At 43.2% G+C, this 576,716-nt stretch overlaps 10 protein-coding genes and 1 pseudogene across 25 annotated transcripts; 7 read left to right on the top strand and 4 right to left on the bottom strand.

The window, feature by feature from the left end:
- The first annotated feature begins 100,886 nt into the window (after positions 1-100,886).
- Positions 100,887-103,508, top strand: LOC110530252 (frizzled-8). Its single transcript, XM_021613161.3, has one exon. The coding sequence runs from the start codon at positions 101,228-101,230 to the stop codon at positions 102,980-102,982; it is 1,755 nt and encodes a 584-aa protein (XP_021468836.1). The 5' UTR covers positions 100,887-101,227; the 3' UTR covers positions 102,983-103,508.
- Positions 103,509-110,085: 6,577 nt separating this feature from the next.
- On the bottom strand, positions 110,086-112,629 carry LOC110530251 (gap junction delta-4 protein). The gene is made up of 2 exons (XM_021613160.3): positions 112,342-112,629; positions 110,086-112,071 (listed from the first exon to the last, which is right to left on the bottom strand). Exons 1-2 carry the CDS (start codon positions 112,403-112,405, stop codon positions 110,900-110,902), a joined length of 1,236 nt encoding a protein of 411 aa, XP_021468835.1. The 5' UTR covers positions 112,406-112,629; the 3' UTR covers positions 110,086-110,899.
- Positions 112,630-113,266: 637 nt separating this feature from the next.
- On the bottom strand, positions 113,267-162,517 carry LOC110530249 (cyclin-Y). 3 transcript variants are annotated; one of them, XM_090182151.1, is made up of 11 exons: positions 162,434-162,517; positions 124,894-124,968; positions 124,151-124,171; positions 123,638-123,672; positions 123,073-123,167; positions 122,929-122,964; positions 122,762-122,819; positions 122,497-122,616; positions 120,023-120,189; positions 115,289-115,451; positions 113,267-114,988 (listed from the first exon to the last, which is right to left on the bottom strand). In XM_090182151.1, the coding sequence occupies exons 2-11, from the start codon at positions 124,958-124,960 to the stop codon at positions 114,872-114,874; spliced, it is 879 nt and encodes a 292-aa protein (XP_090038277.1). In that variant the 5' UTR covers positions 124,961-124,968; positions 162,434-162,517; the 3' UTR covers positions 113,267-114,871. The 3 variants fall into 3 exon arrangements, with proteins under 3 accessions (XP_090038277.1, XP_021468830.2, XP_021468831.2); XM_021613155.3 differs by having other exon boundaries at positions 161,839-162,501; XM_021613156.3 differs by lacking the exon at positions 124,151-124,171 and having other exon boundaries at positions 161,839-162,475.
- A 9,353-nt stretch (positions 162,518-171,870) lies between these two features.
- Positions 171,871-189,023, bottom strand: LOC110530248 (cAMP-responsive element modulator). Of its 3 annotated transcripts, XM_021613150.3 has the most exons (8): positions 188,868-189,023; positions 185,669-185,789; positions 185,267-185,398; positions 184,370-184,461; positions 182,220-182,362; positions 181,547-181,723; positions 173,311-173,473; positions 171,871-172,942 (listed from the first exon to the last, which is right to left on the bottom strand). In XM_021613150.3, the coding sequence occupies exons 2-8, from the start codon at positions 185,783-185,785 to the stop codon at positions 172,798-172,800; spliced, it is 969 nt and encodes a 322-aa protein (XP_021468825.1). In that variant the 5' UTR covers positions 185,786-185,789; positions 188,868-189,023; the 3' UTR covers positions 171,871-172,797. The 3 variants fall into 3 exon arrangements, with proteins under 3 accessions (XP_021468825.1, XP_021468826.1, XP_021468827.1); XM_021613151.3 differs by lacking the exon at positions 185,669-185,789 and having other exon boundaries at positions 188,868-189,010; XM_021613152.3 differs by lacking the exons at positions 181,547-181,723; positions 182,220-182,362; positions 184,370-184,461; ... (1 more) ...; positions 185,669-185,789; positions 188,868-189,023 and adding an exon at positions 177,621-177,897.
- Positions 189,024-206,198: 17,175 nt separating this feature from the next.
- Positions 206,199-209,688, top strand: LOC118965537 (C-type lectin galactose-binding isoform-like). Its single transcript, XM_090183058.1, has 5 exons — positions 206,199-206,292; positions 207,468-207,677; positions 208,024-208,215; positions 209,220-209,334; positions 209,454-209,688. Exons 1-5 carry the CDS (start codon positions 206,278-206,280, stop codon positions 209,543-209,545), a joined length of 624 nt encoding a protein of 207 aa, XP_090039184.1. The 5' UTR covers positions 206,199-206,277; the 3' UTR covers positions 209,546-209,688.
- Positions 209,689-213,047: 3,359 nt separating this feature from the next.
- On the top strand, positions 213,048-216,802 carry LOC118965536 (ladderlectin-like). 2 transcript variants are annotated; one of them, XM_036985822.2, is made up of 6 exons: positions 213,048-213,148; positions 214,271-214,358; positions 214,693-214,808; positions 215,122-215,313; positions 216,333-216,447; positions 216,567-216,802. In XM_036985822.2, the coding sequence occupies exons 1-6, from the start codon at positions 213,134-213,136 to the stop codon at positions 216,656-216,658; spliced, it is 618 nt and encodes a 205-aa protein (XP_036841717.1). In that variant the 5' UTR covers positions 213,048-213,133; the 3' UTR covers positions 216,659-216,802. The 2 variants fall into 2 exon arrangements, with proteins under 2 accessions (XP_036841717.1, XP_090039245.1); XM_090183119.1 differs by lacking the exon at positions 214,271-214,358 and having other exon boundaries at positions 213,104-213,148.
- A 3,348-nt stretch (positions 216,803-220,150) lies between these two features.
- LOC110530246 (ladderlectin-like) lies at positions 220,151-223,905 on the top strand. Of its 2 annotated transcripts, XM_036985821.2 has the most exons (6): positions 220,151-220,251; positions 221,374-221,461; positions 221,796-221,911; positions 222,225-222,416; positions 223,436-223,550; positions 223,670-223,905. In XM_036985821.2, exons 1-6 carry the CDS (start codon positions 220,237-220,239, stop codon positions 223,759-223,761), a joined length of 618 nt encoding a protein of 205 aa, XP_036841716.1. In that variant the 5' UTR covers positions 220,151-220,236; the 3' UTR covers positions 223,762-223,905. The 2 variants fall into 2 exon arrangements, with proteins under 2 accessions (XP_036841716.1, XP_090039244.1); XM_090183118.1 differs by lacking the exon at positions 221,374-221,461 and having other exon boundaries at positions 220,207-220,251.
- Positions 223,906-227,255: 3,350 nt separating this feature from the next.
- On the top strand, positions 227,256-231,003 carry LOC118965535 (ladderlectin-like). 2 transcript variants are annotated; one of them, XM_036985820.2, is made up of 6 exons: positions 227,256-227,361; positions 228,472-228,559; positions 228,894-229,009; positions 229,323-229,514; positions 230,534-230,648; positions 230,768-231,003. In XM_036985820.2, exons 1-6 carry the CDS (start codon positions 227,347-227,349, stop codon positions 230,857-230,859), a joined length of 618 nt encoding a protein of 205 aa, XP_036841715.1. In that variant the 5' UTR covers positions 227,256-227,346; the 3' UTR covers positions 230,860-231,003. The 2 variants fall into 2 exon arrangements, with proteins under 2 accessions (XP_036841715.1, XP_090039246.1); XM_090183120.1 differs by lacking the exon at positions 228,472-228,559 and having other exon boundaries at positions 227,317-227,361.
- Positions 231,004-234,353: 3,350 nt separating this feature from the next.
- On the top strand, positions 234,354-238,101 carry LOC110513039 (ladderlectin-like). 2 transcript variants are annotated; one of them, XM_090183121.1, is made up of 6 exons: positions 234,354-234,459; positions 235,570-235,657; positions 235,992-236,107; positions 236,421-236,612; positions 237,632-237,746; positions 237,866-238,101. In XM_090183121.1, the coding sequence occupies exons 1-6, from the start codon at positions 234,445-234,447 to the stop codon at positions 237,955-237,957; spliced, it is 618 nt and encodes a 205-aa protein (XP_090039247.1). In that variant the 5' UTR covers positions 234,354-234,444; the 3' UTR covers positions 237,958-238,101. The 2 variants fall into 2 exon arrangements, with proteins under 2 accessions (XP_090039247.1, XP_090039248.1); XM_090183122.1 differs by lacking the exon at positions 235,570-235,657 and having other exon boundaries at positions 234,415-234,459.
- Positions 238,102-245,425: 7,324 nt separating this feature from the next.
- On the top strand, positions 245,426-499,624 carry LOC110530242 (partitioning defective 3 homolog). Of its 8 annotated transcripts, none has more exons than XM_021613143.3 (26): positions 245,449-245,835; positions 299,312-299,413; positions 342,919-343,099; positions 346,000-346,199; positions 350,966-351,109; positions 377,647-377,729; positions 378,816-378,899; positions 380,198-380,323; positions 383,336-383,537; positions 383,639-383,831; positions 387,603-387,742; positions 388,013-388,129; positions 390,679-390,714; positions 398,231-398,416; positions 398,793-398,963; positions 406,296-406,455; positions 416,623-416,809; positions 419,716-419,867; positions 420,626-420,670; positions 425,370-425,600; positions 425,787-426,021; positions 429,408-429,515; positions 435,418-435,666; positions 478,711-478,831; positions 485,808-485,962; positions 496,676-499,624. In XM_021613143.3, exons 1-26 carry the CDS (start codon positions 245,716-245,718, stop codon positions 497,082-497,084), a joined length of 4,137 nt encoding a protein of 1,378 aa, XP_021468818.3. In that variant the 5' UTR covers positions 245,449-245,715; the 3' UTR covers positions 497,085-499,624. The 8 variants fall into 8 exon arrangements, with proteins under 8 accessions (XP_021468822.3, XP_090038275.1, XP_021468818.3 ...); XM_021613142.3 differs by having other exon boundaries at positions 398,228-398,416; XM_090182147.1 differs by lacking the exon at positions 420,626-420,670.
- Positions 337,193-337,841, bottom strand: LOC149982050 (E3 SUMO-protein ligase ZBED1-like; annotated as a pseudogene).
- Positions 499,625-576,716: the final 77,092 nt, after the last annotated feature.

Genomic DNA, 576,716 nt, shown 5'->3' with positions numbered 1-576,716 from the left:
CAGTAATGATAGAAGAAGCCCTTGTAAAATGCATTACTTACCTGTTGATTTGTTGAACATTCTGACCGTCTGAGATTAGGCTGGACTCTTTCACCAGCCTCTCTCAGTGATAGACCATGGTATTAGGCTGGACTCTTTCACCAGCGTCTCTGAGTGATAGACCATGGTATTAGGCTGGACTCTTTCACCAGCCTCTCTGAGTGATAGACCATGGTATTAGGCTGAACTCTTTCACCAGCCTCTCTCAGTGATAGACCATGGTATTAGGCTGTACTCTTTCACCAGCCTCTCTGAGTGATAGACCATGGTATTAGGCTGGACTCTTTCACCAGCCTCTCTCAGTGATAGACCATGGTATTAGACTGGACTCCTCTGCCTGGTCCAGCTACTCCTCTCCCTGGTCCAACTACTCCTCTCCCCTGTCAAACTTTTCCATTCCCTGGTCCAGCTATTCCTCTCCCTGGTCCAACTACTCCTCTCCCTGGTCCAGCTACTCCTCTCCCTGGTCCAACTACTCCTCTCCCTGGTCCAGCTACTCCTCTCCCTGGTCCAAATACTCCTCTCCCCTGTCAAGCTATTCCTCTCCATGGTCCAGCTACTCCTCTCCCCTGTCAAGCTACTCCTCTCAACTGTCAAACTATTCCTCTCCCTGGTCCAGCTACTCCTCTGCCTGGTCCAGCTACTCCTCTCCCCTGTCAAACTATTCCTCTCCCTTGACCAGACACTATTTTTCCTCTTTCTGCTCCTCTGTGTTGTTCTGTATACACGTTGAACAAAATCAATCCAAAGAGTCCCCTTTTTACTGTGTATGTCCATGTAATTGAAAAAACTTCAACACCTGGCTATGTCTCCGATTGAGATTGGAATCACCTGTGGTTGGTCTATTTTACACAACTTACAGTAAATCAGCTATTTCTCAATGTTTCAATGATCTGTTCATTCAAAATGCTTATCAGCTGTTTCAATATAGCTTTTGAGCTGCTGTTGTTGCAGAAGTAGAGGCTTTATACAATATTTAAGGTTTTGAACATTAGGTCTTCATTTCTGGCATGCTTGTATGTAAAGTAAATGTACGAATTTTAGAAACGTGTTAATTGACTGCATATTCTGTGAAAACAACATGAATTGTGTCAACGGTATGGTTCACAACAGACCGATGTTGTGCTAATTGTGTTTAGAGTTTTGAAAATGTGACTACAGATTGGACAAAAGGATGTTACCGATTGTAAAAAATAAAAATAAACTGTAACTGAATGTTTTCTACAGATGAAAACACAGTATGATAAGACAGTACAGTGATTTGATTTGCAATCAAATCATAATCAAATCACTCCACTAGGAAATTAAACAACTGTGGTCTAAGGTGGAAGTGGCATTCTTTAGTCAAACAGCACACACACACACACACACACACACACACACACACACACACACACACACACACACACACACACACACACACACACACACACACACACACACACACACACCCTCTTGAATGGAGCAGCTGTGCCAAGTCACAGTGCACGGTTGAGCACTATCTGCATTTCTCCCATTTCCCAATCTTAGACCTGCATTAACACAACCAGGAAGTCCATCTGTTAATAATGCACTCAGCAAATGAGAGATGTCAACTACTCGACATTCAATACGCAGGAAATGTGAACAGCTGCCATTTGCTGAACGGGGCTTTCACCACAGAGAAATGTGGGGCTCTTTCCTCACCCATCTCATGTAGTCCGGTCTGGTCTCTGGCCTGTTGGCTTAGTCTGGAGCCAGACTCACACGCCGCAGGGAAGAGTGAAAATAACCACTGGGGATTTCTTAATTTCATGATATGATTGCCATGGAATTTCTTACTGTACTATAGTGCCATTTTGCAACAGTGGTAGACATAGAAACTGAACTACAGTAAGCCTTAACAATAAGCGCACCAATATTGAAAAGGTTGCTTATCGTAAAGTGCCTTGAAAAGGATCGTATATAATTAGTAAGTAAGCTGAACTAGAACAGGCCACAGGAAAGAATCCAGCCTATGTTCTGTTTCTGCAGTTTGAAGCAGCTTAATGCACACCCCCTGGACAGAGCGCTAGTCTGTCGTAGGGCCTAGTGTATAGAATACTCATGTAAAACCCAGAAAGGCATTCAGCCCCTGCTTATTTCCTATCCCTACAGAAAGACGTGGATAGATGTTGGTTCTGTGGCAACACATCAGCAGGCCCTGTCATCAGAGAGGATGATCAACTAATCTCTTCATCTCCCTCTGTGTTTTCTCTCTAGGCCACAGCCAGGCTGCCTTGCAGAGGAGCTGGGGTTTTGGCCCAAATAGCACCCCATTCCCTATTTAGTGCATTACTTGAACAGAGCCCTACGGGTGCCATTTGGGACGCACCCTGGGAGACCTACAGTAGCTCCAGGTATGTACCAGAAACATCACTGCACGACTACGAGTCCTGGTGTCACGTTCTGACCTTTATTTCCGTTGTTTTGTATTTATTTAGTATGGTCAGGGCGTGAGTTGGGTGGGCAGTCTATGTTTGTTTTTTCTATGTTTTGGGGCATTTCTATGTTTTCGGCCTAGTATGGTTCTCAATCAGAGGCAGGTGTCATTAGTTGTCTCTGATTGAGAATCATACTTAGGTAGCCTGGGTTGCACTGTTTGTTTGTGGGTGATTGTCTATGTTAGTGGCTTGTGTCAGCACAGGTCTCATTTTGTAGCTTCACGGTCGTATTTGGTTTATTGTTTTCGTTACTCTTTTGCATAGTGTTCAGTCTTTCTTTATTAAAGATTCACCATGGACACTTACCACGCCGCATATTGGTCCTCTGATCCTTCTCGCCTCTCCTCTTCAGACGAAGAGGAGGACGATCGTGACAGAATCACCCACCAACCAAGGACCAAGCGGCGTGGTAGAAAGCAGCGACGACAGCAGCAGCAGCAGCGGCAGCAACAACAGCGGCCGGCTTCACAGGACTACACAACTTGGGAGGAGATAGACAGATGGGCCATCGACCCAGGGAGAGTGCCGGAGCCCGCCTGGGATTCGATGGAGCAGTGCAAGGAAGGTTACAGGAGAATGAGGTTGGCGAAGGCAGCACGGCAGTGCGACAGGTACGAGAGACAGCCCCAGATTTTTTTTGGGGGGGGGCACACGAGGGGTGGAGCTAAGCCAGGTAGCAGACCTGCGCTCACTCCTCGTGCTTATTATAAGCAGCAAGATACTGGGCAGGCACCGTGTTATGCGGTTAAGCGCACGGTGTCGCCAGTACGTGTCCATAGCCCGGTGCGCTATAGGACAGCCCCCCGAGAGTGTCATGCGAGTGCGGGCATCGAGCCAGGGCGTATGGTGCCTGCTCAGCGGGTCTGGTCGCCGGTACGCAGTTTTGGCCCAGGGTATCCTGCGCCGGCTCTGCGTGCTGTGTCTCCGGGGCGCTGGGAGGGTGCAGTGCGTCCTCTGCCCGCGCTCCGCTCGTACCGGGCGACTGTGGGAATGGAGCCGAAGGGAGAGGTGCGTGTAGTAAGCACTAGATCTCCCGTGCTTACCCACAGCCCGGTTCAACCTGTGCCTGCACTCTGGACGGTCCGGGCTAGAGTGGTTATCCAGCCTGGGGAAGTGGTGCCAAGGTTGCGCACCAGAGCTCCAGTGCTCCCCCACAGCCCGGTCTTTCAGGTGCCTCCTCTTAACCCCAAGCCTCCTGAAGGTCTTCCCAGCCTGGTGGTTCCTGTGGCAGCCCCACGCACCAGGCTGTCTCTCTGTCTCCTCCCTGCAGGTGGTCCCGCCTGTCCGGCGCCGCTGCCGGAGTCTCCCGCCTGTCCGGCGCCGCTGCCGGAGCCTCCCGCCTGTCCGGCGCCGCTGCCGGAGCCTCCCGCCTGTCCGGCGCCGCTGCCGGAGCCTCCCGCCTGTCCGGCGCCGCTGCCGGAGCCTCCCGCCTGTCCGGCGCCGCTGCCGGAGCCTCCCGCCTGTCCGGCGCCTCTGCCGGAGCCTCCCGCCTGTCCGGCGCCTCTGCCGGAGCCTCCCGCCTGTCCGGCGCCTCTGCCGGAGCCTCCCGCCTGTCCGGCGCCTCTGCCGGAGCCTCCCGCCTGTCCGGCGCCTCTGCCGGAGCCTCCCGCCTGTCCGGCGCCTCTGCCGGAGCCTCCCGCCTGTCCGGCGCCTCTGCCGGAGCCTCCCGCCTGTCCGGCGCCTCTGCCGGAGCCTCCCGCCTGTCCGGCGCCGCTGCCGGAGCCCCTCTGCCCAGAGCAGCTGTCTCTCTGTCCCGAGCAGCTGTCTCTCTGTCCCGAGCAGCTGTCTCTCTGTCCCGAGCAGCTGTCTCTCTGTCCCGAGCAGCTGTCTCTCTGTCCCGAGCAGCTGTCTCTCTGTCCCGAGCAGCTGTCTCTCTGTCCCGAGCAGCTGTCTCTCTGTCCCGAGCAGCTGTCCCTCTGTCCCGAGCAGCTGTCCCTCTGTCCCGAGCTGCCCCTCTGTCCAGTGGGGTCATTGAGAGGGGTGGTCATGCTGAGAAAGCCACGGAGGCGGACAATAAGGCGGACTAAGACAATGATGAGGTGGGGTCCGCGTCCCGCGCCAGAGCCGCCACCGCGGACAGACGCCCACCCAGACCCTCCCCTATAGGTCAAGGTTTTGCGGCCGGAGTCCGCACCTTTGGGGGGGGGTACTGTCACGTTCTGACCTTTATTTCCGTTGTTTTGTATTTATTTAGTATGGTCAGGGCGTGAGTTGGGTGGGCAGTCTATGTTTGTTTTTCTATGTTTTGGGGCATTTCTATGTTTTCGGCCTAGTATGGTTCTCAATCAGAGGCAGGTGTCATTAGTTGTCTCTGATTGAGAATCATACTTAGGTAGCCTGGGTTGCACTGTTTGTTTGTGGGTGATTGTCTATGTTAGTGGCTTGTGTCAGCACAGGTCTCATTTTGTAGCTTCACGGTCGTATTTGGTTTATTGTTTTCGTTACTCTTTTGCATAGTGTTCAGTCTTTCTTTATTAAAGATTCACCATGGACACTTACCACGCCGCATATTGGTCCTCTGATCCTTCTCGCCTCTCCTCTTCAGACGAAGAGGAGGACGATCGTGACACCTGGGCTGGGCAGGCGGGACTGGGATTTCTGTGGTAAACCTCAGGAAGGAAACGCCCGGAGCTGAAGTTGTTGATAGAACACTTGTCTTAATCAGGTCTCATAGCGGGGACTGTGTTCTCCTCTGGAGAGGCTGTAGAGTCCTGCCATTCCCAACGCTGTTCCCACTGATCCCCGGGCTTCCGGAGACAAACACCCAGCGGATTCCGCATAAATCAGGCGGAGATGTTTAAGTGAGGAATCTAAACAGTGGCAGGCAAGGGCGGGATGCCGGACTTGGACCGGTCCACACCAGAGCACACAGCCCTTCGGAGGAGCACACAGGAAGGAAGGGGAAAAACCCACTGAGAGAGAAGCTAGATAGACAGTCATTCATTGGGGCTTTCAATGGGTAGTGTCATGAGGAAAACAGACGGGGAATGGAGGAGTGGAAGTGGATGTGCTCTGTTTGTTACACATGAATACATTATTCACAGAGTTCAATGATGTTTGTTGAACATTGGCAATTTCCTAGAGCAATTTTCACGTGTGTGTTTAAATGGCTTGGTAAAGAGGCTCATAGGTACATACTGTATGTCAGCAAATAATTTGGTAGTAGTTTGACCCAAAATACATGTTTAAACTCGTCTAATACACTCAATTGAATTCAATAATAATGTAGTCTCCCTTCCTCCTTACTAAAGTTTGAAGCTGCCTTTTCAATGTTTGATCAAAGTGAGAAGCATGTTTCAAGATATCTGTCTTAGCATGCTTGAGTCTCTTCCAGACTATGACATGCAGTGTGTTGAGGCAGCCATTTGTGAGCTAATGGAGTACAGACAAAACATTTCCTATGCTTGATGGCATCTGTTTGCATAACCCAGAGAGCTTTAGATGGGCGTTAAGAGCTGTTAAGGGAACAGGACGTGCTTCAGCTCAGACAAGTGTAAATGAATGAGTGTGCAGGTGCCTTAAAAGCCGCCTAAAAGCATCTAATGCAAACTATATGAAGAGGATGATTAAAGGTCAAAAAGAATGTGAAAACTGTTAACTTAACGCATACTTCAGTTGCTTCAGATATGGCATGCCTGGCATGTCTAAAAAACCAAACACGGATTATTTGGATTAACTAGTAAAATGAGTGCAAGGCAAGAGCCCTGTATAGGAAACTAGCCATTATGGAAGTGAGGCTCTAACTATCATTTAAATCTTTACATAAAGTTGTTTTGAATGTTGAATATTGTTATTTGAAAAAGAATTGCAGATACAAGAGACACAACTTGATCAATTATACATTTCCCTGCCTACTACTGGCTATCCTCTACTCGGGGGACAACAATAGTTGCTCGCCCCCCACGCTAACAGGCCGGTCTGAGAGCCTACAGACTGACCCCTATTTGTCAGGTCACACACCATCTGGGTGTGAAGCGGTCACCGGATGGGGGGCCCTCTGCTCCTTCCACTCCATCTCTGACAGCCAGCCTAGCTGCCCTCTGACCTGCTCCTCTGCAGCACGGCCCTGCCAACCACTCCTCTCCCAGCCTCTCTCCTTCCTGCTAGGGGTCACCCTTCCCTGGCCTGTCCTGACCTGCATCGCTTCGGAGCTGAATGAGCTGCAGCCGCTGACCACTGAACTGACCGCCAGTAATCATCAAGTGGTTTAGCCCGGCCAGTGTGCCAAGCGCTGTGTTGATGGATCTAGGGCCCATTGAGGCCCTGTCTGATACTCCACATGTTTGCTGTAGTACAGTAGAGTTACAGGATAGATGCTCGCTTCTCTCTAGGTCTCCACCTATGGGACAGATGACTGGTGCCTTTCAACAGTACCTGCGTTGTCAACAGTGACAGACAATTAGCTGTCTTTGTTCCGAGAACGTGGGCCCTGAGGTCTGCCCTGCCATTTCTCATGGCCCGCCTCGCTGTGGGAAGACTAGCCTGCAGCCTGGAACCGCCTCTGTGTTACAGGCTGCGGTGTCCCAGTACCACCCAGGAAGACATAGAGACAGAGCCGAACGCTCCACGCTCCCCCCATGTAGACAGGAAGAGTTTATCCGAAATAAACAAAGAGACAAAAGCTAACAAAAAATGCCACACAGTTTAGAGAATGCAAACAGGCAGCCGCATGCCATGACCTCACTCACTGGTACCCACAAAGGAAGGGAATAGCAAAATAATCAGCCATGGAATCTACCATATACATATCTGCTGCTCTCTCTATCTCTCTGATTACTGAGATCAGTCAGAGCATTGTTTTCAATCTGTTTCAATAATCAGGACCAATGAGATGTAGACAACATAAACTGGACATGAAAAGAAAACAAATCAAGATAAGGGAGGTCCACGAGATTCAAGAGATTATTTGAAAGTATTTGTATTTGACATTATCTATTTGTTTATAGCATTTTTTTTCTTCGTGGCAAGCAAACCCGAGAAAAATGCCAGGAAAATGTTTATTTCACATGTCCTTTCACAGTGGATGAGATAATGAGTGGCCAGTCTGTCTTTGTATAATTTAACTCTGTAATTTGTTACTGCACGCCTCTGGTTATGTATAACATGTAGTCTTTCAGGAGTTTAGTCTATTCCCTGAGAATGGCTTTCTGCAGCGGTTCTACTGCAGGCAGGCAGACACACTGATGGGACCGATTAGCTGATTAGGCCGTTAGGAAACCAGCAAAGGTAAACAATGGACACAATCACACTACTGATGGTTCTGTTGTCTCTCATACCTACCTATACATGTCTCACATCATGTTCTGCCCACCTCCATTGAATCCTTATGAGATTACACATTGAATTATTCTCCACACCTCTATGAAGTCAACTGTACTTGGTTGAAATGAAAGATACTAATAAGATGTTTGTGAACAGACTTATTGGCCCTGGTCAAAATTAGTGCACTATGTAGGGAATAGGGTGCCATTTGGGACATATACTAAGTCCCCAGCAAACATCTGAGTGGTGTGTGGAATGCTGTTGCAGCTGTTTACGGGTGTCCTTTTTTTTCAAAGCCGCACAAGTTCAGGATTAATCTCATAAAGAAACAATTAACAAGATCCTCTTTGTCAGGACCTAAACAGCTGAAGGCAGTGGCTGCATGGGTTGACCAGAAGTACCCTCTCAGTCAGTGTGTTGCTGTTGTTGTTGAAGCAATCATTTGGTTGCGATAGCTAGGGAACACCATTAGGGTTGGAGGTTAGAGGTTGGCTTCCGGAGTTGACAAAGTAAGATTGACATCCTGATGTATGTATACGTGAGTAGGAGAGGACATTGGAAGTAGACAATGGCAGGTGTCGTCAAGTTTTCCTCCTCTGCCGTCCAGCTGCTGTAATCTTAAACAGATAATATGCATATTATGCATGTGAAGTGAAACATTTTCTTTCTACATCACATAGTGGTCCTCTGTAGCTCAGTTGGTAGAGCATGCTGCTTGCATGCTTTGATAGGGGTTTTGATTCCTGGGACCAACCTACATAAAATGTTTTCAAGCATTATTGTAAGTTGCTTTGGATACAAGCGTTTGCTAAGTGGCATATTATATTATTGTTGAATCAGGGGTTATAGCGCTGGGTTGTAGGCTAAAACAAATGCCCCCTACTGTGGACCTCCAGGACATGAAAGCAGGGGAAGATTGGCCATCTGGCAATTCTGGCAAATGCCAGATGGGCTGGACCATTTTTTAGTTGAATGTGCTAGCTGAGTGTGCTCTGACTCTGTCATTAGTTAGACAAGATCATGGATCGTAAAAAGCACAAAAGGTGCCTATAAACATAGAAAGAGCACATTCTACATTGTTACATCACTCAAAACTTCCTATTTTTGGGGTGGCTAAAACCCTGATTTTGTCAAACAGTAAAGTGCATTATGCTCATGATTCCTGTAACGAAAGTGTCTGTCCTGTGCCTGTCACAGGAGGTTGGTGGCACATTAATTGGGGAGGATGGGCTCGTGGTAATGGTTGGATCAGAATGAGTGGATTGGTATCAAATACATCAAACACATGGTTTCCTTGTGTTTCATGCCATTCCATTTGCTCCGTTCCAGCCATTAATATGACCCTAAGCAGCCTCCACTGGTGCCTGTTTCTGTTCCCTTGCCCGGGCCTCCCCACCATGCGCTCAAGAGAAAAATCTATTCTTATCGTATTATATTTCAAAATACAATTGAAATATGTCAAAGAGAGGAAGATCTCAGCTTTCTGTATGTATTCTTTATTTCTCAACTCTCAATATTCAGCTCAAAAGCAATTATTTTACAACCAAGATATTTGATATGGCTTTGAGATGTGAAGTGGACTGCATGCGAAATGCGCACCGGCCATTGTGAGTTTTTTTAGGACATTACATTTACTGTTGGATGAATACATGGCTACTAAGAGAAACATAGATGGTGGCACTTTAATTGCGAAGGACGCTCATACTAATGGCTGTAACCGAGTCAATGGAATGGTATCAAACACATAGTTTCCAAGTGCGTGATACCATTCCATTCACTCCATTCCAGCCATCATTATGAGCCGTCCTCCCCTTACCAGCCTCCTGTGGTGGGTATTATATTTAGAGTTAGCGATCTGGTTAATATCTTTTGAGTTTCCACTTCCTCTGGTGTTGAAAATCTATTAGCATATGATATTAGTTAGTGCACATAATCTTGTATGTAACTCATCTCTATTGAAAAAAAAATTGGGGAAATTCTGGAGTCCTGTTTTGACAGTAAAATAGCAACTATACACTACCGGTCAAAAGTTTTAGAACACCTACTCACAGCCTCCAGGCTGTGTAAGGTCTATTTGACCAAAAAGGAGAGTGATGGAGTGCTGCATCAGATGACTTGGCCTCCACAATCCCCTGACCTCAAGCAAATTGAGATGGTTTGGGATGAGTTGGACCGCAGAGTGAATGAAAAGCAGCCAACAAGTGCTCAGCATATGTGGGAACTCCTTCAAGACTGTTGGAAAAGCATTCCAGGTGAAGCTGGTTGAGAGAACGCCAAGAGTGTGCAAAGCTGTCATCAAGGCAAAGGGTGGCTATTTTAAGAACCTCAAATAAAAAACATATTTTGATATGTTTAACACTTTTTGGGTTACTACATGATTCCATATCTGTTACTTCATAGTTTTGATGTCTTCACTATTATTCTACAATGTAGAAAATAGTAAAAAAATTAAGAAAAACTCTTGAATGAGTAAGTGTTCTAAAACTTTTGACCGGTAGTGTAGTCTAATTGTCATCCCAAAATTCATAACAAACACTGGATTAGGTTCAATCATGCATTCATGCTTGGACGTGTTAGATTAAACAATTGATTTATTGAGCTGGCGGTGCACGCGGTGATGTGGGCTGGTGTGGATAAAAATGCCAGGGCCGAATTTTTGTCCCAGTCCGCCGCTGCGAGGAAAAGCTCTGAACATTATCTTAAGCCCTGGTCATTTTCCTTTCCAGTTTTCTATACAGTGACGCACTCACGGAGCATTCCCTGGATGGCAGCAGGTCCTGATAATGTGAAGGCCATACTGATATCTGGAACATTGGGCTGTACGTAACCAGAGAGTCCTACCAATAGGTTGAGCCTGCGTCCCAAATGCCACCATTTTCCCTGTTAAGTGCACCAAGCCCATAGGGCTATGGGGAAAATAAGTGCACAATACAGGGAATAGGATGCCATTTGGGATGCACCCAAACAAATCCTGCCTCCCACAAACTGCTTATTAAGTACAAGTACCTTAGTGAAACCTAACTTCCGCCACTACAGTATGTTTGGAGTGTTTTTGGACGTCATTGAAACACGTTGAAGAATTGTGGAACAGTAGTTTATTCTTAGTGCTCTTAGGAGGCCCTTTTTAGGATACTGATGATATTAATTGAATTAGGGTTTTGAAGCATTTACCATTAACTGCCTACATAGGCTAGTATGACCCAAGGATCACTTACCCCGGCTGTTCTTTGGGGCTCAGATGGTAATTTGTCCATTCAGCAAACATGACCATGGCATAGATTTACACATTATATAGTTCATTCTTCTACCTTCCAAAAAGTTTACTATGGTACCACTAGCGTACATCTACAGTGGATGGGCATGTTTTCTCCTTCCAAAATTATTATGTGTATTGTTACAATAACTCAATCATTACACTGAGAGAGTAAATTCTCAAAATGTATGTCCATGTAGATGAACAATCGAGTTTTCGCATCCGATCATGTAACTCATCTTGAGCAGACTCCTAACATATTCCTGCACAAAGATTTGTCATTAGTGTTTTCTTTGATGCTATCATGTAGTTTGCCACAGATGAGGTAATCAACCCCCTAGGGCTGCACATAATGAAGTGTTTTGAAATAATATAACACTACTATTTAGCAAGATCACAACTTACAGGAGCTTATTTACTCTAAAGTAACTCATCTGACCTCTGCTTTAACTGTCTTGGAGAGCCTGTTGAAACTGTACCTGGTTTGCCCGTTTATTTATATTTTTTTGCTGGGGTGGTTGAAAGATGGCACTCTCTGAGGTCAGTGTGGACTCAGGCCAGACAGACCGGAGATTTACCTCTGTCCCTTTGGCTGGAACCAGACTTTTTTGCGCAAAAGTAAAAGCAATTAGAAAGGACTTGTATTTGTTTTTGCAACAACATTCCAGGTTGACAAGCGCTCCCTCACTGAAAATGTGATCGCCATGTGTGTTTCTCAGGGTTCCTGAATTTTCACAATCCCTTGTAACATTTGTCTTTTTCTACAGACACCTTTCACACATATGTTCAATTTTCTTCCTTCACTCAAACATTTGTAAAAAAGCTAATACACGATTGCAACTCCCTTTCCTGTCAACTCGTAAACTAGTGAGATAAAGCTCTAATTCAGAATCTTCTACACACACACACACACACACACACACACACACACACACACACACACACACACACACACACACACACACACACACACACACACACACACACACACACTCCAGTGAGACATGTTCCCTTTTAGATGTACATTTTGTAGTTTAAAATAACCCCTAATGAATGGATCAGCAGCAGGCTGGCCTGAAGCAGGTTTCCTGGAGGCAGCTCTTGGTTCTGCTACGTTTTTATAACTCTCCTTTTGCTTCCCAAATAGCATCCTATTCCCTAGATAGTGCACTACTTTTTGACCAGAGCACATAGTGCACTATATACGGAATAGGGTGCCATTTGGGACGTAGAACAGCCTCTGTCCCCTGGTTCACTTCCACATTCTCTGCATGCTAACATGTTCCGGTATGGGAAGTAAATCTAGGAAATAAAACTATGACTTTTCAACTCATATTTGTATTGGAGGTTCAAGGGGATAGTTCAGTGTCTGGCAAAGTACCATATAACAAAATATATGATCCCAGCTGCAGTGCCACAGTGTCAACCTTTCCCTTAGGAAGATCTCTGCTGGTCTACCATTCCTCGACCTAACAGCTGATGCCATTTAGAAATTAAACCATACCTCTTACAGTCATTTTAGTCATTAGTACAAACAGCTGGTGAAAACTGAAGTAATCGTTTGTGTGGGCCAATCAGGAAAGCATTGGGATGAACTCGTCATAACCAAAACAAAGCATAATCATTTGGATAACTGTGCTTGTCCCACCAAGAAAAATGTCAAAGTAAATATGTGGAGTTTCCCTTTGCATTATGTCAATCAGTCTGTTTGACAGACAGCTTTCTGGCTCTGAGCCTACCTGCCACTCAAATATTTATCTTAGAAAAACCACGCACCACCCCCCACCACCCCACACCCCGCCCTTAAACCAACACTTTCAATCCAACAATGACGTCCATTAGTGAGGCCTTCATCAGGAGCCCCAGAGGACCTGAGTGTGTCTAGCCTAAGTCCCCCTCACAGTGAGCCTCCATGTTCCTCCAGGCCCCAGGTATGCCGCAGCCACTCCATGTTAGATTGTTAAGGAGTTCAGAGAAAGGCTTGTAGTAGGGCTTATGCTGTCTTCTCTCTCATCCTGCTCTCTACTGCTCCTTTGTGTGGAGGGCAGTTGGGGAGGGAGAGGAGGGGTGTGGGGAGTGCTGTTGGGGAAGGAGAGGAGGGGGAGTGGAGGGGTGTGTGGAGTGCTGTTGGGGAGGGAGAGGGGCAGCTTTTAGCCACTTCACCTCAGCACAGAGTACAATCAACAAAAGGCTTTCACTACAGCTCTCAAGCTTCTACTCAAATGACGGGGAAACCCCTGGGTAAACACAGGGTGCAGCTGTTTAACTGGAACCTAGCAATCTACCAACATCTAGGCCTACATTTCCATGTAAATCCTATTGTTATGCAATTTGTTATCGAAGCTTGACATTTCATAGTCACAATGTCTGGAGAATATTCGATTGTGTATGTGTGCAAGCGTGCATGCATGTGATATGCATGTGTGTGTGTGTGCAAGCGTGCATGCATGTGATATGCATGTGTGTGTTTGCAGCGTGCGTGCATGTGTTCATCTGGCGTGTGTGTTCTTTATTATCATCCCGATCCTGTTGCAGCTCATTAACAGATGTTTCTACTGGATGGATCCTGAGGAAGAGCTTTAGCTGGAAAACATCCATTTGACAATCCTCAGGAAGACTGATGTGGTAATTAGTATCTAATCCAAGGCCTGGATTCAGTTGATTTAGAATGGCATTTCCCCTGAATGTGACATTGAGCTATGCATGTGCTCATCATCAAATGAATTAGAGTAATATTGAGACAATGGGTATTCAATGGACACCTTGCAGTAGTTTAATTGGATTGTTGGCATTAATTAACATTTGATCCAATATATATTTCAATGGGGTTCTACGTTTGGGAGGTAATCCCATGACAATGAACCAGGGCCCTGGTCAAAAGGGACCTCTTGCATACCAGACAACTGTGAGACAAGCAGTGAGTGGACAGCCTTTACTATGAGAGCTGGTGGTAAACTCAATAGGCCTAAATGAATAAACGATCATACATATGAATGGAACATACATGCTAATCACCCAGGAGAATTCTAATTGGTCCACTTCTCCTGGAGGAGTGAGGTGTGAGGGGTTGGTTACTCTGAAGTTAATTTCAATAGAGCCAGGTCTGATCCAGCACAAAGAGGTGTATGTGATTGTGCTCTAAGGAGATCTCTACAGAGAACAGCCAGGCTATAGGACTCCTCACAATGGGTTAACACTGAATGATCCAAGGTGCATCCCATACGGCACCCTATTCCCTATATCAGGGGTAGGCAACCCTGTTCCTGGAGTGCCACAGGCACTCCATGTTTTTGGTTTAACTGAACTGAAAGACCGGGTGTGTTCAATATAGGTAATCGCTGAACTGATCAATTAGCTCAGTTGGTCAGGTGTGGTGCCTAGTTGGAACAGAATTACCTGCGGCACTCCAGTAACAGGGTTGCCTACCTCTGGCCTATATAGTGCACTTTTGACCAGAACCCAGGGTTTGGTGGTTTTATAAGGCTTGAAGATACTTGACATAAGCTTTACACTTTATATAAAATAATTGTATATTTAGTGTATAATCATGAGCATCACATGTAATACTGACCTGGGTTCAAATACTATTTGAAGTATTTCAATTACTTCCACATACTATTAAAAGTAGTATTTTTTTATTTGAAAAAACAAGTAGTTAATTATTGGAATTTAATTGGAAATACATTTGAAAACTATTGGTATGTATTTGAAAATACTCAAACACAAACACTAGGCTATTTGAAAATAGTTTAAAATAGCCTGTTATTCATAGGACTTTCAAATAGAAGTTGTTGATTCATTCACAATATTTGAAAATACTCAAATACACCGAATTTAAGAATTTATACTGCAAATACTTAAATACGCATGTATTTTAACACAGGTCTGTTTTTTTTAAATCAGAGATCAAATTCAAGTTATACCTGGAACAGACAAAAACCTACAGTATGAAGATTAGTAACCATATTCATAACCACAGTATATATTCTTATCCATTCAGCTGAAACAAAGAATGTCTTCAAACAGTAGTCCAATTTCCATCTGGAACAAAAGCTAACTACACTGAGAGTCAAGGTTAAATGAGCAAAGCCAGGTCTGCATCCCAAATGGCACCCTATTACCTATATAATGCACTACTTTGGACCAGAGTCCTATGGACTAGAGCACTACCATTTGGGACACTACCCAGACCTTTCTCCCAGTTCTCCCATTGTTGCTCTGTTCTTAGAAGCTCTGCTACTCTGATTTCCTGAACAGTGGAGAGAAAAGGTTTCAGTCTTCACTGCCTGTGTGGTGCAGGTGTCCCTAAGATTCTGTTTCATGCTCACCATCTGCTGTGGGACTTTACTTCTATGGAAGATACTTTACTACTGTGGGACTTTACTTCTGTGTATGATACTTTACTGCTGTGGGACTTTAGTCTGTGGTAGATACTTTACTGCTGTGGAAGATGCTTTACTTCTGTGGAAGATACTTTACTGCTGTGGAAGATACTTTACGGCTGTGGGACTTTAGTCTGTGGTAGATACTTTACTGCTGTGGAAGATGCTTTACTTCTGTGGATGATACTTTACTGCTGTGGAAGATACTTTACGGCTGTGGGACTTTAATTCTGTGGAAGATACTTTACTGTTGTGGGACTTTACTTCTGTGGAAGATACTTTACTACTATGGGACTTCTGTGGAAGAAACTTTATTGCTGTGAGACTTGACTTCTGCCTCTGTGGAATATGCTTTACTGCTGTGGGACTTTACTTCTGTGGAATCAAATCAAATCAAATCACATGTAATTATATAACCCTTCGTACATCAGCTGATATCTCAAAGTGCTGTACAGAAACCCAGCCTAAAACCCAAAACAGCAAGCAATGCAGGTGTAGAAGAACGGAAGATATTTTACTGCTGTGGAAGATACTTTACTACTGTGGTACTTTACTTCTGTGTATGATACTTTACTGCTGTGGGACTTTACTGCTGTGGGACTTTACTGTTCTGTAAGATACTTTACTGCTGTGGAAGATACTTTACTGCTGTGGAAGATACTTTACTGCTGCGGAAGATACTTTACTGCTGTGGAAGATACTTTACTTCTGTGGAAGATTCAATATTTGGAAAGCAGTCTTTCTTTCTCTCAACTTTTCATTGTTGGACTTGTGTTTCCCCTCTTTTCTTTGGCCTGTGTGGTAGACCTACATAAGAAGGAAAACAACCTTGAAAATATACTGTCACGTTACATAAAATGCACTGTGTCAGTATCTCTTTGTTTGACACATATTTTTTGTAACTTATTGCAATATCCTAATGATCAACCAAAATGTAGACTACAACCAAACTTTGACTTCGTTTGAGTCACTCAAGATACCACTTGTAGCTGAAGTCTTAAAACTGTTCTTATAGGTGAGGAATTCAATGTATTCAGTCAGATACGTATCTGTTGAATGTCTAACAAAGAACCCCCAGGGGAGTAGCTGCTAAACAAACTCCTTCAATTCTGACATGGGTTGCATGACCTATAGGCCCAGTTAAAAAGTAGTGCACTATATAGGGAATAGGATGCCATTTGGGATGTCTCCATGTACAGGTATGTTCTGCTCCCTTCAGAATACAAAGCTGCCACAGATATCACATCAATGAACATTGACATTCCTTTCTACAGTATTCTTAAATAAATAGACTGCATAGCAAAGTAATGCATGCAAATGTATTTTACACATGCAAAACACACACATGCATGCACGCATACACACATTGGCACACACACACACACACACACACACACACACACACACACACACACACACACACACACACACACACACACACACACACACACTCTCTCTAACCTTAACCCCAGAAACCCTAAACCTAACCCTTAAGCTTAAAATAGCATTTGAACATATTCAGGACCTGAAAAAAGTCCTGACTTTTCAAAAAAGTAATGTACCTTTTCAGGACATTCGGGTGAAATGTTAGGACACTGGGGTCCTGATAATGTAGGAAAAGAAGTACACACGCACACGCACACACACATTCTGCCTTAGCACATGAGGGAGTGAGTGCAGGTGTTGCCCTGATATACTGAGTTATAATGCATTCTGAAGGGCAGGCTGGTAACAAGGCCCCGTGAGTCAACTGGCTGCATGAATTACCTTCAGCAGCAAAACAACCATTCAGTTCTGAGACATAACCTTGTGTGCATCCCAAATGGCACCCTATTCCCAATATAGTGCCTCACTGCTAGAGAACGAGTTGAACATATCAAAAACATCAGCATAAAATACGCTCCGTGACGTTTTTTTAATATTACTTATACAAAAGTGTTCACAAAAACATGGCAAACACTCTACACTCTCAGGACACTGATACACTAAACCCTGAATGATCATTTGGCTGTCATACTGTTCACTGCACTGTAATGTTCACTAGCTGTGATAGTTGGCTCTCTCCTTCACTCTCTATTATACTTTAATGTAACTGTGTATCACATGCTCAAATTCTCACACTGAGGCCATGTTTTCAGTCTTGGTTTGGCTCCAAGTGGCTCATCGTTGGCTTGTCTAGGACCTTATGTGTTCAGTTAAGTCTGTGAAAGCCCCATTCATTCCAATGGGATACCCATAGTGCGCAATTTATTTTCAGACAATAATAGGGAAAATATATATATTTTATGGAAAAGCCCTTTCCAATAGTCACAGGCACACTCAAACAAGCCCACAGTACTAAAAACCTGAGGTAATGTGGCCATAAAATATCATAGGCTGTTTACATTGGATGTGTAAAGTGCACAGATATTGTGCGTTTTATAAATTAGCCATGGCTGTTTTTAAATTAACAGGCTGCAACTGTTCTCATCAACAGCTTGTTCCACGGGTCTAGTGTAGCGTTGACATTTATTGGAGTGGGGGGGGGAGGGGGGGGGGGGGAACAGATATATTGAGTTTTCTCTGTAGCCTTGAAACAACCTCAGGCTGTCTGACTGCAGTAGGTCCAGCTAATTACTGTTGCCATGTCTTAGGCTACAACTGTCTACTTGTGTTGCTGACTGCACCAACTGACTGACAACATGCCTACAGTGCAGCTGTGTTTACTAATGCCCTGAGGTGCTTTATTTAGTAACGTTGCAGTTTGTTTTGGTGCAAGGGACAAGACTTTGCTTATTATACATAGTGTCAGTCAATGTACATCTTATTTTTTACTTTATTTAACTAGGCGAGAGAGTTTAGAACAAATTCTTATTTTCAATGGTGGCCTAGGAACAGTGGGTTAAACTGCCTTGTTCAGGGGCAGAACAACAGATTTTTACCTTGTCAGCTCGGGGATTAAATCTTGCAACCTTTCGGTTACTAGTCCAAAGCTTTAACCACTAGGCCACCTGCCGCCCCATTTGGCATTCTGAACATTTGGCATACTGACTTTTTTTTTACACTAGTAAGGGCTAGCTATAGGAGCTATTGGGGTATTTCTCTCCAATTACTGGACATAACTGTAAAACGATTAGATTTACAACTCAACGTTCTGAGATTGTAAGATTTTTTTATCGCATGTTGTTTCCTCTAGTTGTGTAAGACCTCTACCTTTCCATTTGTCATTGAATCTGATGGAAGGATAAGGACAGTTTTATAGTGAGAGGGCCGAGTGCAATACTTGGAATAGAGCCAGACGGGTCAATAAGAATATGATTTTTTTTATTTTGATGAATAGGTTATTCACACATGGGGACATCCGTCCTCTTCACCGAAGCATTGTGTCACTGTATACTATTATGATATAGAGCACTGCATTTACATTTTATCTCCCCTTTCTATTTGACTGAGATTGGTGCAAAGTTCAGCTATTCCTCTGTGCTCTGGGGTTGCCCTGCCCATGACAGAATGAATGAATCCAGAGGTAAATTCATGGAGACAGACAGATTCCCTGGAGACCAATAAACCTTGAACCACCAGCACCATTGATCTGCAACATCAGACAGGATCTCCTAGCATGAGAATGTATCTACTTAATCAATATGTACCATCAACTAGCAAATAGTGCTTTAAGTGATATAATTGAATGCACAAATCAATCAATACAAGTCAATTCATCAAATGAAGGAGATTAAACCATATAGAGGGGTAGAACCAGACAACTATCAGGACCTTAATGTATGTATGTATCCATAGCGACCTACATGTATGTGGCAATAACATTTTTATCCTGGCTATGGTCTGTTTCCCAAATGGCACACTATTTTCTATGTAGTGCACTTCTTTTAACCAAGTCCCAAAAGTAGTGCACTAAATGGGGAATAGGGTGCCATTTGGACACAACCAAAGCCCATGTGTTGGCAATATGGCAGTCTTGTTCCATGAGAGCCAGCGGGGAGGGCTGGACGTCTCCAGGCACTTGTAGCCTCCTATCTGGTCGGTGATTGATGGTGACTGGTGATGAGAGCTCTAACCACAGGATGCTGCTAAGTTGCCTTAGTGAGCCTCAGCCTAGTGCGTCAGCTTAGTGCTACATTCAATTGCACCACCCACTTCCTGTATGGCTGTGTCCCAAATGGCAAGCTATTTCTTATGTACAATAGTGCACTATTTCTGACCCTATATAGTGCATTACTCTTGACTGGAGCCCTATGTAATTTGGTCAAAGGTAATGCACTATATAGGGAATAGTGTGTAATTTTGGACACGGACTTGGTCATTGCCTTGCCAATCAAACCAGGAATCATTAGGGGAATTAGGGGGACTATTTCTCAGGGCAGGAATGTTAGTGCTTTGGCTCCAGGTTATTTGTTTAGGTCTCTGGTGAACAGGCTCCTTTATTTTCCTGCATAGATGTCCAAATGGATTTTTTTTCTGTGTTGACATCATGATATGTACAGCATGCTGGAAACACATAAGCTCGCTCTGAAGCTACTTTAAGCAACGCACCATTGTCTTCTCCAGCGTTTTCCAATATATGAATACTGCAGAAATGTGTCCCCTACTAAAAAGTTAGTATACATTGACCCATAACAGTTTGAGTTGACTTTCTACAAGGACACAAATAAGTTAGTATAGCACAAATTCCTCGCCTGTGGTGAAATATACACCACGTTCAAATATCTTTATTTCACGCACACATCAATGGATGCCACCCAAATCTTACAGGCATGGAAAGTACGGACATTAATAAACACTATAAACTCTCAACCAACTAACCCGCACTCTCTTTAGACAAACACAGACATAGAACCCATAGAAGCTGGGATGTGTAGCCTAGCCACAGAGTTATCAAAGAGTGATAGGCCAGTCATTCATTTTCATGAAGCTATTATAATTTTTTACTGTGATATTTCCCACTTTGTGTTCCAGGGTTCCAGCAAGCCTCGGCCCCGGTGCTGTGGTGTCATGAATATCCAGCTGTCAGCCGATTGTTATGTTAAAGCCTTGGCCTGTCAGGATAGGCTGACAAGGCTGGGGTCCCAGACCACCTCAGCCTGATTCATGACTGGTCAGGGAGATTAGAGTGGCCAGGGAGACTGGTTTGGCTGGAGCTGGAGGAGAAAGACTTGGCTGAGGAGAGAGGTTGGGGGGAAGGTCTAAAGGCTGGCTGCTGCCTGCAATCCAAACACTGAGGAAACGGAACAGAGGAAACCAGGCAGAGAGAGAAAGAAAGAGTAAGAGAGAGAGACCCCAAGCTCTTAGAGTTACCTCTATTTAGGAGCCTAAGAAAATGATTTACAACACTGATGTTGACTTCTTTATGGCAGGAATTACACACAAAAAATCTTTGCATATTGCCCCCAGCTGAAAATCTCCCCTCTCTCTGTAACTCTCTGTGGACCCAATTTTATACATAATATTTCTGCCCCAAAGTAACCCATAATGGGGATACTGTATGCTGGCTTCAATGTGCCATTATCTTATTATTATCTACAATTCCTCTTTAAATATAGCTGTGACACAGAGTACTCCATGTTTCAGGTTTCTGGCAGCAGACATCAGAAACCCAGTTACCACCTTTACACTACTAGAAACAATTTCCTCTGTTGCCCAACCGATGAAAATGTGTAAGTGAAAAACAGAAAGTAATTGAATCTCTGTGCTCTTGTTAAAATTGCAGCTGTCGATGGGGAGGCTGCGAAGAAGTGAGTGTGAATTCTTGTGTCATGGTGCAAGTGGGGAGCTTGTCACACATGCCAGCTATCAGCACTCTACTGTACTGTATGTGTGCCACCCAAATGGCACCCTAACCCTATGATAGTGGACTACTTTTGACCAAGGCCCATAGGGCTCTGGTCAAAAGGAGTGCACTACAAAGACAATAGGGTGGCATTTGGGACGCAGTTAAGCCTGTAGTGAATGGCTGTATGTATGAACTAACGGCTCAGCAGCAAACCTGCAGGGCCAAATTACACACAGACAGAGAGGGGCTTGTGCATTACATCACCAGTTTATTAGGACCAGTCATGGGTCTCCGGTGACACCAACATGCAGCATTTGTTAAAGGGGAGATCTGGAAGGGGACTTTAAAATGAATGATGTATAGTCATTGATTCTTAAAGAATATAACTTATAAATGCAGCATGTCCTTGCATCCATAGCTCTGTCTGTGGCTTTGTCTTTGCTTGAATCACAGGTTGCCCATTAAATGCTAAGGCTGAAAGGAGAGAAACTCATACCTGGGTCTTCTACCCCTGCAGGGTCATATTTTATATTTATAGATATATTGTATCAATCATATTTTGCATATTAATTGATTAAATTAAAGACCTGCAAATCCGTCTGTCATGCACACACAGAGGGTATAGAAAAATCCAAAGTGCAATGCTCTTGCCAAGACCTTAACTTCCTTGGCCCAGTCATCCACAGTGCCAGTTGGTCTGTTCTGTGGTCGAAATACCCAGGAGCCTGACCCGGACTACTGTATGTATGTGTTCTAAATGGCACCCTATTCCCTACATAGCGCATTACTTTTGACCAGGGCCCATAGGGCTTTGCTCAAAAGTAGTGCACTATATAGTATAGGGAATAGTGTACCATTTGAGACGCCATCTCTGACATGATTCAGTCAATGTGTATGGAGTCGTCAAAGTCAGCCTCCTCACAGCAGACAGTCTGCTCCCAGGGAGGAGCACCAGCAGTTCAGCAGATAAATCACTCCCTCAGCATCTACAGCATCAACAGCTACTACAAAGCCTAGACATTACAGGTCACTCACAGACGCACACACTCACACATGCAAACACACACACACACACGCACACAGAACACACACAATGCATGTGTGCATGTACGCACACACACAAGCACACACACTACAAAGCTTCTACATTTCAGCTCAGTGACTCCAGGAGGAGCCAGGGGGCACTGTAAGTGCACAGACTCCGTGATTGTTATCATTACTATAACTATGTATGACTGTAGTTGCATCCCAAATGGAACCCTATTCCCTACTGAATGTAGTGCACTACTTTGACCTTGGCCCTTTAGAATGTGGGCACTATGTAGGGAATAGAGTGCCATTTGGGATGCAATGTATGACTGCCTCTGGCACACACCTTGGAAAAGCATTTCAGTGAATGAAAAAGCCTAGCACGATGTAGAGAGAGAGAGAGCGAGAGGATAGGAATAGTTATGACTGCCAAAGGCCAAGGCCAAATGTCAGTGGATAAGCTGAACAGGAATAACCCAATATAGGAAACGTCACGTCCCTGTTGTAGCCAATCAGCAGAAGAGTGTATGATTAATCCTGGCATATCAAACAAATCATTGGGTTAGAGATGACAAATCATTGGGTTAGAAAAGCATTTAGTGACGTGTTTACAGTTCATGTTGAGAACGTCTTAGAATATGTCTCATACCATCATATGGGGTGCCAAACAAAAAATGACAGTGCGGTGTATGGTTAACACACATACAGTAGATCACAGCAATACCTTTTTGCATTGCATGATTTCGTTTTCATTCTCTTCTTAAACTTTTTAGAATTGGCAGCACAACCAAGCTAAGGATCGCCGATGGTGGTCCGACATGACAACTCTCCGTCAATAATGCCTTTAGCATACAGCAGCGCCGAAACCAAAACATCCTGCATATACCTGCAGTGCATTCATACACAAACAACTGGAGCCGGGCTCACCGGGAGAGTTTACCCATTCAGTCAGTAGGGGGTCTGAACAAGACAATGATGGATAGCTCTGTTTTATAATCATTCTGTGGTTGTGATTTTACATTCCCTGCTGTGTTGATGTTGGACAGGGCCTGCACACTTTGGAGACCACAGCAGAGTCAGCACAGAGTCTTCACGGTCTCCCAGTCACTGGCATTGTGGCTTCCTCTCACGATCTGCTGTGTTACAGAAGGTAGGTCAGTATCTGTGTGTGTGTGCATGTGTGTGTGTGCGCGCGTGCGTGTGTGCGTATGTGTGTGTGGGCGCATGTGTGTGTGCGTGCGTGCGTGTTTGTGAGCGTGTGTGTGTGTGTGTGTGTGTGTGTGTGTGTGTGTGTGTGTGTGCGCGCGTGCGTGTTTGTGTGCGTGTGTATACTTCCTGAGTATTTACACAGCTTCCACTTCCTCAGTAAACACAGTGACATATGCTTACTGGTTCCAGGCTACAGTACAAATCAAATTGGATCATCACAACGACTGTCCTCATACCATCATCCACTCTACAGTTGCATAAGTACCAATGAGGATGATCTCATCCTCTCAAACATCATTCATCACAGCTACCTCACAATGCCTCCTGAACCATAATCCACTGCTACTTCTCAACCTGTTCATTTCACTGTCTCAGTGCTGGAAACAGAGTAAATGTCCCTCAGCCTGATGGAGGATGAAGCATTGACAACCTACTCTTGTCTCCCTCTTGAACACGACTCATCCTCTTCCCTAAAGACTCACAGTGCTTTAAGAGAGATTTACAGTCGCTGTCTGATGACATCTTTATGCTGTGCAGAGAATCGACTGATAGCCACAGCCATGTGCATTTCCTATATGGAGGATGTCAGGGGAAACACACAGATGGGAGTGAGCCAGGGACAACTTTTTTTGTGTCTGTGTTTGTGTGTGTGTGTTTGTGTGTGTGTGTGCGCGCACAGTGCTTGTGTGTGTGATTGCAGGTATGAGCCAGCCTGCAGCCTGGGACCACATCATCATGTGTATGCGTTGCTTATGGGGGAGTGGCGTGACCTTTGTGCCCGCAGTGTGTGTTGTCAGTGAGGAGGGAAGGGGGGTCCGACCCCCGGGTGGGAGGCCAGGAAGTCAGGGAGGTCCACTTGGCCATGAAATGAAAAAGCAAATGCAATTTGATCCAAGGAAAATAAACACAGAGAAACGCGTTGACTCCATGCGAACTAACAGTCCTAGCTGGTGATTATTGAATTGTGTTGATTGTTTCCTGGCTCCCTGACCTTAGCCTTAGACTTCCCAACGACCCAGAGCCCCCCATCTAGTGCCCTAGAAAAGGGGATAGAATTAGAGCTTGCACAGGATCATTTTTTCAGAATCTACATATAGACCCAGCGCCAGAACAAATCAGTTAGAAGGGCCTTTGATTTCCATAGGCGGGCCCATTCTTTCACCGGGACCTCCTACGTGTGCACGTGCTTGTGCACATTATTATTTTTTTTTTTTCAATTTAAAGTTTTATTAAGTTTTCTTGTTTTTCAATCAACCAACAAAACACATTCCACATTCACAGATGTGACAGGCTTAAAAAAAATATATAATAATAATAATACTTTTGAAAAAATAAAAATAAAATTAAAATGAATGATAAAGTCAAATAAAAGCATTTATTTTTCTTAATCTATATATTTTTCTTGGTGCATATATATATATATATATACATACATACATACATACATACATACATACATACATACGCACATATACATACACACACACACATACGCACACGTACTCAAAAACTAAATTAAAATAAAAACACACACAAAAAAAAAACATAACACTTGCAGCAGCACTATCAAGGTTCTTATCAGCTATTTCAAGCATTCGCTGAGACGACGGGCCAATAATTCGTTTTTAGGTTTTACAGTACCTTACACAACATGTATCTGCGCATTTCCCTAGTCACCTCGTTCACTCTGCCCAGTTTGAAATATAGTTGAATAGTGGAGACCAGAGTCTATCAAACTTGGGCTGTCTCTTGTGGAGGTCATAAGTGAGCTTTTCAAGAGGAAGAAAGTCAACAATCTGGTCAATCCACATTTTAAATTACCAATGTATGGAACTCGTCATTTGATAGCATGGAGGTGTTGAATTTCCAGCTCTTTGACCTCGGGATGTTTTTGCAGAGTTCAAAGCGGAGGTGGACAAAGGCGTGATCTGAAAGTGCTATGGGTCCGATTGTACAAGTGGCTGAATTTATGAAACTCTTTGGGATAAAAATGTAATCTATACGGGAGTAGGTGTTATGGACATTAGAGTAGTATGTATAGTCCATAGATGAGCTATTATTCTCTCTCCAGATATCTTTCAGTCCCATCTCTTTAGTAAGAGAGTTCAACATCTTTGCAGATCTAGGATTTGTGGTGGGGACTTGAGATGATTTGTCTAGGGTTGGGTTAAGGGTACAATTAAAATCTCCGGCCACCACGCCAAAGGAGACACAATGCTCATTGAACAGGGTTATAATTTTTGACATGAAGGCAGGAGTATCTGTGTTAGGGGCGTATATGTTTAATATAGTAATTGGTTGACCATATAGTGACCCAGTTATCAAAATAAATCTCCCCTCCGGATCAGATATGTTTTTGTCAATTATGAATGGAACATTTTTATGGATAAGTATGGCTGTGCCTCTACTGTTTGATTTGAAAGATGAGAAATACACCTGTCCCACCCAAGCTCTGCGGAGTTTGGCATGTTCAGCATCACAGAGTCTCTTGTAATAGCGCAATGTCTGCTTTTTCCTTTTTTAGAGCACATAGTATCTTTTTTCGTTTTATTGCATGCCCTAGACCATGGCAGTTCCATGTCAATAGATTTAAGGTACTAGTCATCGTCATCGAGCAGTAATCGAACTTTAGTGCAAGTCATCGCTGGGTAAAAGTGGATAGTAATTACAGCTGCGTTCACATAAAAGGAAAAAAAATAGTGTACATAAAATAATAATCTCTGAACACCCCAGCCGAGTTCCCAAACAACTCAACACATCCCGTTGGATCTATTACCCCCGCTCAGTCTCAATTCTGTGTTCCGAATAAAACAAAAACCGGGAACAGTTAGCAACGCACAACGTCTCCCTCTCCCCACCAAAGAAATGCCTCATCCTCTCCACCCCGCATTGAGTAAATAACACAGTTGCCCTCGTCCAGACCACAGTAAAAGAGGGGAGAAAAATAAAATCAATAGCCCAGCCTACATATGCCTCCCCAAGGGACATAGGGAACCCCAGGTAATAATAGCAACAACAAAAAAACAGGGAAATAAAAGTAGGCTGAAACATTAGTAGGCCTAGGTTAGGCTATACAGCCCATCCCTCTCAGTTAAAGCACAATAAATATAAATTGGACGGCTATAATGACATTTAGGGGGTGGATCTCTGGATTTCGGCTATACAGTGCCTTGCGAAAGTATTCGGCCCCCTTGAACTTTGCGACCTTTTGCCACATTTCAGGCTTCAAACATAAAGATATAAAACTGTATTTTTTTGTGAATAATCAACAACAAGTGGGACACAATCATGAAGTGGAACGACATTTATTGGATATTTCAAACTTTTTTAACAAATCAAAAACTGAAAAATTGGGCGTGCAAAATTATTCAGCCCCCTACAGTTAATACTTTGTAGCGCCACCTTTTGCTGCGATTACAGCTGTAAGTCGCTTGGGGTATGTCTCTATCAGTTTTGCACATCGAGAGACTGACATTTTTTCCCATTCCTCCTTGCAAAACAGCTCGAGCTCAGTGAGGTTGGATGGAGAGCATTTGTGAACAGCAGTTTTCAGTTCTTTCCACAGATTCTCGATTGGATTCAGGTCTGGACTTTGACTTGGCCATTCTAACACCTGGATATGTTTATTTTTGAACCATTCCATTGTAGATTTTGCTTTATGTTTTGGATCATTGTCTTGTTGGAAGACAAATCTCCGTCCCAGTCTCAGGTCTTAGGCAGACTCCATCAGGTTTTCTTCCAGAATGGTCTTGTATTTGGCTCCATCCATCTTCCCATCAATTTTAACCATCTTCCCTGTCCCTGCTGAAGAAAAGCAGGCCCAAACCATGATGCTGCCACCACCATGTTTGACAGTGGGGATGGTGTGTTCAGCTGTGTTGCTTTTACGCCAAACATAACGTTTTGCATTGTTGCCAAAAAGTTCAATTTTGGTTTCATTTGACCAGAGCACCTTCTTCCACATATTTGGTGTGTCTCCCAGGTGGCTTGTGGCAAACTTTAAACAACACTTTTTATGGATATCTTTAAGAAATGGCTTTCTTCTTGCCACTCTTCCATAAAGGCCAGATTTGTGCAATATATGACTGATTGTTGTCCTATGGACAGAGTCTCCCACCTCAGCTGTAGATCTCTGCAGTTCATCCAGAGTGATCATGGGCCTCTTGGCTACATCTCTGATCAGTCTTCTCCTTGTATGAGCTGAAAGTTTAGAGGGACGGCCAGGTCTTGGTAGATTTGCAGTGGTCTGATACTCCTTCCATTTCAATATTATCGCTTGCACAGTGCTCCTTGGGATGTTTAAAGCTTGGGAAATCTTTTTGTATCCAAATCCGGCTTTAAACTTCTTCACAACAGTATCTCGGACCTGCCTGGTGTGTTCCTTGTTCTTCATGATGCTCTCTGTGCTTTTAACGGACCTCTGAGACTATCACAGTGCAGGTGCATGTACACGGAGACTTGATTACACACAGGTGGATTGTATTTATCATCATTAGTCATTTAGGTCAACATTGGATCATTCAGAGATCCTCACTGAACTTCTGGAGAGAGTTTGCTGCACTGAAAGTAAAGGGGCTGAATAATTTTGCACGCCCAATTTTTCAGTTTTTGATTTGTTAAAAAAGTTTGAAATATCCAATAAATGTCGTTCCACTTCATGATTGTGTCCCACTTGTTGTTGATTCTTCACAAAAAAATACAGTTTTATATCTTTATGTTTGAAGCCTGAAATGTGGCAAAAAGTCGCAAAGTTCAAGGGGGCCGAATACTTTCGCAAGGCACTGTATGTCGTCTTACCTCCTTTAGTAATGGCATTAATCGCATTTAGTCATTGGTCTGTTTCTCATTGGCCAGGATTGTCTTTCAAAAAACGTTTTGCCTCTTCGGGAGTTTTGAAGTGTCGCAGGGCTCCTTGGTGAAGAATCCTGAGCTCGTTTGGGTATTTGAATCCCCTGAAGATGCCTCGGTCAATGGAGTATTTCTTCACTTCGTCAAATTCTAGGAAATTTCGGCGGATTCCAGCTGACAGGTCCTGGTGTAAAGCGAGTTTGGCGTTTCCCACTGTGATGGTGTTGTTTTTCGCCGCCTGTAAGACTCGTTCCTTGTCGGTGAATCTCAGGAAACGTATGGTGATTGGGCGCGGTGGTTGTCTGGCTGCTGGTGGGGGCCTCAGTGCTCGGTGAGCTCTCTCGAGTTCTATGGGCCTGTCGGTGGGCAGGTGGAGCCACTCGGGAAGTTTGTCTTGCAGGTAGCGGATCAGTGGCATGTTTCCCTCTTCTTTTTCGCCCAGATTGAATAGAACACAATTCTTCCTTCGCCCCCTGTTTTCCAGGTCCTCTGTTTTCTCTTCCAGATGCTCGATTTTCTTTTTAGCATATGCTATTGTTTCCATGGCATCTGTCAATAAGTTTTCCATGCATAGGACTCGCCCCTCTGCCTCGTCCAGGCGCCCCGCGTTTATGGTTATCTTGTTGTTGATGTCAGGCAAAGCGTTTTCCAGGATTGTCACCTTGCCCCCTATTGCACTGAGCTGAGAGTTAATGGCATCTAATTTGGTGTTTAGTTCTGTACGTTGGGATCTCAACTCAGAAAGGATGTCTTCGACAGAGTGCGAGGTTGGCATTCGTTGTGCCTCGTGGGGGAGCGGGTTCTCTTGCTCCTGGCTAATGGCGCTAGTTTTTTCTGAAGCTAGCTTCTTCTTGGAGGCTTTTTCCGTCGCTAATACTCGAGTCCGGGTAAAAATGTCGCCTTTTGTAGCCGCCATGACTTTTTATTACTAAAGCTAAATGAGTGTGAACTTGGAGTGGAGGTAAGATTAGGAATTGGAAACTACTTGTGCGGAGCTCTTAGTTCATGCGGCCATCTCGTTCAAGGGTCACGTGATCCCCCTGTGCACATTTTTTTTTAAATGGGTCTAATATTAAAGACCTTAGGCAGCTGGTGAGTTTCAAGTTTGGGGAAGCTTACAACTTATCCTACCATTTCTACCTATCTGCGTGCCAGTTATGATTCATTTTATATGCACATTTTCACCAGTTTTGTTTCAATAATAACATTTTTATTTCTCAAAATCCTTGTAACATGGTTAATCTTAAAAAATCTGTCGCTAACGAACTTGCAATATCGTATCAACTAGCCTATTCCGGGCCCTCAGAGTTTCCTGTGCCAGTGAGCTCGGGACAGAAAACTGTTTTTTATGACGTTTCCACTGGATATATAGGATCATCAGATCATTATATTTTGCTCTTTCACACTGAGGCTTGGTGATTATCGAGGCCGGGAATGTTGGAAAGTTTTTTCCAATACTGAAGAACTATCATTCGCAATGGATGTACATTTTTTTTTGAATAACTGACTTTGTTCAAACTTTTTCAGGATTGTTGGGTTCCCTGCAGGACGGTTGAGCTAACGTAGGCTAATGTGATTAGCATGAGGTTGTAAGTAAACAAAAACATTTCCCAGGACATAGACATATCTGATATTGGCAGAAATCTTACATTCTTGTTAATCTAACTGCACTGTCCAATTTACAGTAGCTATTACAGTGAAAGAATAGCATGCTATTGTTTGAGGAGAGTGCACAGTTTTGAACATGAAAAGTTATTAATAAACAAATTAGGCACATTTGGGCCGTCTTGATACAAAATGTTGAACAGAAATGCAATGGTTCTTTGGATCAGTCTAAAACTTTGTGCATACACTGCTGCCATCTAGTGGCCAATATCTAAATTGCACCTGGGCTGGAATAATACATTATGGCCTTTCTCTTGCATTTCAAAGATGATGGTACAAAAACAATTTTAAAAAACAGTAGTTTTTTTCTTTGCATGATCTTTTACCAGATCGAATGTGTTATATTCTCCTACATTCCTTTCCCATTTCCACAAAGTTCAAAGTGTTTCCTTTAAAATGGTACCAAGAAAATATCCTTGCTTCAGGGCCTGAGCTACAGGCAGTTAGATTTGGGTATGTCATTTTAGGCGAAAATTGAAAAAAAGGGTCCGATCCTTAAGAGGTGTTTGAAGAAAAAATGTGTGGTATACGTGGTGACTTAAGACAATCAGAAATAAGATATTGCCAAATGGGCACTTTCCTACATATGCATGCATTCTGGAGAGAGACACACCATATCTTCACCACACACCCCTCCCCTTCTTCTTGTCTCAACATTTTAAATGACACTCAAGACACATTATCCTCACACATATTTTAGAAGCTTTTCACTGAAATCCGCAACTCAATCAGCTAGACCTATTACCACGTGCGCTACCCAAATTCCGGCTTCCCAAAAACACATTTTTTTTAAAGAAGCTAATGATCCTCTGTGGCTAAATCATGCTCCCTGGTTAAGTATTTTGAATGATTTTATTTGTATTTTATTTTTGTCAAAACATCCATTTACTTCAGGGCAATCTAGCATCCTAACAGTGCACAGTGCACCCGCCAACTTTAGTTTCCCATTCACAAGAGGCTGAAACGAGAGATCTGTACATAATGACAAGATGTCTCTGTCCAAACAATGAGTCTTTGTCCCAAAGGTGAGAAGGCAGGTGAAAAGCTTAAGTCTGCATATTATTCCCATAGAAACACATTGGGCATATACCGAACAGATTTCGGTGAGAGTGATCCCTTTCGCTTCGCCTCATCTTCTCTGCTGAAACTATATCACCGGAGAAAGCATTCGAGAAAGCAAAACAGCACCCCTCTACATGTAGCTGACACTGTCTGGCCAGACATCCATCAGACATATTTCTTTATTTAACAAGGCAAGTCAGTTAAGAACAAATTCTTATTCACAATGACGGCCTAGGGACAGCGGGTTAACTGCCTTGTTCAGGGGTAGGAAAACAGATTTTTTTCCCTTGTCAGCTCAGGAATTTGATCTAGCAACTTTTAGGTTACTGGCCCAACGCTCTAACCACTAGGTTACCTGCCGCCCCTCGTCTAAACATGGTCTAAACATACTGACACAGAGGGATGCTTTAACTGAGATTGATGCGTCTTTCTATTTGCCCGCATCTCGGTCAAATAAATGATAAATCTTTCAGTATTTTATTTGGACGGGCAAGGAGGAAGGTAGGACGGGCCGGGCCCCTAAGGCCCTCCCGTAACGCCGGCCCTGTCTACGTACACTATAAAAAATAAAAGGTTCCTGGAGTATCCTTTAGGGGTTCTTCAAATTGAAAACTGTGGGGGAACCCCTATTATGTGGTGTTTTTTTGGCCTACAGGGAAATCCCCTCCAAACTCCTTACAAAACCTTTCCATTTCAAGTCGACAATTGCAGAGCTATGGCTGCTGCTTCCAGCCCAAGGAAGTCCAGTGCTCTCAGGAGATATCCTCCATCCTTTAACGCAGGGAAAGACAAACATATACATTGTGGTCTAGTATGGCTGTATAACCATAGGGGTCTGGTCAAAAGTAGTGTATTTTAAGGTGCAATTTGAGACAAACACTAATGTTAACTCGCTAACTCCTCAAACCACGTGCGCTGTATAGGGCTCAGAGAAGGCAGACACGGTGTGCGTTCTGCATTCCAAATTACACTCTATTCCCTACATTCAGTAGTGCACTATATAGTGAAAAGCGTGCCATTTGGGTTGCAACCAAGAACTGTAACAAAAATGCAACAAATCATTTTTTTTTGTGGGGGTGTCTCCAGTGAGTCTGCGAGCCAACCGGTCTGGAAAAGGTTACGTTTGCCTGTTGTAGCCTGGATTTGAATGGTAAGCGGGGCCAATATAAGCAACAGGCTTTTCCTCAGAGAGCTTTGGAGCAAATTGGTCCTCAGGAGGAGGTAGTTGACTTTCTGTCGTTCTGAGACCACACCAGCCCTACCATCTGCTCCGTGGAGGGTTACCGTGCCAACAGAGGCCACGGCCAATAAACTACAGTATCTCTAAAAAATATCCCCACACGAAATTGACTGATTTCCTGTGTAAGCTCACAGTTCATTATGATGTTTTAAACCTGCAAAGCTGCCAGGCTGCATTCAACATGGTTTCCCCTCTCAGCTATACAGAATAGCACAATGAAGGTATGTGGATTTGAATATAGACTTCATATTCTCTGGCTGTGTTTGAGGTTACAACTTCACTCATGCCTATCCGCTTTCATGAAAGCAGCCCAAGAACAGTGACTTTCAATCCCTTCAGAACAGCCACCACATTTATTTGAATGAAAATCGACAAACCAATTATCAAAATGGGTAATTAACACAAATTGGATGGGCAGTGTACACAGTACACTTACAGAGTTCTATTTGCACTGTAACTAACCATATATATAATATGAGGTCATTGGAGAGCAAAATATGTTAAAATGTGAGAGTGAACACTTAAGCATGTAATCTTTGCACAGAGGGATAGGGAGACTAGCAACCAGTGTGCTAACAGGAAATGTCAACAATAATGCGAAAGGCTCTTGGCCGAACAAGGATGGCCGTCTTATCTCCTTCGTCTAAGCTACTTGATCCTCAATGCTACCCGAGAGGATGACACAGAGAAATGATGACGTCCATTACAGCTGTATTAAACCAAGTATGTGCCCCTTGATGAGTTTTTGCAAGTTTTGTATCGTTGGAGGAGTCAACATAATTGTCGAAGCGTTGTAAAACAGTGATGGAATATGGCAATAAAAACTGAACTGAAAAGCAAATCAAGTAGAGCCAGAGGGACAAACGTCCATGGCTATCAGCCTGAATCCTTCCAGTCCACATCTTTTGTTCATTCCAGCAGGGATCTGATACTTGCACTCCATTCCGATGGAGCCTTATTGCACGTGTTACAGGAATATTTATTCCCAATGTATTCCCAGTGTATTCCCACTCCAAACATAAGCAGGGAGCTGGTCTCTCTCTCTCTCTCTCTCTCTCCCTCTCTGTCTGTTTGTCTGTCTCTTGGTTCAGAGTGTGGGTTGGTTTTCCCAGTCCACCAGATGGCTTCAAAAGAGCAGGGGCCCGCAGGGATACCTGGTATGTGTCCCAATTGGCACCCTATTCCCTATATAGTGCACTACTGGGCTCTGGTCAAAAGTAGGGCACTATATGTAGGGAATAGGGTGCCATTTGGGACGCAACCCAGGTATCCCTGCGGGCCCCAGCCCAGGTATCCCTGCAGGCCCCAGGGAGTCCATACCAAGAGGCTGGGAGGGACGGAAAGAATCTAACAAAAGATACATACATTACTCAGATTCCAGCTTAATGTGTAGTGGCTCGAACGCTCCTCTCACACAAGAAGACTCACACAAAGTCCCAGTGTTTTCACAGATCTCATTGCTTTAGTAAGATAAGAGAAAATACCAGCTAGCTTCACATGAGAGAACATTTCATGGGAAACATGTCACCTTTACATTGAAGATGTGGATCAGGTGGAGCTTAAAAGCAGGGGAGGGCAGGCAAGGCTGTCCCCACAAGGATGAGAGAAGAGAAGTGCTCTTGAACTGTGCAGTACGCAACCTATACTTTTGAAGTGGAGCCGTATCACAATCTATTGAACATTGATTTTTATATATACTTCCATGGTTAGTATCACCATTCCAGCTAGACACCCACGTTGGTGTTTTCTTAGGCCTCTCCATGGGGTTTAACCAACGGCCTCAATACAGACACAAAATGAAACAGACAACTTAATCAACAATAATAGTGATAAAATGAGACACAAATCAACAACCTTAGCTAATTGTTTCCGTAGGTTTTCCACTAAGACACAGAACAGAAACGTCAAACTCTCAATTGGCTCATTGAGAAACTGTTCAGGGAGAAAATGGTACCTTCTTAATAATAGTTTAGTCAACCCGTCACAATCCACAAATCTAATGTATTTGTCTGTCCAAGACAAGTTGGCATGTTCATTTTCAATGCTTTCAGGGCTTATTGGGCTTTTCATTTTAACGCAGCTGTGCAGAATGAATTTACTATCAGGTTTAATAGTTGTGACAGTTCATCCTGCAGTCTGCCGGGGTCCTTGAAGTACGGAAAGGATTTCCTGCTGCTTTGCTTTTCGAAACGCACGCACACGCACACACAAATAGACACACACACATTCTCTGCTCTGCTCCTCTCTACTTGTCTCTATCCCAGCACGTCTGGGAACTGATTTTACTCTCACTGTCAAAAACTTCTGTCAGCTCTCATAGGAACGGTATTGTGGGACTTTTTTTTCAGACTTACGTACGGACTGGCTGTTCTAGAACCTAGAGGGCTGTGAAATCTACTGTCATTAATAGCTGTGTGTGTGTGTGTGTGTGTGTGTGTGTATGTGTGTGTTTTATTGGTTTTACTATCCTTGTGGGGACCAGAAGTCCTCAAAAGGATAGTAAAACAAGGAAAATTCTGACAATATGGGACATTTCACCACAAGGATATTTCGGAAAATCTATTTTAGGCTTAGGAGTTAGGTTTAGGGTTAGGGTTAGGGTTACAATTAGATTTAGGGTTAGAATTAGGGTTAGGTGTTAGGGATTAGGTTTAGGGTTAAGAGTTAGGGTTTATTTTTAGGGTTAGGGGTTTGGGGTTAAGGTTAGGGCTATGGTTAGGTTAAGGGTTAGGTTTAAGGTTAGGGGTTAGGGAAAATAGAATTTTGAATGGGAATCAATTGTTTGGTCCCCACTAGGATAGTAAAACAAACGTGTGTGTGTACCCCATGGTGTCTATCTCAGCCAAACAGTTCACTGAGCCCTAGTTGGGACACAAAGACCCAATAGACACATGTCCATCAACTATACAAATTGTAATTTTCACCTACTTAGACCCAACTGCAAATGTTTTCCTCATTTAGCAAAAGGCAAAGGAATGACAGGCTCGTTATGAGATCGTGGATGAGAACAGTGTCCTTAGCTGATCGCTACAAATTTAAACGAAATTAGATTCAATGCTAAAAACAGAACGAAACTCTTCCACTCAGAATATGAGCCCATTCCATACTCTCACATCCATCTCAGAGGCATCCAAACATAAAGGCCACAGGAGAAGACAGTGACGACACTGGCTTTAGGCTCACAAAGGCCTGAGCAGGCAGCCTCTATTCACTTGGCTCTATATAAAACCACCATGCGGCTCCCACTGCCCTTAAAAACAACTTAAGGACTGGCCTGAGTGGGAACAAGACAAACCATTCACACACTCAGAGAACCCCAACGCCACTCACAATGTCAAGGCTAGGCAATAAAATGCTTGATGTTTAAAGCCTTAACACAGGGCTTTAAGGGTCTATAATTTATGGCCAGCTCAAAAGGCATCTCTCATGTATTGCTACTCACATAGGGCATAACGCTTTTATCCACAAGTCTTTAGAGATAACTTGTCGTCCTTTCATGGCTATACTTTTTGTTCTTTAAAATGATAAATAAAGGCAACGAAGCACGTAGAGAAAAGTAACATGACATTCGTAATGGTGTTGGAAGACGAGTGAAAATAACATGTAGGCTAAGCTGTGTCACTAACATTTCACTCTACTGCAAGAGTAGTTAACTTCATGTTAAATTGCATAACATTGTCCTTCTGCAAAAGAGCATCTACAGATTCTGAAGTGATGTAATTTCCAGTGTTGTTTTTTCAGGATAGTTTAAAGAGTGGTTAAGGAGTTGGTCAGGAAGGAAGAAACAGACTGGCACCGAGACTGGCTACACAAATGTTTGTCTGAGTCAAGAAGTTGAAAAGTGGGGCATTTTCTCTTGTCTGCCTGCCTTCTCCGACATTTTGAAAGCAGAATGTTTCCAATGTCTACTAACTTGCTGTTGTTGGCTCTCCTTCCCTTCCCGCTCTGAGCTGATTCAGTCCAACATCTGCTATTGGAATTAGAAAGAGAGAAATAAAAGTATGTGGACAGCGTGTTGTCGACCATCTCATTCCAAAATGAAGGGCAATTCATCCCAAAGGTGTTCGATGGGGTTGAGGAGTGGCTTGACTGGCTCTGCGGAGGCCAGTCAAGTTCTTACACACCAATCTCGACAAACCATTTCTGTATGGACCTCGCTTTGTGCACAGGGGCATTGTGATGCTGAAACAGGAAAGGGCCTTCCCCAAACTGTTGCCACAAAGTTGGAAGCACAGAATCGTCTAGAATGTCATTGTATTCTGTAGCATTAAGATTTCCCTTCACCTTCACCGGGCCTAGCCCAAACCATTTTAAAACAGCCCCTCCTCTTCCAATCTTTACAGTTGGCATTCTCCTGGCATCAGCCAAACCCAGATTCTATCGTCAGACTGCCAGAGGGTGAAGCGTGATTCATCACTCCAGAGAACACGATTCCCCTGCTCCAGAGTCCAATGGCGGCGAGCTTTACACCACTCCAGCCGACTCTTGGCATTGCATATGGTGATCTTAGGCTTGTGTGCAGCTGCTAGGTTATGGAAACCCATTTCATGAAGTTCCCAACAAACATTGCTGACGTTTCTTCCAGAGGCAGTTTGGAACTTGGTAGTGAGTGTTGCAACCGAGGGCAGACAATTTTTACCTGCTTCAGCACTCTGCGGTCCCGTTATGTGAGCTTGAGTGGTCTACCACATCACGGCTGAGCCGTTGTTGCTCTTAGAGTTTCCACTTCAAAATGACAGCACTTACAGTTTATCGGGGCAGCTCTAGCAGGGCAGACATTTGATGAACTGACTTGTTGGAAAGGTGGCATCCTATGACGATGCCACGTTGAAAGTCACTGAGCTCTCCAGTAAGGCCATTCAAGTGCCAATGTTTGTCTATGGAGATTGCATGGCGGTGTGCTCAATTTTATACAACTGTCAGGAACGGGTGTGCCTGAAATAGCCGAATCCACTAATTTGAGGGTGTGTCGACATACTTTTCTATATACAGTGGGGCAAAAAAGTATTTAGTCAGCCACCAATTGTGCAAGTTCTCCCACTTAAAAAGATGAGAGAGGCCTGTAATTTTCATCATAGGTACACAACAACTATGACAGACAAAATGATATGTTTTTTTCCAGAGAATCACATTGTAGGATTTTTAATTAATTTATTTGCAAATTAAGGTGGAAAATAAGTATTTGGTCACCTACAAACAAGCAAGATTTCTGGCTCTCACAGACCTGTAATCTGTCTTCTTTAAGAGGCTCCTCTGTCCTCCACTCGTTACCTGTATTAATGGCACCTGTTTGAACTTGTTATCAGTATAAAAGACACCTATCCACAACCTCAAACAGTCACACTCCAAACTCCACTATGGCCAAGACCAAAGAGCTGTCAAAGGACACCAGAAACAAAATTGTAGACCTGCACCAGGCTGGGAAGACTGAATCTGCAATAGGTAAAAGCAGCTTGGATTGAAGAAATCAACAGTGGGAGCAATTATTAGGAAATGGAAGACATACAAGACCACTGATAATCTCCCTTGATCTGGGGCTCCATGCAAGATCTCATCCCGTGGGGTCAAAATGATCACAAGAACGGTGAGCAAAAATCCCAGAACCACACGGGGGGACCTAGTGAATGACCTGCAGAGAGCTGGGACCAAAGTAACAAAGCCTACCGTCAGTAACACACTACGCCGCCAGTGACTCAAATCCTGCAGTGCCAGACGTGTCCCCCTGCTTAAGCCAGTACATGTCCAGGCCCGTCTGAAGTTTGCTAGAGAGCATTTGGATGATCCAGAAGAAGATTGGGAGAATGTCATATGGTCAGATGAAACCAAAATATCACTTTTTGGTAAAAACTCAACTCGTCGTGTTTGGAGGACAAAGAATGCTGAGTTGCATCCAAAGAACACCATACCTACTGTGAAGCATGGGGGTGGAAACATCATGCTTTGGGGCTGTTTTTCTGCAAAGGGACCAGGACGACTGATCCGTGTAAAGGAAAGAATGAATGGGGCCATGTATCGTGAGATTTTGATTGAAAACCTCCTTCCATCAGCAAGGGCATTGAAGATGAAACGTGGCTGGGTCTTTCAGCATGACAATGATCCCAAACACACCGCCCGGGCAACGAAGGAGTGGCTTCGTAAGAAGCATTTCAAGGTCCTGGAGTGGCCTAGCCAGTCTCCAGATCTCAACCCCATAGAAAATCTTTGGAGGGAGTTGAAAGTCCGTGTTGCCCAGCAACAGCCCCTAAACATCACTGCTCTAGAGGAGATCTGCATGGAGGAATTGGCCAAAATACCATCAACAGTGTGTGAAAACCTTGTGAAGACTTACAGAAAACGTTTGACCTCTGTCATTGCCAACAAAGGGTATATAACAAAGTATTGAGACAAACTTTTGTTATTGACCAAATACTTATTTTCCACCATAATTTGCAAATAAATTCATAAAAAATCCTACAATGTGATTTTCTGGATTTTTTTTCTCATTTTGTCTGCCATAGTTGAAGTGTACCTATGATGAAAATTACAGGCCTCTCTCATCTTTTTAAGTGGGAGAACTTGCACAATTGGTGGCTGACTAAATACTTTTTTGCGCCACTGTATAGTGTAAGTAATGTTAGGAAGCATCTATCTGTCATCCTAACCCTGGATCATGGCTGTCTTTGAAATGGCACCCTATTCCCTTTTAGTGCACTACATTTTTACCAGGGCCCATAGAGCTCTAGTCATGTAGGGAATACAGTGCCATAATTTTAGATCCTTCAAATACGTAGGGTTCTGTGGATGTAAATTGACCAATGGGAAGCAACAAAATCCCATCCAACGTTATTCAATGCATTCAAGAAAAGAAAAAAACATAAGTACGAATAACATTAATTGACAGAAAATCCCTACGAAATCCTGCTTAGAAATGCACTAGAAACGGCAACGCTTTTCGGTTGCTTTTTGGGTTGGCAACAAAATGTTACAAAATAAACATGTAACCAAGTGCCAGAATACACCTTTATTTAAACCCTGTCAAAGCAGTCCCCTGTAGGCCCTCTTCCTGACCCTAGCCCCTCCTCAGTGTGTAATGGAACAATGGCCCGATGTGTCTCTCTGTTATGAGGAGCAAGCCTGGGAGAGTGCTGCATAGCCTCCACCACCGCTGCTAGGATCCAGTCCATGGGGCGAGGGGGCTGAAGGGTGCATCCCAAATGGCACTCTATTCTCTATATAGTGCACTACTTAAGCTCTATGGCTCTGGTCAACAGTAGTACACTATATAGGGAATAGGGTGCCATTTGAGACGGAACCGGGATGTGTGGGAACGCAGCCTCAGCCCGCCAGTCGACTTGTGAAAGGCCACTGCGCCGCCTAATTTGCAATTTAGATTCAGATCAGGCTTTTTGAGGGAGTCAATGGCCGCGAATCAGGGCTGCTGATGGTAAATGTCATTCCCATTTTGATTCTTGACCCCCTTCCTAACTCTGCCGGCCCCCTGAAAACTCCCCTGCTATTGTCTCTCCAAGGCGCTACCCGCTCTCTGTTTCACTCCTTCTTTTGGTACATTTCCCACATTATCCAACCAAGAGAACCCAGGCTATGTCCCAAATGGCACCCTATTCCCTATGTAGTGAACATATTTCTACCAGGGCACATGGGTCTCTGGTCAAAGTAGTGCACTATGTAGTTAATAGGGTGCCATTTGGGACACCGTTTCAGAGTTCAGGGGCCTTTTCAGTTCAGGAGCAGTAATTGTCATTCACATTCAGCAGGTTGAAATATGTCAAGATAAGAAAGAGAGAAAAGGACCATTGGACATTCCAACCTCTGTTATGAAAAGTGGGCTATGTTAACTATCGCGGTCATTATCATTACACTCTAATTTGTCTGTAAGCCATTTAGTGAGCACTGCTAAATAAATAGATAGGTAACAAAGCGGGAGCAGGGCTGTGCTGATATTGCTGGTGGTGCTGGAAGAGAAACAATGGGTCTTTCACACCACATGTCTACTGAAACTGGGAAAATGGGAAAGAGAAAATCCCACTATTTCTCCTCTGCATTCCATGCTTTCTCTCTCTCTCTTTCTCTCTCTCTCACACACACACACACACATACACTCACACATTACACATGCTCTACATCAATAAACTCAGCTTTGAGTTATAAAAAAATGTGTGATATGAGTTAGCTCCCGACAAACATCAATGAAGTTAAAAAAACATTCTGAAACTGAAAACATTGCACGTTATTGCACAAACAAGCGAACGTTGTGATTTATACAACAACAAAAAATATCCCAATATCACAAGGCTCTGATTCTAAAGCCTACAGCTTTCTCACAATGTGCGAGTTATATTCAGAGAAGTTGTGCAGTCTAGTTTGAGAAGGAGAGACAGTACTAGTTAGAAGCCCAACCTGCAGACCTGATTCTCACGACTGCTCCTCGTCCATAAAAGACAGGCTGGGAAAACAAAGAGAAGAGATAGAGGGGCTTCACAGAAAGCTGCAGGCATGGTGGCCACATTATCTAGAACCCCTTTTTCAGCATGAAGCAGCAAGCTTGGCAAACCAATTCAAATCAAAGTGTATTGGTCGGATTCACAGATTCTGAGACGTTATCACAGGTGCAGCGAAATGCTTGTGTTTCTAGCTCCAACTCGGCAGTAATTTCTAACGGTACAAAACAATACACACAAATCCCTGAAATAAAAATACAGGAATTAAGAAATATCAGAACGAGCTATGTCAGAATCCAGAATATTAATATATAGATAATCGTGTGTATAGACTGTATGGACATTATTTATTATATATTATATATTATTATTATTATATGATATATTATTATTATTATATAAATAAAACTGTGAAGGACCTTGGCGTTACTCTGGACCCTGATCTCTCTTTTGACGAACATATCAAGACTGTTTCAAGGACAGCTTTTTTCCATCTACGTAACATTGCAAAAATCAGAAACGTTCTTTCCAAAAATGATGCAGAAAAATTAATCCATGCTTTTGTCACTTCTAGGTTAGACTACTGCAATGCTCTACTTTCCGGCTACCCGGATAAAGCACTAAATAAACTTCAGTTTGTGCTAAATACAGCTGCTAGAATCCTGACTAGAACCCAAAAATTTGATCATATTACTCCAGTGCTAGCTTCCCTACACTGGCTACCTGTCAAGGCAAGGGCTGATTTCAAGGTTTTACTGCTAACCTACAAAGCATTACATGGGCTACACCTATCTCTCTGATTTGGTCCTGCCGTACATACCTACACGTACGCTACGGTCACAAGACGCAGGCCTCCTAATTGTCCCTAGAATTTCTAAGCAAACAGCTGGAGGCAGGGCTTTCTCCTATAGAGCTCCATTTTTATGGAACGGTCTGCCTACCCATGTAAGAGACGCAAACTCGGTCTCAACCTTTAAGTCTTTACTGAAGACTCATCTCTTCAGTGGGTCATATGATTGAGTGTAGTCTGGCCCAGGAGTGGGAAGGTGAACGGAAAGGCTCTGGAGCAACAAACCGCCCTTGCTGTCTCTGCCTGGCCGGTTCCCCTCTTTCCACTGGGATTCTCTGCCTCTAACCCTATTACAGGGGCTGAGTCACTGGCTTACTGGTGCTCTTTCATACCGTCCCTGGGAGGGGTGCGTCACCTGAGTGGGTTGAGTCACTGATGTGATCTTCCTGTCTGGGTTGGCGCCCCCCCTTGGGTTGTCCCGTGGCGGAGATCTTTGTGGGCTATACTCTGCCTTGTCTCAGGATGGTAAGTTGGTGGTTGAATATATCCCTCTAGTGGTGTGGGGGCTGTGCTTTGGCAAAGTGGGTGGAGTTATATCCTTCCTGTTTGGCCCTGTCAGGGGGTGTCCTCGGATGAGGCCACAGTGTCTCCTGACCCCTCCTGTCTCAGCCTCCAGTATTTATGCTGCAGTAGTTTATGTGTCGGGGGGCTAGCGTCAGTTCGTTATATCTGGAGTACTTCTCCTGTCCTATTCGGTGTCCTGTGTGAATTTAAGTGTGCTCTCTCTAATTCTCTCTTTCTCTCTTTCTTTCTCTCTCTCGGAGGACCTGAGCCCTAGGACCATGCCTCAGGATTACCTGACATGATGACTCCTTGCTGTCCTCAGTCCACCTGGCCGTGCTGCTGCTCCAGTTTCAACTGTTCTGCCTTATTATTATTGGACCATGCTGGTCATTTATGAACATTTGAACATCTTGGCCATGTTCGGTTATAATCTCCACCTGGCACAGCCAGAAGAGGACTGGCCACCCCACATACCCTGTTTCCTCTCTAGGTTTCTTCTTAGGTTTTGGCCTTTCTAGGGAGTTTTTCCTAGCCACCGTGCTTCTACACCTGCATTGCTTGCTGTTTGGGGTTTTAGGCTGGGTTTCTGTACAGCACTTTGAGATATCAGCTGATGTACGAAGGGCTATATAAATACATTTGATTTGATTTGATTTGATATTCAGTTAGCCAAGTTGTTAGAGCGTCGGACTAGTTACCGAAAGGTTTCAAGATCGAACCCCCGAGCTGACAAGGTAAAAATCTGTCGTTCTGCCCCTGAACAAGATAGTTAACCCACTGTTCCTAGGCCCTCATTGAAAATAAGAATTTGTTCTTAACTGACTTGCCTAGTTAAATAAAGGATAAATAAAATATATGAATTGAACATGTGTGTACAGAAGTAGTAATATAGGATGAGACATGACTAGAATACAGTATGTACATATGAAGTGGGTAAAACAGTGTATAAACACTATTAAAGTGACCAGTGTTTAATGACTATGTACATAGGGCAGCAGTCTCTAAGTTGCAGGGTAGAGTACTGGGTGATAGCTGGATGCCAACAGTAACTAAGGTTCAGGGCAGAGGATGGCTAGTGTTGACTGTTTAACAGTCTGATGGCCTGGAGATAGAAACTGTTTATCAGATGTTTATCTGCCTTCTACAAAGTAGCAGGGTGAACAGGCCGTGGCTCTGGTGGCTGAGGTCCTTGATGATCTTCTTGTCCTTCCTGTGACACTGGGTGCTGTAGATGTCCTGGAGGGCAGGCAGTGTGCCCCCGGTGATGCTTTGGGCTGACCGCTTCACCCTCTGGAGAGCCAGAGCTCTCTCTGCTGTCTCCTGTAGTCCACGATCAGCTCCTTAGTTTTGTTGACATTATGGGAGAGATTATTTTCCTGGCACTACTCTGCCAGGGCTCTCACATCCTCCCTGTAGGCTGTCTGGTCGTTGTTGGTAATCAGGCCCACAGTTGTTGGTAATCAGGCCTCGTCACTCAAACATGATGATTGAGTTAGAGATTGAGTTAGAGACGTGAGTGGCCGCGCAGTCATGGGTGAAGAGGGATTAGAGGAGGGGGCTGAGCACGCACCCGTGTTGGGCCCCCATGTTGAGGATCAGCATGGCAGAGGTGTTGTTGCCTACCTTCAGCACTTGGGGTCAGTCCGTCAGGAAGTCCAGGACCCAGTTGCACAGGGAGGGGTTCAGACCCAGGGCCCTGAGCTTAGTGATGAGCTTGGAAGGCAGTATGGTGTTGAATGCTGAGCTGTAGTCATTGAACAGCATTCTCACATAGGTATTTCTCCTGTGTGCAGTGCAATGGCGATTGCATTGTCCATGGATCTGTTGGGGCTGATTGCGAATTGTAGAGGTTCTAGGGTGTTGGGTTAGGTGGAGGTGATATGGTCCTTAACTAGCCTCTGAAAGCACTTCATGATGACAGAAGTAAGTGCTACGGGTCGATAATCATTTAGTTCAGGTACCTTCGCTTTCACGAGTACAGAAACAATGGTGGACATCTTGAAGCAAGTGGGAGAGTTCTTTCTCCGGGAGAGTTCTTTCTCCCTGTTCATGAGATGGACAGAGAACATCGCTGGCTAAATGGCCAGGGACAAAATATCCGGAGAGAGATTCTGTAGAAGTATGTTACAGTCCTTGATGTCTCTCTGGAAGGAGATCCTCACCCTGAGCTCGTCTACTTTATTGCCCAGGGACTAAATGTCAGCGAGTAATATAACTCGGAAGCGGTAGACGGTATGCATAGCGCCTGAGTCTGACGAGGGCCCCACTTCTTCTTCCTCTTCTCCGGCATTGGCATGTTGGTGCAGCACCCGGGATAAATAGAGCTGCCTCGGGAAGTTCAATCAAAGGATCCAGGTCAGGTAAGTCAGATTTCTGCTGTAATTTGACCGATAATCTAATATCCAAAAGTTATTTTCAGCTGTAGATAATAATACATGAAAAGTTCAAAGCAAATAATGTACAACAAAAAAATCACAAATACTGCAATGATGGCTAGGAGCTAGAAACAGGATGTCTGTCGGCACCATCTTGTCAACTAATCTGGACAACTTCAACCCCACTCGATGTAGAAGGCCAGTCCAGAGATTAGGTTTGCTTCCCAAATAGCATCCTATTCCCTTTATAGTGTGCTACTTTTGACCAGGGCGCACAGGCCATTTGGGACGCAGACTAAGGCTTTCCCTAGTGCTAGGTGGCCAACATTATCAGTTACACTACTAAGTTGTGGAAGAAATTGTCAGACTAAGAGAACAGTAGAACAAGTTAAATTGTACATCAGGTTTTCTTAATCTATGGGTCAGGACCCAAAGTGGGCCCTGGGCATGTGATAGGTGGGTTGCAAGTTATGATAATACATCTACAATTACACACTATTTCTTCTATATTTGGGTTGTTTGAGTACAATTTGGGTCAGAGGAGGACGGTACATTTCTCATTTGGGTCTCGAGCTTAAAAAAGTGTAAGAACCCCTGCTGTACATTATTAGATAACATGGCTTTTTTTCATGGTTTCTATGAATTTTAATAACTAACATGAGATAATACATTTTCCAGTGGTATAAAACTACTGGGCTTTACAGTTCACCACTCTATTCAACTGTAACAGACACCGAGGGAAGATTTATTTGCTTAGCTAGGATTTTTATATATATGAAAGGCTATATAAACAGGTTCTGTCATTGTTGTTTCAGCACAGTTTAATTTAAATGTCCTTTCTCGCCATGGAAACCAAGCTTTCCCAAGGATCCATTACAGTACATGGCCGAGTTACGTTTATTTTCATTACAAACAGTTTGGATGAATTCCTTCTGAAACCCCAGAATAAGGTCTCTATGACAGAATCTAATCAATAAAAACATGATCTAGGACCCAGCTTCTCAGTATGTATATATGATCATTTTCACATGAAAGATTTGATCACCATTACACTAACATAACTGGTGAGTTTAACCAATCTAGGGGGTTCATTAAAGAGTAAAGATAGGCCTATTGTACTGTGTTAAAAAATATTATTGTTGAAGATTTTCATATAAAACTCACAAGTCATTTTCCCATTTACTCAACTAATGAAGCATCTACAGTATAAGCACTGTCAGACCAGAGAATCCTCTTTTGGTCCCCTCTTAGAAGTGCCACGTCAAAGGTTGATGGTGGTACACATAGGTTACGTCTCAATTGGCACTCTATTCCCTATATAATGCACTTCTTTTGACCAGGTCCCATAGGACTCTGGCCAAAAGTGGTGCACTACAGTATGTAGGGAATAGCGTGCCAATTTGGACGCAATAAGCAGCACCCTGGTGAGAGCTGTGCTGTGGCTTGAAAAGCCGTCACCCCCAGGAAGGTCCTCAAAACTGTTCCAACTTTCTCTATTAAAACATTTAATTATTGGACTAGTTCATTATCATATTATTTTGAGTGTTTTCATTGTTTGAGTCATTTCAGATTTTTCCTTTGTTTATTTAAGTGACTGTCACAGGTCTTTGAAGCTGCAGAGGAATGGTAGGATACATTTTAAATATCCTTTAACACCTATAACAGCACATAAGACTTACTATGCATCCCAAATGGCACCATATTCCCTACATAGTTTACTACTTTTTACGCTAGAGTCCTATTTGGCCATAATCAAAAGTAGTGTGTTATATACAGTAAGGAATATGGTGCCATTTGGGACTCAACCCTATGTCAATCAGCAGATAGACCTGTAGCTGTCAGCATCTCTCTCTCTCTCTCTCTCTCTCTCTCTCTCTCTCTCTCTCTCTCTCTCTCTCTCTCTCTCTCTCTTCTGGATCTGCATAAGGTACAGTAACTTATTGTCTGACGGTCAACTTGTCAATGGCCATTACAGTTTTTCTCAATTGCTAAAACACTAAAACCCATTGGCTGAACAAAGTTCTCAGTTGCCTGGACTCATTTAGCTAATTATGCAGTCTGTTGTCATTACCTTAAACCATTTCACATGGTAAAACACAATTTTCAGATCTCACTTAGACTTTTCAGCATAACTCTAAACACATTCTCATTCTCAAAACACATTCTGCACTCTAATGCACATGTCATCCATACTGGTAAACACAAGTGGCAACAATCAAATACAAATAGAGAAGACATGTAATTGATTGAACACAACCACTCAAAATTGATTTAACCTGTTTCAAATGATGCGACACAACCAATATAAGTCAGTTTAGAGAGCAAACAGGTTGTTGAAGGTGGGAAGGAGAAAGTCTGAGAATGGATAGAAGAAACAATGTGAGAGGACGAGGACGAGTGCGTATGCGAGGTGGGCGAAGAGGAGGAAGAGGAGGAGGAGGGCAAGAAAGAGGAAGAGGAGGACGAAGAGGAAGAGGAAGACCAAGAGTGGAAATATCTGGTGAAATTCGAGCAACATTTAAAGACCATGTTCTTGTCCATGGACTGACAATGAGGGAAGCAGGACATAGAGTGCAACCTAATTTGAGCCAATTTTCTGTGTCCACCATAGTAAGGACATTCAGAGAAGAGAACAGGTACAGTATACTACTGTATTTTTGTAATTGCAAATTTACTGTACTACACTATATGCAGCTGTTTCAATAGACATTTGTCAAGTTAATCACTGTATGTATTGTACTGCATGAATATGTTTTGTAACTGCACAACTACTTCTTGTAGAATTGCAAGGCTGCCACATGTAGGTGGAAGGACAGCTATATTCACTCAGGACCAAGAGGCTGTTATAGTTAGCATGGTCCTTCAAGATAATGCAATACGACTCAGAGAAATCCAGGGACGAGGGATACAAGACAACACACACTTCCAGGGAATCGACAGTGTGAGCATTTCCACAATTGACCGTGTCCTCCCTCGTAACAGGATGTGAATGAAACAAGTATACAGAGTACCTTTTGAGCGCAACTCACCAAGGGTGAAAGAACTGCGAGCTCAGTATGTGCAAGTAAGTGTACATTCAGAAACATTTACTGTAATCCAGATTGTCTACAGTACTAACACATACTATGTGAATGACATTACTCTTCAGTATATACAATGTATGTGAATCAAAAGCCTAATTGTACTCTACAGTATAGCACTGTCTCTGTACGACTTACAAAATCCTACATACAGTATATTGTATTTCTACACAGACAATATTTGACTTGGAATCCTTGGACAGACCCCATGAGTTCATCTTTGTCGATGAAGCAGGCTTCAATCTAACAAAGAGGAGAAGGAGAGGCCGAAACATGATTGGACAGCGGGCCATTGTTGAAGTCCCAGGTCAACGAGGTGGCAATGTCACAATCTGTGCTGCTATCAGCAACCATGGTGTTCTACATCACCATGTTACACTCAGCACCTTCTAAGATTTATTGCCAATCTAAGAGATATTTTATTTGAGCAGCAGGTTCAAGAGCAGCAGGGTCAAGAGCTAAATGAGAATCCCATTCCCACCTATATGATAGTGTGGGACAATGTCAGTTTCCACCGAGCTGCTCAGGTAAGGGAATGGTTTAACATCAATGGGCAGTTTATGAACTTGTACAGTACCTCCCTCCATACTCGCCTTTCCTGAATCCGATTGAGGAGTTTTTCTCCTCTTGGAGATGGAAAGTGTATGATAGACAACCCTACACCAGAGTAAATCCGCTGCAAGCCATGGATTTAGCCTGTGGTGAAATAGGTGAGGAATCATGTCAGGGCTGGATACGGCACACAAGAGGCTTCTTCCCCCGTTGCCTCAGGAGAGACAATATTGCTTGTGATGTCGACGAAGTGCTCTGGCCTGACCCAGCCCAAGACAAGAAGAAGCACATTGATCACATGTTTACTCCTTAGATTTTTGTCCCTTTTAGTATTGTATACTGTAGTACAGTGCATTGTAGGCTGTACAATGGACAAATTGTATGGCCCTGAACATTGTGCTTTCCATTTATTAACAGTACTGACTGCTCAATAGATTTTGACTGGTTGCAGGTTCATATCAACAAAGAACAAGAATTACAGTATCATAGAGACAAAGGACAAGTTTGTGAGATGCAGGGTACAGTACTGTAAAAATAGGGGTACAAGGAGGAGGAAGAATAAAAAACTAAATTGCAAAAAGCAAAGCAGAGTAGTAATTTCTGATACATTTTGAGCTACTATGATAGAACATGTTTTCGTTCATCAAAAGACAATGACGGAAAAATATGAATATTTTTTTAGATTAAAAATGTACTTCTCCCTGAGAATTGTATGTTTTGAACAATGTGTTTTCTATTTTTCGGTGTATTGTTTACTGACTGCTTGAGAGTGTATATCATTTTGATCACTTTGTTTATGATTTGAGAGCAGTGTTTGATTTTGAACACAGAGGTAAAACTGTTTTGAGGCGAATGTTTCATTTTGCGAGAGGAATCAGAGGTTATGTAAATAGTGCTTGAAGATGAGGTTTTGTGTTTAATGTTTTCAGGAAATGGAGCAAGGTTTCAGAAATTGTGTTTCAGCAATTGAGAACAACTGTAAGTTAGATTTAGAGTTAAGTGATGAAAGAGATACTGTATGTGACACATTGGGTCTTTACCGAAGAGCAGTGGAGGAGCAAAGTCAAAATGCTTACACAGTAAATGCTCTACTGCATACTTTGCCTATCTAACTCTTAATGCTACTGTGTGTGCTGCGGGGGTAACTCAATTAAGACAACATATTTCTGAAATTCCATCCTTCAAAGGTAACATTCCCCCTGGGTTCTCCAGGAGGACTGGGGAATAATATGGGTAATTCAGTGACATGCATATCATTTAAACGTTGTGCATTGGGATCATGTGAGTGTTTGAATATGGGGTGGAATGAATCCAAATTGAAGTGAAAGGGGGGATGCCATATCTGTCGTGAGAGTACTAAAACCTGAAGCAGTTGTCGAGCACACTGACATAATTGCCCGTTGTGACCTCTCTAACAGGCGAATCACACTGGAGCCAGCAAGACAGTAGTAAAAAGCATCAGTCTAGTAGGACAGACTACGACAGGTCAAGAATAGCACGGGGGTAACAGCATAACCCAGCCCTGCTAGAGGACAGGACACTGTTGCATCCCAAATGGCACCTTATTCCCTATATATATTTTTGACCAGAGCCCTATGGCTCTAGTAGTGTACTAAATAAGGAATAGGATGCCATTTGGGACGCAAACACTAATACCACAAAGAGAAAGCCAATGTCATCATCCATGATGACCAATCCAACAAATGTACAAATTTCATCATAAATTGTGGAGCAGTCGACTACCAATGTTGTATAGTCAAATATTCATTCATTATCACCCCAGACCCCAAAGTGTAAAATTTGTGTTTGTTTCAGGTGCCTTGCATTCGATGGTGCAGATAGGCAACAATAGCCTTGGTGAGTGACAGCTACTCATGTGTGGCTCATTTCTAGGGCACATATTGACTATGTCTACAATCCCAAATGGCACCCTATTCCCTACGTTTGACCAATGTTAGCCACAACAAATTTACATTTGTAACATATCATACGTATTGCAAATTCGTAACATATTGTACCCATTTTAGCTACTTAGCATGTTAGATACCCCTAACCTTAACTTTAACATGACTCCTAATCCTGACCTTAACACTAACCCCTAACCCCTAACCCCCACCCCTAGTCTAGCTAACATTAGCCACCTAGCTAATGTTAGCGTTAGCCATCGAGCGACCTAGCTAAAAAATTCAAATTCGTAACACATCATACGTATTGCAAATTCATAACATATTGTACAATTTGCAATTCACAATATATCATACGAATTGTGATTTGTAACATATCATAAGAAATGGATGATGGACATTCACTAATTAATACATACAATACCAAACGTAACATATTTGAGTGTGCTGGATTTTTTTTTGTTTGTTTACTATGTTACACCTACACCCGAGTTCAGTGATATGTGTGATATGTGATATCACTGAATTTCTGTGCAAATGGACCAATAATTATATTGTATGTAGCCATGTAGCCACACCACTGTATTGTAGTCTGTAGCCATGAAGTGCTTTGAAAGGCTGGTCATGGCTCACATCAACATCAACACTCACATCATTCCAGAAACCCTAGACCCACTCCAATTTGCACACTGCCCCAAAAGATCCACAGATAATACAGTCTCTATTGCACTCCACACTGCCCTTTCCCACCTGGACAAAAGGAACACCTATGTGAGAATGCTATTCATTGACTACAGCTTCAGAGTTCAACACCATAGTGCCCTCAAAGCTCATCAATAAGCTAAAGACCCTGGGACTAAACACCTCCCTCTGCAACTGGATCCTGGACTTTGTGACGGGCCGCCCCCAGGTGGTAAGGGTAGGTAACAACACAGCTGCCATGCTGATTCTCAAAACAGGGGCCCCTCAGGGGTGGGTGCTCAGCCCCCTCCTGTACTCGCTGTTCACTCATGACTGCACGACCAGGCACAACTCCAACACCATCATTCAATTTGCCGATGACACAAAAATGGTAGGCCTGATCACCGACAACAACGAGACAGCCTATAGTGAGGAGGTCAGAGACCTGGCCGTGTGGTGCCAGGACAACAACCTCTCCCTCAACATGATCAAGACAAAGGACATGATTGTGGACTACAGGAAAAGGAGGACCAGGCACGCCCCCATTCTCATCGACAGGCTGTAGTGGAATAGGTTGAGAGCTTCAAGTTCCTTGTTGTCCACATCACCAACAAACTATCATGGTCCAAACACACCATGACAGTCGTGAAGCGGACACAACAAAACCTATTCCCCTCAGGAGACTGAAAAGATTTGTCATGGGTCCTCAGATCCTCAAAAGATTCTACAGCTGTACCATGGTTGCATCACTGCCTGGTATGGCAACTGCTTGGCCTCCGACCGCAAGGCACTACAGAGGATAGTGCGAACGGCCCAGTACATCACTGGGGCCAAGCTTCCTGCCATCCAGGACCTCTATACCAGGCGGTGTCAGAGGAAGGCCCTAAAAATTGTCAAAGATTCCAGCCACCCTAGTCATAGACTGTTCTCTCTGCTACCTCACGGCACACGGTACCGGAGCGCCAAGTCTAGTTCCAAGAGGCTTCTTATTGACAGCTTCTACCCCCAAGACATAAGACTCCTGAACATCTAGTCAAATGGCTACCCAGATTACTCGTATTGCCCCCCCCTCTCCACACCACTGCCACTCTGTGTTGTCATCTATGTATAGTCACTTGAATTAACTCTACCGACATGTACATACTACCTCAACTACAATGTTGGTTAGGGGTTCGTAAGTAAGCGTTTCACTGTAAGGTGAAAGAATACCTGTTGTATTCGGTGCATGTGACTAATACAATTTGATTTGATTTGATTATCTGTATCTTAAATGAAGAGTAATGTCAGTGACACAGCACAGGTTGAGGCAGTGCCGGATGGGTCTGTAGACTGGTAGTGAGGTGCCTCTGACTACGTGTCAAATGACATCCTATTCCCTACATAGGCCACCAGGGCTAAGATGGCTCTGGTCAAAAGTAGTGCACTAAAAGGAATAGGGTGCCATTTGGCAGCGTCTGAGTCCTTAGGTACTACTGTACAGACATCTGTCTGACTCCCAAGGCAACCGGCAGAACATGGAGATATGCCAAATGAAATATCCCACTGAGCAAAGACGTCAATTCAACGTCTATTCCACCTTGCATGAAACACAAGCATGTGATATGTCAAAAGAGAGAGAGGAATAAACCGTGTAGTGCCTAGTGCCTTCCCTTCCCTTCTTCCCATCCACAACCTCAGCTGTTCATTCATTCTACATTTTGTTACACGCAAGTTCATGTATATATGTTAGTACTTACTGGATCTCCACAGTGCAAGAAATGCAAGGTTGCATCCCAAATGGCACCATATAGGCCCTGGTCAAAAATAGTGCACTGTATGGAATACAAAATGGCTGTGTGTGGGCATCAGAGTGGGGTCCTTGTCTCTCTCCCTCTCTGGTAGAAATCAATTTCCTTGTCATCTCACTGCATACTTTATACATCGACGCTTAAGCCAATACTAAGGACACACACAAACACACACAGACACAGACACAGACACAGACACAGACACAGACACAGACACACACACACACACACACACACACACACATACACACACATGGTACATCCAGTGCAATTCATAGCGAGAGGTTATACAAGATGCTATCTCGTAACCCCAAGGACAATTTTACTGCAACTCTATCTTTCCATTAGCCTCTCGATTTTTCCATTAGGGAAGATAGGAATGAAACAAGTCATAGTTCCAGCTAAATTTATGGGACAAGATCTTAACAGTCCACAACAACAGCGTAAGTCTTGCAGCACTCAGCTGTAAGCCCTGTCCAAATGTAACACCACATGGGATAAAATGGTTTGAATCACTCATGTGACCGCTCAGGGATATTTCCTTCAAATGTTGAGAGGGAAATTGGCCCCTTCATGCCCTTAGGCACAGAAGCAATAAGTCTGCAATGCATACCTCAGCTCATATCGCTATGCTCTTGATGTGTCTCCTCATTAAATGCTGTATGTCTCACCAGAGGCCATTCAAGGTATTGTGTGCGTCCCGAATGACACCCAGGGTCCGTAGGGGGATATCAAAAGAGAGTTCCAAGCGTCACTCAACAGCCAATAACAGATGGCGAGAGTTCCATAGAACACAGGGTCAAAGGTGACAGGAAGCTGAGGGCCAATCGTAATCCTCTCATAAATATACAAGGCTAATGATTGATCACTGCCTTGTCTCAATCCTAGCCTGTGTCCGAAATGGCTCCATATACATTTACATTTAGATTTTAGTCATTTACCAGACGCTCTTATCCAGAGCGACTTACAGTTAGTGCATTCATCTTAAGATAGTTACAGTTGAAGTCGGAAGTTTACATACACTTAGGTTGGAGTCATTAAAACAAATTTTTCAACCACTCCCAAATTTCTTGTTAACAAACTATAGTTTGGCAAGTCGGTTAGAACATCTACTTTGTTCATGACACAAGTCATTTTTCCAACAAGTGGTGCTGGAAGTGGTGTTGGAGGGCCAGTAGGAGGTACTCTTTCCTCTGGTCTAAAAAAATATCCCAATGCCCCAGGGTAGTGATTGGGGACACTGCCCTGTGTAGGGTGCCGTCTTTCGGATGGGACGTTAAACGGGTGTCCTGACTCTCTGAGGTCATTAAAGATCCCATGGCACTTATCGTAAGAGTAGGGGTGTTAACCCCGGTGTCCTGGCTAAATTCCCAATCTGGCCCTCAAACCATCATGGTCAGCTAATAATCCCCAGTTTACAATTGGCTCATTCATCCCCCTTCTCTCCCCTGTAACTGTAAGGTCGTTGCTGCAAATGAGAACGTGTTCTCAGTCAACTTACCTGGTAAAATAACGGATCAATAAAAATAAAAAATACAGACAGACTATTTCACTTATAATTCACTGTATCACAATTCACAATTCACCCCACCCCCTCCCCACGCTGCTGCTACTCTCTTTTATTATCTATGCAGAGCCATTTTAATAACCCTTCCTGCATGTACATAATTACCTCAATTACCTCGACACCTGTTCCCCCGCACATTGACACATTGACTCTGAACTGGTACCCCAGTATATAGCCCCACTATTGTTATTTACTGCTGCTCCTTCATTTTTTGTTTTTCTTATCTCTTACTTTGAGGTATTTTCTTAAAACTGCATTGTTGTTTAAGGTGTGTAGTAATTAAGCAATTCACCTGTTGTATTCGGCGTATGTGACAAATATAATTTGATTTAGAGTTGGCCATCTGACCAAACTGAGCAACTGGGCAAGAAGGACCTTGGTCAGGGAGACCAAAAACACAATGACCACTGGCAGAGCTACAGAGTTCCTTGGGTTAAATGGGAAAACCTGCCAGAAGGACAGTAGTCTCTATCGCACTTCCCCAATCTGGGTATTATGGGAGCGTGGCAAAACGGAAGCCACTCCTGAGAAAATGGCACATGACAGCACACCTGGAGCTTGCAAAAAGGCACGTGAAAGACTCTAAGAGCATAAGACAAAAGATTCTGTGGTCTGATGAGTCAAGTCTGGAGAAAACCAGGCACAGCTAATCAACCATCTAACACCATCCCTACTGTGAAGCATGGTGGTGTCAACATCATGCAATGGGGATGCCTTTTAGCAGCAGGGACTGGGAGACTGGTAAGGATAGAGGGAACAATGAATGGAGCCAAATACAGAGTGCAAGGAACCTTAGACTGGGGTGAAGATTTACATTCCAACAGGACAATGACCCCAAATATACAGCCAAGCAACACTGGAATGGCTTCTGAATAAAGCCCAGACTTGAATTCCATTGAAAAACTGTGGAAAAACTTGAAGATTGCTGTTCACTGTTGCTCCCGATCTAGCTTAACTGAGCTTGAGAAAATCTGCAAGGAAGAATGGGAGAAAATTCCCAACAAAGCTGATACAGACATACCCAAGATGACTCAAACCTGTAATCGCCACCAAAGATGCTTCTACAAAATATTGACTCAGGGGTGTGTAATAATATATTAGATATTTCTGTATTTCATTTTCAATACATTTGCCAACATTTCTAAACATGTTTTCACTTTGTCATGAAGGGATATTGTATGTAGGTTGGTCAGAAAATATATATTTAATGCATTTTGAATTTAGGCTGTAAAACAACAAAATGTGGAATAAGTCATGGGGTATGAATACTTTCTGAAGGCACTGTACATCAGGTTTTATTTGTTGATGGGCTGTATGTCAGCAGTACAATAGTATCCAAAGTCTATATTCACATGGGTCTGACACTGAAAGAAGCAAAAAAGCCACTGAACCTGAACTTGAAATATGGATTGGCATGTTTTTTAAAATTGGATATATCATCTCTTGACTATGACTCTCTTAGGTTACTGTTAAATATCACTACCATCTGCTTTTGGTGCCCCTCCCTGGTTCCCTCCCTCTCTAGCAATCTGCTACCTATAACTTCCAAATGATGTTCATCATATTTGTCCCCCTTTAAATCTATCTTCCTTTGACTTGTGAAGTTGAAGAAGTCAATGGAAACGTGTGTCTTCAGAATGTTTGGCAGTGCCAGCGTACAGCCACAACCCCTCCGGAGTCATCTGTCATGTCATCATGTGTGATAGGGAATACAGAGCTTAAGCAAAGCTCTTCCTGTCATCGCTGTTGCCACTGTGAGATAACTGCCGCGTGGCCAGCTGTTGCCAGCACTCAGGGTCAGTACAATGGAGTCCTGTGTTGGTTGGAGTCAAGACTATCTGCCTGGCTGTCACTCACACACACACATACACACACACACACACACACACACACAGCCGTGCTGTGCTGCCCATTCCTACTGCAGAGCTAACACCGTTTCATAACCGAATGGTGAAGGTACTGGGGAGAGGGGGTGTGTGTGTGTGTGAGGGGGGGGGGGGGCAGTCAGGGGTGTTTTTATTAGCTAGTAAAAGAGATATAAAACGCTAAATTAACTAATTTCTCAATTGCTATGGCCCAAGCAAAGAGAAGGTTTCTAGCACATGCCAAGTTAACTTTGCATGCTTATTTTCCACTCATAACCAGATGGCAATAACAGGAGTATTTTAGACCACAGCATTAAGATCATCGTGTCAGATAGTTATGAATGGATGTCAATCCGCTGACAATTCTGATCAGACCTAGCAGAACATAAAAAGCGCAGACCATGACATTTGAATGAATGGTTAATTAGCTTTTAAAAGCACCACTTAAACACATTTGTTTCTGTTAGAGTAACGGTCATCAAGTTCATATCCACCCATTTTAAAGGGATATTGGAGGCCGTAGGAGCCATTCTAAATGTAAATAAGTGGTGCTTTAAATGGCCATGTTGGTAGAGAATGAGAGATACCCTGTTGGTAACCGGGTCAAGTCCTTCATTTACCCAACTGCTAAAGTAGTGACTGCGTGTAACAAGGCAGGCTGTCGCCTTGTGCCCTTAAAGGCTTAAAAAGTATACTGAGAATCAAAATATATAAAAAATACTTAATATCTTGTGGAAAAAAAGCACAACATAAACCAATAAACCAGCTTGCCATTCCAAGGTTCTAAACTCAACCTCTCAGACATGACACACTCTAGGACATCCTAGAACACCACTGTTAAATAATTAAAGTAATTATGTACACCTGGAGAGTGACCTGCCAGGCAAAACAGATCAAATACCAATTAACACACGATTGAAACACTTAAAGGCCCATTACAGTCAAAAACGTGAAATACATGTGTTTTATATATATTCCCACATTGAGGTTGAGATAATACTGTGAAATTGTGAAAATTATGCAGCTGCCCTTTTAGCGTAAGAGCTGAAAAGGCTGCCTGAAATTTCAGACTGTTTTGGTGGGATGGAGTTTTGGCCTGCCTGGTGACTTCACCAGGCCGTACATTAGCTAATAGACCAATAAGAAAGAGAGTTCCAAACATCTTTGTCAATAACAGCTCATTTTCAGTTTTCCCCTCCCGACTCAGACCACTCCCAGACAGTCCTAGCAAAATTCTTGCTTGAAAAATTGCTCTTTGCTAAGAAGCCATTTGTATTGTAATTTAAAACAATCCCAGTAAGGTACTTAATTGTTATCCAGAAACTCTTTTATAACGAGAGAAAAATGGATGCATTGGGCCTCTAACAAAACATTTAACTGCAGGAGGTGATACTGATTGAAAGCGCTTGAATATATAAAGATTTGAATGGTGAATGAATGAAACACAACAAACACATCTTGCTCTTGAATAAATACTTGCATAAATATATTTTTCTCTAGTGAAAGAGCCTCTCCTTCGCACTGTGTCGGCGACCCAAATGGCACCCTATTCTCTATAGTGTACTACTTTTGACCCATAGAGCTCTGGTCAAAAGTAATGCACTTTATAGGAAATAGGGTGCCATTTGGATCGCCAACATCTTTTCTTTCCATTATATAGAGACCGACGAGCAGTTCTAATTCTGAATGACTACTAGAGACTACACTTGTTTTCCTCTCAGTAAAAGTACATTAAAATAACATTTTTTTAAAATGTAGCCAACGAGAGAACTTGACAAAATCAGAGGGGATGTGAAATGGCAAAGACGAGAGAAGATGGGCTGCTGTGCTATGCTATCTTACTGCTCCTCTCTGTTCCTCTCTTCATTTCCCTATGTAGTGTTAATTCTGCAGGCGCAGTCAGGGGAGAGATGAGCTACTGCGGTGGCACAGCGGCACCCTGGTGCGATGACAAGTTCTGTGGGCCACCCTTTCATCGGGGGGTCCCTGCACCCCGCGGCTCCTGACAGCTCACCCACGGCTCTAGCACGGCTTGGCGCTGACACACACACATATGCGTATGCATGTGCACACCAGACACACACACATGTACACACACACACACACACACACACACACACACACACACACACACACACACACACACACACACACACACACACACACACACACACTGCAGCGGCAGCCTGACAGGAACAAGCTGATGTCTGTGTCAAAGCCATCTCCCTCTCTTCCCTCTCCTCCCTCTCTTTCCTCTCCTCTCTCTCTTCCCTCTCCTCCCCTTCTGCCCATCACTGTGCCTAATGGAGTCCTGCCAAGAGAGAGACAGAGAGAAAGGTAGAAAGGGAGCGAGAAAGAGAGAGAGAGCGAGTGTGTGAGAGAGAGAGATGGGGGTGAGGATTAGAGAGAAATAGAAATAGAATTAGATAGAGAGATGGAGAGAGAGAGAATGTGAGAAAACAAGAAAATGAGAGAGAGAGAGAGAGAGAGAGAGAGAGAGAATGAGTTGAAGATGGAAATATAGAGAGAAATATAAATGGAAGGTGATAATTAAAGAAATGGTGTAGGTTTTCCATACTCCTGATGATGGGAGCACATTTCCAGACACATGAAACTATAAACCCACTCATCACCAGCTAACACATGTCATGCCCTGGGACAGGAGAGATGGAGGAATGTTTTTTAAATGTATTTCCTGGGTACGTATTTGAATAAGGATATTCAGCATCTGCATCCCAAATTACAGCATGTTCCCTATATTGTGCACTACCATAGGGCTCTGATCAAAAGTAGTGCACTATGTAGGGAATATGGTACCATTTGGGATGAAAACCGGGGTAAGAGATTGGGGATTTCACGCTTGGCTAAACTAAACCCTTTTAAAGATGTTGTAGCTACTTTTTTAGAAAGCCCTAGTTCCCAATGCAGAACAAAGGTAATTTCTCCCTTTAAACAGCCCTGATCCAGCCCGGCCACCGCCTCATTAGCTGGTAAATCCCTGAGGACCCTTGGGGGGCTTCCTCTGAGAAGGAGGGCCCTTTAAGAAAACACACAGCTGATGTGCTAGTGGGCTACATCCCAAATGGCACCCTATTCCCTGTGTTGTGTAGTAATTTTGACAAAAGTAATGCACTACAAAGGGAATAGGTTGTTATTAGAGACTCAGACAGAGTGATGAGGGGCCATAGTGATGTGGAGTCCCAGGGCAGGGTGGGCGGGGTGAGGGGCTTCCAGTTTCAGCCGTCCACCTCGGTTGATGAGGGGCCTTAGTGAGGGGCCTATGCAGGCTTGTGGTCATAGAAGATGGGTGAGGCAAACACTGAGTAAACACCCTCCTCCCATCCCCTGTGTGTGTGTGTGTGTGTGTGTGTGTGTGTGTGTGTGTGTGTGTGTGTGTGTGTGTGTGTGTGTGTGTGTGTGTGTGTGTGTGTGTGTGTGTGTGTGTGTGTGAGTGTGTGTGTGTGTGTGTGTGTGTGTGTGTGTGTGCGTGTGTGTGCCAATTCTGGTTAAGACTGGGGTGGAAGGTTAAGCCACAGAGAGGAATGCCAATTAACATTGACTTGATGCGTTCACACAGACCTGCTTTGGGTTGGGTGGACTTGAACCTGGAGATGTAATCCATGGAAGAGCAGTCTTCTTGCAGGTTTTCACCAGACTGAAACATGTCATTTCCTATTGGCGCAAGAGACTGGTTTTGAGAAAAGCCTTAGAGCGAAATCATCTGCATTAAACAGTCTTAATTATATCCCCTCGTCCTGTTGTTCTTATAGTACGTAGCCCTACAGGATATATTAACTGTGTAGCACTGGCTTTCATTATTTTACACTTCCAGTACCCTTAAAGTCTGATTCGTATAACTGTAATGAAGACTACTAATTCTCAGCTCTATCTGTCACCCCACCAGCTGACTGTCTGTCTGTCTGTCTATCTGCCTTTACACAATATCTTATTTAAGTTGGCTTCATCTGCATAGAATAGAGAGCGGAGAGGAAAGGGGATTGGGAAACTGAGACGTCTGGATTAGTGCAGTGTGATGTATGCAGATTGTCTCCGGGGGGGGGGTCCTGGCCCCAATGTGTAATCTCCCCTGTCTGACAAACAACGTGAAAACGTACCTCAGCCCTCCATCCTTCTTAATCAGCAATTGGACAATTAATCCCCAATTTGCTGCTGCTCCCCCTGGATTAGGCTTCACCCTTAGCCAACAGGGCCTTTCAATGCAAATGGTGCTTAAACAGATGTGATTTGAAGACTCAGGTGAGGCTGCTTTTAAGTTATTGCAAAGGTGCAAAACACACACACACACACCACTAGAGGTTGGTGGCACCTTAATTTGGGGAGGACGGACTCGTGGCAATGGCTGGATCAGAATAGGTGGAATGGTATCAAATACATCAAACACATATTTTCCATGTGTTCGGTGCCATTCCATTCGCTCCGTTCCAGCCATTATTAAAACAAATAAAATCAAATTGTTTTACAAGCTCTTAACCAACAATGCAGTTTTAAGAAAAATAAGTGTTCAGTAAAAAATAGATAAGTAAAAAATGTAAATGAAAATAACAAATAACTATAAAGCAGCAGTAAAATAACAATAGCGAGGCTCTATACAGGGGGTACCGGTTAGTCAAGATAATTGAGGTAATGTGTACATGTAGGTAGAGTTATTAAAGTGACTATGCATAGATAATAACAGAGAGTAGCAGCAGCGTAAAAGGGGGGGGGGGGGGGGGGGGGGGGGGACAATGCAAATATTCTGGGTAGCCATTTGATTAGCTGTTCAGGAGTCTTATGGCTTCGGGGTAGAAGCTGTTAAGAAGCCTTTTGGACCTAGACTTGGTGCTCCAGTACTGCTTGCCGTGCGGTAACAGAGAGAACAGTCTATGACTAGGGTGGCTGGAGTCTTTAACAATTTGTAGGTCCTTCCTCTGACACCGTCTGGTATAGAGATCCTGGATGGCAGGAAGCTTGGCCCCAGTGATGTACTGGGCTGTACGCATTCCCCTCTGTAGTGCCTTGGAGGCTGAGCAGTTGCCATACCAGGTGGTGATGCAACCAGTCAGGATGATCTCAATGGTGCAGCTGTAGCAATTTTGAGGATCTTTGAGGATCTGTTGTGTCCGCTTCAAGACTGTCTTGATGTGCTTGGACCATGTTAGTTGATTGGTGATGTGGACACCAAGGAACTTGAAGCTCTCAACCTGCTCCGCTACAGCCCCGTCGATTAGAATGGGGACGTGCTCGGCCCTCTTTTTCCTGTAGTCCACGATCATCTACTTTGTCTTGATCACATTGAGGGAGAGGTTGCTGTCCTTGCACCACACGGTCAGGTCTCTGACCTCCTCACTATAGGCTGTCTCATTGTCGTTGGTGGTCAGGCCTACCACTGTTGTGTCATCGGCAAACTTAATGATGGTGTTGGTCTTGTGCCTGGCCATGCAGTCATGAGTGAACAGGGAGTACAGGAGGTGGCTGAGCACTCACCCCTGAGGTGCCCCTGTGTTGAAGATCAGTGTGGCAGATGTGTTATTACCTACCCTCACCACCTGGGGGCGGCCCATAAGGAAGTCCAGGATCCAGTTGCAGAGGGAGGTGTTTAGTCCCAGGGTCCTTAGCTTATTGATGAGCTTTGAGGTGCACTATGGTGTTGAACTCTGAGCTGTAGTCAATGAATAGCATTCTCACATAGGTGTTCCTTTTGTCCAGGTGGGAAAGGGCAGTGTGGAGTGCAATAGAGACTGCATCATCTGTGGATCTGTTGGGGCGATATGCAAATTGGAGTGGGTCTAGGGTTTCTGGGATGATGGTGTTGATGTGCGCCATGACCAGCCTTTCAAAGCACTTCATGGCTACAGACTACAATACAGTGGTGTGGCTACATGGCTACAATAGAATATAATATCACTGACTAAGCTGAACTCGGGTGTAGGTGTAACATAGTAAAGGGCACTATGGTGTTGAACGCTGAGCTGTAGTCAATGAACAGCATTCTCATGTAGGTGTTCCTTTTTTATATTATGAGCCGTCCTCCCCTCAGCAGCCGCCACTGGCACACACACAACCCACCACGTTGCCACATAATTGATTTGGTTACATCAGACCTGTTTTAGGGGGGGAAATAGGCAGTATTATCTGTATTTTGCTAATGGGAAAACTAGGGCATGCAGAGGTCAACCTGTGGATCATCATGCAAGAACACAGTTTGTGACATGTTGTACAAAAACTAATGAGTAGCTATCAATTTAATCAACACTAATGCTTTTCACTAATACATCTGCACAACAGACTTGAGGAAACACTATACAACACCTACAAATTTTCTCTGAAACACCCGCTTGTTTGGCAGCAACGTAATTCTTCAGAAAATGATGACATTTAAACTACACTATCCCTTTGAAGGCACTATACACTAAACCAACACAGTTATAGCCTTGAGAATAAAATCTAATTCAATGTTTTGGCCATAACTTCAAAGACTCCTTCAATCCCAAAGCAAACCCTAAATACAAGGTTAAATCACACAGAAAATAAACAAATCAAGAGTGAGATGAGCTAATAATGTATATTTTGCCGATGCTTTATACAGTAGAGAGTTGTTTTGCAGCATCTGCACCTTTAGCCAAAAGAAATGCACCATGGGACGTGCTGAGCAGAACCAAAGGTGGTCCATGAAGAATAAATCCCTCAGACGTATGTTTGTCGTTGTCCCAAATGGCACCCTATTCCCCTTGTAGTGCACTACTTTTGACCATTCCCATTGTCTGTCAGTCCCTGAACACTGAGGTACTGAGGAACTTCACACAGGTAGGAAAGAAGACTTGCTGATGGACCTGCTCTGGTGGTTTGTACAGATGGGGATGGGATATTTCATTATTATCTCAGTTTGGAGGGTTGGGGGATTATCTCTCTCTTTTCTCTCCCTTTCTCCTCTTGCTGCCTCTTCCCCTCTGTCTTCTTCCCTTATCATTTCCTTCCCATTTCTCTCCCCACTCCCTCTCCTCTCTCTCCCTCTCCTTCCCTCCACTCCCTACTTCCTACATCCCAATCTCTCCCTCTCCTTCCCTCCACTCCTTACCTCCTACATCCAAATCTCTCCCTCCCCTTCCTTTGTCCCTCCTTCATCCTACTCCCCTACTCCCCTCACTCCCACCTCCCTGTCTTCACCCCTCCCCCTCCCCTTCCCTCTCCTTCCCTCATCATCCTCTCTCCTCCCCCTGAGAGGCTGTGCCTCTGCTTTGTGCTGCTGTTCAGGATCAGTGGGAGCCTGCCTCAGTCTGAGAGTTTGCCTGGTGGCTGGAGATGTTATTGGTTTTCCCTGACCTTTTAAGACGTCCTGGCTTCACTCCATCTGACACCCTATACCCTACATAGTGCACTCCATTTGACCAGGTCCTATAGTGGTCTGGTCAAACCTAGTGCACTATGTAGGGAATAGGGTGCCTTTTGGGACAGAGATATCCTCTCAGCAGCTCGGCCTTGGCTAAGTAAAACCCTGAAAAGACTCTTCTCTCAGCATCTCCTCACACACTGTAATTGCATTGAGACTATAACGAGAGTCCTTAACCTCGCATCTTATTAATTAATGCTGTTAAAAAACAATGCAGTTAGGTCTACTATATGACTGGCTGACTGGCTGCTGTTATGGCTGTCTATCAACTGGGCTAGCTAACCAAATATCCAACAACAGTGGGTGGCCAGCGCTCGGTTTTGATACGGACTGAAGCAAGTTGCATTAGCCAGTAGGAATTATTTGAGCAATGTACAGACTTTGTGGCTTATGCTCTCACATAAAGTGTTTCCCATTGATGAATGTGACCAAAGACTATTCAGGTTAGTTGTATTTCTGTAGCCTACTTGTCCCAGGCTGGGCTAGGCGCTGAGCTGGAGAGAGAGCCTGTGGGTGGGTATTAGCAGTTAGCTACGGAAACCACTAATCTCCTGTCTGCTGTTAGCAGCTCTGCTCTGCGGTGCAGACCTGAGTTCAAATACTATTTGAAATAATTTCAAATACTTTAGCTGGGCTTTATTGAGCTTGCCTGGAGCGCTGAACCAATAGAAGAGTCACAAACTGCAAACCATCCAACCCGCCCATCTGGCTCTCCAGGCAGGCTAAAGCAGATGCTAAGAGCATTTGAAAGATGTCAAATAGTATTTGAACCCAGGGCTGCTGCAGTGATGATGTTGCACACACGCAAACACTATGGATGGAAACCATGTTGGATCCTGCCTCAGGTGCTTCAACAGACCCAATGACCCTGGTCACATGACCCCGCCCGTCCACGGAGCAGAGGACCACACAGTGTGCTCCCTCTCTCTCAGGCAGCTGAACTAGAAAACGGAAAGTTCTGGCAGCGACGCTCTTTTCTCTAAACACAAGGAACATATCCTCCGGTCCAAAGAAAACTGCCTCTGAGTAACTTACATAGAAATTCCCCCACCGTATGCATTACTTCTGCATGCAGCAGAGCATTTCGGTTTCAGAAAAGTGCTGTAGAAGATCTATGTGTTATCATTATTAACAAAAAGTTGTGTCGTTTCGGTTTCATTCAGCTGCCTTCTAGACAATGTACACTACATGTATTCCATGTTGACAAATTTAGTAGGAGCACATCTCAACAGCAGCTGGTTGTTCACATATTAGGAAAGCTATGCTTTCACTTAACACTGTTTGTTTTGGTGGTCTGTGGCGCAGACACTGCCTTGACCACATGATAATTCCAACAGGAAAGTAGATAGCCGCCCTATGTAACATAAATTCTACTCATAACCATTAGTGCAAAGTGGATGAGATAGGAATTAATTGGGAAAGCTTTGAACTCCTGTAACTGTACAGACAGTCAACCTCAACATTTTAGCCTACTGTTGAAGTTATAATGCATATTTTCAGTTAAAGAAGCAATCTGGGATTCAAACAACAACAAAGGGTACACCCCTCCACTTTTCTGGGTAAACAGCTGAGTGATAGGGCTGCATAAACGTAACCACTCAAATTTACTGTTGAAGCTATTATACGGAATATTTTCCCCTTAAAAACACAAGTAAAATATTATGTTGAAGATGGAAAGTGGTGCTAAGGTTCCACAGGTCTCCAGGTAATACTGCTATGACAGATTTATATTCCACAGATATCAGGCCAGGGAAAGGAAAGGTGCACACCATGTGCTCTCTAGCTAGCCCAGGACATCAAGAGGTTTGTAAGGAACATCACCCATAACATTAATATCTTTCTGTTTTCAAAGAACATAAAAGGACAGTCTTAAAGTTACAATGGAAGATTTTTCCGGAACATTCAAATTGAACTGCTCTTTGTTGGGGAATATTGTGCATTTGGACTGGTAAACTACCAAGAGATAAAAACAGAAGTCAGTGCGCTCTCTTTATGACCACAACTGTAAACACTAACATGACGTCTATTACTAGAATACAAAAAAAAACTAAACCACACATAGAGTACTACAGTGTGTGCGTGTGTGTGTGTGTAACTTCCCACACGCATACAGTAGCGAAATTCCCCAAAACTAACCCAGACCCCAGACAAACAAATCTAGTGCCAACCTAACTAGTCTCTAACAGCAAGGATAATCAGAGGGATGTGTCATCATAATAAGATTCTCGTCTGGAGCCTAGTAAAAAGGTGTTATTAAAAACCATTCGGTCTTCATTTGCACCGTTTCATTTCACCTCCCAATCTGACACTTACAAAGCTGAATAACAGTTATTCCGTGATTAATATAGTATTATGACAAATACGTTTTGTGCGTCCAAAACGGAACCCTATTCCATATCTAGTGCACTACTTTTGACCAGGGCCCATAGTGCCCATAGTGCAAAATATAGGGCATAGGCTGCCATTTGAGACGCAACCACTTTGCTTTGGAGTTATTTAAAACGGTAAAATACACAGCCAGCTCACCTGTGTTTAGTCAGGAATTCATCCTCTGCTTTGTTTTCCCTCATGCTGGCATCTTGGCAGCAGTACCACAACAGACAGACAGACAGACAGACAGACAGACAGACAGACAGACAGACAGACAGACAGACAGACAGACAAACTGCTGCCTAGCTACAGTATAGCAGAATGTCCACTAGGATGGACCGGGATCTGCCCAGACATCTATCTAGACTATGTACTCAACTGGCACCCTATTCCATATATAGTGCACTGCTTTTGACCAGGGAGCATAGGCCTCTGGTCAAAATAAATGCAATATATAGGGGAAAGGGGAAAGTAGTGCACTATATAGGAAGTAGGGGACCACCAGAGGAAACACTGCATAGGCAAGATGTAATAGATGAGTGATGCAAGATATGTAAACATTATTAAAGTGGCATTATTAAAGTGAATAGGGATCCATTTATTAAAATGGCCAATGATTTCAAGTCTGTATGTGGCTGCTGTCTGCATCTAACACTTTCCAACAGCTCAGGAAAGTTAAGTATACGTTGTTTTTCCTGGGACTAGTTTCCAGCCTGGGAAAATGTACAATGGCTGGGATTTTTTGAATAAATATTTGTTATTATTATTTTTTTTAACCTTTATTTAATTAGGCAAGTCAGTTAAGAACAAATTCTTATTTACAATGATGGCCTACCCCTGCCAAACCCTAACCCGGACGATGCTGGGCCAATTGTGGGATCAGTAGCAGGGCAAGCCGAGCCTCAGCCCTGAGGGACCACATTACATGGTGTTCTGGCTAGTATATAAGAAGCTAAGCATTAAATTGAAGCAATTTCCCTTTTAGAGTTAACTACCCCTGCTTGAACCAAATAATCCATTGTTGATCTATGGGGGTGTGTCCCGATGCTGGTGGCCGTGCAGCCGGCAGGTTTATCTAAATATATCTCCTGCACAAGGCATTGAATGCACCCCAAATGGAACCCTATTCCCTATGTAGTGAACAAAAGCAGTGCACTATATAGGGAATAGTGTGCCATTTGGGATGCATACATTTATTTGTGTGGAGTGGAGCCCACTGTTTACAGACTGGATACAGATGGTGGCATCATGCCCTGAGGTGAGCTGGTTACACACACTTCACTCTCCACTGACAACAACTAAGACCATGTGGCTGCTGCCGGTAGATACCAGATGAATGGTTGTACTAGTCATGGCACGCTCCTGACAACTCTGAGGGAGGTCTATCTGTCTGCTTGTGTCTGCTTATGTCTGCTTATGTCTGCATCCAAGGAGAATGTGTGTTTTTGTATCTATGTTTGTCTCAAGGCATAACCTACTGTAGACGTGTTATGGAACCATTGGCAAGGACAAGGGAAAGGAAACCTGAAACTGAAGTACTGTTAAAGCACATATGGTAAGTCTGTATCGAATGCCTCTTTCTCTAAACAGTAGAGTGAGTCAGCCAGCATGTCAACGTAGGTCACACTAAAAAATAATATACTTCCAGGGACTGTCCAGTCAAGGACTGCATGGGTTATTGGGTTACTCCTCGGCAGACTAACGTGCAATATCCTCTGAGTCTGTGTCTGTGTCCAAAATGACATCCTATTCACTACATAGTGCTTTATCCTTTGACCAGCACTGGTGCACTATATAGGGAATAGGTTGCCATTTGGGACATAACCTGTCTATTTCATTTTCATTTCCCTGTTCACCAGCAGTGTGGTTGTGTGATTAGGGAGAGGAGGTAGGCATGTAGCCAAGGGTTACCAGTTCACTCACTCACTCACAGACAGACAGACAGACAGACAGACAGACAGACAGACAGACAGACAGACAGACAGACAGACAGACAGACAGACAGACAGACAGACAGACAGACAGACAGACAGACAGACAGACAGACAGACAGACAGACAGACAGACAGACAGACAGACAGACAGACAGACTGGAATACAGCTGCTGTGCAAAAAGGTAGGTAAGTAAAGTGCCAAAGTAGCTTCACTGAGGATGTGACTCAAATGGCACACTATTCCCTATTTGGCTCTGGTCAAAGGTAGTGCACTATAGGGAATAGGGTGCCATTTGAGACATTACACAAGTATTTATCCAGGGATTATTGGAGGCTGTTGAATTCAATGAAACATTGCTTTGGCAGTAAACTTATTTTACATGCAGGCAGGTGCTGCATGCACCTGGATTTTCCTAATGGCAGTGTGTTAGTAGTGTGACTCTCGTTTGGGTTTTAAGAAATCCACATAAAATGATGTGAAGATTACCTGGTTAGCTTTCATTTTTGGTGTTTTGGTTTTTACCTTGGATACTCTGTCAACGTCATTAGGCCAGCGATGGATGGAGAGCCGCATGCGGCCAGGGAAAACAGTGTGAACTTCAGCAACACTGTTTAGTTGGACACACTGGGACACAGCTTGGAATGTGATCAGGGCCTACAAACTAAGCACCAGACCAACAGTTTTATATGTAGCTTTCTTATGGACTAGAGTTGTACAATTCCGGTAACCTTCCCAAAATTCCCAGGTTTTCCAGAAATCTAAGTTGGAAGATTCCTGGAATCAGGAGGGAATTTAGCAGAAAAGATGGGAATCCTTTAAGCGGGATTTCTGAAATACCTGAGAATTTGGGGGGAAAAAAACAGAAAGTTGCAATCCTATTATGGACTGATACCCTGACAAATGCCTTCACACTACACTACATTCATTATCAATTGAGAGGGTGACTGAAGAAAATAACTGTGACAAAGATTAGAATACTATACAGGACTAACCTCATCCATTCAAATGAAACTCTTTTTGTGATTCACTCAAATAGGACACACCAACTTGGTAGCATGGCAACTGAAAAAAAGAAAAGATTGAGGGGGAGATGGACTTGAGGAACAGAGCCGAGATCATAGAAGACTTCACCTGAACCTTATCTCCAGCAGTTCTCAGTTAACTCTCATCCCTTCTCTCTATTCAGATGCTTTTACAGTGACGCTCTGTGAAAGCAGTCTTTGAAGCCACGGTCTGCAGCATCTGAATGGAGAAAAACAAAACCCCAAGTGTACTGAGCCCCCAAAGACCAACTTGAATGAAATTCTTCCCCTGACTTCTCTGCCCAGCCACACAGTGAGAAATGTCACATTTTCTGTCAGTTTGCACTAATGGATAAGACAATATTTGCCAGAGGGATGGGGTGGTGTGGTGAACTGAGGCATGGAAAGGGAGTTGAGAATCAATTTGCATTAAGGCATTGTGGATCTCTTTTTTTACCAAATACATGGTTTATATTCCATTCATCAGATTGGCAGGCTAGATGGGAAGACTTTCTGTTTTGACATTTACATTTGAGTAATTTAGCAGAGGCTCTTACTCAGAGCGACAGTTTTTATGAGTCATTTCCTTTCTTAAATCACTGTAAAATAAGTATATTTCCTACTCGGTCACTTAGGCTCAATCAGACAGAGAAAACTAGAGCTATCTGAAGAAAGTATCAGCGCCAAGCAGATGCACTCTGATGTTTTATACAGTGTTGTTTACCTTTGGAATTGTGTATATCTACCGGCTACTGATAGTATGCCGCATGGCGTACTGTGTGGCCTTACTCCATTATATAAAAAAGGTCTCTCAAACTAGGACCCTTCACATCTGCCATGTCAAGTCCTATTTTTGTTACTTACCAAAATATTTAAACATTTTTCTACTTTCTCAAAAAGCCTCGGGCTAAAATTCCTCTTGTTCATAATTAGATGTAGCTGCAGTATTGTATAAGTAGTGTGACCTGTGTGAGTGAGAGCAATGCTCAGCTGCTTTCATACAAAGAGCTTTGGGTGAAAAGGGATCACATCATGTTTGTGGAAGCCATCCTAATACAGAGTGACAGATGTGTAATAAACATAAAATCTAATGCAGACCCGACTTTCTTTACACAATGTCCTTTTCTTAAGTTAGGTTTTACAGATTCATAATGACACAGCTAATTATCCGTGCAAATTCATCTTGGGTGCTGAATATAAACACAGGCATGTGGATGGATTGTTGCCATAGAAATCACTTAAAATGCAAACGGTATCTGTCATGACTGAATTATTGACTTTTGTATGCCTAGTCAATGCCTCACATTAATTAAGCATGAAAGCTGCAGATTAGGATATTAAAATGAATAGAAGCTGTTGCTAGCTGAGAATATGTTCATGTTCACTTTCTAAGTCACTTCATCCCTACCTACTGTATATGTACAGTGCATTCGGGAAGTATTCAGACCCCTTTACTTTTTCCACATTTTATTACATTACAGCCTTATTCTAAAATATATTTTTAATTTTTTATTCTCATCAATCTGCACACAATACTCCATAATGAGAAAGCAAAAACAGTTTTTTGACATTTTTGCAAATGTATTACAAATAAAAAATAAAAATGTCACATTTACATAAGTATTCAGACTATTTACTCAGTACTTTGTTGAAGCACCTTTGGCAGCGATTACAGCCTCGAGTCTTCGTGGGTATGACGCTACAAGCTTGGCACACCTGTATTTGGGGAGTTTCTCCCATTCTTCCCTGCATATCCTCTCAACCTCTGTCAGGTTGGATGGGGAGCGTTGCTGCACAGCTATTTTCAGGTCTCTCCAGAGATTGGGTTCAAGTCCAGGCTCTGGCTGGGTCACTCAAGGACATTCAGAGACTTGTCCCAAAGCCATTCCTGCATTGTCTTGGCTGTGTGCTTATGGTTGTTGTCTTGTTGGAAGGTGAACCTTTGCCCCAGTCTGGTGTCCTGAGGGCTCTGGAGCAGGTTTCCATCAAGGTTCTCTCTGTAATTTGCTCCGTTCATCTTTCCATCGAACACATTTCTCAAGGCGTCAGCTGCTATTTTTTTACATGGATAAAAAATGAGTCATATTCAGTATGTACCTGCTTAAAATGGAATACAGGAAGCATGTTTCTTCATGTGTGGATATGTATGCTATGGGCATTCTTCAATAATCTGTGTGGTTGTGTTGTGTTGTGTGTGTGTGTGTGTGTGTGTGTGTGGTTGTGTGTGTGGTTGTGTGTGTGTGTGTGTGTGTGTGTGTGTGTGTGTGTGTGTGTGTGTGTGTGTGTGTGTGTGGTTGTCCATTACAGTACCTACATCTATCCCATCTGTTTTACAACTGTATTCTACATCCAGTCAGTAGCTCAACTCAACTCCTCACGTAATAGTTTATCACCGGAAAATTCATAAATAAATAATTTTGCAGCTGAGCTCAAGTTCCCATTTGAAAAGAGCAACCAGCCAGCCATATATTCAAAGAGCTGAGACGAGAACATTTCTGGAAAAATGTGTCAAACCTGAGCCTTGCAATGATGGAAAACACATTCACTCACAGGGGGAAAAAAAACATTTTTTTTTAAATCAAAGTAGCTACGTCCCTGTTGCGTATCCACTCTCTTCAGTGGGAGCCTGATATAATTTCACTGTAATTGTGTTACGTTCCAGAATCTTCCAGAATATAAACTTGACTGAATGGAATGTTCTCTCTGCTTCTCTATGTTCCGAGGCCACCCAGGGGTGTCTATATGTTTCAATCCTCTGTATGTTTTTGTGTTGCCCTGTATATTTTTCCTATAGATTCTGGACCGTGAGAAGTGAAACATCATACTCATCTGCCATTTTCACAGAACAGTAACTGTCCAGTATCTCATGGGCTGAAGACCCAGATGCTATGGTTTTACTATATGTTTTAAGAGATTATTCCTACTGTGTTGGCTTTTCGTTTGTCTCTCACTGTATACCATGATAACTATCACTGTATAAAATGGAGAGCTACATTCTAGTCACTCTGGCTGTCAACTCAAGAGAAGATGATGCCTTTAATGGGACATGTAACAAAAGACAAAGACCACGTGGCATTCAATGCAACAGTCACAGAGACAGAGAACGACAGAAGCCTAGTATGTATTTAATCCATATTTGCATTTCGTTGGATGGTGTTTACTGTGTGTACATTTGGGATCAAATAAAACATTTGGGATAAAACTTGAAATTTGAAACACACTTCACATTTCACTCCTTTAATTCTGTAATGATTTGTTTGACTCTATAATTGAGGAGGTCTTTAGATGGTCTAGTCTGGGTGACTCCCTGCAGCATGATCATAGTGTGCGTCCCAAATTGCATCCTATTCCCTATATAGTGCACTAATTTGGACCCTGGGCCCTGGTCAAAAGTAGTGCACTATGTAAGGAATAGGGTGCTATTTGGCAGGCCTACATAATCACCCAGAACAGAGACCTGGGATGTGAGTCACTCCAATTAACATTCCAACCTAAAGAGCAAGTATCTGTTCTCTGAAGAACAACCATGTAACCTGCACAACCTCTCTCATTGTCATTGTAATAATTTTCTGGTTTTTAGACAGAATCAAGTCTTTCATTTGGAATGTCTTTATATGTATAGTATATGATTGGAGCATCCTGGTCCATTTATGGCCATCCTGGTCCATTTTATGGGCATCCTGGTCCATTTTATGGCCATCCTGGTCCATTTATGGCCATCCTGGTCCATTTTATGGCCATTTTATGGCCATCCTGGTCCATTTATGGCCATCCTGGTCAATTCTATGGCCATCCTGGTCCATTTTAGTGAGGTTACACACGTTACAATGACTAGTACTTGTGTTTCTGTCATGGGAGAAAGAGCTAGTGAGAGGAGGACACAGGACTATGTGGACCAAATCTTGGAGGACTGATAAACATCATTACCTGCATTTTCCCCTGATACCAAACATTTATTCAAAGTGATATGACATGGTGTCAAAACTGATTTCACCCTGGTCTATCAGACAAGCCTGCCAAATAACCAACCAGCACCTTTTCCGCTGACTCCGGATATCAAGCCACTGTCAAACTGCCCATTCCCCTCACCTCTCTTCTTGTGCGGGAGATTGAGCCAGAGAAACCAGTCACATAGTACTAAAGTGCATCCAAAATGACACCCTATTCCATAGATTGTGCACTACTTTTGACCGGAGACCTATGGGCCCTGGACAAAAGTAGTGCACTATCAAAGGGAATAGGGTGCCATTTGGGATGCAACCCTAGAGCCCTTTTCTGAGGGAAACAGGTCCACTCCCCTTCCCTCGCTCCCCTGGGGCTTTAGCCTGGGGCCATATTGACTCCTGCCTGGCTGCCTTGCTTTATCGCTGAAGGCGATATCCAGTCCGGCCTGTGTGGTGCCTCATGCCTGGGCCTGCCTGCACCAAGAAAGACAGACCGACAGATACACAGAGACACAGCCTGACATCTGATTGGACGTGCACAGGCCAGATAGTCAGACTACATGCCCTGGAGGGAACTGGCAGGCCATACCACTCACCACACCTCACTAGCACTCTACTCCTGAACTGAATACTGATTCATGTATACTGTAATAGGGATGATATTAGAAAGTACACATGTTCTATCCATTTTGGTCACCAAAATATGTTTCAACCACTACTTGGTTGGTTGGTACTAGTTGTTGTTTATGTTTGTTAGTTAGCAGGGGCTGCTATACATATTTTGATTCAACAGCATATCAGGACATATTTTGACTGCACATAAATGGAACATTTCTGCTATTCTTCCAGCTGTTGAAAGACACGTCACATTTACCAGAGTTGTGTTTAAAAGGCACCAAACAGAAGAAGACAGACTGAAACAGGGCGGGTCTACCTGAATGTGTCTAATTAAGAAACACATGTTTTTGTATTCCATTGCAAAACATTTTGTTACGGTTTGCAGTAATAAATAAGAGTACTACATTCACTTCTGTGTTGGTTGGAGTTGCAGCTGCTTTAGAGTGAGTGGGTGGTGGGAGGGGAGGGGGGAGGGAGGGAACGGGAGATCTGGTCTGGCTACTGACAGAGACGATGTCTGCTAAACATGCTGCTCCATGCTAAGTCCTTTGTCTGACAGGGTGGGAAGCTCCAACAAATAGCTGTTGCCAGCATGATTCATCTCTTGATCATGATGTGGAATCCGTCCTCATTTGCATTATTATTGAATGCTGAAATGCAAACAGACAGCCCACAGCACGTGAGTCAAACAGAGGCGTCATCTTAACGTAACGTGACAGTGCTTCTGACTGCCATGTTAAGAGGAAAGGTGTGATCTGGAGATATTTCTGTGTCACGTAAAGTCACAGATGAAGTGAAGAAATGTAAAGACAGATTGAAACTAAGTTGATAAGTGGTGATCTATGGTGGCCCTAAGGGGGAAAAAAGTGTTTGTCTTTTCTTTACCAGGCCTATAATGTACTTGAATACAGCTGTTAAGAGGATTTTTTTTGGACCTTCCTAAAGTGTGTCTGTTCGTTGAGGGTTTTGGAAGAACAGTATTCAGTGTGACTGAGAAGCTTGATAGAGAAAATGTGTCTGAGTGTCTGATTACATTAGGGCCAATTAACAAGACAATGGAGAGGGATTGTAAGGAATTAAATCAGGCTATTTGTCAGCTCGCATCTGTTAATGATTTGTGCAAATTAGCTCCCAAACTCTAATTATCACCCACAATTAGTGGGAGGAAATGTTATTAAGTGTGTTTAGAGTGCTGACAAAAACAATTAGCTGCTGAATTATCCTCCAATGCCACCCAAAGACCTGGCTTGTGTTCCAAATGGCACCCTATTCCCTAGGTAGTGCACTACTTTTGACTAGGGTCCTCTGGGTTCCGGTCAAAAGTAGCACACTGTATATGGAATAGGTTTCCGTTTTTTTTCCCCCAGGGCTCTGGTCAAAAGTAGAGCACTACAGTTAAACACCTGTGGTTTAAATTGAGAGGGCAGTCCATAAGGATCTGGAAATATGAACGGAGGAATGGTCAGGAACCCTCCGCATGTGTTCTCCAATCTCATAAAACATTTTAGAAAAAGGCTCAGTGTCGTTATTCTAATACTACGTTGTATTACTTGTTAAACAAAGATTCTTTCTCTGAGCAATTGTATTAGTATAAAATAATACAATTTCAATCATTTTAGGCCTGACTGTTTAGAAAGAATAGGATGTAATTTCGGAGGCAGCCTTGGAGCAGACTCCTTACTAACCCTGCAATACACAGTCAACCTTTACGCCAAAGTCAGTGTAGCAATACAGATTCAACTAGTCTTCTTTTCAGTTGAATGACACAGGAGAGGTAAAGCAAGAGATGTCATGTAATCTCTAATAGGCTACATCATGCAATTCTGTTCAAATCAATTCATGTTTAAGAGGCGAAAACAACATACGGTAATGAGAGACACTTTGCTGAAATCATCATCAGTATACAGTATCCATGCACATAACTCAATTCCACGTTAACCTAACCTCTCAACTTTATGTCTGCCCGATGACAGTGGACCAAAGAAATAGTCAATGGCTCTCAGATAAGCGATCCCTTCATCAACGTCACAAGACTACCGTCAAGGCCTCTGCTCCTTGAGAGGGTCTTGGCTCTGCTCTCAGTATAAACCACTGAGGAGAGCTGGGTAGAAACATCTGTGACATGGAAATGAAATGAAAGGAGATGGATGTAAACAACCTTTCCCTGCTGATGACTGCAGATCAAAATCTTCTCCAAAATAGCAATGTGGGAAAACACACATGAAAGAGATGGTTAGAGAGGGGGATAGAAAAACGGGTCTCAGTTCACTTATCTTCCCTTTAGTTGCTCTGGTGCATCATAGCAATATTTCTCCAATTCGCTAAATAAATGTTTTTTAAAAATGCCCTAAATAGCTAATATCAACCCACACTGAATGTTGATGCTTCAACAATGACAGAATAAACAACTAGCTCTCTTTAAATGAAATAGTGGAGGGTAAAAGCCTAACTAAAACGAGACTAGATGATCACCCTGTCGATAGACAGACATACATACTATATAACCTAGACAGATATCTCAATACAGTCAATTCGATTTTATTTATTTACAAATGTGGTTAATTGTGTGGATTAAGATGCTACTGTACAACAAGCATATATTTTCCCCACAAAATGTTTATATATTCACCATCATATTTGAGTATTCATAAGTTCCGGCCACAGGCACTACACGAACTTAAACCTTTGTTACATGCATATATTTAAAGGCATTTGCATAATCCACTTCATAATCCATAGCAGCCCTTTCCCCATACAAAGATAAGGAGGGGTGGACACAGTTTCCACATGGGAATGCAATGGAGATAAAACTACACTTTCTGCTCATATTATGTGATTAAAGAGGATTTTTTTTAAGTTTCATGTTGCAGGGTATTTCCCTTTTAGGTTTGATGTACGGAATATCCCTGTTTGTATTTCTGTTCATTATGTACATGGGGTGTGAAGGTTATGTGAAGGCTACATCACTAGAAGGCATGTTGATCAAAACAGTAATTTAGCTGTTGAGATAAAATAGACAGAGGATGTTACAATGAATGAATATGCTTCTACAACAACAAATGAGCAGTAACTGACGGACTGAAAGAACCTACTGTGTGACGCATTACGTATTAACCAGCTACTAAGGAGGGGGTCCGTGGCTTTGTTAAAGCCACATTCAAGAGACATGGTGGTGGACGGAAATGGCAGGAAGTTTGACTAAGGCAGTGAAAAGCTCTTTAAATCCACATCTCTCCATCCAATGGCCCTTAAATGGAGGCACCCACCACCCGCCCCAACCGTGTCTCTATACACATTCCTTGTGTTTTTGGACAATGGCAACACTTCCCTTTTGGCCTAATGGGCAGGAAGCCCCAGCCTCTGTGGCCTGATTAAGTTGGCCCATTCAGGGCTCAGCCTTTCTAATTGCTGTAGTCTTGTGTGGCTCTTCTTCCACTACTGTAAGAATGAATGAGACATAATTACGCACCCTACGAGTCCCGGGCCTCAGCCAATCCCTGAGTACCTACCCCCCATGAATAGCAGAGAGTGGAGGGAGAGAGCGGAGGGGAGGAGGATAGGAGGGAAGAGAGGAGGGGAGAGAAGGAGAGAGAAGGGGAGAGGAGTGGACATAGGAGGAAAGAGGAGGGGAGGGGGAGAGGAGGAGAGAGCGGAGGGGGTGGGATGGAGGAGGGGAGAGGGGAGAGGAGGAGAGAGAAGGGAAGGAGATGGGAGGGGGAGAGGAGGAGAGAGAAGAGAGGATGGGATGGGATGGAGGAGGGGAGAGATGAGGGGAGACGTTGAGTGATGTGTATTCTGAGAGGGAAAGAAAGGCTGAGGTATACAGAATGTTAAAGGGACCTTTGAGACCGGCCCGTAGTCTGACTCAAGAGGGAAACGTTCCTGTGTTCTCCAGGCATGAGCACAGTGTGGGAAGCAAGCTATGTCGGTTCTGAGGAGGTGTTGGAGCTATGAGCAATAATGAAGGGAAAGTCTCTCAGAGTACATTCCAATGGCACCCTTATTCCCTAATTAGTGCACTACTTTTGACCAGGCCCATAGAGATATGATCAAAAGTAGTGCCCTAGGGAATAGAGTGCCATTTGGGACACACTCTCACATCTTTACACAGGAGCTCTGACTAGGACAACTCACAAAATTGTTCCCCTGGCTGGAATAGTAATGGCATTATTCTCTTTCCTTCAGGACTGGTGATTTTGAACAGTTCTCATGTGAAATATACATAGCTCTTCCTCTGTCTGGTGGCAGACAGACTTCTCCTGAGAATGACACCTGCCATTGTTAGACTTTCTGTCTATCAATTCATAGGCAAAATGTCTCTGCTTGCAAACCTATCCAGTCTCACATGCGTTCTTCATCTATGTGAACAGCAAACCAAAATAATATATAGTAAGTTCTTTAGGGGAAATGATGACAAAATATTCTAGTCTATGATGGGTATCAATATCAAATCAATCCAGATTCTCTACTGTCCTTTACCTCATCATTAATTACCACAGGATATAGCTAGCTAGTAGATTACAATTATTTTAGAATGACTAGAAACTTCTAATGATAACTCCAAAGCCTGAGGTGAAGAGCTGAAGATTTTCAGGATTTTTGTTTTATAGATTGGCTCTTGAGTAGAGTATAGTAATTTATTATTCTCTATGCTAATCCCAAGACATTCAGGAAAGTAATTTCAGTCTTCTGGCTGTTATTTTATCTCAAACCCTCTCAGTCACTTCTCTTGCCTTTGGCAGATCGCAACAGTGAACGAGACAACGATCTCAGTGAAATTTCAGTCTGTCTGCAGCTCTCTCAAAAACACACTGCTCTCCCACTCTCTTTCTCACACACGCACGCACGCACACACGCACGCACGCACGCACGCACGCACGCACGCACGCACGCACGCACGCACGCACGCACGCACGCACGCACACACACACACACACACACACACACACACACACACACACACACACACACACACACACACACACACACACACACACACACACACACACACACACACACACACACACACACACACACACTAGGTTGTATCCCAAATTGCACCCTATTCTTTATATATGGAATAGGTTGCCATTTGAGATGTAGTGTCTGGCCCTATGTTCTTTTAGTGTGTGCTGCCTCTCAACTCCTGACTGAACCCCCTTTGTTTCCCCCGTGACCCTATTTAGCACAGGTTGCAGCCTGCAGCCATTCCACTTTGGATTTGGACCCTATCGTGTATCATACTGCTAAGTAGACCAGGCCTGGGCCTCACTCCATTAAGCCAGCCAGGATGGCCAGTCAGTGCTGTTAGTCTGTCCAGTCCTCCCCATACCTGTCCAAAGGGAAGGGAACACTGCCCTGTACTACCTCTCTCTCCAACCAAGGTGCATGAATTGAGGAGCAAACTGAAGTGAAGAGGAAATTCAGCAACTCTTAGAGGGCAGTGGAAGTTAAATTTAACAGCTTCTTTATTGTTAAAAGATTTAAACGATAAAGAAGCAGTTTTATCCACTGTTCTCCAAGAGTTGCTGAATTTCCACTCTGCATACCTGTCATCTTATTACTGCCTGCCTGCCTGCCTGCCTGCCTGCCTGCCTGCCTGCCAGCCTGCCTGCCTGCCTGCCTGCCTGCCTGCCTGCCTGCCTGCCTGCCTGCAGCAAATGGCTCTCTGCCTGCCTGCCTGGCCTGCCTGCCTGCCTGCCTGCCTGCCTGCCTGCCTGCCTGCCTGCCTGCAGCAAATGGCTCTCTGCCTGCCTGCCTGGCCTGCCTGCCTGCCTGCCTGCCTGCCTGCCTGCCTGCCTGCCTGCCTGCAGCAAATGGCTCTCTGCCTGCCTGCCTGCCTGCCTGCCTGCAGCAAATGGCTCTCTGTGTCTCTCTTTCCAAGTGTAGGACCGTCAACACAGCAATCTATTCACACTGGTTCCTCCTAGTTATGTTGTTTGAGTAGTACTATTGCTTTACTATAGTTGTGTGTCTCGTTGCATTTACATGGAGGACAAAGTGTTATTCGTCACATGGTCTCTCCTGTGTTATTGGCAACTACAGTATGATACAACAGCAGTGCAGTAAATATGGCCATAGAACATCATGTATTTTCTGTGTGAAATGATTACCGTTCTATGCTGCATGATGCTGTAATCATTAACTAACATAAAAACATAATCTGGCGTTCAAGTCTATGAATAACGTAATCTGTCACTTTCCCTGGCTGACAATGATGTCCCATTTAAAAATGTGTAAACTTTTACAGTTCTGTTGTTGCTTGCTGCAAACCAGGGCTGCATCCCAAATGGCACCATATTCCCTACATACTGTAGTGCACTACTTTTGACCAGAGCCTCTAAGTCCTGGTCAAAAGTAGTGCACTAAATAGAGAATAGGTTGCCATTTGGGACGCAGGCCCAGTTGGTGATAAATAGGGTCGATTTATATTATGACGCACTTGCATCAAAATCCAGCCACTCCATTGGACAGATAAAGATTTATTGCAGTGTCTAGAATTTTTATTCAAGTATTCTTAATGGTTTAATTAGCATGTATTTCATATCTTTATATTCTTGATGAAGTGTTGCAAAGCTTGAAGAGCTCGACAGGTCAATCTCTATAACAAAGCGCATTGTACAAAACCTCCCTCAAAGACGATGGTGTGAATGTGTATTTGCTTGTATGTGTGTACACACTGCATACATTATGCAGTATGCAAGCAAATATATTTGCATGTGTCAGACTGTTGGAGATGCCTATGTAGTAAATCACAAATTATCTCAGCAGTAGCATGCGTGTGACACTCAGGAGTGTGACCACAGACAGTCATGTGGAGGACTTTTATGGGTGTGCCTTACAGATAGACCCAGAGGGTCCACTCTGTGGCTGAAAAACATGGTCGATAAGAACGGAGAACGGAGTAGATGTAACGGAATTTGTCTTCCTCTGACGAGGAGTATGACAAATCGGACCAATGTGCAGCGTGGTAAGTGTTCGTCATTCTTAATGAAAAGTCACTGAACACAAAAATACAAATGAACAAAGTGAAAGACAGCAACGAAAAACAAAACAGTTCTGTATGGTGAAAACACAGAAAACAATCACCCACAACTAAAATGGGGAAAACAGGCTACCTAAGTATGATTCTCAATCAGAGACAACGAACGACACCTGCCTCTGATTGAGAACCATACCAGGCCAAACACATAAATACTACATAGAAAAAAGAACATAGACTACCCACCCCAACTCACGCCCTGACCAAACTAACACAAAGACATAATAAAGGAACTAAGGTCAGAACGTGACAGTAGAGTTCTTACTGCTAGCTCTACTACTACAACTATGCCCGGGGACTACAGAAAGTAGCTATTAGCTATTGCCAAATTAACTTAATACCTCAAATTAAATTATTCAGCATTTTGACATGTCCCTATGTGACCTATAGGAAGAGTTTAACCGGCTTAACCCTAAAATGTAGTTTTCACCACCATTGTCAAGGCCTAGTCATATTGTTGCTTGACAAAGTCATTTCTGAAGATTATTCTTTGTTTCATGTGATTAGTGAATCATGGACATCTGTCCCTCATTTTAAGATCAACCGTGTGACATGAACTGAACTTTCATTTTATTATGGTGAAACTATTTGTTTAGGAAAAATGTACATTGAACATCTAATTGTCAAATCCTAGTGTAAAAGCAGGTGAGCTGATTCTACTCTCTTTGGCTATTTTCTTGTGTTTTGTGGGTTGAGCATAACGGGGCTGACCAAGATGGCACCGACAGACATGGTCACCCTGTTTCTAGCTCCTTGACAACTTTGCAGTATTTAGCTTTTTTTGTCATTTCGTACATTATTTGCTCAAAACAATTCTAGTGGTATTATCTGATACAGACAAAAATAACTTTTAGGCATTAGATTGGCGTTCACTCACCAGAAATTCAACTTCCCTGATCTGGACCCATTGTTTGGTCTTCCCGAGGCAGACCTATTCATCCTCGGTGCTACACCAAAACATTGATGCCGTCTAGTCAGGTGGCGAGCAAACCAGCCACAGCTCCCAAGTATATTACTAGCTAACGTTCAATCCCTGGACATTAAAGTAGACGAGCCCAGGGCGAGGATATCCTTTAAGAGAGAGATAAGGGACTGTAACTCTGTTTTACGGAATCATAGCTCTCTTCATATATATTGTCCCTGTCCATACAGCCAGCGGGGTTCTTCATTCATCGCATGGACAGGAAGAAAGAACTCTCCAGGAAAAACAAAGGTGGAAGGGGCTCATGATTAACAACTCATTGTGTGATTGTGGAACTCAAGTCCTTTTGTTCTCCTGATCTGGAATACCTCACCATCAAATGCCCACCACATCCCTTCCCGAGAGAATTTTCTTTGGTTTTTGTCACTGCCATGTATATTCTCCCCCAAGACGACACCACGATGGCTCATCGGGAAGTGCATAGAGGATGTTGTTCCTACTGTGATGATCCAAACCAAAAAACACATTTAACCATGGCAAGGTGACTGGGAACATGGACTTTTACAAACAGACCAGCTATGACCTCCGTAACGCAATCAAAGAGGAAAAACAACACTACAGAGACAAAGTGGAGTTACAGTTGAATTGCTCAAAGAGGCATGTGGTAGGGACTTCACCCACTTTATATCTATATACTTCATCCTATAAAACAAATAATCTACACACCTATTCTATTCACATAATATCCATACTGTCTACTTCTCCTTGTTTTTTTTGTGAATACTTTCTGAATGCACTGCATAATATATATATATATATTTCATGATGCTGTAATCATTAACTAACATAAAAACATAATCTGACATTCAAGTCTATGAATAACGTCATCTGTCACTTTCCCTGGCTGACAATGATGTCCCATTTAAAAATGTGTAAACATTTACCGTTCTGTTGTTGCTTCCTGCAAATCAAGCCTACATCCCAAATAGCACCATATTCCCTACATACAGAGTCCTATGAGTCCTGGTCAAAAGTTGTGCACTAAATAGGGAATAGAGTGCCAATTGGGATGCAACCCCAGTAGTTCATGAGATATTGGGGTGATTTATCATATGATGCACTCCATTGGACAGATAAAGATTTATTGCAGTGTCTGGAATTTTTATTAAAGAATGTCTGCGTGGTTTTATTAGCATGTATTTCATATCTTTATATCCTTGATGCAAGAGCTCGACAGGTCAATCTCTACAACAAAGTGCATTGTACAAAACCTCCCTGAAAGACCATGTGTTTGCATGTGTTTGTACAGTATGCCAGCTAATATATTAGCATGTGTCGGACTGCAGGAGATGCATATGTTGTAAAAGATGGAGGCACGTATCACACTTTCTCAGCTGCACACTCAGGTGTGTGGTCACAGACAGCCATGTGCACAACATTTATTATGGGTGTACCTTCCAGACACAGACCCAAAAGTATGGACACGGTCAGCATGGGGGAGACAATGAGTGCAAAGTTGAGTTCTTACTACTGCCTGGCTCAAAGGTCCTATCAATGTCATCAACAAAGATTACGTCCACTTCAAGACAACATGGTGGTGTTATTAAGCCCTCCAATTAAAATGCGCACAAGGACAAAGACATTTTGGGAATGGTTGAATATTTGGGTGTTACAAAAAGTGTGAGTGACAGTAAAAAAAAACTAAGATGATATCTCATAAAATATCACATGCAGGTAGTAATTGTATAGTTACCGTCCTGTACAGTAGGTTTCAACCACAGGCAGTCCAAGTCATTAGGTGTTTCTGTCAGAGGCCTGAAAAGGTATAACTACCTACATATCTCTCTCTCTCTTTTTCTACTCTCTCTTTTCTCCTCTCTCTCTCTCTCTCTCTCTCTCTCTGCTGGAGCTAAATCACTTGCAGGAGATAACATCACAGAAGGAAATTCCGTCGGTGTTGCCAAACTGCTCAGTTTTCTCCCTGGGGCTGACAACAATGTGTGTCGTTCATAAGCACCTCTACTTCTGCTCTCCCCTCCCTGTGGGCATCGCAAATGGCACCCTACATCCAGTGGAGGCTGCTGAGGGGAGGACGGCTCATAATAACGTCTGGAACGGAGCAAATGGAATGGCAACAAACACGTGAAAACCTTGTGTATAATGTATTTGATACCATTCCACCTACTGTAGGGCTCTGGTCAAAAGTAGTGCACTGTATAGGGAATAGGGTACCATCTCAGACCCAGCCACGGACACTAAAGGAAACTCATCTGCTTTTAGTCCAATTACTTTTATAAAAACAACCCAAAGAGTCAGAGGTCTGTGCATTTAAGACCCATTACAGTTGAATATACATTGTACATTTGTCGGAACATATGATTTATATATAAGATAAATGGATTTCCTCCATCTTCACCGTTGTGCATTATCCTGTGTACGTTCATTATGTCCTTCATTGTTCTATGTTCTGGGATCAGGTCTTATCTGGTCTGTGGTTTGTTGTTTAGATGGGTTCTGTTGTTTTATTTATCCATATATGATGTCCATTTGGTCCAGGTCTTTACAAAGGGTTCCGGTTTCAAGCAGATTGTAGCTGGTATTCTTTTATGTTGTTGGTTGTATTGGTCCAGTCCAGGATGGTTGGTATTTGAGGTGATAGCCAGTGTCTTGTTACTGCTTTCTTACTTGCGGCTAATGTGATGTTGTATGGCATTTTTTTTCTTCGTATTGTTTCATTTCATTTTCAAACTATTCGTTGATATACAGTAGTTTCATGGACATCGCATATGCTGCTAAACATATGTGGAACCAGCCATAACATCAACATGACCAGATGGATTCTCTCTCATTCACAAAGGGCAACAAGCCTCTATATCACTTTAAGAGTGCCTGTCAAACATATATCCCTGAACAGTAAACACCACTTTGCTTCCTTATGTCAAGGCTAAATATAGCACCCACTGAAGAGTAACAGAAACAAAATATCCATGGTAACTAAACACAGCATACAGACAGGGCTTCTCGGATTAGTAGGTAGCAGTCTGGACTCAGACTGGACTGTGTATCTTTGCTATATAATAGTTGCTTGAACTGTACATAGAATTGTCTCTAAAATAAGCGTGAACACGGACTCTGACCTTTGGACCCTTGCGTTGGGAGCAGCCTCCTCATACCTTATCTCAATGCCTGTATTGTCTAAAGAAGTCTAAAGCCATCTCCCTCTCTCTTGGTTATCCTTTGGCTACACTATCTCATTAATGCAGGGTCTGGCAACTGCACCCCTTATTGACACTTTAACATGAACAACGTGATAGTAAAGCACATTCTGGGGTGAGCAGTGGTGGAAAAAGTCATCAAAAGTCAAACTTTGAGTAAAGGTAAAGAAACCTTCATGTAAAATTACTCAAGTAAAGTACTACTTGTGTAAAAGTCTAAAATATTTGGTTTTAAATATCAAAAGTAAATGGAATAGCTAAAATGTTTTTTAAAAAGTAAAAGTATTTCAAATTCCTGATATTGTGCAAATCAGACAGCACAATTATTATATATATATATATTTTAAATGTACAGATAGCCAGGGGCACACTACAACACTCTGACATTAATTTACAAACAAAGCCAGATCAGAGGCAGTAGGGATGAACAAGGATGTTCTCTTGATTAGTGTGTGAATTGGACCATTTTCCTGTCAAAAAGTACTTTTGGGTGTCAGGGCAAATGTTTGGAGTAAAAAAGTATGTTATTTTTCTTTATGAATGTTGTGAAGTAAAAGTAGAAGTTGTCAAAAAATATAAATTGTAAAGTAAAGTACAGATACCCCAAAGAAACACTTAAGTAGTACTTTAAAGTATTTTTACTTAAGTACTTACACCACTGGGGATGAGATAGCCTTAATGACTGAGCTAATGAGTGCTCTCTCTCTCTCAGCTATAGCCTCAGCCATGCTATCTCAGGCTGGCTAAGCAGGTGTGCATAACAATACATTTTCCAGTTTATACTCAAGACTATTTCATGATAGGCAGTGATAACCCCCTCTCCCTCTCTTTCTCTCTCTCCCCCAGACCTGTCTATCTCCTCCATAACTCATTCTCGTCTGGGGAGGTGGTTCTGGAGCTCTCAGTTTAATGTGAAGCTATCAGTGAAGCAGTCAGTAGTTGCGTCCTAAATAACGCCCTATTCCCATATTGTGCACTACTTTTGATCAGAGCCCCATAAGGCTCTGTCACAGCAATGCACTATAGAGGGAATAGGGTGCCATTTGGGACTTAACCAGTGTGTCAGGATTATTTATCCTGTGGACCAAGGGGCTTAGCCCACAGCCGGGGTTGTCCGGTGCCGTCTGGCCTGGATGGCTTGTCACGGCCGTGTGAAATGTGTCAAGCGGGTGCACCCCATAGGTCCCTGCACCGTGTACATGCTGAAGTAGGGCTGCTGTTAGACTGCTGTTGGAGACACTGACATGGGCAAACATAGCAGGGCATTGCTGAAGGTTAAGCTGGTCGGTCAACGCAATGGTGATTGTTTGTGTGTGAACATGTGTGAGTGTGTGTGTGTGAGCGTATGTGTGTGAGCGTGTGTGTTCCAAGATGGGTGAAATGAGGAAACATGACTATTTAAAAGTACAATAAAATAATATTGCCCATAGATTTACATGCTTCTTATTCTAAAGGGTCAGACACACCGAGAAATCTGACTGCCAGTACTTAGCACCTCTTCTTAGAGTGTTGGCAATTAACTTTTTATTGTTCACACAGAACCGTTTTACCTGCGATTTGCATCATTTAAATCCTCCAGGCCACAAGGTGGCAGTAGCTTGTTTGACCTGTGCCTGCTGCAGCTAATGTAAGCTAACTAGCAAGCTGCGAAAATGTTGTTTCTAGCTAGATAGAATTTGAAGTAAGCCCTTGTTGATACTAACCAGATGGCCACAACTAGATCACTAACTTAAACTAGTAGCATTATAAATAAATGACAATGAATAGCGTAGCTAGCAACATTATAATTAAATATAATTATAGTAATGTTATAATTCAATCATAATCTTTTTTAATGAAGTAGCTGCCTGTTAGCTTCCAAGAGTCGGTGAAGCAGCTAGCTAGATGTCTTTTGCAGCTTTATTGTTTAAGTTAGAAAAATTCTGATGAAAAGGGGGTGGATTACACTGGGAAAAGTGCCCTCTTTTTTCCTTTTTGTTCTCATGTCCGTCGGCTCCCCCACATGGAGGCTCGTGCTCTCTGACTGGCTCAAAGTCAAAATTTTGGGCCACTGACGAGCATTGCGATTCCACAAGTAGAAACAGTAGGTTTTCTAGGTATCAGGTCGGTGCGCTGCACCATTAGTGCGTGTTACATGTGATCTGATAACCATCTGCATTAGTTTTCCAACCCTGCTGCATGGAAACCAGGGGTTGCACCCCAAATGACACCCTATTCCCAATACATTACACTACTTTAGGCTCTGGTCAAAAGTAGTACACTACACTACATCAAATTAGTGGATTCGGCTATTTCACCCTATTTTCAATATGGCACCATCATAGGATGCCACCTTTCCAACCGGTCAGTTTGTCAAATTCCTGCCCTGCTAGAGCTGCTCCGGTCAACTGTAAGTGCTGTTATTGTGAAGCGGAAACGTCTAGGAGCAACAATGTTCAGCCGCAAAGTGCTAGGCCACATAAGCTCACAGAACGGGCCCGCTGAGTGCTGAAGCTGTTTTTCTTGGTTCGAGTGAAGGGAACTCTTAAAGCTACAATATACAGTGACATTCTAGATGATTCTGTGCTTCCAACTTAGTGGCAACAGTTTGGGGAAGGCCCTTTCCTGTTCCAGCATGACAATGCCCCAAAGCGAGGTCCATACAGAAATGGTTAGTTGAGATCGGTGTGGAAGAACTTGACTGCACAGAGCCCTGACCTCAACCCCATTGAACACCTTTGGGATTAATATTGAACGCCGACTGCGAGCGAGGCCTAATCGCCCAATATCAGTACCCGACCACAATAACCTCATGGCTAGAAGCAAGTCCCTGCAACAATGTTCCAACATCTAGTGGAAAGCCTTCCCAGAAGAGTGGAGGCTGTTATAGCGGGGGACCAACTCCATATTAATGCCCATGATTTTGCAATGAGATGTTTGACAAGCAGGTGTTCACATACTTTTGGCCATGTAGCATGTATAAGGAATAGGGTTTCATTTGGGATGCAGACCAGAGGTAGAAGGGTCAACAGGTTCACTAGTGGTAAACCAAAGTCTGGCGTGTACACAGAGGGCACAATGCCAACTCCACACTCCCCTAAGAGGATGAGGACAAGGCTCTTTGAGTACTAAAGTGATGGGATGCTACAGATCTCAGAAGGTTTGTGTGACCACTGCGCTCAGAACAGGTGCGTCGACCAAAATGCAATAGAATTCCAAAATTGTGTAGCTGATCCGCACTCAAAGGAGATTCAAGCTAAATGTTTAGTATTTGTTTTATTCGGGTGTAGGTAGATAGATAAACATTTCACATTAATTAAACACTAAAAAGAAACCTTGAATCTCATTTTTGATTGTGGACCAGCAACCTGGGGCGGCAGGTGGCCTAGTGGTTAGAGCGTTGGACTAATAATCAGAAGGTTGCAAGCTTGAATCCCCGAGCTGAAAAGGTACAAATCTATTGTTCTGCCCCTGAACAAGGCAGTTAAACCCACTGTTCCTAGGCTGTCTTTGAAAATAAGAATTTGTTTTTAACTGACTCGTCTAGTTAAAACATTTTTTTAAATATACACAATCTTGTGACGCTACAGAGCTGCTCTTCAAACATAAAACAAAATGGCATCTGGAGTATAAAGGTCTAAGTATTTTTCAATTGCAGTATTTACTAGTAACTAGATATGTCAGACATCCGCTTTAATACTTGAAATAAATCTGATGGGGAACATTATCTCCGAGGTCACTACTGTTAAATCAGGACAAGATATAGCGGAGGACAGAAGCCCTCTATTACGGAACTGCTAGTCTCGCTTGGCCACCCTTCCAAATCTCGTCTCGTTAACCTAACTATTGGACTATTGGACAATTTCAAACAGAACGTGACAAGTCTGGACTTTCCAAGGCTTTTATTTTTATTTTTTATTGAACCTATGTAACTAGGCAAGTCAGTTAAGAACAAATTCTCATTTACAATGACAGCCTACCAAAAGGCCTCCTGCGGGAACGGGAGCCTGGAATTAAATAAAATAATTAAATACAATATAAATATAGGGCAAAACACACATCACAACAAGAGAGACCTAAGACAACAACATAGCAAGGCAGCAACACATGACAACTCATGGTAGCAAAAAAACATGGTACAAACATTTTTGGGCACAGTCAACAGCACAAAGGTCAAGAAGTTTAGAGACAACAATACATGACACAAAACAGCCACAACTGTCAGTAAGAGTGTCCATGATTGAGTCTTTGAATGAAGACATTGAGATAAAACTGTCCAGTTTGAGTGTTTGTTGCAGCTCTTTCTAGTCGCGAGCTGCAGCGAACTGAAAAGAGGAGCTTTGGGGACTACTGAAATGCAAACATCTATAGACATTGTGTGACATAACTTTATTACTTTCCGAACATTTTTAATTCCATTCCAAGGTGGTTGAAGTGTGGTATTTCTGCCATGCAGGTAAAGGGGAAAAACATCTTCACGGTACATTACAACATTTCCTCCTTTTCCACAGGGGCTTTGCCTAATTACTCAGAGAAATTATCTCTGTGAGCAGTCTGACTGCCTCCCAAATGTCACCCTATTCCCAATATAGTACACTTACTTTGACCAGGGTCTGGCCAAAAGCAGTGCACTATATAGTGAAATAGGGTGCCATTTGGGACTCATCGACTGATTAGCCTCGCCCCGGCGTTCCCTCAGATGAGAGGTTAGTAAGTGCGCTAGCTAGTTTCCAGCTTGTCATTACGGTTCTAATTAATCTGTGTTTGTGTGAAGCCGATACGGCCCTGTTTCCCTTACTGAGGATGTAATAGCAGCAGAAGAAAGGACACAATTATAAAAATGCCATGAATCTTTTCAGTTGTTCCCTTTAAAATAGCCCCATCCTTCAGGGACTGATGACGTGAAGAGAACAAGTTGCAAGTTAGAAGGGAAAACATAGCACCATAGATGTGGGGCTCACATGGTACTAAATTAACTACGAATATAGAAACGTATAAAATATGTATTTTGCAGAATCATGAATGTATGAAGATGATTTTGACAGCTTCAACTCTGTTCTAAAAAAACTCAACCTCTTGAGTTACCTTAGCTTTCTTGAGAACAGGAACAAAGGTTCCCCTCTTGAAAAATGTGGGAACATGGGATTGATTGAATATGTCCGCAAACACACCAGCCAGCTGGTCTGCGCATGCTCTGAGGACACGGCTAGGGATGCCGTCTGGGCCGGCAGCCTTGAGAGGATTAACACGTTCAAATGTTTTACTCACGTTGGCTGCGGTGAAGAAGAGGTTTTGGTAGCGGTGGCACTGTATTGTCCTCAAAGCGAGCAAAGAAGTAGTTTAGTTTGTCTGGGAGCAAGACGTTGGTGTCCGCGATGGGGCTGGTTTTCTTTTTGTAATCCGTGATGGATTGTAGACCCTGCCACATACCCAACATAGCCTGGAGGTGTGTTGGGTCCTGTTGAAAAAAATAAATGACAGTCCCACTAAGCACAAACCAGATGGGATGGGGTATCACTGAAGAATTCTGTAGTAGCCATGCTGGTGCCTTGAATTCTAAATAAAATCACCAACAGTGTTACTATCAAAGCACCCCCACACCACCACACCTCCACCTCCATGCTTCACGGTGGGAAACAAACATGAGGAGATCATCCGTTCACCTACTCCGTGTCTCACAAAGACACCCCCGGTTGGAACCAAAAATCTCTAATTTGTACTCATCAGACCAAAGGACAGATTTACACCGGTCTAATGTCCATTGCTCGGGGCTCTTGACCCAAGCAAGTCTCTTCTTCTTATTGATGTCCTTTAGTAATGTTTTCTTTGCAGCAATTCAACCATTAAGGCCTGATTCACGCAGTCTCCTCTGAACAGTTGATGTTGAGATGTGTCTGTTACTTGAACTCGGTGAAGCATTTCTTTGGGCTGCAATTTCTGAGACTGGTAACTCTAATGAACTTATCCTCTGCAGCAGAGGTAATTCTGGGTCTTCCTTTCCTGTGGCGGTCCATATGAGAGCCAGTTTCATCATAGTGCTTGATGATTTTTGCAACTGCACTAGAAGAAACTTTCAAAGTTCTTGAAACTTTATGTCTTAAAGTAGTTATGGACTGTTGTTTCTCTTTGCTTATTTGAGCGGTTCTTGCCATAATATGGACTTGGTATTTTACCAAATAGAGCTATTTTCTGTATATCACCCCTACCTTGTCACAATACAACTGATTGACTCAAATGATTGGCACGCCTGTTAATTGAAATGCATTCCAGGTGACTACATCGTGAAGCTGGTTGAGAGAATTCCAAGAGTGTGCAAAGCTGTAATCAAGGCAAAGGATGGCTACTTTGAAGAATATAAAATACTTTGAAATATATAAAATATATCTTGATTTGTTTCACACTTTTTAGGTTACTACCTGATTCCATATGTGTTATTTCATAGTTTATGTTTTCACTATTATTCTACAATGTAGAAAACAGTAAAAAATAAAGAAAAACCCTCCAAGCTTTTGACTGGTACTGTATCTGTTACATTGTGTTTATCATTATTTTCTTCATTGTTGTACTTATCACCAAGGTGTTTGTGTGTGTGAGAGGTGTGGGGAATGTGGGGAGGGGTTGGGGGCAGACACACCTGAAACTGTTTAGCAGCAAATCTCTGGTTAAACAAAACAGACAGGGGAGTCTGCTACAACTACAGACTGGGGAGTGAATCACACTGGGAGAGTGTTGGTGCTGGGGGTGTAAGGTGTAAGGTGAAGTTAACCCTAGACGCTGATCTTGGGTCAGTTTTCCATTTTCCCCACTAATGGTTAGGTTTTGGGGGAAGGAAAGCTGATCCTAGATCGGTACCTAGGGAGAATTCACCCTGAAGCGTGGTGGGCAGTACTGACAGATATAGCTAGGCTATATTTGTATATTGAATATTCATAGGATGCTTAGAACTCAGCAACAGGACCATATTCCTTCAGAGACTAAAGGTGGCATCCTAAAGACTGTCTTCAAACTCTAAAGTAAACATCATTTGGAGAGAGAGGGGGCCCAATCTCTTTCCTGGAGTCATAAATGAGACCTAATTACCCTCAGCCCCATCTCCTAATACACATACAGTATATACGGTTTCAAATCAAATAAATTATTCCTTTTTACCTTGGGACTAAAATGACATGTTCATTTACTTTTCAGACATTCTGAAACCTGATTTAGTTAAACAAATAGGTCTGTATGCCCAGTTGAAATATCCAGAGAAAAGGCCAGACTGACTGCTAAAGAAATCAATCATAAGTTGTTAATGAGGGCGCCGGAGGGTAAGGCTTAACCAACCATGCTATTTTGATAGTTTTTTTTCCGCTTTGTTTGTAACTTGTTTTGTACATCATGTTGCTGCAACCATCTCTTATGACCGAAAAGAGCTTCTGGACATCAGAACTGGGATTATTCACCTCAAACTGGACAAGGAGTTCGTCTTCAATGAGTCGGATGCGAGGGATATACTGCAGACACCCGACCATGCCCCAATCCCGTGATTCGCTGGAGAAGGAAACTGAGATTTCAAGGCAAAAGATCAGGATGCCTTGTGAGGATCAGGCGACGAGTGGCTAATCTTCCCTTGCCTTCCATTCTGCTAGCTAACATTCAATCACTGGAAAATAAATGGGACGAACTGAAAGCACACATATCCTACAGCTGGCGGGTTATACACTCTATCGGCAAGACAGAACAGCAGCCTCTGGTAAGACACGGGGCGGGGGCCTATGCATTTATGTAAACAACAGCTGGTGCATGATATCTAAGGAAGCCTCAACGTTTTGCTTGCCTGAGGTAGAGTATCTCATGAAAAGCTGTAGACCACACTATCTACCAAGAGAGGTTTCATCTGTATTTTTCGTACCTGTCTACATACCACCACAGAGCGAGGTTGGCACTCAAACTGCACTCAATTCCACCATAAGCAAAGAGGGAAACACTCATCCAGAGGCGACGCTCCTAGTGGCCGGTGACTTTAATGCAGGGAAACTTAAATCAGTTTTACCGAATTTCTATCAGCATGTTAAATGTGCAACCAGAATAAAAAAAAAATCGAGACCACCTTTACTCCACACACAGAGACGCGTATAAAGCTCTCCCTCGCCCTCTATTTGGCAAATCTGACCATAGCTCTATCCTCCTGATTCCTACTTACAAGCAAATATTTAAGCAGGAAGCATCAGTGATTCGGTATATAAAAAGGTGGTCAGATGAAGCAGATGCTAAACTACAGGACTGTTTTGCTATCACAGACTGGAATATGTTTCGGGATTCTTCCAATGGCATTGAGGAGTACACCACATCAATCACTGGCTTCATCAATAAGTGCATCGAGGACGTCGTCCACACAGTGACTGTACGTACATACCCCAACCAGAAGCCATGGATTACAGGTAACATTCGCACTAAGCTAAAGGGTAGAGATACCCGCTTTCAAGGAGTGGGACTCTAACCCGGAAGCTTATAAGAAATCCCGCTATGCCCTCCAACGAACCATCAAACAGGCAAAACGTCAATACAGGACTAAGATTGAATCATACTACACTTGAAAGCTATTACAGACTACAAAGGAAAGCACAGCCGAGAGCTGCCCAGTGACACAAGCCTACCAGATGAGGTAAATAACTTCTACGCTCGCTTCGAGGCAAGTAACACTGAAACATGCATCAGCTGTCCCGGATGACTGTGTGATCACGCTCTCCTCAGCCGACGTGAGAAAGACCTTTAAACAGGCCAATATTCACATGGCCGCTGGGCCAGACGGATTACCAGGACGTGTACTCCGAGCATGCGCTGACCAACTGGCAAGTGTCTTCACTGACATTTTCAACCTCTCTCTGTCTGAGTCTGTAATACCATCATGTTTCAAGCAGACCACCATAGTCCCTGTGCCCAAGAACACTAAGGTTGCCTGCCTAAATGACTACTGACCCGTAGCACTCACATCTGAAGCCATGAAACAATTTGAAAGGCTGGTCATGGCTCACATCAACACCATCATCCCAGAAACCCTAGACCCACTCCAATTTGCATACCGCACCAACAGATGATGCAATCTCTATTGCACTCCACACTGCGCTTTCCCACCTGGACAAAAGGAACACCTATGTGAGAATGCCATTCATTGACTACAGCTCAGCGTTCAACACCATAGTGCCCTCACTAAGCTAAGGACCCTGAGAGTAAACAACTCCCTCTGCAACTGGATCCTAGACTTCCTGACGGCCTGCCCACAGGTGGTAACAACACATCCTCCAAATATGATCCTCAACACGGGGGCCCCTCAGGGGTGCGTGCTCAGTCCCCTCCTGTACAACTCATGACTGCACGGCAAGGCACAACTCCAACACCTTCATTAAGTTTGCCGATGACACAACAGTGGTAGGCCTGATCACCGACAACGATGAGATAGCCTATAGGGAGGAGGTCAGAGACCTGACTGCGTGGTGCAACGACAACAACCTCTCCCTCAACGTGATCAAGACAAAGGACATGATTGTGGACTACAGGAAATGGCACGCCATTTCAGGCACGCCACCATTCTCATTGACGAGGCTGTAGTGGAGCAGGTTGAGAGCTTCAAGTTCCTTGGCGTCCACATCACTAACAAACTAACATGGTCCAAGCACACAAAGACAGTCGTGAAGAGGGAGTGAAAAAACCTATTCCACCTCAGGAAACTGAAAGGATTTGGCAGGGGTCTTCAGATCCTCAAAAGGTTTAACCGCTGCACCATCGAGAGCATCCTGATGGGTTGCATCACTGCCTGGTATGGCAACTGCTCGGCCTCCAGAGGGTGGTGCATACAGTTCAGTACATCACTGGGGCCAAGCTTCCTGCCATCCATGACCTCTATACTAGGCAGTGTCAGAGGAAGGCCCCAAAAATTGTCAAAGACTCCCGCCACCCTAGTCATAGACTGTTCTCTCTGCTACCGCACGGCAAGCAGTACTGGAGCACCAAGTCTAGGTCCAAGAGGCCTCTAAACAGATTCTACCCCCAAGCCATAAGACTCTTGAACAGCTAATCAAATGGCTACCCAGACTATTTGCACCTCCCCACACTGCTGCTACTCTCTGTCATTATCTATGCATAGCCACTTTAATAACCCTACCTGCATGTACATAATTACCTCAATTACCTCGACACCTGTTCCCCCGCACATTGACACATTGACTCTGAACTGGTACCCCTGTGTATAGCCCCACTATTTTTATTTACTGCTGCTCTTTAAGTATTTGTTGTTCTAATCTCTTACTTTTTGAAAAAAAAATGTATTAGGTATTTTCTTTAAACTGCATTGTTGGTTAAGGGCTTATAAGTAAGCATTTCACTGTAAGGTCATATACAATTGATTTGTATTTATAAATCTTTCGTAACATAACAATCGTAAACAAGTATCGTTCTTTTAAGTTGTTGAAATGGTTCACAATATGTTTCAAATAACTGTGTTGTTGACTTTAATGATAAACTCAATAAGCTCAGAAAGAAACTGAAAATCGACCATCACTTAGACGAAGCAGAACCACTCAATTCTGCCGTTAATACCTATCATTTGACTGATTCAATTGGGGTCAACTTTGCCACAAGGGAATTACATGGCTGCCATGTTTCATGTGGTGGGAGCGTAGAGAAAAGACATGAGAGTTGGTCCTCAGCAATGAGTCTTTACAAATCTACACGTGTGTCTCAAATGAGTCTCTCTCTCCCTCGCTCTTTCTCCTTCCCCTCTCTCACTTTCTCTCTCTCTAGTTCTTTCTTTCTGTGTGTCTCTCCCTCTCTCTCTCCCGCTTTCTCCCCCGCTCTCCCCCTGGCATCATGAACTGTGAGAGCCCTGGGAGCATAACGAGAGAGAAGGGGGGGGGGGGGGGGGGGGGGCGGGGGGTAGGTCCCACTCTGGCCAGAGAATGTAGGCCTAGAAATGTAGTTTTAAACAGATGCAGTAATTCCATTTCCACCCTTTTAAATTTGGAAAGCAGGGGGCCCATACGTAATCCAACACCTGCTATCACAGTTACACACAGGGGGCGTTTCAACAGTTGGTTGCTGGACTGCTGCTCTATCTGTCTGTTAATCAATACGGGTCCCTATAGATTCTGATAGACACACCCTATTTCCAGGGCCCGCAGTGCACTGTTATAGGGAATAGGGTGCCATTTGAGACGCACACACAATCAGGGTAACTGATGCGGCTCCTCATCTGCTGGTCTCCATTATATTGGCCTATGACCCTGAGACTGGACACCTGTTCTTTTCTGCAACTTTCACCTGCAGTTCAAAGCTTGTGTGCATCCTAAATGGCACCCTCTTTCCTGTATAGTGCACTACTTTTGAATAAGGCACGTAAGGCTCTGGTTAAAATTAGTGCACTATGTAGGGAATAGAGTGCCACTTGGGCACAAACCCCTCTGATGGGGGGAGGGGAAGCACTCACGGAAATCTATTTAAAATGTCAATGCAGTAGACACAGGCTGGCTTTGGAAGCACGGCTCTGCCAGATTTGCTCGAAACAAAATGCAAGACAGACCACTTAAGCAGTATACCTCAATATTTGTAATTATGTGCATGTCACACTGAAAAAAAACATCCACAGATCTAGTTGTTTCAATTAATTGATATTAAATAACTGGTTCCAAGCCTTTTTTTTGTTTACTCAACTTTTCAGTCTAAGTATTACCTGAACTTGACATTTTTAGTTGGCTCAAACTTAGCTCCAACATGAGAAAACATAGGCAAAATTCAGCCAACTTAAAAATGTTCTCATATGTTCATTCAACTAGAAATTATTATTTTGGCATCTTACGTATAAAAAAAGGCTGTGGAACTATTTGAGACTTGGTTTATTGAGTTTTTTCCTGAAATTGCAGTAACAGCCTGAAACTGTCGCAGTCGCTGCATGGCTGCACTGAGCAACGTACAACTATGGAAGCTCATCCACACCACCAAAAACATGTCAACTGTAGATCATACAAATGGGATAGTTTAAAAAAAAAAATTTAACATTGTGTGGGGATTTGAGTTGTGGGGGGAAAAATAGTTTTCCCGGAGACCAGAGTTTTCCCTTATCTCGTAGTAGGCTAACCTAACTAACTCAGGACCCTATCAAATCAAATTTTATTTGTCACATGGTTAGCAGATGTTAATGCGAGTGTAGCGAAATGCTTGTGCTTCTAGTTCCGACAATGCAGTAATAACCAACAAGTAATCTAGCTAACAATTCCAAAACTACTACCTTATACACAGTGTAAGGGGATAAAGAATATGTACATAAGGATATATGAATGAGTGATGGTACAGAGCGGCATAGGCAAGATACAGTAGATGGTATTGAGTGCAGTATATACATATGAGATGAGTATGTAAACAAAGTGGCATAGTTAAAGTGGCTAGTGATACATGTATTACATAAAGATGCAGTAGATGATATAGAGTACAGTATATACATATACATATGAGATGAATGATGTAGGGTATGTAACTCAGGACCCTAGTTGTAGCATATGAGATAGTAATAAATCAGCTGTAAAAAGTGGTTTTATATGGGCTGTGATGGGACCAGATAATTTTTCTAATCAGGTCATAATTTTGGCCCTAGGGAGGATGAAAACATTAAAACCCTTTACACAGACAAAGAGACAACAACTGCGATTGGACAAAAACGAACAGGACTGTGTAGGCCCTTCAAACTCAACTCTGGACCTCGAAGCCAGTTCCACTGCATTTTTTTCATTGTTACCCTCTAAGCAGGGACTGATTTAGATCTGGGACACCAGGTGTGTGCAATTAATTATCAGGTAGAACAGAAAACCAGCAGGCTCTGGACCTCGTAGGGTAAGCGTTGAATACCCCTGGTGTAGGCCTTTGCATCTGTCATTAAAAATATACTCAAGTAGTGTGTCAATACTAGTGTGTGTCAATCATTTTGGATTTAAAAGGCCTAGGTAGCCTTACCACCTGAGGTGTAAATATAAATTAAATTTACTCACATTCCCATTTCCTCAGAACACAAATAAATGGGCCTATTTTCGGCTATAAATACGTAACTTAGGATATTAAAACCTGACCAGGCCCAGATGGGACAGAGCGCAATGGCTTCTGAAGACTACCTGCAGCTGTGGTTGTTATCAGTAGGCTACAATTGATCAGACTGAAGCACTGACTAATTCTGCAGTTTAACAAACCATGAAGCATTTTATTGAATTTTTGGGGTGGTGGGTATGGGCTTCTATATACAGTGCCTTCAGAAATTACTCATACCTCTTGACTTATTCCACATTTTGTTGTTTTGTTACAGCCTGAATTCAAAGTGGATTAAACAAAACAAATTGTCTGCCCCATCTACACACAATACCCCATAAAGACAAAATTAAAACATGTTTTTAGAAATGTTTGCTAATTTATTTCAAATGAAATACATAAATATCTAATTTACATAAGTATTCACACCACTGAGTTAATACTTTGTAGAAGCATCTTTGGCAACGATTACAGCTTTGAGTCGTCTTGGGTATGTCCGTATAAGCTTTGCTCATTTAGATTTGGGGATTTTCTCCCATTCTTCCTTGCAGATTTTCTCAAGCTCTGTTAAGTTAGATGGGGAGTGGTGGTGAACAGCAATCTTCAAGTCTTTCCACAGACTTTCAATGAGATTCAAGTCTGGACTTTGGCTGGGCCACTCAAGGGCTTTCACATTCTTGTTCTGAAGCCATTCCAGCATTGCTTTGGCTGTATGCTTCGGGTCATTGTCCTTTTGGATCGTAAATCTTCACCCCCAGTCTAAGGTCATTTGCACTCTGAAGATGGTTCTCAGTAAGGATTTGCCTGTATTTGGCTTCATTCATTGTTATCTCTATCCTTACCAGTCTCCCAGTCTCTGCCGCTGAAAAGCATCCCCATAGCATGATGCTGCCACCACCATGCTTCACGGTAGGGATGGTGTTAAATAGGTAATGAGCTATGCCTGGTTTTCTCCAGACATAGAGCTTTGCATTCAGGCCAAAGAGTAAAATGTGTGTCTCATCAGACCACAGAATATTTTGCCTTATACTCTCATAGTCTTTCATGTGGCTTTTTGCAATCCGCAGGCATGCTGTCATGTGCCTTTTTCTCAGGTGTGGCTTCCCTTTGGCCACTCTCCCATTAAGTCTAGATTGGTGAAGTGCTGTAGAGACTGTTGTCCTTCTGGCAGGTTCTCCCATCTCAGCCAAGGAACTCTGTAGTTCTGTCAGAGTGGTCATTGGGTTCTTGGTCTCCTGCCTGATCATGGTCCTTCTTGCCCGGTTGCTCAGTTTGGTCGAATGGCCAGCTCTAGACAGAGTCTGGGTAGTTCCATATTTGTTTACTTTCCCAATGATGGAGACAACTGTGTTCTTCAAAACTTTCATCACTCTAGCAATTGTGTTATACCCTTCCCTCGATATATCACAATTTAATCTCAGAGATCTATGGACAGTTCCTTGGACTTCAGGGAATAGTTTCTGCTCTGACATGCACTGTCAACTGTTATATAGACAGGTGTGTTTCTTTATAAATCATGTCCAAACAATTGAATAGGCCACAGGTGGACTCCAATCAAGTTGTAGTGAAATCTCAAGGATGATCAAAGGAAATTCAGTGCACCTGAACTCGATTTGGAGTGTCTTAGCAAAGGGGTGTGAATACTTCTGCATTTTATTTTCAACAAATGTGCAAAAATGTCTAAAAACATGTTAACACTGTCATTATGGGATATTGTGTGTATATTGGTGAGAAAATATATATTTCATCTGTTTTGAATTCAGGCTATAACACAAGAAAATGTGGAATATGTTAAAGGGTATTAATGCTTTCTGATGGCACTGTAAAACCACACTTATTGGTGAATTCCCTTATACCCACGTTTTCAGTCACAATTTGCTTTTACCACATGTAATGATTTGCATGATATTGATCAAAATGAAGCCTGGTTTGTTGTAATGTAATTTAGGCCTACTGTATTTTATATTCTATTCTATGGAGAGGGTTAATCATTCATTACCTGATGATGACATGCTGCTACAGCAACTCTGTGCTTGTGTCTTGAAGCTAAAATGTAATGAGTGTTGCCTACAGACGAGAAAATAAACCCTTTAATTGTCAGCACATACTGTACATGCTTGTAAATTGTTGCATTACTCAAGAGTGTTATTTGGTTTGGTTGTATTATTCAATAGTGTAATAATGTTTTAGAAGAAAAGTTTCTGTCATTGTTGAATAGTTTGTGCTTACTGACTTGTGGCTACTGTGATATTTACGGTCAATTCTCTCTCTCTTTCTTTCTCTCTCTCTCTCGTAGGACCTGAGTCCTAGGACCATGCCTCAGGACTACCTGGCACGATGACTCCTTGTTGTCCCCAGTCCACCTGGCCGTGCTGCTGCTCCAGTTTCAACTGTTCTGCCTGCGGCTATTGAACCCTGTTCACTGTGATTACTATTATTTGACCATGCTGGTAATTTATGAACATTTGAACATCTTGGCCATGTTCTGTTATAATCTCCACCAGGCACAGCCAGAAAAGGACTTCATAGCCTGGTTCCTTCCTAGGTTTTGGCCTTTCTAGGGAGTTTTTCCTAGCCACCGTGCTTCTACACCTGCATTGCTTGCTATTTGGGGTTTTAGGCTGGGTTTCTGTACAGCACTTTGATATATCTACTGATGTAAGAAGGGCTATATAAATACATTTGAACATTTGATTTGAATTTGGGCTGTGGACCAAGAATGTCGCATTGTCAACCTCAACGAAAGGTAAGGCAAGGGTGTAGTGTGAATTAAAAAGTAAAATTATCTTTTGCCACCCCACTCAGCAGAATCTCCTTCATATCTCGTAGTGGGAATAGGGCCTTAGACTATTGACACACATCCTCAGCGTGTTTGTTAGCCATTGGCAGACATTTCACTAATCACCTCCTCAGCATGGGGCTTATCCAAGCCCTAAATCAAACAACGGCACCTCAATTAAGACAAACACATTTTTCTTTAGTTTAGGACAACCCCCTGGGGTCTCCTAACTATCTCACATTAACCCCCAGGGTCTCCACCCTCCCCTAAAGTTTGAATATTTATCTTGGGTCTATGCCTACTACAGTGTTAATAAAGGTTTACAATGAACGTGTTCCTTTAAAATCAGATAAACCTTCCAATCACAGATAAACCGGTCTTTCTTAAATAATTGTATCCATGATTGACTGAAATGTAAATATCATGTTGAACATGAAAATGCATACACTGTAGTCTAATAAGGCCTAACGTTACCCAAGGAGTGCAATGCAACGAATCAAATGGGAACAATGTTCTCGGAAGCGTGTTAGTTAATTTAGCCACAATTGAATGTAAAAGTCCAATTCAATTCACTCAATAAACTCCTCCCCCTCGTTTAATAACTCGTTATGCATCGCTTTGTACGGGGGAGGAAGAATAAACCAAGACCAAGCAATTAAAACTATTCTATAAAAGGGGAAAACGTAAACAAACACCTTTGAAAAACACTTGATTGACTTCCCTAGTTCCCCGCCCTGTCGCTCTGTGATTAGACGCTCCGATAGGGGGAGTGACTTCGCTGCGCCTCCCTCCAGATATATTCCATTAAATGCGTTCGCCAAGAACTGTTAACATGCAGAGCGAGCGATTAACGGTGGTGCCAAATGGAGATATCGGTGCGTAAATTATATTCTGTCAGTCAACAGTCCACAGCAGACGGAGAAGAGTGGTAGTTTTTTTTACAAAATAACGTAAACAGAGAATAAACGATGTGATGTGTGGATTCCCTAACATTATACCAGCCAGAAGACACCCGAAGGCTTGCTTATCTTCAAAAACACCGTCTGCGCCAAGGATGAGTTTACCCGCATCTCTGGAATAATCGGACTCTACAGCCTACTTGCAAGCGCAAGTTCGCTGGCACTTTGAAGCAGACGAATTCAACAGTGAATGAGGATGGAGTGCCAGCTGCTGGGGTGGTGCATGCTTTTTGCACTCGTTCTACACAGGTCGAGCTGCGCCGCGGCGAAGGAGCTACAATGCCAGGAGATATCCGTGCCTCTATGCAAAGGAATCGGCTACAACTACACCTACATGCCCAACCAGTTCAATCACGACACACAGGACGAGGCAGGGCTGGAGGTGCACCAGTTTTGGCCCCTGGTGGAAATCAAGTGTTCTCCGGACCTTAAGTTCTTTCTCTGTAGCATGTACACTCCTATTTGCCTGGAGGACTACAAGAAGCCCCTGCCGCCGTGTCGGAGTGTCTGCGAGAGAGCCAAGGCAGGCTGCGCGCCTCTGATGAGGCAGTACGGATTCCCATGGCCAGACCGAATGAGATGCGATGTATTACCAGTGCAGGGTAACCAAGATACATTGTGCATGGACTATAACAGAAGCGAGACAACGACTGTTTCTCCAGTTGTTGCAAAGCCCACAAACCGCCCCGTTAAACCAATAAACCCACGAAAGAAGAATGGACACGGGCGTTCGAATGTTCCTAGTAAACACAAACCTCAGAGTTCTCCTTGCGAACCCCGGTGTCACTGCCGCGCGCCCATGGTTCAAGTCAACAGTGACAGTCATCCTCTATATAACAGAGTTAAAACGGGACAGACTCTGAACTGTGCCATGCCCTGCCACAATCCTTACTTCTCCCAAGACGAAAGGACATTTACTGCATTTTGGATAGGACTATGGTCCGTGTTATGTTTTATCTCCACTTTTGCAACAGTGGCAACTTTCTTAATCGACATGGAGCGGTTCAAATATCCGGAGAGACCCATTATTTTCCTCTCTGCTTGTTACATGTTTGTCTCCGTCGGTTACATTGTCAGACTAATTGCTGGACATGAACAAGTGGCTTGTAACATGGAGCATGATACCGAACACATCCACTACGAGACCACCGGCCCTGCGCTTTGTACCATTGTATTTCTACTCATCTACTTCTTCGGCATGGCAAGTTCTATTTGGTGGGTTATTCTGTCCCTTACTTGGTTTCTGGCTGCGGGGATGAAGTGGGGGAATGAGGCCATAGCCAGTTACTCCCAGTATTTTCATTTAGCTGCCTGGCTGATACCCAGCATGAAATCAATAGCTGTGTTGGCGTTGAGTTCAGTGGACGGGGACCCGGTGGCTGGAATATGCTACGTTGGCAATCAGAACTTGGATAACCTCAGGGGCTTTGTTTTGGCGCCGTTGGTTATCTATCTGTTCATTGGGACTATGTTTCTCCTGGCTGGATTTGTGTCACTGTTCCGGATCCGGAGTGTTATAAAGCAAGGAGGGACGAAAACAGACAAGTTGGAGAGACTGATGATCAGAATAGGTATTTTTACAGTGCTTTACACTGTCCCAGCCACGATTATAGTAGCCTGTTACTTCTATGAGCAGCACAACAGACAGACTTGGGAAATAACCAATAACTGTTCCTGCTTGTCGGAGCATGAAATGCAAAAGCCAGACTACGCTGTGTTCATGCTCAAATATTTCATGTGCCTTTTGGTTGGCATCACGTCCGGCGCGTGGGTCTGGTCGGGGAAAACTTTAGAATCCTGGAGGAAATTTTGCACCCGCTGCTGTTGGGCCAGCAAGACCACGAGCGGGTCAATGTACAGTGACGTTAGCACGGGACTGACGTGGAGGTCTGGCACTGCGAGCTCTGTCTCTTGTCCCAAACAGATGCCATTGTCTCGGGTTTGAAAAGGAAGAATAGACATCTAATTATGTTGGGATTGTCCATCAGCGTGTTCAAATTAACACATTAACGAGCACGTAATGATTTCTCTTCTTACTCAATGAGACCCGCAGCCAGTTTAGAACCATGTAAATATAATGAGATGTGATTCTATGCTTACTGTTGAGGACCAGTTCAATGACATACACAATACAGTGATATTTTTCGATAGGCGGAAATTCAAGGTTATATCTACTGTTCTATTCCTTATTACAAATAACCATATTGTCTTAAACACACCATTTATTAATTCGAAAGAGAGACTTGGCGTTGTCTCATTTTAACCTGTAAAATTTGCTTAGCAAAGATGGTTTGAAGTATGCTGTCTCATACGGGTTTTGTTGGTGTTTAATGTATTTATATAATTATTCATGTAAAAACATTGTACATTTGTATATAAAATGTAGGCCTATACGAGATTGTAAATGTGTATAATTAACTTTGATAGAAGATCTTTATTTTGAGAATAAAACCATTTTTATAAAATGTTTACCTGTGCGTCTTGGTAGTCATTCTGTGCCAAAGCTGTAGGCTACATTTAGCAAATTTGCTTTTGTTGTCTTCCTGCCATGAGAATAGATTTTTGGATACGTTAGAAAGCCTATTCTTATATTGTCAAACAATTATAATTCATAGAAACGTATCCCTACTTGTGTATGGATATTGGGTTCCTTTTGGGTAGCATTGGTGAAAACAGTACACTTTTACGTATTGGAGATGCGACCACGGGAAGGATTCGGAATAACATTGAAATGGCAATGAAAGCCTTTACAGGTGGTCTGTTTGAGTAATCCTCTCTCGACGGAACCCCTCTGTGCGACAATTATGTTACAAGTCTTGCGTCTTCTGCCCCCAATTAATACTGACGACCCAATGAAACGTCAAATACTGCCTAGGTCTCGCTTGAATAAAGTGTAGGCAGGCTATCAGACTCTGCATGGACGTGGCACTGACCTCATATGAATATGAAATTATAAAGATTCTACTACTATTCTTATTGAAGTTTGTGTGGAGCAGAGTTCAGAATACCCACTGGTGTGCATAATTGGTTGGGTGCCCCATCTTACTGTCAAGATGCCCTAGGCCTGATAATTAAGATGTCAGACAGTGATGGAGTGGGACAGTAGAACTGAGTCCCAAAGGGCAACCTATTCCCTAGAGTGCACTACTTTTGACCAGAGCCATATGATTCCTGGTCAAAGTAGTGCACTATATGGGGAATAGGGTGCTATTTGGGACGCACGTCAAACAAACACGCTAGGCCCACTAGGCCGACCCTCTGCCTTCCCCGTTAGAAGGTAATTACGTCCCAGTGTGTGGTCGGTTTACTCTGAAAGCGTTTAAACAGCTTGCTTATCTTCTTAACAAGCATAGAGACACCCCTGCTTGTGGCGAAAACACTCGTTTAAGAGCGAGACCTGGGTGTAAAGAATCTCAAACCTTATAAAATGAAGCCCGTGTTTACTTTTACGCAGAGGGGCATGTTTGTGTTGATCCAATATCCATATATATAATAATAAAAAATAAAAAAATTTTTTGCAAATACATACCACTGTTTTTGTTAATTTGTACATTCAGGGGATGTAGTGTTCATCACAAAAAATGTACTTATCTATTCTTAAATACTGTCCAACCAAACAGGGATTTTACAGCATGATGTTATTGGGACCCAGTGGTCATGCCTCTCATTCTATTTGAAAAACTGCATCCTGACTTTAGTTCAAGTTGTATCTGCATCTTCATTAAGCCAAGGCAGCTTCATGAGAGCAGGAGCAACGCTTCAGGTAGGCTACTGCAGTTCAATAATATCATACCGCCACCTTGTGGAAAAATAATTAAATTAAAATTGTATTTGTCTCGTGCGCCAAACACAACAGGTGTAGTATGTTTACTTACAACCCCTAACCAACAATGCAGTTCAAAAAATAGAGTTCTGAAAATATTTACAAAATAAACTAAAGTAAATAAAACTATTAAAAAAGTAACAATAAAATAACTATAACAAGGCTATCTACAGGGGGGTACCGGTACTGAGTCAATGTGCGGGGGTACAGGTTAGTCGAGTCCGGGTAGCTATTTAATTAATTGTTCAGCACTCTTATGGCTTGGGGGTTAAAGCTGTTAAGGAGACTTTTGGACCTAGAATTGGCTCTCCAGTCCCGCTTGCGGTGTGGTAGCAGAGAGAAGAGTCAATGACTTGGGTGACTGGAGTCTTTGAATTTTTTTTGTGGCCCTTCCTGTGTTACAAGCTTTTTGGGGGACCTTCCTCTGTGTTGCAAGCTTTCAACAAGCACTCAATAAATGTTAATGTTAAGAAATAACATGTTTTTCCCAATGCCAATTATAAGTGAATTGATATTCCAATAAAATGTTAAACAGTTGGTAGGCCTATAGCCTATTCAGAACAATATAATGTATGGTTGACAAACATGTGGCCACAACTAGGATTCAGCTCAGAGACAAAGTTAGAGGTTAGTAGGGTGCCATCGTCCCAAATGGCACCCTATTATACTGCAGCCCCCAGTAAAAATCAACAGAGGAAATGAGGTCATGGAGGTCACACCGGATCCACCTCCTGCCAAGATAAACAGGAGGCCGTCCATAGAAGGCGACCCAAATGGCACCCTATTCCCTATAGTTCACTACTTTTGACCAGAGCCCAAATGGCCTTGGTCAAAAGTAGAGCAAAATGTAGTGAATAAGGTGCCATTTAGGACGAAAACATGGTATCCCATTTAACCCCCCCATCCCCCTGAACTGGTAAAGCACATTGAATGGTGTCTTTGTCTACTGATTCAATTGGTTTTCTGTCATTGATTGAGATACATCTGTTTTAAATTGAATACAGAAGTAAGATGACGCCCACAGTTAAACACGCAGCGGCGGAAAATCCAAACGTATACAGAGCATTGTATATACAGTAGATTTGCCCATATCGATACAATTCCATAAGGATGCTGTAACAAAAACATTAAAGCAAGTGTTTTATTCAGTTCTCACGTATTCATTAGCCAGCTGGTCACCCTGTGTTGTTTTGTAATCAACCAGCAGAAAAGCAGGCTCTCTAACTCCTTCCCCACTATATTTTCAAACAGAGTCGTAACATCATTCATGCTGCCTCTGCTCTGATAAAGTGTTACTAGCTCAATGTACAATTCCTCAATACAGTCTCCACTTATTTCCCTTACACAACAGTCATATTCACTAGGCCCTAAACGGAAGAAAACGTACTGAAACATGGAGGGACCACCTGACTTTGTCCTTTACGAATCGCTTGTTTTCATTTTCTTTTGGAAAAGGGTTTGCCATGTTTTGACATGTTGTGCACTAATGACTACTACCCAGTAGGCTTGCCGGGAATGGTTCATTGTATGTAGTGATGTTTTTTTCATGTACATTTAGTCTGACAACATCAAAGGAATGAGGAATGGATTTTTTTCTGTCACCAAGGGCAACAAGCATATAATCCTACTGATCTGTCTAAAGGTGAAAAGTAAGTTCGGCAATATTTTTTATAGATTTTTGATGTTCTATTATGTTAATGTCTATCACCAGTTGCATTTACCCATGAGATCGGAGTGGTCTAGGTACAGCATGTAGGGCCATTGATGGGTTGCAGCATTTTCACATTAGGAATTCTTCCAAAATGGCACCCTGTTCCATGTATAGTGCACTTTTGACCAAGGCCCATAGTGGACTATATGAAATAGGGTTCCATTTGGGATGCAAATGAACAGTGGATCAATCAGGGGAATAGGAGCCAATGACTGGAAGGAGCTGATTTGGTATTTTCACTGTTCTCCCTTCCCCTGGACACTGAACATTATGTTTGCAAAACAAATTCATAGAAAATTGAATGATTTAACATATTGTAAGAATAATGTTATAATTTACTATTTAACTAAGGAAAAGTATGTACATGTACACATATAGAAATGTCCATAGATTTCGCCTTGCTCATCTCTGGCATGGTGGTTCTTCTTTTCATCTGCACTTTCATACATCTACCAGAGGAGGTCAATATGGCTTACACTTACTTATTCCGACATTATTAGACCCGCAGTTATTTAAATGGATTTCCAACATGGCTGTAACTATTACCTGTGAGGACACCGAGTTCCGTATATATGTATATATATATATATATATATATATATATATATATATATATATTGTACACCTATTGTACAAATTGGATGCAGTCTATCACAGTGCCATCCGTTTTGTCACCAAAGCCCCATATACTACCCACCACTGCAACCAGGTCATCTATAAGTCTTTGCTAGGTAAAGGTAAAGCCCTGCCTTATCTCAGCTCCATGGTCACTATAGCAGCACCCACCCGTAGCACGCGCTCCAGCAGGTATATTTCACTGGTCACCCCCAAAGCCAATTCCTACTTCGGCCGCCTTTCCATCCAGTTCTCTGCTGCCAATGACTGGAACGAACTGTAAAGATCACTGAAGCTGGAGACCCATATCTCCCTCACTAGCTTTATAAGAACCAGCTGTCAGAGCAGCTCACAGATCACTGCACCTGTATATAGCTCATCTGTAAATAGCCCATCCAACTACCTCATCCCCATACTGTTATTTATTTTGCTCCTTTTCACCCCAGTATCTCTACTTGCAAACTCATCTTCTGCACATCTTTCACTCCAGTGTTTAATTGTTATATTTATAATTATTTCACCACTATGGCCTATTTATTGCCTTACCTCCCTTATCCTACCTCATTTGTACACATCGTATATAGACTTTTTCTATTGTATTATTGACTCTGTTTGTTTATTCCATGTGTAACTCTTGTTTGTGTCGCACTGCTTTGCTTTATCTTGGCCAGGTCGCAGTTGTAAATGAGAACTTGCTCTCAACTAGCCTACCTGGTTAAATAAATGTGAAATAAAATAAATAAAAACAATAAAATCAATTACGGTTCAACATCTAAATATTGCTCCCAGCGTTGATAACTCAGAATGCTTATATTCTTGATCTGACTGATTCATAATGGCGCCTGCCTTTGTTCATTATGTTCGCCTTCTCCACCGGATTTACCTTTTTGTGCAACAAATTCCCTCTCTCTCAAACGGTGGTAACTCCGCACTCTCGAGGCCCTGAGATATGAAACAAACTACCCCAGCTCACAGTCAGATCAATAGGTAACTACTGCTGACAGTGTATTTGGGAGATGCCGGACAAAAAGCTACTTAAAAAATATAGATACACTATATACAAAAGTATATGGACACCCCTTCAAATGAGTGAATTTGGCTATTTCAGCCACACCAGTTGCATAAAATCGAGCACACAGCCATGGCCTTACTAAAAAGCTCAGTGACTTTCAAAGTGGCACCGCCACCTTTCCAACAAGTCAGTTTGTCAGATTCAAATTTTTGCCCTGCTAGAGCTGCTCTCATCAACTGTAAAAGCTGTTACTGTGAAGTGGGAACTTCTAGGCGCAACAACGGCTCAGCCACAAAGTGGTAGGCCACACAAAAGTGCTAGGCCACACAAGCTCACAGAAGGGGACTGCCGAGTGGCCGAGCAGCCGCACACAAGCCTAAGATCACCATGCGTAATGTCACTCGGCTGCAGTGGTGCAAAGTTCGCCGCCATTGGATTCTGAAGCAATGGTAATGCATATTTCTAGAGTGATGAATCACGCTCACCATCTGGCAGTCCCACAGATGAATTCCAGCTACCTGCCCCAATGCATAACGCCAACTGTAATTTTTGATGGAGGAGGAATAACGGTCTGGGGCTGTTGTTCATGGTTCGGGCTAGGCCCCTTAGTTCCAGTAAAGGGAAATCTTAACGCTACAGCACACAATGGCATTCTAGAAGATTCTGTGCTTTCAACTTTGTGGCAGCAGTTTGGGGAAGGCCCTTCCCTGTTCCAGCATGACAACGCCCCAGTGCACAAAGCGAGGTCCATACAGAAATGGTTTGTCGAGATCGGTGTGGAAGAACTTGACTGGCGTGCACAGAGCCCTGACCTCAACTACATTGAGCACCTTTGGGATGAATTGGAACGCCGACTGCGAGCCAGGCCTAATCGCCCAACATCAGTGCCCGACCTCACTTATGCTCGTGGCTGAATAGAAGCAAGTCCACGCAGCAATGTTCCAAAATCTAGTGGAAAGCTTTCCCAGAAGAGGCTGTTATATCAGCAAAGGGGGGAACCAACTCCATATTAATGCCCATGATTTTGAATGACATTTTCGATGAGCAGGTGTCCACATACTTTTGGGCATGTAGTGCATGTCAGTCAGTCAAGTGGCTAGCTGCTGGCAGAGACTTATATTGCATTGATGTTGAAGGGCTTTGGTAGGTCTATTACTTAGCTTCTTACTTCATCCTTCTAGCTGGTTAACGCTAAACAGAGTACCTCAGCAGGAGCAAAAAACAGCTCATAATAACTTTGCTTTACAGAGAGTTAGCCAATGAGACAGTGAGACAGTGGCGTGGCGCTCAATGGTGAGACTGACGCAGGCTGCAATGCATGGTGGGAGAAGTAGAGACAGTGGTTCGTACAATAGTTCCCAAACTTGGGGTCAGGGCCCCATGTGTGGTCTCCTGAGAAAATATGGACTAATCTTATCAAAGTTAGTACCTTAAAAAAAACAAGATATGTTTCAAAATGAACATCTCCACATGGCCTATCCTCCCAATAGGCCTACATTAAAATGCAAACAATACAGTTCAACAAATGTAATACATGTTTGTTTTGTCGCTGATGCGACGTGTCAGTGTGAATCGTTTCCTCATATTTCCTCCCTTTCAGGGGTATAATATTACAATTGTATAGCTAATAGGCTAGGTGCCTGTAGATCGCCTGATGTGAATGAACCTACATCAGCCCAAGTGATAATGGCCGGGATCATTTTTACTTGTTTTTGCTATTCTCCAAATAGCATTTAAAAAACAACATTTAATTCCAAACCTCCCTAAAACTCACCCTGGTTACAGCCCTGATTTCAAAGGTAATAATTATGGCAGTCCCATGTGTACTAAAATGTTTAATATAGTCTGTACATTCACTTAAAAAACAGAACACATAAATCCCTATGGTAGTTGAAATGATTTATTTAAAAAAAGAAAATAAAAAAAAAGTAGAATAAAAAACAATCAAGATCGTTTGAAATCCTACACTACTGCTATACTGGATGAAGGCTTTGGACAGGATTCAATCCAAAGTGCATTGCAGAGAAGCGCATTGTTCTTGACTTTTAATTTAAGGTAATCTACAATTGAGCTGTCATCCACGGTATTTACTGTGAACTTGATCTCCGCAAAGGTCGGGAACATCGTTGACAGTACAGTGCAGTTCACTGTAACACACCTTGGATTGAGTCTCTGCCCTTGTGTATTTGTCTAGGAGTCAGGTGCTCTTCCATTCACCTCAAACCTAAGTCTTCCATCACTGGCCTCCTTTAAGGCCATTGACCTCTCCCGAGGTCTCTTTTGGGTCTACGGTTTCCTTGGATGCCACAGCAGAGTAATGTTCCTTTGTGACCCTCAGTTCTCCAAGTGACGTTGGCTTCGGTGGGGCCGGAGCATGTCAGTCTTGTCTGACTGTTGTTGGTGAAGCCAATGAAAAAACATTTGAGCTGAACAACAGCTGTGTGCTGCCACCATTGTCCTTGAAGGTCAACTGGCATTGTTTGAGTCACTCATTCTAATTCTGTAAGCCAACACAAACAGCTCTATTGACAGAATGTGGTCACGAAGTATAAAGTCAGCAAAATGTAATGTATAGCCCATTATTACATTCAGGGGGAAAATTCATTCAAGTGTAAGTAGAGGAAATCATCAACAATGTTTAACTAAAAAGAAACAAGAATTGCATAGAATTACGTACATTTAAACAATTAAAATACAAACTTTATTGCGCATCTGACGAGGAAGAAGAACCACTGGAGGAGCTTGAGGTGCCCCTTACCCCCACTTCCTGCAGGATGACTTCCTCCTGGAGTCTATCACGGGACTCTGCACTATCATAATGCTGCTCCAGGAGTGTTGAGTCTACCACGTTGTAGCAGCCATGCCTCCGGCCACTGTTCATTGGCGAGGGGGTAGACTGGCGTGAGACTACCACTGGGTTTCTCTCTAACCCCCGGGAGAGGGGGACTGGAGATGAATGGGAGATGTGGTTTGGATGAACAAAGCGACCGTTCAATGGCGGCGGAGGCTCCATCCTTGCAGCTCTCCGTGGTGGCCTTCTCCCCTGCAGGGGTGGGGCAGCCACCCTTACCTGGGTCTCATTGTTTATTCTCACTCGTCCGTGTGAAAGGTCACTGTTTGGGATACACCTCGAGGTCGGTTTGTCAATGTGACTTTGTCCTCTCTTTAGGACAGTTTTGAGAGCGTTCTGGGCGTACAGGACTTCAATATCTTCCCCAACTCCTTCATTCATGAACAGTCCGCCTTCCTTCAGCTCCTCCTCTCTCCTCCCCTGTGTCACCATGCGCTGCACGGAGCACATCAAGTCCACCAGACTCAGTAGCAGAGACACGAAGGCAGCCCCCAGCATGAAGTTGAGCATGATGGTCTTCTCTGTGGGGCTGGATATGTAGCACTCCACCATGGACGTACAGGGGGACTCATAGCACTGGAAGCGCCTCGGGACAGAGAAGCCATAGAGGTAGTACTGTCCGGTACTGAACGCTACCTCCAGTAAGATACGTAGTAGCAGGTCCAGGAGGTAGGCCCTTAGAAAGTTAGGCGTCCCTTTTGGTAGGGAATGTTGATGGGTACACAGAGCCCCTGCCGGACTTCTGCTGCCGGGGAAATAGTTCCCTCCGATACGAAGAGCTGACGATACTTTGTGGACGATATACAAAATGAACATCATGTGAGGGAGACAGAGCATGATCAGTTGGAACAGCCAGAAGCGGAAGAGGGAGAGGGGAGCAAAGCCGTCGAAGCAGACGTTGGTGCAGCCCGGCTGGATGGTGTTGCACACAAAGTGCTCCTGCTCGTCCCGGAAGAGGGGATAGCCAGAGAACAGGAGGATGAGTAGTCTCAGGACCACCATTAAGATCAACCACGTCTTCCCTGCATATAGAGCCAATCAATTAAATATTCACTTACACACACACTATTTTAACGTTAGACACCATTATTGAAAACAAAGCTATTTGCTAGTAACATTAACTACCAAAAGAAGACCATCACGCTCTCCCCTAAACATTTTGTTGGGGAGGAAAACCTGTGAATCTAAATAAGCACATTTAATGGTCTGACTGCACTCAAAAATATGTTGCATAAAGGCCCGAGAAACATCAACTATCCCATACATATACCATGCACATTATGTTTACCTACCCAGGAAAGTGACGTTGTGATTGAAAGTAATAAAGAGCATTTCCATTAGGCGCGTCTTCTCCATGGTGTAAACAAGCAGTTCATCCCACGGTCTGTATACCTTCCTCCAATCCAGGTTACTCAGCGAGGGTCTATTTCAGTCTGATCAATCCAATTCACTTCGATTCAATTCAGTCCAATTCAAATCCAACGGTCTCATTGAGTCGTAGACAAGTGGCTCCAGCGTAAGTTCCCTAGCTGTTCCCCAGTGTGTGTGTGTGTGTGTGTGTGTGTGTGTGTGTCCACTATAGATCTCTCTCAAGTGTTATAAACAGCTTAGTGACAAGACACCAGGGACCTCTGCGCTATTATTATCATCATGCCAAAATCATGTTACCATCAAAGCATTGCTAGGATATTTCAACAAATTACACTGAGCTCGGACAACTGGTTGGGTCTACATGAACTCAGAGTAGCATAGTGACTATAATGGTACTCAGATTGAAGGTTACCAGGTTAAAGATTATAGAACAATAATGAGAACGTAGCTCTGTCCCCAAATGGTGATGGTCTTAGCCATGAGCCTCAATATCCATGAACCTCCTGACCGTGAACGTCAAGTTTCGTGCGTAAATAGCCGAGTGATTAATGACAATGGTGGTGCTTCCCAAATGGCACCCCCATTCCCTGTACAGTGCACTACTGTTGACCAGAGCCTATGGTCCCTGGTCAAAAGTAGTGCACTATATAGGGATTAGGGTGCCATTTGGGACACAAGCCTGCTACTCCATGCTGGATATGTAACAGTATAGCTTCTGTCCCTCTACTAGCACACAGCTAACTAGCTAGCATTTCCATTGGCTACGGATACACTGGTAATAGGATGATTAGCATACACAGGCTTTAACAAGTTCTCCACATGTAAAAATAAATGAATACAACCAGATTGGAAATAAGTGTTTTTAAACACTAATGTGTTTTTAAACACTAATGTGTTATCCTCTGAGATTTATTTGTAGCCTGTTTAACTGTACAAAAAAAAAAAAAACACAAAATAAGAAAACAAGGGAATTTTCTTTTAGTATAAACATGGATCAACACCTCAATATAAATATTTAACAATTAAGTTAATGATCTCATCATCACTTTAATACTTGTTTAAACACTGTAGAAAGTTGATTAGCAAAATAATTCAATTCTAGTGCTTCAGTTGTCAGGGGTCTTCTTGACAAATGACAAAACACAACAAAAAAAAGTTGATCATCATGAATTTAACAATAATATTTGAATAAAAAATAATTGCTTAAAAGACAAAATCAATCTGTATAAAGTTTGAAGGAGCCATGTTATATATAAGTTGGCTCAGGGTTCAGGTTTTTGTTCTTAAAAAAAACATTGTAGCTTAAAACATCCAGAGTTCTGAGACAGAAAACACAAGTCATGCTCATGCTATGACAACCCATTTCTATCCTTTCATTGGTTGCTTTCTTGTCAACATAACCTACTTTGAATCCTGTGGATGACACATTCACAGTAGCTAAAAATCACTCACATATCTCCAAAAGCTTTCAATTAGGATTTTAGCTGCAGATTTGAATACAACATTCTAGGTATTGGGAGGCACAGTAACTGTACACTAGTGGAAAGGTATTAATTATGGCCAATGTTTGAACATTAACAAAATAATTATGTTCATTAAGAACTAAATGATTCTGGAATGTGTATGTAGATCAAGTAGAAACGCCTGCACAGCTAGAAGGCTATTTTATCTGATCAAATATTGTACCTGGGTTTGGTTGGCTGTAGCACTTAGTAGTAAAAACAACTATGAATACAAAATAAATAAAAACCTGTTCACCAAAAGCCACAGAACCGTCTTTAAAGGCAACCATCTGTCCTGTCATGCCAGGTTGGATAGTCCAGACCCATGGTCGTATTCATCAGTGGACACTGTAGCAAAGCCTTTTGCAACGGCAACGAAAACACACGTTTCTTATTGGACAATTTCAGGTCGTCCCTCCTCGTTTCAGTCCCTTTTCGTTTGGCATGATCCAGGGTAAGAGGTCAAATGACATTGACATTTTGTTTTCTGACCACTTCTATCTTGGTTTTCTGCTTCAATGCATAAAGCTCATGTTGCCGCGGTGATCATCTGGCTACTTCTGTCATAGCGGGAAGCTATGATGTCATGAGCTCTCCAAACAGTCAAATCTTTATGTTATATCACAAAGAAGCTTTCTTTTTCTTAACAGTTAGTGAAGTACCAGTCCTGTAGAGAGTTCTTCCTTCTGTGTTACAGGAGCAGCGGCACTGCAAAGGCATCTATCTGTGAAGTTAGGGGAGCAGAATTCCGATAACTTTCCCCAAATTCTCAGGTTTTCCAGAAATCCAGATCGGAGGATTCTAGATTTCCTGCTGATTCCGGGAATCTTCCAAGCAGGATTTCTAGAAAATCTGGGATTTTTCGGAAAGTTACTAGAATTTTGCTAGGTAAAAGCCACACCATGCTGGCCTGAGGCCCAGTCTCAGGTCTGGTCTATGTTCCTGGTTGTTAGGAGAGGATGGCAGGGACCCATCGCACTCCGACCAGGTTGTCCACGCTCGCAGAGCGCTTCTTGCCAGCTCTCCTGGCATCCTTGTACTTGTCGTCACACAACCTCGAGATGGCCTGCAGGAACAAAAAAATAACATGAATCGCTAAACAAACTCAGATGTATCACTTGAACTGAATTGTTATTGACCTCCTGGCATGGACTACATCGTCAGGTCCAAGTGTTAAACCATTGCTATTAAGAGGACCAGCTGCCATCAATTCATCTATCAAATGTATTTCTAAAGCCATTTTCTCAAAACCAGTTGTCAGAAAGTGCCCTACTATAAAATCCCTTTGTGACAGCTGCTGATGTAAAAAGGGCTTTAGAAATAAATGTGATCATTGATAAAACAGTGAAATTGAGTGGTGGCTCACCTCTAGTCGCTGGGCTTTGTCCTGGCTCAGGGGCTCCAAAGGGAAGCTCAGGTTGTTGGTCTCTGACAGTGAGCGCAGGTCAAAGTAGTACTTGGCATAAACACTAGACGGAACGTTGATGTTGAACTGAAGAAGCTCCAGAAACTGACGCTCCAGCTCGTTCCTGTTCAGAAAAAAAGTGCGAAAATATGTTTATTTTCACAACAATTGGTAGCACTGTTACGTAGACAGCTCACTGTTCTAGAGATCAAAACCAACATATTAGGGGCATGTATCCAAAACATTGGTGTAAAAACATAAATGTACAGTACCGGTGAAAAGTTTTAGAACAACTACTCATTGTATTATGTGTTAACCAAAAAAAAGCGATGACAACTTTGCACACTCTTGGCATTCTCTCAACCACCTTAATCTGGAATGCTTTTCCAACAGTCTAGAAGGAGTTCCCACAAATGCTGAGCACTTGTTGCCTGCTTTTCCTTCACTCTGCAGTCCAACTCATCCCAAACTATCTCAATTTGGTTGTGGTCGGGGGATTGTGGAGGCCAGGTCATCTGATGCAGCACTCCATCACTCTCCTTGGTCAAATAGCTCTTACACAGCCTGGATGTTTGTTGGGGCATTGTCTTGTTGAAAAACAAAATGGTAGTCCCACTAAGCACAAACCAGATGGGATGGTGTATCACTGCAGAATGCTGTGGTAGCCATACTGGTTAAGTGTACATTGAATTCAAAATAAATCACAGAGGGTCACCAGCAAAAGCACCCCCACTCCATAACACATCCTCCTCCATGCTTTACAGTGGGAAATACACATGCAGAGATCATCCGTTCACCCACACCGCGTCTCACAAAGACACAGCGGTTGGAACCAAAGGACACATTTACACCCGTATAATGTCCATCACTCGTGTTTCTTGGCCCAAGCAAGAAACTCTTCTTCTTCTTGGTGTCCTTCAGTAGTGATTTCTTTGCAGCAATTCCATAATGAAGGCCTGATTCACACAGCCTCCTCTGAACAGTCGATGCAACTTTTACTTTAATTCTATGAAGCATTTCTTTGGGCTGCAATTTCTGAGACTGGTAACACAAATTAACTTATCTTCTGCAGCAGAGGTAATTCTGGGTATTCCTTTCCTGTGGCGGTCCTCGTGAGAGCCAGTTTCATCATAGCGCTTGATGATTTTTGCAACTCCACTTGAAGAAACTTTCAAAATGTTCCTTATTGACTGACCTTCATATCTTAAAGTAACGGACTGTCATTTCTCTTTGGTTATTTGAGCCGTTCTTGCCATAATATAGACTTAGTCTTTTACCAAATATGGCCATCTTCTGTATACCACCCACCCCTACCTTGTACCAACTCATTAAGGAGGAAATAAATGTCACATTAACTTTTAAGAAGCCACACCTGTTAATTTAAATGCATTCCAGGGGACTACCTCATGAAGCTGGTTGAGAGAAAGCCGAAGAGTGTGCATAGCTGTCAAGGCAAAAGGCTGGTTACTACAGTCTTAGCCAAATGTTTTGAGAATGAGACAAAGTCTGCTGCCTCAGTTTGTTTGATGGAAATTTGCATATACTCCAGAATGTTATGAAGAGTGATCAGATGAACTGCAATTAATTGCAAAGTCCCTCTTTGCCATGCAAATGAACTGAATCCCCCAAAATCATTTCCACTGCATTTCAGCCCTGCCACAAAAGGACCAGCTGACATCATGTCAGTGATTCTCTTGTTAACACAGGTGTGAGTGTAGACGAGGACAAGGCTGGAGATCTCGGTCATGCTGATTGAGTTCGAATAACAGACTGGAAGCTTCAAAAGGGTGGTGCTTGGAATCATTGTTCTTCCTCTGTCAACCATCGTTACCTGCAAGGAAACACGTGCCGTCATCATTGCCTTACACAAAAGGGCTTCACAGGCAAGGATATTGCTGCCAGTAAGATTGCACCTAAATCAACCATTTATCGGATCATCAAGAACTTCAAGGAGAGCGGTTAAATTGTTGTGAAGAAGGCTTCAGGGCGCCCAAGAAAGTCCAGCAAGCGCCAGGACCATCTCCTAAAGTTGATTCAGCTGCGGGATTGGGGCACCACCAGTACAGAGCTTGCTCAGGAATAGCAGCTGGCAGGTGTGAGTGCATCTGCACTCACAGTGAGGCGAAGACTTTTGGAGGAAGGCCTGGTTTCAAGAAGGGCAGCAAAGAAGCTGCCTTAGAACACAGCCATGAATAAAGAATGGTACCAACACATCCTCCGAGAGCATCTTTTCCCAACCATCCAGGAACTATTTGGTGACGAACAATGCCTTTTCCAGCATGATGGAGCACCTTGCCATAAGGCAAAAGTGAGAAGTGGCTCGGGGAACAAAACATCGATATTTTGGGTCCATGGCAAGGAAACTCCCCAGACATTAATCCCATTGAGAATTTGTGGTCAATCCTCAAGAGGCGGGTGGACAAACAAAACCCCACAAATTCTGACAAACCCCAAGCTTTGATTATGCAAGAATGGGCTGCCATCAGTCAGGATGTGGCCCAGAAGTTAACCTGTTAGATCTCTAGGGGCGCTATTTCATTTTTGGATAAAAAACGTTCCCGTTTTAAGCGCGATATTTTGTCACGAAAAGATGCTCGACTATGCATATTCTTGAGTTTTGGAAAGAAAACACTCTGAAGTTTCAGAATCTGCAAAGATGTTGTCTGTAAGTGCCCCAGAACTCATTCTACAGGTGAAAACAAGATGATGCATCAACCAGGAAATTAGCAGAATTTCTGAAGCTCTGTTTTCCATTGTCTCCTTATATGGCTGTGATTGCGCAAGGAATGAGCCTACACTTTCTGTCGTTCGCCCAAGGTCTTAGCAGCATTGTGACGTATTTGTAGGCATATCATTGGAAGATTGACCATAAGAGACTACATTTTCCAAGTGTCCGCCTGGTGTCCTGCGTGGAATTCGGTGCGCAATTGCCAGCTGCTTGTACTTTTCCATTTGATATAGGGGAGAAACCATGTGTCCAAGAACGATATATCAATGAAGAGATATGTGAAAAACACCTTGATGATTGATTCTAAACAACGTTTGCCATGTTTTCAGTCGATATTATGGAGTTAATTTGGAAAAAAGTCCGCGTTTTGAGGACTGAATTTTCGTTTTTTTTTGGTAGCCAAATGTGATGTATAAAATGGAGCTATTTCTAATACACAAAGAATCTTTTTGGAAAAACTGAGCATCTGCTATCTAACTGAGAGTATCCTCATTGAAAACATCAGAAGTTCTTCAAAGGTAAATTATTTTATTTGAAGGCTTTTATGTTTTTGTTTAAATGTTGCGTGCTGGATGCTAACGCTAATGCTAACGCTAAATGCTAACGCTAAATGCTAACGCTAAATGCTAACGCTAAATGCTAACGCTAGCTAGCTACTTTTACACAAATGATTGTTTTCCTATGGTTGAGAAGCATATTTTGAAAATCTGAGATGACAATGTTGTTTACAAAAGGCTAAGCTTGAGAGATGGCATATTTATTTCATTTCATTTGCGATTTTCATGAATAGTTAACGTTGTGTTATGCTAATGAGCTTGCTGATAGATTTACACAATCCTGGATACAGGGTTTTTTTCATAGCTAAACGTGACGCAGAAAACGGAGCGATTTGTCCTAAACAAATAATCTTTCAGGAAAAACTGAACATTTGCTATCTGAGAGTCTCCTCATTGAAAACATCTGAAGTTCTTCAAAGGTAAATGATTTTATTTGAATGCTTTTCTGTTTTTTTGTGTAAATGTTGCCAGCTGAATGCTAATGCTAAATGCTACGTTAGCCATCAATACTGTTACACAAATGCTTGTTTTGCAATGGTTGAGAAGCATATTTTGAAAATCTGAGATGACAGTGTTGTTAACAAAAGGCTAAGCTTGAGAGCTAGCATATTTATTTCATTTCATTTGCGATTTTCATGAATAGTTAACGTTGCGTTATGGTAATGAGCTTGAGTCTGTATTCACGATCCCGGATCCGGGATGGGGAGATCAGAAAGGTTAATTGACAGAATGCCAGGGCGGATTGCAGAGGTATTGAAAAAGGAGGGTCAACACTGCAAATATTGACTCTTTGCATCAACTTCATGTAATTGTCAATAAAAGCCTTTGACACTTGTGAAATGCTTGTAATTATACTTCAGTATTCCATAGTAACATCTGACAAAAATCTAAAGACACTGAAGCAGCAAACTTTGTGGAAATTAGTATGTGTCATTCTCAAAACTTTTGGCCACGACTGTACATGATTCCATGTGTTATTTCATAGTTTTGATGGTCTTCACTATTATTCTACAATGTAGAAAATAGTAAAACAAATTATGAAAAACCCTTGAATGAGTAGGTGTTCTAAAAGTTTTGACCACGACTGTACATGATTCCATGTGTTATTTCATAAAAACCCTTGAATGAGTAGGTGTTCTAAAACTTTTGACTTGAGCATTTACTCAGAAAAAGTGTGAACTTTAAAATGCAAGCAGCAAAACAGGTCAGCTACAATTAGCCGGCAGAAGAGAAGAGTCCCTGTTGAAAATAACATCCTGAAAATAAAATGTATCATGTTCCCATTCCAGTCATGGACATACACTCTAGACATGTGACAAACATGTGAGACAATGAAGTATATAATCACACACACAAATGTCTGAGGATCTGACAGTAGTCCATGTTCCATTTATTGATTGATTAACTCACATGTCCTCCACGGTGATGTCTTTGAGGATCTGGCAGTAGTCTACGTTCCACACAGCCTGATCGTCCCAGACTTTAGATGCCAGCAGGATGGCTCCCAGCAACATACGCTTCCAGTTCCCTGGGCCAATGTCTATGTCTGCATATGTCAGCAGCCTCTCAACGTATACCTAAAAAACACAATGGGAAAATGAATACTAAAGTCATGAGGTAATTGAGACCACTACCTTTGTGATATTGGTTGTATCCCAAATGGCACCCTATTCCCTAAATAGTATGTTAATCTCCTGATAACGCACACACAGAGCCATGTTCAAAACCTGACCCGTATCTCAAGCTTGAATCATACAGTGACCTCTCCTCAACCCCACTGATCCTCATCCGAGGCACACAACATACCCCCATCCCTACTCCCTCTCTCACAGCTTCCTTCAGCCCCCAGGGAGCTTTCAGGATGATCTCATGAGACAAGCCAAGGACGTGTGTAAATTTTAGACAAGGCCACAACATTGGTGCATCGAAATGTCACGTGGTGTGTGGAAAATGCATTTCTCTGATCCTAATATTAGCCCTTCTCTGCTCTGGCAGCAGACCGACTGTGTATTCCACAGGCAGTAGAGTAGTTTCTCTGGTCTGGCTGCAGACCGACTGTGTATTCCACAGGCAGTAGAGTAGTTTCTCTGGTCTGGCTGCAGACCGACTGTGTATTCCACAGGCAGTAGAGTAGTTTCTCTGGTCTGGCTACAGACCGACTGTGTATTCCACCGGCAGTAGAGTAGTTTCTCTGGTCTGGCTACAGACCGACTGTGTATTCCACAGGCAGTAGAGTAGTTTCTCTGGTCTGGCTGCAGACCGACTGTGTATTCCACAGGCAGTAGAGTAGTTTCTCTGGTCTGGCTGCAGACTGACTGTGTATTCCACAGGCAGTAGAGTAGTTTCTCTGGTCTGGCTACAGACCGACTGTGTATTCCACAGGCAGTAGGGTAGTTTCTCTGGTCTGGCTGCAGACTGACTGTGTATTCCACAGGCAGTAGAGTAGTTTCTCTGGTCTGGCTACAGACCGACTGTGTATTCCACAGGCAGTAGGGTAGTTTCTCTGGTCTGGCTGCAGACCAACTGTGTATTCCACAGGCAGTAGAGTAGTTTCTCTGCTCTGGCTACAGACCGACTGTGTATTCCACAGGCAGTAGAGTATTAGCCGCAGGCCTTGTACTGCACATTGATGACTCAGTGGCTTACTGGCTTTGGCCGCTGGCGGTTGGCCTAGTTTTCCTCCACTGCTGCTCTTGACAGTCTCTGAATCTGCCTGCCAGCAGCCTACAGACACAGGTTAGTTAGGAGGCTTCTTCTGACAACCTATTCCCTATATTGACCCATGGGCCCTGGTCAAAAGTAGTGCACTAAATAGGGTGCATTTTGGGATGCACACACAGGCTAGTTAGGCAGCCTCTGGCAGACTGACTCACATGGTGATCAGCCTGAGACTGGAATACTCCAAGCCTGTGTCTGACCGGGGATAGACATACTGAGACAGTGACCAACAGGACACCAGATGATCAAACATGGCGCTAAAGGGGATAAAATAACTTGGTGGAGAGGACTTCTGTCTGCCCAGTCTGAGAAGGTATCTGATGAGCAGTGGTGTAAAGTACTTAAGTAAAAAATATTTTAAAGTACTACTTAAGTTGTTTTTTGGGGGGGGGGGTGTCTGTACATTACTTTTCACTCTATACATTTTCCTTGACAATCAAAAGTACTCATTACATTTTGAATGCTTAGCAGTACAGGAAAATAGTCAAATTCATGCACTTATCAAGAGAACACGTGGTCACCCCTAATGCCTCTGGTCTGGCAGACTCAGTAAACAAACGCATCTTTTGTAAATAATGTCTGAGTGCTGGTGTGCCCCTGGCCATCTGAAAATAAAGAAATCAATAAAATTGTGCCATATGCTTTGCTAAATAATTGGAATTTTACATGTTTTATACTTATTTTTTATTTTTCTCTCCAATTTCATGGCATCGAATTGGTAGTTACGGTCTCGTCTCACCGCTGCAACTCCTGTAAGGACTCGTGAGAGGCGCATGTCGAGAACCGTGCGTCCTCCGAAACACAACCCAACCAAGTTTGCTTAATTGACACAATGCCCACTTAACCCGGAAGCCAGCCGCACCAATGTGTCTGAGGAAACACCGTACACCTGGCAACCGTTTCAGCGCGCAGTGCGCCCCGGCCCGCCACAGGAGTCACTAGTGCGCGACGGGACAAGGACATCCCTGTCGGCCAAACCCTCCCCTAACCAGGGACGACGCTGGGCCAATTGTGCACCGCCCCACGGGTCTCCCGGTCACGGCCAGCTGCAACAGAGCCTGGACTCGAACCCAGAATCTCTAATGGCACTGCGATTAGTGCACTATATCGGTTATAGGGTGCCATTTGGGACACAAACAAGGGAGTCAACCATCCCCCTCCTTTACCAGTGTAACAATGGCACATTCTGCAGTGAGCTGAGCAGCGCTGAACAGCGTCCGGACGAAGCGGTAGATCTGCTTCTGCTCTGGGTTGTGTTTGTCATAGTCAGACGGCACTTCTGATTTCTGTGGGAGTAGAAGAACGTGAAGGCTTTATGAACAGAGTATAAATACAGAGTATAAAAACTACATTTTATAGAGTCATACACGCATGCGCGCAGAAACACAGTGGGTCAATATGAACACCTGCACGGATTGCTTCAGCTATTACCGAGAGAGGGTGAAGCTTCTCGTCAAAAATGTCTTGCTGCATTCCTCCAGCTGTGTCCCTGAAACAGGCCATTCAAGAAAGGTAAAATGTTTTACTGAACTGTTACACTAGCTAGACAAACTCTCCATTCAAGGCATTGCTTGCTCAAAGTGATAGGGTATTCTTACCTGTTCTTTATATGGTAATATATTGCAAGGGATACACTGTAGAGAAGGAAAAACAGGTCGTGGTTGAGGCATTTGTCATAACAAGGACTTTCTGTACTGTCCCATTGGTCACCTCATGAAAATGTAACTGGGACATATACTCACCATTTGATGGTGAATTTAAGGTTGGGCTGACTGACAGTGTTGTCATCTAGGAAGATGGTGGAACAGGAGCTGTGTTTTCGTCTCCTTGATCCATGCTACGATAATGAAATAGAATTACAAATACACATATGGCTACAAATATAAAAGCTGACTGTTAGAGGGCATATTGATACATGAAGTAAGGTTTCTACAGTAGGCTACTTCGTCAAACGGAGCACGCGATGGACATGCATGACAAATGAAGACATGAAATGCATTAATGTATCGGCTAGCTAAGGACTGTTAATCTTTTACAATAATGCAGAGATTCCTTCACTCCTAACACGTTACCATGAATGATGCAAGCCGGCACTTATTAATTTAACAGGATGTCACATGAGTTGCAACTGAATGGGTCCATGATGTTGTACATTACCTTTGACTCGTCAATGTGTGTTAACTTGTAAAACAACACAAGGAATTATCATGGGAAATTCATCCAATTATGAATCAGCTACAAAGGACTAACTTTCCAACATCATGAAATAATATAGACGCCTATATTTAATAAGCATTTAATACTCACATGATTGATGAAGAGGCTCTTTCTTTTTTCACGCACTTAACAGAGATAAAAAGAGAAAGAGCGAGAAAGGCTTTGATCCTTGGTTATCAGCATTGCCCTAGAAATTACGCAAGGCAATAGAAAAAAAAAAAAGCATCATGGTAGATTTGCCAGCATGATCAGCAAGACATGCTGCACTGAAACAGCAAGGCTTCTATGGATCCTACCTGGAATATTTGCGACAAACTGGTACCGAGAGAAGCATTTCAAAGTGTGCACAAAGAGGACAACGCGGTTATTATCACATTATCAGAGCTGGTCAAATCATAAAAGGCAAGTTCTAACTTCCACATACGCATTAATGTCAAGTTACATTTTGACCTAACTATTAAAGTAAAGCATTCACTTAAGTGGAAGCTAGGATTCACCCCTAATGCTGGTTAGACACTGAGAACATGATAGACAGACTCCACTCTGCAGCTAGGGGGAAGCAGAAGCTCTCCGTGACAGATAGTAGCCTAAGCTTATACTCACCATTCTTGCTAGGCAACTCCACTGAAAGAGAACCAAAATCCATCTACTTCATTTACCTGTCCAACTCAAAAACACACAACTATCATTGGCGCTCACTTTAACACATGGGTATGTATCAAATGTCACCTTTTCTTTGATGCAGCTTCTGGACAATGGTGTATCTTAACCTGCTCTGCTGCCAGTACTGTCTTGTTACAGTATAACACAACTAAGCATGACTCAAAAGTTCTTCAGATCAGTCATAAGCAGGGGTTGTTCCTAGAAAAATGCTCATATTTATCAGAGAAAAAAAAAACACAGTAATAGTGTGATAGTATGAGAATCCAGAGGCTGCTGGTACTGCTAGTGAAACACCCCAAGGCAAGGCATATATTACCACAGAGATCAAAGCTGACTGTGTTCAATGGAAGCTGTGTGATCTGGGATTGTAATAGCATATTTTGTAATGTATTGTGTTAGAGGTTATGCTGTACTGCAGTTTGTATCAAGCGTCTCAGAGTAGGTGTGCTGATCTAGGATCAGGTCCCCCGTCCATGTAATTTGATTCATTATGATCAAAAAAGCAAAACAGATCCCTACACCGAGATGCTTTATGAATACGGGGCCAGGAGTTTTCACTAATACACCTGGGTTTATTTCTTGATCAGGTCACATGATCAGAAAAAACATTGGTCCATGTTAAATGCACCTGTTGAGTGATTCCAAAGAGTGTGAGATTCATTGATTTATTGAGACCAACTCACCATCCGGCTGAGATTTACTGAGGAATATAGTGCTGGCCCGAGGATGGTCAGAGGGGTTGTACTCCATGTTCAACTCTGTGAAAATAAAATCACTGTCAGTTACTGGGATGTCATTGTAAGTAATATCAACTATGGTATAAGTCCCAAATGGCACCCAATTCCCTTCATAGTGCACTGCACTTCAGGATCCTGGTCAAAAGGAGTGCAATAAATACATCTAATTAAAATGTATTTGTAAACAACAGGTGTAGACTAACAATGAAATGCTTACTTATGGGTAATTTTCCAACAATGCAGAGTTAAAATAAAGTGACATGAGGAGCAACTACACAGTGAATAACAAATAACAAGCGAGCTAGCTAGCTAGCTTTTTATTACATTTTTTAAAGACCAGCACTGTAGGTGCACGAGACAACTTTACCAGCACTTTACATAGCATACGTATCAATTAATCGTTGTGACATATGAAATACGTGGGAGTGTAATCAATGTGTAATAACTAAGCAAAAAATGAAGGAACGTGTTAAATTATGTGACGTGCAATCATATTCAGGTCCTGATTGGTCAACGAGCTTATTTGACGTGTACCTTTTTTGACACGCAAAGACCCAAACGGCTACCCGTTTGTTGAGAATGAAACACCTGAACAAATGAACAATGAAACAGCACAGCAAGTAAGTGAAAGAAATAGGTTTTGATTATGATAATGGGGACATACGTAAATGGCAACAAAATAACTTTTTGGTCAGTGTGGTGTGTCTGTGTGTGTGTGTAACCTTCATTTAACTAGGTAAGTCAGTTAGGCCGTCAACTACCCCGGCAAAACCAGGACAACGCTGGGCCAATTGTGCGCCGCCCTACGGGACCTCAATCATGGCCGGATGTGACACAGCCTGGATTTGAACCAGGTACTGCAGTAATGCCTCTAACACTGAGATGCAGTGTCTTAGACCACTGCGCCACTCAGGAGCCCAGACAAACACATGTAACTAACTGACAACTGACCCCCAAAATGTAGGGGTGAGATGACATTTCAAAAAGGTTACATTTATACCCTACGTTTTTCTCTCATCCATGCATTGGCCTCATTCAGCCACAAGGACAGACCATAAACATGCCCGATTCAATATCAGGGTCAACCCAAGCCAAGCTGTACTGGCCTGACCTGATTATACATCCACGATAGTTCCTGAAAGCATGCTGGAAAAGACAATGTGAAAAGAAAATATCCAAGCCAGCACAGTACGGTTCGGCTCTATAGACAGGAGGCCATATGTGTTGTACACACAGTGTAAAGGCAGAGGGCAGCAGCGCACATGCTAGTGCTGAAAAGTGGCAGTGATTAAAATGCTAATTCATAGATTTCCTAGAAAACACAGGGGACAGTCACACAAGCAGCCTTAACAGTGAAGGACCACAGGTTGCAGCCTGTCCTACATAGTGCTCTGGACAAAGTAATGCACTGTGTTTGTTGCATGCTGTTCTCCCTAGTCCTCGCATCCATTTGTGTTTCTTTCCCTCAGAGACATTGGAGCATGATTCATGCTTTGTGAATCAGAGCAAATCTACATCACAGCCTAGGGATATGAGCTACGGATTGGCGTGCACATGTGTACATGTACATCAAATAGATTGTTACGCTCATATGCTATACATATGCTATGGTATCAAATCAAAAGTTTATTGGTCACGTACACAGATCTGTAGAGGTTATTGCAGGTGCATCAAAATACTGCAAAGTTGTCTAGGAGATACATTGCCCTGACTGAGAAAAAGGATTGTAATTTAAAAGATATTGGTAGCTACCATTCACTTGGACTCTGCATCGTAAAGAAAGAAAGAAGTCTTCAGGATAAAGTGTGCAATGTGTCAAAAATACACATTTTATACCATTGAACATGGACTCAGGTCCTCACAGAGTCACCATTGCAGAGGCAAAAACACCTCAACACACCTGCTGAACCAGGAAAAGGGGACTTTGTGCTCAAACAACTGGACCTAAGATGCTACCTTAAATAATAGAATCCAATCAAACCACAAAGTTAAGCCAACTGCATACTCAAGAGTGGGAAAAGTCCCTCAAAGATGCTTACATTTCTTTTTGGTCGAGATTTTATTTTGTGGAAGGTACTACACTGCGTAAAGACCCCCCCCCCCAAACTTTGTTCTATCAATGAATAAGATATGAGGATTCCAAAGAAATGGCCAAAAGCTATGCACAGACACCAAGCCATTTCCACACCAACAATGAGAATATAGTATCAGTTCTCTATGTCAAACAAGTAGTATGGAGCTACGGCTCAGAGTATTGTTTCTTCATCTGATGTCATCTATTCCTTGTGAATTGTACCCTGTTCAGAGATAGTAGCCACTGAATTTGTTAAGGTTTTGTAACATCATACATCATGAAAGTGTTAGGTTCTGACCACTGCTGTTCCTGCTATTAGGTGAAAAAAGTATGAAGACACCCCCATCACCCAAATGTTAACCTTTTCACATGTGATTTCCAAATATCGCTAACGGTCACCCTAGTGGGAGCTTGAAACATTTTTTAATTTTTTGTTGTTGTTTTTTTTTTTACACAGGACAGTTAACCAGTGCTGCCCTCAAACCAAGGTACACAGCCTATAGATAATTAGCAGGCAATGTTTCAACTTAAAATAATGATGGACTGTCGTTTCTCTTTGCTCATTTGAGCTTTTCTTGGCATAATATGGACTTGGTCTTTTACCAAATAGTGCCATCTTCTGTATACCACCTCCTTGTCACAACCTTGTCACAATAGGACAGATTGGCTCAAACAAATAAAGAATAAGGAAAGAAATTCCACTAATTAAAAATGGCACATCTGTTAAATACAATGCATTCCAGGTAACTACCTCGTGAAGCTGGTTGAGAATGCCAAAAGTGTGCAAAGCTGTCATCAAGGCAAAGGGTGGCTACTTTGAAGAATCTCAAGTCTAAAATATATTTTGATTTGTTTAACACTTTTTTGGTTACTACATGATTCAATGTGTTATTTCATAGTTTTGATGTCACTATTCTACAATGTAGAAAATAGTGAAAATAAAGAAAATCCCTGGAATGAGTAGGTGTGTCCAAACTTGACTGGTACTGTATGTGAGTGCCAATCAAAGTAAGTGCCTTATTTTCTGTATATCGTGTTGTCATTTCTACTGTAGCATACTGTATTTGTACAGTTGAAAGTTTACATACACCTTAGCCAAATAGATTAAACTCAGTTTTTCACAATTCCTGACATTTAATCCAAGGACAAATTCACTGTTTTAAGTCAGTTAGGATCACAACTTTATTTTAAGAATGTGAAATGTCAGCATAATAGTAGAGAGAATAATTTAGTTCAGCTTTTATTTATTTCATCACATTCCCAGTGGGTCAGAAGTTTACATACACTCAATTAGTATTTGGTAGCATTGCCTTTAAATTATTTAACTTGGGTCAACTGTTTTGGGTAGCCTTCCACAAACTTCCCACAATAAGTTGGGTGAATTTTGGCCCATTCCTCCTGACAGAGCTGGTGTAACTGAGTCATGTTTGTAGGCTTCCTTGCCCGCACACACTTTTTCAGTTCTGCCCACAAATGTTCTTTGGGATTGAGGTCAGGGCTTTGTGGTGGCTATTCCAATACCTTGACTTTGTTGTCCTTAAGCCATTTTGCCACAACTTTGGAAGTATGCTTGGGGTCATTATCCATTTGGAAGACCCATTTGCGACCAAGCTTTAACTTCCTGACTGATGTCTTGAGATGTTGCTTCAATAGATTTCAACTGTATGCATGCATGTGTAGCATAATGCATTTAAAAATGTTTTAAATCACGTTTCAAGTACTGGTGACAAATCATGCATTTCGATTCTTGCATAGATTGTAATGGACACAATATGCATGTAAAATACTTTTTTGAAGGTTGTACTGATTATGATGAGCTAATGCTAAGCTATTTGATAAGCTATTTGCCAGCTATGTGTGGCAGCATGTTTGTTGACATCATACAATGCATTCTGGGTGTCACGTAAACATCTGTCTGACTGACCAAGATTTTAGAAAAAAAATGTGAAGGGATGATTCATACATTTTTAGTACATTTCCCCAAAGTGAATGATGGTAGACAACACACCCTCTTCAACATGCGTACTGAAAACAGACCAAACTCATTTGTCTCTTCTTATCTTTGGTTGACCCCAAAAAATATTGAATAAATGGTGGCATGAACACACTACTTACTGTCGGATTACTTTAGATTTTTAGAAAGTGTTTTACTCAATTATTTTGATCGATGGTGAGCTCACCCGTGATGAATTGTAAATAGTCACTGCTAATAGCTAATTCATATTATGGTTTCGGTCAGCCGAGAGTCAGCTAAATATGACCGCTTATGTTACGTCAATCTTTTCTCAGTTAGCGCTAGGACTAAAGTAGCCTACATTTTCCGTTTGTCATAACATTTGAACAGAATCAAAATAATTAATACACCCCTGATCATACGCAATCCCAGTTCACTTTCACAGCAGCCACATACAAACAGCATGATCAGTCTGATCGTTGTAAAATGTCTTCTCGCATCTAAGCGCTCTCCCCCTCTCCCTTTGCACGTGGACTTTAGTGCCCAACACATCAGCTGTCTGTGACCAGGCAAACAAAATAAAAAATTATTTGCCAAGCCTTCACGTCATAACCGCTAACGGCTACACAGCCTACATTGTTGTTCACATATTAAACATCATAGTCAACGTGTTAGTAAACCCACTACAATCATGCAGTGTAGCAGCTGTTACACCAGCAGGCCCAGGTGGCAATAAATTAAACACAACCAAAAGTTTACCTTGATTTGGAAGAGTTCCAGTGTTCGATAGCCAGCAAGCTAACATAGCATCCCTCTCTGTTTCAGCAGGGTGTTTGAGTAGGCTAAAAACTAGCTAGCTGCATTCGCTAGCTAAGTGAAAGTGGGGGAAAAAAAGAAATAAATCTAGCTCTTTCGCATCACCTTAATTTAAGAAATGTATTTGTTTAAAACTATTCAACCATTGTCTCTCGCTCTCTGAGTAAACTTCTAACCATATGTTATGCACTGCAGTGCTAGCTTGCTGTAGCTTATGCTTTTAGTACTAGATTCATTCTGATCGGTTGGAGGACATCCTCCAGAAGTTGTCATAATTACTGTGCAAGTCTATGGAATGGGGTAAGAACTAAGGTTGAATGGCAAGATCCCAGTTACCAAGATTTATCACACAATATCATTCCCTTTTCCCAGGATAAATAACTGCGAGAAACCAATAACATACAATAAATTATTTTTATGAACAGCATGGCTTGAAATGGAATTTAAAATTATATGCAATGCCTAAATCTGGCTTTTCTACGGCCTCTGCATGATGAATCAACGCTCAGGGTGGGGACAGACATCCCATCTCAGTATGGACCACAGTTCACAATGCATGTAGACCTATCATCTCATCATGGTAACTTTTTGTCTTGTGACAGGTAGGCCTACATTTGCTGCAGCATAGCCTATGCTATAAAGACCGAATGCGTGTCTCATTTACCCATCTCCATCTGGCTTTCTGGGGACACTTTTTTTTTTACTGTTGTAAAGATTACAAAAATGTAATTGCAGCTGCAGAGTTTTAAAAACAGCCCATCACTCATGAATATTGTTGCTTTAAATTATTATTTTTAAATCAGTGGACGTGGGAGCACTATCAACTCCACTCAAAAATTGTATACAAAATAGATAATCCTGTTCGAGATATATCCTAGCCTACCTCTTTCAGGTAATACATTCAATGCAGTAATAGCCTCATTCAGAATTTTATAAAATGCCAGGGAGGCCCTCTAACTCCTACTGTGTCCCAAACAGCACCCTATTCCCTTTACCAAATGGAATAGCATGCAATTTGGTGTGCACACAGCCCTACTGAATCACTTCCTCTTGTAGGCAGACCCAGACCTAGCCAGTAGATTACAGAGCAATACATAACAGAACAGCCACTCATTCATCTCAACGGTCTCATTTATTCATAGCTTTTTCTAATCATGTTTGAATACGGCAAAGAGCTGGTGGGATGGATGGAGAGACCTGGGGGTGCCGTTGATGAGGACGATGAAGGCGTTTGTCAGCAGCAGAGGGATTTGACCTGGCAGAAACCCAGACAGAGAGCATGCGGGGCTGGCTATAGGCCAACTGACCAGGAGGGATGGGCCAGAGCTGAGAACCAAATGAACCAAATTCAAACCAAATGACTGAGACAAAGACTAGGGCTCAAGGAGCTGATGCAAATCTTCAGGTGTCAGGCAAAGTTACTTGACCATCTCAGGCCTCATTCCATGTTATTGTGGGTGAGAAGCAACTTCTGGCTGGAAACCAACCTGGGCCAACTAAAAAAATGGACTGACAGTGTAGATTAGTCTTGCGTAAAACACAGCCATTTCGTAGATTTCGAACACTTATGCAACATAAACCCAGATTGTCTGAAATGGCATTCTATTCAATGTACAGTGCACTACTTTTGACCAGGGCCAATAGGGCTAAGGTCAACAATAGTACACCAAATAGGGAACAGGGTCTCATTTCAGACACAGCCTCAGTATCACACTGCGGGAGGATTCCACAAATTCAGAAATTAGGACCAGGGGGTTTTTAGAGGGTGAGGTCACTTGAACACAATTAGCCTTTCGTGGGGGGTCAGGCATTCCACAACAAATACACTGCAGTTCTGAAGCATGGACAAGGTACCAACAGAGGTCTATTTTCTGTACAGCAAAGCTGTTAATACACAATCAATTTGCCTAGATACTGTAAGATTCTATACGTAATCAATGAACGATCATTCACGCCTAATTTCCCCCTACCAAATATGAACTCACTTTGCAGTACAGTGGGTTCCATCCCAAATGGAAGTAGTGCACTACTTTTAACCAGTGCCCTAGGTGCCATTTGGGACACATAGCAATGTAGATTAATTGGCATCATCCCTGACAGCATGCAGACAGGAAGGATATGAGAGCGCAGCCTTTTAATCCATGCTTGCAGGGATGCCCTGCCCACTTGTCCTGCAGGAGGAACTACCACAGAGCACACTACCAGAGGGAGGGGGGAAATTCCACAGGAACAGAACGATGCGGAGACTCAGATTTGTGTATGTCAAACAAAAACCAATGATTACAAAGTTAAAACAAACCGTACAACTATGCACAAGGACAACGTTGAACAATTTCCACATTTAATAATTTGATTTTTATAGCGCTTTCTAATTAACTTAAGGCACACCTGTTAATTGAAATGCATTCCAGGTTACTACCTCATGATGCTGGTTGAGAGAATGCCAAGAGTGAGCAAAGTGGTCATCAAGGAGAAGGAAAAAAAGCAGGTACAACTATTTTGCTAAAATAATTACATTTTATGGTTGTGGAAGAGAGATATATATATATATATATATATATATATATATATATTCAGGTTATGTATAGTTTACCAAGCTCAGAATTCATTAGTTAATTGTTGACTGTTTTAAATGCAGTGGATTTGACCTTTAACTGTACAACAAAGCTTATTTAGAGAAAACATTGAATATCTAGTATCATTAGACATTTTTCATTTGATTATTATTATTTTTATTATTTTTAGATTAGTTTTAGGCCATATCACCCAGCCCTACCACTAACAAAGACACAACACATAACATAACCAGAACCAGAGTACAGAAACCTCCATAGCAATATCCTTGTAAGGCTGTCAAACTGCTATCTGCCAAGACTACCTTCAATCCAGTCCACATCGCTCTGCCACTTCAGATCCATTTGCAAATGACCGGTTGTTAAATAATAGTCTGGCAAAGGACCAGAAACACAGCCCTGAATATGAAACGTCCCAGTGATGTATGAGGCAGTCAGTGAATCACACCCACACCAAATCACCTTATAGTGCATTTAATATGTCCAGTATGTTCTCACAATCCAGACATTTTCTGCGCACACACACACACACACACACCTATTCCCTATATGGTATACTGCTTTTAACCAGGGCCCATTTGGCTTATGCCCATAAGATTCTGGTCAAAAGTAGTGTTCTTTATAAGGAATAGTGACATTTGGGACACACTTGCAGGCTGTAGACAAGACTGGACTTTTCTGGTGCCAGGTAGAACATGATATTTGGATTCCTGCATGCATGCCTGTGAGTGAGTGTTCAATGTAAGGACCAATGAGAAAGATGTATACACACACAATGACTGACAGGGGGTGCTGTTTTGAAGCCACCACGCCTCTATCTTGGAAACTGTAGAAAAGGCATTTATTAACATCTACAGTTTTTCCCCACAAAAAGGGCTTTATTGGAAAGAAATACTCCTCAGTTTCATCAGCTGTCTGGGTGGATTATCTCAAACGATCCCGCAGGTGAAGAAACCGGATGTGGCGGTCTTGGGCTGGCGTGGTTACACGTGGTCTGTGGTTGTGAGGCCGGCTGGACGTACTGCAAATTCTCTAAAATGAAAATTCTGATTTTTGTTGGCCCCTACCCCATCAAAGCTGCCCATTCCAGTATTAAATCACACTTAAACATATGTGAGCTAAACATAAATATGTAAATCTTTAAAGTATAATTTAAAAAAAAGTTGTTACTGTCCCCACTACAACAACAAAAATGTAATGCATGTAAATTTTGTCCTTGAAATATTTAATTGAAATAGTGTATTCCATTCATTCCAATGGAGGACCGCTTCTTCTGAGCAGTGCCAATCGAGTGGTGAGAAGGAGCGCCATGGACCCTTCGTGTCCGGTAGTCATTTATTGTAGTCATTGTGCTCTTTAGAGTTTTTTTCAAGTTGAGTCAATTAACTCATGATATTCCTGGATTACTCATTATATTAATAAAGTCCCATTTAACAAATACAAGTCAGTTTGAAAACGCTTAAGGGTACAAAACAGTACATATCTGGCTGTGTTGGCATAATCACTACATATCCAAATCAATTATTGACTGTACAAAATAAAACAGTGCCACAATCACAATTTTTTTCACAAAAGTAGTGCACTGGGCCTTTACAACCCATATTAGTGGATCGATACAGCTGTCTGCAGCGCAGGGGGAAAATATTTGACCCAAAAAAATGTTGTACTAAGTGCCAGGGCGAACCACTAAAAGCATCATTCATTTCTTTAATTGCTTTCATGGTGAAATACAGTGAGTGTACAAAACATTAAGGACACCAGCTCTTTCCATGACATAAACCGACCAGGTGAATCCAGGTAAAAGCTACGATCCCTTATTGAGGTCACTTGTTAAATACACTTCAAATCAAATCAGAGTAGATGAAGGGGAGGAGACCGGTTAAAGAAGGATTGTTAAGCCTTGAGAAATGGATTGTCTACGTGTGCCATTCAGAGGCTGAATGAGCAAGACAAAATATTGAATGCCTATGAACAGGGTATGGTAGTAGGTGCCAGGCTTGTGTCAAGAACTGCAACACTGATGGGTTTTTCACGCTCAACAGTTTCCCGTGTGTATCAAGAATGGTCCACCACCAAAAGGACATCCACCACAACTCACTTGTGTGTTGGATTTTTCTTTTAAATTGGCCCTGATAGTGTTAACAAATTAGCCCATGTTAATCCTTAAAACAAGTATTGTGACATATTGAAATGGGTTGGCTTGAACAGTATGTTTCAACTGGTTTCAGTAATCCGTTTTCTTTCTGTGCAATATCTAGGATAAACATGGGAGAGGTGGGCTTGAAAGGAAAGTGCTTTAAGTGAGTCATTTACCCGGTGTTCTCTTTGATGTTCCAAGCATTCATAAAAACACATGTACAGTGACCACAAGCTTACAGCTTACTGTAAACCTGGTTTGTTTACAGGGATTTTTCGGTCATTGAGATCCCTGGGCGGGCCGCCTAAGCATTTATTCTGGTTGCATTCCATCGCCTGCCGTTGTGCCCTTGATCAAGGCACTTGACCCCATACAAAGTAGATTAACTGCACTGTTAAGCTCCTGTGTGTGGTCAATCCTCCATCTGCAGAGCTGCTGGGTGTGCAGGCTTTTGATGCAACCTGGAAACACACCCAAGCTTGCTTATCAAGGTCCTGTTGAGCAGCTGATGTTTAGGGTACAATGTGGTGTATTAGAACAGAGCTCAGACAAAAGCCTGCACACCTAGTAACTCTCCTGGAGGATGGTTGACCACCCTTGATATAAAATATTGCAACATTACAACCAAATAGGCCTACTTTTATGTCTTTATACAATTATTCCCTCATGCAATGAATCAGGGATAAAATGGATATGGTAGGCTATTTCAAAGCAAGGTAGCTAACGAAGACATGTTTATCTCTTATCTTAAGGCTAAAATGGTAATGTTTCAGGGGAGGTCTAGGCACAGCATGGAAGTCATTTGTTCATTTGTCAATTCTTCGAATATTTTTAACGTTGGTCGAATTACATGGCTAGCCTAGTGTTTAAAGAGCGAATGCCTTTAAAAAGCAGCGAATCCCTTTGACAAATGGCCTAGGTGGCATCGATATTAGTCAAAACCCATTATTCTAGTGTCAAAATTGAATACAAAGTACAGCACCAAACACCATAGTTCAATGTAAAATTGCGCAACTAAAAACTTCCTCTGCAAAAACGTCAAAACTCAAGAAATCTGTAATTAGTTATCTTAGATTTGTTCTGAGGATTTTGAGAAAGTGAAATAGACACTGTAGACACGGAAGCCTAATGGTGACAAACATCATTAACCAAATGCAGAATCAGTCAGGAAACACTTCAAGACTGAAATCAAATGTTTATCTTATGAGCAACAGAAAAACATGTGCCAACCGGTGCTTTCAGGGGCTTTTTAATAGAGGGGAATCCCAGCTTTCCAATAATGGTGTCAGTGGACAGTGCCGGTGGAAAGGCGACAGCGAGTCAACACCATTAATGCCTAGAGCTAATTTAACTAGAGAGGTAGTATGGCTATATAGTTAGCCTATAAAATAATTATAGACTAACTGCTGCTGAAATGTCCCCCTACCCTCAGGCAACACCACTGGCACACACGCAGATAAATGCACATACAGAGAGGCCTAATTCTGATCATGGTTGATAGACATTTTTAAGTGATTGATAATATATTTAAAAAGGAAAACAATATCAAAATTCCATGCTTTTTCCAGGATTTTCATGACCGTAAGAACCCTCATTTGACAACGTCAGGCTGGCGCACTCTCAATCTGCACACAACGGATTCACAGACTAGTGAAAAATCCCACTCTCCATTGCTAGTCAATGCAGATCCCACCTTCATTCCTCTTTGATCAATCTTTTTACACTGTGTGTAAATACAGGACAGTGATAGACCACTGTTTTTTTAGAGGAGCTGGTACGCAATTTCCCAAAAATTGTAGGTGCCAGTACAGCGCTCAGGACAGCTCTGGCCCAAGTCAAGCACTGCCTGTAGGTCCAACAATGAACATTTAAAAGAGAAAAAAAGTTATAAAAATTGCTCAAACCTTAGGGGGCAAAATAAAATCAACAAGGGCCAAATTCGTTCCGCAAGCCACCAGTTGCGAAACCCTGTTATAGAACATGTATTTGAGACTGAACTTCAGCACACTTATCAGAAGTCAACTGTAAAATGGAATAGTGCCAAAGCCAGCACTGCTGATACTGAATATCTAGCTCAGCAGGTAAACTTTAGCAATTAGTGTCCCAATTGGCACACTATTCCTTCATTTTCAAAAGTAGTGCACTCAGGCCCATAGTGCTCTGGTCAAAAGTCTGCGGTCAAAAGTAGTGCACTGTGGAGGAAATAGGGTACCATTTGAGGATGCAGCCTGTGCCAGAGGAGATGGCTATTGGCTAGCAGCCTGTAGTGCTGTTTTCTGATCAGCTTCATGAATTGACAATAGGGCTCTTAAAAACACACACACACACACACACACACACAGAGAGACCGACAGACAGAGAGCACATAAATCACAGTCACATGGTTGTTCGGAAACCCTGGAGGCCTGTGGGTGACTGGGCAGGCAGGAGGGAGGGGTCTAAGGAGGATGGTCACAGTAGCAAACTTATTTTTCACCAGCTCTTGTCTGTTGACATATGGAATTGGCCATTTTGATTTTACGTATCTTCGGACTTAACAATAGGGATCGAATGGATTTAATGAGTCATTACAGCAACACATTTTGATTTGAGCCATTGCCAAAACAAATGTTGTCAGTGTGATAATATTGCCATTAAGATAAATGGGAGGTTGATAGAGCAGTCAATTGTAAAATAAATAGCTGCCGTTTAATGCATGTAAAGCTTTAACATCTGATCTGCAACATGTCTTAAGTGTGAGGCAATGATAGAAAATCCCTCAAGAAATAACACATTTGCTTCCACTGCCCTCTGTGAACTGTTCCCTTTCAAATCACATTACAAGGGAAGTCCTAAGAATGGTATAGTATGGTGATGTCAGCATGAGTATTTAGTTACTGCCATTATTGTGTGTGGATCTCATTATATATTTCTGACTCTTACTTGATGTAAACTACTTTGCACATTAATGCATCTTTGTGTCAACTGTCAACAGAATCACACTTTATAAACTCCCAACCCAAAGCAAGACACAAATGTCAGATAAGAGAAATAACAAAAACAGCTACCACTCCCAAACTCCCGTCTGTAGCATCCATCCTGTCACTTAGCAAACACCCCCTGCGCCCCAAATGGCACCCTATATAGTGCACTACTTTTAAACAGGGCCCATAGGACTTTGGTCAAAAGTAGTGCTCTATATAAGGGTAGGGTACCATTTGGGATGTAGACCCCATCATCCAATCCCCTAGTACCATTTCAACAGACACACCATTGTTGGACTACAAATGCTGACTGTAAGAGTGTGGTGGATGGGTCCAGTTAAAGCCCTGAGCTACTGAGCTCTGTCTGGTAAAGAAAGGGCCCCAAATGGCACCCCATTCAATATAGTGCACTGTATAGGGAATAGGGTGCCTTTGGGACACAAACGGCTCAGCTGTGGCATAATTTGAGGAATCCTCTGTCCACAAGAATACAGCAGAAACACCATGAGCTCAACAAATCAACAAGAGGTGAGACAACTTGAGCTGACGGGGCTGGACTGAGGCCAAAGCAACCTCAGTCAGTCTGATATCGGACAGGGGAGCCCAAGGCGTCAGAGATTCACACACAAGCGCACATAATAAAATGTCAGAGGGGGAACACCAGTGTGTGTTCTCAGGCAAAGCCACGGTGCATATGAAGAGGCATTAATTCCTAGCCACCACATTAAATTCTCACATGGTATATTCTGTGTTCCAAAATTGCAAAGCCCTCATCCACTTGAGTGCCTGTGTATATCAAGACAAAGTAAATGAAAACATCTGTACTATAGACCAGACCTAGCCACATCATATTTAGCTTATGTTGATTGACAACTAAAATATACCAAATACGATTTAGTCCACTGTATTAGACTAAGCAGAGGTGATTTGATGATGTTGAAGTTGAAAGAGCGCAGGCAGCTCCTATTCTCTTTCTACCTGCTCTCCGTGGTTCAAAATTAAGTTGTTTAGTAGTCCGAAAATGCCAGAAACATTAACTTGCTTGACCATGCTGTAGGTCATGTAACGGTGTGTTACATGCAGTATGCTTTGGCAACTTCACCAGACAAGAGGTTGCTCTCTGGTATTGTGATGAAACAAGTGGGGTTGAATTTAATCTGCCACTGTCTTCTTATGGTCTCTGCCTTTAGGTCTATATATCACGGTGGCAAGGCATATGAACTAGCAGGTTATAGAGTAGGGGTATTCAACTCTTACCCTACGAGGTCTGGAGCCTGCTGGTTTTCTGTTCTACCTGATCATTGCACCAACCTGGTGTGGCAGGTCTAAATCAATCCCTGCCGAGAGGAGGAACAATGAAACAAAGCAGTAGAACTGGCTTTGAGGTTCAGAGTGGAGTTTGTGGGTTATCGATCAAATACTATTATCACAACAAAAAGGTTCTCATTAGGGTTGCACATTTTGGGGAATATTCGGGAGGTGGAAACTTTCCGTGGGAAATAACGAGAATATATGGGAATTCATATTAATACAATTTAAATGTAATAGTATTTTGCATTGGACATATTTACCATATGGAGAAAAACAACCCTTTTACCTTATCATAAGTAGACAATTGCATATGATTAAATCCCCCCCAATAGAAAAAAACTAAACTATTTAGTTACGAATTGAACTTTAATTAAATGAGTTGACTCTTCACATGGGATGATTTCACTGAACAAAAGGGAATATTGAATAATCCCCAATGATCCATCGCATCTCCCAAAAATGTTTTCAACATACATCTGTAAAATGATAGTCTAGAAACTAAAGCTTTGGTTGTCTTCCTCTCAGGCTTCCATGTCTTCTCCCTGGAGCTAATCAATGTCAACCCCTTGTACGTCAGACTGAGGCCTCATCTTCATTGTCACTTTCCAACCTTGTTGAGGATGGCTCATGGTCAGGCTCAAAAAGCCTCATATTTGCCCGGATGGCCACCAATTTCTCAACCGTTGTATTGGTCAGCCTGTTGCGTGCTTTGGTGTGTGTGTTCCCAAACAAGGACCAGTTGCACTCTGAGGCGACTGATGTTTCTGGGATTTATAGAGGATGATCCTCCGGGGAAAGAGCCTCAGATCTACAAAGTCCCTTCCATCAGGTGGCTGATGAAATATGTTGGCATGACTGCCATATTGCATCTCCATCCTAAAGCCTTTGCTTGGAAGTGTACTTCGCCAGACTGCCAAGAACCTTGCCTTCATCCAGGTCAAGGTGGCGAGACACAGTAGTGATGACACTATAGGCCTTGTTGATCTCTGCACCAGACAGGATGCTCTTGCCAGCATACTTGGGGTCCAACATGTACGCTGCGGTGTGTATGGGCTTCAGGCAGAAGTCTTCATGCTTTTTGATGCATTTCAGAACAGCAGTTTACTCTGCTTGGAACAACAGTGAAGTGGGCAGGGCAGTTTGGATTTCTTCTCTTACATCTGCAAACAGAGTCTGAACAGGCTGCTTACCACTCTCTCCCAAAATACATAATCCAGGAGGATCCTCTTGATGGGGCTGTCCATAACGACAGACTGATATGGCCATTTCTTGGAGAGACTCCTTCTCCTCCAGGAGACTGTGAAACATGATGACAACACCACTCCAATGGGTGTTGCTGGGCAGCTTCAATGTGGTGCTCTTATTTTTCTCACTTTGCTTGGTGAGGTAGATTGCTGCTAAAACTTGATGACCCTTCACATACCTAACCATTTCCTTGTCTCTTCTGTAGAGTGTATCCATTGTTTTCAGTGCCATGATGTCCTTGAGGAACAGATTCAATAAATGAGCAGCACAGCCAATGGTGTGATGTGAGTGTAGGACTACTCCACTTTAGACCAAACTGCCTTCATGTTCGCAGTATTGTCTGTCACCAGTGCAAATACCTTCTGTGGTCCAAGGTCATTGATGACTGCCTTCAGCTCATCTGCAATGTAGAGACCGTAGTGTCTGTTGTCCCTTCTGTCTGTGCTCTTGTAGAATACTGGTTGAGGGGTGGAGATGTAGTTAATTATTCCTTGCCCACGAACATTCAGAGATGATTGCAATACAGTCTGCTTTGCTTGACCTTCACTTGAACTCTGTTGAACTCTGCATCCAGCAAATTAGTAGATAAAGCATGTCTGGTTGGAGGGGTGTATGCTGGGCAAAGAACATTCAGAAATATTTTCCAATACACATTTGCCTGTGAGCATCAGAGGTGAACCAGTTGCATACACAGCTCAAGCAAGCCATTCATCATAATTTCTCTGACTACGTTCCTCCATTGAGTCAAGAATAAACTTCTGATTCCAGGAGGACCATGAGCTGTTGCTACCAATAAGGTGGCTGGTTCATCCTTTTAACCTCGGATAGAAGTAGAGGGACTTTTGTCAGAGGTTGGTTGTTGTGCGCACTGAGGGACTTTTATGCACTGGTCAGATGATTCTGCATCTTTGCTGCATTCTTCACATATGATTTGGCACAGTATTTGCAAATGTACACAGATTTTGCTTCTACATTAGCTGCAGTGAAATGTCTCCACACATTCAATAGTGCCCGTGGCATTTTCCTGTAAAGATGAGAAAAAAAAATGAGTAAAAAAAACAAAAAAAACAATTCCATGTACAGATAAATAGTTACGCAGTTAGATGAAACTCCTCCTCTGTAAGATAAATGTTTTAAAATGAAACATGTATGGAAACGTGAATTAACACTCAGTAGGCTCAAGCAAGCTAAAATCCACATGTCCACATCCAACTAGCAGAAATTAACAAGTTAGATATGATTTAAAAACACACACTTTGCTGTTGGCTACTATTTACTAGTTAACAAAAAAAATCATGCATGTCATAAAATATATTCACCCCACCCAGTATTGTAATCAAAACTTACCAGAAAGCATGTAGTTCTTGGCTCAGACAGTGTAGTAGTTTGGGCTCAATAGCAGCTCATTAGTGTGCAAGATCTTGAGAATCAGCTGTACATGTGACTGAAGAGTGCATTGCACATGTGATGGAAGAATGCACTGTGCATGCAGAGGGTTGCAATTCCATTGAATTGGGGATAGTTTAACCGAAATATGCCACAAGCCTAAAATTGCCTTATTTGTATCCCACAAGAAAGTTTCCCTGTTCTAAGCTAAATTTTCTGGTGAATTTAAGCAAAATCTCCCAAATTCCAGGGCTTAACTTCCCTTGTAACATTTTCGGGAAGAATTCCAGAAAGTTTCTGACCCTTTGCAACCCTAGTTATAATATGGCATTTTTTCCCCTGGCCTGGCTTCCGAAGCATAGAGCAAATGGCACAGTTCTCAGCAATCTTGTATCTATTCCATCTCAAGCAAACCCCATGGCTATAGCATATACAGGGTTACCTACTGATCATGGCATATTTGTGTTAGACTCCATCGGATCTGAAATCCTGCAGCTGTGGCCTTGGAATGATTCATGTCAAATGTCACAAGTTTCATTTTGCAAAGTCAACATAACTTTTGAATTGTGCATCTGAGTGGTGGAAATCCAGCTAAATTCTGGAAAGTGATCAAATCTTGGCTGTACACCAACCTATGTTGATCTTGCAAAAATATGATAAAAATCACTGGCAAACTCTCAGCTAAGAACTTTAACTTCAAATTATACCAGTCTGGTTTATGAACTGGACATAGCATCATTTCAGCAGCTACACTAGTCTTAAATTATATCTTAAATTGCTTCAAATCACAGAAAACACTGTGCTGACATATTTACAGACCTATCCAAGGCCTCGGATACTGTCGACCATCCCCTAAGGTTGTCTGAAATGGGACTCGACCAGGCATCTTGCAAGTGGTTTCGGAACTACAGTATCTGTCCGACTGGACACAATGTGTGCTTTCTGATGGTGTCAAGTTACCGCGATCTTTCTAAAGGTGTCCCACAGGGGTCAATTTTGGGGCCTGTCCTCTTTACATAAATAATATTGTTCTATCTGCAAAAAGCTGTAGCAGTCAAATAAAGATGACACAGTGTACAGTATGTACGCCATTGCCCCTATAGCTGACCAGGCTATTTTGTCACCTTGCAGAAAGTCCTTGTTGATTTCAAATTGGTACTTAATGCTGGAAAAAGTCAATGTATACGGTTTTCTAATTCTCAAAAAAATATTTCAGCTGGCTTACACATTTCTGCATTGGATGGTTCTTTCATCGAGCAGGTTTCCACCTATACATATCTGGACTTTGGATTGGACAGTATTTAAAATAACAACATACAGATGAGCTAGTTAAGCTGATATTTAAAGTAGGCTTATTTTATAGAAATAGATCATGCCTCTCCCTAAACAGCAGGATGCAGATTGTACAGTCAACTTTACTGCCAGTTCTTGACTCTGGTGACAATTTATCAGAATGCGGCAGCCACTATTCTTAAACCTTTTGATGAAGTGTACCATAGCACCCTTCACTTTATCGCAGGTGACCGTTTTAATACAACACTGTATCCTGTATCAAAAGGTTGGCTTGTCCTCTTTAAAGTCCCGTAGATCACTTCATTAACCCTTTGTTACTGTACACCCTTTCTACTACACAAGCTTCTGATCTACCTAGGATCTATCTAGGATTGTGTCGAGGCACAGATCTGGGGAAGGGTACGAAAAAAAGCATTGAAGGTTCCCAAGAACACAATGGCCTCCATCATTCTTAAATGGAAGAAGTTTGGAACCACCAAGACTCTTCCTAGAGCTAGCCAACCAGCCAAACCGAGCAATCGGGGGAGAAGGGCTTTGGTCAGGAAGGTGACCAAGAACCCGGGGATCACTCTGAAAGATGGTTGTCCTTCTGGAAGGTTCTCCCATCTCTGCAGCACTCCACCAATATTGTAGAGATGTTTTTCAGCGGCAGGGACTGGGAGAGTAGTCAGGATTGAGGGAAAGACGAACAGAGAAAAGTACAGCGAGATCCTTGATGAAGTCCTGAGCGCTCTGAAGCAGGTTATCAGTCTGGGGTGAAGGTTCATATTCCAACAGGACAACAACCCTAAGCACACAGCCAAGACAACGCAGGAGTGTCTTCGGGACAAGTCTCCGAATGTCCTTGAGTGGCCCAGCCAGAGCCCGGACTTGAACCCGATAGAACATCTCTGGAGAGACATGGAAATAGCTGTGCAGCAACGCTCCCTGTCCAACCGGACAGGGGCTGAGAGGATCTGCAGAGAAAACTCTAAGAAACTCAAATACAGGTGTGCCAAGTTTGTAGCATCATGCCCAAAAAGACTGCCAATAGGTGCTTTAACAAAGTACTGGAGTAAAGGGTCTGAATACTTATATAAATGTGTTTTTTTTTGTTTTTGTTTTGTCATTATGGGGTATTGTGTGTAGATTGATGAGGGAAACAAACTATTTAATACATTTTAGAATAAGGCTGTAACATAACAAAATGTGGAAAAAGTCAAGGGGTCTGAACACTTTCCCGAATGCACTGTAAGTAACTGATTGCTTCAGAGTTGCCCTGAGAAGACCATTTCAATGAATAAAGATTCCAAGAATCTTACCCAACATCACACAGGTATGTCAACTCAGATTTGTATAATAGCACTTGACTACAAATCAATGAGCAGTGAAAATCAGTAAATTATTTCCTCCGAGCACATTATTTAAGACCAATGAGACTGATGCTTCTAAAAAGGGGTTATTAAAGTGATGAGATGCTCAAAGATGGGAGTAAATAACACATTAGTCAATTACTCAATCACACACCTCTAGTATGCTTAAGGCTTAATCTGCTTGAAATGATTCCTTAGCAGTAAAGGGAGAGACCATAACAGTGGGAATTTAACAGCTCTCCATTCCACAAAATTTCATCATTTATTATTTTTAGACAGCTCTCCTCAATGGGTAAGGACTAGAGGTTGACCGATTATGATTTTCCAACACCGATACCAATTATTGGAGGACCAAAAAAAGCCAATACCAATAAAATACATGCCCATTTAAGTCCAACTCGCATTTAAGTACAACTCGGGTTATTAAAATAACAACACGGAATGAACACTTATTTTAACTTAACACATAAATAAAATATATTTTGTCTCAAATAAATAATGAAACATGTTAAATTTGGTTTAAATAATGCAAAAACACAGTGATGGAGAAGAAAGTAAAAGTGCAGTATGTAAAAAAAAAAAAAAGCTAACTTAAGTTCCTTGCTCAGAACATATGAAAGCTGGTGGTTCAATATTCCCAGTTAAGACGTTTTAGGTTGTAGTTATTATAGGAATTATGACGCCTCGACTATTTCTCTCTATACCATTTGTATTTCATATACCTTTGACTATTGGATGTTCTTATAGGCACTTTAGTATTGCCAGCCTAATCTCGGGAGTTGATAGGCTTGACGCAGTAAAGTTTGAATGAATGCTTACAAGCCTGCTGCTGCCTACCACCGCTCAGTCAGACTGCTCCATCAAATCATAGACTTAATTATAATAAAAACACACAAATACAAGCCGTAGGTCATTAATATGGTAAAATACGGAAACTATCATTACGAAAACAAAACGTTCATTCTTTCAGTGAAATACGGACCGTTCTGTATTTTATTGAACGGGTGGCAACCCTAAGTCTCTAAATATTGCCGTTACATTGAAGGTTGTGCAATGTTACATCATAATTATGTAAAATTAATTACAGTCTTTGTTAGGAAGAAATGGTCTTCACACCAACGAGCCATGCGGCCCAAACTGTTGCATATACAGCCCAAACTGTTGCATATACCCTGACTCTGCTTGCACTGAACGCAAGAGAAGTGACAATTTCCCTAGTTAATTTTGCCTGCTAACATTAATTTCTTGTAACTAAATATGCAGGTTTAAAAAAATATACTTGTGTATGGATTTTAAGAAAGGCATGGATGTTTATGGTTAGGTACATTCGTGCAACGATTGTGCTTTTGTTAAATCACCCTTTTGGCGAAGTAGGCTGTGATTCGATGATAAATTAACAGGCACAGCATTGATTATATGCAACGCAGGTCAAGCTAGTTGTGTAGTTAATGAGTGATTATGTGAAGATTGAGTGTTTTTATAAGATAAGTGTAATGCTAGTTAGCAACTTACCATGGCTCCTTGCTGCACTCACGTAACAGGTAGTCAGCCTGCCACTTAGTTTCCTCGTGGAATGCAATGTAATCGGCCATAGTTGGCGTCCAAAAAGGCTGATTTTTCAAGTTAACATCGGCCCTAATTAAAAAAAATCGGCCATGCCGATTAATCGGTCGACCTCTAGTAAGGACTAACTAATTCCAGGTATTTCAATGAGAGAGGATTGGTTTATAAAAAAGGTTTTACAAAAGGTCCCCCCCCCCTCATCAAAACCACAGTTTTGTTTGAGCTTTCACATATTTTCCCAAAACCACAGGAGGACATGTGACCTTCAAAGACCTGTGTTTATTGGTTATTATTATGCATCCTACTGGTGTGGCTCATGGAGAATGAAAAGGATGATGGGGACAATCTAACCAGCCAGAGGATCTATTTGTACATGCTGTTTATAATTCGGTTTATTATGCCAGGATGCTTTGAGCAGCTGAGGAGCAGCTGATGAAAGGGGACCGGGGGGGGGGTCATTGTGTGGAGTGAATGGAACTGAAGACTGAAGCGATGGTTGTAGGGGTGAGGACGGGAGGATAATATTAGAGTAGAGGTGAAGGAGCACCATAGGGGATAAACGTGCCCATTTAAGTCCAACTCGCATTTAAGTACAACTTGGGGTATTAAAAGGAAATATGACAGCGTCTGAGCTTATTTCAACCTCTCTCATTTGCATAATTACAGACGAGACCAGTGTATGCAGACAGAAGAGAAATAGTTTAAAGTGGTGGAAAAGAACAGAGTGTCATACAGTTGAAGGAACAGGGGGTTTTCAGACTACCTTAACAGCTTCACATCAGTCTAAATTTAAACTTCTCATTAGGCCTGACACACACATAGCTTGTGATGTGGTCTGAGCCAAGGTAGACACATCACAAGACATTTGCCTCAAGGCATGAGCAGTAAGCACCATCTTATATCTGATAATTAAACTGTATTTGAGATGGGCAGTGATGTACAGTGCCTTCAGAAAAGTACTCACACCCCTTGACTTTGTCCACATTTGTTGTGTTACAGCCCAGACTTAAAATGGATTAAATTGAGTCACTGTGGCACTGGCCTACACACACAAAATTACAAGTTAATACAAAATTAAAAGCTTAAATGTCTTGAATCAATAAGTATTCAACCCCTTAGTAATGGCAAGCCTAAATAAGTTCAGGAGTAAACATTTGCTTAACAAGTCTCATAATAAGTTGCATGGAGTCACTGTGCGCAATAGCAGTGTTTAACAGGATTTGTGAATGACTACCTCATTGCTGTACCCCACACATAATTAATTACCTGTAAGGTCCTTCAGTCGAGCACTGAATTTCAAAACAGATTCAACCACAAAGACCAGGGAGGTTTTCCAATGCCTTAAAGGGCACCTATTGGTAGATGGGTAATTGAATATTGCTATGAGCATGGTGAAGTTATTAATTACACTTTGGATGGTTCATCAATACACCCAGACTACAATGATACAAGGTGTCCTACCTAACTCAGTTGCCGGTGACGAAGGAAACTGCTCAGAAAATTCACTATGAGGCCAACGGCGACATAAAAAAAAGAATAATAAAGAGTTTAATGGCTGTGATAGAAGAAAACTGAAGATGACCTAACACTGTACTGACTCCACAATACTAACTTAAATGGCAGAGTGAAAATTAGGAAGCCGGTACAAAATAAAAATATTCCAAAACATGCATACTGTTTGCAACAAGGGACTAAAGTAAATTAGCAAAACATGTGCAAAGAAATTAACTTTGACCTGAATACAAAGTGTTATGTTTGGGGCAAATCCAACAACACATCACCGAGTACCACTCTCCATATTCTCAAGCATGGTGGTGACGGCATCGTGTTATTGGTATGCTTGTCTTCGGCCAAGGACTAGAGAGTTTTTCCTTCTATAAAGATAGCTCTATTCAGTTTAAGCGCAGAAACCCTAGAGGAAAACCTGGTTCAGCCTGCTTTCCCACAGACACTGGGAGAAAAATTCCCCTTTCAGCAGCACAATCACCTAAAACACAAGGCCTAATATACACTGGAGTTGCTTACCAAGATGACATCATTTCTGAGTGGCCTAGAGACATTCATTTTTTGACATAAATCTGCTTGAAAATCTATGGCATGACTTGAAAATGGCTGTATAGCAATCCTCAACAACCAACTTGAGAGTGCTTGAAGAATATTAAACATTTTGTGCAAATGTTGTACAATCCTGGTATGCAAAGCTCTTAGAGACTTACCCAGAAAGAGTAATAGCTGTAATTACTGCCAAAGGTGACTAACATGTGAATACTTATGTAAATGAGATATTTCATTTAAGAAATTTGCAACACACGTGGGGTATTGTGTCTGTTTACACTGAACGAAAAATATAAAACGCAACATAGAAAATGTTGGTCCCATGTTTCGTGAGCTGAAAGATTCCAGAAATGTTCCATACACACAAAAAGCTTCTCTCAAATATTGTGCACAAATTAGTTTACTACCCAGTTAGCTAGCATTTCTCCTTTGCCAAGGTATTCCATTCACCTGACAGAAGCTGAATAAACATCACAATTACACAGGTGCACCTTGTGCTGGGGACAAAAAAGGACATCAAAATGTGTCATTGTGTTACAACACAATGCCAAAGATGTCTCAAGTTGAGGGTGTGCAATTGGAATGCTGACTGCAGGAATGTCCACCAGAGCTGTTGCCAGACAATTTAATGTCTACCATAAGCCACCTCCAACATCGTATAAGATAATTTGGCAGTACGTCCAATCAGCCTCACAACCGCAGACCACATGTAACCACACCAGTCCAGGACCTCCACATCCAGCTTCTTCCCCTGCAGGATTGTCTCAGACCAGCCACCTGGACAGCTGATGAAACTGTCAGAAACCGTCTCAGGGAAGCTCATCTGTGTGCTGATCATCCTCACCAGGGTCTTGACCTGACTGCAGTTCGGCGTCGTAACTGACTTCAGTGGGCAAAGGCTCACCTTCGATGGCCACTGGCATGCTGGAGAAGTGTGCTCTTCACGGCTGACTCCTGGTTTCAACTGCACTATCCTCGGTAACAACTTAAAATCCAAGATGGCAGCATGTCAAGTCGTTTGTCTGTGACTAGTACATTTTAACCTACTAATAACCTATTTATTTATGGTTGCGTAACTTCGTTGTTGTGTAGTGCAAACTATTTTATTTTTGCAAGTGTAAAGACCACAGATCCTCCTCAACTCGGCACTTCATTACTTGAAGTTTACCAAAGTAACCCTCTCTCTGGCTGGCCTGAGTTCCTCCTTCGTCTGCGGAGTGTCTTGTCCAAGCTGCTCCTTTTTGCTCTTCGCCTGGCTGGCCTGAGTTTCTCCTTCGTCTGTGGAGTGTCTTGTCCAAGCTGCTCCTGTTCGCCTGGCTGTCAGTGGCAGCTCAACAATCTCAACGTTCTCTCTATCGGCCTCAACACCCAATCTACTCACAAGCGCAAACACTCACATTCAGACTCATACATACACGCTGTCTCTCTCTCCCCCCTTACCTTTGTTGGCCTCTAATTTTTTTTATTATTTTTGTCAGAGAAAATGACAGTTTTCGTGGTATTGCTTTGTGCACTGACTTTACTGAACTCTGGAGAAAACGAACATTGCCGCTGGGTGAATACATCTGACAATGTGCTCTCCATTCCATTGGACATTTTGTCTGCAGGAACTCGCTCTTTTCCACTCGGTCCACTCATCCAAGTGCGGATGTATTTGTGGCATGATGTGAACAGTACGAATGTGTCACTACCAAAGTCTAACGGTTTTAAATGACTGTTTTGCATTGTCTGGAAACTCACTTGTAGAATTCACTTGCAGTAGGTCTCTTAAAAAAGAGAAGCCGTGCAAGGTTATTAAACAGAGGTGCTTAGTTATTATTTTGTTGATATCAGGTAACGTGCAACCTAACCCTGGCCCTGATATGCAATGTCTCCAAACCCCCTCTGATTTTAAATCAAGATGTGGTTTTGGTAGTTTTCATTTAAATGTACGCAGCCTGTTGTCAAAAATTGATGGGGTTAGGATTTGGGCTAAATCAACAGATGCTGATGTAATTGTGTTTTCTAAAACCTGGCTCAGCAAGTCTGTTTTTGATAAGGATATTTGTATAAGTGGTTACACTGTTTATTGCACTGATCGGGTTAAGAAAGGTGGGGGTGTGGCTATATATGTAAAAACTAAATTCCCTGTAAGTGTGGCAAAGTCTGAAACTATTTGTAAACAGTTGGAATTTCTTGCTTTGAATATTGAGGTTTCAAAGGGCCTCTCCATAACTGTGATTGGCTGTTACAGACCCCCCTCTGCTCTCGGTGATGCATTTTAAACTTCTTTACAGCAAAATGATCTTGATTGGTGATCTCAACTGGTGTTGGTTAAAGCCGGTGTCTGATGATTTACAAATGTTTTGTAATTCTATTAAACTCACCCACTCGCCAAAATCTTAAATGCCCAGATAAATCTACCCTGATTGATTTGATATTGACAAATGTTCCACATAAATATTCTGCGGTTGGTGTTTTTTGTAAGGATTCAAGTGACCATTGTGCTGTTGTTGCTGTTAGAAATACTAAGGTTCCAAAGACAAACCCATGTTTTATTCGTAAGAGAAATTTGAAGTGTTTTAATGAGCAGGCTTTCTTTCATGATTTGTTTTATTTTGACTGGAGTAAGATTGAGCTTATCCCTGATGTGGAAACTGCCTGGAAATTCTTTCATGATGGTTTTTCCCAAATAGTAAACAAACATGCTCCATTCCGCAGGTTCAGGGTTAAAGGGCGGGATAATCCATGGTTTTCTGAGCTGTCTTGTATTATTCACGACCGTAATCTAGCCTGGGCTAAAGCAAGGAAATCATGTTCTGATGCTGATTGGCTTATTTTTAGGCAGTTACGAAACAAGTGTTCTTTTCTTCTCAGGAAGACCAAGTCTGAATATTTTATGTCTGTTACCACTGATAACCTGAATGACCCTAGAACGTTTTGGAAGGCTATTAAGTCTATGTCTGGTAACAGTAATGTTAATGAATTACAGTCATGTGTTTTTAAGGACTCTGTTGCTATATATGATAACTGAAATGCTGAATTGTTTCAATGAACACTTTGTATCATCTGGTAGGCTGTTTGATTCAGTGTCCTCGGTCTCTGTTCCACCCTGTGTGGATGAACCAGTGAGCGCTGGTCAAACTTTTATCCATTCTCAGTGCAGGTGGTACATAAAGCCCTGCAATCCTTAGATCAGAGAAAGCCTGCAGGTCCTAATCTTTTGGATCCCTGCTTTTTAAATCTGGCAGCTGATTTCATAGCTGAACCACTTGTATCTCTGTTCAATCTAGCCCTGGAATGTAATGAAATTCCAAAGATCTGGAAATCAGCATTTGTCCTACCACTTTTAAAAGGGGGAGAGCCAACTATTTTAAATATAGGCCAATTATAGGCCAATCTCAAAGCTGGTCACCCCTGGTGAAAACTTGAAACTCTTGTAAGTGAACAGCTAAAATAGTTTTTATTTACTAACTCTATTTTATCAATGTACCAATCGGGCTTCAGGAAGAAGCATAGCACAATTACAGCAGTCAAGAAGGTTTTAAATGATATATCACTGAAGCCATTGACAAAAAAACAGCACTCTCACTTTTTATCGATCTCTCTAAGGCTTTTGATACAGTTGATCATGCTATACTAAGGCAGACATTGTCAAGTGTAGGTCTTTCGAAGCATGCAGTTGCATGGTTTGCTAACCATCTGTCTGATAGAACTCAGTGCACTCAATTTGATGGGCTTATGTCTGTCTTTAATGGTGTGCCCCAAGGCTCTGTACTTGGTACTCTCTTATTCACTATTTTTTATAAATGATTAAAGACAAAAATGTCAAAAATGCACAACTTTATTTTTATGCTGATGTGTTATTTACTGTTGTGCCTCGTCTCTTACAAAACCTTTCCAGAACATGCAAACTGCTTTTTATACTGTTCAACATACCTTGTGTCAATTGAAGCTTATCATGAATACTGACAAAACTAAACTAATGGGGTTTTCTAATGTAAAAAATAGACCTGTGAACCTTTCACCTATTACTACCGGTCAGGGCAAGGAGATTGAAGTTGTAACCTCATAAATATCTTGGAATTTTAATTGATGACGGACTCTTTTAAATTGCATATTCAACAACTTACAAAAAAAATTGTAGCTGAAATTGGGATTTTATTTTTTATATAAGGCCGGTTTTCTTTTGAAGCCCTAAGGAGGCTAGTATCAGCTACATTTATGCCTTTAATAGACTATGGGGATCCTTTATATATGAATGCTTCCGCTCAGTGTTTGAGATCAATTGACACCCTTTACCATGGCACTTTGAGATTTATTTTAAACTGCAAAACCCTTACGCACCACTGCACTTTGTATACCAGGGTTGGCTGGCCTTCTCTAGTCACTGGTAGGCTCCGTCACTGGTATGCTTTTATTTACAAAGCCATTTTGGGTTTACTACCTTTTTATTTGTGCATTTTTATTGTTCAGAAATGTGGTGGTTACCCTCTTCGTTCACTGGACTTTATCCTGCTAACTGTTCCAAATGTCCGAACTGAATTTGGTAAAAGGGCATATGTACTCTGCGCCATCGTCTTGGAACACCTTACAAAATACTTTTTAAACTGGGAGAACTTGTCCCGATTGGTGTTTTTAAATCACTGATGGATAGAGGCTGATTCCCTGACCTGTTAATGTTTTTAAATTTGCTGTTTTATACTCTTGTGAATTCAATGGTTTTTACTAGATTACTTGTAGTTTTTCATGTTGTCTGTGTCATTTTTTTGTAATGACTTGGTGCTGCCCATCTTGGCCAGGGCGCTCTTGAAAAAGAGATTTTAATCTCAATGAGCCCTTCCTGGTTAAATAAAGGTTAAATAAAGAAAAATAAACTGGGCAGATTGTGTGTATGGCGTTGAGTGGTTGAGCGGTTTGCTGATGTCAAAGTTGTGAACAGAGTGCCCCATGGTGGCAGAGTGGTTATGGTATGGGCAGGCATAAGCTGCGGACAATGAACACAATTGCATTTTTAATCGATTGCAATTTGAATGCAAAGAGATACCATGACGAGATCCTGAGGCCTATTGTCCTGCCATTAATCCGCCGCCATCACCTCATGTTTCAGAATGATAATGTAGAGGCCCCATGTCGCAAGGATCTGTACACAATTCCTGGAAGCTAAATGTCTCAGTTCTTCTATGGCCTGGATACTCACCAATTGAATGTTTGGGATGCACTGGATCGTCGTGTACAAAAGCGTGTTCCAGTTCCCGCCAATATCCAGCAATTTCTGGATTGGTTCTCTGATCCATGGCGCTACTTTAAAAACATTTTTTTCAAGGTATCTGTATTCCAAGTCATGTCAAATCTATAGATTAGGGCCTAATTCATTCATTTCAGTTGACTGATTTCCTTATATGAACTGTAACTCAGTCAAATGATTGTATGTTGTGTTTATATTTTTGTCCAGTGTAATTAGTTTAATTCAGGCTGTAACACAACAAAATGTGGAATAAGTCAAATGGGTATGAATTATTTCTGAAGACACTAAAATCGGTGCGCCAACCGGAGAACAGACCGTTGAGGAGAACGTTATTTCTAATTATTGCTGCATCTTACTTCCAATTGACTACTGCATGTACAATGAACATGCTACTCACATGGGGGAGAAGAATATGGCAAGGAACTCGTGCAGATTCATAACCTCTTCTTTAGAGCGACAGTTTCTGACCATATAATCAATGCAGTGTTCCTTCTGCCCCAAATAATTAGTGCCATGAATGGGATCTAGCCACTGCAGTCACGAATACAAAAAGGGGTGGACTTGAGCTATGGATCGCCCACAAAAGGCTACAGAAGTTATTTTCCCCATTCAAGATGATATTCCTCAACCTAATTTACATCCACGTAATGAGCACCCAGCATGTTTGGTCAGTGAGTCTCAGAGAGGATAGACTCCCTGCATCCATAAACCGAAATAAGAACATCAGTGGATGCTGCCTTGCACCCTGGTCTGCAGAATGAACTAAGGTAAGATTCAGGAACACAGTACGCTTTGTGTGAGACCTCTCCCGCCCTCTCAAATTTTAACTACAGAAAGACATTTCATTTAGTCAAGGATGTTTCCTGGAATATAGGACAGACTTTTTGGTATTCAACACTTGGTATTCTTCTTTACTCAGGTAATGAGGAGACATGTACTGCGATTATCACGATGTCATATGTATTGCGATTTGATGTTCCAAATATATTGCTCACCATGCCTGCTGCAGAGGAACAAGATTTTGATCAGTAAAAAGCTGAAAACAAAATTGGCTCCCTATTAAAATATGCGATACGCAGAAATCGCTCCACCATTTCCTGTTGTTTTCTAAAGGCTTGACTAATTTCTGGTTGTGACAAAACAAGAAATGTATTGTGTAGTGAATTATTGTACCATATAGATAACCAATGACATTGCATTTTCAGCTGGTGTACAAAACCAAAAGTAAAATTAGGCACCAACTTAATGGGATGCATAGAAATAGTGCACAGAGAACATATCTACAGCTTCTTAGAAATGTTAGATATGTCATTCTATGTGAATTTGGTTGGTTGCCCAAAAAAGTTACATTTTGCAGCTTTAAAAAGGAGAACAAGCTGTGAAGGAAAAATACTGGAGTTTTGGTGCAGGTACAGTGCCTTCAAAAAAGTATTCATACCCCTCGTGTTACAGCCTGAATTCAAAATGGATTAAACATGTCTCACCCACCGGTGCCGTTTTTAAGTTGATGTACACTGAACAAAAAATGTAAAACGCAACTATGTCAAAGATTTTACTGAGTCCTTAAAAGGAAATAAGTAAATTGAAATAAAATTCAATAGGCACTACTCTATGGATTTCACATTACTGGGTATGCAGATATGCATCGGTTGGTCACAGATAGGGGGGTGGATCAGAAGACCAGTCAGTATCTGGAATGACCAACATTTGCCTCGTGCATTATGCTGAAACATGAAGTGATTGCAGTGGATGAAAGTCACGACAATGGGCCTCAGGATCTCGTCACAGTATCTCTGTGCATTCAAAATGGACACCAATAAATAGCAATTGTGTTCATTGTGTGTAGCTTATACATGCCATAACCCAACCATGGGGCACTCTGTTCAGAAAACCACCTGCCCACACGATGTCATGCATGATGTCTGCAAACTGCCCGGTACAGCTGAAACCAGGATTCAACCGTGAAGGGCAAACTTCTCCAGCGTCCCAGTGCCATCGAAGGTGTGCATTTGCCCACTGAAGTAGATTATGACACCGAACTGAAGTCACGTCAAGACCCTGGTAAGGACGATGAGCACACAGATAAGCTTCCCTGAGATGGTTTCTGACAGTTTGTGCAGAAATTCTTTGTTGTGCAATCCCAGTTTCATCAGCTGTCCAGGTGGCTGGTCTCAGATGATCCAACAGTAAAAAAACAAAATGGAGGTCCTGGGCTGGCGTGGTTACACTTGGTCTGCGGTTGAGGCCGTTTGGACGTACTGCCAAATTCTCTAAACTGACATTGGAGGTGGCTTATGGTAGAGAAATTAAGATTCAATTTTCCAGCAACAGCTCTGGTGGACTTCCCTGCAGTCAGCATGCCAATTGCACACTCCCTCAAAACATGACATGTGTGGCATTGTGTTGTGACAAAACTGCACATTTTAGAGTGGCCTTTTGTGGTCCCCAGCACAAGGTTCACCCATTAAATGATCATGCTGTTTAAATCTGCTTCTTGATACGTCTCACCTGTCAGGTGGATGGATTATCTTGACAAAAGGAGAAATGTTCACTAATAGGGGATGTAAACACGTGTGCACAATATTTTAGAGAAATAAGCTGTGTGTATGGAACATTTCTGGGATCTTCTATTTTAGCTCATGACACATGGGACCAACACTTTACATGTTGCGTTTATATTTGTCCGGTCCTCATCTATTAATGTTCTTTAATATGTCATGTTTCATGTTGTGTGGACCACAGGAAGAGTAGCTGATGCTTTCCCAAAAGCTAAATGGGGATCCTAATAAAATACCCAAATTACACACAATAGCACATAATGACAAAGTCAAAACATGTTTAGGAATTTATTGAAAATGAAATACACCCTGAATCAAAACATGTTATAATCACTGCTGTGAGTGATTAACAGCTTTGCACACCTGGAATGGACAATATTTGCCCATTATTCTTTTCAGATTTCATCAAGCTCTGGCAAATTGGTTGTTGATCATTGCTAGACAAACATTTAAGTCTTGCCATAGAGATTCAAGCAGATTTAACTAAAAACTAACTAGGCCACTCAGGAACATTCACTGTTATCTTGGTAAGCAACTCCAGTGTAGATTTGGCCTTGTGGTTTAGGTCATTGTTCTGCTGAAAGGTGAATTAATCTCCCAGTGTCAGTTGGAAAGCAGGTGTTCCTCTAGGATTTTTTTCTATGCTTAGCTCCATTCAGTTTCTTTTTCAATCCTGAAAAACTCCACAGTCCTTAAAAGATTACAAGCATACCCATAACATGATGCAGCCACCACTACGCTTAAGAATTTGTCCCAAACTTAACACAGTGTTCAGGACAGAAGGTGAATTGCTTTGCCACATTTTTTGCAGTATTATTTCAGTGCCTTGTTGCAAACAGGATGTGTGTTCTGGAATATATTGTTTACAGGCTTCATTTTCACACTGTCAAATTAGGTTAGTATTGTGGAGTAACTACAATGTACTCGATCCATCCTCAGTTCTCTTATCAAAGTCATTAAACTAACAGATTTAAAGTCACCATTAGTATAAAAATAAACAAAATTCCACTTTGACATTATAGAGTATTGTGTGTAGGCCAGTGACAAAAAAAAAACTATTTTAATGTAGGCTGTAAAACATGTGGAAAAAGTCAGAACTAATATCCCGATATGCAACTATCGGTCCCCCCCACCGTATCACTACTGTAAAGGGAATAAGGTGCCATTTGGGTCTCAAACCTGTGAGAGGCAGAGCCACATAGGAGCCATCTCTGCCCAAAGTAAGCCTTGCTCTAAATTTCTTCAAAAGCAGCCTGCCTGGCATGTCCAACCTGAAGTCGACTGAGTATCAGCCAAGGGGCGGCAGGTAGCCTGGCTGGGTAGGTGCGTTCGGTCAGCAACCGTCAGGTCGCTGGATCTAATCCCCATGCTGGCAAGGTAAAAATCTGTCGTTCTGCCCCTGAGCAAGGCAGTTAACCCACTGTTCCCTGAGCGCCGAAGACGTGGATGTTGATTAAGGCAGCCCCCCGCACTTCTCTGATTCATAGCGGCCGGGTTAAAATGTGGAAGACATTTCAGATCAATGCACTCAGTTGTACAACTGTCTAGGTATCTCCCTTTCCCCAAGACATCAGTTCATACAGGGCAAGCATGAGACTTGATGTTATGCCATGATGATCTCTGCTTAAGAACACAAGATGGAGAATAATGTTAGGACAGGGCCACAAAGCCCTAAATGGATTGTGAAATAACATAACTCAGGCTGGCTGGGTCAGACTCAAGGCTTCTCAAACAGAACTAGATCCCACTTTAAATAAACTGCAACTTTCAATGCTTAGTGAAGCCTTCTAAACAATGTATACTGCTTATATAGATGGTTCTAAAGTTGTAGTTTGTTTATGTGATTCAGAACTATTTTGACAAGAGTATCGTAATGGTGATAGACGTATAGTTCTCATAAGAGTCAACATAGAGGCATCAGTTTCTCTCTCTCAGCAGTGATTTGTCATTACCTATCTACCTCTTCAGGCCTGCTGCTGTGGTAGGACAGCGACAGACAAGAAGTTTAACATTCAGCAGCCCATCTTCATACTGTCTGACCTCACATCCTCTGTCCCAAATGGATCCATATTCCATTCATAGTGCACTACTTTTGACCAGGGCCTTACGGCTGGCATTTGAACAACACCCAACTCATCCACCTACACGCTCCTTTCCAATCACACTATGAGCAGTCCCCAGTACTCTCACTCTTCTTTAACCTCCCTCCCTATACATACAGTACCAGTCAAAAGTTTGAACATACCTACTCATTCAAGGGTTTTTCTTTATTTTGACTATTTTCTACATTGTAAAATAGTGAAGAGGTCAAAACTACGAAATAACATGTATGGAATCATGTAAGCAAAAAAGTGTTAAACAAATCAGAATATATTTGAAATTCGTCAAGGTAGCCACCCTTTGCCTTGATGACAGCTTTGCACACTCTTGGCATTCTCTCAACCACCTTCATGAGGTAGTTACCTGGAATGCATTTCAATTAACAGGTGTGCCTTGCTAAAAAGTTAATTTGTGGAATTTCTTTCCATCTTAATGTGTTTGAGCCAATCAGTTGTGCTGTGACACGGTAGGGGTGGTATACAGAAGATGGCCCTATTTGGTAAAAGACCAAGTCCATATTATGGCAAGAACAGCTTAAATAAGCAAAGAGAAATGACAGTCAATCATTACTTTAAGACATGAAGGTCAGTCAAAGTGGACAATCTCAATAACTTTGATAGTTTCTTCAAGTGCAGTCGCAAAAACCCATCAAGCGCTATGATGAAACTGGCTCTCCTGAGGACCGCCACAGGAAAGGAAGACCCAGACCCTGCTGCAGAGGATAAGCTCATTAGAGTTACCAGCCTCAGAAATTGCAGCCCAAATAAACACGTCACAGAGCTCAAGTAAGATTTCTCAACATCAACTGTTCAGAAGAGACAGTGAATCAGGCCTTCATGTAGAATTGCTATAAAGAAGACACTACTAAAAGGACACCAATAAGAAGAGACTTGCTTGGGCCAAGAAACACGAGCAATGGACAGACTGGTGGAAATCTGTCCTTTGGTCTGATGAGTCCAAATTTGAGATTTTTGGTTCCAACCGCTGTGTCTTTGTGAGACGCAGAGTAGGTGAACATATGATCTCCGCGCGTGTGGTTTCCACCGTGAAGCATGGAGGAGGTGGTGTAATGGTGCTTCGCTGGTGACACTGTCGGTAATGCATTTAGAATTCAAGGCAGAGTTAAGCAGCATGGCTACCACAGCATTCTACAGCGATACACCAACCCATCTGGTGGGACTATCATTTGTTTTTCAACAGGACAATGACCCAACATACCTCCAGGCTGTGTAAGAGTTATTTGACCTAGAAGGAGAGTGATGGATGGAGTGCTGCGTCAGATGACCTGGCCTCCACAATCAACAAACCACAACCCAAAAGAGATGGTTTGGGATGAGTTGGACTGCAGAGTGAAGGAAAAGCAGTCAACAAGTGCTCCGCAAATGGGGGAACTCCTTCAAGACTGTTGGGAAAGCATTCCAGGTGAAGCTGGTAGAGAGAATGCCAAGAGGGTGCAAAGCTGTCAAGGCAAAGGGTGTCTACTTTGAAGAATCTCCAATATATTTGTTTTTTTTTTAAAACACGTTTTATGCTTACATGATTCCATGTGTTATTTCATAGTTGAGGACTTCCCTATTATTCTATAATATAGAAAACAGTAAAAAAAAATAAAGAAAAACCCCAAACCTTGACTGGTACTGTACTTGTAGGAGAGATGCGCCAGTCTTCCAGTTAAATGTCAAATGCAGAGGGGTTATTGGTAGAGGTCGACCAATTAATCGGAATGGCCAATTCATTAGGGCCGATTTCAAGTTTTCATAACAATCAGTAATCTGTATTTTTGGACAGATTATGGTCGATTACATTGCACTCCACGAGGAGACTGCGTAGCTTGTCCTGCGTTGCATATAATCGATGCGGAGCCTGTTAATTTCGCATTCGCGAAAAAAAGCACTGTCGTTGCACCAATGTGTACCTAACCATAAACATCAATGCCTTTCTTAAAATCAATACACAAGTATATTTTTTAAAACCTGCATATTTAGTTAATATTGCCTGCTAACATACATTTATTTTAACCCTTGCGTTCTGTGCAAGCAGAGTCAGGGTATATGCGGCAGTTTTGGCCGCCTGGCTCATTGCGAACTGTGTGAAGACCATTTCTTCCTAACAAAGACCGTAATTAATTTGCCAGAACTGTACATAATTATGACATAACATTGATGGTTGTGCAATTTAACAGCAATATTTAGACTTAGGGATGCCACCCATGAGATAAAATACGGAACGGTTCCTATTTCACTGAAAGAATGAATGTTTTGTTTTTGAAATGATAATTTCCAGATTTGACCATATTAAAATGGCCTAAGGCTCATATTTCTGTGTGTTTATTATAATTAAGTTTATGATTTGATAGAGCAGTCTGCCTACCACTGCTCAGTCAGCAGCAGGCTCGTAAGCATTCATTCAAACAGCACTTTCCTGTATTTGCCAGCAGCTCTTTGCCGTGCTTCAAGCATTGCGCTGTTTATGACATCAAGCCTATCAACTCCTGAGATTAGGCTGGCAATACTAAAGTGCCTATTAGAACATCCAATAGTCAAAGGTATATGGAATACAAATGTTATAGAGAGAAATAGTCCTATAATAACTACAACCTAAAACTTATTACCTGGGAATATTGAAAACTCATGTTAAAAGGAACCACCAGCTTTCATGTGTTCTGAGCAAGGAACTTAAACCTTAGCTTTTTTTACATGGCACATATTGCACTTTTACCTTCTTCTCCAACACTTTGTTTTTGCATTATTTAAACCAAATTGAACATTTAATTATTTATTTGAGACTAAATTGATTTTATTGATGTATTATATTAAGTTAAAATAAGTGTTCATTCAGTATTGTTGTAATTGTCATTATTACAAATATATATAAATAAAAAAATAATCTGCATTTTTTTTAGTCCTCCAATAATCGATATCGGTGTTGAAAAATCATAAATCGGTCGACCTCTAGTTATTGGTAATGTTTCCAGAGACATGCAAGGCTGCCTGAGAAAAACATGCTGGGCATATTAAACCCACACTACCTGATTATGTTGTCCCATTCCAGCACTCAGAAGTAACTTGAAGAGGAGAGCCAAGGTAGAATGAGACACTGAGCCTGTATTGGACAGACAGTCACGGCCTCTATCCACCACTGTAGGTTCTAGTGGCTTGGACATACCCAGTGTTTGAATTAGGCTGGTACACACTGGTACCTGCACCTGAAATTTTCTACTGCTTTAGAACCAGCAACTCATAGAATATTGGCTTTAAAATATTGTGGAATAATGTCACCTAAATATATACAGTACCGGGCAACCAAAATGAGTACCAGACCCTTTTTCAGTCAACGGACATATCCACAAGAAATACTGATGAGAAATGGGGAAAACACCAAAAGTGGTTGATGTAAAATGTACAGAGTTTGCCAATCATGGATATTCAGACATGCATGTTGCAAAGCAGACCACTCAATATCAGAGAGTTGCATCTCTACATGAGACATTCAGCTTGAATAGGCTATACCCATTTAGTAGACACTTTGAATGGATCAATTGTAATGCATGTTAGCATGTGTGGCAGAGTGCTATACCATGTCACCATTGGTGTCTTTCATGCTGAAATTGAAAACAAAGAGAAGCACAAAGGCGTCTTTCTTTATGAAGAGGATGCGGTCTGCTCTGTTGCACCATGGTGGCGTCCCAAATGGCACCCTATTCCTTATTTATTGCACTACTTTTGACCAGGACCAATAAGGCTCTGGTTAAAAGCAGTGATCTTTATTGGGAATAGGGTGCTATTTGGGACACAATCCCATATTTCAACATGTCACATGGGACTAAGAGGCAGACTGGATTGCCATGTTGCCTAACCCCATGTACAGTAATAACAGCACACATTCAGATAAACAGTCATATTAGAAGCATTATAAGTCAATAACACAGATCCACTGCCAGGGAGGGAGGACAGAAACCCTAGCTAAGTGGAATATGCTTAATAATGATTTCTGCATGGCATTTGGATAGAGTCTCAAAGGAAATAAACAATACTTAATAAATCCAATGTCGGCCTATAATTGTTAAAAGCAAATTAAGCAATGTTGCCAATAAATGTTACCGCTATAGGCTACTTGGCAAACCAATGCAATAAAATTCAGTGTGAACTTCAAAATGGTTAAGTCGTGTTATTTATCAAAACACCGCTATAGGCTACTTGGCAGCACACAGGCACATTTAACTTTAGGCTAATATTATTATACATTAGGCTATTATTAAGATATGGGCTGCCCAAAATACTTCACCGTCGACATTCTCTCGGTCGCTGATATGCTGCAGGTTGCAGCCCGTATCCTCCCTACTCAACTCCGGCTCCGGGTTGTGCGACTCCAGCCTCGAATGGGCATTTCTCCGGAGCTTCGGGCTCGAAGACACACAGCAAGAGCTCGTGCTTCCCATCTTTCCAATATTGCTCTCTTCGAAGAATGATATTAGTCGGTTCAAATTGATACTGAAGAGGGGAGGAGGATCAGAGCACCAAGAGTGAAACCGCCACTGCGACCAGCACGTAAATGCACTGTCATTGATAAATCCTCGCACAGTCAACGAGATAATGACTAGACTCAGCAGAGAAAAATGACAGATTTTACACTGTAAACCGTTGCAGCCAGCCTTCCTCTTAGTTTCCACAGTCTGCCAAACTCACGCATTAACCACGCTATTGACTGTTATTTAAATCAGACGTGCCAGGGGTATAATCATTAGTCCAAACAGTTGCAAAACGATTTGCAACAGAATCGGCATAATAAACACCTTGCCAGGGCCGTATTCATTACACCAATTCTGTTGCAAAACGTTTCTTAAACGGAAGCAAACGAAATTAAATGGGGAGTTAGCTACCTGAATCTGTCCGATAGAAACTTTAGTTTTTCTCTGTGTGCTTCCGTTTGGTTGTAAAAACGGTAAACGGTTTCCGTAATGAATACGCCCCTTGACGTCCGAGAAGTCGTCGTTTTAACAGAGGGGAAGAAGTGAACCGAGAGGTTTTACTATTCTCAAAATCTGTCCACGAAAATAAGCGTTTTTGAATCGAGGTCAATGAATAAGAATTGTTGTATCGAGGTCAATGAGGGAGTGTAGCAATTGGCAAACAAAACATTTGAATTGCTAATTTGCTACTTGAGATTTATTTGATCTAATCTAATTTTCATAATGGTTAGGTTTTCACGAATGCACTGATGTAAGTGGACGCACGTGACATTTCGACAACTTTGAAAATATTGGAGTTGTGCTGGATTTTATAGAGAAAAAGGTCTCATCATGGCTAAAACCTGTTGTAGCATGGATATTGCCATTGAGGGCTTCCACCAAGTAGTCAACTGGGTATGGTTTCCTATAAATTGGGAGCAGGGTTGGGTAAGTTACTTACTTTCTAAATGTAATCCATTACAGTTGCTAGTTACATGTCCAACATTGTAATCAGTAATGTAACTTTTTGACTAGCCAAACTCAGTAACATAATCTGATTACATTCAGTTACTTTTAGATTACTGTCCCCTTAAAAGGCATTAGAAGAAGACAAAAATGAATGTTACCAATTGAATGACATCAACTGCAGGAGTAATCCATGTTAAAGTTTACATAGCTGGCCATATATGGATGTTAACTTTTACTTTATGGGTTGGTTATGAAGGCTTCTTCTAACCCATTGCTTTCTACTACGTATAATAATATGATTAAATTATATCTTTACATTAAAAACCAAAGTTTATCAGAATTCCAGTCATTCCAATAAATGTAATACCCCTTAATCTTCAAGAATAGGACTTGTAAATATGGAAGTATAGATTAGCCAAATCAAATGTTATTGGTCATATACACGTTTAGCAGATGTTATTGGGGGTGTAACGAAATGCTTGTGCTTCTAACTCCGACAGTGCAGTAAAATCTAACAATTTCACAACACATACCCAATACACCCAAAGTAAAGGAATGATGAATTAAGAATATATAAATGTATGGACGAGCAATGTCAGAGCGGCATAGACTAAGATAAAATAGTATAGAATACAGTATATACATGAGATGAGTAATGCAAGCTATGTAAACATTATTAAAATGAATAGTGTTCCATTTATTAAAGTGTCCAGTGATTTCAAGTCTATGTATATAGGCAGCAGCCTCTATGTGCCAGTGATGGCTATTTAACAGTCTGTTGGCCTTGAGATAGAAGCTGTTTTTCAGTCTCTCAGTCCCAGCTTTGATACACCTGTACTGACCTCGCCTTCAAGATGATAGCGGGGTGAACAGGCAGTGGCTCGGGTGGTTGTTGTCCTTGATTATCTTTTTGGCCTTCCTGTGACATCGGAGGCTGTAGGTGTCGTGGAGGGCAGGTAGTTTGCCCCCGGTGATGCGTTGGGCAGACGGCACCACCATCTGGAGAGCCCTGCAGTTGCGGGCAGAGCAGTTGCCGTACCAGGCGGTGATAATGCCAAGCCAAATTTCTTCAGCCTCCTAAGGTTGAAGAGGCACTATTGCGCCTTCTTCATCACTCTGTCTGTGTGGGTGGACCATTTCAGTTTGTCAGTGTTGTGTACGCTGAGGAACTTGAAGAAATGCCACAAGCATTTCGCTACACTCGCATTAACATCTGCTAACCATGTGTATGTGACAAATACATTTGATTTGATTTGATTTGGAGGCGTGCTTGGCCACACAGTCATGGGTGAACAGGGAGTACAGGAGGGGGCTGAGCACGCACCCTTGTGGGGCCCCAGTGTTGAGGATCAGCTGAGTGGAGGTGTTGTTTTACCTGAACATGATTTTGTTGTCATGGAGGACTGATTGGGCTCATTAATTTGAGTTAAAAAATAAATGCTGCGCTCAAGGAAGGGCATGCTTTGAGCACTACTGAAAAATAAATGCCATATGCTGTATTTTCTATAGGCCTATTGTTTACATTTTTGTTGGTGACACTTTGATATCTTGATAATATGCATCTGTTTAAAGGGCAAATCTACAGATGAAACAATAACAAAACGGTTGCCCTGCCTCTGTTTTGGTAAAAAAGAAAAGCTGAGGGATGGGCCTTGAGAAATGTTTCCACTCAGATTAATCGGCAGAGCTAAGGATGCAAGCACTGACCATCCATGACATAAAACATATTGTTTTAACCATGGTATGAGGCTATACAGTGTTTGTTTACATTTCCAATGTTTACAAACATTGGAGTAAAACAAGCTTATATTGTGGGTTCTCGTGGAGTGCTACAGTTGAACTAACCTCATGAAGCATTCATAAGTTATATTCTTCAAGAATCAATATATTATATATAAGTCCAGAAATGAATGTATAAACTACAGATTAAAAGGGGCAATCGGTAGTTTTATTTAATTTGAAAAGTGTGCAAGTTTGAGCATGTGTCCATTAGGCCTATTAGTTTTTTATATTTTTTATTAATCAGATAGAGCAATAAAAGCCCCACTTCCATAGCCTTGGAGCCGAACTATGCAGCTGTTGCAAGGGTGCATTTTCACTGGCTGTCCACTGGTTTCAAAAACAATGATTGATAGGCAGCTTAAATGTCTTGAATTCAACCATTATTGGGTTCAAAAACACATTTAGATTTGTGCACAGCCATCCACAACAACCACAAGCCGTAAGGCGCAAAAAACTAAATGAGAGAGCAGCAGTGCGATTCACATCCATGTGCTATGTAGATATCAATGATAAGTGCTATCCGTATCGCCGTAGACTACACCATACACTGCTGTCGTCCTTACCTCCAGGCGTTTATTCCAGTTGGATAATCTTTGAATGCCGACAGTAGTCGCACCATTTAATGATATATGTTGGACTGTAGCCTACAAAAGCCTAGTTCTGCTCTTTTCCCGCGATCCATCAAACACATTTGGTCTGTCATCATAGTGGTCTCTGACTTGTGGTCAGACTCGCTCAGGCGGAACAAACTTAAATTGACGTCTTTTTTCAATGCTGATTTGAATGTCATTAAGAAAACAGAGAACTGTCAAATATTTATCGTAAACATCCTTTCTGATTTTTGCTGGTAACATAACGGATTACATAAAATACAAAGATGAGTCCTATATCGATCACTAGGGCCTGTTATTCACACACATATCTGCCCTCTCATTGACTACAATGGTCCCACCTGATCTCGCCTCCTCCTGCCTGCATTCCATCTTTGAGAGCATGTATTTTCATTGTTACAATGGTCACTTGACCATCTTGTCAATATAATAAACAATCTTTGTTTTTATCAGTTATAACAAAAATGTAAATTACGCTCTACTATGGCAAATATGATGGCACATAAAATGGGTGCTCCTGCTGTCACAATGACAGAGGCAACACAGTTGTAGCTTGAAAAGGTTCCAGATCAAGTTAGTGGTTACAAATTAGCTCAGCGCAAGACAGCGAGAGTGTGTGTGTACAGTGGTGTAATGAGTTCAGACAGGCAGTTATCAAGATCAATGTGACATGGCTAGACATGGCTTTGCCTGTGCAATGGGCTCTAGAGAGAGCAAGAGACTGTGCCGAATGGGATCTGTCATACTGTAAGCCACAAAACACACACCTATGGTGCTTTTCCATCTAGACTTACCCCAACACCAGGGTGTCACCAGTGTTTCATGTTAATGTACGCTAGTGTTATTGTGTTTCCATCAGGAGTGTAACACTAAAGACTTGTGGCGAGCAAAATCAACAACCTTTGTATCAGTCAAGACTGTTGCTTTGTGAGGTGTTAAAGTTCACAGTTAGCCATTGTTATGTAAAGGCTAGCGTAAAAGTACCCAGCGCCCTGGCAAGTCAGGGCAGGTCTGCCGGAGCCATGGCACAGTGAGACACGGGTAGATGGAAACAGAAAATCCTTAGCCTTTTGGGTAAACGCTGGGGTAAATCCTTAGTGGAAATAAACCTCTAGCCTACTGTAAGAGGCCTGCTGCCAGGCTGGAGGCCTATGACATGACATTATCTGTTAATGCCAGACAGACTTACGGACAGGACAGACAGGCAGACGGACAGGACAGACATGTTCACGCCATTCCAAACAAAGACATGTCTAAGACATGTCAAATTCTCACAAAAGGTTTACAGATTCCTGGGGTTAATTGACAGATCAGATTTGCCTTTACATCAGATATACTTTAGAACACGACAGCAGTAGCAGGAGTATGGAGACCAAACTCGAAGCCAACACCCATGAGGACTCTCTCTCTCCCCTCCTCTACCACACCTGCTGTCTCATCCTCTGCATGCTCGGCTATGAAGAGCCAACTGACATTTACTCCAGAGGTGCTAACCCATTGCAGCCTCTACAACCACTGTGAGTATTATTATTATTTGACCCTGCTGTTTTATTTAATAAGGAAAATCAGTTAAGAACAAAACTTATTCACAATGACGGCCTACCCCAGCTAAACCAAAACCCGGACGACGCTGGGACGTCCTATGGGACTCCAAATCACGGCCGGTTGTGATACAGCCTGGAATCGAACCAGGGTCTGTAGTGAAGCCTCTAGCACTGAGTTGCAGTGCCTTAGACCGCTGCGACACCTGGGAGCCCATGGCACCTCTCTGGGTTTCTTCATAGGTTCCTGCATTTCTAGTGAGTTTTACCAAGCCACCGTGCTTCTACATCTGCATTGCTTGCTGTTTTCGGCTTGGTTTCTGTGTAAGCACTTTGTGACATCTGCGGATGTAAAAAGTACTTTATACATGTTTAGTTTTCTAAATGTAGTAATACCCTCTGTCCACAAGATGTCAGTGTTGAACTATTCGCGAAGGGAGAGGCTTCAGGATTAGACCAGTGTATTACTTCATTACCGATTGCGCCTTGTCCTGAGGTGGAAATTTCCACTTCGACCAAACAGGATGAACTTCAGGAGATGTTGCAATGCTGCTAATAAAATATTAAATATACACCCACCTCCAGTTGTTCAACTTCTAAGTTTTGATAGGTCCTATCTGACGGGTGCAATCTTCATGTACTAAGCATTTTAGGCACTCCTAAATGTACAGTAGCAGTAAAATCATTTGCCATATAACGTGAAACCCTCATCTATGCGTTGGACATACACTCTGAGAGAAGCGAACACGTAGGAGATGTTCACAGATTGGCTTTACAAAAACACAACAGTAAGGGAAAACACCATTGTTTCAAAGGTTTCATTCCAAGTCCTCTGTTTACAGTACCAACCCATCCACTTTGCAGTGTCCTGAAACAGAGAGAGAATGGTGTACTGCACTCTTTCAGAGAAATGCAAAATACTTTAATAAGAGAAATGAGAAATTCAAGGATTAAAAGTAACAAATGAAACTTGAGGGCAGTTTGTAGAGCAGAAACCAGTTATTAATAAACAGCGTTGCTGCTCTATAAAAGCACTACACCGTTATTGTCATTTAGATCATATACGGTAGAGACAGTGAAATAATTCTATAAGTGACTGATATTCCTTGGGATGTCAAGGGTAGTAAATCCTTCTCTTATATGGAGTCCTGCTGATTATAGATCACAATCTGATGCCTGGGCTATCATAATGAATTTGTCTCAGCATGACTCTCTGTCCAAATAAAGTTTAAATAAAAAATGTAATGTTGGAACATGAGGTTTTTAGGTTATTTGCTCTAGGCAACGTTTAAGTTTTGTGTAACAGCCTTCTGTTTTCTGTTGAGTAGTCTGTTGTACAATGCTGTGATGACAGAGTTAAGGTATTTAAAGGTAAATTAATTAAATTAGATGTGGGTTAGTATTTATATTCATTATTGTGCTCGTTTTTTCTGCAACCTAGACTCAGGATAGACATAACATAGTACATGTATATATGTCTCCCTCCATTTGGTATGATATGTTACTTTTCGTGTGGTTTGTGGATGTCCACCACCCATTGCATATGATACGTTACAAATTGCAATTTGTACAATATGTTATGAATTTGCAATACATATAAAATAAATGTCCCTTTTTCAGGACCCTGTCTTTCAAAGATAATTTGTACAAATCCAAATAACTTCAACAGATCTTCATTGTAAAGGGTTTAAACACTGTTTCCCATGCTTGTTCAATGAACCAGACAATCAATGAACACGCACCAGTGGAACGGTCATTAAGACACTAACAGCTTACAGATGGTAGTCAATTAAATGTCACAGTTATGAAAACTTAGGACACTAAAAGAGGCCTTTCTACTGACTGAAAAACACCAAAAGAAAGATGCCCAGGGTCCCTGCTCATCTGCGTGAACGTGCCTTAGACATGCTTCAAGGAGGCATGAGGACTGCAGATGTGGCCAGAGCAATGAATTGTGATGTCCATACCGAGAGACGCCTAAGACAGCGCGGACAGCTGATTGTCCTCGCAGTGGCAGACCACGTGTAACAACACCTGCACAAGATCGGTACATCCGAACATCACACCTGCGGGACAGGTACAGGATGGCAACAACTGACTGAGTTACAGGAACGCACAATCCCTCCCTCAGTGCTCAGACTGTCCGGAATAGGCCGAGAGAGGCTGGTCTGAGGGCTTGTTGTAAGGCAGACTCCTCACCGGCAACAACGTTACCTATGGGCACAAACCCATTGTCACTGGACCAGACAAGACTGGCAAAAAGTGCTCTTCACTGACCAGTTGCGGTTTGTCTCATCAGGGGTGATGGTCAGATTCACGTTTATCGTCAAAGGAATGAGAGTTACACCGAGGCCTGTACTCTGGAGCGGGATCGATTTGGAGGTGGAGGGTCCATCATGGTCTGGGGCGGTGTGTCACAGCATCATCGGACTGAGCTTGTTGTCATTGCAGGCAATCTCAACACTGTGCGTTTCAGTGAAGACCTTCTCCCGCATGTGGTACCCTTCCTGCAGGCTCATCCTGACATGACCCTCCAGCCTGACAATGCCACCAGCCATACTGCTCGTTCTGTGCGTTATTTCCTGCAGGACAGGAACATCAGTGTTCTGCCATGGCCAGCGAAGAGCCCGGATTTCAATCCCATTGAGCACATCTGGGACCTGTTGAATCGGAGGGTGAGGGCTAGGGCCATCCCCCCCAGAAATGTCCAGGAACTTGCAGCTGCCTTGGTGGAAGAATGGGGTAACATCTCACAGCAAAAACGGGCAAATCTGGTGCAGTCCATGAGGAGGAGATGCACTGCAGTACTTAATGCAGCTGGTGGCGACACCAAGATACTGACTGTTACCTTTGATTTTGACCCCCCCCCCCCCCCTTTGTTCAAGGACACATTATTCAATTTGTTAGTCACATGTTTGTGGAACTTGTTCAGTTTGTCTCAGTTGTTGAAGCTTATGTTCATACAAATATTTACACATTAAGTTTGCTGAAAATAAATGCAGTTGACAGTGAGAGGACATTTGTTTTTTTGCCGAGTTTAATTTTGGTCATGTAGTGTATGATAATAATTTGAGTCTCCAATTTACATTTACTATGTTACGTCTTTGAGACCAGGCTGATTTCAGTGGTAAGCCCAAAGACATTGTTTTGAACAGACTTCAGTCTATATAGTGTATAGTTTTCTGACTATGAATCTTACAAACATTTTCACTGCAAATTCCATTTCTGGTATGAACTTTTGGAAATTTTATTAGAAATAGTTGTTTTTTAAAACAATTTACAAACATAGCAGGGATCAATGCGCGCTGTACAACTGGTTAAGAGCTAAACTGTTTGACATGCTCTTCAAATCTATCCAACAACATTTACTGAGATCAATTTTCTTTTTCATCTGATTCGACACCTCACCTGAAATGTATAACCACTGGCATGACAACATACAAAGGACATATACATGTAAACGGAAAGAAAGGTTACCACAAAATTCAAAGCAAGCGGGAGGGTGCAAAATCACGCAAGCAGAACTGGTGTGAGAAAAGAAAATGAAGCGGCTTCATCAGTCAAGTCTGTACTCTCATGGACATTCATTAGCAATATCCTTTAAACAGAGCAGTCATGAACTCTATGCATGTCCCAAATGGCACACTATTCCTTATTTAGTGCACTACTTTTGACCAGGGCCCATAAGACTCACAGTGCTCTATAAAGGGAATAAGGGGCCATTTGGGACACATCCAACCTGTTATTAGAAAGTAATTCACATACATTTTTTTTTTTTACAAAGACAGTCAAAATACCCAAGCATTAGTTCATCAGTACTTTCCGTGGTTGTATTTATTATTTTTTTTAGTTGTTTTTGTTTACATGTGTACAGTATACTGGCACAGCACAGTAATGTTCCAAGACAGACAAAGTGGAGAACGATTGGTGAACCATTCAGTAAACGGAAAATGTAGCCGTTTTGAAAGAGTAGCATAGCAGTAGTCATTTCAACATGGTCTTGGTGAGATAAGATTCCTCAGATGGCTATAAATATATAATTATTTAATTTAAATTCCTCTGAGGGGCATGTCATGTTTATTTTTTTAATTGAACTGTGCCATTTGAAAAGAGCACATCAAGTAAAAGGCATAAAAGGCATTCAATCTTTGCGCGCGTTAACGAGCAACTGCGTAGCCGGGCGCTAAAATAGAACGTGGTTCTATTTGTGATGCTCAACGCGCTGCACTGCAAGTCCTGCCTCTCAAATCTCCTCATTGGATTTTAGGAGCATATACCTATGTGGGTGATTGAAAGATGAACTGAGGTCCACACTCCGGTCGGTTGTAGTAATGGTGTAATGTTGGTTTCCAACCTCCATATGAAGTCTCAAGAAGAAAAAAAGAAGCCTGAAGGAAGGAGGAGAGATGAGGAGAAACAAATTTGGTAGAGGACCTTTCAGGTAAAGAGGACATTCAGCATTTCAGGTAAAATATCAACCCAATGTTTATATCCCAGAACAAATAAGCTAGCAACAGAAAGTTAGCTAGCTAAATTGCCATAAAATGTTTAATGCTTTTTGACCGCACAAGCGCGGTTTGGTCAGCATGTTAGATACATCCTCGACACTGGGTCTTACACATTAATTCAAGTAACACATTAAAAGGCCCAGTGCGGTCAAAAACGAGATTTGCCTATGTTTTAAAATAATTTCAAAACTATGAGGTTGGAATAATGCTGTGAAATTGTCATTTTCTAAATGACAATAATGCCCTTTTAGTGGAAGAGCTGTTTGAAAAAACCATCTGAAATTTCAGCCTGTTTTTGTGGGATGGTGTTTTGGTCTTCCTGGTGGTAAATTAGTTAATGGACCTGTAAGAAACCTCTCTTCCAAACCTCTCTGCCAATAACAGCTCAGACCACTCCCAGACAGCCCAAGCTAATTTCTTGCTTGAGAAATAGCTCTTTGCTAAGAAGCAAATGTTGGTTTATTTTTGACCACTTTAATTGAAAACAATCACAGTAAGGTACTTTATTGTAGCCCAGGAATTAGTTGCTATGGAGATAAAAACGGTTGCATTGGACCTTTAAGTCATAAACATTTTTGAATGGACTCAAATGGCCAAATACAGCATTCCAAAACTTCCAATGATGTAGAAAGTGTATTTACTCGTCACACTTCGTCCTGAAAGAAGAGGTTAATCTCATTTCACAAAGGAATGTTGACAACAGCCAAGATGAGAATAGAAATATAGTAATATAAGAACAACTCTAGCTAGCAATGAAAAGTAAAGATGGGTAGGTTTAGCCTGGTCCTAGATCTATTGGTGCTCTTGCCAACTTGATTGGTTTCATTGTCAAGCCAAACATGACAATAAGTAACAAGGAGTTGGCATGATAGCATAAACAGACTGGCACTTAGGCTAAGGTAGGTTGGCTTGCTGGTGAGTCTGCTTGCACAAACTTGCTGGCTGATAATGAGGCTCTAACGCAGGTCTTTAGCTTTTGCTTCTCCACTGTGGTGAGTCAGTGGTGGTGAGCGTTGTGCCTTCAGGAAGCACATGTACTTCCTTTTTCCTCTGCAGGCTGGCTTCTCATTGGTTGCCTCACTGAAAATAGCAAAAGCAAAACGCGGCTGGGCGACACTTGTGTATTCACTTGCAAGCGCATGAGTGAGGACAGACAGGGGCCTTGGGCCAGAGCAAGACTTGACTTGTGCCCGGAGAGCACAAGCCTATGGCCGCCTGACAACCTCTGATGCAGTATCAAAGTGACTGGGCCTGAAAAAGCGGAGTAGACAGTGAAAGTAGTTTTTGTTCCAGTCTTTTAGATCAGTCAGTCTGTAAACGGAACTATATGAGCCATTTTAGTAGGATCTCTCTCTCCTGGCACAAGGCTGAGTACAGCTACTGAGCTACTCGTTCTTGTGGCAGTAAATGTCCTTTAATGCTCGGAGTTCCTCGATGAGGGTCTTGTTTTGGTTTTCCAGCACGCCCACACGGTTCTCCAAACACCGGACATACTCTTTCTTTTTCCTCCGGCACTCCCGTGCAGCCTCCCTAGAGAAGACAGGGGAAAAGAGATGGTCAGTGGGAGAAATTCCAGCACTCAGCCCCAATCAAAAGTGAACAAATACACCTCAAACGATTCACATAACATCCACTCAACCTTTATTGCTAACCAATTATCAAAAGGGTGCTTTAAAAATCTACAGGAAAGGGAGGAAACCGAAAGATGAGTATGAATGATTTTGAAATCTATTCCTCTTTCTCAGTTGTTAGCCAAATTCAGAGAAATTCAAGTAAAATGTGTGTCTGTGTCCCAAAAGGCACCCTACTCTCTTTTGTGTACTACTTTTGATCAGGGCCTCTGGTCAAATGTAAAGGGAATAGGGTGCCATTTGGGACGCCAACTGCGTCCGTCTCACCTGTTCTTCATGAGGCGGACCTCCCTCTTGCGTGTGACCTCCTCAGTGTGCACCGGGGGGCTGTGCATGGACAGGGAGCCTGGGGACGCAGCCATCACCAGGCCCTGGGGTAGGCCCGAAGTGGGCGAACGCAGCTGGTACGCTGGCATATCTCCAGTGGCAGCTAGAAAACACAGACAGAACGTTTTGATAGTAATTCACTTGCACAGAGAGACAGACAGGACATCGGAATACAAATTCTCACTTGTAATGACCACCTGTACTTAGCTTGCTGGGTGAAAATCAAGTACTGTATTTTTTAACTCAATCCTTCAAATCACAAAGATTACTCATCTATCTATTTACAGGATAAGCAACTGTAAATTAGACGAACACAAAATACAAATAAAGTAGATGGGAATCCTTTTAACGGCAAAAAAAACAACTGACCACTCTTTCTATTAAAATGACCAGACAATCCAGGATTCCAACAGACACAAATTAACTAAGCAAAACAAACCTAATTTAAAATGGTCATTTTTCTACAGACAGATTTAAGATCACAGCACAGCTGCCAAATTAGGGAGTAGTTCTGAGTAGTTCTGTCAAATCTGTATTGGGAGAGTGTGAGAATTCATCTCAAATGGCACCCTATTCCCTCTGGGCCCTGGTCAAAAGTAGTGCACTATAAAGGGAATATGGTGCCATTTGGGATGCATTCAGAGCGTGATCCATGAGGAGAGCCAGGAACCCTCACCTTTGACCCCTCTGTAAAAAGATTAACCAATGGCCTGTGACTTAACACCAACAACCAGGATTGAGAGACAATCACCTTGCCCAACACAGTAGGCCTAACTCAATTAAAAACCATTTCACTGATTGGTTGTCATAAGCTGCTTGTTCAGAGGTTTTTTATGTAACCAGTGTTCTTGTCTTTGTCAGATTATCAACGTGCACATTGCCATTAAAGAATAGAGAGGATATTGGCTTTATAGGCGATGGTGGGGGGGATTAATTACTACAATTATGTGAATACAATTGTCATTATCTGGTTACTGGGTGGATAACTGCCATCAAAAGTGAAAGAAGAGACAGCCTCACTGATAGCAGCCTACATTATTTGGTGATGATTAATTTAAAAACTATTTCAAAGTACAAAGAAATCCAAGAGTTGCCAAGGGGTAGTCTAGTGGTAGTGCTGCCGCCCCTGAACCAAATATGCCCTGGAATGAGTAGGTGTCTCTTGACTGGTACTGTACTTTTGACACATTTTTTTAAATACATACAAAATACATATATATTTTAAATCTGAGGATGACACATAAAAGCGTAAAATACACTTATTTCCAATGTGCTCCTTGGTGTAGAAATTGAGATTCTCATCCGATCGCTGGTATTTTGATAAATACCATTCTAATCTCTTCTAATAGTAACTGCAACGTAACTACAGGAGAGAAAAAACTAAAGATGTTTGTCACAAACTATCATCATGCTTACAGTGCCTTCAGAAAGTATTCACAACCCTTGACTTTTTCCACATTTTGTGTTACAACCCAATTTAAAATTGATTAAATTTAGATTTTGTGTCACTGGCCTACACATAATACCCCATAATGTCAAAGTGTAATTATGTTTTCATATTTACAAATGCATCGCAGTGCTTGAGGTGTCACCACAGACCCGGGTTTGATCCCAGGCTGTGCCACAGCCTGCTGTGACTGGGAGACCCATGAGGCGGTGCACAATTGGCCCAGTGTTGTCTGGGTAAAGGGAATGTTTGGCCGGCCAAGATTTCCTTGTCCCATCGCGCTCTAGCGACTCCCTGTAGCGGGCCGGGCACCTGCAAGCTGACTTCGGTCGGTGTTTCCTCCGAGTTAAGCAAGCAGTGTTTCAAGAAGCAGTGTGGCTTGGCAGGGTCGTGTTTCGGAGGACGCATGGCTTGGAGGACAACCTTTGCTCCTCCCAAGTCCGTAGGGGTTGCAGCGAAGGGACAAGACTAACTACCAATTGGGTATCACGAAATTGGGGAGAAAAAGGGCAAGATTTTTTTTTAAATAATTTTTTTAAACTAAAAGCTGAAATTATCTTGAGTCAATAAGTATTCAACCCCTTTGTTATGGCAAAACGAAATAAGTTCAGGCGTAAAAATGTTCTTAACAAGTCACATAAGTTGCATGGACTCACTCTGTGTACAATAATAGTGTTTAACATGATATTTGAATGACTACCCCATCTCTGTACTCCACATACAGATATTTGTAAGGTCCCTCAGTCGAGCAGTGAATTTCAAACAGATTCAACCACAAAGACCAGGGAGGTTTTTCCAATGCCTCGCAAAGAACGGCATCTATTGGGAGATGGGTAAAAATAGCAAAAAGCAGACATCGAATATCCCTTTGAGCATGGTGAAGTTATTAATTACACTTTGGATGGTGTACCAATACACCCAGTCACTACAAAGAGACAGGTGTCCTTTCTAATTCAGTTGCAGGAGAGGAAGGAAACCACTCAGGGATTTCAGCATGAGGCCTATGGTGACTTTAAAACAGTTACACAGTTTAATGGCTGATATGTGAAAACTGAGGATGGATTAACAACATTCTAGTTACTCCACAATACTAACCTAAATGACAGAGTGAAGAATGAAAAGAAGGAAACCTGTACAGAATAAAAATATTCCAAAACAATAATCCTGTTTGCAAGGCACTAAAGTAAAACTGCAAAAAATGTGGCAAAGAAATGAACTTTGACCTGAATAAAGTGTTATGTTTGGGGCAGATCCAACACAACACACACAGAGTACCACTCTTCATATTTTCAAGCATGGAGGTGGCTGCATCATGTTATGGGTGTTGTCATAGATTAGGGATTTTTGGAGGATAAAGAGACACAGAATAGAGCTAAGCACAGGAAAAATCCTAGAGGAAAACCTTGTTCAGTTTGCTTTCCAACAGACACTGGGAGACAAATTAACCTTTCAGCAGGACAATAACCTAAAACAATGGAGATGTTTACCAAGACTACATTGAATGTTCCTGATATGCCTAATTACAGTTTTAAATTTGGATTATCATCTGCAAAAAAATCAACAAACAACTTGACAGAGCTTGAAGAATTGTTTAAAGAATAAGGTGATTCTAACATGTACTAACTTAGGCGTGTGAATACTTATGTAAATGAGACATTTCAGTATTTCATTTTCAATACATTTGTAAAAATGTCTAAAAACATATTTTCACTTTGTCATTGGATATTGTGTGTAGATTGGTAAGATTTTTTTTTTAATCAATTTTGAATTCAGGCTGTATAACAACGTGGAATAAATCAAGGGGTATGAATACTTTCTGAAGGAACCTATATGGCAAGAACAAACCACTTATACAAAACAACTATGCTTTCACAAAACAAAATTGGTAACATTTATGACTTGATAAAAGCCCAAATGCTACCACTGCACTAGTGTTTTAACGCATAAGTGAGCAAGCATCAGCCTGCAGATGTGAGGGGCTACACCAGGCTGAGCTCTTCTCTCTCTGTCGTCATCTGAGTGGATTACTAAAACTGGCATCGCCTACGCTGTGCTCACTGCTCTCAGAGGGCTCTGTTCTGTCTGTAGCCTAATCACAGCATGACTCCCTGCTGACGTCAATCTGGGTCTCACTCGACACATTTTCATTTCCCTGCCCAGATCTGCTTCCAGGAAACCGGATTGACGTCAACACACATCCACCACCCCTCACCCTCGCTGATCCAGAGAAGCATTCTGTTTGAGCATTTCAGGGGGCAGGCAGACCGGTACCGGCGGATTGAGCAAGCAAACCAAACACTTACCGCCTTGTTCGGTCAACAGTTATGTCTAGCTTTTCACTACAGGAATGTTGAATGGTAATTATACAGTCCTCTTGCAAGGTGTTCAAGTCTCAGAAAGAACTGTGGGCAATGTGCCTCTGGGGTAGCTAGCTATTAACCCTCAGTCAGTGCAGTTTGCTATTGGTTTCCTCTGTTCCCTTAAAAACACTCAGTATCTTGAGAAAATACTCTGAAGACTCCAAGCAAACCTTTGGTAGACTACATACACGTTTTTATCAATGCTTAAAAGTTCTGTAAAGACATTTAACCAACCCAACTTTAAATTCATTCCTCCCAAAAACAAAATGTATCAAAATGATGTATTTAGCCGTCGAAATATAGACAATGCAGATAGATTGATATCTGAATTGTACAACAACGCAGCTATACATTTTCAATTACTGCCAGCATGCAACATTTCATTTTCTATGAAAGTCTGAGAAACACTTAGAAAGGAAAACTTAAAAACGACAGTTCCATACCTGATTCAGTCTCATCTCCAGTAACAGCCATATATTCTACTCTAGCACAGGCTCCACAGAACCAGACACTTTCTCTGTCTTTATTAGACTGTGTCTTTCTATCTGCCTGTGTGTGTCTCGCTCTGCCTGCTCTCTACATGGAGGGGTCACCCATCAACTTTGCACAAAATTACAATTAGGGACATTGACATCACAATGACATCACCGGCCCTGCTGAAGTCAATAAGACATTCTGCCTCTAGGCCCCTCCCCCTGCTCTTCTCCTGGATCAAATGCTAAAGTGGAGCAACACAATGCAGCGAGGCAGGGGGGAGGGAGGGAAAGACGCAGGGAGGGCTAGCTGGATATTTTTAGACCCTATGACGCAACTAGGCAACGGAGATCAAACAGGAGGTTAGTGTGCCCAAATAACAGCAGTCGTAGTACTAATGTGAGCACTGGGGATTGGCTTTTACTACTTGTTAGGATTATATGATTTAAGGTTTTTCATCTGTTTCTCTGGAAAATAAGTCCAGCTGTAAAGAAGTACCATTGAAATACAGGGAAACTGACATTTAAGGGAAACCATTACAATGCTCTATCTAAACTAAATGCTCTATGAACTATCTAAAACCATTACTATACACTACCATTCAAAAGTTTGGAGTCACTTAGAAATGTCCTTGTTTTTGAAAGAAAAGCACATTTTTCATCCATTAATATAATATCAAATTGATCAGAAATACAGTGCAGACATTGTTAATGTTGTAAATGACTATTGTAGCTGGAAACGGCTGATTTTTTATGTTATATCTACATAGGCGTACAGAGGCCTATTTTCAGCAACCATCACTCCTGTGTTCCAATGGCACATTGTGTTAGCTAATCCAAGTTTATCATTTTAAAAAGGCTAATTGATCATTAGAAAACCCTTTTGCAATTATGTTAGCACAGCTGAAAACTGTTGTGCTAATTAAAGAAGCAATAAAACTGTCCTTTTTAGACTAACGGGGTATATAGAGCATCAGCATTTGTGGGTTTGATTACAGGCTCAAAATGGCCAGAAACAAATAACTTTCTTCTGAAACTCGTCAGTCTATTCTTGTTCTGAGAAATGAAGGCTATTCCATGCGAGAAATTGCCAAGACACTGAAGATCTCGTACAACGCTGTGTACTACTCCCTTCACAGAACAGCGCAAAATGTATCTAACCAGAATAAAAAGAGGAATGGGAGGCCCTGGTGCACAACTGAGCAAGAGGACAAGTACATTAGAGTATCTAGTTTGAGAAACAGACGCCTGACAAGTTCTCAACTGGCAGCTTCATTAAATAGTACCCGCAGTGTCAAAAGTGAAGAGGCGACTCCGGGATGCTGGCCTTTTAAATGGACAGAAATGTTAGCTTTTCTTTCAAGAACAAGGACATTTCTAAGTGACCCCAAACTTTTGATCAGTAGTGTATACTCTATTGTTAAATCATGACACTGGTTGCATAGTACTGTAAGTAACATTACAGGGTCAACCAACCATGCTTGACATTTCTTTGAGAAAAACTAGTCATGCTCCAGCCACTTAGAGAGCCTTCTTCTGTTCTTCTGCTAAATGAATGCAAACCCATGACTTAATGAATCACACTATTTCAATGTAGTCTAATGAAATAACTAGAAAGCCTAAGGACAGAAAGACCAGATGGTTATAAAGTTCAGACTGCGTCCAAAATGTGAACCCTATTACCCATGGGTCCTGGTCAAAAGTATTGCATTATATAGGGCAGTGTTCCCAAACTGGGGGCCATCAGGCCGAATTTGGCTTTCAGGTGATTTTATTTGGCCACCTAAGTTCTGAGCATTTTTTTGTTTAATTGATATTTTAATAAAAAAACATTTAGTTGCTAGACATAAAAGACTGAAAACACCAGCAAAGCAAATGGGCTAGTCAGTCCGAGTCACGGAAGGGCTAGTCGGTCCGAGTCACGGATGGGCTAGTCGGTCCGAGTCACGGGTGGGCTAGTCGGTCCGAGTCACGGGTAGGCTAGTCGGTCCGAGTCACGGGTGGGCTAGTCGGTCCGAGTCACGGGTGGGCTAGTCGGTCCTTGTCACGGATGGGCTAGTCGGTCCTTGTCACGGATGGGCTAGTCGGTCCTTGTCACGGATGGGCTAGTCGGTCCTTGTCACGGATGGGCTAGTCGGTCCTTGTCACGGATGGGCTATTGCAGCAGACGACCACACACCGGGTTCCACTCCTATTAGCTAAAAACAAGAAGAAGCGGCTCCAGTGGGCACGTGATCACCAACACTGGACAATAAAATAAAAACATCCTGATTTAGGGAACAGCATGCCATTTGGGACATAAAGAGTTTGGAGTTCATGTAGCCCTTTACACTCATACCCGTCCGTGTTCAGGTTGAAAAAGGCAAATTTGGGCACTGATTAGTAACCAAATTGAAACGCAGTGGCTGTACAGTAACAAACTATGTATGACATCAGAGCTCAGGCTCTGTGCTTCACAGTGCTGTATGGGTTTTGACTGACAAGCCATTCTGAACTTGAGCACCGCACACAACAAGAAGTTGCCCCCATCCCTCCTGCTAATGGGGCAACTTTTGCAGATTTTGGGTTGTCTGAGTGAGGGAAATCCTGTAAATGAAAAGGGCTCTATGTATTTTGGAGACATATAGGATTAGTATAAATACCACTGATGTCATACAAGCAGGCCAAACACTGTGATTCCAAATGTGCATTTCACATTTCCATATCATAAAACTCATGTCATGTTTTTATTTTACCTTTATTTAACTAGAAAAGTCAGTTAAGAACAAATTATTATTTTCAATGACGGCCTAGGAACAGTGGGTTAACTGCCTGTTCAGGGGCAGGACAACAGATTTGTACCTTGTCAGCTCGGGGATTTGAACTTGCAACCTTTCGGTTACTAGCAACACTCTAACCACTAGGCTACCCTAGTGGTTAGAGGGCTATCCTGTCGCCCACTAGGGTACCCTAGTGGTTAGAGGGCTATCCTGTCGCCCACTAGGCTACCCTAGTGGTTAGAGGGCTATCCTTTCACCCACTAGGCTACCCTGATCACTATGTTTGATGTACAGTTACAAGATGACATGGCGTCAAACCCTGGGTTGTTCTGAACAGAATGAGCCTGTTTGCCTGTTGTGAAGAGAATTCACTGCGGAACACCTGAAGGCACTCATGACTCCTTTCTATGCACACCAAAATAACGATCCGTTTCTCTGAATTGCCTTGTAAAAGCCTAACACTAAGATTTATTTGATCATTTAGATAGCCATGTTGGCAATAGAACAATTTTAAATAATTCCTACCTGACCCAGATTGTGTTTTTGGATTGAGTAAACAACGACAGTAATTGTGTGATAGTGGGGATGCAGGGTTGTGTTCTAAACAAAAACACTACAAGTGTGCTTGCTCTAGTCCTTCAACGGCACAGCTAAAAGAGCTCCAAAAAGTACCTTAGTGTTGAAGACTTCTTTGAGTCATAAAAGTGCATTGAAATTACTTAGGAACTGTGTACTTTGGAGAGATGTGTGTCCACTTGGAGACACCAGTTAGTCCTCTCACTCAAACCCTTATCTTGCACCTACCCCACATGTTCCAGGAATATTCTTATCATGTTACTGAATGTATCCACAGTATTTTCAGATTTCGTTATCAACAAATATGGTGAAAAGTACAGTAAACGTAAAATGCACATAAAATCAACATTGTAGTGTTTGGATTCAGTCTTGTGTCAGGTGAACTGTTGTGTCCTCAACTTTGGTCTCATAATTTTCCCATAATCTCCAAATTGTTCCCTTTCAATTGCGACCATGCGTATGTATATGCTTTTCATATTTCCTCTGTAAGAAACAGTTTAATTTAGACGTATCCACATAAGACAATTCCCACGAGTGTAAAGGGTTCAGTTCAGTTCTTACCTTGTATCACCATCTGGCCACCTTGCACAGAGAATAACTGCTGTCCAGAGTCCCCTGCCTGGGCTGCGTACTGCAGGATCTGGGTACCAGAGTTGGACATGGCCAGCGACTGTACACCCTGGAGGCCCTCACTGCCTGGGCTGGCTATCTGGATGGCTCCCCCCTGGGTGATGGCAACTGAGGAGGGACACGCGTTTTTAGAAGGGTTACTCAGAGGTATATGTGGATGTTAGTGTGAATCTAAAGAAGGTACCAAAACATGAATAATCAATGTGCAGAAGTAAAAGGGTGTGGGAGTTTATTTTGTCAACGAGGGACAAAAGTCGCATGCAGTTCTGCATTTTTGACCACTGCGACAAATAGCTCATTACTGTTATCAGCCGTTTCTAAGCAGCACCTTTCGATCTATTAGATTAGATGTTTTCTTCAAATATAAAAAAGTACTGTACTTTATGGATGGTAAGGTTGGGTGACTGGCTTATTGATGCATGAATTTAGCCTCCACAATGAATCCTTAGTTTAAGATCTCTTACACAATAACACAAAGTGGATATAGAACTTAATGTCACAATAGTGAGTGCACGTCAACATTTACACCATAGTTGCGTACCAACTATGGCAACCTATTCCTTGTATAGTGCACCACTTTTGACCAGAGCCTAATGAAACTCACTGTATTGGCCACAGCTGGTCTGATAGATTGAAGTTGGAACTTGAACTGAAGAGACACTGGAGGGTGGAACCTCATCTTCAGGGTTCTCCTCCTCAATTCTTGGAATTGAGGAGGAATCCGTTGATAGTTCATTGAGGATTTTTCTGAAGGAAAGAGGAAAGCACGTAATAAACTACTCTGCTTGGATTGCTTTGAAATGTCAATGGTTATACAGTGCCTTTGGAAAGTATTCAGACCCCTAGACTTTCTCCACATTTTGTTACATTACAGCCTTATTCTAAAATTGATTCCCTTAATAAAAATCCTCAGCAATATACACACAATACCCCATAATGAAAGTGAAAACACGCCTTTAGAAATGTTTGCAAAAGTATTCAAAATAAAAACAGAAATACCTTATTTACATAACCCTTTGCTATTGAGCTCAGGTGCATCCTGTTTCCATTGATCATCCTTGAGATATTTCTACAACTTGGAGTCCACCTGTGGCTCCCGAATGGCGCAGCGGTCTAAGGCACTGCATCTAAGTTCAAGAGGAGTCACTACAGTCCCTGGTTTGAATCCAGGATGTGATTGGGAGTCCCATAGTGCGGTGCGCGTTTGGCCGGGGTAGGCCATCATTGTAAATAAGAGTTTGTTCTTAACTGACTAGTTAAAAAAAAAAAAAAAATTGTTTGGACATGATTAAGAAAGGCACACATCTGTCTATATAAGGTCCCACAGTTGACAGTGCATGTCAGAGCAAAAACCAAGCTCAGAGACAGGATTGTGTTGAGGCTGGGGAAGGGTACCAAAACATGTCTGCAGCATTGAAGGTCCCCAAGAACACAGTGGCCTCCAACAAGTTTGGAACCACCAAGACTGGCTGCCCGGCCAAACTGAGCAATCGGGGGAGGCCTTGGTCAGGGATGTGTCCAAGAATCTGATGGTCACTCTGACAGCGCTCTAGAGTTCCTTTGTGGAGACGGGAGAACCTTTCCAGAAGGACAACAATCTCTGCAGCACTCTACCAATCAGGCCTATATGGTAGAGTGGCCAGACGGAAGCCACTCCTCACTAAAAGGCACATGACAGACTGCTTGGAGTTTGCCAAACGGCACCTAAAGTCTCTCAGACCATGAGATTCTCTGGTCTGATTAAACCAAAATTCAACACTTTGGCATGAATGCCGAGTGTCACGTCTGGAGGAAACCTAGCACCATCCACACGGTGAAGAATGGTGCATCACACTGTGGGGATTTCTTTCATTGGCATGGACTGGGAGACTAGTCAGGATCGAGGCAAAGATGAACGGAGCAAAGTACAGAGAGATCCTGCTCCAGAGCGCTCAGGACTTCAAAATGGGGCGAAGGTTCACCTTCCAACAGGAAGCACACAGCCAAGACAACGCAGCCAAGACAACGCAGGAGTGGCTTCCTTGAGTGGCCCAGCCAGAGCCTAGACTTGAACCCAATCAAACATCTCTGGAGAGACCTGAAAATAGCTGTGCAGCGATGCTCCTCATCCAACCTGACAGAGGGGAATGGGAGAAACCCCAAATACAGGTGTACCAAGCATGTATCATCATAGTGAAACTCAGACTCTAGGCTGTAATTGCTGCCAAAGGTGCTTCATCAAAGTACTGAGTAAAGGTTCTGAATACTTATTTAAATGTAATATTATATTTTTTCAAATTTGTTAAAATATGTTTTTACTTTGTCATTATGGGGTATTGTGAGTAGATTGAGGATATTTTGTGTTTTTAATCAATTTTATAATAAGGCTGTAACATATCAAAATGTGGAAAAGGTCAAGCGGTCTGAATACTTTCCGATTGAACTGTATATCAAAATGTTGTCATTTAGCAGATGCTCTTATTGCTCCTGGAGGTCGCTCTGGATTAGGGTTAAGTGCCTTGTTGAAGAGCACAGACATTTTTTTACCTAGTCGGATCGGGTATTCAAACCAGTGACCTTTTGGCCCAACACTCCTAACCGCTACACTACGTGCTGCCCCAAATATATAAACTTACACCCTGTTCCATTTATAGTGCCCTACTTTTAACCAGGGCCCATAGATATCTGGTCAAAAGTAATACGCTATATAGGGAATAAGGTGTCCTTTGGGACACATACAATTTTTATATTTGCAATGTTTTCATGTCTGCCTACCGATAAGATGGGCGTCTTGAGAGAATCTCTCTTCTTTTCTGTGTGTCTGTGACTGCCGACTCCCCACCTTCAAGCCCAGCTATAGAGGTGATCTGGAGCAAAAAAAAGTAATGCATAGACACTGTGTAGGGCCACCTCCCTCCATTTTAAAATACCTTACTGAATACTGAAACATAAGTCTTTCCAAAACAGTATAAATCTCAGGTTGTGTCCCAAATAACACCCTATTGCCCTATTCACATGGCTCTAGTCAAAGGTAGTGCACTATAGGGAATAGAGTGCCATTTGTGACTCATTCTTTGTTGGGGAGTGTGATTTAGAGAAAAAAAAGGAAAATGAGCGTGACGTGCTGATTTGTCGAATGCAAGCAGACAGCGTGTTTTCTAAGAGACTGCCAGACACAATACAACATCCGGTGCATGAAGGTCAAACTGATTAGCTTAAATGACAGATTCCATTTCTCAGACAAGGCCAATTAAGAGAAATTGCTGCATTAGAGCCAGAACACCCACACCTGTAGATGTGAAGTTACCCTTTGTTACATCCTTGGCATCACTGATACACAACATCAGAAACTACTAGCCTGGCCCCAGATATGTCTGTGCTCTTCCTAACTCCATTGCTGTCATTATCAACGACATGACAAAGAGTGACAAGAATTTGGCATGATGGGACAGACTGGCACTCAGGTTAACAAACTACAGCTACAAGTCCCTAAAACCATTCTGGAATTGTTCTATGGGGAAAAAAACGAACTACTGAATTACTGTATTGAGCCAAGACGAGTGACCCTTGAGGCTGCATCCCCAATGACAAAAGTAGTGAACTATAGGGAAGGAGATGCAAGTTGGGACCCAACCTGAGGGTATAAGGAAGGGATGGAGCTCTAGTAGCTACCTGTACAGTCTGCATCTGTGGTGACTGGATGACAGAGGCCTGAGGAGCCTGGATAACAGCCTGGACCTGAACTGTCTGCTCAACAGGTAACTGCACCACTGTCATGCCAGCGGAGTCTCCTGTTCCGGAAACCTGGAGAAAAACAAGAGACGTTCAATTGTTTTACTACCTATTAACAATATTTGAGAAAAGGATGCTCCAGCATCAGTGTTTCTAAATTAGCTTGTTTGTGCCATCATGCCAACTCCTTGTCATTTATTGTTGTGTTTGGCTTGACAATGAGAAATGGAGTTAGCAAGAGCACCAACATAACTGGGACCAGGCTTTAGACCCTGATGCATCTCTGAATATAAGAGTGATGAGTGATAATGGCCACAACACACACTACACAAAAGGTGCTACCTGAGTAAGTACAGCAGTTGGTGAGTTGGATTCGCTCTGACTTGGTTCTTCATCAGACAGAGAGTAATCAACACTTCCATCCTGCTGTGATGACGCAACCGCTGTGTCCATGGTCATCGGACTGGATATGTCAGGAAATTGAGCACAATTGAAGGGGAAGTTCACAATTTTTTCATGTATCCTTATTTTCACTCTTCCTGTAGCTTGTAGTTGATTAATTTATATTTTTTATGTTTTGTATCATTACAAAGGAAATTGGTTGTCACATTTTTCTGAGTGATCACTTGGAATTGACTATAAAGCATATTAAGAAAACACTCCACACCAACTCATATTACATCAAAATCTCATTCTAAATTGTGTCTGCACTCAATAAAAAATTCCACTGTGCCATGAATCCATATTTCAATGAAAAAGATCTATTAAACTACAACAAAAATGTGTAGGGTATTACTGAGCAATTAACCAAAATGTTGGTTATTTTTTTGTTTTTAAACAACTAATTGAGCAACGTAGGTTCAATTACTTAAATTCCATTTAAAAAAAAATCTGTGCTCTCGGTGCAGTTTCTTTAGAGATAATCAGATCAAGCCTGAACTGTGCGATGTAGTACAGAGTTGCAGTTTCCAACAGACCAATATTCTAAATAGTTGAGCGCAGAAAACGTGGTAATTAACTACAATGACCATAATCCATTGTTCGCCCACCTACTTGTCCAGTCTGTGGAGCAGACAGGGAGAGAGAATGTGCGATCAAGAGGGATAGAAATAAGTTGCTTCGCGAGGTATCTTTACCTTAAAAATACATGATCTAAGTGATTGATAGTTGGTATTCAGCAGTCATAAAAGTATGCCTCATTTACTTTGAAGAACTACTAAAACGGTGATTTTGTCAAACATCATAGGCAGCAGCTCTATAGAGATGATGACTTGGAATGAAATAAAACAAATGTGATATACACAACTGAAACATTTTATTAAAGTAAAGTGATTAAAATGGTTAATAAGTGATCAGCAGTAATGGACAGTCACTACAAAGGTCGTTGGATCGAATCCCCGAGCTGACAAGGTAAAAATCTGTCGTTCTGCCTCTTAGCAACTCAGTTACCCCCTGTTCCCCGGGCGCCAAAGAAGTGGATGTTGATGAAGGCAGCCCCCCGCGCCTCTCTGATTCAGAGAGATCGGGTTAAATACGGAAGACACATTTCAGTTGTACAACTGACTAGGTATCCCCCTTTCCCATCATGGGACTTTTATTAATTAGTTTTATTCAGCATTCAATCCACATAAAAATAAATAAATAAATAAAAACCAAAAAAAAGCACTAATCACTTTTCACTTGCGCAGTGACATTAAGAATGGAATTCTGTAATGAGTTGGTTTGGAACATTGCCAAAACATGTAGCACCCACCTGGGTGATGCCATGGCTGCTGAAAAGTGCACAAAAAGCCACCCTAATAGATGATTATATAAGAACAAATGATGCTCCCTTTGGGAAATGCAAGTCTAAGACTATTTCAATATTATATCATTAGATTAAAGCAATTCATGTTGTCATTTGTACAGAACAACTGCCTGATTACTCAAAAACTGTGCTGGTTGATTGGCTTGCCATCAAAATCAAATCAAATTTTATTGGTCACATACACATGGTTAGCAGATGTTAATGCGAGTGTAGCAAAATGCTTGTGCTTCTAGTTCCGACCATGCAGTAATATCTAACAAGTAATCTAACAATTTCACAACAACTACCTTATACACACAAGTGTAAAGGAATGCATAAGAATATGTAACAGAACTGTTAGCACATTTGTTTTATTTAACTAGGCAAATCAGTTAAGAACAAATTTGTATTTACAATGACGGCCTACCCCGGTCAAAACCTAACCCAGACGACGCTGGGTCAATTGCGCACCGCCCTATGGGACTCCCAATCACAGCCAGTTGTGATACAGCCTGGATTTGAACAAGGGTCTGTAGTGACGCCTCTTGCACTGAGATGCAGTACATTAGATCGCTACGCCACTTGGGAGGCCATTAGTTAAAGTATTGTGTTAGGGTCCTCCTGTGCTGTAAACATATTGATTAAACTGGGATACACACTTTAAAGAAACACAAGGAATGCCTAGTGTCTTTGCATGTTGGAGAACAAATGCAATCAATTCGAGGGCTTTTGATTAAGTTACAAGTGGCCTACTGTCACTACAGAACAAACCCCTTCAGTGACAATGCATTACATGAAACACATAAACGTTTGATTTAATTCAAATTAATATATTCAATTAAACATTGTGTTAAACGTGATTGTTGCGTTTGCTTGGTTCATGTTTTCCATTTTTTATGGTGCTTTCAGGTCAACTGGGACCTCCGGGGGGAAAAACGAGTTCTAAAACATGAAGTCGGTGATCTTCAGGTCGGAGCGCTATAAAGAAACCAGGGTTTCTGAGTTGGAATTCCGAGTTGGATAACCGTTCCAAAAGATTTTCCCCAGTCAGAGCTGTGCCCCCCGGAAAAACTCCCATGTAGCAAAGACAGCCGCATGCCTGTCTGAATACAAAAGGGGAGGGTCCAGAGTTTCGAAGCTGTCACTCTGAAATTGTTCATTTGTAGCGAGCTAGCTTATAACATCTGTAGCCATATTCAGCACCTAAACCAGATATACTTTGGGTACATTTATTAACAGGGTATTTTTTTTTCGTAAGCTGGCTTTACTAACGTTACCTTTCCAAAAAATTGAACGCGAAGTAGCGTAATTTATGCAGCTGAAGACAAACGCTCAAGAGAAACTGCGATGTAACACCGAAAAGCATGAAATGTGGATAGCAAACGTTATTTCTCACGTAACTAACGTTAGCTAGTAGCAGACAGCTTATAGTTTTTCTTAAAGTAATACGGACGCTGGCTGGCAAGCCAATTCACTCTGTCTATGCCAGTTTAACGTTAGTTAGCAAGCGAGCAAACTGTTCCATTCGTGTCAATGCATAAAGTAGTTCAGCTGGCTAACACACAGGAAGGAGATTGTCCACGTAACCAGAGCTAGCAACTAGCTTTAGCTAACATTGTCATTAGCCTGTAGATTCAACTGACAAATTGGAAGTTTGTCCATGCGTCATTGTAAACGGTGATCTTTCTGTTTTGTTGGCTCTACTTTTTTTCTTCAGAACGAGTCCCACGACTAGTCTACCGTGTAATAACTTACCAAAGTTTTACGTAGTCAGACTCGTCACTAATTATGGTAGGAGTGGATGGCTCGACCCTCTGCCCACGTATTCCCCACGTCAGTCTTGATGATGCAGTGCTAAAATGTCGACCAAGCGCTCGTCCTCTCCAACTGAACACCACAGGGGAAAAAACTACACATGGGAGGAGCTTTACACATTACTGTAGATTGAGGACAACAAATATAATTTCTCTACAATTGTATGACTCTAGACAGCAATGTACTGCACGACTCGTAAAAACATGTTATAATTAACTTATATTTAACCTTTTTGATACCGTATATCAAAATCAATAGGTTACTGACAAAGTGAAAAATACGTTTAAAGAGTAGACCAAGCATTCTGTAATTATCTCATCCATCCCATATGCACAGTAACGTTACACACTAAATAGTTTGACATGTATATTTTGTTCATATTTTGGAGGCCTAACCTGTTACGTACAGTATTTAGATATTACCCAAATGTGCCATCTAGTGGTTGTAAAGGAGAAGAAAACACTGCATTGGAAATGTAAGTTACTATTTATATAGCGAATTGGTAATGGCGTATTTTTACAGGCACTGACTCCGCCATTCGTTGGACAAAGCCTATGGGGGAAATTAATGGCGTTTTTGTAGGGTATTTGGATAAACGCCGAAAATAAGGTTTGAGAACACAGGCTTATGTTTCGTATTATGAGATAATCGCCTAACGTCACTTTTTGTGAATTTTGAAGAATTGAATGTGTAACCTTTAATTAACTAGGCAAGCCAGTTAAGAACACATTCGTATTTACAATGGACGGCCAAGCCCGGACGACACTGGGCCAATTGTGGGACTCCCAATCACGGCCGATTGTGAAACAGCCTGGACACGAACTAGGGTGTCTGTTGTGACGCCACAATAGACAATGGACCTGACCGACAGCTCAGAACTTCTGCTCTTTTCTGTCCATAAAAAAACATGGATTGCTGGAAGAGGCAAGCAATGAAGGAAGGAGGGAGTGGTGGAGTAAGGCATCCCCCAAGGCTATGTGCCCTAAGGTTTTCATCAGAACTGGTGTAGATTAGTCTCACCTTTTTCTTTTCCCGACATAAGTTTGTTGTGTAAAAATAAATATATATACATATAGCTCACAACTGTGCGGGGGGAGAGGGGTGGGGACGCTAAAGATGCAGTGCCTTATATACCGCTGCGCTACTCGGGAGTCCAAAAACCACATACAGGATTCATAAGGATCATGTTAACTGACTGCTATTATCTTATAGAACAAAACTTATTTCCAGGGTTTTAGGACTACACGCTGGCAAGCTCTATGGCAATATTTTACAGAAAACTAAATAGAACGTTTGGATACATCTGAATTTGACCTCCAAAGTAGGTCCACAGTTCATTGACTAACAGCTATTATTTACCTGACTGGCTCTGGATTGAACTGTTGCTCTCATTCACTCAAGGCTACTAATGTATTGACAGTCAATACAATGGGCTAGATTGAACTAGACTATTCACGTTTTCATTGGTAGCACTGGTGCTCCCAACTTTTAAAAGTTTGCACCACCAAACAGAATAGGAGCACCAGAAAAAGTGATTAGCCTTTAATGAATGCTACCTTAGTTTGAAAACACCTCTCCAGCCTCTTTCCTTTCTTCCAGTGCCAACTTAAACCATATGGGTAAGGTACCAGTTTCAGTCGTGTAGCCAGAAATGTGTTGGTGGGTGGGCTTGCAGACATTTGGGTGGATGGACACTAAACAAAAATATAAACGCAACAATTTCAAAGATTTTACTGGGTAACAGTTCATATAATGAAATTAGGCTCTAAATCTATGGATTTCATATGACTGAGAATACAGATACCTTTTTTAAAAAGTAGCGGCGTCAATCAGAAAAACAGTCAGTATCTGGTGTGACCACCATTTTCCACATGCAGCGCAACACATTTCCTTCACAGAGAGTTGATCAGGCTTTTAATTGTGGCCTGTGGAATGTTGTCCCACTCCTCTTCAATGGCTGTGCGAAGTTGCTGGATATTGGCGGGAACTGGAACACGCTGTTGTACACGTCTTTCCAGAGCATCCCGAACATGCTCAATGAGAGGTACATGCAGCGCTTGACTTGGACTGAAATAGGTGGCTGTACTCATTTAGGGTGCTATTAATGTTTATACTAAGGTGTAGGAGCTCCACAATACTTTTGAGCTAATATTCTACAAGAGGAACAAGAGCTCAAGCAGTAGAACATTTAAGGTGCCGCGTCTCAGATCCAGTGAGCTACTCCCCAAGACAATGTTACCCTTCCAATGAGCTTATCATATAAACTACAATGCGAAAAGTACGGTTTACTTCACTTTTAATCATGTCAGCACAAGTAACAGCCGTTTACAGTCTTTGTTTAGTTTTTCATTCTTACTTTTCCCAATTCACTTAAACTATATTTCTTTATTTCCCATGGGCTTCACCAGAGTACCCCCTAGTGGCTGGAATACAACTGTATTAAGCCCCTTGCAACAAGCACTGGTGACATGTCTTGTTGTATGCAAGCCATTGAAGAACTCAGACATTTTCAGCTTCCAAGAATTGTGTACAGATCCTTGCAACATTGGGCCGTACATTATCATGCCGAAACATGAGGTGATGGCGGCAGATGAATGGCATGACAATTTTTATTATTTTTTTATTTCACCTTTATATAACCAGATAGGCTAATTGAGAAACAAGTTCTCATTTGCAACTGCGACCTGGCCAAGATAAAGCAAAGCAGTTTCACACATACAACACAGTTACACATGGAATAAACAAACATACAGCATGCGCAAATGAGGTAGGATAGGGGAGGTAAGGCAATACATAGGCCATGGTGGCAAAGTAATTACAATATAGCAATTAAACACTGGAATGGTAGAGTGTGCAGAAGATGAATGTGCAAATTGAGATACTAGGGTGCAAAGGAGCAAGATAAATAAATACAGTATGGGGATGAGGTAGATTGGATGGGCTATGTGCAGTGATCTGTGAGCTGCTCTGACGGCTGGTGCTTAAAGCTTGTGAGGGAGGTAAGAGGCGGCCAAAGGAAGAATTGACTTTGGGGGTGACCAGTGAGATATACCTGTTGGAGCATGTGCTGTGGGTGGGTGCTGCAATGGTGACCAGTGAGCTGAGATAAAGCGGGGCTTTACCTAGCAGAGACTTGTAGATGACCTGGAGCCAGTGGGTTTGGCGACGAATATGAAGTGAGGGCCAGCCAACGAGAGCGTACAGGTCGCAGTAGTGGGTAGTATATGGGGCTTCGGTGACAAAATGGATGGCACTGTGATAGACTGCATCCAATTTGTTGAGTAGAGTGTTGGAGGCGATTTTGTAAATGACACCGCCGAAGTCGAGGATCGGTAGGATGGTCAGTTTTACGAGGGTATGTTTGGCAGCGTGAGTGAAGGATGCTTTGTTACAAAATAGGAAGCCGATTCTAGATTTAATTTTGGATTGGAGATGTTTAATATGAGTCTGTAAGGAGAGTTTACAGTCTAATCAGACACCTAGGTTTTTGTAGTTGTCCACATATTCTAAGTCAGAACCGTCTAGAGGAGAGGTCGACCGATTATGATTTTTCAACGCCGATACCGATTATTGGATGGCCAAAAAGCCGATAGCGATTAATCGGCCGATTTTAAAAATACATTTGAAAAAAAATTATTTGTAATAATGACAATTACAACAATACTGAATTAACACTTATTTTAACTTAATATAATACATCAATAAAATCAATTTAGCCTCAAGTAGATAATGAAACATGTTCAATTTGGTTTAAATAATGCAAAAACAAAGTGTTGGAGAAGAACGTAAAAGTGCAATATGTGCTATGTAAGAAAGCTAACGTTTCAGTTCCTTGCTCAGAACATGAGAACATATGAAAGCTGGTGGTTCCTTTTAACATGAATCTTCAATATTCCCAGGTAAGAAGTTTTAGGTTGTAGTTATTATAGGACTATTTCCCTCTATACCATTTGTATTTCATTAACTTTTGACTATTGAATGTTCTTATAGGCACTTTAGTATTGCCAGTGTAACAGTATAGCTTCCGTCCCTCTCCTCGCTCCTCCCTGGGCTCGAACCAGCAACACAACGACAACAGCCACCACAGCGAAGCAGCGTTACCCACGCAGAGCAAGGGAAACAACCACCCCAAAGCTCAGAGCGAGTGAAGTTTGAAACGCTATTAGTGCCGCTAACTAGCCAGCCATCTCACTTCGGTTACACCAGCCTCATCTTGGGAGTTGATAGGTTTGAAGTCATAAACAGAGCAATGCTTGACGCACAAGGAAGAGCTGCTGGCAAAACGCACGAAAGTGCTGTTTGAATGAATGTTTACTCGCCTGCTTCTGCCTACCACCGCTCAGTCAGATACTTAGATACTTGTATGCTTGTATGCACAGTCAGATTATATGCAACACAGGACACGCTAGATAACATCTATTAATATCATCAACCATGTGTAGTTAACTAGTGATTATGATTGATTGTTTTTTACAAGATAAGTTTAATGCTAGCTAGCAACTTACCTTGGCTTACTGTATTTGCATAACACTCCTTGTGGAGTGCAATGAGAGAGAGAGAGAGGCAGGTCGTTACTGCGTTGGACTAGTTAACTGTAAGGTTGCAAGTTTGGATCACCCGAGCTGGCAAGGTGAAAATCTGTCTTTCTGCCCCTGAACGAGGCAGTTAACCCACCGTTCCTAGGCCGTCATTGAAAATAAGAATGTGCTGTAAACTGACTTGCCTAGTTAAATAAAGATTAAATAAAGGTGTAAAAAAAATAAAAAATACTTGAAATCGGCCCTAATTAATCGGCCATTCCGATTAATCGGTCGACCTCTAGTCCAGAGTAGTGATGCTGGACGGGCGGGCAGGTGCGGTCAGCGATCGGTTGAAGAGCATGCATTTAGTTTTACTTGCATTTAAGAGCAGTTGGATGCCACGGAAGGAGAGTTGTATAGCGTTGGAGCTCGCCTGGAGGTTAGTTAACACAGTGTCCAAAGAAGGGCCAGAGGTATACAGAATGGTGTCGTCTGAATAGAGGTGGATAAAAGACTCACCAGCAGCAAGAGCAACATCATTGATGTATACAGAGAAAAGAGTCGGCCCTAGAATTGAACCCTGTGGCACCCCTATAGAGACTGCCAGAGATCCGGAATGCAGGCTCTCCGATTTGACACACTGAACTCTATCAGAGAAGTAGTTGGTGAACCAGGCGAGGCAATCATTTGAGAAACCAAGGCTGTTGAGTCTGCTAATAAGAATGTTGTGATTGACAGAGCCGAAAGCCTTAGCCAGGTCGATGATACGGCTGCACAGTAATGTCTCTAATCGATGGCGGTTATGATATCGTTTAGGACATTGAGTGTGGCAGGGGTGCACCCAATGGTCGGTAATCTGTTTGTTAACTTGGCTTTCGAAGACCTTAGAAAGGCAGTGTAGAATAGATATAGGTCTGTAGCAGTTTAGGACTAGAGTGTCTCCCCTTTGAAGAGGGGGATGACCTCGGCAACCTTCCAATCTATGGGAATCCCAGACGATACGAATGAGAGGTTGAACAGGCTAGTAATCGGGGTTGCAACAATTTCGGAAGATAATTTTAGAAATTGAGGGTCCAGATTGTCTAGCCCAAATGATTTGTAGGGGTCCAGATTTTGCATCTCTTTCAGAACATCAGCTATCTGGATTTGGGTGAAGGAGAAGTGGGGGAGGCTTGGGCGAGTTGCTGTAGGGGGTGGAGGGCTGTTGATCAGGGTAGGGATAGCCAGGTGGAAAGTATGGCTAGCCGTAGAAAAATGCTTCTTGAAATTCTCAATCATAATGGATTCATTGGTGGTGACAGTGTTTCCTAGCCTCAGTGCAGTGGGCAGCTGGGAGGAGGTGCTCTTATTCTCCATGGACTTTACAGTGTCCCAGAACCTTTTTAAGTTTGTGCTACAGGATGCAAATTTCTGCTTGAAAAAGCTAGCCTTAGCTTTCCTAACTTAACTGCCTGTGTATAATTGTTCCTAACTTCCCTGAAAAGTTGCATATCAAGGGGGCTGTTCGATGCTAATGCAGAACACCACAGGATGTTTTTGTGCTGGTCAAGGGCAGTCAGGTCTGGAGAGAACCAAGGGCTATATCTGTTCCTGGTTCAATTTTTTTTTAATGGGGCATGCTTATTTAAGATGGTGAGGAAGGCACTTTTAAAGAATAACCAGGCATGAGGTCAATATCCTTCCAGGATACCCGGGCCAGGTCGATTAGAAAGGCCTGCTTGCTGAAGTGTTTTAGGGAGTGTTTGACAGTGATGAGGGGTGGTCGTTTGACCGCAGACCCATTACGGATGCAGGCAATGATCACTGAGATCTTGGTTGAAAACAGCAGAGGTGTATTTGGAGGGCAAGTTGGTTAGGATGATATCTATGAGGGTGCCCGTGTTTACAGATTTGAGGTTGTACCTGGTGGGTTCATTGATCATTTGTGTGAGATTGAGGGCATCAAGCTTAGATTGTAGGATTGCCGGGGTGTTAAGCATGTCACAGTTTAGGTCACCTAGCAGAACAATCTCCAAAGATAGATGGGGGCAATCAATTCACATATGGTGTCCAGGGCACAACTGGGGGCAGAGGGTGGTCTATAGCAAGCGACAACGGTGAGAGACTGGTTTCTGGAAAGGTGGATTTTTAAAAGTGGAAGCTTGAATTGTTTGGGTACAGACCTGGCTAGTAAGACAGAACTCTGCAGGCTATCTCTGCAGTAGATTGAAACATCGGCCCCTTTGGCAGTTCTATCTTGTCAATAATGTTATAGTTAGGGATGGAAATTTCAAGGTTTTTGGTGGTCTTCCTAAACCAGGATTCACACACGGCTAGGACATCCGTTGGCAAGTGTGCTAAAGTAGTGAACAGGAGGCTTCTAATGTTAACATGTATGAAAGCAAGGCTTTTACGTTTACAGAAATCAAGAAATGAGAGCACCTGGGGAGTAGGGGTGGAGCTAGGCACTGCAGGACCTGGATTAACCTCTACATCACTAGAGGAACAGAGGAGGAGTAGGATAAGTGTACGGCTAAAGGCTATCAGGACTGGTCGTCTAGTGCGTTCAGAGCAGAGAGTAAAAGGAGCAGGTTTCTGGGCGTAATAGAATAGATTCAAGGCATAATGTACAGACCGAGGTATGGTAGGATGTGAAAACATTGGAGGTAAACCTAGGCATTGAGTAACGATGAGAGATATATAGTCTCTAGAGAGGTTTAAACCAGGTGATGTCACCGCATATGTGGGAGGTGGAACTAAATGGTAGGTTAAGGCATATTGAGCAGGGCTAGAGGCTCTACAGTGAAATAAGACAATAATCACTAGCCAGGACAGTAATGGACAAGGCATATTGATATTAGGGAGAGGCATGCGTAGCCGGGTGATCAATAGGGGTCCAGTGAGTGGTTGGGCTGGCTGGAGACAGTGATTCAGACAGCTAGCAGGCCAGGGCTATCAAGCTATCAGAAGGGCCTTAGAGGGACGTCTCGACGGAGGAAAGTCTGTTTTAGCCTCCGTGTGCGGTGACGTTGATAGACCCTTCGTGATGGATTAGTAGGGTTCCGAGTAGCAGAGGGGTCCAAGTCCAATTGGAAAAATGGGTATAGTGGCCCAAGAAATTGGCCGATGGATCTATACAGCTAACAGTCCAATATGCTCTAGACAGATAGCGGGCAGCGGCTAGGGCGCAGCGGCTAGCAGCTAGCTCCAGGCTAATTGGTGCTTGCTCCGGGACCAACGTTAGCCAGTAGTCACTCAGAGGGCAGATAGCTCGCTGCGATGATCCAGGGGAAAATGTCCAGAGCTTGCAGTAGGAATCCGGGGATATGGAGAGAAAATAGGTCCGGTATGCTCTGGTTTTAGTCGCGTTGAACAAACTGGCGAGAGTTTTCAGAGCTAATGTTTAGCTGATGACCGCTAGCAGTGGTTAGCTGACTACTAGCTAGTAGCTAGTGAGCTGGCTAGCTTCTGTTGGGGGATTCCGGATTCGAGGTTACAAAAATACTTTAAAACAGATCCGCACCACATTGGGTAAGGCGGGTTGCAGGAGAGTGTTTTGAATTCGAGATTTTGAAAAATATATAAAAAAGGTAAATACCCACTCGCCCACACAAACGCCATACACGCTGTCTGCCATCTGCCCGGTACAGTTGAAACCAAGATTATTCCGTGAAGAGCACACTTCTCCAGTGTGCCAGCGGCTATCGAAGGTGAGCATTTGGCCACTGAAGTCGGTTACGATGCCGAACTACAGTCAGGTCAAGACCCTGGTAAGGACGACGAGCATGCAGATGAGCTTCCCTGAGACGGTTTCAGACAGTTTGTACTGAAATTCTGCGTTTGTACAAACACACAGTTTCATCAGCTCTCCGGTGGCTGGGCTCCGACGATCCCACAGGTGATGAAGACGGATGTGGAGGTCCTGGGCTGGGGTGGTTACACGTGGTCTGCGGTAGTGAGGCCACCCGGCTTTACATTAACATTCAATTCTCTGGCAACAGCTCTGGTGGACATTCCTGCAGTCAGCATGCCAATTGCACGCTCCCTCAAAACTTGAGACATCTGTGGCATTGTATTGTGTGACAAAACTGCACATTTTAGAGAGTGGCCTTTTATTGTCAACAGCACAAGCTGCACCTGTGTAATGATCATGCTGTTTAATCAGCTTATTGATATACCACACCGGTCCGGTGGATGGATTTTCTTGGCAAAGGAGAAACGCTCATAAACGGAGATGTAAAGAAATGTGTGCAAAAATTTGAGAAATAAACTTGGGTTTATAGAAAATGGGATATTTTATTTCAGGTCATGAAACATGCAATGCTTTTACATTTATATTTTTGTTCAGCAGTTATACTGCATCTAAAGTCAATCTAATGACATCACAATGATGGCAAAGGTTTTCTTACTAATTATTTGTTTCCTTCTGAAATGTCATCATGTTTCCAAGCCACTATAATCCACTTTAGACTATCTTCATTAGTTTCAATTGGAATTAAGTACAACGTTTAATCGGGCACCAGTGCTCAAGAGAATCTTCATAAACAATGTGGCGCAACATGCAACCCATGTTTTTTTTTTATAACAAATTATATCAATTTTTAAAATGGAAACCTGGGAAGAATTCATGCTGAAGGTGCTGCAGCATCACCTGAAAAATCTGAATATTTGTTTTTTTTGTATTCAGTGTGTCAAAAGTTAGAACACACCTCATTCCATGTTTTTTTTTTTTTTTTTACTATATTGTAGAATAATAGTGAAGACATCAAAACTATGAAATAACACATATGGAATAATCTAGTTACCAAAAAAGTGTTCCCATCTTTGCCTTGACAGCTTTGCACACTCTTGGAATTCTCTCAACAAGCTTCATAAGGTAGTCATCTGGGATGAATTTCAATTAACAGGTGTGCCTTGTCCAAAAATTGATTGGTGGAATTTCTTTCCTTCTTAATGTGTTTAAAGGCGATCAGTTGTGTTGTGACAAGGTAGGGGAGGTATACAGAAGGTAACCCTATTTGGTGAAAGACCAAGTACATATTATGGCAAGAACAGCTCAAATAAGCCAAGAGAAATAACAGTCGATCATTACTTTTAAGACATGAAGGTCAGTCAATGCAGACAATTAATAACTATGAACGTTTCTTCAAGTGCAGTCGCAAAAGCCATCAAGCGCTACGATGAAACTGTCTCTCATGAGGACTGCCACAGGAAAGGAAGACTGAGAATTTCATCTGCTGCAAAGGATAAGTTCATTAGAGTTTGCCACCCAAATAAGTGCTTCACAGAGTTCAAATAACAGACATCTCAACATCAACTGTTCAGAGGAGACTTTGTGAATCAGGCCTTCATGTCAAGTTGCTGCAAAGAAACCACTACTAAAGGACACCAATTAGAAGAGACTTGCTTGGGGCAAGAAACAATAGCAATGGACATTAGACCGGTGAAAATCTGTCCTTTGGTCTGATGAGTCCAAATTTTAGATTTTTGGTTCCAACCGCCATGTCTTTGTCATACCCATTGTGAATCACTAACCCAAGCGGCAGATCAGACAGTGAGGAGACAGACAGAATGTTCTGGTGCTCACCTTTCTTAGAGGGTTTTATTTACAATATTAACAGGTGCAGGACTAATTAGCCTATAAACTATGTACAGAAAACAGGGCATTGACAAAGATTTAAATAAATCAGTATAGACTGTTCGGGCAGCTACTCTTTGCCAAAACTCTACTCTAGCCAACCTGTTACCTGCCCAGCCTACACTTTGGTTATTCCTGTCAACCAATACATGTTCCTCGATGACTCGTAGACTAATTTACCTCATGCGTAATGCACACCAGCACGGCGGGAACAGACAGCGCGGCGCTTCAGACAAACACAGAGAAAGATTAAATCATATGATTATACTCAACCAATACTTTTATTTCGTTATTCTAATCATATATATATATTCACATTGCTAGAGCATGTATGTTTAAATGGGCAGATTTATACACGGTAGATACATTGTTTTAGTAACTAGTGTGCAACAAACACTCGACTTTGGCGCCTTATGTCAAAGTATTGTTGGCAAATGGAATGCGCTACTCAATCCAACATCCGCTTTTTGGTTTCAGGATTCTTGATTTTACTTTGAAGAGATACAATAAAAATTCTTAATTCAAACAATCGTTTGTTTCAGTGTCATTGTCTACAAGTCATGGACATTCGCTCAATGACACGCAGAGTAGGTGAACGGTCTCCGCATGTGTGGTTCCCACCGTGAAGCATGGAGGGGTGTTGGGGTGGGGGTGCTTTGCTGGTGACACTGATTTATTTAGAATCCAAGGCACACTTAACGAGCATGGCTACCACAGCATTCTGCAGCGATACACCATTCAATCCGATGGGACTATCATTTGTTTTTCAACAGGACAATGACCCAACGCACTTCAATGCTGTGTAAGGTCTATTTGATCAAAAAGGAGAGTGATGGAGTGCTGCATCAGATGACCTGGCTTCCACAATCCCCCGACCTCAACCCAATTGACTTGGTTTTGGATGAGTTGGACCACAGAGTGAAGGAAAAGCAGCCAACAAGTACTCAATATATGTGGGAACTCCTTCAAGATGATTGGAAAAGCATTTGTTAGTGTTCAAATACTGGAGAGTTGAGACCAAATCACGGACGCTGGACAGAGTGGATTTCAGTTGTAACAAAAGACAGTTTTAATGAGTCAGAGATATCTTGTCCCGCAGTTTTACGTGCACGGACCTAGTTCACATAACTCGGCAAGGAGCCAGGTGAAAAAGAGGCCTATACAATGGTTACATACATTTTTATACATAGAATAAAGTAGGTGGAGTCTTGTCGTTTCGGTCTTCTTGACTGGTCGGAGGGTTGGAGGCGGGCCTTGCTCTAGCCAGAGCGGGCCCCATTGGTGCACAGCAAAAGTTCTTTGCTCTTGGGACCGGCCAGTTAGAGGGAGATGAGATGTGTGTTTATATAAGGAAGAGGGGGTCAGTCTTATGGCTGGGTGTATGTGTTCTTACGACGGAATGTCTTTGTTTATATGAGCTATGTGTATGAATATTTATATAACAAATCCCAGATGAAGCTGGTACTTATTCCATATTGGTCTGGCCATGTTTGAAGTTTGTATGGAGTTTAAATCTGGAATCCTGGTGACCCATCCGTTTGCGACATATAACAAATAAGTTACTCCTATTTTTTGTTTGTTTTAACCATGCTGCGTGACGCAATTCATCGTTCGAGCCAATGAAAACGGCTGGAACGATGAATCATGTGGAAAGAGCTATCCCTCCGTGTGCTCCATAAGAACCTGTTTAATCCTTCAAACTGTCAATTGAAACCAAAAATGCTACTCTGGTGTCAGCATCCTAACTGCAAATGTTTCATGTTATAGTGAATTACTTTGAAGGTGTTTGTTTATGTAAAATATGTTTGACTTGTAATACATACATGTTGTGTAATTGTTGTGTAATTATTGTGGCTTGTTGTCAAAACGGATGTACTTATTTAATCTCATGAATCGTTATTAAACATCAATGATATTACCATAATTGATTCACTTTGTTTCTTGAAGATGCAGTCTGGGTGTCTGTTCAGTGGGCATTTGAACATTATTGATCCATTGTTTCTTGAAGAATAGAATTCTCTTAGGACCCAAAAAGTTGCCTTACTCCACAAACATTAACGTAAACGAACAGTCTGTGTATATAGCTTTAAAATAAATGGAAAACTTTCATGTGGATGTCAGAGCGCTGTCTGTGAATATCAGTGTTACATTTCCCTACCCCATCCGTTCCCTGTGGGGCAGTCGTTTGGTTTTTAGAATCTCAGAATGTAGCTTTGTGTTTATTAGAGCCAACTGTATTAGACTGGTTTCAACTGTTCTGCCTGCAGCTATGGAACCTGTTCATCGGACGTGCTGTTTTCGACTCTCTCTCGACCTCGATGCTCGGCTATGAAAAGCCAACTGACGTTGGTCAAATAATATAATAATAATGAATAATATATAATAAATAATGCTGGTCAAATAATAACAGCTTGAACGATCTGGCCTTAATGGCCATGTAGTCTAATCTCCACCCGGCACAGCCAGAAGAGAACTGGCCACCCCTCATGTACTCTCTAGGTTCCTGCCTTTCTAGGGAGTTTTTTTCCTAGCCAATCATGCTTCAACATCTGCATTGCTTGCTGTTTGGGGTTCTAGGCTGGGTTTCTGTATAAGCACTTTGTGAAATCTTCTGATGTAAAAAGGGTTTTAGAAATGCATTCCATATGGAATCCCATGATGCTCAGTGTGACGTGTTTACTCCCTCCGTGCACAGCTAGCTAGTATAATTTCATCACCATGATCATGGTATTGAACTGAAGGCCATCACTTTACCAAGTGGGTGTAGGCAATACCCATAAGGATCAGTAAGGGAAGGAAGAGTACATGCTTAACTCAATTCCCTAATGTAAACCATTAAAGATGCTAGGAACCGAAAATTGATTTGAGTTTTGTATCATACCCATCAAGGACGAGACTGGCGAGGCCACCTCCAAGACAATGGTGGACATCTTCAACACCCACGGTCATCCTTGAGTGACTGAGGTCATGAACGCTGGAATGGTTATTTTGTTTTGTTTTTTTCACAATTTCTTTGTTTTTCCATGGTAAATATTTCAATATGTTACATTGTCAATGGATATCGCTTTCCTACCCCCTGCTCCGGGTTTGGTGAATGGACCAACCAGACCCTCAAGACTACCTTGGGCAAGTCCCGTGATTGGTACCAGGAAGGATGGGAGAACAACCTGAAGGTAAGTCTCTTTGCACACAACAGCAGCATCCAGGCCTCCACCGAGTACAGACGAGAGCCGCAGCTGTTGACTGAGGTAAACAATGTAGTTGTTTTTGCACACACTGTAGTCTTTCAAATTTTTGTATAACGTACTTTCTTATCACTGAAACTCCACCTGATGTGTTCGAACCAGATCAGAATGCCTTGGAGGACCACCTTCCTAGGAAATATAATTGTATTTATTCCTGTTCTCAATCAAGGTGAGACTGGACAAGGCGCAGGAGGAGAGCTACAGGAACAGAATCGAGAAGGGGACCAAGTGCTACGACATCTGGGCAAATGACTTGGTTTGGAAGAAGGACGAAAGGAAGGCGAGACCTGGGGAAAACCTCGCTGCCCTTTCGCTCCTAGCTGTGGTCACCATCCGTTAAAGTGAATATTTAAAATCTCAACAATTTGCATACAAAACAACCTGAAACTACTTTTAGTTTCCCTAACGCTGATACCTTCCAAAAGTGTTGAAGTACATATCTCCCATTTCTAACACTGCACCAATCCATGACATTTTCTCTGTTTGCTTGTTTATGTGTCTGTCTCCTACCCTGTTCCCTTTAACTCTGCTCCTGTTCTCAAGAGAACAGCAGTGCCTGGACTTTGCAGTCCCCCTTCCGAGACTGGCTGCCTGTTGAGAACAAGGGACAGGCAGAACCTCCCACCCACACAGCAACCACCTCCTCTATATTCCACAAACCAGAATTCAGTATTTTAGTCTATGATTGCCATGTGAGTGTACAGAAAATCAGAGGAAAAAAATTCATGACACAACTGTACCAAAAACGATTCAAGTTTATGTATGAAAATATATTGACAGGTTGGGTTTCACAAGGTGTTCATTATTGGAAGCTGCAAGGTATCCTTTGATGGCATTTATTTGTTCCAGGTTATTCATTGTTGTATCCTTGGACCTACACTAGATTATATACATATATATATATTCAACCACAAGGGTGTATTAATGAGAGAGGGGGGGGGGGGGGGGGGGGTGAATCATAATAGAGGACTACTGAAAGGATATTATTTCAGTGTAGATGAGGGCAGGTTAAAAGAAAAACATGACAGCCAGACAAGCCAGTGACTGAATCAAAAGGATTTACATCTGAATGGAGTGGACATCAGCTTACTTTGTGATCTGTAAGGTAAGTAACTTTAATGTGTCAAGCAGAATACACGTTTTCTTTTCCATTTCCCGAAACGTAGCAACGTTTAAGACATGGATTTCATGTTGTAATGTTGACGAGGTACCCCAAAAAGTAGTTTGAATGTACGTTTCCATGTTACAAGCTAAACCAAGCTTGTTTAAACAGAGAAATTGTTGCAGAAATCAGCCTTGTTTGCATAGCGACGAAGAAAAGAACACAATGTAGGCTGTGATCTCAAATTCTAATCGATATAGCAATGAACGCTAATACTTGTTCGAATCCCATTGTGACACAGGGAGACAGTATTTGGCATGACAGGGCCCCATTGAATGTATTAGTCTCTCACTCATATAGCAAAATGTGTACAATTACTGGAATTTGGCTTTAAAACCGCAAAAATTTCTCTACACCTTATGGCAAAATGATAACACAATATGGCAGTCCCCGCACCACAATGTTCATTCTGTTGGGCATGCACAAATAGGTTGTTGATTGCGCTCACAGAAAAGTGTGTAACTTTCCCTTAATCAGATTCTAGTTTCCAAATTCATTTAGTGCAACGATTTCATTAATGTATCAGTTTTGATCAGAGTATTCCACAAGACGAGCCAAGCTGATTCAAATTGTTCAGCACCGCATGATGTTTCACAGTTCAGCACCAGGATGTGGATAGTACACATGACATCATTGCCATTACCTCACGCTTGGTTTTGCAGGGGTCCTCCAATGTGCAAAGAAAACAACCCAAATGAATTTCCCAAAAGGAATCTGGTACATATGTTTGTGTGAAGTAACTATTTGTTCATTCATTCTCAAAGGGTATATGGTAACAAGGCTTGTTGATGCTCACATACACATGCTCTGCTAAGACCCGCTCAAGCCAGTGTCAAAAAGCCTCAACTTTTTTCCAAAAGCAAATTCCATCATCTCATACATGCCAATCAGCCAATAGGCTTTTAGCAATTATTGTTGGGGTTCTTATAATGGGGTAGACTCTGGCAAAGAGAGAGAGAGGCACTATCGATGCTACTGGTCGATGTTTGAAAAGAATACAGGAGCAGGGTAGGAATGAGCTTAACAAAAATGGCTATTCCTGCAGGTGATATCCAGTCAAAAGTTTGGACACACCTACTCATTCCAGGGTTTTTCTTTATTCTCTACTATTTTCTACATTGTAGAATAATGACGACATCAAAACTATGACATAACACATATGGAATCATGTAGTAACCAGAAAAGTGTTAAACAAATCAAAATCTATGTTATATTTGAGATTCTTCAAAGTAGCCACCCTTTGCCTTGATGACAGCTTTGCACACTCTTGGCATTCTCTTATCCAGATTCATGAGGTTGTGTTGTGGCAAGGTAGGGGTGGTATAAAGTAGATAGCCCTGTTTGGTAAAAGACCAAGTCCATTTATTTGACAAGAACAGCTCAAATAAGCAAAGAGAAATGACAGTCCATCATTGCTTTAAGACATGAAGGTCAGTCAATGCGGAACATTTCAAGAACTTTGAAAGTTTCTTCAATTGCAGTCGCAAAAACCATCAAGCGCTATGATGAAACTGGCTCTCCCGAGGACCGCCACAGGAAAGGAAGACCCAGAGTTACCTCTGCTGCAGAGGATAAGTTCATTAGAGTTACCAGCCTCAGAAATTGCAGCCCAAATAAATGCTTCACAGAGTTGAAGTAACAGACACATCTCAACATCAACTGTTCAGAGGAGACTGCGTGAATCAGGCCTTCATGTCAAACTGCTGCAAAGAAACCACTCCTAAAGGACACCGATAAGAACAAGAGACTTGCTTGGGCCAAGAAACACGAGCAATGGACATTAGACCGGTGGAAATCTGTCCTTTGGTCTGATTAGTGTGTCTTTGTGAGATGCAGAGTAGGTGAACGAATGATCTCCGCATGTGTGGTTCCCACCGTGAAGCATGGAGTAGGAGGTGTGATGGTGCTTTGCTGGTAACACTGTCTGTGTTTTATTTAGAATTCAAGGCACGCTTAACCAGCATGGCTACCACAGCATTCTGCAGCGATACACCATCCCATCTGGTTTGCGCTTAGTGGGACTATCATTTGTTTTTCAACAGGACAACGACCCAACATACCTCCAGGCTGTTTGACCAATAAGGTAGAGTGATGTAGTGTTGCATCAGACCGCCCTGGCCTCCACAATCACCCAACCTCAACCCAATTGAGATGGTTTGGGATGAGTTGGACCGCAGAGTTAAGGAAAAGCAGCAAACAAGTGCTCAACATATGTGGGAATTCCTTTAAGAATGTTGGAAAAGCATACCAGGTGAAGCTGGTTGAGAGAAGGGTGTACAAAGCTGTCATCAAGTTTAAAGGTGGCTACTTTGAAGAATCTAACATACATTTGGTTTCGTGTAACACTTTTTTTGGTTACCTCATGATTCCATATGTGTTATTTCACAGTTTTGAGGTCTTCACTATTATTCTACAAAGAAAATAGTAAAAATAAAGAAAAAGCCTTGAATGAGTAGGTGTGTCCAAACTTTTGACTGGTACTGTATATATGTATATATGTTAACTTTTTATAGATTTGTTACATTTTCACAATAGAGCGCCTGTAGCACAGGCAAAGATATTTTTCCAGCACCCCAATTGAAAATAACATTCATTAAAAGTACCCTGCACCAACAAACTTCTTCCCGTGGCTATACGTTTTGGTTTCTGCCCTAACACAACACAGCTGATTCAAATGATAAAAGCTTGATGATTAGTTGATTATTTGACCGGTTAAAGGATGAGAGAGGGAGGGGTCTGACTGGATGGGTCCTTAAAAAAGGAGAGCAGGAAGCAGTAGAACTCAACTCACAAACAGAGCGCTGACATGACCAGACTACAGGTGAGAGTTCAACATAGTCATCTAGTACTGTATCTGCTTTCATCCCAAATGGTAATTTATGACCAGTACCCATCGGGCATATGTGACCCTATTCAAATGTAGTGCGTTACATAGGACAGGGGTCTCCAACAGGTCATAGTAGTTTGCCAAACAATTCAGATTTTTAAAATATATTTTTTTCACGTGTCAAACAACTGTCAAACAAATCTCAAGTATCAGACACTGCAAGTTACTAAATCAACGCGACTTGACGTTATCCCACCTCTGGTTAGTCAACTATTGGCTTAAAACGTCACATTTAAAACCATATCTGCCAATTAATTTCCAGCAATATTGCCCTGTCTGTCGCTCACTCCCTGTGTAGCCAGTTGATGCCTAGTGGGTTGCCAGATTCTTTCACGACTAAGTATTAACTGCAAGGTATACTTGTCAAAAGTATAGAAATTGTATCTATTGTTATTTGCAAACCTTGCCATGAAATGAGCAGCAATTGGCAATACAGAACCATCGCTAGACTGGCACATTCGACCACGCATTGCTTTCTCATGTGTTACTTTTCTTCCAGACATAAAATAAATGGTATTCTGATGTGATTTAAGCACTGCCATGGACTCAGAACATTACATTTTGTTCTCCATTACCAATTGTAATTGAGTGGCAAACCAGGAAATTGAACTGAGAGCATTTATGAAAATGGCTGTAATTTGGGGTTTAAAATCACAGCTTTTTTTATAGGGCCCCTTTAGTAGTTTATTACCCATTTTACTGTGTCTTTTGCCAGAACGGTACACTGAAGAGTTGTAGGGCAGAGAAGAATGAGCCTATTTGAAAGAAGTTGCTTGCGACGTGTGTATTAAAAAAAGGTAGCTCATGCCAGGCAAGTTGAGTCTCCTGCTCTAGAAAAATGTACTTTACCAGCCAATTTAATTTGCAAAAAGGTGACTTACTAGGTGTGCCATGCATCGGGGTTAGTTAGCTAGGGTGCTGTTTTGGGGAGAACCCAAGAGCATAGACTTCTCCTTATTCCCGTGTGCCAGGCTAATCTACTCTGTGGTGGAAGAGATGATTCCTGGTATTCCTTAGCCCTTCATTAGTTGAATGTGTTAAGTGGACTTGCTGGGGTACTTGAGGAGAGGTTGGGGAAACACTGATGGCTTATCTCGTGTGTCTCTCAGGAGACTATCACCATGGCGACGTTGACCCTTCTACTGCTTCTCAGCGCTGCCTTTACACTGGGTGACAGAATGACTTTGAACATAGCAAGTAAGAGTCAGCCTCACACTTTAAATCACGAGTGTCAAACTCATTCCACGGAGTCTCTTGCATCTGCAGTTGGCTTACCTTTCAATGAAGACCTAGACAACCAGGTGAGGGGAGTTCCTTACTAATTAGTGACCTAAATTGATCGATCGAGGGAGGAGCGAAAACCTGTAGACGCTCTGTGGAATGAGTTTGTGCTTTACATCATTGATTGTGTATGTTTTGTTGTAGTGTGGCATGACTGATCTCCAAATGTTATTTTTGACGCAAGGGTAATTGCAATTTTCTATAGGCTTTTCAATATTGTGTGGAGTTGGGCCCTCTTGTATATTAGAACCCTCAAGGCATGGGTTAAGACTGAGATGAACTAATTCCTATATTTGAGAGTCCAGAAGACACATTCTCAGACTGGACAACTGACTAATACTTCCATTATGACATGTCTTTGTCTCTGTGTACTGCTTGCTCTAGCGCCACTGTCAGTTACTTGGAGAAAAACTGAAGCCTGTGTACAACACTGTAAAGTACCTTGGCGCAAACCTGGCATCTGTGCACAGCTATGAAGAGTTCCAATTTCTACAGGCGGTGGTGTTGGTCGCGACTGGCAGTTTCCCTCTTACCTGGATTGGTGGATTTGATGCTGTTCAAGCAAAGGTGGAAAAGGTGCCTTAATACTTAAGACTAATAAAACCATCAGCTCAGAGTAGGTGTTAAGACACTGGTCAGACAACTCTGTGCCAGGAGTAATCAACTCGCCAGTTTCTCAGCTGGTAATGACCACAGTTTGAGGTACCGCAGAGGAAAGATTGACATTCGCAACTCGAGTTCTACGTGGAATTTGGATATTACCATTATATCCACACTCCCACTTTAATAACTGTAAATTGCTTTGGCACAGTAGGCATGAAGTTACTTGCCTACCTTTTAACCAAACATAATTCAAGAAAACATGGCCCGATGTCATGTCTTTAAACTGATATGTGATTTTAAGTATTTAGGCATGTGACCTATGCCTCGTGTGAAGTCATTGTCAAAAGCAAAATAAATACTGTTGGTTGTAGGTCTAGATTTGAGTTGATCATCTCGAAATATCCAGAGCAATTGCCACAGATACTCCATTGGCCTCTAACGATGTGAAGAGTCTGCAATGTCGGGCAGATTCGAGGGACAGGCACAATTCCGAGAGAAATGGTTTTCTCAGTTTCTGGCATGTCATGTGTGCTACTTGTATCAGTACTTGTAACAACCTAAGCGTTACAAAACGTATATTTGCTCAAATAAGCCATTATGTTTTTCGTTAATGAAATTCGACATCTTATTGGCGGCCATACAAAAACGAGTTGCTTGGTGACCAGGAAAAACGCTACCCGCTTGAGAAGGCAGATTTTGGGCTTAGTTACCCTTCTCGCTTCGCCTCTTCCTCTTTGCTATGGCGCAGAAACAACTTACTAGCTGTCTTTTTCTATTTTTGGGATTTCTAGAAATGTGGTTGTAGTATCAACACTTGTATATTTTTTTCACCCAACAGTTCCATTGTCAGTCTGCACGTTTTGGTAGTGGTGGCTTTTACCGTTTTGTTGGAGGAAAGACCATAAATGTTGTGCTTGCTGAACAATTTCTAAAATGCATGTAACATTTGATACTGAGATCTCACTACTTCCACACAGGACAGGCTATGGTTCTGGAGTGACGGCTCCAAATTTGATCACGAGAGCTGGGCTGAAGGGGAGCCGAATAACCGCAATGGTGCCAGAGAGCCATGTATTCAGATCAACTTTGGCGGTACATTATCATTCATCAAATTAAACTTTTTTGAGCAAGTTTAACAAATAAATGTGACCTACTTTTCTCTTTTCGTGTGTACATCGAGAGGTAATTTCTATTTCGTGTTTCCTCTTAAGCTGAAAACGGCTGGAACGATGAATCATGTGGAAAGAGCTATCCCTCCGTGTGCTCCATAAGAACCTGTTTAATCCTTCAAACTGTCAATTGAAACCAAAAATGCTACTCTGGTGTCAGCATCCTAACTGCAAATGTTTCATGTTATAGTGAATTACTTTGAAGGTATTTGTTGCTGTAAAATACGTTTGACTTGTTGTGTAACTATTGTAGCTTGTCAATAAAACTGGTGTACGTATTTAATCTCATGAGTGGTTATTAAACATTGCTTCACTTTGTTTCTTGAAGAAGCAGTCTGGGTGTCTGTTCAGTGGGCATTTCAATTATTTGATTGTTGATCCATTGTTTCTTGAAGAATAGAATTCTCTTAGGACCCAAAAAGTTGTCTTACTCCACAAACATTAACGTAAACGAACAGTGTGTGTATATAGCTTTAAAATAAGTAGAAAATGATCATGCTGTTGTCAGAGCACTCTGCGAATTTTAAGTGTTACATTTCCCTACCCCATCTGTTCCCTATCCAATTTTATTTGTCACGTACACATGGTTAGCAGATGCTAATGCGAGTGTAGAGAAATGCTTGTGCTTCTAGTTCTAACCATGCAGTAAAATCTAACAAGTTCACATATGTACATAAAACAATATATATTCAACCACAAGGGTGTATTAATGAAGGGGGGTGGGGGGGGTGAATTATAATAGAGGCCTACTGAAAGGATATTTCAGTGTAGATGAGGGCAGGTTAAAAGAAAATGACAGCCAGACAAGCCAGTGACTGAATCAAAAGGATTTACATCTGAATGGAGTGGACATCAGCTTACTTTGATCTGTAAGGTAAGTCACTTTAATGTGTCAAGCAGAATACACGTTTTCCCGAAACGTAGCAACGTTTAAGACATGGATTTCATGTAATGTTGACGAGGTACCCCAAAAAGTAGTTTGAATGTACGTTTCCATGTTACAAGCTTGTTTAAACAGAAATTGTCACAGAAATCAGCCTTGTTTGCATAGCGACGAAGAAAAGAACACAATGTAGGCTGTGATCTCAAATTCTAATCGATATAGCAATGAACGCTAATACTTGTTCGAATCCCATTGTGACACAGGGAGACAGTATTTGGCATGACAGGGCCCCATTGAATGTATTAGTCTCTCACTCATATAGCAAAATGTGTACAATTACTGGAATTTGGCTTTAAAACCGCAAAAATTTCTCTACACCTTATGGCAAAATGATAACACAATATGGCAGTCCCCGCACCACAATGTTCATTCCGTTGGGCATGCACAAATAGGTTGTTGATTGCGCTCACAGAAAAGTGTAACTTTCCCTTAATCAGATTCTAGTTTCCAAATAATTCATTTAGTGCAACGATTTCATTAATGTATCAGTTTTGATCAGAGTATTCCACAAGACGAGCCAAGCTGATTCAAATTGTTCAGCACCGCATGATGTTTCACAGTTCAGCACCAGGATGTGGATAGTACACATGACATCATTGCCATTACCTCACGCTTGGTTTTGCAGGGGTCCTCCAATGTGCAAAGAAAACAACCCAAATGAATTTCCCAAAAGGAATCTGGTACATATGTTTGTGTGAAGTAACTATTTGTTCATTCATTCTCAAAGGGTATATGGTAACAAGGCTTGTTGATGCTCACATACACATGCTCTGCTAAGACCCGCTCAAGCCAGTGTCAAAAAGCCTCAACTTTTTTCCAAAAGCAAATTCCATCATCTCATACATGCCAATCAGCCAACAGGCTTACATAGGCTTTTAGCAATTATTGTTGGGGTTCTTATAATGGGGTAGACTCTGGCAAAGAGAGAGAGAGGCACTATCGATGCTACTGGTCGATGTTTGAAAAGAATACAGGAGCAGGGTAGGAATGAGCTTAACAAAAATGGCTATTCCTGCAGGTGATATCCAGTCAAAAGTTTGGACACACCTACTCATTCCAGGGTTTTTCTTTATTCTCTACTATTTTCTACATTGTAGAATAATGACGACATCAAAACTATGACATAACACATATGGAATCATGTAGTAACCAGAAAAGTGTTAAACAAATCAAAATCTATGTTATATTTGAGATTCTTCAAAGTAGCCACCCTTTGCCTTGATGACAGCTTTGCACACTCTTGGCATTCTCTTATCCAGATTCATGAGGTTGTGTTGTGGCAAGGTAGGGGAGGTATAAAGTAGATAGCCCTGTTTGGTAAAAGACCAAGTCCATTTATTTGACAAGAACAGCTCAAATAAGCAAAGAGAAATGACAGTCCATCATTGCTTTAAGACATGAAGGTCAGTCAATGCGGAACATTTCAAGAACTTTGAAAGTTTCTTCAATTGCAGTCGCAAAAACCATCAAGCGCTATGATGAAACTGGCTCTCCCGAGGACCGCCACAGGAAAGGAAGACCCAGAGTTACCTCTGCTGCAGAGGATAAGTTCATTAGAGTTACCAGCCTCAGAAATTGCAGCCCAAATAAATGCTTCACAGAGTTGAAGTAACAGACACATCTCAACATCAACTGTTCAGAGGAGACTGCGTGAATCAGGCCTTCATGTCAAACTGCTGCAAAGAAACCACTCCTAAAGGACACCGATAAGAACAAGAGACTTGCTTGGGCCAAGAAACACGAGCAATGGACATTAGACCGGTGGAAATCTGTCCTTTGGTCTGATTAGTGTGTCTTTGTGAGATGCAGAGTAGGTGAACGAATGATCTCCGCATGTGTGGTTCCCACCGTGAAGCATGGAGTAGGAGGTGTGATGGTGCTTTGCTGGTAACACTGTCTGTGTTTTATTTAGAATTCAAGGCACGCTTAACCAGCATGGCTACCACAGCATTCTGCAGCGATACACCATCCCATCTGGTTTGCGCTTAGTGGGACTATCATTTGTTTTTCAACAGGACAACGACCCAACATACCTCCAGGCTGTTTGACCAATAAGGTAGAGTGATGTAGTGTTGCATCAGACCGCCCTGGCCTCCACAATCACCCAACCTCAACCCAATTGAGATGGTTTGGGATGAGTTGGACCGCAGAGTTAAGGAAAAGCAGCAAACAAGTGCTCAACATATGTGGGAATTCCTTTAAGAATGTTGGAAAAGCATACCAGGTGAAGCTGGTTGAGAGAAGGGTGTACAAAGCTGTCATCAAGTTTAAAGGTGGCTACTTTGAAGAATCTAACATACATTTGGTTTCGTGTAACACTTTTTTTGGTTACCTCATGATTCCATATGTGTTATTTCACAGTTTTGAGGTCTTCACTATTATTCTACAAAGAAAATAGTAAAAATAAAGAAAAAGCCTTGAATGAGTAGGTGTGTCCAAACTTTTGACTGGTACTGTATATATGTATATATGTTAACTTTTTATAGATTTGTTACATTTTCACAATAGAGCGCCTGTAGCACAGGCAAAGATATTTTTCCAGCACCCCAATTGAAAATAACATTCATTAAAAGTACCCTGCACCAACAAACTTCTTCCCGTGGCTATACGTTTTGGTTTCTGCCCTAACACAACACAGCTGATTCAAATGATAAAAGCTTGATGATTAGTTGATTATTTGACCGGTTAAAGGATGAGAGAGGGAGGGGTCTGACTGGATGGGTCCTTAAAAAAGGAGAGCAGGAAGCAGTAGAACTCAACTCACAAACAGAGCGCTGACATGACCAGACTACAGGTGAGAGTTCAACATAGTCATCTAGTACTGTATCTGCTTTCATCCCAAATGGTAATTTATGACCAGTACCCATCGGGCATATGTGACCCTATTCAAATGTAGTGCGTTACATAGGACAGGGGTCTCCAACAGGTCATAGTAGTTTGCCAAACAATTCAGATTTTTAAAATAGATTTTTTTCACGTGTCAAACAACTGTCAAACAAATCTCAAGTATCAGACACTGCAAGTTACTAAATCAACGCGACTTGACGTTATCCCACCTCTGGTTAGTCAACTATTGGCTTAAAACGTCACATTTAAAACCATATCTGCCAATTAATTTCCAGCAATATTGCCCTGTCTGTCGCTCACTCCCTGTGTAGCCAGTTGATGCCTAGTGGGTTGCCAGATTCTTTCACGACTAAGTATTAACTGCAAGGTATACTTGTCAAAAGTATAGAAATTGTATCTATTGTTATTTGCAAACCTTGCCATGAAATGAGCAGCAATTGGCAATACAGAACCATTGCTAGACTGGCACATTCGACCACGCATTGCTTTCTCATGTGTTACTTTTCTTCCAGACATAAAATAAATGGTATTCTGATGTGATTTAAGCACTGCCATGGACTCAGAACATTACATTTTGTTCTCCATTACCAATTGTAATTGAGTGGCAAACCAGGAAATTGAACTGAGAACATTTATGAAAATGGCTGTAATTTGGGGTTTAAAATCACAGCTTTTTTTATAGGGCCCCTTTAGTAGTTTATTACCCATTTTACTGTGTCTTTTGCCAGAACGTGTGCGACGTGTGTATTAAAAAAAGGTAGCTCATGCCAGGCAAGTTGAGTCTCCTGCTCTAGAAAAATGTACTTTACCAGCCAATTTAATTTGCAAAAAGGTGACTTACTAGGTGTGCCATGCATCGGGGTTAGTTAGCTAGGGTGCTGTTTTGGGGAGAACCCAAGAGCATAGACTTCTCCTTATTCCCGTGTGCCAGGCTAATCTACTCTGTGGTGGAAGAGATGATTCCTGGTATTCCTTAGCCCTTCATTAGTTGAATGTGTTAAGTGGACTTGCTGGGGTACTTGAGGAGAGGTTGGGGAAACACTGATGGCTTATCTCGTGTGTCTCTCAGGAGACTATCACCATGGCGACGTTGACCCTTCTACTGCTTCTCAGCGCTGCCTTTACACTGGGTGACAGAATGACTTTGAACATAGCAAGTAAGAGTCAGCCTCACACTTTAAATCACGAGTGTCAAACTCATTCCACGGAGTCTCTTGCATCTGCAGTTGGCTTACCTTTCAATGAAGACCTAGACAACCAGGTGAGGGGAGTTCCTTACTAATTAGTGACCTAAATTGATCAATCGAGGGAGGAGCGAAAACCTGTAGACGCTCTGTGGAATGAGTTTGTGCTTTACATCATTGATTGTGTATGTTTTGTTGTAGTGTGGCATGACTGATCTCCAAATGTTATTTTTGATGCAAGGGTCAGTCTGGACTATCCTTTAAAGTCTGCTGCAATTTCAGAACCCTCCCTGTCTTCTCCTTTCAGATGATTTGGTGAGATTTGCAGCAGACCAAAGAAACCCATGCCCCAGAGGCTGGTTCCAATTTAATTCACGCTGCTTCATGTTTGTCAAAACTGCAAGGACATGGCCCAATGCAGAGGTATAATGCTTACCTTCTACAATTGAAGTCAACTTAGTTTTTTGAGTTAAAGGTGCTTTGGCCTTATTTTAACAGGCGCCTCATGTAAAATACTGAACCTCCCCTTAATATGCTGTAATTGCAATTTTCTATAGGCTTTTCAATATTGTGTGGAGTTGGGCCCTCTTGTATATTAGAACCCTCAAGGCATGGGTTAAGACTGAGATGAACTAATTCCTATATTTGAGAGTCCAGAAGACAAATTCTCAGACTGGACAACTGACTAATACTTCCATTATGACATGTCTTTGTCTCTGTGTACTGCTTGCTCTAGCGCCACTGTCAGTTACTTGGAGAAAAACTGAAGCCTGTGTACAACACTGTAAAGTACCTTGGCGCAAACCTGGCATCTGTGCACAGCTATGAAGAGTTCCAATTTCTACAGGCGGTGGTGTTGGTCGCGACTGGCAGTTTCCCTCTTACCTGGATTGGTGGATTTGATGCTGTTCAAGCAAAGGTGGAAAAGGTACCCAAAGTGAAGATGCCTTAATACTTAAGACTAATAAAACCATCAGCTCAGAGTAGGTGTTAAGACACTGGTCAGACAACTCTGTGCCAGGAGTAATCAACTCGCCAGTTTCTCAGCTGGTAATGACCACAGTTTGAGGTACCGCGGAGGAAAGATTGACATTCGCAACTCGAGTTCTACGTGGAATTTGGATATTACCATTATATCCACACTCCCACTTTAATAACTGTAAATTGCTTTGGCACAGTAGGCATGAAGTTACTTGCCTACCTTTTAACCAAACATAATTCAAGAAAACATGGCCCGATGTCATGTCTTTAAACTGATATGTGATTTTAAGTATTTAGGCATGTGACCTATGCCTCGTGTGAAGTCATTGTCAAAAGCAAAATAAATACTGTTGGTTGTAGGTCTAGATTTGAGTTGATCATCTCGAAATATCCAGAGCAATTGCCACAGATACTCCATTGGCCTCTAACGATGTGAAGAGTCTGCAATGTCGGGCAGATTCGAGGGACAGGCACAATTCCGAGAGAAATGGTTTTCTCAGTTTCTGGCATGTCATGTGTGCTACTTGTATCAGTACTTGTAACAACCTAAGCATTACAAAACGTATATTTGCTCAAATAAGCCATTATGTTTTTCGTTAATGAAATTCGACATCTTATTGGCGGCCATACAAAAACGAGTTGCTTGGTGACCAGGAAAAACGCTACCCGCTTGAGAAGGCAGATTTTGGGCTTAGTTACCCTTCTCGCTTCGCCTCTTCCTCTTTGCTATGGCGCAGAAACAACTTACTAGCTGTCTTTTTCTATTTTTGGGATTTCTAGAAATGTGGTTGTAGTATCAACACTTGTATATTTTTTTCACCCAACAGTTCCATTGTCAGTCTGCACGTTTTGGTAGTGGTGGCTTTTACCGTTTTGTTGGAGGAAAGACCATAAATGTTGTGCTTGCTGAACAATTTCTAAAATGCATGTAACATTTGATACTGAGATCTCACTACTTCCACACAGGACAGGCTATGGTTCTGGAGTGACGGCTCCAAATTTGATCACGAGAGCTGGGCTGAAGGGGAGCCGAATAACCGCAATGGTGCCAGAGAGCCATGTATTCAGATCAACTTTGGCGGTACATTATCATTCATCAAATTAAACTTTTTTGAGCAAGTTTAACAAATAAATGTGACCTACTTTTCTCTTTTCGTGTGTACATCGAGAGGTAATTTCTATTTCGTGTTTCCTCTTAAGCTGAAAACGGCTGGAACGATGAATCATGTGGAAAGAGCTATCCCTCCGTGTGCTCCATAAGAACCTGTTTAATCCTTCAAACTGTCAATTGAAACCAAAAATGCTACTCTGGTGTCAGCATCCTAACTGCAAATGTTTCATGTTATAGTGAATTACTTTGAAGGTATTTGTTGCTGTAAAATACGTTTGACTTGTTGTGTAACTATTGTAGCTTGTCAATAAAACTGGTGTACGTATTTAATCTCATGAGTGGTTATTAAACATTGCTTCACTTTGTTTCTTGAAGAAGCAGTCTGGGTGTCTGTTCAGTGGGCATTTAAATTATTTGATTGTTGATCCATTGTTTCTTGAAGAATAGAATTCTCTTAGGACCCAAAAAGTTGTCTTACTCCACAAACATTAACGTAAACGAACAGTGTGTGTATATAGCTTTAAAATAAGTAGAAAATGATCATGCTGTTGTCAGAGCACTCTGTGAATTTTAAGTGTTACATTTCCCTACCCCATCTGTTCCCTATCCAATTTTATTTGTCACGTACACATGGTTAGCAGATGCTAATGCGAGTGTAGAGAAATGCTTGTGCTTCTAGTTCTAACCATGCAGTAAAATCTAACAAGTTCACATATGTACATAAAACAATATATATTCAACCACAAGGGTGTATTAATGAGGGGGGGGTGAATTATAATAGAGACCTACTGAAAGGATATTATTTCAGTGTAGATGAGGGCAGGTTAAAAGAAAAACATGACAGCCAGACAAGTCAGTGACTGAATCAAAAGGATTTACATCTGAATGGAGTGGACATCAGCTTACTTTGATCTGTAAGGTAAGTCACTTTAATGTGTCAAGCAGAATACACGTTTTCCCGAAACGTAGCAACGTTTAAGACATGGATTTCATGTAATGTTGACGAGGTACCCCAAAAAGTAGTTTGAATGTACGTTTCCATGTTACAAGCTTGTTTAAACAGAAATTGTCGCAGAAATCAGCCTTGTTTGCATAGCGACGAAGAAAAGAACACAATGTAGGCTGTGATCTCAAATTCTAATCGATATAGCAATGAACGCTAATACTTGTTCGAATCCCATTGTGACACAGGGAGACAGTATTTGGCATGACAGGGCCCCATTGAATGTATTAGTCTCTCACTCATATAGCAAAATGTGTACAATTACTGGAATTTGGCTTTAAAACCGCAAAAATTTCTCTACACCTTATGGCAAAATGATAACACAATATGGCAGTCCCCGCACCACAATGTTCATTCTGTTGGGCATGCACAAATAGGTTGATTGCGCTCACAGAAAAGTGTAACTTTCCCTTAATCAGATTCTAGTTTCCAAATTCATTTAGTGCAACGATTTCATTAATGTATCAGTTTTGATCAGAGTATTCCACAAGACGAGCCAAGCTGATTCAAATTGTTCAGCACCGCATGATGTTTCACAGTTCAGCACCAGGATGTGGATAGTACACATGACATCATTGCCATTACCTCACGCTTGGTTTTGCAGGGGTCCTCCAATGTGCAAAGAAAACAACCCAAATGAATTTCCCAAAAGGAATCTGGTACATATGTTTGTGTGAAGTAACTATTTGTTCATTCATTCTCAAAGGGTATATGGCAACAAGGCTTGTTGATGCTCATATACACATGCTCTGCTAAGACCCGCTCAAGCCAGTGTCAAAAAGTCTCAACTTTTTTTCCAAAAGCAAATTCCATCTCATACATGCCAATCAGCCAACAGGCTTACATAGGCTTTTATCAATTATTGTTGGGGTTCTTATAATGGGGTAGACTCTGGCAAAGAGAGAGAGAGGCACTATCGATGCTACTGGTCGATGTTTGAAAAGAATACAGGAGCAGGGTAGGAATGAGCTTAACAAAAATGGCTATTCCTGCAGGTGATATCCAGTCAAAAGTTTGGACACACCTACTCATTCCAGGGTTTTTCTTTATTCTCTACTATTTTCTACATTGTAGAATAATGACGACATCAAAACTATGACATAACACATATGGAATCATGTAGTAACCAGAAAAGTGTTAAACAAATCAAAATCTATGTTATATTTGAGATTCTTCAAAGTAGCCACCCTTTGCCTTGATGACAGCTTTGCACACTCTTGGCATTCTCTTATCCAGATTCATGAGGTTGTGTTGTGGCAAGGTAGGGGTGGTATAAAGTAGATAGCCCTGTTTGGTAAAAGACCAAGTCCATTTATTTGACAAGAACAGCTCAAATAAGCAAAGAGAAATGACAGTCCATCATTGCTTTAAGACATGAAGGTCAGTCAATGCGGAACATTTCAAGAACTTTGAAAGTTTCTTCAATTGCAGTCGCAAAAACCATCAAGCGCTATGATGAAACTGGCTCTCCCGAGGACCGCCACAGGAAAGGAAGACCCAGAGTTACCTCTGCTGCAGAGGATAAGTTCATTAGAGTTACCAGCCTCAGAAATTGCAGCCCAAATAAATGCTTCACAGAGTTGAAGTAACAGACACATCTCAACATCAACTGTTCAGAGGAGACTGCGTGAATCAGGCCTTCATGTCAAACTGCTGCAAAGAAACCACTCCTAAAGGACACCGATAAGAACAAGAGACTTGCTTGGGCCAAGAAACACGAGCAATGGACATTAGACCGGTGGAAATCTGTCCTTTGGTCTGATTAGTGTGTCTTTGTGAGATGCAGAGTAGGTGAACGAATGATCTCCGCATGTGTGGTTCCCACCGTGAAGCATGGAGTAGGAGGTGTGATTGTGCTTTGCTGGTAACACTGTCTGTGTTTTATTTAGAATTCAAGGCACGCTTAACCAGCATGGCTACCACAGCATTCTGCAGCGATACACCATCCCATCTGGTTTGCGCTTAGTGGGACTATCATTTGTTTTTCAACAGGACAACGACCCAACATACCTCCAGGCTGTTTGACCAATAAGGTAGAGTGATGTAGTGTTGCATCAGACCGCCCTGGCCTCCACAATCACCTAACCTCAACCCAATTGAGATGGTTTGGGATGAGTTGGACCGCAGAGTTAAGGAAAAGCAGCAAACAAGTGCTCAACATATGTGGGAATTCCTTTAAGAATGTTGGAAAAGCATACCAGGTGAAGCTGGTTGAGAGAAGGGTGTACAAAGCTGTCATCAAGTTTAAAGGTGGCTACTTTGAAGAATCTAACATATATTTGGTTTCGTGTAACACTTTTTTTGGTTACCTCATGATTCCATATGTGTTATTTCACAGTTTTGAGGTCTTCACTATTATTCTACAAAGAAAATAGTAAAAATAAAGAAAAAGCCTTGAATGAGTAGGTGTGTCCAAACTTTTGACTGGTACTGTATATATGTATATATGTTAACTTTTTATAGATTTGTTACATTTTCACAATAGAGCGCCTGTAGCACAGGCAAAGATATTTTTCCAGCACCCCAATTGAAAATAACATTCATTAAAAGTACCCTGCACCAACAAACTTCTTCCCGTGGCTATACGTTTTGGTTTCTGCCCTAACACAACACAGCTGATTCAAATGATAAAAGCTTGATGATTAGTTGATTATTTGACCGGTTAAAGGATGAGAGAGGGAGGGGTCTGACTGGATGGGTCCTTAAAAAAGGAGAGCAGGAAGCAGTAGAACTCAACTCACAAACAGAGCGCTGACATGACCAGACTACAGGTGAGAGTTCAACATAGTCATCTAGTACTGTATCTGCTTTCATCCCAAATGGTAATTTATGACCAGTACCCATCGGGCATATGTGACCCTATTCAAATGTAGTGCGTTACATAGGACAGGGGTCTCCAACAGGTCATAGTAGTTTGCCAAACAATTCAGATTTTTAAAATAGATTTTTTTCACGTGTCAAACAACTGTCAAACAAATCTCAAGTATCAGACACTGCAAGTTACTAAATCAACGCGACTTGACGTTATCCCACCTCTGGTTAGTCAACTATTGGCTTAAAACGTCACATTTAAAACCATATCTGCCAATTAATTTCCAGCAATATTGCCCTGTCTGTCGCTCACTCCCTGTGTAGCCAGTTGATGCCTAGTGGGTTGCCAGATTCTTTCACGACTAAGTATTAACTGCAAGGTATACTTGTCAAAAGTATAGAAATTGTATCTATTGTTATTTGCAAACCTTGCCATGAAATGAGCAGCAATTGGCAATACAGAACCATTGCTAGACTGGCACATTCGACCACGCATTGCTTTCTCATGTGTTACTTTTCTTCCAGACATAAAATAAATGGTATTCTGATGTGATTTAAGCACTGCCATGGACTCAGAACATTACATTTTGTTCTCCATTACCAATTGTAATTGAGTGGCAAACCAGGAAATTGAACTGAGAACATTTATGAAAATGGCTGTAATTTGGGGTTTAAAATCACAGCTTTTTTTATAGGGCCCCTTTAGTAGTTTATTACCCATTTTACTGTGTCTTTTGCCAGAACGTGTGCGACGTGTGTATTAAAAAAAGGTAGCTCATGCCAGGCAAGTTGAGTCTCCTGCTCTAGAAAAATGTACTTTACCAGCCAATTTAATTTGCAAAAAGGTGACTTACTAGGTGTGCCATGCATCGGGGTTAGTTAGCTAGGGTGCTGTTTTGGGGAGAACCCAAGAGCATAGACTTCTCCTTATTCCCGTGTGCCAGGCTAATCTACTCTGTGGTGGAAGAGATGATTCCTGGTATTCCTTAGCCCTTCATTAGTTGAATGTGTTAAGTGGACTTGCTGGGGTACTTGAGGAGAGGTTGGGGAAACACTGATGGCTTATCTCGTGTGTCTCTCAGGAGACTATCACCATGGCGACGTTGACCCTTCTACTGCTTCTCAGCGCTGCCTTTACACTGGGTGACAGAATGACTTTGAACATAGCAAGTAAGAGTCAGCCTCACACTTTAAATCACGAGTGTCAAACTCATTCCACGGAGTCTCTTGCATCTGCAGTTGGCTTACCTTTCAATGAAGACCTAGACAACCAGGTGAGGGGAGTTCCTTACTAATTAGTGACCTAAATTGATCAATCGAGGGAGGAGCGAAAACCTGTAGACGCTCTGTGGAATGAGTTTGTGCTTTACATCATTGATTGTGTATGTTTTGTTGTAGTGTGGCATGACTGATCTCCAAATGTTATTTTTGATGCAAGGGTCAGTCTGGACTATCCTTTAAAGTCTGCTGCAATTTCAGAACCCTCCCTGTCTTCTCCTTTCAGATGATTTGGTGAGATTTGCAGCAGACCAAAGAAACCCATGCCCCAGAGGCTGGTTCCAATTTAATTCACGCTGCTTCATGTTTGTCAAAACTGCAAGGACATGGCCCAATGCAGAGGTATAATGCTTACCTTCTACAATTGAAGTCAACTTAGTTTTTTGAGTTAAAGGTGCTTTGGCCTTATTTTAACAGGCGCCTCATGTAAAATACTGAACCTCCCCTTAATATGCTGTAATTGCAATTTTCTATAGGCTTTTCAATATTGTGTGGAGTTGGGCCCTCTTGTATATTAGAACCCTCAAGGCATGGGTTAAGACTGAGATGAACTAATTCCTATATTTGAGAGTCCAGAAGACAAATTCTCAGACTGGACAACTGACTAATACTTCCATTATGACATGTCTTTGTCTCTGTGTACTGCTTGCTCTAGCGCCACTGTCAGTTACTTGGAGAAAAACTGAAGCCTGTGTACAACACTGTAAAGTACCTTGGCGCAAACCTGGCATCTGTGCACAGCTATGAAGAGTTCCAATTTCTACAGGCGGTGGTGTTGGTCGCGACTGGCAGTTTCCCTCTTACCTGGATTGGTGGATTTGATGCTGTTCAAGCAAAGGTGGAAAAGGTACCCAAAGTGAAGATGCCTTAATACTTAAGACTAATAAAACCATCAGCTCAGAGTAGGTGTTAAGACACTGGTCAGACAACTCTGTGCCAGGAGTAATCAACTCGCCAGTTTCTCAGCTGGTAATGACCACAGTTTGAGGTACCGCGGAGGAAAGATTGACATTCGCAACTCGAGTTCTACGTGGAATTTGGATATTACCATTATATCCACACTCCCACTTTAATAACTGTAAATTGCTTTGGCACAGTAGGCATGAAGTTACTTGCCTACCTTTTAACCAAACATAATTCAAGAAAACATGGCCCGATGTCATGTCTTTAAACTGATATGTGATTTTAAGTATTTAGGCATGTGACCTATGCCTCGTGTGAAGTCATTGTCAAAAGCAAAATAAATACTGTTGGTTGTAGGTCTAGATTTGAGTTGATCATCTCGAAATATCCAGAGCAATTGCCACAGATACTCCATTGGCCTCTAACGATGTGAAGAGTCTGCAATGTCGGGCAGATTCGAGGGACAGGCACAATTCCGAGAGAAATGGTTTTCTCAGTTTCTGGCATGTCATGTGTGCTACTTGTATCAGTACTTGTAACAACCTAAGCATTACAAAACGTATATTTGCTCAAATAAGCCATTATGTTTTTCGTTAATGAAATTCGACATCTTATTGGCGGCCATACAAAAACGAGTTGCTTGGTGACCAGGAAAAACGCTACCCGCTTGAGAAGGCAGATTTTGGGCTTAGTTACCCTTCTCGCTTCGCCTCTTCCTCTTTGCTATGGCGCAGAAACAACTTACTAGCTGTCTTTTTCTATTTTTGGGATTTCTAGAAATGTGGTTGTAGTATCAACACTTGTGTATTTTTTTCACCCAACAGTTCCATTGTCAGTCTGCACGTTTTGGTAGTGGTGGCTTTTACCGTTTTGTTGGAGGAAAGACCATAAATGTTGTGCTTGCTGAACAATTTCTAAAATGCATGTAACATTTGATACTGAGATCTCACTACTTCCACACAGGACAGGCTATGGTTCTGGAGTGACGGCTCCAAATTTGATCACGAGAGCTGGGCTGAAGGGGAGCCGAATAACCGCAATGGTGCCAGAGAGCCATGTATTCAGATCAACTTTGGCGGTACATTATCATTCATCAAATTAAACTTTTTTGAGCAAGTTTAACAAATAAATGTGACCTACTTTTCTCTTTTCGTGTGTACATCGAGAGGTAATTTCTATTTCGTGTTTCCTCTTAAGCTGAAAACGGCTGGAACGATGAATCATGTGGAAAGAGCTATCCCTCCGTGTGCTCCATAAGAACCTGTTTAATCCTTCAAACTGTCAATTGAAACCAAAAATGCTACTCTGGTGTCAGCATCCTAACTGCAAATGTTTCATGTTATAGTGAATTACTTTGAAGGTATTTGTTGCTGTAAAATACGTTTGACTTGTTGTGTAACTATTGTAGCTTGTCAATAAAACTGGTGTACGTATTTAATCTCATGAGTGGTTATTAAACATTGCTTCACTTTGTTTCTTGAAGAAGCAGTCTGGGTGTCTGTTCAGTGGGCATTTCAATTATTTGATTGTTGATCCATTGTTTCTTGAAGAATAGAATTCTCTTAGGACCCAAAAAGTTGTCTTACTCCACAAACATTAACGTAAACGAACAGTGTGTGTATATAGCTTTAAAATAAGTAGAAAATGATCATGCTGTTGTCAGAGCACTCTGCGAATTTTAAGTGTTACATTTCCCTACCCCATCTGTTCCCTATCCAATTTTATTTGTCACGTACACATGGTTAGCAGATGCTAATGCGAGTGTAGAGAAATGCTTGTGCTTCTAGTTCTAACCATGCAGTAAAATCTAACAAGTTCACATATGTACATAAAACAATATATATATTCAACCACAAGGGTGTATTAATGAAGGGGGGTGGGGGGGGTGAATTATAATAGAGGCCTACTGAAAGGATATTTCAGTGTAGATGAGGGCAGGTTAAAAGAAAATGACAGCCAGACAAGCCAGTGACTGAATCAAAAGGATTTACATCTGAATGGAGTGGACATCAGCTTACTTTGATCTGTAAGGTAAGTCACTAATGTGTCAAGCAGAATACACGTTTTCCCGAAACGTAGCAACGTTTAAGACATGGATTTCATGTAATGTTGACGAGGTACCCCAAAAAGTAGTTTGAATGTACGTTTCCATGTTACAAGCTTGTTTAAACAGAAATTGTCACAGAAATCAGCCTTGTTTGCATAGCGACGAAGAAAAGAACACAATGTAGGCTGTGATCTCAAATTCTAATCGATATAGCAATGAACGCTAATACTTGTTCGAATCCCATTGTGACACAGGGAGACAGTATTTGGCATGACAGGGCCCCATTGAATGTATTAGTCTCTCACTCATATAGCAAAATGTGTACAATTACTGGAATTTGGCTTTAAAACCGCAAAAATTTCTCTACACCTTATGGCAAAATGATAACACAATATGGCAGTCCCCGCACCACAATGTTCATTCCGTTGGGCATGCACAAATAGGTTGATTGCGCTCACAGAAAAGTGTAACTTTCCCTTAATCAGATTCTAGTTTCCAAATAATTCATTTAGTGCAACGATTTCATTAATGTATCAGTTTTGATCAGAGTATTCCACAAGACGAGCCAAGCTGATTCAAATTGTTCAGCACCGCATGATGTTTCACAGTTCAGCACCAGGATGTGGATAGTACACATGACATCATTGCCATTACCTCACGCTTGGTTTTGCAGGGGTCCTCCAATGTGCAAAGAAAACAACCCAAATGAATTTCCCAAAAGGAATCTGGTACATATGTTTGTGTGAAGTAACTATTTGTTCATTCATTCTCAAAGGGTATATGGTAACAAGGCTTGTTGATGCTCACATACACATGCTCTGCTAAGACCCGCTCAAGCCAGTGTCAAAAAGCCTCAACTTTTTTCCAAAAGCAAATTCCATCATCTCATACATGCCAATCAGCCAACAGGCTTACATAGGCTTTTAGCAATTATTGTTGGGGTTCTTATAATGGGGTAGACTCTGGCAAAGAGAGAGAGAGGCACTATCGATGCTACTGGTCGATGTTTGAAAAGAATACAGGAGCAGGGTAGGAATGAGCTTAACAAAAATGGCTATTCCTGCAGGTGATATCCAGTCAAAAGTTTGGACACACCTACTCATTCCAGGGTTTTTCTTTATTCTCTACTATTTTCTACATTGTAGAATAATGACGACATCAAAACTATGACATAACACATATGGAATCATGTAGTAACCAGAAAAGTGTTAAACAAATCAAAATCTATGTTATATTTGAGATTCTTCAAAGTAGCCACCCTTTGCCTTGATGACAGCTTTGCACACTCTTGGCATTCTCTTATCCAGATTCATGAGGTTGTGTTGTGGCAAGGTAGGGGAGGTATAAAGTAGATAGCCCTGTTTGGTAAAAGACCAAGTCCATTTATTTGACAAGAACAGCTCAAATAAGCAAAGAGAAATGACAGTCCATCATTGCTTTAAGACATGAAGGTCAGTCAATGCGGAACATTTCAAGAACTTTGAAAGTTTCTTCAATTGCAGTCGCAAAAACCATCAAGCGCTATGATGAAACTGGCTCTCCCGAGGACCGCCACAGGAAAGGAAGACCCAGAGTTACCTCTGCTGCAGAGGATAAGTTCATTAGAGTTACCAGCCTCAGAAATTGCAGCCCAAATAAATGCTTCACAGAGTTGAAGTAACAGACACATCTCAACATCAACTGTTCAGAGGAGACTGCGTGAATCAGGCCTTCATGTCAAACTGCTGCAAAGAAACCACTCCTAAAGGACACCGATAAGAACAAGAGACTTGCTTGGGCCAAGAAACACGAGCAATGGACATTAGACCGGTGGAAATCTGTCCTTTGGTCTGATTAGTGTGTCTTTGTGAGATGCAGAGTAGGTGAACGAATGATCTCCGCATGTGTGGTTCCCACCGTGAAGCATGGAGTAGGAGGTGTGATGGTGCTTTGCTGGTAACACTGTCTGTGTTTTATTTAGAATTCAAGGCACGCTTAACCAGCATGGCTACCACAGCATTCTGCAGCGATACACCATCCCATCTGGTTTGCGCTTAGTGGGACTATCATTTGTTTTTCAACAGGACAACGACCCAACATACCTCCAGGCTGTTTGACCAATAAGGTAGAGTGATGTAGTGTTGCATCAGACCGCCCTGGCCTCCACAATCACCTAACCTCAACCCAATTGAGATGGTTTGGGATGAGTTGGACCGCAGAGTTAAGGAAAAGCAGCAAACAAGTGCTCAACATATGTGGGAATTCCTTTAAGAATGTTGGAAAAGCATACCAGGTGAAGCTGGTTGAGAGAAGGGTGTACAAAGCTGTCATCAAGTTTAAAGGTGGCTACTTTGAAGAATCTAACATATATTTGGTTTCGTGTAACACTTTTTTTGGTTACCTCATGATTCCATATGTGTTATTTCACAGTTTTGAGGTCTTCACTATTATTCTACAAAGAAAATAGTAAAAATAAAGAAAAAGCCTTGAATGAGTAGGTGTGTCCAAACTTTTGACTGGTACTGTATATATGTATATATGTTAACTTTTTATAGATTTGTTACATTTTCACAATAGAGCGCCTGTAGCACAGGCAAAGATATTTTTCCAGCACCCCAATTGAAAATAACATTCATTAAAAGTACCCTGCACCAACAAACTTCTTCCCGTGGCTATACGTTTTGGTTTCTGCCCTAACACAACACAGCTGATTCAAATGATAAAAGCTTGATGATTAGTTGATTATTTGACCGGTTAAAGGATGAGAGAGGGAGGGGTCTGACTGGATGGGTCCTTAAAAAAGGAGAGCAGGAAGCAGTAGAACTCAACTCACAAACAGAGCGCTGACATGACCAGACTACAGGTGAGAGTTCAACATAGTCATCTAGTACTGTATCTGCTTTCATCCCAAATGGTAATTTATGACCAGTACCCATCGGGCATATGTGACCCTATTCAAATGTAGTGCGTTACATAGGACAGGGGTCTCCAACAGGTCATAGTAGTTTGCCAAACAATTCAGATTTTTAAAATAGATTTTTTTCACGTGTCAAACTGTCAAACAAATCTCAAGTATCAGACACTGCAAGTTACTAAATCAACGCGACTTGACGTTATCCCACCTCTGGTTAGTCAACTATTGGCTTAAAACGTCACATTTAAAACCATATCTGCCAATTAATTTCCAGCAATATTGCCCTGTCTGTCGCTCACTCCCTGTGTAGCCAGTTGATGCCTAGTGGGTTGCCAGATTCTTTCACGACTAAGTATTAACTGCAAGGTATACTTGTCAAAAGTATAGAAATTGTATCTATTGTTATTTGCAAACCTTGCCATGAAATGAGCAGCAATTGGCAATACAGAACCATCGCTAGACTGGCACATTCGACCACGCATTGCTTTCTCATGTGTTACTTTTCTTCCAGACATAAAATAAATGGTATTCTGATGTGATTTAAGCACTGCCATGGACTCAGAACATTACATTTTGTTCTCCATTACCAATTGTAATTGAGTGGCAAACCAGGAAATTGAACTGAGAACATTTATGAAAATGGCTGTAATTTGGGGTTTAAAATCACAGCTTTTTTTATAGGGCCCCTTTAGTAGTTTATTACCCATTTTACTGTGTCTTTTGCCAGAACGTGTGTATTAAAAAAAGGTAGCTCATGCCAGGCAAGTTGAGTCTCCTGCTCTAGAAAAATGTACTTTACCAGCCAATTTAATTTGCAAAAAGGTGACTTACTAGGTGTGCCATGCATCGGGGTTAGTTAGCTAGGGTGCTGTTTTGGGGAGAACCCAAGAGCATAGACTTCTCCTTATTCCCGTGTGCCAGGCTAATCTACTCTGTGGTGGAAGAGATGATTCCTGGTATTCCTTAGCCCTTCATTAGTTGAATGTGTTAAGTGGACTTGCTGGGGTACTTGAGGAGAGGTTGGGGAAACACTGATGGCTTATCTCGTGTGTCTCTCAGGAGACTATCACCATGGCGACGTTGACCCTTCTACTGCTTCTCAGCGCTGCCTTTACACTGGGTGACAGAATGACTTTGAACATAGCAAGTAAGAGTCAGCCTCACACTTTAAATCACGAGTGTCAAACTCATTCCACGGAGTCTCTTGCATCTGCAGTTGGCTTACCTTTCAATGAAGACCTAGACAACCAGGTGAGGGGAGTTCCTTACTAATTAGTGACCTAAATTGATCAATCGAGGGAGGAGCGAAAACCTGTAGACGCTCTGTGGAATGAGTTTGTGCTTTACATCATTGATTGTGTATGTTTTGTTGTAGTGTGGCATGACTGATCTCCAAATGTTATTTTTGATGCAAGGGTCAGTCTGGACTATCCTTTAAAGTCTGCTGCAATTTCAGAACCCTCCCTGTCTTCTCCTTTCAGATGATTTGGTGAGATTTGCAGCAGACCAAAGAAACCCATGCCCCAGAGGCTGGTTCCAATTTAATTCACGCTGCTTCATGTTTGTCAAAACTGCAAGGACATGGCCCAATGCAGAGGTATAATGCTTACCTTCTACAATTGAAGTCAACTTAGTTTTTTGAGTTAAAGGTGCTTTGGCCTTATTTTAACAGGCGCCTCATGTAAAATACTGAACCTCCCCTTAATATGCTGTAATTGCAATTTTCTATAGGCTTTTCAATATTGTGTGGAGTTGGGCCCTCTTGTATATTAGAACCCTCAAGGCATGGGTTAAGACTGAGATGAACTAATTCCTATATTTGAGAGTCCAGAAGACAAATTCTCAGACTGGACAACTGACTAATACTTCCATTATGACATGTCTTTGTCTCTGTGTACTGCTTGCTCTAGCGCCACTGTCAGTTACTTGGAGAAAAACTGAAGCCTGTGTACAACACTGTAAAGTACCTTGGCGCAAACCTGGCATCTGTGCACAGCTATGAAGAGTTCCAATTTCTACAGGCGGTGGTGTTGGTCGCGACTGGCAGTTTCCCTCTTACCTGGATTGGTGGATTTGATGCTGTTCAAGCAAAGGTGGAAAAGGTACCCAAAGTGAAGATGCCTTAATACTTAAGACTAATAAAACCATCAGCTCAGAGTAGGTGTTAAGACACTGGTCAGACAACTCTGTGCCAGGAGTAATCAACTCGCCAGTTTCTCAGCTGGTAATGACCACAGTTTGAGGTACCGCGGAGGAAAGATTGACATTCGCAACTCGAGTTCTACGTGGAATTTGGATATTACCATTATATCCACACTCCCACTTTAATAACTGTAAATTGCTTTGGCACAGTAGGCATGAAGTTACTTGCCTACCTTTTAACCAAACATAATTCAAGAAAACATGGCCCGATGTCATGTCTTTAAACTGATATGTGATTTTAAGTATTTAGGCATGTGACCTATGCCTCGTGTGAAGTCATTGTCAAAAGCAAAATAAATACTGTTGGTTGTAGGTCTAGATTTGAGTTGATCATCTCGAAATATCCAGAGCAATTGCCACAGATACTCCATTGGCCTCTAACGATGTGAAGAGTCTGCAATGTCGGGCAGATTCGAGGGACAGGCACAATTCCGAGAGAAATGGTTTTCTCAGTTTCTGGCATGTCATGTGTGCTACTTGTATCAGTACTTGTAACAACCTAAGCATTACAAAACGTATATTTGCTCAAATAAGCCATTATGTTTTTCGTTAATGAAATTCGACATCTTATTGGCGGCCATACAAAAACGAGTTGCTTGGTGACCAGGAAAAACGCTACCCGCTTGAGAAGGCAGATTTTGGGCTTAGTTACCCTTCTCGCTTCGCCTCTTCCTCTTTGCTATGGCGCAGAAACAACTTACTAGCTGTCTTTTTCTATTTTTGGGATTTCTAGAAATGTGGTTGTAGTATCAACACTTGTGTATTTTTTTCACCCAACAGTTCCATTGTCAGTCTGCACGTTTTGGTAGTGGTGGCTTTTACCGTTTTGTTGGAGGAAAGACCATAAATGTTGTGCTTGCTGAACAATTTCTAAAATGCATGTAACATTTGATACTGAGATCTCACTACTTCCACACAGGACAGGCTATGGTTCTGGAGTGACGGCTCCAAATTTGATCACGAGAGCTGGGCTGAAGGGGAGCCGAATAACCGCAATGGTGCCAGAGAGCCATGTATTCAGATCAACTTTGGCGGTACATTATCATTCATCAAATTAAACTTTTTTGAGCAAGTTTAACAAATAAATGTGACCTACTTTTCTCTTTTCGTGTGTACATCGAGAGGTAATTTCTATTTCGTGTTTCCTCTTAAGCTGAAAACGGCTGGAACGATGAATCATGTGGAAAGAGCTATCCCTCCGTGTGCTCCATAAGAACCTGTTTAATCCTTCAAACTGTCAATTGAAACCAAAAATGCTACTCTGGTGTCAGCATCCTAACTGCAAATGTTTCATGTTATAGTGAATTACTTTGAAGGTATTTGTTGCTGTAAAATACGTTTGACTTGTTGTGTAACTATTGTAGCTTGTCAATAAAACTGGTGTACGTATTTAATCTCATGAGTGGTTATTAAACATTGCTTCACTTTGTTTCTTGAAGAAGCAGTCTGGGTGTCTGTTCAGTGGGCATTTCAATTATTTGATTGTTGATCCATTGTTTCTTGAAGAATAGAATTCTCTTAGGACCCAAAAAGTTGTCTTACTCCACAAACATTAACGTAAACGAACAGTGTGTGTATATAGCTTTAAAATAAGTAGAAAATGATCATGCTGTTGTCAGAGCACTCTGCGAATTTTAAGTGTTACATTTCCCTACCCCATCTGTTCCCTATCCAATTTTATTTGTCACGTACACATGGTTAGCAGATGCTAATGCGAGTGTAGAGAAATGCTTGTGCTTCTAGTTCTAACCATGCAGTAAAATCTAACAAGTTCACATATGTACATAAAACAATATATATATTCAACCACAAGGGTGTATTAATGAAGGGGGGTGGGGGGGGTGAATTATAATAGAGGCCTACTGAAAGGATATTTCAGTGTAGATGAGGGCAGGTTAAAAGAAAATGACAGCCAGACAAGCCAGTGACTGAATCAAAAGGATTTACATCTGAATGGAGTGGACATCAGCTTACTTTGATCTGTAAGGTAAGTCACTAATGTGTCAAGCAGAATACACGTTTTCCCGAAACGTAGCAACGTTTAAGACATGGATTTCATGTAATGTTGACGAGGTACCCCAAAAAGTAGTTTGAATGTACGTTTCCATGTTACAAGCTTGTTTAAACAGAAATTGTCACAGAAATCAGCCTTGTTTGCATAGCGACGAAGAAAAGAACACAATGTAGGCTGTGATCTCAAATTCTAATCGATATAGCAATGAACGCTAATACTTGTTCGAATCCCATTGTGACACAGGGAGACAGTATTTGGCATGACAGGGCCCCATTGAATGTATTAGTCTCTCACTCATATAGCAAAATGTGTACAATTACTGGAATTTGGCTTTAAAACCGCAAAAATTTCTCTACACCTTATGGCAAAATGATAACACAATATGGCAGTCCCCGCACCACAATGTTCATTCCGTTGGGCATGCACAAATAGGTTGATTGCGCTCACAGAAAAGTGTAACTTTCCCTTAATCAGATTCTAGTTTCCAAATAATTCATTTAGTGCAACGATTTCATTAATGTATCAGTTTTGATCAGAGTATTCCACAAGACGAGCCAAGCTGATTCAAATTGTTCAGCACCGCATGATGTTTCACAGTTCAGCACCAGGATGTGGATAGTACACATGACATCATTGCCATTACCTCACGCTTGGTTTTGCAGGGGTCCTCCAATGTGCAAAGAAAACAACCCAAATGAATTTCCCAAAAGGAATCTGGTACATATGTTTGTGTGAAGTAACTATTTGTTCATTCATTCTCAAAGGGTATATGGTAACAAGGCTTGTTGATGCTCACATACACATGCTCTGCTAAGACCCGCTCAAGCCAGTGTCAAAAAGCCTCAACTTTTTTCCAAAAGCAAATTCCATCATCTCATACATGCCAATCAGCCAACAGGCTTACATAGGCTTTTAGCAATTATTGTTGGGGTTCTTATAATGGGGTAGACTCTGGCAAAGAGAGAGAGAGGCACTATCGATGCTACTGGTCGATGTTTGAAAAGAATACAGGAGCAGGGTAGGAATGAGCTTAACAAAAATGGCTATTCCTGCAGGTGATATCCAGTCAAAAGTTTGGACACACCTACTCATTCCAGGGTTTTTCTTTATTCTCTACTATTTTCTACATTGTAGAATAATGACGACATCAAAACTATGACATAACACATATGGAATCATGTAGTAACCAGAAAAGTGTTAAACAAATCAAAATCTATGTTATATTTGAGATTCTTCAAAGTAGCCACCCTTTGCCTTGATGACAGCTTTGCACACTCTTGGCATTCTCTTATCCAGATTCATGAGGTTGTGTTGTGGCAAGGTAGGGGAGGTATAAAGTAGATAGCCCTGTTTGGTAAAAGACCAAGTCCATTTATTTGACAAGAACAGCTCAAATAAGCAAAGAGAAATGACAGTCCATCATTGCTTTAAGACATGAAGGTCAGTCAATGCGGAACATTTCAAGAACTTTGAAAGTTTCTTCAATTGCAGTCGCAAAAACCATCAAGCGCTATGATGAAACTGGCTCTCCCGAGGACCGCCACAGGAAAGGAAGACCCAGAGTTACCTCTGCTGCAGAGGATAAGTTCATTAGAGTTACCAGCCTCAGAAATTGCAGCCCAAATAAATGCTTCACAGAGTTGAAGTAACAGACACATCTCAACATCAACTGTTCAGAGGAGACTGCGTGAATCAGGCCTTCATGTCAAACTGCTGCAAAGAAACCACTCCTAAAGGACACCGATAAGAACAAGAGACTTGCTTGGGCCAAGAAACACGAGCAATGGACATTAGACCGGTGGAAATCTGTCCTTTGGTCTGATTAGTGTGTCTTTGTGAGATGCAGAGTAGGTGAACGAATGATCTCCGCATGTGTGGTTCCCACCGTGAAGCATGGAGTAGGAGGTGTGATGGTGCTTTGCTGGTAACACTGTCTGTGTTTTATTTAGAATTCAAGGCACGCTTAACCAGCATGGCTACCACAGCATTCTGCAGCGATACACCATCCCATCTGGTTTGCGCTTAGTGGGACTATCATTTGTTTTTCAACAGGACAACGACCCAACATACCTCCAGGCTGTTTGACCAATAAGGTAGAGTGATGTAGTGTTGCATCAGACCGCCCTGGCCTCCACAATCACCTAACCTCAACCCAATTGAGATGGTTTGGGATGAGTTGGACCGCAGAGTTAAGGAAAAGCAGCAAACAAGTGCTCAACATATGTGGGAATTCCTTTAAGAATGTTGGAAAAGCATACCAGGTGAAGCTGGTTGAGAGAAGGGTGTACAAAGCTGTCATCAAGTTTAAAGGTGGCTACTTTGAAGAATCTAACATATATTTGGTTTCGTGTAACACTTTTTTTGGTTACCTCATGATTCCATATGTGTTATTTCACAGTTTTGAGGTCTTCACTATTATTCTACAAAGAAAATAGTAAAAATAAAGAAAAAGCCTTGAATGAGTAGGTGTGTCCAAACTTTTGACTGGTACTGTATATATGTATATATGTTAACTTTTTATAGATTTGTTACATTTTCACAATAGAGCGCCTGTAGCACAGGCAAAGATATTTTTCCAGCACCCCAATTGAAAATAACATTCATTAAAAGTACCCTGCACCAACAAACTTCTTCCCGTGGCTATACGTTTTGGTTTCTGCCCTAACACAACACAGCTGATTCAAATGATAAAAGCTTGATGATTAGTTGATTATTTGACCGGTTAAAGGATGAGAGAGGGAGGGGTCTGACTGGATGGGTCCTTAAAAAAGGAGAGCAGGAAGCAGTAGAACTCAACTCACAAACAGAGCGCTGACATGACCAGACTACAGGTGAGAGTTCAACATAGTCATCTAGTACTGTATCTGCTTTCATCCCAAATGGTAATTTATGACCAGTACCCATCGGGCATATGTGACCCTATTCAAATGTAGTGCGTTACATAGGACAGGGGTCTCCAACAGGTCATAGTAGTTTGCCAAACAATTCAGATTTTTAAAATAGATTTTTTTCACGTGTCAAACTGTCAAACAAATCTCAAGTATCAGACACTGCAAGTTACTAAATCAACGCGACTTGACGTTATCCCACCTCTGGTTAGTCAACTATTGGCTTAAAACGTCACATTTAAAACCATATCTGCCAATTAATTTCCAGCAATATTGCCCTGTCTGTCGCTCACTCCCTGTGTAGCCAGTTGATGCCTAGTGGGTTGCCAGATTCTTTCACGACTAAGTATTAACTGCAAGGTATACTTGTCAAAAGTATAGAAATTGTATCTATTGTTATTTGCAAACCTTGCCATGAAATGAGCAGCAATTGGCAATACAGAACCATCGCTAGACTGGCACATTCGACCACGCATTGCTTTCTCATGTGTTACTTTTCTTCCAGACATAAAATAAATGGTATTCTGATGTGATTTAAGCACTGCCATGGACTCAGAACATTACATTTTGTTCTCCATTACCAATTGTAATTGAGTGGCAAACCAGGAAATTGAACTGAGAACATTTATGAAAATGGCTGTAATTTGGGGTTTAAAATCACAGCTTTTTTTATAGGGCCCCTTTAGTAGTTTATTACCCATTTTACTGTGTCTTTTGCCAGAACGTGTGTATTAAAAAAAGGTAGCTCATGCCAGGCAAGTTGAGTCTCCTGCTCTAGAAAAATGTACTTTACCAGCCAATTTAATTTGCAAAAAGGTGACTTACTAGGTGTGCCATGCATCGGGGTTAGTTAGCTAGGGTGCTGTTTTGGGGAGAACCCAAGAGCATAGACTTCTCCTTATTCCCGTGTGCCAGGCTAATCTACTCTGTGGTGGAAGAGATGATTCCTGGTATTCCTTAGCCCTTCATTAGTTGAATGTGTTAAGTGGACTTGCTGGGGTACTTGAGGAGAGGTTGGGGAAACACTGATGGCTTATCTCGTGTGTCTCTCAGGAGACTATCACCATGGCGACGTTGACCCTTCTACTGCTTCTCAGCGCTGCCTTTACACTGGGTGACAGAATGACTTTGAACATAGCAAGTAAGAGTCAGCCTCACACTTTAAATCACGAGTGTCAAACTCATTCCACGGAGTCTCTTGCATCTGCAGTTGGCTTACCTTTCAATGAAGACCTAGACAACCAGGTGAGGGGAGTTCCTTACTAATTAGTGACCTAAATTGATCAATCGAGGGAGGAGCGAAAACCTGTAGACGCTCTGTGGAATGAGTTTGTGCTTTACATCATTGATTGTGTATGTTTTGTTGTAGTGTGGCATGACTGATCTCCAAATGTTATTTTTGATGCAAGGGTCAGTCTGGACTATCCTTTAAAGTCTGCTGCAATTTCAGAACCCTCCCTGTCTTCTCCTTTCAGATGATTTGGTGAGATTTGCAGCAGACCAAAGAAACCCATGCCCCAGAGGCTGGTTCCAATTTAATTCACGCTGCTTCATGTTTGTCAAAACTGCAAGGACATGGCCCAATGCAGAGGTATAATGCTTACCTTCTACAATTGAAGTCAACTTAGTTTTTTGAGTTAAAGGTGCTTTGGCCTTATTTTAACAGGCGCCTCATGTAAAATACTGAACCTCCCCTTAATATGCTGTAATTGCAATTTTCTATAGGCTTTTCAATATTGTGTGGAGTTGGGCCCTCTTGTATATTAGAACCCTCAAGGCATGGGTTAAGACTGAGATGAACTAATTCCTATATTTGAGAGTCCAGAAGACAAATTCTCAGACTGGACAACTGACTAATACTTCCATTATGACATGTCTTTGTCTCTGTGTACTGCTTGCTCTAGCGCCACTGTCAGTTACTTGGAGAAAAACTGAAGCCTGTGTACAACACTGTAAAGTACCTTGGCGCAAACCTGGCATCTGTGCACAGCTATGAAGAGTTCCAATTTCTACAGGCGGTGGTGTTGGTCGCGACTGGCAGTTTCCCTCTTACCTGGATTGGTGGATTTGATGCTGTTCAAGCAAAGGTGGAAAAGGTACCCAAAGTGAAGATGCCTTAATACTTAAGACTAATAAAACCATCAGCTCAGAGTAGGTGTTAAGACACTGGTCAGACAACTCTGTGCCAGGAGTAATCAACTCGCCAGTTTCTCAGCTGGTAATGACCACAGTTTGAGGTACCGCGGAGGAAAGATTGACATTCGCAACTCGAGTTCTACGTGGAATTTGGATATTACCATTATATCCACACTCCCACTTTAATAACTGTAAATTGCTTTGGCACAGTAGGCATGAAGTTACTTGCCTACCTTTTAACCAAACATAATTCAAGAAAACATGGCCCGATGTCATGTCTTTAAACTGATATGTGATTTTAAGTATTTAGGCATGTGACCTATGCCTCGTGTGAAGTCATTGTCAAAAGCAAAATAAATACTGTTGGTTGTAGGTCTAGATTTGAGTTGATCATCTCGAAATATCCAGAGCAATTGCCACAGATACTCCATTGGCCTCTAACGATGTGAAGAGTCTGCAATGTCGGGCAGATTCGAGGGACAGGCACAATTCCGAGAGAAATGGTTTTCTCAGTTTCTGGCATGTCATGTGTGCTACTTGTATCAGTACTTGTAACAACCTAAGCATTACAAAACGTATATTTGCTCAAATAAGCCATTATGTTTTTCGTTAATGAAATTCGACATCTTATTGGCGGCCATACAAAAACGAGTTGCTTGGTGACCAGGAAAAACGCTACCCGCTTGAGAAGGCAGATTTTGGGCTTAGTTACCCTTCTCGCTTCGCCTCTTCCTCTTTGCTATGGCGCAGAAACAACTTACTAGCTGTCTTTTTCTATTTTTGGGATTTCTAGAAATGTGGTTGTAGTATCAACACTTGTATATTTTTTTCACCCAACAGTTCCATTGTCAGTCTGCACGTTTTGGTAGTGGTGGCTTTTACCGTTTTGTTGGAGGAAAGACCATAAATGTTGTGCTTGCTGAACAATTTCTAAAATGCATGTAACATTTGATACTGAGATCTCACTACTTCCACACAGGACAGGCTATGGTTCTGGAGTGACGGCTCCAAATTTGATCACGAGAGCTGGGCTGAAGGGGAGCCGAATAACCGCAATGGTGCCAGAGAGCCATGTATTCAGATCAACTTTGGCGGTACATTATCATTCATCAAATTAAACTTTTTTGAGCAAGTTTAACAAATAAATGTGACCTACTTTTCTCTTTTCGTGTGTACATCGAGAGGTAATTTCTATTTCGTGTTTCCTCTTAAGCTGAAAACGGCTGGAACGATGAATCATGTGGAAAGAGCTATCCCTCCGTGTGCTCCATAAGAACCTGTTTAATCCTTCAAACTGTCAATTGAAACCAAAAATGCTACTCTGGTGTCAGCATCCTAACTGCAAATGTTTCATGTTATAGTGAATTACTTTGAAGGTATTTGTTGCTGTAAAATACGTTTGACTTGTTGTGTAACTATTGTAGCTTGTCAATAAAACTGGTGTACGTATTTAATCTCATGAGTGGTTATTAAACATTGCTTCACTTTGTTTCTTGAAGAAGCAGTCTGGGTGTCTGTTCAGTGGGCATTTCAATTATTTGATTGTTGATCCATTGTTTCTTGAAGAATAGAATTCTCTTAGGACCCAAACAGTTGTAAAAAAAATGTTGTCTCACTGTCAACTGTGTAAAATTTCAGCAGACTTAACATGTTTAAATATTTAAGAACATGAGCTATAAACTGAACAAGTACCACAGATGGAATATGTCCCTGAACCAAGGGGGGCTGTCAAAAGTAAGTCAGTGACTGGCCACCAGCCGCATTAAGTACTGCAGTGCATCTCCTCATGGACTGCACCAGGGTTGCCAGTTCTTGCTGTGAGATGTTACCCCACTCTTCCACGAAGGCACCTGCAAGTTTCCGGACAATTCTGGGGGGAATGGTCCTAGCCCTCACCCGCCGACCCAACAGGTCTCAGACGTGCTCAATGGGATTGAAATCCGGGCTCTTCGCTAGCCATGGCTGAACACTGGCATTCCAGTCTTGCAGGAAATCACCCACAGAACTAGCAGTGTGGTGTTTTTGATGCTGGAGGGTCATGTCAGGATGAGGGAGGAGGATGTCTTCCCTGTACTGCACAGTGTTGAGATTGCCTGCTATGACAGCAACCTCAGTCCGATGTGACACACCTCCCCAGACCAAGATGGACCATCGCCCTCCCAATTGATCCTGCTCCAGAGTACAGGCCTTGTGTAACACTTGGACAACAAATGCGACTCCGACCATCACCTCTGGTGAGACATCCGCAACTCGTCAGTTAATTTTTTTTTTTTTTTTTTTGGCCAGTCCTGTCTGGTCCAGCGAGGGTGGGTTTGTGCTCGTAGGTCACGTTGTTGCCGGTGACGTCTGGTGAGGACCTGCCTACAAGACCTCAGTCCAGCGCCTCTCAGCCTATTGCGGACAGTCTGAGCACTGATGGAGGGATTGTGCCTTCCTTGTGTAGCTCGGGCAGTTGCCATCCTGTCCCTGTCACGCAGGTGTGATGTTCCGATCCTATGCAGCTGTTGCACGTGTTCTGTCACTGCAAGGACGATCAGCTGTCGGTCCTGTCGCCGTAATGCCTCCTTGCAGCATGCCTAAGGCACGTTCATGCAGATGAGCAGGGACCCTGGGCGTCTTGTCTTTCAGTCAGAAAAGCCCCTCTAGTGTACGTTTTAACTGCCCTTACTTGCCTGTAAGCTGTTAATGTCCAAATGACCTTTCCACAGGTGCCTAGTCATTAACAAGTGCCGGGAAAGTGTTTCAACCTTTCACAATGAAGATCTGAAGTTAATTTGTACATTTCCAATTATCTTTGAAAGACAGGGTCCTGTAATAGGGATGTACTTTTTTTGGGTGAGTTTATTACTCCATAAACTGTTTCTTTTAAAAGGAGAACATTTTCACATGCATGTCAGTGTGTTGTCTGTGAATATTAGTGTTACATTTCCCCACCTCATCTGTTCCCTGTAGACCATGTAGTGGGGCAGCCGTTTGGTTTGCATCCCAGAATGTAGCTTTGCATTTCTACACTCTCGCTGGGTAAAGACTGTGTGTACAAGATGAATTTAAAGTCAACTGTTCTGCCTGCGGATATGGAGCATGGACCTGTTCATTGGACGTGCTGTTTTCGGCTCTCTCGACCTCAATGCTCGGCTATGAAAAGCCAACTGACGTTTTACTCCTGATGTCCTGACCTGTTGCACCCTCTACAACCACTGTGATTATTATGTCACCCTGCTGGTCATCTAAGAACGTTTCAACAACTTGAACGATCTGGCCTTAATGGCAACGTACTCTAATCTCCACCTGGCACAGCCAAAAGAGGACTGGCCACCCCTCAGCATGGTTCCTCTCTAGCTAGTTCAGCGGAGGCTGCTTAGGGGAGGATGGTTCATGTCTGGAAGGGTATCAAACACTTGATTTACGTATTATTATTGAAAAACACTATCACATCAATACAGGGACATTTCTGTGAATACAATGGGGGGGAATGAAATAACCTTTTATGCCAGATATCATTTACAGGGTAAATGGGAAAAATATATTTTAAAATTAGTTTCTTAAACTTTTGGGATAACTAGACAAGGTACTCTCTTTTGACCACAGCATGGGTTGGTCAGTTCCATAGCAATATGTTGAATTATAATCACCCAAAATTACCTAATTGCCAATCACTTCCACTTATTGTTGCATTTTTTTTAAATCCAAAATGTTCAAGTCATTCATTTGTAATCTTGGGGAAAAAAAAGAACCTCAGTGTTAAGTCAAAGTAAAGGAAGTGGAATTTCTTTGCAAACCATGTATTTTCTCTGAGTAATATTAACCTGAGATTTATCGATGAACTCATCAAACGCCAAAAACTCCCCAGTGTTGTCTACCAAATCACGTGAAAAATTAATACCTTTGTCAAACCAAAGGCCTTTGAAAATGGAATTCCTATTAATTGTATTAACTCTTATTCCAAGTCAATGTTTTGTTGGGGGAAAAATTATGCTTGAATATCATTTTCTAGAAAAATAACATTTTCTGGTGAAACTTAGACAATTTCACAGGTAATTCTAAGAATCAAATTATATTTCATTAGGATTTCAAGTCCAAGTTTATTAAACAGACTATTAGGGATATGATACCACATAGAGCTAGGATTAGACCGACAATTTCAACCAGTTAATTCTAAAAGCACCCACTAACGACTCAAAATCAACAGCCTGTAAACCTCCACGATCGTAGTCTTTCCCTAATTGTGATTTCCGAATATGTGTTTTATTCCTCCAATTAATTGAAATGTTTTGTGTTACTAGAAGAAAGGAAAAGGGACTGACTTGGGTAAGTGATTCTAAATAAACCATCTGTCTTGGACAAAAGAATATGACCCAGAATTTAGATATCACGTTGCAGCCACTGACTTAATGAAACTCTCATGGAATGAGTCCTATTATCGATGTTTAAAGATTCTCTATCTGGAACGTTTCTAGTGATAACAATTCCTAAATATTTAACTTCCTTGTAACCAGGTATGGTGGCAATGTTGACGGGGTCACCACAATAAATTGGCATGAGATCACATTTGTTAAGTTTGATCAAAATGGCGCCGAAGCAGAAGGCAAACGTTTTACGTGCCCCCAACCGATTGTGTTTTTTGTTCATTTATCTGCATTGTTTGTAACTTTAATTTGTATTTTTTATTTTTTTAAACAATTTTTGGACATAATGTTGTCCAAAAATTCTTATGACCGAAAATAACTTCTTGACACCAGAACTGCGATTACTCACCACGGACTCGCAGAATCCTTTTATTTCTTCCACGACTCTGACGAGCCCAAGGCAGAGGATATACGGCTCCCTCAGGAACAGGCCCTGACCCCAGTGATCTGTGTGAAGAGGAGGCGGAGAAAGAGAGGCCGGAGGGTGGGCTGCCTGCTGAGGAGTAGGAGGCGATTGAATAAACCCCCACTCCCCTCAATTCTGCTAGCAAACATGCAACCTTTGGACAATAAAATGGACAAGTTATTGGGAAGATTAAACTACCAACGGGACATTAATAACTAACATCTTAAGCTTCACAGAGTCGTGGCTGAACAACGACAATATCAATATACAACATAGCTGGCTGGTTGTACAATGTACTGGCAGGATAGAACAGCGGCATCTGGAAAGACAAGGGGCGGTGGTCTAATGTATTTTTGTAAACAACAGCTGGTGCACAATATCTAAGGAAGTCTCGCCTGAGGTAGAGTTTCTCATGATAAGCTGCAGACCACATTACCTGCCGAGAGAGTTTTCATCTATATTCTTTGTAGCTGTTTACATACCACCACAGTCAGACCCTGGCACCAAGATAGCATTGAATGAGATGTATTCCACCTTAAGCAAACAAGAAAATGCTCACCCAGAGGCTGCGCTCCTAGGAGCCGTGGACTAATGCAGGGAAACTTAAATCAGTTTTACCTCATGTCTATCAACATGTTACTCTGGACCACCTATACTCCACACACAGAGATGCTTACAAAGCTCTCCTTCGCCCTCCATTTGGAAAATCTGACCATAATTCTATCCTCCTGATTCCTGCTTACAAGCAAAAATTAAAGCAGGAAGCACCAGTGATCAATAAAAAAGTGGTAAGATGAAGCAGATGCTAAACTACAGGACTGTTTGGCTTGCACAGACTGGAATATGTTCTGGGATTTCTCCAATGGCATTGAGGAGTACATCACATCTGTCATTGGCTTCATCAATAAGTGCATTGATGACGTCGTCCACACAGTGACCGTACATAAATACCCCAACCAGAAACCATGGATTACAGGGAGCATCCGCACTGAGCTAAAGGCTAGAGCTGCCACTTTCAAGGAGCGGGACTCTAACCCGTAAGCTTATAAGAAATCACACTATGCCTTCTGACGAACTATCAAACAGGCAAAGCGTCAATACAGGACTAAGATTGAGTTGTACTAAACTGGTTCTGATGCTCGTCGGACGTGGCAGGGCCTGCAAACCATTACAGACTACAAAGGGAAGCACACCCGAGAGCTGCCCAGTGACACGAGCCTACCGGACAAGCTAAACTACTTCTATGCACGCTTCAAGGCAAATAACACTGAAACATGCATACCAGCTGTAAAGGAAGACTGTGTGATCACGCTCTCCACAGGCGATGTGAGTAAGACCTATCGACAGGTCAACATTCCCAAGGCCGCAGGGCCAGACGGATTACCAGGACGTGTACTGTGAGCATGCACTGACCAACTGGCATGGGTCTTCACTGACATTTTCCACCTCACCCTGTCCGAGTCTGTAATACCAACATGTTTTTAGCAGACGACCATAGTGCCTGTGCCCAAGAACCCTAAGGGTCTAAATGACTACCGACCCGTAGCACACACGTCTGTAGCCATGAAGTGCTTTGAAAGGCTGGTCATGGCTTACATTAACACCATCATCCCAGAAACCCTAGACCCACTCCAATTTGCATACCACCCCAACAGATCCACAGATGATGCAATCACTATTGCGCTCCACACTGCCCTTTCCCACCTGGACAGAAGGATCACCTATGTGAGAATGCTATTCATTGAGGATAGCTCAGCATTCAACACCATAGTGCCCTCAAAGCTCATCAATAAGCTAAGGACCCTGGGACTGAACACTTCCCTTTGCAACTGGATCCTGGTCGTCCTGGCAGGCCACCCCCAGGTGGTAAGGGTAGGTAACAACACATCCACCACGCTGATCCTCAACACAGGGTACCTCAGGGGTGTGTGCTCAGCCCCCTTCTGTACTCTCTGTTCACTCATGACTGCACAGCCAGGCACAACTCCAACACCATCATTAAATTAGCTGATGACACAACAGTGGAAGGCCTGATCACTGACAATGACGAGACAGACTATAGGGAGGAGGTCAGAGACCTGGCTGCTCCACTACATCGACGGGGTGTAGTGGAGCAGATTGAGAGCTTCACGTTCCTTGGTGTCCACATCACCAACAAACTAACATGGTCCAAGCACACCATGACAGTCATGAAGCGGTCACGACAAAACCTATTCCCCCTCAGGAGACTGAAAGATTTGTCATGGGTCCTCAGATCCTCAAAAGGTTCTACAGCTGCATCATCGAGAGCATCCAGACTGGTTGCATCACTGCTTGGTATGGCAACTGCTCGGCCTCCGACCGCAAAGCACTACAGAGGTTAGTGCGAACAGCCCAGTAAGTTCATCACTGGGGCCAAGTCATTCAGGACCTGTATACCAGGCAAGGCCCTGAAAATTGTCAAGGACTCCAGCCACCCTAGTCATAGACTGTTCTCTCTGCTACCGCACGGCAAGCGAGCGCCAAATCTAGGTCCAAGAGACTCCTAAATAGCTTCTACCCCCAAGCCATAAGACTCCTGAACATCTAATCAAATGGCTACCCAGACTATTTGCTGCTCCTACTCTGTTATTATCTATGCATAATCACTTTAATAGCTCTATCTACATGTACATACTACCTCAATTTACTGCTGCTCTTTAATCATTTGTTATTCTTATCTCTCTTTTTTAAAACTTTTTTTTGTGTAGGTATTTTCTTAACTGCATTGTGCTTGTAAGTAAGCATTTCACTGTAAGGTCTACACTTGTTGTATTCGGCGCATGTGACAAATACAATTTGATTTAAAGGTCATTTCAAAGCATTTACAGCAACTGATCAAGATCTTCTATCAGGTGGTCAATATTGATAAATATTTATTCAAATCTAACCACAGGAACAGCAAACATTTGAAGCATCCCTTTTGTATGACCTTTTTTATAAAGTGTGAACACAGATAGACACGTTTCTGTTTGCACTGTAGGTCCATGAAACTATGCTAGGAAAAGTTACAATATAATATACATTGTTTTCCTGCCTTGTATCTTGTGCGACTCACCCATATACTCAGACTTTTAGGGCAGTAAAATACACTGATCAATCATGGGGCATAGTACTGTATAAAAAGTAATTTAAGCCATACTGTAGTTTGTACACAAACTGCCTGGTATTCAGTAGCTCTTTGGTGTTCTGCCTTAGAGCGACTGCTTTTGGGGCAATAATGTTCATGCGGCACAGGCCCATATAAAAAGAACACCAATGGGATACATCCCAAATGACAACCTATTGTCTTTATAGTGCACTACTTTTGACCGAAGCCCTATGGGAATAGGGTGCCATTTGGGACACAAGCATGGTGAGAGGAGGATCCTCACATACATAGTCATGCTCTGAAGAACTGGTCTATGTGCCAAGGCAGCTGTTTCACAAGCTTCACACATGGATTTACTCTGGTTTTCATTGGGGCTTGGTTTCAGTTTTAGGGCTGGGCACCAGAACAAATCACCAAAATGTCATTGGGCAGGTGGCGATCAAGGTTCTGTGGCCAGAACATGTACTTGAGACTGCTGTTATTCAATCATAATAATAATAATAATACACTATATTGTAAGTGATGGGCATCTTTGTTAAAGTTGGATTTTTCAAAATAGGCCTTTTCTAGATTTAAGCAGGCAGCTGTTCTATTTAAATGAACTTTCATGTTGCAGAACATAGATATTCTCACTCACTCACTCACTCACTCACTCACTCACTCACTCACTCACATACACACACACAAATTATAACAATTCAATTAATTGGTGAGATTTTGGAGTGATTTGTGATAGGGCTATCTTTCCATAACGAATATTGGCAAGATCTCCTAATATTTAGAAATGACCCAATTATTTATGCAGGCATGTGTGCTGTGCTTGCCTTGTCCGCGCTTTATATCACCTTCGACAGTTCCAAACTTGACCAGCGGGTGGAGGCCGTTCCCCAATCTCTGGGTGAATCTCTTGCTCCCTGCTCTAGTCTCGTCTGGGAACGTCGAAATAGAGGGAGAAAGACTAAACAGGTGGTCAGAAATACAAGCGAACAATGTCGTCCCTGGAGATAAGGTGAAAGATCGTTCGGTCTCATCTCTTTAAGGATTAAAAACCACAGAAACTTCATGTTTCGGCTGACGTTCAAAGAGAGAATTTGTCGTCGGTTTACTTCCGAACCTGGGCAAAATATATCGGATATTAAACTATGAAAGTGACGGTGTGTTTTGGAAGGACTAGGGTGGTGGTACCGTGCGGAGATGGAAATATCAAAGTCCACACTCTCATCCAGCAAGCCGTCATGAGATACAAAAAAGCCATTGCAAAGGTACGTCGCTGTTACTTTGGATCACGCGTTTGTTTCAAATGTTCCATAGCGGATTGGAAACAATGGTGCAAAATGCCTGGAGCGAGTGTCGAGCGAACATGTCGCAGATTTGTAACAGCGATGAAAGGGAAATATACATCAAAGATTCGGAACTAAAACAATGATTTTGCAATAAATTCGTCTGAGTTGTTGATGTTGAATGATGCATCGTCATAACTGGTCGAGCCCTCTGCAAACCCCACGAAAAACTTCCTTTTGGACTTCACCCTTTCCCTACCATAGTGCATGGAAAGATAGTAGATGACTACTAAAATGTAGCGTTAACTACCGATCTAACTGGGATATAAAATGCAAACCTAATGAGGTGGTCTATAAGTAGAGGATAAGGATGCTAACTAGTTAGCTAACAATCCGAGATTTGATTCCCTGAGAGTTGTTAGCTAGCTGACTGTTTGCTAACTAGCTAGCTGACTGTTTGCTAACTAGCTAGCTGACTGTTTGCTAACTAGCTAGCTAGTTAGCACCAGCATACTGCAGGATAGCATTCTGGCTTTTGAAATGGGGTACTAGATAAAAAAGCATAACGTTTCGTATCGATTTTATGCCTATTGGATAGCCTACATTTTCACCGGCACCCGTTTCTCTTTGTACCTCTTGCTAATTATCCTATTATGTTAAGATGGCTAAGAAGCTGTAGCTTGCAAGGCTAACTATCAGTCAAGGAAGAAAGCTTTGACAAATAGTATATCTATTAGGGATCTGCATCTTTCCTTTTCAAGATGATTCGATACGTGTCTAGTGACATGGTCTCTGATACTTTTTAGTTTGAAACGATTCGATTTGATTAGGGAATGAATCCATGCGGTTCGATACGATTCGATTCAATGCAGTAACATTTGTTGCATAAACACATTCATTTTCCATTCTAAATTTAAGTCTGCAGATGATGGAGCTCATGAGCTGGGCTTCTCTGTGTGTGTACATGATGATGTGTATGTACTGTTGGTGTAAATCATCTACAATGGATTCGTAAACTATTCAGACTGCTTCACTTTTCCTACATTTTGTTACGTCTATAGAAAGTTCCACAGTTGACAGTGCATGTCAGAGCAAAAACCAAGCCATGAGGGCAAAGGAATTGTCCGTAGCGCTCTGAGACAGAATTGTGTCGAGGCATAGATCTCGGGAAGGCAGCCTTGAAGGTCCCCAAGAACACAGTGGCCTCCATCATTCTTAAATGGAAGAAGTTTGGAACCACCAAGACTCTTCCTAGAGCTGGCTGCCTGGCCAAACTGAGCAATCGGAGGAGAAGGGCCTTGGTCAGGGAATTGACCAAGAACCCGATGGTCACTCTGACAGAGCTCTAGAGTTCCCCAGTGGAGATGGGAGAACCTTCCAGAAGGACAACCATCTCTGCAGCACTCTACCAATCAGGCCTTTGTGGCAGAATGGCCAGATGGAAGCCACTCCAAAGTAAAAGGCCTGCTTGGAGTTTGCCAAAAGGCAAAACAAGATTCTCTGATCTGATGAAATCAAGAATGAACTCTTTGTCCTGAATTCTAATCATCACATCTGGAGGAAACCAGGTACTGCGTATCACCTGGCCAATACCATACCTAGATGAAGCATGATGTGTGTCGCAGCTACATGCTGTGGGTATGTTTTTCAGTGGCAGGGAGACTATTTATTTATTTTTAACCTTTATTTAACTAGGCAAGTCAGTTAAGAACAAATTCTTATTTTCAATGACGGCCTAGGAACAGTGGGTTCAGGGGCTCGGGGATTTGAACTTGCAACCTTCTGGTTACTAGTCCAACACTCTAACCACTCGGCTACCCTGCCGCCCCAACTATTCAGGATCAAGGGAAAGATGAATGGAGCAAAGTACAGAGAGATCCTTGAAAACCTGCTCCAGAGCACTCAGGACCTAAGACTGGGGCAAAAGTTCAACTTCCAACAGGACAACGACCCTAAGCACACAGCCAAGACAACGAATGAGTGGCTTTGGGACAAGTCTCTGAATGTCCTTGAGTGGCCCCGCCAGAGCCCAGACTTGAACCCAATCGAACATCTCTGGAGAGACCTGAAAATAGCTGTGCAGCGACACTCCCCATCTAAGCTGACTGAGCTTGAGAGCATCTGCAGAGAAGAATGGGAGAAACTCCCCAAATGCTGAGGTGCCAAGCTTGTAGCGTCATACCCAAGACTTGAGGCTGTAAGGCTGCCAAAGGTGCTTCAACAAAGTACTGAGTGAAGGGTCTGAATAATAATGTGAATGTTATATTTCAGCCCCAAAAATATATACATTTGCAAAAAAAACAACAGTTTTTGCTTTTTCATTATAGAGTATTGTGTGAAATCACCATCACCCACTATATAACTTGTAATTTTTGCAGATTAAGTGTTTGAGCTAGTAATGTAAGAAATATTTATCATTTACAAAATAGCTTTGTCATAGCCAATGAATATATACAGTATCAGTCAAAAGTTTGGACGCACCAACTCATTCCAGTGTTTTTCTTTATTTTTTTACTACTTTCTATGTTGTAATAATAATGGTGAAGACATCAAAACTATGAAAAAACACATACGGAATCATGTAGCAACCAGGAAAGTGTTAAACAAATAAACAAATATGCTCTTGCCAGCATACTTGGGGTCCAACATGTACGCTGTGGCGTGTATGGGCTTCAGGCAGAAGTCTGACATTTTTAATGTATTTCAGAACTGCAGTTACCTCTGCTTGGAGCAACAGTGAAGTGGGCAGGGCAGTATGGATTTATTCTCTTACATCTGCAAGCAGAGTCTGAACATCAGACAGGATGGCATTGTCTCCCTCAATCTGTGCAATGGCTACTGCTATAGGTTTTAGGCGTTTCAGGCAGCTTACCACTCTCTCCCAAAATACATCATCCAGGACAATCCTCTTGGTGGGTTCTGTCCATATCGACAGACTGATATGGCCATTTCTTGGAGAGACTCCTTCCCCTCTAGGAGGCTGTGAAACATGATGACAACACCATCCCAATGGGTGTTGCTGGGCAGCTTCAATGTGGTGCTCTTATTCTTCCCACTTTGCTTGGTGAGGTAGATTGCTGTTATAACTTGATGACCCTTCACAGACCTTAGCATTTCCTTGGCTTTCTTGTAGAGTGTATCCATTGTTTTTTGTGCCACGATGTCCTTGAGGAGCAGATTAAATGCATGAGCAGCACAGCCAATGATGTGATGTGAGGGTAGGACTCCTCCACCTTAGACCAAACTGCCTTCTTGTTTGCAGCATTGTCTGTCACCAGTGCAAATACCTTCTGTTGTCCAAGGTCATTGATGACTGCCTTCAGCTCATCTGCAATGTAGAGGCCGTTGTGTCTGTCCATTGTTTGTGCTTTTGTAGAATACTGGTTGAGTGGTGGAGATGTAGTTAATTATTCCTTGCCCACGAACATTCAACCACCCATCAGAGATGATTGCAATACAGTCTGCTTTGCTTGACCTTCACTTGAACTCTGTTGAACTCTGCATCCAGCAAATGAGTAGATAAAGCATGTCTGGTTGGAGGGGTGTATGCTGGGCGAAGAACATTCAGAAATCTCTTCCAATACACATTGCCTGTGAGCATCAGAGGTGACCCAGTTGCATACACAGCTCGCGCAAGACATTCATCAGCATTTCTCTGACTACGTTCCTCCATTGAGTCAAGAATAAACTTCTGATTCCAGGAGGACCATGAGATGTTGCTATCGATAAGGTGGCTGGGTCATCATTTTAACCTTGAATAGAAGTAGAGGGACTTTTGTCAGAGGTTGGTTGTTGTGAGCGCTGAGGGAAATTTATGTACTGGCAGATGATTCTGCATCTTTGCTGCATTCTTCACATATGATTTGGCACAGTATTTGCAAATGTACACCGCTTTTCCTTCTACATTAGCTGCAGTGAAATGTCTCCACATATCAGATAGTGCCCGTGGCATTTTCCTGTAAAGATTAGAAGAAAATTGTAAAAAAAAAACAAATACAATTCCACGTACAGATAAATAGTCGAGCCGTTAGATTAAACAACTCCTTTTTAAGATACATGTATTAAAACAGGTGAATTAACACTCAGTTAGCAGGTTCAAGCAAGTTGAAACCCACATGGTAGCAAGAACTAACTAGCAGAAATTGATAACAGGTTAGAAATTATTTAAGCACACTTTGCTGTAGGATACAATTTACTAGTTCACAAAAAAATCATGTATGTCATATAAAATACATTCACCCCACCCAGTATTTTAATCAAAACTTACCAGAACGCATGTGGTTCTTGGCTCAGACAGTGTAGTAGTTTGGGCTCAATAGCATCTCATCCGTGTGCAAGATCTTGAGAATCAGCTGTACATGTGATGGAAGAATGCACTGAGCATGCAGAGGGTTGCAATTCCATTGAATTGGGGATAGTTTAACCAAAATATGCTACATGACCTAGAATTGCCATGTGTCTCCCACAAAAAAGGTTCACTGTTTTCAGCTAACTTTTTTTTAAAAATGAATTTAGGCAAAATCCCCCAAATTCCCAGGGTTAACTTCCCATGGAAAACTTCCGGGAAATTTACCGGAAAGTTTCCGACCCTTTGCAACCCTACAGACACATCTCAACATCAACTGTTCAGAGGAGACTGTGTGAATCAGGCCTTCATGGTCGTATTGCTGCATAGAAACCACTACTAAAGGACACCAATAAGAAGACTTGCTTGGCCCAAGAAACATGTGCAATAGACATTAGGCCAGTGGAAATGTGTCCTTTTTGTTCTGATGAGTCCAGATGTTTGATTTTTGGTTCCAACTGCCATGTCTTTGTGAGACGTGCCTTTTACTTAGGAGTGGCTTCTGTTTGGCCACTACCATAAAGGCCTGATTGGTGGATTGCTGCAGAGATGGTTGTCATTCTGCAAGGTTCTCCCATCTCTACAGAGGAACTCTGACCATCAGGTTCATGGTTACCTTCTTGACCAATGGTTCTCGCCTTGGTTTGTTTTAATTTTGTCTCAAGTGGTTGAACTGGAAGTGGAAGAAGCTTAGTACAAAAAGCCCCGGAGGATGGAGGGATAAATGGTACTGTTGACTATTACATTGTGCAATTTCTTACCATATGATGTTTGTACTGGCATGCCTGGACAGCTGAGAGCAGGATAACAGGTTACATTTGATTGCCCAGTTTTGGGAATGTCAATTTGTTGATACAGTAGCAGGCTATTTGATTCACTTCCACAGAATGTTCATTTTCCCACTAAGACAGGAGGAGAGAAGCATAAACTTTTGTTTTTGAATATGGCTGCTGTGTGCGGACCATTTTGCAAAGCTTAAGACATTTATATATATTTAGTGTTTAAGAGCATTGTTAACTGTAATGTAAAGCTACAATATGTAACTTTTTGGGCGACCTGACCAAATTCACATAAACATGTGAGTTACAGATCTGTCATTCTCATTGAAAGCAAGTCTAAGAAGCAGTAGATCTGTTCCATGTGCGCTATTTCTATGCTTCCCGTTAAGTTGAGTTTTTGCGTCTTTGACTTTCAGTTTTGTACACCAGCTTCAAACAGCTGAATATACAATATGTTTGGTTATGGAAATTATATTTCACAGCGGTTTAGATGGTACAATGATTCTCTACACAATGACTACTTGTTTTGTCACATAAACTGAAATTAGGCGAACTATTCAAGTTACTGCAACCAGGAAATGGCACAGCAATTTCTCCATATTGCACTTGATTACATTGATATTAGATCTACAGGACCATGAGAATTCCATCAATAAATCCTGCATGGCACAGCGTTGTGTGGAGGAGCAGTCTCATTTGTTTTCATGTTAATAACCCAGATGACATGGTGCAGTGAATGTCTTTTCAATTATTCAGTGAGGTCTGACTGTGGAGTCCTGGAGAAAAATTGGCCTATTCTTATCCCGAGGCTGTGACTGGGAGGCAGACTGGTGTGGCATATCTGGGGGATTCAGCCTGCACTTAGCCTTTTCTATATCAATATAATCCTGCATATGAATTACTTTGTAGAGTGTGTTGTCAGTGTAGTTTACACATTGGTTAAAGTTTTCCTTTGCCCTCACATCGAAATTCTGTGATCGTTGGTCTTACCAAACTGACAATCAATGCAATGGTAAGAAAAGGACGATAATCGTAACATGCGTAGAAGTCTAACTAAGCAGCCGACCTGATTGCAGGGAGCGAAAAGTGGGGAAATGCTGACTGTTCTCAAGCTGGGAGTGAATTGGGCTTCAAGGGTGGAAATGAGGCCCAAAATCAAAGACTCATTATGTGTGCATTGTGCTTTGATCTAAAAACCCAGAGCTCCCTGTGAACTTTTCACCCACAGCAGAAAATAAACCCACTTTAGTCGTTTATATAGCTATTGCTGCTGCTGTTGCTCCCGACGCTGGCAATTTTAGTTGGGTTCGAGAGCAGTGTGATGTCAAGTGACCGTGTCACAAAACTCTTTGGTCATGGATGTACTAAGGTCAGTATTAACGCCAACTTGACACAGGTTGGCACCCAAATGGCACCATATTCCCTATGTAGTGCACTCAAAAGTAGTCCAGTATAAAAGGAATAGGGTGCCATTTTGAACACATACTTAATAGTGGTCTGGATTTAGCTTAGTTTGGGTGTTCCGGCACTGGTCTGCCGTATAGGACCCTCTCTGGTAACTTCCCTGCCGTTTTATAGTGGAATGCTTCCGGCAGAGAGAGAAACACCAGGCCTTAATTCACCTAATAACTCAATGGTTATGCCCCAAATTGCACACTTTTACCTATATTGGGCCTATCAAAAGAAGTTGTTGTTTTATATACAGTGGCAAGAAAAAGTATGTGAACCGTTTGGAATTACCTGGATTTCTGCATAAGTTGGTCATCAAATTTTTATCTGATCTTCTAAGTCACAACAATAGACATGGTGTGCTTAAACTAATAACTCAGACATTATTGTATTTTTATTGTCTATACTGAATATATAATTTATACATTCGCAGTGTAGGTTGTGAAAAGTATGTGAACCCCTAGGCTAATGACTTTTCCAAAAGCTAATTGGAGTCAGGAGTCAGTTAACCTGGAGTCCAATCAATGAGACGAGATTGGAGATGTTGGTTAGAGCCCTCTAAAAAACACTCACATAATTTGAGTTTGCTATTCACAAGAAGCATTGCCCGACGTGAACCATGCCTCGAACAAAAGAGATCTCAGAAGACCTAAGATTTAAGAACTGTTGACTTGAATAAAGCTAGAAAGGATTACACAAGTATCTCTAAAAGCCTTGATGTTCATCAGTCCACGGTAAGACAATTTGTCTATAAATGGAGAAAGTTCAGCACTGTTGCTACTCTCCCTAGGAGTGGCTGTCCTGCAAAGATGGCTGCAAGAGCACAGTGCAGAATGCTCAATGAGGTGAAGAATCCTAGAGTGTCAGCTAAAGACTTACAGAAATCTCTGGAACATGCTAACATCTCTGTTGACGAGTCTACAATACGTAAAATACTAAACAAGAATGGTGTTCATGGGAGGATACCACGGAAGAAGCCACTGCTGTCCAAAAAAAACATTGCTGCACTTCTGAAGTTTGCAAAAAGGCACCTGAATGTTCCACAGCGCTACTGGCAAAATATTCCTCCTAACCATTGTGCAGGTCTGATCCGCAACTACAGAAACGTTTGGTTGAGTTTATTGCTACCAAAGGGGATGGTCAACCAGTTATTAAATCCAAGGGTTCACATACTTTCCCCACCCTGCACTGTGAATGTTTACACGGTGTTCAATAGACATGAAAACGTAGAATTGTTCGTGTGTTATTAGTTTAAGCAGACCGTGTTTGTTGTGACCTAGATGAAGATCAGATCAAATTGTATGACAAATTTATGCAGAAATCCAGGTATTTCCAAAGGGTTCACATACTTTTTCTTGCCACTGTAGGGAATAGGGTTCCATTTCGGACACAACCCAGGCCTTAATTCACCTCATAAGAAGAAATGGTGTTGACCGACTGCCATTGCTTTTCTTGGAAGCTTTTTCTTTTTGTCCTGTTCCTGAACTAAATCCTCAGAAACCGTACGTTGTTCAGATGGAATACTACTGCTTATGACAAGACTAACGATCGAGTAGCCTGTATTGAGTATGACATCCACGGAGTGGAACTTTTTTGACTGTTGTTTCAAATCCTGATGTGACATGTATGCCATTAGGCCTAGTTTTGGGGTACAGGAAAATTACTCAGATCACTTGATGACAACGTTTCCTTTTCATTGTCCGTGCTGGGTTTGAAAGGATGAATGTCATCTTCCTCACTCCTGTGCTTAGTCAAACCTATAGGCCTACTCGATATTGTGCAATACGAATTGAGATGAGTTGTTTTGGGTTTGACTGATAGCCTAATTATTGCAACCACCAAAAGGAATAGGTTCCATTTGACGGGCTTGCCCAAGGATATAATTTAATTTTGATCTGATCTGCAATGCCTCAGGATGGGCATGTGATTGTGAGAAGAACGAGTTGTTGCGCTGGTCATGTGCATCACACACTGTCCTGCACCACTTAGATAACGCCCTATGATCAAAGTCTTTGCAGCCATTCCAATCAACGTTCAAACAAGACTATCCAAGGCAATGGCTCAATTATGGACTTGTTCTTGTTATGTTCTAACTAGAGGTCGACCGATTATGATTTTTCAACACCGATAGCGATTAATCGGCCAGTTTATTTATTTTATTTATAATAATGACAATTTCAACAATACTGAATGAACACTTATTTTCACTTAATATAATACATAAATAAAATCAATTTAGCCTCAAATAAATAATGAAACATGTTCAATTTGGTTTAAATAATGCAAAAACAAAGTGTTGGAGAAGAAAGTAAAAGTGCAATATGTGCCATGTAAGAAAGCTAACGTTTAAAATTCCTTGCTCAGAACATGAGAACATATGAAAGCTGGTGGTTCCTTTTTAACATGAGTCTTCAATATTCCCAGGTAAGAAGTTTTAGGTTGTAGTTGCATTTGTATTTCATTAACCTTTGACTATTGGATGTTCTTATTGGAACTTTAGTATTGCCACTGTAACAGTATAGCTTCCGTCCCTCTCCTCGCTCCTCTCTGGGCTCGAACCAGGAACACAACGACAACAGCCACCCTTGAAGCAGCGTTACCCATGCAGAGCAAGGGGAACAACCACTGCAAGTCTCAGAGCGAGTGACGTTTGAAACGCTATTAGCGTGCTAACTAGCCAGCCATTTCACTTAGGTTACACCAGCCTCATCTCGGGAGTTGGTAGGCTTGAAGTCATAAACAGTGCAATGCTTGACGCACAACGAAGACCTGCTGGCAAAACGCACGAAAGTGCTGTTTGAATGAATGTTTACGCGCCTGCTTCTGCCTACCACCACTCAGTTAGATACTTGTATGCTCAGTCAGATTATACGCAACGCAGGACACGCTAGATAATAGTAATATCTAGTAATATCATCAACCATGTGTAGTTAACTAGTGATTATGATTGATTGTTTTTTATAAGATAAGTTTAATGCTAGTGTAACAGTACTCCTCTTGCGCTGTGTACAATCAGTCATCGACACGGAACTCCAACATGTAGCACCAGTCATGTAGATTTATTCTGATAGGAACGGCACAAAATTGCACGTCATGCAATGCACATCTCACCATCCGTCTCTGCACTCACGCATGCTGGTTTGGTGCAATATACAATATAATATCTTTAACAATGTACCTGATAGGAACGGCACAAAATTGCACGTCGTGCAATGCACATCTCACCATCCAACTCTGCACTCACGCATTGTACAAAATATATGAACCCCCCCACCAGACACAGTAAGTTGCTAGCTAGTACTGGCGGGAATTCTCTACAACAAAATGCACAACAAATATTCTTCAAAAACCGCTGCATCTTATGTGTGATGTTCGAATAACATTTACAAACAATTTGATATAAATTGTACATTTAAATCATCACTTGAGAGTATAAAAATCACTTTTGATGTACTGTGCTTTGCAACCAACAACTTACCGCTGGTTTGGTGCTTGTTCACTGGGACGATTCTAACTGGAACATCCCCCCTCGTAAGCAAGCTATGCAAACCAGCCAATAAGATGCCTTGTTGAGTAGGTGAAGGCAAGACAAACTCAAACCAAAACCCCATAACATTGTCCCCAACATGCCCAACAATTGCCTTTGACTCCAAACAGGAGGCAATGTTCTCCCCAATGGAATGACCAATCTGCTGTACTATGTCTGCTATGAAATCCATGGAGACCTCCCCACTCCCTGTATTTGGCAAAACTCTTTCATACACATCCTTAGGTTACCCATGGACACGCCCATCATCAAAACCCTCCAGTTTGGGCATAGGTGTAGAAGTAACTGAAATTTTGGCTGAACCCCTACCAACAGATGGTGACAGATTAAATGACAGGAAACCCCTACCAACACCTTCCATTTTAACAATGGGAAATCAACACACTAATAAAAATGTAAATAGCAAAACATATATATATATTATAAACCTCACGTCAAAATCTAACCTATATCTAGTACACTGGTAAAACTCACCCTACTTATATCAGATATACATTAGAATTGCAATTAAACAAGTTATCTGTGAAGAGCCTCAGCCAGAGAAATCATCAATTTCGATAATAAAACGTTCTAGTGGCGCACTCTTGTGGCGAAATGCGATATCGCCATAAACTGCACCAGCAACGTCTTATCTGATTCTTCAACAGCAACCACGGCGAAGTTCTGAGATGGAAATCCAGCGAAGGATGATCCGATCCAGAAGAACGGTCACGGCACCACTGTAACAGTATAATTTTAAACCGTCCCCTCGCCCATACCTGGGCGCGAACCAGGGACTCTCTGCACACATCAACAACAGTCACCCTCGAAGCCGTTTCCGTTACACTAGCTAGCAACTTACCTTGGCTTACTGCATTCGCGTAACAGGCAGTCTCCTTGTGGAGTGCAACAAGAGGCAGGTCGTTATTGCGTTGGACTAGTGAACTGTAAGGTTGCAAGATTGGATCCCCCGTGCTGACAATCTGTCGTTCTGCCCCTGAACGAGGCAGTTAACCCACAGTTCCTAGGACGTCCTTGAAAATAAGAATGTGTTCTTAACTGACTTAGTTAAATAAACTGGCCTAGTTAAATAAAGATAAAATTAGGGTGTAAAAAAAAAAAAAAATCTGCAAAATCGGTGTCCAAAAATACCGATTTCTGATTTGTTATGAAAACTTGAAATCCTCCCTAAGTTCTAACATCCTCCAAATACCGTAGAGTAATTATTGACATTACTTCCCACAGTCCACAATGTGTTATGAGTCCATAGAATGTTGCTAGCCTTGGTACCAGTCTGTTGGTGTTATCTTACCACTTCCTGTCATGCCAAACAAGGAGTGGCATGATGCCACAATTACTGGTACCCAGGTAGGATGTTGCACATTTTGTTACTGAACTGTTTGATCTCTGTCACAGCAGGGCTGTGCGAGACAGTGGCCTGGCTTCCAGCTCCAAAAACGGGCACAATGCTGGATTAAAAGCTTGTGTGATTATGTGTGATGATCCCTGTGGCAATGACTCTGCCCTGCACTCTATGCCCTATCTCATGCAATGCTTTTGACCAGAGTCCTTTGGGCCCTGGTCAAAAGTAGTGCTCTAAAAAGGGAATAGGGAGCCATTTGGGACAAATCCCTTGACCACAGGCTCACTGTGGAGTCAACCACTGAAGCATGACTTTGGCAAGCATTCTCTGAATACTTTCCACCATATATCTTATACCAGTGACAGAGGTTCCTTTTTAACTCCATGAAGGGAAGTGAGCAAACATCATTTAGGTGGAAGTTGGATTTCAAAACATTACTTTATTGCTCTAAAAATTAGTCATATAATTAATAGCGTAGTAGGTTTTGCGTCCATGACGATTTTCACCAGTTTCCTGCTGCGTGCAAGGTACTGACAAAAGCGGTCATATATTTGAATTTACAGCTTTTGAACACATGATGTGTTAATGAATAGGCCACACGTACGTTAGTTTGGTCCCTTTGAAGGAGAACATGGTGTGTTGTAGAGGTCGACCGATTAGGATTTTTTCAACACCGATACCGATTTATTGGAAGATCAAAAAAAAAGCAGATATATATATAACCACTGAAGCATATATATGATTTTTTTTTTGATAAATCAAATTGGCCGATTTTAATCGGTATTGGCTTTTTACATATATATATTTATTTATAATAATGACAATTACAACAATACTGAATGAACACTTATTTTAACTTAAAATAACACATCAATAAAATCAATTTAGTCTCAAATAAATAATGAAACATGTTCAATTTGGTTTAAATAATGCAAAAACAGTGTTGGAGAAGAAAGTAGAAGTGCAATATGTGCCATGTAAAGAAGCTAAGGTTTAAGTTCCTTGCTCAGAACATTTGAAAGCTGGTGGTTCCTTTTAACATGAGTCTTCAATATTCCCAGGTAAGAAGTTTTAGGTTGTAGTTATTATAGGACTATTTCTCTCAATAACATTTGTATTTCATATACCTTTGACTATTGGATATTCTAATAGATACTTTAGTATTGCCAGCCTAATCTCAGGAGTTGATAGGCTTGATGTCATAAACAGCGCAATGTTTGAAGCACAGCAAAGAGCTGCTGGCAAACACAGTAAAGTGCTGTTTGAATGAATGATTACGAGCCTGCTGCTGCCTACCACTGCTCAGTCAGACTGCTCTATCAAATTATACACTTAATTATAATATGATAACGCACAGAAATACGAGCCTTAGGTCATTAATATGGTCAAATCCAGAAACTATCATTTCGAAAACAAAATGTTTATTCTTCCAGTGAAATACGGAACCGTTCCGTATTTTATCTAACGGGTGGCATCCATAAGTCTAAATATTGCTGTTACATTGCACAACCTTCAATGTTATGTCATAATTTATGTAAAATTCTGGCAAATTAATGACGGTCTTTGTTAAATGGTCTCCACACAGTTCGCAACGAGCCAGGCGGTCCAAACTGCTCCATATACCCTGACTCTGCTTGCACAGAACTCAAGAAAAGTGACACAATATTAACTAAATATGCAGGTTTAAAAATATATACTTGTGTATTGATTTTAAAAAAGACATTGATGTTTATGGTTAGGTACACATTGGTGCAACGACAGTGCTTTTTTTTGCGAATGCGCTTGTTAAATCACCTGTTTGACGAAGTAGGCTGTGATTCAATGATAAATTAACACCGCATCGATTATATGCAATACAGGAAAAGCTAGGTAAACTAGTAATATCATCAACCATGTGTAGTTAACTAGTGATTATGTGAAGATTGATTGTTTTTATGAGAAGTTTAATGCTAGCTAGCACCTTACCTTGGCTCCTTGCTGCACTCGCATAACAGGTAGTCAGCCTGCCACGCAGTCTCCTCGTGGAGTGCAATGTAATCGGCAACAACCAGTGTCCAAAAAATACAGATTACCGATTGTTATGAAAACTTGAATTCTGCCCTAATGAATTGGCCAACCTCTATTGTGTTGTCATTAGTGAACCAGCAGCTGTTCAGGTCTATGGCCCAGATGGAGCCCTATTCCCTTTATAGTGCACTACTTTTGACCAAAGCCCTGTGGGGCCAGGTCAAACGTAGTGCATTTTATGAATGGAAGAAGGTGCCATTTGGGACGTATCCTAGGCCTCCTAATGGAGAGGTGATTTGTACTGATGTGAGGCATGAGCCACAGCCAGCATCACAGTTTAGTTCTGCCTTCCCTGAGAGGCATTGCTCATACTTTAGGCATGTGCTATTAAAATTGACATTTACATACAGTAGTTCTCCTGGGGCTAGGGCTGTGGCGGTCACACACTTTCGTCAACCGGTGATTTTCAAGCAAATTTACCGTTAATTAATATAAACACATTTAGCATCTTATGACTTTCACATTCAGCCTACTAGCAACTGATGCAGACTCTACATTTAAAAAAAGTATAATAAATCCATGTAATATATTCTACATCTTCAAAATAAATCTATTATTTATTTTAGACAGTTCTAAATAAACATGATGTGATGAAAATGTAGTCTATTTCAGAAGAACAGAATAGCATACTCTGAGTTGTCCTTATGTTAGGTCCTGATCTGGCTATGCCAAATGGCTGTGGGCTACACAAATCCATTTAGCAGACAAGATTGGCTTAGAATTCCATGGCATTAGTGCGGTTAACAAAGAAGTAGGTACTGCTAATTGCCATGATTAAACGGTCACGTGGAATTTGACTGCCTTCATGACTCGTAACCGCCGGTGTGGCGGTAATGCGGTCACCGCAACAGTCCCTACCCGGGGCCATAATCTAGGATCAGGTCCCCCTTCTTATTCATTCTAATTTAATAGGTACAATTCACCCTAGATTAGTACTCCTACTCTGAGACTATGAATACAGGCCCCGATTGAAACAATTTGACTGTCATGGGAACTGGGCATGCTACAGGAAGTGACCCAGTAGTAGGGATTATTAGGTCTCCTCCAGGAGAGGGCATCTGTAAGGGCAGCGCTCGTGGCCTCCTGGAACATTGTTAACGGGTTACCGATTGAAAAGTCATAACACTTCATAACATGTGCGTAAGTGGTTTACAGAGTACTATGCAAACAGACTACTTGCAACCTGGTAGAGATCCAGTCAGCTGAGTTTTTGCACCATCCTTGGCCGCCAAGCCCGCCATGTGAATCAAGGTCTAGTTGCATAGCTACATATGGTCCATGGCCCCATGAGGGCTTCATGGGAAACAAAACAGGCCAATGAGTGGTATATCTTTTCGCGTGTGCCCATGTCTAGTCTAGTGGTGGCTGGCAGCACTTTTAAATCCCATGACTGCTCTTGGTTTCTGTGAGTTGAATACTGTGCCATTCATTACATTCCAGTCATGTACTATGATGACCCTTCTTCTCCACACCAGCCCCCATTACGGGACACTTATAACACTTTACGAGGCTTTGTCTTGAGACGGGAAGAAGTTTCATTTTTGCCACTGCTGAGAAGCTCTACCTTTTTTACAGTATTCTTCCATAAACCGAGCAAGAGCTTTTATGATATCTGCTCCCTGCTTTGCTCTCTGAGGTTATTGCACATCTTCATCCACCTTTTGTCAGATGCATAACTGTCTCGCAAGTGGTTGGGTGCTCCAGCTCCAGACGCTCCGAGCGAGTTTGTTTGAGAACAAGATTCTCCAGGAGCCTCCACAGAAGTGTTTGAGGAACGCCACTGGTATGTTCCTGAAGCTGGTGGTCTGTTTGGCCTAACCCAGGCATGCAGAAGACAACCATTGTAGAAGCTGAAGCAACTCCCAAGTTTGAATCCCAGCAGGGTTATTTGGTCTCCTTGAAGCATTAACAGTGGGATTACATTTTTTTGGTGTTTCTATTTCTTCATCAACAATCCATGTCTAGCATTGGCCATTGGTGTTGGAACTGGTCTTCTTGCTACAGACATCTTCATGTTGAGGTTATAAAGAAATGGAGCCTAAGTTCAGGTTGAATTTAAACAGAGGATCATTGCTATTCAAGCCTCAAGAACATTCAGATGGTTCCGGAACAGGATGCTTTTTCTGAGGAAGCCAAGTATAACTGGATAGTGGCAGCAGACGGCAACCTACACCCATTAGTGCACTACCTTTGGCCAGAGCCTATGTAGGGAAAAGTGTTCCACTTAGGATTCAGACACATTTCTCCCAGAATTTACCAGGAACTTGGTAGAGTATTGTGTCAATGAGAGTATTCATATGGGTCTGGGGTAACATTAAGCTGGCTTACTATGAAACTTTACCAGGTGTCAGTTTGGCTTAGTGGGTATGGAGTGTAGGACCATAATGAACATTTTGAGGACCACAATGGAAATAAGCCTTTTGTCTTTATTTTGTATTATCCTCGATAATGTTAGTACTGTTGCTAGGCTGGAGCAACCGTCTATGTAGGCAACTATTAATTATCATATAAATCAAATCACATTTTGTCCAGGTTCCATTCTCATCTTTGGTTTTGTTCCCCAGCTCCATAAATAAGTCCCAAATGGCACCCTATTCCCTATATAGTGCAGTGCTTTTACCTATAGTATTATGGGCCCTGGTCAAAAGTAGAACGATATGTATAGGGAATAGGACTCCATTTGGGATGGAACCCATCTCTGGTTTTGTTCCCCCAGCTCCATGAATGTGTTCTTCAGAAGCACGTCTCTGTGGGGATGCTGGCCTGTTCTGAGCTCTCCATAACCGAAAACCCTCTCTGAAATGTCAAGGCCTAGTGTGTGGAACACCGAGCACAAGGAGAGGATTGTCTCAGAGGAATGTCTGTCTGGCCATTTGAATAAACATCTCCACATGGCTCAGATGTACTGTACAAAAGATTCCTTTCCACAAAAAAACAAATCCACTCATGAGATTTGACTTGTTTCCATTCAATACCCTTTAGAGACTTCTTGCACAGACATCTGGTCAAAAGTGGTGCACTATATAGGGAATAGGGTGCCCTTTGGGACGCAGGCAATGTGTCTACTATATATATATATATATATACGTAGTTGAAGTCTGAAGTTTACATACACCTTAAGCAAATACATTTAAACTCTGTAGTAAAAATTCTCTGTTTTAGGTAAATTAGGATCCCACTTCATTTTAAGAATGTGAAATGTCAGATTAATAGTCGAGTGATTTATTTTCAGCTTTTCTTTCTTTCATCAGATTCCCAGTGTGTCAGAAGTTTACATACACTCAATTAGTATTTGATTGGCATTGCCTTAAATTGTCTAACTTGGGTCAAATGTTTCGGGTAGCCTTCCACAAGCTTCCCACAGTAATTTGGGTGGATTTTGGCCCATTCCTTCTGACAGAGCTGTTGTAACTGAGTCAGGTTTGTAGGTCTCCTTGCTCACACACACTTTTTCAGTTCTGCCCACAAATTTTCAATAGGATTGAGGTCAGGGCTTTGTGATGGCCACTCCAATACCTTGACTTTGTTGTCCTTAAGCCATTTTGCCACAACTTTGGAAGTATGCTTGGGGTCATTGTCCATTCGGGAGACCCATTTGCGACCAAGCTTTAACTTCCTGACTGATGTCTTGAGATGTTGCTTCAATATATCCACATAATTTCCCTTCGTCATGATGCCATCTTTTGTGAAGTGCACCAGTCGCTCCTGCAGCAAAGCGCCCACACAACATGATGCTGCCACCAACGTGCTTCACGGTTGGTATTCTTGAAAAAAGGTGTTCTTCGGCTTGCAAGTCTCCCCCTTTTTCCTCCAAACATAACGATGGTCATTATGGCCAAACAGTTATATTTTTGTTTCATCAGACCAGAGGACATTTTTCCAAAAAGTACTGTGTTTGTCCCCATGTGCAGTTGCAAACCGTAGTCTGGCTTTTTTATGGCGGTTTTGGAGCAGTGGTTTCTTCCTTCCTGAGCGGCCTTTCAGGTTATGTCGATATAGGACTTGTTTTACTGTGGATATAGATAATTTTGTACCAGTTACCTCCAGCATCTTCACAAGGTCCTTTGCTGTTGTTTTAGGATACATATGTACTTTTCACACTAAAGTGCATTCATCTCTAGGAGACAGAACGCGTCTCCTTCCTGAGCGGTATGGCGGCTGCGTGGTCCCGTGGTGTTGCGTACTATTGTTTGTACAGATGAACGTGGTACCTTCAGGCATTTGGAAATTGCTCCCAAGGATGAACCAGACTTGTGGAGGTCTACAATTTGTTTTATGAGATCTTGGTTGATTTATTTTGATTTTCCCATGATGTCAAGCAAAGAGGCACTGAGTTCGAAGGTAGGACCTGAAATACATCCACAGGTACACGTCCAATTGACTCAAATGATGTCAATTAGCCTATCAGAAGCTTCTAAAGCCATGACATAATTTTCTGGAATTTTCCAAGCTATTTAAAGGTACAGTCAACTTGGTGTATGTAAACTTCTGACCCACTGAAATTGTGATACAGTGAATTATAAGTGAAATCATTTGTAAACAATTGTTGGAAACATTACTTGTCATGCACAAAGTAGATGTCCTAACCGACTTGCCAAAACTATAGTTTGTTAACAAAAAATGTTTGGAGTGGTTGAAAAATGAGTTTGAATAATTCCAACCTAAGTGTATGTAAACTTCCGACTTCATCTGTATATATAGCAGGAGCTCGACTACAGAGTGCTCCTTTCTGACAGATACTTGATGATTGCCCTTTTGGCAGAGCAGCAGAGGCATGGTCTGTATCCCATATGCACCCTATTCCTTAAATACTACTTTTGACCTGAGCCCAATGAGCTCTAATCAAATGTGGGACCCAGCCATGAGGATTTGAGCTTCGTTCCCTGGGGACTGCACCTCTGAGGTTGAGGCCAGACTGCAGTTATTAAAGCATAACAGACATCTGTACAAAACCACAAATGCATGTTGATATCTGCAGAATGGTTTTCTATGACAGGTTAACTTGGAGGGATTTGATTTAAATCCATATATTTTTTTTTTTAGGATGTCTTCCAGGGTGTGTTGTGACTGGCCGGCCGGCAATTCTGATGTCAGACTCTCGGAGAGAGTGAGTGCACAACAGATCAGGCCCACGCTTTCCATATTCCCTTATTCTTTAGGATTTAAAAGGCAAACTGTTTCTAAATCAGCACCCGTGATGCATACGGCCTCACAAATGTCCTCATAACAACACAGACCAGAACAGCGCTCTGTTACTGGTTGCCCTCCGATGGGACATGCTGTGTAAAGCATATGCTGTTGAACAGGAAAAGCTGCTCTCTCTCTGTTTGACCAGGCGATGATGTAAGCGTGCGTCATCTTCCCACTGTACCATGCCGCAAAGCTGCCAGAAAACCAGCTGCGTGCAATGCTTCCTGAGAGCGTTTCTGCTCTTCTCCCTGCAGCCAACTTTGTTTCTTGTATAAACTCTGGTACTGTCATTTTATTTGTAAACTTGTGCTCCTGTAAACATATGTATGCCAGTATGCTGAGCGAAGCAGAGACTGTCTAGAGTAGAGACTGTAGTAAAATGTCCTGCATGCTAGTAAATGCATGCTAGACCCACATCACTGATGGACATAATATATTTCCTGTCTTTCCCCTATTTATTTATTTTTAGCAGAGGTGGCAACCGTCATGGAAGGGGGGAGGTGGTGGCTTGCGGGGTTGGGGGCATGGCTTAAATCCCTCCGGAATTGGCGGCAGAGAGAAGTGTTTCCTGCAGATTTTTCCATTTAGCTGAGAGAGAATGGTTCAGTGTAAAGCTAATTTCCTGCAGTTCTACGCATTTTGCCGTTGTTCATTGCGTCTCGCCATGCCCAAAATATTCTTAAATTCTTTGTTTTTAGAATTTTTGATTCTCTAGCTTTTATTTTGGTGGTTTTGTAGTTCTCCAAGATACTATTATTTAAAAAACATGTAGGTCAGTTATCTTTTCTACATTTATGGTGTTGCGCCGCTACTAAATTAATACAGGGGAAACACTGTCATGGATGGTGATTGGTTGACAACCGTGGTATATCAGATGGAGGTCGACCAATTCATCGAAATGGCCGATTAATTAGGGCCGATTTCAAGTTTTCATAACAATTGGTATTTTGCGCACCGATTTGGCCGTTTAAAAATTATGTTTTTACACCTTTTATTTATTCTTTATTCAACTAGGCAAGTCAGTTAAGAACACATTCTTATTTTCAATGATGGCCTAGGAACGGTGGGTTAACTGCCTTGTTCAGGGGCAGAACGACAGATGTTAACCTAGTCAGCACGGGGGATTCAATCTTGCAACCGTACAGTTAACTAGTCCAACGCTATAATGACCTGCCTCTCTCTCGTTGCACTCCACAAGGAGACTGCCTGTTACGCGAATGCAGTAAGCCAAGGTAAGTTGCTAGCTAGCATTAAACTTATCTTATAAAAAACAATCAATCATAATCACTAGTTAACTACACATGGTTGATGATATTACTAGATATTGTCTAGCGTGTCCTGCGTTGCATATAATCTGACTGAGCATACAAGTATCTAACTGAGTGGTGGTAGGCAGAAGCAGGCGCGTAAACATTCATTCAAACAGCACTTTCTTTGCGTTTTGCCAGCAGCTCTTCGTTGTGCGTCAAGCATTGCGCTGTTTATGACTTCAAGCCTATCACCTCCCGAGATGAGGCTGGTGTAACCGAAGTGAAATGGTTAGCTAGTTAGCGCGTGCTAATAGTGGTTCAAACGTCACTTGCTCTGAGACTTGGAGTGGTTGTTCCCCTTGCTCTGCATGAGTAACGCTGCTTCGAGTGTGGCTGTTGTCGATGTGTTCCTGGTTCGAGCCCAGGTAGGAACGAGGAGAGGGATGGAAGCTATACGGTTACACTGGCAATACTAAAGTTCCTATAAGACTTGGAGTGGTTGGCTGCTGGCAAAACGCAAAGAAAGTGCCGTTTGAATGAATGTTTACTCGCCTGCTTCTGCCTACCACCACTCAGTTAGATACAGTGCCTTGCGAAAGTATTCGGCCCCCTTGAACTTTGCGACCTTTTGCCACATTTCAGGCTTCAAACATAAAGATATAAAACTGTATTTTTTTGTGAAGAATCAACAACAAGTGGGACACAATCATGAAGTGGAACGACATTTATTGGATATTTCAAACTTTTTTAACAAATCAAAAACTGAAAAATTGGGCGTGCAAAATTATTTAGCCCCCTTAAGTTAATACTTTGTAGCACCACCTTTTGCTGCGATTACAGCTGTAAGTCGCTTGGGGTATGTCTCTATCAGTTTTGCACATCGAGAGACTGAAATGTTTTCCCATTCCTCCTTGCAAAACAGCTTGAGCTCAGTGAGGTTGGATGGAGAGCATTTGTGAACAGCAGTTTTCAGTTCTTTCCACAGATTCTCGATTGGATTCAGGTCTGGACTTTGACTTGGCCATTCTAACACCTAGATATGTTTATTTTTGAACCATTCCATTGTAGATTTTGCTTTATGTTTTGGATCATTGTCTTGTTGGAAGACAAATCTCCGTCCCAGTCTCAGGTCTTTTGCAGACTCCATCAGGTTTTCTTCCAGAATGGTCCTGTATTTGGCTCCATCCATCTTCCCATCAATTTTAACCATCTTCCCTGTCCCTGCTGAAGAAAAGCAGGCCCAAACCATGATGCTGCCACCACCATGTTTGACAGTGGGGATGGTGTGTTCAGCTGTGTTGCTTTTACGCCAAACATAACGTTTTGCATTGTTGCCAAAAAGTTCAATTTTGGTTTCATCTGACCAGAGCACCTTCTTCCACATGTTTGGTGTGTCTCCCAGGTGGCTTGTGGCAAACTTTAAACGACACTTTTTATGGATATCTTTAAGAAATGGCTTTCTTCTTGCCACTCTTCCATAAAGGCCAGATTTGTGCAATAAACGACTGATTGTTGTCCTATGGACAGAGTCTCCCACCTCAGCTGTAGATCTCTGCAGTTCATCCAGAGTGATCATGGGCCTCTTGGCTGCATCTCTGATCAGTCTTCTCCTTGTATGAGCTGAAAGTTTAGAGGGACGGCCAGGTCTTGGTAGATTTGCAGTGGTCTGATACTCCTTCCATTTCAATATTATCGCTTGCACAGTGCTCCTTGGGATGTTCAAAGCTTGGGAAATCTTTTTGTATCCAAATCCGACTTTAAACTTCTTCACAACAGTATCTCGGACCTGCCTGGTGTGTTCCTTGTTCTTCATGATGCTCTCTGCGCTTTTAACGGACCTCTGAGACTATCACAGTGCAGGTGCATTTATACGGAGACTTGATTACACACAGGTGGATTGTATTTATCATCATTATTCATTTAGGTCAACATTGGATCATTCAGAGATCCTCACTGAACTTCTGGAGAGAGTTTGCTGCACTGAAAGTAAAGGGGCTGAATAATTTTGCACGCCCAATTTTTCAGTTTTTGATTTGTTAAAAAAGTTTTATATATCCAATAAATGTCGTTCCACTTCATGATTCAAATCAAATCAAATCAAATTTATTTTATATAGCCCTTCGTACATCAGCTGATATCTCAAAGTGCTGTACAGAAACCCAGCCTAAAACCCCAAACAGCAAGCAATGCAGGTGAAGAAGCACGGTGGCTAGGAAAAACTCCCTAGAAAGGCCAAAACCTAGGAAGAAACCTAGAGAGGAACCAGGCTATGTGGGGTGGCCAGTCCTCTTCTGGCTGTGCCGGGTGGAGATTATAACAAAACATGGTCAAGATGTTCAAATGTTCATAAATGACCAGCATGGTCGAATAATAATAAGGCAGAATAGTTGAAACTGGAGCAGCAGCACAGTCAGGTGGACTGGGGACAGCAAGGAGTCATCATGTCAGGTATTCCTGGGGCATGGTCCTAGGGCTCAGGTCCTCCGAGAGAGAGAAAGAAAGAGAGAATTAGAGAGAGCATATGTGGGATGGCCAGTCCTCTTCTGGCTGTGCCGGGTGGAGATTATAACAGAAATGATTGTGTCCCACTTGTTGTTGATTCTTCACAAAAAAAATACAGTTTTATATCTTTATGTTTGAAGCCTGAAATGTGGCAAAAGGTCGCAAAGTTCAAGGGGGCCGAATACTTTCGCAAGACACTGTACTTGTATGCTCAGTGAGATTATATGCAACGCAGGACACGCTAGACAATATCTAGTAATATCATCAACCATGTGTAGTTAACTAGTGATTATGATTGATTGTTTTTTACATTCAATAGTCAAAGGTTAATGAAATACAAATGGTACAGAGGGAAATAGTCCTATAATTCCTCTTACTACAACCTAAAACTTCTTACCTGGGAATATTGAAGACCCATGTTAAAAGGAACCACCAGCTTTCATATGTTCTGAGCAAGGAATTTTAAACGTTAGCTTTCTTACATGGCACATATTGCACTTTTACTTTCTTCTCCAACACTTTGTTTTTGCATTATTTAAACCAAATTGAACATGTTTCATTATTTATTTGAGGCTAAGTTGATTTTATTGATGTATTATAATAAGTGAAAATAAGTGTTCATTCAGTATTGTTGTAATTGTCATTATTACAACAAAAAAAAAAAAACTAGCCGATTAATCGGTATCGGCTTTTTTTTGGTCCCCCAATAATCTGTATTGGCGTTGAAAAATCATAATCGGTCGACCTCCTAATATCAGACATTATAAATTGGGTGGTTCGAGACCTGAACACTGATTGGCTGAAAGCTGTGGTATATCAGACTGTACCATGGGTATGACAAAAAAAAATGATTTGGCCAATATACCACGTCTCAGGGCTGTATCCATTCCACGTTGCGTCATGCCTAAGAACAGACCGTGGCCATATACCACACCACATATTGGCCATACACACCTCCTCTGGCCTTATTGCTTAAATATACCACACCATATTGGCCATACACACCTCCTCTGGCCTTATTGCTTAAATATACCACACCCATATTGGCCATACACACCTCCTCTGGCCTTATTGCTTTAATATACCACACCCATATTGACCATACACACCTCCTCTGGCCTTATTGCTTTAATATACCACACCCATATTGACCATACACACCTCCTCTGGCCTTATTGCTATAACATACCACGGGTATGATGCACAAATACTTGTTTCCTGATCTAATTATGTTGGTAACCAGTACATAATAGCAATAAGGCATCTCTGGGGTTTGTGGTATATGGCCAGTATACCACGGCTAAGGGTTGTGTCCAGGCACTCCGCGATGCAGCTTTGAATCGCGCTTAGCCATGGTATTTTTAAGCAATAAGGTCCGAGGAGGTGTGGTGTGTGTGTATATAGGCCATATATCACAACCCCCCGAGGAGCTTTATTGCTATTATGAACTGGTTAACAACGTAATTAGAGCAGTAAAACTAAATGTTTTGTCATACGAATGGAATACGGTCTGATGTACCACGGCTGAGAGCCAATCAGCATTCGGGGCTCGAACCACCCAGTTTAGCCATAACAAACTGGGTCGTTCGAGCTCTGAATGCTGACAAACTTTGTACAGCTCTAATTACATTGGTAACCAGTTTTATAATAGCAATAAGGCACCTCGGGGGTTTGAGGTATATGGCCAATATACCACGGCTATATCCAGGCACTCCGCGTTGCGTCGTGTATAAGAACAACCCTTAGCTGTGGTATATTGGCCATATACCACCCCCCCCCCCCCCCCCCCCAGGCCTTATTACTTAAACATACCACACCACATTGGACCTTATTGCCTAATTATATGGCAAATTTGTGCAATGTTCAGTAGCTCAGAGTTGAGGTTTTGGTAGAGAAGCAAGGGACAGATTGGGTGTTGTGGAGCAGGGAGCTCTCTGTAATGGCATGCACTGGAGTGCTCTTGAGTCAGTGCTGAGGAAGTGCTCTGTGCCAGCTGAAGAATCGGAGGCGTGGCCCTCAGCCCTGGTCTGTGTGAAGTGTTAACCAAGCCTCGGCCTCGGACTCCTGCCTGCCCGCCTCTCCCCCTGACATGATCAGACAGGATAATGACCTGTTATGGTGTGTTAATAGGAGCTGTTTAACCTCCTGTGGGTGGAAAGAGGAGGTGGACTGCCAAACAAGAAACCAACATGCCGAAGTGGCATTTTTAGAGGTACTTGTTTGTTCGGAATCTGTATTTGGAATCCCTTTTATCAGCTTGTGATCAGAATATTGATAGTTTAGTCGATATCAAACCTGCAGTAGTTTTTTTGTTGCGTTATATCTTCGTGTTGTTTGGTGAATGCAGTCCAAAGAGAAACGTAGGAGGACAGGCAAAGGACATTGGATTTCTCATTGTGCTAAATTGCGAGGAACATCTTTTGCAGTGAAGTGGTGTCCCCAGGCTAGACTGGGAAATCCTCTGCCCTTGAAGCTCCCAAATGTCACTTTGACGTACTGGATCATACAGAGGCACATGGGCGAATGTCAACTCAGTCATTCTATCTGACCTTTTTTTATGAGCCGTAAAGTACAAAATATCACGACCAGCCTGGTGGAAACGGAAATGTAGTTGGTAAACTTTCCAAATGTCGACAAAACAAAATGGGATCTTTTTGTTATTCAAATTAATTATGGTGGTGGTGGTGGCAACTCTTGTGTGCAAAATGTTTCTACAATAAACATCATATCGAAGTAAACTCTCACTACAACTCATCGCGAAAGCATGCAGTGTATTAGGCTACAGATGAAATAAGTTATTGAACAGTGCAAGCTGATGCGCTTGATGCTCCTTTCCAATAAATATCGATGGTCTTATTCTGGTGTCATGATCATCATGGCTAGAGCGCACGTGCCTCTATCAGCGTGGGCACACTTGATATAAAACGAGACCCTATTTCTGAGAGAACCGTCAAGAGTTGAAAATGCGATGGAAACCCATTAACTTGTATATTTTTATTCGGTACATTGGGAATTTCACCGCAATAGGTGTTTTTATGTGGACTTCATCACACAGCCTTTTATCTGCCACAAGTCCATTTTATAGAAAATGTTTTTAATGTAGATTTGAGCATCTTCACATGTCAATCCATCAAATTGGATGGAAACCGAGCTAATGTCACGCTTACCGTGGAATTGCCCATCTATAATAAGACCTGCATAGATGTGTTCATTTACCCCCTCAATTCAACTCGTTCACGATTACATACACTGCACACTGTAATAGTCGACCTTCGACGTATCAGTGTTTCGTAACGAAAAGACATTGGATTCACAAGCCTTTTCAACTGTCTCTGAACCACAAGCAAATGTGTGCAAATCTCTTACAACAACATGCCCGTAAAAAATATTCATAGCATGGAAATACTCTCATGGCCACAAAGAAGAACAATGCACCAGAGCGCAGTTCTGGGGTTTGACCAATGGTTTGTCTCTCTGTGATCCCTCTCTAGAAAGCCCTGTAGCTACCGCTGTGGTCTGGGGCCCATTAGCTTCTCTGAGTAAATCATTCCTTTACTGTCAAGCTCAGTGGGAAAGCCTCTCTCTGCCAAGCGTTCACTGAACAGTGTCTTCTTCGAAAATAGAAAGGCCCTTATTTATTTTTTGATGAATTGGCCCGTTCAGGATTTCCATTTCGAATTGACCAACAACTCTGTTAAAAGCGAGTTGAAGAGAGTCGGACAGCCAAGTTGTTATCGATCACTATTTTACAGATGTTCTTCCTGCCAGCTGAATATCCTCAGAGGCTGTTTGTGACAGGCTTTGTGTGTGATGTATAGTAAGACCTCAATCTAGTCTGCCCAAGGATTCACAGGGGATGGAAAATGGCACACTTGTGCCAGCAGATGCAAGCAAGGCCGAGCTGTCTTAGTACATCTGGCTTTTAAACACACCACACACAAACAGATCTCCCACCGTTTGTTTTCCTGGTTGTCACGTAATCCTCACAGTAAACAACGTCAGTTGGTCAAATTTGGCATCGCCATAGTATAGTGCAGTGTGTCGACATCCCTCGCTGTGGCTTTGATTTCCATGTAATTAACAATTTATGCCTCACGAATGATTTGATAGCGTTTTGGCCTCGGATATGAGCAGCGCCTTCTCATTCCTGGCCAGAGTTTTCCATGTGTTTTTTATTATCAATTTCATGGTGCAATTTTCAGTGACATCAGCAAATTAAACTTTGGCAACGGTAGGTCTGCGTCATCTTCGGTCATGTTTTACTTGAGGAAGAATACCCTCGTGCCTCAGAGGTTATTTTCAACCCCAAATACATTTTGCTATTGGACCTGGTAGTTTTTCACATCTGTAGTGGGTGAGAGACCTAAAGGAAACACTGTTGGTCTGTGTTGCTAACACTCTGCTGCTCGTTGGAGTCAGTATCACTCATGAATCTTAATCATCACCCTTACCATTCCCCTACTCCCCTCTCCCTAGTCTTATTCTCCCCCAACTCTGCTCCAATTCCCTTCTCCCGACTCTCCTCCATCTCCTTACTATTCATGTGTGTATCCCAAATGGCACCCTATGGCCTGTGGCCTAAAGAGAATAGTGTGCCACTTGGGGCAGAGACCATAACTCTCCGTACTAATCACTTTGTTTGACATGTAGGCGTTGCTCTTTAATTAGGTGGTCTGAGAATGAGTTTTCAGAAACCCGTGTGAAATGCCTTTGAGCCAGGGAGCTTTGTGTTTCCGTAATGTATGCAGAGCATCGGTTCCTTGTCTCTGGATGAATATGTGCATTTAAAGAAGGACCGTGTCTGAAGGGGTAGGGGTCTTTTTTTAAACTACTGTGTATAGGCCTAGATCTAGAGATGTGCAATAGGTTTTATTTTATGTGTGTGTGTGTACGTGCATGCATGCAGTTGAAGTCGGAAGTTTACATACACCTTAGCCAAATACATTTAAACTCAGTTTTTCACAATTCCTGACATTTAATCCTAGTAAAAATTCACTCTCTTAGGTCAGTTAGGATCACCATTTTATTTTAAGAATGTGAAATGTCAGAATAATAGTAGAGTGATTTATTTCAGATGTATTTATTTTGTCACATTCCCAGTGGGTCAGAAGTTTACATACACTCAATTAGTATTTGATTGGCATTGCCTTTAAGTTGTTTAACGTGTGTCAAACATTTTGGTTAGCCTTCCACAAGCTTCCCACAATAAGTTGGGTGGATTTTGGCTCTTTCCTCCTGACAGAGCTGGTGTAACTGAGTCAGGTTTGTAGGCCTCCTTGCTCGCTCGCTCTTCAGTTTTGCCCACACATTTTCTATAGGATTGAGGTCAGGGCTTTGTGATGGCCACTCCAATACCTTGACTTTGTTGTCCTTAAGCCATTTTGCCACAACTTTGGAAGTATGCTTGGGGTCATTGTCCATTCAGATACTTATTTTCCACCATAATTTGCAAATAAATTCATTAAAAATCATACAATGTGATCTTCTGGATTTTTTTCCTTCTCATTTTGTCTGTCATAGTTGAAGTGTACCTATGATGAAAATTACAGGCCTCTCATCTTTTAAAGTGGGAGAACTTGCACAATTGGTGGCTGACTAAACAGTTTTTTTGCCCCACTGTATATTAGACTTAGATCCTTTCAGTATCTACACCATATGCCTCTGAAGATCAGTGCTTGCTCAACAGTAATGCTTCCTTACCTGTCCCTGACCAGGATCGAACTAGGGAGCATTTAGCTCGCCACATACATGACCACGTACTTATGCCAACCATGACATTTCAAGTTTGGAGTGAGGTTACGTATCTAACTCTGTTACACCAGGACTGATGAGTAAGCAAGAACGAGAATCTGAAGCAAGGCTGGACCCAGCTGTCAGTCAGTGACTGTTGTGTTTGGCTGCCTGTCCAGACCTGTCTGTTTGTACGTCTGTTTCTACATGCTCCAGTCAGTCCCTCCTAACAGTATGTTGACACCTGGATCCACACCTTGGCGCTAATATTCAAAGGCTTGAGAACAAAGCAAGTTTATGTTATGTCGTCGTACCCCCTTCTGCAGGGAGGGAAGGCCTCAGTGCTCTGACACGGTACAGCTTCTAATGTAGGGTTATTGTTTTGGCAAGTCTGCTTCCTGTTATTTTAGGGCATGTGTCAGTTGTCATAAACATGTCAGTTAATATTCACTTGACCATAATGTACACTGAACGGTAGCTATGGATAGAGCGTTGAACTGAATGTACAGGCTACAAAGTAAACCTATTGTTAACATCGGGGCGACAGGGTAGCCTAGTGGTTAGAGCGTTGGACTAGTAACCGGAAGGTTGCGAGTTCAAACCCCCGAGCTGACAGGGTACAAATCTGTTGTTCTGCCCCTGAACAGGCAGTTAACCCACTGTTCCCAGGCCGTCATTGAAAATAAGAATTTGTTCTTAACTGACTTGCCTGGTTAAATAAAGGTAAAATAAAAAAATAAAAAACATGGATTCAGTTGGTTATGACAAAGCGTTTTATTTGAGCATGCTCAGGCTGATGTTCCTGTAGAATTGCCTTGAACTGAATGTAGGCTGAAGGATGGGAAGATAGGTTTAACTCTTTGTTCGTATAGCCTATTTCTAGCCTGGTATGATATAAGGATGTGATGTGCGTGACAGCCAGCATTCTCTGCGTTGACCGACTGTTCTACTTTTACACAAATCCTCTCACGCATTTTCTGCATCCCAAATTGCACCTTATTCCCTATGTCGTGCACTACATTTGACTAGAGCCCATATGGCTCTGGTCAAAGGCAATTCTATATATTTTCATATATATATATATATATATATATATATATATATATATATATATATATATATATATATATATATATATATATATATATATATATATATATATATATATATATATATATATATATATATATATTTATTTATTTATTTATTTATTTATTTATTTATTTATTTATTTATTTATTTATTTATTTATTTATTTATTTATTTATTTATTTATTTATTTATTTATTTATTTATTTATTTATTTATTTATTTATTTATTTATTTATTTATTTATTTATTTATTTATTTATTTATTTATTTATTTATTTATTTATTTATTTATTTATTTATTTGACCTTTTACTAGGCAGGTCAATTAAAGGGATACTTCCCTTTATCTACTTCCTGAGTCAGATGAACTTGTGAATAAAAAATGTATGTCTCTGCGTGCAGGTTGTAGGAAGTTACTAACTAGCAGTATTACAATTTCTAACTAGTGTGAGCACAATGACTGGAGTTCTATCATAACTACTAGCATGCGAGTAGATACCATAGACTTCCAGTCATTGCGCTCGCGAGACTACCTCTGACTTATTTACAATGACGGCCTGGCAATATAGGGCTAGGCATATAGGGAATAGGGTACCTTTGGAAAGCGTACAATATAGCTACATCATCTGGTAATAATGTACTTATTGTGTTTGAAGATGGGTGACACAATTAGTTATTATTTTTATGATTAGGAGTGTGAAGTGCCGTGCATGGATCAGCACTCAGTTTGGTGTCATTTGAGCAGAGCTTTTCTCAAGTGGTTGCGTTGCAAATGGTACCCTATTCCCTATATACTGCACAAACTTGCACCAGAGCCCTATGGACCCTGGTTAAAGGAAGTGCACTGTATCGGGAATAGGGGGCCAATTGGGACATACACATTGATTCTGATCTGAATCGACATGCAGTATAAAAATCAGTCCGTCAGCAGTGTGAAGGAGGAGGAAGCGCTACGTTGTTGGTATATGGCAAGGTTCCCCAACTCGTGGTCCGTGGGCTGAATCTGGCCTGCGGGTGGTTTTTATTTGCTCCCCCCAAGTGTTCTAAGCAACAACAACAAAATATAATATTTTCTTTAATATTCGTTGTTGGTCATACGACTGTAAAAACACCAGAAAATCGTCTCCAGGAAATCTGATTTGTTTCTCTCTCTCTGTGTTCATCACAGCAAAATATCTCAAGCTTACTCCTACAATGAAACAAATTATCTTAGATTTCTTTTTTGTGCCACTTTCATTTTAAGTTTGATGTTGATAATTTGAGTTTGCATACATGGAAATGAAAAGCCTATGGACATAGCTGTGCTTTCAGCCTCAGCTGCAATCCAAGAACTGGTTTGAGGAACTTTTGTGTTTTTTTGTCTCTTCCTATTTTGGGGAGTGGCACCATGTATTCCCCTGTTCCAGTCCTGTTGTGTTGACTGTTTTGTTTGAGGGGAATAGATTAAACAGTGAGTTCATCAGATACACGCCTGGAGTGCTTTTGGCTCATCTCTCTTAACTGGAGGGAGGAGAGGAGGAAGCAATGGTTGTGTCCCAAATGGCACCGATTCCCTATATAGTGGACTACTTTTGGCTAGCTCTATAGGCCCTGGTCTAAAGTAGTGCACTATGAAGGGAATACGGTGCCCCTTGGGACCAAGCCCAAGCCTCTTCATAATCAGCTCAACACAAGTTAAATGACACCAGCTGTGCTCCGGGGCGGGACGCCTCTGCTCTCTTCACTAGTCTTGTGTGTCCCAAATGACACCCGATTCCCTGTTCAGTGCACTACTTTTTAACAGAACCCTATGGGCCCTGATCAAAAGTAGTGCACTATATAGGGAATATGGTTTTATTTTAGTGACACAATCCTGTCGTCCCCGCATCCACCTCCCTGAGGAGCAGAGAGAAGGAAGCAACATTTCTTCATTAAGCTCTGGCTCACCCTCAGATTGGCCAGTCTGGAGACTCCCAGAGGCCTTCATGAACCTGAGGCCCATAGTGATGGTGATGTCACCAATGGGTCCCCAGATTGGCCACTACACTGGGGGGCCATGCCAAGGCAAGGACATAGGATGTGTCCCAAATGGCACCCAATACCTTATGAAGTGCTCTATGGGCCCTGGTAAAAAGTAGTGCATCAAAAAAGGGTATAGGTTGCTATTTGGGATGTAAACAAGGACACAGTCTGGGATATGTCACTAGTTGGACAACAAAGGCCAGAAGGCATTCATCTTCTTCACTGACTGTGTCCATTGCAAGTTGGCTGTACTCGTCTCGAAGGAAAAGATGTTCAACGTTGAGTCCAGTGGTTTGAGTGTCTATTTAAGATATTTTATTGTGAGGGGGTGTTGCAGTACATATGACTGCAACTGTACTTTAATCTAGTTTCTAGATCCTATCGAGAGAAGGCATTTCAAATTTTATTGCACTCACACTAATTATTTCAAAGATCTCTTTTACAGGACTATTCTGATCTCTGGCACTGTAATGATGATTTAACTAAAGCTGTCACCCTGTAGATTTAAACACTTCTAAGTTGTTTCTGATGCTTGCACATATCAAGAGATTATCTTGGTGCGGTATCTCGGACTACTAAACACGCGGGGTCAGGGGATTTTCTGGCCTTCGCGCAAACAGCAACGAGTGACCAATGGATTTTCTCGGGACACTGAATGTGCTCCCCAAATGGCACCCTACTCCCTAAATAGTGCACTACGTCTGACCAGCACCCATAAAGATGAATAGGGTGCCATGTGGGACAGACTCTAACCAACTCAGGTCTTTCAAGGCTTTGAGCTGCTGCCTCTTGATCCTCACTTTGTTGAAGGTCTATAAATTGAATCCAGTTCATTTGATCTCCCAGCCAGCTGTTCACATTCAGATATTCTGTGTGTTCGTTTGTGCGTGCGTGTGTTCACTTTTCTCCGCACCTGCTCTGTCTCTACTCAGCTCTGCTCTAACTTCCTGACATTCTTCTTTGTAGATCTGTACCTTCAGTCAGTCTTTCAGGTAATTTGTTTTTCTTCTTTGGTTCATCTACTGAAAAAAAATATAAATGCAACATGCTAAAATGAATGATTTTACCGAGTTACCGTTCATATAAGCAAGTCAGTCAATTTAAATAAATTCATTAGGCCCTAATCTATGGGTTTCACATGACTGGGCATGGGCACAGCCATGGGTGGGCCCGGGAGGGCATAGGCCCACACACCAGCCAATCTGAATGTGTTTTTCCCCACAAAAGGGCAAAAATAAATACTCCTCAGTTTCATCAGCTGTCCGGGTGGCTGGTCTCAGATGATCCCGCAGGTGATGAAGCAGGATTTGGAGGTCCTGGGCTGGTGTGGTTATACGTGGTCTGCGGTTTTGAGTTCAGTTGAACTTACATCTGTGGCATTGTGTTGTGACACAATTGCACATTCTAGAGTGGCATCTTATTGTCCCCAGCACAAGGTGCACCTGTGTAATGATCATGCTGTTTAATCCGCTACTTAATATGCCACACGTGTCAGGTGGATGGATTTCCTTGGCAAGGGATAAATGCTCCCTAACATGGATGTCAAATTTGTTTTTGCGCAACATTTGAGAATCTTTATTTTTATGGTATGGAACATTTCTGGTATCTTTTATTTCAGCTCATGCAACATGGGACTAACACTTTGCAAGTTGCGTTTTATATTTGTGTTAAGTATAGTTAGTTTGATGTGCCGCAACGTTGGCACTAACTTTTAGGTTTTGTTTGTTTCCTTGTTCTTGTATTTCTTCTAAAACAATCTGACATGTTGAATAATTAATAATACGTTTTTTTTTATAGTGTGATGAAACGCTATTATCTGCAACAACTCAGTCCTGGGGTAAAGATAAGGGCGTGCATCTTAAGATCTCTCTTGGCTTTTCTAAGCTGTTAGCTGTGAGCTCTGTAAATGGCCTACAGAATAGATTGGGGGTCAATTCCACGGTAACAGAATTACGAGCTAACAGAATTAAGCTTTGACCAAAAGCATAAGGAAAAAACGTTTATTTCAACGTTGAACAAATTAGAGGTCGACCGATTATGATGTTTCAACGCTGATACCGATTATTCGAGGACCAAAAAAGCCAATGCCGATTTTAAATTTTTTTTTTTTTTAAATAAAAAAAATAAAATGCTTTGATTTGTAATAATGACAATTACAACAATACGGAATTAACACTTATTTTAACTTAATATAAAACATCAATAAAATCAATTTAGCCTCAAATAAATAATGAAACATGTTCAATTTGGTTTAAATAATGCAAAAACAAAGTGTTGGAGAAGAAAGTAATATGTGCCATGTAAAGAAGCTAACGTTTAAGTTCCTTGCTCAGAACATGAGAACATATGAAAGTTGGTGGTTCCTTTTAACATGAGACTTCAATATTCCAAGGTAAGAGGTTTTAGGTTGTAGTTAATATAGTATTTATAGGACTATTTCTCTCTCTACCATTTTGTATTTCATATACCTTTGACTATTGGATGTTCTTATAGGCACTATAGTATTGCCAGTGTAACAGTATAGCCCCTACCTGGGCTCGAACCAGGAACACATCGACAAAAGCCACACTCGAAGCATCGTTACCCATCGCTCCACAAAAGCCGCGGCCTTTGCAGCGCAAGGGGAATAACTACTCCAAATCTAAAAGCGAGTGACGTTTGAAACACTATTAGCGTATACCCGGCTAACTAGCTAGCCATTTCACATTGGTTACACCAGCCATTAGGCTGATAGGCTTGAAGTCATAAACAGCGCTGTGCTTGCGAAGAGCTGCTGGCAAAACGCACGAAAGTGCTGTTTGAATGAATGATTACGGGCCTGCTGCTGCTCAGTCAGACTGCTCTATCAAATCAGACTTAATTATAACATAATAACACACAGAAATACGAGCCTTTGGTCATTAATATGATCGAATCTGGAAACTATAATTTTGAAAACAAAACTTGTATTATTTCAGTGAAATACGGAACCGTTCGGTATTTTATCTAACGGGTGGCATCCCTAAGTCTAAATACTCTTGTTACATTGCACAACCTTCAATGTATGTCATAATTACGTAAAATTCTGGCAAATTAGTTCGCAATGAGCCAGGCAGCCCAAACTGTTGCATATACTCTGACTCTGCGTGCAATGAACACAAGAGAAATGACACAATTTCACCTGGTTAATATTGCCTGCTAAACTGGACTAGTAGTTATAACTAAGGATTATGATTGATTGTTTTTTATAAGATACGTTTAATGCTAGCTAGCAATTTACCTTGGCTTCTACTGCATTCGCGTAACAGACAGGCTACTCGTGGAGTGCAATGGTTAGAGAGTTGGACTAGTTAACTGTGCGGTTGCAAGATTGGAAACCCTGAGCTGACAAGGTGAAAATCTGTTGTTCTGCGACTGAACAGGCAGTTAACCCACAGTTCCTAGACAGTCATTAAAAATAAGAATGTGTTCTTAACTGACTTGCCTAGTTAAATAAAAGGTATAAAAAAATATTAAAAAGAAATCGGAAATCGGCGCCCAAAAATACAGATTTCCGAATGTTATGAAAACTTGAAATCGGCCCTAATTAATTGGCCATTCCGATTAATCGGTCGACCTCTAGAACAAATCATACAACTCTATGCACAAGGACTACTTTGAACATTTTACACCGAAAATGTCACAAACACATTTACTTGACTAACTGAGCAGATGTAAAGTTTGGTAACAGAATGATGGTAAAATATCCCTCCAGTTTGTGACCCTGTTTTCCAAAACCTCAGTTCAATATCGAAATTTAAGATTGAAAGATGTCAGCAGAAAGAATGGGATGTCAGCTATGCCATGACACCTTGAGTTTGGGAAAAAATATTTAGTTTATTCAACTACAGTAGGTGAAGTGGATTTACATCTGTTAACGGAATGACATCATGGCTCCCTGATATGTACTATACGGAAACACATAGTTATGGATATGAATGTAATTCTCTTTATGGTGATGTGTCCTGAATACGTACACAAAGGTAGAAATAGGCAATAGAAGGATATTGCATATTTGGGTTTTCTACACACTACCGCTCCCAAACAAGAACACATTAGGTTGTTCCGGACCGGTCCAAATCTGAAACAGTCATTGACAAATCAAATAGGATTGTCTTTGTCACATGCTTCGTGAACAAGTGTAGATTAACAATAAAATACCTATGCGCCCTTCCTAACAATATAGAAAAAGAATAGATAAGTAAAATACGTAATAATAAATACACAATGAGTAACGATAAAGTGGCTTTCCACCGGGTGTACCAGTACCGAGTCAATGTGCAGGGGTAAGAGGTAATTGATGTAGGTATGTACATATAACTATGAATAAAGTGACAGATTGTAAACAAATACACTGCTGCTACTGTTTATGTGTTGAGTCAAAAAAGTTAGTGCAAAAAGGATCGATGCAAATAGTCCGTATTTTATCTAACGGGTGGCATCCATAAGTCTAAATATTGCTGTTACATTCCACAACCTTCAATGTTATGGCATAATTATGTAAAATTCTGTCAAATTAGTTTGCAACGAGCCAGGCGGCCCCAAACTGTTGAATATGCCTTGAGTTTGTGTGCAATGAACGCAAGAGAAGTGACACAATTTCCCTAGTTAATATTGCCTGCTAACATTAATTTATTTTAACTAAATATGCAGGTTTAAATAATATATACTCCTGTGTATTGATTTTAAGAAAGGCATTGATGTTTATGGTTAGGTACATTCGTGCAACAATTGTGATTTTTGTTAAATCATCACCCGTTTGGTGATATAGGCTGTGATTCGATGAGAAATGAACAGGCACTGCATTGACTATATGCAACGCAGGACAAGCTAGTTAACTGAGTAATCTCATCAACCATGTGTAGTCAACTAGTGATTATGTGAAGATTGATAGTTTTTTTTAATGTTTAATGCTAGCTAACAACTTACCTTGGCTCCTTGCTGCACTAGCGTAACAGGTGGACAGCCTGCCACACAGTTTCCTCATGGAATGCAATGTAATCGGCCATAATCGGTGTCCAAAAATACAGATTGTTATGAAAACTTGAATTCGGCCCTAATTAATCGGCCATGCCGATTAATCGGTCGACCTCTACTCTGTAGCGCCTTGCGGTTAGATGCCAAGCAGTTGTCATGTCAAGTGGTGATGCAGCCAGTCGAGATGCTCTCAGTGGTGCAGCTGTAGAACTATTTCAGGATCTGAGGGCCCATGCCAAATCTTTTCAACCTCCTGAGGGGGAAGAGGCATTGTCGTGCCCTCTTCACGACTGTGTTGGTGTGTGTGTGAGGACCGTAATAGACCTTTAGTGATGTGGACACCGAGGAACTTGAAGCTCTCGACCCACCCCACTACAGCCCTGTCAATGTGAATATGAGCGTGTTTGACCTTCCGTTTTCTGTAATCCACGATCAGGTCACTGTACAGCACAGTATACTTGACTACAGCAGAGCACAGTATACTTGACTACAGCAGAGCACAGTAATGTAGGTATGTAAAGTACATTACATCACAGTACGTTAATGTAGATATGTACAATATACTGTACTCAACTGTAGTGTGCTGTACTGAAATCTGCTCTACTGTATTATACTTTACTGTACTACTGTACTCTTTGATTTGACACCTAATTCGATATGCTCCTTTAAACTTCACATGTTCGTGTTCATGGGTCCTTTCAGACGCCCTTGGCCTAAATGACAGGTTCTTCTTTTTTTGAAGAATTTTCTGTGTTCTCCACACTCTAGTCTAGACCCAACACACGCTGTTCTGGAAGAGCCATCTTAATTTCCAGTTGATCATATCTTTGTCTGTTCTTCTCTCTCTGCTTTTTACACTGGACAGACTGTGAGCTCTGCTCCCCTGTTGCTAGTCACGAGGTCAGTCCAGTCGTCGACGACAACACCCACCGTGGATCATGTTCCCTTGTTGAACTCCACATGACTGAATTCATGAAGTGTGTGAGGACAGAGGAGTGCCCCAGAAAATTGCCTCCCTGGGTGCATCCCAAATGGCACCCTATTCCCTATATGAATCCCTGTTGAAATAAAGGTTAAATAAATATAGTGCACTAGGCTCTGGTCAAAAGTTATACACTATATATAGGGAATAGGGTGCCATTTGGGACGTAGCCTAGTTCTGCCGCTTGTCTCTACCATCTCATGCTAGGACATGTCCCCTAGCCAAACAGGTCTCCAGACAGACAAATGGACCCATATAGAAGTGATATGGTCTCAAATCGTAATGATATTATTCATTCAGAATAGCCTAATCCCCTCGACAAAAGAGTGACTTTAAAGAAATAAGGATTTGTTTAAGGTAACACTAGAGCACTCCCAAGTCTCCTCTTGTTTGGACTTCCTCTCCGTTCTGTTAGGTTAATTAATAGGGATGCACAATATATTGGTGAACATATCGGAATTGGACGATATTAGCTAAAAATGCCAACATCGTTATCGGCCCGATGTCTAGTTTAACGCCGATATGCAAAACCGACGTCAAAGCTGACATGCATATCTATATAACGTACATGATGTAATTACGCCACTGAAAATGTTGTGCTACACGTGCAACACAGCATTCCTAACCTAGCCCACAATGTCTGCTGTGTGGATCGAGCAGTCAACAAGTCGAGCAGTCATTTGAAAGAATAACAACATTTCAGCAAGACAACTCAAAGGTGAAATCCATTAACGCCAAGATAATGGAATTCATTGCCCTTGACAATCAATCGTTCTCTGTCGTGGGTGATGTTGGCTTTTGCGACTGGTCGAGCACCGGTACACACTACCAAGTGTGCTATTTTTCAGATGTTGCCCTACCGGAGTTACACAGTAATAGCGTCACTGCTATTAGCTTCACAACATACTATGGAACGCTGTTTGGGTCTTTGCATGTCAAAAAATATGTACGTTATTAACACAGTACTATTATAACATGTTGTGTGTTCTAAATTTGCGCGTGCAAGTTGTTTACAATACTTTTTTGGTAATAAAGCATTATTTGTTCGACCGCAACTTCCACACTTCAGTCTTTTTCATTATTCTTAGCAATGATTTAGGCATCCTTCTGAGTAAGTATTAGCTAGGTTGCCACCTGTTGTTCGCCTATTGAAATTGAACTTCAGTTCATGAAAATAAATAGCTAGCCAGCTACTTAACCCTGTTGCCCGAAGCTAACGTTATAAGCAGCCAGCTAGCTTCATCTGGCTAGTGAGGGGTCGACCGGGACTGGGTTATGTGTTGTGAAGCTAGCCACAATAAGGATTAGGCACAATAGTTAACTTTGTGGTTTGCCTTGAAAATAAAAGTACCTCTTTAAAAGTGATGCAGAAGGTTACAATTGGTGGAGTCTTGTCATATTTAGACTAGATAATGTTAAACAAGGTTGGAATGTGAAGCAATGAAATGTGGCATCAGTCTACTCGGTAACACACACAGAACACAACTGTGAATAGTTTACGCAAATATTAGCGTTGTAGCTCTTATCGCGGGACAGTGAACGTGTGAAATCACCTCCCCAGTCAGCCTATTGTGTGTAATGACATTAATATTGCACTGTACAGCTTTACCTAATAATTGTGGATCAATGAAATCGGATATCAGTCTACTCAATACCCAAGGAGGATGTTTTTTCCCAACGTCCTCCTCAGAGTTCTCAGACTAACGTTCTCCCTAATGTTCTCTGGGTGTCACCAAGTAGACTAATACCCCATGTCATTGATCCACAGTCCATAGGTAAGGCTGTACAGTGAAATAAGTATGCCCCCAATGCAATTCTAAAGTATAATACATCCAGTGTGATTTTAACAGATTTTTGTCAAATTGACAAATTATTTTTTTTCGTTGATTTTATATAACATGCCAACCTTGTTTAGCATGATCTATTCAATTATGGCATAATTCTACTATTTGTATTCATTTGCATCACTGTCAGACAGTTTATTTTGAAGGCTATCTGCAAAGTCCACTAAGTCTGCTAATTCTTATCGTGGCTAGCTTTAAAAATATATATTTTTTACCTTTATTTGACTAGGCAAGTCAGTTAAGAACAAATTATTATTTACAATGACGGCCTACCGGGGAACAGTGGGTTAACTGCCTTGTTCATGGGCAGATTTTTACCTTGTCAACTCAGAGATTCGATCCAGCAACCTTTAGGTTACTGGCCCAATGCTCTAACCACTAGGCTACTTGCCACCCATGCTTCACATAGATGGGTCTGACCACCATTAATAAAATAAGGACTGTCTTATAAATTAGCTAGCTAACTTTCTAGCTACTGAAACAGATGTCGTTTTGCTATGTTTTTGGGGAAGAACATTGTTTTCATCAATGAAACTAGCTAGATTTTTATTATGACCAGCACTGTAGGTGCACGAGACAACTTAACCAGCATCATAGCATACGTATCGATGAATCGTTATGACATATGAAATACAGTGAGTGTAATCAATGTGTAATAACTAGGTTAAAAAAAAATACGAACGCGTTAAAATATAGTACAGTCATATTCAGGTCCTGATTGGTCAACAAGCTTATTTGACAAGTCAAATAGTGTTATTTGACACGTATCTTTTTTGGAAAAAAAAAACCAAACGGCGTTCCATTGAAATCCTGGTTGAGAATGAAACGAATGAACAACGAAACAGCACAGCAAGTAAGTGAAAGAAATAGGTTTTTATTATATTTTACTGGTAATGGGAACATACATAAATGCCAACTTTTTGGCCAGTGTGGGGTGGGTGTATGTGTGTGTGTGTGTGTGTGTGTGTGTATAACCTTTTTATTTAACTAGGCAAGTCAGTTAAGAACAAATTCTTATTTACAATGCCGGCATATCCTGGCCAAACCCGGACTACGCTGGGCTAATTGTGCGCCGCCCTATGGGACTCCCAATCACGGCCGGATGTGATACAGCCTGGATTTGAACCAGGGACTGTAGTGACGCCTCTAGCACTGAGATGCAGTGCCTTAGACTGCTGCGTCCATGTGTGTGTGTGTAACTATTTAACTGTACTAGAATGCTTAAAAGGCCATTTTAAATATCGGTTATCAGTATTTTATTTGAGTTTTTTGCAAGGGAAAATATTGGATATTGGTATCGGCAAAAAATGTCATATCCCCAATTTGTGAAGTTCTGCTGGATTCATTTTGGTGTGTGGGGCGGGGGCCATTTTCCCTATTTTTATTGAACTGTCATTCAGGCTTGTGGATGTTTGCCGAGTTTAGACTTAGTTCTGGGCTCAGGCAAACCCCTTTCTCAGTTCTGGGATAGTTTTTCTTCCACTTCAAGCTCCTTTTATTCACCAACATCAGGCATTCTAAGTATGGGGTAATGTTGGCAGTGTGACAGCCAGTGTAACTAAAGTCCTCTGCCTGACACATGTCTCCAATTGACCTCCCATTCACCTCTAAAGGGTTGAGCTTTGCTTGGCCCCTAAAACCCTCATGAACTTCTACAGAAGGTGCATCTAAGCTGGGACCAAGAGAATAGAAAACTGCTTATATCTCCAGGCAATCAGACTGTTAAATGATCACCACTAGCTGACCTCCGCCCAGTATCCTACCCTGAACTGTTACTAGTCGGCTACCACCCGGTACTCTACCCTGCACCTTAGAGGCTGCTGCCCTATGTACATAGTCATTAAACACTGGTCACTTGAATAATGTTGACATGCTGCTTTTACCCACTTTATATGTATATACTGTATTCTAGTCATGGCTCATCCTATGTACCTACTGATGTACACCTTTTCTATTCAAATACTGTCTATACACACCATAATTTACATACAGTGAGCTCAAAGTATTGGGACGGTGACTATTGTTTTGGCTCTGTACTCCAGCACTTTGGGATGTTACAATGATACAGCTGCAATTTGAGGATATTCTGATCCATATCCATTGAACCGTTTCCCAATTACAGCACTTTTTGTACATAGTCCCCCCGTTTTAGGGGGCCGAAAGTATTGGCGCAAATTCACTTGTGTATTAAAGTAGTAAAAAGTTCAATATTTGGTCCCATACTTACAGCACACAGTGACTACATCAAGCTTGTAACTCTACAAACTTGTTGGATGCATTTGCTGTTTGTTTTGGTTGTGTTTCAGATTTTGTGCCCAATAGAAATGAATAGAAAATAATGTATTGTGTCATTTTGGGGTCACTTTTATTATTAATGTGGCTGCTACCATGAATACGGATAATCCCGAATGAATCGTGAATAAAGGTGAGTGAGAGTTAGACGCACAAATATCATACCCCCACAAAAATGCTAACATCCCCTGCTATTGTAATGGTGAGAGGTTAGCATGTCTTGGGGGACATTATTATACACCTTAACCTCATAGTCCTTAGTATAATTTCAAATCCAAAGTGCTGGATTAAAGAGCCAAAACAACCCAAAAATGTGTCACTGTCCCAAAACTTTTGGAGCTCATTGTATATATTTATATTCCGGACTCTATTTACTTTTTTAGATTTTTCGTGTATTGCTGCACTGTTGGATCGATACAATTCTATTTGATTTGACCTTAAACAGAAATTCATCTCAAGACTACTGCTCCGTTCCCTTTTCCTTCGCTGTCAGCGAAACTCAATTTGGAACTTCCATTGTTCTGTACTTGAAAGCCGATTTGTGGACTTGTCTTTGTTTTGAAATGTACTCTGGCTTTGTCAGTCATATTTCATAACGTCAATGCATTTTTATGTTTACTTGGTTGAACGGATTTCTTAGAAATGTTGCTGCGTCTATACAAGTCTGGTAATACCATACTGTGCATTTCTTGTCAATGTTTCATGACTGGGTTTCCTGAAAAGCAGAAATACATGTATTTGACTGCAGGGCATTTGCTGTCTCCATACAGTTTCCACAATATGCTTTTGAATTGACTGCTTCATTTACGGCATCCAGAGGCCATTTATCTGAATACGTCCCTAATGACACCCCTATTCCCTATATAGTGCACTACTTTTGACATGGGCCCATATGGCTCCGATCAAAAGTAGTCCACGATATAGGGAATAGGGTGCCATTAGGGACGTAGCCGGTTTTAAAATGAGTTTGGTTGACCCTGGTTAGTATTAAATGTTGGCTGCATCATCTTTCAGAGTAGGCTTAATGGAATGAAAATGAACAATTTGGTCTGATAATAACGTGGACTTAATTTGTGAACATTATTGTGATTAGATTTGTTCTTGTTCGCTCATTTGCTGTAATTGCTGTTCTTGCTAGCGGAAATGCCATGGACTTATATAATTGTGAAATACCAAACGCCAACATTAATTTAATACTAGAATCCCAGTTGGTGCACATGCTGCACATGGCTCTTACCAAAGTGTAATAAAAAAAAAAGCCAAACCAAAACTCTGTCGGCCTGCTTGAATTGCGTCTGCATCATTGACAACTGTAGCTGCAGAGAGAAGCAAAATGGCCAGTTTGTGAATGGCTTTTGGTTTAGGGGGAGTTGTGGTCAAGCAAAGTATGTGCGTGCCTCTGTATGTGCTTACGCTGACCTGCACAGATGAGGGTATGTGGATGAATGGGGTATTCTGGGATTGTGGGGTGGTGTCGGCTCAGCAGTCTGAGCTGCGTGACCTCACCTGTGACACCATCTGGCCAGCTTCTCTTTCACACACACCAGACCGGCTACAAGTACTATTTTTACATTTTTCATTCGATGAGTGTTTGCTCTAACCTGCCTTGAGTGTGCCGATAAGCGGCGTTTGCCACTTTAGGGACTATTCTATTGGTCCCTTGAGCCAGGCAAGCTCAAAACACAGAGCACAGAGAGTATTTGAAATGATTTCAAATAGTATTTGAACCCAGGTCTGACCCACACCGGCTGACCTGAGCGGGAGAAAGGTGCCAGAGAGAAAGAAGCCGTCTGTCCCTCCTCCCTGCTTTCAAACACTGGGTTCACTGTGTCCTCTAGTACTCTAGCGAACACTCCTAAAGCTGCTCAACACCCACACTTCCTGTAGGGAGAGAGGATACTCCACTGTTCACACGCACACCGCCACCTCCATTGTCACATTGTGGTGTTGTGAAAGGTGAGAAAAGACAGTGCGGCTGTTCTCTACATGTTAAGTGGTGGGTCTTCTCCACTGAAGTTAGGGCTTGGTGATTATGGCCTTAAAATCATATATTTTTAACCATTCTAAATTATTCCTACGTTTTTAAAATATTTTTTCTATGTTTTCTCTAATCTTTGTTGTTAAGGTCAAATTCAGGGCATGTTCAAAAGTCAGCAATAACCTAATGAATTCAGGGCATGTTCAAAATTCTACCTAGGCTAAATATTAAGCCTTCCACAACCATAAGACCCACTAATAATGTAATTATATTTATCAAAATAGGTTAACCTGATTTTTTAAAATTTTTTTTGGTAATAATCACTGATCAGGCTTTCAAATCAGTCTATGAAAATGACCTTTTGTTACAAACATTACCAGAACCGTGCATAATGCACATGAACTAATAATGACTACTTCTTCTAGCAGACTATATAGAAAATGAACATAGGTCGCAAACTATCTCTCAAGCACAAGCCCACCTGCTAGGAAGTAGCCAGTTAATCTTTGTTTCAACTTTAGCCAACTTGGATCTATTTGCTAGCGAACAGGGTAGAACAGTTGAATTGTTATGAACACACCCTCCTGTCCGTCTCCAACTGGTTGAACAGCATGACAGCCTGTCCACTTTGTTCAGATGTTGAAATCAAGTGGCCGACCATATTTCTCAGAATGAGAACGAGGTACCAATTCCTTTTTATAATTGGGGTTTATGCTTATTGTAACGTTGTGCAGGCGGTACCGCAATGCCACACGCGACAAACTGAGCATTCATTTTCCAGAATCAGTGTTCGTTGATACTCCCGTTTTAGTAGTGTCTGCTCTGTGTGAACTTTGAGACATAAAACGGGTATCATTAGAAAAGTTAAATTCTCTCATATTACAGTAAAATAATGTCCCAATGTGTTTGTGTCCATCTGACCCATTCTGTTGGACCAAACCTCAAATGCAAATAGCGATTTGAAACTGCTTGTCAGAGAGGAAGAAGTGATCTCTCATCTTTGTTGGGGGAGTGGCTTTGTGTGTGTGTAAACAGAGGAAGAGGTGAGCTAAGGTTTCACTCTCTCCAAAATCTGTCCAAAATAAGCCCAATGTGTTTCTATGGGCTTATTTTGGATCTAACCTTGTCGCCTGCCTTCCTTCCTCTGGGACAATGACTCCAGTTGTTAGGGCGGGGAGATGAGCATCTTGTCATTTATATACAGATCTCTGTTGGAGATGGGAAGGTGCACACAGCACAGGAGGAGCGAAGAAGACAAGACCAAAAAGACAAGACCAAAAAGACATGAGAACAAGCGGACATGAACGCTCATAAAAACCTTGTTTCTTGCCATACAGACATTTGGAATAATGCGCAGGAACATAGTTCAAATGAATTTGAATCTATCGCCCAATCCCAACTAAAGTAAAACAATTCACAATGAATTGATTTATCAGAGTCAGGTTAGTACGTCTGTGAAGGTTGTTGTGGCAGAGTGAAGGATGTTGCTACTTTCATGTCCATCTAAAAAGCCTTTCATGTGAATTAGTTAATCAGATCCTTTTATATACGTGGATTGAGATCAAATGGGGCAGTACAGGTAGTGGCAGTAGAATGGGGCATTAGAGGTAGGGGCAGTCGAATGGGGCAGTAGGGGCAGTAGAATGGGGCAGTAGGGGCAGTAGAATGGGGCATTAGAGGTAGGGGCAGTAGAATGGGGCATTAGAGGTAGGGGCAGTCGAATGGGGCAGTAGAGGTAGGGGCAGTAGAATGAGGCAGTAGAGGTAGGGGCAGTAGAATGGGGCAGTAGACCTACTGTAGCTACTCCTCATTGCCAAGCCTCTTCCTCCAGGTTCAAGTTCAGCGACACCTCACCGGCAATATAGACCTAACCATTCCAACCTGATGTGAAACAGGATCTTTCTAAGTGCTCACTAAGTGCTATGCTTGGCCCTAAAGATGAAGACTGGATGTTTGCTGCTTATTACTTCCAACGTAATTATGGCTGTTTGTTCAATCTACAACGACAAGTCGTTTTTTTCTTTTTTCTTCTTTTTAATCTCGATTGGATCAGATATTCACAAATCCATTTAATCGGTCTCTTACATTGTGTTTCGAGTGTGGGACCCCTTTCCGAGACGGTGTGCTTGGCTCTGTGTGTACCCTGCCTGCCCCTCCCCTAACGAGGGGTCGTGTGGCCAGGGGCCAGGCTGATTGCAGGGTTTAAGTGAGAGGGAGTAGAGGGGAGTAGAGTTGGGGTGGAGGGGAATAGAGGGGCTGGCTCCTGGCTGTACGTCTTGTGAGATAATGAATCCTATCGGAGGTTGAATCCCAAATGGGACCCTATTCCCTAAATAGTAGTGCAATATATAAGGAATCGGGTGCCATTCGGGATGCTGGCAGTGTCTGAGGGCTGACTGGGTTGACAGAGGAGAGAGAGAGAGCGAGCGATGGGTTGGGAAGACAGTCCTACAGCTGAGAACTAGAACCGTCTCCACTGGCCCATTTTGGCTGTGTTTTTGTGCCGTGTCATTGTGATTTAAGACAGGCCACATTACTGTTCCTTTTTACTCCCCTTCTCTGTTTCCTCAGCTTAGTGTAACGTGAGTTATTTCGGACCACGGTCTCTCTCTAACACCGCGTAACACAGGAGGAAAGAGTCTGGGTTGTACATTTTTGAGGGATAAATAGTAACTAGTTAGCCCCACTGAGAAGAGTCGTACTTAAGATTCCAGTTGGGGCTTATACATTTGCAGAAATGTTAGGGACTTGACTTTAGGACCGAGGACAAAGCCAGGCCTTCAGTGAGCAGTGGACATATGCTTAGACAATAGGCATATCTTATCTTATTATTCTGTATGTTGTAATGACACATCTAACTGTTCGTGGCTGTTTGTTTCTCCTTCCTGATAGGCATCACGCTGCTCTAGTGACATTTTCCAATTTCCCTCTTGAGGAGTCATTGAGCTGGAATGAAAGGGGCTTTTTGTTTCTCAAACTTACCTCACTTTGACCCTTCGAGTCAGGCATGTGCTCCGTTCCTGACCTTTGTGTGGTCGCCGACTCGCATATAAACTTGACCTTCTTAGTTTGCTACCTTCTAGGGCCGGGACGAAGCCAGTAACAGGATATTTCTTCTGTGGCAAAAATGAAAACGCCAAAGCAGACTAAACTCTTTGGTCCTTTAAAAATCTGCGGTGTTTTAAATATTGTGTGCAATAGTTTGGAAAATAAATAAATGTGACTCTGGAAGACAATATAATGTTTGTTTCTAACATTCGAGCTGTTTTCCTAAAGAAGTGAAATATGCTTGTTTTGTTTTCCTGACACAATACTAACGAGTATCCTGATTAGAGGTCGACCGATTATGATGTTTCAACGCCGATACCGATTATTGGAGGACCAAAAAAGCCAATACCGATTAATCGGACAATTATTATTATTATTTTTGTATTAATGACAATTACAACAATACTGAATGAACACTTATTTTAACTTAATATAAAACATCAATAAAATCTATTTAGCCTCAAATAAATAATGAAACATGTTCAATTTGGTTTAAATAATGCAAAAACAAAGTGTTGGAGAAGAAAGTAATATGTGCCATGTAAAGAAGCTAACGTTTAAGTTCCTTGCTCAGAACATGAGAACATATGAAAGTTGGTGGTTCCTTTTAACATGAGACTTCAATATTCCAAGGTAAGAGGTTTTAGGTTGTAGTTAATGTAGTATTTATAGGACTACTTTGACTATTGGATGTTCTTATAGGCACTATAGTATTGACAGTGTAACAGTATAGCTTCCATCCCCCTCCTCGCCCTTACCTGGGCTCGAACCAGGAACACATCGACAACAGCCACACTCGAAGCATCGTTACCCATCGCTCCACAAAAGCCGCGGCCCTTGCAGCGCAAGGGGAATAACTACTCCAAATCTAAAAGCGAGTGACGTTTGAAACAGTATTAGCGCACACCCAGCTAACTAGCTAGCCATTTCACATTGGTTACACCAGCCATTAGGCTGATAGGCTTGAAGCCATAAACAGCGCTGTGCTTGCGAAGAGCTGCTGGCAAAACGCACGAAAGTGCTGTTTGAATGAATGATTACGGGCCTGCTGCTGCTCAGTCAGACTGCTCTATCAAATCAGACTTAATTATAACATAATAACACACAGAAATACGAGCCTTTGGTCATTAATATGATTGAATCCGGAAACTATAATTTTTAAAACAAAACTTGTATTATTTCAGTGAAATACGGAACCGTTCGGTATTTTATCTAACGGGTGGCATCCCTAAGTCTAAATATTCTTGTTACATTGCACAACCTTCAATGTATGTCATAATTACGTAAAATTCTGGCAAATTAGTTCGCAATGAGCCAGGCAGCCCAAACTGTTGCATATACCCTGACTCTGCGTGCAATGAACACAAGAGAAATGACACAATTTCACCTGGTTAATATTGCCTGCTAAACTGGACTAGTAGTTATAACTAGTGATTATGATTGATTGTTTTTTATAAGATACGTTTAATGCTAGCTAGCAATTTACCTTGGCTTCTACTGCATTCGTGTAACAGACAGGCTACTCGTGGAGTGCAATGGTTACAGCGTTGGACTAGTTAACTGTGAGGTTGCAAGATTGGAACCCCTGAGCTGACAAGGTGAAAATCTGTCGTTCTGCCCCTGAACAAGGCAGTTAACCCACAGTTCCTTGGCAGTCATTGAAAATAAGAATGTGTTCTTAACTGACTTGCCTAGTTAAATAAAAGGTATTTAACCTTTTAAAAATAAAAAAAATAATAGGAAATCGGCGCCCAAAAATACAGATTCCCGATTGTTATGAAAACTTGAAATCGGCCCTAACTAATCGGCCATTCTGATTAATCGGCCGACCTCTAATCCTGATACTGGTATTGTCCCGACCCTACTTCTCGACCTGGTCCCAGATTTGTTTGTGCCTCTTGCCATCTTCATTGCACATTGTCAAGCCAAACCCAAGGAGTTGGCTTGATGGCACAAACAGACTGGCGCTTATTTGTCAAGGTTGGTTTGTGGGTGATTTTTGAGCCATGCCACATTACGTTGTTCTGATGTTGTTGATTTGGTTTTGTGCAGCTCCTTCACACTCTGTTACCTTCCCTCCTCTGTTCTTATGGTGTTTCTCAACCCCATTTCACACCTCGTCGGCTTTTACACTCACAAAATAGATGCAGTAAGATCTGTCTTTCTACTGCATCAGATGTGCAACTTTTCTGTTTACACTATCCTCACATTAACCTTGGAAGTGTTGTGGCCAAATCCACATTCACACCTCATGTGTGTCTGCAACTAATAGTCCTAGGGGAACCTCCGTCTACCTCACTGGCTGAGTTGGCACCATTCTGATCAGTTAAACAGTCAAATCGAGCACTCGAGCAGTGAGCACAGACTGTGGTCGTAAGGGAATAGTGGGCCATTTGGAACGCAGTTTGTTGGAAGTCTAGGTCCGGAAGTAGAGTGAACGTTTCAGTCAGAGTCAACTGAACCACGGTTGTTCTCTCTCTGGAAAAAAAAAAATACCTAGAAGAGAGTTCTCATTTATGGTCTCTCTGCTGCTTGCCTGCCAGGCTGTTCAACTTGGCTTAGTTCAGACAGGCTATGCGGTAATTTAGCTATTTCTAGACCATAATCAGTTATGCTCTCTCTCTGTTGGGGTCTGGAGCCTGTCTGCATCCCCAGTGGTCTAATCCCAAACTATTCCACCCCCTATACTCCCCGGCTCTGTCCTAAATGGCAGCCCATTCCCTTTCCGTAATGCACTACTGGTCGAGCAGGCTCCAAAGGGCTCCGGTCAAAAGTGGTGCACTATATATGGAAAAGGGTGGCCATTGGGGACACGCATGAAGCCCTTTCTGTTCTGCGAATGCTTTGTACGTTACGGTAACGTTCGCATGCAGCTAGGAGAGCAGAAAGAAGCATGCAAGGGGTTGTCTCTGAAATGTATTGTGTTGTAACGTTGTTTGTCAAATCCCTCCCCAGATAGTTGTAGTAGCATTGTCTCCAGTTCCCACCACATTGCCTAAGTAACTTACTCTGTCCTCTCTGTCTGTCAACACAGACTCTCCCGCCATGCATATGGCTAAATCCTAAATCTACGGTCACTTAACTACGCTCTCCGTTCTGTGCGTGCGTGTGTGTGTTTCCTCCTCCCAGAAAGAGAGCGCTGCAGCGAAAGTTCTCATGGAAATACGGAAACCTCTTGAGAGTGCTAGTCGGAGTCAGTCAGTCGAGAGACGGTATGCGTGTCGGGGGGGGGGGGGGGGCTTAGCTTCACACGGTCCATCAGGGCTGGGCAATATGGCCAAAAATCATATCGCAATATTTTTCTCATTTTCTACGATGTGGTGGTATTTCACGGTATTTTATATTTCTGCATGACCCTAGAATGGCTACAAATGAATTCTGATTTGAACTGGCTTTCTCCATTCTGATGGTTTGGTTCTCAACCAAAACTGACAGTGAAGTGTCGTTATAGACGGTATTGTAAAAATCGATACAGGTATTCACGACGTATCGACCAGCCCTAGTCATCACCCTCCAGCCAGCCTGCTCCTTCAGTACAACACTGGTCTTTGTGCGTAATGCTCAACAGTGCATGGCGAGCGATACAGCAGCCTTCAGACTGTGTGGCCTGACTGTGCAGTGAGGCTGAACCTCTACTGCCTGTTTGGATGGAACCCAGAGCCCATGGTGCTCTGCGTTATCCCAGGACGCATCCTCACGGAGAAGGGCTTTAAAACTAGGTCTCTGATGCAGGCTTGGAGTCAAAACAAAGACTAATCTCCTACACCGCTCATCAGCTCTGTGCAAGTCTGGAGTCCAGCCAAAGGCAACATGCAGCCAATGAAAACTAGGGATACCAGGGGGAACCCCAGAATCAGATCCGCAGGCTTATCTATAGCATACGGAGTTATTGACCTCTCAGTGAACCCAACACACATTCCTAGAACTGTAATACATCTTTCTCTATTCTGAACCTGAACCGACCTTAATGGAAGCATAATACTTCTTTCTGTACATTTTCAAGAGCGGGAGAGGGAGGGTGTTCCTGCGAGCCTGACTCCAGGCCTGTTGCTTCATAGGGTATTGATGAGGCCTGCCTGAGTTGGTTCATGGGAACAGAGCTGGAGCCTGTCAGGGATATTCCCACCTTGTTTGTGTGGAAATAAGAGCCATTTTGATTCAAGAGACAGCGGTTTTGTTTTTGTTGTCTGTGAGGGTTGATGTAGCCTCTATGGCTATGCAAGGCTAGGAGTTGGTTATTGACGTAAGTAAGGCCGTTTAGCTGGGCCATATTCACCAGGAACCAAAGATACTAAACGAGACGGGGGAAAAAAACAGTCCAGACTGAAGTTTCAGTTGCAAAACATCTTGATACGTGTGTTCTAATGAATATGACCCTGGTTTCCAGCCCTGCTCCATCAACAGTCTGCTACTCTCCTTGTTTACTCCAGAAGTCCACTGTGAAGTGTGGTGGTGTGATATTTACAGTAGGTTATTTTTACTGTTGGGATTTGGGCCTCTAGGAATGTCTTTTACACACGGCTCTCTGCTCTCCGATGTGGCTGCCACTGTTTCATTTAACCAAAGCAGATCGTATCTCCTCAGCAGAGTACCACACAAAACACTCGCTAAAGGCCAAATGTAAGCTTGCCCCCCCTGGGGGGTAAGAAATAGACATGGGTCGATATTGACGGAAAATCACTGATTGATTGCCCTGGCCACAGTAGACTGTTTGTTTACTGTGGATCATAGATTAACCTCTCTCTCACTCTTTCTCAGTCCAGTTTGTCCACTCAGTGTTTTAGGAAACAAATGGGCCACTCTGTCCCGTTCCCCATTTGGAATTTGTTTGTGTACACTCCGTGTTTGCACATAATGCAGTTCCTGCCCTGAGCCATGTGACCACTAAGGGAATTACTCTTTATGGCTGCACAGAGTAGTGATTCACATTGACATGGTCCAGTCTGTCAAACTAACTGGTCATTACATTAAATCTGGATTCCCTAGTTGCTACATCCTTTTTAGACTTATAAATGAATGATTAGTAGTCATTGATTGCTGTGGAATATACAGTGCCTTGCGAAAGTATTCGGCCCCTTTGAACTTTGCGACCTTTTGCCACATTTCAGGCTTCAAACATAAAGATATAAAACTGTATTTTTTTGTGAAGAATCAACAACAAGTGGGACACAATCATGAAGTGGAACGACATTTATTGGATATTTTAAACTTTTTTAACAAATCAAAAACTGAAAAATTGGGCGTTGGGCATAAAGTTTTATATCTTTATGTTTGAAGCCTGAAATGTGGCAAAAGGTCGCAAAGTTCAAGAGGGCCGAATACTTTCGCAAGGCACTGTATAGGTCTGTAGCAGTTTTGGTCTAGAGTGTCTCCCCTTTGAAGAGGGGGATGACCGCGGCAACCTTCCAATCTATGGGAATCTCAGACGATACGAAAGAGAGGTTGAACAGGCTAGTAATAGGGGTTGCAACAATTTTGGCAGATTATTTTAGAAAGAGAGGGTCCAGATTGTCTAGCCCGGCTGATTTGTAGGGGTCCAGGTTTTGCAGCTCTTTCAGAACATCAGCTGACTGGATTTTGGAGAAGGAGAAATGGGGAGGTTTGGGAGAGTTGCTGTGGGGAGTGCAGGGCTGTTGACCGGGGTAGAGGTAGCCAGGTGGAAAGCATGGCCAGCCATAGAACAATGCTTATTGAAATTCTCAATTATAGTGGTGATTTATCGGTGGTGACAGTGTTTCTTAGCCTCAGTGCAGTGGGCAGCTGGGAGGAGGTGCTCTTATTCTCCATGGACTTTAGTGTCCCAGAACCTTTTTGAGTTTGTGCTACAGGATGCAAATTTCTGCTTGAAAAAGCTAGCCTTAGCTTTCCTAAGTGCCTGTGTACATAATATAAGCTTGTTATGTTCTGTCTATAAAGTGCATAGCCTCCTAACATTAAAACTATAATTTTATATCATGGATGGTCAGTCCTTGCATCTATAGTTCTGTCTATGAATCTGAGAGTTGTTACATTTCTCCATGCCCATCCCTTTTTTTCTACCTAAACGCAGGCAGGGTGTGTTGTTGTTTAAATGAAGGATTCTGGCTTTAAGGGATCCATTTGCAGAGCAGCACGGGTGCTAATGTGCTCTCTGCTCTCCCCTCTGCCCTGTAGTCTCTTCCTCTGACAGACTTTCATTCTCAGTTGAGAGATGGCTCCCCCTCCCCGCCACACTATCCCCAGGTCATATGTGTGAAGGAGGTGGGGGCGGAGGGCATCAAGGCCCGTAGATCAGAAGGCAGATTGAATAAAAGGCAGGACCTTATCCTACAGTAGATACTAGATCGTGATCTCCTCTTCTGAGGTGCTTTATGAGTTCAGGCCCAGGTGGCATCTCCAGGTTTCTGTCTAAATGGGACGAGTGGCATGTTTGTCAGAGTCGTAATGATCTAAATGCCGCTCAGCACCTTGTCCTCCGTTGTCCCTCAGTCTGGGTTGAACAACATGGGGACACGTCAGTTACACTTCCACCATGCAGAAAATATTGACCTGCCCCTGGCAAACGGCTACACTCATCAGTTTCTCTCACTATTGGTCTCTCTCTCTTTCTCTCTCTCTTTCTCTCTCTCTCTCGATGTTCCCCGTCACTCTTGTTGTTGATTCTGCTGATATTTTGATCGTTTGTGAAGACCCGTGCCTGTTATCTATTGTGTGGTTTGTTATGGCCCTTGCAGTGGCGTTGACTGTAAATCTTTTCAGAATGCCGCTCTCAGTATTGTAACGGATTTGCCTGTCTGTACATTGTGTAATGAGACTGCCCTCGGGGCTGTGGGGCGATTAAAACCGTCACGTCTCTGTGGTCTTAAAGCTTCTCCTCAGCCCTGTCAAGACTGGCCTTAAACATCTCCCTCTCCTAACTCTCCAACTCTACTCCTCCTCTCTATGTATGTGTATGTCTACCGGGGACAATAGGATATGCAGAAGCACACATCTCCCTTGCTCACGTAGTAAATGGACAACACATTAATCTTCTTCTTCTTCCTCTAGGATGCCAGCTACTGGTTACAGGTGCACCGGTTGGAGCATGGGGACGGAGGTATTCTAGACCTGGATGACCTGCTGTCTGATGTGGCTGATGACAAAGACCGGGTAAGTGAACTGAAGCATTGGCTGATCTAGCGGTCTAAGCCGCTGGCCCAGAATACATGTACCAGTGTGTGCGTGGGTTGGAGTCTGACCCACTGCTATTCCAGCGCCCCTCTCTCTCCTATCCTCCTACCTTCCCCGTCAGTCACTGTCCTATCTAATAAACAAGTGGGGTGGGGGGTGGGGGGGGGGGTGGGGATTCTCCTTTAAAAAAAGACAGGGTAAGGGAAGTTTGTCAAGGCCAGGTATCATCGTGCATAAAGGATGAGGTGAGATGGAGGGGTGTGAATCAGAGGGCCTCAACTTGACATTTACTAGCTTGTACGTGAACTTCTACCATTTTGGAAACGACACCATTGGAGATCTGCTTAGTGCTTTTCCTGGCATTTGTTATTAGACAATATCATGAGAATATTTGAACAACATAAGGAAACATTACTGGGTTAATATGATTGTTTTCTATCCATACCATAGTTTACTGTTTGGATCATCTATTTATACATCTGTTTATTTATGTACCAAAGGCTTGGGCTACTCCACTCACCCTTCTGCACAGAATAAACACGGTGGCAGGGTTCTACATGACACCCTATTCCCTATAGTGCACTATTTTTGACCAGGTCCCGTAGGGTACTATTTGGCTGTGACCCACAGAGTCCCGGGCTCAAGTGACCCACAGAGTCCCGGGCTCAAGTGACCCACAGAGTCCCGGGCTCAAGTGACCCACAGAGTCCCGGGCTCAAGTGACCCACAGAGTCCCGGGCTCAAGTGACACACAGAGTCCCGGGCTCAAGTGACCCACAGAGTCCCGGGCTCAAGTGACCCACAGAGTCCCGGGCTCAAGTGACCCACAGAGTCCCGGGCTCAAGTGACCCACAGAGTCCCGGGCTCAAGTGACCCACAGAGTCCCGGGCTCAAGTGACCCACAGAGTCCCGGGCTCAAGTGACCCACAGAGTCCCGGGCTCAAGTGACCCACAGAGTCCCGGGCTCAAGTGACCCACAGAGTCCCGGGCTCAAGTGACCCACAGAGTCCCGGGCTCAAGTGACCCACAGAGTCCCGGGCTCAAGTGACCCACAGAGTCCCGGGCTCAAGTGACCCACAGAGTCCCGGGCTCAAGTGACCCACAGAGTCCCGGGCTCAAGTGACCCACAGAGTCCCGAACTGCTACAGTTGCCCTCTGACCCCTCGTCTCATTTCCTCTCGGTATCATTGATGTTTCCCAACCATTTTTAAGCGAGGCTGACTGAAGGAGGAGAGCTAATCCTCTGACTGAGTGACAGCAGGGTCACGGAGGTCGACGGGGGTCACATTCTCCTCGGGGTCAGCTCTGCTGTGCCCTGGGGCCACTGGGCTGTATCATAATCACAGTGTCAGTGTCACCGCAACACAGAACCACGAGGATTTAGTATTGAACAGGAGCGGGGATATGGGAATACATGCAAGTTGAAACCTCTACCGGATGTAGGCTTGGCTTGTTACAGTAACACTGATTCAATTAAGGACGGATGTTCCTCTTACACCGTGGATGTTGCAATCATGCTAGTAGTGTGATGAGTTATGTGTCCTGTTGCTGGTATGAGTGGGTTCGTTTACAGTGTTAATGTTTTTATTCTGTTGAAATTGTAGACCAACGTGGGTCTTGCAACACCGTGTGTAGTGTGTCCTGTATGACCGTGTGTAGTGTGTCCTGTATGACCGCGTGTAGTGTGTCCTGTATGATCGGGTGTAGTGTGACCTGTATGACCGTGTGTAGTGTGTCCTGTATGACCGTGTGTAGTGTGTCCTGTATGACCGTGTGTAGTGTGTCCTGTATGACCGTGTGTAGTGTGTCCTGCATGACCGTGTGTAGTGTGTCCTGTATGACCGTGTGTTGTGTGTCCTGTATGACCGTGTGTAGTGTCCTATATGACCGTGTGTAGTGTGTCCTGTGTGTCCTGTATGACCGTGTGTAGTGTGTCCTGTATGACCGTGTGTAGTGTGTCCTGTATGACCGGGTGTAGTGTGTGCTATTTGACCGTGTGTAGTGTGTCCTGTATGACCGGGTGTAGTGTGTGCTGTATGACCGTGTGTAGTGTGTCCTGTATGACTGTGTGTAGTGTGTCCTGTATGACCGCGTGTAGTGTGTCCTGTATGACCATGTGTAGTGTGTCCTGTATGACCGTGTGTAGTGTGTCCTGTATGACCGGGTATAGTGTGTCCTGTATGACTGCGTGTAGTGTGTCCTGTATGACCGCGTGTAGTGTGTCCTGTATGACCGGGTGTAGTGTGTCCTGTATGACCGTGTGTAGTGTGTCCTGTATGACCGTGTGTAGTGTGTCCTGTATGACCGTGTGTAGTGTGTCCTGCATGACCGTGTGTAGTGTGTCCTGTATGACCGTGTGTTGTGTGTCCTGTATGACCGTGTGTAGTGTCCTATATGACCGTGTGTAGTGTGTCCTGTATGACCGGGTGTAGTGTGTCCTGTATGACCGTGTGTAGTGTGTCCTGTATGACCGTGTGTAGTGTGTCCTGTATGACCGTGTGTAGTGTGTCCTGTATGACCGGGTGTAGTGTGTGCTATTTGACCGTGTGTAGTGTGTCCTGTATGACCGGGTGTAGTGTGTGCTGTATGACCGTGTGTAGTGTGTCCTGTATGACCGCGTGTAGTGTGTCCTGTATGACCGGGTGTAGTGTGTGCTGTATGATCGTGTGTAGTGTGTCCTATATGACCGTGTGTGGTGTCCTATATGACTGTGTGTAGTGTGTGCTGTATGACCGTGTGTAGTGTGTCCTATATGACCGTGTGTAGTGTGTCCTGTATGATCGGGTGTAGTGTGTCCTGTATGACCGTGTGTAGTGTGTCCTGTATGACCGTGTGTAGTGTGTCCTGTATGACCGTGTGTTGTGTGTCCTGTATGACCGTGTGTAGTGTGTCCTGTATGACCGGGTGTAGTGTCATGTAGTGTGTCCTGAATGACCGTGTGTAGTGTGTCCTGTATGACCGGGTGTAGTGTCATGTAGTGTGTCCTGTATGACCGTGTGTAGTGTGTCCTGTATGACCGGGTGTAGTGTGTCCTGTATGACCGTGTGTAGTGTGTCCTGTATGACCGTGTGTAGTGTGTCCTGTATGACCGTGTGTAGTGTGTCCTGTATGACCGTGTGTAGTGTGTCCTGTATGACCGTGTGTAGTGTGTCCTGTATGACCGTGTGTTGTGTGTCCTGTATGACCGTGTGTAGTGTGTCCTGTATGACTGTGTGTAGTGTGTCCTGTATGACCGGGTGTAGTGTCATGTAGTGTGTCCTGTATGACCGTGTGTTGTGTGTCCTGTATGACCGTGTGTAGTGTCATGTAGTGTGTCCTGTATGACCGTGTGTTGTGTGTCCTGTATGACCGTGTGTTGTGTGTCCTGTATGACCGTGTGTAGTGTGTCCTGTATGACCGGGTGTAGTGTCATGTAGTGTGTCCTGTATGACCGTGTGTTGTGTGTCCTGTATGACCGTGTGTAGTGTGTCCTGTATGACCGTGTGTAGTGTGTCCTGTATGACCGTGTGTTGTGTGTCCTGTATGACCGGGTGTAGTGTCATGTAGTGTGTCCTGTATGACCGTGTGTTGTGTGTCCTGTATGACCGTGTGTAGTGTGTCCTGTATGACCGTGTGTTGTGTGTCCTGTATGACCGGGTGTAGTGTCATGTAGTGTGTCCTGTATGACCGTGTGTTGTGTGTCCTGTATGACCGTGTGTAGTGTGTCCTGTATGACCGTGTGTAGTGTGTCCTGTATGACCGTGTGTTGTGTGTCCTGTATGACCGGGTGTAGTGTCATGTAGTGTGTCCTGTATGACCGTGTGTTGTGTGTCCTGTATGACCGTGTGTAGTGTGTCCTGTATGACCGTGTGTAGTGTGTCCTGCATGACCGTGTGTAGTGTGTCCTGTATGACCGTGTGTAGTGTGTCCTGTATGACCGTGTGTTGTGTGTCCTGTATGACCGGGTGTAGTGTCATGTAGTGTGTCCTGTATGACCGTGTGTTGTGTGTCCTGTATGACCGTGTGTAGTGTGTCCTGTATGACCGTGTGTAGTGTGTCCTGTATGACCGGGTGTAGTGTCATGTAGTGTGTCCTGTATGACCGTGTGTTGTGTGTCCTGTATGACCGTGTGTAGTGTGTCCTGTATGACCGTGTGTAGTGTGTCCTGTATGACCGTGTGTAGTGTGTCCTGTATGACCGGGTGTAGTGTCATGTAGTGTGTCCTGTATGACCGTGTGTTGTGTGTCCTGTATGACCGTGTGTAGTGTGTCCTGTATGACCGTGTGTAGTGTGTCCTGTATGACCGTGTGTAGTGTGTCCTGTATGACCGTGTGTAGTGTGTCCTGTATGACCGTGTGTAGTGTGTCCTGTATGACCGTGTGTTGTGTGTCCTGTATGACCGGGTGTAGTGTCATGTAGTGTGTCCTGTATGACCGTGTGTTGTGTGTCCTGTATGACCGTGTGTAGTGTGTCCTGTATGACCGTGTGTAGTGTGTCCTGTATGACCGGGTGTAGTGTCATGTAGTGTGTCCTGTATGACCGTGTGTTGTGTGTCCTGTATGACCGTGTGTAGTGTGTCCTGTATGACCGTGTGTAGTGTGTCCTGTATGACCGTGTGTAGTGTGTCCTGTATGACCGGGTGTAGTGTCATGTAGTGTGTCCTGTATGACCGTGTGTTGTGTGTCCTGTATGACCGTGTGTAGTGTGTCCTGTATGACCGTGTGTAGTGTGTCCTGTATGACCGTGTGTAGTGTGTCCTGTATGACCGGGTGTAGTGTCATGTAGTGTGTCCTGTATGACCGTGTGTTGTGTGTCCTGTATGACCGTGTGTAGTGTGTCCTGTATGACCGTGTGTAGTGTGTCCTGTATGACCGTGTGTAGTGTGTCCTGTATGACCGGGTGTAGTGTCATGTAGTGTGTCCTGTATGACCGTGTGTTGTGTGTCCTGTATGACCGTGTGTAGTGTGTCCTGTATGACCGTGTGTAGTGTGTCCTGTATGACATGACAGCTTTATCACATCGACCGTTCATGGATGTTCTTTTTGACCCAACAGAGTGTTGTTGGTGATCCATTAGCTTGATCATTCGTTTGGAGAGCTCCAATGAACTGCTCATTGTTATTAATTCCAACTGCTGTCTGGCTGTTTTTGACCTATGGCTTCTTGTCAACATTAGTGCAATATATAGGGAATAGGGTGCCTTTGGGGAAGCACCCTCTGGTCCCAGAGAAGTTCCCCTGTGAAGGCAGGCCTTACTCCTCACACAACCTTACTGATTGAGTTGACAGTATAATGCTGTGATTCTGACCAGAGTTCACTGCCTGGTCTGGGGGCTGTTTAGGCTTTGGTGTGTTTGTGTGTGTTGGGAGTTGCCAGCGTACTCACAAAACCATATCACAACTTGGTACCGATATGCATTAAAACTCTTGGTATTGTCATGATTCTATACGCGTTTTTTTCACTTTTTAAATTTAACCTTAATTTAACTAGGCAAGTCAATTAAGAACAAATTCTTATTTACAACGACGGCCTAGGAACAGTTGGTTTACTGCCTTGTTCAGGGGCAGAACGACAGATTTTGACCTTGTCAGCTTGGGGATTCGATCTCGCAACCTTTCGGTTACTGGCCCAACGCTCTAACCACTAGGCTCCCTGCCTCTAACCACTAGGCTCCCTGCCTCTAACCACTAGGCTCCCTGCCTCTAACCACTAGGCTCCCTGCCTCTAACCACTAGGCTCCCTGCCTCTAACCACTAGGCTCCCTGCCTCTAACCACTAGGCTCCCTGCCTCTAACCACTAGGCTCCCTGCCTCTAACCACTAGGCTCCCTGCCTCTAACCACTAGGCTCCCTGCCTCTAACCACTAGGCTCCCTGCCTCTAACCACTAGGCTCCCTGCCTCTAACCACTAGGCTCCCTGCCTCTAACCAAACCACTAGGCTCCCTGCCTCTAACCACTAGGCTCCCTGCCTCTAACCACTAGGCTCCCTGCCTCTAACCACTAGGCTCCCTGCCGCCCCAATGGGTTGCTGTATGTCTGCTGCAGAGAGACGAGAGAGAGACATGATAACAACCCGTTTGTATCTGTCATGGAAATAGAAAGTGGCGGGAACATTTTGGCTCACTATTTAAAAAGACGATGGAGAACAAGCTGTAGGCTGAGAAATACCGGAGATTGGCGCAGGTACCGCCGACTAAAGCTACCGAGCAATAAACAAAGAAACAACATCAAGTGTTTTGAACTGTGGGTGTGTTTGATAACAGCAATTTGTGGAGGAGAGAAGTGTTGTGTTTAACCTCTATTGGGGACAGTGACATGTGGTTGACTCCCTTACCCTCTCCTTCCTCTCTCCCGCTCGCTGTCACTGTGTGATGTAACGTAAACTGTTGCAGGAAATAAACTGGCTCTAGCGTTTGTGTTGCCTCGCTGGTGTCGATTAGATTATGGCCATGCAGGATTACAGGATCGGATTCTGTTCAAGGGGAATGGATGGGTGGCTACTGGGAGGGAGGGACAGCTGTTTTTCCCTGCTCTCATGTTGACCCTACTGAATTAATCAGAAGAGGAAGGGAGGGGGGCGCGGTTTTGATTAGTCATGGGTGAATTAAGTAAACATAGTAGCTGACCTAGGAGCTGCTTTCTCTCTACAATGAAGGGGTTAAACATCTATACGTCAGCGCCGTGGTCAATGAAAGCGATGCGTACCCGGCTGTCTGTTTACCTTTTGAAGTGTTACTTAAATGTGGACTCGTGGCAATGATGTTTCCAAGAGCCGCACCGCAAATATAACGATGCGGGAGACGCAAGATTTCGCTCTCACACGGTCACACACAGCATCTGCACACGCGTGCAAGTTAGCTTCACGCTGTTACAGCGCGGTAGCATCATGCCCTGAACAGGGGAGATGTTTGGCCTCGCGCTTCAGCGCTCGTAGCTGTTGCGGAAATTGACCCACTATGCTGTTTACTTTGGGTCTACCTCTAATTGAGACTGGTACTCAAGGCTACAGCCAAAGGAATAAAATGAGTTGACCTGAATGAGTTGACTTGAATGGGGATGCCCGTTCTACTCATTCCAGTTCTGTGGTCACAACATTTATCTGACCTCAAGTTATTTCTGTAGCTGTACGTTGCTGTACTAGGCCGCAAGGCCTAAAACCACTTTGCATGACTCGTACTCTCCTGGCAACTCTCACTGCATCTCTGACATGTGTTAGATGCTTTTTAAAGACTGTGGGGAATGAGTGGTTGGCCCGATGAGCAATGTGTGTCATTGTTGCTGCAAGGAATGATGGCAGACAGCTCAGGGATTCACTGAGTGTTGTTCCACATGCTGTGTGTCTTTCCTTCCCTCTGTTCCCTGTCCTGTCCTGTCCTCTGGCCCACAGTCCAGCCTTGAGCCTTGATGGCATTCCTGTCTTTAAAGGGATACGTCTGGATTTGATCTACTTCCCCAGAGTTGGATGGAACTCATGGATACATTTCTATGTCTCTGGATCCAGTATGAAGGATGAGGTAGTTTCGTGTACCAATGACTGGAAGTCTATGGTAAATCTACTAGCAGTCACCTTCGACTTCCAGTTACCATAGACTTCCAGTCATTGCACTTATGCTCGTTAGCAATTGCGCTATCGCTAGTTAGCAACTTTCTTCAAACTGCACGCAAGGACATAAAAATGGCGTCCACAAGTTAATCTGACTCCCGGGAAGTAGATAAAGGGCTTCATTACCAAAATCCTGAAGTATCCCTTTAACGGTCAGCCAATGCCCTCTTTACCCTCCCTAGTATTTACCCAGAGAGCTGGAAGATAGTAGGCCGTTCACACACACATCTACACACACACACACTCCACCATATCCAAGGTGTCAGGTGACTGGCATGTCCCTGCACACTCCTGGGGTCGTGACCTCTACAGGGCCATGCTGTGTTAACCCCAAATTCTCCATGTGTCTGGGCGAAGCGCACACACACAGCGGACTCCGTGTGTCTGGGCAGACAGCTGCACAGACCACTACCACTCAATCACTTCTCTGGACACACACGCACACACACAGCAAACTATGTGATATATTTTAAGATAGTGGCACTAAGGATGGTGCCCGTCGTTCCGATTCCTACCTGCTACTCCTGGCCGTGATGACCGAAGGCAAGAAGAAGGAAGAAGAAGGAAAAGGGGTCTCCAAGCTAGGCTGAAAAGACAGGCTACATGGTCTCCTCTTCCTAGTATCCTGATGGAGAATGCCCAATCGCTGGAAAATAAACTTTGAACTCGGAGCGAGGCTTCAGGGAGCGAGGCTTCAGGGAGCGAGGCTTCAGGGAGCGAGGCTTCAGGGAGCGAGGCTTCAGGGAGCGAGGCTTCAGGGAGCGAGGCTTCAGGGAATGCTGTGTCTTTGTTTTTACAGAGCCATGGATTACTGACAATTCATTCAACTCTACTATTCAACCAGACGGCTTTTACGTTTTCCATATGGTTCGAACGGCCGCTTCTTGTAAGCTTAGGGGGGGAAGTGTATGCTTCCTCATCAATTCTTGTTGTACTGAAGTTCAGAACCCCTTGAGTTCCTGCTCACCCGATCACGTGTGTTATTAGCACAGCTGTGTACATACTGCCACAAGCAAACATCAAGGCAGCACTCTGCAAACTGTACAAAAACATTAGCCCGCAAGCATCCTCTCACCGGAAGCAAGCTTTATTGTCGTGGGAGATTTTAACCAAGTAAATTTAAACAAATTCTTCCAAAGTATCACCATGTATTCTGCCCCACGAGAGGAAATGTGTTGGACCATGTGTGCACAAACATCTGTGACGTTTACAAATCCTCTATGTTCCTACTCCCCGCCGACAAGCAGCAACTCGAGGGAGACACCAACACAGATAATAGTGAGGCGTTGGACAGAGGAGGCAGACTCAATGCTGCAGGATTGTTTTGACAATACTGATTTGGAATATTCATCCACCCAGGACTCATCCATCAACATTGAGGAATATGCTTCATTAGGAAATTGGTTGTTGGTGTTGAACCCACAATAACAATCCGGGCAGACCTCAACCAAAAGCCCTGGATGAACAGAAAAATACATAACATGCTGAGTGCCCATAGTGCAGCATTAAATATCAATCGATCGAACCCAGGTGACACACAATCAATGTTCGACAACTGACTCACGATGCATGTGGCAAGGACTACAGGCTATCATGGACTACAAAGGCAAATCCAGATGTGTGGTGCCCACCGAAGCCTCCGTCCCCAATGAGCTTAACACATTCTATGCTCGCTTCGAGGCGGACAACACCGAGGCATCCAGGAATGCTCTGGATGACCATGTGCTTTCGTTCTTCAAGGCCAACTTGAGGAAAACTCTCAAAAGAGTGAATACTCACAAAGCCGCCGCCCCAGATGGCATCCCAGGCAACGACCTCCGTGTGCGCTGGCCGGTGTCATCCGGGACATCTTCAACCTGTCCCCTGTCCCAGGCTATAGTCCCCACTTGCGTCAAGGACACCACCATCATCTCAGTGCCCAAGAACCAAGGTGACATTCCCAAATGACTATCGCTGAACTCACCCCGGTCATCATGAAGTGCTTCGAGAGGCTGGTCATGGCCCACATCAAGGCCAGTATGCCAGGTACACTGGACCCACTCCAATGAACCTACCGCACCAACAGATCCACAAAAGATGCCATTCACACGGCCCTAACAATCCGGATGAGATGGACACCTATGTGAAAATGCTGTTCATTGACTACAGTTTAGCATTCAACAGTATTGTTACCTCCAAGCTCGTCACCAAGCTCAGAGCCCTAGGTCTGTATGCTGCAACTGGATCCTGGACTTCCTGACGGGCAGACCACAAGCTGTGAGGATTGTCAACAACAACTCTGCCACAGTGACTTAACACAGGGTCCTCCAGGTGTGTGTCCTCAGCCCTCTGCTGTACTTACGACCGCGTGGCTTTTCAACTCCATCATCAAGTTTGCTGATGACACCACAATTGTATGCCTGATAACCAACAACAATGAGTCAGCCTATAGGGAGGAGGTAAGTGAACTGGCATTGTGGTACCAGGACAAAAACCTCTCACTCAATGTCGGCAAAACAAAGGAGTTGATTTGTTGACTTCAGGAAGTCATTGGGACTGCAGTAGAGAGAGTCCGCAGTTTCAAGTTCCTCGGCGTCCACATCACTGAGCACTTGACATGAACCAACAACACCACCAGTCTTGTCAAGACGCCGCAACAGCGTCTCTACTTCCTAAGGTGGTTGAAGAAATTTGGGATGCCACCCCAGGTCCTTTCCAAATACTACCACTGCACCATTGAGAGCATCCTGACCGGTTGCATCACGGCCTGGTACGGGAATTCCTCTGTCCACGTTTGCAAGGCCCTTCAGCGGGTGGTGAAGACGGCCCAATACATCACTGGGGCTGTGTTCCCACCCATCCAGGACATCTACTTCAAACACTGCCTGAAGAAGTCCTGCAGCATTATCAAGGACCCCACACACCCCAGCCAAGAGGTGTTCAGTCGCTTAACGTTGGGCAGATGGTATTGGAGCCTGAGGTCTGATACCAACAGGCTCAGAGTCTGTTTCTATCTACAAGTCATCAGACTGCTGAACACTCGAACTGGACTGACCACATGCACTGACTGTCCGTACCTTAGCACTCACGCACCCGCACACACACTCAAGCTACACACATACACATCACAATTGCTGCTACCATACTCTTATTTACTATTACTAATACTGCACAATTTAAACACTTTCCCCCCCAATCCCTCCTTCCCTGATACGTGGAACTATTTGACTATAAATTGTGCCTTCCTATATTGCACATATACAACAACCACAAAAAAAAATATATATTCTATTGAGCCATTTACTTCATGTTCGTATCTTTTATTGTTGTATTGTTGAGAAGGAACCTGCATGTAAGATTTTCTTTGGACAGTGCCATACAATGTGCGTCCTGTGCATACGAGTCCACGGCTAATAAAACAGACCCCCCCCCCCCACACACACACACACCTGTCCATCAGTCAGTACTTGACATGACAGACCAAGGGTGGATGGACCAGTGGGCTTGACCTGAGTTTGAATACCTTATGACCTGTGCTTGATTAAGCTTGGTCCATTTATCATACTCCCAAAACTGTGAACCCTGCCCATATGGCACTTTATGCAAGCTACAGCAAAGATGTCAAATGGTGTTTGAACCCAGATCTGAAATAGACATATCTGTCTGCAGTGTGTAGAGGGACCAATAGACATGTCTGTCTGCAGTGTGTAGACCAACACTCCAACAAACACCAACAGACAGGAGGGCCAGGAGGTTAAATAAACCCAGGGGAGACTTGAAAGGCCCTGCTTGTCCCAACACGTCATAAAATACTCAATCTCAAATGGCAGGGCCTATAGGGATATGGGTAACAGGGAGCTATTTGGGAGGCACCCCAGTCAAACCACTGTCAAGTGCCTCAGTGTGCCTATGACTGGAATCCCTGTCTGAATGTGACATACTGACTAGAGGTCGACCGATTAATCGGAATGGCCGATTTTGGCTGATTTTCAAGTTTTCATAATAATCGGAAATCGGTATTTTGGGCGCCGATTTGCCAATATTTTATTTTTTATTTTTTACATTTGTTAAAAATGATTTATTTTTTTTATATACATTTTTTTAAAATTAAAATGTAATTAATATAATTGTTTTAATATACCTTTTATTCAACTAGGCAAGTCAGTTAAGAACATATTCTTATTTTCAATGACGGCCTAGGAACGGTGAGTTAACTGCCTTGTGGGCAGAACGACAGATTTTCACCTTGTCAGCTCGGGGGATCCAATCTTGCAACCTTACAGTTAACTAGTCCAACGCTATAACGACCTGCCTCTCTCTCTCGTTGCACTCCACAAGGAGACTGACTGCTTGTTACGCGAATGCAATAAGCCAAGGTAAGTTGCTAGCTAGCATTAAACCTATATTACTAGATGTTATCTAGCGTGTCCTGCATTGCAAATAATCTGACTGAGTATACAAGCATACAAGTATCTAAGTATCTGACTGAGCAGTGGTAGGCAGAAGCACACGTGTAAACATTCAATCAAACAGCGCTTTTGTGCGTTTTGCCAGCAGCTCTTCGTTGTGCGTCAAGCATTGCGCTGTTTATGACTTCAAGCCTATCAACTCCCGAGATGAGGCTGGTGTAACCGAAGTGAAATGGCTAGCTAGTTAGCACGCGCTAACAGCGTTTCAAACTTCACTCATTCTGAGCCTTGGGGTGGTTGTTTCCCTTGCTCTGCATGGGTAACGCTGCTTCGATGGTGGCTGTTGTCGTTGTGTTGCTGGTTCGAGCTCAGGGGGGAGCGAGGAGAGGGACGGAAGCTATACTGTTACACTGGCAATACTAAAGTGCCTATAAGAACATCCAATAGTCAAAGGTTAATGAAATACAAATGGTATAGAGAGAAATAGTCCTATAATTCCTACAATAACCACAACCTAAAACTTCTTACCTGGAAATATTGAAGACTCATGTTAAAAGGAACTACCAGCTTTCATATGTTCTCATGTTCTGAGCAAGGAACTGAAACATTAGCTTTTTTACATAGCACACTTTTACTTTCTTCTCCAACACTTTGTTTTTTCATTATTTAAACCAAATTGAACATGTTTCATTATTTACTAGAGGATACATTTATTTTATTGATGTATTATATTAAGTTAAAATAAGTGTTTGTTCAGTATTGTTGTAATTGTCAATATTACAAATACATATATTTTTTTAAATCGGCCGATTAATCGGTATCTGTATCGGCGTTGAAAAATCATGATCGGTCGACCTCTAATACTGACCCCCCCTTCCCCCCATGGCATGCTGGTCTGGATGGAATTGGGTTGGACTGATACACCCCTGGCCTGTCTTGAATTACATTACAACCCTCCAAGTGGAAGGCAGGGGTTTGGATGTTTTTTATATATATTTTTTTATATATATAATTTCGAACAGTATGTTTTATCTTATTGAGACAGAGATATGTGCTAATGAGGGTGTGAGGGAGATGTGGCTCCGGGATGCATACCCACGCTGAGGGTTGACCGTATCAGGTCCATGTGCTGCAGGCGGCATTACCTGCTATACCAGTCCCAGACACAGGGTTTGGTTTCTCCATCCTTCCTGATTAAAATAAATAAAACAATGTGGCCTTGTGCTCCGTAGAGAGCAAGGACGACGAGTTCAACAGCCGTTTGTGAAATCGAGCAAGTCAACCGTTATCGGCAAACCCTCAGTGTTCGCCGTTGGGAGGGGGATTTTTGATCGTGTTATATCCACGAAAACACAATAAATGTTTACATGTATTGATTTTGGGGATACTATATTTGGCCCACTTGTTTGTCTGACGAGTGCATTGATTTTCAGGACACAGACAATTTAAGAATGTTGACCCCCGCTATAATACACACTGATATTTATTACAGTTATGCAGAAAGAAAAACGATGGGATTGTGGGTTTTTACATTGTTCAAACTGGACACAAAACTTGACTTAAAAGCAGCCCAGGCATGGTCTATCACTTGATTTGAAACCATAGCGAGAACACAAATGCCCCAGACACATATCAACAGGTCATGCACCTAGCTGTCTGCGTAGAGTATGTATGTGAAACACACACACACAGGGAATATCATTTATCTGCCTCGATCTCCATCCTCAAAGACGCCCTTCAGAGCTGCTAACGGATGACCTCGTTTATTCCACGCTACTCCTCCTGGGCCCCGCCCCTAACAGGAACAACAACATGTCCTCTATACGAGGCTGTACGGACACCAAGCAAGATGTCCTTTGTAGAAAGATCTATAGGAGACGCTGAAACACACAAACTGCTATGTTGTTGCCGTTAGTGGTGCTGGGAGTTACTGGCCCAAAATGTACACTCACTCACACCTTTTGTACCAGCGTTTTCTTTTCAAGACCTGGTAGAAAGGTCTAGAGACTCTGTTAGGTCTCTTAGGTCTCTGTTAGGTAGCCAGGGGAGTGTCTCGGCTCGTCAGACAGACTATTTATTTGTGGTGGGGCTCAGCTGTGGAGGCTAAGTCAAGTACATGAATCATACCGTGTGTATGTTGCTGGGTGCAAAGGACAAGTGTCCATTTTAAACATTGGACCAGTTCACCACTTGAAGAGGGGTTTTAAAGTCTGAACGGAGGACAAGTGTCCATTTTAAACATTGGACCAGTTCACCACTTGAAGAGGGGTTTTAAAGTCTGAACGGAGGCGGAACGTTCGATGTGAATTGTGTTCCATTGCGTCTAATGTGTTTTAGATTGGAACGCCGTGTAAGCAAGCTGGCCCTGTGTATTCGTCATTTGGGCACGTTGCTCATTTAAGACCCCCGTGAACAACATTTGTCAAGAAAGTCACTGACTAATTTTATAGAACTATGTACAGAAAAGGGTAACAAATGTTAAGCGAGAGTTTCCTTCAGTTAAAACGGAATATTCCTTGTGTGTTTTACAAGCCAGATGTTGTACTTCCCAAGCAGTGGGCGTTGTCAGTGTGTTAATGAAAGCCAGCCTTTCAAACACACACACACACACACACACACACACACACACACACACACACACACACACACACACACACACACACACTCTGTGACTCTAGGTGTCTTACTAGTGCCTTGGTGACAGTATTCCTTGTTGGCCTTGGTTTCCATGGAGCTGGTATGAATCTCAGAAAGTAGAGCATTGTAACGGTGGTGTGTCGGGAACAGTTCAGTCTGTCGCACCTACATTCAACCCCCCCCATTTAGAGGAACACTCACCACGTTAACCTGAGTCATGGTTATTCATGCAGTCAGGGGGAAGGTGAGCAGGACTGCAACGAGCGAGAGAGAATGAGACAATGTGCGCTGAGCCGAGCCTTTGATCTGCTCTGTGGTGATGAGGCTTTTGGCTGGCTCTCCTGCTCTGTCATGGGTCTGGCCAGAGCACTGTTGATGATAATGTAACAAGTCTTTTTAGGGGCAAAACTCTCAGAGTGAGGATCTGTAGACGGAGGCCAAGATCAGTCAGAGATCGTTTCAGACACAAGCTCTTCGCTCCTTCTTGAAGTCATTTTTTTGCGCCGCTCAAGTAGGCTATGCCTCATTTGTCGTCCGAGTCATTCAGTGTGGAAATAGACTTGCGATATTTAAGCAGTTTGAGATTTTCCTGAAATTTAGTACCAAGAAATATCACATTAAAGGAAAGAATTCTGTCTTCTATTTTGAGTTTAGCGTAATAGCGGTTTCTTCATGGCCGTTGTGTGAAGGTTATCGCGCAGGCTGTATCCCCTCACAGACACATGGTTGGTTTATGACTGCTGTTTTAAAACTACAGGACAAATCTGATTATTTGCCCCGTTTGCCCTTCAAGTGGTCCCCCCATCTGCTCCTTTATCTTGTCACCATGATCACAAAGGGCCTATCAGGGTTGTGTTGGTGGTTATCTTACAGAGGTGTGAGATCAGTGAGGTGGAGACAAAGAGAATGTATGAGAGGTCAATAGGAGTCTAGAAATACACATCCCAAATGGCACCCTATTCCCTATATAGTGCACTACTTTTGACCAGATTCGAATGGGCCCTGGTTAAAAATAATGCACTGTAAAGGGAATAGGGTGCCCACAGATCGAAGGGTATGTTAATCATATTGAATTTAAACCTCCCTCCTCTCCCTCTTTCACGCCCTCTTTCACTCCCTCCCTCTAGCTCGGAGTATTTGTTGCACTCCCTCCCTCTAGCTCTGAGTATTTGTTGCACTCCCTCCCTCTAGCTCGGAGTATTTGTTGCACTCCCTCCCTCTAGCTCGGAGTATTTGTTGCACTCCCTCCCTCTAGCTCTGAGTATTTGTTGCGCACTGAGGATATTTTGGTAAAAGGCCTTTTCTCCTGTATTTCCTGAAAATGAAGACTGATTTCATACCAAACTCGGACAGTCGCAATAAAACAGACCTTTTTGTGTGCGTTTGTCAAGTTGATGAAGTAGTAGTAGAAGTTGTACAGGGTTAAAGTGCAGGGTTAAAGTGCAGGTTTAAAGTACAGGGTGAAAGTACAGAGGAACACCGCTGCCCTCCTGTGGTGTACACCTGTAAGTGCAACATGTCCTTACTTTCTCCCCTCTGTAACATCTCATTCTCAACTATGGTTGAATGCACAACTCCCAATTTGTCCGACTGTAATACCTTTAGCTTTTGAGTGATTTATTTGTTGCCTTTTGAAATCGTATTGATGACTTGTCCTGCCTTACTGAAGCGTGGTGTAACTACATTATTTTCCCCTCAGCTAGAAGTTAGTGAAGGAAACACGGCCTGTTTCGTCACCACAACGCGCCTCTATCATAATGTGTCTCGGAGCATGCAGGCGCCGTCAAGTGATTCTCAGATGATTCATATCAGCTGATATTCCAACCTTTTTTTTTATTGAAAGTGTCTGTGCTAGTGAAACATTTAAAAAGCGTGCTTTTAAAGAGCAGCTGTTGTTGACCTACATGTTTTTAGGAGCACCACGACCACAACTACCCAGCAACCGCTATAGAAACCCAAACCTGATACAGCTGTGTGGTCTTATCTGATGTGCATACAGTTTGAACTCTGGGCTATTTGAACTCTAGCCTCACCCTGAGCCCCAACTGAAGCAGAACATGATTCGTGTGGCCCAGCGGTATATAAGGCACTGCATCTCAGTGCTTGAGGCGTCACTACAGACACCCTGGTTTGAATCCAGGCTGTATCACGACCGGCCGTGATTGGGAGTCCCGTAGGGCGGAGCACAATTGTCCCAGCATCGTCCGGATTTGGCCGGTGTAGGCCGTCATTGTAAATAAGAATTTGCCTAGTTATATAAAGGTTGTAAAAAATGACATCTGACAACAGGATACACATGTACTGTGTGGTTGATACTGGGTAGAGAGGCCATCTGTCTGATGTAGCCAAGTTTAGGGGCCCATATCCATGAAGCATTTCAGAATAGAAGTGCTGCTCTGAGATCAGTTGTTTCTTTTGGACCATAATGGATAGAATCATATGGATGGGGGTGTGATCCTAGGTCAGCACTGAATGCTGCCACAGTTTTGTGTCCTTTGTCCTCTCTCTGTCAGGCAACGTTCTGCCTTTGACCAGCAGAGGTCTCTCTTGGTACATAGTCTTTGAGACTGTCCTGCTCTGACGTTGCTGGACTCATTCAGTCAGTAGTGGCAGACTGTGTGTCTTTCATCAGGCGGTTTGTCTTCTATGTAACAGCTCATCTCAACATCTCGCCGAGTCAAACAGGAAACCACTAGCCTGGTTTTATGACACCGCAAACACTGGACCTTCCATGTTAATCCCAGGAGGCTGCTTCTGCTCCCGTGCCCAGAGAGCCAGGAGAACACACACACACTCCCTCGCTCACACACAGAACACACACACACACAGCGTGGTGTCCAGCCACCAGGGTTTGCCACAGTGAGTCACCAATGCCAGCCAGCTGTGGTTCGTCTGTGGGAAGGAGTAGCCTCTTGGTCCAGGGAGGATTCAGGAAGTGGTTGCTAGGCCAACGCGGCACACAATCACAGACACCGTGGCGGCGCGTTCTGTTTACACAGCCACACACTGAGACGTCCTTGCTGGGTGTTCTCTTCGGTCGACCACTGGCTAGAGGGGACATACTGTAGTTCGCCCTCAGTTGCCTGCAGCGACTATCACATCTTCTAGGAACTGTATCTCTAAAGAGAGAGGACCTGATGACAGAAGGCACTTGTCTTTATAGTGTCGTATCACATCATGCAACCGCTCAATCGACCCCCACCAGCTTTTGCTCGCTTCTCTGAGGAAATGAATCCCACAATGTGGGAGTGTTTGTGTGCTGCTTGCTTGCCAAAGCATTCCTTGAATAGAGATAGGTTTTGTCCATTGTTGATGCTGGGCATTTTTCCCACAGTTAATACTCTTCTCTTCCAGAAGGAGGCACTGTGGTGTTAGCATTGAGACAGTCTGCTATTCTCTCTCCTTCTGTCAGCTGGGAGGAGAGCACAGGCGCTGCTCTAAACCCCCGTAGACTTACATGATCTGTGCAGGACAATAGAATACAGGTAGGCAAGCTATTGCTATGCTGTTTGTGCCTGTCAATGTTTAATGCCCTGCGTTTGGGTGGATGTTAGTCAACTCACTATCTCGCTACATGTCATCTCAACAGTAGCACTGTTGTGGTCTTGGGCCTGTACAACCCCCCCCCCCCCCGCGATTAAAACTTCCTGCTTTTTCTCCCGTCACAGCGGCTGCACCTTGGAATAAACAGGAAGTAACAGAGCAGGAAGTGGACTTATTCTGGCCAACAGGATGTGGTCATGTGGCGGAGGAGGCGGCAGAGTCGGTCAGAAGTGCCGACTCTTTTCCAGAAGCAGTTCCTTCCCCTCTGGCTTTAATGACTGAAGTCTTTAGAATGGCTCAGAATGGGGTTTCGGCACGGCTCCGGAAACCTGGTGGTCCAGCTAGGATGAGTTTAGTGTGCACCAGGACAGGATATAGCCCTGTCAGGTAAAGACCTCCTCTATACGTACGGTTTACACTGGCACAAACACATCCGCATTGTCCATTTAAATAAGAAGAATAAAGGACATAACAGACCAATGAACAGTTAAAAGCAACGGGTGACTGTCCTATCGTTGCGGTGTCTCTTGTCCTTAATTAAGACTGAACATGTAGTCCATCAGAGCCTCTCAGGGTGGAACTGTCAGGGTGGTGAGTACAGTACCTGGATCCCAGTGTAATTTAGAAATAGCAACCGTTTTTGTGATGGGTCTGTACCCAGAGATGAAGCCTAATGTCAGAGTTGGAGAGGAGAGGCACTCCAGACAACACTGTACTGGTGGCCCTGTCGCTCATCTCATCTCTCATGCTCCATCGATACACCAGCTCCTCCAGCCAGAGAGGAACGACCTTCCGCTGACCCACTCACACCAAGGAAATCTCATTTAGCCTACACACCGCCTGAGGAGGAATAGGGGAGGAGAGAGGCAATATGAACTAACCAAATACTGTACTTCCTCCTCAACCTTCACCCACCAACTGCCGGGGCCCCTTCATCTCCGTTAGGGTTTAAACAGGGAAGCCCCACCGATGTCCTCTGCTGTTGTGATGTTCGCTAGTAGCTACGGTAACCTTGCTAGCTGCTCACAGTTCACCATCACCTTTAATGAAATGTTAATCCCATACAAACAGGGTGGTAAAACATGCACATTGTGTTTGGGTTGGGCACTATCCAGATATTCATGCTTTCAAACCGTTCCCTTACCATACCTGGGGTGTATGGTATTACCGGCACTGCACACGAGGAGCGCTGTTTTTGTCCAAATGAAAATATAAATAAAAAAAACTAAAAACATTTTGGACTCTCAAATAATTTAGGCAGCAGGGATCTTGATCCAGGAAGGGTATTGATTGCGTCTTTTGTAATCAGGAAGCTTGATCCTGCAAGCTAGCCACAGGAGCAAGTTGGCTAAGCAAATGCATAGCTGGGAGCCCTGAGCTGGAGATTCATTTATTTGGCAGAACATAGATACAGTGCCTTCAGAAAGTATTCACAACTCTTGACTTTTTCCTAATTGCAGCCTGAATTTAAAACGGATTACATTTGAGATTTTGTCACTGATCCACACACAATGTCCCGTAATGTCAAAAGTGGAGTTGTGTTTTTAGACATTTTTACAAATGAATTAGAAATGAAAAGCTTAAACGTCTTGAGTCAATAAGTGTGGAACTCTTTTTCTTCTGGCAGCCTAAATGAGTTCAGGACTAAATGTACTTAACATGTCCCATAATAAGTTGCATGGACTCACTCTGTGTGCCATAATAGTGTTTAACAACACTTTTAAATGACTACACCATCTCTGTACCCCGCACGTACAATTATCTGTAAGGTCCCTCAGTCGAGCAGTGAATTTCATACACAGATTCAAGCACAAAGACCCGGGAGGTTTTTCAGTGGTTCTCCTTCCGGAGAGGAAGGAAACCGCTCAGGGATTTAACCATGAGGCCGATGGCGATTTTAAAACAGAGTTTAATGGCTGTGATAGGAGATAACTGAGGATGGATCAACATTGTAGTTACTCCACAATATTAAGATAAATGACCGAGTGAAAAGAAGGAAGTCTTTTAAATATATTGAAAAACAATGCATCCTGTTTGCAACATGGCACTAAAGTAATCCTGCAAAAATACTTTATTTTTGGGACAAATCCAACACATCACTAATCCAACACACGTCAGAGTTCCACTCTTCATATTTTCAAGCATGGTGGTGCCTGCATCATTTCCTAGAGGACAACTTGGTTTATTCTGCTTTCCACTGGGAGACAAAATCACCTTTCAGCTTATATTCTGGAGTTGTTTACCAAGATGGCATTGAATGTTCATAAGTGGCCTAGTTCCTAAGTGGCCTAACTACAGTTTTGACTTAAATCAGCATGAAAATCTATGGCAAGGTTTGAAAATGGCTGTCTAGCCATGATCAACAACCAACTTTACAGGGCTTGTGTACTTTAATAAAGAATAATGGGCGAATATTATGCAATCAAGTTGTGAAAAGCTCTTAGACTTTCCCAGAAAGACTCTCAGCTGGTATCGCTGCCAAAGGTGATTCTAACATGTATTCATTCACTCAGGGGGTCGAATAATTATCTAATCAAGATATATTAGTGTTTTTTTATAATAATATAATAATACAATTAAATTCTTCTTCCACTTTGACATTACAGAGTACTTTGTGTAGATGGTTGACAAAAATGACAATTAAATCCGTTTTATTTCCACTTTGTAACACAGCAAAATGTAAAACGTCCGTGGGGTGTGAATACGGAAAGCACTGTAGTTGTAGCTATAAGCAGTGGTCGTTTCAAGCCCCCCCCCCCAAACCTTTTTGAAACGTTGTTGTTGACTGTATTGAAAATCATACCGTCTGTATTGCAAAATGCCCCGGTGTATATATGGTTTACCGCCATTGCATACATTATGCGCTTAAGTTTCTGACATTTACATTCATAGGCTGCTGCTGCACAAGTGCGAGCCGGGTCAAGAGCGTTGGTTGGTAATGAGGTCGTAGGCGAGGAGAGTCCAGAGGAAGCCAGCCAGCCCGCCACCATGGCTGTGCTGGGGTAAGCTACGTATTCACATCATCCTCATTAACCACTGCTGCTTCCGCCTCCGTCTCTGTTGTGGCAACCAACCGTACCTCATTTAGAAAGTGCTAATGCCCGGAGAGGGGTACAGCTGAGGGCGGTGGACGCCCGACAAGTACGCAGTTCTGGGATCATCGCAGATCAAGTGTGTGTTGAGTGGAGGATGGGATGTGGGGCGTAACACACATACACAACCTGATTTAATGTCTTAGACATTCTTACCTAATAGGCTAGTTAATATAGACTGGCGTCCTGTCCAGGGGGTGTATGTATGTTTCCTCATGCCACAGAGACATGAGAGAGGGCTCCTGCGCTGTTGTCTGTTCTTGGCTCGGACAAGGCTTGGTCATCTACAGGTAACTGCCAATATAAAGGAAACTTAATAAAGGTACTGGCGGCTGTGGTGTGGGGTGTGTTTTCCTGGCACGGTTTAGGTCCTCTCAATCCCTTTAGAGCAGGGTTTCCCAAACTCTGTCCTGCCCCTCATGACGAGTGGTCACGAGTTGTTTTTTTGAATCTCCTGTGTAGTGCGTATGGCATGGACGTCTCAGTCACCAGATCTCGACCCAATTGAACACTTATGGGAGATTCTGGAGTGGCGCCCGAGACAGCGTTTTCCTCCACCGTGAACAAACCACCAAATGACGGAATTTCCCTCCAATGGTTTCAGACACTTGTAGATTCTATTCCAGGGCTCAATTGAAGCTGTTCTGTCTGCTGGTGGTGACCCAACGCCCTTTGCTGGTGTTTCTTTTATTTTGTTTTAAAGTGTTTTTATGAGTCCTGGTTTGGATCTGATAGCACAATCAGAGGGGTGGGCAGCGTTTTGGCTTTTCCTCAAGAATCTGCTGATTTTGTTTAAGGGTTATAATGTGGACAGAGTTCCTCTGCTCCCTGGAGAAGAAAGACAGAAACACACACTTTCCTCCGGACGGACATGGAGCGCCAGAGAGCCTGGCATGGACTGATTAGGCCTAATGGTTTTAACATGGGGAAACCGAGTCAGAGGTGCACAACCAGCCACCCTCTAATCACTGCTATCTCCACCCAGTGGGACTGAAAGGGTCCGTATCAGTGCTCTCTATCCGTGCTCTCACTGGACTGTAGGCTACTCACAGATCGGATCACTGACTGAATCCATCTCTCCACAGTGCCGTGCCGCACTGCCTGCATTAGCCCGTCTATGTAATAGAGAAGGAATTACCGGAACAGACAACAGACGGCCCATTTGATCATCACAAGTCTGGTGTTTTGATGGTGTTGGGCATCTCGTCTGGGTTAACTTAGTTTGAATCCCTGTCCTTACTGTAAAGGTGGGCTGAGACTGCATTTTGTGTAGTCTACTGTAGGCTAGATCATATTCGGATCTATGTACCGTGTTGTTGGAAAGGAATGTATTGGCGCTGACGCAGATCGTGATGATAATGTAGTCTTTTTTCAATAGGAGATTGATTCTCTTGCGAGAAGTGTTTCAACAGTGTTATGCTCCCTGTGATGACTGTCAGTGATTTTCTGTGTGTGGATGCCACCCTTGATACATGCTCAGAGGAAAATCAAGGCCACTTCACTTTGCTTCTCCTTCAAACAAGGCTGCTGATTGTCAAATTGCCTGTATAGCATTTCAGCCTTTCCGTCAGTGGTTGGAGTGTACACGAGATGAAATGAGAGATTTAGGAGGGGTAAACTGGCTGGGGTGATTGGGCAGAGACCAGTGCACGTTTGACCCCAAAATTGTGTGTCAATACGGATCTCTGTGGTACCCACCCTCATTTGCCATGGTTACGTTTGAGCTAGCTGTCAGTCTCACTTACAGCAGTGAAACAAAGGTACCTCTAAACATTACCACCTCTTTCCCTCTGTTTTTTTTTCATGTTGTCATCTAGAAATTGGGGGTTGCAGAGGAATTCAAGAAATCCAAAGAAAGACCAAGAGGTGCCACAAATCATTTCAAGATATTCTACAGTAAATATGGACCGTTTTAGACAAGCTAAGGGTATTTGGGATCATTTCTAGAACAATTTCCTTTCACCCACGTGTACGGTATGATACGTTTGTTATTGGTTTCATCTCTGCAATAGATCTACAGTTATAACATCACTGAAGGTCCAGTCGAAATGGCCTTCAGTCATTTCTCCAAGAGTTTTTGTAGACTGGGTGTCTTCTGCAGATAGTGGCCCATGTGAACAGGCTTAGGTTCACTTTTCAAATGGCGCCCTATTCCCTTTATAGTGCACTACCTTTCACCAGAGCCTGGTCAAACGTAGTGCACTATAGAGGGAATTGGGCTCCATTTGGGATGCAGACTTAAGGCGTCAGCATGTTTCAGAACTTGGCTAGGCGAAACGAACGAGTGCTCGCATACTCCCATAAAATAGCTTTGCTTGAAAAACAAGAACAAAGCGGCAATAATGTTTTTCCATTTTGAGACGCCGTAGGCACTATAGACTTCCTCAAAATAGTCAGAATTAACCTAAGATGACTCAAGAAACCAGTCATGAATGTTGACGTTTTTGCAGAGGAGGTCTTTCACGGAACTCAAACCGGCTGCACGCGTGCGCCATCGTGGCTATTGTACATACATTTATTTTGTCCCCTTACACCAAACGCGATCACGACACTCAGGTTAAAATATCAAAACAAACTCTGAACCAATGACATTAATTTGAGGACAGGTCGAAAAGCGTTAAACATGTATGGCAATTTAGCTAGTTAGCTTGCACTTGCTAGCGAATTTGTCCTATTCAGCTAGCTTGCTGTTGCTAGCTAATTTGTCCTGGGATATAAACATTGAGTTGTTATTTTACCTGAAATGCACAAGGTCCTGTACTCTGACAATTAATCCACACATAAAACTGCCAACTGAATCGTTTCTAGGCATCTCTCTTCCTTCCAGGCTTTTTCATCTCTGAACTTATGGTGATTGGCATCTACACTTTCATAGTATTACCACGACAACCAGAAAAACATTTAGTCTTTCAATCATCCACGTGGGTAAAACCAATGAGGAGATGGCACATGGGTACCTGCTTCTATAAACCAATGAGGAGATGAGAGAGGCAGGACTTGCAGCGCGATCTGCGTCGGAAATAGGAACGGCTTCTATTTTAGCCCTTGGCAACGCAGACGCTCGTTGGCGCGCGCGCAATAATTGAATAACATGGATTTCTTGTTTTGCGATGTCCGGTCTGGTCAGCATGTTAGTCGCGCAAATTTTCGGTGCAGTATTTCTCAATGAAAAAGTGTGCATGGAAACTAGTCGTCTCTTGTTGAATGACAACAAAGACTTTATTGAAGAATCCCTACTGTTGACCAATCACCTACGAAGGGGCGTGGACTTTGGCTACCGGCTTCGGCTTGCCTCAAGAAAAAATGTTTGCCCGAAAAGCTGAAAAAAACCCTTATAGTCCAAAACGAACAAAAACGTCACAATGTCATCAGAATACAGTACATGCACAAAGTGTTTAGGCTGGGAGGCATGCGGACGCCTTTAGTGTCAGACTTGGTCTCCTGGAGGAGAGGTCGCTGCGTAAATTGAGTCCCATTCCAGGCAGCATTTGTCAACGTCCTCCAGTCCTCTCTCCTCCCTGCCTGTCATGGTAATTGGCTCAGAAATTATGCAGACTTCTTTATCTTTTGAAATCTGGTACACCAGGGCTCACACAAGATTAATTGCTGTACGAGGGGAGCTGGACTTGTTGTCCACTCACTCTTGAATAATATTAAACCCCAACAGACAATATCCTTTGAACTGAAGCACAGAACAAAGGCAGCAGAACAGATACCTCATCTTTGTCCCAAATGGTGCTATATTCCCTATTGGCCCTGGTTAAAAGTAGTGTACTACATAGGGAATAGGGTGCCATTTGAGACATGTCCTGACTGTCTGGCCTGTGCCACAGGTTGTAATAGGTTGGGTGGAGCTGTCCAATTGGAGTCGATACTACTGGGACTTCTGTTGAACAGTCATCTGACAAACCCCTCTGACAAATCAGGCTGAGATGGTTTATCTAAGTCATTTTATAAAATGATAAAACTAATGCAATTATTTCAAATGGTTACTCAGAGGCTCATTTTGGAGGAGCCAACAGTATCTTGGTCATGGGAAGTTCATCTAAGATATGACTCATATCAGCCAGTACAGTCCCTGGGATGTAGAAACAAATATTGGTAGCCTATCAGATCATTTTCCTGCATGCGTCCCAAATGTCACTCTATTCCCTACATAGTGCACTACTTTTGACCAAAGCCTGTGGTGTGACGTAGATCTGTTAGTGTCCGGTCGGGAGAGACAAGTCTGTCTGGGAGTTATTTATGTGTATAGCGACATCACACATGGGCGGCAGGGTAGCGGTGGTTAGAGAGTTGGACTAGTAACCGGAAGGTTGCAAGTTCAAACCCCCGAGCTGACAAGGTACAAATCTGTTGTTCTGCCCCTGAACAAGGCAGTTAACCCACTGTTCCTAGGCCGTCATTGAAAGTAAGAAGTTGTTCTTAACTGACTTGCCTAGTTAAATAAAGGTAAATAAATACACACACGTTTATTATGACCGTGTCTTTTGAGCCAGACAGTGAAAACATGTACTGAAGCTATGCCCAGTATAAAAATGGTCAAATACTGTTGGCCCTGTGAATTCTGATGACTTGCTCAGTCGACGGCCTGTTAACTGTGCCTTTACAATCCTTGCTCGTACGGATGAACGTCTAAATAGTTGTTAGAGTGAAATATGACTTGTGTAAGCATTTTGTGGTGTTATTTTACAATGCCTATGCAGTGTAAAGCAAGTAAACAGGGATCTTGTGAATGTAGCTTCCTGTGATATGGGACACAGTGTTGACACAGACATTCTTTGTCACCACAAATGAGCTAGTTTGTTCCTTTTCTTAGATAAGCTTTTTCACGGCTTGTTCTATTCTTTGGGACAATGTGTATTGTATCATGTGGATTTTCTGCTGTCTTATGCTGCAAGCAAAAGTGCTTATTCCATGCAGTACAAGGCCAGCCTTGTGCACCTCTCCTTCTCCCCAGATACTGGATAAAGTGTCCATTTCCTCTTAATAAAAATGTCTCCACGGGGAAAGCCTGAATGCCTGTTCTACTCTCCCGGCTCTTTCATTTGGTAATAGTCTCATGTTTAGGATGTATAGCTTTTCCACTTCCACCATGGTGCCACAGTAGTAGTCTCGTACTCTGTGGTCTTGTGAGGGATCAGAGAAAGTGTCTGTCCTTTGCGAGAACATGATTTAGTCAGGGAGGAATTCATTCCCCTATTCCAACAGGATTCCATTCCATTTGGATGCTAAGTATTGACGTTGATTAGTGGTCAGTGTGTACATGTACACTGAACACAAATATGAGCGCAATAAGTCAAGTGTTGGTCCCATGTTTCATGAGCTGAAGTAAAAGATCCCAGAAACGTTTCATACGCACAAAAAGCGTACTTTTTTGAAAGAATTTGTTTACACCCATGTTAGTGAGCATTTCTCTTTTGCCGAGACAATCCATCCACCTGACCGGTGTGGCATATCAAGAAGCTGATTAAACAGCATGATCATTACGAAGGTGCACCTTGTGCTGGGGGCAATTAAAGGCTACTTTTAACGTGTTCATTTCTCGACCATAAGCTGCAATGTTGTTTTAGAGAATGTGGTAGTACATCCAACTGGCCTCACTACCGCAAACCATGTGTATGGCGTTATGTGGGCGTGCTGTTTGCTGATGTCAAAGTTGTGAACTGAGTTCCCCATGGTGGGGTTATGGTTTGGGCAGGCATAAGCTACAAACAAAGACCACAATTGCATTTTGTCAATGGCAATTTAAATGCACAGAGATACCATGATGAGATCCTGAGGCCCATTGTTATGCCATTCCTCCACATGGTAATCTTTACACAATTCCTGGAAGCTGAAGTTCTTCAATGGCCTGCATGCTCACCATGTCACCCATTGAGCATGTTTGGGATGCTCTGGGTCGACGTGTATGACAGTGTGTTCCAGTTCCCGCCAATATCCAGCAACCTCCCACAACCATTGACGAGGACTGGGACAACATTCCACAGGAAACAATCAACAACCTGATCAACTCTATGCGAAGGAGATTGGTTGCCCTGCATGAGGCAAATGGTCACACCAGATACTGGCTGGTGTTCTGAGACCAACCAATGTGTATCAGTTTTCCCAGTCATGTTAAATCCACAGATTAGGGCCAAATTAATTTATTTCAATTGACTGATTTCCTTATAAACTGTCACTCAGAAATCTTTGAAATTGTTGCATGTTGCAATTATATTTTTAGGCAGTATAGTATTAATATTATTAGCAACATCTTGCTTTAAACACTTTTGCCCATGAGGCATCCAAAGCTAAGTGTTCAGTGACTTGACCTCAATCATTGAATGATACATACTGAAGGCCAAACTCAATGTGGCAGTTTACCATCAACAGATTGCACAGTGTGCTGTCTCTGGGTGAATGTTTGTGGTGGTTTATCTGTTGGACTGAAGTGTCCTCAGCTCTCTTTTGTTCTTTCTGTTTTGCTCTGGCTGTCATCTCTCAGTGCACTGTAGAACATGTGTTTGAAGGTTTAGGATCTGATGTGACCATGCAGGTAAGTCAATACCCATTCCTCGTCAGGCAAGACCAAGGTTTTAGACCTACTTTCAAACTGCCAGTCAGTCTTTTCTGCATTGGGTCCTCGTAACTCTTGACTGCATCGCATACTCGATGAACCGCATTGTGCTTGACGAAGTGTAACTTGTTCCTTGTGGGTAACTGTGGGTACTGCACTGGCCTTTCTGTAAATTCTGTAAATCTTAACTACACCAGCAACATGTAACTGGATTTTAAACAAATGGATTTTCTGACAGGGTGTCTGACTTTGACAAGGTTGTGATATGCATCTAGGAACACAATGGGAACTAACCACCCTGTTGACTAACTTGATATGGGTTTATGATACTGTAAATTAAAGAGGAGTATATAGTATTAGAACTCATTCTAATGCTAAAGATGAGCTAATGTGAGCAGAGATGAGCTAATGTGAGCAGAGATGAGCTAATGTGAGCAGAGATGAGCTAATGTGAGCAGAGATGAGCTAATGTGAGCAGAGATGAGCTAATGTGAGCAGCGATGAGCTAATGTGAGCAGCGATGAGCTAATGTCAGCAGAGATGCTAAAGATGAGCTAATGTCAGCAGAGATGAGCTAATGTCAGCAGAGATGCTGAAGATTAGCTAATGTGAGCAGAGATGAGCTAATGTCAGCAGAGATGCTAAAGATGAGCTAATGTCAGCAGAGATGCTAAAGATGAGCTAATGTGCGCAAAGATGAGCTAATGTGAGCAGAGATGCTGAAGATGAGCTAATGTCAGCAGAGATGCTAAAGATGAGCTAATGTGAGCAAAGATGAGCTAATGTGAGCAGAGATCTTGAAGATGAGCTAAAGTGAGCAGAGATGCTGAAAATGAGCTAATGTCAGCAGAGATGAGCTAATGTGAGCAGAGATAAGCTAATGTGAGCAGAGATGAGCTAATGTGAGCAGAGATGAGCTAATGTGAGCAGAGATGAGCTAATGTGAGCAGAGATGAGCTAATGTGAGCAGAGATGAGCTAATGTGAGCAGAGATGAGCTAATGTGAGCAGAGATGAGCTAATGTGAGCAGAGATGAGCTAATGTCAGCAGAGATAAGCTAATGTCAGCAGAGATGCTGAAGATTAGCTAATGTGAGCAGAGATGAGCTAATGTCAGCAGAGATGCTAAAGATGAGCTAATGTCAGCAGAGATGCTAATGTGAGCAAAGATGAGCTAATGTCAGCAGAGATGCTAAAGATGAGCTAATGTGAGCAAAGATGAGCTAATGTGAGCAGAGATGCTGAAAATGAGCTAATGTGAGCAGAGATGAGCTAATGTGAGCAGAGATGAGCTAATGTCAGCAGAGATGAGCTAATGTCAGCAGAGATGAGCTAATGTCAACAGAGATGCTGAAGATTAGCTAATGTGAGCAGAGATGAGCTAATGTGAGCAGAGATGCTAAAGATGAGCTAATGTGAGCAGAGATGCTAAGATGAGCTAATGTCAGCAGAGATGCTAAAGATGAGCTAATGTGAGCTAATGTGAGCAGAGATGAGCTAATGTGAGCAGAGATGAGCTAATGTCAACAGAGATGCTGAAGATTAGCTAATGTGAGCAGAGATGAGCTAATGTCAGCAGAGATGCTAAAGATGAGCTAATGTGAGCAAAGATGAGCTAATGTGAGCAGAGATGCTGAAGATGAGCTAATGTGAGCAGAGATGCTAAAGATGAGCTAATGTGAGCAGAGATGCTAAGATGAGCTAATGTCAGCAGAGATGCTAAAGATGAGCTAATGTGAGCAAAGATTAGCTAATGTGAGCAGAGATGCTGAAGATGAGCTAATGTCAGCAGAGATGCTGAAGATGAGCTAATGTCAGCAGAGATGCTGAAGATGAGCTAATGTCAGCAGAGATGCTGAAGATGAGCTAATGTCAGCAGAGATGCTGAAGATGAGCTAATGTGAGCAAAGATGAGCTAATGTGAGCAGAGATGCTGAAGATGAGCTAATGTGAGCAGAGATGAGCTAATGTGAGCAGAGATGAGCTAATGTCAACAGAGATGCTGAAGATTAGCTAATGTGAGCAGAGATGAGCTAATGTCAGCAGAGATGCTAAAGATGAGCTAATGTGAGCAAAGATGAGCTAATGTGAGCAGAGATGCTGAAGATTAGCTAATGTCAGCAGAGATGCTGAAGATGAGCTAATGTCAGCAGAGATGCTGAAGATGAGCTAATGTGAGCAGAGATGCTAAATATGAGCTAATGTCAGCAGAGATGCTGAAGATGAGCTAATGTCAGCAGAGATGCTGAAGATGAGCTAATGTGAGCAGAGATGCTAAATATGAGCTAATGTCAGCAGAGATGCTGAAGATGAGCTAATGTGAGCAGAGATGCTGAAAATGAGCTAATGTGAACAGAGATGCTAAAGATGAGCTATTGTCAGCAGAGAAGTAGCCTTCTAGTTTTCGTAAAAGAGCAGAGTAGGAACTGTGATCCATAGTCAGTGTCACGTCGTCATACCCCTTCCCCAATGCCAAAATAGCACACACTGACATTAACTGATGAGTCCTGTGAAAACCATCTTGTGTTATGCTCCCACCATGAGTGTCAGTGTCGCCGGGGAGTCTTCAGGTCTCAAAGACTTGGTCTTTGTCCCAAATGGCACCCTATTCCCAACATGGTGCATTACTTTAGACCAGGGCAGGATGGTGCACTATATAGGGAATAGGTTGCCGTTTGGGACATAGACTGCCTGTCCATATTATTGATTTGTGCCAAACTCCCAAAGACATGAATTTAACAGTTTCATTTGTGCTCTGCTTATTGGAGTTTAATTCGGTTTTGTGGCTGCGCTCTGGGGGGTTACGGTGGTGAAAGGAAGAGCGATGTGACTAAGTATGTTGAGGGCTTTTAATGCTAATAGTGGTCTGTCAGAGAGAACAAAATGGAGAAGGAAGAGAACCTTTGGCAGAGAGAGAGAGAGAGAGAGAGACAGACCGTGAGAAAGAGAGAAAGATGATGACCTTTTGCTGAGAAAATATTTTCGTTTTTCTGGGAATAGCTATGTGATTTTATAAAAAATGAACATATCAGATGACTATGTGGAGTAGGCCCTCTCTTGTAACCACCTGATGACCTAATTCATTTATCATGGTTTGTCAATACCTTTAATGAGCGCTAATCTCCTCTGAGATCTCCATGTATTTGAATTATAATGTTTTCTAATCCAAATCCCGCCCAATGTAATGGAACCAAGGGGATAAGTAATTGCTTATCAAACTGGAGTCGGACGGTGTTCTATTTCTGAAGACATCAGCAGAACTATAATTTCTCATTACCAAACTGTCACTCCGCCCACTCAAATGTTCCCTCGAACTCCAATTAAAGATAGGTCCAGTTCCCCTTAGGACCCTGAAGGTCCCCATGGATTGTCAGTCTCAGCCCCCCCCCATTTTTAACTATGTGACCTGTTGACAGGGTTGTTAAGGGTTAGGGCACATCAGTGTCAGCACTCATCAATAATACAGCGTTGAGCTCTTCCAGATGCATCGTGGTCCAGGACGAGGCCTTATTCATCCTCCTTGACCAATGACCATTGGCTGCTGTCAGCTCACATATAATATGCTGCGCCCCAAATGGCAACCTACATGGTGATCTACACCTGGCCAGAACCTTATTGAACAGAGCTATTTAGTTGTAGCTCAGTTGGCTTATGGTGTTGGTACTCTATATACTCTAAGCCATAAAGCTAGATGATGATTCTTCATTAAGTGGGTACTAGTGTAGGTCTAGGTCTCATCAGGGGCCCCATTACTGGATGAGATGAGAAACGCCGAGCCGTTGAAAGGCGAGCAGAGGGACTCCCAAATCACACACTGTTCCCTATGTAGTGCACTACTTTTGACCAGAGCCCTATTGGGACCTGATCAAAAGTAGTGTGCTTTGTAGGGTGCCATTTAGGATGAAGCCGTTCTTTACTGGGGGAAATGCTTAGCTGGCATCACAGGAAGGGGAGGTATTGGACACCCGGGACTCCTCCAGACGCTGTCTGATGAAACACATTTCTGCTTCAGACCTTTTTTTTTCTTGCTGCTCGCTTTTAATTGTGCAGTTTTATTGCGAAAAGCAAGGGAGCCCTTGTTTCCTTTGCTGCGCTCTACACGAGCGTTGGGTTGGTCACATTGTGAAACAATAGAATTGCTCAATGTTGATACAATTGAGCTCAGCCAGCTGTATCGTGAGGAACGATGCAACTTCCCTCTACTCGGCCCGGCCGGGCCAGGAAATAACAGTCAGAAGGCATCTTAACTCAATTTAAGATGTTATGACTTTGGCCAAGTGTGTGTTGTTCACTGGCCAGACAGATGCTATGGAGAAAGACTGGCATTGTTTAAAACATCATTTATTACCGTTGGTTTTGCAAAATATCTCTTGGAATGAGGTTTTTGAGAGGAGAGAGCTCAGGATGTCTCTAGCTTCTTTCTGGAAAGCTGTCCCTGGCTTTTTGTTTTAAGGAGCTAGCTGAAAAGTGATTTAGCACACATGGCATTCAGATTTCCGCTGTCCGGTCAGAAAGGTTAGACAAACAAGTGTCTGTTTACATCACTGCCGGAATAACACCAACCTTACCTACCGTCCAGGGTAGAGGTCGCATCCCCTACAAAGAACTGGCGTATTATACTGGCACGTTCTCCGAAATGGCTGCAACTAAGGCCCAGTGTCTCCTTGTGCAGGAAATGAAGCTACATGGAAATAGAATGATTAGTGTACTGTGTCTTTAAACACCTCAGCCCATGCGTGCTGGGAGAAGGAGTAACAAACCATCTCCATGTCCTATTCCCTGTGCAGTGCACTACGTTTGACCAGAGCCCGTAGTGCAGTATATAGTGAAAAGGGTTCCATTTGGGACTAGGACATGGAGAAACAATACATTTCGCCCTGCTGCGTTAGTCGCCATGTAAACCTTCTGCAACTGAAGGTATTTATTGCCATTTCCGTCTTCCTGTGTCTGCCAAGTGGACATTAGTATCAGCCAGGCTGAGTGGGTTTTACTGGCTCTATTTGATTTACGAGTGGGGAGGGAGACTGTGTTCTTAACAAACTTATCTCTGTGGTGCAGCGTCAAGCGCGCCGGGACGCTATTCCGTCGTAGACGTCGTCACTGAGCTGTTCAAACACACTCGCGTCTTTAAGCTTTTCTTCCTCTGCCGCGACACAAGTCGTTCACAGTTAATTGAACACCCACATTGTAAAATATGCCCATGATATCTGGTTAAGTGTTGATTGGCTTGAGAAGCCGTTAATCGAGGAAAACAGAATAAATATAGCTTCAATGTGATTAAGGGTGATACTGTGTGATGAATGATTCTCATTAACTGTTCTCCCACCAGGCTTTGGAAGTTAGTTGGTGTCTTTCTAGTATAAGTGCTCATAACTCTTCAAACTATACCAAATGATCCTAATTCTTCAGACTACCCAATGATCCTAATTCTTCAGACTATACCGAGGTGCTTAATTGGATGGTATTCTATTTATTTAACCAGTAGGTCAACAGCAACACACATTGAATAGCTCTGTTGGAAGTAGGCCTTTTGTTATTGGAGGTAAAGGTAACTGCCAAAATAATGGAAACACTTAAGTAAACGAGGAATACAAAGTATATTGAAAGCAGGTGCTTCCACACAGGCGCAGTTCCTGCGTTTAATTAAGCAATTAACATTCCATGAATTAAAATGCTGGATAGGCCAAATGACATGACAAATGAGCATGAAAACAATGTAAATCAAATGCCTTGGACGTCTCAGTCACCAGATCTCAACCCAATTCAACACTAAAAGGAGATTCTGGGGCGTCGCCGGAACAGTGTTTTCCACCACCGTCAACAAAACACCAAATGATGGAAGTTCCAGAAACTAGTAGAATCTATGCCAAGGTGCATTGAAGCTGTTCTGGGTCGTGGTGGCCCAACCCCCTATTATGACACTTTATGTTGGTGTTTCCTTTATTTTGGCAGTTACCTGTATGCAGAGCGTCTTGTACCTTTTTCTTCTCCACGCCTTCATCACCATGTGCTCACCGACCTCTATTGAGTGGGAATGTTGTCAGCAGCTCTTCCCCTGGGATATGAACAGGTCTCACAGATCTCGAAGGTTAACACAACCATCAGATGTAGGCTAGTTAATGTGAGAACAAGCTTTATCCAGGTTTCATGTGTCCGATGAAAGATGTGGACTGTAGTTTTAGTTTCAATTTCCTACAAGCTTATGTGTCGTTTCCCTTTTGCCGAATGAACTATGTAGTATACAGTCAGCCATGTCTGGCCTTTATTCCCGGAAATGGTTCATGTCGTCTTTATACATTTAAATGACTATAGCGCCGTCCCCAATTACTATTCCATTCTGTCCCTATAATTCAATGTAGGTCTTATTCAGAGAAACTTTTCCCACATCTGTCTATTGTTTCCGTTAAGTGAAATATATAGGGGTCATTACGCTCAAACTGCTCCTTCTATTTCTAGTCACAATTGTTCTACATTTGAACATGATCCTACATTCCCGGGCTAGTCAGACTTTGTCTCTCTGTCGCTCTGAAATATGCACCTTGTGGCTGCGTGCACGTGCGTGCATGGGTAGGTGATTGAGGGCCATCGGGTCAAGGACAATACGGAGGCGCTGGCAGTGTTCTGGCTCGGCTCGCTCTCGGTGGACTCGTGGTTACAGCAGTGGGAGTGTGGGGTTGCACCCCGGTCAGACATTCCATCTCCCTGACACCCACCAGACTTCAAACCACTTTGACATCGGTCTTGAGAACAGATGAACACTTCCACAAGGGTTCTATGTGCGTCTACATCATTTACAAATCATCTGTCAAGTCTACATGATTTAATGGGTGGATTGGATCGGATTGATGTGGTTGAGTGTTTGGCTGTGTGTGTGTTGCTGACCATGTCTTATAGTAAAAGACTACAGACAACTCATCTCTCCCCTCTCATGCCACAAATCAAACAAAACTCATGAAATGGTCTAGACCCAATACGAACAGTACCTCGCAGTCTACTACTGACCGTGGTGGGTTGTTTTCACCACCTCAAAATATCTGTTACATTTGTAGGCTGCAGACAGTTACTCAGCTAGTTATGATGATGTTATTGGCCTGGTTGGGTCCATACATGTTAGTATGCGTCCCAATTGGCACCCTATTCCCTAAAAAATGTATTATGTGCGTATAGCTTTGTATTCCTAGGTATTAATACTGCTCTGTTGGAGCTAGAAGCACCAGCATTTCACTGCACCTGCAATTCTGTGTACGCGACCAATGAACTTTGACATACCGATCCTGTCAAATACACAGGAAGACCGACACACTTACACGGTCTCTCAGGGCAATCAGCACACATTAGCAATTGCGTACCTAGTCATTCTCAGGGAAGACCAACCCTGTTGAGTGTATGCCTGTGTGTGTGGACAAGTAATTATTTTGTGACTGGGCCAAGTCTGTGCTTGCCAACACCGGTAGCAATTAGTACGGCGTAAGGGGAGCTTCACCCCCCCCCCCCCCCCCCCACACACACACACACACACATACACACACACCTGGTCGTGTGGGGGGGGCGTCACTAGGGATGGGTGACGTTAAGAATTGAATGGCATTACTACTCTTACCGATACTGCTTATCGATCCAGTTCTTTCATGGTATTCTTATTGGTTATTTTTGTTATTTTTTACGGGGGGAAAAACGAAACAAATTAAGAACAATATTAACATTGCTTTATTTTCTGACATGTAAAATAAAGAATGATTTACAGCAAAAGAAACCAATGAAATTAACAATATTATGGCCGTTTACATTGCATTCCACGAGGAGACTGCGTGGCAGGCTGACTACCTGTTATGCGAGTGCAGCAAGGAGCCAAGGTAAGGTGCTAGCTAGCATTAAACTAATCTCATAAAAACAATCAATCTTCACATAATCACTAGTTAACTACACATGGTTGATGATATTACTAGTTTACTTAGCTTTTCCTGTATTGCATATAATCGATGCGGTGTTAATTTATCATTGAATCACAGTCTATTTAACAAGCGCATTCGCTAAAACAGCACTGTCGTTGCACCAATGTGTACCTAACCATAAACATCAATGCCTTTCTTAAAATCAATACACAAGTATATATTTTTAAACCTGCATATTTAGTTAATATTGCCTGCTAACATGAATTTCTTTTAACTAGGGAAATTGTCTCTTTTCTTGCGTTCTGTGAAAGCAGAGTCATGGTATATGCAGCAGTAGACCATTTCTTCATTTATAGACCATTTCTTCCTAACAAAGGCCGTAATTAACTTGCCAGAATTTTACATAATTATGATGTAACATTGAAGGTTGTGCAATGTAACAGCAATATTTAGACTTATGGATGCCACCCGTTCAATAAAATACAGAACGGTTCCTTATTTCACTGAAAGAATAAATGTTTTGTTTTCGAAATGATAGTTTCCGGATTTGACCATATTAATGACCTAAGGCTCGTATTTCTGTGTGTTATTATATTATAATTAAGTCTATGATAGAGCGGTGGTAGGCAGCAGCAGGCTCGTAAGCATTCATTCAAACAGCATTTTGTATATGAAATACAAATGGTATAGAGAGAAATAGTCCTATAATAACTACAACCTAAAACTTCTTACCTGGGAATATTGAAGACTCATGTTAAAAGGCTTTCATATGTTCTCATCTTCTGAGCAAGGAACTTAAAAGTTAGCTTTTTTACATGGCACATATTGCACTTTTACTTTCTTCTCCAACACTTTGTTTTTGCGTTGTTTAAACCAAATTGAACATGTTTCATTATTTATTTGAGACTAAATTGATTTTATTGATGTTTTATATTACGTTAAAATAAGTGTTCATTCAGTATTGTTGTAATTGTCATTATTACAAATTTATGGCTGAAATCCCACTACCGGGATCGATATGACAACAGCCAGTGAAAGTGCAGGGCGCCAAATTCAAACAACAAAAATCTCATAATAAAAATTCCTGAAACATACAAGTATTTTACACCATTTTAAAGATAAACTTGTTGTTAATCCCACCACAGTGTCCGATTTCAAAAAGGCTTTACAGCGAAAGCACACCAAACGATTATGTTAGGTCACCGCATAGTCACAGAAAAACACAGCCATTTTTCCAGCCAAAGAGAGGAGTCACAAAAAGCGGAAATAGAAATACAATTAATGACTAAGCTTTGATGATCTTCATCAGATGACACTCATGGGACTTCATGTTCCACAATACATGAATGAATGTTTTGTTCGATAAAATTCATATTTATACCCAAAAATCTCAGGTTACATTTGCGCGTTATGTTCAGTAGTTCCAAAACATCCAGTGATTTTGCAGAGAACCACATCAATTTACAGAAATACTCATAATAAACATTGATAAAAGATACAACTGTTATGCTTTTTTTTTTTTTTTTTACCCCCTTTTTCTCCCCAATTTCGTAGTATCCAATTGTTTGTAGCTACTACTATCTTGTCTCATCGCTACAACTCCCGTACGGGCTCGGGAGAGACGAAGGTTGAAAGTCATGCGTCCTCCGATACACAACCCAACCAAGCCGCACTGCTTCTTAACACAGCGCGCATCCAACCCGGAAGCCAGAAACACTGTGCACCTGGCAACCTTGGTTAGCGTGCACTGCGCCCGGCCCGCCACAGGAGTTGCTGGTGCACGATGAGACAAGGATATCCCTACCGGCCAAACCCTCCCTAACCCGGACAACGCTATGCCTGGGCACGAACCCAGAGTCTCTGGTGGCACAGCTGGCGCTGCAGTACAGCGCCCTTAACCACTGCGCCACCCGGGAGGCATGCATAGAATTTTAGATCCACTTATCCTTAATGAAACCGCTGTGTCAGATTTTTAAAAACTTTACGGAAAAAGCACACTATGCAATAATCTGAGCACAGCGCTCAGACAACAAAACAAGCCAAACAGATACCCGCCATGTTGTGGAGTCAACAGAAGTCAGAAACAGTTGCCTTCCTCAGTCTGTCCCAGGTGGCGTCACTCACCGGACTCCCTTTAAATCTGGGGTCCATTGCTGTGGCCTCATGCAGGAAGGCTTGAATGTGCTCATCCTGATAGCACTCGGAGAGGGTCTCCCACACCTTCTCTTTGATGGTTGCCACAAACGTTGTATCTTCATGCTTCACAGTGAAGTGCTCTTCCAGTTTGTGGAGGATGGGCATGATCTGTCCACAGTTGGCGTTCTTTTCACATGACACACACAGTGTGGATGTTTCGAGGATTCTGATGAGCTGGACAAACTCCTCGGCCTTATGGAAGTCCTCGTCCTTCAGTCGGTCCAGGTTATCCTTGGTCGTTGCTTTTCGCAGTCGTGGGTCCAAGGCTGCTGCTTGGATCGCTGCCTTCTGCTCCATGAATCTCTCTATCATTAGATAGAGTTCCATCTGATCTTGACATCAAGGATGAGTGAGTGTTGTTGCGGAAGGCCAGAAACGGCAAAAAAAACAAACATACATTTAATTACCGCACACTTGAATATTGAATTAAATTGTGGCAATTTCAAAATAATACTTTAATAGATTGAACTGGCTTCTTACCAAGGAGCTGCTGCTTTTCTTTCAAGCATGTTTTGGACATCGAGGATGTCTTGAACCACACGCCCACTGCTCTGATTCAGGCTGGACATTTATCAATGGAAGTCATTTGGTTGATTTTCTGCGCTGTCAGATTCAATGTGTGTGCAAAGCATCCTATTTTTAGGATGTGTAGCTTCTTGATGGCAACATCCATATAGTCAGCATTATCAACAGTCACAGCTACAATCTTGTTCGGCTCTATCGCAAACTCTTCCAGAATGTCTGAGATCTCCTCTGCCAATACTTTGCCAGTTTGCGATTTGTACACAGTCCTGGTGTGGAGGACATTCTGTTTTACACTGCCCTGGTGCACGTCCTTCAGCTCAGTGATCACATTGGCCTTTTCTACACCACACCAGGTAGGAATGAATGTGTCACTGTGGTAACTCCTGGAGGGAGGGGTATATTTGTGGTTGAGTGCCTTGCTCATCTCCCTACAGTAAAATAAAAATAGTTTTCATGTGTTGGATTATCGTTATTTAATTATTGTGTTGTGTGTTGTAGCGTGATGGGACTAACTCTTTTATACTACTATATCCTAAACATGAATACAACTCAATATATACTGACAGACTGTTACCTAAGCCCTTGGACTCCACTGTTGCAAAGGGGTGTAGGCCTTTCACTCTGAACTTGGTCACGGCTAGGTGGCACTCATTCACCCCCTCCTCAGTCATCCTCCCACTCGCTGCCAGCGTGAAGGGTCTTTGGGTTTGTCTTTTGCCTGTACCAGCGGTATTGGAGGGAGGAGTGGGTTGGTTCATTGTAGCTGCAACTTTAACAAAAATGTTGCATAATCTTTTCAATAAGGTGAATGAATTTCTGAACGCACCCATAGCTAAACAATCAGCTGGCTAATGGTTCCTTTTGATCAGGGACCCATGTTCTCATAATCTAGTTATCTCCGTGTGTGGGTTCTAGGCTGCTAGCATACATACCTAACGTAGATCAGACAACGAAAGATTGACTATGAGCTGGGCAGTCAAACTGTGCATTTCTCTGCCTGTACATGATGCACTTTCCATAGATGTTTCGACAGATTGCTCGTATTTCCGCCCTTAAAAGGCAACGAGCATTGTGGCAACGAGCATTGTCAGCATCGACACACTTTTGAACACTTAGCTCTCTCCGCCATCGTCACTAATTAAGAGCGTGTACTGTAGCGTGTGAGAGACACAGGCTCCGTGTGAGAGACACAGGCTCCGTGTGAGAGAGACAGGCTCCGTGTGAGAGAGACAGGCTCCGTGTGAGAGAGACAGGCTCCGTGTGAGAGAGACAGGCTCCGCGTGAGAGAGACAGGCTCCGCGTGAGAGAGACAGGCTCCGCGTGAGAGAGACAGGCTCCGCGTGAGAGAGACAGGCTCCGCGTGAGAGAGACAGGCTCCGCGTGAGAGAGACAGGCTCCGCGTGAGAGAGACAGGCTCCGCGTGAGAGAGACAGGCTCCGCGTGAGAGAGACAGGCTCCGCGTGAGAGAGACAGGCTCCGCGTGAGAGAGACAGGCTCCGCGTGAGAGACACAGGCTCCGCGTGAGAGAGACAGGCTCCGCGTGAGAGAGACAGGCTCCGCGTGAGAGAGACAGGCTCCGCGTGAGAGACACAGGCTCCGCGTGAGAGAGACAGGCTCCGCGTGAGAGAGACAGGCTCCGCGTGAGAGAGACAGGCTCCGCGTGAGAGAGACACAGGCTCCGCGTGAGAGAGACACAGGCTCCGCGTGAGAGAGACACAGGCTCCGCGTGAGAGAGACACAGGCTCCGCGTGAGAGAGACACAGGCTCCGCGTGAGAGAGACACAGGCTCCGCGTGAGAGAGACACAGGCTCCGCGTGAGAGAGACACAGGCTCCGCGTGAGAGAGACACAGGCTCCGCGTGAGAGAGACACAGGCCCCGTGTGAGAGAGATCTGTCTTCTGGATTGGGAACAGCGAAAAAGCATCATAGACGAATGTCTTCATCTTATTGGAAATTGGAATCGGTTTCTCTGGTGAGAATGTGCAAGATAACCTTTATGTAGCAATAATAAATAGGAAATGTATTTTCTTCTCCAGTACCGAAAGCAGACCCGATAACGTCTTGAGTTTATCGATAATACGGCCTTTCATCTTTTAGCCCCGGGGCCCGTTTAATACCGGGTTTCGGTACCGCGTCACTCCTCCCTCGTCACATGATGTCTGGGAAATAAATGAAACGCAATTCTAACAGCCTGAGACAGTGCGGTGATTAGTATGTATGCTAAGTGTACCTTCAGTGGTTTTCATCCTTACCATGGAACCTAACTTTCTAGTAGTTTTAACACTGATCCTCTGTCATAGTTTCAACTGGGATCGAATAGCCCTGGGAGGGTGACACATTCTGGACACAGGGGCCCTTGTCTAAACACACACACCATGTCCATGTGCCCTGCTTACCTCTGTATAATCACCACCAGATGGATCCCAGAGGGGAACAGTCTAGTTCTATTACGTAATATTATGGAACCCTTAGGGACTTGACTGTGGGAATGAGTCTCGCGGACTCTGTACTGGGCCTACAGTACTTAGATAGTAATTCCTATCTATATATATAGGAATTCCTAATAAATAAATAAATATATATATATATATTCCCATTCCATAAGTATGCACACACACACGTATACGCACTCACACACATCCCCGTCTGTCCTCTTATAGAGTGGTCTGTCAGTGGCGGTCTGCCGGCCTTCTCTCAACTAACTTTTGACCCCTGGCTGGTTTTACCAGTCATAAGGGTCTGTGCTGACCCCATGTCACATGTCTTATGATGAATATTGCTTTACCTCTGCCTTTATTAGGGTACTGATGTAATGAGAGGGCGAGAGAGAGGAGGGAGAGCGGGGCAGGGTACAACTCGCTCTGGTCACAAGAAGAACACTCTATAGGGGACAGGGTGCCATTTGGGAAGGGAGGTTTGTGCCTGTGTTGGACCTCTCTCTATGCCCTCTGGAGATTGTTAGTCTCTCCAGGGTGTCTGCTCTCTGCGCTGCTCTACAAAACCACAGGCTCCCAGGATTTAGCTGCTTTAATACACGGGAACAGACCAGGGCTCGGAGCAGGGTGGGCTATATAGAGCAGAATCAGACGTTCATCATACAAGGCAAGATAGTGGGCCTTCCCAAATGGTGCCCAATTCCCTATATAGTGCACTACTTTTCAGCAGGACTCTGGTCAAAAGTAGTGCACTATATTGGGAATGGGGTGCGATTTGGTACGCAGACAGTATAGCCTACCTCCAGCGGACAGAACCCGCCATAGTAAGTCATTGTGACCTCAAACTCTGCCTGACCCCCCCCTCTGTTGTCTGTCTGTCGTGGCCCGTCGGGGATTGGAGTCCGAGACGGGCTGTGTTAGGGCTACGGTTGGTTGCCTTTTGGCCTCGACTGTACTCCACAGTACATAGTGAATAAAATATGTAGTGTGGCTGCCTGCGTGTGACTGTACTGTTAATATCCTTTTTTGAAGGATTTGTATCCTTCCTCACAGCACCGAACCCGTAACGCAAACCAGCTGAACACATGTGGCCTCAGAGTGATGGCTTGAATATCCTATTCAAACACCTGGAGGCGTTCTTGTCCCTGGAATTAATAAGGCCTCTGTAGGATAGGAAGCTTTGAAGATTCAGAAAAATATGGAGTCATTCTCAGGGTGAAGGGAAACAAATGTTTATGGATGTAATGAACTCTGGAAATGAAAGCCTGAATCATACAGTAGATCCGGTCAACTAAAATCAGACGTCAACTTTGAATTCTTAACCGTTCGAGTTCCTCTTTCCCTCGAACACCACACGCTCTCTCTCTCTGTCTCTCTGTCTCACTCTCCTCTCTTTCAATTTAAGGGCTTTATTGTCATGGGAAACGTGTTTACATTGCCAAAGCAAGTGAAATAGATAATAAACCATATGAAAATCAACTGGAAACATTACACTTACGAAAGTTCTGAAAGAATGAAGACATTTCAAATGTCAAATTATATATATATATTTACACAGTGTTGTAATGAAGTGCAAACAGTTAAAGTACACCAGGGAAAATAAATCAACATAAATATGGGTTTTATTTACAATGGTGTTTGTTCTTCACTGGTTGACCTTTTCTTGCTGCTGTGATGGCACATGGTGGTATTTCACCCAATAGATATGGGAGTTTATCAAAATTTGATTTGTTTTCTAATTCTTTGGGGGTCTGTGTAATCTGAGGGAAATATGTGTCTCTAATGTGGTCATACATTTGGCAGGAGGTTAGGAAGTGTAGCTCAGTTTCCACCTCATTTTGTCTTCTCTTGAGAGCCAGGTCTGCCTTCGGCGACTTTTCTCAATAGCAAGGCTATGCTCACTGAGGCTGTACATAGTCAAAGCTTTCCTTAATTTTGGGTCAGTCACAGTGGTCAGGTATTCTGCCACTGTGTACTCTCTGTTTGGGGCCAAATATCATTCTAGTTTGCACTGTTTTCTTTGTAAATTCTTTATCTTTTTGTTTTCTCATGATTTGGTTGGGTCTAATTGTGTTGCTGTTCTGGGGCTCGGTGGGGTGTGTTTGTGAACAGAGCCCCAGGACCAGCTTGCTTAGGGGGCTCTTCTCCATGTTTATTTATCTGTAGGTGATGGCTTTGTTATGGAAGGTTTGGGAATTGTTTCCTTTTATGTGGTTGTAGAATTTAACGGCCCTTTTCTGGATTTTGATCATTAGCGGGTATCTCTCTCTCCTCTCTCTCTCAATTTAAGGGTCTTTATTGGCATGGGAAACATATGTTAACATTTCCAAAGCAAGTGAAATAGATAATAAACAAAAGAGAAATAAACAATAAAAAATTAACAGTAAACATTACCTTCACAATTTCCTTAATTTTGGGTCAGTCACAGTGGTCAGGTATTCTGCCACTGTGTACTCTCTGTTGGGCCAAATAGCATTCTAGTTTGCTCTGTTTTTTTGTTAATTCTTTCCAATGTCTCGCTCTCGCTCTCTCTCCATATATAAAAAATAGGCTATATGCAGGGAGATAGTATGCAAAAGACATGTCTGTTGCTCATGTAATGGTCAATAACGTAATATTCGTCCCTCTCTCTGTCAGCTGGTGGCTGTGTATGATGAACAGGACCCTCACCATGGAGGCGACGGCACCAGCGCCAGCTCCACGGGAACCCAGAGCCCCGACCTGTTCGCCACAGAGCTCAACTCCAGCAACATGTCCGCTTTCCAGCCCTACCAGGCCGCCAGCGAGATAGAGGTCACTCCGTCCGCCCTTCGATCCAGTAAGTTCACAAATCAAACACCTGGGGCGGGGCGCGTTCAGCAGGGGGAAATTTTATTTTGTAACATTCAGATATGTAAAAATGTTATCTAAAACAAACATGTAGACCAAGGAACCACGTCAGCACTGTTAATGGCATTTCTGTCTGCAACGTTTGGCATCAGAACGTGGCACAAAGTTGCACTGGGTTCAAGGAACATATGCCCTTGATGGTAATTACGTAGCAGACCGATAGATCTAATGTGGATATGCAGATAGTTTCAAATGTGGGAAGACTCTAGTGCTGTCAATTATTTAGTCACATAAAATGATCACATGAAATGTTTTCGCCCTTTGGTCTGAGTGGGTACAGAAACATCAGGAAGAGACCATTAACAAACATCAGTGTAAGTGGCCTTTTTGGGTTGAAACTGCTGCGTGGGAGGGCTGTAGCACTGAGGTCAGAATAGCAATATGTCTTCAACAGCAAACAAAGTGGCACATTCTTCAAATATTAGATAGGGTGCAGCACAAACAGAAGAGCAACACAGTTAAGGGATACTGCTAGATTCTGGCTATTAACTATTGTTCGCGCAATGACTGGAAGTCTATAGGTACAGTAGCATACGCGAGTTAGCATGGGCTCTCGAAACGACCTCTTATCGTCCTTCGTACGGACGCACGCGGAGACATCACAATGGTTTCCATTGTGTAGAAAAAAGAATGGTGTCGTATCCCGTTTAGCTCCTGTATGCATGTTCAGCCTCTGAATTGCTGCTTCACTGACACGAGTCCAATGAATGGACCACTCAAGAGAGACTGTAGCTAACACACCGTTTTTAAAGGCCTCTCCATGGCTTCTGAAGATGCCAAGTCTTCACATTCCCATATTCTGACTGCTGGGAACTGCAATGTAGCCGTTCCTAAGTGCTACTTCCACTGACTCTTCTCCCTGCCTGTGCTCCGGAACATTCAGTGACACATCGGCATCAGGGTTCTGTTTATGACAAGCTCCTTCATCCAAACAGGAAACGTTGAGCAGGCGTCCCATGAGGTTCCACTGCTGCGTTGTGAATGAGGCCACCAGGATACCAGACGTGTGGGAAACATTTTCAGACCTAAGAAGGCTATGGGAGAATCTCAATTGCATTTCCCTGATTCCTCGCGTCCTCTGTCCTGAGAAGTTCAGAAGGGAGGGACCCTCTGACCTTCTCATCCAATTGTTTTTTAGAAGGAGGCGAGGATGTGAGGAATCAAGGAAATGCAATTGACATTCTCCCTGTGACTCTGTGTCTTACTCATGGGACAGGGCAGTACAGGGAGGGAGGATAGAACACTGTCCTAATCTCAGAGCTCTTGTTCCTAAAACCATCATTGCTAAAGTTGCACTTGAAAACGCTTGTTGTTTACTGACTGGTAAAGGTAATTTCATGTTAGGTCAATTGAGTTCTATTTGTAGGCTAAAACTGTCTTTAATTTTTGCCTCAATATACTTCTTGACGAGTAACAATGGCAGGTAGCCTAGCGTTCAGAGAAGCGATCCGGCTCCCGGTGGGAGGGCTGCCAGTTTGAATCCAGGGCCGATGTGAAAAATCTGTTGAAGTGAGCTGGCAACTGGAGGGTTGCTGGTATTAAATCCTAGATGCCATTGCCTGCCGTTGTGCCCTTGAGCAAGGCAATTAAAATCCCACAACAACAGCTCCCAGAGCATCCAGTGTGGCAACCCCCCACACTTTTCTAAAACCTGTATGTGTATTTGTCTTTCGTAGAGGTTGGGTTAAAAGCGGAAGTTAAAGTTCAGTTGGATCTTGTGTACAATTGACCAGTAAAGTCAACTTAATCTTAAATGTGATATGATGTGCTAAATGAAGCTGTTTCAGTGCATTAGTATTAGCCACCTCAATATTTGGAGTCGTAAGGTGATAATATCTCTCTAGGAGCTGATCCCACTGTCAGTATTGTGGAATAATTGTCATGATGAGGTAAGATTTTAATGGAGAGAGCTGATCAGAGAGCAACACAGTATCAAGACATGGTCTAACGACGGGTCCTGACCGCTGACTGACCAGCCTCCCAGACTCCAACTCCCAGAGGCTACGTAGAGGACCCTGTGCAGATGAATTCAATTTGTAGTTTCACAAGCTATAGAGATTTCAAGTTGGGCCCTGTTAAAAAACATTCAAATTCAGACGCTGGAATTTCGTAACGTTAATTATAGTTAGGAGTGATTCAAATGTATTTATCTGACAGGGTATAAATTAGGGCCCTGGTTGGTATAATTATGCAGAAAGTTAGTCATTATAGCATATGATCTATTCAAAAAAATCTAATTAAGGAGTTGGATGACTTGCTCATTGCAATCTAATGTGAAACTGCTCCCAGGCTACTGGATCAATCACTTACCTCCTTCAGATCATTGCTGAGAATGGCCCTAATAATGGCCCTAATAATGGCCCTAATAATGGCCCTAATAATGGCCCTAATAATAGCCCTAATAATTTACAGCTCTAATAGTGTTGGATTCTAAATAATCATTCCTTATTATTATTTATTTAGCTGATGTGTGTTTTGATAACACTGGGTATCCGGGCTGCAATAGCTATTAGCTCTAATGACACACACACCTCATTAAGAATAGGCAAGTGATTACTGTGAGGAGGGAATTGGCCAGAAAAACCAACCTAGATGTAATCATGTGGCCAAAAATGAAGCCCATTTGAATATTGACCAATGCACAGAACTAATGAAGTGACATAGGAGGACACAAACAATTTGCTAATGTCATGTCGGAGGCTGGAATCCCAGGTGTTTGGTGGAGTGATGGGCGTAAACGATAATACTTCCCCAGGTGCACTCCTTTTGAGCCTGTCTCCCACTTCTTCTCCTCCATCTCTCAATTCTCCTCCCCTCTCTCTCCTCCAGATATGCCCCTCCACGTGCGTCGCAGCAGTGACCCGGCCCTGGCGACGATCAACGGGCCGTTCAGCGACCCCCGCGTGACCCTGCCGCCAGAGAAACCGTCCAGGAAGAACCCCACCCGCTGGTCCACCACGGCTGGCTTCCTCAAACCACGGCGCTCTGTAGGAGGCACCGGCACTGGCACCAATAGCCTGGAGAGAAAGGTAGCCAATGATCAAACAACTCTTATCTCTGCAGTTGAACAGTTTCAAGTGATGTCCCCTGTACAGTGTCTTCAGTGTATGACATTAGCTACCTGTATCCTCTCTCAGGCTTAGCTAAAATCAGGCTCAGTAAAATCATATAAATTGTTGCATGTTGCATTTATATTTTTGTTCAGTATGTATGTACAGTTGAAGTCAGAAGTTGGAGTCATTAAAACTTGTTTTTCAACCACTCCACAAATTTCTTGTTAACAAATTATAGTTTTGGCAAGTCTGTTAGGACATCTACTTTGTGCATGACACAAGTAATTTTTTCAACAATTGTTTACAGACAGATAATTTCACTTATAATTCACTGTATCACAATTCCAGTGAGTCAGATGTTTACATACACTAAGTTGACTGTGCCTTTAAACAGCTTGGAAAATTCCAGAAAATGTAATGGTATAAGAAGCTTCTGATAGGCTAATTGACATAATTTGAGTCAATTGGAGGTGTACCTGTGGATGTATTTCAAGGCCTACCTTCAAACTCAGTGCCTCTTTGCTTGACGTCATGGGAAAATCAAAAGAAATCAGCCAAGACCTCAGAAAAAAATGGTAGACCTCCACAAGTCTGGTTCATCCTTGGGAGCAATTTCCAAATGCCTGAAGGTACCACGTTCATCTGTACAAACAATAGTACGCCAGTATAAACACCATGGGACCACGTAGCCGTCATACCGCTCAGGAAGGAGACTCGTTCTGTCTCCTAGATATGAATATACTTTTGTGCAAAAAGAACAGAACAAGAACAACAGCAAAGGACCTTGTGAAGATAATGGAGGAAACAGGTACAAAATTATCTATATCCACAGTAAAACGAGTCCTATATCGACATGACCCGAAAGGCCGCTCAGCAAGGAAGAAGCCACTGCTCCAAAACCACCATTAAAAAAGCCAGACTACGGTTTGCAACTGCACATGGGGACAAAGATCCTACTTTTTGGAGAAATGTCCTCTGGTCTGATTAAACAAAAATAGAACTGTTTGGCCATAATGACCATCCTTATGTTTGGAGGGAAAAGGGGGAGACTTGCAAGCCGAAGAACAAATGGGTCTTCCAAATGGACAATGACTCAAAGCATACTTCCAAAGTTGTGGCAAAATGGCTTAAGGACAACAAAGTCAAGGTATTGGAATGGCCATCACAAAGCCCTGACCTCAATCCCATAGAACATTTGTGGGCAGAACGGAAAGTGTGTGCGAGCAAAGAGACCTGCAAACCTGACTCAGTTACGCTAGCACTGTCAGGAGGAATGGGCCAAAATTCAGTTATTGTGGGAAGCTTTTGGAAGGCTACCCGAAACGTTTGACCCAAGTCCACATTAGCTGCCAAAGCAGCAGCTACTCTTCCTGGGGTCCAGCAAAATTATGTCAGTTGATACAATTTTTAAACATTACAATACATTCACAGATTTCACAACATACAGTGTGCCCTCAGGCCCCTACTCCACAACTACCACATCTCTACAGTACTAAATCTGTGTGTGTGTGCCAGCCAATGTTTGTGTTGCTTCACAGTCCCCGCTGTTCCATAAGTTGTTTTTTAATCTGTTTTTTAAATCAAATTTTACTGCTTGCGTCAGTTACTTGATGTGGAATAGAGTTCCATGTAGTCATGGTTCTTTGTAGTACTGTCTCTCATAGTCTGTTCTGGACTTGGGGACTGTGAAGAGACCTCTTGTGGGGTATGCATGGGTGTCTGAGCTGTGTGCCAGTAGTTTAGACAGACAGCTCGGTAACATTCAACATGTCAATACTCATAAATGAAAGTTGTGATGAAGTCAACTCTCCTCCACTTTCAGCCAGGAGAGATTGACATGCATATTATTATTAGCTCTCTGTGTACATCCAAGTGCCAGACATGCCAGACGTGCTGCCCTGTTCTGAGCCAATTGCAATGTTCCTAAGTCCTTTTTTGTGGCACCTGACCACACTACTGAACAGTAGTCAAGGTGTGACAAAACTAGAGCCTGCAGGACCCAGGTGGATGGTAGCGTCCCACCTGGCCAACATCCGGTGAAATTGCAGAGAGCGAATTTCAAATGACAAATATACATATTTAACATTCATGAAAATACAAGTATTAACTTCTTGTTAATCCAGCCACTGTGTCAGATTTGAAAAAGGCTTTACTGCGAAAGCACACCATGTGATTATCTGAGGACATCGCCCCGTATACAAAAACATGAAAAACATTTTTCAACCAGTCAGGTGTGACACAAAAGTCAGAAATAGCGATATAATAAATGCCTTACCTTTGAAGATCTTCTTCTTCTGTTGGCACTCCAAAAGGTCCCAGTTACATCACAAATGGTCCCTTTTTTCGATAAAGTCCTTCTTTATATCCATAAAAGCTCAGTTTAGCTGGCTCGCTTCATTGAATAATCCACCGGTTTCCCTCCTTCAAAATGCACACAAAATGAATCCCAAACGTTACTAATAAACTTATCCAAACAAGTCAAAAACGTTTATAATCAAACCTCAGGTACCCTAATACGTAAATAAATGATACAATTTAAGACAGAGAATAGTATGTTCATTGCCGGAGATAAATAACAAATCCGGACATGAAAATACTGCCCCCTACCCAAGATAGGTTAAGAAGGCAGAGCATCGTTTTATTATAGACAGACTTCTCCCCATATTAGCTACCTCTACATCAATATGTTTTCACCATGACAGTTTGCAATCTTGCGTTACTCCATGCAGTTTAGTCATCTCAACTTGCTCAATTTCCACAAAATGTATTTTAAGATTTTGTTGAGGTTTTGGGTTTAGTGAGTGTTTTGTTGTTTTAGAAATATTTAGGGTTAACTTATTCCTTGCCACATACTCTAAAACTAACTGCAGCTCTTTGTTTCGTGTTGCAGTCATTTCAGCCGCTGTTGTAGCTGACGTGTATAGTGTTGAGTCATCCGCATACATAGACACTCTGGCTTTACTCAAATTCAGTGGCATGTCGTTAGTAAAAATTGAAAAAAAGCAAGGGGCCTAAACAGCTTCCCTGTGGAATTCCTGTTCTAACTGGATTATATTTGAGAGGATTCCATTAAAGAACACCCTCTGTGTTCTGTTAGACAAGTAACTCTTTATCCACATTATAGCAGGGGGTGAAAAGCCATAACACACACATTTTTCCAGCAGCAGACTATGATCGATAATGTCAACAAGACAGCCCCCACAATCATTTTATCATCAATTTCTCTCAGCCAATCACCAGTCATTTGTGTAAGTGCTGTTCTTGTTGGGTGTTCTTCCCTATAAACAAATTCTGTTGTCAATTTGTTTACTGTGAAATAGCATTTTGTATGGTCAAACACAATTTTTTCCCAGAGGTTTTCTAAGGGTTGGTAAAAGGCTGATTGGTCGGCTATTTGAGCCAGTAAATGGGGCTTTACTATTCTTGGGTAGCGGAATAATGTTAGTTTCCCTCTTGACCTGAGGGCACACGCTCTCATGTAGGCTTAAATTGAAGTTTTGGCAAATAGGGGTGGCTTGGAGTTGCCAAAAGGCATCTATAGACTCTCAGATCACAAGAAAAAATATTATCTTGTCTGATGAAACCAAGCTTGAACTGTCTGAATTGCAAGCGTTACGTCTGGAGTAAAACTGGCACCATCCCTATGGTGAAGCATGGTGGTGGCATCATCATTCTGTAGGGATGTTTTTCAGCAGCTGGGACCGGGAGACTAGTCAGGATCAAGGGAAAGATGAACAGAGAAAAGTACAGAGATCATTGATGAAAATCTGCTCCGATGCGCTCAGGACCTCTGACTGGGACAAAGGTTCAACTTCCAACAGGACAACGACCTAAGCACACAGCCAAGACAACGCATGAGTGGCTTCGGTACGAGTCTCAATGTCCTCGAGTGACCCAGCCAGAGCCCAGACTTGATCTTGATCAAACATCTCTGGAGAGACCTGGAAATAGCCTTGCTGCGACTCTCCCCATCCAACCTGACAGAGCTTGAGAGGATCTGCAGAGAAGAATGGGAGAAACTCCTCAAATACAGGTGTGCCAATCTTGTAGCGTCATACCCAAGAAGACTTGATGCTGTAATCGCAGCTAAAGGTGCTTGCAAAAAAAAATCTAAAAACCTATTTTTGCTTTGTCATTATGCTGTATTGTGTGTAGATTGATGAGGGGGGGGGGAAACAATTTCATAAATTTTAGAATAAGACTGTAACGTAGCAAAATGCAGAAAAGGTCAAAGGGGTCTGAACACTTTCCAAATGCACTGAAAAGGGAATAGGGTGACATTTGGGACGTAGACTATGCCATTGATGTACCCACTTCTTCAACATATTCCTTCTGGTGTGTGTGCGTCATATTTGTCATGGAGCTGAGATACTTCCTGGAAGTTGTAGTACGCTCCCCTGGTCATGACAAATGAGCCAGTAATATTCTACAACGATACAACCTGCTATGTTTAAACGTGTGCAGTCGGGAGGTAGCCTGGTCCCAGGATGTTATCCTGAAGGTTTACAGCATTGAGATCCATAGTAGAGGTCATTATACTTAGACTGAAACTTGGATATTGAGCACTTGCAATGTGCCATCTATACTGTGTCTAAAGCCTGTATCTTGAAGGAATGGTTTCCCAGACACGGGTTAAGCCTAGGATAATCTCCATTGAAAATGTTTTTTTTTTTTTTAGGAATGATAGGAATAATCTAGGAAACCTTCCCCTCAGAGTCTTCCTTGTTCCTGTGTCTGTTCAGGGTAATGGTCCGGACACGTACCGTAGTCTCCCCCGGGATGCAGGCACGTGTGCCAACCAGAGAGAGTTCCAGAGAGAGACGGCCCGCTCCTCCTTGAGCGCCAACCACCCCATGGTAGACCGCTGGCTGGGGAGACGGGAGCAGGTAGAACCACACTCTCACACACACACGCGCACATGCACAAGACACACACAACCATACACGCACAAGACACACGCGGACACACACACTGCACATGTCACGCAACCTGGTATTACCAGCCACATTTTACATGACAGACATGTGAGTAATCATCTCTAAGAATCATCTCACAGGCCTGTGTTACAAGACCTGTTGTATTTTCACAAGACATCCAGACTTCAGACATGCGTCTCAAATGGCACACTATTTCCTGCAATACTTTTGACCAGAGGCCTAGATGGGGCCCTGGCAGAGGGCTAGATGGATCCTGGTCAAAAGGAGTGCACTTTAAAGGTAATAGGGTGTGACTTTGGGCAGATACTTGGTAGAGCAGGTGGAAAGGGAGAAGGAAGGAGTAAAGGGTCTATATGTCAGCCTGTAAAGATTAACGGCACGGCTAAAGACTTCTCCCTCTCCGCTGCCTCTCCCTCTCCGCTGCCTCTCCGCTGCCTCTCCCTCTCCGCTGCCTCTCCCTCTCCGCTGCCTCTCCCTCTACGCTGCCTCTCCCTCTCCGCTGCCTCTCCCTCTCCGCTGCCTCTCCCTCTCCGCTGCCTCTCCCTCTCCGCTGCCTCTCCCTCTCCGCTGCCTCTCCGCTGCCTCTCCCTCTCCGCTGCCTCTCCCTCTCCGCTGCCTCTCCGCTGCCTCTCCCTCTCCGCTGCCTCTCCGCTGCCTCTCCCTCTCCGCTGCCTCTCCCTCTCCGCTGCCTCTCCGCTGCCTCTCCCTCTCCGCTGCCTCTCCGCTGCCTCTCCCTCTCCGCTGCCTCTCCGCTGCCTCTCCCTCTCCGCTGCCTCTCCCTCTCCGCTGCCTCTCCCTCTCCGCTGCCTCTCCCTCTACGCTGCCTCTCCCTCTCCGCTGCCTCTCCGCTGCCTCTCCCTCTCCGCTGCCTCTCCGCTGCCTCTCCCTCTCCGCTGCCTCTACGCTGCCTCTCCCTCTCCGCTGCCTCTCCGCTGCCTCTCCCTCTCCGCTGCCTCTCCCTCTCCGCTGCCTCTCCCTCTCCGCTGCCTCTCCCTCTCCGCTGCCTCTCCGCTGCCTCTCCCTCTCCGCTGCCTCTCCGCTGCCTCTCCCTCTCCGCTGCCTCTCCCTCTTTGCTGCCTCTCCCTCTCCGCTGCCTCTCCCTCTCCGCTGCCTCTCCGCTGCCTCTCCCTCTCCGCTGCCTCTCCCTCTCCGCTGCCTCTCCGCTGCCTCTCCCTCTCCGCTGCCTCTCCCTCTCCGCTGCCTCTCCCTCTCCGCTGCCTCTCCCTTTCCGCTGCCTCTCCCTTTCCGCTGCCTCTCCCTTTCCGCTGCCTCTCCCTTTCCGCTGCCTCTCCCTTTCCGCTGCCTCTCCCTCTCCGCTGCCTCTCCCTCTCCGCTGCCTCTCCCTTTCCGCTGCCTCTCCCTTTCCGCTGCCTCTCCTCTCCGCTGCCTCTGCTCTCCGCTGCCTCTGCTCTCCGCTGCCTCTGCTCTCCCCTGCCTCTGCTCTCCCCTGCCTCTGCTCTCCCCTGCCTCTGCTCTCCGCTGCCTCTCCCTTTCCGCTGCCTCTGCTCTCCCCTGCCTCTGCTCTCCGCTGCCTCTCCTCTCCGCTGCCTCTGCTCTCCGCTGCCTCTGCTCTCCGCTGCCTCTGCTCTCCGCTGCCTCTCCCTTTCCGCTGCCTCTCCCTTTCTGCTGCTTCTCCCTTTCCGCTGCCTCTGCTCTCCCCTGCCTCTGCTCTCCGCTGCCTCTCCTCTCCGCTGCCTCTGCTCTCCGCTGCCTCTGCTCTCCGCTGCCTCTCCCTTTCCGCTGCCTCTCCCTCTCCGCTGCCTCTCCCTCTCCGCTGTCTCTCCCTCTCCGCTGCCTCTCCCTCTCCGCTGCCTCTGCTCTCCGCTGCCTCTGCTCTCCGCTGCCTCTGCTCTCCGCTGCCTCTGCTCTCCGCTGCCTCTGCTCTCCGCTGCCTCTGCTCTCCGCTGCCTCTCCCTTTCCGCTGCCTCTCCCTTTCCGCTGCCTCTCCCTTTCCGCCGCCTCTCCCTTTCCGCCGCCTCTCCCTTTCCGCCGCCTCTCCCTTTCCGCCGCCTCTCCCTTTCCGCCGCCTCTCCCTTTCCGCCGCCTCTCCCTTTCCGCCGCCTCTGCTCTCCGCTGCCTCTGCTCTCCGCTGCCTCTGCTCTCCGCTGCCTCTGCTCTCCCCTGCCTCTGCTCTCCCCTGCCTCTGCTCTCCCCTGCCTCTGCTCTCCGCTGCCTCTCCTCTCCGCTGCCTCTGCTCTCCGCTGCCTTTCCGCTGCCTCTGCTCTCCGCTGCCTCTCCCTTTCCGCTGCCTCTGCTCTCCGCTGCCTCTCCCTTTCCGCTGCCTCTCCCTTTCCGCTGCCTCTCCCTTTCCGCTGCCTCTGCTCTCCGCTGCCTCTCCGCTGCCTCTGCTCTCCGCTGCCTCTCCCTTTCCGCTGCCTCTCCCTTTCCGCTGCCTCTCCGCTGCCTCTGCTCTCCGCTGCCTCTCCGCTGCCTCTGCTCTCCGCTGCCTCTCCGCTGCCTCTGCTCTCCCCTGCCTCTGCTCTCCCCTGCCTCTGCTCTCCCCTGCCTCTGCTCTCCCCTGCCTCTGCTCTCCCCTGCCTCTGCTCTCCCCTGCCTCTGCTCTCCGCTGCCTCTCCCTCTCCGCTGCCTCTGCTCTCCGCTGCCTCTGCTCTCCGCTGCCTCTCCCTTTCCGCTGCCTCTCCCTCTCCGCTGCCTCTCCCTCTCCGCTGTCTCTCCCTCTCCGCTGCCTCTCCCTCTCCGCTGCCTCTGCTCTCCGCTGCCTCTGCTCTCCGCTGCCTCTGCTCTCCGCTGCCTCTGCTCTCCGCTGCCTCTCCCTTTCCGCTGCCTCTCCCTTTCCGCCGCCTCTCCCTTTCCGCCGCCTCTCCCTTTCCGCCGCCTCTCCGCTGCCTCTGCTCTCCGCTGCCTCTGCTCTCCCCTGCCTCTGCTCTCCCCTGCCTCTGCTCTCCCCTGCCTCTGCTCTCCCCTGCCTCTGCTCTCCGCTGCCTCTCCTCTCCGCTGCCTCTGCTCTCCGCTGCCTTTCCGCTGCCTCTGCTCTCCGCTGCCTCTCCCTTTCCGCTGCCTCTGCTCTCCGCTGCCTCTCCCTTTCCGCTGCCTCTCCCTTTCCGCTGCCTCTCCCTTTCCGCTGCCTCTGCTCTCCGCTGCCTCTCCGCTGCCTCTGCTCTCCGCTGCCTCTCCCTTTCCGCTGCCTCTCCCTTTCCGCTGCCTCTCCTCTGCTCTCCGCTGCCTCTCCGCTGCCTCTGCTCTCCGCTGCCTCTCCGCTGCCTCTGCTCTCCGCTGCCTCTCCGCTGCCTCTGCTCTCCCCTGCCTCTGCTCTCCCCTGCCTCTGCTCTCCCCTGCCTCTGCTCTCCCCTGCCTCTGCTCTCCCCTGCCTCTGCTCTCCCCTGCCTCTGCTCTCCCCTGCCTCTGCTCTCCCCTGCCTCTGCTCTCCGCTGCCTCTCCCTCTCCGCTGCCTCTCCCTTTCCGCTGCCTCTCCCTCTCCGCTGCCTCTGCTCTCCGCTGCCTCTCCCTCTCCGCTGCCTCTGCTCTCCGCTGCCTCTGCTCTCCCCTGCCTCTGCTCTCCGCTGCCTCTCCGCTGCCTCTGCTCTCCGCTGCCTCTCCGCTGCCTCTGCTCTCCGCTGCCTCTCCGCTGCCTCTGCTCTCCGCTGCCTTTCCGCTGCCTCTGCTCTCCGCTGCCTCTGCTCTCCGCTGCCTCTCCCTTTCCGCTGCCTCTCCCTTTCCGCTGCCTCTCCCTTTCCGCTGCCTCTCCCTTTCCGCTGCCTCTCCCCTGCCTCTGCTCTCCGCTGCCTCTCCCTCTCCCCTGCCTCTGCTCTCCGCTGCCCCTCCTCTCCGCTGCCTCTCCGCTGCCCCTCCTCTCCGCTGCCTCTGCTCTCCGCTGCCTCTGCTCTCCGCTGCCTCTGCTCTCCGCTGCCCCTCCTCTCCGCTGCCTCTCCCTCTCCGCTGCCTCTCCCCTGCCTCTGCTCTCCGCTGCCCCTCCTCTCCGCTGCCCCTCCTCTCCGCTGCCTCTGCTCTCCGCTGCCTCTGCTCTCCGCTGCCTCTGCTCTCCGCTGCCTCTCCCTTTCCGCTGCCTCTCCCTCTCCGCTGCCCCTCCTCTCCGCTGCCTCTCCCTTTCCGCTGCCTCTCCCTTTCCGCTGCCTCTCCCTTTCCGCTGCCTCTCCCCTGCCTCTGCTCTCCGCTGCCTCTCCCCTGTCTCTGCTCTCCGCTGCCTCTGCTCTCCGCTGCCCCTCCTCTCCGCTGCCCCTCCTCTCCGCTGCCCCTCCTCTCCGCTGCCCCTCCTCTCCGCTGCCTCTCCTCTCCGCTGCCTCTCCTCTCCGCTGCCCCTCCTCTCCGCTGCCCCTCCTCTCCGCTGCCCCTCCTCTCCGCTGCCCCTCCTCTCCGCTGCCCCTCCTCTCCGCTGCCCCTCCTCTCCGCTGCCCCTCCTCTCCGCTGCCCCTCCTCTCTGCTGCCCCTCCTCTCCGCTGCCCCTCCTCTCCGCTGCCTCTCCTCTCCGCTGCCCCTCCTCTCCGCTGCCCCTCCTCTCCGCTGCCCCTCCTCTCCGCTGCCTCTCCTCTCCGCTGCCCCTCCTCTCCGCTGCCCCTCCTCTCCGCTGCCCCTCCTCTCCGCTGCCCCTCCTCTCCGCTGCTCCTCCTCTCCGCTGCCCCTCCTCTCCGCTGCCCCTCCTCTCCGCTGCCCCTCCTCTCCGCTGCCCCTCCTCTCCGCTGCCTCTCCTCTCTGCTGCCCCTCCTCTCCGCTGCCTCTCCTCTCCGCTGCCCCTCCTCTCCGCTGCCCCTCCTCTCCCCTGCCCCTCCTCTCCGCTGCCTCAGTCTCTCCATGTGAACCACTGCATTAGCTGACAGAATGAGTTCAGCAGTTCATCCGTCTGTGGGCGGCTGGGCTGCTCTGGAGCAGCTACGCTGACGATGACGGGTTGGTTGCGTCCCAAATAACACCCTATTCCCTACATAGTGCACTACTTTTGACCAGCCCTTCTTTAAAAAGTGCACTATGTAGGGAATAGGGTGCCATTTGAGACGTGGCCTGGGATGTTTCTCATATAATGGTGGTGATCATCATGTAACTCTTTCTCTCGACCAATCACTCCTTTTATGCTTGGTGACATGAGTGGGATATGAGCTGATATTAAAAGGACATTTGGCGCGATGAAGGATTTAGTCACTCAATTACCCTGACCGAGGAATTTATATCCTACAGCAACAGATGTTTGGAGGTCTGTGTTGCATAGAGCTGTAGTAGACATCACTGTAATGGGCCACATAGACTGTGTCCCCAAATGGCTCCCTTGTGCACTACTTTTGACCAGGGTCCTTAGGTCAAAAGTAGTGTACTGCATAGGGAAAAGGCTTCCATTTGGGAAGCATCCATTGTCTCTGCTTTGTCTCACATTTGTAAGTGCTTGTTCAGATTCTTCTGAAGGGGAGGGAGGAATGGAGGGATGACGCAACTCTATTATAAGATGAGAAATATCTTGTTTGTCCAGTGATGGAACGCCCTGAAAGTCATGACACCATCGGGGTTCACCGAAAATATATTCTGCCGATATATCTGAGGTCATTGAAGTTGAGAGAGTGCTCGGAGATCTCAACCTGATGGCTTGTGAAGTGAATCCTAAGACTTGAACCTTTATCACCCACCCTGGCAACAGGTGCTGTAGCTATGGCAACAAGAGAGCGCAGAGGTGTGTGCTCAGAGATCTGTCATGTGTTTTAATGAGCCACAGCTGGCAGCACGGGAGCATGGGAGGGTAATGACCACCTCTCTCTCACACGGAGGGAGGGAGGGAAGGTAATGACCACCTCTCTCTCACACTGAGGGAGGGAGGGAGGGAGGGAGGGAGGGAGGGAGGGAGGGAGGGTAATAACCATCTCTCTCTCACATGGAGGGAGGGAGGGAAATCTGATGGTGGACTGCATGGAGAAAATACTATATTTGTGTGTGTTTCTGTGATCTTATACAGTGGGGCAAAAAAGTATTTAGTCAGCCACCAATTGTGCAAGTTCTCCTACTTAAAAAGATGAGAGGCCTGTAATTTTCATCATAGGTACACTTCAACTATGACAGACAAAATGAGAAGAAAACAAATCCAGAAAATCACATTGTAGGATTTTTTATGAATTTATTTGCAAATTATGGTGGAAAATAAGTATTTGGTCAATAACAAAAGTTTATCTCAATACTTTGTTATATACCCTTTGTTGGCAATGACAGAGGTCAAACATTTTCTGTAAGTCTTCACAAGGTTTTCACACACTGTTGCTGGTATTTTGGCCCATTCCTCCATGCAGATCTCCTATACAGCCACGTTCATCTTCAATGCCCTTGCTGATGGAAGGAGGTTTTCCCTCAAAATCTCACGATACATGGCCCCATTCATTCTTTCCTTTACACGGATCAGTCGTCCTGGTCCCTTTGCAGAAAAACAGCCCCAAAACATGATGTTTCTACCCCCATGCTTCACAGTAGTTATGGTGTTCTTTGGATGCAACTCAGCATTCTTTGTCCTCCAAACATGACGATATGAGTTTTTACCAAAAAGTTATATTTTGGTTTCATCTGACCATATGACATTCTCCCAATCTTCTTCTGGATCATGCAAATGCTCTCTAGCAAACTTCAGCCGGGCCTGGACATATACTGGCTTAAGCAGGGGGACACGTCTGGCACTGCAGGATTTGAGTCCCTGGCGGCGTAGTGTGTTACTGATGGTAGGCTTTCTTACTTTGGTCCCAGCTCTCTGCAGGTCATTCACTAGGTCCCCCCGTGTGGTTCTGGGATTTTTGCTCACCGTTCTTGTGATCATTTTGACCCCACGGGATGAGATCTTGCATGGAGCCCCAGATCGAGGGAGATTATCAGTGGTCTTGTATGTCTTCCATTTCCTAATAATTGCTCCCACAGTTGATTTCTTCAAACCAAGCTGCTTACCTATTGCAGATTCAGTCTTCCCAGCCTGGTGCAGGTCTACAATTTTGTTTCTGGTGTCCTTTTGACAGCTCTTTGGTCTTGGCCATAGTGGAGTTTGGAGTGTGACTATTTGAGGTTGTGGACAGGTGTCTTTTATACTGATAACAAGTTCAAACAGGTGCCATTAATACAGGTAACGAGAGGAGGACAGAAAAGCCCTGTAACTTCTTAAAGAAGAAGCAACCCCCAACCCCCAACCAACCCCCCCCATTGGGTTGGGGGTTGCACAATTGGTGGCTGATTAAATTAATTTTTGCCCCACTGTATGTCAGCTAATGGAACATGGGCTCCACACCACATGTTGCGTTTGTTTGTTTAGTCTATTGTCACCCATCAGACTATGCTCAGTTTAATCTTGTCTTTTCTAAAATGTAAAATTACCGTCAATTTTAGAATGGCCCATTTATGAAATGGGTTGGGGAAAAAGACATGTAATCTGTACGTAATCCAATAGCGAATGGAGGCCACACGCTTTCCCGACGGTCTGTTTTTCAATGATGCTACTTGGGTTTTATAGCGGAGCATGTGCTTAATATGAGCAACTGAGAAATAAATAACAACACTTACTTCACTCCTCACATTAACCACTGTTTGAAGTGCACGCTTTCACTGCCCTGACAGGTGATATTCCTGTTTGAAGAGCACGCTCTCACTGCCCTGACAGGTGATATTCCTGTTTGAAGAGCACGCTCTCACTGCCCTGACAGGTGATATTCCTGTTTGAAGAGCACGCTCTCGCTGCCCCGACAGGTGATATTCCTGTTTGAAGAGCACGCTCTCACTGCCCCGACAGGTGATATTCCTGTTTGAAGAGCACGCTCTCGCTGCCCCGACAGGTGATATTCCTGTTTGAAGAGCACGCTCTCGCTGCCCCGACAGGTGATATTCCTGTTTGAAGAGCACGCTCTCGCTGCCCTGACAGGTGATATTCCTGTTTGAAGAGCACGCTCTCACTGCCCCGACAGGTGATATTCCTGTTTGAAGAGCACGCTCTCACTGCCCTGACAGGTGATATTCCTGTTTGAAGAGCACGCTCTCGCTGCCCCGACAGGTGATATTCCTGTTTGAAGAGCACGCTCTCACTGCCCTGACAGGTGATATTCCTGTTTGAAGAGCACGCTCTCACTGCCCCGACAGGTGATATTCCTGTTTGAAGAGCACGCTCTCACTGCCCTGACAGGTGATATTCCTGTTTGAAGAGCACGCTCTCACTGCCCCGACAGGTGATATTCCTGTTTGAAGAGCACGCTCTCACTGCCCCGACAGGTGATATTCCTGTTTGAAGAGCACGCTCTCGCTGCCCCGACAGGTGATATTCCTGTTTGAAGAGCACGCTCTCGCTGCCCCGACAGGTGATATTCCTGTTTGAAGAGCACGCTCTCGCTGCCCTGACAGGTGATATTCCTGTTTGAAGAGCACGCTCTCACTGCCCCGACAGGTGATATTCCTGTTTGAAGAGCACGCTCTCACTGCCCTGACAGGTGATATTCCTGTTTGAAGAGCACGCTCTCGCTGCCCCGACAGGTGATATTCCTGTTTGAAGAGCACGCTCTCACTGCCCTGACAGGTGATATTCCTGTTTGAAGAGCACGCTCTCACTGCCCCGACAGGTGATATTCCTGTTTGAAGAGCACGCTCTCACTGCCCTGACAGGTGATATTCCTGTTTGAAGAGCACGCTCTCACTGCCCCGACAGGTGATATTCCTGTTTGAAGAGTACGCTCTCGCTGCCCCGACAGGTGATATTCCTGTTTGAAGAGCACGCTCTCGCTGCCCCGACAGGTGATATTCCTGTTTGAAGAGTACGCTCTCGCTGCCCCGACAGCTTCCATGGGCCCTCCAACCTTGTTCCTGCAGCTATCCAGTGCTTAATTTGGGAAACCAAGTGAAATCTGTTCGGGAACCTCGATAGTAATATGTTTTTGCAATGACACATATTTCACTAAACTGTGAACAGCCCCTTAAACGCTCAAGAAAGGAATGAAGGTGGGAGGGGAGGAGATGGAAACACACAGTTGTGAGATATTCTGTAGTGAAAGGTAAAGTGTCACCCAATTAATCCTGAAAATATAATACATTCTCTATTACTAGGCTATTCAAAATCAAATATAAATTCACTATAATTGTAGACTAACTCTGTAAGCCACCCTGCACAATCAATGCACCAACAGCATTACCTAGGCCTCTATGTTCTTTCCCAGACTCATGGATAGAAATGTTGGAGCCTAGCACAAGGTAACCAGTCCATCCAGTATGCATATTAATACAGTCTAGAATCAAAGGCAACTACTCATTAATATTTGAGTATAGACTAGACCTATTATATACACCAAAGACATCTTAAATCAGTTTTGTTTTATGTTTTTCAGCCATGCATAATATGCAGTAGGTTATATATTGTATAACGGCACAATCATCATTTTAATTCAGGGTTGATTGTTTGTTTTCGGGCTTGGGGTCATAAACCTATACATATGTATGAGCTCTAACATGCGTATGGCTGTTTTGAATGAATCACCACTTTTGAAAGCGCTGTCCATTTCATAACCATGTTTTCCACTGTTTCAACCTGTTGTTGAACTTCTTTCTTCAAATCAATCACAGTGAGCTGAGTTTTAAAAGCACCATACTGTTATGATGTGATTTTTGATTGTATTTGCATTGATGTCAGAGTGGAGGAACAGTAGAGCCCTGAGTACCAGACCATTAGGACCTAATGGAGGAAGAACAGAGCCCTGAGTACCAGACCATTAGGACCTAATGGAGAAACAATAGAGCCCTGAGTACCAGGCCATTAGGACCTAATAGAGGAAGAACAGAGCCCTGAGTACCAGACCATTAGGACCTAATGGAGGAAGAACAGAGCCCTGAGTACCAGACCATTAGGGCTTAATGGAGGAACAATAGAGCCCTGAGTACCAGACCATTAGGACCTAATGGAGGAACAGTAGAGCCCTGAGTACCAGACCATTAGGACCTAATGGAGGAACAGTAGAGCCCTGAGTACCAGACCATTAGGACCTAATGGAGGAACAGTAGAGCCCTGAGTACCAGACCATTAGGACCTAATGGAGGAACAGTAGAGCCCTGAGTACCAGACCATTAGGACTTAATGGAGGAACAGTAGAGCCCTGAGTACCAGACCATTAGGACCTAATGGAGGAACAGTAGAGCCCTGAGTACCAGACCATTAGGACCTAATGGAGGAACAGTAGATCCCTGAGTACTAGACCATTAGGACTTAATGGAGGAAGAACAGAGTCCTGAGTACCAGACCATTAGGACTTAATGGAGGAAGAACAGAGCCCTGAGTACCAGACCATTAGGACTTAATAAGGGAAGAACAGAGCCCTGAGTACCAGACCATTAGGACTTAATGGAGGAAGAACAGAGCCCTGAGTACCAGACCATTAGGACCTAATGGAGGAAGAACAGAGCCCTGAGTACCAGACCATTAGGACTTAATGGAGGAACAATAGAGCCCTGAGTACCAGGCCATTAGGACCTAATGGAGGAAGAACAGAGCCCTGAGTACCAGACCATTAGGACTTAATGGAGGAAGAACAGAGCCCTGAGTACCAGACGATTAGGACTTAATGGAGGAACAATAGAGCCCTGAGTACCAGACCATTAGGACTTCATGGAGGAAGAACAGAGCCCTGAGTACCAGGCCATTAGGACCTGATGGAGGAACAATAGAGCCCTGAGTACCAGGCCATTAGGACTTGATGGAGGAACAATAGAGCCCTGAGTACCAGGCCATTAGGACCTAATGGAGGAAGAACAGAGCCCTGAGTACCAGGCCATTAGGACCTGATGGAGGAAGAACAGAGCCCTGAGTACCAGACCATTAGGACCTAATGGAGGAAGAACAGAGCCCTGAGTACCAGGCCATTAGGACCTGATGGAGGAACAATAGAGCCCTGAGTACCAGGCATTGGGACCTAATGGAGGAACAACATAGCCCTGAGTACCAGGCCATTAGGACCTGATGGAGGAACAATAGAGCCCTGAGTACCAGGCCATTATGACCTGATGGAGGGAAAATAGAGCCCTGAGTACCAGGTCATTAGGACCTGATGGAGGGAAAATAGAGTCCTGAGTACCAGGTCATTAGGACATGATGGAGGGGCAGTAAAGCCCTGAGTACCAGGTCATGAGGACATGATGGTAGTTAGCAAGTTGGGTACTACCAAACCGTGTCCAGAGTGTATAAGAGGAGATTACCGTGACTCAACGATTCACATGGAATTTTACTGCGGTCATGACTGCCGGTGTGGCGGTAATACAGTCACCACAACTGCACTAATTCAGACGAGCATCCTGCAGCTAAACCAGCCAGCCTGCATCTATCCTTACACGATCCAACACACACACATAGAGGGGCGGCAGGTAGCCTAGTGGTTAAAGCGTTGGGCCAGTAACCGGAAGGTTGCTATTTCTAATCAAAGAGCTGATCTGCCCTTGAGCAATGCACTTAACCCTGATTACTCCCGCGTCACTGTCAATAATGACTGGTGCTGAGCGATTAACCGAAATGTCTGTTATGTTTTGGTTTTTACACAACTAATTGACCAACGTCTGTTCAATAATTTGAATTTAATTTCATTAATTTTTTTTCCAGAGGGCTCAATACAATAGAGAGAAATCAGGTTAAGCCTGAACTGTGCAATGTAGTACGGAGTTGTAGTTTCCAACAGGCCAATATTCTACATAGTTCAGTTCAGAAAACGTGGTAATTAACTACAATGACCATAATCCATTGCGTGCACGCTAACTTGTCCGGTCTGTGTGGAGCACTGAGCCATAATAAGGACGGTGTGCAGCAGAGAGCTTCAAGTTTCTTGGTGTTCTCATCACCCACAAACTATAATGGTCCAAACACACACAGACAGTCGTGAAGAGGGCACAACAAAGCCTATTCCCCCTCAGGAGACTGAAAAGATTTGGCATGGGTCCTCAGATCCTCAAAAAGTTCTACAGCTGCACCGTCGAGAGCATCCTGACTAGTTGCATCACTGCCTGGTGTAGCAACTGCTCATACTCCGAACGCAAGGCACTACAGAGGGTAGTGTGTACCGGCCAGTACATTACTGGGGCCAAGCTTCCTGCCATCCAGGACATCTATACCTGGCTGTGTCAGAGGAAGGCCCTAAAAATTGTCAGACTCCAGCCACCCTAGTCATAGACTGTTCTCTCTGGTACTGCACGACAAGCGGTACCGGAGCGCCAAGTCTAGGTCCAAGAGGCTTCTAAACTGCTTCTTCCTGCAAGCCATAAGACTCCTGAACAGCTAATCAAATGCCTACCCAGAGTATTTGCATTGCCCTCCCTTTTACGCTGCTGTTGCTCTGTTTAATATCTATGCATAGTCACTTTACCTCTACCGACATGTACTTATTATCTCAACTAACCGGTGCGCCCCCCCCCCCCCCCCCCCCCGCACACTAACTCTGTACCGGTAACCCCTGTATATAGTCTCGCTACTGTTATTTTACTACTATTCTTGAATTATTTGTTACTTTTATTTTTTTATTAAAACATGCTAAGTCTACCCCCTCCTTTTTCCAACCTTCTGTTAAAAATCGCGCAACATTTCAGCGTCCTGCTACTCATGCCAGGAATATAGTATATGCATATGATTAGTATGTGTGGATAGAAAACACTGAAGTTTCTAAAACTGGTTAAATCACGGCTGTGACTATAACAGAGCGTGTGTTTCATCGAAAAGCGCAAGAAAAACTGGTCACTGAAAACTGAAAAAAATATCCATGCTCCACTTGCATGTATTGTTTAAGGGGCACCAAATTAAATAGGGCGGAGATTGCACTTCCGACAGCTTCCACACGATGTAGCCAAAAACGTCATTTTCATTGACAAAAATCCTTTGTGTCATGACAAATAGATCCTTCATTCCATCCAGCCTACAGCAATCGATTTTGGAAGAGAGAAAAGAGGACATTGTTTTCTTGAGTAGCTGCTATTGAATACAGATCGCCCAGTGATCATTTTGATCGCTTATTAAAGTTTACAAATACCTAAAGTTGGGTTACAAAAGTAGGTTGAAGTGTTTTGTCAAAGAATATAGGCAACTTATATAATTTTAAAAAATGACGTTGCGTGTTGGAAGATAGCTTTTTTCCTGAACCAGACAGCCTATACAAATGGATATTTTGGGCATACATGGACGGATTTAATCGGGAAAAAGACCCAATTGTGATGTTTATGGAACATATAGGAGTGCCAACAAAGAATATCATCAAAGGTAATGAATGTTTTATATTTTATTTCTGCGTTTTGTGTAGCGCCGGCTACGCTAATTCTTTTGTTTACGTCCCCTTCAGGTATATTGGGGTGTTGCATGCTATCAGATAATAGCTTCTCATGCTTTCGCCGAAAAGCATTTTAAAAATCTGACTTGTAGGCTAGATTCACAACGAGTGTAGCTTTAATTCAATACCCTGCATGTGTGTTTTAATGAACGTTTGAGTTTTAACGAGTACATTTAGCATTTAGCGTAGCGCATTTGCATTTCCAGGTGCCTAGTTGAGACGTCTGCGTCTCAAGTAGGATCAACAGGTTAAATAATTTTTCTTAACTGCGTTGTTGTTTAAGGGCTTGTAAGTAAGGTCTACTACACCTGTTGTATTCGCCACATGTGACAAAGAACATTTGAATTGAGAGAACGTGTGATCGAGAGGGATAGAAAGCAGTTGCTTCGGTATTTCTACCTGTCAGACAGCAGAGGCAGCAGCTCCGTAGAGACGAGAGGCAGCAGCTCCGTAGAGACGAGAGGCAGCAGCTCCGTAGAGACGAGAGGCAGCAGCTCCGTAGAGACGAGAGGCAGCAGCTCCGTAGAGACGAGAGGCAGCAGCTCCGTAGAGACGAGAGGCAGCAGCTCCGTAGAGACGAGAGGCAGCAGCTCCGTAGAGACGAGAGGCAGCAGCTCCGTGGAGACGAGAGGCAGCAGCTCCGTAGAGACGAGAGGCAGCAGCTCCGTGGAGACGAGAGGCAGCAGCTCCGTGGAGACGAGAGGCAGCAGCTCCGTGGAGACGAGAGGCAGCAGCTCCGTGGAGACGAGAGGCAGCAGCTCCGTGGAGACGAGAGGCAGCAGCTCCGTGGAGACGAGAGGCAGCAGCTCCGTGGAGACGAGAGGCAGCAGCTCCGTGGAGACGAGAGGCAGCAGCTCCGTGGAGACGAGAGGCAGCAGCTCCGTGGAGACGAGAGGCAGCAGCTCCGTGGAGACGAGAGATGATGACTTGGAATGAAATGATAGTCATCAAAATAAATATTTTATTAAAGTAATGTGAATAAATGATGGTTAAAAAGTGATAAGCAGTAATGGGCAGTCACTAACATTACTTTAATTCATTGTTTTATTCTGTGTTACAGCATTCAACCCACAATGCATTTAATGTAAAAAATAACAGAAATCGAAAACCGTGATTATTTTTTTAATAATGGAAACGAAACCAACCTCAAAAGGCACTAATCGCTAAGCACTAATAATGACTGATCCCTGGCTGTGACCCTACTCTCCGAGTGAGTCTCAGGGGAGTGGGATATGCAAAAACCACATTTCCATTTCCCCATATACTGTACGAGTTACACACTTGTACCAATGTGAAACAGGACAAATACTGTATAAGCCTCCCCCTATTTGACACACACTATCACAGCATCACAGGTTTGTACTGTGTAGAGTGGAGCCACCCTGAAGCATGCCTCGGGCTCCCTCCCAGCCCTCTACCTGCAGATGAGAGGATATGCCTGGCAAGACAACCTTCCCCTCATTACTCTGAGCTTTAGCTATCTACTCCAGCGCGCGCGCACACACGAGCTGGAACTAGCGAGCAGGGGCCAGGGACATATACTGCTGTGCTTAATTGGCTTTTTTAGGGGAGAGAATCTCTCTTCTCATTTTCTCTCCTCTATCCTGTTGGCCACCGTAATTGGAATGCGTTCTAAATGAATGAACGAATGAGCCTTAGCCTGGCCTCAATTCTCACTTCTAGCAGTATTGTCTGAGGTTGGCTTGGATGTGCTTGGTTGTCCTAGGGCTGCATATGCCTCTCACAGCTCCTGAATTCACATTACACTTGTATCCATGTCAGGAGAAAAGATACCACCATCCATTCCCTGGATTTTTTTTTACCTTGAATCATCGTTTTTTTGCTTTCCCTCCTAAGATATTTTCTGTCCGGTATGTCCTTGTCCATTGTGTGTATCCATGTTCTTTGTTATGGTTAGACTTGGATCTGTTCATTACTAAACCACAGGGGAGAAGAAGCCTGTGGATACGGTTAGGAGCCGCTAGCTAGGGTCCCTCCAGCGCTCCCTGATTTCCTGCGCACTACAGCAAAGATGAGGAAGTCCCTCAGGTGGCGGTGGAGCCGAACTGAGCCTACAGTCGCCTGGTTTAGTATGATAAATCATGTAAACCCAAGCAGTAGAGCCATAAATCATGTCTGGTGGAGCTGCTTCTGGAGGATGTGCTTCTAGATTCCTTGTTGCTAGCGGTGGAGGTATGTTTGTATGAGGCTTAATAAGACAGCTGAGTGCGAGTGGTCCACCTCGTCTTGGCCACTGGGGACCACAGCTCCATAAACCCATAGAGTTGACTAGAGCGCTCCTCTCCATAGAGATGACTAGAGCGCTCCTCTCCGTAGAGATGACTGGAGCGCTCCTCTCCGTAGAGATGACTAGAGTGCTCCTCACCATGAGCCTCACCAGTAGGTGCTGCTGTGGCCTCAGGATTGGGGACAGGTACTGTATGGGTAACCTGGTGACCGTCACTCACTGTGTAGCCCTCACTCGCTTTTTCATTTCCCCTCTCTCTCTCTCGCTCACTCACTCACACCATCTCACTGTCTCTCTCCTCTCGCTCTCTTTGTGTTTCCTCCGTGCTGCATCTTGCCCCCTTGCTTTTTCCCCCCTCAAATAGGACCTCTCCTTCCCTACCCACCTCTCTTATCTCTCTCTTCTCTCCATGGCTACTCCGACCGTACTAGCATCACTCTCATGTTCTGTCTCATCTGTATCTCTCTCCTTTCTTCTTTTCTCTCTCTGTGATCTTTGTTCTCTTTTGTTTTAATGTGACAGAGAGCTGCCTGCTGGCGCTGACATCCCGCTGAGAGAGATGAGGAGTTGAGAGGCTCAGGGTGCCTCTCTAGCAAGGAAAAGCACCTGGGAATGCTTCTCTCCCAGAGGCATTGTACATATTGTTGCATAATTCAACCCCACAATCCGCTAATTACAAGGAAAATGTACCCTTGCTTATACAACCTCGTTAGAAATTGATACTTTGTGAAAGTCTGCAAGACTTCCAACAACCGTTCTTCAGATTTGTCATTAGCAGTATCTGAATGAGGGAAAAGGACAGCGTTAAATGTGAACAGGGGGAGTGAGAGAATATGTCCATTATCGCTTTGTGGTTTAAACATGAGTGTAGTGCTATCAAAGGTAGCGCCAGGACCGGAACAACATGCCATCTATATCATTAGAAATCCTACCCGCTTTGAGGCGATGCAGTGCCCTGGCATGATACCAGTTAGTGTGTAACACCGATAGGAAAAACGGCCCCCTTGAACTTTGCGACCTTTTGCCACATTTCAGGCTTCAAACATACAGTTTTATATCTTTATTTTTTTTGTGAAGAGTCAACAAGTGGGACACAATCATGAAGTGGAACGACATTTATTGGATATTTCAAACTTTTTTAACATCAAAAAGTGCAAAATTGGGCGTGCAAAATTATTCAGCCCCTTTACTTTCAGTGCAGCAAACTCTCTCCAGAAGTTCAGTGAGGATCTCTGAATTATCCAATGTTGACCTAAATGACTAATGATGATAAATACAATCCACCTGTGTGTAATCAAGTCTCCGTATAAATGCACCTGCACTGTGATAGTCTCAGAGGTCCGTCAAAAGCGCAGAGAGCATCATGAAGAACAAGGAACACACCAGGCAGGTCCGAGATACTGTTGTGAAGAAGTTTAAAGCCGGATTTGAATACAAAAAGATTTCCCAAGCTTTAAACATCCCAAGGAGCACTGTGCAAGCGATAATATTGAAATGGAAAGAGTATCAGACCACTGCAAATCTACCAAGACCTGGCCGTCCCTCTAAACTTTCAGCTCATACAAGGAGAAGACTGATCAGAGATGCAGCCAAGAGGCCCATGATCACTCTGGATGAACTGCAGAGATCTACAGCTGAGGTGGGAGACTCTGTCCATAGGACAACAATCAGTCGTTTATTGCACAAATCTGGCCTTTATGGAAGAGTGGCAAGAAGAAAGCCATTTCTTAAAGATATCCATAAAAAGTGTTGTTTAAAGTTTGCCACAAGCCACCTGGGAGACACACCAAACATGTGGAAGAAGGTGCTCTGGTCAGATGAAACCAAAATTGAACTTTTTGGCAACAATGCAAAACGTTATGTTTGGCGTAAAAGCAACACAGCTGAACACACCATCCCCACTGTCAAACATGGTGGTGGCAGCATCATGGTTTGGGCCTGCTTTTCTTCAGCAGGGACAGGGAAGATGGTTAAAATTGATGGGAAGATGGATGGAGCCAAATACAGGACCATTCTGGAAGAAAACCTGATGGAGTCTGCAAAAGACCTGAGACTGGGACGGAGATTTGTCTTCCAACAAGACACTGATCCAAAACATAAAGCAAAATCTACAATGGAATGGTTCAAAAATAAACATATCCAGGTGTTAGAATGGCCAAGTCAAAGTCCAGACCTGAATCCAATCGAGAATCTGTGGAAAGAACTGAAAACTGCTGTTCACAAATGCTCTCCATCCAACCTCACTGAGCTCGAGCTGTTTTGCAAGGAGGAATGGGAAAAAATGTCAGTCTCTCGATGTGCAAAACTGATAGAGACATACCCAAAGCGACTTACAGCTGTAATCGCAGCAAAAGGTGGCGCTACAAAGTATTAACTTAAGGGGGCTGAATAATTTTGCACGCCCAATTTTTCAGTTTTTGATTTGTTAAAAAAGTTTGAAATATCCAATAAATGTCGTTCCACTTCATGATTGTGTCCCACTTGTTGTTGATTCTTCACAAAAAAATACAGTTTTATATCTTTATGTTTGAAGCCTGAAATGTGGCAAAAGGTTGCAAAGTTCAAGGGGGCCGAATACTTTCGCAAGGCACTGTATATATATAATACACACACACACACACACACACACACACACACACACACACACACACACACACACACACACACACAGTGGGGCAAAAAAGTATTTAGTCAGCCACCAATTGTGCAAGTTCTCCCACTTAAAAAGATGAGAGAGGCCTGTAATTTTCATCATAGGTACACTTCAACTATGACAGACAAAATGAGAAAAAAAAATCCAGAAAATCACATTAAGAATTTATTTGCAACTGGAAACACTTATCTCCCTCACTGGCTTTAAGCACCAACTGTCAGAGCAGCTCACAGATTACTGCACTTACCTATAATTTAGCCCAAACAACTACCTCTTTCCCTACTGTATTTTGCTCCTTTGCACCCCATTATTTTTATTTCTACTTTGTACATTCTTCCACTGCAAATCTACCATTCCAGTGTTTTACTTGCTATTGTATTTACTTCGCCACCATGGCCTTTTTCGCCTTTACCTCCCTTATCTCACCTCATTTGCTCACATTGTATATAAACGTATTTTTCTACTATATTATTGACTGTATGTTTGTTTTACTCCATGTGTAACTCTGTGTCGTTGTATGTGTCAAACTGCTTTGCTTTATCTTGGCCAGGTCGCAATTGTATATGAGAACTTGTTCTCAACTTGCCTACCTGGTTAAATAAAGGTGAAATAAATAAATATACAGCAAGAGTTGAATAGGATGGCATTGACTAGAATACATTATATGCAGTACAATGAAATGGGTAAAACAGTATGTAAACATTGTTGAAGTAACCGGTGTTCCATTATTAAAGTGACCAGTGTTCCATGTCTATGTACATAGGGCAGCAGCCTCTAAGGTGCAGGGATGAGTAACCGGGTGGTAGCCGGCTAGTGACAATGACTAAGTTCAAAGCAGGGTACTGGGTGGACGCTGGCTAGTGACTGCTATTTAACAGTCTAATGGGCTTTAGATAGATGCTGTTTGTCAGTCTCTCGGTCCCAGCTTTGATGCACCTCTACTGACCTCGCCTTCTGGGTGATAGCGGGGTGCTTGATGATCTCCTTGGCCTTCCTCGACCGTGCAGTTGCCTTACCAGGCGGTTGTTACAGCCCAACATAATGCTCTCAATGGTGCATCTGTAAAAATTTGTGTGGGTCTTAGTGGCCAATCCGGATTTCTTCTACCTCCTGAGGTTGAGGAGGCGCTGTTGCACCTTCTTCACCGCACTACGTGTATGGTGGACCAATTCAGATTGTCAGTGATGTGTACGCCGAGGAACTTGAAGCTTTTCACCTTCTCCACTGCAGCCTTGTTGATGTGGATGGGTGGCGTGCTCTGCTCTGTTCTCTCCTGAAGTCCACAATCGGCTCCTTTGTTTTGTTGATGTTGAGGGAGAGGTTATATTCCTCGCATCACTCCGCCAGGGCCCTCACCTCCTCCCTCATCATTGTTGGTAATCAGGCCTACAACTGTTGTGTCGTCTGCAAACTTGATGATTGAGTTGTAGGTGTGCGTGGCCACACAGTCATGGGTAAACAGTGAGTACAGGAGGGGGCTGAGCGTGCATCCTTGTGGAGCCCCTGCATTGAGGGTCAGCGTAGTGGAAATATTGTTTCCCTACCTTCACCACACGGGGGTGTCCAGGACCCTGTTGCACAGGGCGGGGTTCATACCCAGTTCCCTGAACTTAATGATGAGCTTGAGAAGGTACTTGAAGGTACTGGTGTTGAAGGCTGAGCTATAGTTAACGAACAGCATTCTTTCATAGGTATTCCTCTTGTCCAGGTGAGATATGGTGATTGCATCATCTGTGGATCTGCTGTGGGTCTAGGGTGACAGGTAAGGTGGAGATGATATTATCCTTAACTTCTCTGGGATAGGTGGGACAGTAGCGTCCCACCTGGCCAACATCCAGTGAAAATGCAGAGCGCCAAATTAAACTTTCATGAAATCACACATGCAATACACCAAATTAAAGCTACACTTGTTGTTAATCCAGCCAACGTGTCAGATTTCAAAAAGGTGTTTACAAACTATGCTATTATCTGAGGACAGCACCCCAGCAAACAAACACAGACAATCATATTTCAATCCGCCAGGCACAACACAAAACGCAGAAATAAAGATATAATTCATGCCTTACCTTTGACGAGCTTCTTCTGTTGGCACTCCAATATGTCCCATAAACATCACAAATGTTCCTTTTGTTCGATTCATTCCGTCGATATATATCCAAAATTTCAATTTATTTGGAGCGTTTGATCCAGAAAAACACCGGTTCCAACTCGCGCAACATGACTACAAAATATCTCATACATTACCTGTAATCTTTGTCCAAACATTTCAAACAACTTTTCTAATACAACTTTAGATATTTTTTAACGTGAATAATTGATCAAATTTAAGACCGGATAAACTGCGTTCAATACCGGAGGAAAATAAAGTGTAGCGAGCTTTCAGGTCATGCGCCTCTAACTAATAGTACACTTCTCTCTACCCTCGTTCTGAACAGTGCTACTTCTTCATTTCTCAAAGGAAAAACCTCAACCAATTTCTAAAGATTGTTGACATCCAGTGGAAGCGATAGGAACTGCAAGCAAGTCCCTTAGTAATCTGGATTCCCAATGAAAACCCATTGGATAGAGTGACCTAAAAAAAATAAAAAATCTGAATGGTTTGTCCTCTGGGTTTTGCCTGCCAAATATGTTCTGTCATACTCACAGACATCATTCAAACAGTTTTAGAAATTTCAGAGTGTTTTCTATCCAAATCTACTAATATGCATAACTTAGCTTCTGGGCCTGAGTTGCAGGCAGTTTACTTTGGACACGCTTTTCATCCGGACGTGTAAATACTGCCCCCTATCCCAAATAAGTTTTTAACTTGTCCGATAGCAAGAAGTCAGTGTCCACGATGTGGCTGGTTCTCTCTTTATAATCCGTGTTCTAAGTAGTGCACTATGTATGGAATAAGATGCCATTTGGGACACATCCTTGCTGAACTCTCCGGACCTATATCTCCTTAAGCACAGCTGTGTGCATCATCACCAGCCATAGACATGTACAGGAAGCCAGTGTAGACAAAACTAACGCAGGGTTATAAAACCCTCTGTTAGACCTGTTGGATTGGCTCTTGACGGAAAGTTTGTCTCGATATATAATCTGAGTAATCAGACGAGTGCATGTTTCACAAAGTCCTTTGTCTCAACTACTGGTGACTCCTTGGCCTCTCTCCTCTCTGTGTTTTCTCTGGCTTGGTGTTAGATGCTACAGTGAAACAGAACAGACTGACTCTGTTGAAAAGTAAGGAGCCACAAAGGTGAAATTCCTTGACGTCTTTCACAAACAAAACAGTGCTATCTAAAGCACGGAATGAGAAGGACCTAGGAGAAGTGTGGAGCCACTAGTCTTCTCTCTGATGGACAAAGCTGTACTTTATCTGATCTCCCACTAGTCTCAAGACCGACATGTTTCTTCCCTGCAAGCCCAAAGGCAGCCATCTTACAGCATAACTTGTTTCTCCCTCAGCCACAAGACTGGTTGTGTGGGTAATGGGCGTCTTGTGACAATTATCTCTCTTTTTCACTCTCTTTCTTGCTCTCTCTTTCATTCTCTCGCTCTCACATAATCTCTCTCTCTCACAGAATCTCCCTATCTCATCTCTTCCCCCTCTCTCTCAACTTTCAGTTTTTACGGTTATTTGGTCTCTTATTCACACAGGGAATGTTCAGTTAACCTGACAAGTGTTCCTGCCAGCATCACAATGCAGTTACTCTGAAACATAACTTCAATCTGCCTTTAAATGCTTCATGTAAACCAAGTCTAATGCTGAAGTGACCTTCGTTGCTCCACAGCTTATCTGTAGAGGAATTTCTTGAACATGCAGTGGGAATTTCCTGTGTGTGTGTGTGTGTGTGTGTGTGTGAGATTCTCTGCTTACATATATGAATTCCTCTTCTCCAATGTGTGAAACTATGCATCCTTTGTTCTCTGATTCGTCCTCACCTTGGCTAGTACATACAAGCCTGTTAATTCCTGTTTAGGGTTTTTGACGTGCTCAGTGGAGTGAGAAATAGCTCCCTCCATGCAAACAGTCTCACAACAGCTTCATTACCCCCCCAGCGAGCCACAGTAGACACAATATGCGTCCCAAATGGCACCCTATTCCCATTGTAGTGCACTATTTTTGACCAGAGCACTACGGACTAGGGTACCATTTGGGTCGTAACCACTGCCGCTCAATGGGGAGACCATAATGACTTGGAATTCACACCCTAAACTGGTAGAAACAATGCAATATTACGTAGTCAGTCAGGTCTAGAAAAATACAGCATAACATCTAAGCATATGATTATGGTATTTATATGTACTGCGCATATAAGGTGTGTGATCCTACCCAACTTTGAGATGATCAAGAAGCTCATATGAGGGATCCCCCCCCCCCCACACACACACACACACACACACACACACCTGGCTGACTAGTTCTAGCGTTTAAAATATCCTCCTTTTCTCTCACTTTCTGGGAAAAAGGGAACAGTATCTGAACGTTTCCCAAACTTGCCGTATCTCCACATTCTATGATTTAGGCTGGTTTTTGTTTACTGCAAGAAGTCATTGCTATGCAGATGAGTAGTCTGTGTGTCATGTTGATATGTGCTCCGTCCCTCCCCTTCGCTGCTCTGTCAGTGATTGTCTGGATATCGGAAATGGCTGCTCAGGAATTAAGTGGATCGCAGATGGAGCTTTTGAGAGTAGAGACTGGAAATCTCATTTTGCGCCTCCGTATTGTTATTGCTCTGCTGGCTGCTCTGAAAACGGCTTAGCTGGGTGTTTTTCTTTGGGCTGGCCCTCCACTCTCATTGCCTGTTTATATACAGACAGTACACCAGGCAGTCAGAGTTTCCTTTGCTTTACACTGTCTGTCTCAGACTGGGCTAAGGACACCCCGTATCCTGTCAACGTCGTCCTGTCAGTGTTTTTTGTGTTTTCAGCCAGCCGACAGGAAAGTGTGTCCAGTGCAATCGAAAGTACTCAGATCCCTTGACTTTTTCCAAATCTTTACACGTTACAGACATATTTTTAAATTGATGAGGAAAAACACATTTAATCCATCTACACACTATAGATTTTTTTTTTATTTTTTTTTTTATTCATTGCAAATTTATTAAAAAAAAATTATATACAAGTATTCAGAGCATTTGCTATGAGACTCAAAATTGAGCTCTACGGACAATTCCTTCGACATCATGAGTTGGTTTTTTGTTCTGACATGCGCTATCAACTGTGGGACCTTTATATAGACAGGTGTTTGCCTTTCCAAATCATGTCCAATCAATTGAATTTACCACAGGTGCACTCCAAGTTGTAGAAACATCTCAAGGTTGATGAAAGGAAACAGGATGTACCTGAGCTCAATTTTGAGTTTCATAGCAAATGCTCTGAATAATGTAAATAAGGTATTTTTTATATATATATTTTTATTTTATACATTTGCTAACATTTCTCAACCTGTCTTCACTTTGTCATTACGGGGTATTGTGTGTAGATTGAGGAAAACAATTTGTTACGTTACAGGGCTGTAACGTAACAAAATGTGGAAAAGGTCACGGGGTCTGAATACTTTCCAAATGCGCACTGTGTGTGCCTAGCTAGCCAGGAGTCAACAGCTTGGTATGTTGCCTTCATAATTGCCTGTCTAGCAGTAAAAATTAGGCCTGTTTTAAGATAGTAGCAGTGGCAATGATGTGTGCGGTATTGGCAGTCTGCTTGACTATGAGACTTAATTTAATTCACTAGTAGTTGTAATTGGATATAGTGCTCCTTAATGATCCTAAGGACACCTGGGGCTCTCTGTATGCATACTGTCTCACTTCCCCAGAAATGGAACCACATCTAGCCTTAAAGCTAGAATCCTCAATTGAAATGATAGCAAAGAGGACACCCAGTCCTGTGTTGTGGTAAAAAAGCTGAGGGATGGGCCTGGAGGAATGCAACGACTCTCAAATTCATAGACATAGCTATGGATACAAGGACTGACCGTACATGATAGTTTCAACCAGGCTATACAGTCTTTGTTTACAAACGTTGTTAAACAAGCTATTATTTTGGGATCTGATGAAGTATGACAGTTGACCTAAGCTCGTGAGGCATTTCTAAGTTATATTCTTTAATGGGCATTTTTAATACATTTTTAAGTCAAAAAATGAATGTAGCGACTACAGATTCCAGCTTTAAGAGGGGTTTCCTGGGAGGGGTCACCAAGCCAGTGACACAGGACCTGTTTGTCGGGTCTCTATTAGATATATTAAAGACTCCTGTAGGTATTTGAAGGCTTGTGTGTGTTTCCGTGTCTCTGCGGGTGCGTGTCTGTGTGTCCCCGTAAACAATCAGCAGTCCATTTCCAGCAGGAGCACACTTCATTAAGTACAGTCTGTCCTTCTGCTACACAGGCCACTTAATTTACACTGAGAGCTAGAAGGGGGTGGGGGGGGGGGGGCAGGCAGACTTGGATTGATTTTACTATTCAAATTGAATGAGCCTACAGGCCCAAGTGTCGTTGGGATAGATCACTAAAATGAGGAAACAAACAATGACTCGGCTGAGAAAGAAACCGCGGCCTGTCCTGTGATAAAGGGAGTAGTGCAATTTGGGACTCAGCGTTACCTGCCTGCCTGTCTTGTCTTCCCAGTAGCCATTAAACCCCAGCCCCGACTTGCACATATAGTGTTCTAACCACTTGGTTAGATTGGGAGGAAATGTACGTCCTGTTGGCACAGGAGGAGGGTAGTGCCATGTTGTGTTTTTAAGTGACTTTTGACAGTTAAATCTAATGTGAAGTCTTGAAAGTCTCTCTTTCAGTTGCTGTAGGGTTATTGAGTACGCTGTGTATGGGTATCTGAAGTGCAAACTGTCATATTTGAGACACTCCTATCACTATCAAGTATCATCAACCACCATCTTGAGCCAGCAATAGCCAGCAGAATGTGTATCTACTGTAGTTTGATCAAATTATGTTAGTTTTTGCAGACAACATATTTGAGTCACTCAAATCACTCGCATCTTGATGCTGGGCGGGTGGGTGGGTGGGTGCGTTGTGGGGCCCTATTGCCCCGAGCCAATAGTTTAATGATGGAGAACAGACAGTGTCTGCAACTTTCCCCTCAACATTCGCTCCCTGTCCCTGTGCCTTGCCTTGGGGGAGAGACAATGTCTGCATCCCAAATGCCACACTATTACATTTTTTAAAGTCACTTCTTTTGACCAGGGCCCACTGCGCAGGTTAGGAAAATGGAATTGTCACTCAATGAATAAAACAGAAGTCCTTAGAGAAGCTGCTATTGAAATATGGCAGTGGGACTCGCCTGAGGCATCTGTGATGGTGAATGTGATTCACAAACCCTTTCAAGGAACATAGTGTTGTCTTGGGGAATAGAATGTGAATATTGTATTTTTCTTTACCTTTTCATAAATATCTGCCCCTGCCTGTTTCTTTCTTTGGAGAAAGGCTGCGCTCCCCTTTCTCTGTCTACACAATATCGTTTACGTGTAACCCACGGTGTCTCAAACCCGTTTATCGCGTTCAGAAACCAATTAACCAAATAACTCCGGTTAAGCATAGGACACGTTTCTATGAGACATGCTCTGTAGCCACTGTGAGCTTCGTCTGAAGGACAGCAGGACTGTGGTTCAGACAGGCAGCGTAGCCCCCACCACTATGTCCCCCTCTCAGCAGCAAACAGTGCACTGTCATGGCAACAATGACAGTCTAACCGTATAACCGACGGTTATGAATGACGAACGTCATGAAAATAAAATAAGTCATGATGGGTAAAGAAAAAGAACCGCCATCTAAAATGTCATGGCCGACACAGCCATCGTTTTTAATACTGAGGCGAGCTGTTGCCGTGGCTGCTGTTGCCGTGGCTCCTCCGCCTTCTCCCGTGTCGCTGTCGGCTCTCTCGCGGGCGCTCTCTAGGTCTCCTGAGTCACTCCGGAGTCCTGGCTCTACTGAGACAGAAGATATACAGTACAATAGGAGCAATGTCCAGAGTCAGGGCACAGTGAGAGATGGCAGACTGAGGGTTAGAGGGCTTTGTGCATTTTCAAAGGAGAGCAGCACATGTCTACCTAGCCATTTTTTTTCAGGTTTGAATAGCAGCAAATACACAGGCACTAATAGGGACTTTTATGTAGGTTACCTGTCTGTTGGGTCATGTTTCCTACTTATCGTTTTTGAATGATTTAAACCATACCACTCATTTCGGCGTGGAATGGAACATCGTTCAACGTCTGTTCCGATAGGACTCCAGAAGCTTGTTTTGATGGATGTCCAAGTGCTGTCACAGAGATCCTTTTAATCATTATCGGAGTTCTATATGTAATTCTATGGCTGTTGTCTTGTGTTTTGCAGGATGAGGAGGAGGAGAACAGCAGGATCGAGCCGATTGGCCGAGCTGATTCCTGTATGGACCACACCCCTCTGAGGTCCCTAGAGTAAGTTCCTCAGAAAGTTGTCCAATTACAGATCGAGGACTATACGTCCCAATTGGCACCCTATTCCCTATATAGAATTACGGAATATAGCCCACTATATAGTGGATAGCGTGCAATTTGGGATATATCCAGGGCTTTTGGCTCTGCCTCTTCCTCAAACTACCTCTCTGATCACCTGATGTTGATCACTAACAAGTAAAGGAAGTAGCATTCACATGTAGCAGGAGAATGAGTGCCAGTTAACTACCTAAAACCTCTGAGCTGAACCTAACCCCACACCACTGCTGCTATCGTTTCTTCTCCATGTTGTAATTCATTTAAATAATATTTCTAGATTCAGGACAGGTAATATTTCGTTCAACAGGTTTGGAGAAAATCTTTTTAAACCCCTGGCTAACGTTCGTTGTTGAACTCGGGTGAACCCAACATCATCATCAACCATAAAACTGACCCATGTGCTGATCCATTGTCTTGACGATATTAATAACGCTCATTGTTTTCTAACGGTCATTAACTCTCTTGCATGCCTCCAGTCTAATCTGCAGGTACAGTATGTCGTTGATATGATTTCACCCAGTAAGGACGGTTCGTATGCGTAGTACCTTTATCCTACAGGAAACAGAAACACGTCTGAAGGCTATGGAAGGTCAATGGGTCACAGGTCAAAGAACACAAGACCAACCATGTTTAAAAACACATTTGATACAATTTACTGAATAGAACTATCAAATCTAAATCTAAATAACATTTGGGGGGAAAATTGGAATCTGAAAGACCATCTGAAGGTTTAGAAATATATGTATAGATATATATGACATGTACAAATATTGTATACATAGTATTTATGGAAACCTACCTTGACACTCCTTAGAACTGGGTTCTGAATGATGCGTTTCTGTGACCTGGGATGTGGGGAGAAGCCCCTGGTGTGACGTTCATCCCTAGTGCTTCAGACAGACATGTTTTTTTTATTAATTTCTGCCTGCTCCGTTTGTTATGGTTTCTTCCCCCTTCCTTACTTCCAGTTGTTTTGCCCGTATGTGGTTTCACCCTCTCACCCCCTCCTCATCCATCATTGTCTCACAGTGACATTGTAAAGCTGGTAGAAGTCTCCAATGATGGCGGGCCCTTGGGGATCCATGTAGTACCTTTCAGTGCCCGGGACCGCAGGTAAAGCCCTCCCACTATTACAGCACCTGACAGACAGGCAGCAGGTTCACTGACGCTATGCAGGCCTGACGCTGAGAGGGAGAACGAGGGAGGGGGGAGACAGACAAAGAGAGAGGGAGGGAGAGAGCTTAGTCTGCCATGGCCCCTGCATCCTCCTCGTGTGCCCCAGTGTACTACACACCCACTACATATGGACCTACACTTCATACACGTCATGCTCACACATCATGAAGTGATTAGCTAGTTTACAGTGATCAATCATGGTGGTTCCGTGTTTGCAGGTGACTGTCATGTTCTTCCGTGACTCCCGTCTGAAGGATTTGACATGATTTGAAGGTTGCGTCATACACATTTCAGTCCACATACGTCTCAGAAGATGTAAAGGAATAATTTATTTACTGGCCTTGCATTTATGTCCACTAGCACATACCTAGGTTTACAGTTCCAGGTCCTAAATCTGTTTGTGCTGTCATGTTAACTCCTTGTCATGCCAAACAGGACAAGAAGTGGCAAGGAGTGGCATGATAGCATAAACAGACTGGTACCCAGGTTAGCTTATTCCCTCCAGAGTCAGAGAATCTTCCAGCCGAAGTTCTGGAAAAGCGGGGGATTTTGGGAAAGGCACGGCATCTCACAGTGTGTCTACATACCTGTGAATAATAAGTTATCTTTGAATAGTTTTAGCACATTTATGGTAATTCGCTTGATTTACATTGAACCCTGGCCTACTCGGTATTCAATATTTCAGCGAAGTCAGCATTGTTTAGCAGTCAGGAAGCCTGGAGGTTTACTATGGCGGATTACTGCACTGACAGCCGTCACATCTGAAGGCTTCCCGAACTCAAATGTGACGGAGCAGCATTTCTCTAAGTCCTACGTCTTACTGTCGACCTGACCATTTCTCCTGTCAGAATGATACTGTTTGGCATTTGGCAGTTCAGTCAGGAGCTGAACTTGGAATTCAGGTAAGAGAGACGCCACAAATAGTCCCTCGATCTCACACGCACTTAGCCAGAAAAACAGAATGAAAATGTATGCACTCACTAATTTAAGTCTGGTTAAGATGCCAAAAATGGAAATTAAAACCATACACCAGCCAGTGGCCTCAGTGAGGATGCAGATGACATGAAGGACATGTTCATACAGTAAAGTGTTGGTCATGTAGAGCCTAGACGTTTGCTGTAAAGCTTTTCAGTAGATCTCTTCCCAGGCTTGCTCTGAGTCTCATTTTGAACCCTGAAGGCTCTTGCACGGCTGCCAGCAGCATTAAACCAACGTCTGCTTCTGAATGTTTCCAGGACTCTAGGCCTGTTGGTCAAGCGCCTGGAGAGGGGAGGCAAGGCGCAGGAGCAGGGTCTGTTCCAGGAGAACGACTGCATCGTACGCATTAATAATGGAGACCTGCGGAACATCCATTTTGAACAGTAAGACACCTGTATCTACCGAGCCTGGATGGACCACCGGTCCTGAGCCCCCTGCCCGCCAGTTCCTCCCCTGCTCCTCTCCCTCCATCTCCTCTCCATGGCTCTGTCTTCTAACCGAAGCAGGGCCTCTGCTGCCGCCGCTGTCTGTTGCAAAGCTAACCTCGTTCCTGTTTGACTCCTCCTAGGTTGATCATACTGTTGCGTCTTGGTAAAATGGAGGCTGGCTGCTGTCCTCTCCATACCTTCAATCCTTTCTATATCCCCATATATCTATCAGCTCCATCGGCTGCTGTGAATACTAACCCCTCCCTGTTTGACTCTTAGGTCAAGCCTACCTTCAGTAGGCGCTACCCACTCAGCATCCATTCCTTTGTCTCTCAGCTCCATTGGCTCCCTCGCTACTACCGCTGCTTAACTTCCATAGCTTCTGATTTTCAGTGATTTCTCTCTCTCGCTCTCTCTCTCTCGCCCTCAGCTCCTCTGTCTGACCAGATCCTAACACCCTAACTGCTGCTGCTGCCTCCCATCCCACTCTGCTGCAGATACTGTTCCATAGAAATAGAATGAGTACTTCCTGCTTTACGCCTGTGGGTACACTCAAAATGGCCTGCCATTATGGCGTCATTGACTTGAATGGGGAGCCCATTCTATTCATTCTAGCTAAAGCTTCTGAATACAATGTGAAGTCTCTCTTTGTCCTCTGTGGTCTACTGTATGTCTATGTCAACATCAACGGGCCGCTCCAGGTTTTGTGCTTTTCAGAAGCATACTGTCATGGATTTTCTGTGCGCACACACTCACTCACAATAAACCTATGGCTATACTACAGCCCTCCCAGCCTCTTCCTTAAAGATATAACAAATACGCTCTTCTGACATTTAGCATGTGTAAAACTGTCTGTTTTCATATATTTAATTCACCCCCAGTAAATAACCTGGGATAGGAAACCGATTACATCTTGTCTGGGACTTGATCTAGCCTGAAATTGGGAAGTCACTGGGCGATATCCATTTCCTTTGGGAATCTTATTAGTGGCTGGGAAAACAGCTAGAAATTTTGGCAAGGAATTGCAGGTTCATTGGGAGTGGGGTTATGATGTCTGTTCATCTTTTATTTGAGAGTGGAGATGTCTACATCCAAAATAGTACCCTATGCCCTACAGTGAGGGAAAAAGTATTTGATCCCCTGCTGATTTTGTACGTTTGCCCACTGACACATGATCAGTCTATAATTTTAATGGTGGGTTTATTTGAACAGTGAGAGACAGAATAACAACAAAAGAAATACAGAAAAACGCATGTCAAAAATGTTATAAATTGATTTGCATTTTAATGAAGGAAATAAGTATTTGACCCCCTCTCAATCAGAAAGATTTCTGGCTCCCAGGTGTCTTTTATACAAGTAACGAGCTGAGATTAGGAGCACACTCTTAAAGGGAGTGCTCCTAATCTCAGCTTGTTACCTGTATAAAACACACCTGTCCACAGAAGCAATCAATCAATCAGATTCCAAACTCTCCACCATGGCCAAGACCAAAGAGCTCTCCAAGGATGTCAGGGACAAGATTGTAGACCTACACAAGGCTGGAATAGGCTACAAGACCATCGCCAAGCAGCTTGGTGAGAAGGTGACAACAGCTGATGCGACCAAAATGGAGCTCTTTGGCATCAACTCAACCTGTCGTGTTTGGAGGAGGAGGAATGCTGCCTACGACCCCAAGAACACCATCCCCACCGTCAAACATAGAGGTGGAAACATTATGCTTTGGGGGTGTTTTTCTGCTAAGGGGACAGGACAACTTCACTGCATCAAAGAGACGATGGACGGGGCCATGTACCATCACATCTTGGGTGAGAACCTCCTTCCCTCAGCCAGGGCATTACAAATGGGTTGTGGATGGGTATTCCAGCATGACAATGACCCAAACACACGGCCAAGGTAACAAAGGAATGGATCAAGAAGAAGCACATTAAGGTCTGGAGTGGCCTAGCCAGTCTCCAGACCTTAATCCCATAGAAAATCTGTGGAGGGAGCTGAAGGTTCGAGTTGCCAAACGTCAGCCTCGAAACCTTAATGACTTGGAGAAGATTTGCAAAGAGGAGTGGGACAAAATCCCTCCTGAGATGTGTGCAAACCTGGTGGCCAACTACAAGAAACGTCTGACCTCTGAGATTGCCAACAAGGGGTTTGCCACCAAGTACTAAGTCATGTTTTGCAGAGGGGTCAAATACTCATTTCCCTCATTAAAATGCAAATCAATTTATAACATTTTTGACATGCGCTTTTCTGGATTTTTTTTTGTTGCTATTCTGTCTCTCACTGTTCAAATAAACCTACCATTAAAATGTTAGATGGATAATTTCTTTGTCAGTGGGCAAACGTACAAAATCAGCAGAGGATCAAATACTTTTTCCCTCACTGTATATAGTACACTGCTTTTGCCCAGAGCCTATAGCCCCTGGCCTATGGTGCCATTGGGAGCGCAGCAGAGATGACTAGCAAAGTCACCTTTACTGTACTGTAACAGGTGTGGCTAACAAGACTACTGCTACGGCAACATTACACTCAATAGATGTTTTCAGTTCACACCTACTTTACCTCATGTTGAAGGGGTTTAAAAGGATTTCTCTCCAATCATTCTATGAAAAGCCCCATTACTTTCATCTGTAGCCAATTGTGGGATTACATGATAAAACCTGGCAAACCTATTCTAAAGCTGTACATGGTTTCTTTCAACAGGCTTTAGTCACTGATACACAGTGCAGGTGGACCACCACTAGTGTATAGTGTGTCTGCGTGATCCACCAGCCCTGTTTTGACTGTAGGGTCGCAAAATTCCAGTAACTTCCCCTAAACCTCCTGGTTTTGGAGGATTCAGAATTTCCTGCTTTTATTTCACTCGATTCCCAGAATCGTCCAACAGGATTTCCAGAACACCAAAGGAATGTTGGGGAAATTACCTGCGATTTTGCCACGCTGGTTGACTATTGTTTTGGTTCTGCCTTCCCTCAGAGCCCAGAACATGTTCCGCCAGGCCATGCGTTCCCCGGTCATCATGTTCCACGTGGTTCCCAACCTGATGAAGGCCCAGTACGAGCAGCTGTCACACAGCGAGAGGAACCCCAACGTGGCCTACTCCTCTGGACGCTTCAGCCCCGACTCCCTAGCTAGCGAGAGAGGCAGCACCACCTTAGGCCTGGACCACACCCCACAGGTTTCTCACTATTTTTCTATACTCGCTGTCGTTGCTTTTAGAATGAAAGGCACATTCCTGTGAAGACAGACAATAAAATACTGTCTTATCTTAATTCACAGTCCCGTGGTCCCCATCCCCACCCTCACCCGGAGCAGGGAGACGCCTACACCCCTCTACCCCACCCCCATGGGGGCTCCATTGGCAAGCCCCCATCCGGCCACGCCCCCTCCCCTCACAGGGTGCTAAACTCAACCCCCACGGCGGGCTTCACCAAAAAGGTTGGCAGGAGACTCAACATCCAGCTCAAGAAAGGTCAGCATCCAACCCACACACGCACACACACACACACACCTAAAGCTCAGCATCTGTTTAACCTCAGGAGGGCCGTGAGCTTTTCCTGACTATGGCCATCCCAAGGCCCAGAGGTTTTTTTTCCCAGGTCAGTTCATGTGGTCAGGAAAAGCTCCTGGTCCTACATATTGAATGGTTGGAATCCATTCTTCACAGAGGTGGTTTGTGATTAGCCCGACAGAGAAAGCATCGCTGTAATCCTCTCCAGCCATGGTGGGTCTGAGAAAATTGCCTTCTTTCCTTCCCTCATTCTAAGAATTTAGCTTCTCAGCCTCAGAAGAAAAATAACTAGTGTTTAGGTTTGTGTGATGAAGTTGTATGAATAAATTCTTCTTCTATTTAGGACTTCAAAGAAGACATTGTCAAATTGTTTGGTTCAAAATATATATTCATATTATTACAGTCACTTCAAAATTAACACACAGTACCAGTCATAGGTTTGGACACCTACTCATTCAAAGGTTTTTCTTTATTTTTACTTTTTAATAATAGTGAAGACATCAAAACTATGAAATACCACACATGGAATCATGTAGTAAGCAAAAAAGTTTTAAACAAATGAAAATCTATTTAATATTTGAGATTCTTCAAAGTGCCACCCTTTGCCTTGATGACAGCTTTGCACACTCTTGGCATTTTCTCAACCAGCTTCACCTGGAATGCTTTTCCAACAGTCTTGAAGGAGTTCCCACATATATGCTGAGCACTTGTTGGCTGCTTTTCCTTCACTCTTCGGTCCAACTCTTCCCAAACCATCGCAATTGGGTTGAGTTCGGGTGCTTGTGGAGGCCAGGTCATCTGATGCAGCACTCCATCACTCTCCTTCTTGGTCAAATAGCCCTTACACAGCCTGGAGGTATGTTGGGTCATTGTCCTGTTGAAAAACAAATGATAGTCCCACTAAGCGCAAACCAGATGGGATGGTGTATCACTGCAGAATGCTGTGGTAGCCATTCTGGTTAAGCGTGCCTTGAATTCTAAATAAAACAGTGTCACCAGCAAAGCACCATCACACCACCTCCTCCATGCTTCACGGTGGGAACCACACATGCGGAGATCATCCGTTCACCTACTCTGCGTCTCACAAAGACACGGTGTTCGGAAACAAAAATCTCAAATTTGGACTCCTCAGACAAAGGGACAGATTTCCAACGGTCTAATGTCCTTTGCTCGGTTTTCTTGGCACACCTGTTAATTGAAATTTATTCCAAGTGACAACCTCATGACAGCTTTGCATTCTCTCAAACTGCTTCATCAAGGCAAGGGGTGGCTACTTTGAAGAATCTCAAATATAAAATATATTTTGATATGTTTAACACTTTTTTTGCTTACTTTTCTATATGTTTCATTTAACTAGGCAAGTCAGTTAAGAACAAATTCTTATTTACAATGACGGCCTACCCCGACCAAACCCTAACCCGGACGACGCTGGGCCAATTGTACGGCGCCCTACGGGATTCCCAATCACGGCCGGTTGTGATACAGCCTGGAATCAAACCAGGGTCTGTAGTGACGCCTCTAGCCCTGAGAGGCCGTGCCTTAGATCGCTGCGCCACTCGGGAGCTTTATTGCTACATGATTCCATACGTGTTATTTCATAGTTTTTATGTCTTCACTATTATTCTACAATATAGATGAAAATAAAGAGAAACCCTGGAATGAGTAGGTGTCCAAACGTTTGACTGGTACAGTACGCTTCTCATTGCTCTTTTAATGAACAGACACACACATCAGAATCAGTCAATGTTGCCTTAAATGTCAATAAAGATGGCCAAAAGGCCTCCCACTTTTGCCTGAAACGGTAGAGAGAAAATGTGTTGCAGATCCAGATTGATCCATTCATTCCAAATTCATGTAGTGACTGACAGCTGGACAGAGTTGGCACAGCACAGGCCTCTGCAATAGGAGACACGCAGTCAGGCAGGTAGGCAGGCCATAGGAGACCAGTTGTGTGTGCCGGCACGGGCAACTGGGGGAGACGGAGGGCTTGTTGCTAGGCAGCCAATCGTCTGTGTAGTGTACACTATGTCAAAAGGCATGTTGAAAATCAACGGGCCGCTCCGTATGGCACACTAGCACTGCGTAGGGATCTCTTCACTGCCTTGGCCAGGTATGATGTATGTGTCCCAAACAGCACCCTATTCGCTATAGTGCACTATTTTTGACCACGGACCATAGGGCTCTGGTTAAAAGTAGTGCACTATGTAAGGAATAGGGTGCCATTTATACAGTCCCCACAGACCACATCCAGGTGTGTATCATACTATTAGGTTTTTATTCACTTTCTTTTGAAAGGAGGCCTACATAAACATAGCACTGTTAATAACATCTACAGCCTTTGGCTTGTTTGTTGTGTTTTGAGTGCAGCAGACTGAACCTTATTTGGTGGATAGATTTAGTTGGTTTGTCGACATCTTAAAGGGACTACTTCCCCAGAGTCTGATACCATTTTAATGTCTGTGTGTGTAGTTTGAAGGAAGTTGCTTACTAGCTTTGATCGCAATGACTGGAAGTCTATGGTAACAGCCAGCTTTTACCATAGACTTCCAGTCATTGTGCTAATGCTAGTTAGCAATTGTGCTAACGCTAGTTAGCAACTTCTTTCAAACTGCACACACAGACATGAAAATGGTATCCACGAGTTAATCTGACTTTGGGGAAGTAAAAAGAGGGCTTTTTTAAGATGTCAACATAACAAACTCACTGGCCTTTTCACAAAACCCAAACTCGAACACAATCAATCTGGAATATTACAAGACTGATATAACTTGTCTTGAAAGATCCTGTGTACCAAATGAAACACATTAATGCTAATGCCATTTACCGGTAACTATAATACGTGCCCGTCCTATGGTGGGAAGTTGATTGGCTTATTGACATGGAGGGGATTTAGATTGCTCTGAAACAGAATCCTCAGTGTTCTGGAATCCTCAGAGTGTTCTGGAATCCTCTCTGTGTTTGCCTTGCTTACATTACCATACACAGCTCAGACAGAGACAGAGGGGTTAGGCTTGGCAGACATTCTCCTAATGATCGGACTGTGGTGCCGGCGGGAGAGGAGAAAGAGATACCATCCTCAACCTCTGGACTCTGATTCAGGCCGGGAGGATTCCGCAGTTCAACCCGTTTTGTCTCAACCTTTCATACTAGCTGTCCAGAATCCTTCCCATGTTGCATTTTCACTTTGGATTGCCTCATGGCTATGTCTGAATACCCATACTTGCGTTGTAAATAGGCTTTTTGGGTATGCGAATTGAACATGTTTTATAGTAAGTGAAATTTCCAAACATTTAGTATGCTTTAAATGCCAGGATGTCATAGCCATTTTGGCTTTACATCTAGAAATCGCTGCATGCTATTGAGGAAGAGAATTGTCTTTTCCGACCCACGTGTTTGACAACAGCTGATAATTATGAGAAGGGGACACGAAATGAACAGATGGCGGGAAGCAACGCAATTGCAAATTAGATTACACGTTCTTGGTATGGGTGAGCCTAGTATGTTGATATTTGTTGCTTACTGCATACATTTATACTAGACAGTACGTTCTAAATAGTATGTAGTATGTGTAATACACAGTATGTCGTTTTGGTAAGTAGTAGGCAAGACACATTTCAAACACTGCCAGAATGTCTTGCTGCTGTGTAGACCTGACTGTACCTGTGATATGAGGGGAGTCAAAATGTGACGGGCGTTCTCGCGCGTTTCACATCCTCCTGTTTCATCCCTTAGGTCCAGAGGGTCTGGGTTTCAGCATCACTTCGCGCGACGTCCCCATCGGCGGCTCGGCGCCCATCTACGTGAAGAACATCCTGCCCCGAGGAGCTGCCATCCAGGACGGACGCCTCAAGGCTGGAGACAGGCTGCTGGAGGTGAGACCCGAGACCCAGGGGATGCTTCAGTAAAACACTCTCATTGTCTAGTCACCCTGTTTCTAGATCTCTGTTCCCAATGGTTTATGTTGTGTTAGCCTCTAATACGGTGTGACTTCTGGCACGTAGGGAGGGACATGTTGTTTAGGCTCATAATAGTGTCTTGGTGGGATCAGTTCAAGTGAATGGCAGCGGGTTCCTCAGTGTGGGATTTAGGGGTCAAAATCGGAATGTGAATCTGTATGTTACTAATTGCCGTATGTGTTCCAGGTGAATGGAGTGGACTTGGTTGGTCGGACCCAGGAGGAAGTGGTCGCTCTGCTGAGGGCCACGCCTATGGGAGGAGCTGTGGGGCTGGTGGTGCTACGACAGGAGGAGACCTTCCTGGTAGGTCTCTCTGCTCCCCTAACACTGCAAACTCTACATTCCCTCCTCTCTAGGATGCTTAGAGTCCCCGTTTGTCATAATGTCCCCTACTCTCAGGAAAGTGTGTGTGTACATCAATATGCATGTCGTGGGGCCCTGTGGTTGTGTGCGTCTTATACCTTGTCACGGTTAATCTCCCAAGTTCCCCAGTAAGTATTGTGTTTTCCTTCCATTCTCCTCCTCACACAACATGCCAATGCAGCATGCAGATTGATTGTGCTACTCTGGCAAGGCGCTACTCTCTATTATCAGTGTCTATGTCCCAAATGGCTTCCTATTCCTACATAGTGCACTACTTTTGATCAGAGCCCTATGGATCCTGGTCAAATGTAGTGCACTATGTAGAGGGTGGGGCGCCATTTGGGACGTAGACCCTGATCCAAGTATTCTCGGTGGGAGCCTGTAGTGCTCCGCTCCCTCAGAACAAATTGGATAGATTGATTGATGGATGGGTGAGAAAGCGGGCAGGTTAGGGACAGACTGAGAAATACACTTGTTGTTGGGTGGAATATCAATCAGATTCAGAACCCACACAATAGGTCCTGTTCAAAAGGAGTGCACTAAATGGGGAATAGGGTGCCATTTGAAACAGAGTGACTAGAGGGTGACTACTCAGTTTGAGATCATAATGGCTCATGCCATGTAATGTGTTTATATAGACGCGCCGTGTGTTTTAATTTGTTTTAATTGAAAGGTTTTGTCAATACACATGTTTTTTTAATGAAACAACACATCTGGGGTTCCGTTAGTGTGTCTGATGAAAGGAATATGTTGAGTTAATGCTGGGGTTAGTGCTGAGGTCTAAATTATAGTGGTTGTGTTCCAAATGGCACCCTATTACCTACAAAGTGCACTACTTTTGACTAGAGGCCCTGGTCAAAAGTGGTGCACTATAAAGGGAGTAGGGTGCCATTTGGTGCGCAGACAGTCCCGCCGAGGTTGATCAGTATTTACTACCCAAGTCACTGGCTACTATACAATCTCCCAACCAAACCGCCAGTATGCTTCTTTAACACCCGGGATGTTGCGCCAGGCTGAGTTATAGAACAGAGTAGCACTCAAATCCCCGCCCCCCCCCTGTTGTGATAATAATGGGCCAGAGTTTTCTCCTCTCACCATTAGTGGATCACAGCCACCAGCAACCAACAGCAGGTTCAACCAACCCCCTCCAACAGTGACAGTTATTACAACTGAAGACGCACACACCCTATTGGCTGGCTGTCACTCTGGGCCAATCATTCTGGCCGGGCTGAGTTAGATGTTGAGCCCAGGGGCGTTCATCCAGGCCTCATCGGGATCAATACTCATCTTTTGATTAGTCCAGAGCCTTTCTTTCACTCAGGAGGATGTGTCCCAAATGGAACACCCTTTTCCCTATGGGGCCCCGGTCGAAAGTAGTGCACTATGTAGGGAATAGGGTGCCATTTGGGATGCAAGCTAGAAGTATCTGTCTGCTATCTCGTCTGACACACATGACGGGGGGAGGGTATAAATATTACAAAGCGGAGAGAACCGCTTCTACCCCCAGGGGGAAAACACAGGCCTGGTTCTTCTGACTCTAGTAGTGGGGAAGAGAGCTGGAGCAGCTACTCTGAGTTATTCCCCGCCCCCAGGCAATGATTACTGATATGCTGGTAATATCCATAGATGGGCTATAGTGGTACATGTGAGCATGTAGTTTGGTAAAGAAATGCACTCTGTTGGAGTGTGTGAACACTGGGTAGCCCACTTCTACTGCACAGTCTACATTAGGTGGAGACTTACATTTCCCTCACTAACTTTAAACATCAGCTGTCTGAGCAGCTAAACGATCGCTGCAGCTGTACATAGTCCATCTGTAAATAGCCCACCCAATCTACCTACCTCATCCCCATATTGTTTTTACTTTTCTGCTCTTTTGCACACCAGTATCACTACTTACACATCATCATCTGCTCATATATCACTCCAGTGTTAATCTGCTAAATTGTAATTACTTTGCTACTATGGCCTATTTATTGCCTTACCTCCTCACGCCATTTGCACACACTGTATATAGACTCTCTTTTTTTCTATTGTGTTATTGACTGTACGCTTGTTTATTCCATGTAACTCTGTGCTGCTGTTTGTGTCGCTGCTGTGCTTTATCTTGGCCAGGTAGCTGTTGTAAATGAGAACTTGTTCTCAACTACCCTACCTGGTTAAATAAAGGTGAAATAAAATAGTCAATGGATGGTAGTTTGGATTTCTGTCAGTTTACTCCAGGGGTAATCAAATGTGAGCCTGGAGGTCCAGAGAACTGCTGGTTTTCTGTTCAACCTGAACAATTAATTGGACCCACCTGGTGTCCCAGGTCTAAATTAGTCCTTAATTAGAGGAGGAACATGAACATCAGCAGTGGAACTGGCTTCAAGGGTCCAGATTTGAATTAGCCCGATGTGCTCCTCCCTCAGTTAGATTTGATTTACAGTATTGCTGCAAACATGTGTCATTGACTACTGTTGTATCTTCTGACACCCTGTTTCCTCTAGAATGCAGAGCCTCAGATGCAAAGCCCCAGAGATTTGGTAAGAGTCACCCAAACCCCGTTTTTACCTGTTACCTGTCCCTTACACTGAGTCAGTGGAGGCTGGTGAGAGGAGGATGGCTCATGATAGTGGTTGGAAGCAAATGTCAAGAAACCATTCGTTCTCTTCCAGCCAATACTTTGAGCCTGTTCTTCGCTAATACAGCATGCAAAACTCCTAAGACTATGCACGTCGCGTCTAGTGCAGGTTCAGATTGTCCTCTGCTGTGCCTGTTAGTAACGTGGTAGATATTTTCAGGTGTGTAAATGTCGAGCGTCGACCGTTGTCAAACGTGATTAATGTATGATGGTGTGCAGTCAAACGAAATGTACTTTAGTGCACAATTCTGCATGTCCCGTGATGCGCTGATGTAGGAGTTCAGTGGAGTACCGTAGAGAAGGGTGTGTTTTCACTACTTGAATAATCTGCTCAGGGACACGCCCATTGATGCAGTGCCATTAACAACCTGGCCACACTCATAGATGACTTTCTCTGAATGGGGTCGAATGCTCATTGTGCTATTTGACCTTGTTTGGGGACATGAGGAGACCATTTACATGGCCTTTTAACGTTGCTCTCAACTGATGAGAGGAAAGCTCATCATTGACTGACCCACTGTGTCATAGGACTGTATTTAAACATAGAATGGGGTCCTTGTTGTTTTCACCAATTTGTATTTTTTTTATTTAACGAGACAGAGGGTTTGATATACTGGGTTGTTATACTATCAAGGTGATTCATGATGAACTATGTCAGCCAGCCATTCTCCAGCTTCATTGACCAGCTCATTTGGTGCTTCTGTGACGTGTTCAGTTTGCTCCTCAATTCACGCTCCTCGGTTGGCGAGCGAGGTAGCAGCCCAGAGTGAGCGTTCCACGATGGGTTTACTTCAGGGTGGTCCTTCCCTTTCCAGTAAACCATTCACACCAGACCAGGAGGTGTGTCATGGCTGCTGTTAGAACGGCCTCATGTGGAACAGCTCCGGAGTCGTTATCATTGTGCTCAGATGAGACACAATCCAGAGTCGGGCACCTTAGATCCCTGAGTAATCGCTCACTCCTGTGTGATTCTACAAACCTCGCCAATGAATTCCTTCATAAAGTTGGCCTACACGTTGTACACCTTAGATCTCAAGTCTGTCTCTCTGTCTCTCTGTCTCTCTGTCTCTCTGTCTCTCTGTCTCTCTGTCTCTCTCTCTCTCTCTCTCTCTCGTGTATGATTTTACAATCCTCGCCAATGAATCCCTTTGTTCTCTCCTTCCCGGCATAGTCCCTCCATAATGGGCTCCACAATTATACCCAGCAGATGTTATCTCTTGTTAGAGGCTTTGTTCCACACAACTCTCAACAACACATGAACTTCACTGTTCTGTTGTGGTGCCAGGCAGACAGCAGCACTGAGGCTCTGATACTAGTACAGAACATGGGCCCTGGTCAAAAGTAGTGCACTATATAGGGAATAGGGTGCCATTTGGGAACCAGTCTGTGTTTCCCGGCAGGAGACCGTTTTAGCGCATTAGCCCCCCCCCCCCCCATCTCATCTGAATGGCCCTCTTCCAGTAGCTGGATGGTGGGAGGAAGGCAGGGTGAGATGGAGGGAGACTGGGGGACAGGGGAACAAAGTTAAGAGCTCCACACGCCAAATGGCACGCTCTCTCTGTACTGGACCAATTAATCTGAGGCCTCACTTGAAGCCATAGTAGCCTGCAGCCACTCTCCGATCCCCGCTCTCACTAAAACAGGTCGAACACACAGAGACAATAGGCAACATCACCTTGACCCCCCACATGAATTAGCTCAGCACTTTGGCAACGTTAATAATTAATAAACGTATAATCGCTGTTAATAATTGATTATCTCTTTGTGGGGGGGGGCTTCCGTTACCCAGAGGTACATGCTATTGTTGACACTATGGGCCCTGGTCAAAAGTAATACACTATATAGCCAATAAAGTGCCTTTGAGATGCACCCATGAACAGGGTTAATTGCCACTCCTGCTGACATTTCTGGGGTTTGTTGCTTGTGTGGCATTGGTACCATGGAATGACGGGCCTGCGGTGGTCTCTGGTGTGTGTGTGTGTGTGTGTGGAATGTAACCACAGGTCTGACTGTTCCCCTCTCCAGCATCGCTCGGTAAGGGAGGCCACGGAGCCCCACTGGCTGACTGAGGTAACCACCCACAGCAGTGGGTGCGTCCCAAATGGCACCCGTGTCCCTATATAGTGTAACCCTGTAGTGCACCATACAGGGCAAAGGGTGCCATTTGGGATGCACGCAGTGCCTCCGCATGACATCATCCCTCTGCTCTGTGGGACTGAGTCAACCAGGAGCCGTGAAGCAAAGGTAACACTTTGGACTGGTGTGCAGCAGACTGAATGAGAGTCAGTTGGGCTGTTCATTGGGACTGCCTAAGTAACAGTAAATGTGGCCGTGGGTGGGTATGCCTTGTGGTCTATACGCTCTGTCACTCTGTGCTGATTTAGGAAGTAACTGCCTTTACACCTGCCGTCGCAGGGCAGCACTGATCTAATACATATAGGCTACGTGGCACCCTGTTCCCTATATAGTGCACTTCGAAACATGGCCCATATGGCTTTGGTCAGAAGTAGTGCATTATGGCCTCCCGAGTGTTGCAACGGTCTAAGGCATTGTGGTGCTAGAGGCGTCAGGACAGACCCGGGTTCGATCCCAGGCCGCGACCGGGAGACCCATGAGGCGGCGCACAGTTGGCCCGGCGTCGTCCGGGTTAGGGGGGGGGGGTTAGACCGTCTGGGATGTCCTTGTACCATCGCGCTCTAGCGACTGCTTGTGGCGGGCCGGGCACATGCACGCTGACTTCGGTCGCCAGTTGTACGCCGTTGCCGCGGCTTCCGGGTTAAGCAAGCAGTATGTTGGACATTAGGAAATGTATAAGTAGTGCATTATATAGGGTGCCATTTGGAATACACATTAGTGTAAATCCACTGCTAATAATATCCGTAATAGCTGATATCATTGTGAACTTCTTGTTCTGGTGGTGCTATTAGTTATACTGAGTTACAGAAAATTACTGCAAGTTGATATTGAGAAGGCATCAGTGCCAGTTACCCTGTAATGTAATGTAAAGCCAAGCCACATTGATCTATGGTCACACAGACACATTTTCGACTCGCTCGACTCCGATGAATAATTGTTGTGGCTCTTTCTGCCCCCGCTCTCTGCCACACGCGCACACACACAACGCGCGCACACACAGTGTTATTTGTGCCCCCGTGCAGATGCGACTGCATTCATGTCTCTAGTGTGTGAATGTATGAGTCAATCAGAAGGCCCAGTGACTCTAGTGGAGAACAAGCTCTTGCCTTAATTAAAGTGATGTTTCAAGCTGCCACCTGTTTCTGTGTATACAGCACGCTGTGGCTGGGAGCAGCTGCTAGCTGGGTAATTGCCATCACACAGTCACAGTATAGAGGAGGAAGAGGACACGGATGGATCTGGAGTCTCATTCTAATCTGAAGCCATTCTGATCTCGTGTGTACTGCGTGAGATGTGTGGATGTTTAGGCGGATGAGGCAGGGGCTGTTGCTCTTTGCGACTATGCCTCAGAGATGGGAGTTATTTATAAAAAATAAAAATAAAATTAAAAACACATGACCTCGTATGACGGTGATTATAAAGGGCTGAAAGGTGACGTCCTTTTCTTTGCTCACAGTTCCACTGTGTTTAATGACTCGCTGCCTCCTCCATGAGGAGTGTGATGGTGTGTGTGCGTGCGTGCGTGCGAGTCTCTCTTTGTGCACCGCACACACCTCCACATCAGTCTGTCTGGACTCCTCTGTCTATCCCCCAGGTGTTTGATATTCATGGTCTATCAGCATGCGGTCTAAGGTAGATAGTGAAAGAGAGAGAGAGGAGAGCCTCAGAAGCGTTCAGCGCTCTCCACATGGGCTCCCTCCAGCAATTACATCCTCCACTGCCTCCTCATCTCTCCTCTCCTCTTTGCGCTTTTAATTCGTTTCAAGTGACTTTTTGATTCAATCAAATCGACAGGTTTGTTTGGGAAAGTTGAGAGCACGCCTCTAATCGCTTCAGGTGATGCTGTTGGGAGCGATCGGGGGGCGTGAGGTAGGCCAGGGCTGTAGGGGTTGAGATCGTGGGGCGTGAGGGAGGCCAGGGGTGTGTAGGGAGCCAGGGCTGTAGGGGTTGAGATCGGGGGGCGTGAGGTAGGCCAGGGGTGTGTAGGGAGCCAGGGCTGTAGGGGTTGAGATCGGGGGGCGTGAGGTAGGCCAGGGGTGTGTAGGGAGCCAGGGCTGTAGGGGTTGAGATTGGGGACGGGAGTGGAGGTGCCATTTTATTCACTCTGTGGAATACAAAGCACCCTGCAGCCTGGGTTGCTCAGGAGAGGAGGGGAAGAGAAGGCAGTTCTGCAATTGTGTTCCACATGGATTCATCCTCTCTCCTCTCCCTCTATCGCCCGCACTGTCTCTCTCTTCCTCTGTCTTTTTTTCTCCTCTTTCTCTGTTCTCTCTCTTTCTCTCTATTCCGCCGCTCGCTCTCTCTCCTTCGGTCTCTCCACAAAGTAATTCAATCTCTCTCTGCAAACAATGGGAGCTAATGAATGTATGACACTGAGCTTGATTATGACTGCATTCATTACACATGCACATAATTGCTAGTAGTTTAGTGTGCAGATTTATTCAGAGGACAGCTGTCAATTGACAAGGCAGAGAGAATAGCTTTTTTGTTATTCAATGAGGCTCAGGCACCTGTTGCATTTTCTGATATACTGTATGTGTCTGCTTCTGTGTGTGGATAATGCTCTTAATTGTATACATTCTAGTGTGTTTTGGGGGCCTGCGAGGTGATCATCAAATCAAAATTGATTTGTCGAATGCTTACTTCCCAAAAATGCATTAAAAAATAATAACACGAGGAATAAATATAAAATGAGTAACGATAACTAGGCTATATACAGTGGGGCAAAAAAAATATTTAGTCAGCCACCAATTGTGCAAGTTCTCCCACTTAAAAAGATGAGAGGCCTGTAATTTTCATCATAGGTACACTTCAACTATGACAGACAAAATGAGGAAAAAAAATCCAGAAAATCACATTGTAGGATTTTTAATGAATTTATTTGCAAATTATGGTGGAAAATAAGTATTTGGTCACCTACAAACAAGCAAGATTTCTGGCTCTCACAGACATGTAACTTCTTCTTTAAGAGGCACTTCTGTCCTCCACTCGTTACCTGGATTAATGGCACCTGTTTGAACTTGTTCTCAGTATAAAAGACACCTGTCCACAACCTCAAACAGTCACACTCCAAACTCCACTATGGCCAAGACCAAAGAGCTGTCAAAGGACACCAGAAACAAAATTGTAGACCTGCACCAGGCTGGGAAGACTGAATCTGCAATAGGTAAGCAGCTTGGTTTGAAGAAATCAACTGTGGGAGCAATTATTAGGAAATGGAAGACCACTGATAATCTCCCTCAATCTGGGGCTCCACGCAAGATCTCACCCCGTGGGGTCAAAATGATCACAAGAACGGTGAGCAAAAATCCCAGAACCACACAGGGGGACCTAGTGAATGGCCTGCAGAGAGCTGGGACCAAAGTAACTAAGCCTACCATCAGTAACACACTACGCCGCTAGGGACTCAAATCCTGCAGTACCAGACGTGTCCCCCTGCTTAAGCCAGTACATGTCCAGGCCCGTCTGAAGTTTGCTAGAGAGCATTTGGATGATCCAGAAGAAGATTGGGAGAATGTCATATGGTCAGATGAAACCAAAATATAACTTTTTGGTAAAAACTCAACTCGTCTTTGGAGGACAAAGAATGCTGAGTTGCATCCAAAGAACACCATAACTACTGTGAAGCATGGGGGTGGAAACATCATGCTTTGGGGCTGTTTTTCTGCAAAGGGACCAGGACGACTGATCCGTGTAAAGGAAAGAATGAATGGGGCCATGTATCATGAGATTTAGAGTGAAAACTTCCTTCCATCAGCAAGGGCATTGAAGATGAAACGTGGCTGTGTTTTCAGCATGACAATGATCCCAAACACACCACCCGGGCAACGAAAGAGTGGTAAGAAGCATTTCAAGGTCCTGGAGTGGCCTAGCCAGTCTCCAGATCTCAACCCCATAGAAAATCTTGGTAGGGAGTTGAAAGTCCGTGTTGCCCAGCAACAGCCCCAAAACATCACTGCTCTAGAGTAGATCTGCATGGAGGAATGGGCCAAAATACTAGCAACAGTGTGTGAAAACCTTGTGAAGACTTACAGAAAACGTTTGACCTCTGTCATTGCCAACAAATGGTATATAACAAGTATTGAGATAACAAAAGTTTATTGACCAAATACTTATTTTCCACCATAATTTGCAATTAAATTCATAAAAAATCTTACAATGTGATTTTCTGGATTTTTTTTCTCATTTTGTCTGTCATAGTTGAAGTGTATGTACCTATGAAAATTACAGGCCTCTCATCTTTTTAAGTGGGAGAACTTGCACAATTGGTGGCTGACTAAATACTTTTTTGCCCCACTGTACACAGGGTACCCCAGTCGCCGTGCAGGGGTACGAGGTATTTGAGGTAGATATGTACAGTACATATAGGTAGGGGTAAAGTGACTAGGCATACTTATTGTGATCAGATACTCCATTCTTCTGACAATGTGTTTAGTCACAATGTAAATGTTGGTTCTGCTTTGCTACAGAAGTCCATAATACATTCAGAACACTGACTTGAAGGATCTCTATGACAGACAGTGTATCCAACCTTTGCCTCATCTGTAACTAAACTCATAGATGTGAGTTGGTCATCCCATGGCTCCTGATTCTGAAGAGCGTCGGAATCGGCATAGCTGCGTCCCAATTTGGACAAACCTACTCATTCATGGGTTTTTATTTTCTTTTTACTATTTTCTTTGTAGAATAATTGCAAAGACATCAAAACTATGAAATAACACACATGGAATCATATAGTGACCCAAAAAGTGTTAAACAAATCCAAATATATTTTTGATTCTTCAAAGTATCAAAGTCCCCTTTTGCCTCTGTGACAGCTTTGCACACTCTGTGCATTCTCTCAGCCCGCTTCATGAGGTAGTCACCTGGAAAGCATTTCAATTAACAGGTGTGCCTTGTTAACTTAATTTGTGGAATTTCTTTCCTTAATGCATTTGAGCCAATCAGTTGTGTTGTGACAAAGTAAAGGGTGGCTACTTTGAAGAATATTAAATATATTTTGATTTATTTAACACTTTTTGGTTACTACATGATGTTATATGTGTTTTATCATAGTTTTGATGTCTTCATTATTGTTCTACAATGTAGAAAATAGTAAAAAAAATAAAGAAAAACCCTTGAATGCGTAGGTATGTCCAAACTTTTGACTGGTACTGTATATAGTATAGTGCACAAATTTTGACCAGGCCCTGGTTAAAAGTAGTACACTATGCCTATCAGTAGCAGAAATGATCAGTGACACCGTCCTTTCTCCCTCCCTCGCTCACTCTCCGTTCTAGAAGGTTGAGGAGGATGACCTGGTTTTGACCCCTGACGGTACCAGGGAGTTCCTGACCTTTGAGATCCCTCTGAGTGACTCGGGGTCGGCCGGGTTAGGGGTCAGCGTCAAGGGCAACCGCTCCAAGGAGAACCATGCTGACCTAGGCATCTTCGTCAAGTCCATAATCAATGGAGGAGCTGCCTGCAAGGTGAGTCTTGCCCCTCTCATAAGGATTCCGATGTTCATGGTCATATAAGTAATGATGTATTTTCTGGAGTTTATATACTAATCTGCCTATTGGCATCTTCTGTCTATCTGTTCTGATTTGACAGTGAACTTCATTGCTTTGTCTGCTATTCGTTATTCCACTGACAGTGCAGTAACCTTGGTGCCCGTCTTTTTTGCACTCTAGCCTACTCTCTAGGGAATTAAGTAGCCTGGGTGTCACTCGTTGTTCGGTGTGACAAGGAGTTGGCAAGATGACGCAAGCAGATCTGGGACCAGGTTAACAGCACCAGTGCTATTGCGTTGAACAGCCTGATCGTGGGTGTTCTGATTCTGCGTGTCACATGCTGTGTTAACAGGATAGACGGCTGCGGGTCAACGACCAGCTGATAGCGGTGAACGGCGAGTCATTGATAGGCAAGACCAACCAGGAGGCCATGGAGACGCTAAGGAAGTCCATGTCGGTGGAGGGCAACAAACGCGGGACGATTCAGCTGATAGTGGCCAGGAGGGTCACCAAACGCAGTGAGGTAAGCCTAACCCTCCCTTTGGGACAGCCGTGGAGATTATTGGACTAACACCAGTCTGAGGACGGGCTCATAGTAATGGCTGACAACCCGTCACTCTGTCACCACTGACAACCCGTCACTCTGTGACCACTGACAACCCGTCACTCTGTGACCACTGACAACCCGTCGCTCTGTGACCACTGACAACCCGTCGCTCTGTGACTACTGACAACCCGTCGCTCTGTGACCACTGACAACCCGTCGCTCTGTGACCACTGACAACCCGTCGCTCTGTGACCACTGACAACCCGTCGCTCTGTGACCACTGACAACCCGTCGCTCTGTGACCACTGACAACCCGTCACTCTGTGACCACTGACAACCCGTCACAAAGATGCCTTGAAATTTGAAGTTTTTCCAAAAACACTTGAAACAGTTGTTCAGTTTTCATTAACATACACCCTCCCACAGTCCCCGTGTTAAATTCCAAAGCCAGGGACACGTTCTGGACTGGAGAGCTCTGCTATGGATGTGATTTAAAGAACAGTTAGTCAGGTGGGTCACAGCAGTTCACACAACATGATCTGCGTCCCAAATGGCACCCTATTCCCTATTTAGTGCACTACTTTTGAACAGGGGCTCTGGTCCAAAGTAGTGCACCATGTAGGGAATAGTGTGCCATTTGGGGCGCAGGCATGCTCTCGTCTTAGCCTCCATGCCCCGGGGTCTAATGTGTCATGATATTGGTACATACTCAAGACTCTGGCTTGATCACTTCTCTATCTAGTGTACTGCACTGCCCACTTTCCAGCAGTGTGTTGTTTGTAGTGTGAACTGTACTGTAGGCCTCCATCCCTGCCTCTGCCTCTTGCTACGGCACATGTCAGACCTGAGATGCCCATGGCGCAGCTGGTAATTGAAAGCAGAGCAGGGGCTAAGGGCTGAGCTCTGTGTTGCAGTCGGGGCATGCTGTGCTGTGGAGAAGCCTGGGGTGAGAGCAGAGAGCACTGGCCTTGAGTGATGTACAGACACACAGGGGAGACTGGTCGATATCTGCGTCACAGATACAGCTGAAAGGATGGCTTGGACTAGAGCAGTATGGTTCTAGGTGTCTATGTAGAAGAGGAATTATACTTCATTGATCCATTTCCCACGCGGTCCTCAGAGTATGTGATGTACAGTGTCTTCAGAATGTTTCGGTACCCCTTGACTTATTCCACATTCTGTTGTTACAGCCTATATTCAAATGGGATTAAATAGATTGTTTTCTCACCCAACTACACACAATACCCATAATGACTGTCCAAACAGCAAGTTACAAGTGATCAAATCGGATTAGTGTGTGTTCAGACAGCAGTCATTTGCTGGCATGGCTATGTTAGTTGTCATAGTAACAACAGGTGTGTGCGCAGTGGTGTAGGCTGATTGGTGTTGGTTAGGGGTGTCAAACTCATTCCACGGAGGGCCTAGTGTCTGCTGGTTTTAGTTTTTTTCCTTTCAATGAAGACCTAGACAACCAGGTGAGAGGAGTGCCTCACTCATTATTGACTAATTAATTCATCAATGCAGTGCAAGGGAGGAGCGAAAACCCGCAGAACTCCTTGGAAAGAGTTTGACACTTGGTGCTCGTGGTTCCTGTCACTCAGAAGTTAAGTAGCAGGCGACGGTGACAGCATCACCTGCCATGGACGTTCCCCAGTTGCTTTGAAGGTTCAAAATCATCGTGTGAGAACACTTTTTTAAAGCCTCAAAGAACAAGAAGATCCAACTTTCAAAACACGTCCTTTTTGGCTAGCCACAGCAGTCAACTTGTCTAGGGTTTCCCCAAACTCGGTCCTGTACGTCTGCAGTGTACAGCATTTTCACATTATTATAATGTATTCAAGTTCTTGTCAAAGTTGGTTGTTGATCATTTCTAGACAGACATTTTCTAGTCTTGCCATAGCATTTTAAGCTGATTTTAAGTCAAACTGTAACTAGGTCACTCAGTAACATTCACTGTCTTCTTGGTAAGCAACTCCAGTGTATATTTGGCCTGGTGTTTTAGGTTACCTATGTGTCTGGCTAGACTTTAAACTCTCCTTCCATACTCACATTAAGCATCTCCATTCCAAAATTAAATCTAGAATTGGCTTCCTATTTCGCAACAAAACATCCTTCACTCATGCTGCCAAACATACCCTCGTAAAACTGACCATCCTACCGATCCTTGACTTCGGCGATGTCATTTACAAAATATCCTCCAACACTCTACTCAGCAAACTGGATGCAGTCTATCACAGTGCCATCCGTTTTGTCACCAAAGCCCCATATACTAAAAATCACTGAAGCTAGAGACTCGTATATCCCTCTAGCTTTTACCACCAGCTGTCAGAGCAGCTTACAGATCACTGCACCTGTACATAGCCCATCTAACTACCTCATCCCCATACTGTATTTATTTATTTATCTTCCTCTTTTGCACCCCAGTATCTCTTCTTGCACATTCATCTTCTGCACATCTATCACTCCAGTGTTTAATTGGTATGTTTTAATTACTTCACCACTATGGCCTATTTATTGCCTTACCTCCCTTATCTTACTTAATTTGCACACACTGTATATAGACTTTTTCTACTGTGTTATTGACTGTTTGTTTGTTTATTACATGTGTAACTCCTTGTTGTTGTATGTGTCAAACGACTTTGCTTAATATTGGCCAGGTCGCAGTGATAAATGAGAACTTGTTCTCTACTTGCCTACCTGGTTAAATAAAGGTAAAATAAAAAATAGGTTATTGTCCTACTGAAAGGTGAATTTGTCTTCCAGTGTCTGTTGGAAAGCAGACTAAACCAGGTTATCTTCTAGGTTTTTGTCTGTGCTTAGCTCTAGTCAGTTTATTTTTATAGAAAAAAAACTCCCCAGTCCTTGCCGTTGACAAGTATATTCATAACATGATGCAGCCACCACCATGCTTGAAAATATGAAGCATTGTGTGCAGTGAGTGTTGGATTTGCACCAAACATAACGCTTTGTATTCAGGATATGAAGTTAATTTCTTTGCCACATTTTTTGCAGTTTTACTTTGGTGACTTACAAACAGGATGCATGTTTTGGAATATATTTATTCTGTACAGGCTTCCTTCTTTCCACTTTGCCATTTAAGTTAGTATTGTGGAGTAAGTACAATGTTGTTGATCCATCCTCAGTTTTCTCACACAGCCATTTTTAAAGTCACTATTTGCCTTCTGGTGAAATCCCTGAGCGGTTTCCTTAAATCTCTGGCAACTGAGTCAGGAAGACCACCTGCATCTTTGTAGTGACTGGGTGCATTGATAAACCATCCGCCGTCTATTTAATAACTTCAGCATGCTCAAAGGGATATGCAATGTCTGCTTGTTTTATTTTTACCAATCTACCAGTAGGTGCCCTTCTTTGTGATGCATTGGAAAACCTCCTTGGTCTTTGTGGTTGAATCTGTGTTTGAAATTCACTGTTTGACTGAGAGACCTTACTGATAATTGTCTGTGTGGGGTACAGAGCTGTGGTAGTCATTCAAAAATCATGTTGAACACTATTATTGCACACAGAGTGAATGTATTTAGGCTTGACTGCCTATTGACCCGAGACATTTTGTATTAATTTGTCAACTTTTCTAAAAACAACATTCCACTTTGACATGATGGGATATAGTGACATATCTCAATTGAATCTATTTAAAATTCAGGCTGTAACACAACAGAATGTGGAAAATACTTTCTGAAGGTGCTGTATATATAAACCACAGTAGAAGTCTACCAAGGGCACAGCCGTTCAGGTGGCACAGCCGTTTAGGTGGCACAGCCGTTCAGGTGGCACAGCCGTTCAGGTGGCACAGCTTCATGGACAGGTGGTGGTCCTTTTACTCATCACCTCACACCGTCCCTCGCTTTCCTCGACATCTCCTCCTGAGATTACTTCTTTTAGGATAGTAATCATTGGCAAACCTTATTCTGAATCTAAACTAATACTTCCTCAATATTAAACCCCACCCCACAGGGCTATTCTGACAGATTCTTCCCTCATCACAATTCAGACCCAATGGAGTTCAGCCCTGCACCAGTTTAATTATAGGACTGAATATGCAGTGGGTAGAGTGGTGATTTGTTGACTGACCTCAGTATGGCAAATCTCCTTGGCTGTTATTAAGGCAGGCTAGATAGGCTCTCTGTTGCAGCCAGTTTCATGAACTACCCCCATTTAAAGTAGAGGCTGACTTCCAACAGTCTGAAGCCAAATGGCCGCTCTCTTGAAATCCTTCTCCAGGTCTCCAGCCTGAGTCATTCTCACTTACCCTGGTTTTACTGGCAGTAGTCTGCTTGGTGATTGTTCAGCTGTTTCTGCACGAATAGAACGGAACCTTTCTGTATCACTCCGGTCTCGCTCTGTGTTATCACGTCTCTCAAACACCTGGGAAATGACATGAAGGGGCTGTGGGTTGATTATTCACTGATTACATTTCCTCATGTTGTGACGCACATCTGTTGTTGGCGATTCTTATACTAATGATAGGTTCTAAGTTCTGGTGCGGATCCAGTTGGACAGAGCACACACTACCGTTCCAAAGTTTGGGGTCACTAAGAAATGTCCTTGTTTTTGAAAGAAAGGCCATTTTTGGGGTGGGGGGTCCATTCGAATGACATCAAATTGATCAGAAATGCAGTGTAGACATTGATAATGTTGTAAATTACTATTGTAGCTGGAAACGGCAGATTTATTTTATGGAATATCTACAAAGGTATCATAGGTACACCAGTCTCAACGTCAACAGTGAAGAGGCGACTCCGGGATGCTGGCCTTCTAGGCAGAGTTGCAAAGACAATGCCTTATCTCAGACTGGCCAATAAAAAGTAAAGATTAAGATGGGCAAAAGAACACACAGACACTGGACAGAGGAACTCTTTCTAGAAGGCCAGCATCTCAGAGTCGCCTCTTACCTGTCGATGTTGAGACTGGTGTTTTGTGGGTACTATTTAATGAAGCTGCCATTTGACTTGTGAGGTGTCAATTTCTCAAACTAGACACTCTAATGAACTTGTCCTCTTGCTCAGTTGTGCACCGGGGCCTCCCACGCCTCTTTCGGTTCTGGTTAGAGCCAGTTTGAGCTGTTCTGTGAAGGGAGTAGTACACAGTGTTGTACGAGATCTTCAGTTTCTTGGCAATTTCTTGCATGGAATAGCCTTAATTTCTCAGGACAAGAATAGACTGACGAGTTTCAGAAGAAAGTGCTTTGTTTCTGGCCATTTTGAGCCTGTAATCGAACCCACAAATGCTGATGCCGCAGATACTCCGCTAGTCTTAAAAAGGCCAGTTTTAAGGCTTCTTTAATTAGTTCAACAGTTTTCAGCTGTGCTAACCTGATTGCAAAAATAGTTTTCTAATGATCAATTAGCCTTTTAAAATGATAAACTTGGATTAGCTAACACAACATGCCATTGGAACCCAGGAGTGATGGTTGCTGATAATGGGCCTCTGTACGCCTATGTAGATATAACAAAAAATCAGCCGTTTCCAGCTACAATAGTCATTTACAACATTAACCATGTCTTCACTGTATTTCTGATCAATTTTATGTTATTTTAATGGACAAAAAATGAGCTTTTCTTTCAAAAACAAGGACATTTTAAATGACCCCAAATGTTTGAACGGTAGTGTACATCTCTCTCCCTCCCTCTCTACCACACCTGCTGTCTCGACCTCTGAATGCTCGACTATGATAAGCCAACTGACATTTACTCCTGAGTTGCTGATCTGGTGCACCCTCTACAACCACTGTGATTATTATTTGACCCTGCTGGTCATCTATGAATGTTTGAACATCTTGAACAACGGTCTGTTCTTAATGGCCATGTACTGCTATAATCTCCCCCCCGACACAACCAGAAGAGGACTGGCCACCACTCAGAGCCTGGTTCCTTCCTAGGTTCCTACCATCTAGGGAGTTTTTCCTAGCCACTGTGCATCTGCATTGCTTGCTCTTTGGGGTTTTAGGCTGGGTTTCTGTATTAGCACTTTGTGACATCTGCTGATTTAAAAAAGAAGGGCTTTATAAATACATTTGATATGATTTGACAACTAAAACAAGCCCATATTTATAATATCTGACTAGGCGGAGTCATCTCCTTGTATGTCTAAGATAAACAGTCATTCTCTGTTGCTGGGCAAGAATTGTTCCTCTAATGGTGGTGTTGTGGCCCAGCCTGAGCCCAGAACCTTCTTGGTCAGGGATGTGTGTTTTGTGAGAAGTATTCTCACAAAAAGTATTTTTCTTCTTCTCTTCAACTGTTGTCCTCACCACCACCGCGATGTTGAGTTCCACATCGCTTCTTGCCCTAGTTCCACAGAGACTAGGCTAGTTTATCAGGAGCTGAGACTCAACTGTTGCCCCCTAATTCCTTAGAAATAATCATATACAGAAATGCAAGAACATGTCTGGACGGACGGACACTTTCTGTCCTTCCCCTTGTCTCTGCAACAATGCACACATCCTAACCAATAACAGGTTATTGCTACTAAGAAGCTGCTTATGCAGATAAACGGGCTCATGTCATTCAAATGGCCTCAAGTAAGTTTCCAACATCACTAAAGGGTTGGTTTTCCCAGACCCAAATTCTGGACAAAACAAATGCTATTTCAATGGAGAATCTCCATTGAGAATACCTCTTAGTCTTGGGCTAGGCATAATTGCTCAAGGAAGCGGTCCCTATACTTCAAATCAATGATATAGGAGATTCTAAGTGCAAACAATAGAGATCCATCCACACCATAGAGATCCTGCCATTTCTACTGATACGATGGAATTCTATGGTCCATATACATTTAACCCCACTTCCTCCTCAGTCATGTGTGTTTAAAGGTGACATAGTCAGCAAATGGCCTGTTTGTCCATTAAACAGCAGTGTGTCCGATAGACACCGGAGGGAAATGTCACTGTGCTGCTGCTCTCCTGTGGGGGGAATGTTGACATCCGGTGTCTTAACTGCTATTGGAAATCCATGGTCATTTATCTCGCTAGCCGTGGTTGTGGTGGTGCTGCGGCGAATGTTAGCACCAGGCTAGCCTGCCTCTACCGGTCTGCCTGTCCCTCACGGAGGGGATTATTGTTATCTATAAATTAAACTGTCATTGTTGCTGCTATCCTACAGTGAGCGTGAAAGGGCAATAATGGGGTTGTGGCATTGAGCTAGTTCAAACTCTATAAAGATTTAAGATTTAATCCCAATGTACCAAAGGGAGAATTTCGTCTCATACGACACCTTCCCACTATAATAAGGATTGTTTCTTCCAATATGTCATGTATTGACTGTACCCGTCTTCTCACCCATCTGTATGTAGCTGGAGGCCCCTGGGAACACCCTGGGACCGGAGCAGACCCTCCTGAACTCCTCCCTGCTGGACGACCGGGAGCGCCGTATCTCCCACTCCCTGTACGGAGGCATAGAGGGCCTGGACGACAACCTGATGCCACAGCAGACTCTGATGGGCAGGATGATGGGTGAGTCAGGTGACCCCATAGATACAGATGGAGGACTATAGATGGATACAACCCATTTTAACATGGACATTGGCAAAGTTGAGTCTTATGTCTTACTCTATGGGTGACTCACTATATCAGGGGTAGGCAACTAGATTAAGCCGCGGGACATTTTTGTAGGAGCGGATGGTCCGGCGCAACATAATTATAGTAATTTGTACACTGCAAATTGACCACAACTAAATCCAAAAGGAGATTTGTACTTGAAAATAACAATAATTTCATACCTTGAATACAGTGAGACACGATCGTGTCGATTCGTGGAAATACTTTCTTAAATAAAACACATTTTTTTGCTCAATTCCTGGTGATTCTTCTTCTTTTTTTACCCAAAACTAAAATGGCCCCCAATTTTGTTTTACTAAAAACTTTGGGGTGGCCCCAAAAAAATCACTCGCTGGATGGTTTTGGACCGGCCGTCTGTTGCTGACCCCTGCCCTATAGCTTCTCACACCTTTACTGCTGGGTTAGCACCAGATCTGTCTGTCATTCACACTCTACAAACTGGAACCTAACAGTTTTGATAACAGCCAATTCACACCTGAGCCAAGCTCAGATAATGTGGTATTGTTACTGGAACAGCAAGGGCCAAATAATTCAAACTAAGAAGACACCATTTCTGATGACTCCTACTGATAAAAAGTATTCACTTTTAACCATTTTATATACTAGAGAAGGTGGACCATGAGTGGACTGGAATAGGTGCACCATTACCTCGTGTTGTAACATCTGGCCTAGCGGCTGGCTGGTTGCCATCATGAATCTCTGCCGCTCAGTCGTGGCCGGACCGTTAAAATCGTTGTCTTCCCGTCAAACAGCCTGCCTGCCGCCCTGTCTCGCTGTCTGTCAGACCAAGGCCCTCACACACACACACACACACCTGGTCTTCTCTCTTGGGGTAGGCCTGAGGCGCTGTCAGAGCAGGCAAACTCAGGGATTCACAGAGCACACACACACACACGCACCACTGAATCAATCAGAAGGTGCACTGCACCATACAAGGGCCCCTGAGCTGTAAATCATACGCAACCTTTTCCTTGACATTTTCCCGAGACATTAAGATCAGCTGAAAGTTGAATGGAAACTCAAAGCACAGTCAGTTACGCCATTTCCTGTGTTTACAAACCTAATCGTCGCAGATCAAGTAATCCACTGTAAAAACACACATGTGGACCGCAGGGGAAGGTGCTACTTTCTCTATTACAGTAAACCGAATGTTGTTCTTACATTGCCATCACGCTCATCTATATAGGTAGCGTATGAGACCCATTAATACGTTGTTACATCACTCGGCGTCCATCCACTTCCTTGATCAGTGTTTCACTGTGAACCTACTGCAGGATACCAACATACTGACACAGTCTAATGTATCCTGAGCAGGATTGTTGTTGCCCTGTCAGCCCATTTTAACATCAGAACAATGGCCTGAATGTAATCTTTAGAGACAGAGCGTGTAACTGTTGACGTTACAGGATTAAAGTGTCACAAAATGTTCATTGTGAACCATTTAACAACAGCTTGACGGTTATGTCTTAGATTTTCATCTTGGTTGCGTGACTCACTTGTGTGCCTTAATTTCGAGTCATTCTGGTGAGAAAAATCCCCAAATCCCATGGTTCATAGCACGCTGAGTTTATTTCTTCATTATGTCTTTGCATACCTAGAGAACTCAAAGCAGTTAGGAATTTTCTGTCAGGCTTTGTGTCAATGTCAGATTTAAAGTGGTTGGAATAAAGTTAAAGCCGTTTATAAACAGTATTGGGTAGTAACAAATTACATGCAACAGGGATTACCTAATTGTAATCAGCTCGGATGACTTCAAAAAAATGTTAAACAGCTGATTACGTTTAGTATTACTTCAACTAATATCAATAAGAAAATTTGATACCACTTTGTCAGCCTTGCTGTCATTTCGCACACCCTCAGGACGTCTCACATGCATTCAACTCGGCAAAATGTTGTCTAGTTGATCGCCCTCAAGGGTGGATGGCTTCTTTTTGGATTCCAGTTGATTGAATGAGTAGGTAAGGCTGCCAAACCATTTCAACCTGGCCCACTGGTCAGTCATACAGTTGTCTGGACTCCATAGAGTTCTGCCTACTGCTTTGTAGCGTATTTACAGTGCACTTTCTGATTGCGCAAAATGTCAAACCGTGAATGTGGGAAAAACAGTTATAACAGTTGTTAATGTTGAAAAGAAGATGCTTCTCTGTAGGTTGACATTTTATTCATCAACTCTTATATTAAACGAAGGGGCACTCATGTCAGCCATTCACTGTGACTGCATACATGACATGTGCTGTTAGATATAGGCCTATACATGACATGTGCTGTTAGATATAGGCATATATATGACATGTACTGTTAGATATAGGCCTATACATGACATGTGCTGTTAGATATAGGCCTATACATGACATGTGCTGTTAGATATAGGCCTATACATGACATGTGCTGTTAGATATAGGCCTATACATGACATGTGCTGTTAGATATAGGCCTATACATGACATGTACTGTTAGATATAGGCCTATACATGACATGTGCTGTTAGATATAGGCCTATACATGACATGTGCTGTTAGATATAGGCCTATACATGAAATGTACAGTTAGATATAGGCCTATACATGACATGTGCTGTTAGATATAGGCCTATACATAACATGTACTGTTAGATATAGGCCTATACATGACATGTGCTGTTAGATATAGGCCTATACAGTGGGGCAAAAAGTATTTAGTCAGCCACCAATTGTGCAAGTTCTCCCACTTAAAAAGATGAGAGGCCTGTAATTTTCATCATAGGTACACTTCAACTATGACAGACAAAATGAGAAAAAAAATCTAGAAAATCACATTGTAGGACTTTTTATGAATTTATTTGCAAATTATGGTGGGAAATAAGTATTTGGTCAATAACAAAAGTTTATCTCAATACTTTGTTATATACCCTTTGTTGGCAATAACAGAGGTCAAATATTTTCTGTAAGTCTTCACAAGGTATTCACACACTGTTGCTGGTATTTTGGCCCATTCCTCCATGCAGGTCTCCTCTCGAGCAGTGATGTTTTGGGGCTGTTGCTGGGCAACACGGACCTTCAACTCCCTCCAAAGATTTTCTATGGGGTTGAGATCTGGAGACTGGCTAGGCCACTCCAGGACCTTGAAATGCTTCTTACGAAGCCACTCTTTCGTTGCCCGGGCGGTGTGTTTGGGATCATTGTCATGCTGAAAACACAGCCACGTTTCATCTTCAATGCCCTTGCTGATGGAAGGAGGTTTTCACTCAAAATCTCATGATACATGGCCCCATTCATTCTTTCCTTTACACGGATCAGTCGTCCTGGTCCCTTTGCATAAAAACAGCCCCAAAGCATGATGTTTCCACCCCCATGCTTCACAGTAGGTATGGTGTTCTTTGGATGCAACGCAGCATTCTTTGTCCTCCAAACATGATGAGTTGAGTTTTTACCAAAAAGTTATATTTTGGTTTCATCTGACCATATGACATTTTTCTTTTTTTTTTTGCTCACCGTTCTTGTGATCATTTTGACCCCACGGGGTGAGATCTTGCATGGAGCCCCAGATCAAGGGAGATTATCAGTGAAGACCACAAATGTCACACTTGTATGTCTTCCATTTCCTAATAATTGCTCCCACAGTTGATTTCGTCAAACCAAGCTGCTTACCTATTGCAGATTGTCTTCCCAGCCTGGTGCAGGTCTACAATTTTGTTTCTTGTGTCCTTTGACAACTCTTTGGTCTTGGCCATAGTGGAATTTGGAGTGTGACTGTTTGAGGTTGTGGACAGGTGTCTTTTATACTGATAACAAGTTAAAACAGGTGCCATTAATCCAGGTAACGAGTGGAGGACAGAGGAGCCTCTTAAAGAAGTTGTTACAGGTCTGTGAGAGACAGAAATCTTGCTTGTTTGTAGGTGACCAAATACTTATTTTCCACCATAATTTGCAAATCAATTCATAAAAATCCTACAATGTGATTTTTTTTTTTTAAATCTCATTTTGTCTGTCATAGTTGAAGTGTACCTATGATGAAAATTACAGGCCTCTCTCATCTTTTTAAGTGGGAGAACTTGCACAATTGGTGGCTGACTAAATACTTTTTTGCCACACTGTACATGACATGTACTGTTAGATATAGGCCTATACATTACATGTGCTGTTAGATATAGGCCTATACATGACATGTACAGTTAGATATAGGCCTATACATGAAATGTACTGTTAGATATAGGCCTATACATGACATGTACTGTTAGATATAGGCCTGTCAATTACATGGCAAACGATCAGCAATAATTAGGCTACATTTAGAGTTAAATACCTCAGGTGGTGAACTAGTCCCACATGAATTATCTTAATGTGATATTTCTAAATGTGATGTCTCTAAATAAAATGTACAGAAAACGGACCTTTCATTACTCTGACGTTCTTTCTTGCACTGTACCCAATGATTTTTGAAAACTCACTTGATAGGTCGATGTCCTGGTTGTGTGGTTTTACAGACCTGTTTAATGCATTATGTACACACTTTATGAGAACACTTATGTATTCTATGTACATTATGTATGTACATTATGTATGTACATTGTAATGTTTGGTAACATGTTTATTTTCCCTCAACTCCAACCTCATCTGATGCGTAATACAGATGTGGGTAGAGCAATGTCAACATGAGGGGTGCAAATTACCAACGATCACAAAAGCTCTGATGCGTAAAGTCTGATAAAGAGCAGTGATACTAGCAAGAGCAGTGTGCGGGTTTCTTGTTTTTTTCTCATGTGCCTGGGTGTTCAAAGTCATTACGTTACTCGTTTTGTGTAATCCGGAGGATTATGTTACTGATTACTTTATTTTTCATGTAACTGTAATCAGTAACTAATTACAAGGAATTCCGCCCAACCCTGTTTATAAACCAGTATTTAATTCACTGGCGTCATTTAATAAGAGAATGAAGAACCGTGCTTGAATTCCAAATGGCACCCTATTCCAAAAAGTAGTGCACTATCAAGGGAATAGGGTGCAATTTGAGGAACAGGCAGTGAATAAAATGTTTTCAATGTAGTTCAACTATTCCCCTCTGTTACCCTTTCAAATCTCTCTCCTCCCACAGTGCTTATGAACTATTAAAGGGAGAGTTCACCCAAATTACTATCACTTAATAATTAAATTTTCCCTAAAATAATTTTGAAAGACACCTTTATCATGATCTGTTGTGTAGACTAACTTGGATGTCATGGCAAAATGTACATTTCATCATAAAGAGACATACCCAAAAGTAACTGCTGTTCGTGTGTAATTACCTGATTCTGACGTGCCAAAACTTGGTATGTTTGGAAAGAAGACATCTGGGAGGAAATTATCAGGAGATAGATAGGAGTTGGATAGTTCAGAAAACACAAGATCAGGGTCACACAAAATAACCTTTTTTATTTTGAAAGTAATCTTTCATTGACAAGCTTTAAGAAAATGATTGATTCCCAGAGCTGGAAACACATCAGAGGGCTTCCACAACATGTGAACAATATCAGAAAAAAATGGCATTGATAGACCTATGGGCAGATGTTTTAGCTAGTGGTGTCAGGTGTGTTCACGGGACATTTACAAGTGTCCCTAAACCTCTCCAAAGTGACATATGTCTGTAAATTAGGTCATTCCAGTGCTATTACATATTTGCAATCCCTAAATGCTATTTGTTCAGTATAAAAACACCATTTTTACCATATCAACCTCAGTCAAACATTGTGGTGGTGTTATGGGTTATCCAGGGTACATTCAAGTGTCCTTTCAACCTCACCAAATGTGTCCGAATGTGGTAATTGCACACTGGATTTGGCTAAAAGTTATTGTTCATTATAAAAAACTACATCTCTACAACACCGACCTCTCTCAAACATTGTGGTGGTGTCGTGGGACATACCGGGGATATCCAAGTGTTTTCATCATATTTTGTCCTGCGCAAAGATAGTCACTCGATGGACATTCAATGTTGCCGTTATGTTATCATCAGATAACAGATAACATCCAGCAATAGGCTAGATTTGTTCCTACCAACCTAAGGATTCATTTCATACCAAACCTTGTAGCTGTAGCTCAAACACATACCAAATCGAAGCTTACCGTGTAAGATGTTTGGTGAAAACGTTGTGTTAAATGAACATTTTAACTCTCAGGCCTGATGACCAATAACGGTAGGTCACAGGCAGACAAATAAGACATCCTCATGATCTGTGGAGTCCCGGCTTTCAGTGTGAATCAACGTATTCCGTGTTTATTTTGATTATGCTTCACGACACTAACCAAAATGTAGGTGGCAGCCATCTTGAAGTGAGGTCATTGGCTTGGCCTGCCCTTATACATTTGTATGCACATATATGGTAGTAAGTCACACCAATGATTTTAAGGCGCAGATCAATAGCCAAGATACTCCACTTTCTGCAGACACCCTCCTTTTCCAGATAGGGGCTACTGTTCTCATACCAGACTGAATTGAATAAAAAAAAATCTACTCGAGTCCCCAAATATGGGGACTTTACATTTAAGGGGTTTTAAACAGTATCTGTCACACTTCGTCTCCTATCCAATGTCTGTCCATGTCATAGATTCAGACAGGGAGTTATTTTGAGATCAAATGAGCTTGGCACAGGTATGCCTAGCCCGCTCCTAGTTGTACCATCACTCCTGGTGACAGAGAAAACAAAGTATCCGTTCTGTCTATTAGATTACACGTACGGTACTAGACAGGGCATTACTAACCATTTCATATGTCTTAGATTAAGTTTTGTAACCAAATGTTTTATTAGACAATGTTAGTGTGATGTTAGATTACTATACTGTATATCAATTCATGTGAATTGTAAAGCCGAAGTGAACTGTAATCGTGGAGATTAAAAATGTCAGCCGATAATAAATCACCAGGCTGAACATGTCGGCTGAACATGTTCTTTTCATTCATCTCTATGATTACAGTTAGAGTTACGTTATTGGACTAGTCCCTCTCAGTGGTGTAATAAGCCATTTGCTCATGAGATTTGGCAATACGGATTTCCGTCTTGGTACCAATATATATGGTACCATCTAGCTCTGGCAACATCGTCGTTGCAATAGTCCCCTCCAGTGGTTTTCACATCCACCTCCTTATATGAATGGATATTTCCAACCCCCACATTGTAGGCTGCTATTCCTCATTTCAGAGTCCTCTCTCTGTTCCAGTTGAACTTTTCCTTTATCTTATCGATGAATTCAATGAGATACCCAGTGGCTTCTTCAAGATGTTCCTCACTGTCCCATTCCCCCTTAGGATTCAGGTGTTCTCCACCGCTTGGGGTAATGTCAATGTGCACAAGCCCAAAGGCCCATTCCCATAGTCCCCCTCCCCAGCCTGGTTTGGGGGTTCGTGGGGGGGTCCGTGGCCCATATTGCTCTCCCACCCGCTCTCCCACAGATTATAGCTGGGTGTTTATCACACTTTATCGATGATGTCCTTGTACTTTGTCATGTCATCCACATCTTCCCTTGCCATTTTGCCAGATGCATCCTCCCCTGCAGTGTAGTGGTTTGCTCCTGCTGTCTCCCTTGAGGCACCAGGAGTTTCAACCAGCATAAACCACCCTAAGGCTCTGTACAACAAAGGCAGAGTTGAGATATGGCTGACTTCTTCATTCAGTCGCTCGGCTTTCTTCCTTGTGGCCAAGTGGTCGCCTCAGTTGAATGTTGCGTTGACAGTGTGCACACCCGCCGTCATTTTTTTTATTATAGAGTCGACCTACATGGATTGCTGTTCTTCTATTGGTTTGGGGAGTACTAATGATTTCCAGGAAACCGTTGCTCAGTTCATATAAACCAAGCCCAATATGGGAATAGCTGAAATTCAACCACGACTGTGCAAGGTATAAAAACACAACCCAGGCTTGTTGCATTATTTTTCCTGGTTTGAAAAACATGCTATTTTACATCCAAAATTCAAAACAGAATAAGTACATCACTTTGAACCTCAACACTGTTTAGCTAGACTCTGTGATGCTGCTTGCCCCTGAGAATACAATGGCAAAATGAGTTAAAGTTGCATTGTTTTAGTTAAGACTGGTCATGATCGGGGCTAACAAAGGTTTTGTCTTTGCCGAATTTCTCTGATCACTTTCCCATTGTTGTGCAGACCTTCCCCACTGCTATGACAATTAGCTACAGAGGATAAGAGACTTCAGTAAATTATTCTCTTCTTTAGGCAACGGCTCGTTTTTTCAAGAAGTGCACTGCAGGCAATTCCCCTGCTTATGCTAATTAGGGAGATGGACTTGGACAGTGGAGGGAAAAAAAACTTCTCTCTTCTGCATCCCTCGTCTCTCGCCCAATTATTCTCACCTCTCGCCATCTCTCATTTCATCTGGCCAGCCTGCCTTTCTACTTCTCGGCCATTAAATCCTGCTCCTCTCAAAATTCACCGGTCTGTTTCCACATAGTCTCTGATAATTGCTTCTATTGAAGACAAGGCAATTCTGTAAAGAAGCTGTAACTATTGGTCCTTTGTCCCGATGTCTGATTGTATTAGGGCTAGTGTAAACAACCTTCATTTTAAGGGAATCCCACCAAGTCAGGAGCTGTGAGTTCTGCTCACCTGTCAGCACCATTGTTGTTGGTAGACGAGTGGTCCACCAAATACGTGTGCTGCTCAAATGGCACCCTATTCACTTTATAGTGCATTACCTTTTACCGGAGCTCTATGGGCCCTGGTCAGAAGTAGTGCACTGTAAAGGGAATAGGGTGCCATTTGTTACCCATAATAACACTCTTATGTATGTATGGATGGATGTCCGTCCAGAAAGTTGATTTGCTTCTAGAAAAAGAACATGAATGGAAGTTGATTTATTCATTGGGTTACTCCGTGCTTGCCACCTTCATTCAAACTCATCAACAGTGGCATTTACTTAAAGAACCATAGAACCATTCTCAGTGTCCATTGGTCTGTTAAGGGACAGTGTGTGTGTGGGCTGAAAGAGAAAAGCCCCCTACTGGGTTTGAGGGCTCACCGACACCACAGAGTTCCCTGAAAAGAGACATAGCAGGGGTAGGGACTAGGGAACACAGGATCAACAAAACACTAAATACACACACACACACACACACACACACACACACACACACTCGGCTCTATTAAGATTGGTCACGGCCTGAACTTTAAGCACACTACTATTCATCCAGCCATGCAAGTTGGCCAGGCAGTTGGAACTGTGGATGTAATTGGTACCACACATACTCCGTGTGAAAGGCTATGAGAAACAACAGTAACCCTGGCCTCAGGTCCTGGGTAGAAAGTCCTGTTCTCCTGCCATGAGACCCAAACAGATTCTTAACACAAATGAACTTTTCTCTCCGTTATTGTGTAGGGCTCCTATACAGCATAGAAACCATCCTTCTATAGACAGTCAGTTACCCACAAAGACAGATTAAGGATAGTGTTGCAGAAAGTCCTGCATTGCATATCAATGTGGTTTTAAATCCCTCAATTGGATACAAAGAAATGGGACTTTTCTTCTTCTTTTTTTTTGCCTCGCACCGTGCGCGTGCCAAAGAAAGTAGTTGTATCTTTTTCACAATGGTGCAGCTTGCATTAATCACACTTTAATGACTCTTAAGAATGTCATGACAGATGCTGATTGAGAATTTCAGTCTGGGTCTGCTTTTAAATTCAACACTGATTGTGGTAAGTTATGTTGCGATATCAAAGGATCAAATGTCCAATAAATATCAAATAAATATATCAAATGTCGAGTATTAAATGAACACTTTAAATGTGTGTGTATATGAGCTAAGCAGTTAACCCAATAAGCTTTAAACCTGCAAAATTCTCTCCACCAACAAGAGAGGTGTGAACTGTCATGAACAGTGCCTGTGGCCATAGAAATTGACGTGGCACGTGCGCAGTAGGGGTGTGTTCCCCAATGCTGGAAGGTGGGCCCCCGAGTGAAAAAGTTTGGGAACCCCTGGCCTACTGCACAAACCTCATTGCTACAATAGAGAACTGTTTTTAATTGCTTAATGTTGCATAGGCTTATGTTTTTTAAGTAATGTTTAATAAATACATCTGCTCCTCCATGTTGTCCTTCAGGTAACTACCAGCTCTCCCCAACGGTCAACATGCCCCAGGACGACACTGTCATCATCGAAGACGATCGGCCACCTGTACTTCCTGCCCACCTCTCTGACCAATCGTCTTCCAGTTCCCATGATGACATGGGGTTCCATGTGGAGGTCCCTCCAACTTGGGCCAAAGATACTCCAATTCAGAATGAGAGGTGAGAGCAGAGGGCAATCCCAAGTGTCACCCTGATCCCTACATAGTGCACTACTTGACCAGAGAATGTTACAGTAAATGCCCTTGTGTCATGGTGAATGTTCTCCTCATCTCAGAAGGTTTCACTAGTTCCTCCTGTCATTAATCTCCAGTGTGTCTGATGGCGACTGTGAGTGGATCTCAAATGGCTCCCTATTCACTACATAGTGCACTACTTTGAAAATGGGCCCTGGTCAAAAGTAGTGCACTTCATAGGGAATAGGGTGTCTTTCCTAGTCAGCCTCACTCACGGCTCCTTCTAGTAGCTCCATGTGAAACTCTTTATCAACTGTTATTGTATCAGACTTGACACTCCTTTTTTTGACCTTGTTTTTATTGAAGATTACATAATTAAAAAAAATATATATATAAAACAAAAAAACAAGGTCTGGCAGATACAGCACATATCATCATACTAGTTACAGTAACATACAGTGGGGCAAAAAAAGTATTTAGTCAGCCACCAATTGTGCAAGTTCTCCCACTTAAAAATATGAGAGAGGCCTGTAATTTTCATCATAGGTACACTTCAACTATGACTTGGTAGAGCTTAATTGAGTCTGAAATATGTTCAACTATGTTTCATCAATTATTCAATGTTAAGTTCCTCCTCCCATTTCCGTTAAATCTAGCTTGTAGAGTGTTTCATTGAAGATAAAATACCCATGTAAAGACTTGAAATCGTTTTTTTTAATACTCCCCAAGTTGTATGCGTTAGTGAATTATTTTATCAATTTCTGAGGTGCCTGAGGGTCAATCAGTTTTATATCTTTTAAAAAGTAGTATCGAACCTGTAGGTACCTCTGTAGGTCGCAGTTGTAAATGAGAACATGTTCTCAACTGGCCTACCTGGTTAAATAAAGGTGAAATAAAAACAAAATAAAAACCTGTAAAAATCTTGTTTATCCATGTTTTTTTTTTACTTCGGTCCTGGAAGTTCTCTAGAAAATGATGTGATGCCTTTTTGCCTCTACAGCAGGAATGAAGCTGGGGTCGAATGCGGGCCAGCTCAGCAGTTTGACCTCTGTCTAAAGCGTGTCTTAAGATAAATGAATCCACTGATTTGTGTCTATGTTTCTATTACCATGTCCGTATTACCTAAAACTGACTGTATGTGTATCTCTGTCAAAGTAATCTCAATGGCTTTCCATTTGGATTCGTATTCTGAATTGCACAAACACACGAGGTCTCAATTGATTGGAAGGACACAAAATAATATTTTAGGTTTGGTAAGGCCATACCCCCCTCCTGTTTTTTGGTAATTGTAATGTTGCTAATCTCATTGTTGGTCTCTTCCTGTTCCAGATCAACCTTGATATCTGTTTATCCCTAAACTGTTTAGGTGGGATGTCTATGGGCAGTGATTAGAAGAAATACAGTAACCTCGGCAGGATGTTCATTTTGATTGTTTCACTTCTGTTACTAAGATCCAAAGGAAGTGAATTCCACCTGTCCAGGTCATCATAGATGTTCTTGTTGACGTGAACGTAATTCTTGTCACAGAGTTTGGCTGTATCTTTTTAGATTCGCTCCCAAGATATTTAATAGATGAAGAGAGGTCCACTGGAAGTTCTACCTACTCTTCAGCTCTTGCTGTGGGGTATAATTATATACTTGGGCTTGGGTCGTGTGTATGTTAAGCACATACCCTGAATATGTTCCAAATGTTTGTTAAACATCCATCAATCTAGGTACACTTGAGCCTGGGGCTTAAAGGAATAACAGAATGTCATCAGCATACATGCATATCTTATGTTCACTGCCTCTTATTGTTATTCCCTCTAAGGTTGGGTCCTGTCTTATTGCCTGTGCTGACGGCTCGGTGTACAAGGAGAAGAGCGTGGGTGGAAGATTAGCCTCGTCTTTCTCCTCGTTCTAAACTTAGCGTTCGTGACAAATGTCCATTTCTCTTTATTCTGGCAGTCGGACATGAATGCAGTGTTTTGATGCCCTGTATCACTTTGTTGAAACCAAATCTTTCCATAACTTGGGACTAGATAATCCCACCCCACTGAATCAAGTGTTCTTTTCTGCATCTAGACTGATTTTCATATAGTACTTGTCTTAAGACTTGACATTCCTTTTGATAATCAGGACCATGTTTTTTTTAAAGTTTTCGCGACGGAATGTTATTTCAGTTGCTGCAAATTAGACCTCATACTGTGTATTTAAAAGATTCCTCTGTTTTTCCTTTCGCTGAACCAGCGAAGATGTAGAGTAGGTATAAGGCTGTTTCATTCCGCTGTATGTTGCGTTCTACAAATAGTGACACATAAACAAGGTAAATATATGGCTAATTCTACACTGACGCATACACAAGGACAAGGTCAATGTGTCCCATATGTTTTTTTGAAAGGACACACAGGCACACCCACCTGCTGCATACTTAACTGGGCGTGTAGGGCCGTTGTAACCCTGGATACATCCCAAATTGCCCCCTATTCATTATATAGTGCCCTACTACCCTATGGGCCCAGGTCAAAAGTTGTGCACTATATATAGGGAATAGGTTGCCATTTGCATTGCGGTGTCCGTGATGCTGAGGCCCAGCCTGAGTTCTCGTCAGTGGGCTTGGGTGGGTTGGGCTGGGTGTGTGTGTGTGGTGATTGTAGCTGGTCCAGCCCTAATCAGTCTCTACCTTAATCAGTGGATTATCAAGTATGGCCTAGATTCTAGGTGTGGCTTGATTTGATGACCCACTGAAGCTCACTGACAATTACAGTTTGATTTACACTAGAACCACTAGAATAATCGCATCCCTTTGTCTCTTTTTCCTGTCTTCCTCCCTCCCTGCTCTCTTTCCTCTCCCACCCACTCCTTTTTCTGTCTTTGTGTGTCTCTCCATCTCCATCACTCCCTCTCCTGTAGCACCCTGAGCCCTGATGACAACGACCCAGACGGAGCCTTTCAGAGGGAGGGTTTCGGCAGACAGAGCATGTCAGAGAAACGGACAAAGCAGTTTGGAGATGCCAGTCAGCTGGAAATCATCAAGACACGCAAGTCCAAGAGCATGGATCTAGGTACTGAAGGAAACCATCTGGTCCCTTCCCTCCCTCTCATTTGACTCCCTTTAGGTCCGCCCTGCCTGGAACCAATGGCAAGACGCTATTAGCTGGTTTACCAGACACAGATTGAAGCCTAGCCCTCTGTTTGTGAAACCGGCCCTGTGAGTTGTTAGGAATCCCCACATTAGGCACATACATACCCCCCTGCTTGTAAATTGCATCTATAAGACTTGCGTTGCACAGCCTAATATTTGTGTCTTCTACTGTATGTCATCGAAATGTGATGCAATTCTGTCTTTTGTGTGACATCAAACAGGTTTAAGTACTGTGTCTCCTGTCACACCTCAGAACAACGTTTCAGCTCACTTGAGGTGGCATGAAACCATTCTGATTGCTTTGGCTGACAGTAATCTTCCCTCTCACCCACACTCTGCGTGCGTCCCAAATGGGGCTCCCCATAGGGCCCTGGTCAAAATAGTACACCATAAAGGGAATTGGGTGCCATTTGGGACCCAGCCGATGATATCTAATCTGCTTCTTATCCCTACTGAATTACTGTAGTCCTGCACGTGTTTATATCACAATAGCTCTGATTGCTATCCTAAATCTCTCCATTTCCCTGTCCGTCTGTCTGTCTCGCATGTTTTCTGATTGCCCTTGAAATTGCCTAAAGATGTGATGATGTACTGACTGTACAATAACGTTGCTGGAATGTTTGCATGTGGAATGTGCTCACTAACCGATCCGACATGTTTATTGCCCCCCTTTAACAGTAGCCGACGAGATTAACCTCACCCCTCGCAAAGAGAACACACCAGGTAAGGAGTGACCCGTCACTGAGGGAGAACGGACACCTCATCCATTCTGCAGTCCCTCCCCCCATTTCATTGTGAGATTCCAGACCTGCTTTAGAATGTAGAATCCACTAATCACAATGAGAATACATAGAACATGAAGACAGTTTGAGGTCATTGCAGTGGAATTGTGGGCTGGTGAATATGGACTAGGCAGTGATTCTTCTTAAGATCCAGCAGAACTGCTAATTGTTCTGTGGAAGGGAATGGGAGGAGAGCGGGCGGGAGAGATTGAGAGAAAGCGAAATCGCTCTGTCCTTGGCTGGGGCTGCAAACTGACAGCAAGTCATCCGTCATTGTCAGCCGTGTGTGTTTTCACAGCCACCTCTGAATAGCAGATCCTTTGAAGGATGGGATTTAGCCGAAAGGCACAGTGAAAGCAGGAGAAAGAAAGGGAAACAACAGAAAATAGAGGTAGTGTCGCAGTCAGACTACTGTGCATAAATGAGACTAAATATGTAATTAATGTCCCTTGTTAGGACATTGTTGTAGGCTCCAAACGGTGTTTGAGCAGTCACTAACGAGATACCAGGGCGGTGTCCCAAATGGCACCCTATTCCCTTAGTGCACTCATTTTGACCAGGGCTCATAGGGTGGCCATGGTCAAAAGTAGTGTTTATATAGGGGACAGGGTGCCAATTGGAACGCACACCTGTTGTTTCTAACCTCCAATTCAAGACTTGGCAAAGAAGAGGCCACATATGTATTTTATTTGCCTTTCTGTAAAATGACATTCACATAATATCTCAACTAGGTGTATTTTCATATGAAAAATACATGATCACCACCCACCTACTATTTAATTGATGTTTTAGGTTTTTCCCAGCTTTGGGGAAAAAAAACTCCCTATTTAATTTTGCCCTAATAACTTGTTGTAGCTAGGCTAATAGATTTCAGGCTATTATCTTTAGTGTTTCAGGGTTTATTTTCTCTCCCCTGTGCTATACTCTCCCTCTCTAATATATACATCCACTCCCTAAATGGGGCATGGTCCATTTAGCAGGCCCAAAACAAATCCCCGATCCTGGGGAAACTGATGACAGTTACAGCCTAGGAGAGGGAGTAACGTCCCATGTATTTAGTGTACTACTTTTGACCTGGGAACATAAGAGTTCTGGTCAAAAGCAGTGCACTATATAAGGAATAGGGTGCCGTTTGGGACTGAGACAGTGACAGCCTGTGAGAGGGGAGTGATGGGACACAATAGCTTAGATAGTCTGGCCCAGTGGGCCTTCTTCTGCACTGATTGGCTATAGGACCTTGTTGACACAGACTGTAGCCACATGTTTGTCAAGGACTTCACTAGTTTAAGAGAGGGCAATGCATATAGGGCTCCCTAATGGCAAATTACAACGTAAGTTCCTTCGGTAGTTTCCAGTCTGTTATGTGCCTGCAGCTCCTTCAGAAAGTATTCACACTCTTTGACTTTTTCCACATTTTGTTGTGTCTGAATAAATGTTTTTATTAAATGTAGATTTTTTTGGAGTCACTGGCCTACCCACAATGTCAAAGTGGAATAATGTTTTTTTTTTTTTTTTTTTTTTAAACATTTTTACAAATCAAGTGTCTTGAGTCAATAAGTATTCAACCCCTTTGTTATGGGAAGCCTAAATAAGTTCAGGAGTAAATATTAGCTTAACAAGTCACATAATAAATTGGATTGACTCTGTGCAATAATAGTGTTTAACATGATTTTTTTATGACTTACCTCATCTCTGTACCCCACACATACAATTATCTGTCAATACATTTTTATTTATTGAACCTTTATTTAACTAGGCAAGTCGGTTAAGAACAAATTCTTATTTACAATGACGACCTACCCCGACCAAACCCTAACCCGGACGACGCTGGGTCAATTGTGCGCCTCCCTATGGGACTCCCAATCACGGTTGGTTGTGATTCAACCTGGAATCGAACCAGGATCTGTAGTGACGCCTCTAGCACTGAGATGCAGTGCCTTAGACCGCTGAGTCACTCGGGAGCCACAAAAAGGCTCGCAAAGAAGGGCACCTATTGGTAGATGGGTAAAAAAAAAGCAGACATTGAATAACCATTTTAGCATGGTGAAGTTATTAATGATTTCACTTTGGATGGTGTATCAATACACCCAGTCACTACAAAGATACAGGCATCCTTCCTTACTCAGTTGCTGGAGAGGAAGGAAACCACTCAGGGATTTCACCATGAGGCCAATTGCGACTTTAAAACAGTTAGAGTTTAATGGCTATGATAGAAGACTGATGATGGATCAACCACATTGTAGTTACTCCACAATACTAGCCTACATGACAGAGTGAAAAGAAGGAAACAGAATACAAATATTCCAAAACATGCATCCTGTTTGCAACAAGGCACTAAAGTAATAATGAAAAATAAAATGGCATAGCAATTAACATTTTGTCATGAATACAAAGTTTTATGTTTGGGGCAAATCCAACACATTACTGATTACCACTCTCCATATTTTCAAGCATAGTGGTGGCTCCATCATGTTATGTGTATGCTTGTAACCATTAAGGACTGGGGTGTTTTTCAGGATAAAGAAAGAAGTGGAATGGAACTGACCACAGGCAAAATCCTAGTGGAAAATCTGGCTGTTTGTTTTCCACCAGACACTTGACAGATTAATTCACCTTTCAGCAGGACAATAACCTAAAACACAATGTGAAATCACTGAGTTACTTACCAATACCAGTGAATGTTCCTAAGTGGCTGAGTTACATTTTTGACTTAAATCTACTTGAAATCTACTTGAACATATGACATCAGACCATTTGACAGAGCTTGAAGAATTTTTTAAAGAATAATCGGCAAATGTTGCAATATCCAGGTGTGGAAAGCTCTTAGAGACTTACCCAGAAAGACTCATCACTGCCAAAGGTGATTCTAACATGTATTGACTCAGGGGTGTGAATACTTACGTAAATTTTATGTTTTTGTATTTCATTTTCAATAAATTTGCAAACAATTTTCAAACATGTTTTCACTTTGTCATTATGAGGTATTTTGTGTAGATGTGTGAGAGAATTTGTTTTATTTAATCCATTTTGAATTCAGACTGTAACACAATAAATTGGGAAGTAAGTTGAGGCGCATGAATACTCTCTGAAGGCACTCGATATGTGCAGCTTCAGTTGGTCCTATAGCCACAAATGGGCTGTGTCCCAAAAGGAACCCTATTCCCTACATAGTGCACTACTTTTGACCAGCGCTCCATGGGCCCTATATAAGGTAAAGGGTGCTGTTTAGGACGCTTCCAGGGTATTCCCTGTTCGACCTGCCAGTCGACTGCAGGGTGATTGATCGCTGTATTTGTTATATTAAGGCACCATCTCAGATCTCTGTACGACACGGGTTTTTTCCTGTTTGAATAGGGTGGCAGTCTGTACAAACAGGCATCGATAGTACAGATATTTTGGAGCTGGGTTGCCAGGTCTGACTGTCTAAAACATACAGACATGCCAGTGCATATCTGTAGAAGGCTCGGTTGCCAGGTATGACCGTCTGAAACATACAACCATGCCTAGTGTAGAAACGGAGAAGCTGGAGGTTGCTATCTGAAACCACAGCCATGTATTTACGTAAGGCTCAGTTGCCAGGGCGGAATATCTGAAACAAACATGCCAGTGCAGAGCTGTAGGAGGCTGGAGGTTGCCAGGTCTGACTCTCTGAAACGCCCAAAACTCTTTCTCAAATAAACCACTGCCTGCTGTTCTTGACTCCCGCCGTCTGTCAGAGGTCTGAGTTGGTGTAATTTTAAAGACTACCGCTGAGGTGTGACTGGAAAGTGTGCGGTGCGGCCTCTGGCTGAACGCTAAAACCAAATGAATGGGTTTTGATGAATGAAAGCCGATCAGCTGCCGCTTCAGTGAAACGTTAAGAGGACAGGAAGGACTGATGAACATGAATAGTCACCAGCCCTGCTTGTTCAGGTTTCACCCTTCTCCGCTCCACTCCTCCTCCTCTCCGCTCCACTTCTCCTCACTCCCACTCCTTCCAAGGCAAGCAGCCACCATATCCATGGCCACCCACATTAGTGTGAGCTGCTTCCCAGAAAATGCTGAATAGGGTGAAAAGTAGTGCACTAAATAGGGAATATGGTGCCATTTGGGATGTACACTGGGCCTCTTGTTTACCCGGTACCTCTGCTCCAGTATACCCTGGGGATTTAGAGGGAGAGCGAGCCTGCTGGGCTTTTCTCCTGTGGTAATCCATCCCTCTCTTTGCATGCATCCCAAATGGCACCCTATTTTCTATATAGTGCACTACTTTTATATGGGTCCTGGTCACTTCAGATGCATCCTCTCTCTTCACCTCCATACCACTCTACCTTCTCTACAATACCCCTTCAACCTGTGAGTGATGGAAAAAATATGTACTGTATACCTACTATCTAAAACAAAACAATACTTTTTTTGGCCTTTCTAGTGTCAGAATTGAGTTTATTTTCTTTTTCTAAATGCAACTTGACCTGTTTTGGTTGTGTCACATAATGTAGGAAATGAGCTCTATCCAAGTTTTCATTTCAACTCACAGGCAGTAAAGTAAAATAACAAAATGCTTTCGTTAAACAGTGCATTTGCAAATACAAAAGCTCCTTTAGTTCACTCACAGCTGTGTTATCTATCAACTAACTTTGGATACTGTTGCTCCTTCGTAGGGTCTTCCACCAGGGATGTGGGTCCCTCCCTTGGCCTCAAGAAGTCCAGCTCTCTGGAGAGTTTACAGACCGCCGTTGCCGAGGTGACGCTCAACGGTGACATGCCCTTCCACAGGCCACGCCCACGCATAATCAGGGGGCGGGGCTGTAACGAGAGCTTCCGGGCTGCTATTGACAAGTCTTACGACAGGCCAGCTGCCACCGAGGAGGACGACGAGGGCATGGAGACATGTAAGACGAAGCAGGACTTCTATTGGACAGATCCATAGAGCAAACATTAATGCACATCTTTCGTTGATATCTCTGCCTGAAGAATTTACCCAGCATTTCAAGTTATGCCTGCATATAAAGGTCAGAATTTGAGGACTTAATAATTACCCCATGTATAAATCTCTTTCCATGTCTCCACCTCTCTAGTGGAGGAGGACACCGAGGAGAGCTCTCGGTCCGGGCGCGACTCTGTGTCCACTGTGGCAGATCTGACCCCACTGCCCAACACAGAGAGATCGCTGGCCAACGGCAACCGCGCCAATGAAGACAAGAAGAAAGACAAAGGAGGGAAAGACAAAAAGAAGCCAGACCGGGACAAAGAGAAGGACAGCAAGAACAGGGCTAAGAAAGGCATGCTGAAAGGACTGGGCGACATGTTCAGGTAGGAAACACAAAAACTGTCCCTCGTCCTTTACCAGTGTCTCACCCACCATTATCAGTGGGTCCTGGGGTCATGACTTTCATCGGAGCTGTCTGGGATGCGAATGATACATTCAAACGTCATATTTACTTAAATGGTTCTGACACAGGCTCTGTCTCAAATAGCACCCTATTCCCTGTATAGTGCACTGCTTTTGTAAAGGTAGTGCAGCAAATAAGGAATAGTGTGCTGAAGTGGTTGTGTCAAGGAGAATGCTGACTGATTTCTAACAGTGTAGAATAATGAGATCCAGTGGGAAGGAGAAGGATCTCCTGGCAGACATGCAGATCAGATGTTTGACCTAAAGGGGTGTGTGTGTGTGTGTGTCTTTGGCCTGAAGGTTGCTGGAAGCTCGAATTGTTTGGCTGCGATAGTCCCAGGGAACTGCAGGATCAAATCATTACGGAGGTGTGCTCCTCCCATTGAGATGAGCACTATCAGTGGTTGTTTGCAAACACACACATACAGTACGCACTTCAGAGCCCACGACTTTGCCTTTTTTGGTTTCATTCGATAATGACTTAAACATTTTCTTTCATTGATTGAAAGCATTGTGAAACCGCTGCTCAATATTGCCTTCCAGTTCCTCGCCGTGCACATCACTGACAACCTGAAATGGTCACAACGGCGCCTTTTCAACCTCAGGAGGCTGAAGATATTTGGCTTGGCACCTAAGACCCTCACTAACTTTTACAGATGAGAGCATCCTGTCGGGCTGTATCAACCGCCTGGTACAGCAATTGCACCGTCCGAAACCGCAGGGCTCTCCAGAGGGTGGCACGGTCAGCCCAACGCATCACCGGGGGCACACTTCCTGTCCTCCAGGACATCTACAGCACCCGGTGTCACAGGAAGGCCAAGAAAATCATCAAGGACCTCAGCCACCAGAGCCACGGCCTGTTCACCCTGCTACCTTGTAGAAGGCGGAGACAGTACAGGTGCATCAAAGTTGGGACCAAGAGAATAGAAAACAGCTTCTATCTCCAGACAATGACTGTTAAAAAAATCCCCACTAGCTGACCTCCGCCCAGTATCCTACCCTGAACTGTTACTAGTCGGCTACCACCCGGTACTCTACCCTGCACCTTAGAGGCTGCTGCCCTATGTACATTGTCATTAAACACTGGTCACTTGAATAATGTTGACATGCTGTTTTGACCCACTTTATATGTATATACTGTATTCTAGTCATGGCTCATCCTATATAACTACTGCTGTAGTTTGAAATTATTTTGAATAGTATTTGAACCCAGGTCTGGTTGGAGTGTTTCGCTGCTCTCAAACCGAGACGCTAGTTAGACCAGACCCTCTCATCTCACTGGGCTCGCACGCGTGCATACATACACACAAACACACACACTGCAGCCCAATCAAAGCCCAGTCATTACCATCAGAGCCCCATCTAGACCACAGCAGCCTCCCTCACCTACTCTACTCTGATCACCACTTGGACTCAAAGCAACACCCAATCTGCTCACTTGGCAGCATCCTCCAGATGGCCACTACCCAGAAACACACACGTGACAGCATCAGTATGGTTGTTTTTTTCAGTGCTACAGTATGGTACAGTATGGTAAAGTGAAGAATCCCCAATCTGGCAAGAATCTGCCATTCTGCCCTTAACCCCCACAACAGCTGCTCCCCAGGCTCCAATGACGTGGCTGTTGATTAAGAAAGGCCTCCCCCCCACACCTCTCTGATTCAGAGGGGTTGGGTTAAATGCGGGAGACACATTTCAGTTGAATGCATTCAGTTTTACAACGGACTAGGTATCTCCTTTCCCTTCCCTTCAGTGCTGTAGCTTATGAAAGGTTTTAAGAAGCTGTGCTTAATCGGTAATGAATGCTAGAGTCAGTGAGACTTGTAATGACATTTTGACAGTGATGGCGCTGTCAAGCCAGACCGTATCACTTTACCTGGGGCTCCCGAGTGTCACAGCGGTCTAAGGCACTGCATCTCAGTGCTGCAGACACCCTGGTTCAAATCCAGGCTGTATCACAACCGGCCGTGATTGGGAGTCCCATAGTGCGATGCACAACTGGCCCAGCGTCGTCCGGGTTTGGCCGGTGTAGGCCGTCTTTGTAAATAAGAATTTGTTCTTAACTGACTTGCCTTGTTAAATAAAGGTTACACATACTTGTTGAGATGAGTTTGAATAAATAAACACCTCCTCAAATATTTGTCTTTCTCTTATGACACTTTCACTTAACACTTTTTTTTTGCGTTGTCAACAGAGCCCTTGAACTTGTTCGTTTCCCAGTCGCTTGCTTCTTTAACTAAAATAACCTCTTGTTAAATCCCCATCTTATAAGTGGTGTAGAAGTCGGAAGACGATAGGAGGGTTCTGTGCTTAACTGTACACAGAATATTGAATGCCCTTCTGTCATGATGAATGTTCTGATCTCTGCAAGTTTCACTAGTTCTTCCTGCCAGTGTTTCTGAAGGAGACTGGGGGGGAATCGCAAATGGCTCCCTATTAATAGCCCATAGGGGCTCTGGTCAAAGTAGTGCACTATATACTGTATATAATAGGGTGCCATTTGGGACGTGGCTGGTGATTTTTAAGGAGATTTAATGGAAGTCACCGGAGTGGAAAGAGAAACTGTCACCCGCTGTCTCTGTGATAGATAGGGCTGCACTTCATATTAACACTATCAACGGCTTTATGCTACATTTGAGGCCATTTGTTGATCAATTTATCAGGTAATGGACTTCCCCCTTCGGTCTTTCCCGCTCCCCCCCCCCCCCCCCCCCCTCTCTCTCTCTCTCTCACTCTCTCTCTCCTTTTGTTATCTCTCTCCCTTTCTCCTTTCGTTATCTCTCTGTCACTCACTCTCTCTTGCTCCTTTAGTTTGTTCTATATACCTCTCTATCTCTCTGTGTGTGCTGAGAAGTTCTTGGTTTTCCTTATAGCTGATTAAACTCCACTCTCTGCAGGCCAATTTCCCTCTGAATAAGCCTAGGTCCATCATATAAATAAGGTCTGCAAAGTAATTTAATCAACAGGGTGCCTTTTTATGTGGAGTCAATCAAGCTGAAATATAATTTCAAGTAGTTCCCATTTGGTTTAGTACTATTTCCCTTCCCATGAATATAATTACTTTGATGGGCTATGGTAATATGATCTTGTCTCCTGTCAACTTCAGACCTGATCACAGGCAAACTCAGTCAAGTACAATTTTTAAAGCAAAATATTTGATGGCATGTTTGTTAGAAAGGAGTTGGAGAGTTGATCGCCATTAGTAATTTATAAAACATTTTTGGGTCTGTCAAATTGCACCCTGTTCCCTATATAGTATGCTGCTTTTAACCAGGGGTGCACTCTGTCTGCTGCCCCAATGTTTCAGGTTTGGAAAACACCGCAAGGACGGAGAGAAACTAGAGCGCAAAGGGAGGCTGGAGGAGCTGCAGGCCTCAGAAGAAGAGACACTGAGGATGAAACTAGAACAGGAGAGGTGAGTGTCTGTATGTCTGTCTATAGAGAGACACTCACACAGTGTTGCTCTGGGACTGCACACACACACTAGTGTGTATGTGCTGAAAGGCATTGGTGCCAACCCCAGGCTACGAGCTACACACTGCCGAATGAAGGAGGTGGCAGGTGGGGGATGTGACAGTAATTTGGGCACCAGACTGTAAATGCCAAAGCTATTACTACACACACACACACACACACACACACACACACATATATATGTACATATACACACTACAATACTATGTTTAATTCATTCCTCTGCTTGTGTTTTCAGGGCATGATAACTCCGTAATGGCATTCAAGTCTTATTTTTACAATATTAGAATTTGTATCTCATCGTTCCTAGACAGTTCAGACTGTGGTTTTGAGGGCAATTATTCACATTATGAAAGTTACATACGCAAAAAAAATGTTGAGTAGTAACTGGTTTGACAATATGCAACTGAAAATTGTGATCTCACCTATTTTTGAAATGTTCCTGTATGATGGCTGTTTCCGCTCCAAGACTATTGCAGTTGGGACACAACCATGGACTCCTCAAAAGCAAAACTGTTGTTCTTGCAGTGTTTCGCTATTGTCTCCTTACCGTGAATCATGCTAATAGGATATTATATATTATATATTATAGATATTATAGAGACACTGCTATCACTGTAATGTACCATTGATGCAAAACAAAACTGAAGCTAAGGCTAGCTTGTCAGTCACACAGGTTGCGGTCCCCATGCTCAGACGTTGCTGGCCCATGCTCGGTCTTACAACGCTTGGATAGGTATTTTGGGTGTCAGCTTACCACATCAAATGCTATAGAAATCCGCTGCCCAACGGCACAGTCTCTCACGTGGAACACAACTATTGGTTGATGCGGGCAAAGTCTGAGCAGAGGAACACGACCAATGTCTTCTGTTTCCACCCAGAGCTGTAGGAATGTCAGAAGTCTGCGTTATTAGGACACCTCGCTGACAGAGCCTGCTCTGCTTGCCCTGGCAATGACCCTCGTCCTTTTCTGTGATCCCACAGGTCAACTAATAGCTACATCCACACACAGACTAGAGACAGGGGTTTGCGTCCCAAATGGCACCCCATTCCCTAAATAGTGGGCCCTGGTCAAAAGCAGTGCACTCTATAGGGAATGTGGTGCCATTTGGGACGCGGGACAAAGAATAGAGAGAGGGTGTGTTTGGTTGGCGCTTGATTTACACCACCCGACTGAAGCACTGAGTGTTTCCTTTGATTTACCCTCTATTGAAGTAGGAGTGAAAGGTTTGGGGGCAATCTGTGACAACATGAGAGCTTCTTTTCAAGCCCAGATATCTCGAGCCCTGACTGCGGGGTAGCAATCATAACATTCATCACGGCACACTTCGATTTCTACGTACCATGTCATTACCACGCTGTCATTACCGCGCTGGCCTTACTGTGATGCACAGCCAATCACTTGGACATGGAGACCAAATCAAAGGAACTGTCATTATGAAATCACGCCATCAACAATATGGCTCTCTCTGCTTCGGGCTCTCGGCTAATAAGTGTCGCAAATTCTGGATTCAGAAAGGAAGAAGGGGAATGGATGCACTTGTTATGTAGATCGTAAGTCAAAACTATACTTATGCTATTGATCTTGGCATGAAGGACTGAGAAGTGCGACTACCAAAAAGCACTATGATCAAACCACTTGTGTAAATAAATCGGACTTGACTTGATAGAGAATCATCATCATCTGCCAATCTGGCCAATATCGAAGGTATGTCTCCCTTACTGTGTTTAATTGGTCTCTGCATTAGGCACACCAATGGAACATTTCTGAGCACATTCATTACTGATCTCTAGATGGGATCTCTAGATACAGTCCATATGGGTATATCTCTTTATTAAAAAAAATGTGTTTAACGGCCTACTACCTTGTTCAGGGGCAGAACGACAGATTTTTACCTTGTCAGCTCGAGGATTCGATCCTGCAACCTTTCGGTTACTGGCCCAACGCTCTAACCACTAGGCTACATGCCTCTAACCACTAGGTTACATGCCTCTAACCACTAGGCTACATGCCTCTAACCACTAGGCTACATGCCTCTAACCACTAGGCTACATGCCTCTAACCACTAGGCTCCCTGCCTCTAACCACTAGGCTCCCTGCCTCTAACCACTAGGCTCCCTGCCTCTAACCACTAGGCTCCCTGCCTCTAACCACTAGGCTCCCTGCCTCTAACCACTAGGCTCCCTGCCTCTAACCACTAGGCTACATGCCTCTAACCACTAGGCTCCCTGCCTCTAACCACTAGGCTACATGCCTCTAACCACTAGGCTCCCTGCCACCCCATCAGTCATGCTGCTTCATTCTTTGTCCTGATGAAACCCTTGTATTCCCAGTGTGCTAACTACCTACACACCCTCCCTCTCTCTCTCTCTCTACAAACCATTACCTGGTGAACAGCTAAGGTAGTCGTTTTAACTGCATGGAGGGAGTACCTCATCGAGCACATAATTACAGTTTTGCCAATTATCAGCCTTTCAACTTGCAATTATCATCCCCTCGCTTCTCTCTGGGCCTCTTTACTGCCGGGAACGAGGGAAAGAGAAGGGAGGACGGACAGCATTTCCTCATCTAGCACTCAGCTGGGAAATCTACATATGCCCAAAGAAATGTGCATTAAGCCACATAATGAAATAATACGTCAAGGAAACAGGTTTCCCATTTAAGTGTGAAATGAAATAAAGTCATTATAGGTGAAAAATATTTATCCAAAAAAGGCAATAATATTTCCCTGATGAGATTGAAAAGACATCACAGATTCCAGGCCGTCGCTGAGTTGAGTAGACTGAACCATCTTTTGAATATTTTGAGGATTTTCTTAATGGAAACATATGCCTCTTATAAGATGCTAGCACTGCAGCCTGCCCTGAGTGCAGACACCAGCTAAAGCTTGTTTGTAGACTCAGCGAATATCTATATTACCAGAAGGAAACGGGTCCTTGAGAGACCTAGCTTTAAACCGTGGGAAAACAAGGTTTGTGTTGGGGGTGTTTAGTAGGCTACTGATGGTAAGCACGGTGCTGCTGATAAGATAAGAGCAGACATAGCAATCTGCTCCCTCGCTTTGTTTGGCTCAGCAGCCTTTCCATTGAGAGGAGGTGGAGGGGTCGACCAATGCTATTTCCTACGCAGGCTAGCTTCGACCGACCGACTGTGAATTGGATCCTTACAAAAGCAGCTGCCTTGACATGAAAGCCGGTACAATGTCAATACCTACGTCTTCTAAACAAATAACACTGCTACAGCAGAGCCTCCTTAAATGCCACCTCTGTTTACTTACTACCACAAAAATGCAGAATATTCTCAACACCCTTCAATGAGATATTCTATCTAGACCTGAGGGCCAGCCAGGAAGAAGGGCTAGATCAACCATTGGACCAAACAATGGTCTCAGCCCTGACAAGTTTCTGTGAGGAAACCCTCCAAGGTTTTAATGATTGGCCCTGATGAGAGATGGAAACATCTGTACTTGGCATAGAGTATAGGAGCTATAATGGATTTTATACTAGGGGGGGGGGGGGGGGGGGCATCAGAACCAGGGATGATGAGTGGCCTTTCCTCAGCTTCCACACATAACAATGTGCCATTGTGTCCACTGTGTAATGATAATGTCCCTTGGTGGCAACTGACAGCTACACAATAATGATAAAACATGCAGAAAGAAAGGAAACTCGGATGGAAGGTCCTGTGGGATAAGCGACACGTAATCCTGTGACGTAAAATCTGATCACTTTATATTCCAGACATTTGATTCACCAGACAGATGCTTGTCTGTGTCCCAAATGGTACTATATTCCCTATTTAGTGTGCTACATTTGACCAGGCCACGTGTACTATATAGGGAATAGGGTGCCGTTTGGACGGCACAAAACAATTAGGTTTTTCTGTCTATCTGTGAAATGCAGGCCCTGGTCCCTGACCCTCACCTGAGTAAATTCATCCACTCAGTCAATCAGAGGTAGATTTTCTCTGGCCTCTGGCCTTGACCAATCAATATGTGTTTTGCCGGAGGAATTGTAACTCTCAACTGGTCCTTGGGAAAGGAACTCTGCCATTATAGATCAGACATTGATTAGGTAGAAGTTTCTGCCTCTCCACCTTTTCCCAGGGTACCCTACTCCTAAACCTCCACAGATTGTCTAAGTACTTCATTGCAGTCGTGGAAGCTTTCCACTAGAAGAGGGTTTATTAAAATACATCTTAAGTGTTCTAGAGAGGGGAGCAGCAGCTGCCTGTGAACATAGGGTTTGCATCTCAAATGGCACTCTAGTCCCTGTATAGGGCTCTGGACTAGGGTGAAGAATATATAAAGTATTCATACCCCTTGACTTCTTCCGCATTTTGTAACGTTACAGGTTTATTCTGAAATTGATTACATTGTTTTTTTCCCCCTCATCAATCGACACACAACATCCCATAATGACAAAGCAAAAATAGGTTTATAGAATTTTTTTGCAATTTTAATACAAATAAAAAATGTAAATGATACATTTACATAAGTATTCAGACACTTTACTCAGTACTTTGTTGAAGCACCTTTAACAGCGATTACAGCATCAGGTCTTCTTGGGTATGACGCTATAATCTTGGCACACTTGTATTTGGGGATTTTCTCCCATTCTTCTCTGCAGATCCTCTCAAGCTCGTTGCTGCACAGCTATTTTCAGGTCTCTCCAGATTTGGTCGGTCGGGTTCAAGTCTGGGCTCTGGCTGGGCCACTCAAGGACATTGAGACTTGTCCCGAAGCCTCTCTTGCATTGTCTCTGCTGTGTGCTTAGGGTCATTGTCCTGTTGGAAGGTGATCCTTCGCCCCAGTCTGAGCAGGTTTTCATCAAGGATCTCTCTCTAGACTTTGCTTCGTTCATCTTTGCCTCGATCCTGACTAGTCTCCCAGTCCCTGCTTCTGAAAAACATCCCCACAGCATGATGCTGCCACCACCATGCTTCGCCGTAGGGATGGTGCCGGGTTTCCTCCAGACGTGACACTTGGCATTCAGGTCAATGAGTTCAATATCTTGGTTTCATCAGACCAGAGAATCTTGATTCTCATGGTCTGAGAGTCTTTAGGTGCCTTTTGGCAAACTCCAAGCGGGTTGTCATGTGCCTTTTTAACTGAGGAGTGGCTTCCGTCTGGCCAATCTACCACCAAGGCCTGATTGGTGGAGTGCTGCAGAGATGGTTGTCCTTCTAGAAGTTTCTCCCATCTCCACAGAGGAACTCTGGAACTCTGTCAGAGTGACCATTAGGTTCTTGATTACTTTCCTGACCAAGGCCCTTCTCCCCAAATTGCTCAGTTTGGCCGGGCGGACAGCTCTAGGAAGTGCTTCGACACAATTCTGTCTCGGTGCTCTACTGACAATTCCGTTGACCTCATTGCTTGGTTTTTGCTCTGACGTGTACTGTCAACTGTGGGACCTTTTATAGAAAGATGTGTGCCTTTCCAAATCATGTCCAATCAATTGAATTTACCACAGGTGGACTCCAATCAAGTTGTAGAAACATCTCAACGATGATCAGTGGAAACAGGATGCATCGGAGTTAAATTTTGAGTGTCATAGCAAAGGGTCTGAATGCTTATGTAAATAAGGTATTTCTGTTTATTATTTTGAATACATTTGCAAAATTTTCAAAAACGGTTTTTGCTTTGTCATTATGAGGTATTGTGTGTAGATTGCTTAGGATTTTTCATGTTTTTATTCATTTTAGAATAAGTCTGTAACGTAACAAAATGAGGGGGAAAAATCGAGGGGTCTGAATACTTTCCGCGGGCACTGTATGCTGCCATTGGGGACGCATCCACAGTTTTCTTTTTGAGGAATCAATGATGAAACATTCTTTCCTCCAGGATCCAGGCTAAGACCCGGGAGCTGCGGGAGCGCCAGGCACGGGAGAGGGACTACGCTGAGATCCTAGATGTCAACCTGAGCCGAGACGAGGAGCACCCCTACGCAGGCATCGGGCCCCTGGACACGTCCCTGGACAGCGGGCACAGCCGGCCCCAGAGCCCCCGAGACAACCACCATCAAGATTCCTCCCTGTACACACAAGTCGGCAAAACCCGCAATGCAAATGGACGCCCTCCCTCCGCCGACAGGTAGGGGCTCGAGGGTCTATCCCACGCTATGAGGAGCAGATCTGAGTTCAAATACTATTTCAAATCATTCAAATACTTTGGCCATTGGCTCTAGCCTGCCAGGAGTGCCAGATTGGGCAGAGGTTGCCATTGTGAGACTATTATATTGGTCCATTAACCCAGGCAAGCTCGGGTAAAGTATTTGAAATGATTTAAAATACTATTTGAACCCAGGTCTGATGAAATGAAGAGTGGTAGTAATATCAAGCACTATTAAGTAGCACTTCTGCATGGCAGTTTGGTTTTATACTTGTGTTATAGACAGACCATCATGTAAAGATGGAATCTGCAGTATGGGGCACGGCGCCACTGGCAGCCCAACCACTGTTGTTTTTGTTGCCGAGATGAGAAGTGTCTCACAAAATGTTTTTTTAAAAAGTCAGTACATATTGTGCTCTGCTATCACGCCTGCAGTGATTGCCAAGGGGGAAAACAGTGGTCATGGTTTGCAGGAACTTCTTTGGTGTTGTAATATTGCAAACGGACGTGGCTGTTTCACCATTATGGATTCCAGCTTCAAGCCTCTGAGGTGTTGAAGAACTCATTCCTGAGAGAATGGTATCTTGCCGTGCCTTGCCGTTCCTGAGTAATGCTAGGAGAAACACCGTTGCGCATACAGTACCTCCACATTTTTACGCTGCGTCACTCACTTTCATCTATAAGTATTCTATATCCTAGCACTGAGTAGCTACAGTATAGGAGGCTGATATACTCTGACTTGTGTCTTAGTCCAGCCATCAAATCTCACCCCAGGAAAACAAGTCCAGGCAGTTAAATGTCACCACTCTACTGACTGGGACTCACTGGTGATTACATTGTTCCTGGGGGGTAAGGAAGGCAGCATTTCTACATGTTATCTTATGCTCTCCTGATCTACTTCCCCCGTCTCTTACATGTCCATGTCATAGTATGCGTCCCAAATGCCACCCTATTTCCTACATAGATTGCTTTGGCATTTATAGGGAATAGGCACTACTTGGGCCCTAGTCAAAAGTAGTGCACTTAATAGGGATAAAGGTGTAATTTGAGATGCAAACATAGAGAAACATATCCTCAGGCTGACTGTTCACTTTCCTTTGGGATTGGCTGTCTGTCAATCATCTCACACCATTCCCAAGACTGACTTCAACTTTCAACTGTATTGTCCCTGAGGAGATTGGTTTCGCAGCAATGGTCATACATGAAATACATCAAATCGTATATTGACAAATCTTTATTCCTACTATGTTATTCATTCATAGTCAGTGTCCCTGTGATGCCATCGTGAACACAGGGGCCACTGCAGTGACAGTACTTTTTACATCACACTAAAGGCTGTGATGAGAAACCATAAGCCTGTGGGCCCTCTATCTACAGCAAATGCCACCCTATTCCCTATATAGTGCACTACTTTTGACCAGATCCCTATATGCCCCGGTGCCATTTGAGCCGAAGCCTCAGTATTCCACTGTAGAACTGTATGGCCTGGAGCACAGTACAGATGAAAAACCTGGGATGATTTCCCTAGCCAGAGTGAATACAGTTATCCTGGGTGTTATTTCACGTCCCTCTACTCAGATGTGTGTAGATGTATTAATACTGTATGTAGTATTGATGTATAATTAATTGTGCTGCCGCAGTGTAAAGGTTTGGATATAGTTCTAGAGAGGGGATGTGTGAAGAAGGAATGAATAGCATTCCCATGCACTGCGGCTGTTAAGAGACTAGCAATACCACGGAGCACTCGTTCAATAAACATAGTCTGGGACGTCGTGCGTGTTCATGACCCCGTTGCATCAGAACCACTGGCGCAATCTGTTTAATCTTTGCTTGTGTTTGGCTCTTCGGTGCTACTTTAGCATTATGTCGGGTCACAGGTGGTAATGGTATTGCATTTTTTCAAGTTAGAGCGGACATTGTTTTGTTGTGCTGTGCATCTCTTGGGGGGGAGATGAGGTTTGTGAAAGACTTGCCCCTCCCCCTGCTGAAGACATTAATCATAAGCAGATGTATCATCACAAACCTACAACTTTATTAGAAATGTGTCCACGTCCCAAATGCCACCCTATTCTCTATATAGTGCACTAGTTTTGACCAAGAGCCCTGATCAGAAGTAGTGCACTATCTAGTGAATAGGGTGCAATTTTGAACGCAGGATTTATTTGATTTCTGAAAATCATTATTCCCTTGGAAAGCGTTTGGAAATAATGCCACTGCGAAGTAGAGGCACGGTGTATTACACCATGGGAATTTTTAGAAGTAGAGTATTTGATTTGATTGCAAAATATTTTTTATTGCAAGTTGAAGATGTATAAGTTGGACTACTTTCCTGTTCCTTTATAGGGATTTATATGTCGTCAGTTCAACTTGATTACTGTACACTATGCTCCAAGGGGCACTGCACATGTCAAGCAGAACTGGTGCGATAGAATTCGTGTTTATATATCTGTTACTCAATACTGGGCAACATTTTCTTAAGATTTAAACAAGCGTTTGTGTCATAAACGTTCTGTTGAAAATTGGTACATGTAACAACAAACACATCTAAGATGTTAGGTTTTTTGCGTAGACCTCAAACTATAAGAAAATACACCTCGGGGGAGGTTGTTATACTAACTGGAGAAAACCAGGAAGTGTGTTTCCTTCAGGACTTCTACACAGAGCAGGGAGTTTATTAACAGCCCACCATAGGAGGGAGAGGTGGGAGCCCTGTAGCTTTTCCCAAGTCAAGTAGCAGGAATGTTTGTCATTAAGGTCCTGTATGGCAGTAAGGACTGATATAAGAGCTTTGCTGCTGTGGACATTATACACAGAACAGGAATCTGAAAGGGAGAAAGAAAGAGTTCTGCAGGGGAAAGGAGAGCATACATGCCCTGGTAGCTTGTGCACAGGCAGAATCGTCTTTGGTAAGCCTGAAGGCATCAGCATGCTTCAGTTCGGCTGGAGGCTAACTGAGCAAGTGTGCTCGTATACTCCCTTGAAAGACCTTCGCTTGAAAATGAAAAAAAGAAAAGTGTCAATAGTACCGTTTGTCTGTTTTGAGACACCGTAGCCAATATACACTTCCTCAAAATAGTCCGAAATAACTCAAGAAGTCTGTCACTCATTTTGACGTTTTTGCCAAGAGGATCTTAGTTGCAATTTTACATCTTAGATGTTTGGACCAATATTTGTCAATAAATAAATGTGCATGAAAACAAGTAGTCTCTCATTGAATGATACACTTTATTAAAGAATCCCTACTATTGACCAATCATCGACGAAGGGGCATAAACTTCGGCTTGCCTCCAGAAAAAAATGTAATGTGCCCAAACAGCCCAAAAATCCAAGTCCAAAACGAACAAAAATGTCACACAGTCGGCATAATACACTACATGGCCAACGTGCTCGTTGAACATCTCATTCTAAGATCATGGGCATTAATAAGGAGTTGATTTCCACTCAATGTTGGAACATTGCTGCAGGGACTTCCATTCAGCCACAAGAGCATTAGTGAGGTTGGACACTGATGTTTGGCTATCAGGCCTGGAACGCAGTTCGCGTTCCAATTCATCCCAAAGGGTGTTTGATGGGGTTGAGATCAGGGCTGTGTGCAGGCCAGTCAAGTTTTTCCACACCGATCTTGACAAACCATTCCTGTATGGACCTCACTTTGTGCATTGGGTCATTGTCATGCTGAAACAGGAAAGGGCCTTCCCCAAACTGTTGCCACAAAGTCGAAGCATAGAATCATCAAGAATGTCATTGTATGCTGTAGCGTTAATTAAGAGTTACCTCCACTCAGGGAGCCTAGCCCGCACCCTGAAAAAACAGCCCCAGAACGTTATTCCTCCTCCACCAAACTTTACAGTTGGCACTATGCATTTAGGCAGGTAGCGATCTCCTGCCATCCGCCAAACCCAAATTCTTCCGTTGGACTGCCAGGTGGTGAAGCGTGATTCATCAACAAACCATTATTGTGCGGACGTTGCTTCCAGAGGCCGTTTGGAACTCGGTAGTGTGTGCTTCAGCACTCAGCAGTCATGTTCCATCAGGTTGTGTGGTCTACCACTTCGCTCCTGAGCCAATGTTGCTTTTAGACGGTTCCACTTCACAATAACAGCACTTACAGTTTACCGGGGCAGCTCTAGCAGGGCAGACATTTGACGAACTGACTTGTTGGGAAGGTGGCATCCTATGATGGTGCCACGTTGAAAATCACTGAGTTCTTCAGTACGGGCCATTCTACTGCCAATGTGTGTCTGTGGATATTGCATGGCTGTTTGCTCGATTTTATAGACCTGTCAGCAACCGGTGTGGCTGAAATAACCAAATCCACCAATCCGAAGGGGTTTCCACACTCTACCGAACTGTTTCGGCTGGAAAGCATGCAAACGCCTTTATCCTTGCTTCATCCCAAATGACACCCTATTCCCTAAGTAGTGCACTACCTTTGACCATATCTCTATGCCCCAAGTATAACTTCTACTATGTAGTTCAGGGCTAATGTCATAAAAGAGATGAAGTAATTGATATGACCCACAGTATGTGACCGACTCATGTCCATGGCACTATAGTATTTACGGTATGTGTTATTATTATCATACCTTGTTCTACCAAGGGGGGAGATGTGCTGTCTGAACTTCCCTAGTCTGTCTCAAAATGAGAGAGGCAGAATATTATTTTTAATTCCTCTCAGAGCTATAAAATGTCCCAGCGCCCTTTTGGCCGCTTGACTGAGAAGGAAAACAAACCTGCAGCTGCATAAATATACAGCGGAATTCATTTTCTAATTGCCTTCGCTTTCAAAACTACGGCCCATCAGAAATTTCGATTTAACTGTGCAGCGTAAAATGAGTCTGCCAGAAGCTTCATGAAACCCAGGGGAGAAGTCAGCCATTTCCTCCACCCTGAGAGCCATGACTGACTTCTGTCAACTTAATCCTGCTGCGGAATGACAGCACCATTCCCTCCACCCAGCTCTAAAACTACTTGCCCGTCGTTAACCATTTGTTTACACTTTCTTCAGTCGTGTTACACTACCTTATTGGCTAGCTAGCTAACATGGCCTGTAAGTAAGCATCTGACTGTTAGTCTACACCTGTTGTTTTTCTCAGCGTTGTTGGGAATGGCCTGTAAGTAAGCATCTGACTGTTAGTCTACACCTGTTGTTTTTCTCAGCGTTGTTGGGAATGGCCTGTAAGTAAGCATCTGACTGTTAGTCTACACCTGTTGTTTTTCGAAGCATGTGACAAATAACATTTTATTTGATTTTGATTTGACTGGTATTTGTGTCAGCGTTTTAGCTTTGATAATAAACAAGTGTCTTCACAGTGTTACATATTTGTTTCTAGGGCACAAGATGTACTTCAAAAGTAGCTAGAATTCATATAGGCCCAATATACAGTACATTCGGAAAGTATTCAAACCCCTTGACTTTTTTCACAAATCGTTTTCTTTCTTCATCAATCTACACCCATAATGACAATGCAATAACATGTTTTTAGACATTTTAGACATAAGTATTCAGACCCTTTACTCAGTACTTTGCTGAAGCCTCTTTGGCAGCGATTACAGCCTTGAGTCTTCTTGGGTATGACGCTACAAGCTTGGCACACTTGTATTTGGTGAATTTCTCCCAATTTTTTCTGCAAATCCTGTCAAGCTCTGTCAGGTTGGATGGGGAGCATCGCTGCACAACTATTTTCAGGTCTCACCAGAAATGTTTGATCGGTTTCAAGTCCGGGCTCTGACTGGGCCACTCAAGGACATTGAGAGACTTGTCCCGAAGCCACTCCTGTGTTGTCTTGGCTGTGTGCTTAGGGTCGTTGTCCTGTTGGAAGGTGAACCTTCGCCCCAGTCTGAGGTCCTGAGCGCTCTGGAGCAGGTTTTCATCAAGGATCTCTCTAGATTTTGCTCCATTCATCTTTCCCTCCATCCTGACTGGTCTCCCAGTCTCTGCTTCTGAAAATCATCCCCACACCATGATGCTCCCACCACCATGCTTCACTGTAGAGATGGTGCCAGGTTTCTTCCAGATGTAACACTTGGCATTCAGGCCAAAGAGTGCAATCTTGGTTTCATCAGACAAGAGAATCTGGTTTCTCATGGTCTGAGTCCTTTAGGTTCCTTTTTTTTGCAAACTCCAAGCGGGCTGTTATGTGCCTTTACTGAGGAGTGGCTTCCATCTCATAGCAAAGGGTCTGAATACTTATGTAAATAAGGTATTTCTATTTTCATTTTTAATACATTTGCAAACATTTCCAAAAACCTGTTTTTGCTTTGTCCATATGGGGTATTATTGTGTGTCGATTGAGATGTATTATTTTTTAATTTAATCAATTTTAGAATAAGGCTGTAACATAACAAAATGTGGAACAAGTCCAGATGTTTGAATACTTTCTGAATGCACTGTAGGCGGTATCTCAATCCCATAATATAAATCGTCATATCTGGCGCTCCTAAATGTCATGTGGTGCTCCTAACTTTTAAATTGTGAGCACCAGTGCTACCAATGAAACGGTTTAATTTAGAGCCCTGGTTGCGACATCGTTGAAACAGCATTGAGCTTTTTGTGGAGTTTACAGGCTTTGGTACTGTTACACTATGAAAATGCAACTCGGCTGGGTTCATATGTGCAGCCTTGTAACAGTATTTATGGAGAGAGCAAGTGAAAGAAAATGATTTATGTTGAAATTGGGTTTATCGTGCTGTAATTGGTCTTTTTTAAGGGCATTTCTATGTTTATTGTGTTGGTGTTGTCGTAGCTGTAGCTTTAAGTTAAGGATACTCTCTCTCTCGCTCTCTCTCTCTGTGGGCTAGTCCATCATGGTCCTCTGCCAAATTTCATAACCTCTCCTGGATATTGTGGTTGGTCCGACTTGCCCTCTCCGTCTGTAACCTTTTCCCACAATTACTGTGTATATTTCACAAGGTCTTGAGTTAACGTTTGACATCTGGTAACATTTGTCATAATCCTGTGACTCCTAAGCCCCCAGATAGACTGCTAATAAAATGTCACAGAGGACTTCATGCTCTGTTCTAGCCTACTTGGCAACAGTGGTGTCGGCCATCACTATAGTCCCTGTCGGTATTCGCGTATTAATAAGGGATTCTACGCCCACAAATTGGGGAAAACCAACATTCTTTCCCATTGATCCCCATTTTGTACAAAAATAACAAAACATAACAAAAAAGCTGATGTGTTGTACAAAAAATCTCGACCTTCGGTTCGCAATGCTCCCACGTATGGAAATAGAGCCTGCGAGATAAGCCCTGTGGCTCGGTGCACGTAGCTAGCTAGCTACAGTGCCTTGCGAAAGTATTCGGCCCCCTTGAACTTTGCGACCTTTTGCCACATTTCAGGCTTCAAACATAAAGATATAAAACTGTATTTTTTTGTGAAGAATCAACAACAAGTGGGACACAATCATGAAGTGGAACGACATTTATTGGATATTTCAAACTTTTTTAACAAATCAAAAACTGAAAAATTGGGCGTGCAAAATTATTCAGCCCCCTTAAGTTAATACTTTGTAGCGCCACCTTTTGCTGCGATTACAGCTGTAAGTCGCTTGGGGTATGTCTCTATCAGTTTTGCACATCGAGAGACTGACATTTTTTCCCATTCCTCCTTGCAAAACAGCTCGAGCTCAGTGAGGTTGGATGGAGAGCATTTGTGAACAGCAGTTTTCAGTTCTTTCCACAGATTCTCGATTGGATTCAGGTCTGGACTTTGACTTGGCCATTCTAACACCTGGATATGTTTATTTTTGAACCATTCCATTGTAGATTTTGCTTTATGTTTTGGATCATCTTGTTGGAAGACAAATCTCCGTCCCAGTCTCAGGTCTTTTGCAGACTCCATCAGGTTTTCTTCCAGAATGGTCCTGTATTTGGCTCTATCCATCTTCCCATCAATTTTAACCAACTTCCCTGTTCCTGCTGAAGAAAAGCAGGCCCAAACCATGATGCTGCCACCACCATGTTTGACAGTGGGGATGGTGTGTTCAGCTGTGTTGCTTTTACGCCAAACATAACGTTTTGCATTGTTGCCAAAAAGTTCAATTTTGGTTTCATCTGACCAGAGCACCTTCTTCCACATGTTTGGTGTGTCTCCCAGGTGGCTTGTGGCAAACTTTAAACGACACTTTTTATGGATATCTTTAAGAAATGGCTTTCTTCTTGCCACTCTTCCATAAAGGCCAGATTTGTGCAATATACGACTGATTGTTGTCCTATGGACAGAGTCTCCCACCTCAGCTGTAGATCTCTGCAGTTCATCCAGAGTGATCATGGGCCTCTTGGCTGCATCTCTGATCAGTCTTCTCCTTGTATGAGCTGAAAGTTTAGAGGGACGGCCAGGTCTTGGTAGATTTGCAGTGGTCTGATACTCCTTCCATTTCAATATTATCGCTTGCACAGTGCTCCTTGGGATGTTTAAAGCTTGGGAAATCTTTTTGTATCCAAATCCGGCTTTAAACTTCTTCACAACAGTATCTCGGACCTGCCTGGTGTGTTCCTTGTTCTTCATGATGCTCTCTGCGCTTTTAACGGACCTCTGAGACTATCACAGTGCAGGTGCATTTATACGGAGACTTGATTACACACAGGTGGATTGTATTTATCATCATTAGTCATTTAGGTCAACATTGGATCATTCAGAGATCCTCACTGAACTTCTGGAGAGAGTTTGCTGCACTGAAAGTAAAGGGGCTGAATAATTTTGCACGCCCAATTTTTCAGTTTTTGATTTGTTAAAAAAGTTTGAAATATCCAATAAATGTCTTTCCACTTCATGATTGTGTCCCACTTGTTGTTGATTCTTCACAAAAAAATACAGTTTTATATCTTTATGTTTGAAGCCTGAAATGTGGCAAAAGGTCGCAAAGTTCAAGGGGGCCGAATACTTTCGCAAGGCACTGTATGTGTGTGGAATACCATTTCATCACGTGTATGACATTTTACTTGTGTTGTACAGTCCGTTTGTAATTCCACTCTCTACTTGTAACAGTATAGTCGGTTTGTTTGTGTTGTAGGTCTTGGGGAACACAAGTGGCTGCTAGCATCGTCATGAAAAGGGGCATGAGGGAAGCCCTAAAATATTACGTTTGAGAATGCTAGGGAGCAGGCAATGTTTAAAAGGAAGCTTTATACATGTTGTGCGTTAATTAAATTTAGTTTTGTAATTGACTAAAGAAAGCATACATCAAGAAAACGTTTGAAAAGGTCAAGTTTTTGCTGTGAGCCAATGGGGTAACCTTGGTAACCACCGGTTGTTTCCCCCAGGCTGGCAGGGTTGCGACATTCTACCTGATACTGACTAGGTCTATCTATATTCTAGAGACTACTTTAGTGAGAACCACAGAGCATTGGGAGAATTCACTTGAAAGGGCCATTCTGGGATTCAAACAACGAAGTGGTCATCCTGACACGTTTTTAGTAAACAGCTGAGTGATGGGGCTGGAGAAATTGAGCAACTCTTCAAATCTTAGACCATCCACGAGATCAAAAAATACCCCCAATCCAAAAATGGATGTACCAATCCCCGATTTACCCTTTAGCATGTTTAAGATTAGTAAGCGTGTTCTTTTCTTGGTGTATATATCGTGAATGCACACATGCAGTGTTCCATCACATGATGGAGGGTAAAACAAGTTAATTAACTCCTGTATCTGTATTGTTTCATCCCCCCTCTAGGAGAATAGAGACCTGGGTTGAATGCTCCCTCTGTGGGATTTCATGTGATTTGATTCCCCAGCTCTGAGGCTGTTATTATTAAATCTGCTCCATTATATTCATTTAGGCCTGTAAGAAAAAGCCCTCCGCTCCAAAGGAACATATCGGTCACATCGTATCACAAACGCACAAGAAGATATGAAACAGCTAGCCAAGCAGCGTCTCTGAGTCTACTTCCCAAATGCCACTCTATTCCATATAGGGCTCTGGTTAAAAGTAGTGCACAATATAGGAAATAAGGTGCCATTTAGGACACACGATGAGGTTCTGGAGCTACAGTGAGTGACATCACACCACAGGGGGTCGCGTCAACCTTGTTCGGTCTACTGGTTTGCAGATGAATAGAAAAGGCAATTGAATGTGGGCCCACTCAGGATTGTGTGTATGTGTGTGTATGCATGTACCAGAGGGCAATTAATTCCCACATTCAGTGAGTAAACACACGGCTAATCCCCCTCCATTCAGGCAGAGGGCTTTCAGATACCCAGCAGGAATCACACACACTCCCACACACACACACATAAACATAGTCATAAGCAAGGCAGATTCAGCAACATACGATGTTGACACAAAAAATATTGGTTTCAGGAAAGGAGAATGGTTAAAATAGTGAGATGATAATGTGTTGAGATAGAAAAGCCTCTGCAAGATAGAGGAAGTGCTGTTCTGAAAGAACAGATCGAATAACATACACAAAAACCAGGCCAGATATATCAGACTGGCATCAGTTAGTTAATCCACCTTTCCATCCACATATGTATATGTGATAAACCCTAATCCAGTGTTTGACCTCTTGCTAATATCTTGATCTGCTTTACAGATTTCCATTTCTGCTTTTTAGATGCAGTGGCTACGTCCCAAATGGCACCCTATTCCATATATAATGCACTATTTTTTTTGCCCATAGGCCCATTTGGTCAAATGTTTGCATTATACAGGATGCCCTTTGGGATGGAGCCCTTTGGGATGGAGCCTGTGTTTCTCAAGCTGCTTTGTAGACATGTAATTCTTTAGTATAGTAGATAGATTACCGGACTCGTTACTAACAGTTTATTACAGGGTGTTTCTTCAATATTCAATAAGCCATTATGTAATATGTTACTGTTGGTTAAATATGTGGCTATAGATATTAACGATCAACTACCGTCTCCCATCTGCTCCTCTCTGTGACGGAGTCATCTCTTAGTATAAGGAAGACATACTGTCCTGTTCTCTCCTTAATCCAGGGGTCCTGGCAACAGCCTATGGGGCTTTGGTTTGGGGGAGGCAGTTAACTTGCCTAAAATTCCCAGGTTTTCCAGAATTCCTAATAGTAGGATTCCGGTATTCCTCCTTATTCCCCTCCACCCCTGATTCCGGGGTTCTTCCAAACCGGGATTTCTAGAAAAACTGGGAATTTTGTGAAAGTTATCTGAATTGGTCAACCCTAATCCTGCCTGAATGTGCCTCTTTGCCTCTATGGCCATTGTCTTAGCCCCCTTTGGCTTTAGTCCCCTTTGCCTTCATTGGTTAGGTTGTTGGTGTTGTGTACAGCTCAATTCCAGTCAGTCAAGTAACAAAACATTCCTAAAACGTTTTTGATGCTCTTAGCTGCTTTGACAAAGGTTTTAAACTGAAAAGAGGGTTGCATGAATGTGAGTTGGATGTGGGATGAGGTGGGTGAGGATGTCAATAGGTTGAATAAGTGATATTAGTGGCAAATGGCTTCCTATGCCCTATATAGTGCACTACTTTTGGCCTGTAGTAGCACTTTATAGGGAATAGGTTGCCATTTGGGATGCAGCCTTTGCCTCCTATCCTTCCATACTAGCATATGATAAGCCTCCAATCTCTTTACTGTATCTGTCTGCCTGTTTGTATGCTGGATTAGGATTACACCTGTTTATCACACACACACTGCATATATTGCCTCACTGAAACAAAATGGCGGAATACCATTACAGAATGTATTCCTTCAATGTGCCCATGCATTTTGTAGCTTGTCTTTTTATCTAGAGGCTGCTCCATTTGTGAATAATGTGGCTAAATGTTCATGACCCTACCCAGAGAGACAGAACTCCTCTGGGGGTTGGTTTGCATCTGAACACGACAGACAACGGCACCAACCTGATTAGCAGAGAACCATAGAACCTGTGGCTCAGTCTGATACACACACACACACACACACACACACACTACAGGGCAGAGGAAATAGAGACAGGTCAGCACCGCAGATTCCAAATGATGGTAAATTGCCTGTTAAACGTATGCCTGGTCACTCAGGGACAGTTGGATGGCCGTCTAGCCGTCTGTTCTGCCTCGTATTGACCATGTCTGGTGTTTGTCAGAATGATGTCATCCACTCTCCTCTCATATCTGGTGCCAGACGGGCGTAGTCCTGATTGGAGCTGAATCCCACCAACAGGGGCTTCTCCATAGAGATGCATTACATTAGTGTTCTATTTAATTCAATGGGCTTCCCTCTGAGGCCACTGGTTGAAGCCTTGGTCTGTGACAAGCACGTAACCCTGGCAGTATAAATACAATCGTATCACAAAGTACAATATGTTTTTTTTTTATCCAGCGTAAACGCTTAACATTCTTAGGTCCATCAACATCTGTAATGCACTTACATTGCATTACTGGTAAAAGAGCTTAGACAGCTGTTGCAGTGATTTACACAAACAGTATGTGCTTCACATGAACCTTTAATGGCGCTGGCCCCATGTATTTTTTACATAATTCCCTCCAGAAACTCCCCTTGGCCCCATCAGTTCTGGATCCATCCAGCTGAGAACTCTTTGACGTTTGGCTTGAGTTCTCCTGTGGACTGACTAGGTTCACTTTGCACACTACCACTGACCCTTTAACCCTGGCAGCATGCCGACCCACATTTACAGTGTTTCCCCTTTATACATATAGCAGCGGTGCCCCGCCGCTACTCCAAAAAATATCATAGAAAAATGATATATATATATAGTGCATTCGGAAAGCATTCAGATGCACCTGATGTTTGTAGAAACATCTCAAGGGTGATCAATGGAAACAGGATGCACCTGAGCTCAATTTCGAGTATCACAGCAATGGGTGTGAATACTTATGGAAATAAGGTATTTCTTATTTTATTTTTTATACATTTGCAAAAATGTATTTATAGAAATATTTTGCTTTCTCGTTATGGGGTATTGTGTGTAGACTGATGAGGAAACATTTTTATTTAATAAATGTTATAATAATATCATTTATGCCGAATTGCGCTTTTAAAATCAGAGTGACATTTTACAACATATATTTGTAGAATTTGATGCATTCAGAGTCTTTTGAGGTTAAATGTAGATGGGCATTCTCATGCTTCAGACTATTTATTTAAAGCCACTATGCTTCATCAGTTGGGCTACTGGTTATAATGACTTTAAAGGGAGCATTTTATTTCAGATGGTGTCAACATAATTTAATTTCAATTACTTTTGGTGTAGAATACCCTTTTAAAAAGTCACCCAAAGTGACCTTCTCACTGTTGTTCTACAAAAAAATCTCCCAGTTATGGGATATGGGGTTATGGGGGTATGCCCCGGAGACGGCCTATGGGTGCTGGTCGAAAGTAGTGCACTATATAGGGAATTGGGTGCATGTTCTGCCCTACTCTTTCCTCCAGAACACAGCATTAGCTCACCTTAAATTGGGTTGTGTTATGGCATCAACTAGCTGGGGAGAGGAAAGGATTATAAACAATCTAATAAACTCTTCGATTAAAGACCTTTGAACTGTGGACTCCTGTTGCCAGGCAACACTGCACACATCTGAGGCCAGGCCATGCAGGGCTGTGGCTCATCTCTACTCACAAGGCCCCAGCTCCAGAGCTGGGCTCAAATACTTGTTTTGCCCTGTTTATTGAGCTTGCCTAGAGAAATGGGACCAATGGAAAAGTCCCAAAAAGGGCCAATCCTTGCTCACTTTCTAGGTAGGCTAAAGCAAACCCTGAAAGTATGTGATAGATTTCTAAAACGACCAGGTCTACTCTCCTCTCTGGCTAGATGTCTGGACCTGATCATAGGGAGATAGTAGGAGGTGAACACAGGGTGTTTGATGGTGACACAATGTTGAATGTAGCTCTGTGTCCAATGCTTCGTTTCATTGTTCCCCTTTAATCAAGGAATTGATTTAGATCTGGGACACCAGGTGGGTGCAATTAGTTATCAGGTAGAACAGAAAACCAGCAGGCTCTGGACCCCTGCCCTATATATTGAACTAGAGCCCTATTGACGCAGTGCACTATATAGGCAATAGGGTGCCATTGGGGATGCATCCATAGTTTGGGACAGACCGCCTTTTGATGAACACTGTTCTGAGACTAGGAGAGGATGGATGGCTGTCATATTTAGCCACTCAGGAATGGCATTCTGACAGGGATGTGACCCCTGTTCAAGGTTAAGACCTTACTGACCTGAAATGTTATCATTAATATTATTTAAGGAAAGATTGGAAGATGATTACAGTTTAGTTGTAGTGGTGAAAAAGTGATAATGTTAGATGCGACAGTATATTGAATACGTGTGAGTTAGTTAAACCGAGTTAAAAGACCCCATCTTGTTTTCACAATTTTTCGATCACACCTCTTCCGATCTCATTGTGTATTCTCTCGCCGCCCACCCAGCCGTCAACGGCGCTCCATATGAATGTGTTTTGTGTGGTTGTTTATCTCTCCAACACACTGCGTAATCTTTGAAATGTTCTCCTCTTCCTACCGAGATACCTGGAGCGGCAGGGAGTAAGAAAAGCTTGCTCGATTAAATCACTCACACGCAGGCAGGTGGTGACAGTTTTGTCAGATCACCAGCGAGAGAGACCATCATTATGCTAGAGACGGGCCCATTCCTACGTTGGCAGGCATCCCCCTTCATTCTCAATACGTCTCTCACATGAGAAGATGTCACATTTGGGCTCCTAGATTATTAGATCAAAGTGGCTGTCACAAATGGCCCACTATTCCCTATTTGGTGCACTACTTTTGGAAATAACATGCCGTTTGGGACGCAACCCGTGTGTTTGGAGACCCTGGGAAATGGGAAGGGAAAAAAATTCTAATCTGAGGATGAAACGCACACTTTCATCAGCTGCTGTTGGCCGCAATTCCCGTCAACTGGAGGGGGAACCGTCTTGGTATTCCCTCAGAAACACGGGTAGGTAACACTCAATTATGTAAGCAAAGAGTTCTATTGGCTTTGCTCATCTCATCTTTTTATGTTTTGGTATTCAAACGTTCTGGTCTATACATCAAAAGCGTCCCAAATGTTGGTTACGTTTCCCACCAACAAATATGAGTTTCATCCACTACATTTTAACAACGGTAGTCTGACATTTATTGATTGTTTGAAGTGTGTTCACTAGTACAGTACAGTAGCTTCCCGACTATTAAAATAAATTGAATTTGTCTCTGTTTGAAATGTTCTGAGAAGAGAATCACTGTGATGCCAACTAGTTAATCATTAATGAAAGGGCCTCTTTAAACGAACAGCCCGCTGAGTGTTCCCTCTCTCCCTTCGCACCATGTGATGTCTACTGCCTTGTGGATCATATCAGCTGTGTCATGATGCCTCAGGGGAGCTCTGGGAAGGTAAATCTTCTTTGTGTGATATTAGAGTTGATGCTATTAGTAAATTGTATATCAATCAAATGTATTTCCAAAGCTCTTTTTACATCAGCAGATTTCACAAAGTGCTTCTACAGAAACCCAGACTAAAACCCCAAACAGCAAACAATGCAGATGTAGAAGCACGGTGGTTAGCGAAAAATCCCTAGAAAGGCAGGAACCTAGGAAGAAACCTAGAGAGGAACCATGCTCTGAGAGGGGGGCCAGTCCTCTTCTGGCTGTGCCGGGTGGAGATTATAGCAGTACATGGCCAAGATGTTCAAATGTTCATAGATGACCAGCAGGGTCAAATAATAATTATCACAGTGGTTGTAGAGGGTGCAACAGGCCAGCGCCTCCGGAGTGAATGTCAGTTGGTTTTTCATAGCCGAGCATTGAGTTCGAGACAGCAGGTGTGGTAGCGAGAGAGAGTCAAAAACGGCAGGTCCGGGACAATTAATACTGTTATTGATGGGACTGACTTGTATTCATATCCCACTCTACTAGACTTGTATATGTACCTGGCACATGTGTATGATCCAAAGGCTTGAATCCACACAATGCCTCCCATTTGCAGTGATACACCCAGAAACATTTCCTGCACTTCAGGGGGTTTATGCTTTCAGGATCTTTGGCTGATGTTCCAATTCCATGCTCAAGGATGCAGTTCAGCTTTGCCCAACCTGACTCTTTGCAGCTGTCATTCTGTGAATTCTGTCGTCAACATTTTTGGGTGCGCTGACACAATGATTGGCACACTGCTTGTACCAGTGTGGTGTGTAATGTTGTGGGCTGGATGCTGGAGAGGGCGTCGGGTAGTCAGGTAACATCAGTCGCCAAAGGGGGAGATGGAGAGGACCTCTATCGCAATTAGTCTTTCCACAATTCCTCACATCCTCCTTAACCATATTGAAGCAAAAGGCCCATGGTCCCTCCACCCAGACTACCTTCTCCGATGCGTTTTGAGAAGGAGTTGAGGAGATGACATACAAGTGATTGAGGAAAGATGAATTGAGAAAGAGCCAGGGAGTGCATTGTGTGTGGTGTACCCTTACAGGAAATGGGGAGCAGATCTGTGAACCCAGTGCCCAGCGTAGCCTCCCTCCCTCTCTCCGTGGCCTCAGGCTTCGCCCAGCAGTCGAGAGGGGACGTAGCGCTTAAGCTGTCCTCTGCAGTCAGCCAATTAAAAACCATGACTGCTACAGGCCAAAACGCATTGGTTTTAACAAGAAACAATTTGATCAACTTCCACTGTCCTCCCAGAGTTGCTGAATTTCCTCTTCACATCAGCAGTCAAGAAAGCCAGCCCTGCGTCTGAACCAGGCATTTAATTCAACCTCATCTTCCCAACTCCTGGCTATGACAGAGGGGGTTAGGTGGCATCAGTCTGTGGATATTACAAGGAGAAAAGAGCTGTCTCCCTAATCTCTTGCTCCAGAACCAAATCAGCTAAGACATCTGTCTCCCTAAAGCACATTACATGTTGAAAAGGGCTTATTGTATTTGTGACATTTTTCCCCCGTTTACCTGGTGAATTCATTCCAGGTCTGCAGTGAAAGTTTCTTAACAGTCTCAAATTCTTCCATTTGACTCACAAAGGTTCTCATTTGAATATGAATAATTGAGGGAAATATTGGCTCTGTAGATATGATCTTTCTTATTATAACTCACTGATTATTTAGTCAGGGTTTTTTTTTTTTTCAACTTAATGAAAACTCGCTCCCAAAGCAGCCTCTGTGCTATTTGGTGTATTTCACTCACCATGGCAGAGCTGTGCAAAGCAGTCAAATTTGTTCAACATGTGAAATGAGTTGACAGGTTTGCAGTGGAGATAAATCACATAACATTTCATAACATTGAAATGGCCCTGGTGGTTGTTTGCGTTCAGAGCCCTCCTCTAATGAAAATAAGGCTGCTTCCCAAATGGTACTGTATACCCTACATAGTGCACTACTTTTGGCCAGAGCCCTATGGTGCACTATATGGGGAATAGGGTGCCGTTTGAGATGGAACCTAACTGTTGTGGGCTTAGGGGACTGCCATTTCACCCACTCACTTCAAAGTAATTACTTCTGTTGCCCACAAAAGTTCCCTCAAAAAGTAGTTTTCTTTATTTAATAAAATTAGATGATTTAAACTGAAAATGCATTTTTTTTTTGTAATTAGGGCTGAAGACAGAGAATCTAAGGCCCAGTGGGTTTTCATTCAGAAGATTGAATATACAAAAGAAGTCTATCTGGCGTAGCAAGCTTGTTTTGGATTTTGACTTGAAGAATGTTTGTCTTGAATTTGAATGTATTGATATCTGAGAATCTATTGCTTTCTTTTGTGAGGCCTTAGAAATGTGTTAGCAGGAGGGTGAATGAAAGGTTCTGAAGCTAGCATCTGCTGTTGGGAGATTGCTGAGGCAATAACTGCCTAAACATACCACACAACCCAATCACTCCTTTCAAATCACTCATTTGCTATGCTAATCTGGTATTGTCTGAAGTATGTCTAGTTCAAAGTAAAGGACAGGATTAAGCATTCCGTTTTAGGAACCTGTTTTGACTTTGAAACAAGAAATCAATTAGTGCTAAGCAATTTGAGGTCAGCTCGGTTTTGGTTAGATTATGAGAAAAATAATCACGTTTTCGGTTTCAATATTTTTTTTTAAACAAATGCATTATGTGGGTTGAATGCTGTAACAACACAGAATAAAACAATTCATTAAAGTCATGATAGTGACTGCCCATTACTGCTTATCACTTAAGTATTTCAGTTATGCATATTACATTTATTTTATTTGATGACTTTATTATTTCATTCCAATTCATCATCTCATCTCTCTAGAGCTGCTGCCTGTGATGTCTGACAAAATCACTATTTTAGTAGTTCTTCAAAGTAAATAAGGCATACTTGTATGACTGCAGTACCAACTATCAATCACTTAGATCATCCATGTTCAGGTAGAGAGATACAGTACCTCGCGAAGCCACTGCACTTTGTCCTTCTCGATCACATGTTCTCTCTTCTCTCAGTGTGTTGCCCCAAACAGACCGGACAAGTAGAGGCGCAATGGATTATGGTCATTGTATGTAATTACCGTGTTTTCTGCACTAGACTATGTAGAATGTTGGCCTGTTGGAAACTACAACTCCCTTCTGCATCTGCATCGCACAGTTGGGGCTTGATCTGATTTCTCTCTAGAGAAACTGCATATTGAGCTCACACAAAAAAAAGGAACTAAATGGAATTAAAATAATTAAACCAATGTGGGCCAGTTGGTTGTTTTAAAACTGGAAATATATTAAACTAATTGGTTAATCGCAACTGATCAGCTCCGTGTCGATTCTCTTGTAGTTTTCATAACGTCAACAGCATTTTTTTTAAATGCACCCGCTCTGCCCTTGGAGAAATGTAAAGAAAGAGATAACACTACCTGTTAGCATTTAGTATTCTAGCACAAATTGAGTCATGTGTGCCTAGATCATCAGTCACTGTCATACCCCAGCAGTTCCACATAGGAAACCTAAGATTAAAGGAATCATAATTAGTCTTAATTTGTGACATTTCCAAGGTCATTCAGATTGTGGGGGCTATTAAGATGAATATCCATTTCCTGTCTCACTGCTGAGAAGATCCAGACCCAGAACAGGTCAGTTTTCACTGCAGAGGTTTGACAGCTGCTGTCACAAGCAGGGTTGCGTCCCAAATGGTACCCGATTCCCTTTATAGTGCGCTACTTTTGACCAGATTGAATAGTGAATAGGATGCAATTTGGGACGCGTCCCCGGCCTCCTGTGTGCGAGAGGAGGGGCCCCCTGATGCAATTCAGAATGGGCTACAGAGGCCCTTTGGTTGGTGGTTGGGAGAATGAGAGCCCATGACTGGAGAGCAGGGCCAGCTAGAGGCATAGTGTTGACAGGTCTGTCGGTTGGAGTCCAGGGTGTTTTCCTGTGTATGTGCACGCGTGTGTAGTTGCTGGTTGTAGCATGGTTTTCCCTCTTTCTCTTCTCTCTTTGATCTGTGATCACTGACACACAGGCTGGTGTAGGGCCTCAGTAGCTGAGAGGGACAGGTGCTGATGTTACGTGCCTTTACAGAAGGATAGGCTGGGATAAAAAGGCAGGATTTGTCGGACTTGACAGGGTCCACAAAGGAACCAAGTATTTGATTAATCTGTAGCGTGTACAGTAAGATATGCGTCCCAAATGGCATCCTATGCCCTAAACCGTGCACTACTTTTGACCAGCACGGTCAAAAGTAGTGCACGGTTTAGGGCATAGGATGCCATTTGGGACGCAGACCAGAGGTTCCAGGGGTGGTTGTGGGCGAATGTATAACAGATGTTATGGTCATGGCTGTAGATATTTAACTCTTGCAATCAACTCAAGGTTACACGACCAGGAACTGAACTTGTAAAAATACATACGTTGCATTCGGAACTTTGTTAAAGCACCTTTGGCAGTGATTACAGCCTTGAGTCTTCTTGGGTATGATGCTACAAGCTTGGCACATCTGTATTTGGGGAGTTTCTCCCATTCTTCCCTGCATATCCTCTCAATCTCTTTCAGGTTGGATGGGGAGCGTTGTGCAGCAATGCTCCCCATTCAGGTCTCTCCAGAGATGTTTGATCGGGATCAAGTCTGGGCTCTGGCTGTGCCACACATGGACATTCAGAGATTTGTCCCGAAGCCACTCCTGCGTTGTCTTGGCCTTGTGCTTAGGGTCGTTGTCCTGTTGGAAGGTGATACTTCGCCCCAGTCTGAGTTCCTGAGCGCTCTGGAGCAGGTTTTCAAAAGGGAATTCTCTGTACTTTGCTCTGTTCATCTTTCCCTCCATCCTGAATGGTCTCCCAGTCCCTGCTGCTGAAAAACATCCCCACAGCATGATGCTGCCACCACCACCATTCTTCACAGTAGGGATGGTACCAGGTTTCTTCCAGATGTGATGCTTGGCATTCAGGCCAAAGTTTTCCTTTTGGCAAACTCCAAGCGGGCTGTCATGTGCCTTTTACTAAGGTGTCTTCCGTCTGGCCACTCTACCATAAAGGCCTGATTGGTGGAGTGTTGCAGAGATGGTTGTCCTTCTGGAAGGTTCTTCCATCTCCACAGAGGAACTCTGGAGCTCTGTCAGAGTGAACATCTGGTACTTGGTCACCTCCCTGACCAAAGCCTTTCTCCACCGATTGCTCAGTTTGGCCGGGCGGCCAGCTCTAGGAAGTGTCTTGATGGTTCCAAACTGTGTGCGTGCGTGTCAAAAGATGTATGGCCAGACCTATCCTTGACATTCTCTGTATCCGTAAGTGCACCTTATTCCCTAAATAGTGCACTACTTTTGACCAGAGCCCTATGGTCCCTGGCCGAAAGTAGTTCACTTTTTAGAGAATAGGGTGCCGTTTGGGATGCTGTCCCAGACCTATTGATTTGTTTTTCCCCCCCTGATTAATGGATGGCTGCTGGCCCCCACCCCTGGTCTGTTAGCACAAATAATGACTAATCAATATGCACTGGAGTCCCAGTGAACATCCTTTTAACACATGATTTATACCACACAAACACATTGTAGCGCACAGAGCAGTTTGTCACTCCGCTACCAGCCAATCAATTTAGCCAATCAACTAAGGGGCCCTTAGTCATATCCAGTAATTTAAGATGTTCTGTGGATTTTTATTGGTCCGTTCACTATTCCATGGCTCATATCTGTGCAGATGTGACCTCAATAACACCTGATTGGGGGATATTATTCCTCTGTCCTCCCATATATGATATGTGTGCTTATTGAATATTGATAGCTCACTGTAGTCAGCTAGACTGCTAGCGACAGAGTGGTGCATTGATGTATGCTTTTTTTGGACTAAATACCCATCAGTCACTGTCTTTCTGTGTCTGAATGACACGGGTATTGGATGCTATATGGATCCCCCATCAGTCAGATACATTAAAGGGGGGGGGGGGGGGGGGGGGGTGTGATGGGGGTGATACTGTACGTCCGAGCACCCTATTCTCTATATAGTGCTCAACTTTTGACCAGAGCCCAATGGACCCTGGTCAAAGGCAGTGCACTATAAAGGGAATTTGGGTGCTCTTTGAGAGAATGGAGGGCATGTGATTCCTCCCCAGAAGGGTCTCCCAGTGGCTGTATTGTGGGTCAGGCAGGGCTACTTGGGGGCTACCCTGGCTTTCTCCACTCGGCTCTGGTTCCATAGGCTTATACAGGAAACCGCCATGAAAACCAAGCATTCAAAACAAAAATCTCCTTTCTCAGTGGGAATTGGCCAGTTTTTGCCCACAGGAAATATGTGTCTATTTAATGGAACCTACTACGATGACTACTATAGTTCAGATGTAATACTTTCTCTTTTTTTTCTTGCTAGAGTCGCGTCCCAGCCGTTTGTTTGGTTTGCTCGATATTGACGGGGGACCCGGTCGCTCGTTCGTTTTTTTTATGTTCCGTTGCCATGCTCAGTGGCAACATTCTTATCCCTTGCTTGCCAGCTAGCTACGGCCTCAGATTTACGACATCCAGAATAACATCGTCGGGACACTCCACCCTGTTCATTACGAGGACAACGCATTGCATAACGAACACTAGGCTAGAAGCTAGCTAAATAGTTTGTTGCTAGCAACCCGCCAATATGACAACCAAATTTAAATAAATAAAAATGCTTACTGAAAACAGCTGGTCAAACTAGAAACGCGGGAGGATTTTGACACCTTTAGCCGCGGAGGGGACGGAGAAATTCACGTTCGTCACTCACCACGTTTTTAGGTCATCAGATGCTCCAAACAATGCCTCCGCATTGATTTGTTTTTGCAAACTAGCGGTTTTTTCCTTGTTGGACTTGGGTTTACAATGTATCCGTTTTCAGTTTGTGTAGATGTTGGTTTATCTTTCTGTAACTTTGTAGCAAGTACAGTCTGCATTGTCCCGATATATTTTCCAACTGTCCTGTTATCTGGTTTTAATGTCCATTCTCGAATGCCCTTTTAGTCAATCAGAAATTTGATTTGAACAATGCTGTGGTATAATCCTTATTATAAACTGGGTGGTTCGAGCTCTGAATGCTGATTGGCTGAATGCTGATATGAGACCGTATACCCCGGATTGACAAAACAATTATTTTTACTGCTCTAATTACGCTCGTAACCAGTTTATATTAGCAATAAGGCACCTCAGCGGTTTGTGATATATGGCCAATATACCACAGCTAAGGTCTGTGTCCAGGCACTCCACGTCCTGTTGTGCATAAGAACAGCCCTTAGCCATGGTATATTGGCCATATACCCCACCCCCTCAGGCCTTATTGATTGCTTAAATAAAAGAGAAGCTTAAGCCTTTTATAATGTATTTTAGGTCTTTAATTCCATATGTATTTGGTGACTGCTTTTCTGTATAATCCTTCCAAAAAGGAGTGGATTTGGGTGTGAACATCCATCAGCTTTACTAATGCTTATTAAAACCTTTATCATATCCCCCCTGGTTCCTTTCTTAGTGGTATTTGTGTCAATGTTGCCCTAAAGCTTCATGTCAATTAAAATAATACTTGTGTTGGTTTCCACCCATTGCCCTTGTGGCTTTGCATGCTGCTTGGATGTGACAACTCAGTGACACAAAGAAGGTATTGTATGAGTACTGTAATAGTATTGTATTAGTACTGTAGTGGTATTGTATTAGTACTATAGTGGTATTGTAGTAGTGTTATATTAGTACTGTAGTGACATTGTATTAGTACTATAGTGGTATTGTAGTAGTGTTGTATTAGTACTGTAGTGGTATTGTAGTAGTGTTGTATTAGTACTGTGGTGGTATTCTTTTAGTACTGTAGTGGTATTGTATTAGTACTGTATATGTATATGACGAGCACATGTAGTTTCTTAGAATGACTATACCATCCACTTCATGGAAGTAGCAATACTGCGCTTGACATTATTTCACTATTTGCTTATGGAAGTGTTCCCCTTTCCTCCATACCCTAAAGGCAAGTGAATAGTACATGAATAATAAGACATTTGTGCTAAATAATGTTTATGTATTTAGAGATGGATACAAGTGCATTATTGTGAATAGAAACAAAATATCCAGGTATTCCTCAGACCAGGGGCCATATGTATCAAGAATCTCCTCCCTGTCCATATCATTGTGTTTATTATGATTTAAAAGGCATAACTGATCCTAGATCGGCACTCCTGCTCTGAGAAACACTTATGAATATGGACTCTGAGAAATAAACATCTCCGCAGTCTCCTAGGCTGCTTGAATCAGCAGCAACATAAACCAACTCGGGGCCTCCCGGGTGGCGCAGGGATTGGCCGATAGGGATATCCTTGTCTCATCGCGCACCAGCGACTCCTGTGGCGGGCCGGGCGCAGTGCACCCTAACCAAGGTTGCCAGGTGCACGGTGTTTCCTCCGACACATTGGTGCGGCTGGCTTCCGGGTTGGATGCGCGCTGTGTTAAGAAGCAATGCGGCTTGGTTGGGTTGTGTATCGGAGGACGCATGACTTTCAACCTTCGTCTCTCCCGAGCCCGTACGAGAGTTGTAGCGATGAGACAAGATAGTAGTAGCTACTAACAATTGGATACCACGAAATTGGGGAGAAAAAAGGGAGAAAAATTCAACAACAAAAAAACATAAACCAACTCAGCTGCTGGAATGTTCTGTAATGTTAGCTGTGTTGTTTTGCTGCTGTCTGGTTGTGGTCCAGTGTGGCTGGCAGGTGGTCCCATAGGTGTTGGAAGCTGGCAGCTCAAAAAGGTGGAGTGATGGGGGTGATCATGACAGAGAGGGCAGGGAGAAAGAGGGGATGGGGTTGTAGGTTCAAGGGTTGTGTCCCAAATGCACCCGATTCCCTATATACTGCTCTACTTTTGACCTGAGCCCAATGGGCTACACAGGGAATAGGGTGCCATTTGGGACGGACTTTGTGGCTATGGTCCTAGGCCAGGGGGCCGGGTCGGCCCCCAAGGGCCTGTGACTTATGCCTGGCCCAGTGTCAGTGTTACAGGCATACTATAGTGAGGTCACCACCTCTAGTTCCACACCAGGCCGGGCCTTCTGTCACTTCAAACGCCCTGGACTTAGGTTTCTGGCAGCATCCCAAATGGAACACTATTCCTTATATAGTCGACGACTTTTAACCATATCAAAAGTAGTGCATTATAAAGGGAATAGGGTGCCATTGTTGACGCTGACAGATGTAATGACAGTGGGTCCTTTTAAAGTGGCACACTTAAGAGCACCATGGCGGCCCCTCCTAGTAGGGGTGTTATTTATGGGGCCCTGTAAGCGGTGTATGAAACAGGCCTGTGTCAGCAGCTGCCCTGAACAGCCTGCATGGATCAGTCTTACTGTTCCCCAGGCCTCCTCTTCCTCCTCCCTTTACTGACCTTTCCCCTCTCTCCACCCCAGCCCTACCTCCACCGAACCTTCTCTCTCCTCTACCCTTGGTCTCTCCTCCAGCTCCCTCACCATTAGTCTCTCCCTTTACTAACTCTCTCACCCCAGCCCTACCTTCACTGATTCCCTTTCTACCTTCCTTCCTTCCTCTACCCCCAGCCCTACTAAGGGAGTCCTGTCAGGGACTTCACATGCTGCTTCTCTGTCTGGTTGTCTGCAGGGATTTGAACCGTGGAGACGGTGCGACGTGTGTCTGCCAAAAGAAAGAAAAAACCCGACATGATTTCCAGTCGTGCTCTTTGATGCGCTGCACTTGTCTCATCTCGTGTCTGTCTGGTGGGCTTTGAGTCCACACACACACCAGGTAGCCCTCTGAACTTTCAGACTCAAGACAGCTGTGCTAAGGCCTAGATTCAACATGTTTTGAAGTGAGGTCAGAGAGGTGAGTGTGTGAAAGGACGAGGCTAGGGGAAGTGTTTGGTTGGCTATGGTATGAATTTATCACCTACCCTTTCAAGGTTGTTGTGTGATAGCTATGGGCAATTCCACGGTAACGGAATTACACTTTGACTCCGTGTTTCCACTTTAAAATGTATGCCAAACAAAAACCATTGATTTTAACGTTTAACAAACCATATACACAAGGACTACTTTTAACCATTTCCACAGAGCATTTTTCAAAAACTAATTTAGTGGCAAAAAATGTGGAGATGCAAACTTTGGTTTCAGAATTACGGTAAAATCTCCCTCTGGTTTTTATGCGACCACGTTTTCCAGAGCGTTTACCTATCTGCTCCAAATTAAGATTCAAACATGTCTGCAGAAAGAATGGTGTCAGCTATGACATGGTTATTGAACTGCAGTAGGTGAAGTGGATTTACCCCAGAATGACATCATGGGTCCCTGATCTGTACTATACAGAAATGCATCATTATGGATATGAATGTCATTCTCCTCATGTTTCACGTTTGGACATCACAGCGCAGCACAGTAGAGCACAGTACAATATACTGTGCTCTATTCTACTTTATTCTACTTTTCTTCACTCTATTGCACTGTACTTTACTCACTGTACTATTCAAACTTGTGAAACATACATCTATGGTAGGTACAGATTTGGTCCAGTCCTGTCCATCTGTGGACGTTAACTATGTGGACTATTTTAATTTTAGCAAGCAGGAAATTGCTTTGCGATTTCTGCATATAGCACTTTTAAATACATTTCTAGAAAACAATATACTGCTCTTATAGTAGGACAGCCATGTCAGCTGGACGGGTATAGAATACTGTAGTATACATTGTTAACATGGTGAGCTTACTCTATCTTTCTGCAGCACAACTACACAGGTGAAAAGGCAGTCAACCCCAGAATGAACAGCATTACAAACTATATGTAAGAACAGCATTGGGTTGGAAGAACCAAGGCCCATCTCTCAACACACATGGCAGCACAGAGAGTAGAGCATTGTATCTAAGGGCAGTCCTTGCAGGTCAGTACAATGAAAGAATTAGAATGGCAGCATTGCCACTAAAGACAGGAAGGAGTTTAGTGGGGAGGCAGAGAAGAGGAAACTGCTCTGCCCCACCGATGGGGTGGATATTTTGATGGCCTCCTTTGAAATATTTGTCTTGAGAAACTAAGGCAGGAAAGTGTTTGCGCTGCATCCTGGGAAAACGGATTAAGCCTGGTTCACTCCTCAGCACATGGTCTGGTCCTTCCCCTCTGGGCCAAGGAGAGGGTTCCCATGGTGCTTCTGGATTGACCCTCTCTGCTCTGGTGGGAGATACAGGGATTATGTCCCAAATGGCACCCTATTCCCGATATAGTGCACTTCTATGGGCCCTGGTCAAAAGTAGTGCACTATATAGGGAAGAGCGCACCATCTGGGACTCAACCTTGGTTCAGCTACAACATCTGCTCTCCTGTTTGCTGTCTGTTTAAATATGAGTAGATGAGTGTGGTCCATATGCGTTGTGTTTTATCCCAATACAAACAGTCCCTCAGTGATCTCTAAGCTTCAGAAATAATTATATCAAAGTCACCCGTAGTCCCTGGACCTTAAATGAAAATAAGATTAGTTCACTTAATTGATTTACTACATGTGTTTTGGTGCCTTCATGTGAACATTTTCTTGCATGCGTCCCAAATGGCGCCCTATTTATTTATTTATTTATTGAGCCCTATGGGGCCTTGTCAAAAGTAGTGGACTATAAAAGAAATAGGGTGCCATTTGGGATGCAGCACTTCAGAGAGAGCCAGTTGCCTCATTTTCCCTTGGAGTTTCCTAAACAGGATGTTTCGTTGAAGATTGTACCCTTTCTGCTTGTTTCCTCTCACAAATCACATTTAATTAATTTCTGTTTTTGTTTCATTTTTAGTTCATAAATGTGCGTTGGATTTTGAGTGAGCAGGGGGGTATTAGGCCTACCCTGAACGCTCTCATGGTTTGCGTTTTCAAATAGCACCCTCTTTCCTATATAGTGCTCATAGGGCTCTGGTAAAAAAGTAGTGCACTATATAGGGAATTGGGTGCCTTTTGGGTCAAAACGGAGACACCCCAGTCGGAATGTGTATCTTCTAAGTGTTAGGAGAGTGAGTCAATGTTTCTAAACTACACATGGGAACCTACACCAGGGTGAATTGAATACAGACGTTGTTTTTGTTCTTGCATGTAGCTATAGATAAGCCATCTAAAACAGCAGGCACAGCTAGGCTTTACTCAAGGCTGTGTCTGCGTCTCAAATGGCACCTTATTACCTATATAGTGCACTACTTTTGACCAGAGACCAATAGGCCCTGGTCAAAAGTAGTGCACTATGTAGGGAATAGGGTGCTGTTTGGGATAGAATCTGACACTGAACTGTTTCTGTGGCATATTGGACACACATTAACATAGTTATCATACATCATCAAAAGGTCTTACTTTTCCTAAACATCACTGCAGTCCCAGAACAAAGACTTGTCTACTTTTCTTCCTCCATTTTCACCCCAGTGAGAAGTCCGAGAGCATTCCATACGTAGTGCACTACTTTTGACCAATTCCCCGCCTTTTGACGTGACCATATAGTTCATTTGGGACGCAGACCTGAACTGAGACGGCCCTGCCTGCCTCGGGATCATAATGGACAAATTATTATACATTTCTTAGCAGGAAATGTGTCATTTTTTACTACAGTTTAAGTCGGAAGTTTACATGCACTTAGGTTTTCAACCACACACATTTCTTGTTAACAAACTATAGTTTTGGCAAGTCTGTTAGGACATCTACTTTGTGCAGAACACAAGTCATTTTTCCAACAATTGTTTCCAACAATAATTCACTGTATCACAATTCCAGTGGGTCAGAAGTTTACATACACTAAGTTGACTGTGCCTTTAAACAGCTTGGAAAATTCCAGAAAATGATGTCATGGCTTTGGAAGCTTCTGATAGGCTAATTTACATGATTTGAGTCAATTGAAGGTGTACCTGTGGATGTATTTCAAGGCCTACCTTCAAATTCAGTGCCTCTTTTCTTGACATCATAGGAAAATCAAAAGAAATCAGCCAAGACCTCAGAAAAAATTTAAGACCTTTAACGAGTCCAATATCGACATAAACTGAAAGGCCACGCAGCAAGGAAGAAGCCACTGCTCCAAAACCGCCATTAAAAAAAAGCCAGACTACGGTTTGCAACTGCACATGGGGACAAAGATTGTACTTTTTGGAGAAATGTCCTCTGATCTGATGAAACAAAAATAGAACTGTTTGGCCATAATGACCATTGTTATGTTTGGAGGAAAAAGGGGGATGCTTGTAAGCCGAAGAACACCATCCCAAACGTGAAGCAAGGGGGTAGCATCATCATGTTGTGTGGTGCTTTGCTGCAGGAGGGACTGGTGCACTTCACAAAATAGATGGCATCATGAGTATGGAAAATTATGTGGATATATTGAAGCAACATCTCAAGACATCAGTCAGGAAGTTAAAGCTTGGTCGCAAATGGTCTTCCAATTGGATAATGACCCCCAAGCATACTTCCAAAGTTGTGGCAAAATGGCTTAAGGACAACAACGTCGAGGTATTGGAGTGGCCATCACAAAGCCCTGACCTCAATCTCATAGAAAATGTGTGGGCAGAACTGAAAAAGTGTGTGCGAGCAAGGAAGCCTACAATCCTGACTCAGTTACACCAGCTCTGTTAGGAGGAATGGGCCAAAATTCACCCAACTACCCGAAACATTTGACCCAAGTTAAACAATTTAAAGTCAATGCTACGAAATACTAATTTAGTTCATGTAAACTTCTGACCCACTGGGAATGTGATGAAAGAAATTAAAGCTGAAATAAATAATTCTCTCTACTATTATTCTGACATTTCACATTCTTAAAATAAAGTGGTGAGCCTAACTGACAGGGAATTTTTACTAGGATTAAATGTCAGGAATTGTGAAACTGAGTTTAAATGTATTTGGCTAAGTTGTATGTAAACTTCCGACTTCAACTGTATTTAACAATCATCAGCAAAATATGACAATCAGATAATGCCCCATAATGTCCTATAATTTGACTAAATCATTATTTATCAGATGCTAGCTAGGCTTTCTCAGACTCTGCAGACATTAAAGAGATACTTCAGGATTTTGCCAATGAAGCCCATTGTCTACTTCCCCAGTCAGATTAACTCTTGGAATACGTTTTTTTATTTTTGCGTGCAGAGACATGCTAAAGTCCTGAAGTATTCCTTTAAAGTCTCTGAAATGGGGAACTATTACCCTGAAAGTGCCATCAGTCACATTTTTTATTTTGACTGAGAAATGGAAAAGCCATCGTGTTCAGAGCCCTGATGATCCAGCCTGGAAATTGAACAGCTTCAATTTGATTTCCTTCCTCTGCCACCATCACCCGCCCGCCCGCCGCTTGCTGAAGTTATCAGTGTGCATTAGAATTACACTATCAGTCAGGCCTTCCCCCATTCCATTCCAGAATTCACATTAGAGTTCTATTTATCCTTTATCCTCGCTCTTGATATTTCCTTTGGCTTCGGTCGCCTTATAGCCCAGACATATGGGCCTCTCATCTGTTGCTGCTTTGGAAAGGATCATCTCTTTCATTGCATAGTATTGATGACTGGAATCCGCTTTTCATTTATGTTAATAATGTCGCCCTTCTTCTGAGTATTTCCAGATAAGCTTCAGCCAAAGCCCAGATCATGATATATGGAATGGCTAACGTAGGCTTCATACTGTGGTCCCCTCTCCCTTTGACTGTCAGACTGTGCTGCTTGGAGTGTCCACGCGGGAGTGTCCACTTAGGTTGTCCACAGAATGTCCATCTGAACATCTCTCTATATTGACTTCCCCATTGAATCATTGAGTTATATGTGCATTCCATGATCCAGTAGAAGAAAGATACGTACATGACCCTGCACCCATAGTCATACTCATTGTCTTAGTAAACCGCCCTCCAAAACGGACCAGCCACCTATGTGCTCCTGTCTGTCTCTCAATCAACACTAGAATGGTCACCATTACATTATGCATGGAGAGGGCTCGCGTAAGTGTCCCAAATGGCACCCTGTTCCCTATATAGTGCACTACTCTCGACCAGGGCCCTATAGAGTGGCATACCCTTTCTCACAACCCTTCTTATTCTCTTGACGTTCTCCACTGCAGTATCTGTTTAAGACGGCAAGTCCTTAGGGAAACATACCATCCCTAAGCCTAGCAGACGAGGTAGGGTCACTGTGGACTTACTAAAACAAGGCAATTCAACAATGCTATGAACATTTCATCTTAACTCATCAATATTTTTGTCCTAAAAGCAAAAAGTCTATCTAAATGGATTTACAGTATCTGATTTACTGAAAACAGACCTCTGTTTGCATGGAAATGAAGGAAGGTGTACAGTCGGTAGAACAGGGGAATATTCCATTGGGACTCAATGTGTGGTTTGATGGCTATTTTACCGCATCGGAGAATAATCCTTAAATGTGAATTTCTAATAAAATCATCGACTTGATTCTTAATTAAAATTCACCATTTTAATTAAACATTTAATTAAACAGATTAATTCTCTGCGATGTATCCCCGGAGATGCGACTGTTTTGCTAACTACAACACGAGTATAAAACAAACATTTGCTGAGGTATTGTACTTACTGATGTACCCAGCTGATGAGGAAACCAGTATAGGTCCAAAGCCAGCGGCAGCTGTAGCAGTTGGTTGAGTCATGTTATCAGATGGAGGGAAGCGAGCCTTACATCCTCTCGCAAAGGAAAATGAGGCGAGATGCAAAATCTGATAATCCAGTTGTATTGATCGAGCGCTACTCAAAACATCCACTGAGAGACTCACTGACTGATGCCCTTAGTCAGTATGTTAGTCACGCTCCCTACTATCTGCTACTGGGACCGAGCTGAGAGTAGTTTAAATCCTTGAGTCCTCACGAAGACCGCTGTTTCGGGCCTGTCGATACTCCATGTAGATTAGACACTTCGTACGCCTCTGTCTGTATTCTGCACGATGTCGCTAAAAACTAGGGATTTTCTTTGAATCATTATGTCAGTTTACTTCCTGGGATAAAAGATCACCTCTGGATTATCTGGGATAATTACGGTGATGAAGTTGCATTAAGTCTTTATTTGCAGTAGAGACTGATCAACACCAAAGTCATCGCACACAGGCCTAGACTAGTTATTCATTCAAATGCAGTATTTTTGAGGTAGAAACCCAGGCCATAATGTGTTTGGTCTAGTTTGTTCTCCATTGAGAGGAAGATAGACAGCTGAACAGAGTATTTTGATATATCTACTTGCTCAGTGGGCCAGAGGACCCAAGGCTAATGGATTCAGCTAGTGTCCATGAACCAGGCCAAATTAGACTCTGTATGCACGTTCCAAACGTTCGCAGGCGCAGCTCAAAACATACCCTCTCCTCAAAGGGCAGTGCCACTGGCCAAGAGCCAACACACACTGCCAACCGTCTTTATCTGTGTACATCAGAATAAAATACGGAGAGAGCATACACACACTGATAAAATACCCTGTGCGTTCCAAATGGCACCCTATTCCTTTTATAGGGCCCATAGGGCTGTGGTCATAAGTAGTACTCTATGTAGGGTGCCATTTTGGACACTGGCTCTGCCTCTCCTGGCCAAACACTGGCACAACTACCACCCAGCTCCACGGGAGCTCCTTGAAAGATTCAAGGCAGGCGACATTTCAGCCCAACATAAATCAAGAAGTCGTCATTTGAATGTGATGAATTATTTACTACTTTTAGGATGCTATGTTTATTTAATCAACCATATTCAATTAGGATGACAAAATGTCACCTTTTTGTTTTTTTTATCATCACAGCTATTAATTTCAGTGTACCAGTTTCATTTAGTTAGGAAATGGCAAAACAAAGCAATGGCTATACAACCCAACAATTAACCAAAACACATGTAAATGTCCAACAGTAGCCATCCGCAGCCAAGCTTCCATTGCTCCAATAGCACTAGGTTACAGTAATAGCCATCCCATTGGCTGCAACCACGTATAACCTCCTCAACTGTAAACATTGGAATCCACAGAAATAATGGGATAGATTTAAGTGGCATTTCAGTTTAACAACGTATCAATATATTTCCAGAGCAACTGCTGTCTGAATGTCTTGAGACTGAATTACAATATTTGCCTGATATTTACTCGCACTAAATTGTACCGTCATGGAGAGAGATGGTGAAGTGTGTTTTCCATTTCAGGCTTATGGCGCCGCCAGGAGCAATAATGTGTGTAACATGGTGTAGGTCTGCTTTTAATTTCTGGCCAATGTCATGCTTTACAAACCAACCTATCAACGGTGTGCTGGGTTACGACAAGTAAATACATGGAACTGCTTGTCCTCCATTGGTAACACCGTCTCTCCTTTTACCAGGAAGGGAGCATTGTAATCATGCCCTGCGATCGACGTCTCATCAGTGCCGTATCTCAGATCCCTGCTGTCCCATACAGACAGTGCGTCTCATGCATGTTTCATTGTGCTATGTAATGTCTACTGTTTCACCAAAGCAGACAATAGTGTAATATCTAGGCCTCCAAAAATCGTTCATAGAACAGTAGCCTTCAGGCCCTAGGAATCTGTTACACATCACTAGATAAATGCACTGGAAAGCACAGGCAACAATAGAGGTGCCAAATGAGCATGTGAATACAGTATTAACACTGCTCAACCCCTACTGTGCACCATCACAGTCATAGAGCTCTGCCATAATGGCCTGCTGTCAAGGCCATGATCGACTGGTGAGATGTCGTGTGTGATGGATGGCGGTTGGATGGTGGTGGTGGTGGTGGTGGGGGGTCGTAACAGAGAGATAAAGCCTGCGTCCCAAATGGCACCCTATTCTCTTCATAGTTCACTACTTTTGTCCAGGGCCCAAAGTAGTGTAGGATATAGGGAAGCGGGTGACATTTGTGACGCTGCCAAAAGTAAGGGGCTGGGTGGAACATGGCTGAATGCACCGCCCACACTCCTGTCTCTCTAGGCCTAGGGTCCATGGGAGCCCCCATCCATCACCTCAAATCAGTCAATCAGTTAATGGACCAATCACGGCTGTCAGAAAGGCACTTACTATAATATATATATATATATACCGCCCCATAATATGATTATGATCCCACCAATCATAACTAATAATAAACTAGTCCTTAATCTCTATAAAAAAATAAGAGCATTGTATTTGGTACAAATCATTCTGTAAATTCTAGACCTCTGCTGAATCTGGTAATGAATGGTGCGGTTGTTGAACAAGTTGAGGAGACTAAATGACTTGGTGTTACCTTGGATTGTAAACGGTCATGGTCAAAACATTTTGATTCAGTGGTTGGGAAGAGGTCTGTCCTTGATAAAGAAATACTTGTCTCTTTTTGACACCACACTCAACAAAGCAAGTCCTGCAGGCTCGAGTTCTATCTTATCATGATTATTGCCCAGTCACATGGTCAGGTGCTGCAAAAAAAAAACTGCAGCTGGCCCAGAACAGAGCAGCACCTCTTGCTCTTCACTGTAATCAGAGGGCTTATATCAATACTATACATGCCAGTCTCTCTTGACCAAAAGTAGAGGAGAGACTGGCTGCATCACTTCTTGTTTTTGAAAGAAACATGCATATGTTGAAAATTCCTAATTATTTTCAGTGTTACACAGCACTGATACACACACTTACCCCACCAGACATGCCATCAGGGGTCTTTTCACAGTCCCCAAATCCAGAACAAATTCAAGAAAGCTTCAGTATTATGTAACTCCCTTCCATCTCATATTGCTCAAATAAACAGTGAACCTGCTTTCAAAAAAACAGATAAAGCAACACCTCACGGCACAACGCCTCTCCCCTATTTGACCTAGATATTGTTTGTATGTACTGATATGTAGACTATATGTGACATTTCAAATGTACAGTGCCTTGCGAAAGTATTCGGCCCCCTTGAACTTTGCAAACTTTTGCCACATTTCAGGCTTCAAACATAAAGATATAAAACTGTATTTTTTTTGTGAAGAATCAACAACAAGTGGGACACAATCATGAAGTGGAACGACATTTATTGGATATTTCAAACTTTTTTAACAAATCAAAAACTGAAAAATTGGGCGTGCAAAATTATTCAGCCCCCTTAAGTTAATACTTTGTGGCACCACCTTTTGCTGCGATTACAGCTGTAAGTCGCTTGGGGTATGTCTCTATCAGTTTTGCACATCGAGAGACTGACATTTTTTCCCATTCCTCCTTGCAAAACAGCTCGAGCTCAGTGAGGTTGGATGGAGAGCATTTGTGAACAGCAGTTTTCAGTTCTTTCCACAGATTCTCGATTGGATTCAGGTCTGGACTTTGACTTGGCCATTCTAACACCTGGATATGTTTATTTTTGAACCATTCCATTGTAGATTTTGCTTTATGTTTTGGATCATTGTCTTGTTGGAAGACAAATCTCCGTCCCAGTCTCAGGTCTTTTGCAGACTCCATCAGGTTTTCTTCCAGAATGGTCCTGTATTTGGCTCCATCCATCTTCCCATCAATTTTAACCATCTTCCCTGTCCCTGCTGCCACCACCATGTTTGACAGTGGGGATGGTGTGTTCAGCTGTGTTGCTTTTACGCCAAACATAACGTTTTGCATTGTTGCCAAAAAGTTCAATTTTGGTTTCATCTAACCAGAGCACCTACTTCCACATGTTTGGTGTGTCTCCCAGGTGGCTTGTGGCAAACTTTAAACAACACTTTTTATGGATATTTTTAAGAAATGGCTTTCTTCTTGCCACTCTTCCATAAAGGCCAGATTTGTGCAATATACGACTGATTGTTGTCATATGGACAGAGTCTCCCACCTCAGCTGTAGATCTCTGCAGTTCATCCAGAGTGATCATGGGCCTCTTGGCTGCATCTCTGATCAGTCTTCTCCTTGTATGAGCTGAAAGTTTAGAGGGACAGACAGGTCTTGGTAGATTTGCAGTGGTCTGATACTCCTTCCATTTCAATATTATCGCTTGCACAGTGCTCCTTGGGATGTTTAAAGCTTGGGAAATCTTTTTGTATCCAAATCCGGCTTTAAACTTCTTCACAACAGTATCTCGGACCTGCCTGGTGTGTTCCTTGTTCTTCATGATGCTCTCTGCGCTTTTAACTGACCTCTGAGACTATCACAGTGCAGGTGCATTTATACGGAGACTTGATTACACACAGGTGGATTGTATTTATCATCATTAGTCATTTAGGTCAACATTGGATCATTCAGAGATCCTCACTGAACTTCTGGAGAGAGTTTGCTGCACTGAAAGTAAAGGGGCTGAATAATTTTGCACGCCCAATTTTTCAGTTTTTGATTTGTTAAAAAAGTTTGAAATATCCAATAAATGTCGTTCCACTTCATGATTGTGTCCCACTTGTTGTTGATTCTTCACAAAAAAATACAGTTTTATATCTTTATGTTTGAAGTCTGAAATGTGGCAAAAGTTTGCAAAGTTCAAGGGAGCCGAATACTTTCGCAAGGCACTGTATGTAGTTCTGTCCTTGAGCTGTAATTGTTTATTAATGTTCTGTATTATGTTTCATGTTTTGTGTGGACTCCAGGAAGAGTAGCTGCTTCTTTTGCAACAGCTAATGGGGATCCAAATTAAATACCAAAATGCTAATGATTTTAGTTCACCATGTTTTTTCCCCTTCTTGTGGTGGTGCTCTAACATGTCATAGAGCGAGGGCCAAAATGCACACGCTGGTTCTATCGAGCTAGTCTGCCAAAGGCTATGTTTTACACAGGTACCCCAAATCGGATCTTTTGCCACTAATTGGTGTTTTGACCAATCAGATCAGATCTGTTGCCAATAATTTGGCAAAATATCAGAATTGGGCTCCCTATGTGAACGCAGCAAAAGAGATGTGTTTCCTTCCTCTCAGTTTAAGAAGGAAGGTCCCTAATTGCGTTCCCCCTAAACCAAGGGCACACCACTCACCACAAGGGTCTTCATCATAACAATGTCTGTCTCCGTCCTAAGGATCCCATAATCCTATGTGACTCCCGTGGTCTGCTTTTATTTCATTTTGTATTTATATTTTATTTCACCAGGGAAGCCACATTTAGTTTGAGGATTTATTTCAAGTGAGCCTTGTCTAAGAAAATAGCATACATTAATTTACACGCACAACACAGACAAAAAAAAGAAGTGAGTTCATTTGACAAGTAAGAACAGTGCATGGAAAGAGCCCTCTTATAGGCTGACTGCTGGTGGTGAGATTGACGGAACAGCAGCTGGCTTTTACAGCCTGGGATTGAACGGGGATGATCTGCTCATCCAGAGATGGATTCGTAAAGCCTACGTCGCTCCCAGTGGTGCTCTTTCCTTCCCTCTGGAGTCCAGTAAGAACCCTGGTCTCCAACTTCCCCCACATATTAATATGATCAGGATGGGTGTTTTCCATTGCTGTCTTGTACCATTTATATCTGTGAGATGCTCCCGTTATGTCCTGAGGGGTGGGAAGGAAGAGGAGCTCTGAAAGAGGCCATTCGGATTGATTCCAGGGGATTAGGAGCCTTTGGATCAGCTGCTACTGTCATTTATTGTATTTTACATTCTACTGTAGGGGCTCCCCTATAGACAGCCTTTGATTTTCACCTCCTTGGGGAGGGAGAATTAATAGGGACTGCAATGTGACAGTAGCCTGGTTTCATGATCTGTTTGTTCTGTCTAGCCAACTCCCTATGGTCATTATCTGTTTGTGTTGCATAGCCACCCATTGGAGTTGGCAAGACAACACCAACAAATCTGTGACGGCTCCTTTTGACCAAAACTCAAGGAGTTGAGTTTTGGTCAATGGCTCCAAGTTTGACCCGTCACTTTTCTCTGTACCTCTCAAACCAGAGTTTTAGGTTTTAGATTTATGGCTGCGAACATCTGCTGTCCATTCTGAGTGGAATTAATGAGTCCTGTACGTCTTTACATTCACCCAGAGCCACACAGATGTGAGTCAGCACCTGGGGGACAGCTCCACCGACTCGCCCCGGTCAAGGCCCGACTCAGAGCCGTGGCCCTATTCCTAGGCTACTATTCACTCCAAACTGGTGTGACTCTCTGGGCCGCCAATCATGTTTTTGAAGTTGTTTTGTTTGGCTGTAGGCATTATTTTGTTCTGCTGAAGTCGTAGCCACTTTTACTGTCCTTGTCCTGACCAAGCTTAAAGCCACAGACAAAACTTAAAGGGCACATCCTATCATAACATGAAATAAATAGCTTACCAATCACCTGCCAGGCCAAGGCTGAGTCCCAAATGGCTCGCCATGTAGTGCACTACTTTTGACCAGGGACCATGGCTTTTACTGCCCGGGATTTAAACGTAAAGAATAGGGTGCCGTTTGGGATGCGGCCCAAGTCTGTTGTTATTGAGCCCCAGAGGCCAAAGTCTGTAAACGCTGACCTTTCAGGCCAGACACAGCAGCAGATATTGAGTGAGCTTGTCCATAGGATGAAACTCATCTAACGTTAAATCTCCCTCACCTCACTGCAGGAGATTTCCTTATCTCTCTTTTGTTATTTTCTATGGTTGATTTAGTTTTTTGTCAGTGAAGGAAAGCCTTTTAAAAATCCTGTGTTCCTTAATAATTTAAATCCCTGTTTAAAGGCTTATTGGGTGATACCGAGGGGTACATTGAAACATCCAAACATTTCTTTTCCATTTCATAGTGTTATGATGTTGAAGAGTAGGGGGGGGACACACTGACACACACTGAGACAAACACACTTTTTCCAATTCAATATTAGCCAGCCCCAGTATTATGACAATGCACTAATGGGCCCTGGTCATAGGTAGTGCACTACATAGGGAATAGCCCAGTGCTCTGTTGAGTCATCTGTTCACAGGTTGCATGGCAGGCTAATATCTAATAAAGGCATTCTGTTATCCTGAACGCTGATGGTGCTGTGACCTATAGGCAGGGTCACACATGGTGCCCCGGGGTCATCTGTGTTCAAAGGGGATATGGCTGAGTTAAAGATCACAGTGATTTGACAGATCACACATGGCAGTTTCCTACCCTAAACAGGCTTAATGGATATGTTCTGTGGTTATGGATCCAATGTTTGTCAGTAATGATTTAGGTATTGATCCAATGCATTTTTTTTTGTTGCAAATGATTGAGATAACGTCTGCGGTTTTTTTCATAGATCCCCAAACAGCCTTCGATGTGTCTGTCTGTTTCAGTTGTCTGGTTTTTGGAAGCAATGCTTTGTTGTTAATGATTGGGATGTTGTAAGGCTATTTCATAGGAACTCCTGAGACAGGAGAGTTTTAAGAGCTGGGCTTTTTTGGGGGTGGTGGGGGCTTTTAAAGAGATCATAAAAGGATGTCCAGGAAAGTTACTGGCTTGTGTTTGAAAGTTGAAAAGTCAACTTCTGATCTCTCTCCTGCTGATGCTCTCTAGTCACCTGACAGGGCTGTTCAGAGTGGTAGTCTAACAGAGAAGGTTTGAATTAGCTTTACTCCAGGGGACCACAGATGACCTCCACATACATAGCTGGGCGTCCTTTCTCCCACCCCTCTGTCTCTCTCTCCGCCTCTCTTATTGTCATGCTAAAAGGGGGGGCCGGTCTCACGGTAATTGACCCTAATTAACATAAACACATTTGGCATCTCCTTGCCTCCGCTCATTACAAGCCGCTGATGTGCCTTTGGAACATCTACATTTAACAAGTCTAATGAATCAATTTAATATACACCATCACCATATATCCAGCATTTCATTTAGGCAGCTCTAAAGAAACATAATGGAGAAAATGTATATCAGAAGGACAGAGTATGAGTTGGTCTACTGGATGTTATCAAGGCTATGCTGCATGTTGTAGGCTTGTTCATTTAGCTGACACGTTATGCTCATAAGTCCCGTGCCATTATTTTATATCATATGGTTTTATAGTAAGAATAATATAATTGAACTTGGCTGAATAAAATAGAAAGGATATTTTTCCCTTTCCAGAGCGAGTGCGCAGATGAAAGTGGCTCTGTTGAGCGTAAAAGTGATCATTTGAAACAGGTCCTATACGGCTAGATTGAGTAATTTGGCAACTTGTGAGAGATACAAACCTTAGAATGTCTTATAAATCAAAACATGTAATGGGGCCTCATGGACCGGCTAAAGGCTGTTGGTGATTTAAGAACGTCGCAAAGAAAAGCTTGCGCTCTGTTCCTTGCCTCAGGCTGCACAGACCGTTCTCTCATCAAGAGATCATATTATCACCCATCAGACTATTCTCAGTGTAATTTTGTCTTTACTAATATGTACAGTTATCATTATTAAATGAGTAGGAACAGGGGCAAGGGGAAAGGTAATCCGTATGCACTCCAATAGCAAATGGAGATCACTGTCCCACTCATGTTGGATAGACCACTCCGGTTATTTCACTGTAATTGAAGGCCTAGCCGCTAGGCCTCGACGTTCTCTCCCAAATCATGAATAGAAAGATTGGAGAATAGCGTAAGGTAACCAGTCCATCCAGAATGGTACAGGCCACACTCAAAGGCGATTACAAGAATTTGTTTGAATTTGGAGTAAAGGCTAGACCAATTATGTACCAAAGACATCTTAAATAACTTTTTTTGTCATGTTTTTCTGCCTTGCGTAATACGTATTTTATAACGGCACAATCTCAATTTTGATTCAGTTTTTTTTTCGCGTTTGGGCATATATAGGTAGGTATATGTGTATGCATAAGCTCTAATATGCGTATGGGTGTTGAATTAATATGCGTATGGGTGTTGAATTAATATGCGTATGGGTGTTGAATTAATATGCGTATGGGTGTTGAATTAATATGCGTATGGGTGTTGAATTAATATGTGTATGGGTGTTGAATTAATATGCGTATGGGTGTTGAATTAATATGTGTATGGGTGTTGAAAGCGCTGTCCATTTCGTGGTGTTAGGCTTTGAAACAACATCCACAATAACCATGTTTTCCACTGTTTCAACCTGTTGTTGAACTTCTTTCTTCAAATCAATCACAGTGAGCTGAGTTTTAAAAGCACCATACTGTTATGATGTGATTTTTGATTGTATTTGCATTGATGTCAGAGTGGAGGAACAGTAGAGCCCTGAGTACCAGACCATTAGGACCTAATGGAGGAAGAACAGAGCCCTGAGTACCAGACCATTAGGACCTAATGGAGGAAGAACAGAGCCCTGAGTACCAGACCATTAGGACCTAATGGAGGAAGAACAGAGCCCTGAGTACCAGACCATTAGGACGTAATGGAGGAAGAACAGAGCCCTGAGTACCAGACCATTAGGACCTAATGGAGGAAGAACAGAGCCCTGAGTACCAGACCATTAGGACCTAATGGAGGAAGAACAGAGCCCTGAGTACCAGACCATTAGGACGTAATGGAGGAAGAACAGAGCCCTGAGTACCAGACCATTAGGACCTAATGGAGGAAGAACAGAGCCCTGAGTACCAGACCATTAGGACCTAATGGAGGAAGAATAGAGCCCTGAGTACCAGGCCATTAGGACTTAATGGAGGAACAATAGAGCCCTGAGTACCAGACCATTAGGACTTAATGGAGGAACAATAGAGCCCTGAGTACCAGACCATTAGTACTTAATGGAGGAAGAACAGAGCCCTGAGTACCAGACCATTAGGACCTAATGGAGGAACAATAGAGCCCTGAGTACCAGACCATTAGGACCTAATGGAGGAACAATAGAGCCCTGAGTACCAGGCCATTAGGACCTGATGGAGGAACAGTAGAGCCCTGAGTACCAGACCATTAGGACCTAATGGAAGAAGAACAGAGCCCTGAGTACCAGACCATTAGGACCTGATGGAGGAACAATAGAGCCCTGAGTACCAGACCATTAGGACCTAATGGAGGAACAATAGAGCCCTGAGTACCAGGCCATTAGGACCTGATGGAGGAACATTAGAGCCCTGAGTACCAGACCATTAGGACCTAATGGAGGAAGAACAGAGCCCTGAGTACCAGACCATTAGGACCTAATGGAGGAAGAACAGAGCCCTGAGTACCAGACCATTAGGACGTAATGGAGGAAGAACAGAGCCCTGAGTACCAGACCATTAGGACCTAATGGAGGAAGAACAGAGCCCTGAGTACCAAACCATTAGGACCTAATGGAGGAAGAATAGAGCCCTGAGTACCAGGCCATTAGGACTTAATGGAGGAACAATAGAGCCCTGAGTACCAGACCATTAGGACTTAATGGAGGAACAATAGAGCCCTGAGTACCAGACCATTAGTACTTAATGGAGGAAGAACAGAGCCCTGAGTACCAGACCATTAGGACCTAATGGAGGAACAATAGAGCCCTGAGTACCAGACCATTAGGACCTAATGGAGGAACAATAGAGCCCTGAGTACCAGGCCATTAGGACCTGATGGAGGAACAGTAGAGCCCTGAGTACCAGACCATTAGGACCTAATGGAGGAACAATAGAGCCCTGAGTACCAGACCATTAGGACCTAATGGAGGAAGAACAGAGCCCTGAGTACCAGGCCATTAGGACCTGATGGAGGAACAATAGAGCCCTGAGTACCTGGCCATTAGGACCTGATGGAGGAACAATAGAGCCCTGAGTACCAGGCCATTAGGACCTAATGGAGGAACAATAAAGCCCTGAGTACCAGACCAGTAGGACTTAATGGGGGAACAATAAAGCCCTGAGTACCAGGCCATTGGGACCTGATGGAGCCCTGAGCACCTGATGGTAGTTAACAAATTGGGTACTACCTAAGCATGTCCAGAGTGCATAAGAGGAGATTACTTTGACTAAACAATTCACATGGAATTTTATTGTCGTCCTGACTGCCGGTGTGGCGGAAATACGGTCACCGCAACCACTCCAATCTTCATCACTGCTTCTGGGACAAGGGCTGCCTTACTGTATAATGCAGAACTTAATATATGCCATTTAGCAGACACTTGTATCCAAAACTACTTACAATCATGCATGCATACATTTTACATATGGGTGGTCCCAGGAATCGAACCCTCTATCCTGGCATGGCAAGTGCCATGCTCTACCAACTGAGCTACAGAGGACCTCTTTCTCTCTGGTCAAGGTCAGTTCAATAAGTATGCAGACGAGCCAGGTGATGTGTTTTAGTGGGCCGTGGTTGTTTATGAGTGTGCTTAGAGACAATGGACGGAAGTTGGTGAGTGATGTGTGGCCTGAGGATGTAGCTTGACTATCGACTGTTCACACTACTTTGCTTTGTTCTTGCCTGTGTCCCAAATTCTCCCTATTCTCTTGACAGTTCATAGGGCTCCTGTCAAAAGTAGTGCACTATATAAGGGATATGGTGCCATTAGGGACGCCATACTCCATGGTTATGAATAATACATTAGTATACATTAGTTTGATTAATATTTGAGGCTTTACTGCTGGGTTTGCGAAACTCTGTCCTTGGGACTCTAAGGGGTGCACCTTTCGTTTTTTGCCCTATCACTACACCGCTGATTCAAATAATCAACTAATCATCAAGCTTTGATTTGAATCAGCTGTGTAGTGTTAGCGCACAAGCCGAAACGTGCGCCCCTTGGGGTCCTGTGGACCGAGTTTGGGAAACGCTGCTCTACTGTGTATTACAGTCCAGTGTCTGGACCATTTCCCAGCTATGCTGATGGAAACAGTCCCAAATGGTACACTGTTCCCTAATGTAATGCACTGTAGGCTCTGGTCAAAAGTAGTGTACTATATAGGAAATGCTGTGCCATTTTGAGACACCGACTTGTTCCAAATGGGCCACCACCATGCTCATGTAGTATTTCCTCTCTCACTCTCAACCCCTTGCAGCAACAGACTAGCGCCTAGCAACCACGACCGGATACAGCGGCTGAGACACGAGTTCCAGCAGGCCAGGGGAGACGACGACCCTGACGACCGGAGACGCACCTACAGCTTCGAGCAGCCCTGGGTGAGTGTCTGAGACCGGGCTGAGAACCAGGTCGGTCCTGCCTGGCTCTCCATGGACCTCCTCCATGGGCCCCCTCACTAACCACCACCACCAACCTCCCCACCACTGCCAGCCTAGGAGGGCTGCTAATACCCTGGCTAGCTGGCTGGCTAGCTGGCTACATCGTGGAGCCTCCTACTACCACTAACCTCACAACCACCGGGCCAGCCCTGAGTATGGACTGTCCAGTATGACACTGACTGAACAACCTCAGCCTGTGGAGCTTCTTCTCATTAACTCCTCTGAGTCTCCCACCTAACCCAGGCTCTTCTCTAATAGGGTTGTTCCATATGATTTCAACGACTGTAACAAGTTTGGCGACTTCGTCTTAAATCAGCCATAAATACACTTGTGACAGGGGGAATGGAAGCTTGTTGTGTCCAACAGGGAGGGAAAATGTCATTCTAGCTTCACAATTTTTGTATTTTTAAAACATTTCTAGCCTGTCTATTTATCTAAAGGGTGTTGTGCTCAACCCGCTCAGTTTTCTACCACAATACACCAGAAAATGAGTAGGACCAGCTCATCTGCTTTTACACTATGATTTGACTATTAGTTCAAAGTCTTTTTTCCTTTTGTTTACCATATTAAAACGAGAGTTCAGTGTAACAGGGTTGACCTTTAAAAGAATCACTAATAACATCAAATGAATAATAATATTCAGAAACAGAAATTACTTTGTCACAGCAACTAAATAACTCGGGCTTTAGAATGATGGTGAAAACGTGTAGAAATGTTGGTGTTAAGTGGAGAAATGTTGGTGTTAAGTGGAGAAATGTTGGTGTTAAGTGGAGAAATGTTGGTGTTAAGTGGAGAAATGTTGGGGTAAAATGGGTAAAAAATCTTCTTAGAAGTCAGAGGGTGTATGGAGGGACATGTCAAAATGCTGAATTTTGGCACTTTAGTGTTTATTAATATTAAAAATCTGATTTATTTAATTATCCATGTGGTATATATTAAAGAGCACTTAATTTAATATAACAGGCTTTTAAAATACAATATTGGCTCACAAATTCTACATAAAATATCAAAGGGATGCACGCAAAAGGCACTCTTTGTGGAGAGACCCAGAAGTGCTCAAAGTTCAAATTATAAAATACTTTGACAATCCTGTCTGTAAGCTTTTAAATAATATCAAACTCAATTTTTTTTTTTTTTTTCAGTGATGGAAACATGGATTTCTCATGTTACGGTGGGGTATGTAAAATGGTCTCCTGAATGTTTTGGCATTCAGGTCCGAAAAGTCTACCACCGCAAACATGTATGAAAGGTTCAAATCAAAAAGGATGCAGTCAGAAAGGGTTTCAAATCATATGGAACGACCCAATAACTCTTACAACAACGGCTGAGTCCCAAATGGCATCCTATTCCCTATTTAGTGCACTACTTTTGGCTAGAGGCCTATGGGACCTGGTTAAAAGTAGTGAACTACATGGGAAAATAGGGTGCCTTTTTTGGATGCAACCAACATCTCCACCTGCATGCGTCTAGGAGCATGTGACCCTCTGGCACGCTCACCTGACCTCTAACCCCACCCGTCACGACCACCACCTCCGTCGCACCACCCTTCTCATCCCATCTGCCATCAATGCCATCTGTTGGTCTGTCTGTCTGTCTCACAAAACAAGGACCCGCCCACCTTCTCAAGGACCAATGGACTCCTGTCTGTGTGTCTGATTGCGGGGGTGCTTTCTGTGTGATAAGAAAGCACCCCCGCAATTGTCGGTTTTTAACTGTGCCTTTTTAGAGAAAAGGTTCGGGCGTTGTGGATTTTTTTGAATTTGTTCTCTTTTTGTTGGCATGGCCACCAAAATAGGATGAGTGATAATTCAAGCAATTAACAATTGGAAATGCCTTTATAATTCTTACAGAATACCTTTCTATGATGTAATTTAAGGTCTCTGGTTCGTAGGTAAAGACTGCACTATGTCCTATTCTTCCATCCATTACACCAGCAGTATGCCTTCAGTATACATTTTACATTCGGTCTGTTACAACGTAAAATTATGAATGATCAGCAAAATAATTTGCCTAATGTTTGAAAGTCACTACTTTTTAATATTTCTAGAATATGTATATAATGTTGTGTCATGTCTTTGTCCTATAACCACTGCTGTGTATATTTAAATAGTTGGCTGTATTACTCCTATACGTTGTTATGAAGTACATTTGTACTAATTCAACTTTCGTCTCTTAGGCCTCTATATACATGTGATGTTGTTTTTAGACTGTCAACATGTACCGTTTTTCTAATCTTTTGTATGGCGTTGTCTAAGGATTGATTTGAATGAGTTTTCTAACAGTTGTAAACGGAGAGCTCATGAACAGACTCCATTTGACCTCTGGGGCTGTATGAATCAGGTGTATCAGAGTGGGAGTACTGAGCTAGGATCATTCACTGTGATCTAAAATGCAGAACTGATCCTAGATCAGCACTCCTACTCTGAGACGATTCATGCGTACGGGCCCTGGGCTTCATTTAGAGGTGATGATGATAAATCAAATAAAAAGTTTGGTCTTGTTTTGAGACACTGAGTGTGCCATGTGTGTGGGGAAGGGCTTTCAAGCTGCGCTTTGTTGCTCTACACAGTCAAGCATGTACATATCGCTTGTGTCCCAAATGGCACCCTATTCCCTGTATAGTACACTACTGCCCAGCGCCTTAGGGGAATAGGGTGCTATTTTGGACTCGGCATAGTCATTAAAGGGGCAATCTGCAGTTGCTTCATCCATTTTTTGACTTCTAAATTAATGATATGTTTTGTTGAAGAATATTACTTATAAATGCCACATGAGCTTAGTTCAACTGTCGTACCCCATCAGAACCCGAAATATAAGCTTGTTTTTCTCCAATGTTTGTAAACAATGTAAATGTAACAAACACTACATAGCCTCAAAACATGGTTTAAACTATACATTTGATATATGGGATGGTTTGTCCTTGCCAGCAGAGCTGTCTGAATTTGAGAGCGGTCACATTTCTCCAGCCCCTACACTCCGCTTTTTACCAAATCACGTTGTTTCAACTGCTGATTGCCGATTTAAAGTCCTTGATAATACCATCACATTGTTTATTTACATTACCGATAGAAAGCAAAGTTACCCTGTTCCCATGACCGCACCATTGAAGGGAGTCAGACATAATTGCCATCACAATTTATTTCTAAATAACAGAATAACCAACGTCTTACAGAACCGCATAGTAATCAACAGTAATTTTGTGTTCTTAGATTTTTTTTTTCTCTGCCATACTGATTGCCAAATTATGGAAAATGGTAACATATGTCGCTGAAAACTCAATTATGCTCCCTGTGCATATAGAGTGTCTTCAGAAAGTATACAGACCCCTTGACTTTTTCCACATTTTGTTACATTACAGCCTTGTTCTGAAATTGATTAAATATTTTTTTTCCCTCATCCATCTACACACAATTACCCCATAATAACAAAACGAAAACAGTTTTTTTAATACTTTTTTACTCAATCATTTGTTGAAGCACCTTTGGCAGCAATTACAGTCTTGGGTCTTCTTGGGTATGACAATATAAGCTTGGCACACCTGTATTTGGGGAGTTTCTCCCATTCTTCTCTGCAGATCCTCTCAAGCTCTGTCAGGTTGGATGGGGAGCGTTGCTGCATAGCTATTTTCAGGTCTCTCCAGAGATGTTTGATCGGGTTCAAGTCCGGGCTCTGACTGGGCCACTCAAGGACATTCAGAGACTTGTCCCAAAGCCACTCCTCCGTTGTCTTGGCTGTGTTCTTAAGGTCTTTGTCCTGTTGGAAGGTGGACCTTAATCCCTAGTCTCTGGTCCTGAGCGCTCTGGAGCAGATTTTCATCAGTAATCTCTCTGTACATTTGTTCCATTCTTCTTTTCCTCGATCCTGAGTAGTCTTGAAGACCCTCCCGCTGAAAAACATCTCCACAACATGATGCTTCCACCACCATGCTTCACCGTAGGGATGGTGCCAGGATTCTTCCAAATGTGACGCTTGGCATTCAGGCCAAAGAGTTCAATCATGGTTTTATCAGACCAGAGAATCTTGTTTCTCATGGTCTGAGGGTTGCCTTTTGGGAAACTCCAAGCGGCTGTCATGTGCCTTTTACTAAGGAGTGGCTTCCGTCTGGCCACTCTACCATAAAGGCCTGATTGGTAGAGTGCTGCAGAGATGGTTGTCCTTCTGGAAGGTTCTCCCATTTACACAGAGGATCTCTGGAGCTCTGTCAGAGTGACCATCAGGTTCTTGGTCACCTCCCTCACCAAGGCCCTTCTCCCCCGATTGCTCAGTTTGGCCAGGCAGCCAGCTCTAGGAAGAGTCTTGGTGGTTCCAAACTTCTTCCATTTAAGAAAGATGGAGGCCACTGTGTTCTTGGGGACCTTCAATGCTGCAGAAATGTTTTGGTACCCTTCCCAGATCTGTGCCTCGACACAATCCTGTCTCAGAGCTCTATGGACGATTCTTTCAACCTCATGCCTTGGTTTTTCCTCTTACATGCGCTGTCAACTGTGGGACCTTGTATAGACAGGTGGTTTGATTTGATTTGTGTGCCTTTCCAAATCATGTCCAATCAATTGAATTTACCACAGGTGAACTCCAATCAAGTTGTAGGAATATGTAGGGTCTGAATACCCAAGTATATCATGTATTTATTTATTTTTATTTTTTATTTAATCAACTTTAGAATAAGGCTATAACAAAATGTGGAAAAACTCATGCACTTGAACATTCATAGTGCAATGCTTTGTTCACAATATAGGGGATAGAGTGCTATTTGGGACGCAGAAAGCATTTGTAGCTGTCTCACTATTAGAGTGAATTGATCAGACTAAGAGGCCCTATACATCAGAACATTAACCCCATCAGTCCAGCCCCACCCACTCCATTCCATTTAGAGTAAGGAGACAGACTCAGCACATAACGTTCAATTAACATCTTCTGTAGTGGCCATAGTGTTCGGTCTAGACTAGTGTCACAAGTCCAAAGAAATAGAATTACACAAGGGGTAGACCACACTCAATATGGCCGCTGGCCCACCGATTACAGAACGCTGACTTGAATGGGAATGTCCGTTCTAGTAATTCTATTTCTATGGTCAAGTCAGTAAGAAGAATGACTTCTCTACATACACAAGGTGAAAAGAGTTCTGGGAATTCCATTCTGGGGCCCATAGGGTAAACAATGAAGGGAGAGTCCCGCCATGTGGAAGCACTGACCCTGTCACTGTGAGTGTTCTTAGCAGGCTTTGATATTACAGGTCAGGCCAGCCCTGTGCATTATCTCCCCTATAGCCCGCTGGGGACTGCTGTCTGGAATCCAGCATGTCTGTAGTTGTGCTGCAAATCATTTCCTTAATGATCTGGTCCTGCATGCTGTTTTGTTAGGTGTTCCTGGTTAGCGGAGGTTAGACAGCTCTACCTCTGATTGCTACCCCTCTGGATGGTATATTTCTCACTGTAGTACTATGGTCCAGAGGAGAGCGGCGGAATCTGGCTTGTATTCTGTAGGGAAGAAACGTTTTGGCAATGGGTACTACCTAAACTCGTCCAATAACAACACAGATTGTCACTTTGCAACTTTTTGCTACGGTGTGCCCTACTGAACACGACCATGGTTTCCTTGGGCTAATTCGATCACAGTGACTGATCGACTGTGTTACTTCTGCGTTGGGGAACCGTTATTGCGGTCATTTACCACACTAAGAGCAGTGCGTCCACGGGGGCTGCTTTCGCCAGCCAGAAGCGTTTATATTGCCTCTCTGTATTTTATTTTAGCGCCTTCCGCGTTCATTTTAATACCTTGATAAGCTTTATAGGTTGTGGTTTTCTAGCTTTGTTTCCTTGTCTTACAAAGTTATTATTTCAAGACACTAAAGGGATCAAGTATATCCAATCACACCATATTGCAAACTGTAATTTACGTATGCAATATGTAATATGCACAGTGAAATTCACATCTGGAACACATCTAGCTAGCGATATGGATGGCGAGGAGCTACCTATTAGGTGTCCATGGCCTGGCTGGCGTCGCCATGGCAACAGAGTGCGACAGCGCGCCCAACAGCCCAGGTTATGCCAATCAATCCCAGATGATTAAAAGGATTCATTAGGTTTAATGTGGGTGTCTCGGAGGTCCTCCCTGCGATGACGGGACAAATTGCTTTATGGCCCTTCCACCACTAGAGCGTGGCACTCTGTATGAATACTTGGCATGGCCCATCAAAGTAATTAGATAGCCTTTGTGTTATGACTGATCCGCAGCCATTACACCCACCTCCTCGCTGATGAAAGATGGGGAAGGAGAAAGAAGGCGTGGTAGTTAGTCATTCCTCGACATGTTTCAATGTGTTCCGTGGAGGATATATGGGATGTGTGACTCAAATGGCACCCTATTCCCATATACAGTGCGCTGGTCAAAAATGTAGGTTATGCTGTAGGGTGCCATTTGGGAGGCATCCACAGTCACATGCCAGGAGGAGCTGGAGATAAGTGAATGACGACGCTGTTCCTCCGTGGCGTGCGCTCTGGCTGTTCAGGACGGTTAATGACCTGCGCTAGGGCGTCGGCTGAGAGGCTTCGTATACACCTGCAGTACTAACATCCATCTCATCTCCGTCCACCCTGCGTCACCAGCATGCTCCTCCGTCCTCCTCTCTGTCTGTCAGTCTAACCTCTGTTTGACCTGGCCACGGTGAAGGACAAGAGCAGGCCATGTCTTGATGGCTCCTGGTAAGTATTGCAGAGCCATATATTTAGAGAGTTTGGCCAACTTTTAGTCCCTTCTATTTATTCATAGATTCACAGATGCACTGTAAATGCATCCTAATACATTTGGTCGAATCTCAATGTCCACACTCTTAAATGTAAGGCTCTGGTGCACTGTATGTGTCGGATAGTTGTGTGTGTTGAATAACCGGGATGTTGGCCCCTCCCTCTTTCAGCCCAACAACACCAACACAGGCCCAAGCCCGTACCAGACAGACGGACAACAGACAGGCCGACACTCTGTGTCTGTAGAGGTGCAGAGACAGAGACAGAGGCAGGAGGAGAGAGACGCCTTCCAACAGGCGCAGAGACAGTACAGCTCCCTGCCACGGTGAGTGAGGGGGTGTGTGTGTGTGTGCATGCGTGTCTGCGTAACAGTGAGGGAGAGAGAACACACATAGGCCACACAATGTTTTCCTCGTTCAACATAATCCCTATATTTTTTCAATTTACATTTGAGTCATTTAGCAGACGCTCTTATCCAGAGTGAATTACAGGAGCGATTAGGGTTAAGTGCCTTGTTCAAGGGCACAACGGCAAATTTTTCACCTAGTCGGCTCAGGGATTTGGACAAGAGATGTTTCGGTAACTGGCCCAATGCTCCTAACCGTTTGGCTGACTGCCGTGATCATGGTAATATGCTTTCATATATATAACATCAGCCTGATATTATCAGTCTACTACATATACAAATGGGTAATTCCTGTCAAGCACAAATCAAATGTTATTGGTCTCACACATTTTTAGCAGATGTTAATGCGGGTGTAGCGAAATGCTTGTGTTCCTAGCTCCAACAGGGCAGTAGGATCTAACAATTCACAACAATATGCATACATCTGAAGTAAAAAAATTGAATAAAGAAATATATAAATATTAGGAAGTGCAATGTCGGAGTGGCATTGACTAAAATACAGTAGAATAGAATACAGTATGTTAACATGATTAAAGTGACTAGTGTTCCATTATTAAAGAGACCATTGATTCCATGTCTATGTACAGTTGGAGTCGTTAAAACTCATTTTTCAACCACTCCACAAATAACGTTCCCAAAGTAAACGGCCTATTTCTCATGACCAGATGCTAGAATATGCATATAATTGACAGATTAGGATAGAAAACACTCTAAAGTTTCCAAAACTGTAAAAATATTGTCTGTGGGTATAACAGAACTGATATTGCAGGCGAAAGCCTGAGGATAAACCAATCAGGAAGAGCCTCTTATTTTGAAACCTCTGTGTTCCTGTGCGTGCCTGTCCTCCATTTAAAGGGATATCCACCAGATTCCTTTTTCTGTGGCTTCTCTAAGGTGTCAACAGTCTTTAGACATAGTTTCGGGCTTTTATTTTGAAAAATGAGCGTGAAGCATCACATTGCGTAAGTGGAGAGGTGGGGGCTCTCAGAGTGAGATGGTGCGCAATTGAGTGAAGCGGCCATTGTTCCTCCCGCTGTTATGGAAAAAGCTACACACTCGGTTGATATATTATCGAATATACTGTATATTTTAAAAACGTTTGACATGTTTCTGTGGACATTATGAAGACTATTTGGAATTTCCGTCTGCGTTGTCGTGACCGCTCATTCCTATGGATTTCTGAACATAACGCGACAAACAAACGTCGGTATTTTAGGTATAAAAATAATCTTTATGGAACAAAAGGAACATTTGTTTTGTAACTGGGAGTCTTGTGAGTGAAAACATCCGAAGATCATCAAAAAAAAATTGTAGACCTCCACAAGTCTGGTTCATCCTTGGGAGCAATTTCCAAATACCTGAAGGTACCAGATTCATCTGTATAAACAATAGTATGCAAGTATAAACACCATAGGATCACGCAGCCGTCATACCGCTTAGGAAGGAGACTTGTTCTGTCTCCTAGAGATGAATGTACTTTATTGTGAAAAGTGCATATCAATCCCAGAACAACAGCAAAGGACCTTGTGAAGATGCTGGAGGAAACGGGTACAAAAGTATCTATATCCACAGTAAAACGAGTCCTATATCGACATAACCTGAAAGGCCGCTCAGCAAGGAAGAAGCCACTGCTCCAAAACCGCCATAAAAAAACAGACTACGGTTTGCAACTGCACATGGAGACAAAGATTGTACTTTTTGGAGAAATGTCCTCTGGTCTGATGAAAGAAAAATATAACTCTTTGGCCGTAATGACCATCGTTATGTTTGGAGCAAAAAGGGGGAGGCTTGCAAGCCGAAGAACACCATCCCAATCATGAAGCACAGGGGTGGCAGCATCATGTTGTGGGGGTGCTTTGCTGCAGGAGGTACTGGTGCACTTCACAAGATAGATGACATCATGAGGAAAGGACATTGTGGATGTATTGAAGCAACATCTCAAGACATCAGTCTGGAAGTTAAAGTTTGGTCTTCCAAATGGGTCTTCCAAATAGACAATGACCCCAAGCATACTTCAAATGTTGTGGCAAAATGGCTTAAGTACAACAAAGTCAAGGTATTGGAGTGGCCATCACAAAGCCCTGACCTCAGTCCCATAGAACATTTGTGGGCAGAACTGAAAAAGTGTGTGCGAGCAAGGAGGCCTACAAACCTGACTCAGTTACACCTGCTCTGTCAGGAGGAATGGGCCAAAGTTCACGCAACTTATTGTGGGAAGCTTGTGGAAGGCTACCTGAAACGTTTGACCCAAGTTAAAACTTCTTATGGCTGCAGGGGCAATATTGACTGGCTTGGATGAAAGGTGCCTAGAGTAAACGGCCTGCTCCTCAGTCCCAGTTGCTAATATATGCATATTATTGTTAGTATTGGATATAAAACATTCTGAAGTTTCTAAAACTGCTTGAATGATGTATGTGAGTATAACAGAACTCATATGGCAGGCAAAAACCTGAGAAGAAATCCAAACAGGAAGTGGGAAATCTGAGGTTGGTTGATTTTCAACCCAGCCCTTATTGAATGCACAGTGGGATATTGGTTATGTTGCATTTCCTAAGGCTTCCACTAGATGTCAACCGTCTTTAGAAACTTGTTTGAGGATTCTGTTGTGAAGTGGGGGCTCATAAGGGCTGTTTGAGCCAGGTGTCTGGTCGATTGCCACAGGCTCTGAGGCGCGGTCACGAGAGAGTTAGCTCTCGTTCCATTGCTTTTCTACAGACCTTGGAATTCTCCTGTTGGAATATTATTGACGTTTTATGTTAAAAACATCCTAAAGATTGATTCTATACTTAGTTTGACAAGTTTCTACGGACAGTAACGTAACTTTTTGACATTTCGTCTGCAACAAGGGAACGCTCTTCATGACTTTGGATTTGTTTACCAAACGTGCTAACAAAAGTAGGTCTTTGGACATAAATGATGGACATTATCGAACTAAATCAAACATTTAATGTGGAACTGGGATTCCTGGGAGTGCATTCTGATGAAGATCATCAAAGGTAAGTGAATATTTCTAATGCTGTTTCTGACTTCTGTTGACTACCCAATATGGCGGATATCTTTTTGGCTCCTTTGTTGTCTGAAAGCTGTACTCAGATTATTGCATGGTTTGCTTTTTCCGTAAAGTTTTTTTGAAATCTATTGTGTAACATGAAGTCCTATGAGTGTCATTTGATGAAAATCATCAAAGGTTAGTGATTCATTTTATCTCTCTTTGTGCTTTTTGTGACTCCTCTCTTTGGCTGGAAAAATGGCAGAATTCTTCTGTGACTTAGCGTTGACCTAACATAATCGTTTGTGGTGCTTTTGCTGTAAAGCCTATTTGAAATTGGACACGTTGGTGGGATTAACAAAAAGATGACCTTTAAAATGGTATAAAATACATGTATGTTTGAGGAATTTTAATTATGAGATTTCTGTTTGAATTTGGCACTCTGCACTTTCACTGGCTGTTGTCATATCAATCCCGTTAACGGGATTGCAGCCCTTAAACAATTTAAAGGCAGTGCTACTAAATACTAATTGAGTGCATGTAAACTTCTGACTCGCTGGGAATGTGATGAAAGAAATTAAAGCTGAAATGAATAATTCTCTCTACTATTATTCTGACAGTTCACATTCTTAAAATAAAGTGGTGATCCTAACTGACCTAAAACAGAGAATGTTTACTAGGATTAATTGTGAAAAACTGAGAAACTTACACAAATGCTTTTCTAGCTTTGACTGTAAAGCATATTTTGAAAATCTGAGATGACAGGATGATTAACAAAAGGCTAAACTGTGTCTCAAAATATTTCACTTGTGATTTTCATGAATAGGAATATTTTCTAGGAATATTTATGTCCGTTGCGTTATGCTAATTAGTGTCAGTCGATGATTACTTTCCCTCATGCGGGATAGGAAGTCACTAGAGGTTAAAGGCAGTGCTACCAAATACTAATTGAGTGCATGTAAACTTCTGACCTGCTGGGAATGTGATGAAAGAAATGAAAGCTGAAATAAATAATTCTCTCTACTATTATTCTGACAGTTCACATTCTTAAAATAAAGTGGTGACCCTAACTGACCTAAAACAGAGAATGTTTACTAGGATTAATTGTGAAAAACTGAGATTAAATGTGTTTGGCTAAGGTGTATATAAAATTTAACTTCAACTGTATGTAGGGCAGCAGCCTTAAAGGTGCAGGGTTGAGTAACTGGGTGGTTAATGTCCTTGATGATCTTTTTGGCCTTCCTGTGAAGGTGCTGTAGGTGTCCTGGAGTTGTGAAACCATAGTCTGGGCCTGCGTCCCAAATGGCCCCCTATTCTCTACATAAAGTACCCTTTATGTAGGTCTGGGCCCTGTCAAAGTAGTCATGATGTAAGGCATAGGTTGCCATTTGCGATGCAGCCAGGCTGTATTGCGTTACCAGCCCCAGTAATCTGACATGATCACACTAATCTGAGATAATGTGGTTACCTTTGATCTATGTGATATGTGTGTTATTACAGGAAGTGGTGTGTCCGTCTGTGGCTTATGATTGGCTGTGGGGTTAGAGGATAGTTCATGTTTGTGATTGGCTGAGGGATTATAGGATAGGTCATGCTTGTGTAGTGGGAAGCTGCTAAATGAGCTTGACTGGACTGTGAATGGTAGATGTTTTGTGGTAGCGATGAGTGTGTGTATGTAACAGTATAATTTTTAAACCGTCCCCTCGCCCATACCCGGGCGCGAACCAGGGACCTTCTGCACACATCAACAACTGACGCCTACGAAGCATCGTTACCCATCGCTCCACAAAAGCCGCGGCCCTTGCAGAGCAAGGGGAACTACTACTTCAAGGTCTCAGAGCAAGTGACGTCACTGATTGAAACGCTATTTAGCGCCCACGCTAACTAAGCTAGCCGTTTCACATCCGTTACATGTACAGGTGTGTGGGGGGGGGGGCAAACTGTAATCAGTTTAATTAACTTTAGGGGGTGGTTTTCCCCAGACCCTCCACAATTACAATACACTAAACTGTCAAGGCCTAGTAAATGTTGAAAACAAGTAGGTCTAACCACATCAAATTGCAAACCTTGCTAGCGACCATAGAAACTGGAGGAAGCATGTGGTCCAGCTGAACCATGATACTGTATGCTAACTAGTACAGTCAGTGGTGAGTTTGAACCAAGAGACACATTTTACAGTAACCTGAGATACACTACATGACCAAAAGTATGTCGACACCTGCTCATTCCAAGATCGTAGGCATATTACTAAGGAGTTGGTCCCCTCTTTGCTGATATAACAGCCTCTATTCTTCTGGGAAAGCTTTCCATTAGATGTTGGAACATTGCTGCGTGGACTTGCTTCCATTCAGCCACGAGCATAAGTGAGGTTGGGCACCGGCGTTACAATTCATCCCAACGGTGTTTGATGGGGTTGAGGACAGGGCTCTGTGCAGGCCAGTCGAGGTCTTCCACACCGATCTCGACTAACCAATTCTGTATGGACTTTGATTTGTGCACGGGGGCATTGTCATGCTGAAAAAGGAAAGGGCCTTCCCCAAACTGTTGCCACAAAGTTGGAAGCACAGAATCATCTAGAATGTCATTGAATGTTGTAGCGTTAAGATTTCCCTTCACTGGAACTAAGGGGCCTAGTCCTAACCATGGAAAAACAGCCCAGACCATTATTCCTCCTCCACCTAACTTTACAGAAGGCACTGTGCGTTTGGGCAGGTAGAGTTCTCCTGGCATCCACCAAACCCAGATTAGTCTGTTGACTGCCAGATGGTGAAGCGTGATTCATCACTCCAGAGAACGAGTTGCCGCTGCTCCAGAGTCCTATGGCGGCGAGCTTTGCACCACTCCAGCCGATGCTTGTCATTGTGCATGGTGATCTTAGTCTTGTGTGCGGCTGCTCTGCCATGGAAACCCATTTCATGAAGCTCCCGACGAACAGTTATTGGGTTGATTTTGCTTCCAGTGGCAGTTTGTAACAGACGATTTGTACGCACTTCAGCACTCGGCAGTCCCGTTCTGTGAGCTTGTGTGGCCTACCACTTTGCGACTGAGCCATTGTTGCTTCAAAACCTTTCCACTTCACAATAACACCACTTACAGTTGACCTGGGCAGCTCTAGTAGGGCAGAAAATTGACGATCTGACTATTGGAAAGATGGCGTCCTATGACAGTGCCATGTTGAAAGTCACTGAACTCTTCGGTGAGGCCGTTCTACAGCCAATGTTTGTCTATGGAGATTGCATGGCCGTGTGGTCGATTTTATACACCTGTCAGCAACGGGTGTGGCTGAAATGGTCAAATCCATTCATTTGAAGGGGTGTCCACATACTTTTGTGTATGTAACAGTAAATCCCCCGTATGCTCTCGACCCTACATTCTCCAGTCAGCAATGACTTATCACCAAGATGTAATCTCCTAGTCTCCGAGCTAGTACTTCATCAATGCTGCTTAATCCTCGGTTGTTGATACAGAATCCCGCTTGTTAAATATTTGAAGAAGCAAATCCGTTTTAAAGCGGAGATTTATTGTACCAATGTCTCCGATGCCTGGTCAAAGAAACATCCTGTGGCTTTGTGGTGTAATTTCATTGTAATTCTATTAAGGCCAGTTGTTTGGATAAACCTGTTTTGTATTATTTTAAGAATCTGATTGTTTACCTTCAAAATGCCATTGGATGACCAGACCACAGCCTTGGAGTAATATGGGGCCTGGTATCAGCTTGTGTGATTTTGATGGATTTCATATGGCCCCAGACACACACACACACACACACACACAATTGCTGTCGTTGGTTGAATGGCTGAATCATGGCCTATGCCTTCAAAAACAGCTTTCGTTTCAGATAAAGGTCAGTTTCCTCTTGGGGAAGCTTTGATAAACAAGGGGTTCCAATTCAAATGCATCATTTGTTGTTGTTGAGAGCCCATATTGATATTGATATTCATCAATGAAACAGCATTGATCACACAGCAAAAGTCGTGCCATTTACAGCAGGACCAAAGGGCCTCCCATTGCAACAGCTGCCGTAGCTTTGGTCTCTTTAGAACACTGACTGTCTAAGTGCGTCCCAAATGGCACCCTATTCCCCATATAGTGCACTACTTTTGACCAGAGCCCTATGGTTGTGCACTGAGGGAATGGAATAGTGTGCCATTTGGGACATAGAGAATGTCACTAATGCCACATGTTCCTCCTCCATCCCTCCTCTCGCTTTCTCTTTTTACATCATATGTACAGTACTGGCACAATATTTAATGGAGAAGAGATAGCTGGTTTACATTACTCACAGAGAAACGGCCCAATTGTCCTTTTATGTCAATGAAATGAAATCATATGTGGAGGATGAAGAGACCCCTCTTTTGAAATTGGAATTGTTCAACCAGGGGTTTAATGTAGATAGTTGGGTTTGTGTTTCAATGTACAGTACCTGTCAAAAGTTTGGACACACCTACTCATTCAAGGGTTTTCTTTATTTTCTACATTGTAGAATAATAGTGAAGACATCAAAACTATGAAATAACACACATGGAATCATGTGGTAAGCAAACAAAGTGTTAAACAAATGAAACAATATTTTCGATGTTAGAATCTTCAAAGTAGCTACACTTTGCCTTGATGACAGCATGAGGTTGTCACCTGGAATGCTTTTCCAACAGTCTTGAAGGAGTTCCCACATATGCTGAACACTTGTTGGCTGCTTTTCCTTCACTCTGTGGTCCAACTCATCCCAAATAATTTCAATTGGGTTCATGATAGTTCGACTAAGTGCAAACCAGATGGGATGGCGTACTGCTGCAGTATGCTTTTGTACTTGTGCTGGTTACGTGTGCCTTGAATTCTAAATAAAACACAGACAGTGTCACCAGCAAAGCACCATCACACCACCTCCTCCATGCTTCACTGTGGGAACTCATCGGTCCAAATGATAGATTTCCACTGGTCTTGTGTCCATTGCTCGTGTTTCTTGGCCCAAGTAAGTCTCTTCTTCTTATTGGCGTCCTTTTAGTAGTGGTTTCTTTGCAGCAATTCGATATTGCAGTCCTGATTCATGAAGTCTCCTCTGAACAGTTGATGTTGAGATGTGTCTGTTACTTGAACTCTGCAAAGCATTTATACCTCTGCAACAGAGGTAACTCTGGGTCTTCCTTTCCTGTGGAGTTCCTCATGACAGACAGTTTCATTATAGCGCTTGATGGTTTTTGCGACTGCTCTTGAAGTAACTTTAGTTTCTCTTTGCTTATTTGAGCTGTTCTTGCCATAATATGGACTTGGTCTTTTATCAAATAGGGCTATCTTCTGTATACCACCCCTACCTTATCACAACACAGCTGACTGAGATTGATTGGCTCAAACACATTAAGAAGGAAAGAAATTCCACAATAACTTTTAACAAGGCACACCTGTTAATTGAAATGCATTCCAGGTGACAACCTCATGAAGCTGGTTGAGAGAATGGCAAGAGTGTGAAAAGCTGTCATCAAGGCAAAGGGTGGCTACTTTGAAGAATCTCAAATATAACATTTGTTTAATACTTTTTTTGCTTATTTCATAGTTTTGATGTCTTCACTATTATTCTACAATGTAGAAAATAGTAAAAATAAAGAAAAACCCTTGAATGAGTACGTGTGTCCAAACTTTTGACTGGTGCTGTATGTTATGGGTTGAAAGAAAGCATATCTACACGGAACAAAAATAGAAATGCAACATTTAAATTGTTGGTCCCATGTTTCATGAGCTGAAATAAAATATTTTTTTCCTTACGCACAAAAAGCTTATTTCTCTCAAATGATGTGCACAAATGTGTTTACATCCCTGTTATTGAGCATTTCTCCTTTGCCAAGATAATCCATCCACCTAACAGGTGTGGCATATCAAGAATCTGATTAAACAGCATGATCATTACACAGGTGCATCTTGTGCTGGGGACAAAGGCCACTCTAAAATGTGCAGTTTTGTCACAAAACACAATGTTTGGAGGGAGTGTGCAATTGGCATGCTGGTTACAGGAATGTCCACCGGAGCTGTTGCCAATTGAATGTTAATTCCTCTAATTTCTCTCAATTTCTTTACCATTTTTGAGAATTTGGCAGTACGTCCAACCGGCCTCACAACCGCAGACCACGTGTATTGCGTCGTATGGGCGAGCAGTTTGCTGATGTCAACTTTGTGAACAGACTGCCCCGTGGTGGCGGTGGGTTTATGGTATGGGCTGGCGTAAGCTACGGACAACAAACACGATTGCATTTTTATCGATGGCAATTTGAATGCAAAGAGATACTATGAAGAGATTGTGAGGCCCTTTTTTTAAAAGGTATCTATGAGCAACAGATGCATATCTTTATTCCCAGTCATGTGAAATCCATAGATTAGGGCATGATTTATTTATTTAAACTGACTGATTTCCTCATATGAACTGTAACTCTGTAAAATCAATGAAATTGTTGCGTGTTGAGTTGATATTTTTGGTCAGTATATTTTTAACTGGTCATCTTCACACAAAGGTCTGGTATCACACACATTTTTCATTATAGTGGTTCTTCAAATGATTCTTCAAATACAGAAATAATATGGTTTCTTCTTCACAGTTGGTTGATAAATCCACTAATTATGCATGGCTCTGAGACAAAAGCCTGTTAGTTGCAGACCTGGGTTCAAATACTATTTGAAATCTTTCATATACTTTGAGTGTTTGCTCTATCCTGCCTAGAGTGCCAGGTGGGTGGGGTTTACAGTTTTGGCACTATTCTGTTGGTCCATCAGACAAGCTCAATCAAGCACAGATTAAGGATTTGAAATTATTTCAAATGGTGTTTGAACCCAGGTCTGGTTTGTTGATGTTATTCAGTCTATTCCATTTCTCCTGCCCCTGAGATAAGCAGTGCTCTAGGCCTGAACACTCATGCATATCATATGGGCTGAACACAGAGAGCTCACAAAGTGCCCAGTCAAGCATGAGTCGGGGTGATGTCACACACACACACATCTGCAGGGCTGACTGACTGTATGTTGTATGGAAGAAGGAGGCTGACAGCTCCTCCTTTTTAAATACCATGTCAGATTTCTACTGTGAAACCGTCAGAGTGACATAGTGGGTCCGGTTGAGTCTCATTTGCAGCACGGCTGCTATTACTGCCTGTCAAACCCAATGGGCCGGTCTGTCCTTCACAAAAGGGTTATATGGATGGAAATGGCTGTGTCACTGTCCCTCTAGGTTAATGTGTTTCTATGTTTTTATTGTGTGCTAAATTGCCTATTGGTTATGGGTGGTGCTGGGCTTTGTCTGGCCCGGCCTCTCTCTGTGGAATCTCCTCTTTCCGAGTCATTGCACCCCTTCTCTTTAAAACCCTCTTAACATCTTCACTCGTGTCTCACCCGTAGAAATAGCATCACCACTGGCACACTCTAAATGGCAGCCTGTTTTATTCCCATGGGTACAGTATAAATAGACACCAGTCCAGTCCACCCATTATGGGATTATTGGCTTGAATATGGAATCCCATTCTAGTCATTCTATTTCTGTAGTCTCACCTTTTCTCTCACTTGCTCACCCTTCTCTTTCTGAGTCAATGCACTCTTCCTCTTTAAAACGCTCCGTTCACTCGTGTCTCGCACTTCCTTTCATTCACGCTTTCCCTCTCCCTCCACAGGCAACCCAGGAAGAACCCCAGCTCCATCTCGCAGGACTCCTGGGACAAGGTCTACCCGCCGGGTGATGGCTTCCAGACGGCCAAGGAGAACCCTCGCTACTCTAGCTACAAGGGCTCCAGAAACGGCTACCCGGGGATGAGCGGCGTGAATGCCCGCGTCCTCCTGGAGGCCCAGGAGCTGCTGAGGCAGGAGCAGAGACGCAGGGAGCAGGAGGCCAAAGGGAAGCAGCTACTGCTAGCGCCCCCGCAGGAACACCCCGGGAACAACACCTATGACGGGTACTCGGCTCACAAGGACCCTGTTTCGCCTAAGGGTCCCTATAGACAGGACGTACCCCCCTCGCCCTCCCAGCTGGCCAGGCTCAACAAGCTGCAGGGGCCCGAGAAGGGAAGGCCCTTCTACTCCTGAGGGAACAGAGGAAAGGGGAAGGGACAGGGCTTCCAAGAGGAGGCCACAATTGGTGGCACTGGATATGGACAACTTGAGGAGCTGCTTAGCAGCAACTCCTGAGGAGATAGGGACAGGACAGACAAGAGGGGCCACTGTTGTGGAAGATGTGGACAACTTGAGGAGCTGCTTAGCATAGAATGGGGAAGCTCCTTCCACTCCTGAGGGGATAGGGGTAAGGATAGGGACAGGCAAGAGGGGGCCACAGTTTGAGGAGCTGATTTGCCGAGATTGATCTAAGAAGAGTTAGGGACTGCACAGTGGGTGTTTGAATTAATGGCTTACCCTGGATGTGACCTCTTAGTCTTCCATTCAGTCCTAGTCAGTCATGTTCCCCTCCTACAGACTGTTTGTTGTTAAGTGAGACTTTCTGTATTTATGGTCACAATGCTTTCTGGGTAGTAGTGTTGTGTGATTCACAGACATCTGTTACCCTCACGCTCTGACAATCAAACAGATAGGCAAACGGCCGTTATTTTAAGCCATGGACAAGTGTGTATGTGTGGGTGTGTGTGCATGCGTGCATGTGAGAGAGGCCGTGTGTCTGAATGTGAGTGAGCGATGTGCGAGTGTGGTGTGGTCTCCATCATTGACACTTCCATTGTGGTCTGGTGGTGTTAACCATGGCTCCTACATGACCTGTCACCCCTGCCCCTTGCCCACCCCTGGGCTGCCTAGACAGTACTACTCTAACACTAAATCAAAATAACAATGCTGAGCTTCTCTCAGTATTCTATTTATCTGTTTTAATCGTTTTTGTCTTTATGAGAAGCCCCTTCAGTAGTCCCCAGAGGGTTCGAGAAAAGAAAGAGGGAGTGGAAAGAGAGGGAGTGTGTTAAAGGAGGGGGAGAAGGAGGGCATAGGCACTGGTTATTAATGAAGGCCCCTCATAAATGATTCATGTGTGTGTCGTCTCCACAGAGAGTGAGAGAGAGGTCTCTGATCCACTGCCTGGCCTCTCTGCTCTGGGCACGGCTAACCTGGCCTGCCTGTCTGCCTGTCTCTGGCTCCATCCTCTCCTCCTCCCCACCTCTCCTCTTCCCCCGTCAGCCCTGCACTGAATTTTTCATCACAAGCCACCTGCTGCCTGCCACAGCCAAAGAACAGAACACAGTCGCAAGAGGCTGTTCCAGAGTGGAGGGCCACATCACGGTTTCGCTCCACAAAGAAACAGAAAGAGAGACAATCGGAATACTGATGCAAGATTTCGGTTTAATCGACCCATCTTCCTTTGTTAATAAAAATATGAAATTGTGTTTGAGTGGTAGTTGCGTTCAGCTGCCGTATAGCTGGGAACTAGTGAGTCACTCTCCTCTTGTATATAATGGGCCTTTAATGTGACGATGCTCGGATGTCTATGAAATGTACAGAATGGTGGAGATGAATGCAACCGAACAAAGGAGAGTGTGGTGAACACACAAAAGGGGAAAAAAAGAAAATGACTGGCGTATGTACTCTGTCGCCTCGTGGTATACTATAACAGAAGTGTCTGGCACCTCGCTGCTTTGGAGATGTGCTTCAATGTGTTCTCCCTACGCCAAGTACAGTCATATGAAATGCATTAGCTTCCATTTGTGAGTTAACGCGGTCTGCGTCCCAAATGCCACTCTGTTCCCTACATAGTGCACTACTTTTGACCAGATCCCTATGGTTGAGCTAAATAGTTTGAGTGCCATTTGGGACTCAGGCCATGGTGTGAGAGAGCGAACTCCCTGTATCAGCTGTTGAACATGTCTAACATGGAAATAAGAGTGTTATGTCGTCTGCTCTGCAGTACTTCGCCAATGTCTGCAGTCTGGTGGGAATCTGTTGTGTGGTGTCCATTGCTAGCCTGGTTCCAGATCTGTTTGTGCTGTCTAGTTTACGTCTACGGTCATCGTTGTTAACAAGGGTGTAGGATGAAGTTCCCTCGGCCTAGTCGCTGATCTTGGGTTAGTTTTGCATTTCCCCCACTAATGGTTATGATTGGGGGAGGGGAAAGCTGATCCTAAATCTGTACCTAGGGAAAACTCGAGCCCGGATGCAGTTAACAAGATGGCACAAACAGACTTGGGACCAGGCTAGTTCATGGCTAGGTTCAGAGGTCTATAATAAGTGCCTGAGGAGGGAAAACAATGTGGTCAGATCCTTTTTGTAGCTAACTGACACACCAATACAAGTATTTTTCACATACCGTTTGAATCTCTTCGGTACAGTATGTCATGATTGTTTTGGGGTACTTTTGTTTCCCTGAAAAGCTTTCGTTGTTTGGTTCTAGTTTTTTTTTACAGTGAAAGTTAAAATAGGCCTCTGCGTTAGGGGATCAGTCTATTTGTATCCCGTCTGACTTCACAATGCTGTATGTATGTATCATGACGTTTAAAGTATAAAGCTATTGTAAGCACAGTGCAATTGTTTTTCAGACTTTGACCTGATGTATTTAGAAATGTATACAGACCTTTTTCCTGTACATATCACATTTAAAATAAAAGGAGGGTGGTTTCAACCTGTTTACAACTGTCTGTCTGGGATGTATTCTATTCTTCATCCTGTCCTTTTGAAAAATGAACTGGCAGTGGTGTCAGGTTCAGGAATCCTCATTAGTAGCAGTGAGTCTGGTTTCATCCACTCTTGAATCTTTAATAGGCTTTTGCCTATTTTATCATTAGGCTATTGTAGTTCTTAGCTTCAAATCTTGAATTTGAATAGAGCTCTGTGCATATGTATGTCCCTGTATGGTTGTGTGTGTATGGTTGTGTATGTGATTTTGTGTATATGCCTTAGTGCCTGCGTGTCCGCATTTGCATCGTCAATGCAGTTCGTATGCTTTAGTAATCCCTAAATCCCTGTGTTTCCTGTTGTTAATTGTAGTCATTCTTATTGTCTCTCATAAGGGACTTGTTGAATGACACTGGCTACTGTGTGTGTTACTAGGGTTAAAGTTGACATTCTAAACAAGTACCATTTAAGCCATTTCAGCCACGTGGGGGGGGGGGGGGCTCTCTTAAAACGGAGAGATGAGAGCGGAGGAAAAAAGAAGTGGAAGGAAAGAAATCCTTCCATCTCATCCTGTTCTTTTATCTTCATAGCTTTGTGTGCTCTTTCATTGAGTGAAGAAATAAGCCACAGAGAGCGCCGTGTCCTCATGCTGTTGTCTACGCCTCCGGCCAGGGAAGGAGTTGTCGTCAACCTTCAGTCTTTTCCTGTTTGACACTTCTACAGGAAACCGAAATATGTATTATTGCGTAGCTCAGGTCTGTTTGATCCCCTGCTATGGATGTGTCACGACAATGACTGACTTTGTTGTTTAGTATATGAGATGAGACTTTCACACATTATTTTGCTTTATTTTCAAACGCAGGACTGACTACTGGGTCGTATTTACTAGGAGCCAAAAGGAAGCAAACGGGACAAAACGAGGAGGGACCTACCTGGATTTGCCTATTAATGGAAAACTTTCCACATTTTGTTAGGCTACAGCCTTATTCTAAAATGGATGATCCCCCCCCCCCCCTTATCAATCTATACACAATACCCCATAATGACAAAAAAATATGTAACATTTACATAAGTATTCAGACACTTTACTCAGTACTTCGTTGAAGCACCTTTGGCAAAGAATATAGCCTCGAGTCTTCTTGGGTATGACGCTACAATCTTGGCACACCTGTATTTGGGGAGTTTCTCCCATTCTTCTCTGCAGATCCTCTCAAGCTCTGTCAGGTTGGATGGGGAGTGTCGCTGCACAGCTATTTTCAGGTCTCTCCAGATATATTTGATTGAGGTAAAGTCCGGGCTCTGGCTGGGCCACTCAAGGACATTGAGACTCATCCTGAAGCCACTCCTGCATTGCCTTGGCTGTGTTCTTATGGTCTTTGTCCTGTTGGAAGGTGAACCTTCGCCCCAGTCTGAGTTCCTGAGCGCTCTAGAGCAGGTTTTCATCAAGAATCTCTCTGTACTTTGCTTTGTTCATTTTTTCCTCAAACCTGACTAGTCTCCCAGTCCCTGCCGCTGAAAAACATCCCCACAGCTTGATGTTGCCACCACCATGCTTCACCGTAGGGATGGTGCCAGGTTTTCTCCAGACGTGACACTTGGCATTCAGGCCAAAATGTCTTATTTCTTATGGTCTAAGAGTCCTTTAGACACCTTTTGGCAAACTCCAAGCTGGCTGTTATGTGCCTTTTACTAAGGAGTGGCTTCCGTCTGGCCACTCTACCGTAAAGGCCTGATTGGTGGAGTGCCGCAGAGATGCTTTCCCTTCCTGAAGTTTCTCCCATCTCCACAGAGAAACTCTGGAGTTCTGTCAGAGTGACCATCGAGTTTTTGGTGACCTCCCTGACCAAGGCCATTCTCCCCCGATTGCTTAGTTTGACCGGACTGCCAGCTCTAGGAAAAGTGTTTCCAAACTCATTCCATTTAAGAATGATGGAGTCCACTGTGTTCTTGGGGTCCTTCAATGCTGCAAAAATGTGTTGGTACCCTTCCCCAGATCTGTGCCTCGACACAATCCTGTCTCAGAGCTCTACGGACAATTCCTTTGACCTCATGGCTTGGTTTTTGCTCTGACATGTACTGTCAACTGTGGGACCTTATATAGACAGGTGTGTGCTTTTCTAAATCATGTCCAATAAATTGAATTTACCACAGATGGACTCCAAGTTGTAGAAACATCTCAAGGATGATCAATGGAAACAGGATGCACCTGAGCTCAATTTAAGAGTCTCATAGCAAAGGGTCTGAATGCTTATGCAAATATATTATTATTAAGGGGTATTGTGTGTAGATTGAATTTAAAAAAAAAAATCTGCAATCCATTTTAAAATAAGGCTAACGTAACAACATTTCAGTGTGTGCACTAATGAATCATTCCCAGATGATAGACAGCTGAATGACAATGGACCTGCCTGCGTAAAAAACAACATCCACCATAGTTTCCAAACCTGTAGTAGATTTTGCCCTTACACATTCTTGTCCATGATAGTAAAAGTATATCTATGTGTGGTAGAGATGCCTTTTCCCGAGTTCCAACATTCCAAGTGTCGCCCAACATCGCCACGCTGAGGTAAAGGTCGTCCAGGGTCCCAGAGAGGTCACAGGGTTCACCCTCAGCTGGTGTTTAGCTCACAGGATACACAGCCTGCTTTGATTAAACACCTTTGATACACATCATACCTTTACACTCATATGTATACACATCATATTACATCTCATCACAAGTATAAAAATATACATACAATATAAATGAACATTTGGCGTGTATATGGTATAATGTAATATATGACGTTGATTAACACTGGTGTTCAGCTTTCAGCTCAGAGGCTGGCTTTGGTTAACAGAGTTGACCTCTCCAGGACACAGTTGCCATGGGAGCAGTATGGCGAGAAGACTATAACAATCAGAGGTCTACACCTGCATACCCAGTGAACAAGAATAGGATACATTTTAGATGGGACATAAAACAGCTAATGAGCACTGTCTCTTATGAGGCAAGCAATGATTCATTTGACAATATTCTAGAATTCACATGCAAGGGACCATCCAAAAGCAGCTAATTCACATACAAGGGACCATCCAAAAAGGGCTAATCCACATGCAAGGGGCCATCCAAAAACAATTAATTCACATACAAGGGGCCATCCAAAAACAATTAATTAATATACAAGGAACCATCCAAAAAGGGTTAATCCACGTGCAAGGGGCCATCCAAAAACAATTGATTCACATACAAGGGACCATCCAAAAACAATTAATTCACATAAAAGGGACCATCCAAAAACAATTAATTCACATACAAGGGACCATCCAAAAGGGTGAATCCACATGCAGGGGAGTACCCAAAAAGGGCTAATCCACATGCAGGGGGCCATCCAAAAGGGCTAATCCACATGCATGGGAGTACCCAAAAAGGGCTAATCCACATGCAGGGGGCCATCCAAAAGGGCTAATCCACATGCAGGGGACCATCCAAAAGGGCTAATCCACATGCAGGGGAGTATCCAAAAAGGGCTAATCCACATGCATGGGAGTACCCAAAAAGGGCTAATCCACATGCAAGGGGCCATCCAAAAGGGCTAATCCACATGCAGGGGACCATCCAAAAGGGCTAATCCACATGCAGGGGAGTATCCAAAAAGGGCTAATCCACATGCAAGGGAGTATCCAAAAAGGGCTAATCCACATGCAAGGGAGTATCCAAAAAGGGCTAATCCACATGCAAGGGAGTATCCAAAAAGGGCTAATCCACATGCAAGGGAGTATCCAAAAAGGGCTAATCCACATGCAAGGGAGTATCCAAAAAGGGCTAATCCACATGCAAGGGAGTATCCAAAAAGGGCTAATCCACATGCAAGGGAGTATCCAAAAAGGGCTAATCCACATGCAAGGGAGTATCCAAAAAGGCTAATCCACATGCAAGGGAGTATCCAAAAAGGGCTAATCCACATGCAAGGGAGTATCCAAAAAGGGCTAATCCACATGCAAGGGAGTATCCAAAAAGGGCTAATCCACATGCAAGGGAGTATCCAAAAAGGGCTAATCCACATGCAAGGGAGTATCCAAAAAGGCTAATCCACATGCAAGGGAGTATCCAAAAAGGGCTAATCCACATGCAAGGGACCATCCAAAAAGTGCTAATCCACATGCAAGAGACCATCCGATAGGTCTATCTCTTTCTTGTTCTATATCTATATTGTAGCTGTTTTCAGCCCCGGAGCTGAAGGAGTTTTCAGCTCAGGAGTTTTCATGCAGCAGCAGTCTGGTGTGGACTGAGGGTTATAAAAGTGTTTGTATCCCAGCCGCAGGTGCTGCCACATCATTACTCATACTCTTAACAGCTATCGCTGAGCATTTAATGCTCTCCTCTCCCCATAACCCCCAGCCACGCCGCAGATTAAGTCATGGATCGCTTCTCTATGAAGAGCTGTAGAACATACACTGGGCTCTAAAACGGCCTATTTCACCATTATTCTCACGTCATGGTAGAGTTAGTGGGGTTGATTACACCCCATCCTTCTGTTACGCTGTTACACAGTTATTCTGTTACACGGTTACGCTGATGAACATGTCAGACCTGGGCTCATACACTTTAAAATTTGAAATACTGTCTCTGTGCTTGATTGAGCTTGCCTGTTTTAATGGAACCAATGTAAAAGTCTCAACAGTGCAAACGCCTGGCACTCCATGCCGGCTAAAGCCAACGCTCAGAAGTATTTGGAAGATTTCAAATAATATTTTAACCCAGGTTTGGAACATGTTTGTAGGTCTGGTGGGTCGCTGCAGTAAGGGCTGTTCAAAGGTGACACCTGTTTCTTGCCTATGTTTTCTCTGTGATGGATAGGGTCTTTATGGGTGACGCATCATTCAGGAATTCCGAGAGGAAGCTGTCCTAGTCACGGGAGGAAACTGGAATATAAATTCTGAAGGAGACAAAAGAAATGTCCCAAATGCACCCGTATTCCCTATATAGATCACTTCTTTTGACCAGGGCACTATGGGCCCTGGTCAAAAGTAGTGCACTACATAGGGAATAGAGTGCTATTTGGGGCTCAGACAAAGGAAACCAATAGGTGGAAGTAATTTGAGGTATTTTGTTTGTGCAGTATAGTATGCACAGCCTACTGTATGCCTACTGTTCTTGACTAATGGGGAAGTAAGAAAGGCACATGGCAGCACTAGCCAAGGACAGGGCGGATAAATGACTCCCTGAATCCTAAAGGCATTTATACTCCAATACGATTCACCCAGCTTCTCTCTGTCAAATGCACCATGAAATGGCTCTGACATGCCCCAGTTAGCGAATTAAATCCTTCCGCCCTGGATCACTGTCTGACGGACATTGGAGCTCTCAGATACTGGCTGGCATGTTCTCCAGTCATAGTGTCCCAAATGGCTCCCTATATAGGGCAGTACTATGTCTAAATTAGTTAAAACCACATAGGGAATATGGTGCCTTTTTGGGTGCCCACCCAGCCTGGGTAGTTTACCCTATAGAGAGTTTCCCTCCCTATAGATGGCTAGAGTTTTGACTAACTAATGTCATGGTCATGCACTCGGTGACAGATTTCATACTCAGGCAGTGGCTTTGGCCCAAACAACAACCGGCCTCCTATATCGACAACTGGATGTCCTGGGTGGGTACGGAGTGTGAAAGTGTAATATCTGTTACAGTATATTTGTAATATCTGTTACAGTATATTTGTAAAGTGATAATGGGGAGCCAAATAATGTATAGAGTGTAGGATGAAGAGGCAATCAGCAGTTGCTACATCCATTTTTTGACTTATACATTAATGATACCCATTTGATTGTTGAAGAATATAACTTATAAATGCCTCATGGGCTTAGTTCAACATACGTAACCCATTTGAACCCAAAATAAAAGCTTGTTATACTCCAATGTGTGTAAACAATGATATTATAAATGAACACTATAGCCTCAACACGTTTACAACCATCATTTTGACATCATGGATGGTCCTTGCATCTATAGCTCTGTCTATGAATTTAAATGTTTACAGTTCTCCAGCCCTATCCCTCAGCTTCAAAAAAACAAAATGATAATAATTTTACTCCCCAATTTCGATATTGTCATATAACTGCAACTCCCCAACGGGCTGGGGAGAGGCGAAAGGCAAATCATGCGTCCTCCGAAACATGACACACCAAGCCACGCTTCTTAACACCCACTCGGAAGCCAGCTGCACCAATGTGTTGGACGAAACATTGTTCAACTGATGACCGAAATCAGCCTTCAGGCGCTTGGCTCGCCACATGGAGTCGCTAGAGCACGATGAACCGGACGACGCTGGGCCAATTGTGCGCTGCCCTATGGGACTCCCAGTCACAGCTGGTTGTGACAAAGCCTGGGATTGAACCCCAGGCTGTAGTGATGCCGTAACATTTCCTTAGACCGCTGCGCCACTCAGGAGGCCATCCCTCAGCTTTTTACCAAAACAGTGTCTGGGTAGACGGTTTGTTATTGTTTGAATTGCAAGTATTCCCCCGAATATAAAAAGAGACATGATCGTGTCTCCAATGTAATCCAGGTATGAAATTCTATTTTCAAATGCAAATCTCTTTTGGGGACTTAGTTAGGGTCAATTTGCAGTGTACAAATTATAGCAATTAAGTTCCGCCCCCACGACCATCCACTCCGACAAAAATTGGCCCACAGCTGAATCTAAACAACAGCAAAAAAGAAACGTCCTCTCACTGTCAACTGCGTTTATTTTCAGCAAACTTAACATGTGTAAATATTTACTTGAACAAAACAAGATTCAACAACTGAGATATAAACTGAACAAGTTCCACAGACGTGACTAACAGAAATGGAATAATGTGTCCCTGGACAAAGGGGGGTCAAAATCAAAAGTTACAGTAGGTATCTGGTGCAGCCACCAGCTGCATTAAGTACTACAGTGCATCTCCTCCTCATGGACTGCATCAGGTTTGCCAGTTCTTGCTGTGAGATGTTACCCCACTCTTCCACCAAGGCATCTGCAAGTTCCAGACATTTCTGGGAGGAATGGCCCTAGCCCTCTCCCTCTGATCCAACATGTCCCAGACATGCTCAATGGGATTGAGATCCGGGCTCTTCACTGGCCATGGCAAAACACTGACATTGCTGTCTTGCAGGAAATCACGCACAGAACGAGCAGTAAGGCTGGTGGCATTGTCATGCTGGGGGTTCATGTTAGGATGAGCCTGCAGGAAGGGTACCACATGAGGGAGGAGGATGTCTTCCCTGTAACGCACAGCAATGAGATTGCCTGCAATGACAACAAGTTCAGTCCAATGATGCTGTGACACACAGCCCCAGTCCATGACGAACCCTCCACCTCCAAATCGATCCCGCTCCAGAGTACAGACCTCGGTGTAACTCTCATTCCTTTGACGATAAACGCGAATCAGACCATTACCCCTGGTGAGATAAAACCGTGACTCGTCAGTGAAGAGCACTTTTTGCCAGTCCTGTCTGGTCCAGCGATGGTGGGTTTGTGCCCATATGTGACGTTGTTGTCGGTGATGTCTGGTGAGGACCTGCCTTACAACAGGCCTACAAGCCCTCAGTCCAGCCTCTCTCAGCCTATTGTGGACAGTCTGAGCACTGATGGAGGGATTGTGCCTTCCTGGTGTAACTCGGGCAGTTGTTGTTGCCATCCTGTACCTGGCCCACAGGTGTGATGCTTGGATGTACCGATCCTGTGCAGGTGTTGTTACACGTGGTCTTCCACTGCGAGGATAATCAGCTGTCCGTCCTGTCTCCCTGTAGAGCTGTCTTAGGCGTCTCAGGGACCCTGGGTATCTTTCTTTTGGTGTTTTTCAGTCAGTAGAAAGGTCTCTTTAGTGTCCTAAGTTTTCATAACTGTGACCTTAATTGCCTATCGTCTGGAAGCTGTTAGTGTCTTTTCCGACCGTTCCACAGGTGCATGTTCATTAATTGTTTATGGTTCATTGAACAAGCATGGGAAACAGTGTTTAAACCCTTTACAATGAAGATCTGTGAAGTTATTTGGATTTTTACGAATGATCTTTGAAAGACAGGGTCCTGAAAAAGGGACATTTATTTGCCTAACCCTGCAGTAAACACACACGCGCACACACACACTGGACATGTTGGAGAAATTAACAGCTGCAGTACGTTGTCTCAAAATATGAATATTTATTGTGGAACAGAACCTACATGTATAGTGTGCATTTGTATTGTGTTGATGTGCCTTCCAACAGTTATGAGTGTATTTACATTTCTGTATACGTAATGTGAATACTTTTGAGTCCACTGTGTGTATACTGTATTTTAATACATAAGCATCACAAAGAGTCTGAAACCTGTGCATTTTATATACAACTTATTTTATGTCATTTGAAAGCACTGTACAGTGCCCACAACCATATGCCCCGGGCAAGATAAAAGAGATGCCATGAAATAAAAGTAGCTAAATAAGAAATAAAAGGGGACCTCTGGCCTCAAACTGCTATGTGATTGAAACCCATTTCAGCTCCGGTATTTCTCCCCGTAATGGAAAATAAAGACTGGGGAGTGTCCAAGATGGAGTCTCTAAATGAAAAACATGGAGCATGTGACCCAGGGCCGAGGCCTTTCCATCTCCTCCGCCTGGTGCAGCTGCTGACCAGGGTTTCGTCCCAAATGGCACCCTATTCACTTTACAGTGCAAAACTTTTGATCAGAGCCCTACGTGGCTCTATTCCCTATATAGTGCGGTCCCTATATAGTGCACACTACCCTATGGGTACTAGTCAAAAATACTGCACTAGCCTATCATAGAGACAACCATTTTTTAAGTCTCTGCGAAGCCAAGTGTGACTACTGTATTGATTTGAAATAAGACATATATGATATACATTTATATTTATAGAAAGAACTTGATTTGCAATTATAGAGAGTGTTGTTACATGATACCTTAGACAACATTAGCAACATTATCTCTGACATAATGATGCATCAGAATGGAGAAAGCGAGGACCTCAATAGGAATGGTGAGTATCATGCTTTATCTCATTTTGTTGTATTTTATTTACTTAGCTAGGCTAGTCCACTCAGCAACACTTGCCACTGTTTTCCAGGGAGTCAATGTTCTGTGGGCTGTATCCTAACCATGGCCCAGTCAGCAGCCACAGCCCTAGAGGATTTAATTCCAAACTGGCTGAATGCATCTGGAGGTGTCACTGCTTCTATTTCACTGACTGACCAGCTTTAGGATTAGCCACCAGCGATAGGGGGTGATGGCTAAGAGAGGGGATGCACTCAGTACGCACATCCTTCCTTCCAGCTTATCAGTGACCACAGAGACCAAATGAAACAAAAACAGAAGACCATATTGAGAAAGCTTTGTATGCCCCAGCAGCTAGCGCCCAGTGGATCCCATGTGGTGTCCATCCAGACAGAGGCAGATAGAGGGGTTGTTCCAAGTGGCACCCTATTCCGTTTACAGTGCACTACTTCTGACCAAAGCCCTATGGGTACTATGTAGGGAATAGGGTACCATTTGGAAGGCAGATGGTACCATGCAGCGCTTGGCCAGCTGGGCTCCTGGTCTGGTCTGATGCCAGCAGCTGCTCCTCTCTGAACCAGCTCCAGCTGTGGACCCCCACTGGAAGGTTGGGGGTGGTGGCGGCGGTGGTGGCTTATCTAAGAAAAGGCAACGGAAATAATAGAGAAGAGTCTCAAATCAATTAGTGACACAATCACTGCAGCCCAGGCCTGAAACAAATGTCTCTCTAATTCCATGGTTTTGACCCAAATGGCACCCAATTCCATATATAGTGCACTACTTTTGACCATGGGCCCTGGTCAAAAGTAGTGCACTGTGTAGCGACTTTGGGGCCATTTGGGTCCCAGGCCACCCAAATGTTGGTTCATTATGTCTCACTGACCTGCTTTTTGTGCCATCACCAGAAACAATTACACATCTTCTGGTCAGACGTGATTGTAAAGTGGCTAATTATTGTGTCTACCGCCGGCATTCAGACGAGCCAATTGTGGGACAATAAACTAACAAGCCAATTCACAGCCATAAAAGAATGACGTTACAGGAGAATAGCTACATTGGTATTGTACATTGAATGAACATTCTGCACCGCCTTTCAACTGGGTATCTTTTGAAAGACATCCAGCATTTCAATTCTCACACAGAGAGACTCACAGTAGTTAAATCCGTTTTATTATATTTCCAATTACATGGGCCCTGGTCAAAAGTAGTGCACGGTATATAGCGACTAGGGTTCCATTTGGGACAGAGGCCATCCCAGGCGGCGGCCACTCGGCCGCCCACTCTGTCTGGGGCAGAGTGCCCAGTAAACCAATGAGTCCTTGAATGTATTAATTGTATTTTTATGTAAATTGTATGTATTTGTATTCTATCTTTGCTTTTTATCACCTGGTTCATGGTGTGATGAGAAGTCTCACAGGATGACTGGAATGGGCAGGAGGAAAGACAATGGTAAACTCTGTTAAATGTATACGGATACAACTATTCCAACTGAGGGAAATTATAATCTATGTATGTGTCATGAAGGGTGTGAAAATGACTTTTGGTGGGATTCCCTTCCTACTTATTCGTTTATTAACATTGAATGTGTGCAGGGCTTTTTGTGCCATCACCAGAAACAATTACACATCTTCTGGTCAGACATGATTGTAAAATGGCTAATTGTTGTGTCTACCGCCGGCCCGCCAGCATTCAGAGGAGCCAATTGTGAGACAATAAACTAACAAGCCAATTCACAAGAGCAGCCATAAAAGAATGACGTTACATGAGAATTGTTACATTGGTATCGGTACATTGAATGAACATTCTCCGCCGCCTTTCAACTGGGTATCTTTTGAAAGACATCCAGCTTTTCAATTCTCACACAGAGAGACTCACAGTAGAGACTCATCATTTGTATTCTATTTCCAAATCCAGTCCAACTCAAGCTGAATTCTCATTTGACGAGATATGCATATTCATCCAAAAAGGGAATTCCACATATTGGATTGTGGGAAGAATGTTCAAATAGGGTTTAAAGGGAGAATGTGGCGTGATATAGGCCAGTTAACTTTTTCCCTTTCATGTCCAGACTAATAAACAAAGCTGCCAAGCACCGGTGCCTTTTAAAGTCTTGTGTATTTTCATTTTTGTTTCACCAAACCATTTTAAAGGCACTCTCACTTAGCTAAGCTCTTCCTTGCAGAACAATGTCGAACTCATTCACATACAGGGCATACAATTTCATCAGTTGACATTTTAAAATACTGTCAGTCCACACAGAATATGATGGACATAGAATGTAATTGCTTGACAGTATAGGCCTAATCTGGATTCAGCCAATTACCAAAAATTACCGGTCTCTAGCCTATCAATAACAAATGAACCATTTTACTGCACTGTGACATGGAATATTACTGATTTCCACTGACCTGCTTTACAGCACTCAGATGACGTGACAACACCACCGTGTGATAGATTTACAAACCAATAGCAGTGTGATCTCTGATGCTTTCTACCATGACCTTTGTTTACATCTCGTTGAGTCAATCGATTGTTGATATTATTGATTTCCTGGACATGTAACTGTCCTACCATGGCTCAGCATGTTCCTGTGTCCAATATGACACCCTATTCCCTATATTGTGCACTACTTTTGACCAGCGCCCTATGGGAATATAGGGTTCCATTAGAGACTTAACCTGTGTGTCTATTTACATGCAGGCCGGTGCATGACATAACCCTGGATACTTCCTAAATCTGTTGGAACCCAATGTCGCTGACTGGGCAGAATAGGGTCTACTCTTCAAGATATGCAAAGAGAATGCAGTGGTGTGTGCTATCTGGTATGCAAAAATGACAAAGCAGTTGAAAAGAAAGGCATGTGTTTGGAATCCACTATGTCATTCCATCTGCCTTCAGCATAATGGAACAGGTTTCTAATAGTTACTAATCCTATTTATTGAACTTTAACGGTTCTAGAATCCAAGGCCACGCCAGCACAGACATCAGAGAGTCAGAGGTACACTACCGGTCAAAAGTTTTAGAATACTTACTCATTCAAGGATTTTTCTTTATTTTTACTACTTTCTACATTGGAGAATAATAGTGAAGACATCAACAACTATGAAATAACACACAAGGAATCATGTAGCGACCCAAAAAGTATTAAACAAATCAAAATATATTTTTTATTTGATATTCTTCAAATAGCCACCCTTTGCCAAGATGACAGCTTTGCACACTCTTGCCATTCTCTCAACCAGCTCCACCTGGAATGCTTTTCCAACAGTCTTGAAGGAGTTCCCACATATGCTGAGCACTTGTTGGCTGCTTTTCCTTCACTCTGCGCTTTGTCTCATCCCAAACCATCTCAACTTGGTTGAGGTCGGGGGATTGTGGAGGCCAGGTCATCTGACGCAGCACTCCATCACTCTCCTTCTTGGTAAAATAGTCCATACACAGTCTGGAGGTGTGCTGGATCAAATCAAATCAAAGATTATTTGTCATGTGCACCGAATACAACAGTAAAATGCTCACTTACAAGCCCTAACCAACAGTGCAATTTTTAAGTAAAAAATTGGTATTAGGTAAACAATAGATAAGTAAAGAAAAAAAGTAAAATGACAGTGAAAATAACAGTAGCGAGGCTATATGCAGGTGGTGGTCATTGTCCTGTTGAAAAACAAATGATAGTCCCTCTAAGCCCAAACCAGATGGGATGGCATATCGCTGCAGAATGCTGTGGTAGCCATGCTGGTTGTGTGCCATGAATTCTAAATAAATCACAGACAATGTCACCAGGAAAGCACCCCCACACCATAACACCTCCTCCTCCATGCTTTATGGTGGGAAATACAGTGTGGGTGAACGGAGATCATCCGTTAGAGATCATCCGTTCACCCACACCACGTCGCACAAAGACACAGCGGTTGGAACCAAAAATCTCCAATTTGGGCTACAGACCAAAGGACACATTTCCATTGGTCTTATGTCCATTGCTTGTATTTCCTATCCCAAGCAAGTCTCTTATTATTATTGGTGTCCTTTAGGAGTGGTTTATTTACAGCAATTCGACAATAATGGCCTGATTCACACAGTCTCCTCTGAACAGTAGATGTTGAGATGTGTCTGTTACTTGAACTCTGTGAAGCATTTATTTGGGCTGCAATTTCTGAGGCTGGAAACTCTAATGAACTTATCCTCTGCAGCAAAGGTAACTCTGGGTCATCCTTTCCTGTGGCGGTCCTTATGAGAGCCAGTTTCATCATAGCTCTTGAAGGTTTTTGTGGCTGCACTTGGAGAAACTTTCAAAGTTCTTGAAATGTTCTGCATTGACTGACCTTCATGTCTTAAAGTAATGATGGACTATTGTTTCTCTTTGCTTATTTGAGCTGTTCTTGCCATAATATGGACGTGGTCTTTTACCAAATAGAGCTATCTTCTGTATACCACCCCTACCTTGTCACAACACAACTGACTGGCTCAAACACATTAAGAAGGAAATAAATTCCACAAATTCACTTTTAACAAGGCACACCTGTTAACTGAAATGCATTCCAGGTGACTACCTCATGAATCTGGAAAAGAGAATGCCAAGAGTGCGCAAAGCTGTCAACAAGGCAAAGGGTGCTACTTTGAAGTATCTCAAATATAAAATAGATGTTGATTTGTTTAACACTTTTTCACTACACGATTCCTTATGTGTTAGTTCATAGTTGTGATGTCTTCACTATTATTCTATTAAGTAGAAAATAGTACAAATAAAGAGAAACCCTTGAATGAGTAGGTGTTCTAAAACTTTTGACCGGTAGTGTAAGTACAAAATTACATGTTTTATTTGAAGTTGAATTGACAAGGTAAAATCTATTTTTAAATTGGTCCTGGCCAGCACACAAATCACAACTAAAGAAAATGTTCAGAATTCAGTTGAAAACAGTAGATGGCATCCAATATCAAATTCTTCTCACTACCCAGTCACCAACGTTTTTCCTCTGTTCTCTCTTTAATGACACCTATTTAATATGCCTCAGATGCTGACGTCCACAATACCAATCAGAAAGAATAGCATAACATCTCTCTGATATGTATGAAAAGGTGGCATCTGTCTGGAAAGGCCTCTTGTCCTGTCTGAATAGCTGTAATTTTCCTTTTCAATCATCCCTCCATCACATACAGAAAATGCCTGTACAAAGAAGTCCTGGTTCTCATTCCTTGTGCAACGCCAGATGCATACTGATTAATAGTTGTCTGTGTTGGAGCTGTACCATCCCCTCTCGTTTATCTCTCTCCGTCATTCTTCCAATTCTGATGAAGGCCGTTGGCGGCTGAAATATCATGATTTTAACTTGAATTGGATTTTTTTTTTAAACGCATCACAATTTTAATTGTGAGCGAGAGTCACGCGTATTTCCTCCAAATTCTCTTATGTCTCACATATTTTCAGCTCCTTCCGCTCTCCACATTTTCATTCTGCCCATTCCTCGAGTTTCCCTATTAAACGCTGACACGGGAGTTACAGACCATTCTATCATTTCCTTTTAACTCTTCCTGTTAACTGAGATTATGAGGGACGCTTCATTGTGTCTTTAATGAGAGGAGAAGAGGTTGACCCCTGAGGTCACACAAATAGGCTCACAGAGGGAGATGTTACATCAAGGGTGCATCCCAAATCGCACCCTGTTTCCTATTTAAGTCCAGTAGTTTTGACCAGAACTCTATGGGCCCTGGTCAAAAATAGCACACTACACAGGGAATAGGGTGCCATTTGAGACACATCACAGGCTCACAGAGAGAGGTATTACATCCCTTTTACTAAGGCTGGCGGTGGGGGCTGAGGCTCATCCCAGACCATATGTACCAGTGTCCAGAGAGAATGACTTTGATCTTGACTGCTGACATGCTGCTTCCCCAGGGTCAGATATGAGCGGAGCCTCAGAACTCAGCTCAGATTCAGGGCAATGACCTCCGCTAGAGCTAAGGCCAATGGCTAACCTGTGGCCTCTGACCTTTCTCCCAAGAGGAAGGAGGGGGGGGGGCAGCCCTTTGGGAGGGGAGAGACTCTGCTGCATCACTCCAATACCAGATACTGTATGAAATAATCTGTGGTTGCATCTGAAATGGCACTCTATTCCCTATATTGTACACTACTTAGTGAAAAAAATAAGTATTGCACCATATAGTGAAAAGGGTGCCATTTCAGACACGCCGTCTCTGCTGCTTAGCATTTTACCCTCCTTATTTCAGTCTCTGTCCCTTACACTCAACAGTCAAGGCAACAATATGTTGCCCGGAAACAGCACGGACCCAGAATCTCAAGGTCAAGATCAACCCCTTCTATTCAGTCCACTCAGTCTGTTGCTCCCCTCGCTCGCCTCACTCCCCTCAAGGTGGGCACACAAAATCCCTCCAACCTCTTGGGGATTTCTGATTCATTCCAACATATTCTTTCCCTCCCTCATCCCTCCTTCCTTCTCTTTATCTGTTTTGTACATTGTGTTTCTTCAGCCAGGTGTGATAAGGCAAACTTGACCTCCACACACACACACACACACACACACACACACACACACACACACACACACACACACACACACACACACACACCACGCACCTCTACACATTGTCCCTTCAATCTCTTTTTCTTCATGTGGTGGTGTGAATGTGAAGGGAGGGATTATCACCTGAATTCATGTCCCCCAAGTGGTCAGGGGTCAGGAGAAGGACTGGTCACCTCTGCGGTCATTACTGGGTCACTCTTTGATGTCCTGATCCACTAGGGTGTCCCTGACTTTAATGGTTAGCTGCTAGAGGACTAAAATTGTCATTGGGCGTCCCAGGAGGACATTGTGCGGTCTATTGCAACATGATGAATGTCAATCACTTACTTTAGTGTTTGTTCCCATCAACACTGGAACTAGAACACAGAAACTTAAAGCCAGAAATCAACTAGACTTTATGTAACGAGGATTGTGTCTGACTAGCTGAGGAACACTCAACTCCGTTCTCTTAAATCAAGGTGGAGTTGAGTTTTGATAACTGGTCGTGAGATTTGCGAGCAACAACATTAAATCAATATCAGCCGATGATTGTAGAAATGTCAATTCTGAAAACGGTTAGCTGTACCTATGTTTGTCTTGTACAATCTCCTTTTGTTGGGGTGCTGAAATTCATAGTTTTGATAAAAATGTTTATGGAATACAACTACTGACTTTCCCTTCATTTGTCTTGCTCAACTCAACTCAAATGCACATGTGCCAATTGAATCTCAGCTTCCGTAGTACATCAAGGCCACCACCCGTCCAGTCAAGCAAGACAAATGAGGAAAAGGTTGGTGGTTGAATTCGATAAAAGTGTACCGGACAAACATAGAGCAAAACTCTCCAATTTCTGGACTGGGGTCCTAGCCCCCCTCCCCCACTGGACTACCCACCAGCCATCCTCGCATACTTAATGCCCTCTCAGATTTTTGGGTTGCATTATGTCCCTGGAATCAATATTGTTCCACAAGTTCCACAACTGAATACTAGGTTTGGAGTTCCCAACAACTTTTAAGAAGATGACTATCAAAACGACACCTGGTCTGTGTATGGCTTTAAATTGAACATACCAGTACTTGCTGTAACATCCCCAGCACTGCCAGAAGTGAAAGACCCTTATTTCACACTCTTTTGCCCCCATTAGCTGAGAGTCCAGACAAACTTCCTCCCTCCCTGTCCCAGAGCTGAGGCTAGATGCTAGAGCTAACTCACTCACTCACACTAATAATAGGGCAACGTCTCAGGACAGAGCCTACCCCAGCTTGTTAACTTTGATTGGTTGGTGTCTGGTGAAACCTTTTCAAGAAGAAGAAGAAACTGAAGACGAACGGATGTCAAAAAGAAACTTGTCTTCTGCTTTATTTATAAAAACATGACTAAAATTACATTATGTCTGTTTGATTATCAGACTGGTGAACACCAACTCACAACAGCAGCTCTGTGGTGACACGCAAGCTAACTAACCCCTCTGATCGCTGGCCGCCAGCCCCTGTATTTCCCAAACACAGCTATTTCATTTGTGTTGCAGGTATAAGCCAGGCCTCCCGGCATCAGGGAGAAGGGTAAACAGGTTTCAAAGCCTAGCAGAAGCCTCAGACTGACGTGAGGTGGAGCAGAACTCATTAGTTTCACACCAGAAAAAGCTGCATGGCTGCATCTGGAAGGATTACGCATAACACCACACTGGGTGCCATTCAGTTAGCAGCCTTTGTGGATGTGGAAGCATTAAGTTTGCAATATTCTGTTAACTTTCCCAGGTTTCCAGAAATCCTGGGTAGAGGATTCCTGGATTTCCTTGATTCCATCCTGATTCCAGGAATTTTCCAACCAGGATTTCTGGAAAACCAATTTTGGGAACGTTGCTGGAATTTTACAACCCTAGGTTTAGAGTTCAGGGACAAAGCTGATGAATAAAGGTTCTTCAGGGTAGTAACTTTCTTCACACAGTCTACTGTATGGGACACTTAGCAATGTTTGGACTCGTGGCTGCTTGGACGTTAAACGCTCATCACTTACATTGTGACCTGTTTTTGTCAACTTGATTAGGGACAACATCTGGCATAATCACAGGCAGCCACCACAAACTATTTGTCAAAATAAAGCATTCTAAACATAACTGACGGCATCATTGCGCGGCAATCAGTGCAGATTATAGGTTTAGGTATACTCAACATTAGAACATACTCAACAACTACGTGGGGGAAAACACAGTCTCTTTCAGCATGATTCGGGATGATTAAATGCTGTGGTAATTGAACATCTGAAGGTCTGGTGTTGTTGAGGCCTTCGGTGTGTCCCAAATGGCAACATATTCCCTATATAGAGCAGTACTTCTGTCCAGAGCCCTGGGCTCTGGTCAAAACGAGTGCACTACATAGGGAATAGGGTGCCATTTGGTTATAGTCTGTTATTCTACAGCCTAGTTGTACAGCCATTTCCTGCATGGGGCTTCTGCTGCGGTCATCTGATGACTGATAACCATGCAGCAGATGTTTCAGGAAGCAAGCCATTGATAACAATCCCTGGAGGAGCACGATGATTAGGGTTCATCACCATCACACACCATCCACTGCACGTCTACATCTACACACAGGCAGATACACACCATCTAGCCATCCATCATAGCAGTAAATAAGATGCCTCATTCTAAGGAATCTCACAGAAACACACAGAGCCGGTGATGATAAAATAGATGAGAAGACACTGATCTTACATCCAGGGGCTGATTGTCTTTGGGATTATGGACAACAACAAGATGCATTACATGTATTTTATATGGAGTGAGAATGGTTCTACATTACGTATGTACGTCTGGGGCTTTGATTCAATCTCAGGATACTATATGAACTTGCATAGACAGCTGCTGGAATTAAATGAAGCAAAACGGCTTATAAAATGCACATGGAATAATTTTGGAGATCATGCAATTGCATATGTAAAACTGAAACCTGCTGGTAAAAGTTGCACTGATAAGCAAGCAAGGAGGATGGAGAGAGAGAGTGCCCAGGGAACTGGCAGTGTCTTGTTGTGCGTTTATTCTTACTCATAGTCGGTCTCAGCTTCAGAAGCCTGTCTGCAGGGTAGAAACTCATTCACCTCTGAAGGATTTGAGAAACACTGCAATCGTCCTGAATTTAAATGGCTTCAATCCACCGCATACAGATTGCTCTGTCTGAGCACAGCCTGATATGACATTCAATAGTTCAGAGACCTCTCTCTCTTTCTCTCCCTCTTTCTTTCTCTTTCCCTAACTCTCTCTCTCTCTCTCACACACACACACACGCACACACAAGACAGTATACACACACATATAACTCCTCCCTCTCTCTCCCTCTTTCCCTCTTTTTCCTAACACCAATGAAGAGATAACCTTCATCAACCAGAAGGACAGTTACACAAACCAGCAAACATTACACTAGCTAAGATACATTTTTTCTGTTTCTAATTGGGGACAGTGCTCACACCATGAAGGGGGAAAAGTTCACATTCTGCTTAACTGTGTGTGTGTGTGCGCGCGTTTGAGTGAGCGTGTGAGCGTGTGAGTGTGTGTGCGCGTGTGAGTGTGTGTGCGCGTGTGAGTTTGAGTGAGCGTGTGAGTGTAACTTTCTGCCTAACCAAGTCTAACATCAGAAAGTGTCCTGATTCAATGTAACCTGAATGATGATCCAGATCCCCACGGAGAATACAATTCCTCTACAAACATACCCCTATAAAAAAAAAAAACATGTCAAATTTGGTGTTAACATGTCAACTCTAAATGTAATACATGAAAATATTGCTTCAAGTGTGAAATTTAAGCTCAACATGTGAAACAGCTGTTTTCACATGTGAGGAGAATCACGTTTTGACCTCGTATGTGAATTGTGGTTTCACATGTTAAAAACATTCACATATAAAAATCTAATTTGCGGTTTCACACGTTAAAAACATTCACATATGAAAATCACATTTTAAGTTTCATACTGTACATGTAAAACATACACGTGATCGTTTTTCACATGTGAACTTGCAATTCCACATTTGAAAGTGAGATACTCGTGATTGTTTTTCACATGTGAACTTGCAATTTCACATTTGAAAGTGAGATACTCATGTGATTGTTTTTCACATATGAAACTGCAAATTGGCTTTTTACATTTTATAGTTTTTCACACATAAAAAAAACGACATGTTAAAATCTCACTTTCACACGTGGAATTGCCAAGTTCACATGTGTGGTTGAAATGATGTTATTCTCCTCCCATGTGAATAGATGATGTTATCATGTTGCTGTAGCAATGTTCCCACCAGCAGAATTAGGGTGACCACATCCAAAAAGCACAAATGTGGGACAAAGGAACGATTTTGCAGGACATTGGCGGAACAGTGGACAGAACATTTTCAGGCAGGTTAATGGATCATGTTCAAATGGCAACATACTGCTGCATGAAGTTCACTGCTTGTTAAACACCTTTAATAGAGTCGTAGTGTTATTACAACAGGTGCAATCCTCTAGTGAGTGAGGTACTTTTGTGCCATTGATATTAAGTGAAACTTCTGAAGTCGAGAACAAAATTCTTATAATTATTTTGGTTTACAATGCTATTTAAAGCAATCAATACGCCACAATATATATTTTTTTCTCTCCACCACTTCCCAGCCCCTATGTCTATGTCTCAGCGCAGAACAACAGTTCAGTGAAAGAGGATATCCCATTTCCCTCCTAAACAATGGGCTGACAGTGTGATCATGTGGCAAAGCGACGGATTCAAAACCGCTTTGTAGAATATATGAAGGCGATAAAGTGGCAGCATCATTAGTTATGATGGCTTCATTTTGTCCCACTTAATTGTTTTCATTATTGGCAAGCAATCTCTGATGAAGAGTAAGGATTTGTTACGTTGTAAGGCATCAGGTTTGAAGTGTTTGAATGTGCATACAGACAATGTGAATTTAGACAAACATGGGCTGTATGATTATGAAAGACTAGAATTGAAAAAAACCCAGCTTGGACTGGTTGCAAACTCTGTCTGAAATAGCAATATGATCTCACACAAGAACACTTAACAAGCACGTGTGGCAGTAGTGTTTGGCCACCGTATGCTGTATGATGTCATAGCTCAAGGTCTCGATGTCATTACTGGAACCCTGAGCCACCTTTACTCGAGCACAATACGTCACAGAGGGACTATCATCAATTCTCATAATATGCATTAGAAGACCCCAAATACAGCCAAGCAGCTCAATTACAGCCAAGCCATTCAAATTCGATTCACTTTTATGAGAGAATGTCAAATGAACGAGCTCATGCTGTGTTGAGCTAACCTAAATTGCAGTAAAAGTAAAAGACGCTCATCTTAGCAAAAACAGAATAATTACACTGAAAAAACTTGGGCAAACTTTCCCTGTGTTCAAACTGTAAATTGGAGTCTAAGTACAGGTGTCGGATCTTAATTTGATCAATTTTCCTGCACGGTAGAAAATGCAAACTTATTGTAACGTCTGTCGTCGGAAGGAGTGGACCAAAGCGCAGCGTGAAAAGTGTTCATGATTTTTTTATTATCAAAAAACACTCAAACAAAGTAACAAAACAAAAGCGAACAGTTCTGTCAGGTGATAGAGACTAAACAGAAAATAACTACCCACTAACACAGGTGGGAAAAAGGCTGCCTAAGTATGATTCCCAATCAGAGACAATGATAGACAGCTGCCTCTGATTGGGAACCACACTCGGCCAAAACAAAGAAATAGACAACATAGAATGCCCACCCCAAATCACACCCTGACCTAACCAAATAGAGAAATAAAATGACTCTCTAAGGTCAGGGTGTGACACTTATAACGTATTCAAGGTTTAAAAAATGCTTCTAATGTTTTAATTTCAAAATTAAAATGTCAGACTTGATTTGTTATGAAAAATATATCAACCCCCTACAAATAAATTCCATTAAGTAGCAAACTGGCTCAAATTAAGATCCTACATCTGTAACTTCAGGGCAAGTTGTACTTTGTGATTAATGACACTACTTTGTGAGGCTCTCTATGGAACAAATAACCACAAAAGCAAGAGGCAAGCAGTTTAAACGTTCTGAATTGTGCTGCACACGGCTGAAAGTAAACCAGGGATCCCTACAGGTTTGCCTAATCTGTGAATAGAATGAGAGGTCACAAAATAGATACAGTTTTTGCACAATGGATTATGTGTATGACGGCTACTCTTCTTTGTGTTGCAGGTACAACGTGATTCCCTCAATGCGCTGTTGAATAAATGTTATAGGATGCCCTTTACATCCATCTCAACTCAGGACCAAACCCAGAGATGCGTCATGCACCTGTCCTGAGCCCCCTCTCTGAAGGAAAAGTGGGTGCTTCTATTGAAACACAGAGAAGCCATTTTGGATCTGGTTAAGCATGAACGTAGGAGTAAGTGAAGACAGAGGCCACATAATGGCTTACTGGAATAGAGAAACTGATGGAGGCTGTTGGACCTTCCCCACCTGTGGTGCTGTGCACGGACTCCCATCCAACCGCTGCATAAAAAACAAATCTGAATCCTGTTGCAGCCAAAACCCATTTGATCAGGTCTGCATTCCAAATTGCACCCTATTCCCTATTTAATGCACTACTTTTGACCAGGACCTACCTGTATTTACAGTAGCAGGGAGTAGGGTACTATTTGGGGGTGCAGGCAGATCCCTGTGACAGAACATCAGTTTAATGTCCTCTCTCTCATTTCCTAAACAGCAGAATGCACAGTTGGGGGATGATGGAATCTCTAATTCGATGTGCGGTTGAACATTGAAAAAAAGGGGGGTTTTAAAAGAAAACATTTAAACAGAATTTGCTAGATGCAAAGTATTAAACGCCAATGGCGGAATATATCTATTTTTCTTACCCTGGCATGAATGTGTGTTTCCATGACAACTGTTGATAACAGCTATTTTCCAAGGCCCGGAATATTCATATTGAAAGAAGTCATTGACATTTACTCTCTCTGGGTGTAAAAAAAGAAGGCAAAGGATAACGCAGTGTGTAAAAAGACATGTAATACAACATGTTCAACACACCATCATAAGACTGTGCCCATGGATGGTTTACCTTGAGGTGAACAAAGATACTGATCAAAAGTGTTTTAATTGCTCCTCTCCTTCCCCTGATCCAAGCATACGGCAGACTGATGCTGCAGTTAATACCATTTCCCAGGTGAGAGATGTCTTCTGAACGTTCCGTGCACACTGACTAATGAACACGTCTGTGATAGATTACACAGGAGGTATTCTCAAGGGGATGATAAAGACAGACATACTTAAATAGAACACGTTGTGTCTCGTTCGAGTATCAATCCGTCTACCTCGACGCTCCCCACTGACTCGCTGCATGGAGGTCCCTCTTAGAGTAAATGACACCAGGTCAAATCATGACAAACAAAAAACAACGTTATGTACAGTAACGACAAAGTTAAAGCATACTGGCACGGAGGCAGATAAACAACAACTTCAACACTGCCTTTTTGTCTCTTGCAGAAGATAAATGTGTGAGTCCTCCGGTGAGGAACGCTTTAGAGGCGAGCATCCTGAATGTGTGAAAGATGAAGGCACCACACACCCAGTCTGAACGTCAACTCTGTGATGTGCAATCTGTTACCTGGTTTTTGTAGTTCAAACCCATCACACACCAGCAGACACGGAGGTACACTGTTTGAAGCTGCAGTTTCCACCTTTACTTTTCAAGAAGCATATTCCCCAACGCTTCACAACACAAAGGCTGACTCGGATGAAACCCAGCAGTTGGCATGACAACAAGGAGGAGTTGAATCGAAGTAAACAATCGCTCCTATTGTTTATGAAAAGGCGTGGAGGTCCAAATTAGCTCAACGCTAACTCAGAAGACAAGCTGCTCATTTTCCCCCAGAAAACAAAACCAATGGCTTCTTTCAGATGGTTCCATATGGAAACACACCAAGCCAGAACATTAGCTGACTAATGAAATTGCCACATGAATCCCTGGCTGGGTGAGTGAGTGTAGCCACAGTGTAATGCCTGGTTTCTAAGCTGATTTAAACCAATCAAGAAGTACTGGGACTCTTGTTCACACAGTCATGAACTTCAACATCAGGTAATGTCATGAATGATGCATGCCCTGGGGGCAATCATTAATCGCCCTGTGTTGGCCGTGTGGGGAAAATGCATGTGCATTGGGAAGATATACATGTCCCTCCACCCCAACCCCATCTACCATGGGAACACTGCCCCATTGACACACATCTCCATCTCCCATGTTGGCCAGTCAATAGTGTGTGAGACGTGGACCATTTAGCTGGTTGCAGATCAAATGTCTCTTGCATTGGCACCCATTAGCACATGACGAGTAGTGGCTATGGTCAAAGGGCCACTCTGCAATGAGCTCACACTGACTGTATCGCCATTGTCTTCTTTTCCACAAAGTCAATTTCAACTGTGACCTACACTCAAAAAAGTATGGGTTCAACCAGGGTTCTTCTAAAATCCTCAAAGTTCTTTGAAGAACCTTAGGGTCCTTGGCACTGAAAATGGCCCCCAAAAGGTTCTTCCAAAAAACCCCATTAGATGTGGGGTTCATAGAGGAACCTCCTTAGTTGGTGGGGGTTCTTGCAGGAACCTAACTGCCCAACTGAAACATTTGGATTTGCATTTGAAAGGACAGCAGGTGCAGGCACTTAACAGAATAATGCAAAGATCTCCTTAATTTAAGGTAAGTTATGTCCCTTGTATGGTCTAAATGTATATTGTTTGATGATGATACGATCTATCTTTTCAAATTTGTGCAAATCTTTCTAAAATAGAACATGGACACAATTCAATGGTTAGCAATCAACAAAGGGTTAAGAATATGTAGGCTATAAGAACATGTTGAAGGCTAACTGTATTGAGTGCAGATGACTGAACTGCTCACTTTTGTGTCTGTGTCTGTAGGTATACAGACGAGGAGGCATACAAAGGTATGTCCCATAGGCCTCTACATTATGGACAAGGTATGCGTATGAAAACCATTATCAAAACAGTTTTATTCATTCACATTCACCACAAAACCAAGGTATGAATACTGTCGTGTGCAGGTTTTGTTAACCATCTGTATAGTTACTATTTTTGGGGGGGATTCACAGACTTCACCCTCCCGACACCTCTGTATTCTTTGGTATCTAATCAATGACCCAGATCCACATCTTTAATTGGAAGAAGTCACATATAGGCAGGAAACCTGTTCGATCACCATGCACTGCAAAAACATTCTGGCTATGGATACGGAGAACATCAACACAATAACATCAACCTGCCAGAGGATATACCCATTGGGCTCTACTGGGTGTTTACCTCATATTTAGATTTTTTTGTTCTGCTTTGCCACTAAAATAATAATAAACACTGAGAACTAAAATATTGTGTTATTTTTGTTATTGCTATGCGTATTATTACTTTTCATAATAACAATATTGGCGGGGGGGGGGTTTCAAAAATGAACCACAAAAGGTTCTTCAAAAGGTTATTTGAGGATCCATTAAAATGGGTTCTTTGAAGAACTTATAGGGGTTCCCCCGCAGTTTCAATTTGAAGAACCCATGAAGGATACTCAAGGAACCTTTTCTTTTTAGATTCTTCTGCCACCAAAAGACTGCAGTGATATAACTTGATTCAGACACAGCTTCCCTTGTTTTTTGTGTTATAAATAAACGTGTAGCGCTGAGGAATTGGTTCCTTTGCATTTGAAATGGCCATTAGCTGATGTCATACTGCATTGCAATGCTTCAACAGATTATGCAAATGTGTCGTGCTGTGGCCTCTCTTAATGCCTGGAATAAAGTGAGTGTTTAATTACTTGTATCAAGGTAAGAGTGGCTCTATGTTCTCCTTCTTTGCACATGACATTATCATAGCATAGCGCTCTGCTGCCTTTTACTCTTACAAATCCTAGGGACTAATCCTGTTGTAAACATGAGTATTTTACCTCTTAATTCTGTTGGTCTGACATGACCTGGTTTAAAACTATTTTTATCATTACTTTCAAGTGATGGTGGTTTTATGCTAAATCCATGCCACAAGTCCTGCATGTTTCATGTTTCATTCCTGTATGACTGCCTACATGTGACTCCTTCCAATTGAAGATGTGGATCTGGGTCATTGATTAGATACCAAAGAACACTATTTATCATTCAGATGAGTTCCCCACAGAGTTAGTTAACCTAACAGGGATGTAAGAAAACTGGAGGCTTATTATAAGAACTAGTGATGCTTGTCCATCACTTCCAGTCAGTTCTGGGACCAGGATGTGTCCCAAATAACACCCCATTCCCTACATAGTGTAATGGTCCCTGGTCAAAAGTAGTGGATTATGTAGGGAAAAGGGTGCAATTTGGGATGCAAGCCATTTCAGGTGGCCATTTGCGTGCCATTTGGACAGACTGATGCTAAGTGGCACTCCAAAACGATCCAGCCGGAAATAATTGTAATTTATGTCGACAGAACATCGGACTCATCAGGGGTCTACACCCTTCTCTCCCCCCTGTTGCTACCCTTATGTCTTCTTGTGTTACCCACGGCGCTGCCAAAATGGGATAACAGGCATCATTTTGTTGAAGCTTTTATGACGGACATGTTTGTTCCCCCAACCATTAGATAGAATAATGAATTCAATAAGCAATGGCTTCCTTACCCGCGCGCTGTACGGAAGCCCCAACAATGAAGGTTTATGTGACGTGCTAAACAGCCTAACGTCCTTTGCCCTCATTACAGAGGGTTTCACAGCCTGATAACAGCTCCTCAGTCAAGCTTGAATATCAGGCCAAGATGATAAACTGCTCATCAAGCTGTACACATGACCACTGAATGAGAAAAGAGACTTTTACATCAGGTTTATTAGACAAAAAAACATCCGTGAAGGGTAGCTACATGTTTTCAGGTCAGGATCAAGATCATTTTGAAAGTAATGTTGACGTCCATATCATGTGCAAAGCATGTGCTTTATAGCTTGTTACTGGATCTTTATTTTCCTGGTTCCATTGTGAAAAAGTATACTTTCCCAATTATACCCTGAGGTGCATTCTGAGTTCCAAATAGCACCCTATTCCTTTTATAGTGCACTACTTTTGACCGGGTCCTATAGGGCTCTGTTCAAAAGTAGTGCCCTATATAGGGAATAGGGTGCCATTTGGGATGGGACCATAGTGTGTAGTCAGGTGAGTAGGCATGAGCTCTTAGTGGAAATGTACTGGTGTTTATGTGGCGACGATTAGCACTGTAGTGGCTTGATGTCCACTCATGGGTCCATTTCAGTCATTTTCCAGAGATTGCATTTTGCCATGCCTGCATCTTTGGAAAATAACTGGATTAAACACAGAGGCTTGGGATTTGAAAGCAAGCCTGACATGTGAATTGATAGAGATCTTTTCTCCGTGACAGTCTTGTATGTTGTAGAGATCCTTGCTATATGAGCCACGTTACAGTTCCCAGCAAGTGGGTTCAAATCAAATGTTATTTGTCACATGCGTTGTAAACAACAGGTGTAGACTAACAGTGAAATGCTTACTTACGGGCCGTTCCCAACAATGCAGAGAGAAACATAAAACAATTCATACAAAATATTACAACACGAAGATAATAACTACACAATGAGTAACGATAACCTGCCTATATACATGGGGTACCAGTACCGAGTCAACGTGCAGGGGTATGAGGTAATTGCGGTAATATAGGTAAGGGTAAAGTGACTAAGCAACAGGATAGATAACAAACAGTAGCAGCAGAATATGTCAGGAGTCAAAAGAGTTAGTGCAAATAGGTTCAATGCAGATAGTCCGGGTAGCTATTTGGTTAACTGTTTAGCAGTTTTATGGCTTGGGGGTAGAAGCTGTTCTGGGTCCTGTTGGTTCCAGACTTAATGCATCGGTACCGCCTTGCCATGCAGTAGCAGAGAGAACAGTCTATGACTTGGATGGCTGGAGTCTTTGCCAATTTTTAGTGCCTTCCTCTGACACCGGCTGGTATAGAGGTCTTGGATGGCAGGGAGCTCTGCCCCAGTGATGTGCTGGGCCATATGCTCTACCCTCTATAGCACCTTGCGGTTGTATGCCAAGCAGTTGCCATACCAAGCGGTGATGCAACCAGTCAAGATGCTCTCAATGGTGCAGCTGTAAAACTATTTGAGGATCTGAGGGCCCATGTCAAATCTTTTCAGCGCCCTGAGGGGGAAGAGGCATTGTCGTGCCCTCTTCACGACTGTGTTTGTGTGTGTGGACCATGTTAAATCATTGGTGATGTGGACACCGAGGAACATGAAGCTCTCGACCCGCTCCACTATAGCCCATCGATGTAGATGGAGACGTGCTCATCCCTTAATTTCCTGTAGTCCACGATCAGATACTTTTCCTTGCTGACGATGAGGGAGAAGTTGTTGAATTGGCACCACACTATCTCATCATTGTCTTGATCAGGCCTACCACTGTCGTGATCCATTTTCAGTTTTCTCTTATCACAGCTATTAAACTCTGTAACTGGTGTAGTGGAAATTCTACACTGGGACCCTCAAAGGCAATCTTAAATGAATCATTCTTTATTATCAGTGCGCTGCAGAAGTTCCAACCAACTCAATGCATCAAGTACACATGCCAATCAGGAGCTCTACCCGGGGCAGTCCCGTTAGTTCTCGTATATACAGAGAAGTTGTATTTGGTTCAGTTCCAGGCTGTATCACAACCGGCCGTGATTGGGAGTCCCATTGGGTGGCACAGAATTGGCCCAGCGTTGTCCGGGTTAGGGTTTGGCCGGGGTAGGCCATCATTGTAAATAAGAATTTGTTAAATAAAGGTTCAATACATTTTTTTTAAATAAATTGTCTCATCACGGCCCCATTTGTGGTAATGACAGGTTGGTATCTCAATCCATTCTTAGTCTAAATTACTATACCTTTTGCAGTGTTCAGACCTCCACAATCAACCTGATACCCCATATAAACCATTTTGGACAAGCCTAAATAAATTACGGGCACAGTTGACCACCCTCCTCCCTTCCGGCACTCATCATTCTGGAGTTTCTTCATGTTCTTCTTCAGATAGTGTTTGAGTTCGTCCTCTCAATGGCACATGCTCAAAGTGGATGGCCCTTGATAATGCCTCTCACCTGAGACGCCACGTCCTTTTCAGTCCATTACGTCTTGTCCATTTTCCTACCAGTGCACCAGCAGTATGAGAGAAGTTGAGACAGGATCTCTCTCCATGCTCACTCCATGTGGACTCATGTCGCACTCCTGAGAGAAAAGGCAGTTGATAGCTTTGACTGGATGCTGTGTACAGTTTGCTGGCTTAGACAATGTGGTCAAGGACCATATTGAATGCCATTGTCGCCATTACTTCAATTTGACCACACTGTTCTTTGTCAAATTATCCCTTCCATTCTAGACAACATCTGTGGTCACCTTCGCCATAACTCCGAGAGAGGACAAACCAGAAAAACAGTTTATTTTAGGGCATTTCTGATTCAGGGATGAAATTACGGACTGGGCACCCGAATGCCGGAGGACCTGCTTTCCCGTCCCCTGTGGTTCTATGTCGGTTGAAAGTCCTGTGGTTGCCCCTCAGCCCAACATCCCGGAGGGATACCAGGACCTGTGCCCCTGCGCAGACGCATCTACCCTCTGTCGGTGGCTGAAACCAAGGACATGGAGGAGTACATCCATGAGACACTCCAACAAGGTTTCATCCGTACATCCACCTCTCCTATGTCAAGAAGGATGGAGGGTTACGCCCGTGTATTGATTACAGAGGACTTAATGAGATCACCACCAAATACCGTTACCCTCTCACGTTGGTGCCGGCAGCCATCGAACACCTCTGCGGGGCCCGGTTCTTTTACCAAATTGGACCAAAATGAATGGAAGACAGCTTTTAACTGATGCCATTTGGCTTAGCCGATGCTCCGTCAGTGTTCCAGGCATTCATTAACGAAGTGTTCCGGGACATACTCGGACACCAGGTGGTCGTTTATATCGACGACATCCTGGTGTACTCGCAACCTTGGAGGATCACATCGCTCACGTCCGAGTAGTTCTGGAATGCCTCCTGGCTAACCAAAGGTTTGTCAAGGTAGAGAAGTGCCAGTTTCATTAGGAGTCTGTCTCCTTTCTAGGTTACCAAATCAGCCTGCAAGGAGTGAAGATGGACGTCAAGAAGGTAGATGCGGTCAGGTCATGGCCAGTCCCAACCACCATTAAGGGGTTGCAATGGTTTTTGGGGTTTGCCAACTTCTACCTCCGTTTCATCAGGAACTTGAGCTCTACCGCTGCTCCTCTCACTTCTTTCCTCTTGCCTTCCGCCTACTGAAGGGACATTTCACCTCCGCTCTGTTGCTCAAATAACGAGATCCCACAATACCCTTTGTGGTGGAGGTGGACGCTTCAGATGTGGGGGCAGTTCTGTCTCAACGACAAGGAAATCCACAACAATTGTATCCATGTGCGTATTACTCTAAGAAGCTGTCCCCTGCAGAGAGGAATTACGGCGTCGATGATCGAGAGCTCCTGCCGGTGATGTTGGCATTAGAAGAGTGGAGACACTGGCTGGAGGGCGCCAAGGACACATTCATCATCCTCACCGACCATCGGAACCTGGAGAACATACGGACTGCGAGGAGGCTGAATCCGTGCCAAGCAAGGTGGGCCCTTTTCTTTACGAGATTTGACTTCACGCTGACCCAGCCCAGTTTCAAATAGCACCAAAGCCGATGGCCTGTCCAATCTCTACAATTCTGGAGAGGGTCCTGAATGCACCCATAGTCCCTTCCTCTCGAGTTGTAGCCCCTGTGGTCTGGGACGTTTATGTGGACATTCGCCAGGCTCTGAAGTGGGAGCCAACACCCACTACCTGTAATAATGTCTAAAAACACAATTTCACTTTGATATGATGGGGTATTGTGTGTAGGCCAGTGACACATCTCAATGTAATCAGTTTTAAATTCAGGCTGTACCACAACAACAAGTCAAGGGGTGTGAATAGTCCAGGTGGGCGTTGACAGTGTGAACCTACATGTTTCAAGTAGACCACCATAATCCCTGTGCCCAAGAACTCCAAGGTAACCTGTCTAAATGACTATCTGCCGCTCATACTCCAACTCAGAGTAGGAGTGCTGACTTAGGATCAGTTTTCCCTTTTAGATTATTATGATTAACATTACATGGACAGGAGTGACCTGATCCTAGATGTATTTTATGAATACGAGCCCTGAGCAGCAGACATTCCCATGCTACATGCAAGACAAGGAGGTACTGGCACACTCCATTACTGTATCTCTGGAATGGCACTGCAATTAAATTATAGGCTTAAGCATGTGGGCTTTGGAGAACCTGTTAACGGAGTCAGTGTGAGTGCATCATCTTTCACAATCAGCCGTCTGTGTGATGTGCCCAGGCCGGGAAATGGGACTACTGCAGATGGAGAGATGTCTCAGCTGTGAAATGATTGGCTGGCTCGGTTTAACTTTGGACCGTAATATGCAGATCCAGAAGGAGCTAGGAGCTGGGAGCTAGCGAGAGAACATAGTGAAGTTAGTACGTTTCACTTTCAGATGCTGTGATTGTTTCATTATTGCTCTTGTTTGCTTTAGAAACGGTGGTGGTTTAGGGGTAGTCCAACAGTCCAGCAGTTTGTGTTTTCTCCTCAGTGTGTTTTCTTAAGGTAACCTTTGTGAGTTCATGAATGCTAAGGAAAATAAGGAAATTGATACTAGAGTGTTGAAAGGTCATTGGTGTGCTTTGTTGTTTTCTAGGGGTTTGACCCTGAACTATGTTTAGGCCATTGTTTGACTCTCAAAGGCCATATTGCCTCTAAAATCTACATTTCAGACAACATACATTTTGGGCATATTTTTAGCTTGATGTTAAATAACACTGAAAGAGTTGCATTGCAAGGTGGTCTTTAAGAAGGAAGCTTTCACGCTGTTGGCGACAATGTTATCATCCTGCCAGTTCAGGAAACTGTCACTGTGTCAAGCAGCAGTATTAAACAGACCAGCAGCTAGCCATATCTCACTGTTTCCATTGGACCCTCAACAGCCTCTCACAACTGTCTGAGTAGCCCACTGCAGAAACTGCCTTATCACAGGAGTAGCCTTACTAATGTCATGTAGGCTCATTTTATATGCCTAAATTGTATCATTAGCAAAAACCTGTTTTGAATTTAAACCATTTTTTCAATAAATATTTTACCTGTTCGTTATAAATCCTGAATGGCCTAATATTTAACTCTTAGAAGCAGTTAAAAAATATATATGGATTCAAAATTCTAAATTATATGTCTAGCTCCTAAAACAGAGAGCATCAGAGCCAAGACAACCGTGGCTATGGGGTCCAAATTAGGACAGCCTCAGTCTCACTGATTGCTGAGACTGAATATGTTCTAATGTGGACACCGCATCTGTCTGTCATGTAAGATGATTCTATCACTGATTGACTTATGTCCCGGGAGCCCTCCAGCAACAGCTTCCTGTGCAGTTGGAACATATTGTGAGCCCAGTGTGACATCAGAACTGGGATGGATCCTAACCCCTCTCCTGTCCCACCCATCGGCAGACTTAATTGCTGACTCTATGGTAGACTCCAATCTAGACCACTCCCAACCTGCTTGTTTTTCTTTTGTTTTTCTTACAAGAATGCCATTCCTCCGTTTCCCCTCTTTCTTTTTTAACACTACTTCATTTGATCTTTCTTCCATAGCAGGTCCTGAGATTTCTCTATCGGTTTTCTATTTCTCTAGACTCTATAGGCCACTTCCTGTTTTCTTCTTATTTTCAAACCCTATTCCTCCTCTTACTGTATACCAGGCCCTGAGAGTTCTAACTGGTTTCCACAGCCTCTCGTATGAAAGGCCATTTGTCCACAGCCAATTCAGCTATCAAACAGGGTTCAAGTGGCCTTGGCAGCCATAAATAAGAATTGTTCTCTTGATCTATATAAGCAGTTTTTTGTCAACCACTTTGACCCTTTTCTTAGTAGCACTGTCTGCAACGCTTCCTGCTACTGAGAAGATTTTTCCGTATCCTTGCTTCTCACCAGACCTGATAAGCAGTGGATGCATGTTTTTCATCTCAAAGCATCCAGACCTTTTCCTGTTCCAATAAAAAAAACAGAGGAAGTGTTGGATTTGAAAAAGTTGGCTGTGAAACAATGTGGATGGGAACCATGGTGAACTCCACTACCTGTGTGATGTAACCATGTATATGGGCATACTGTCATTTTTGCGTCCCAAATGGCATCCTATTCGTTATTTAGTTCACTATTTTTTAACAGAACTCTATGGGCCCTGGTCAAACGTCGTGCACTATATAGGGAATATGGTCCTATCTCAACATATAGTAAGTATCGTTATACTTTCAAATGACCAGGCACTCAATATTGATGACATGAGACCAGTGTTATGTAGCAGTAGCAAGTTCTTAAATGAATCTTAGTAGCAGCACATTCTCAAATGAACAGATTGGTGGAAGGTTTGGGCTATAAAAAAAGGTTATTTGTTATGTTCAAGAGACCCCTCTGCAGAGTTCAGTGAGCTACACAGCATAAGCCCAGACTTCTCTTACTCCAAAGTTGCCTGTTCTATCTTACTCCAGTGAGAAAATGCCAGTAGCACCAACTAGAGAGTGGCTGTGTTGTTTTGAAAAGACTAAACAGTGACACACAACACTAGCTAATTCCCCTGGTGCTCTGAACTCATTGACAGTGGACTAATGACCACAGACTCTGACTCTGTTCTTCCAAACAGCCATATAAATTAGCCAGCGTCTTCTGCTCTTTTTTTCTGACCTTATAATTGATACCATCAAAGGCTGGCACTGCATCCTTGTGGGATGACTTGGACTATGGGAGTCAACAGATTCTTGATTGAGTGCAGAGAAAGCAAGCTGAGGTCTGGTACAGACTCACAAGGCAACAGTCCAATGTCTAGCGCTGGTGAATTGTGATTGATGACGGCATTCCTCGTCTTTAATGTGTTTTGTTTCAGCTACTGAAGACATAGTGAAAGAACCAACTATATGCCTGTGTCCCAAATGGCACCCTATTCTCTATACAGTATAGTGCACAAACATAGACACTATGAAGGGAATGTGGTGCCTTTTGGAATGTACAGTAGGCTAAGAGGCCTTTCTCTCTGGAGTAGTTTCAGCTACTGAACCATGGAATCAAGTTTGGCCTAAAAAACACCTGCAGAAGGTGTAATATCTGAATACTGTTTGGTTAATAAGAGCAGGTCCGATATGTTTAACAGTTATTCAGTCCTCAGTGTACTGGGACACTCACACGGGAGTCTAGCTTCACTAATGTACAGTCCTGTCCTCCTGAGTATTATCCTCCTGAGTACAGAAACAAAACGCTGAAACGCACAAGGATATAAATACACTGAGCGTACAAAACCTTGTGAACACCTTCCTAATATTGAGTTGCACCCCCTTTTCCCACAGAACAGTCACAATTCGTCAGGGCATGGACTCTAAGGTGTGAAAGCGTTCCACAGGGATGCTGGCCCATGTTGAATCCAATGCTTCCCACAGTTGTGCCAAGTTGGCTGGATATCTTTTGGGTGGTGGACCATTCTTGATACACACAGGAAACTGTTGAGCGTGAAAAACCTAGAAACATTGCAGTTCTTGGCACCTACTAGCATACCCCTTTCAAAGGCACTTAAATATTTCCTATTGCCCATTCACCCTCTGAATGGCATACATACACAACCCATGTCTCAATTGCCTCAAGGCTTAAAAATCCTTCTTTAACCCATCTCCTCCCATTCATATTCTACACTGATTGAAGTGGATTTAACAGGTGACAACAATAAGGGATCATAGCTTTCACCTGGATTCAGCTGGTCAGTCTATGTCATGGAAAGAGCAGGTATTCCTAACATTTTGTATACTCAGTGTATACAGTAGTTCATCTGCCCTGCTTTCTCTGTCTTTTGTCTCTCGCGGCCTGGCCAAGGGTAATATTTGCTAATGAGTGCCCCACTGCTGCCATGGCAACAGGCCCAGCGCATCGAGACAAATGCCTCTTGGAGCTCCACTCTGAGTCTGCATCCCAAATGGCACCCTTTTCCCTATATAGTGCAATACCTTTGAACAGGGCCCATGCACTATGTAAGGAATAGGGTGCCATTTGGGACAAACACACTGCTTCCACCGACAGCCATGCTGTACATCTACAGTAGCTAGTCACTGAGCTGCTGCTGCTAACACTCCACTTCGCAATGATGCATTATGCAGCGCTACCATCCACCACCACCAACATCCCCAGTCAGTCATCTCAATCTGTTTTAATCACCTACACTGGGCCTCCAGCGCCCTTAATCCCTTCAACCTCCAAATGAGAGTACGGACGGAGGGAGGGAGTACTATACAGTCTAACTGAAATTTGTCATGTAAAATAATCATTTCCAAAAGCAGGTTGAGGTTATCCTTGATGACAAGTGTCTGAGTGAAGGAGGCCTCGTTGAGATGAATGCTTGATTGTTGATCATTATTTTCATTAGGTTGTAGGCTAACTTCGCTGTCTCCCAGCTGGAGCACAGCAAGTGTAGCAGTGTAGCCCAGCCCAAAGCCTCCATCCCCCCCATCTGATCACGTGAAGGTTGCGGGTGCCCTGCCAGGCTGCCGTGCCCTCAGCTGCCTAGCGACCAGATGACAAGAGCCACTCTCCCGCCTGTTTCACCCTCTTGACACGTGGCAGAGCAGAAGCAGCACAGATTTTGGCTCCTGAATGACTTCACAGGCCCAGCAGTAGAGGATGGGAACCAATATGAGCATCCCCGGGTGATCATGATGACTTTTCAAAGTCCCAAACGGCACCTTATTCCCTGCAAAGTGCACTACTTTTGACCATAACCTATTGAATCCTGGTTAAACATGGCTAGGATGTAGGGAATAGGATATCATTTCGGACGTAGACACGGTGTAGTCCCTCACCCATGAAACAATGCATGCTCAGAGTAAAGCAGTGTGTGGATGCTCTGCTTGTAGTCTTATCATCCCAGGGAAAAAAAATAGTTCACAATAAGTCCCTGGATCACCACAATGATATGCCTTCAGCAGATGATTTAACCGTGTGTCATTTCTTTGTTCATAGTGTGACAAAATGGTATGAACCAACAACAACAAAAAGGATTAGACACACAGTTGTTTAATTAGATTACGATTCATTTTTCATCAGGGGGCTTTGTTTTATTACATTGGAATTTTTATTTTTATGCCGCTATAAGTTCTACTCTATATGGTTTAATCTCTCTCGTTCATTAAGAACATCTTACAACACTGTTATACAGTACGATCATTATTGCAAGGATCATAAAACACAAGCATGCAATGTATTAATGAGAATTTCCCCATTAAGAGACTCTGTTGTTTTAGTACATCAGTTGAATGATATGGAAGACCTCCCTATAACATGCCATAACCCCACTCATGTAGCCTATAACATCAGGGCCGGCTCCAGGCATAAGTGATATAAGTGGTCGTTTGGGGCCCCCAGCTGCTAGGGGGCCAAATACTTTTGTTGTTGTTGTCATGTCACACCCATGCATAACCCACAAGACATGCCGCAAGAGGCCTCTTCACAGTCCCCAAGTCCAGAACAGACTATGGAAGGCGCTCAGTACTAAATAGAGCCATGACTACATGGAACTTTATTCCACATCAAGTAACTGACGGTAGTAAAATTAGATTTGAAAAAAAAAACGGATTCAAAAACACCTTATGGAACAACGGGGACTGTGAAGCAGCACAAACATAGGCACAGACACATGCATACACACACTCAAAATAGCATACGCACTACACATGGATTTTGTACTGTATACATGTGGTAATGGTGGAGTAGGGGCCTGAGGGCACACAGTCTGTGAATGTATTGTAATGTTTTTTAAATGATATAAACTGGACCCCAGGAGGAGTAGCTGCTGCCTTGGCATGTCTTGTGGGCTATCCATAATAAATACAAATATCAGCTAACAATTTTTTGATTGGTAAGTTATTCTAGCCAGCTATCTAAACGTGTAGTAAACATGCTCGAATACCGAAAGGGCCTGCAGGGCGTGTGCCCAGAGGCCCTGACCTCCAGGGATGTCCCATTGATTTTGTAAGTCACTCTCACTCCGATATCATTAACGTGGCATAAGTCTTGGCAAAATTTGTAGACTTGCAGAAAGCTTGCTTTCAAACCGTTACACTTTCTCTACTCCCCATGGTAAAATCTCGCTTAGGGCCCCCAAAAGGCTAGGGCCGGCCCTGAACATGCCTCAAACCTGGAGCAATGGACTGCCTTAATGTGAGATGACAAGGGACCCCAGAAAGACTAGCTGTCCTAATGGGGACCCGAAGAGAAAGATTAAAGAGGAAACAGTGGGATGCTTGGAGGATGATACTGAGCACAACCGCTGTGGTCAACTTTAGGAAGAGCTAGAGAAGAAAAGATCTGAACACATAGTGATAACAAGGCAACAATAAACATGTCGTCCCCCACAAATGATAAAGCGCCCCCGCTTGGGCCAATTGAGATCTCGCATGTGACAAACAAATTTCAGATTATCCATTATATTGACCAGATGCTCAATGGTCGCTCTAACAATGAAAACTAATAATATTAAAAATGGAAGTCAGTTAGCCTGGGTACCAGTCTCTTTAGCTAATCCACTCTCTGTTGTCCATGTCATGTTTCAAAGGCAATGACAAGAAACGGTAAGGAGTGGAACGTTAGCTAAAGAGACTGGAGAAGACAGATGTTCCTCTCGCTTCACCATATTCCTCTCTGGTGGGACTCACACATTTCAGTTAGTTACTATAGCTCCCACCTTGTGCCAATCAGTGTCATTTTGTAAATGCTGTATCTCTGTGGAATGATGCATCATTCACGCAAGTTTCATTAAAATCGGGCCAGTGCAGTCTAAGATATTGGTGTGACTACGTATGAACAAACGGACGGAAACCAATCCACAGTCCTGTCCCCGATTCTATTGTGGAGGACAATAACACCAAGACTAGTAACTGACTGTCTGTGCAGCTCTGTCCTTCAGCCACTGTGAAACTGTTGAATCTACGGAAGTCCAGAGAGGACATACGAATAAAAAAATAATCCCCTCGTTATGTCGACATCACAACTTATTTATTTCATGATCACAACATAACGAAAGTTGTTTTGTCGAGATCACAACATAATTTTCTCGTGATCACGACAGCAAAAGTTGTTTTGTCGAGATCACAAGATAATTAAAAGTATCCATTCATTTGTTCAAATGTACGATAACCACCTCATCAAGAAGCCCTGTGATCGCAATGCATTTAAGCACTGAACGATGCCTAACAGGGAGCTCTGTTTCCCAGGTTGCGTGCCCCCTCCCCAAGACTACAGCCAATCACATGCAAGGAACAACACAGCTAACTTGGCTAGTCTTGTGAGCTAGCTAGTATGCTATCTTGTTATCTATGCTGCCTGTTAGCTTGCATAACTGATATGTGTATAATTATAAGTGGCACTTCATGTTTTTTTGATAATTTAACCCTTTAAACTAACTCCCAAACTTAGCGAGCTAGGTAACAATAGCTGCCTAGCTAGAATTCGTAACATATCATGCGTTTAGCAAATTCGTAAGATATTGTATGTTTTGCAAATTCATAACACATTGTAAATTTAGCAAATTCGTAAGATGTAATCCGATTTGTAATTCGTATAAATGGGTGATGGATAACCACAAATTACTACACACCATACAAAACGTAGCATATCATACATACTAAATGGATTTACGTACAGAATAATATAGATGGCTCTGAGACCAGGTTTGTGGGTTATTTAGCTAGTAAAAAATAGCTTTAAATTTAGAACAGGGATGTCAAACTTTTGGCCCGCGAGGGGGTACAATCTGGCCCATGGATGGTTTAAGTAAAATAAAAAATGAAATCTTTGGAAACAATTTTTTGGGGGGGAGGTGGGGCGAACTCAATATGATCAATGACTAAAACTAAATTGAAACTGTGTATAAATTGTAATGGACGTACATTCATAAGTTTCTTGACTGTGGCCAGCTACCTAATAATCAGTTAAATGAAAGTTAGACAGTCAGGGAGCATCAGAAATGCCAAAAAACAATAGATAGAGGAAGAAAGCAAAGAAATATAACACATTTTCAGTGCTGTCCTCCGGACCTTGTTGAAGACCAAATGCAACCCCTAGGGCAAACTGAATTTATACATCCCTGATCTACAACGAACGAGAGAAAGTGAACTAATGAAAAAGGTAGAATGACATTTCAGTGTGGCGTGCGTGACTCTGAGTGCCGTGACATTCAGAGAAAACTGTGTAGACAGCCAGGGAGAAGGGCTTCATTGGTATTGGATTGATACAGAATGAGAACGTGAAACCTATCCCATCATGACTCTCCCGGGCTCTGGCTCTTTGGCTCGGGCAGCTCTAGCTGTCTCTCATTTCTATCAAGGCCCAGTATCATAGGACAGGATTGTGTTCCACGGTGTGGAAGAGGCGATGTTGTTATAATGGAGTGTGATGGAAGGGTGTGTGTGTGTGTGTGTGTGTGTGTGTGGTTGTGATGTTAGGAGGTTCAGTAGAAAGTGGAGACAAACACAACAGAAAGTCCAAAAGCCCAGAGCAGAGGTCTGTCACACAGGGGGGTTTATCCTGACAGGAACACAGACAGTCTCAAGAGAACGGATTTTTGGCTGGGTTATGTCCCAAATGGCATCCTATTCCCTATGTAGTGCACTACTTTTGACCAAGGCCCATAGGACTAGTATACTATATAGGGAATAGGGTGTCATTTTGAACTCATGCTGGGTTTTACCCTTGATGTTCTGGCCTGCTCCAATAAACTAGCCTGCATCTCTCTAACCTCAGATGATAGTTAATAGCCATGTAATGACATTAGAACAAAGTCAGATGTGAAATTTGTAACATATGTTTCATATAACCTTGGTTTGGATTTTCAACGCTGTCATATCGGGCTCATGAAAATACATGACTGAAACAGGTTGATAAATTGGCTTCGTTGTTAGTGGTTGAGGGAGAATGTTCACTATTGCATACGAGGGTGTAATGTAACAAAAACTGGTCGTTCAAATGTTTCACGGGGCACAAACTTATGATCATGTAAGTTATATGTGATAAACTTCAACCATTTTATACATTTGGGGGAAAAAATGATAGTCTTTCTCTAGCTTGGCACTTTTCACAACATTGGCCTTGAGGAAATAAAGAAGAGAGTAAAGTGTTTTGTTTTGACGTATTATTTTCAGCGATGACTTGTTGGTTTATCTCTTTTTTTCTTTGTGTCCATTCATTTGACGGATGAGGAATACACTGCTGTTACAGATCCTGTCTGTACTCAGGGGTAACGTGTCTGTGTTGTTGTGTCATAAGTCATGTTGTCTGTCTGACAGAGGGAAACAGAGCAAGGAAGAAATGGTTTGATGCTGCTCATGCCTCAAAATACCCCTCCACACACACACACACACACACACACACACACACACACACACACACACACAGCTTAGCTTTGTTTTCGTGATTTTTCATGACTTTTTGGGGAGTCAAAATGATATTTTCCTCTCCACTTAATGAATCGACTGATGAGCTTCATGTTTGCCCATAGAGAGAGCAGGAGATGCTTTGCTACTGTTGCATTCTGAAGCTGAGACAATGAGAGACTGAGAGGGGAAAGCTTCTCAATCCTCTCTGTACCAGAAACCCATTTCAAGGTCCCCTGTGGTGCCATTTGGGACACAATCCATTGTTTTGTAGAACAATGCCAAGATGACACACAGACATGGTGACACAGGAGATTAGTTGACACACTTACATCCTCTCACTCGTTTTCTGTTTCCCTCTCTTCATCCCCCTCTTCCTGAATAAACAAGGGATGTAATATGTTTGATATATAACAAGATTAGAAGTAGCAATCGCCAAAACCTGAAGATTGGATTATTTTGAAAGTGAATATTTTGCTAACAAGATGACAACCATCGCACCGTGGGTGTGTGATCTAGCTCGTGAGTTCAATATCTAAACGTCATGGAAGTGGACGGAAATGTCACGTAAATGTCACAGGCTTGAATACACTCGAATACTGATGACAGTGATACGGTGCTGTCGTGAATGGGTGTATACTCTGGAGAAATGGAAAAAGAATGCATTTGAATTGGGACTGTAAGCTGCACCGCAAGTAAATAGAGGCTGCACATATCCAATGTGTACTTGCACTGTATGACGATCTCTGAGTGTGTATAACAGTCTGTCTTCCTGGGGAACTAGCCAAAGTACAATGCATTATAGTCAAGAATGCCATCTGCTTTCAGAATGTAGACGATCCTTTCCACAAACCTTTACTGCTTGTCCATCACTGCCAATGGTAGTAATTGGTAGTGTAGTCAGCAATATGGCTCCATAGAACACACTTGCACTCATGATGCGTCCAGTCAATGACAATTGGCATCACACACAAAATGACTGTTAATTGGCTTTTGTTTAGGCACAAAGAGGTATGAGGTGTGGCAAAAGATTTTTTGCCCTGGCCATCATAAGCATCTGTTAATGTCATTCTCCTCATAATGTTTGGTGTTGAGGATGAGTGTGTCAGACTGGTAATGGTAATTCTACGTTTGGCTACACTTAGAATGTCTGTGTCTGAAATGACACCCTATTCCCTATGTAGTACACTACCTTTGACCGGGGACCATAGGGCTCTGGTCAAAAGTAGTGCACTATATAGGGAATATGGTGTCATTTGGGATGCAGTAAATCTGTTCACTTCCTTAGTCATGTGTGGCTAGCTAGGTAATCACAAGCTAATGCAACAGCCATGACCTTTCATGTCATGTTAAAAAATCTTTAGTGACATTTTTCATTCCATCACTCCTCTACTCTCAAAAGTTGCCTGAGCCCTCCAGCATAATCTCAAGAGATGGGGCGAGGCAAAGTCTTAGTCAAACGATAGTGTATCTCATTATTCTTGTGACTGAGAGGAGACGTGTGTGTGTGTGTGTGTGTGTGTGTGTGTGTGTGTGTGTGTGTGTGTGTGTGTGTGTGTGTGTGTGTGTGTGTGTGTGAGAGAGTGGACACATTCTTGAGGATAAGCTTGCGAGGGTTATTGATCGGAGGCCAGTGGAAAGTAGTCAATCACCAGTGGCCTAGATAGTGTTAGGTAGGAGGACTTAGGTATTAATAAGATATGGGTCTTATAGCGTACTCTTCAAATCAGAGGAATTGATCATACTCTATATCATTGTTGATAACTGATGTAAGGTTTTCAATTCCCTTCGCATATGACGTATTCATAAGAGTAGGTTTGACTATGGAAAGTAAGAGAGAGCAGCAAGAGGAGAAATAATGAACAGACCGATAGACAGAGAAAATATGTACAGTAGCCATAAGGGGAGAGATGGAGAGGCAGTTGGGTGAGTATGTTGAGTGAGAGGGCCTCAGTGGCATATGCTCCCTGAGGGTAGAGCTAGACCTGGTGTGTGTGTGCGCTGGCAGATAGCAAATAAATGAACAAAATAATAATAATATTTGTCACATGCCACGAAAAACAACAGGTGTGGACAAAGTGAAATGCTTACTTACGGGCACTTCCCAACAATGATAGAAAAATAATAACACAAGGAATAAATACACAATGAGTAATGATAACTTGGCTATATACATGGGGTTCCAGTCCCAAGTCGACATGCAGGGGTATGAGATAATTGAGGTAGATACAGTTGAAGTCGGAGGTTTACATACACTTAGGTTGGAGTCATTAAAACTTTTTCAACCTCTCCACAAATTTCTTGTTAGCAAACTATAGTTTTGGCAAGTTGGTTAGGGCATCTACTTTGTGCATGACACAAGTCATTTTTCCAACAATTGTTTACAGACAGATTCTTTCACTTATAATTCACTGTACCACAATTCCAGTGGGTCAGAAGTTTACATACACTAAGTTGACTGTGCCTTTAAACAGCTTGGAAAATTCCAGAAAATGTGTCATGGCTTTAGATACTTCTGATAGGCTAATTGACATCATTTGAGTCAATAGGTGTACCTTTGGATATATTTCAAGGCCTACCTTCAAACTCAGTGCCTCTTTGCTTGACATCATGGGAGAATAAAAATAAATCAGCCAAGACCACGGAAAATATATTGTAGACCTGGTTCATCCTTGGGAGCAATTTGCAAATGCCTGAAGGTACCACGTTCATCTGTACAAACAATAGTACGCAAGTATAAACACCATGGGACCACGCAGCCATTATATCACTCAGGAAGGAGATGCGTTCAAAGGACCTTGTGAAGATGCTGGAGGAAACAGGTACAAAAGTATCTATATCCACAGTAAAACGAGTCCTATATCAACATAACTTGGAAAAGCCACTCAGCAAGGAAGAAGCCACTGCTCCAAAACCGCCATAAAAAGTCATACTACGGTTTGCAACTGCACATGGGGACAAAGACCATACTTCTTGGAGAAATGTTCTCCAGTCTGATGAAACAAAAATAGACCTCTTTGGTCATATTGACCATCATTATGTTTGGAGGAAAAAGAGGGAGGCTTTAAGCCGAAGAACACCATCCCAACCTTGAAGCACGGTGGTGGCAGCATCATGTGTGAGGGTGCTTTGCTGCAGTAGGGACTGCATAGATGGCATCATGAGGATGAAAAATTATGTGGATATATTGAAGCAACATCTCAAGACGTTAAATCTTGGTCGCAAATGGGTCTTCCAAATGGACAATGACCCCAAGCATACTTCCAAAGTTGTGGCAAAATGGCTGAAAGTCAACAAAGTCAAGGTATTGGAATAGCCATCACAAAGCCCTGACCTCAATCCTATAGAAATTGTGTGGGCAGAACTGAAAAAGCATGTGCGAGCAAGGAGGCCTACAAACCTTACACCAGCTCTGTCAGGAGGAATTGGCAAAATTCACCCAACTTATTGTGGGAAGCTTGTGGAAGGCTACCTGAAACGTTTGACCCAAGTTAAACAATTTTAAGGCAATGCTACCAAATACTAATTGAGTGTATGTAACCTTCTGACCCACTGGGAATGTGTTGAAAGAAATAAAAAGCTGAAATAAATCATTTTCTCTACTGTTATTCTGACATTCCACATTCTTAAAATAAAATGGTGATACTAACTGACCTAAGACAGGGAATTTTAACTAGGAATTGTGAAAAACTGAGTTGAAATGTATTTGGCTAAGGTGTATGTAAACTTCCGACTTAAAATGTACATACTTAGGAAAGTATTCCAACCCCCTTGACTTTTTCCACGTTGTTAGGTTACAGCCTTATTCTAAAATGGATTAAATCGTTTTTTTCCCTCATCACTCTACACACAATACCCAGTAATGTCAAAGCAAAAACAGGTTTTTAGAAATTGTTGCTAATTTTTAGAAAAAATAGAAACTGAAATATCACATTTCCATATAGCACGTATTCAGACCCTTTACTCAGTACTTTGTTGAATGACCTTTGGCAGCGATTAAAGCCTCGAGTCTTCTTGGGTTTGACACTACACGCTTGGGCACACCTGTGTTTGGGGAGTTACTCCCATTCTTCTCTGCATATCCTCTCAAGCTTTGTCAGGTTGGATGAGGAGTGTTGCTGCACAGCTATTTTCAGGTCTCTACAGAGATGTTCGATTGGGTTCAAGTCTGGGCTCTGGCTGGTCCACTCAAGGTCATTCAGAGACATGTCCCGAAGCCACTCCTGTGTTGTCTTGGCTGTGTGCTTAGGGTCGTTGTCCTGGTGGAAGGTGAACCTTCGCCCCAGTCTTAGAGCTCTGGAGCAGGAGCAGGTTTTCATCTAGGATCTCGCTGTCCTTTGCTCCGTTCATCTTTGCCTTGATCCTGACTAGTCTCCCAGTCCCTACCGCTGTTAAACATTGACACAGTATGATGATGCTACCACCATGCTTCACCGTAGGGGTGATGCCAGATTTCCTCCAGACATGACACTTGGCATTCAGGCCAAAATAGTTCAATCTTGGTTTCATCAGACCAGAGAATCTTGTTTCTCATGGTCTGAGAGTCTTTTAGGTGCCTTTTGGCAAACTCCAAGCGGCCTGTCATGTGCCTTTTACTGAGGAGTGGTTTCCCTCTAGCCACCAAGGCCTGATTGGTGGAGTGCTGCAAAGATTGTTTCCTTCTGGAAGGTTCTCCCATCTCCACAGAGGAACTGTAGAGCTCTGTCAGAGTGACCATCAGGTTCTTGGTCACCTCCCTGACCAAGGCTGTTCTTCCCCGCTTGCTCAGTTTGGCCAGTCTGCCAGCTCTAGGAACAGTCTTGGTGGTTCAAAACTTCTTCCATTTAAGAATGATGGAGGCCACTGTGTTCTTGGGGACCTTCAATGCTGCAGACATTTTTTGGTACCCTTCCCAGATATGTGTGTCGACACAATCCTGTCTCAGAGATCTACGAACAGTTCCTTCGACCTCATGGCTTGGTTTTTGCTCTGACATGTACTGTCAACTGTGGGACCTTATATAGACAGGTGTGTGACTTTCCAAATCATGACCTATCAATTGAATTTACCACAGGTGCACTTCAAGTTGTAGAAACATCTCAAGGATGATGAATGGAAACAATATGCACCTGAGCTCAATTTCATACTCTCATAGCAAAGGGCCTGAATACTTATGTAAATAAGGTATTTATCTTTTTTTTCTAAAAACGTGTTTTTGCTTTGTCATTGTGGGGTATTGTGTGTAGATTACTGATTTTTGTATCTCATTTAATGCATTTTAGATTAAGGCTGTAATGTAACAAAATGTCGAAAAAGTCAAGGGTTGTCACGTTCTGACCTTGATTTCCGTTGTTTTGTATTTATTTAGTATGGTCAGGGCGTGAGTTGGGTGGGCAGTCTATGTTTGTTTTTCTATGTTTTGGGGCATTTCTATGTTTTCGGCCTAGTATGGTTCTCAAACAGAGGCAGGTGTCATTAGTTGTCTCTGATTGAGAATCATACTTAGGTAGCCTGGGTTTCACTGTGTGTTTGTGGGTGATTGTTCCTGTCACTGTGTTTGTGGTCACAGGATAGGCTGTATAGGTTTTTCACGTTCCGTTTGTTGTTTTGTAGATTTAAGTTATTTCATGTATCGTTCATTTTCCATTAAAGAACATGAGTAACCACCACGCTGCTTTTTGGTCCGCTTCTCCTTCTACAGACGAACGTCGTTACAAGGGTTCTGAATACTTTCAGTTGGCCCTGTATATGTACATATTTACCTCAATTACCTCATACCCCTGCACATTGACTTGGTACTGGTACCCCATGTATATCGATCGCCAAGTTATCATTAAAGTTATCACTTTGTCCACACCTGTTGTTTTTCGTGGCATGTGACAAATATTATTATTATTTTGTTCATTTATTTGCTATCTGCCAGCGCACACACACACCAGGTCTAGCTCTACCCTCAGGGAGCATATGCCACTGAGGCCCTCTCACTCAACATACTCACCCAACTGCCTCTCCATCTCTCCCCTTATGGCTACTGTACATATTTTCTCTGTCTATCGGTCTGTTCATTATTTCTCCTCTTGCTGCTCTCTCTTACTTTCCATAGTCAAACCTACTCTTATGAATACGTCATATGCGAAGGGAATTGAAAACCTTACATCAGTTATCAACAATGATATAGAGTATGATCAATTCCTCTGATTTGAAGAGTACGCTATAAGACCCATATCTTATTAATACCTAAGTCCTCCTACCTAACACTATCTAGGCCACTGGTGATTGACTACTTTCCACTGGCCTCCGATCAATAACCCTCACAAGCTTATCTACCCTATTCCTTATATAGTGCACTACTTTTTTTTCTTTTTCCAAAAAATGTTCTTCACACAGGAGGTGCATTAGGCCTTTACTAGTCCTATATCAACGGATCCCTCCGTGAAAATAATCCCAGCATCCCCAAACTACTTCCAGAGACTATGGGTTGTTGTCCCGGTACCACACTGCCAGGTCAATGACCGCTTGTCTCATATGCTGTCTCATCGTCATCGGTGATCAGGTAAATCACCCTCATATCATCAGCAAACTTAATGATGGTGTTCGAGTCGTTCGCAGCCATGCAGATGTGAGTTATACAGGGAGTACAGGAGAGGATTAAGCATGCATCCCTGATGGCCCCCTTGTTGAGGGTCAGCGTGGCAGATGTTTTGTTGCCTACCCTCACCACCTGGGGTGGGCCCGTCAGGAAATCCAGGATCCAATTGCAGAGGGAGGTGTTGAGTCCAAGGGTCTTGATCTTAGTGATGAGCTTTATGGGCATTATGGTGTTGAATGCTGAGCTGTAGTCAATGAACAGCAATCTCACGTAGATGTTCCTCTTGTCCAGGTGGGAACAGGCCGTGTGGAGTGCAATAGAGATTGCGTCATCTGGATCTGTTGGGGTGGTATGCAAATTGGAGTGGGTCCAGGGTGTCTGGGATGATGGTGTTGATATGAGCCATGACTAGCCTTTCAAATCATTTCATTGCTACATATGTGAGTGCTACGGGGCGATAGTCATTTACACAGGTTACCCTGGCGTTCTTGGGCAGGTTGAAAATGTCAGTGAAGACACTTGCCTGCTGGTCAGCACATGCTCTGAGTAATGGTAATCCATCTGGCCCTGCGGCCTTGTGAATGTTAACCTGTTTAAAGATGTTACTGACCTCGGCTGTGGAGAGCGAGATCACACAGTCGCCTGGAACTGCTGGTGTTCTCATACATGCTTCAGTGTGGCTTGCCTCGAAGCGAGCATAGAAGTAAATATTTAGAAGTAAATATTGCTCGTCTAGTAGGCTCGCACCACTGAGAAGTTTGCGGCTGGGTTTCCCTTTGTAATCCATGATAGTCTGCAAGCCCTGTCACATACGACAAGCATCAGAGATGGCGTAGTAGGATTCAATCTTAGTGCTATATTGACGTTTTGACTGTTTGATGACTCGTCAGAGGTCGTAGTGGAATTTCTTATACGTTTCTGGATTAGTGTCCCCCTCCTTGAAAGTGTCAGCTCTAGCCTTTAGCTGAGTACAGATGCTGCCTGTAAACAATGGCTTCTGGTTGGGATATGTACGTACGGTCACTGAGGGGACGACGTTGTTGATACACTTATTGAAGCAGGTGACTGATGTGGTAAGCTCCTCAATGTTAAAGCATGAATCCCGGAACATATTCCAGTCTGTGCTATCGAAACAGTCCTGTAGCTTAGCATTCGCTTCATTGGACCACTTCCATATTGACCGCGTTACTGGTACTTCCTGTTTGAGATTTTGCTTGTAAGCAGGAATCAGGAAGATAGAGTTCTGGTCAGATTTGCCAAGTGGAGGGCGAGAGAGAGCTTTTAATGCATTTCAGTGTGTGGTGATCTAGAGTTTTTTTGCTTCTAGTTGCACATGTGACATGCTGGTAAAAATAAGGTAAGACAGATTTCAGTTTCCCTGCATTAAAATCCCCGGCCACTAGGAGCACCGCCTCTGGATGTGCATTTTCTTGTTTTCTTGTGGCCCTGTACAGCTCGTAGAGTGTGGTCTTTGTGCTAGCATCGATTTGTGGTTGTAAATAGACAGCTACGAAAAATATAGATGAAAACTATCTTCGTAAATTGTATGGTCTGCAGATTATCATGAGATATTCCAACTCAGGCAGGCAAAACCTTGAGACTTCCTTAATAGTAGAGACCGTGCACCAGCTTTAGTTAACAAAGGGACACACACCCCTTAACCTTACCCGAAGCTGCTGTTTGGTCATGATGATGCATAGAAAAACCAGTTAGATTATCCATGTCCTTCTTCAGTCATGACTCAGAGAAACATAGGATATTACAGTTCTTCAGGTCCCGTTGATAGGATATTCTCGACCGGAGCGCATCCAGTTTGCTCTCCAGTGATTGTACGTTCGCCAATAGAATGGAGGGTAGAGGTGGTTATGTACTCGAGGCTCGTTTGCCTCTCTTGGGGTATCTCTTCCTCTGCCGACTCGTTGAAGCAGAATTCTTCATCTAAATCGAGGTTAGTGATCGCTGTTCTGATGTCCTAAAGCTTTTTTCGGTCATAGGAAATGATGGCGGAAATATTATGTAAAAAAAAAAAAGAAGTTCAGATCAGCGTAAAAAAAACATAAAGTAGTAGAATTGGTCAGCAGCCCGTAAAACAGCAGCTATCCATCTTGGCAGCTCCAACCTTTCCTGAGAGAGCAGACGGTGTGTGTGTTTGGGTGTGCATGTCTGTGTGTACCTGTGTGTGCGTGTGTGTGTGTTTATTTGTGTGCGTATGTGTGGTTATGTGTGCATGCGTGTGTGTGTGTGGTTATGTATGTGTGTGTGTGTGTGTGTGTGTGTGTGTGTGTGTGTGTGTGTGTGTGTGTGTGTGTGTGCGTGTGTGTGTGTGTGTGTGTGTGTGTGTGTGTGTGTGTGTGTGTGTGTGTGTGTGTGTGTGTGTGTGTGTGTGTGTGTGTGTGTGTGTGTGTGTGTGTGTGTGTGTGTGTGTGTGTGTGTGTGTGTGTGTGTGTGTGTGTGAGACAGACAGACAGACAGACAGAGATGACCCAGCATAGCACCACCAGACTGCTCAGTGGCCTCTGGAGCTGGTAGCCAGGCAGGAAGACAGAGATGATCTAATGTACACCCTCACACATATATCTAGCCCTACTATACAGAGTAGGAAAGAAAATAAAGCAGGTCACCGACAGGAAGAATTTTAGACTACTGACGGCCATGTAAAGAGCACCAAGCCGATTCAGACGAGGGTCTGTTGGGCACAGTGGCTTGAAGAGAAAAGTCAAGAGTGTGCACAATCCTGTTCGCAAAACACAAAGTGGCATTGGTTGTCTTAGCAATCTTTAAAGATAGTTTATTTACCTTGAAAGTCAAGCTTTATAACACCAAACCTCACAGTAATCCACTAAGGCAAAACAAAGGGAATCAAGTGGAAAATGGTAGCTTTTGCTTCAGACTCAAGAGGAGTACGTTCCTCCACTTAATTCTCAGTTCTAAAAATAGAGAAATAAAGGTTTCCCAATTACCCTATTTCTTATTTCCATAATGTAATGGCTTTCCTTTCCAGGTGTCCAATCAGCAGCAGCTAATATTAGCACTGTGCTCAATCCTCTGAAGGCTTCTTTAGACAGGGGGGACGATAATTCTCCCCTCACCCTTGGACCATCTGTCTGAACCAGACACACATCAGGGGATAATGGCATAATGCCACCAATACCAGGGGGATTCATTCCAACCATGGCTATCATATATCTGCCATTATGCCCCTCAATACACATTAGTTACTGATCCTATATAATGTAGTATGGATGGATTAAAAAAATGTTAATCGTGTAAATCGACATAAAAACATTTGCATCAATTACCATAAGTCATACTGTAGCACAGATTGCACCCTTGACATTTGGAGTGAGTGAAGAGCATCCCTCTAAGAGCAACAATATTCTTCAAATGGAAATGCTATGTTTATTTCTCGGCTTAACACACCAGAGGCCTTTGAATCACCTACTTTACTGTAGAAGGCCTTTGCTCCAGCTTCACTGCCTCAAGTCCAGTCGGCAGTCAGCAAACAGGCTCTTGTAATATGTGTCACAAATGGCACCCTATTCCCTACATAGTGCACTACTTTTGGAGCAGAAACCCCCCATCGTCCTTCACAGCATGTAGTGTTAATCCTGGGAGCAAACCTCCATATGCCTGGACAAACTTAATTAACATCAATCACTTATTAACATAACTGCTTTCGTCTGAGCTGCCTTTCTTCTCTAATTAGATTATTTTTATACAAGTGACGATGTTCAGGCGATGTTCAACGGCCTCGAACACTACTAACAAAGATTGGGGTCTTCATTTCAATTTCTCCTCTGGCTTTTGCATCAGCCATCAGGACACGGTGATGCAAAGCTGCAAAGCACAACGTTGCCTTGGCTATTAATCCCAAAGTCATTAGCTATGCATCAATTACTCAAGATGCCTGCCACGTTTTTGATTAGGGCGAGCGAATCACGGAAGACTGACTAACTGAATATTTAACAGTCCGCTCCGATACGCTAGCCAATGCCTCTCTGACTGACGACCCCCACTGTGTCAGAAGGCAGAGCACATCTGTCTATGATGCAGGGACTCACCGTGGGCAGAAAACTGCTAATTGATCAAAAAACCCAATACTGATACTGACTTCCCTCAAGAGCCTCAGATATGGGCGTTCTGAAACCGATACACATAAACAGCCAGCCATATCTATTCCAATGGTTTTTCACAGTTCTGTGTTAGGAATGTACTCCCCTTACTGAAAAGTACCCACTCAATGGATTGGCTGTATACCTGTTTGTGCCAGAGACCTATAGTTGAAGTCAGAAGTTTACATACACCTTAGCCAAAGACATTTCAACGCAGTTTTTCACCATTCCTGACATCCGAGTAAAAATCTCTGTCTTAGGTCAGTTAGGCTCACCACTTTATTTTAAGAATGTGAAATGTCAGAATAATAGTAAAGAGAATTATTTCAGATTTGATTTCTTTCATCACATTCCCAGTGGGTCAGAATTTTACATACACTCAATTAGTATTTGGTAGCATTGCCTTTAAATTGATTAACTTGGGTCAAACATTTCGAGTAGCCTTGCACAAGCTTCCCACAATAAGTTGAGTGAATTTTGGCCCATTCCTCCTGACTGAGCTGGTGTAACTGAGTCAGGGTTGTAAAGGCCTCCTTGCTCGCACATGCTTTTTCAGTTCTGCTCACAAATTTTCTATGGGATTGAGGTCAGGGCTTTGTGATGGCCACTCCAATACCTTGACTTTGCTGTCCTTAAGCCATTTTGCCACAACTTTGAAAGTATGCTTGGGGTCATTGTCCATTTGGAAGACCCATTTGCGACCAAGCTTTAACGTCCTGACTGATGTCTTGAGATGTTGCTTCAATATATCCACATAATTTTTCCTGCCTCATGATGCCATCTATTTTGTGAAGTGCACCAGTCCCTCCTGCAGCAAAGCACCCCCACAACATGATGCTGCCACCCCTGTGCTTCACAGTTGGGAAGGTTTTCTTCGGCTTGCAAGTCACTCCCTTTTTCCTCCAAACATAAGGATGGTCATTATGGCCAAACAGTTATATTTCGGTCCCATGTTGTTTATACTTGTGTGCTATTGTTTGTACAGATGAACGTGGTACCTTTTGGAAATTCCAGATTTGTGGAGGTCTACAATTTGATGTCAAGCAAAGAGACACTGAGTTTCAAGGTAGGCCTTGAAATACATTCACAGGTACACCTCCAATTGACTCAAATTATGTCAATTAGCCTATCAGAAGCTTCTAAAGCCATGACATCATTTTCAGGAATTTTCCAAGCTGTTTAAAGGCACAGTCAACTTAGTGTATGTAAACTTCTGACCCACTGGAATTGTGATACAGTGAATTATAAGTGAAATAATCTGTCTGTAAACAATTGTTGGAAAAATGACTTGTGTCATGCACAAAGCAGATGTTCCAACCGACTTGCAAAAACTATAGTTTGCTAACAAGAAATTTGTGGAGTGGTTGAGAAACGAGTTTTAATGACTCCAACCTAAGTGTTTGTAAACTTCCGACTTCAACTGTATATGCTTCTTCCTGTAGATTAAATAATAATTGTTTGACAATAATCGTTGTCAGATCTGTAGCCAGTAGCCTGTATCCTGCAGGTCTCATTCCCACATCCCTCCCCATGGGGATAGAGAAAGGGATGTGCGCTCACTGTGCTGCTGTGGGCCTACACAGTACTCAGTAGTGGGAGGAAACATCATCTCACGCTCCTCTGGGTATTAGTGAATAATTGTTCAGCCAGATGATAGGAAGTCATTGCTCATCAGTAGGGCCATATACAAAAACAGATACATTACATTGACAGTAGGGCTGCGTCCCTAATGGAACCCCATTCCCTCTGTAGTGCACTACTGTTGACCAGGATCATGGTAGGGTGCCATTATGACACAAACTAAGTCATCACCAGTAGGGCCATAAATAAAAAAAAACATTTTACAATTTGATGAATGTATGAAATGGGATCTTCGTCACCAAGGGCTTCTGTCGAAACCAAAATAGTAGTGTAGCCTACTGTAAATGTTCATATGACGAAGTAATAGTTGTTAAGCAGTAGAGGGCAAAAACAGAAAGGTGGGTCTCTGTATCCCCAAGGCTGGTGATAACAAAACAGTGGTGCTGTAGGAGCCAGACCGATGGATGGGAACAGTGTTGCTTGAAGGTTATAATGGAATTGAAGAAAAATACATGCTTCAGGTTCAGAATAATGCCTGTAGTAAAAAGAGTAATGGTGGACATGAGAAAGAGAAATCTAATGAAAAGGTTCTAAAAAATTAATTGGCACTCCCAGGTCTATTAAATACGTGGCAATAGCCGGGTGTAATTTCTCTCGATCGCAGCACTCAATGCATTGAGTTCAAAGTGATTGCAGAAGTTAATTATGTTCAAAAGAGCTGCGTTGTTTCATCACACTAGATTGCAGGCAGCTAGGATTAATGGCAGCAGACGTGGAGGGAAAATCCAATAGAAGCATCATTAACATTCTCCTTTGAGATACTCGCATTCAGGTTCAGTGTATTGCTCAATAATCACAGCATATTTCTCCTCCTCATCTCAATACAGAACATGTGATTCCCTCCTGAAGGACGACTATTTTGTGTCAGTGATATGAAGGACAAAATCATTTTGATGAAATCTTGTGAAATGGATCAACATTTTTCTTTTCCACCAAGGGGTTTATGTGACTTTACATGGCTCTCTCTCCACATGTAGTGTAACAAAAATTACACATCAATGTACAGCTATACATTTTGCAGCACCTGTTATTGTACATTGTAACAGTTAGGCGAGAGAGATTATGCGGCTGTGTTCCAGATCTTCATTTTCTGGGGGAACAGGCTTTGCAGCAAAGTCCATGCAGCCCCCATGCCTAGACTCATGTGACCCCCTCTCTCACCCCCACCACAGTGTCTGTGGATCTCTGGATCCCTGTATCTTTCAGAGCAGCACCAGGCATTACTAAAGGTGTTCAGGCATTCACCCCACTCCTCACATGTGTTGTTTAAGCATTGACGCTCCTCCACCCATGTTCAGCTCTGGGCAAATTTTGTTTCTATTAATTAGCATAAATATATGTATGTGATTCCTCCTTCCCGTCTCCTCAACCAAACCCCAGTAATCCAATATGTAAATGATAATTGGAAATGTATGTATTTCAAAAAAGCTCTACTGTAATGACATCGCTGGGGTGCCTAATGATAATAAACCTGTAGACTAGTCTAGTAATCCTACTGAAGCTTCACTGCTGAAGAATATCTACTGGAATATCACTACTGGAGCATCTCTACTGAAGAATCACTACTGGAGCATCACTACTGGAGCATCTCTACTGGAGCATCACTACCGGAGCATCACTACCGGAGCATCTCTACTGGAGCATCTCTACTGGAGCATCTCTACTGAAGAATCACTTCTGGAGCATCTCTACTGGAGCACCGCTACTGGAGCATCTCTACTGAAGCATCACTACTGGAGCATCACTACTGGAGCATCTCTACTGGAGCATCACTACCGGAGCATCACTACCGGAGCATCTCTACTGGAGCATCTCTACTGGAGCATCTCTACTGGAGCATCACTGCTGGAGCATCACTACAGGAGCATCTCTACTGAAGCATCACTACAGGAGCATCACTACTGGAGCATCACTACTGGAGCATCACTACTGGAGCATCTCTGCTGGAGCATAACTACTGGAGCATCACCACTGGAGCATCACTACAGGAGCATCACTACTGGAGCATCACTACAGGAGCATCACTACTGGAGCATCACTACTGGAGCATCACTACTGGAGCATCTCTGCTGGAGCATAACTACTGGAGCATCACTACTGAAGCATCACTACAGGAGCATCACTACTGGAGTATCACTACTGGAGCATCACTACTGGAGCATCACTGCTGGAGTATCACTACAGGAGCATCTCTACTGAAGCATCACTACAGGAGCATAACTACTGGAGCATTACTACTGGAGCATATCTACTGAAGCATCACTACTGGAGCATCACTACTGGAGCAGCTCTACTGAAGCATCACTACTGGAGCATCACTACTGGAGCATCTCTACTGGAGCATCACTACTGGAGCATCACTACTGGAGCATCACTACGGGAGCATCTCTACTGAGGCATCACTACAGGTGCATCACTACTGGAGCATCTCTATTGAAGCATCACTACTGGAACATCACTACTGGAGCATCACTACTGGAGCATCACTGCTGGAGCATCACTACAGGAGCATCTCTACTGGAGCATCACTACTGGAGTATCACTACTGGAGCATCACTGCTGGAGCATCACTACAGGAGCATCTCTACTGAAGCATCACTACTGGAGCATAACTACTGGAGCATCACTGCTGAAGCATCACTACAGGATCATCACTACTGGAGTATCACTACTGGAGCATCACTACTGGAGCATCACTGCTGGAGCATCACTACAGGAGCATCTCTACTGAAGCATCAATACAGGAGCATAACTACTGGAGCATCACTACTGAAGCATCACTACTGGAGCATCACTAATGGACCATCACTAATGGAGCATCACTACTGGAGCATCACTACGGGAGCATCTCTACTGAGGCATCACTACAGGTGCATCACTACTGGAGCATCTCTATTGAAGCATCACTACTGGAACATAACTACTGGAGCATCACTACTGGAGCATCACTGCTGGAGCATCACTACAGGAGCATAACTACTGGAGCATCACTACTGAAGCATCACTACTGGAGCATATCTACTGAATCATCACTACTGGAGCATCACTACTGGAGCATCACTACTGGAGCATCACTACTGGAGCATCACTACGGGAGCATCTCTACTGAGGCATCACTACAGGATCATCACTACTGGAGTATCACTACTGGAGCATCACTACTGGAGCATCACTGCTGGAGCATCACTACAGGAGCATCTCTACTGAAGCATCACTACAGGAGCATAACTACTGGAGCATCACTACTGAAGCATCACTACTGGAGCATATCTACTGAGGCATCACTACAGGTGCATCACTATTGGAGCATCACTACTGGAGCATAACTACTGGAGCATCACTACTGAAGCATCACTACAGGAGCATCACTACTGGAGTATCACTACTGGAGCATCACTACTGGAGCATCACTGCTGGAGTATCACTACAGGAGCATCTCTACTGAAGCATCACTATAGGAGCATAACTAATGGAGCATCACTACTGAAGCATCACTACTGGAGCATCACTACTGGAGCAGCTCTACTGAAGCATCACTACTGGAGCATCACTACTGGAGCATCTCTACTGGAGCATCACTACTGGAGCATCATTACTGGAGCATCACAACGGGAGCATCTCTACTGAGGCATAACTACTGGAGCATCTCTACTAGAGCATCACTACTGGAGCATCACTGCTGGAGCATCACTACTGGAGCATCACTACGGGAGCATCTCTACTGAGGCATCACTACAGGTGCATCACTACTGGAGCATCTCTATTGAAGCATCACTACTGGAGCATCACTACTGGAGCATCACTACTGAAGCATCACTACTGGAGCATCACTACTGGAGCATCACTACTGGAGCATCACTACTGAAGCATCACTACTGGAGCATCACTACTGGAGTATCACTACTGGAGCATAACTACTGGAGCATCTCTACTAGAGCATCACTACTGGAGCATCACTGCTGGAGCATCTCTACTGAAGCATCACTACTGGAGCATAACTACTGGAACATCACTACTGAAGCATCACTACTGGAGCATCACTACTGGAGCAGCTCTACTGAAGCATCACTACTAAAGCATCACTACTGGAGCATCACTACTGGAGCATCACTACTGGAGCATCACTATTAGAGCATCACTACGGGAGCATCTCTACTGAGGCATCACTACAGGTGCATCACTACTGGAGCATCTCTATTGAAACATCACTACTGGAGCATCACTACTGGAGCATCTCTACTGAAGCATCACTACTGGAGCATCTCTACTGGAGCATCACTACTGGTGCATCACTACCGGAGCATCACTACTGGAGCATCACTATTAGAGCATCACTACGGGAGCATCTCTACTGAAGCATCACTACTGGAGCATCACTACTGGAGCAGCTCTACTGAAGCATCACTACTAAAGCATCACTACTGGAGCATCACTACTGGAGCATCACTACTGGAGCATCACTATTAGAGCATCACTACGGGAGCATCTCTACTGAGGCATCACTACAGGTGCATCACTACTGGAGCATCTCTATTGAAACATCACTACTGGAGCATCACTACTGGAGCATCTCTACTGAAGCATCACTACTGGAGCATCTCTACTGGAGCATCACTACTGGTGCATCACTACCGGAGCATCACTACTGGAGCATCACTATTAGAGCATCACTACGGGAGCATCTCTACTGAGGCATCACTACAGGTGCATCACTACTGGAGCATCTCTATTGAAACATCACTACTGGAGCATCACTACTGGAGCATCTCTACTGAAGCATCACTACTGGAGCATCTCTACTGGAGCATCACTACTGGTGCATCACTACTGGAGCATCTCTACTGGAGCATCACTACAGGATCATCTCTAATAAGCATCTCTACTGAAGCATCACTACAGGAGCATCACTAATAAGCATCTCTACTGAAGCATCACTACAGGAGCATCACTACTGGATTATCTCCACTGAAGCATCACTACAGGAGCATCTCTAATAAGCATCTCCACTGAAGCATCACTATTGGAGCATCACTACTGGAGCATCTCTACTGAAGCATCACTACTGGAGCATCACTACTGGAGCATCTCTACTGGAGCATCACTACTGGAGCATCACTCCTGGAGCATCACTACGGGAGCATCTCTACCGGAGCATCACTACAGGTGCATCACTACTGGAGCATCTCTATTGAAGCATCACTACTGGAGGATCACTACTGGAGCATCACTACTGAAGCATCACTACTGGAGCATCACTACTGGAGTCTCACTACTGGAGCATCTCTACTAGAGCATCACTACTGGAGCATCACTGCTGGAGCATCACTACAGGAGCATCTCTACTGAAGCATCACTACTGGAGCATCACTACTGAAGCATCACTACTGGAGCATCTCTACTGAAGCATCACTACTGAGGCATCACTACAGGTGCATCACTACTGGAGCATCTCTATTGAAGCATCACTACTGGAGCATCACTACTGGAGCATCACTACTGGAGCATCACTACGGGAGCATCTCTACTGAGGCATCACTACAGGTGCATCACTACTGGAGCATCTCTATTGAAGCATCACTACTGGAGCATCACTACTGGAGCATCTCCACTGAACCATCACTACAGGAGCATCTCTAATAAGCATCTCCACTGAAGCATCTCTACTGAAGCCTCACTACTGAAGCACCACTACTGGAGCATATCTACTGAAGCATCACTACTGGAGCATCACTACTGGAGCATCTCTACTGAAGCATCACTACTGGAGCATCACTACTGGAGCATCTCTACTGGAGCATCACTACTGGAGCATCACTACTGGAGCATCACTACGGGAGCATCTCTACTGAGGCATCACTACAGGTGCATCACTACTGGAGCATCTCTATTGAAGCATCACTACTGGAGCATCACTACTGGAGCATCACTACTGAAGCATCACTACTGGAGCATCACTACTGGAGCATCACTACTGGAGCATCACTACTGAAGCATCACTACTGGAGCATCACTACTGGAGTATCACTACTGGAGCATAACTACTGGAGCATCTCTACTAGAGCATCACTACTGGAGCATCACTGCTGGAGCATCACTACTGGAGCATCACTACGGGAGCATCTCTACTGAGGCATCACTACAGGGGCATCACTACTGGAGCATCTCTATTGAAGCATCACTACTGGAGCATCACTACTGGAGCATCACTACTGGAGCATCACTACTGGAGCATCACTACTGAAGCATCACTACTGGAGCATCACTACTGGAGTATCACTACTGGAGCATAACTACTGGAGCATCTTTACTAGAGCATCACTACTGGAGCATCACTGCTGGAGCATCTCTACTGAAGCATCACTACTGGAGCATAACTACTGGAACATCACTACTGAAGCATCACTACTGGAGCATCACTACTGGAGCAGCTCTACTGAAGCATCACTACTGAAGCATCACTACTGGAGCATCACTACTGGAGCATCACTACTGGAGCATCACTATTAGAGCATCACTACGGGAGCATCTCTACTGAGGCATCACTACAGGTGCATCACTACTGGAGCATCTCTATTGAAACATCACTACTGGAGCATCACTACTGGAGCATCTCTACTGAAGCATCACTACTGGAGCATCTCTACTGGAGCATCACTACTGGTGCATCACTACTGGAGCATCTCTACTGGAGCATCACTACAGGAGCATCTCTAATAAGCATCTCTACTGAAGCATCACTACAGGAGCATCACTAATAAGCATCTCTACTGAAGCATCACTACAGGAGCATCACTACTGGATTATCTCCACTGAAGCATCACTACAGGAGCATCTCTAATAAGCATCTCCACTGAAGCATCTCTATTGAAGCATCACCACTGAAGCACCACTACTGGAACATCACTACTGAAGCATCAATACTGGAGCATCACTACTGGAGTCTCACTACTGGAGCATCTCTACTAGAGCATCACTACTGGAGCATCACTGCTGGAGCATCACTACAGGAGCATCTCTACTGAAGCATCACTACTGGAGCATCACTACTGAAGCATCACTACTGGAGCATCTCTACTGAAGCATCACTACTGAGGCATCACTACAGGTGCATCACTACTGGAGCATCTCTATTGAAGCATCACTGCTGGAGCATCACTACTGAAGCATCTCTACTGAAGCATCACTACTGGAGCATCTCTACTGGAGCATCACTACTGGTGCATCACTACTGGAGCATCACTACAGGAGCATCACTACAGGAGCATCACTACTGGAGCATCTCCACTGAAGCATCACTACAGGAGCATCTCTAATAAGCATCTCCACTGAAGCATCTCTACTGAAGCCTCACTACTGAAGCACCACTACTGGAACATCACTGCTGGAGCATCTCTACTGAAGCATATCTACTGGAGCATCACTACTGGAGCATCTCTACTGAAGCATCACTACTGGAGCATCTCCACTGAAGCATCTCTTGAAGCATCACTACTGAAGCATCACTACTGGACATCTCTACTGGAGCATCCCTACTGGAGCATCACTGCTGAAGCATCTCTACTGGAGCATCACTGCTGAAGCATCACTGCTGAAGCATCTCTTGAAGCATCACTACTGAAGCATCACTACTGGACATCTCTACTGGAGCATCACCACTGGAGCATCACTGCTGAAGCATCACTGCTGAAGCATCACTGCTGAAGCATCACTGTAGGGCCTCTTGAACAATAATCCTAGGCAAGCACCCCTTGAAAGGAATGGATTTGGCCACACTCGTTGCTGACTGGTGTATAAAATCAAGCACACAGCCATGCAATCTCCATAGACAAACATTGGCAGTAGAATGGCCTTGCTGAAGTGCTCAGTGACTTTCAATGTGGCACTGTCATAGGATGCCACCTTTCCAACAAGTCAGTTGGTCAAATTTCTGCCCTGCTAGAGCTGCCCCGGTCAACTGTAAGTGCTGTTATTGTGAAGTGGAAACGTCTTTGAGCAGCAACAGCTCAGCCGCGAAGTGGTAAGCCACACAAGCTCACAGAATGGAACTGCCGAGTGCTGCAGTGCGTAGCGCTTAAAAATTGTCTGTCTTCAGTTGCAACACTCACTACTGAATTCCAAACTGCCTCTGGAAGTAATGTCAGCACAGGAACTGTTCGTTGCACCATGTGCAATGCCAAGCGTCGGCTGGAGTGGTGTTAAAAAGCTCGCCGCCATTGGACACTGGAGCAGTGGAAACGCGTTCTCTGGAGTGTTCACTCACGCTTCACAATCTGGCAGTCCGACGGACTGGTGGAATAATGTTCTGCGGCTGTTTTTCATGGCTCGGTCTAGGCCTCTTAATTTTAATGAAGGGAAATCTAGATGCTACAGAATACAATGACATTCTAGACGATTCTTTGCTTCCAACTTTGTGGCAACAGTTTGGGGAAGGCCCTTTCCTGTTTCAGCATGACAATGCCCCCGTGCACAAAGCGAGGTTCATACAGAAATGGTTTGTCGAGATCGGTGTGGAAGAACTTGACTGGTTTGCACAGGGCCCTGACAACTCCATCGAATGCTCTTGTGGCTGAATGGAAGCAATGTTCTAGTATCTAGTGGAAAGCCTTCCCAGAAGAATGGAGGCTGTTATTGCAGCAAAGGGGGGACCAACTCCATTTTAATGCCCATGATTTTAGAATGAGATATTCGACGAGCAGGTGTCTACATACTTTTTGTCATGTGGTGTATATGGTGATTTACATTTTCGAGAACGGTTGTATTACTGTTGCAAGTTACATTGGGCAACGTTTTGACCAGAAGGTGTTCCTCAGGCTTTAATGATAAAGACATTAGTCATGTTTTCTTTTAATATAGACCTTGTGGTCGCAATGCTGCCTAGTAAATTCACATGGGAGCATAATTCAAGCTGCCATATTGACGCATTCATTAACAGTCTGTTGTGACAATGAAACGTCTGCTGTGAATGAGAACGTACACTGTTATGTGTCAAAAAAAGAGTGATTCTTGTTTACATTTTTGCTGACCGGGTGTTGTGACGGCTTTCACCATCAAACTAATGCTTTGAATGTCACATGACAAATTTAATCTCTTGACAACGTTGTCCACTAAATGGAGTCTCTGGCCTCTGTAGCTGAAATAAATTAAATGATAGACATGGGGTGAAATCCTTTTGTATGTACAGCACTACCTGGTCAAGATAGGTTGACCTGACAGTAACAAGAACTAACAGGCTACATGCTTGACATCAACCTTCATTTTGTATGCATCCCAAATGGCACCCTTTTGAGCAGGACCCGTAGGCTATAGGGTGCCATTTGGGACACAGCCATACTGTTATTTTTTTAAACTTTCACCCAAATCCAGCCAATGAGGGAACTGTAGCCTAGCACTGTATCTAATCTACCCACAGAAAGACACCCATCTGGTAAACATTTCAACTGGAACCAGGCAAATGAACTCTGGGTAATTATCAGTTTGATGGATGGGAAGGGGAGGTGAGGTGACAAAATTACAACTCACCTGTTGACGTAGTTGGGCTAAGTGATAAATATCAATATCGCCATGGAAACTGCGAGTTGCGTGCTTACTGATCTGGAACGTAAATGTTCGGGGCGGGGTGGACGTTTCAGAGAGAGGTGGCATAGCATCACAGAGGGTGTCAAGAATTTGTGTGTCCCAAATGGCACCCTATTCCCGACATAGTGCACTGCCCTTATCAAAAGTAGTGCACTGCATAGGGAATAGGGTGCGATTTGGGAAGCAGTAGGGTGTCAAGGATTAGTGCTCCAACCTGCGGGTGATAAATAACATAGGCATGCTGATATTCCTCTGCTGGAAACCCCTCATACTTCTGAGTGGTTACCAAGGAAACCAGATAGAGAGAAAAGGCCCCCTAATTCAATGTTGGACTAGATGACCTCTTGAGTGCACAGGGTGGGTGGATAGGGGGGAGGGGTTTCTCTTGTGGACATTTCTAGTGTAGTTACAGTAAAATGCATACAAAAGCACTTCATATACAGACAATCAATATACACAGGGCACAGAATAGCAACATAAACATACTCTAACACTCCTGTATCATAGCTTCAACTACGGTAAATGGCGTACCTCCTAAAACTCTGCATGGTGGTCAAATTGAGTCTTTGAGATTGAGAATCAATCCATTTTTCACATTCAATTATTCATTTGCCATTAATGTTCATCAAGAAAAGACCTTGGGAAGTTTAGTTGTCCATTATTTAATTCTCAAAATATTGAACAACAGCTTACAGCTTTTGAAAATCACTCAGGGCTTGGAAGCATTCCATAATGAGAAATAATCCCCCTGCTTCAGGTTCTCTGTATCTGTCATACAGCAGGCTATAAATCAATACTGTATCAGTGGGAGCGACATCTGTGGGAAAGCTGGGAAATCAGAACCTTTGGGCAGAGAGAGGGAGACGAGTTATCAAATGATCAAATAATGAGCAGCTCCAAGAAAATATTAGTGTGTGACAGAACGTTCAGAGGATTAAACTCAGTCAAAAGTGTTTGTGGTGTATTTGAGTGTGTGTGCAGGGCCGGCTCCAGGCATAAGCAATATAAGAGGTCGCTTAGGGCCCCAGGAACTCAGTCGGGGTCACAACTTACTGGTGAGAGTTAGAATAGTAGGTACAAGTTTGACATTTGGTTGTGCATCAGAAATGTTTCTCTTGTTATGTCATTTAATGACAATCACTCAATTAGCCATGTCAGCTAAAAAATGTATATTGGTAAGTTAGTCTATCTAAACTGCCCAGGGGCCCTGACCTACAGGTGGCCCCCATTGATTTTGTTAGTCACTCTCACTCAGATATCACTAACATCGCATTAGTCATGAGCAATTGTATTATTACAGTATAAAAATAACATAATTTAAAAAAAATGTTAGCATACAGTATAGCTCAGTGTTTCTATTATTTATTTTATTTAGTCATTTTTGATAATCTTTATCAAGGGTACCAATAATTATGGACTTGACTATAGGTCGAATTAAGATCCTACACCTGTATGTCTTGCAACATGTGAGTACGTGCACTTATGCAAGTGTGTTTGTCTTCGAATGTGTTTAAGTTTTGGCTGGATTTCCGAGTTCATTCATAATGTATCAAGGAGAGTGCTCATAAAGCATTACCACGCTGATCATCTCTCAGACAGTCGTCTGGCATTGATCCCAGTGCTGCCGTGGGCAACACAGGGCAGGACACACTGGGGAGGAAACTAAAGCCCTTCTGTTCAAATATTGATCCAACGCCAACGGCTCCCTCCCATTCACACTCACTCACACTTCTGAAATCCACATTCACATCTTACAGCACATCAAAGAGAAAAATAATGGCCATGAACTGAACTGTTACAATGGCAAGGGCTAATGTCTATATCAACAGAGAATTAAAATGACAACAACATTCTACAGCCCTGAAGGTATAGGCTGCTATGTGTGGATTTGTTGTTGTGTTTTTCTACCCTGAACAAAATTCTGGATAATCAATGTTATGAACACTGACAATTCTCCAGCTCAAGGTTTTCTCCCTGCAGACATGCCCAGGGAGACAGTGACCAAAAATTTGCTCAGGCATTTCAAACATGGCTCATTGTTCTCATTGAGGCCCCCATTATTAGTCAAATAATGATAATTCTTCACACAAAAAAACAAACAATTTACACCAGCCCACTGCGCTAAAGCTGGACCAGCCCATCTGGCATTTCCCTGAACTGCCCAATGGCCAGTTCGTTCTGGACCTGCCCCCAGTGAGTCAAATAGTAACTAAATGAGGATCTGAACCTCCACCCGTTTAACCCTTCGTAGGTTGAAGAAAAGAAGACAGACGAGTGGCCTGAAAGAGTCTGGTCCTAATGGATTGTGTGGATACAGCGTAATGAGGTAATGTGTCTTGTATAGAGGAGGGAGTCTATGGCTGTTGTCTTCATTAACCTCCAACAATGGGCTTGTGTTACATCACTCAGTTACAAAGCAGTAGGGAGAAAGTAGTATTCCTAAAGGACAGGTGTTTACTGGTACATGTAATAAACCACAGGGGATTTTAACACTAAACTCCTGATGGACTACTATGGTCTGTAGTTTAAAAGAAAAGAACAGAATGGCAAAGCTGAGTAGTGTTTAATGCTTGAAAGTGGATGTTAAGGATAGGATATGACCTAGACTCCATACTGCTTTCAGGGCCTTAACTGAAGAGATGCATACATGTACAGTAGAGGTTTTTACAATACATTCTGCTCTCCCTGAAATTCACTCTCCCAGTATTACTGATTGAGGTGTAGACCCGGGCTGCATCCCAAGTAGCACTCTATTCCCTACATACTATAGTGCACTACTTTTGACCAAAGCCCATAGGACTCTGGTCAAAAGTAGTGTACTACAGTATATAGGGAATAGGGTTCCATTTGGGCTGCAGTCAAGGTGAGCGAGCTTGCCATCTCATCACCCCCATAACATACCCTCGAGAACTGAGCTGAGCAGGGAACAAATGTGCTCCTTCCTAGCCCAGTAAACCACCAACTCAGTAACCACTGGAGCCAGTGGAGTAGGAAAAATGTATGGTCCTGTAAACCATTCCAGCCCTCCTTCCATGTGTTGAGGCTGTAACTTGACACCTTGACACTACACATCACATTCAGAATAAAAAATGAGGTGAGGCGGAGCAAAAATGTGAAATGTTGTCAGCTGGGAATGTCTGCTCTGGGTGATTTAGTAACTGGGCTGGAGTCAATTAATGCCATGTATTAGGCTAATGTAAATACTATGACAAGGTTGGTCAGGTGGTTGGCTAGAGCTACTTTTAGAACTGTTTTGAGGGTACTCCAAAGAAGTGAATGGGAGATGTTATGGAAAATAAAGTGTTACTCCCATTTTCTGTTTTCTGAAACGTAGTACTAGATGTATAGTTTCAAGTTTTATTAGTCTTATGTACAGGATAAACATAGTATCCACCATCCAACAAAATGCTTACTTGCAGGTTCCTTCTCAACAGTACAACAACAATAAGAAACAATAAAAGATAAGAACACGAACATGAAGTAAATGGCTCAATAGAATACTTTACTTATTGAGTTTATTTTTCCAGAGACAGTGCACATGAATCAACGTTTCAGTTAAAGTGACGGCTTTAGCCAGTCGGCTAAATATCAACCGCAGTCCCTGGACAAGTTATTAAAAAAGTAACAACACAGATGAACAATGAGCTTTGAGCACATGCAAAGCAACCAAGGACAAGCAACACACAGCACGCAGACAGAGCCACAAAGGACAAGCAACACACAGCACGCAGACAGAGCCACAAAGGACAAGCAACACACAGCACACAGACAGACAGAGCAATATACATAAAAGCAACTAACAGTGTTTACACACCTCAAAAGCTACAGGCAACAGATAACATGGAAAGTGGCAATACACAGCTAGGGATTATGTTCACAAGTGTGATTGAATAAACATTTCAGCATAAGTATAATACAGGAAGGCACAATTTCTAGTCCAATATTTGCAGAGTCTGGTAGCAGCAGTTGTGATGTGTGTGTAGCATTAATGTACAGGCGTAGGATCTTCATTTGATCACTATTTTTTTGCTGAGAATTTTCCTGCACGGCAGGAAATGCAAACTTGTATTTTACTTGAGATTTAAATTGACTTTCCACTTTTAAATGTCAAACTTGGTTTGCCCTAATGAAAAATGTATCAACCCCTACAAAAATGTCCCATAATTATTAGCTACATAATAATTCATATTTCCTTTTGCTGCAAGATTATTCCCTTCTATAGCAAACTGGCTCAAATTCAGATCCTACATCTGTATATGTGTGAGCGTATGTCTGTGTGGAAGCGTGCATGAGCGAGTGCATGTGTGCTAAGGTGCAGAGAATCAGGTGCTCAGTCCAGTCCAAGTGTTCATCAGTCTGATGGCTTGTCTCTGAGCCTGTCAGTATCAGACCTCCTACTCTGATACCGTCTTCCCGATGGTAAGTGAGTGGACAGCTCGTGGCTGTGGTGTGTGGCGTCCTTGATGATGCTGCTGGGCTTCTTCAGGCACCGTTTCGAGTAGATGTCCTGGATGGCTGAGAGCATGGTCCCAGTGATATACTGGGCCGTCTTCACCATGCTGGAGGGCCTTGCGGTCATTGACAAAGCAATGCTCATACCAGGCCGCTCTGAATGGTGCATGACACATTTATTCAGCCGCCTTAGGAAGTAAAGACGCTATTGTGCCCTCTTGACAAGAGTGGTGGTGTTGTTGGTCCATGATAAGTCCTCGGTGATGTGGACGCAGAGGAACATAAAACTGCTCACTTGCTCTACTGCAGTCCCATTGAAGTGGATTGGGGCATATTCGCTCCTCTGCTTCTTAAAGTCAACAATCAACTCCTTCGTTTTGCTGACATTGAGGGAGAGGTTGTTGTCCTGTCACCACAATGACAGTTCACTTCCTTCCTCCTTATAGGCTGACTTGTCGTTGTTGTTTATCAGTCCTACAACCGTGGTGTCATAAGCAAAATTGATGATACAGTTGGTGTCATGCAAAGCCACACAGTCATGGGTGAACAGGGAGTACAGCAGAGGGCTGAGGACACACCTATGGGGGGCCCCTGTGTTAAGAGTCCGTGTGGAGAAGGTGTTACCAATCCTCACAGCATGTGGTCTGCCTGTCAGGAAGTCCAGGATCCAGTAGCAGAGGGTAGCGTCCAGACAAAGGGCTCTGAGCTTGTTGACGAGCTTTTGAGGGAACAATAGTGTTGAATGCTGAACTGTAGTCAATGAACATCATTCTCACACACAGAAAATTCTCCAGTGTTAAATCAACGCTGAAATAGTGAGACCATATACACACTGGAACCAGTGTTAAATTAACACACTGCTTAGTGTAAAACCTTATTCAAATATTTCCCAGTGTGCCTTTCGAGTGAATTGTAAAGTTACCACCTATGACTGTATTTATTTGTGACAAAGACATGGTTGTTGCATTCATCCATTTTCGGTCCTATGGACTTCACCAAGGGAGATCCTAAGTGAATATGTTATCATAAACATATATATATATATATTTGACACAATACCATACATATTTCATAATGTCTTATTTAGATGTCCTAATTTTACCCTACAGGGGCCTGAAACTCACTGTGAACCAAAACCACGCCCATCGTTATCATATTTTGCAGCGTGCTCTGTCGCAGGTAGATTTTTTGAATTGTTTGTTGCAATATCTATGATTGACTACACAACTATAAATTACATACATTTTCTAAACGATTTGGACATACTGCACCAATTACTGAAATGGTTGTTCCAGTTTAGATGCTTTAGGTCAGGGATGGGCAACTCCAGTCCTTGGGGGGCCGGAAAGGTGTCACACTTCCCCCCCATCCCTAGCAATACAGCTGATTAAACTAATTGCATTCTAAACTGAAGATCATGATTAGTTAACTGTTGTAGTCAGGTGTGTTAGCTGGGGCTGGGGTGAAAATGTGACACCATTTCATGCCCCCGAGGACTGGAGTTGCCCATCCCTGCTTTACTGTAGGTAGTCTCATATAATAGTCATCCCAACCCTGACAGAGGTTGTGGGTGCAAAAAAATTCCAAATGTCAGATATCCTCACTCTGGCTTGATTCCAACAGGAATTACGCATCACGTTGGAAGTCAATACAATGTGACTTGCAAGCCTAATGTGGCCTGTAAACTGTGAGTTTCAAGCCAATATATTACACTATAACAAAATAAGGTTTAGATTTGTTCCTAAATGGGTACAAAAACAACTTAAACTGGTATACTCACGGGTGGCCAAAAATAACTAACTGAAAGCCATGCCACCATTAGGCCATGCCATCAATATAATTTCTCAGAGTGCCTTGCCTTTTCGAGTGAATTGTAGAGTTACCACCCATGACTGCATTTGTTAGTGACAGAAACATTGTTGTTGAATTCATTCACTTTCAATCCTGTGGTCTTCACCAAGTGAGTTGATAGGTAAATGTTATCATTAAAGTTGCACTTAAGGCACTAAATGACATATCTCACAAGGCATTATTTTGAGGCCTAGTATAACCCTAGTACAGTGGCCTGGCACTTGTGTTTTACAGGAAACATCAAGCCTGCAAGTATTTCCAGGAACATTTGCTAACCTTGGGAAAGGCAACATGATGTGTAATTCCTATTGGAATCCACCCAGAGTCAAAATATCCAGCAGATGGAATTTTTATTCACCTGGAACCTGAATTCAGAAGTACTGGCAAGGTCAGGAACATTGTGAGGAGACTACATAAGCCATTCAAGCTGGAACAACCATTCCATTAACGGGTGCAACAAATCAAACTAACTTGATTGGATTAGTTTAGAAAAATATATGTTATTGATCTTTGTGTAGCATAAGATTAATCAATCAATGTACACCCAAAAACACACGTATAAAAATGTAAATCAACCTCACAAAATAAGGCCTTATAAAATACATACGTTATTGTGTTAAATATTTTCTTCATTTTTTATGATAACATATTCACTTAGGATCTCACTTGCTGAAGTCCATAGGACAAAAACTGGATGAATGCAACAACTATGTCTCTGTCACTAGCAAGTACAGTCATGCGGTGGCATCTAGCCTAGTGGTTAGAGCGTTGGGCCAGTAACCAAAAGGTTGCTAGATCGAATCCCGACCTGTAGAGGTAAAAATGTGTTGTTCTGCCCCTGAACAACGCAGTTAACCCACTGTTCCTAGGCTGTTATTGTAAATAAGAATTTGTTCTTAACTGACTTTAAAATGGGTGCTAACTTGGCAAGGCACTCTGGGAAATATTAAAATACGTTTTTACACTAAGCAGTGTGTTAATATAAGACTCTTTCAGTGTTGATTTGACGCTGTGTAGGTGTTCCTCTTGTCCAGAAGTTTTGGGGCCGTATGAATAGCGAGGGAAATGGCATCTTCTGTGGATCTGATGGAGCGGTAGGCAAATCGGAGTGGGTCCAGTGTTCCTGGCATGTTGACCTTGATGTGGGCCATGATGACCGGGGTGAGTTCGAAGGGGATGCCAAGTTCTTAGGCACTGGAGTTATGGTAGTCTCCCTGAAGCAAGTGGGGACCACAGCCATGGACAGGGACATTTTGAAGATGTCAGAGAAGTCGCCCGCCAGCTGGTCAACACACGTACAGGGCCAGGGATGTCTTAGGGGCCGACGGCTTTGTGAGTATTCACTCTTTTGAGAGTTTTCCTCACATTAGACTCAGAGAGTGAAAGCACCTGGTCGTAACAGCTAGAGCCTTCCTGGATGGCTCGGTATTGTCTGCCTCAAAGTGAGCTTTAAATGTGTTAAGCTCGCCTGTTAGGGACGCTTCGGTGGATTTGCCTTTGTAGTTTTTGGAAGTCTGTAGTCCTTGCCACATGTGTGACGAGTCTGAGTTGTCGAACATCGATTCAAGTTTGAGTCCGCATTGTCTTTTTGTGTTCCTAATGGATTTGCAGAGCTCATACCTGCTTGCCTTGTACGTGTCGAGCGTCATCGAGTCATCAAATCAAATCCAAATCAAATTTTATTTGTCGCATACACATGGTTAGCAGATGTTAATGCGAGTGTAGCGAAATGCTTGTGCTTCTAGTTCCGACCATGCAGTAATATCTAACAAGTAATCTAACCTAACTAACCTAATTTCACAACAACTACCTTATACACACAAGTGTAAAGGAATGAATAAGAATATGTACATAAAAATATATGAATGAGCGATGGCCGAACGGCATCGGCAAGATGCAGTAGATGGTATAGAGTACAGTATATACACATGAGATGAGTAATGTAGGGCATGTAAACATTATATAAAGTGGCTAGTGATACATTTTTACATCCATTTTTCCATTATTAAAGTGGCAAGAGTTAGTGGTGGCTGTTTAACAGTCTGATGGCTTTGAGATAGAGGCTGTTTTTCAGTCTCTCGGTCCCCGCTTTGATGCACCTGTACTGACCTCGCCTTCTGGATGATAGCGGGGTGAACAGGCAGTGGCTCGGGTGGTTGTTGTCCTTGATGATCTTTTTGGCCTTCCTGTGACATCGGGTGGTGGTGGTGTCCTGGAGGGCAGGTAGTTTGCCCCCGGTGATGCGTTGTGCAGACCTCACTACCCTCTGGAGAGCCTTGCGGTTGTGGGCGGAGCAGTTTCCATACCAAGCGGTGATACAGCCCGACAGGATGCTCTCGATTGTGCATCTGTAAAAGTTTGTGAGTGTTTTTGGTGACAAGCCAAATTTCTTCAGCCTCCTGAGGTTGAAGAGGCGCTGCTATGCCTTCTTCACGATGCTGTCTGTGTGGGTGGACCATTTCAGTTTGTCCGTGATGTGTATGCCGAGGAACTTAAAACTTCCCTCCTTCTCCACTACTGTCCCGTCGATGTGGATAGGGGGCTGCTCCCTCTGCTGTTTCCTGAAGTCCACGATCATCTCCTTTGTTTTGTTGACATTGAGTGTGAGGTTAATTTCCTGACACCACACTCCAAGGGCCCTCACCTCCTCCCTGTTGGCCGTCTCGTCGTTTTTGGTAATCAAGCCTACCACTGTAGCGTCGTCTGCAAACTTGATGATTGAGTTGGAGGCGTGCATGGCCACGCAGTCATGGATGAACAGGGAGAACGGGAGAGGGCTGAGAACGCACCCTTGTGAGGCCCCAGTGTTGAGGATCAGTGGGGTGGAGATGTTGTTACCTACCCTCGCCACCTGGGGGTGGCCCGTCAGGAAGTCCAGGACCCAGTTGCACAGAGCGGCGTCTAGATCCAGGGTCTCGAGCTTAATGACGAGTTTGGAGGGTACTATGGTGTTAAATGCTGAGCTGTAGTTGAGGAACAGCATTCTTATATAGGTATTCCTCTTGTCCAGATGGGTTAGGGCGGTGTGCAGTGTGATTGTGATTGCGTCGTCTGTGGACCTATTGGGGCGGTAAGCAAATAGGAGTGGGACAAGGGTGTCAGGTAGGGTGGAGGTGATATGGTCCTTGACTAGTCTCTCAAAGCACTTCATGATGACGGAAGTGAGTGCAACGGGGCGGTAGTCATTTAGCTCAGTTACCTTAGATTTTTTGGGAACAGGAACAATGGTGGCCCTCTTGAAGCATGTGGGAACAGCAGAGTGGGATAAGGTTTGATTTAATAAGTCCATTAACATACCAGCCAGCTGGTCTGCGCATGCTCTGAGGACGTGGCTGGGAATGCCATCTGGGCCTGCAGCCTTGCGAGGGTTAACACGTTTAAATGTTTTACTCATGTTGGCTGCAGTGAAGGAGAGACCGCAGGTTTTGGTAGCGGGCCGTGTCAGTGGCACTGTATTGTCCTCAAAGCGAGCAAAGAAGTTGTTTAGTTTGTCTGGGAGCAAGACATCGGCGTCCACAACGGGGATGGTATTCTTTTTGTAGTCCGTGATTGACTGTAGACCCTGCCACATACCTCTCGGGGAAATTCTCTGAATGGTAGTGGATTGAAATCAAGCAGTGTAGAGTCTATCTCCATGTCAGTAGGCTTTGCAATGTAAAACATTTTTAAAAAAGGTCAGTTTCCACATTGAATTTCGTGTTTGGTTTGGAGTCTTCCTACAACATGATCTGAGTTGCTTGGTGATAATGAACGCTCAAATATGGTAATTCGAGTGGGTGTATTTAGACAAAAGGTAATGTTGGCTATACACTGTTATACACAGACTAGCGTCCTGTCCAGGGGGTGTGCTTGTACATCAAGCTGCCTCACACTACAGAAACAGGAGGTTTCTGCCCCTATGGACCGTTCTGGCTCGGACAATGATTCCTTTTCCAAGGCTTACTTTACTTATGTACTGTGCAAATTTAACACGATTCTGCATTGCTCTACAGGATGCCAAGAATTCATCAAGATCAGAGTGATATCCGCTGCGTATAATGAGTTGTACATATTTGCTCATAACTTAGGATCAGTACATACAGTGTCTACTCAGTCACTCAACGTGAGAGCATCCACAAGCTCCAATCAAGAGTGCCTGACCCCTTTGATAATAACTATTTCATCCATATTGTTTGTCACATTTGATATCATCAGTTGTGTATCAATAACAACCACGAGCTCAATGGAGTCGACATTAAATCATGTTTCCTCATCCTATCTTGCTATATCATGCTGTATAAAACAGAATTAAAAAAAAACTGGGTTAAGATTACCTCCTGATGACAAACCGAACATTACAATCTCCTCCACCTCCACTTCTCTGTGTTCAGACTTGACACAAATGAAAACACATTTCTGTAGATGATCTTATCACTCTTCTGCAGATGAGCCAAATAAGAGCAGCTGCCAGATAGTCTTGATCTTTTTATATCACGCTGCTGTCTGGGTTTGATATGGAAAATAGATGAGAATCCACGGCTGTGATACTATGGGATTGGTGACTAATAACAACTAATGGAACGACTTTTGATATATTCTGTGTATATTTTCAAATGCCTCCTAGTAAACTGAAGGCATTTGGTCTTTAGTAACTTCTGGATCGTTGGACGTTGACAATGGTGGCCTGCCGTTTTATCTCTGAGCTCTTTTGCCATAACACAGTAATTGGTGTGTTGAACCCTTGGTGCTTGTCGGAGCATGTTTTGAGAGGACAGACAGAGATAGTGTGTCTGTGTCTTCACTGCCCTCCTGGCCTCCTGGCCCTTTCCCACAGACTCTTTGTCCCAAATGGCACCCAATTCCCTACATAGTAAGGCCACAGTATCTGACCAGCGTAAACACACTCAATCAGTGGCTCAGGCTGTCAGACGCCCAGGATGTCTCAGACCGCTGAGCTCTGCCTGACTGATTACACTGTCACTTACAAACTTTAACCTTTGAGCTAGAAGCTTCTGGTTGGTCTGGAGCCTTTCTCCCCGTATACCTGACAAGAGACTTTTCTATTAAAAACATTGTCGACACAACACAAAAAAAGTTTTGTCCCTAAATTCAGGCATGTCATATGCCAAGTTATTGTAGGCTTCGTCTTATCCTCCCTGATGTTTTCAAGCTAGTTAGTTGGAGGTAACATGATCAATATGGATTGTATGTTTTGTACAGGCAGAGAAGATATGCCCATACTGCCGTTATTTCCTCCAATACAGAGTTCCATTTTGGATAAGTAGTATAGAACTTGTGAGAAACTTCACTTCGGGCCATAATATACGCTGAACTTTCAGAGACTTCAGACAGGAACCCCGAGGAACTCTAACTTTCTCAAAGCTTCAGCCCTCTTAAAAACACAGAGGTAATTGCAGACAGTTGATTTGCCAGCAACCCCTTTGGAACATGCACTAACACACACACACACACACACACACACACACACACACACACACACACACACACACACACACACACACACACACACACACACACACACACACACACACACACACACACACACACACACACACACACACACACACACACTTAAGAAGTCCTGCCTCTGGAGATCCCCAGCACTGTTTAGGTTTGAACCAAACAAGACAGCTGGACTCAGTTCCCAATGTCACGATGTGTCCTCCCCATGTGGTTCAATGTAATCCACTACTTTGGTCTCTGGTCAAAAGACATCATCTCTTCTCTGAGCCTGTCCGTCTGTGGGTCTAGGACAGCAGGGCTATGTTCAGTAACCACTCACCTTATTACCAGGGATCTGGGAAGGGAGACCAGCCCATCAGTTGAAACAACCAGGCTGCATCCCAAATTGCACCTATTTCCTATATAGTGCACTACTTTTGACCAGGGCCTATGGGACTCTAGTCAAAATCAATGCACTATATAGGAAATAGCGTGCCATGTGGGACTCAGGACCTGTGGTGGTGTGGTATAGCAGGCTACTGACAACATGCAAATGACTCAGATATAATTGGGCATGCTGTGTCAACCCTGATAGTCCTCTATGAAAACACATACTGTAGTTCTGGCGAGTGGGGGAATCAGAATCATGATGGTGTAATAAAACACCATCTAAAAGAACAATCAATATTTCCATAGCAATTTGAATGTGTTACACACATGTCTTGTCTGGAACAAGTTAATCGAAACCATCTAACATGAGTCATTGATCATGTCATAGTCACGGCTGTTAGAATGGACGGACCAAGGCGCAGCGTGATTAGAGTTCCACATCTTTTATTTAGTGAAACTAAATACAACGACCGTGAAGTAACGTAGTGCTACAAAACACTAACACAAAACAATATCCCACAAATGCAGGTGGGAACAGGGACACCTTAAGTATGATCCCCAATTAGAGACAACGATAATCAGCTGCCTCTAATTGGGAACCATACTCAATTCTAAACATAGAAATAAATCGACTAGAACACCCCCTAGTCACGCCCTGACCTACAACACCATAGAGAACCAAGGGCTCTCTATGGTCAGGGCATGACAGTCATATGGTTTAGGGGTGTTGGTGGGCAAGTACTGTAGTAGGAAATAGATATAGCTAGAGCTAGTGCTAGAGCACTTAAACATCTTCAAACACAGACCTTATGATAAATACACCATACCAATGTTGATAACAAAGGCTATGCGAATGAAAAGGAGAATTTAAAAAAGCTTTTGCTAAAAATTCATGAGATGACTTGAATCTCGCACAGGAATGTGTCACAGACATGAGAAGCATTAATATATCACCCTGTTAGACCTGTCATGTAAATGATGTGACGAGGTATGAAATACATCTCAGTAGTGGTGATAGCTGAAATGACTGTATTTACAGAATATTTGGCACCGATTCACTCAGTGGTATTAAACTTTTGAAAAAGAGCTGAGGCCTGATGGTACTATTGTTCTCAACACAGCAGAAGAGACAAGAGACTCATACACCCACCTCACATTCAAATCAAACTGATGAGACAGCAAAAAGACAGCAGCCAAGAAAAGGCTGTCCCAAATGAACAGTAAAAGGGACCCTGCATGGGTCAACGATGACAACGTAATAGTGAGCTAAATCTGGATCCTGTGGCAAAAATATATTTAGCCTTAACAGATGATTTCTCCACTATCTGATCCCCTCATTAGTCCCTGAGGACCTGGAGTGTGTCCCAAATGGAACCCTATTCCCTGTGTGGTGCACTTATTTTCAACAGAGCCCTCGTCAAAAGTAGTGCACTACACAGGGAATAGCGTGCCATTTCGGACGTAAGCACTCGTCTTGGCTGGGCGGTTCACCGAAAGACAGCACCACTGGCAGCTTGGCCTTTGTTTGAGCTGGGTGTGAAACAATGACAGTTCCATGGGTGCGATTCATCTCCAGCACCATGTTCTTATCATGGCTATATGACCTCATGTGTCCAACCATAGAAATATAATTAGTTATATTTCAATATGTCCAAATGTCTTCCTCTGCTAGAAATTGTGTGATTTAACTAGGTTATGTATCTGAGATCAAACAAGAGGTCATTCTTGGCAGTGGCAAAAATGGCTTCTTCCAAGGAGAAATTTGTGCGATTTGCTCCATGTGTGAAGGCTTGCGTGTGGATGTGTGTGTTTACAATACTATACACCAGTATGCACTGTACCTTCAAAATGGGGTTCCACCTCAAGTCTCACCATAACTGTGTGATGCATCACTGTCACTCAGTCTGTAATTGCAGTGATATTACTGTGCAATTACAGAAACTGCTCCTCTCCTCCATCATTCCTGGCTTATTACCTGTCAGAGGAAAATGCACACATGCACGCACACGTAATAAGCCATTCAATTTTTTTTGGTAACCAAATTTGACACTCTCTCATTGACCTCCTACAAAAACTCCTTGTTTGGTGAGCAAAAATGTTTTTGTTTTTTTAAACGCCACCTGCTGGAGAAGACAGATTTTGGGCCAAGTTATCCGTCTCGCTTTACCTCTTAGATCTACTCTCCCCACAGAGAGGACCCTCTCTCTCACTCTCCTGTTATCTCTTCTCTCTCTCATCTCTCTCTCAGTGCTCTGATGCTGGCTGGTTGGGTGGTGGTGGGGGGGAGGGGGGGGGGGGTAGCCATTTTAGAGCTACTCTAGCTACTGTAGCTAGCTACAATAGTGAGCTTCTTCTCACACATACACACCCCTTGTTATCTCTATCTCTCTCTGTAAATCTATCTCTCTCACTTGCTGTCTCTCTGTGTAACGCTCTCTCTTTCCCTCTGTGTTACTACTCTCAATCACACTCACATAAACACTCACACATGGTTATCTACAGCTACCATAAGTCTTGTGTGAAACAACAGCGGGTTCAAATTACAGCATAACCATATAATCCCCTCATGACTGCTGCTATTTTGGTTGTGTTTGGGATTATTTTGAGTAGTGTGTGATCCACTATGATGAATGTTACACGGTTGAAATCCCAACGTAAAATAATAATTACCGTACACACACATGCATGCACACACACACAAACACACATTGTTTTCCCTTGACTTGCGCATGATCCCCCATGATGCATAGGAATGGCATACAGTTGAAATCCCAACTTCAATGAGAAAAATATACTGTGACAAGTTCATCGAACACATGATAACATTTTACAGGAATTCAAGCCCTGTTCCTGTGAAGTGCCTCAATAGATACTAAGCAAATGTCTCAAACACCGACATCCTCCTCCCTCCTCTGACAGTAAGATAATTTATCACTGTACACAAACACTCACAACCACACATACACACCCATACCCACACACACCCACACATACACACCCACACATACCCACACATACACACCCATACCCACACAT

Source organism: Oncorhynchus mykiss, chromosome 8, assembly GCF_057628025.1.
Source record: "Oncorhynchus mykiss isolate SJ-2025 chromosome 8, ASM5762802v1, whole genome shotgun sequence".
NCBI lineage: Eukaryota > Metazoa > Chordata > Actinopteri > Salmoniformes > Salmonidae > Oncorhynchus > Oncorhynchus mykiss.
Note: the sequence above shows the minus strand (reverse complement) of the source record. Positions and strands in the feature narration are given on the sequence as shown.

Coding starts and splice junctions, on each gene's coding strand:
- LOC110530252 (XM_021613161.3), top strand. CDS start 101,228: ATGAGGATGGAGTGCCAGCTGCTGGGGTGGTGCATGCTTTTTGCACTC.
- LOC110530251 (XM_021613160.3), bottom strand. CDS start 112,405: ATGGAGAAGACGCGCCTAATGGAAATGCTCTTTATTACTTTCAATCAC. Junction 112,072..112,341: donor TCACAACGTCACTTTCCTGG/GTAGGTAAACAT, acceptor CTCTATATGCAG/GGAAGACGTGGTTGATCTTA.
- LOC110530249 (XM_021613155.3), bottom strand. CDS start 161,992: ATGGGAAGCACGAGCTCTTGCTGTGTGTCTTCGAGCCCGAAGCTCCGG. Junction 120,190..122,496: donor AATGTGCCATTGTTACACTG/GTAAAGGAGGGG, acceptor TGTGTTTTTTAG/GTATACGTTGAGAGGCTGCT. Junction 115,452..120,022: donor GACATCACCGTGGAGGACAT/GTGAGTTAATCA, acceptor TTTTCTGAACAG/GAACGAGCTGGAGCGTCAGT.
- LOC110530248 (XM_021613150.3), bottom strand. CDS start 185,785: ATGACCATGGACACAGCGGTTGCGTCATCACAGCAGGATGGAAGTGTT. Junction 173,474..181,546: donor TGGCCAGATGGTGATACAAG/GTAAGAACTGAA, acceptor TGTGTTTTCTAG/CTGCCACTGGAGATATGCCA. Junction 172,943..173,310: donor GTCCGCCTCATGAAGAACAG/GTGAGACGGACG, acceptor TGTCTTCTCTAG/GGAGGCTGCACGGGAGTGCC.
- LOC118965537 (XM_090183058.1), top strand. Junction 208,216..209,219: donor TTCAAGCAAAGGTGGAAAAG/GTGCCTTAATAC, acceptor ACTTCCACACAG/GACAGGCTATGGTTCTGGAG. Junction 209,335..209,453: donor TATTCAGATCAACTTTGGCG/GTACATTATCAT, acceptor TTTCCTCTTAAG/CTGAAAACGGCTGGAACGAT.
- LOC118965536 (XM_036985822.2), top strand. Junction 214,359..214,692: donor AATGACTTTGAACATAGCAA/GTAAGAGTCAGC, acceptor TTCTCCTTTCAG/ATGATTTGGTGAGATTTGCA. Junction 216,448..216,566: donor TATTCAGATCAACTTTGGCG/GTACATTATCAT, acceptor TTTCCTCTTAAG/CTGAAAACGGCTGGAACGAT.
- LOC110530246 (XM_036985821.2), top strand. Junction 222,417..223,435: donor TTCAAGCAAAGGTGGAAAAG/GTACCCAAAGTG, acceptor ACTTCCACACAG/GACAGGCTATGGTTCTGGAG. Junction 223,551..223,669: donor TATTCAGATCAACTTTGGCG/GTACATTATCAT, acceptor TTTCCTCTTAAG/CTGAAAACGGCTGGAACGAT.
- LOC118965535 (XM_036985820.2), top strand. Junction 228,560..228,893: donor AATGACTTTGAACATAGCAA/GTAAGAGTCAGC, acceptor TTCTCCTTTCAG/ATGATTTGGTGAGATTTGCA. Junction 229,515..230,533: donor TTCAAGCAAAGGTGGAAAAG/GTACCCAAAGTG, acceptor ACTTCCACACAG/GACAGGCTATGGTTCTGGAG.
- LOC110513039 (XM_090183121.1), top strand. Junction 236,613..237,631: donor TTCAAGCAAAGGTGGAAAAG/GTACCCAAAGTG, acceptor ACTTCCACACAG/GACAGGCTATGGTTCTGGAG. Junction 237,747..237,865: donor TATTCAGATCAACTTTGGCG/GTACATTATCAT, acceptor TTTCCTCTTAAG/CTGAAAACGGCTGGAACGAT.
- LOC110530242 (XM_021613142.3), top strand. CDS start 245,716: ATGAAAGTGACGGTGTGTTTTGGAAGGACTAGGGTGGTGGTACCGTGC. Junction 299,414..342,918: donor TGGCTGATGACAAAGACCGG/GTAAGTGAACTG, acceptor TCTCTCTGTCAG/CTGGTGGCTGTGTATGATGA. Junction 426,022..429,407: donor GGACTGGGCGACATGTTCAG/GTAGGAAACACA, acceptor CCAATGTTTCAG/GTTTGGAAAACACCGCAAGG.